At 41.3% G+C, this 529,346-nt stretch overlaps 8 protein-coding genes and 3 long non-coding RNA genes across 43 annotated transcripts; 4 read left to right on the forward strand and 7 right to left on the reverse strand.

Moving 5' to 3' along the window:
* Positions 1 to 1,674: 1,674 nt before the first annotated feature.
* Positions 1,675 to 38,219, reverse strand: TMEM50B (transmembrane protein 50B). Of its 4 annotated transcripts, XM_082459140.1 has the most exons (9): positions 38,063 to 38,213; positions 31,352 to 31,494; positions 28,480 to 28,741; positions 17,223 to 17,362; positions 15,707 to 15,819; positions 13,778 to 13,845; positions 9,627 to 9,719; positions 6,652 to 6,709; positions 1,675 to 3,122 (listed from the first exon to the last, which is right to left on the reverse strand). In XM_082459140.1, the coding sequence occupies exons 4-9, from the start codon at positions 17,319 to 17,321 to the stop codon at positions 3,077 to 3,079; spliced, it is 477 nt and encodes a 158-aa protein (XP_082315266.1). In that variant the 5' UTR covers positions 17,322 to 17,362; positions 28,480 to 28,741; positions 31,352 to 31,494; positions 38,063 to 38,213; the 3' UTR covers positions 1,675 to 3,076. The 4 variants fall into 4 exon arrangements, with proteins under 4 accessions (XP_082315266.1, XP_082315268.1, XP_082315267.1 ...); XM_082459142.1 differs by lacking the exon at positions 28,480 to 28,741; XM_082459141.1 differs by lacking the exon at positions 31,352 to 31,494 and having other exon boundaries at positions 38,063 to 38,210.
* Positions 38,220 to 52,084: 13,865 nt separating this feature from the next.
* DNAJC28 (DnaJ heat shock protein family (Hsp40) member C28) lies at positions 52,085 to 56,688 on the reverse strand. Of its 2 annotated transcripts, none has more exons than XM_082459125.1 (2): positions 56,393 to 56,688; positions 52,085 to 55,105 (listed from the first exon to the last, which is right to left on the reverse strand). In XM_082459125.1, exon 2 carries the CDS (start codon positions 55,072 to 55,074, stop codon positions 53,914 to 53,916), a length of 1,161 nt encoding a protein of 386 aa, XP_082315251.1. In that variant the 5' UTR covers positions 55,075 to 55,105; positions 56,393 to 56,688; the 3' UTR covers positions 52,085 to 53,913. The 2 variants fall into 2 exon arrangements, with proteins under 2 accessions (XP_082315251.1, XP_082315252.1); XM_082459126.1 differs by having other exon boundaries at positions 56,599 to 56,683.
* Positions 56,689 to 56,798: 110 nt separating this feature from the next.
* LOC309659422 lies at positions 56,799 to 66,672 on the forward strand. Of its 5 annotated transcripts, none has more exons than XR_014262794.1 (3): positions 56,799 to 56,895; positions 60,138 to 61,681; positions 64,507 to 66,672. It is a non-coding gene; the product is annotated as an uncharacterized lncRNA (long non-coding RNA). The 5 variants fall into 5 exon arrangements; XR_014262795.1 differs by having other exon boundaries at positions 56,812 to 56,895; positions 61,046 to 61,681; XR_014262796.1 differs by lacking the exon at positions 56,799 to 56,895 and having other exon boundaries at positions 56,905 to 61,681; positions 64,507 to 64,706; positions 64,868 to 66,672.
* Positions 66,673 to 76,774: 10,102 nt separating this feature from the next.
* GART (phosphoribosylglycinamide formyltransferase, phosphoribosylglycinamide synthetase, phosphoribosylaminoimidazole synthetase) lies at positions 76,775 to 105,479 on the reverse strand. 3 transcript variants are annotated; one of them, XM_082459103.1, is made up of 22 exons: positions 105,360 to 105,479; positions 102,500 to 102,685; positions 99,647 to 99,742; positions 98,993 to 99,167; positions 97,485 to 97,596; positions 96,336 to 96,404; positions 94,979 to 95,104; positions 94,053 to 94,140; positions 93,399 to 93,484; positions 93,042 to 93,210; positions 90,224 to 90,455; positions 87,705 to 87,799; positions 87,305 to 87,414; positions 86,402 to 86,600; positions 85,144 to 85,395; positions 84,832 to 84,984; positions 83,075 to 83,281; positions 81,832 to 81,969; positions 80,265 to 80,395; positions 79,876 to 80,017; positions 78,722 to 78,837; positions 76,775 to 78,625 (listed from the first exon to the last, which is right to left on the reverse strand). In XM_082459103.1, the coding sequence occupies exons 2-22, from the start codon at positions 102,642 to 102,644 to the stop codon at positions 78,434 to 78,436; spliced, it is 3,033 nt and encodes a 1,010-aa protein (XP_082315229.1). In that variant the 5' UTR covers positions 102,645 to 102,685; positions 105,360 to 105,479; the 3' UTR covers positions 76,775 to 78,433. The 3 variants fall into 3 exon arrangements, with proteins under 3 accessions (XP_082315229.1, XP_082315230.1, XP_082315231.1); XM_082459104.1 differs by having other exon boundaries at positions 105,368 to 105,421; XM_082459105.1 differs by lacking the exon at positions 94,979 to 95,104.
* An 888-nt stretch (positions 105,480 to 106,367) lies between these two features.
* On the forward strand, positions 106,368 to 137,744 carry SON (SON DNA and RNA binding protein). Of its 6 annotated transcripts, none has more exons than XM_082459093.1 (12): positions 106,368 to 106,517; positions 109,583 to 109,749; positions 111,511 to 117,429; positions 118,744 to 118,904; positions 120,829 to 120,975; positions 121,156 to 121,344; positions 128,418 to 128,528; positions 129,506 to 129,622; positions 133,748 to 133,895; positions 135,499 to 135,570; positions 135,677 to 135,792; positions 136,317 to 137,744. In XM_082459093.1, exons 1-12 carry the CDS (start codon positions 106,441 to 106,443, stop codon positions 136,374 to 136,376), a joined length of 7,284 nt encoding a protein of 2,427 aa, XP_082315219.1. In that variant the 5' UTR covers positions 106,368 to 106,440; the 3' UTR covers positions 136,377 to 137,744. The 6 variants fall into 6 exon arrangements, with proteins under 6 accessions (XP_082315219.1, XP_082315218.1, XP_082315220.1 ...); XM_082459092.1 differs by having other exon boundaries at positions 136,370 to 137,744; XM_082459094.1 differs by lacking the exon at positions 120,829 to 120,975 and having other exon boundaries at positions 136,370 to 137,744.
* DONSON (DNA replication fork stabilization factor DONSON) lies at positions 129,629 to 147,469 on the reverse strand. Of its 3 annotated transcripts, XM_082459116.1 has the most exons (11): positions 146,631 to 147,469; positions 145,799 to 145,879; positions 144,469 to 144,672; positions 143,192 to 143,370; positions 141,818 to 141,996; positions 141,103 to 141,184; positions 140,891 to 140,995; positions 140,097 to 140,295; positions 139,177 to 139,389; positions 138,264 to 138,409; positions 129,629 to 132,528 (listed from the first exon to the last, which is right to left on the reverse strand). In XM_082459116.1, exons 1-10 carry the CDS (start codon positions 146,940 to 146,942, stop codon positions 138,272 to 138,274), a joined length of 1,692 nt encoding a protein of 563 aa, XP_082315242.1. In that variant the 5' UTR covers positions 146,943 to 147,469; the 3' UTR covers positions 129,629 to 132,528; positions 138,264 to 138,271. The 3 variants fall into 3 exon arrangements, with proteins under 3 accessions (XP_082315242.1, XP_082315243.1, XP_082315241.1); XM_082459117.1 differs by lacking the exon at positions 129,629 to 132,528 and having other exon boundaries at positions 137,996 to 138,409; positions 141,845 to 141,996; XM_082459115.1 differs by lacking the exon at positions 129,629 to 132,528 and having other exon boundaries at positions 137,996 to 138,409.
* Positions 147,470 to 147,598: 129 nt separating this feature from the next.
* CRYZL1 (crystallin zeta like 1) lies at positions 147,599 to 181,253 on the reverse strand. Of its 10 annotated transcripts, none has more exons than XM_082459132.1 (13): positions 180,748 to 181,252; positions 172,154 to 172,225; positions 170,424 to 170,501; positions 167,770 to 167,842; positions 164,662 to 164,706; positions 163,350 to 163,418; positions 156,683 to 156,816; positions 155,505 to 155,616; positions 153,547 to 153,645; positions 152,037 to 152,158; positions 151,111 to 151,204; positions 148,682 to 148,740; positions 147,676 to 148,157 (listed from the first exon to the last, which is right to left on the reverse strand). In XM_082459132.1, exons 1-12 carry the CDS (start codon positions 180,844 to 180,846, stop codon positions 148,682 to 148,684), a joined length of 1,056 nt encoding a protein of 351 aa, XP_082315258.1. In that variant the 5' UTR covers positions 180,847 to 181,252; the 3' UTR covers positions 147,676 to 148,157. The 10 variants fall into 10 exon arrangements, 8 of the variants coding, with proteins under 8 accessions (XP_082315256.1, XP_082315259.1, XP_082315258.1 ...); XM_082459131.1 differs by having other exon boundaries at positions 148,682 to 148,731; positions 151,099 to 151,204; XM_082459127.1 differs by having other exon boundaries at positions 148,682 to 148,727; positions 151,099 to 151,204; positions 180,748 to 181,249.
* LOC309659426 lies at positions 175,130 to 180,741 on the reverse strand. The gene is made up of 2 exons (XR_014262802.1): positions 180,459 to 180,741; positions 175,130 to 175,493 (listed from the first exon to the last, which is right to left on the reverse strand). It is a non-coding gene; the product is annotated as an uncharacterized lncRNA (long non-coding RNA).
* A 247-nt stretch (positions 181,254 to 181,500) lies between the features above and the next one.
* On the forward strand, positions 181,501 to 409,180 carry ITSN1 (intersectin 1). 6 transcript variants are annotated; one of them, XM_082459102.1, is made up of 39 exons: positions 181,501 to 181,769; positions 241,200 to 241,259; positions 243,463 to 243,555; positions 244,545 to 244,608; positions 256,950 to 257,110; positions 266,315 to 266,494; positions 267,979 to 268,075; positions 271,523 to 271,623; positions 275,700 to 275,763; positions 278,622 to 278,759; positions 280,179 to 280,294; positions 283,659 to 283,921; positions 286,091 to 286,240; positions 286,327 to 286,467; positions 294,103 to 294,190; positions 294,325 to 294,464; positions 313,243 to 313,370; positions 316,325 to 316,554; positions 318,387 to 318,508; positions 328,403 to 328,650; positions 331,467 to 331,626; positions 335,205 to 335,410; positions 336,190 to 336,272; positions 340,204 to 340,370; positions 343,489 to 343,534; positions 345,898 to 346,019; positions 349,361 to 349,478; positions 351,173 to 351,364; positions 370,102 to 370,223; positions 372,062 to 372,168; positions 377,636 to 377,819; positions 379,830 to 379,928; positions 391,654 to 391,821; positions 395,859 to 396,071; positions 397,065 to 397,186; positions 398,254 to 398,336; positions 398,660 to 398,743; positions 399,562 to 399,735; positions 401,828 to 409,180. In XM_082459102.1, exons 2-39 carry the CDS (start codon positions 241,232 to 241,234, stop codon positions 401,974 to 401,976), a joined length of 5,151 nt encoding a protein of 1,716 aa, XP_082315228.1. In that variant the 5' UTR covers positions 181,501 to 181,769; positions 241,200 to 241,231; the 3' UTR covers positions 401,977 to 409,180. The 6 variants fall into 6 exon arrangements, 5 of the variants coding, with proteins under 5 accessions (XP_082315228.1, XP_082315224.1, XP_082315225.1 ...); XM_082459098.1 differs by lacking the exons at positions 370,102 to 370,223; positions 372,062 to 372,168; positions 377,636 to 377,819; ... (6 more) ...; positions 399,562 to 399,735; positions 401,828 to 409,180 and adding an exon at positions 351,741 to 353,260 and having other exon boundaries at positions 181,513 to 181,769; XM_082459099.1 differs by lacking the exons at positions 340,204 to 340,370; positions 343,489 to 343,534; positions 370,102 to 370,223; ... (8 more) ...; positions 399,562 to 399,735; positions 401,828 to 409,180 and adding an exon at positions 351,741 to 353,260 and having other exon boundaries at positions 181,513 to 181,769.
* A 7,362-nt stretch (positions 409,181 to 416,542) lies between these two features.
* ATP5PO (ATP synthase peripheral stalk subunit OSCP) lies at positions 416,543 to 426,127 on the reverse strand. 2 transcript variants are annotated; one of them, XM_082461070.1, is made up of 7 exons: positions 425,981 to 426,126; positions 424,393 to 424,443; positions 423,283 to 423,393; positions 420,393 to 420,522; positions 419,563 to 419,675; positions 417,026 to 417,112; positions 416,543 to 416,724 (listed from the first exon to the last, which is right to left on the reverse strand). In XM_082461070.1, exons 1-7 carry the CDS (start codon positions 426,014 to 426,016, stop codon positions 416,611 to 416,613), a joined length of 642 nt encoding a protein of 213 aa, XP_082317196.1. In that variant the 5' UTR covers positions 426,017 to 426,126; the 3' UTR covers positions 416,543 to 416,610. The 2 variants fall into 2 exon arrangements, with proteins under 2 accessions (XP_082317196.1, XP_082317197.1); XM_082461071.1 differs by lacking the exon at positions 417,026 to 417,112 and having other exon boundaries at positions 425,981 to 426,127.
* A 72,648-nt stretch (positions 426,128 to 498,775) lies between these two features.
* LOC309659423 lies at positions 498,776 to 510,270 on the forward strand. The gene is made up of 2 exons (XR_014262799.1): positions 498,776 to 498,946; positions 507,660 to 510,270. It is a non-coding gene; the product is annotated as an uncharacterized lncRNA (long non-coding RNA).
* Positions 510,271 to 529,346: the final 19,076 nt, after the last annotated feature.

The following is a 529,346-nucleotide window of genomic DNA, read 5'->3' on the forward strand; positions in this document are numbered from 1 at the left end:
CAGTGGTTTGGACTCGGAGCTCCCACTGCAGGAGCTTAGGCCTGACCCTGGGCTCGTGAACCAAGATCCCACAAGCCACCTGGGGCAGCAAAAAGAAAACGAAGTAAAAAATAAAATAGACTAGGAAACTAACAGATATTTTAGGAAGAATATAAAAATAAAAATATAGATGAATCAACAACTGGAAGGTATATCAGTACTACAATAGTAAAAAAGAGGAGGGAAAAGAAAAAAAAAACGGGGGAAAAGGCCTTGGCTGTGGAGGGCGGGGCGTAAGCAAGGGCGAGGTTTGGGTGGTGGGTGGGGCCAATGCTCAGGACCCACAGGGCTGGAAAAGGCCCTGGGGGCTGGGGGGGTGGGCTTAGGCTCAGCGAACAGAAGGGGCCCAGGTGTGCCCCCCACCCCTGTTCTCAGATGGCGGGGGCCCTCACCTGGGAGCCCAGCAAGCTTTCTGGGCCTGAGTGGGCGGGGCAATTGCCCTCTGCTCCTCTCCTGCTCCTCCTGGAGGGCCCCTCCCCCCTGCCTCTCCTTAACTCCCCTCAGCCTCCTTCCTATGCCCCCAGGACAAATGTGGCAGGGGAGTGGAGGGGGCTTTGGAGGGCAGGGGATTGGCCTGGGAGCTCAGCGGGCTCCCAGGGCCCGAGTGGGTGGGGCAAATGCCCTCCACTCCTCCCAGAGGGTCCCTCCTGCCTACCTCTCCCTACCTCCCCTGAACTCCTCAAAAAAATTGAGATGGCAAAAAAAAGTGCCACAGATGAAGGAGCAAGGTAAAAACCTACAAGACCAAATAAATGAAGAGGAAATAGGCAATCAACCTGAAAAAGAATTCAGAGTAATGATAGTAAAGATGATCCAGAATCTTGGAAATAGAATGGAAGCGTGGATTGAGAAAATACAAGAAATGTTTAGCAAAGATCTAGAAGAACTTAAGAACAAACAAACAGAGATGAACAACACAATAATGGATCCTGTCTGGCCTCCACTTCTCCTCCCCCTTCTGTCCCCCCACGTCCTATCGGTTCACTTGGGGGTCCCTCCCATCTCCTTGGGCATCAGGGTCCCCCACCAGAGGCCAGTAGGCACCCTAGTTGTGGGGAGATGCTAACTCAGCATCTTCCCACACCGCCATCTTGACTCTGCCCCAGGAGACCTTTATATTAAGGGAATCACATGTATCTTTAAATGATTACAAAGGACTCTATTCTAACTTACAATGTCTGATAGGAGTGGATACTAACATTATCTTTTTTTTTTTAATGAGGAAACAAACAGGGAAATTAAGTGATTTGCTCACAATTAAAAAACAAATTCGTGACAGAGTCAAAAATAGAAAAAACAGCCACTAGGCCTTCTGGACGGCCTTCATTAGCCTTCACATTAGCATTTCACAAATCTGAGTATAATATAGTTCTCCTGGGAATTTCCTGCTGGTCCAGTGGTTAGGACTCCGTGCTTTCACTGCCGAGGGCCCAGGTTCGATCCCTGGTCAGGGAGCTAGGATCCCACAAGCTGCATGGCATGCTCCACCCCCCAAAAAAATATATATATATATTTCTCTTTATTTTATAAAGGGAAACTGCTTCTTTGACCAGGTCCACTTGAGTAACTGCAAAATGAACAGCCAACCCAGTTTTATAGTTCATTTTCTCCAACAGATTTAACAATACTAGAATGTGTGAGAAGTAATATTTATTGCAAGAGGTTAGAAGGGAGTGGAAACAAGTAATCAGTCTTAAAATTTGTTGGAAGCAAGACACAGTTTTTTTGAGGAAAAAACAACAAAGAAAGAAGTAATTAAACAAGATGGTATCTAGACAAAGGCACAGCATTCCACAACTGCTTCATACTCTGTGCACAGGAGATCCTCAGAGAGGAGAGACATTAAGCAAAATAAGGCTTATATTAGAAGCTGCATACAATACCACTGATATTATTCTGTCTTACAATAAAAGGCTCTAGAAAAATCCCCCTGGAGGAAAAAAGTGCAACACAAAACCTGTATAACAAAGGAAAGCAAAAGTAGAAATAAAGACCCAACTATCCCTCTGAAATCTCTCACGGGAATACACTCAGTGCAAATACAGTATTTCAAACTCAGCAAAAGAAGTTTCTGACTGGAGTAAGAACTTTCAGGTTAAAGATGTATTCTGCAAGAAGAGTTCACCTAAAGCTTGAGAGCTAGAGCAAAAAGAGACTTGCAGTCAGTAACTGAGTGGATGAAACGCCTAATTTTTCACTAGGTCATAATAATCCCCTTTGGGAAGAAGTGCTTTATCTTGAAACTAATTATTCCACTTTTTGTTATATGGTTCATGCTTTTAAGCTGCAGTTGTCTCAAACTTGCTTGATACAGAATTTTGCAATGTCAGATAATAGTAGGCTGTCAAAAGAGAACCATTTAAGCTGCTTTTGTAAGAAGCATGTTGCTGAGCTGCCTTACAGTCTTCTTACATCAACCATATAAAACTGAGCTTATCTGATCATGTATTAACCCTTCTCAAATAAAGTCATATGAGAGGAATTGTTTTTAAAAGAGGCTTTCAAACTAGTCCTTCAGGCATTTTTAAAAATCTTCGTATAAAAGTCCACTTTATACATAAGAACAAACATTTTTCCTTTAAAAAAAAATCTCATTTTTAAGCCAAAATAAATTACAACTTGCTGATATACCTTTTTTAATGGCTCAGTGCTTATTTCAGATATATGGAGCTGTATTTTTTGCACATTTTGAAAATTAGAGATACTGAGACAAAGTAGTTAACTCTACAATTAGATGATGATACAACCCTGGCTCAGGGAACAGATTAAGCTTTAAGTCTTCAAGAATAAAAAAACCGACACAGATCATCTCATCTATATAGTCTTATACTATGTACATATTAACAATCTATTCAATGAAAAAAAAAGGACAGAAATTTCATACAACTATTTCAAAACTCAGAGCATAAAAGTGTAAAGAAACAAAACATTTAATGTACAATCTATTCCATTTGGCAATGTGTAAATTATATTGAGAGATAAAAACTTATCTACAAATAGAATATAACAAAAGGAAAATGTGATGTGAGAAGTGATCTCAGGTCCATAGTTCTTCAGTTCTTCCAAATTTATAGATCAGAGTGCTAGAAAGATATTAAAATAAATCATGAGGTAAAATCACATAGAAACGCAAAAGAGAATTTATTTTCTAAATATGCTTTGATGGGTACCTCACTGATCCCTTTGTATCAATTTCTAAAATTAAAGATTGTGGTGGTGTTGGTCTGAATTTGCTTGTTTTATAAACCAGTTTGTTGACCTTGATGGTTGAGCTTAACTGAATATCTTTTCTTAAAGCCTGAAGTTACTAGATAGGTCACTTGTAAGGAAAGGGGGCATTTCTCATAGTAGCCGGCATTAGGGCCACTCACATCTCTACGATCCTACAATGTCTGAGCTACAAACATTGAAGCATCCTAACAGACCATGTTGAAATTCTTCGTTCAGTTAACAAATAATTACTGTACAGAGTACTGGCTGGGCACCAGGCCCCTAGCTAAGCACTGGGAATGTGACCGTGAGTCAAAACAAGACAAACGTGCTCACCAATGGGAGACAATCAAATTCCAACTCAATGACACACATGGTACCAAGAGAGGGAAATATAAGGATCTGACCTAGTTAGAGGTCAAGAAGGTTTTCCTGAGGAAGTAGTGACTGAACTGAGATCTAAAAGAAGAGTGGGAATTATCTCAGCAAGGTATAAGGGAAGAAGGAGAGGGGCAGAGAGATGGGACACTCTGGCAACATGAGTTTGAGTCGTGGGTACGCTGGAGGTGGTAGATTTGAAATGTCAGCCACCCAAGAGGGGATAAGTAAGAATCTGGATATGTGGTTTAGACGTGGAGATAGACAGCTGTGACTCACTGGCATACAGGCAATAACTGAAGTCCCAAGCAAAAAGGACCTCACCTAGAGAAAGAACGAGTTGAGAAGAGGCTTAGAACAGAACCTTAAGAAACTTCAAGTTAGCGGCCAGAGGGTGGAGGATCAGCCTGCAAAGGAAACAGAGGAAGAGTGGCCGGAGAAGTAGGAGTGCACTCTGGTGCCTAGAAAAGGCCTGGCACACAGGAAGCACACAGCTGGCTGGATAACTTGCCGGCCTCTGGGCAGAGCGCATCGCTGATGCAGTAGTCACTGCCCACGTGAGCACAGGCCTTTACGCATACAAGGTTTCTGTTCATCCAACTGTCATTTATATAGACTCCTCTACCACTATAAAGGGCTGAATCTGAATTTAAATTTGATCTCTCAACAGTGCCTAAGGTGTCTTCATGAAAATTCACTGTATTCCCAGAAGGCTGTCAGTCACATGCCAAGAAATACAATCACAAGACCGCAGAAACTGTCGAACATCTTTCAAAACCAAGAGTGTCCAGGGGCTTCCCTGGTGGCGCAGTGGTTGCGAATCTGCCTGCCAATGCAGGGGACACGGGTTCGAGCCCTGGTCTGGGAAGATCCCACATGCCGCGGAGCAACTAGGCCCGTGAGCCACAACTACTGAGCCTGCGTGTCTGGAGCCTGTGCTCCGCAACAGGAGAGGCCGCGACAGTGAGAGGCCCACGCATTGCGATGAAGAGTGGCCCCCGCTTGCCGCAACTAGAGAAAGCCCTCGCACAGAAACAAAGACCCAACACAGCCAAAAATAAATAATAAGTAAATAATAAATAAATTTAAAAAAAAAAAGAGTGTCCAGGCCACAGTACAATAAGAGGGAACCCAGGCAGGGCACAGTGGTCTCCCTGAGTTGAGGAAACAGAGTTGACAGTTCAGGGAGGCCAAGCAGCTGGAGTGTGCAAGGCGGGGTACAGACAGCTAGAGAGGGGGAGCCCAGGAGATCGGTAGGGGGTTCCCCTTGAGGCTTCTGCCAAGTGCTGACAGCAGATGCATGTGAGGAAACTACCCAAGAAAAGGGCAGGAATCACTGGAAAGAACAATTCCCAAAGCTCCCACAGGGCTGGGAAGACTTCAGAATCTCACAGCAGAGTGGAAAACCTCAGACTACATGGAGAATCAGGAAGAATACTCAAAAGTGTACTGCCTTAGTAAGGGGGACATATTAATCCCAGACTAAAGCTGCTTTGGTCCTGCCTAACGGAGCTTAAAAGCAAGATTCGAAAGGACTGAACTGTTTCCAAGTGACTGAGCTGCATCCAGAACAAAGTTCAAAAGCATTTAGAGGAATACCAAAAAGTCCAGCCCCCAATCAGCTTCATGCAAAGAAGCAAACAGGGGAAAAGGGATCCAGAATGAAAAAAATAAATAGAAATAATCAATAGGAACAGACTAAGAATTGACACAATTAGACAAGGACACTGAAATAGTTATAAACATACTTCACATGTTCAAGAAGGCAGAGGAAAGCATAAGTATGTTAGAGAGAGATGTGGAAATTGTTTTAAAAAAAAATCAAGCTAATAGAGATGAAAACTACAATGTCTAAGATGAAAAACATACTGGATGGGAGTAATAGCAGATTAGACATGACAGAGGTAGGGATTAGTGAACTTAAAGATATAACAACCTTTAACTATCCCAAATGAAATACAGAGAGAAAACAAGAAAAGAGAATACCTGATGGAGCGATGGGGTAAGAGTAGGGGTGGAGAGGTAGGGCAAAAAAAAGCATGAAAAGAACTAAGCACCAGTGAGCTCTGGGATGACTTCCCACAGCCTAATATACATGTAATTGGAAGCCAGAAGGGCAGGGTGGACAGAAAAAAATATTTGAAGAAATAATGTCTGAAAAGATTCCCAATTTGATGAAAACTATAAATCCACAGATCCAAGAAACTCAATGAACCCCAAACAGAAGAAATATGAAGAAAACTACACCACAGCACATCATAGTCAAATTGCTTAAAATCAATGACAAAAACAAACTTCTTCAAGGCTTAGATTTTAATGCTTTTGTGGGAGGGGTATGGGGTAAGGGATGTAATTTTATAAATGATGCCTAAAATACCTATCTTTACACTAAAAGACATTTCATTCTGAAAAGCAAAGGCTACAGGGCTTCATTTTGGAAACTTTTTTAGAAGATTGCCCCTAAAAAATACTTTTGATATTCTTTTATTTTTATACTTACTTTAAGTTATCTTAAAAACTTAATACAAAATCCAATTCACCAACCAGGTTTTGTATACGACATGCACAGTATGTATTAATTCTAATTTCTTTTTTTCTTATTTTATTAAAGGTACATGATATGGTTTCTTAACAAAACACAGGCTATGGAAGCAGCAGTCTGGGTTCAAATTCCCATTCTGCATTTGCTAGTTAAGTGGCCTTAAGTAAGCTCTGAGTCTTATTTCCTCATCTATAAAATGGGAGCACCACTTGTTTTACATACTTAAGATAATTAAGTGGGAATTTAAAAGGTAACATATATAAAGCATCTAGCTGAGGTCTTGGCACATAGCAGGGCCCCTAATTAAATGGCTTGTGTATGCTTTTATACAATAGTAGAATTTTCACCTTTTAAAAGAAGTTCTATACACTGTAACTAATCCAAGAGATTTATACATATTCCAGTGCCTATGCTGCTCTTATAATAAAGATGATGTTTCTGTAAATGTTATAGGTGTATAGTTAAAAAATTAGGCAACTTACCTAAAAAATATAAGGGCATTTTGAAAAAACACAGCTAGTCCTGGATAAACATCAGTATCTGCACACACAAAGTAAAACAGATCAGATAATTACAAAAGGCAAATGGCCGTAACAAAGTATTCATGCCATTCATAATGACATGCTCTGTATATTATAAAACACTACTATTATTCATTAACTCTAAAAAATCCACAATGAAATTGAAGTAAGAAAATGATAATCTCCTTCTCCCAAAACAAAGGATTACTCTCACTCTGGATAAAAGACAATGAAATTATTAGGTTTTCTTTCTGTCTAAAGCAGTTGCTATGGTTCTAGCTGTATCGGAACTGCCAAGGAAGCAGCAGCTTATCCCTTCACTTCCTATGGCCAATACAGAAACACACAATGTTAGAAAGACACAAATTAAATTTTTGATGATGTAACAGTCTGTTCATTTTATTTTCTTTCATGAATTCAGGAGTTTTATTGCGCAAATCTGACATATATAAAAAGAATCATTATAATTCATCATCATATTCTCCTGGAGAAAACAGTCACTATCTTCATAGAAAGGAAAAAGAAAAATTTGGAAATTACTCAAATTTTTGTGGATATTTAACTTTTATAAAACTATCAATGTTGATTAAAAATACTAGTTGGGATGAAGAAATATTCAATTTGTAGCCTTTGATATCATAGCAAACAATATAGCTGCATGGTTAAAAGCCCCAAGTTTGAGCCATACCCCTGGATCTGAATCCTAACTCTACCACTGACTAAATGTATGACCATGGGCAAATTAGTCAACCTCATTATGCCTTACTTTCCTCATCTGTAAAATGGGCATTGTAACAGCACCTGCCCCCCAGAGTGTGAGATGTGGACTATGCATAGTGCTCACAACAGTTCCTGGCTCATAAAGTGCTATAGAAATGTTAGCTGCTGCTATGATTATTAACAGCTCCAGAAAAATCTGTACAGTAAAAGATTTGAAATGTGTTAGAAATGCTCTCTGAAGTCAGTTTACAAACTAAAAAGTATATGTAACGAGCAATGCTGTAGAAATATGAAGATGAGATCCATAATTGAGAAATTTCTCAGTATGTACTAGTTCTTTAAAGATTAAGATACGACCACTGAGGGAATTTCCCTGGGTCCAGTGGTTAGGACTCAGCGCTCTCACTACCAAGGGCACGGGTTCCATCCCTGGTCGGGGAACCAAGATCCCCCAAGCAGTGTGGCACAGCCCCCCAAAAAAAGAAAGAAAGTAAAAAAAGTACTTTCCCTCAAATAAGCTTCATGCTAGAACTGTGTGCTCCAGAGTATTTTTAATTAACTAAAATAACACATTTTAGAGTAGTATTAATTAAACATTAGGCAACCACTGTCCTCTTGTACTGACTTATTTTGTGCAAAATGAAAGACAAAGGTATTCCCAAATCTTATACTGATCAATCTATGATACTTAAGGGATCCTATCAAGATATTAAAAGGTCAGCTGTGGGTCAGGACAAGATGTGACAGTTAAGCAGAGTGACGAAGAAATTCCAAAGATAGAGGCATCAGAAGATGAATAAACTGTTATCTGAAACTTATTCCTGTCTTTGGAGTGAAGGGAGAGAGCCAGTGAAAGAGGTTCTTCTGATGCTTCCAGAAGCACATGCTAAGACTGGGTCCTGCTTTTCAAAACCTCTCGCCATCCCCGTGATGAAAAGCTATGGTGACTGGAACAGTCACAAAACTCAGAATGGTATACTAAGAGCTCACTCCATTGCATCAACCGTTTCAACATGAAGGCTACACACGTCTTCAGTCTTGCACTTAAAAAAATCCCCTTGTGAACTGGCAGTGCTTCTCAGCACCTCTGCCCCCTAAAAAAACAAAAACAAAAAAACTCCCCTTGTACCTATGAATGAAAAATTAGAGGCTGGGGTTGGAGAGAAGATGTATCAGTGGACAGAAAGATACTAGGGTCCACAATGCCTTATCTTGAAATCCTTGGGGCAAGGTATGTTTTGGAACTCAGGATTTTTCAGATTTAAAAATGGTAACACAGGGGGACTTAGCTGGTGGCGCAGTGGTTAAGAATCCACCTGCCAATGCAGGGGACATGGGTTTGAGCCCTGGTCCGGGAATATCCCACATGCCGCGGAGCAACTAAGCCCGTGCACCACAACTACTGAGCCTGAGCTCTAGAGCCCGCGAGCCACAACTACTGAGCCCACGTGCCACAATTACTGAAGCCCACGCACCTAGAGCCCGTGCTCTGCAACAAGAGAAGCCACAGCAATGAGAAGCCTGCGCACCGCAACGAAGAGTAGCCCCCGCACCCTGCAACTAGAGGAAGCCCGTGCACAGCAACAAAGACCCAACGCAGCCAAAAATAAATAAATAAATAAATTTATTAAAAAAAGAAAAACAGTAACACAGGGCATAATATTACATAGCACCCCCAACTATGTTTGGACCAGCATCCCACAATCAAATACAACCACATTCCTCTAATAAAACATTTGAATACTTATTAAATGAAATAAAGACTATAATGAGCCCTGGATCATTAGGTCAGGTTTTGCTGCCAAACTGGTTATGAAAAACCTGACCTTCAGCACTTTTGTGGATTCTAGAATTGTGTATAAGGGGCTGTAGCCCTGTACAGATTTCTCACTTTTACCACTACAACCCTCAGTAAAAGGCCTCTGGTACAGAGCCTGGCTATCTGGGGTAAGGAAGGAAATCAGAACCTCTAGAGATAGCTGAGAGTCACCTGGTCTTGTCAGTGGCTTGGATTTCCTAACGAGGCTATCCCACTGCACTAAATGACCCCACTGAGAAGTTTTATTAAATAATTTATATCTTCACACAGAGTCTTATCTACAAGCTAACTGAATTATTAAACTAAATTTTACTCCACGGGGAGTTAACAGACTAAGCCAAATATAAAGGACATATCTGAATCTTTCCTATGAAATAAAAGAGGAATAAATACTTACTTTGGGTAACATATGCACCAAAAAGAATCCACATAGAAGCAATAAGTGACCCAAACATCAACATGAAACCAATGAAGAGCCAAACTCGAGCACCTGTGTGAAAAATAGGCTTTATGATTTTGCTCATTTTTACAGCTCTATGCCTTAGGAATACATAACACTAGAACACTGTTCATCTAATATATGCTATGCCTATCAAAGATAGTCACGTATTTATATACACCTGCTAAAACAATTAACTGAATGAAGATTGAAAACAAGAAACTAAAACTAAAAGGTGTTAAGCGATACTTGGAAAGGGAAAAAGGGTAAATTACCGTTCTACTGGCTAGAGAAACTAACAGCTGAGTAAACTAAAGTAGGAAAGCTTCAGAAGTAATTATTTGACTAAACTGATTAATTAAACCCTAACTGAAAAATTACCGTGTTGTATATATTATCAAAGTAATTGCTCTATTAGAAGTAGCAAATGTATTTCAGATAGCCATTACCACACAGGAATGAGAGACTGCAAATGAATAAGGACCATATGACCTCTTTTCATCAACGTTAATATCATGGTACTACTCAACATGGTACTAACAGCAGCGATATATTCAATCTCTCTTATTCAGCCAAACTGTACCACATACCCTTGAAAAGTTCAAGGACAAAAGCATCTCTTCAAACCCCTACTGTATAGAATTTTAGAAGTTATACAACAGAATCTCAATAAAGTGATCATCTGGACACCTGAGTAGATTCAATACATTTTTAGGAAAGCAAGTTAGCATTTGTGCCAGACCCTGATCACAGGTATACTGACAGCCTGTCACCCTATGGAAGGGGAATATAGCTCCCCTGAAGTGAAAATAAAATCCAAGCCAATTTCCATAATAGAAAGCTAAATTTGCCTCAATTTCAGATATTCGGTTACTAACTGAACAGAAATTCATATATTTTAGACACCAGACATGCAGGAAGCTCAAAGCTCAGCATGGTTAGAACAGCTGATATTTGAGAGAAATGGGTCCCTAGGTTATCTAAGTTTTATTATAATACTAAGCAGATCTCCAGAAATATACAGCAATGTTTACTTCCTTGGAGGAAAACATCCTCCAAATTCAATCACAGCTTTTACCTAAAGTGAATGAAAGGAAGTATCAAAAGTCCTTATAATTATTTTCCTTCATGTCCTTTATATATGACCACACAAAAATTTTTTAACAAAACTGAACAAGAAAAAAACTTCCCTTGAAAAATGAGTATGCTTTTGTTTAGCAAAAAATAAAAAACTGTAATGTTTTCCCTTTTTTGCTTTGACTACCAGGAAGCTCAGAGTCAAGGTTAATAATTAAGAGTATCCATTTTGTCCTAGAGTCTAAGTATCAATACATGATCTTCTTTCTACCTAGTTCCTGTTCCTTCTTATTTAACAGTTCCATTTGTAGTATATTTATTACGTTAACAACACTTTCCTGCAAATTCCTCTGGGAATTAAATGGGAATAAATTACACATAAACCATTTAAGCAGTATGAAAGCTTAGTGTGGCAATAGCTGAGCATGCCTACAAGATAGTTTGCCCTGAATTTTTGAAGCACTAGACAGAACTTGCACTAAAGGTACCACGTATAAATGTAAACTGACGTAAACTGACTGTGAATTTTAACTGGGTAAGAAATAACCATGGAATAAAATGTTATAGTCACCACTGACAGTAAAAAGTATGGGCTTTGGAACCAGACAGACCCAAGGCACATACAAGTTCTACCTTTAAGCTAAAAAGTTTTGGGTAAGTTACAATGAAATTTTCTACAGAAAATAGTTAATAGTAACATAATCCACAGCAATGCCTGTGGAATATTTTTGAAAGAAAAATGATCAAATAAGTTAATGTGTGCTCTATGCACAACATCACTTGCTAATACATGCTTTTTTATTCTTTATTCTCACTCATTCCTGACATTACCTGCTGAAGCTGGGGCACAAGGCATGCATGTGTGCGTATGCATGCGCGCACAGACACACACAATGCACTTTTAACTTAGGTTCATCTGTCATTTGTCACTATCCCCATCCTCTCCAATTCTTCAAGGATCACAATGGAAGTGAAATTATAAAATCTGCATCAGCATTTAAAGCATCAGGTACAAAAGAAAGCTAATTTGTCCCCCTGTAACTGGCTTATTTCACTTAGCATAATGTCCTCCAGGTTCACCTCTGTTGTCACATATGGCAGGATTTCCTTCTTTTTTAAGGCCCATTCCCCTTATGTGAGGTATCTAAGAGAGTCAAATTCATAGAAACAGAGAGTACAATAGTGGTTGCCAGGGGCTAGGAGTGGGGGAAGTGGGAGTTGCTGTTCAACGGGTATAAAGTTTCAGCTACACAGGATGAATGAGCTCTAGAGAGCTGCTGTACGACACTGTGCCTATAGTTAGCAATATGGTATTGTGCATTTAAAACTGTGTTGAGAGTAGATCTCATGTTTAGTGTTCTTACAAAAAAAAAGGAAATTTTTTTTAAAGCTAAGCTCGTCAGCTCCTTGATTTGGTTTAATGTCTTATGATACTTTATGATTCCATTTATATGAGATCCTAGAAAAGGCAAAACTACAGTGATAGAAAGCAGATCAGTGGTGGCCAGGATGTGGGGGTAAGGGGATTAACTACAAAGAGATATGAGGGAACTTTCTGGAGTAATGGAAATATTCTATATCATGATTGTAGTGGTAGTTACACAACTGAATACATCTGTCAAAACTCATCGACCTGTACACTTTAAATTGAATTTTATTTTATATTTTATATAAGTTATCCTCAAATACACTGACAAATATATATATATATGATACTGTAGACAAAGAGACTAAATGATTCTCGACTGGATACAAACATAGCATGGTGGCCAAGAGCATGGGCTCTGGAACCAGATTGTCAGTGTTCAAATCCTGGTCCCACCACTTATTTGCTTTATGACTTTGGACAAGTTACTTAAGTTGTCTGTGCCTTAGTTCCTTAATCTAAAACTGAGGACAAGAGTGGTTACCTTATAGGACTGTTGTGACAATTAATTGAGTTAATATGTGTAGAGCATTCAGGACAGTCTTTGGTACACACTAAGTATTCTACAAGTACTTGCTATTATTCTTAATCATCCTTCAAAATTCCTCTCCCACCTACTCCAAATTCCTGACTATAACCACAAGTCACCCCTCCTAGTCCTTAAAGGTTGGAAATAGAACGTCTAGTCCTGAGCTTTTTATATACAGCATGGAAATTCCACTGAAAACAAACCCCTGGATTCTAACAGAATGTGTTATAACCTGAACAAAAGAAAAATACTGTTGGATGACAAATCAAAAAAAATTCAAACTCAAAAAAAAATGTATATGTAGACAAACAGCATGTTTCTTCTAAATACTTCTGTTGTAGCCTCTGGGTGGTTACTCAGGTGATCAGAACTGAATGTGAAAAACACTGTAGTCCCAGGTTTGATCTCTTAATGTGTCCATACTTTGCTGTTCAGTAATCACGGTCAGCCATCTTGTAAGTAATACTACTGGTCAACATTTGGGATAAGAATAAATCCATCGGGGCTTCCCTGGTGGCGCAGTGGTTGGGGGTCCGCCTGCCAATGCAGGGGACACGGGTTCGAGCCCTGGTCCCGGAAGATCCCACATGCCGCGGAGCGGCTGGGCCCGTGGGCCACAATTGCTGAGCCTGCGCGTCTGGAGCCTGTGCTCCGCGGCAGGAGAGGCCGCGATAGTGAGAGGCCCGCGCACTGCGGTGAAGAGTGGCCCCCGCTTGCCGCGGCTGGAGAGGGCCCTCGCACGGAGACGAGGACCCAACACAGCCATAAATTAATTAATTAATTAAAAAAAAAAAAAAAAAGAATAAATCCATCACTAACACAGGAACAGTCAAGATCCATTGATTTTGCATGGTTAACATTTTATCTATATACTATGGGAAATATAACATGACAAAAACCAGTAACCTCTGGCAGTAACTTTAACTTTCTTAAAGTTTTAAATAACACAGAAACTTTTTTTAAAAACCCTACATAATCATTAATCATCCCTAAATAAAGACTCACCAGAGGCTTTGTTTTTTCTGCTGATAAATCCCTCTTTTACCTGCATACATTAACAACTCAAAGTGCCTTTACCTGTTCTTCCTAAACAGCCGCTTTCATAGCTGTCACCTCTCACCTGAGCATTGGACACGGCATTTATCCTAGAACAATACAAAATCATCTAATAAGCTTTCATGCTGTTAAAATATTCATAGATATTTACATATCATTTAGAAGGGAAGCATTTCCTATCTAAAGCCAGTATCTGAATAACTGAACATATCTTTTAACTTAAATATCCTAGTGGATAGAAATACTATGCTAGTCTTATTTTCCTAAAGTACACCCAGAAAACATACTTAATTTTTTTTTAATATCAATGTTTTCTATATATTGGTAATAAATATGTTGAAAACAAAATTAAGAAAACATTTCCATTTATAATAACATTAAACAAAAACATACTTAATTTTAAGGGATTACTATCTTTTGTCTCCAAAGATTATGAAAGAGGCCAATTTTCTGTGTTCTTTTTCTATTTTATTTTATATTTATACATGAATGACCCACCATGAGTTACCCCATTTTAAGGTTCTCATTATAACCAAGAGTTCAAAAGTTTCTCTTTGTGTTAAAAGTCAAGTGATTTTCTCTCATCCATTTCTCAAATTCAGAGAACATTTGGTATAATAAATAGGCCCACTTTATTCAGCTTCTCTTTCCATTCTTGTTAGAGCGGGTATATTTGTAGCAGGAATTGTCTTTTCTTAGCATCCTGAATGAATATAAGTAGTTCCATCTTCTACAATTCACCTTTTTAAAGCTCCTGACAGTATAAGAAAATTATGTAATCTTAATGTTTAACATATTTTTTAAAATTATTAAAAGACATCCATGAAAAGCTTCCAAACTCTTTTATGAAGTGAGATAATGGCTAAACCTAAAAATGATTTAATAAAAAAGGAAAGCCATAGATCAATCTCATTTAAGGCCAGTCCTGCCCTCCCTCCAATACTGGCAAATACAGTTAAGTAACACACTTAAAAAAAATAATACTCCATGGTAAAAGTTGAATGTATTAGATACTCAGTGCTCTGTGGTGGCCTAAATGAGAAGGAAATATGAAAAAGAGAGGATATGTATACGTATAGCTGATTCACTTTGCTGTGCAATATAAACTAACACAATATTGTAAAGCAACTATACTCCAATAAAAAAAATAAATTTTAAAAAGGATTAAAAAAAAAGTTGAATGTATTAGAGTATTCAAGGATGACTTCCTACTAAAAAATTTAGAAATGTAACATACTTCATTAAACCTAAGATGCCAATGATTTTTAAGATGCACCATTATTTTTTTACACTTCCAAGAAAGAAAAAATATTATGAATTATAAGATACCAAGAAGCACAAGATATTAATACAAGAAGCACACTGATATTCAAAGATATTAAAATACAAAAAATAATCTTAAGATCTATAAAACATAGTAATTTTTCAGTTTAACAAATATAAGGACAAAAATCACATGATAATCTTTATAAAGTATAATAGAATTATCTGACTAAATTCAACACTTTTTTTTTTTTTTAATTCTTACTGGAGTATAGTTGATTTACAATGTTGTGTTAGTTTCAGGTGTACAGCAAAATGAATCTGTTATACATATACATATATCCACTCTTTTTTTTTTAGATTCTTTTCCCATATAGGCCGTTACAGAGTATTGAGTAGAGTTCCCTATGCTATACAGCAGGTTCTTATTAGTTATCTATTTTATATATACTAGTGTGTATATGTCAGTCTCAATCTCCCAATTAATCTCTCCCCCCCAAATTCAACACTCAGTCTTGATTTTTAAAATCTTAATAAAATAGCAATATAGATATACACACATATATTTATCATGTTAAAGAAGAAGCAATCAATGAAATTAAAAAGTTATTCCAGATAGCATTAAACTTTGAGGAAAAAATGTTTTTAGAAAAATAATCTTGAATTGAGAATTACCTTCATACTTACATGAAGAAAGCCAATGTGGAAAACACACCACATGTGTGAAAAGCATGGTTCAGCTGTTCTGGCTTAGGATACACCACGGCTGCATCAATCATTATCCACCAACCTGTAAAAAACTTGAGAAAGAACCCATGTCATTAAAATAACACTAATACTTTGGCTTAGCATGATACCTGTTCCTTAACATTCCATGTTTTCTATGGACCATATAATTGGAACATAAAATATGTCTACTTTGAGTTTTAGATGTTGAAATATAAAAATCAAGAATCCCTTGTTTACTTATTCTTTATAGCATATGAGGTGAATCTAACTAATCAAATCCGTGTAAGATTCAAGTTCTGCTCTTAATGCAAGATGAAAAGTTTATTACCTAGGAATGAATTATCTGCTTCTTTTATCCACCATAAAATTATATACAACCAAAGCTCTTTTAACTAACATCCAACTAACCAGCTCCCTGATTACCCGATGTGTTTCACTCTCTCGTTCATATTAAAAAGAATGTGGAACATTCTTTTTTAATATGCCCAAGCACTTTTGCTTCCACAAATGAGCTGCCATGTCTCCAAAAAATATCTACGCTTGCTATAATTTTAATTAATTATGTAATTTGATTAAAAACTGACTAAACATGAGTTTGCAAAATGTAATGTTTCTATGTCAACTAAGCTGAATAGAACTAAAGTAGACAAGTTACTAAGGAATTTCATAGACAAATTAAGTGCAGGCGAGGTGACCACAGAGAGCAAGAAAAACTTGGAAACACCTACAAGAATTCTGCATGCATATTGCTTCATAATTATGTTATGGAAAAACCTGAACGAACTTTTTGGCCACCCCAATATCTTTAGTTCCTGCTCCACTTTATTTATTTCTTTATTTATCTTTTCTATTGAACTTCAGGTATAGAACTATATACTGGAAAAGATTAATTTAAATTAAGTGGAACATATACTGAAATTTGCTTCAAAAAATGCAGTGGGGGCAGGGAGTGCTTGATGGAATGCTAAAGCAAGATTGGTCATGATCTGACTTTTTTTTGAAGCTCAATGATAAGTACAGGGGGTGAGAGAGGACTCTATACCATTCTCTCTATTTTTGTGTATACTACTGATATTTTCAATAATAAAAAGTTTTTAAAAAAATATTGGAAAGAAAATTAAGCAGTAGTTTCCTCCACAAATTTCTTCCTCTCGCTTCCTGCCTGTGCTGCAGCTGGGGTATGAAGATGGCAACCCTTCCCTAAAGTGCTGCAGGGCTTCAGTTCTAATGCAGCCTAAGGTTGTTAATTACTGTCTGCACATCCTGAATTTCAATGAGTCACAACAATATTATTAGTTACATCAAATTCTGAGCCTTTGAGGATCCTAAAGGAATGATATTACATAATTTACTTAAAAAACTACTGCCTTCAAAAACTGTATTATCATGGATATTCACAGTTCAAAGGAATCAAGATTAATTTTCAGGGCAAAAAGTGAGGTATAAATGTCACCAACCAGGCTTTTTCACTTACCAATATACCTGCTACTACAGAAGCCACTGCATTTCTTCTCTCACTCCAGTCGATACATTCACATTCTGGCCAACGGAAATTATCTAGGAAGCCTGCCATTTTCACCACTTAAGCGTGGACTTTTCATTAAATACTATATTCTACAAATAAAAAGACCAAAAAAAATCGATCTAAGGAAATGTTGTTTTTTGTTTTTAATTTATTTATTTATTTTTGGCTGTGTTGGGTCTTCGTTTCTGTGTGAGGGCTTTCTCCAGTTGCGGCGAGCGGGGGCCACTCTTCATCGCGGTGCGCGGCCCTCTTACTGTTGCGGCCTCTCGTTGCGGAGCACGGCTCCAGACGCGCAGGCTCAGTAGTTGTGGCGCACGGGCTTAGTTGCTCTGCGGCATGTGGGATCTTCCCGGACCAGGGCTCGAACCCGTGTCCCCTGCATCGGCAGGCAGGCTCTCAACCACTGCGCCACCAGAGAAGCCCAGGAAATGTTTTTAAGAAGTGAAATATCTTACACCTTTCTTAAAGCTTTAAACACAAATTTAACTTTAGGTCTAAATCTACTATAGTTAAGAAGACAAATTCAATACTACAATGAATATCTATTGAGATGTACATAAGACTGTCCTAGGACACAGAAGGAGCTTACTATTTGTTAAATGGGCATGGTGGTTTTAGAACATGTCTGCCATAGAGAATGGTCTTGAGGACATGGGGTGGGGCGGGGGGGAGCTGGGATGAAGTGAGAGTAGCATCAACATATATACACTACCAAATGTAAAATAGATAGCTAGTGGGAAGCAGCAGCATAGCACAGGGAGATCAGCTCGGTGCTTTGCGACGAGCTAGAGGGGTGGGATGAGGGGGAGGGAGGCTCAAGAGGGAGGGGATATAGGAATATATGTATGCATATGGCTGATTCACTTTGTTGTACAACAGAAACTAACACAACATTGTAAAGCAATTATACTCCAATAAAGACGTATTAAAAAAATAAAAAATAAAAATAAAAAGTGTCTGCAAAGTCTTTGACACTTCTCCCATTGAGAGGTGGATCTATGTCCCTACCTTTGAATTTAGGTCAACAATAAAGGCTGGTTCACCGATAAAGTAGAGAAAGTGATGCTGTGTAACTCTGCCATACAACTTCTCAGACTAGATCATAAAAGACAATGCAGCTTGCAGGTGGTTCTCTGGAACACTAACACTAGAGCCCTGAGTTGCTTTGTAAAAAATCCAAGGCCACAGTGCTGTGAGGAGACCACGTAGAGGTGTTCTGGCCCACGGTTCCAGGTGGCGGCCCAGTCAACAGCTAGCCCTCAACTGCCGGACGTGACTGCTGCTCCGGTTATTAGCATTACCCCCACACTTTAAGCCTTCCCTGACGAGGCCCCAGGTAGACGGAGCAGACACATGTCATCCTGGCTATGCCCTTTCCAAATTCCTGACCCACAGGAACCGTAAGCATAATAAAATGGCTGTTTTAAACTACTAAGTTTTAGAGTTATCTGTATGCAGCAATAGATAACTGGAAGGAGAAAAATCACACGCATAAAAAACTATATAAGGGTACAGCATGCTGTGCGAATTTTCAAAACAAAGAGAGTATGTTCAGATGTGATGATTCAGGAACACCTTAAGTTCCAGAAAGAAAAGGGGAAAAAAAACTATTTGAAAGCACTGAAGAGTGCTGAAAAGCAGGCAGAAACTGGAGGGCATTTACCCCTTGAAAGAAAACACAATGAGCAAGATCCACTTTAATACAGCTTTTCCCCCTGAAGAATCCCCTAACCTCCCACTCCCAGCCAAGTGAGACCCTGTGGTGCAGAATAGCTAAAACTTGAGCAAAAAGTCAGTCTTTCTGGCTTGAGGTATCAGAGGATGAAGTTCAGGATGACAAGAGCAGCTGGAAATTGAAGGGGAAATCTTGGAAAGGGGTAAGTCACAAGAGGGAGCCCCAAACACTAATATAAACTCTCTTAAATACCTGACTAACCCCTGAACAGCACATGCATGAAGGAGATTCCAAGGACCTCAGCAGAAAAAAATATCTGGAAGGCTAAAAGAACTAAACAGATTTCAGCTGCTGTCCCCTGCAAGGCATTTTGGAATTTGAGTTCCACCAGGTCAGAGATTAGTAAACACCTTGGGATTTCCACACACTCCAACAAAGTATAAAACCAAATCTCCACAATTTCAGGGTGATCAGTCAGTATTTTAATTGCCTGTTAGAACAAAAAGTAACACTCTTCAGATGAAGATAACTGATCCAGAGTGTCTATAATGTATCATCCACAATGTCCAATATACAGTTGACCCCTGAACAACACAGGTTTGAACTATGCAGATGCACTTATATGTGGATTTTTTTCACTAAATACATACTACAGTACTACACAATCCATGGTTGGTTGAACCCACAGATGCAGAACTGCAGATTCGGAGAACCAATGTATAGTTAAATATGAATTTCTGACTGCACAGAAGGTCAGCACCCCTAACCCCTGTTTTGTTAAAGGGTCAACTGTATAGTTAAAAAAAAAAATTACTAGACTTTTAGAGAAGCAGAAAAAATGTGATTTATCTTCAAGGAGGAAAAAAAAGCAGTCAATAGAAACAGACCCCCCCATAACTCAGATATTGAAAATTAGCAGACAATGACTTTAAAGCAGCCAGTATAAACACATTCAAAGACAAAGGAACATGGTCAAAATAACTGAGTTAATGGAGAATCTCAGTAGAGAAACTTTTAAATGTAAATTTTAGGACTGAAAATTATAATATTTGAAATTTAAAATTAACTAGATGGGCTCAGTAGGAGATTAGAGACAGTAGAAGAAAAGTACAGTAAGCTTGAAGAAAGATCAAAAGAAATTATCCTATCTAGAGAACAGGTTTTTTTCTTTTTAATTAGGGGGAAAAAATGAATAAAGCTTCAGGAAACTCAGGAACACTAACAACTGGTCTAACATATGTTTAATTGGGTCCCAGAAAAATAAAAGAATCAGGAAGAAAAAATATTTAAAGAAATAATGGCTGATAATTTCCCAAATTTGGTGAAAAATAATAATTTGCAAATCCAGGAAGCTCAGCAAACTCCAAGGAGGATAAACACAAGGAAGACATCATAATAAAACTGCTGAAAACCAGAGATAAAAAGAAACAAAGCAACTTTAGGGGGAAAAAATAATCAACACATTACATACAGGGGTAGTAGAACAATATGTATGATGGCTGACTTCTCATTAAAAACAATGGAGGCCAGAAGAAAATGGAAGGACATTTTTTGACATGCTTTTAAGAAAAGCAATCATGAGAATTCCCTGGCAGTCCAGTGGTTAGGACTCCATGCTCTCACTGCCGAGGGCCCGGGTTCAATCCCTCGTCAAGGAACTAAACTCCCACAAGCCACTCAGCACGGCCCAAAATCAATCTCAAATGCTATATCCAGCAAAAATATTCTTCAAAAGTGAGGGTGATGGCAGTTCTACCCCTATCTATCTGCCCAAGAGAAATGAAAACATATGTCTACACAAAAACTTGTACACAAATGTTCATAGCAGCATTACTCATAATAACTAAGCAGTGCAGCAACCCAACATACGTCAATTAATGAATGAATAAATAAAATGTGGGCTGCCATACAATGGAATACAAATTTAGCAATAAAAAGGAAATACTGATACATGATACAACACCGATGAACCTCATAAACATTACGCTAAGTGAAAGACAACCACATATTGTATATTCCATTTATTTAAAATGTCCAGATGAGGCAAATCTATACACAGAAAGTAAATTAGCTGTTGCCTAGTGATGGGCAGGGGAGAGCAGAGTGTAATAAGGAGTGAGTGCTCATAGGCATAAGGTTATAAAATTAGACTGTGGCGATTACTGCACATAAATATACTAAAACTCACTGAACTGTACACTTAAAACAGGTGACTGTTATCATATCTTTATTGTATCTCAAAAAAGCTTTCTTTAAATGAGGATAAAATAAAAATATTTTCAGGTAAACAAAAACTAAGATAATTCATCACCAAATCTGCACTAAACAATGCTAAAGGAAATTCTTCAGGTTAAAGGGAAATGACACCAGATTAATCTCAGATCTATAGGAAGGAATGAAGAATACAAGAAATAATCAATATGTGGGTAAATATAAAAGACTATTTTTTATTCCTTCTCTTTATTTAAGACAACTATTTAAAGCAAAAATTATAACATTGTATAGGATATCCACAAAGATAAACTTTCTAAATAGCATGTTAGTTACATTTTCAAATAATATGCTTAAATATGGATTTAGGCAAAATACCTCTAAATTTAAAGTAATGGGTCCAATTGTTGATCTGAAAAGAAGTACAATAAATATACTACAGAAGGTCCAAACACTGGAAACACAGACTGGGAGACAATATTTGCAAAACAAGTATCTGACAAAGGATTTGTACCTACAATATAGAAAGAACTCTTAAAGATTAATAATAAAAAAAACAAAATATAGGCAATAAAAAGTGTGCACGAGAGTTGAACAGACTTGAAATGGGCAAAGGACTTAAAAAGACAATGACCAAAAAGCATCTAAATAGGTATTCAACATCATTAGTCATCAGGGAAATGCAAATTAAAGAAATATCATCACATCCACTAGAATGGCTAAGATTAAAAAGACTGACTGCTGGAAGCAGAACAACTGGAAATCTCATACATTTCTGGTTGCGGTTTCTTACAAAATTAAAAATAATCCTCCCTATAACCCAGCAATTCCATCCCTAAGTATTTACCAAGGGAAGTAAAAACATATGTCCACACACAAAAAGACTTTTACAAGAAAGTTTATAGCAGGTTTATTCATATTAGTCCCAAACTGAAACAACCTAAATATTCATCAACAGAAGAATGGATAAACAAATTATGATGGATTCATACAATGGAATACTATTCAGCAGCAAAAAAGGATGAACGATATATATAACCACACAGAAAAAAAATCTCAAAAACCTGATTTATGTGAAAGACGGCAAACACAAAGGAGTACATACTCTATGATGCCATTTAAAATGAAGCTTAGGAAGAAGCAAAACTAATCAATAGTCCCAGAGATCAGAACAGTGGTTGCCAACAGGGGCTGAGGATCGACTACAAGGGAACTTTTTTGGGGTGATAATAATGTTCTATATCTTGGTTGGGATAGTGATTATGCAGGTACATTTATTTATCAAAAGTTACTGAAAGTGTACACTTAAGATCTGTGTATTTTACAGTATGTAAATTTTACCCACAAAAAAGATTTTAAAATTTTATCATTTAGATATGCTTTAGCTGCACTAAAGCCTTACTATGTACGCATTATGGGCACATTTTATCAAGATAGTCTGCAGACACAGAGATGAACTGTTATCAAAGATTAAATATTAACTGGTTAAAAACAAGTTTAGGGAAGGTCGCCATGAATTTAACACAATGTCTGAAGGTTAAAACAAAAGTCATGGGACGTCCCTGGTGGCACAGTGCTTAAGAATCCACCTGCCAATGCAGGGGACACGGGTTTGAGCCCTGGTCTGGGAAGATCCCACATGCCACGGAACAACTAAGCCCGTGCACTACAACTACTAAGCCTACGTTCTAGAGCCCACGAGCCACAACTACTGAAGCTTGCGCGCCTAGAGCCCGTGCACCGAAGCAAAGAGAAGCCACCGCAGTGAGAAGCCCACGCACTGCAACGAAGAGTAGCCCCCCGCTCGCCACACCTAGAGAAAGCCCGTGAGCAGCAACGAAGACCCAACGCAGCCAAAGATAAATAAATAAATTTATTTTTTTTAAAGTGACATTATTTAAAAAAAAAAAGTCATGTTGCCTATTATAAAATTCATTTTGCATGTATTAACCTATTTGTAAATAGTTCTATAAGCAGAAAACATGCAGTCGTCCCTCAGTATGTACAGGGGATTGGTTCCAGGACCCCCCTCGGATACCAAAATCTGTGGATGCTTAAGTCCCTTATATAAAATGGCATACTATTTGCATATAACCTCCTTTATATACTTTAATATCATCTCCAGATTACTTATAATACTTAATACAATGTAAATACTACGTAAATAGTTATAAATACAATGTAAATGCCATGTAAATAGCTGCCAGCACTCAGCAAATTCAAGTTTTGCTTTTTGGAACATTCTGAAATTTTTTTTTTCCTGAGTATTTTTGATCCCTGGTTGGTTGAATCCGTGGATGTGTAACCCAAGGATACACAGGGCTATTTCCACACACTAATTTCTGAAATGTCATGGTCTTCTCCCTCCTGGAGCTTAAATTGGAGGGTCAGGGGTTTGGGTGGGGCAGAGAAACATCAAAATAATACAACCAGTTACTATGAAGGAAATGCACATGATCCTGATACAAAATAAGGGAGACCTATTTTAGAATGTTCAGGGAATGCCTCTCTAAAGAGGCAACACTTGCTAAAATTTTAAAACACAATAAAATTTAAAAGCTGAGTAAAGTTAATTAGATTAAGGAGAAGCAAAAGAGGCAGAGCAGAGAGAGGGAAAATTACATACAAAAGCCACTAAGTCCCTTTGATACTAGCAAGGAAGAATTAGCTGGTACCAAAGAGAATCAGAATATAGTAAGTTAGGGGAGGAAGTGGCTTGGAATAAATATGGAGAGAGACAGGTAAGTACCAGATCACCTTGCAGATTAATGTGGACTTCATGATGGATTTGGGGTTTCACCAAGTGCAACGGGAAACCAACTGAAGAACGTTAGGATAAAAGGAGCAAAGGCACCAAGATGGTCACTATGGTAAACATTTAGGAGAGGAAAGTGAGGGCTAGTATATTAAGAACTAACACTCTAAACTGAGAAGACTGACTTTCATATGGGTTTTCTTACTGATATTTACCAAAAAATAAGCATATTTTATCATGACAGTCTTGGTTTAATAACAGCAATGGACAATACTAACACTGATCCCCTGGCTTAAAGTGGAGATAAGTATACAATATTTAACTTAAGATAATAGGCCTTTGGAGACTTAATGAAGGCAAAGACTACTTAGAGGAAATCTAAATGTTCAGTAATAGAATAAATGTTTAAGTAAAATAGTTTACTTAATGCAGACATTTAAAAATCTATTTTTGAGGGACTTCCCTGGTGGTCCAGTGGTTAAGACTCCATGCTTCCAATGCAGGGGGTGCAGGTTCGATCCCAGGTCGAGGAACTAAGATCCCACATGCCACGGGGCGTGGCCACAAAAAAAATTTTTTTTTTTAAATCTATTTTTGAAAAACATTTAATGGCATGAGTAAATGGTAATGACTAATACCAAGTGAAAAAAAAACAGGTTATTAAAACTGTATCTAGGGCTTCCCTGGTGGCGCAGTGGTTGAGAATCTGCCTGCCGATGCAGGGGACACGGGTTCGAGCCCTGGTCTGGGAAGATCCCACGTGCCGCGGAGCAACTGGGCCCGTGAGCCACAACTACTGAGCTTGCGCGTCTGGAGCCTGTGCTCTGCAACAAGAGAGGCCGTGATAGTGAGAGGCCCGCGCACCGCGATGAAGAGTGGCCCCCGCTTGCCGCAACTAGAGAAAGCCCTCGCACAGAAACGAAGACCCAACATAGTCATAAATAAATAAATAAATAATAATTAAAAATGAATATCTGCTTATAAAAAAAAGGCAATGAATTGAGAAACATCTAGCCAATTTCATAAAAAAAAAAAAAAAACTGTATCTAGGGCTTCCCTGGTGGCATAGTGGTTAAGAACCTGCCTGCCAATGCAGGGGACACGGGTTCGAGCCCTGGTCCGGGAAGATCCCACATGCTGCAGAGCAACAAAGCCTGTGCGCCACAACTACTGAGCCTGCGCTCTAGAGCCCGCGAGCCACAAATGCTGAGCCTGTGTGCCACAACTACTGAAGCCCACGCGCCTAGAGCCCGTGCTCCGCAACAAGAGAATCCACCGCAATGAGAAGCCTGTGCACCACAACGAAGAGTAGCCCCTGCTCTCCACAACCAGAGAAAGCCCGTGCGCAGCAACGAAGACCCAACACAGACAAAAATAAATAAATAAAATAAATAAATTTTTAAAAAAATGTATCTATAGCATTATTTCCTTTTTAGAAAAAAGAATAGTGTGTGTATATATATATATATAAAAACACATACATGCATAAAAATACTGGAAGGGCGAACACCAGAACTTTCATAATATTATTTTATATATGGGTCACAGGATGGTGTGTTTGTTTTGCTTTCTATTTTCAAAGTTTGCTGCACTGAGCATGAATTACATTTTTTTAATGCAAAGTGATTTTAAAAGTTATTGTAATTAACACAATGAATTGTTGATTCTTGCCTGTTGAGAAACCTCTTATATAATGTACTATGTCTGTAACTATTTTTAATAAACTTAAACTTTTTTGAGGTCAAGGAAATTACTGGTATGTTCTCCCGCAAAACTGACCCAGGTACCAATTTTTAAAAAAAAAGATTACTGAACTGAACTAATGGACCCACAAGTCTTATAATACATTAGATAGCAATTATTCCTATTACTAGAGAGGTAACTCTTTATAAAAGGAAATGAGTCCTTTTTAGAGAGCATTTTAAGTGATTCAACTGTGAAAATTTCAAACACTCAGTTTAGGAAACCAAAGGATACCTGCAAAAAGCAAGAGGAGAAAACAACTACACACTTTAACATATAAACATGGCCTGAGTGATTTCCATATGCATCGAAGTCCAAATAACATATCTAATTCAAAATTTTTTCCTTTGACCAAACTTTCATGTTACCATCTGTTTGTTCATCCAGCTCTTCACTAGTTGTTAAATGCTACAAATGTTAGGCGCTGTGTATACAAAAGTGATTAAGAAAATCAGTGTAGAGAACAGTCTAGTTAGGGACATTGTCAGAAGAATAACTGCATTATAAAATGTGCTATACTATACATACACAAAAGGGCTATAATAGAAATATGAAAAGAGTGTTATAGGACACTACTTCCCGGGAAGAGTTGAGTTGAGGAAAGTTTGATAAAGGGAGAATAAACTTGGCTGGGTTTTGAAGCAAGAAGAGGAGTTTGACAGATGAAAAAGAAGGAATAAAATATGCGAAATTATGTAGGCCTACAAGAGAACAGGGTAGAGATTAAGGTATTTCAAAGAGTGATGTGATTAACATGTTTGGGACAAGATCATCAAGGATTTTTCAGCCTACACAAATCTGACCTCTATTCTCTAAGCCAAGGGATTAGCAAACTTCTGGAAAGAACCAGATAGTGTACATTTTTAGTTTTGCAGGCCAAACAATCTCTGTCACGACCACTCAACTCTGCTGTTATAGCATAAAAGCACCCATAAACAATATGTGACCAAATGAGCATGGCTGTTCCAATAAAACTTACATTTACAAAACAGGCAGCAGATCACCAGACTTGGCCCACAGCTCATAGTCTGCAGGCCCCTGCTCTAAGCACTAGGAAACTACCAGAGGCTTGTAAGCAGGGAAGTGACAAAATCAGCTCTGTGATTTAGAAAGACAATTCTGGTGGCAGCAGTATGGAGGAGGGACTGAAGGAAAATGTTAAAGACACCTTCTAGACAGGAAGAGAAAAAGGATGTAAACTGAGGCCATACTCATACAGGCTAAGGAAAAGGTTTTTATTTGAGAAATATTGATGTGGTATTATCAACAAGCAAGGAAGAGCTAAGAATGACTGTTTGGGTACCCAACGGCTGGAAAGACACCATTAACCAAAATAGGGAAGAGAGAAAGGGAGAGGAGAGTTTGAGCATAATGTGTTTGATATGACTGAAGGACATGCAGGTGGAAATGTATGTAAGACAGATGTACAGAAACCAATGAAAGAGTGGTTTAAAGCAGAAACAGATTACAGGCTGATAGTAATTAAGTGGTAACTGAAGTCACAGGGGCAGCTAGAGTATCTCAAGGAGAAAATATGGAAGAGGGCTGAGGACTGATTCAGTGTTCATCTCTGACTCACTCTCTTCCTTCCTTGCATTACTGTCTGCCAGGCATTACAGCAGACTTACATATACAATGGCATTTAATCAGCACAAAACTCTTCTAGATCATGAATGAAATATTTACAGAACATGTCCTACAAGCAAGGCACTGTGGGGAAAATAAAGATGAATAAAACTTGGCCCTCATCATCAGGAGATTTACAAACTGGCAGAGAAATCAATTAACACCTTTTAAAATTAAATTACAATTTGTATCATTAAAAAATCTGGGGGGGGCTTCCCTGGTGGTGCAGTGGTTGGGAATCTGCCTGCCAGTGCAGGGGCCACGGGTTCGAGCCCTGGTCTGGGAAGATCCCACGTGCCACGGAGCGGCTAGGCCCGTGCGCCACAATTACTGAGCCTGCGCGTCTGGAGCCTGTGCTCCGCAACAAGAGAGGCCGCGATGGTGAGAGGCCCGCGCACCGCAATGAGGAGTGGCCCCCGCTCGCCGCAACTGGAGAGAGCCCTCGCACAGAAACGAAGACCCAGCACAGCCAAAATGAATAAATTAATTAATTAAAAAAAAAAAAATTAAAAAAATTAAAAAAATTAAAAAATCTGGGGGAATTCCCTGGCGGGCCAGTGGTTAGGACTCCCAAGCTTCCACTGCAGGGGGCACAGGTTCGATCCCTGATCGGGGAACTAAGATCCTGCATGCCACATGCTGCAGCCAACAAATAAATAAATAAGTTACCAAAAAAATCAGGAAATTAAATTTAAATATCGTGCAAGATATTAGGTCTACATAGCCAGAGCAAAACAGCTGACTCAAATTAAACAAAAATAAAATCTACATTTTCCCTACTACTACTACTACTATTACTATTACTACTGGCTCTTAGTTACAGGGTCCTTACAGGTTACAGGCAACTCTACTCCATCCTCCGAAAAACTCTTTTCATAGACTATTACATTGAATCCTCACAAATACTCTAAGGCAGTTACTATTATTATCTCGTATTACTAAAAAGGTTTACAGAGTAACTGGCCCAAGGTCACACAGCTAGCAAGAAGGAAAACCAGGATTCCACTGAAGTTCACATCTGATTCCAAACCTGTGCTCATGACCATTACATTGTACTGCTGCCAGACAGTTTCACAGCATTTCTCTCATTTCCATTTCGTGAGGAGAAAGTTACTATTCTACTGCCTGTGGTGAAGAAAGCAAGAAGAACGAGATGGAAGAGAAAGAGCCCCAATTTAGAGGAATACTGTGATCACCTGGAAATAGAAGAAAGCAGTCCAATGAGGTCTACAATGACAGTGGTGATTACTGGTGATTCACATCTTGACAAAGCAGTCTGGAGAATACAGTTTTTCTTCTTAGGTTGCTATAAGCCTGGTGTCTAGGCAGTCACAGCGTGAATATTTTATAGGCCTTAAAATCCAACAGTATGATTATTCAGAGAGCTAAACATTTTTGGAAAGACATTTTACATACTTAATCTCAGGATGCTTATTTGCCTTCTGACTTGTAAATCATCTGTAACAAGAATAAAATTTAGTAAGTACCACCAATTTTCATAAGAGATTTAAATCTAAAAACCAAAGTAAAAGACAGGGAGCACAGGGTTTTTTTTTTCTTTAATATTTATTTATTTATTTTGGCTGCGTTGGGTCTTCGTTGCTGCGCACGGGCTTTCTCTAGTTGTGGCGAGCGGGGGCTACTCTTCCTCGTGGTGCGCGGGTTTCTCATTGCAGTGGCTTCTCTTATTGCGAGTGCAGGATCTAGGCGTGTGGGCTTCAGTAGTTGTGGCACAAGGGCTCAGTAGTTGTGGCTCACGGGCTCTAGAGTGCAGGTTCAGTAGTTGTGGTGCAGGTTGTTGAAGTAATACAAGTGAAGGATGACATGGGGACCTCCCTGGCAGTCTAGTGGTTAAGACTCCACGCTTCCACTTCATGGGGCACAGGTTCGACCCCTGGAAGGGGAACTAAGATCCCACACCCCTCATGCCTCATGGCACGGCCACCAAAAATATAAATAAATAAAACAAAATTTTAAAAGGTATGACTGCCATGACCTCCTGACTCCACGGCCAGATCTAATCCCCCTAGTACTTCATTATTAATCTTGTTATTTGATTAATACATACCTTCCCCTGAAGAGAGTAAAATCCACGAAGGACATTCCATGTCCATTTTTGCTCACTGTAGTTCTCCCAGAACCTAGCACAGTGGCCTGGCATATAGTAGGCACTCAAATACTTGTTGAATGACTGACTCTAACTATTTTGTCTTTCAAATTTTGAAATGCAATACCTGTCTCATTATCCTGTCACACACACAAAAAAATGAGTCTACTTCTTTATACCTAGGTTTATTTAAACTGATAATTTGTAGACGCTGGTAAAAAGAAGCATCATTTCAATGAGGGAAATAAATCTTGCCAGGACAATATATTAAAACATATTATTTCTTTTTTTTGGCCACACCACATGGCATGCGGAACTTCCCCAACCAGGGATCGAACCCATGCCCCCTGCAGTGGAAGCGCAGAGTCTTAACCACTGGACCATCAGGGAAGTCCCTAAAACATATTATTTCTTAAAACCATTCTCCCTGCTTCCTCAAGTCCAGATTCTGCCAGAATTTTCCAAAACTCAGACCGGATCATGCCTTTCATCAAAAACTTCCAACAGCCTGAGATAAAGTCCAAAAGACACAGGGTACTTACAGTCTCTCCCTATTATAGCTTTCTTATCTCCTACTATCTTGATGCACTCTTTACTCCATCCACAAAGAAATAAAAGGGAGAAAGTAGCCACTGTTAGGAAAACTGCTATATATTTCTAATATATTTATTTATATATTTCTATATCTAATTCTATATATCTATCTATCTCCTTGGAATGCCCCTTTCATCTCTTTGTCTACAGACAAACTCCCAATTCAACCTTCAGGACACACATCAGCCAAGTTTGGAAATAATTGAACCAGATTACATCAAGGATCCCTTCCATTGCTAAGATTCTGAGAACCATGATCCTTCTAGTAATGAAGCAGTCTCCAAGAGCGATATGAACTAGAAAGTTCAAAAGATTTCATCACTAATTTCATCTATGTCAAAACATACAATTAACAAACCAAGTGAAATGTGTAAACCTTTATTGATCCTGGTTTCCAAAAAAAAAATTTTTTAAGGCAGTCTGGGCCAACTGGGGAAATCTGAATACAGGTCAGACAGAGAATATTACAGAATTAATTTCCCAGATGTGATAATGATAGAATTGTGGTTACGTAAAGAGAATGACCTTGTTAGGAGATGCATTCTTACATATTTAGGGGTGAGGTGTCAATGTCAGCAACATATGACCAAATGGTTAAGCAAAGAAAAAAATAAAGCAAATATGGCAAAATGTGAAAATGCTGAATGTACTGTTCAATTTTTCTGTATGTTTAAAATTTTTTTATAATAAAAAGTTGAAAAAATAGAAAGCCATACTATCATGAATTGTCACCTAAAAAAGATGACTGCTACACAATCTCAGAGCTGATCCAGCCATGGCAAAACTTCACTCACTCTCTGAGGCCATCTTTACCTAGGTTTCCCAACAGAAGCCCTGCTTAGGCATCTTTGCACCCTCTCGGATTGCTCAGAAAATGCCCTACTCCCCAGTTCAGAGACACTGGCTCCAGGGTCACAGCTTTGAACCACACAGGTGAAAGGGAACCCATCTGGCAAGCAGTACTGCGACGGCAAAGGCCTAGAGTAAGAACATTTCTAAGGGGCTCAAAGGCAGTGGATGCCTTGAAGTACCAATTCTCCTCCTCCAGCATTAGCCACCATGCAGGCAGCTAACAGTACAGGCTTTGGAGTTAGCACTGGCCTGGGTCCTCTCCTACCTTCAGCCTCTTCCCAGCTGTGCCTACTTGGACAGGTTCATTTATCCATTCCACTTTTAATGGAATAGTTGCTGTGTGACAGGCACTGTTCAAGCTTTAAATGTCCTTGGGCTATGGTCCTCTGAGGTGTAAACTGGGGATATGACAGCACATCCCTCAGTAAGTGAGAATTAATAAGAAAAGCAGTGTCTAGCACATGTGATCACTCAATGCTATCAACCACTACCTACCAAGAAGATGGTTCACATACATACGACTGCTTCTGTAGAGGGCACTCTGTTCCTGGCAGTACTGTCATTACTATTTGGAAGAGGAAAACGATTACTATCTCTGGGTGATGATGGCAGATGTACATAGCACCTCATTCTGCTCCCTCTTGAAACTTCACGAAAACTGCAATCAATAAAAGGAGTTTTTAGAAAGTCATAAACTCCTAACGATAGGGAGAACAGAAGATGAAACAATAGCAATAAAATTTTGAAAGCTGGAAAGCAGATGGACATGGTAACTGACTTAGCACACCCAAGAAAGCCGAATTTCCAAGCCAGTAGCAGGGAAAGCTGAGAACCAACACAGTGACAACTTGGGGGGAAGCAGGAAGAAAAGTCAGATCCCAGAACCTGTCCCTCTTCTCGTCATGGTACTGGCAACTGCTTCTTCCATATCCTGGCAGAAATCTGAGGTTTCTTCCCCCCGCTGTGTCTTGTGTTCTGGACTGGGGGATACCAGGCATAACAGAAGATGGAGGTATCATACTGAAAACTGGACAGAAGGGACCTCTGTTCCTCTGTTCTGGTGCAGAAGACTAGCAGCCAGATCCTTTCCTTCCAGATGAGAATCTGGAAAGCTATGCAGAGAAAGAAAACTTAAAACAAAATCACTATAACCTCAGAGATAAGAGAACATCTTGCATTTTAAAGGAAGAATAGGATACTATCATAAGAAACATTCAGAGACTAAAAAATAGCTTTGAAAAATAAAAACATAACCATGGAATTTTTTTTTTTAATCCAAATACAAAGGTTGAGAAATAAAAGTTAAGAAAATCTAGCAGTGCAAATTCCCCGGTGGTCCAGTGGTTAAGACTCTGCTCCTTTATTGCCGAGGGCATGGGTTTGATCCCTGGTCAGGGAACTAAGGTATCACAAGCCGCGTGGTGCCCCCAACCCCCAGCCCCCCAAAATCTAGCAGTAAGTAGATGGAAAACAGAAGAAAACAGGTAAGAAAATTAGAAGACCTTTAAAAGGTTCACATCTAAATAAGAGGTGTTTCAGGAGACACTATAGAGAATACAAGGGAGAAAAATAACAAAATATTTAGGAAAATTTCTCCAGAATAGAAAATACTGTATTTCCAGATTTAAAGGGCCCGTCAGACACTCAACCTAATGGATGAAAATAGACCCACGCTAAGACAGGCCATTTTAAATTTCAAACCACTGGAGTCAAAGCAGAAATTAGTCTGCAGAAATTAAAAACAAAACAAAACAAAAACAAATAGCAGAAACTAACACAACATTGTAAAGCAATTATACTCTAATAAAAATTAATTTTTTAAAAACACAGGTCAAATACAAAGGATCAGGAATCACAATACTTTGGAATTCTCAGCAGCAACACGAGAAGCAAGATGACAATGGACCAATTACTTCAAAATTCTGAAAGAAAATTATTTCCAACTAAAATTCTATTACCAGCCAAAATATCAGTCAAGTATGAGGATAGAATCAAAACATATTCAGACAGGCAACGTCTCCAAGAAACCGTAACTCTTCTTGTCAAGAAGCTACTGGAGTTTGAGTGCCACCGGAGAGAGTAAATCAACGAAAGGGAATACAGGAAAGATCCCCACACAGGAGAGCTAAAGAGAATCCAGCTATGCCCCAGACGAGGAGGACAACCAGGCCAGACTGAAGCAGTGTAACCAGGTACTACGCCAGCTTTCTTTTTTTTTAATTTTTTTTTTTTTTTTTTAGTTTTTATTTATTTATGGCATGCAGGATCTTAGTTCCCCAACCAGGGATCAAACCCGTGGCCCCTGCAGTGGAAGTGCAGAGTCTTTTTTTTTTTTTAATACATCTTTATTGGAGTATAATTGCTTCACAATACTGTGTTAGTTTCTGTTGTACAGTAAAGTGAATCAGCCATATGCATACATATATCACCATATCCCCTCCCTCTTGAGCCTCCCGCCCACCCTCCCATCTCACCCCTCTAGGTCGTCGCAAAGCACTGAGCTCATCTCTCTGTGCTACGCTGCTGCTTCCCACTAGCTATCTATTTTACATTTGGTAGTGTATATATGTCGATGCTACTCTCCCGCCACCCCACCTCCGTGTCCTCAAGTCCATTCTCTATGTCTGTCTTTATTCCTGCCCTGCCACTAGGTTCATCAGTACCGTTTTTTGGGTTTCTTTTTTAAGATTCCATATATATGTGTTAGCATACGGTATCTGTTTTTCTGACTTACTTCGCTCTGTATGACAGACTCTAGGTCCATCCACCTCACTACAAATAACTCAATTTCATTTCTTTTTATGGTTGAATAGTATTCCATTGTATATATGTGCCACATCTTCTTTATCTATTCATCTGTCGATGGACATTTAGGCTGGGAAGCGCAGAGTCTTAACCACTGGACCACCAGGGAGGCCCCTATGCCAGCTTTTTAACCTGAGGACTGAATGCCCTATGAACCTGACCCAGATTCCTATCTGTACTCAGCTGTGCTTGGCTTGATCTTGATCATATGCTGATGCAGTTCCTGCTTTCCTTCTGAACCCTGCAGCCTGCATCAGCAAAGGACATTCACTTCCCTCACAGAAGGTTCTACTTTGACCTACACTGGTAACTGCGTGCAGGCCACGGTGAGCAGCCCACTCCCTCAGACTGTATTTCTGCCATCTTTCCAGTATTTGGTCCACACTAGAGCCCTCTGATGCCCTGACTGTAGTGAACACCGTATCCCAAGACTCACTCATAACACTGCCCACTGACCTCCTCAGAAAGGGCCCCTGTCAGGGAAACAGTCAGGGAAGCTGAAGCCATTCCGTCCTGCTCATCTTTCCTGGAAGCTTTCATCTAAAAGTGACAATATTGTCCTTTCCTTACACAGTCAGATTTGTGCTTACAATTATGGAACAAATTTTTAATCTCAAATTGAGAAAGCGCTAGCATTTTCTAATAAGCCTGTTTGGACCTCATCTGTGCTCTGAGGAAAATAACTTTGTTATCACAGTTTATTTAATGAACAATCCACTGTTAATAAAGACACAGTTTATAGTCCTGTAAGGTTTCAGTTTAACTGCAGAAATTAATAAGGTGCTATGATTTTATAGTCTGGTAGAAATGATTAATCACAAGGTATTATGATTTTGTTGCCCTCTTGAACATTAACCAATCATATCTAACTCAGCAATTTTATTGAGACATTCTTTCCCTATGGACTACACAGATATCTATTTCTTAAATCCTCTTAAAACCGGTTCTTTGTGGGACTTCCCTGGTGGTCCAGTGGTTAAGAATCCACCTTCCGATGCAGGGGACTCACGTTCGATCCTAGCTGGGAAACTAACATCCCACCTGCGCGCAGCAACTAGTGAGAAGCCCTAAACAAAGAGCCCCGCCCACTGTAATGAAGACCCAGCGCAGCCAAAAACAAAAACAAAAAAACAAACAAAAAAAACAGTTCTTTGTGGCACTCTCAATAACTATAAAATAAAACTCTGGAACATGCTATGTGTATGAGAATTTTGTTTTTAACACTGTTCACTCAAAACTAAATATACTGTTTATGTGTAAATATTTATATATGTGTGCACATATGTACATGTGTATATTTATGTATTTATGTGTAAAGCTTATTTTAAATTTATTTATTTTATTTCTTTTTCGCTGCTTTGGGTCTTTGTTGCTGCTCTCCGGCTTTCTCTAGTTGCAGAGAGCGGGGGCTACTCTTCACTGTGGTGAGCAGGCTTCTCACTGCAGTGGTTTCTCTTGTTGCGGAGCACGGGCTCCAGGCGCGCAGGCTTCAGTAGTTGTGGCACGTGGGCTCAGTAGTTGTGGCTCGCGGGCTCTAGAGCGCAGGCTCACTAATTATGGCGCACGGGCTTAGTTGCTCCACGGCATGTGGGATCTTCCTGGACCAGGGCTCGAACTCGTGTCCCCTGCACTGGCAGGCAGATTCTTAACCACTGCGCCACCAGGGAAGCCCTGTAAAGCTTATTTTAAAAAGCAAGAGAAAGACTGGAATTCCCTGGCAGTCCAGTGGTTGGGACTCGGCGCTTTCAGTACCAAGGGCCCGGGTTTGATCACTGATCCGGGAGCTAAAGTCCCACAAGCCGCGTGGCATGGCGAAAAAACAAAACAAAATGAAAGCAAGAAAAAGATTAATTTAAAAAATCAGGGTAGAGGCCACCTCTGGAAGAAAGATGTAAATGTTTCATTTCTTAATTTGGTTGTAGATACAATGTTGATCATTGCAATAGTATTACTTAAATTATATATTTATATATATTCTGTACACTTTTTTTGGTACCTGAGATACATTTTGCAACAAAAGAAACATTTAAAAAGAGAACAAGAACTTCTGTTACTGTTGGATATTCACGGGGATTACCACAGGAGGGTATTACACAGCCTCTGTTCACATTTTTCTCTTCCTGAAGGCCTTCTCTATTCATTCCTGCCAAGCCAATCAAATGAGTCAATATAACCTTAAAGTCAACATCATTAAATGCTAACAAGGTTAATAAATTAACCATTATTTAACCTGGTCCTCAAAATTTTTTTGATCCAGTCTCTAAATATAAAAAGACACACAGATTCTAAGAAATGCATTTAAATCAAGCAAATTAACTACTGCTTTTTTTTTTTTTTAATCACCACTAGAATTTAATTTACTTATTTATTTATTTAATTTTGGCTGTGTTGGGTCTTCGTTTCTGTGCGAGGGCTTTCTCTAGTTGCGGCGAGCAGGGGCCACTCTTCATCGCGGTGTGCGGGCCTCTCTCACCATCGCGGCCTCTCTTGTTGCGGAGCACAGGCTCCAGACGCGCAGGCTCAGTAGTTGTGGCTCACGGGCCTAGTTGCTCCGTGGCACGTGGCATCTTCCCAGACCAGGGCTCGAACCCGTGTCCCCTGCATTGGCAGGCAGATTCTCAACCACTGCGCCACCAGGGAAGCCCCAACTACTGCTTTTAAATTATAAAATCCTTCAAGTTACAAAAAAAGATTCCTGGTAAAAAGAGCACTACCTGAAACTTATCCAACAATGCCCAAAAGATTTTCATGCAGTAAGTTTTTTAATGGCTAAAACCCAAAAACAACCAAACGCCCATCATTAAGGGGCCAATAAAATATATTAGAGTACATCTAAACAGCTGCATACTGTACAGCACTTTAAAAAAGAGGAAGGTGCATACTGATATGGAGACGTGTCCTTATATTAAGTCAGTTGCCCAAAAGTATCATGGTACTATGCCCTCCTAGGGACTGGAATTCAGGATACAAAGTAAAGAAACAAGGATTCTAACTTTCACTTGATATACTTCTGTGCTGTTTCAATTTACTTGATATTATTCTGTAACATTACAAAAAAAAGTTTACAACCTGGATATATTACCGTTATCATTTTAAAAGAGCAGATAAGGATAAACTAATAATATAAATTCTTTACCTCGGACTCCAGAAGTGAATTCAGAAATCACCAGCCAGTTAAGGCTGCCTTAATCCTAACGGGCCGAGGAGGATGGGGGAGGGGAAGGCGTGTCTCCGGAAGAGGAACACTGCATCCTCTCCGTGCTCTCATTAACCCAGCTTTTCCTGTCGGGTCTATAGTCAAGATAACTTTTGATGTTCATTTTAAGGACGAAGAGGCTTGCAACACTATTATCGGTAAAAAGATGGCTAACGTTGGTTCTACGTCTGAAAACTATGTTTGTCTGAAGATGATGGAAAAGAAGTGTAACAATCCTGGGAGTAAGAGGCTTGGGAATTGTTAAGGAAAGGGATTTATAGCGCAGGTAGGTGAAGAATTTGAGAGAAGAGGTGGGACACCCCGAAGAGAAATCAATGTCTTTGAGAGGCATAACGCTCATTACACATTCACTCCCATAGGAGGCTTGAATCCTTCCCCAACACACACACACACACACACACACACACACACACACACACACACACACACACACACACGGCGCCAGCAGCGGGGAGGGAGCGAGCACAGTCGATCTCAGCACTGCTTGGGCTTTAAAAGGTCATATACTTACCTTTCAAATTAAGCACCTTCCATTGATTAACTCGGAAGCCAATTTATTGGTTAAAAACCAAAATGGTCTTCCCCAGCACAACTACCTTTGCTACATGGGCAACTCTCTGCTGCTCCTTATCTAAAAGGGCACGAACACTTTATGATTAATATGCGAAAGAAGGTTGACCCTCTTCCATTTCCATTTCACACCTCTGTACCTGACTCTCCTAAGGAGAGACTCGGAAAAGAGCGCCGAACACTGAAAACATTCCCAGCCGAGGTTCAGAGCAAACGGGAGGGGCGACGAAGCACCTGAGTGGCCCCCTGACGCCCCGTGCGGGCCGCACATCGTCTCCCCACCGCCCGTCGCCCCGGAAAGCTGACAGGCTCGAGACGGAAATCTTTCCAGACCTTCCAGGGAAGCAATCCGACGGCGAGACAACGCGGCGGTGCGGCCAGCCCCGGCCGAGCGCTAGCCACGCTCGCCCGAGGGGACGCGGGCTGGTGCGGAAGGGGCGGCGGCGGCCCCCGCCCCGCAGAACGCCCGGACGCCCCGCGGACCCGCTCCACCCGGCGGCGCCCCTCACTGGAGAGGCCGGGCCGGGCGTCGCCGCACCTCGCAGGCCGGGCCGGACGAGCCGGGGGTGCCTTCCTACGCGCGGGCGGCAAGCGTCAGCCCCTCGCACGCCCCAAACCAGCCTCCCGCACTCACCCGGCTTCCCCGACGCCCAAGCCGACACCAGGCGCGCGCGCGCAGAGGAGAAGGCGGCTCAGCCGCGGCCGAGCCGAGGTCCTCGGCTCCACCTCAGCCCCCGGGAGCCGGGAGCAGTCGGCGGGCGAAAGGCGAGAGCGCCGGCGGGGCGGGGCGCGGCGCCGTGCGCACCACAGCAGCCAATCCGCGCGCAGCAAGTGGCCAGCCGGGGCGGGGCGGTGCTCTAGGGGCGGGGGGAGGACGCCACGGGGCGGAGCGAGGGCGCCGGGGTTTTTCCGGCCCTCCGGGAGTTGCCGGCCAGGCTTGGCGTCTTACAATTCGTGGATGCGTAGACCTGGCCACTCCTGTTGCCTTCTGGGTGGCAGCAGAGCTGCGTTTCTGCTCAGGGACTTCAAGTGCAACATCCGTAAGATCACGTGCAGGGGGAGCCCAAGACCCAGGGGCAGGGGCTCTCTTTGCCTATAGGCCCAGAGGCGTTGACCACCAGCTGCCCAGTATAGGGCACGTGGTCCAAGAGGGTTCTCAGGAACTGAAGGTCTGTAAAGATGTCCTTTTCTAATCCCCGCCACTCAGAAATGGAGGCCTAGAAAGGTGAGGTTACTTGTCCAAGGCTACCAACTAGTACTGTAACCCGAGGTTACCAACACAACTAACTAGTCTTCTGATTCTGTCCTGAAGCTTTTCCCGGCCATCCACCAGATTTTTGTTTTTCTTATAGTCAGGTGTCTTCCTACTGTCTCCTTTAAAGACGCTACATCTTGAATTTTAAATGTAACTTCAACAGCCTTTGCAAGCCCCGTCTGTCTAAATTTCCTACGGAATGTAAAATGTCATTTAGTTGTTTGGGGGAAAGACATTGTGTAAGTCCAGTTATTATCAATAGAAATCTAAAAAAGCTTTTACCTGAAGTATAATGAAATAAAAGGTTTTGTGTCCCAAGTTATCACAAAAGGCCATCCTCTTCTACTCCTGTTACTCCTATAGCTCTTATACGTGTAAGAGGAACAATCCCTACTTTTTGATATTTTTTCCACTATCTCTCAGTTCTCATTTTCATGGATACTATTTTTCTATCTTGTATATTTTATATACACTTGCAGTTACATTACCCATCATCCTGATAGCATGTGCTAGGATCTAGGTGCTCAATAAATATTTGTTGAATAAATTACTTTTAAAATATGTGCAACCTTAAAACTAGTTAAACTGCTGACCTATGAAAGTTGACTTTTTAAAATAAGTTTTTAGGGATTTCCCTGTCTGTCCAGAGGTTGGAACTCTGTGCTTCCACTGCGGGGGATGCAGATTCGATCCCTGGTCGGGGAACTAGGATCCTGCAGGCCATACAGTGTGGCCAAAAAGTAAGTAAGTAAATAAATAAATAAAAGGTTTTGAAATCTTGCTTCTTTTTTGATTATTGTATTAGGGTTAGGTTTGGCTGCATGAAGCAGGGGAAAACAACCAGAAAATAAGAGTGGCTTAAACAAAAATTGGTATTTCCCTCTCAAGTTTTAGAAGTCCAAAGTTAGTCTAGAGCTGGCCTGGCACTTCATGGAGACAGATGCAGCCTCCTTGTTCCAGCCAAGAAAGTCACACATGTATTTATTTATGCTTTCAAATATACTAGCATTTGGAAGATACCAGCCTCCATTCCCAATGTCACCTCATAGTCTAAGAGAGTTGCTGGAGCTCTAGCCATTATACTTGCATTCCAACCAGAAGATGAGAGGACAAAGGGAACACGCCCTCTCTTTAAGAACCTTTCCCAGGACTTCCCTGGTGGTCCAGTGGTTAAGAATCCACCTGCCAATGCAGGGGACGCAGGTTTGATCCCTGGTCGGGAAACTAAGATCCCACATGCCCCGAGACAACTAAGCTCACACATGCCACAGCTACAGAGCCCGCACACCTCAAGGAAAGGTCCCGCATGCTACAACTAAGACCCGACGCAGCCATAAATAAATAAAGTGGTTGTACTATTTTTAAAAAAAGAACCTTTCCCAAAGTTCGCATATACCATTTCTGCTTTCATTCTGCTGGCAAAAACTTAGTCACTTGGCTACACTAAACCGGAAGGGAGGCTAGAAAATGCAGTTTCAGTACTGAGGAAGAAAGGAAGAATAGATACTGGGGGACAAGTAGAAGTTTCTACCATAGTCTCAAATCTCATCACTGTTTAAAACATTAAGTATTTTAAGATTCTCCTAGATTTTTTACCTTTATTACAGAAGAGTATCTGAGAATAAATGCTTACCCCCATTTATGAAGAAGGATGTTACTGTTGACCTGCCATTAGGATGCACATGCTTTGAGTTGCCTTCCCAGACGTGAGAGGGGACTTGCACTAAAGCAGCTTGTTTCTCTATCATTCTGTAAGCCTCTACTTCACAGAGAGTCAAACATGTATGTAGCTATGCTTTCAAAAATATGGGCATTTGAAAGATACTGGGATTAAGTTGCTGATGTCAACATTTCAGTGTCAACATTTCAACGTACTGATTTGAGTCTTTAGTAAAGTTGCAGATCAGCTTTAAAAAAAACTCCACATATGCCCTGATTCAGTTGGTATTCGATTATCTCTCTACCTAAGCATGTTTTCTTAAATTCCTATTACCTCCTAGATTCTGGAGTTCTGTGACTTCAGGACCATTTTCAGGTTTGGGCCAGGACAGGTTCTAAAAGACCTACTTCCCCTAAAACTGGACAGGTAGAATCCAGTCCAGTTGGTTCAAACCTACTAAGAGAAAGGAACAATCCAGGCTGTCCTTCACACCAGGTTCCACAGGTTCTGGTTTGTTCTTACTTTCTTGAGGCTGCTTCATGAACTTACTCTAATGGATGGCATTCATGTCCCATCTTTTAAGTACACCAAAGTATATTGCAGGAGCTATGTTATGTAAAGCATATTGTGTAACCATGTACTTCCAAAAATACTGTCTTTCTCCGTAAGCTTATTGGGTTGTGAAACAAAAAGACTTCCTGTTAGTAAGTCAGTTAGAACTGTTGTATTTGGATGAAGTTGACTTGAGACTAAGATCACATTCCTTTGGATCTTAAATGACCCTCTCCTAAAAGGATGGATATTCAGTATCAGTCATTTAGGTTAAAGATGGTCTTTTAGAGGGAAAACAGGATACCAAAGCTTGGAAGATCATTTGATTTAGGCAGAAGAGGAAACACTTCTTTCTGAAGTCTAGACTCTGATGACAGTGGTTACATTTATCAGTTGGTTTCTTTCAGTTACAAATGACAGAAAAAACAATCTCAAACTGGCTTTTTAGAATAGTAAAAACAAACAAACAAACAAAAAACCTCGTTTTAGAACAGAAAAAGGGGGACATAATCTCAGTTTAAATAGAGATACATACAGAGAAAATGAGAAGTATGATACTGTCACAAATGAGTCAGGATTTTTTATGTATCATGTTAAAATAACCATCTATGTTGTGACACAGGAAGAGGTGGTGATGAAATATTACAAGTACTGTATGTCAAGGATACATGCAGGATATATGGATATATGCAGACACCAGTGTTTAAAAGACTGATACGGAGACAAATTCTTCAGTGGGTAACAGGGAACAGAGGATGGGTCAGAAAAAGATACAGTAGTATAGTAGTATAAGAAGCATAAAGGGACTTCCCTAGTGGCTCAGTGGTTAAGAATCTACTTGCCACAGGTTCAATCCCTGGTCCAGGAAGATCCCACATGCACCACAACTACTGAAGCCCGGGCACTCAAGGGCCCACGTGCCACAACTACTGAGCCCACGTGCTGCAGCTACTGAAGCCGGCGCGCCTAGAGCCTGTGCTCCACAACAAGAGAAGCCACCACAATGAGAAGCCCACGCACCGCAACGAAGAGTAGACCCCACTCGCCACAACTAGAGAAAGCCTGTGTGCAGCAACAAAGACCCAATGCAGCCAAAACTAAATAAAATTTAAAAAAAAAAAAAGCCCTAAAGAAGTTAGATGGAAGGCCTCTGGGGACAGTACAAGACAGAAATACAATAGGTGACCCCAAAATTAATAAATCATTTCAACACGTAATTTTTATAATATAGATTGACTTTAATTATACTAGAAGGATAGCACATATGAAATGTTTTTTAAACAATGCTTATTGATCAAATTAATGAGGTTACTGAGTTTCATGTATGTCTTCTGTATTAGTTATCTATTGCTATCTAGCAAATTATCCCAAAACATCAGCAACTTGAAACATCAACTATTTATTTATAATCTTGTACAATTTCTGAGGGTCAGGAATCTGAGAGCAGCTTAGTTGAGTTGTTCTGGCTCAGGATTCCTCATGAGCTTATAATTAAACTGTCAGCTGGGGCTGCAAACATCTGAAGACTTGCCTGAGGCTCTGCTTCCCATAAAGCTTACTTGCATGGCTGTTGGCTGGAGACCTTGGTTCCTGAATACATGTGCCTCTCCACAAGGCTGCCTCAAGATATGGCAACTGGCTTCACTCAGAGTGACTGATCTGAGAGAGAGTGAGAGCAGGAAGCTTCTAACCTCAGAAGAGATATACCATCACGTTTGCTATATTCTATTGGTCACACAGAGCATACCATCATGTTTGCTCTATTGTGGGAGAGCGCTACACAAAAAAATGTGAATATCAGAAAGAGGGGATTTTTAGGGGCCGTCTTGGACACTAGCTATGACCTCCACTAATTTAGTAACATTTGCTTCCAAATTAAAAGGGGGGGCTTCCCTGGTGGCGCAGTGGTTGAGAATCTGCCTGCTAATGCAGGGGACACGGGTTCGAGCCCTGGTCCGGGAAGATCCCACATGCCGCGGAGCAACTGGGCCCGTGAGCCACAACTACTGAGCCTGCGCATCTGGAGCCTGTGCTCTGCAACAAGAGAGGCCGCGATAGTGAGAAGCCCGCGCACCGCAATGAAGAGTGGCCCCCGCTTGCCGCAAGTAGAGGAAGCCCTCGCACAGAAACGAAGACCCAACACAGCCAAAAAATAAAAAATAAAAAAAAAAAAATAAAAATAAAAAAAATAAATAAATAAATAAATAAATAAATAAATTAAAAGGGATCTCTGATCTCCTCTGGTACATGTTTGCCTTCAGCACTGCAAATGCAAACTCCAATAGGCATGTAGTACTGGTAATTCTAATGCCATAAGCCATGGTGCCATGTTTTTCTAAAATGAGGTACAACTCTTGGTAATATTCCCAAGAAAATGAAGTACAATTTTCACAGTAGTTGTATTTATGGAAAAAAATGAGTGTATTTAAAATCATGCAAAATTATGTCATATTTATATGTAAAATATAATCCCATTCTAGGCTTAAATGACTATAAACAGAGTATTCACCCACATGAATGTCTGGTGGGACATTTGAATGTTGAGCAGGACACGGAACAATTCCTCACTTTGGTCAACCACCTGTACATTGCAAAACACCCGACATCCCTGGCCTCACCTCCTGAATGCCTGTGGTCAGGGGTGATGTTTGAAATACTTAACAACTAGGGACTTCCCTGGTGGCGCAGTGGTTAAAAATCTGCCTGCCAATGCAGGGGACACGGGTTCAAGCCCTGGTCTGGGAGGATCCCACATGCCGCGGAGCAACTAAGCCCATGCACCACAACTACTGAGCCTGTGCTCTAGAGCCCACGAGCCACAACTACTGAGCCCACGTGCCACAACTACTGAAACCCATGCACCTGGAGCCCGTGCTCCACAACAAGAGAAGCCACTGCAATGAGAAGCCTGCACACCACAGTGAAGAGTAGCCCCTGCTCGCTGCAACTAGAGAAAGCCCGAGAGCAGCAACAAAGACCCAAAGCAGCGAAAAATAAATAAAATAATTAAATTTAAAATAAGCTTTACACATAAATACATAAATATACACATGTACATATATGCACATAAATATTTACACATAAACAGTATATTTAGTTTTGAGTGAACAGTGTTAAAAACAAAATTCTCATACACATAGCATGTTTCAGAGTTTTATTTTATAGTTATTGAGAGTGCCACAAAGAACTGTTTTTTTTTGTTGTTTTTTTGTTTTTGTTTTTGGCTGCGCTGGGTCTTCATTACAGTGGGCGGGGCTCTTTGTTTAGGGCTTCTAACTAGTTGCTGCGCGCAGGTGGGATGTTAGTTTCCCAGCTAGGATCAAACCCGAGTCCCGTGCATCGGAAGGTGGATTCTTAACCACTGGACCACCAGGGAAGTCCCACAAAGAACCGGTTTTAAGAGGATTTAAGAAATATCTGTGTAGTCCATAGGGAAAGGAATGTCTCAATAAAATTGGGGGAGGGGGGAAAGGGGAAGCGGGGAAAGGGGGAGGAGGAAGGGGGAGGGGGGAGGGGGGAGGGGGGAGGGGGAGGGGGGAGGAATTGGGAGATAAGGATTGACACATATACACTACTGATACTATGTATAAAATAGATAACTAGTGAGAACATATTGTATAGCACAAGGAGCTCTACTTAATGCACTGTGGTGACCTGAATGGGAAGTCCAAAAGGGAGGGGATACATGTATATGTATGGCTGATTCATTTTGCTGTACAGTAGAAACTGACACAGCATTGTAAAGCAACTATACTCCAATAAAAATTAATTTAAAAAAAAACTAGGATTCCATGGACTTACCAACCAATCAGAATAGGTGCCAGCCAGCATGACATACTGGTACAAATGGGCTAAACAGAAGCTCGGCCAGTAGTGCCCCTCTAATCATCTTGTCAACTGAAAATTCTCCCACAAATTTCCAAAACGTCCTCTCGGGGGCAGTAATGCCTCTGCTGAGAACCACTGATTTACCACTGAGGACCACACCCTGCACCCAGCATTTCATGTTCATCATCTCAAAGGATTACAACAATCTTGCATTTGACAGATGAGAAAACAGAAGCCCAGGAAGGTCTCATAGCTAGCGAGTGGAAAACCCTGGATCTGAGTTCAAGTCTCTCGAGCTCTGAAGCCCATTCATTTCCTCTCCCCTACCTCACATTTCCTCTTGCTTGTCGGTGTTACAGTTAGTCAGGGAGGCAGGGACCTCGAGGGAAATAAAGGACAAGAATAATAATCCAGCTAGAAAACACACTGAATCCTACCTACTATACAGCACAGGGAGCTCTACTCCATACATATAGTAATGACCTATATGGAGAAAGAAGTTTAAAAAAGAGTGGATATATGTGTATGCATAACTGATTCACTTTGCTGTACACCTGAAACTAACATAACAATGTAAATCAACTATACTCCAATAAAAATTAAAAAAAAAAAAAACCACACACTGAATGCAAAGCAGCCCTGGGAACCTCAGTGTCTGGAGTTCTGGAATCTTCACTCAGTAATGTGATCTGCTCCAGTTTCCTCTCTGCCAACACCATAGCTTGGTGTGTGGGTAAGAACAGGGATCTGGAATCAGACCAACTATAGTCAGTCTGGATTCAAATCCCAACTCTGCCACTTCCTAGCTGCATGCCAAGTTATTTCACCTGAGCCTTAGTTTCTCCGTCTCTCAGAAACAGTTAATAATAATACCTATGTCATAGAATTGTTGTGAAGATTAAGTTAGTTAACGTAAGGAAGGTGTTCAACAAGTGTGGGCTTTTGTCGCCTTCTCTGTATCTCATACCTCATGGCTCGTTATTATGCCATATCACCTTCCTGATTCATGATGACTTCAGCTTGCATTTGCCCTCTTGATGCCTTGTCATCTTTGTGTAACCTTGCACTGCTATTTATTTCATTTGCTCTGTATTGGTTTGTTCTACTTTCCATGAGAGCATACAACAGTCTCATTCTGGCTTAACAGATAATGAGATAGAGCTATATGTGTTGAATTGGAAAAATCTTGAAGATACATTAATAGGCAGGTGAAGAAAAACATAAGAATATGTATAGTGTGCTCACATTTGTGTATTTTTGTGAAAGCAATGGAGAGACAGTGTGGGTATATAAATCACATACAGTTGACCCTTCAGCAACTCAGGAGTTAGGGGTGCTGATCCCCTGTGCAGTCAAAACTCCAAGGATAACTTGGATTTGGTTTCACATCTCAGATTCAACCAACTGTGAATCGTGCAGTACTGTAGTACACATTTATTGAAAAAAAATCCACATATAAGTGAACCTGCACAGTTCAAACCTGTGTTGTTTGAGGGTCAGCTGTGCATAAATTTTTGAAAAGATATTGTGGTAGCAGGATAATGGCCCCCCCAAATATGTCCTAATCCCAGAATCTCTCAATATGTTATGTTACACAGCAAAGGGAAATTAAATTTGCAAATGGAATTAATGTTGCTAATCAACTTTTTTTTTCATTTTTAATTTAATTTTTGTTTTGTATTGGAGTATAGTTGACTTACAATGTTGTGTTAGTTTCAGGTGTACAGTAAAGTGGTTCAGTTATACATATACATATACCCACTCCTTTTTAGATTCTTTTCCCATATAGGTTATTACAGTATATTGAGTAGAGTTCCATGTGCTATACAGTAGGTCCTTGTTGATTATCTATTTTATACATAGTAGCGTGTATATTCAACTGACTTTATTTTTTATTTATTTATTTATTTATTTATTTTTGGCTGCGTTGGGTCTTTGTTGCTGTGCACAGGCTTTCTCTAGTTGCGGCGAGCGGGGCTACTCTTTGTTGCGGTGCGGGCTTCTCGTTGTGGTGGCCTCTCGTTGCAGAGCACAGGTTCCAGGCACGCGGGCTTCAGTAGTTGCGGCACGTGGGCTCAGTAGTTGTAGCTCATGGGCTCTAGAGTGCAGGCTCAGTAGTTGTGGTGCACGGGCTTAGTTGCTCCGTAGCACGTGGGATCCTCCCGGACCAGGGCTTGAACCCATGTCCCCTGCACTGGCAGGCGGATTCTTAACCACTGCGCCACCAGGGAAGCCCCTCAACTGACTTTAAAATAGGGAGATAATGCTGGGTGATCTGGATAGGCCCAGTGTCACCACAAAAGTCCTTAAAAGTGAGAGAGGGAGGCAGGAGAGTCAGAGTCGTGTGACATGAGAAGGACTCCATCTGCTGTCGCTGGCTTTGAAGACAGAAGAAGGGGCTACAAGCCAAGGATACAGGCAGCCTCTAGAAGCTGGAAAAGCAAGGAATCAGATACTTCCCTAGAGCCTCCAGAAGGAATGAAGCCCCGCCAGCACTTTGATTTTAGCCCAGTAAGATCCACCTTGGACTTCTCGCCTCTAGAACTGTAAGATTATAAATTTGTGTTGTTTAAGCCTCTAAGTTTGCAGTCATTTGTTATAGCACCCATAGAAAATTAATACAGATAAGCAAGAAATTGTTGATGAGGATTAGATCTGGGAAGTAGGCTCAGGAGGTCTGGGTCTGGGGGAGTCTGGGGTAAAGAGGAACTCACTTGTTTATTGCCTATCCTTTTTCATTGATTGGATTTTTTACTATATACATACAAATTTTTTAAAATTAATTTATTTATTTATGGCTGTGTTGGGTCTTTGTTTCTTGTGCGAGGGCTTTCTCTAGTTGTGGCAAGCGGGGGCCACTCTTCATCGCGGTGCGCGGGCCTCTCACTATCGCGGCCTCTCTTGTTGCGGAGTACAGGCTCCAGACGCGCAGGCTCAGTAATTGTGGCTCACTGGCCCAGCTGCTCCGTGGCATGTGGGATCCTCCCAGACCAGGGCTCGAACCCGTGTCCCCTGCATTGGCAGGCAGACTCTCAACCACTGCACCACCAGGGAAGCCCCCACAAATTTTTAAAATAATCTTTTTCCCCCAAATAAAGAACCTTACCTATTGAACTAGGTAACACCTCATCATCCAGTTGATGATGATTGGCCCTGTCCTCAGGCCAATGGCTTTGGCCCCTGTGGGACTGTGGGGAGGCAGGCACTGTAATCGATACATTTAGAATGAGTATCTCCCAAACCTCTCAGGATACTCAAGTCCATAAGACTGGGACCCAGAGGCATGCACACGTGCTCTGCCTTCCTCTACCAGCTCCCTGTGTCCAGAAGGCCATGGAATCATGACTTCTTAGGATGCTTTTTCTTAGGGTTGGAGAAAAGAAAGAGAAGAGAGGGCAGGTAGGTTCGCTAGGCCTCAGTTTCTCCACAGGCTGTGGGCAACAGGATGTGTAACAGGAAACAATGGGAATTGACATCGCAACTACTGCTTGATCACCTGCTGAGTTTTAAAGTAAAAAGTCTGTATATGTAATTAAAGACCACTCTCTCTCAGTCATTTTCACAAAATGTGCATTTGTTTTTATCTAGTTTTTCTCCACTTTGTGGATTCTTGTTTAGGTAAGGCCACTGCTCAGTTTGGCAAGAGTAGCTATCTGTTGTAAGAAAGACACAGTAACACAGGCCTGAGAATAATAGCAAAGTTTCGTGGCGTTTTGGCAGAAATTGGTAAGTAATAATCAATTTTTGCTGCAGCCATAAAAGCATCTAAAATAAAATTCTTAAAACATTGGCAGTCATTTCTCTGCTTAACACAATTTAAAATAGTTCTCGGGGTGGGGGGGGGGTGGGCAGGTGTGTGTGTGTGATGAATTGGGAGATTGGGATTGACATATATACACTAATATGTATAAAATGGATAACTAATAAGAACCTGCTGTATAAAAAAATAAATAAGATAAAATTTAAAACTTCAAAAAAAATTAAAACATAAAATAAAATAGTTCTCATTTCTTATGCTTCTGAAGACATTTCTTGCCTATAGAAAAGTAGCAAGCAACCTACCAAAAGCAGAACCCCTCTGCATTGTCCTTTACTGTTTTCTTTTCTTAATAAAAGCTTTCATATGCCATAAAATTCACTCCTTTAAAAGGCACAGTTCCATGGTTCTTGGGACTTCCCTGGCGGTCCAGTGGTTAAGACTTGCCCCTCCACTGCAGGAGGTGCGCGTTTGATCCCTGGTCAGGGAACTAAGCTCCCCCATGCCGTGCGGCATGGCCAAAAAAATAAAAATAAAAAAATAAAAAATAAAAGGCACAATTCCATGGTTCTCACTATGTTCACAGAGTGGTACAACCACTACCACAGTCAATTTCAGAACATTTTCATCACCTCCCAAAAGAAAACCTGTCACCATTAGCAGTCACTCCTCATTTCCTTACAGCCCTAGGCAAACACTGATCTACTTTCTGTCTCTATAGACTGGCCTACTCTGGACTTTTCATACAAATGGAATCATACAATTTGTGGTCTTTCTTGACTGACTTCTACATTTTCATTTAAAGCCTGCAGCTAGCTGAAGACATGACAGAGAAATTTCAGTCAATGCAGGAAACTGACTGCAACTGGCAAGATTAGCTTTGAAATCAATACTTCCCCAAGAGAAGAACTATGGAACATTTTTTTCAACAAATCTTAAAAATAATAAGAACTTCTGTTTATTATTATATTAGCACAACAGGGTACATAATTTAATACTTAGGATGGAGTGCTCATCGCGTTTCACTAACCACGCGGGATTCTTTACGTACAATAGATCATTGAATCCTCATAAGAAGCATTCCTGTTTACACCTGAGAAACCTGTAGGTCCATGAGGTTTGGTCACGGATCATACACCTACAAAGTGGCAGAGCTGAAAGTTTAATGAGTCCACGTGCCCCAGGTCCTACAATCCAGTGTATAGTGCCTGTTTATCCCCAAACCATGAAATTCCCATGATCTCATCTGTATCGGTCACATTTCTTAGTTGCAAATGGCAGTCCTGCCTCTAGCTGGATTAAGCAGAAAAGGGATTTATTCAAGGACACTGGAAGTTTGGGGAGGGTGGAGAAAGTGGCTCAAGGTGGTTTCCAGGAACAATGCCTAAAACCACACTGAAGAACTGGGCTGGTGAAAAAAACACAAGAATGGCTGTGGCCACCATGCACTAGAAGCCAGGAACTTGAGTGCCACTGCCACCAACATTGACGCCACTTCTGGGCCAGCAGCTCCACCTGGCAGCCACTGCCTTCCTGCACCAGTCAAGTGGAACTTTCACAGAGAACCAACGCATTTCCTCCCATGCCTCATCCTGAACACATGTCTCCCAAGGACAAGTCTTGTTGGCAGTCTAGGTCAGGCACCCACTTCTGAGCATATTTAAGTGAACTAGGATTTTCTCTCCTGCCAAGACCAACTTCAAAGGTCTGACTTCCTGTGCTAAGAAGCACATCCTCCCCAGATGAATGACAGATGCCATCATCAATATGGGTGGACTATTGGGAAGATGATGGGCAACCAAAAGTACAACAATTGTCTACTATCCATTTAAGCAAAGCTCACTGGGAATCTTGGGGCTCAGCTGGGCCAATCATGGCGTAAACTGGTTGAATGGAGGAGCTGAGAGGATGAGGCCATGGTACCAGGTTCCCCTACAGGATAAAACCACAGACAGCACAGAGGCCCAGCTATAAATGCCAAAGCCAAGTCGCCACTGGACCATATGCTCCTCAATACAAGGTCCTCTAGGTGCACCAGGAAAGACCTCCCACCCGCTACACACACAACTGTGAGTAGGTCTCTTGTAACAAATGTTTATCTTACTGGAGTGTATTCAGATGTTATCTGTCCTGTTGAAACCTTCAGGTAGGATCTGCCTCTTAGTGGGGCTGGGGGGACATCAATCACCTAGGGAAGATGTGGGTCTTTGAACAGGAAGCCAGACCTTTGAAATCAGTCTTGGCAGTAAAGGAAGTCCCTTAAGACAGCAGTCCCCAACCTTTCTGGCACCAGGGAGCAGTTTTGTGGAAGACAAGTTTTCCATGGACTGGGGTGGGGGTGGAGGGGGGGATAGTTCAGGGCTCAGGCAGTAATGCGAGCGATGGGGAGCGATGGGGAGCGACGGGGAGCGGCAGATGAAGCTTCGCTCGGGGGTTGGGGACCCCTGCCTTAAGACCTTACTTTCCTAGGCTAGATTTGGGGGAGGAGAGGCGTGCTGAGGGCACTTGAGGGCCCTGCCAAAAGTGGACGAGGGGTGTGCCCCAGCAGGCTGGGGATTGGGCTCCGAGGCAAACTGGAGAGGGTCACAAGCTGCATCAGCCCATCCTAGGGACTGTCTTCCTTTCTTTTCTGTCATCCCTGAGCCTTGAGGAAAGCTGTGTTTGCATGTTCCAGTCTGGTCTCAGCCAGGCAAGAGGTATTATGACAACACCTCTGGGTCTGCCCTTAGGCCAGAGAAAGAGAGGAAGCCCAGTACCCCCGCCCAGCCCCCACCCCTGGACCTGGGTCACAGTGGCAGCAGGAATACCAAGCAAAGTTAAGTATCTGAGGGCTACATTTGGGGGTGAGGCGTCCTTTTAACCCCACCCCAGTTACTGATCTCTGAGAATCCAGATGGTGGGATGGTGGATTGCCTTGCAGGACTGCAGTAACTGTATGTTGAATGAACAGAACTTTGTCGAAAAGGAAAATCAGTACTTCTAGCAACAGGCAAATCAGCATGAGTTGTGCCTGAGAGGTATTGGAAATGTCCCAGAAGGTGGCTGAGGCCCAGGGATGGGGACTCAGGCAGTTGGTAGCAGGGAAGTATGGCCCCAGCCATAAAGACAACGTTACAGGGGACTCCCATCTCTAGGAGGGGTACCCCAAAGAGCAGGGCTATATCCTGGGAGCACGATGAAGGAAAAGAATAATAATGTAGTCGTTCGATCAAGGAACTTAAAACTATAGTCCTGAGGGACCAGACTACTGAGGCCGAACCTCAGGCACACAGAACAAGGACACAGCTCAGAGATAAAAGCCTGTGATCTGTGATCTGAGGATCTATCCTCAAGCTGTTGGGTCACCAACATCCATGAGATGTTACGGAAAAACCGGAACAAACTTTTTGGCTAACCCAATACATCAAAAGAGAGGTAAGTGTCAGATTCCGATTCCACAAACTCCAATGAGCCGGCCCAAATCTTTTTTTCTGGCCTGGAACTTAGTTATTTAAATAAGTGAATCTGTTTTTACATAGGCAAACTTGCCTTCTTAACAAGAATAGTCAAAAAAAAAAAAAGAATAGTCCATGTCTCAGTCAGTTTTAACATTATCCATAAAAAAGATAAAAAAGATTAACTTAGATGGTCAGGCAAAAACATGCTTTTTATTACTAATGGTTGTTTATAGAACAATCATTAAAATTAACTTTAATCATTAAAATTAAATTTATTAATTAACCTTATTAACTTTATTAATATAGACAACATTTACAAACATAAAGTGTGCTGTGCTGAAATTAGGAATTACTGGAGTTTTCTGATAACTTTGCCTTCTCATTAACTAATAGCAAAAATGGTTTCATTCATATATGTTACTGCAATGTAATTAGGTATCATATATCTAATTCTAATATTTAACAAGCTTCACAGAATCATAGCCTTCTAAAATGTTTTGGAACTATAGCTTTTATTATAAGCTCTTATTTCACACTGTTCACAATTGTATTTAGAATAATATATCATTGCAGAAACTAATGATAACTCATTCAATAAAGTAATCACATATGCCAATTAATGCCCCCATCATGTAAGCAGAAAGGTCTGAAATTTCCTTTTGAAGATGTAATTTTATTTAACTATCACACACTTTACAAAGTAACTTGTTCTTCCAAAATCAGAGGGGCAAGTGACATGCTTCTGAGGCACTTCCATAGTACAGCGCTCCGAATTAAATAAGGAAACAGACCTGCTCCTTTTGACCACTCTCCATTATCCTCTAGTTGCCCAATCCTGTGAATAAGGCAGTTACACAAACCTAAAGAAGTCAGATCTTTCTGAAAGTGGTTGGGACACAATCTCATGGATGTCAATCTCCTGTCATTTGCCAAAGGTGCAAGTGGGCACCTTATCTTTGTTTATTAAAGGGTTCCTAAGACAGGAAATTGGATCCCTAAGACAGTAAACTGAGATTTTCATATCACTGAAAAAGCCTCTGGGGAGTTTGATACGTAACAAAGAGAGGCTTCAGGTAGGTTTATGTAAACCTAACATTTCAACTCTGATTAGAGATGAAGCCAAAAGTGATATCTTGTTTCCATTGAGCCCAAGGATTTTTTTTTTCCCACCTCTGAAAGGTCAGAAAATACTTTCAAACTCTTTAAAAGTGGACACTGGAATCTATTTCTAGAATAGTTAAATCAGCTAGCTTGGCTGATGGATCTATGCTGCCAATGGCTCATGAAGTTAGGCAGGAAAAAGTACAACCAAGATATTTGGTGGTTTCTTTATTCAATACCCAGAGAGAAGGGCTTTATAAAAAAGAAGAGTGTCATAACTCCACTAGGCTAATTTTCTGATCTTAACATTTCCAACCATATAGAGGATGTCCCAAAAGTCTTAGAAAAATTTGTGCTTTAATAACCTCAGGCGTATAAATGCAGCAAACTTGTGAAAAACATACATCATTTGGAGGTTTAGTTGCCTACATTCCATACTTCTTTCATTTTGTGACCTTTCATGATACATTCTTAGTTGTTGTTGAAGTACCTATGTTTGAAGATGGCAAACAGCAACTGTTTTTAGCTGATTAGAGTTTAAAACTGCACTAAGACTTTGGAATACCCTTTATGATTCCCAGCCTGAGTCTCTATCCTAACTCCTTTCACCTGATGACCGACATTTACGCTCTGAAATGTATTAAATTGTTTCCTTAAAAGTAAGTTCTCCTCTTGTTTTGCCATATCCTCGGAGCAAAGCTGGTTGAATATTTCTCTGACTTAGTTTCTTACAGCTCTCTCATCTACACATCACTGGAGATGTGACTTGTTTTGTGAAAAGTACAGAGGCACACAGTTCTCAGACTCTTGTGTTACAGAAAGAAATCTCAGCCTCTATGTGTGATGTCAGTACTACTGAAAATGATTGGGGGCAGTTCTGTGAAAAACGAGATGGTCATATTTTAATAAACTGCCACACATTCATCCAGTTAAAGAAACCTGTCTTGACTCCAGGTGTTTTCTCTCCTTCTCCCTGATCAAAGTTATTTGGGTTTTTATCTGTGACTTCTTGTGTTTTTATAAAGGTCTCATATATTTCCTGGGCTCTGGCAATTTCTTTCTGTGCATCAAAATGGACTTTTTGCCTGGTCAGAAGGGGAACAATTAAATTAAAGTCATTAATTCGCTTGTTTAGTTTTTTGATTTTTTCTTGAAACTGCTCACAAACTTGGTTCCACTGTTTCTGTTCAGTTGGTGTCATTGGATTCCCAAGTTTTTTCCTTGACACTAAAATTGCCTCTCTGAGTTGATCAATAGTATCCTTTATTTCCTTTTGCATTAGGATCCATTCTGGTTGGTATCCATTATCTATCAATATTCTGTTCAGGTTGTGAGTCATGGGATCAATATATGAACAGCCAGAAAATTTTTTTAGAGGTTTTCCTTTCCCACTGAGATTGTCAAAGTCTCCTTTTGCCATTGATTCCTGAATGAGATCCTCCACCAAACGTTCTATTGCTTGAGTTATCTTTTGTTCCTTACTGTGTCTTACATCTTTAACAGTTACACTATCGGTGAAATACTGGCTTTGCAGTTTCTGCTTTTGGTATTCCATCACTTGCTCAGTTGCACGGTCTGCTCTAAATTGCCTATACTGCTTCTCTCGTTGACTTGGAGTCCCAAAACCAATACCCTCAAAACTTAAATAATGCCGGTGTTGGGGTGTGTTATATTTGACTTTTTCTTCTTCTTCTTCTGTTTCTTCAACTTTACTCTGTCTGGCATTTGTTTGTTCTATCACGTGGGAAAGCACCTTCCTATAAGCTTCTTCGATCCTTATAAACGTTGCAGAATCAGCAGTACTAGAGCCACCGTCTGGATGGTATTGCTTGGCAAGCTTACGAAAAGATTCCCTGACATCATCTGCAGAGCATCCTTCATCCAGATTCAGCAGCCTATAATATTCTCTCATCTTCTTTTTGGATTTATGAGTTGACATCATTCTAGTTCTAATGACACCAAGATATGGACCCATTTTCATTCGGTTAGGAATCACTGAAGCATTTATCAGGTGAGATCTTAAGATTTGAGCCATCATCACATACACTGTGTTCATTATTGTACCCAGAGTTCTTCCTAGCAATGATCTATAAAACGACAACAAATATAGGGTGAAGACAGTTGTATTATCAGCTAAATTTATATTTTCAGCCATAAGGATTAAATTACAGTACAATAAGGGGTAGTTCTTTCTAATGTTGCTGACAAAATTCTTATAGCTATATTTCATTTATGTTAGCAGAGAAATGGAAGTTGATGATGCTTTGCATTAACATATTGTGATATAATCTGGATTCTACTCCTCACTAACTAACCACAGAATTTTAGAGCTGGCAAGTTCTCAGCGATCATCTAGTCCAATCTTCTCATTTTGTGAGAAAATGTAGGCCCAGAAGGTTATGCAACATAACCAAGTCCCATAGCAAGGTGTAAGCAAAATGGTTAGGGTGAGGGCACAATAAGCCCCTTGCTTAATTGTCTGTATCCCCAGCAGATTATAAACTTCATTGGCACCACCATTTCTTTAGTTAGTGAGTGTATCATTGTCTTTATCGTCCCAAGGAGTCTTGTCATGAGAAGACTTATGTGAAACAATCAGAGAACATGACAAAGTATGTACCTAGTCTGACACTAAATTGAATAGAATCAAGTGTCCAAAAGACTTTAAGCTCTACAGGTTGTTAGGAAGGAGCTATCTGCTGCATGCCGGAAAACCAAGATGAAGGGTGAGGCCTCCCAATACGTTAGCTATTATTTTTAAAATGCATGGTATAGGGCTTCCCTGGTGGTGCAGTGGTTAAGAATCCGCCTGCCAATGCAGGGCACACGGGTTCGAGCCCTGGTCCGGGAAGATCCCACATGCTGCGGAGCAACTAAGCCCATGCGCCACAACTACTGAGCCCGTGAGCCACAACTACTGAGCCCACGTGCCACAACTACTGAAGCCCGCGCACCTAGAGCCCGTGCTCTGCAACAAGAGAAGCCACCGCAATGAGAAGGCCGTGCACTGCAACCAGGAGTAGCCCCCGCTCGCCACAACTAGAGAAAGCCTGCGTGCAGCAACGAAGAACCAACGCAGCCAAAAATAAATAAATAAATTTATTTTTTTAAAAAAGCACGGTATAGTAGAGGAGAAAGTCTTGTACACAGGTAATGGCAGTGAAATGCTGGAGGTGGTTTAATTGAAAACAGAATTTTGATGTATAAACGCTAAAACTGAGCTCCTGGGGACTCCAATTTTCCGGACAACTGGGGTCTGGGAGTTTCAGAGCTGATTGGGATGGTAGTGATTGTGCGAACCGTGGCCGTCGCGGGGAAGTGGGAGACCCAACCCGGGACACGCCCCGCCCCGCCCCGCCCCGCCCCCTACTCACCTCTGATGCTGGGAACGGGCTCAGCGGCTCCCGCCCCCATGCTACGCCTGTGCGCATGCGTGACCGATGGGCCCTTCACTCCTCAGGCTTCCGCGCGGTGGCCGGGGGCAAGTGTCTCCGCTGGACTAGACCACCTGCGTTTTACACTGAGGGAACCCTCGGGGTGCGGAGGGCAGTAATATACCTAATAGGAACAGATGTCCTACCTTACCAGGGAACCCCAGAATCCCTTTTAAAACGAACTCTTCCCAAGAGGACACGAGCAGGACATTTCCAGAGGCTACGCCCCGCCCCAGACAATCTGCTCCGCCTCCGCCCCCACCTCGAATGGGAGGTGGATCGATCGACGGGGATTCTGGGAGCTGTAGTTTGCCGGGAAGTGCGGCGCGCGCAGAACTCTGCCGCGCGCCTGCGCCTGCCAAGAGGAAGGCGGGGGGAGAGCCGGGCTCAGAGAATGTCGCCGTGGAGGTGGTGGAGACATATAGGAGTTATCGTAGGCGAATGTAGGTTGGGATCCTTCAAGTCCTATTGGGTCGGAGGGCAGTGGCCCTCGGTAAATTGGTTTTTGAGGAGGTGAAGACAAGTCCGTTTCCCCGAACAGGACCTGAACAGCCTCTTCGGGTCTGCAGCCGGGGACACCAGCTCAGAGACGAGGAAACTACCCAGCCCAGAAAGATCTAGCTCACCGGGTTAGAAACCTAGTCTTTTATTAGTTCAAGAACGTAGTGAGCAGCTCACTCTGCCCGGCGTTGGTAGGGGGTGAGCACAGTCGAAGACAATTAAATTAGGTGTTTCCTGGCTTTAAGTTCAGCCACTGTCATGGGGATTTACTTTTTCCCCCTACTGTACGAGGAGATAATTGTAAAAAATGAAAGAAGAAAGAAAGCGGCAGAAACCTGGGGAGTCAGACCTGAGTTGAAAATCCTATTGCTTACACTTGCCTTTTTTTCTATGTCTGTTTATCTGTAAAATGAAGGTACCAACAAATGGTAAACTGTATTTAGCAGTTACTTTTGGCCAGGCACTGTGCTAAATGCTCTATGTATAGTCTTTTCAAATCCTTACAACAGACCTGTGAGGTAATTGCTGTTGTTTTCCCCATTTTACTGATGATGAAATAATAATTGCATCGAACTCACTGAGTTTTTGTGAGAATTACACAATGTATGTAAGCCACTTTGCACAGTGCCTGGCATATTAAATATTTTTGTTATGATTGTGTCTCCTAAAAGAAGCCAGAAATAGGTACTAGCCTAGAAAGGCTTCTGAGTTATAGACAGTGTAATAATTTGTTACCTTCTATGTAGGTGTGCAGAAAATGGTTAAATTCTTATTCAGAAGTTATTTCCTTATAAGCAAACAATGAGCATAGAAGAACTCCTGTGCGAAAGAAAATGTTTCTACAAGCTTTAACTCTTCTAGCCAACATTTTAAACAAAGCTATAAAAGGGTTAAAAAAAAAGCACAGTTTTAGAAACTACCCATACTTAAATAGCACTTTGCATTTTACAATGCACTCATCACAAATGCCATTTTGATGTTTGCATCTTATAAGTAACTATACTTTAACCGCGAGCAGTTAAGTGACTTGGTTAAGTGACTAGACTCTGTAAGTTACTGGGACTCTTAAGTCCATTTCTGTTTTCAGAATGTCAGTTCTATAGTGTGATTCTGTACATGTAGAAGGTGAATTGGAGTCAGCTGAGTTATCAGTAAAGCACGCTTTCAGCTGCAAAGTGTAAATTAGCTAACTGACTTGGGGGATTATTTTTCTTACGTATATGAAATGGTGGAGGTAGGCAATTTCTGGTATTGGTTCAGCTACCAAGAGTTGCTTTACCATTTTCTCTCTTTCTCCATGTATGTATTTCTTTCTGAACTATTTAAAAGTAATTGCATATATTATGTTCCTTTACCTCAAAGTACTTCAGTATTTAAAAGTAATTACATGTTTTACGTCCCTTTACCCTGAAGTACTTAAGTATTTGTTTCCTCAAAACAAATCTTACATCATCCTAGCACTGTTATCAAATTCAGCAGATTTAACATAGATACAGTATTATTATTTATTTATTTTTGGCCATGCCACATGGCTTGTGGGATCTGGGATCTTAGTTTCCCTCACCAGGGATGGAACCAGTGCCGCCTGCAGTGGAAGCACAGAACCCTAACAACTGGGCTGCCAGGGAATCCCCAGCCCATGGACTTTTAAGTCAGCAGGTCTTCCTCAGTTTAGTTATGGGCAGAAAGAATCCACCATTTGAAAATATAGTTCTCATTAAAACAGAAAAAAAAACAAAAGAATTAAAATATAGTTCTTTTCTTTTCTTTTTTTTTTTTTGGCTGTGTTGGGTCTTTGTTGCTGCCTGTGGGCTTTCTCTAGTTGCGGCGAGCGGGCTTCTCATTGCAGTGGCTTCTCTTGTTGCGGAGCACGGGCTCCAGTAGTTGCGGTGCGTGGGCTCTAGAGCACCCGGGCTTCAGTAGTTGTGGCATGTGGGATCTTCCCGGACCAGGGCTCAAACCCGTGTCCCCTACATTGGCAGGCAGATTCTCAACCACTGGACCACCAGTGAAGTCCTAGTTCTTTTCCTTGTAGAAGGTGCCTGCATACTCTGCAGTCAACAGTCCTAAAGATTATAAGATGTGATCAGAGGATCAAGTTTAGAGTCAGAACCAAACACGTAGGTTGACTAACATTTTTTTTTTTTTTAATTTTGGCTGTACCGCTTGTTGGCAGTTCCCGCGGCCGGGGATTGAACCGAGGCCACGGTGAAAGCGCCGAATCCTAACCACTAAACCACCAGGGAATTCCTGGTTGACTAGCGTTTTTAATGTGATCATGCTACCTCGCTTATTTAAACTCCATAGACTATTTTTTTTAAGATTTATTTATTATTTATTTTATTTATTTTTGGCTGCATCAGGTCCTAGTTGTGGCATGCGGGACCTTCACTGAGGCATGCGGGATCTTTTGTTGTGGCGCGCAGGCTCTTCATTGTAGTGCGTGGGCTTCTCTCTAGTGGTGGCGTGCGGCTTTTCTCTCTCTAGTTGTGGCGCGTAGGTTCCAGGGCACGTGGGCTCTGTAGTCTGCAGCACACAGGCTCTAGTTGAGGCACGCGAGCTCAGTAGTTGTGGCGTGTGGGCTTAGTTGCCCCGCAGCATGTGGGATCTTAGTTCCCTAATCAGGGATCGAACCCGCGTCCTTGAATTGTAAGGCAGATTCTTTACCACTGGACCACCAGGGAAGTACTTCCACAGACTTTAAAAAACCTGTTCATTTTCTATATAAAATTGTTAACCACTTTAAGGTTATGTCATGATTCAAATCAACATGCTTGAACCTCAATCTATTATTTTCCACAAAGTCTAATTATTACCTCCAGTTTGTCAGCTGGGTTGTAGTATAATCTTACACATAGGGCTGGTTTTAAATTAAAGTGTGTTGGATTAGATGTGTGTGACATTTCCTAGTCTGGAACATCTTTTTCATAATTCCATGCTCTCAGAATAGAGTTGAGCATTCTGAAACAAATTTCCCCATAAACAAGGGAGGGTAGAGAATTGGCATGAATTTAGTTAGCACACCAAAACTTAATCATTAATTCTGTTTCTGAGTGGGTGGGAAATAGATGTGTGATATCAGAAAACAAATTTTCTTACCTTATAGTTATATTGAATACTTCACTGAGCTACTGCAAGAAACATGGCATTACAAAAGTAACCTCTTTTCTCTTTGTACTCTCAGATGTAGTTTCACACTTTGACTAAAGCAAGTGAAGGCTCAAGACTTCCTTGGTGGTCCAGTGGTTAAGACTCTGAGATCCCAATGCAGGGGGCCCAGGTTCGATCCCTGGTCAGGGAACTAGATCCCACATGCGTGCTGCAACTAAGAAGTTCTCATGCTGTAACTAAAGATCCCACATGCCGCAACGGAGATACCACAACTAAGACCTGCTGCAGCCAAAATAAATAAATATTAAAAAAAGAAAATAAAGCAAGTGAGGACTCTTTTAATCCATCTGTTTCTTTTTTTCCCCTTTCTTTCATTTGCTGGTTCTGTGGTAACTGCAAAGAAGTTGATTTATTTCCACTAAGTTGTGGTGCCATAGTAACCAAAATCACACTCCCCTGAAGATTGATTTATGGTTCCATTTCCATCCTAAAATCACATATTTTTCAATGATGTTTGCGAATCTTATCTTCTGAAGCTACAATTCCCAGAAGCACTATGAAATATGCTTCTCAATTCATTTACTATGAAATATGATTCTCAATTCATCTCAATTCCTTTTTTTGTTTATTTTATTGAAATAGAGTTGAGGTACAGTATCATGTTAGTTTGAGTGTATTAATTCATTTTTTACTCTATTTGATCAAGGAAGAGTTGGCTGTAGACAGTGTCAGCTTTAAAAGAAAGACAACGAGGGAATTCCCTGGTGGCCTAATGGTTAGGTTTCAGTGCTTTCACTGCAGAGGCCTGGGTTTTATCTCTGGCCCAGCATGCTGCACAGTGTGGCCAAAATTTTTTTTAAAAAGGCAGTAGATTAACTTAATTAGCATAACAAAGAAAGTCTAGGGGGGTTGGGAAAAGGTACCCTGGAAAAGAGGAGATTCACCCTCATTTAGATATATTTCTGTTTTCCCTCTTCACAGGTGGGTTGCCCAGTTATTGAATCATTCTAAGGTGGTCAGTAAGGGCCACACGCAGGATTTGTGGAAATTTGCTAATGGAAAACTGCCTTCCCCAACCCAGGATGCCAGTTTTCATTTTTGGCATCGAATTAACATGGTGATTTATTGTCATTTGAGCCTGAATTATCTGCATTTGACTGGTGCTGATCTCTAGTGCTTTCTGTTCCTTGAAACTATGAATAATGTATATACCTCACTCTAATTGCAGGCTACTAATGGGGAAACAAATGCACATCAGCTGCCTGAGAACCAAGATTTGAATTGATTCCAACCCATATTATATTTACCCAACCTGTTTATCAAAGTCACTGCTTTACAGCACAACACTATGTTTTTCTCATCCTTCAAAATTTGTTTCCAGCTTTATTGAGGTATAATTGACAAAAATTGTATACATGTAAGGTGCACAACTTGATAATTTCATATATGTATAATTGTGAAATAATCATCACAACCATGCTAATTAACAAATTAACATATCATCACCTCACATAGTTACTGTTTTCTTTTTCTTTTCTTTCTTCCCTTTTTTGAGATCCCAACTGCAGGGTGGAAAGCCTTCATCAATCCTTGGGAAACCTGGGACTTCATTTATAGGTAAAGAATTTTTATCTGAAATTAAGATCCATTACGTTCTTTTTCTCTTATGCATTGGGTTTGTTCAATAATTAAAGTCCTATGTGATCCGAATTCCCCTGGTATCTACTACCATGTACATTCATTATCTTTGGCTTTAAACATTTTGGCTCTGATGTGTCTGGATGTGAATCTTTTTGAGTTTATCCTGCTTGGAGTTCATGGAGCTTCTTGGATGATAAATGAATGTTTTTCCATAAAATTTGGGATGTTCTCAACCATTATTTCTTCAATTGTTTTTCTCATCCCTTTCTCTCCTTCTGACACCCCCATTATGCATTTGATGGTGTATTTAATGGTGTCAGATTTCTCTGAGGCTCTGTTTATTTTTCTTCATTCTTTTTTCTCTCTGTTCCTCAGGTTGGATAATCTCTATCTGATCTATCTTCAAGTTCACCATTTCTTCTGCCAGCTCAAAGCTACTACTGAGGGGACTTCCCTGGTGGTTCATTGGTAAAGAATCCGCTTTCCAATGCAGGGGACTTGGGTTCGATCCCTGGTCGGGGAACTAAGCTCCCACATGCTGCAGGGCAACTACCAAGCCCATGTGCTCTAGAGCCCACATGCCGCAACTACTGAGCCCTCACGCTCTAGAGCCCGTGCACCACAACTAGAGAGAAGCCCGTGAGCCACAACAAAGAGCCTGTGTGCCGCAACAAAAGATCCCGCATGCCACAACTAAGACCCAACACAGCCTAATAAATAAAATTAATTATTTAATTAAAAATATAAAAATAAAAAATAAAAACTTAAAAAAAACCCCAAATCTACTGAGTCCCTCTAGTGAAGTTTTCATTTCAAATGTTATATTTTTCAACTTCAGAATTTCTATTTGAATCTTTTAAAATAATTTCTTTCTCTTTATTAATATTCTATATTTGATGAGACATTTTCATGATACCGTCTTTTAATTCTTTTTTTAAAAAATATTTATTTATTTATTTAGGCTGCGCCAGGTCTTAGTTGCGGCACGTGGGCTCTTTGTTGTGGCATGTGGGATCTTTAGTTGCGGCATATGGACTTACCCACTGGACCACCAGGGAAGTCCCCCTGTCTTTTAATTCTTTGTACATATTTATAATGGCTGCTTTGAAGTCTTTGCAAAGTGCACCATTCAGGCCCCTTCAAAGGCAGTTTTTATTGCCTACTTTTTTTCCTGTATATGGGTCACACTTTCCTATTTTTTGCATGTCTTGTAATTTTTTGTTGAAAATTGGACATTTTAGGTAATATATTGTAGCAACTTTGGATACTGATTTCCCCCCTCTAAAGGTGGTTGTTATTTGCTTTGTTGTCTGTTTGTCTAGTGACTTGGCTGAACTAATTCTGCCAAGTCTGTTTCTCCACAATGTGTAGCCTCTGATGTTCTTGCTCAGATTTTCCCCTCTTGCTTTTCTCTTTTAACATGGCTATGTAGGGGTTGCCTCTGCGTGGGAATAAGACACCTATTGGGCAAAGGTTGTGCTTAAGCCCTCCTAGCCAGTTAGGTTTTTGCTCTTTACCATTGTATGTGTGTGTGGCTGTCATGGTTCAGGGAATTTATGTTTTTGCCTCTTGTTCAGCCAGGGAATAGTAACTTGGAGGTTTCCACTCCGATCGTTCCTGAAAGGGGACAGCCCTGGGCATGCACACAGTTTTCAGACTGCCACGGATGAATATGGTATTTTTAGGCCTGGCTTCCTAGAAGTTGCTTCTGGGTCAGAGTAGCTTATTGGTGAAACAATCTTAGTAAGAGATTGTGTTTAAGCCCCTTGTGCCAGTGAGGCTTCTGCCCTGGATGGGCAGTTCTGTGTGTAGCTTGAGGAACACTTTCAAGTTTGCTCATGTCCTGCTCTGATTGCTCCTGAGTAGGTGCAACCTACTGTGTGCACGTGACTTTCCCAAACTCAGAGTTGACTAGATTCCAGGAGGGCTCTTCTTGGCCGTCTCTTTCCCTGATTAACTCCTTGCTTTGCCATTGTGTCCTGACAGATCTATTCAAGTGAAGCAGAGTGTTAAGTACATGTGCCCTGGATCCTTACTGCCTTTGTTCAAATCTTGGATATGCCTAGCACTCGATGAAAGTTCTTGGGCAAGTGACTTAACTCCTCTGTGCCTCAGTTTCCTCATTTATAAAAAGGGAGTGATGATGGTATCCACCTGGTAATATTGCTATATGGATTCAATGAGCTAATGTTGTAAAGGATGTGGTGAGCACTGTGTCAGGGTTTGTTTTGAATTCAGTGTTTCTATAGTCAGAATCAGGAACTTGGAGTCTCTTTCCTTCTTTTGGGCTAATCTGAATTCAAGCAGAGTAGTGTTTGATGACCCTCTTCAGATTTGAACTGGGAGGGCCTAGAGCAGAGTTCTCACCCTATAGTGTTCAAAAGAGTGACCTGAGGGCTTCCCTGGTGGTGCAGTGGTTGAGAATCCGCCTGCCAATACAAGGGACACGGGTTCGAGCCCTGGTCTGGGAAGATCCCACATGCCGCGGAGCAATTAGGCCCGTGAGCCACAACTACTGAGCCTGCGCGTCTGGAGCCTGTGCTCCGCAACAAGAGAGGCCGCGATAGTGAGAGGCCCGCGCACCGCGATGAAGAGTGGCCCCCGCTCGCCGCAACTAGAGAAAGCCCTCGCACAGAAATGAAGACCCAACACAGCCAAAATAAATAAATAAATGAATAAATTTATTTAAAAAAAAAAGAGTGACCTGAGGAGCTTCTTAATAATTCCAGATGCTACCTCTAGAGATTCTAATTCTGTGGTGCTGCATAGAGCCAGAATCTGTATCTTTAATGCATTTTCAGATGATACTGATGCAGGGGGTCCATTGACCACATCTGAGGCAAACTGACTAGACCCTGAGATCCTTCTTTGAGTGACTGTACACTCAAAGTGTACACTGATTCTCAACTGGGGAGGAGGAAGATTTTGCCTTTCAGGGCACATTTGGCAATGTCTGGAGACAGTATTGATGGCCACAACTGAGAATTGTCACTGGCATCTGGTGAGTAGAGACCAAGGATGCTGTTCAACATCCTGCAGTGCACAGGACAGCCCCTACAATAAAGAACTATCCGGCCCAAAATGTCAGTAATGCTGAGGATCGGGGATTCTGCTGTGGACCATTTTTCCTCTCTTTTCTCTTTTTCCTGTATTTCCTCCTAGATCTATTATGATGTGCTAGAGTTGCTAATCAAGGAATAGAAGAATGTTGGAACTAGAAGGGACCTTCGAAATCATGTAGTCTTACTCATCTGAGAGAGAAAAATGACATGCCCAAGGCCATACAGTTAGTGGCAGTCTACTGCACGATGTTTTCCTATGATCCTCCCCATCCAGAGGACAAACATGCTGAAGTGCTGCAGAAGGAAAAGAAGTGCTAGAGTATTTGCATATTGGCTTGGCACATAGCTTTCTAAATTAACAATCTCAACTCTAGGAGAAATTGTTTCAAAATGTAGTTAGTAGTACCAGACTGTTGTTAAGTCATTTATTAGATTTTCTTTTTTAATTTATTTGTTTTATTTATTTATTTTTGGTGGCATTGGGCCTTCGTTGCTACGCATGGGCTTTCTCTAGTTGTCGCGAGCGGGGGCTACTCTTCATTGCCGTGCGTGGGCTTCTCATTGCGGTGGTTTCTCTTCTTGCGGAGCACGGGCTCGAGGCGCGTGAGCTTCAGTAGTTGTGGCACGCAGGCTCAGTAGTTGTGGAGCACAGGCTCTAGAGCGCAGGCTCAGTAGTTGTGGCACATGGACTTAGTTGCTCCGCAGCATATGGGATCTTCCCAGACCAGGGCTCGAACCCGTGTCCCCTACATTGGCAGGCAGGTTCTTAACCCCTGCGCCACTGGGAAAGCCCCATTTATTAGATATTTAAACATATTCTTTGTGTCCAAATCATCAGCTGACAAAAGTGCTAAGAATAAGAAATAATTTCTCAGCAAGGCTCCTGGGAGCCTTTATTGCTGCCTCCTACAGCTCTGGGGCAGGTTTGGGTACTTCTCTTCATATTATAAGATGTCACTGAAAAATGGACATTTTGCTGAAGATTAGAGGATACGGAGGGGAGGGTTCCATTCAAAGCCACCAAGCAAAACTTCCTAAAAGTTGCCTGTAGGCATCCTGTTCTCCTGCCTTACACCTCTCATCTCCTTCCTTCTTCCTGCCTTGCCTCTGAAATGCGCTCCAAGTTTCAAAACTTCATGTAGAAAATAGAAACACTGAAGTTTGCCATCCACCCAGCCTCTCAAGGACCATTTATTATCCTCAACTGGGTGCCTTGTAAAGGTGGGAGATGGGATGATGGTGTCTGTCTCATTTCCAATGCCGAGTGGTTTCTCAAAGGATTCAAACCACAAAACATTTCTCTTCTCTTCTCTAGCTACAGGAGTAAAATTCTGCTAGTAAGAAAAATCAGATTTTTTTTCTCCAAACCATTAACATGACAAAAATACATAAAACAAAGTAACAATGACAGAATGTTCTTAATCAATAAATTCTCCATTTAAAAGGCCATGATCAGCATAAAAAGAATTCACACAAACTTTAGGATCTTGATTACATCTGAAAATTTCAGGAAGAGGGTCCAAGATTTTCATTTGAACCACTACTTATAAGAGCAAAAAAAGGGGGGAGGAATCAAATAACTACAGGAGATTGAAGAAGTAAATTATGAGGCATCCTATCCTCTACAGCCTGTAAAAAGACTGACATGGATCTCTAGGCAAAGCCATGGAAAGATGGCCATTGTATTTTGTGAATAAATAAATATTGCTAAATTATGTTTGAAAGGGATGAACCAGTTTTCACTACCAGCATATTGGTGATTGCCTGTTACTCTACACACCCTTGATAATGCATTGAGTTAGTAATCTCTCTCTTATTTTAAAAAATATTTATTATTTATTTATTTATTTTGGTTGTGCTGGGTCTTAGTTGCAGCAGGTGGGCTCCTTAGTTGCGGCACGTGGCCTCCTTGCAGCACGTGGGCTCCTTAGTTGTGGCATGCGAACTCTTAGTTGTGGCATGCATGTGGGATCTAGTTCCCTGGCCAGGGATCAAACCCGGGGCCCCTGCATTGGGAGCGCATAGTCTTAACCACTGCACCACCAGGGAAGTCCAGGTAATCTCTTTTTAATTTTTGCTAGTCTGACAGACTCATATGCACATATGTGTGTGCTCATGCACCCGTGCTTGCCCACACATGCGTAAAATCTCTTTATTCTAATTGCTAATGAGAAATGAGTAAAATCTGTTTACCATCCAAATTCTTTCTTTTTTCCCCAAAGGCTCTCCAGAGATTTATTTATTTATTATTATTACTATTTTTAACATCTTTATTGGAGTATAATTGCTTTATAATGGTGTGTTAGTTTCTGCTTTATAACAAAGTGAATCAGTTATACATATACATATATCCCCATATCTCCTCCCTCTTGCCTCTCCCTCCCACCCTCCCTCTAGGTGGTCACAAAGCACCCAGCTGATCTCCCTGTGCTATGCGGCTGCTTCCCACTAGCTATCTGTTTTACATATGGTAGTGTATATATGTCCATGCCACTCTCTCACTTCGTCCCAGCTTACCCTTCCCCCTCCCCGTGTCCTCAAGTCCATTCTCTACATCTCCGTCTTTATTCCTGTCCTGCCCCTAGGTTCTTCAGAACCTTTTTTTTTTTTTTTAGATTCCATATATGTGTGTCAGCATACGGTATTTGTTTTTCTCTTTCTGACTTACTTCACTCTGTATGACAGACTCTAGGTCCATCCACCTCACTACAAATAACTCAATTTCATTTCTTTTTATGGCTAATATTCCATTGTATATATGTGCTACATCTTCTTTATTCATTCATCTGTCGATGGACACTTAGGTTGCTTCCATGTCCTGGCGATTGTAAATAGAGCTGCAATGAACATTGTGGTACATGACTCTTTTTGAATTATGGTTTTCTCAGGATATATGCCCAGTAGTGGGATTACTGGGTCATATGGTAGTTCTATTTTTAGTTTTTTAAGGAACCTCCATACTGTTCTCCATAGTGGCTGTATCCATTTACATTCCCACCAACAGTGCAAGAGGGTTCCCTTTTCTCCACACCCTCTCCAGCATTTATTGTTTGTGGGTTTTTTGATGATGGCCATTCTGACTGGTGTGAGGTGATACCTCATTGTGGTTTTGATTTGCATTTCTCTAATGATTAGTGACCATCCAAATTCTTGAAGGATCAGTTTGTCTACTCTTCTAGTGCACAAAGCTGATGGGATAAAATTAGTTACTTTGATTTGTTTTGAAACTTTCTCTGCCCTGGTGGTAAAGGCCTATTTGAAGGGTGCTAAGAAAAGAAAAATAGAAGAGGAGAAAACATTTCCTAAATGTTCCTCATTCTATGAGGTCAGTATTATCCTGACACCAAAGCCAGACAAAGACATTACAAGAAAAGAAAACTACAGACTAATGTGCTTTATGAATATAGATGAAAAAATTTCAACAAAATACTAGCAAGTCAAATCCAGCAGCATATTAAAAGATTATACACCATGACCAAGAGAGACATTCTAGGAAAGCAAGGATGAGTTAGTATATGAAAATCAATTAATCTACCACACTGATAGAATGAAAGGAAAAAAAACATATGATCATCTCAATTGATGCAGAAAAAGCATTTAACAGTATCTAACTCTCACTCATGATAAAAACACCTAACAAACAAGGACTAGGAAGGAACTTTCTCAATCTGGTAAAGGGTATCTACTAAAATCCACTTAAAAGGAAAGATTGAAAACTTGTTCCCCTAGCAACAAGACAGGATGTCAGTTCTCACCACTTCTATTTAGCATTTTACTTGAAGTTTTAACCAGGTAAATTAGACAAGAAAAAGAAATATAAGACATATTTTATTGGGGAAAAAAGTGGGAAAGAAAGAAGTAAAACTACATTTCCAATGACACTATCTTCTATATAGAAAATCCTAAAGAGTTGATAAAGTCACTGCCAAGACTTAATAAATGAACTCAGCGAAGTTGCAGGATATGAGGTCAAAATACAAACATAAGTTGTATTTCTATAAACTAACACTGAACAAGCTGAAAAAGAAATTAACAATTCCATTTAAAATAGCATCAAAATGAAAAAAGAAAACAATTAGGAATAAACGTTACCAGGGAGGTATAAGACACTAAAAATGATAAAATAATACACTATTGAATGTAAAATAGATAGCTATTGGGGAAGCAGCTGCATAGCACAGGGAGATCAGTTCGGTGCTTTGTGACCACCTGGAGGTGTGAGATAGGGAGGGTGGGAGGAAGACACAAGAGGGAGGGGATATGGGGATATATGTATACATATAGCTGATTCAGTTTGTTATACAGCAGCAACTAACACAACGATGTAAAGCAATTATACTCCAATAAAGATGTTAAAAAAAATTATAAAATATTGTTGGAAGAAATGAAAGAAGACCCAAGTAAATGGAAAGACATCCTGTGTTCATTGATTGGAAGACTTAATATTGTTAAGATGGCAATACTCTCCAAATTAATCTACAGGTTAAAATAAATTCCTTTCAAAATCTCAGTCGGCCTTTCTGAAAAAAGTTGACAGGCAGATCATGAATTTATATGGCAATTCAAGGAACACAGAATATAAAAAATACTGTCGAAAAAGAAGAATAGGGGACTTCCCTGGTGGTCCAGTGGGTAAGACTCCACGCTCCCAATGCAGGGGACCTGGATTCGATCCCTGGTCAGGGAACGAGATCCCACATGTATGCAGCAACTAAGAGTTCAAATGCCACAACTAAAGATCCTGCACGCCGCAACTAAGACCAGGCACAGCCTAAATAAATAAATAAATATTTTTAAAAAAAAGAAAAAAAAGAACAAAGTTAGAGAAGTCGCACTTCCTGATTTCAAAAGTCACTACAAAGCTACAGTAATCAAGACTTTGTGGTATTGGCATAAGGATAGACATATAGATAAATGGAATATAATTGAGAGTCCAGAAATAAACTCATACATTTATGGTCAACTGATTTTTGACAAGAGTGCCAAGACAATTAAATGGGGGAAAGAATAGATTTTTCAATAAATGGTGCTGGGACAACTGTATATCCACTTGCAAATGAATGAAGTCGAACCCTTGCTTCACATTATATACAAAAATGAACTTGGGATGGATCAAATGTAAGAGCTGAAACTCTAAAACTTTTAGAAGGAAACATAGGTGTAAATCTTTGTGACCTTGCATTTGGCAATGATATCTTAGATATGATACCAAAAGCACAACTAACGAAAAAATAGAAAAATTGGACTTCATCAAAATTAAAAATATTTGTGCTTCAAAGAATACCATTGAGAAACTGAAAACACAAGCCACATAATGTGAGAAAAAATTTTCAAATCACGTATCTGATAAGGGTCTGGTATCCAGAATATATAAAGAACTCTTACAACTCATTAATAAAAAGACATTTAACTCAGTTTTAAAATGAGCAAAGAATTTGAATAGACATTTCACCAAAGAAGACATACAAATGGCCACTAAAACATTAAAAGATGCTTAACATCATTAGTCATTAGGGAAATGTAAATCAAAACCACAGTGGGATACCCCTTCATACCCCTGGAATGGCTATAAAATGATAGACAATCATTGTCTATCATGATAGACAAAATGATAGACAATAGCAAGAGTTGGTGAGGATGTGGAAAAATCAGAACCCTTATATATTGATGATGGGAATGTAAAATGGAACAGCCCCTTTAGAAAACAGTTTGCAGTTTCTTGAAAGGTTAAACATGGAGCTACCAATGATTCAGCAATTCTACTCCTACCTATTTACCCAAGAGTACTGGAAACATGCTTCCACACAAAAACTTGTACATGAGTATTCACAGCCACATTATTCATGATAGCCCCAAAGTAGAAACAACCCACATGTCCATCAACTGATGAATGGATAAACAACATGTGATATATCCATACAGTGGAATATTATTCAGACATAAAAATGTATGAGCTACCAATACATATTACAACATGCATGGACCTTACAAACATTATGCTAAGTGGAAGAAGCAAAACACTAAGGTGAGTGAATGCTAACGGATAGGGGTTTCTTTTTGGAGTGACGTGAATGTTCTGGAATTAGATAGTAGTGATGGTTGTACAACTTTGTTCATATTCTAAAAATCACCGAATTGTACACTTTAAAAGTATAGTATGTGAATTATATCTCAGTGAAAAAATCAGAAGTGTTAATTTTTTTGTTAAGAAATTAGAGTGTATTTGGTATTTTATATAGTTTAATATTTAGAAACTCACACCTAATAGAATTCTGGGACAGTCTTAAACTATAATTGAAAATGTGTAATCGAGTAATTTAGACTTTGATTTAAAATTGAAATCTTCCTAAGTTTATATACATTATTAGCATATCTAAGAGAATTTTAGCCATCAACTTATTTTATAAGTTTAATGTATCATAGTAATACTCAGACTTTTTATTTTCTTAAGTCAGATAATAGAAGTATTTGGAAAGGAAAACAAATATAGAAAACTTAAAATTCAGCCTCAAATGTTTTCATTTGTTAATGGAATCAACTATTTTTTAAAATATTTATTTATTTGGTTGTACCAGGTCTCAGTTGCAGCTCGCAGGCTCCTTAGTTGCACCATGTGAACTCTTAGTTGCAGCATGCATGTGGGATCTAGTTCCCTAACCAGGGATCGAACCCAGGCCTCCTGCACTGGGAGTGCAGAGTCTTAACCGCTGCACCATCAGGGAAGTCCCTGGAATCAACTATTAACTAAAGTTCCCTTAACAATGACAGTTAACGTTTGTTAAACTTATAAATAAGATAATAAGATATGTAAGCTGAATTTCAATTCTGTAACTTTAATAAATTAATTATTAGTTTTAAAAAGCAAAATATGCCCGAAAAATTTCCCCTTTCTTTTCTGCCCCCCTCCTTTGCTGGGGTGACAGAACAGAGTTACTTGTGTCCTCATAGAGATAGTCTATACATAAGCATGCTTTTTTACTCCCACTCCCACCTTTTTAATTCTCTCCCTTCTTCAGAATGACCTCTATGAATAGCCAACCCTGGACGGTTTTTGGGCTGGTACTTCACTTTGAGTGGCCGGAAGATGCCACTGCAGTGACAGCTCTCAGGCCCAGTAGGCCATCTGTGAACTTGCACCTCAGATTTGGAGATAATAGTTGTTAGGGGCTGAATTGTGTCCCCCCCGCCACCAATTAATATGTTGAAATCCCAACCCCTAGTATCTCAGAATGTGACAAATAGGAAATTGGGCCTTCAAAGAAGTGATGAAGTTAAAATGAGGCCATTAGGGTGGGCCCTAATTCAATCTGACTGGTGTCCTACAAGGAGGAGGAAATCTGGACATAGAAAGTGAAACAGGAGGGAAGGGGGCAGGGCACAACCTTTAAAAGAATGATATAGCCATAGGACATGACAAAAACTGGTTAGAACTAACTAGATCCAAGATGGCGGAAGATTTGACTTCCAGTGGACCTTGAGCCTCATCGTACACTCATTGTAATACATTAGCGTAAGGTAAGTGACACACCCACCAGTGCCACGACAGTTCTGAGGCCAACCATCAAAGACCAGAAAGTGGGCTGTGGCCCAATTCCTGGATATCTCTGCCCCTCCCCCCAAATTGTTGGAATAATCCTCCCACTCATTAGCCTATGAAATTACCCAGCCCATGAAAACTAACCATGCAGGCTCTAGAGCACAGGCTCAGGAGTTGTGGCGCATGGGCTTAGTTGCTCCGCAGCTTGTGTGATCTTCCTGGATCAGGGCTCGAACCCATGTCCCTTGCATTAGCAGGCAGATTCTTAGCCACTGTGCCACTGGGGAAGTCCCAAACCTGCCGACAAATTGATCTTGGACTTCCAGCCTCCAGAACTGTCAGAAAATCATATCCGTTGCTTAAGACACCCAGTCTGTGGTATTTTGTTATAGCAGTCCTAGCAAACGAATACAACAGTTCTCTCTGATCTCATGCATTCTTTCAGTGGACTTCAGGAATTTGTGTTGTTATCCAAGCTGTTTCCTCCCAGATGGAAAACTCTGAAAGCAAGTAGAAGTTTTAGCTCTCTCCTTTCTCTCTTGCAGACATGCCCTGTCCTGCAGGTCTCGCCCTGGGGCTGCTGCTGCCTCCTCCCCTTTGAACTTTATTCTTCCCTTATTTTGCACACCTAGCCCTTATCCTGAATCTTACAGGATGCTCTAACCCTAAACACCCTCAGGGTACCAAATGGAGGCACAGTTGAAAAGGCTGATTTGCTGTGAGAATAAGATTATTCTCTTATTTGTAGAGAATAACAAATAAATTCTTTACAAAACTGGAGGTTTTCCAGTGCTTGGCTTTCAGCACAACCTAATAGCTTTGTCAGCTGATTTTTAAATTTTTTTTCCATGTGGGATCTTAGTTCCCCGACCAGGGATCGAACCCACGCCCCCTGCATAGGGAGCACAGAGTCTTAACACTGGACTACCAGGGAAGTCCCTTAGCTGAATATTTAATTTAAAATGATTTTTTTTTTAATTTTATTTATTTTTGGCTGCGTTGGGTTTTCGTTGATGCATGCGGGCTTTCTCTAGTTGTGACGAGCAGGGGCTTCTCGTTGTGGTGGCTTCTCTTGTTGCGGAGCACGGGCTCTAGGCGCGCGGGCTTCAGTAGTTGTGGCTCATGGGCTCCAGAGCACAGGCTCAGTAGTTGTGGCACACAGGCTTAGTTGCTCCGTGGCATGTGGGATCTTCCCGGACCAGGGCTTGAACCTGTGTACCCTGCATTGGCAGGCGGATTCTTAACCACTGCGCCACCAGGGAAGTCCTAAAATGATTTTTTAATGATAGATCTTGTTTTATTTTGTTTTTGCTTGTAACAGAAGCAGTCAAGGAATTGAGTGATACTGCTACACAAAACTTTTTTTTTTTGGCTGCGTTGGGTCTCGTTGCTGCACGCGGGCTTTCTCTAGTTGCGGCAAGTGGGGGCTTCTCTTCATTGAGGTGCACGGGCTTCTCATTGCAGTGGCTTCTCTTGTTGCAGAGCTGGCCCTAGAGCACGTGGGCTTCAGTAGTTGCGGTGCACATGCTCAGTAGTTGTGGCGCACGAGCTTAGGTGCTCCATGGCGTGTGGGATCTTCCCGGACCAGGGATGGAACCCGTGTCCCCTGCATTGGCAGGCGGATTCTTAACCACTGCACCACCAGGGAAGTTCCCCCAAACTCTTTTTTCCTATAAATTTTTGGAGGTTAGTGATGCAGAAAAATTTTAAATGCAATTTGACTTTCATCGTCCACAAATATTTCAATTCATGAAACTTAAAAAAATGAAATCGATTTGGAATATTAAAATCTTCATGCAATGCTTTATTGCAATGCTCCGAATACAGATGGGGCTCAGGAGTTAGCATTTTTAATAAGCTTACCCAGGGAACTACCAGGTTAACAGATGGAGGCTTTGAGGATTAGGATTGCTATTCTGATGGATAGTCTTTAGTATGGTTTGGAAACCAGGGCGGGGGAGGGGTGACTGTGGGGCTCCCGCGCATGGAGGCCTCTTTTTGTCACCCTTTCCTCGTAGACCAGACTCCAGCCTCCACGACCTTCCCTGAGTTCCAAAGGGCAGATTCGTACAGTTGCTCATCAAGGGAGGAGCAGCCAAAAAACCACCTGAGGCGAGATTAGAGGGACCAGAGAAGCTCATCAAGATTAAGAGACCCACCACCTGAGACCCTGCTCACACCCTCATCTTGTCAGTAACCCCACCCTTGGAGTACTGTTATAAAACTCCTCATCAAATCCTTCTGGGTTGGGACACAGTTTTTGAGACAGCGGCCTGTTCTGTCCCCCTTTGCCTGGCAAAGCAATAAAGCTATCCTTTTCTATTTCACCCAAAACTCTCTCCAAGATTCGATTTGACAGCGGTGCACAGAGGCCGAGATTTTGGCATCAGTTTCCGTGACAAGGTGTGGAAGTCCTATCTGTATTCATTTAAGTGACTTCATGCTGAACGGGAAGTATTTTAAATGTAAACTTGATGCATTTTATAGCATAAGATGACATGTAATCTTGATGTATTTCAAAAACTATGAATTAATCTTTCTACGGTAACAGAGAAGGAGTTGTATCTCTCTTTTTTGGGGAACAGTTTTATTGAATATAATTCATATGCCACAGAATTCACCCATTTAAAGAGTACAATTCAATGGCTTAGGTGTGTTCATGGGGTGGTGCAACTGTCACACAATCGATTTTATTATATTCTCATTACCCCAAAAGAAACATTGCATCCTTTAGTCATCATCTCCAAATACCTCTATCCCCACAGCCCTGGGCAACTACTAATCTACTTGGTCTCTCAGGATTTGCTTATTCTGGACATTCCATATAAATGGAATCCTAAACATGCAGTCATGTGACTGGCTTCTTTCACTTAGCATAATGTTGTAAGGTTAGTCCATGTTGTAGGGTGTATCAGTATTTCTTTCCTTTTTTTAAAAAAAAATATTTATTTTTAATTTTTTAATTAATTAATTAATTTATTTTTGGCTGTGTTGGGTCTTCGTTTCTGTGCGAGGGCTTTCTCTAGTTGCGCCAAGCGGGGGCCACTCTTCATCGCGGTGCGCGGGCCTCTCTTGTTGCGGAGCACAGGCTCCAGACGCGCAGGCTCAATAGTGGTGGCTCACGGGACCAGTCGCTCCGCGGCATGTGGGATCTTCCCGGACCAGGGCTCGAACCCGTGTCCCCTGCATTGGCAGGCAGATTCTCAACCACTGCGCCACCAGGGAAGCCCTATTTCTTTCCTTTTTATGGCAGAGTAATATTTCATTGTATGGATAGTCTACATTTTATTTTTCAATTCATTAGCTGACATTTGGATTATTTCTACTTATGGCCTTGTGTTGTGGTTAATATAAGCTTTACATGGCTTGAGAAAGAATGGCTATAAGACTGTCTAAAAGAGAAGAGTGATGGAAGAGGTAAAATTTATGTATTAGATAATTGGTAAAAAGCAGTTAAGGGAGATAAAAAAGCCAGGAGGAACTGTCAGCATAACATGAACTTAAAAAGAAAAAACAAACAACTGGAATTTTATTAATCTTCCTGAACTACTTGCAGCTGCATCTATCAGGTGACCTGTGCAGCTGGACCTTTGTCAAATGGGGGCTGCTGAGCATGGGAATCCCTTGTTGTCTGGGGCATCCACCATTGTGTGAGAGGCAGTTTTTCTCGTGACAGCCCAAAGGCCATTTTCCTGTTTTCTTTGACCCCTGGCCATGAGAGCAGGGTGAGTGACCTAGACTTGACCAATCAGATAATCCTGCCTGGGCAAGTGACCCAGAGATAGAGGCATTCTGAGTGCATTTCGATTGTGGGAGCAGCTACAAACTGAATGCTCACTGAAGTAGGGCCGAAGGAGCCTGCTGTGGCCATGGCAGCAATGTCCTTGCCAGTCTCTTCCTGGGCGTGATTCTGGCTGTGGTTCTGGCTGCTTAGCATGGGAGAATAGCCAAGAAAATTCTGAAAAAGTAATGAGGAGGGACTAGTTGTACCAGTTGTTAGACTTTATTATAATTAAATACCATGTTGTACTTATTTTATTTATTTATTTATTTATTTTTGGCCGTGCCGCGTGGCTTGTGGGATCTTAGTTCCCTGATCAGGGATTGAACCTGGGTCCTCGGCAGTGAAAGTGCCAAGTTCTAACTACTGGACTGCCAGGGAATTCCCTGTACTTGAGTTATTTTTAAAGTTTATGTATAGTAGTTAAAAATGGTAAAAAATTTAAGAAGGAACAGTTAGAGACTGAAATCTCTTAGAAATTATTATAACATTCCTCTAGAATATTTGGCTTCCTCACCATTTTGGAACTCACATTTGAATCCTTTTTGATTGTTGTGTGTAACCAGCAGAACTGATTAACAGTTGAACCCTCTTTCCCCTATCCACCCCATCTTTCTACCTCAACACGACGTAGGGGCTCATTTGTATTACTCCTGCTTACACAAATAGAAACAGAGACATCTATAATAAAAGACAAATATCCATATTTATTACATTAATAAAAGACTAACATCTTATTTTCACCCTTCTATGCATTGCCTTTTTCATAACCTAAATGACCTTTTCTCTTTGAGTATCACTATAAATCAACAGCTGCTCACACACTCAACATGTCCAAATAGTTTATCACAAACTAGACAGTAGGACACCCTTTCAGCTGACTCCTCTGTCCTTTCAGTATCATCCCTGCTATTTTCAACTTTTTTTTTTTTTGGTTTCTGTCAACCAGATATTTCAGACACACTTTGATTCTTCCTATCATCTGAAGATACTGAATCAGCTACCTTCCATGGTGTCCAGGTTCCTTTTAGTGGATATTAGTGTCTAAATAAGGGCTGGAAAATTGTATTTCTAAAGTCATAAACTCTTATTGATTTTTCTAATTTACCCTGGTACCAGCTTCTACTTTTATTACAGTATATGATTTTATCAACCAATAACATTTTCCTTTATATCTTCTAACTTTCTAAAAACTTCATAGGATAGTTTGGCATATACATAATAGGTGCTTATTATGTTGAGTGAACTCTCTAGAAAAAAAATGAGTCAATTGTTTTTGCAGCAAAGACACCTATGTGAAATGATGTACCTGGACATCATTTGATGGCAGTTGCTGACTACAGTCAAGGAGAGGTAGGGTAATGTTGGCCAGTTGCCTGGAGAAACTGACTTGCACCAGAGGCAGTGATGAGGGTCTCTTGGCAAAGGTGTCTGTCCTTTTTTCTGGCACTCTGCTTCTCTTGACCCTCTACTCTTTCCTGTATTAAGGCGAGAGTTTACTCTCTTCTGTATATAACTACTGTAAGAGTCCTGTGCCGTTAAGTTTTGAGTTTAAACTCCAAGGGAGGACTTGAACAGGGCTTCAAGGTACCCTTCCAGTAAGGTGCCCCCCTGTTGGGCAGGCAGAGCTCTTAGGCCACCCTGAAGGTGGCTCAGCAGTCTAAGGCTGGCTGGCTGCCTATGGGCCAGGTGGCCATTCCCTGTTTGCTCAGCTATGACAGAAATGTGGTCCTATGTGTAGGGTCATGCACATGTGCCCAGTATGTCAACCTAGACCTCCCAGTTCCAGAACTGCATATCCACATTAGAAATGACTGGCTAGAGTGGGAAATCATGCAGTCCCATTATACTCTTTACTAGTCTGAGTAGATTGCCTTCCATCTTCCCAAACTGTGAAGCTAAAATCTGGGTATTACAAAAATTGTCAATTATTAGAGGAATGTGTAATGATATTTCAAAGCACAAAGAACACTATCCCTCAGAAATGGGAGCTACCTCAAAATTTTATGACACCAACTTAGGATCAGAATAATTAGAGAAGTCTCAATTAAAATCAGTACAGATACACAATATGGGGAAGAGATATTAACTTATTAGACTTATTAGCTCTTCAAAAAAGAATATAAGAAAGATTAAGTTTTGGTATCTTATTTGGCTGAAAGTAAAAGGAATTCTGAATGCCTATTTTGATGATGAACAAAAAGGCCCCAAACAGGTAAAACCTGAAAGACCACTGGAAGCAACACATATGTATCTTAGATATCTTTCAGGCTGAGTCCACGATAAAAGTCACCCTGCAAGCAGCTAGAATTCTTTCAAAGCTGGCTCCATTCTTGGATTAGGATGCTTCATTCCTCTTTGACCCAACAGATCTTGCCATTTTCTCCAAGCCGTACAGTTCCACTGGCCACCAGCTGGAGGGCTGAGGGAAATATTTTATGTTCTGCTAATTTTACTCTTTCAGATAGAGTTTCAACAGTGTCACCCCTCTTCACCGGAACAGCTTCTTGTAAAATAATTTGTCCAGCATCTACGTCTTCCTGGAGAAGAAAGTGAGAAAGTTTTGAACATTACCTCTGCCAAGTACAATTTACATTAAATACTAATAAGATTTTGGTAGAAAGAGACATACTCACAGCTACAAAGTGCACGGTGCACCCAGTGACAGTGACCCCGGCATCCAGGACTTGTTCATGGGCATTTGAACCCTTAAACGAAGGGAGCAAGGATGGGTGGATGTTGAGCATTTTCCCTGGAAATTAATTAAAACATAGTGGTCAGAATTTAAAAACCCTATGTATTCTGTTAAAGGAACATACACTTTCCTGTCTAGAATCAGGAGTCAATAGGAGCAAGGTTTTTCTAGGATGGGTGTTTTCTTTGTCAAAGACAAATGAGGAAAAGTGAAATACACATTCTCATCCAAGGAGGCCCTGGGAGCAGCAGGTTTCTGCCTTGCACAGCTGAAGACACACCGAGGGGCTTCTGAACAGGCGCCTGCAGTGACTCAAAGCTGGATGGGAGGGGTTCTAATCTGGATCATAGGGCTCTTGAAGAAAATTCAGCTTGTCCCTGGCACATAATATTAGAAAGACAGGAGGTTCCTGCCTAGTGTCTATGTGCTTGACTTCTAACCATGAATTGGCATGTTCACATGTGACTAATCCACAGATGCCGGATTAGTCAGTCTGTGTGCCTTACGTCACCAAAAGCATTGCCTGTGGTATATTACACCACAAGTGCTCTAACTATATTCACTTAAGAAAACAAACTCTCCGAAGAAGAAATACATTTATTGACCAAATATGTGCACAAAAAAGAACCACAGGAAGCAGTCAAAACTTCTGTGGGAAAGGCATTAACAGCAGATACTATGTTATCTGGCAACAATGCCTTCCTTTCCATCTTCTGGCAATGGTTCACACTTCCTCAGAAGAGGAACTCTATTTTGGGATACAGAGAGTCACCTTCTCTTGCTTCTGAACAAGTAAAAATAGTCTCTTCCCAATATTTATCCAGAAGATGAAATAGTACGTTTGTAGTAATGTGAAACCAACCTAAGCTACATTAGAAACCGTAATTATAGCAGGCCAGAGAAAACTGATAGAGAGAGCAGGATAATAAATCATTATTCTTTGGGCTAAAGGCAAAGGAAATTCTGTTATGACGTGTGTCAAAATAAACCGTCACAGTAAATACCATGCATGACTGGGATTGTTTGGCAAGTTAACCACCGTATGGCCCATTTTCAGTAAATTCCTCAATGTAGTATCAAACAATTTTTGCTTACCATTCCATTTTCTGACAAAGGGGCCAGATAAAATTCTCATGAATCCTGCAAGACAGACTATGTCTGTGGAGAACTCTTCAAGGACTTGGTCTACTGTAGTGTCAAATGCTACACGATTTTTATATAATTTATGATTAATTACCTAGAATAGAAAAAGATAAGTACAATCTGTTTCCAACAAATTACCAAAAATAATTTAAAACTCAACCTTTACATAGACCATACTTCACCTCCTTCTGAATATAGACGTGATGTCAAGAATTAAGTAATGGACAGGATGAGTATAAAGGCAAGCGCAGCACCCACCCCAAGTCCAGGCATCCAAAGAACACTTAGGGGCAGATTATGAGTTTAAATAATCTTGAAAGATACTTTTCAAAGTAACTTACTCTGGTGGGAATTCCGGCTCTTTCTGCTTTATCTAAGCCAGTCACTGCAGCTTTGTTGGAGATCACAACAACAATGTGTGCGGAGCTACTTGGCTCCCTAGTACTGTCTATGAGAGCTTGGAGGTTTGATCCTGAAAAAGGGAGAAAAACACTGGTGAGTGCACACTTCTTTAAAACGTTTATACCATTTTGAATAGGGAATGGTCAAGATTTTTGAACAAAAATGTCTTAGAGGGCTTCCCTGGTGGCGCAGTGGTTGAGAATCCACCTGCCAATGCAGGGGACATGGGTTCGAGCCCTGGTCTGGGAAGATCCCACATGCCGCGGAGCAACTAGGCCCGTGAGCCACAACTACTGAGCCTGCGTGTCTGCAGCCTGTGCTCCGCAACAAGAGAGGCCACGATAGTGAGAGGCCTGCGCACCGCGATGAAGAGTGGCCCCCGCTTGCCGCAACTAGAGGAAGCCCTTGCACAGAAACGAAGACCCAACACAGCCCAAAAAATAAATAAATAAATAAATAATAATTAAAGGTGCTAATAATTAAAAAAAAAAAAAAGTCTTAGAAAAGATTGGCAAAATATGTGAGGCTTTAAAATTCCGTTCCTCTTAGAATAATGGATTAGTATCTTACAAAAACATAGGCACTCCTGGTTCAAGGATATGTAATTGCTCCTGCAAAACAGTATGATTTAGCATAGCAGTAGAAACAGTATAACATGATTTTAAAACTGATTGATGAGGAATAAGCTGCTTAATTAAGAAAAAAATCAACCCTCTGAAGAAGAACAAACCACTATGACCCTTACAGTAGTTTCTTTGCTTTACCATCAACTTGAGTCTAAAGTATACTGAAACCTTAAAATAGACTTGTAAAGCAATTATACTTCTGGGAAAGTTAACCTAAAGAAATAATCAAATATGCACTTACGAACTTATTGTATATTTAAAAGAATGTTCATAGCAATGTTCCTTAAAACAGTGGAGGGAATTCCCTGGCCGTCCAGTGGTTAGGACTCTGCTCTCACTGCTGAGGGCCTGGGTTCAATCCCTGGTTGGGGAACTAAGATCCCACAAGCCGCATGGCGTGGTGCAAATAAAAAAAATAAAAAATTAAAAAAAAAAGGAAAAAAGAATCATACTATATCCATCCATATGAGAGAATACAATGCTCTTAGTATTTTACCCTGCTGTCTGTAAGAGTCAAACACAAATTTTGTATTGTTACTATTAACGATTTAAAAAAGCCTCAACTATCCTAAGACTTTTCAACTACAAAGCTATGATTCAAAAGAAGTTGGAATTTCCATTGTCTTTTCTAGCTTCTCTCTCTTCAGCCATCTTCCCAACACCCTCTACTTTTCCTTTATAAGCTGTTTCAAATGCCTGAGAAAAGTGGAAAGACTGAGGATGTAGAAAAGATAACACTCCTTAATGATACCTAGCCCCAGTACTGAGAGTGTTCTCACAGTCGGAAGGAGGGTTTTTTTTTGGGGGGGGGGGTGGTGTGGGTGGGAGAAAAGGAAGAGCATTTCTACAGCTCTGTAGTAAAGAGGAAGCCACAACTCACCTGTCCCAGATATTAAGACAGCTACTCTTGCCTTTTTTGGTTGAACAGAGAAATGATTTTTCAGGGTGCCATTCTCCAATACTGATCCATTTATTTGCATGGTTTCAATCAGATGCTTGACTTTCACACGAGGAGAACCTTTGTTTGAAACACACCCAATAAATAAAAAAAGAACAACTGTGAATTAACAGTAATATGGAAAGAGAAGTGTTCTATAAAAACTTTAGAGTACTGTATTTTATTCTGAAAGTAAGAGATGCAAGGACTAAAATAATAGGTTTGCTTTACTTATCGTCACTCATTCATACAAACTTCCTGATGGTGAACATATGTAACTGCCCACTTCAACTAAAAGCTACAGCACTATATCTAGACATAAAGTGGATATGTTACTGCCTGCCAGTGTTCTGTCTCCCCTTTCCTGCAAGTCTTGCATCCACAATAGTGCTATGACCTCTTGGCTTCAAGGGTAGGCATGTGACCCAAGCAAGGCCATTCAAAGACTTGATATAGGATGTTGAGAAAGAGAGGGCCTCTCTTACTGCAATGTGAGTTGAAGGATGTGGGCTCAAGACATCTTTCCGGTATTTGGAGAGCCTACCTGAAAATGAAAGCCACACCATAAAGGGATGAAACGCAGATACAGACAAAATAAACAAGCCTTGACATCTCTTTTAGAGAATCTGAGTTGGTTTTCTGTCAATCTGCCAATTTCTAGTACTTCTAACAGAGTTCTGAGTCATACACAGTACTGGTCAGGGTGCTTGCTCACTACTCCTTGAATTGAGCTGAACCACAAAGCAGAGGCTGAGACAAGGTCTTACATGCGAGGTGATTACTTTGGGAAGTGATCCTAGGGAACCAGAATGAGGATGGGGAAAAGCCAATATAAGAGTGTTATTAAACTGGTCACCACTGTGGGCAATTGGGGCTTGATTCCACTGAGAACCTCAAAGGAGCCATGTAGACTGTGCCTCAGAACCGCTCCCTTCTTCTGTCCCTAAAGTGGGCATTTATTCACTAGTTCTCACCCCGCTGGTCAAGGGTTGTCCTGCAGGGTGTAGTTGTGCATATGTGACTGCTACACAGAGGTGTCAGAGCCCTGAGGCAGAAATGAAGAGATGAGTGCTACTACTGGCATGGGTGTTTTCATGTTACAGCTGCGTAAAGACAGCTGCCATATCAATGGCTTGAAATGGAGCAACTAAATATACCGAAGAGCAACTCAATAAGGAACAGTTACCTTCAGGACATGCAACCACTCTGCCGATCACCCAGGCTTCTTCCTTGTGCTGCTGAATATCCTGCAGAATCTGCTGTGTCAGATCCTTTGATACCACGAGGGCAGCCCCAATCCCACAGTTAAATGTTCTGGCCATCTCTTCTTCAGAGAGGTGTCCTTCCTGCTGTAACCACGAGAAAATCCTGGGGATCCTCCAGGTCTGGGCATCTGAAAACAGGCAAGAGTTGTTCAATTAACCTATTATTGACACAAAGTATAAAAGTATGTACATATACAAACCTATGGAAATTAAAACCAGCACTGCTATTTTATAGAGGGTAAAACTATAAACTGGCCTTTCAGAAGTTTTTTTGGGATCCATTTGTACCTCAGGCATTAAGAACACTTTTCTTGTCACACTTGGCCAGTATTCACAATTGAGCGAAGTTTTGTGCTGCGTTAACTAACCAGATTCTTAGAAATTCCCTAATGAATTAGATGCTCTAATGGCTGAATTCCAGTAAAGGTGGGCCTACTACCCTTTTGTGAATGAGAAAAAAAAAACAACTAGATTTAGGTGTAAGAACATATCCTCTAATACAACAAAAATCTCTAATAAAAAATTTTAGGTAATACCTATATAGACACACACATAAAATTCTTTTTTTTTGGCCCTGCTGCATAGCTTGCAGGATCTTAGTTCCCCAACCAGGGACTGAAACCGGCCATTGCAGTGAAACCACTGAGTCCTAACCAGTGGACCACCAGGGAATTCCCAACCAATAAGTTTCCTGAAACAGCAATCTTCACTCATTGTCTCTGTATCTCTGCCATCACCCCCCACTCCAATATATGGGGGTTGGTATCTATCCTCACCAAGCTGCTTTTTGACACTGCTAACCAGTGTCATGTTGAAATCCTTGCTCGGAGTTGATACTTTTACATGGTTTACTGCCTGATTTTGACTATTCTTTTTTAGAAATTCTACCTCTGCCAAACTTTAAGGTGGGTGGAATATTGAGGAACAACCTTTTGGTCCCTCCTATTCTCTTTGCGATTAACTATTACTACCTGCATATAAGTACCCAACTTAACTTCTGCTCACAAAAACACTACAATAAATACTTCAAAGATTTAAAACACTGTATTTCCACTTCCTATTCCAAATCTACTCACCTACTAAACTAGAAACTTGGGACTTCTTTTTTCCTTCTAAGCACAAAATGATTCTCCAATCTGTTTCCCTTCTCTATGCCTTGGTTCAGGTCTCCTTTATTCCCTGCAGGGACGATTTAATAACTACCACTTCCCTTCCCAGCATGTTCCTGATTCCATCTTGAAAGAGCTTGAGCTTACTGACCCCCTTGGAGAATCTGCTTTAAGAATTTCATCTAAGTCAATTACGCGAGGACTTTATGCCTTATAAACATGGCTAATGAAGTGAGAAAAGGCGGAAAAGGGTCAGTCCTATTTTTTCCCCAAGAAGCCCCAATGATTTAAGAATTTTCCAGGCAAGGACTTCCCTGGTGGTCCAGTGGCTAAGACTCTGCACTCCCAACGCAGGGGGCCCAGGTTTGATCCCTTGTCAGGGAACTAGACCCCACATGTCGCAACTAAGACCTGGCGCAGCCAAATAAATAAATAAATAAATAAAATATTTAAAAAAAGAATTTTCCAGGTATAATCATATGTGTACTAACTACCCATAAAGTTTCCTTCCACAATGTATTTTTTCTCATAACAGTTTTCTGAGCAAACGTTCTTTTTAGCAATCTTACCTAAATTCACCCCAAATTTCTGAGGTAGGACTCTGGGGATGTTTTCTAGCAATCCTCCACCGGTAATATGTGCAAAGGCCTTAACATGTCCTGAACGCAGGACAGGTAACAGTGAATGGCTGTAGATTCTGGTTGGAGTTAGAAGTAAGTCACCTGTATATTAGAAAGATGAGACAAAAACTTAGTCTATGAACATAAAACCAAAACATATGCAATTTGTTCCATTCTAACTTTAAGTAACGAAAGCCTAATCCAACTAAGTGGTTGCTCAGACATTTCCAAGCAGGAGAGTTTAAATGTGAGTATGTTTACCTAAGGCCTGGCCACCACAGCCATCAGGTGCTGGAGAGGAGTACTGAAGGGAAGATTTCGCTACAATTTTCCTCACAAGGCTAAATCCATTGCTGTGAAGACCAGATGAAGCTATTCCAATAACAGCGTCTCCTTCAGTGATTCTTTCCAGGTGAGGGAGTTTCTGATCCCGCTCCATTGCACCAACGGCAAAACCGGCTAGATCATACTCTCCAGGAGGGTACATGTCAGGCATTTCTGCCGTTTCACCTCCTGGCAGAAAGAAAACAAGAGCAAAGAAATCACCGAATACTTATAAGCCTGTCTAGGAAGTAGTGACACCAGCTACTCTTCATATGAACAATTAAACAAAAGCTGTATTCCGCAAACATCTAAGCATGATTTCAGGGGAAATAGCACTAATTTCCACAAAGGGTGAGTATAGCCTCCAAACATCATTATTTTTACGGGATGAACACGCAGTTGAATATAACACCATTTCTCCAGCAGTTTAGTTTCAGAAATGCTTTCACCTATATTTGATCTTTACAATCACTCTATGTTCCAATAATGGTACAGGCTTAGAGAAGTGATTTAATCAGACCTGCCTAACTCTAAATGCCCTGGCCTAAAAAATATGTCATAGTTCATATTACCACCATATTGTGTAAAGACAGGGTCTAGGCAGGCAGATCCAAATTAGGAACTGTTCTAAAAGATGGTTGAAAGGCAATTGTGGCTCTTGGGACATACTAGTCCACAGAAATGGTAATATAAAATAGGTAGTTTTGTTCCTTGGTCAACCTACAAATTAATTTTGTTCAAAATTCTCATGTATGTATTTAATATTTCTGTAAACCTTGGGTACATTTTATTCTTAGTGTCATTTCTGTGGGAAAATAAGGCTTAAGTAAAGATTCAGAAAGCCAAGAACCGATCTGCCTCTGCTGCAGGGCCATAAGGAGGAAACAACCCCCTACCCTGTCTGTCCAGGAGGCCACTGAGAGAGATGGGAGTGAAATGGTGGCTGAGGATCAGGGAGAAAGATGAGGCCTGGGTGATGGTGGAGGAGTATGAGTCTCAGTCTGGGGACCAACCCTTGAGGGAAGGGTTTGAGGGCACAAAGGTCTAAGTTTTCCTTAGGTGGTATCATCTATATTTTACTTGCCTCGTCTAGTGACACATAGTTTGTCTCGTTAGGTCTACTGGTAACCGATCATGTTTGTACATAGGGCTGAAATACATAAGAAGGATGCGTGATTAAAATAGATGATCATACCGAGGAGAGCACATCCGGCTTTTTTACAAGCTTTAGCGATTCCAGCAACAACAGCTTCAGTCGTACTGGGGTCAAGTTTTCCACAGGAAAAGTAATCGAGGAAAAAGAGGGGCTCCGCTCCTTGTGCCAGAATATCATTTACACACATCGCAACCACATCTTGACCAATGGTTTCATGTTTATGGCACTGCTGGGCAATCTACAGAAGAATATAAACATCCACATAAGCGAATAAGCTCCAAACTATATCTTGTCAATTATCAGTGGAGGCTAACAATATTACTGACTTTTGGCTAGGTGCTCTGAACACCTAAAGACAAAAGAACACTAAATTCCGATAAGCTACTTGGTCCGAAAGTATTCCCTTTTTTCCCCTAAGATAACCCTTCTATCTGGATATAGCCTCACCAACACTGTGTTATTAGAAACACGTAGCTATTGTAGCCAACTGTATGATTACTTGGTGTGGTTCTCTTTAGTGCATATATGTCAAGAGGGGAAAGATACGTATTTTATTTGTTTATTTATTTATGGCTGCGTTGGGTCTTCGTTGCTGCACGTGGGCTGTTGTGGTGAGCGGGGGCTACTCTTCGTCGCGCTGCGCGGGCTTCTCATTGCACTGGCTTCTCTTGTCGTGGAGCACGGGCTCTAGGCGTGCGGGCTTCAGTAGTTGTGGCTCACGTGCTCTAGAGCGCAGGCTCAGTAGCTGTGGCTCACAGGCTTAGCTGCTCCGCACATGTGGGATCTTCCCGGACCAGGGCTTGAACCTGGTTCCCCTGCATTGGCAGGCGGATTCTTAACCACTGCACCACCAGGGAAGTCCCGAAAGATATGTATTTGATACACAGTAAATTCTTTCATATCTTTCATAAAAGGCCTTTACTCACATAAGTGTCTGATTACCTTCAGTTTAGTTCCAACGCCATCTGTTCCACAGGCCAGAAGAGGATCGTTGAAACCGGCTGCTTTCAAATCAAAAAGACCAGCAAAACCTCCAAGATCAACATCACAGCCTGTTGGAGAGAAAATTAATTACTTGCTGCATTTCAACAGCAAAGAGTTGATCAAGAAAGCAGATATTAAAGGGGCATACATATCCTTTTGAGTTTAAGATCATGGATAAGAAATGCTTTTAATGTTAGAGATAAGAAAGCAGAACACTGTGAGTTTGGCTTAAATAGGGCAAGACTTACAGCAACTTGGCGTTAATTTGGAACATTTTCCTCAGTAAACTACAAAGCACAAATCAATACACAATGTTTGTCACAGTTGATGAACTAGCAAAGGACAGACTCTGACTTACCTGGTCTGGAAGTGGCTTTTGCTAAAGGCTTAATTTTCTTGACCAGCATATTTCCAGCTGCAATGTCTACCCCAGATTCCTTGTAAGTCAGGCCCCTAAAGAGTTTAAAAAAACAAAGACATCACCTAAATGCCAGGGAAGAATCATTTTAACCTTAAAATATTATTTAAAGCAGAAGATATCACTAGTGATTTTCATATCCCCCAATACGCTGGGCCATATCCAGAGATTTTGATTTAGCTGGTCTAGGGCCGGTCCTAGGAATTGAAATGTGTTTAAACAACCTCCTCAGTTGATCATCACTATTTGGAACTTCACTATTTGTAACTACTTCTCTAACTTAACTATTTCTTCCAGAAGTACTTGTCACAGGCAGTTAAATATACCAATATTTGGCCGTAATATTTCTCTGTTCAATTTTGATATGGGAAGGAAAGGACTGCCAAAACGGAGTCAAAAAAGTGAAAATTAGGATTATAAGAACTCTACAAAGAAATCCCTCAATAATGAAACTGAGCCCTTACTGCAATAATAGAGAACTGTATTAGTTTCCTTATAGCTAAAGACAGTAAGAAATAAGATTTAAAAAACTCTAAAAAAAGCAAAACCAGGTAATGATATTCAGTGCATCATTTCCATCTATAATAGTGCCAACAAGTTGGAACAGTACATTTAGAGATCAAGTTTATAAATGGCAATGTGACTTCATTAGTCTTGCCTTACAAAAATGACAACTCCGGACTAGTGGGATTCAGGGATACGTGAAGAAATATGTCAAGTTTTATTAGAAGCAAGGTGCCAGGGTACAGACTTGAGAGAAATCTGGCAGTTAACTCCAATAAAGTTAGCAGTCTGGGGTCACGCTTAGATAGGAAACGAAGTTCTACTGGTTAAAAACAACTCTTTTGTCAGGTAGCAACTGGCACTGTAGCCTCTCATCTCCTTCATCTTTAAAGAATTAGACAAGTATTAAGATTTCAAGTCCCTTGAAATAGGTCATTTCAATAGAATCTAGTCATTTTAAAATAAAAAATAAAATTTTAGCATGGTATTTTAATGTTCAAAAAAAAATTCCATTATTTAACCTTAAAAAATTTGCCTATCAGTAACAGTGTAACTTGAATTAAGTTGCTAAAAATTTCTCATTTTGTCCTAAAACACATTTATTTCTCATAGATGAACTCAATGAGCAATAGTAATTGTGATGAGATCAAAACACCCACATTTGCAGTTAATAGTTCATTGATTTTACAAAGGAATAGTTAGTTGTATATGACAATAAATGAATCAATAAAGGGTTACAAAATACATTTCAGTAATAAGTATAAATGCAGTGGCCAAATGAGATGGCCAAAATTTATAGTATAATTAAATAAAGTTGCAAAGTTAGACGACCAATATTTTCATCTTGAATTCTCTGACAAAATCATGAACTAAGATAAATACAACAGGGACTTCCCTGGTGGTGCAGTGGTTAAGAATCCGCCTGCCAATGCAGGGACACAGGTTCGCGCCCTGGTCCGGGAAGATCCCACACGCCATGGAGCAACAAAGCCCATGTGCCACAGCTACTGAGCCTGTGCTCTACAGCCCGAGAGCCACAACTGCTGAGCCCGTGTGCCACAACTACTGAAGCCTGTGCACCTAGAGCCCATTCTCTTTAACAAGGAGTCTGTGCACCACAACAAAGAATAGCCCCTACTCGCCGCAACTAGAGAAAGCCCATGTGCAGCAATGAAGACTCAATGCAGCCGAAAATAAATAAGTAAAAAAAAGATAAATACAACAGTAATATATAAATATATGATAACTCAAGGAATAAAAATCCCTTCCCCCATCTTTATTGATGAATAATTGACAACTGATTGCATGTATCTAAAACGTACAATGTGAAAAAATCTTTCAACAGCACTGATCTTATTGAGCTTTTCAAACATGAGCTACCATGAAGTTTTTTCCATTTCATTTGAATATTGCTGTAACTAGTAGTTTCAATTCAAACTAATGCAAATCAAAATCAGATCAGTCGGGCTTCCCTGGTGGCACAGTGGTTAAGAATCCACCTGCTGATGCAGGGGACATGGGTTCGAGCCCTGGTCTGGGAAGATCCCACATGCCACGGAGCAACTAAGCCCGTGAGCCACAACTACTGAGCCTGCGCTCTAGAGCCCGCGAGCCACAACTACTGAAGCCTGCACACCTACAGCCTGTGCTCCGCAGCAAGAGAAGCCACCACAATGAGAAGCCCGCACACCACAACGAAGAGTAGCCTGCGCACCGCAACAAAGCGTAGCCCCCGCTCACCACAACTAGAGAAAGCCCACACCAGCAACGAAGACCCAAGGCAGCCAAAAATAAAATAAATAAAATAAATAAATTTATATATATATAAAAAAATCAGATCAGTCTCATAGAGTTAAGAATATAGAATGACTTAGTACAGGGTTAATGGAGTTTTCTACATCACCATTTATGCCAGTTCTGAAGCTGTGCTATAATCACCTTGGTCAGAAGTTTACCTGGGCTGCTGGAGGAAAGCTATGGCACGATAGCCAATGTCGTTCCTATAAATGGCTCCCTCAAACTTTATAGCAGCTAGTCCTTTCTTGGCTCCTTCAAGGGCTGAGATGAGATTTTCCCGGATGGCCGTTACTGTAAGGACCCTACCCCCGTTAGTCACCACTTTGCCATCTTTTAGGGCAGTGCCTGCTTGGAACACCTCTAGTCCTAAAGCTTGAGCCTCAGGAAACCCTGTAAGAGAACATATTTGACATATCAATTGCAGTAATAATATTCTACACTGTGGCTTATAATTTCCAGAAGTTTTTTTTTAAATAAAATCTTTATTTCACTTAAATGAATCTTCACAAGAATCCTATCAGAAAGGAATTAATGTAATATAATAGTAAATACAGCCTTTCTCCTAAGAACAGTCTGTTCTGCTCTAGGGTGACAACTGTATTACTAAAACCTTGTGTTATCATAAATCTCATGTAAGAATGATTATTTCAATAAGGAAGGAAAAAAAAAGAAGCTAAGCCCTGAAAAGTTTGAAACTAGAAGCATAAAGTTATTTTCTCCTGAAAAGTTAAAAAAAAGAAAAAATTAACAAAACCTAAACATCATGAATAAATCCTGCATTTGATCACATTTTTTACTGAAGAGTAAAAGAATTTCTTTTTGCTTTATCATAGCCAACTAAATAAAGTTGCTTGTTTAAAAAAACCAATAAGATCATTGCAATGTAAAACATATTCTTAATCTTTTCCCTAATAAAACAATTGCAAAATTTTAAGACAAATATGATTTAAATTAGGTTTTGGGCTCCACCTAAAAGAAAATCCCTGGCTTCATTTTTTCTTTTGGCTGCGTTGGGTCTTCGTTGCTGTGTGTGGGCTTTCTCTAGTTGCAGGGAGTGGGCTCAGTAGTTGCGGTGCGCGGGCTCTAGGGCGTGCAGGCTTCAGTAGTTGTGGCTTGCGGGCTCTAGAGCACACGCTCAGTAGTTGTGGCACACGGGCTTAGTTGCTCCACGGCAAGTGGGATCTTCATGGACCAGGGATCGAATCCGTGTCCCCTGCACTGGCAGGCGGATTCTTAACCACTCTGTCACCAGGGAAGTCCCCTGGCTTCATTTTCTTTTGAATTAGTTTTAAGATCTCACATACGTATTTTACATTTAAAATATTATTAGACTGTGTTTTCTAAATTCTGAAATGACCAACATGGACAGTTTATACAAAGACAACCTCTTAATTAAAAAGAAATTTTTTTTTCCTTATTAATTTATTTATTTTTGGCTGAGTTGGGTCTTTGTTGCTGTGTGTGGGCTTTCTCTATTATGTGGCGAGTGGGTGCTACTCTCTGTTGTGGTGCATGGGCTTCTCACTGAGGTGGTTTCTCTTGTTGCGGAGCACGGGCTCTAAGCTCATGGGCTCTAGAGCACAGGCTCAACAGTTGTGGTGCACAGGCTTAGTTTCTCCATGGCAAGTTGCTCGGTGGCATGTGGGATCTTCCCGGACCAGGGCTCGAACACATGTCCCGTGCATTGGCAGGCGGATTCTTAACCACTGTGCCAGCAGGGAAGTCCCCCCGAAAAAAACTTTCATATCCCTAGTTTGTCCTTTTCCATTTCTCTTTTAGTACCATATTTGGTAATCTATTAATACACATCTTCCCTAAGTGTTGTTTATTTTGCTGTATCAAATTTTCTGTAAAACAATTTTTTTATTGTAGTTGATTTATAATATCGTGTCTTCTCTAGGTGTTTTTATTTTTATTTTTTCAAAATATTTATATATTATTTATTTATTTTGGCTGCTCTGGGTCTTAGTTGCGGCACGCGTGCGGGATCTAGTTCCCTGACCAGGGATTGAACCTGGGCCCCCTGTATTGGGAGTGCAGTCTTACCCACTGGACCACCAGGGAGGTCCCTCCAGGTGTTTTTATAACATAGGGGCATTTAGTCACAGGTACTCAAGTATCTGGTGGTATCAGTAACACCCAATATTGGGGTGTCAGAAATAACTATGACACTTGTCACCCCAATCTTAGGGAAATTTCACCAATACAAAAGATCTTGATTCTATTCCTTCCCTTTCTTCATTTTAAAAGGCAATCAGCTCCTAACTGCCCAGCTGCCATGTGTGGGATGCACAGGGCAATGGACTTACTGTCTGGGTAAGACAGTAAATAGGGTGTTTGAATCAAACACAGTATTGGGGTATTAAGGGAGGCCAAATGACAGCCTGCTAGGGATTTTAAAGGTCTGGTGTTGGCCTTATGGTGCTGGAACTTATTTAGCATTTTAAAACACTGCTTTATCTAGCATCATTTAACTAGATGCCTCACCTCCTATAATGAGAAACAGAAGAGAAGGCTATACTTCCGAAACTTTTAATTCTGCCATCAAAGTGACCATGGGGTGCACTGCAAACTGGGGGGTTAATTTGTGATCATTCAGAGATCAAGCCCTGAAATTTTCTCCTTGATGTAATTTATATTAAAGTTCCTCCAACTCTCATACATTCCTATTATCTTCCTGGCTCTTGGAGGATGGACGAGAAAGGCAGCTCTGGGTGATTCTCTGGAAACTTAGCTAGGCCCACTTAAGTCTTCACTGTGCAGGAAGAGAAACGGACGGCAGTTCTTTAAATACAGTAATTTTGGATATCTGGACACCCATATCCAACAAGCAACATGGTTATGTTAAAAACCCCTGAAAGGTTACTGATGTCTCTACACCCTTAAAAGGAACACAACATTGAATGGGACAAAGGCCTGCTGTGGTACTGGTCACCTGTCACATTGCAGTCCAACCTGTTGTTCTCTGATATTCACCTGTTATCTCTACACCCTTGGTGTAGTCTCCTGGATAACCTTTACTTGCCATGACCACAGTTACGGCAGTGCGGTTGTCAAGCCAAACAGGCAGAGATGTGCAGAGCAGGCCATCTAAGGTAGACTGAATCACTTCATAAAGGTCACTTTTAAGAAGTGGGAGGATCACCTGGAAAAACATAATCAACACGGCAACTGAGAGAAATTTCAGTTGTCCTTAGACATTTTATTCACTGGGATACCAGAACTTGCATATGTTTCTCAAAGGTAATTATTTCAAGGCTGATAAATCCTAAGATTAAAACAGCACACATATTCTACAAAGTAACACTTTATATTATTATCTTTATTACTCACTTGGCACTCTGGATCACCAAAACGGCAATTAAACTCCAGAACTTTTGGGCCGTCCTTGGTCAGCATTATACCAGCATAGAGGATACCTTCGTTAAAAAATGGGAAAAAAAAAAAATCTATAATGAAGACATTGTATTGTGACTATGAAAATCAGAATATAAACTTATAGTACTAAAAGTTTTGGAATGACCGTAACAAATGTTATAACAGTGGTCAATTAAGAAAAGAAAATGGTGGGCTTCCCTGGTGGCGCAGTGGTTAAGAATACACCTGCCAATGCAGGGGACATGGGTTCGAGCCCTGCTGGGAAGATCCCACACGCCGTGGAGCAACTAAGCCCATGCACCACATCTACCGAGCCTGCGCTCTAGAGCCCACGAGCCACAACTACTAAGCCTGTGTGCCACAACTACTGAAGCCCGGGCACCTAGAGCCCGAGCTCCGCAACAAGAGAAGCCACCGCAATGAAAAGCCCGCGCACTGCAACGAAGAGTAGCCCCTGCTTGCAGCAACTAGAGAGAGAAAGCCGCGCACAGCAACAAAGACCCAATGCGGCCAAAAATAAATAATAAATAAATAAATAAATTTATAAAAAAAGAAAATGGTGTCAACTTACTCTATAAATAATGTCCACAATGACATCAATATGCTTACCTGCATATGGCACACCCTCCTGCTGCATGCCATCCACTGTCCTCTGAAGAATAGTATTTTTAATTTTTAGCAACAAATCCTTAGAAACCTGGGGAACATAGAGACATATTTAAATGTAACTGGTATTAAACTGAAAAAGTCCTCGCCCACACTGAGGCTCCTTTGTATACTTACAGTATATTCTATGCATACCTCATTAGCCTATAAATTGAGAATCTAGAGTTTATAAATTAATTGTAGAAATTATTGCACATGCATGCCGCAACTAAGAGTCCGCAACTGAGACCCAGTGCAGCCAAAATAAATAAATATTTTTTTTTTAAGTAAAAAATATATATAAATGAAATCACTTTTACTAAATGGTAGTTTTAATACACGAAGTCTAAAGTAAATCCTGTTTGGTTTTTAATCTTTTAGTTAAGAAAAATATCTAAAAGGCACTATATTATTAGCACAAACAATTATAACTATCAGCAGTGAAAGGAAATGGGTGAGTTTCTGAAGTGCTAATCTATTTATAATATGCTCAATGCATATTTTTCATAAACATTGTCAAGGAATTGTTTGGAAACATGCACTATCCGTTATGAAGTAGAAAGACTAGAAGAACAAATGACAGTCTGACTTGGTTCTCAATTCACCATACCCACTCTTACTGAGCACTTACGTATAGGGCCCTGGATATCCAAAGATGAATAAGGAGGGGCTAGAAGGATCTGTTCAATCGATACTTAAGTTAGTTTCTCAAAGGCTTTTAGAAAAGGTTAGTTTTAGAGTGAGACCAGAAGAGACACTTTTCATTTAACAGGAAAACCAATTTGCTGATGAGTAATATCATTTACAGAAAGAAAAAACAGAAAAGTGTCTAAGAGCTCTTTGAGAAGACCAAACGACTACGGAACTTCAGCTGAGCCTCTGGGAAGTACCTGAGGTGCTGGACAACAGGCTCCCATTCCCCCTGTGTTGGGGCCCTGATCTCCCTCCAGCAATCGCTTATGGTCCTGTGCTGGGGGCATGGGGGCCACAGTCTTTCCATCAGTGAAGCACAGACACTGTAGAGAAAACAAACGGTCCACTTAACCTTAAATGCCAGTAAGTAAAAAAAATAATTTAATAAGGAGAACTATATGTACCTTAACTCTAATTAGAGGAAAAGTTTTCTTTTTTAAAGTAAAATGATTTAAAACATAAATAACCCTAAGTTTCCTAGATGGAGAATCAAAAGATCCTGTATACTCTGTTCTGAAGGATCTGTAATTTTTGAGCTAGGTTGGGGGGAAAAAAAAAAATCAAGCTACTCTCAAAGTAAAAAATTTCAACCTTTCCCCTGTTTAAATAATGGGTGATATAAGTCCAATTTGCCTACTGCTACACTGGGGATGATTAAAAGAAGATAAATTCTTCGGACTTCCCTGGTGGTGCAGTGGTTAAGAATCTGCCTGCCAATGCAGGGGACACCGGTTCGAGCCCTGTTCTGGGAAGATCCCACATGCTGCGGAGCAACTAAGCCCATGTGCCACAACTACTGAGCTTGCGCTCTAGAGCCCGCGAGCCACAACTGAGCCCGAGAGCCACAATCACTGAGGCCGTGTGCCACAACTACTGAAGCCCGCACGCCTAGAGCCTGTGCTCTGCAACGAGAAGCCACCGCAATGAGAAGCCCGCGCACTGCAACAAAGAGTAGCCCCCGCTCTCAGCAACTAGAAAAAGCCCGCGCAACAACAAAGACCCAATGCAGCCAAAAATAAATAAATAAGTTTGTATATTAAAAAAAAGAAGATAAATTCTTTTTTTAAAAATATTTATTTATTTCTTTTTTCTTTTTTAAATTAATTAATTAATTAATTTATTTTTGGCTGTGTTGGGTCTTCGTTTCTGTGCGAGGGCTTTGTCCAGTTGCAGCAAGCGGGGGCCACTCTTCATCGCGGTGCGTGGGCCTCTCACCATCGCGGCCTCTCTTGTTGCGGAGCACAGGCTACAGACGCGCAGGCTCAGTAGCCGTGGCTCACAGGCCTAGCTGCTCTGCGGCATGTGGGATCTTCCCAGACCAGGGCTCGAACCCATGTCCCCTGCATTGGCAGGCAGATTCTCAACCACTGTGCCACCAGGGAAGCCCTCTTTTTTCATTTGTATCTGAAATACTAAACGTATACAAATTCCTGTGTAACTGCTCAGTTTATGCTCTTGGATGAAGCGACCAGAGTAAACCAAGCCTTTTTTGGGATCATAGGTCAGATAACACAGCTTATACTCTGTAAAAGTCCAAAAGATGAATATACGTACAGACACCTCTTCTCCTTCAAGAAGTTCTTCAATGACAGTTGTTTCTCCAGCTTCTCCAAAAGCTTTATCCTTATTGTCGATAAAAACAAAACAAAAAGAGAAATAAATTATAAGCTTTTATTATTTACTTAATTGGCTGTTGTCATTTTGCACCATTTGTATTATGAACCAACGCACTAGTATTATAATTTCTCTTTCTCTTTCTGAAAGCTGCAAAGGAACATATATGAATGTTTCCTATTTCTTTTTTATTTTATTTATTTATTTGTGGCTGCACTGGGTCTTCACTGGTGCGCGCAGGCTTTTCTCTGGTTGCCCCGAGCGGGGGCTACTCTTCGTTGTGGTGCGCGGGCTTCAGTAGTTGTGGCTCGCAGGCTCTAGAGCACAGGCTCAGTAGTTGTGGCGCACGGGCTTAGTTGCTCCGCGGCATGTGAGATCTTCCCGGACCAGGGCTTGAACCCGTGTCCCCTGCACTGGCAGTCGGATTCTTAACCACTGTGCCACAAGGGAAGCCCGAATGTTTCCTATTTTCAGAGTTGCAATGATGTAGAGTTAGCACTGGTACAGATGAGATGAACACATCATTAAAACTCTTCTGGGGATCCAGCTTTCCAGTTTCAAATAAGGTTAACAGAAAAACGGATGTTTTCATCATTAGCATTTAACTCTTATTTCTGACTTATACTTATGTTTGCTTACAATAATTATACTAAGGTCTGTGAAAACAGATTTCCACAGGGGGGAGAAACCCACAACAACCAAGAAGGATCATAAAAGCAAAGTATATTAATTCATTACTTCACTTTTCTTAGACCTGAGACACAAAGGATAAATACTTTTTTTGTCCTCATGAATTGTTGAGTATTTATTTATATGTTCTGTAGTCTGAGGACTTTCTTCTACCTTTCGGAGCAGACAACAAAGGATGCTAGACAGAACTTACTTGCAAAGAACAGAATCATCGTTTAGCCATCAGTGTAGATGTGTCATAACCCTTTTATAGAGATGGATTACAATACATAGTACTATGAAAAATAACTGTGTTTGCTATACATTTTCCTTGCCTTGAGGAATATTTGTAAGCTTAAGAGTATTTATTTATCCAGTGTGACTAGAAAATTATAAACCTTTTAAGAGGGATCAACTTACCTGCATAATCTCCTGTACAGCTTTGCAGGCCTCTTCTTTGCTCTTTGCGACAACTACCCCTTTTCCAGCTGCAAGACCACTGGCCTTCACAACCAAAGCGGGGAAGTCTGCACTGTGAAGACACAGTAAATTTCAATATCCAATAAATCTTTAAGATTCAAAAGTTTAAAATGCTTTGGGATTGTGTAATGATATGCTATAGCAACAACTGAAAAGCAGAAAAAAAAAAAAACTGCTAACACCATTTTGATGTACTTCCTGCCAGGATTTTTTTTTCCTATGTATTCCTTTATAGTTGTGGTCATATGGTACATACAGTTTTGCTTTTCTCACTTATCATGAGATCATATAAACAAAATCTGTGGGGGAAAACAGCAGTTGCATAGCATGAATATGGAATGACCTTTAAGATACAATACAAAGTAATGAATCATGCTCTCCTTCAAGTAAAAGATGTAGCTGTATAAGACCAATATAAGCACAGATACACAGATCATTTCTCCAAGTACACATAAGAAACTGTTGTTGGTAGTTTCTTCTGTTGAGTAGAACTGGAGATCTAGAAGGAGACTTACCCAAAGTAAGTAACAAAATTGTTACTTGGAAGGTATCTGGCTACTAGGAAATAATAAAATTCAATGTAGGATGAAGAAAAAACAAAGAATGAAACTGACCCAACTAAAAAGAAAACATACCAGGTAAAAAGGAAAAGTGTCAGGCTTCCCTGGTGGCGCAGTGGTTGAGAATCTGCCTGCCAATGCAGGGGACACGGGTTCGAACCCTGGTCTGGGAAGATCCCACATGCCGCGGAGCAATTAGGCCCGTGAGCCACAACTACTGAGCCTGCGCGTCTGGAGCCTGTGCTCCGCAACAAGAGAGGCCGCGATAGTGAGAGGCCTGCGCATCGCGATGAAGAGTGGCCCCCGCTTGCCGCAACTAGAGAAAGCCCTCGCGCAGAAACGAAGACCCAACACAGCCAAAAATAAATAATAAATAAATAATAAATTAAAAAAAAAGGAAAAGTGTCAACAAAAATAGGGGGCAAAGGCATGTATCTACCAACATTCATTTATTGCTCAATGTTCTCCATATAATAGAGAACAGGATGTTTAATTTTAAGATTTAGGATTGAACAGTGGTGGCAGAAGGCCAAGTGATGATTCCTCACTCTAGTTAATTATTGATGAAAAAAATCACTATCCTTTATGTGGTAAGATGCCACTGTGTCAATTTGGCTAAGAGGGCACGCCTATAGAACCAAACGTATCCTTTTCCCCTAGAAACTCTTCAGCAACAAACATTAAAACATTTATCTTAAAAAAAAAAAAATTTATCTTTCTGCAAGGCCGCAAGAGTAAATCCCATTTTATTTTGATGTTGGAAAAAGGCAATCTACATCCTATGAGTTTTCCCCTAGAATTATCTTACTATAAACTCGTAACATAAAAGTGACCCCTATATTCAAATATCATGTAACAAGTGCCCTTCACAGGCTATCTTCTGTTTACCTCATAATGAAGCGGCAGGCTTCTTCAGCTTTGGTGAAGGCTCTCCACTGTGCAGTTGGGATTCCATGTCGGTCCATGAACTCTTTGGCAAATCTCTTGCTGGACTCTAACTGAGCTGCTTCCGCTGTCGGGCCAAAGCACCGCACTCCTGCAGACGCCAGGCTCCCAGCAATTCCTAGGGGCGGAAACAAGCAGCCGCGGCCCAGCTTTCTGCAGGGCCTTTTCATTGTGAAGAATTAGGATCAGGCTCAATATACACTGAGATGAGGCAAATGGCAGAGAATAACTACGTTTTTCATGTTTTCCATAGGATATAAACAAAATGCTACTGACACATGATTCAAATCCAACAAAAATCATGTGTGATATTCAAATATATGGATTATTAAATAGACACCAGAATAGAGCAGAATAAACACAAAATATCTCCCACAGCTGCAAATTTGATCTCTCATTCAAATTTAGTCTTGTTATTCATACTACTGATGCTTGGGGGGGGGGAAAAATCCTAGAATCCATAAATTTCAAGAGGGTGAAAGCTTTTTCAGTGTATTATATTAGAAATCCTCATCTGTAAAATGTATTAGATGAGATGATCTCCAAGCTCCTGTTGGCATGGTGTATACCATAATAATAAACAGAAATGAACTTTACCAGCAGCCAGAGGTGCCTCTGGTCCAACAACTACAAATTCAATTTTCTCATCTTTGCAGAACTGTGCAAGGGCAGTGTGATCACTGATTGAGATGTCTGTGAAAAGAAAAAAGAAACAAACCCACCTTGTTTATAAAAACATTCTTTAAGTTAACTGTCTTTCTGAAATCTAAGTACTATACTTTGGTATGCCTATTAATTGTTGGTTTTCCTTTACTGGTACAGATGAGTTTCACCATGAGCAATTCAGAGCACAGTACATTAGGCTAACCAACAAAGCTCAGTTCTCTGCTATCACTACAGTGATAGTAGAGAACTGAGTAAGTTTTCCAAGAGCTATAAGGTACTCTCTTGACTATGGTGTTCATGTTGCTAGTGTCGATTGTAAACAAAAAAGTGTATCAGAGAATATACTCAGAAACTGGTCTTTTAAATGTCATTCATTCAAGATTTACTGAGAACTGCTATATGCTAGATACTGTCCGAGTCACCAGGTTAAGACGCAAACACAAACAGGGTCCCTACACTTAAGATGCTTATATTTCACTGTGGGAATGCTAAGTTATAAATATCCAAGCAAAATAATACAAAGTATGAACAATTAGGCAAATCTGATGTGAGGTAAACTGGGAGGCTATTTCTGATTAAGCCAGAAACGGTCTCTGTGCAAAGACGTTTAAGCTAAGAACTGAAGGATGACTTTTAAGACCTAGCTCACTTCTCCAGTGTACAAGCCAGGTAAATTTTCTTTCTTGATGAGAGTTCTAAGTAGTAGTAGGATCAACCATATATTAATCATGAGTAGGTTCTATAGGCGCTCTTCTGCTTCACTGTTATTTGGCCCACCATTCTTAAGCTGGCTGAAGTCTCTGTACGTATGTGGTATTTGTGATGTGTAGGGGATAAGTGCAGAAAAGGTAGAGTTCTCAGTCTACAGGAACTGCCTGAGTGGGATAAGGATGGAGTACCATGCACTCTGGGTTAGTAGCTGCAAACACAACTGGGCTGAACAGAGCCAACTACCTCAGCACAGCAAAGGGTGGCAAGAGGAAGAAGACACACCTAACCTGTCACTACAAGTGACAGCAGCCTCATGACAATATTGGGAGATTTTCATGGGCTGGTCTGTATAACATCAATTGCATCTAGATAAAATGTGCCATTTCTTTAAAAAAAAAAAAATACAATACCTCACTCCCAGAGTTAAGATCCCAGGGAAGCAGATATTTTCTTATTTATCTTTTTCTTATTATTTTTGCTCCTATGTACACAATTATCTTCTCCCAGTTGGTAGCTTGCTGGGTCTATGTTCTCTCCATAAATATTATGTGCCACGTAGGGTACTAGGCACAGTGCACACAGTGCAAAATAAGACAGGAGACACGGGACTTCCCTGGTGGTGCAGTGGTTAAGAATCTGCCTGCCAATGCAGGGGACACCGGTTCGAGCCCTGGTCCTGGAAGACCCCACATGCCGCGGAGCAACTAAGCCCGTGTGCCACAACTACTGAGCCTGCGCTCTAGAGCCCATGAGCCACAACTACTGAAGCCTGTGCACCTCGAGCCTGTGCCCTGCAACAAGAGAAGTCACCGCAATGAGAAGCCCATTCACCGCAACGAAGAGTAGCCCCCGCTCGCCACAACCAGAGAAAGCCCACACGCAGCAACGAAGACCCATCGCAGCCAAAAATAAATAAATAAATAAATTTATTTTAAAAAAAGACATGCGACTTCCTTGCCCTCATGCAGTTTACATTCTAGAGCTTATGTTCTAGGAGGGAAATGAAGATAGGAGACAGACAAAAGTAAAAGAAGATACAGATAATAGTTCATGATTGAAAACAAATGAATTGGGGGGTGAACATGCTTTACTTAGAAACTTCAGGAAAGTCCTCTTTGAGAAGGTAACATAAGTTGAGACCTGAATGATGAGGAGCCAGTCATGCTAGGAGTGAGAACAAAGTCCAAGGCAGCTCTGTTTGGGATGCTGGCAGGACTGCATGGATAGAGCACAGTGAAAAGAAAACAAGGGCTGTAAAAGATCAGGCTGGAAAGGCAGGCAGAGGTCAGATCACAGAGGTTTTTGTAAGGACAGGAGTTTGAGTTTTATGCTAACTACTATGAGAAGTCACTGAAGAATTTAAGGCAGCATAAGAACTGATCATCTTTTCCTATTTACCAGTGGAAGAGATGAAGGCTGAGATCTATTATGGAGTAAGAATTGCCAGAACTTACATTTAACAGCACTGCTCAATTTTGCATTCCCCAAAATATACACCAAAACACCTTTAACCAATATTAGGCATTTTGTAACTTTTTCAGTGGACGTGTTTTATAAGGTTTAAAATAATTTAAGGTAAGAAAATGATACACTCTGAACAACAGGATACCTTAAATTACAACATATGGCAAGTATTCAAATTACCACATAAATTTTTGGGTTAAAAAAAGCATTCAAATCTGAACAGCAATTGACCTTTATAAAGAAGAGTTGTGGGGGGCTTCCCTGGTGGCGCAGTGGTTAAGAATCTGCCTGCCAATGCAGGGGACACAGGTTCGAGCCCTGGTCTGGGAAGATCCCACATGCCGTGGAGCAACTAAGCCCGTGAGCCACCACTACTGAGCCTGCGCGTCTGGAGCCTGTGCTCCGCAACGGGAGAGGCCACGACAGTGAGAGGCCCGCGCACCGCGATGAAGAGTAGCCCCCACTCGCCGCAACTAGAGAAAGCCCTCGCGCAGAAACGAAGACCCAACACAGCCAAAAATAAATAAAAATAAATTAAAAAAAAAAAAAGAAGAGTTGTGACAGTTTATCATCTACAATCATTCAGTTTTACTTCAAAAAAATGATTACCAGTGTTCGAAATCTTTTCAGAGCAGGCAGTGCCTGCATTTCCTGGGGTGACTAACACTTGCTTGACATGATTAGACTGTGCAAGTTTCCAGGCCAGAGTATGTTCCCTTCCTCCATTGCCAATTACAAGTACTCGGGCTGCCATTGCTCAGTCTGCAAAGCAGGAATTCAGCAGGAAAATGAAAGCTGCAGAAAGAAAACCACAGTTGATAGTTTAGAATACATATACTTTAGAAACCACGATTTCTAAATATGATTTAAGTAGTCATTTGTAATCATACAAATAACATTTTATCCCAGCAATTCATTTGTGGAAAACTAGGATTCATAATTTGAGAAATATGACTGTGTACTCTTAAGGATTAGAGCGGTACTTTAAAGCTCCTTATTTCATTAAAACAAAATCTATGAACAATCACCCTTCTTTGGGCTTCACTTTTATTTATTCATCTTGGCCGTGCTGGGTCTTAGCTGCAGCACGTGGGATCTTTGTTGCGGCATGCAGACTGCTAGCCGCGCCATGCATGCGGGATCCAGCTACCCGGACCAGGGATCGAACCCTGGCCCCCTGCATTGGGAGGGCGGACTCCCACCCACTGGGCCACCAGGGAAGTCCCTGGGCTTCACTTTTTAGATTTAAAAATCATCAAACCTCAGTTAAAAATGAACCTTAATGTTTTAAATTTAGACACCAAATTGAAAATAACTTTTTAAACCTTTAGTCTTATAAATAATAGACTTCAAAGTTACAATAAATTCAAAGAAATGTTTAAGACTAGAGCCCGTAAAGGGTCAAATAGTAAATATTTTCTGAGGGCCATATAGTCTCTGTTGCAATTACTGAACTCTGCCACTGTAGTATGAAAGCTGCCTTGGACAAGAGACAAATGTGGCCAGGCTATGTCCAGTAAAAACTTACATAAATAGGCAGTTGGCTGTAGGTCATAGTTTGCCTACTTCTGCTCTAAGTAACAGGAAGCTATCAGAGGTTTATAAAGCATAACTGTGGCTGTGTTTCCATAAAACTGTATTTATGGACACGGCAATTTGAATTTTGTATAACTGTCATGTGTCACAGAAACACCACTTTTCCTTTTCTTCCCACAAACATTTAACAATGTAAAAACTATTCTTATTTGGTGCACTGTACAAAAACAGGTAGTAGGAAGGATTGGCACAAGAGCAGTAGTTTGCTGACCCCTATTTAAGAAGTTAGTGCAATATGCCAGAAAATTGGTAGAGAAGGCAAAAATCAAATTTGAACACGTCTTGCTTAGTTCTGGCATTTGATCCTGGGCAGGATGGGCAACTATCTCTCAAGCTAACAGTGTGACCCTGGTTAAGCTCTTACTACCTGCAATTCAATTTCTTCACATCTTAAAAGGTGGAATTAAGAGAATTTGTCTTATGAGGCCTAGTAAAAATTGAAATGACATTTATAAACAATTAGTACAATTTCTTACACTCAGCAGTAGTAAATGCTAACCTGCTATATTTTATTTATTACTTTTGCCAAATTGATGCTTTAGGGAGAGAAAGAAATTCTAACAAGAAAAAAAAAAGCCAAAGGAATGAATAACTTGTCACATTCATTTACTAATTTTCAGAAGACATGTAATTATGTAGAATGCAAACTGATAACAGGAAAAACTGAAATCAGTTACTTTTTGTGAGATGCTAGCATTACACATTTAAAGAAAAATATAACTTGATAATATAAAGAAGACCTTTTGAGCACTTACTTCGTGCCAGATGCTATTCTAAATGCTTTTCATGAATTACTTCACTTAATCTTAAGAATTCTGTGAGGCAGCTAGGATTACCATGCCCACTTCGCAGATAAATAACTAAGGTTCAGTTAGGTTATGTAACTTGCTGCAGGTCACATAGATAAGTGGGGATGTAGCCTGGATTCCAACGGAACCAATTTTGCTTCAGATACTCTTTAACAGTTGAAAATATGAGGAAGAAAAAAATTACTAAATTATCATAAGAGAGAAAAACACTATTTTAGCTTAATGGAAAACACAGACTTGCCGTGTGTATTGAAATATCTGAAATGAACGTATCTTTAAATCTAGAGAAAACATTTATGTTTAGTTTGAATAAGAGGGCCAGTGAAGGGAAATTATCCTGATTACTGCCGCGGATCTCTGAAATAGGATTAGGACTCAGCCTGAGGGAATCTACACCCAGGAGTGGCTAGGAGGCCGCCAGCCAGAGTTGCCTAGGTTTGAGTTAAGGAGTTAAGACTTCCTAGCTGGGATACCTTGAGGGACTTAACCTTCTTGGGCCTCAGTCATCTAAATGGGTAACACAAGGAGAATTAGAGAGCCAGGAAAAGCCATTTCAAAGGACTTGGTGAATTGGGACTTCCCTGGCGGTCCAGTGGTTAAGACTCTGCGCTTCCACTGCAGGGGGCCTGCGTTCCACCCCTAGTCAGGGAACTTAGATACTGCATGCTGTGCAGCATTGCCAAAAAAAGAAAACAAAACAAAACACAAAGGACTTGGTGAATAAAATAAGGTAGAAACCAACTACAAAATGGGACTAAGTAATCTGCTAGAGACAAAGGATGCATAATGAGAAAGTCTGCAATTTAGGTGCATGACCTAAAAAACCTAAAAAAAGCAGAAAGATGCAAGAAGGCCCTGACATCTTACAAAGCAGAGAAAGTGATAGATCCAATGTAAACCTCAGTTAAAACTGAAAAGCACATGGCCAACCCTCACCCACTGCGATTAAAAATAAGAGGACAATCCCTACCGCCAAACCAGTTCCTACAGTTTCATCCAATTCCTGATAGTAATCCCCAAACCAAACCATAAATGTACTTTCCTGAAAAGCGGAGGAAACTTACCCACGTACCCAAGGCGGTCTGGGCGCTCGCACTTAGACCCTCGCTGAGCGCTCTGAGCCCACTAGCCCGCCACGCGCCGGAAGTCTGCCGATGGGATCCGGCGCGCACGCCCCCCGCCCACCCGCCCCGCCCCCGGCTGGCTTCGCTTCCCCATTGGTCGGCGCGGCCAGTGGGCCCCACCGCGAGGTAATCAAGAGTGATTCCCTCCGGCTCTCGGGCGCGGCCTGAACCGCCCCCAGGGTAAAGCTCCCCAGCCCTAGCAAGTTCACAGTGTAACACTGTAGTGTCAGGTGCCATGTAACGTCTCTTCGCTTCTTCCAGAGCCTCCTGAGCTCTGAGGAGGGGGAGCGCCAAAATGCTTAACCCATGTTCAGCTAATTGTGTGTTGCTCACGAGTCAGGACTGAACAGCTACCGTGCAAAAGTCTCGTGACACGCCTGGCTCCTGACGAGATTAGAGTGCACCAAGGTTTGAACACACGTGGTTCAGGACCTCTGGCCTAATGCTAAAACGAAAAAAAAAGCCGAGGCCAATTATAGGATGCCACGGGAGGCAGATGGCGGTAAAAACGTATTCTTCGTATGGGGGCAAGCGCTGATTAATGCTTTCCCGGATGGATCTCCCTGCCGAAACTCGGTGCCATCCGGGAACGTTGGAGGCCCCGGTCAAACACCATGTTGCCCTCCTTGCTCCCTTTCCTCACGGAATTTAATCTAGGGTGTTTAGTGACCAAAATAAACCTCTTAGGGCCCCCAAACACTGTTTAAGACTGACAACTTCAGCTGACAGTCGCCTCTAGAGAGACTTCTCCTGTAATGGCGCCTGCGTCAGTCACTAACATGGCGGACATAGTCGTGCGCGGCGCAAACGTCAGCAGCTCTACCCCAGACGCTCAGAAACAGCGGAGGAGAGCGGGGCCGTGCTCACTGATTGGTTCAGAGGCGGAGCGTGCCGGACTGGGCGCTCCCACAGGAGCCAATCAGGACGGCAAGAAACGGAATTGGCCGCTGCGCCTCCTCCCGAGGCATGCTGGGAGCCTGGAGGACTAGTGAGGAGGAGTTGAGAGAACGGAGCGGACGCCATGGCGACCAACATCGAGCAGATTTTTAGGTCTTTCGTGGTCAGTAAATTCCGGGAAATTCAACAGGAGCTTTCAAGGTAAACGCTTCCCAGACTCTTCTGCCCCCAAGGGACCGATAGGGCCTCACGTAGCCGTCCGTGGCACCTTTCTTCAGGGACGCTGTCGTTCCTCGTCTCAGGCCCGGCTACAGCCCCGCCTGGGCCTGGGATCCATTTTCCGGCCCCCCCCACCCCCGTCCGCTCCCTCCCTTCCCAGCGGGGAACTTCGCCCTTTCCGAGGTAATCCCAGGCTCCCTCGTCTAGAACCGAGTTAGGATGCTCAGGCTTCTCCTCCGTTTGGTCATCCCCTACCATTTAGCTACTGTAGGCCTGGTTGTCCACCAGGGACGGGCCTAGTTCCTTCCTCAGCTCCTCCTCCGCCGCGGCGCTTCCCCTCCCCCTCTCTGCCTCCGCGGATTTCGCCGGCCGGTGTCTTTGACCGGAAAGGGGTCTAACGGCCGTTTCTTGGGTAATCTTAAATCCGTTTTATTATTGCGAGCTTCAGACCATTTGGGGGTCGGGATCCTTTAATTAGATTATTTGGGTCCTACTGTTCTGTGGCTTCCACCAGGTAGCATTCTAATAGTTTAATAGATTGGAAATTTAAATTGAAACAGTTCAAATTAATGTTAGCTACTTTGACAGAATATTCGAGGTGAGGATGGAAGGGGATTTTGCATTAGTGGTAATTTTTTTAATTTAGCAAGCGGAAAGTGGACTTCGTGTGTAGCTCTAAATATTTTTGCCGTCCCTGACCCAATTGACATATTTGACCAACACGCTACTTTTGTCATTGCTACTGGTTTACCCTTGCTTCCCCGCAATTTGAATGAGAAGAGATTTTCAAAGAAATACTTGCTTACTCAGAAACGAAAATCGCGTGGGTCATGTTGTTATTCAGTGGTTGCCTTTTTGCTTTGTATAACGTAAATATTTGTTCCGAGTTCAGATGTATTGCTGGTTGTATTTTAAAAGTTGAGAGCAAGAACCAGACGTAACGTGAATTTGAAAATCAGCCGAAAACGCATTTGTAAACTGAGCGCTCAAATTAACATAAGATTATTGGGGCAATGATACAGTATTGCTGTAATATTTTTCCAGGATATATTGTTTTTTCATTGGGAAATAGATCGTCTTATTGATTTAGTTCCTTTTTAAAATCTTGGTATATGCTGGTTATTTTTAGGATGATGAGAAACGACCTGAGTCAAGGGAATATAATTTTCCTGAAAACTTTTTAATAGTTGCATGTATTAAGTAGTTGTGTTTGCTGGTTGTAATGTCTTGTTTCTATACCTTTTAAAATTCAGTTTTTGTATTAGAAGTGTTATTGTTGTGGAAAGTTTAGGAAAAATAGAGGAAAGAAAAATTTAAAACACCACATGGTTATTGATCTTTATGTTCTTTCGTTTTTTTCTTGTGCATACAGATGCACATGTTTTGTGAAGTGTGATCATCTTGTTTTGTGTTGGTTGTTTTTTTCACCCATATATTGTGTACACATTTGTGTTTTATCAGTCTCAGTAGTCTTTGAAACATTTTTCATGGCTCTGTAGAATTCTGTTGTAGGATTGTATTGATGGATATTTAGGTGCTTTGAAATTTCCACCCCTTTTCAGCAGTTCAGTAAGCATCCTCACAGCTTTAAGATGATTACTTTGTTATAGACAGACAGGTTTTTTTTTTTTTTAGCCCTACTTTTCTGATTTTTAAATCCGTGGCCTTTTTAGTAAGGTACGCACTGTGTAAGTGCTTAGGAAAAATGTAAAAGAGCTCCAGGAAGAAAGTTTAAAAAGAATATGAGATAAAGCAGTTTATTACTAGAGGAATATTCAGCTTGTTTTCAAATATTATGCTATATATTGTCAGTATCAAAACAAGTTTTTGATTATTTGCCATTTCAATGAATTATAGTTCCTTTTTTTCTCATGTACTTTTATGAATATGGGTTTGGGTGAGGAGACTGACATTTAGACAGTTGAAGTTATTATATATAGATGGTTAAGAGTATGAGCTCTGGTTTTGAATACCAGCTTTACCTCTTAATAGATGTACGGTTCAGCTAGGTTTTTTTGTTTTCTCTGTGCCTCATTTTCCTCATTTAAATAATCAGAACAGTAGTGCTGATCTTAGAGTTTTGTTAGGATAAATGAGTTTGAAAATGTAGAACCGTGTAACCCTAATTAATAGTTAATAAATGTTACATATTGCTATTGTATGATTAATTGTATTAGAAAACCAAATGTTCCTTATTAACACTTGGTTAACTACTGAATTTTTTTGTTTTTTGACCATTCAGACTTCTGTCAGGTAGTGGAGCATAATTGTCGACCCATTTTGTTACCTAAAATTTAAGTTACATTAAGTCAAACGTGCTGTTTAAAGTATTTTTCAAAACAATTTTGTAAATTTACACAAAATAGTACAAATGACTAAATGATATGTTTTTATGTCTGTTAAGATTCTTATGACCCTGTGAATTGAAAATAAGTGATTCATTTACTGTTAATATAAATGAGTTGTTTTACATGATTTTTGATAATTGGGTGAAAATTATATAAATGTATTTTTCCTTTTCAACATTATGGCATTTCAGCAAGTCTGAACAGTCTAAACCTGATTTTGACTTAATGTGTCTGTGGCTAAAGTTGTGTTCCTTGATAACTGCTGATGGTGATTGTGATCCATGCACAAGTGTGGCTTTACTGTGGCTATAGCTTCTACCGTAATGTTAGGTCATGTATTTTTCTTTGGTTTTGTGATTGTGATCTTAATAATAATTTTCCTCCCCTGAGATAAATATGCTGGTTGGGGAGTATTTTGTTTAAAAAAAAAAAAAAAAAAAGATGAGCTTAGAAACCTGTTTTAAAGACTTTTTCTTAACTTTCACAGTTCTGAAAACTTTAATCGTGTGAAAATAAAAATGTACCAACTGTAAGTCGATAGTGTTAAGGAAGCACTGTTGATGGGGAATAGCATCCAAAATAAATATAAAATGGTGAAGTGTACAAATAAGATTGTTTTAATCAGTTGAGTTACAAATATTAATTTATTATATGGCATGATAAAAATATTAATGAATTTTGGTAACTTTTCTTGTAAAGTGGAAGGAGTGAAGGCCAGCTCAATGGTGAAACAAATACACCTGTTGAAGGAAACCAGGCAGGTGATGCAGCTGCTTCTGCCAGGAGCCTACCAAATGAAGAAATAGTTCAGAAGATAGAGGAAGTACTTTCTGGGGTCTTAGATACGGAACTACGATATAAGCCAGGTAAGTTGGAGATAATCAGCTGTCTTGAAAACTTTAAGATTTTTTTTTTTTAATAGTTAACAGTAGTATTTCTTGATTGCAGGGTATTTAAGATGTTCATTAAATTTAAAACTTCAATAAGTTTAATTTTTAGTTTAATTGATTTACTGAAGATTTTGTTTAAGTATTTTTTTGAAAATACAATTGTACTGGAACATGAGCATCGATGCATTTGTTTACTTTGCTGGTGGAATATAACTGTCTTTATTTGGTTCAGTCTTACAGTGCCTCAGTGCCAGGATTTTGAATGTGGGTTTTCATTGAACAATTGTATAAATGTCAATTTTGGAAGGTACAGGAGTCTGGACCATATCTGTAATGATTTTAAAACCCTGGAAGGTTTTATTTTAAAACTCAAGATTAGAGATTATCTTGTTTTTGTATCTACTTCTCTTAAAGGTGCAACGAATGGAGAGGAATCATTGCTGGATATTTAGCATTTGGGGAATTGATTAAATAATTGATGCTTAGAAATGGATTTATGATCAATCACAAAAATAACAATATTGTTTAGTTTTGGAAATGGGGGGCCATGGTATGGGTTTTGTTTTTTACTTTTTTTATTTTTAGTATAGAGTATAGTTAAAAAAAAATAGCATAGACTGTAGCCTTGCTTAGATTCATGGTTCTAGCAACTTTTTCTTGAAGTATAATGTAGCTAACTAACATTTGGTACATAATAAACAATTAGTGGAAAATGATTAATTTTGCTTTGGAAGAGGTCTTGTCATGTGTTGATTTGCTTTTTCCATAATCTTGATGACCTGGATTTCTGATCAGCTAAGATCACTAAGGTTTATCTAATATGATATTGGCATTAGAGTAAATCTCATCTGGTTACAAAGTGGATTATAAACCACTTTTTCTTTTAGATATGCAAATTGAAATGTTCTTAAGTTACATGTTAAGGGCCGTACGAATTTCCTTCTCCAAATGACTTTATTATCATTTTTAAAGTAGAAACATTAAAAAAATTATTTCTTAGTAACTTAGAAGAGTGTTGGGGGGAAGAGATGTTATTTTTATTAGAATGCAACATGGGTGAAAATTCAGGTTCCATATTTTACATTTGTTGTTCAGACCTTATACTATAAAAGCAATCTCTAGCATTTACTGAGGGCTTACTTGGTGCCAGGCATTATTAGTGTACTTTGTATGTTTTAACTGAGTTCGTCCTCTAACTCTGGAAGACAGAGTGTCAGCGGTTTGGCCACGTCTATTCATTTAGTGAGTGGTGAATTGATTCAGTATCCAAAAGCAGACAGTGTGTTCCAGAGCTAGTGCTGTGTTGCTTCCTGTATAAATAAGGGTTATAAAATAGTCACAAAAGTTCTTTAACGTATGTTTTTGTGGGAATTCTAATAGTTAATAATATGAAAGATATTTATCTTAACTGCAGTTTAAAAGTAATTTGCTGTATAGTGAGAGCTGGAGAAAATAATTGTTTTAAATGAACTTAGTAAAAACACATCTTAATGTAATTCTAAAAGTTTTTGTAATAAATTAAGAACTTAATTCTAACCCAGGTTTCAGTTGTAAAACAAGTATTGGAAAAGTGTCAGTCTTCAGATAACTGGTTTATGGAAAATAGTTTATTTAGTAACCTTTTATTTAACAAGAAGTGTTATGGTATCTTAACATGGAATGTAAGTTTTGGTTTATACAACTTATCTAAATCTATTTTGGGGGATATTTGACAAAATTAATTTTCCTAAATTTCAGACTTGAAGGAGGCTTCCAGAAAAAGTAGATGTGTGTCTGTACAAACAGATCCTACTGATGAAATACCTACCAAAAAGTCGAAGAAACATAAAAAGCACAAAAATAAAAAGAAGAAAAAGAAGAAAGAAAAGGAAAAAAAGTATAAAAGACAGCCAGAAGAATCTGAATCAAAGCTGAAATCACATCATGATGGGAACGTAGATTTAGAATCAGATTCCTTTTTGAAGTTTGATTCTGAACCTTCAGAAATGGCACTGGAGCATCCTGTAAGAGTGTTCGGCCTATCTGACACCAGTGAGTCTCCTGCACTTGTGCTAGAACCTCCTGTAGTATCAATGGAGGTATTAGAGCCACACACCTTAGAAATTCTGAAGCCAGCTACAAAAACTGCAGAACTGTCAGTTGCGTCTACATCAGTAGTTTCAGTGCAGTCAGAGCAGTCTGTAGCAGTAATGCTGGAACCATCCATGACAAAGATTCTGGATTCCTTTGCAGCAGCACCAGTGCCTACTACAACAGTAGTGCTAAAGTCATCTGAGCCGGTTGTAACAATGTCAGTGGAGAGTCAGATGAAGCCTGTGCTGAAATCATTGGAGAGCACACCTCCAGAGCCATCAAAGGTCATGTTGTTAGAGCCTCCAGTAGCAAAAGTGCTAGAGCCATCAGAAACCCTTGTGTCATCAGAGACACCTACTGAGGTGCACCCTGAGCCAAGCACATCGACAGCAATGGATTTTCCAGAGTCATCGGCAACTGAAGTGCTAAGATTGCCAGAGCAGCCTGTAGAAGTACCATCGGAGATTGCAGATTCATCCATGACAAGACCGCAGGAGATGCTGGAGCTGCCCAAGACCACAGCGTTGGAGCTGCAGGAGTCGTCGGTGGCCTCAGCGATGGAGTTGCCGGGGCCACCTGCGACCTCCATGCTGGAGTTGCAGGGGCCCCCTGTGACTCCAGTGCTGGAGTTACCTGGGCCCTCTGCTACCCCGGTGCCAGAGTTGCCAGGGCCCCTTTCTACCCCAGTGCCTGAGTTGCTAGGGCCCCCTGCGACAGCAGTGCCTGAGTTGCCGGGGCCCTCTGTGACGTCAGTGCCACAGTTGTCGCAGGAATTGCCAGGGCTTCCAGCACCATCCATGGGGTTGGAGCCACCACAGGAGGTACCAGAGCCACCTGTGATGGCACAGGAGTTGCCAGGGCTGCCTGTGGTGACAGCAGCAGTAGAGCTGCCAGGGCAGCCTGTGGTTACAGTAGCAATGGAGTTGACCGAACAACCTGTGACGACGACAGAGTTGGAGCAGCCTGTGGGGATGACAACGGTGGAACATCCTGGGCAGCCTGAGGTGACGACGGCAACAGGGTTGCTGGGGCAGCCTGAGGCAGCAATGGTGCTGGAGTTGCCAGGACAGCCAGTGGCAACGACAGCGCTGGAGTTGCCAGGGCAGTCTTCGGTGACTGGGGTGCCTGAGTTGCCAGGGCTGCCTTCGGCAACTAGGGCACTGGAGTTGTCGGGGCAGCCTGTGGCAACTGGGGCACTGGAGTTGCCTGGGCAGCTCATGGCAGCTGGGGCACTGGAGTTCTCGGGGCAGTCTGGGGCAGCTGGAGCACTGGAGCTTTTGGGGCAGCCTTTGGCAACAGGGGTGCTGGAGTTGCCAGGGCAGCCTGGGGCGCCAGAGTTGCCTGGGCAGCCTGTGGCAACTGTGGCGCTGGAGATCTCTGTTCAGTCTGTGGTGACAACAACGGAGCTGTCAACGATGACCGTGTCGCAGTCCCTGGAGGTGCCCTCGACGACAGCGCTGGAGTCCTATAATACGGTAGCACAGGAGCTGCCTACTACATTAGTGGGGGAGACTTCTGTAACAGTAGGAGTGGATCCCTTGATGGCCCAAGAATCCCATATGTTAGCTTCTAACACCATGGAGACCCATATGTTAGCATCCAACACCATGGACTCCCAAATGCTAGCATCCAACACCATGGACTCCCAGATGCTAGCGTCCAACACCATGGACTCCCAGATGTTAGCCTCTAGCACCATGGACTCCCAGATGTTAGCAACCAGCTCCATGGACTCCCAGATGTTAGCAACCAGCTCCATGGACTCCCAGATGTTAGCAACCAGCTCCATGGACTCCCAGATGTTAGCAACCAGCTCCATGGACTCCCAGATGTTAGCAACCAGCTCCATGGACTCCCAGATGTTAGCAACCAGCTCCATGGACTCCCAGATGTTAGCAACCAGCTCCATGGACTCCCAGATGTTAGCAACCAGCTCCATGGACTCCCAGATGTTAGCAACCAGCACCATGGACTCCCAGATGTTAGCCACTAGCTCTATGGATTCCCAGATGTTAGCATCTGGCACTATGGACTCTCAGATGTTAGCTTCCGGCACCATGGATGCTCAGATGTTAGCGTCTGGTACCATGGATGCTCAGATGTTAGCATCTAGTACCCAAGATTCTGCTATGTTGGGTTCAAAATCTCCTGATCCCTACAGGTTAGCTCAGGATCCTTACAGGTTAGCTCAAGATCCCTATAGGTTAGGTCATGACCCTTATAGGCTAGGTCATGATGCCTACAGGTTAGGGCAAGACCCCTATAGATTAGGCCATGATCCCTACAGACTAACTCCTGATCCCTATAGGATGTCAGCTAGACCCTATAGGATAGCACCCAGGTCCTATAGAATAGCTCCCAGGCCATATAGGTTAGCACCTAGACCCCTGATGTTAGCATCTAGACGTTCTATGATGATGTCCTATGCTGCAGAACGTTCCATGATGTCATCTTACGAACGCTCTATGATGTCTTATGAGCGGTCTATGATGTCCCCTATGGCTGAACGCTCTATGATGTCAGCCTATGAGCGCTCTATGATGTCAGCTTATGAGCGCTCTATGATGTCCCCTATGGCTGAGCGCTCTATGATGTCAGCTTATGAACGCTCTATGATGTCAGCTTATGAGCGCTCCATGATGTCCCCGATGGCTGACCGATCTATGATGTCCATGGGTGCTGACCGGTCTATGATGTCGTCATACTCTGCTGCTGACCGGTCTATGATGTCATCGTACTCTGCAGCTGATCGATCTATGATGTCATCTTACACTGCTGATCGTTCAATGATGTCTATGGCAGCTGATTCTTACACCGATTCTTATACTGATACATATACGGAGGCATATATGGTGCCACCTTTGCCTCCTGAAGAGCCTCCAACAATGCCACCATTGCCACCTGAAGAGCCACCAATGACACCGCCATTGCCTCCTGAGGAACCACCAGAGGGTCCAGCATTACCCACTGAGCAGTCAGCATTAACAGCTGAAAATACTTGGCCTACTGAGGTGCCAGCATTACCTCCTGAAGAGTCTGTGTCACTGCCTGAACCTCCTGTGAGTCAAAGTGAGATTTCAGAGCCTTCGGCAGTGCTTGCTAATTATTCAGCATCAGCATCAGAGCCTTCAATGTTAGCATCAGAGGCTGCCATGACTGTTCCAGAACCACCACTGGAGCCAGAGTCTTTGGTCACGTCAACACCTGTAGAGTCTGCTGCCGTAGCAGAAGAGCATGAAATTGTTCCAGAAAGACCAGTGACTTACATGGTGTCCGAAACTCCCACAACATCAGGTGAACTGACTGTGTTAACATCAGAGCCTTCTGTTATGTCAGAGGCAGCAGAAACTTTTGATTCCATGAGGGCTTCAGGACATGTTGCCTCAGAGGTATCTATGTCCCTGCTGGAGGCAGCAGTACCTATTCCAGAGCCATCACAGAGCACTGTAGATCTGCCAGCCATGGCTGTCTCAGAGCTACCAGCTGTGGCTGTCCTGGAGCAACCAGCTGGAACTGTTTCAGAGCCACCAGCCATGGCTGTTCCAGAGCCACAGGCTGAGGCTGTGCCAGACCCAGTGGCTGTGGCTGTCCAGGACCCACCGGCTGAGGCTGTCCCAGAGCCCCTGGCCTTTTCTGAGCCAGAGCATGTTACCGTTCCTGTGCCAGTTGTTTCTGCCCTGGAGCCTACTGTGCCTGTCCTGGAACCAGCGGTGTCAGTCCTTCAACCTAACGTGATTGTTTCAGAACCATCTATTTGTGTCCAAGAATCCACTGTGACAATTTCAGAGCCTCCTGTCACTGTCTCAGAGCTGACTCAAGTAATACCAACTGAGATGGTTTTAGAGTCTACACCAATAATACTGGAGTCTAATGTTATAAAAGGAATGAATTTACTATCTGGCGATCAAAATCTTGCTCCAGAGATTGGCATGCAGGAGATTCCCATGCATTCAGACGAAGAGCCATATGCTGAAGGACACCTGAAGAATGACTCTTGTGAAACTGAAAATGATATGAATATAGACCTTAATATAAATAATCACTTAATTGCTAAAGAGATGGAACATAACACAGTGTCTGCTGCCAGCACTGGTGCTGTTGGTGAAACTGGTGAAGAGAAAATTTTACCCACCAATGAGACTAAACAATGCACAGTATTGGATATCTGCCCTAGTGTTAGTGAAACTGATGTAGGAGGGACTCTGTCTTCTAGTGGTCCCCTTGCTCTTGAACCTGATGCAGTGGGAACTGGTAAGGCTCTTGAATTTGCCACAGCATCTGCTCTCAGTTCAGTTAGTAAATATGATGTTGAAGTATCATTAACTACTCAAGATACTGAACATGACATGGTAATTTCCACCAGCCCCAGTGGTGGTAGTGAAGCTGACATAGAGGGACCTTTACTTGCTAAAGACATCCATCCTGATATACCATCTACTAATAACTTTGTCAGTAAGGATGCAGAAGGATCATTACCTATACAGGAGAGTGACCAGACATTAGCAGTGGCTCTCAGTCCTAAAGAAAGTAGTGGGGAAGATAAAGAAGTACCTTTCCCTACTAAAGAGATATTGTCTGATTCAGGATTTTCTGCCAACATTGATGATATTAATGAAGCTGATTTAGTGAGACCATTACTTCCTAAGGACATGGAACGTCTTACAAGCCTTAGAGCTGGTATTGAAGGACCTTTACTTGCAAGTGAAGTTGAACGGGATAAATCTGCTGCCAGTCCAGTTGTAATTAGTATACCAGAAAGAGCTTCAGAGTCGTCTTCAGAGGAAAAAGATGATTATGAAATTTTTGTAAAAGTTAAGGACACACATGAAAAAAGCAAGAAAAATAAGAACCGTGACAAAGGTGAGAAAGAGAAGAAAAGGGACTCTTCGTTAAGATCTCGAAGTAAGCGTTCCAAGTCTTCTGAACACAAATCGCGAAAGCGCACCAGTGAGTCTCGTTCTAGGGCAAGGAAGAGATCATCTAAGTCCAAGTCTCATCGCTCTCAGACACGTTCACGGTCACGATCAAGACGCAGAAGGAGGAGCAGCAGGTCAAGATCAAAGTCTAGAGGAAGGCGATCTGTATCAAAAGAGAAGCGCAAAAGATCCCCAAAGCACAGATCCAAGTCCAGGGAAAGAAAAAGAAAAAGATCAAGCTCCAGGGATAACCGGAAAACAGGTAGAGCTCGGAGTCGCACCCCAAGCCGTCGGAGCCGGAGTCACACTCCGAGTCGTCGAAGAAGATCTAGATCTGGGGGAAGAAGGAGCTTTAGCATCTCCCCGAGCCGAAGAAGCCGCACCCCCAGCCGAAGGAGTCGCACCCCGAGCCGACGGAGTCGCACCCCGAGCCGACGGAGCCGCACCCCGAGCCGTCGGAGCCGCACCCCGAGCCGTCGGAGCCGCACCCCGAGCCGTCGGAGAAGATCAAGATCTGTGGTAAGAAGACGAAGCTTCAGTATATCACCAGTCAGATTAAGGCGATCACGAACACCCTTGAGAAGAAGGTTTAGCAGGTCTCCCATCCGCCGTAAACGATCCAGGTCTTCTGAAAGAGGCAGATCACCTAAACGTCTGACGGATTTGAGTGAGTCATTTAAAAATTTAATGGTATTAGAGAATGATTTAAAGCTGAGTTTTTTCTGTGAGTCAAATGGAATATTTGGGGTTATTGGTTTAGGATAAATATTTTTATCTTTAAATTTTTGTAGTTAGGTTAGCTTCTGTTTAGAAAATGTAGGAATAAGTACATTTGTAATTAGCATTTAAAAGACCTGCTTTGGAGTAAATTAGAACCAAGGTATTTCCATACTTGAATGCTTTCTTTTTGCTTTAACCATATTCCATAACTAAAAATGGCAAGTAGAAGTCCAGTTAAAGACAAGGCTAGTATCTGCTCAGGTTGTTATTGTATGTATTCCAACATAAATTCTTGCAGATAAGCCTAAAATCAAATGTTTCTTTTTTAATAAGTTACGTGTCTTAAACTGGCAATACAGTACTGTTATATGTTTGTGAAAATAATTCTGGTTGGTATAATGGGTGATGGAAGTGAGTAGGGAATTTTGCATATGGGGAGTTAAAGTGATTTCAGTCTGCCTTTTAAAAGATGAAGTGTTCTAATTTCTCCTAATTTTAAAAAGTGTGCAGAGGTGATTAAAACTTGATGGATCATGCGTGACTACATGTAATAATAATGGATAATTTATCATTATCCCAGTGGATTGGACATTTCCAGGTCAGAGTTGTCTAAAGAAAAAGATCTTAACAGAACCCTAAGGGAGAATGCATTCAGTTCAACAAATGTTTCTGAGTTCTTTTTTTATTCAAAGCAGAGGAACAGTATATGAGTGATTACAAGTTAGTACAAGAGACACAGATAAAATGCATATATGTCTCTTATACCAAATAGTAAAACTGCCATGATTGCTGTAATTACTGGTATAGATTAGGTACTTTGGGAGCACGGTGGAGAGGAATGTTAAATTCTGACTTAAGACTTGTTACTTTGAAGAGGTGGCAGTTTTGAACTCGGGCTCAAAGAGTGATTTAAAATGTTCTCCGAGATTAGAAGGAAAGTAATTTAAGGGGCATGATAGTTGTGGAAAATAAAGTAGGCTTTGGCAGGTGTGTGTCTTAATGTGTGTGGCAGAGTGATCATTATAGTTGTGTAGTCTAGCTATTTTTGTATAGTGTTTGAATGGTAAGCTAAATGTGGACTTAATTCTTTTTTAAATATGGGGCATTTGTTTTTAAAACTTTGAGCCAAAGAGTGATTTTATCACAGCTATAAGTTAGGGCAGAAAATTGATGCCTTTAATTTTGTTAGCATATGAAACGTTAGATAATACAAAATGTACAGCCTTTTAGGAAAACTGCTTCTTATATTTTCCTCTTGCAGATAAGGCTCAGTTACTTGAAATAGCCAAAGCTAATGCAGCTGCCATGTGTGCTAAGGCTGGTGTTCCTTTACCGCCAAACCTAAAGCCTGCACCTCCACCTTCAATAGAAGAGAAAGTTGCTAAAAAATCAGGAGGAGCTACTATAGAAGAACTAACTGAGGTAAGCTAGACAGAATTTGTCATTCTTAAATGGATTATTCCAGTGATGTTGACTCTGGAGCGTGCCAAAACCCGAATTGTGGGCTGAACTGATAATGGCTGGCACCGAGTGGCCAAAACCCGAAATACAGACGTGGCAGCGGCAGAAGCTCTATTTAGCAGGCCATTATCCGGGATGGCTAAGCTCCGCTAGCTAAAAGTTACTTCCCATTACTTTTGCTTTCCAGTTTTAGAAGCCAAACTGACTGAGGAGTGGGACGGTTCGTTTGAATGGAGGAGGTGTTGAGTGAGCAACACGCAGAAGCTCGCCTACAGTTTCGTTTCCATTCACGACGTGTTCACTGATCGCCACGAGTGTACTGCATATACGCAAAGACACAGACAATCTTCAGAAATGATCTTTTGCCACCGGAGCTTGGAAATTAATGAGAATAGCTGGCCATTGCCTGAAAGGAACTTCTTTCGCATCAACATTTCGGGTTTTGGCTGTTTGGTACCAGCCATTGGTGATAATGGCCGGCCATTATCAGTTCTTCCTGCGGTTCGGGTTTTGGCAGTAACATATATATTTTAAACACACTTATTTTTGTTTTTAAAAATTTGATCTTTTCAATTGAGGCTTTTTTTTTTTGGTCTTTTGGCTTTATTTTATTAAAATTTGTTTTTTTTTGGAGGACGCTGAAATATTGCTGCTAGGATCCAGAAATACCACATTGTTTCAGATATTGAAACTTGTTATTGGCTAGCCTTATGCCAGCCTGCCACTGTCAATATATTCTGTTCCCCTTGGTTACAAGCTTGGTATATTCTGTGTTTTTGGCTAAATGAGCTTTTTATCCTATTAAAATATTTTCAATTGATAAGGGATATGACGAATTCTACTGCTAGTATAGAGACATGTCCACCCAAATTTACTCTGACCTTTTTATAAAGCCAGGTAATGGAGTCGGTTCCTTTGCTTCTCAAGGCGGAATTGACTTTGCTTTACGTGTCAGACCTTCATCAATTGCACCCTCCCCATCATGCCTTATATTCCATTCTTGAGTTCTATTCCTTTAGAGACTCAACCTACAAAACATTTATGGAAAGACATGCTATCATCTAACCCAGTTGCAAGTGTTTGAGATTTTATTTAGCCATACATTTGGGGATCATATAGTTTCTTAATCTGTTTCCTCACTTAGATTTATTACAATATGAATTACAGTTTTTTTTTTAAGTTTAAGGACCTAGTGAAGGCTTCTGTTGCTTGCTTATCAAATCCAAGCTCCTTATCCAAAACCTTGTGAACACTTAGTGTTTCCCTATATATTTTAGCCTCATCTTCAGCCCTCTGTCCCTTCTAATAAGTTTTTTCTCACCTCTTTACCACTACCTGACTAGGGTGACTTTCTTTTCCTTTCCCTGCTAATCCTTGTTCTTAACTATGAAAATCTGGCGTAGAACTCTGCGAGGAATATTCCTTGATTATCAGATTCTGCCTGATTCTGTTCTCTCTTAAGCTTTTGTTCTTTGAGCACTTATGTACTCAGTTTGTATTATATCAGTTTGCACTTGTTAATTGTGTTGCTCTGTAAAAGCGTTCCTCAATTATCTCATGTGTATGTATTCCGTCTGTTGAACTAGATTGTAAGCTCCTTGAGAGCAGGGACCATGTCTTCTACTTTATTTTTTTGTATTCCCTGGACAGTGCCCAGTACAGTGCTCTGCACATAGTAGGTGCTCAATAAATGTTGTTAACTGACTGACCAACTAGAGTGTGTTTAAATAGTAACCAGTAAGCTAAGTTACGTATCTGTAACCTATCATTAATCTTGTTTTACTTTTGAAAGTTGATTTTATGTGGTTTTGATTCTTTTAAGAAATTACATGTTACTCTGCATAAAGTGTAAGGTTTATCTTTTGTTTGTTTTTACTTTTTTAAGAAATGCAAACAGATTGCACAGAGTAAAGAAGATGATGATGTAATAGTGAATAAACCTCATGTTTCGGATGAAGAGGAAGAAGAACCTCCTTTTTATCATCATCCTTTTAAACTCAGTGAACCCAAACCCATTTTTTTCAATCTGAATGTGAGTATTAGTGTTTCTGGACTAGTGAAACAGCACAACTTGTGGAACTGTTTAAGTAAAATTCAAATGGAATTTAGTTTTTAATTTAGGTTAAATACTGTGAGAAATAATGAACAAAGTCATTTTCAGATTATGTTGAACATCTGTTGAGTTTTAATTAAGAAAAACATTATTTTTTAGATTGCTGCAGCAAAGCCAACTCCACCAAAAAGCCAGGTAACATTAACAAAAGAATTCCCTGTGTCATCTGGATCTCAACATCGGAAAAAAGAAGCAGATAGTGTTTATGGAGAATGGGTTCCTGTAGAGAAAAATGGTGAAGAAAACAAAGAGGATGATAATGTTTTCAGCAGCAGTTTGCCCTCTGAGGTAAGTAAAAGGAATATTATGTATTTTTTCCTTTTATATACCTGAATCTGCATTTTATTGTTATTTTATATCTGATTTGGATTCTGTTTCACTCTTCTTAGGGCCGGGTTAAACGGCAGGGCCGGGTTAGACGACAGATGAAACAACCCGCAGCTTCTCATTTGACAGTAACTCGATGCAATTCACTTTGTGGAACCAAGCCACAAAGTGAAAAGCATCGAATTGCAGAGAACAGTGTTATCACATCCCTACCCAACATTGGGCCCTCCTTGCACTTGTGGGAAGGTAGCCCAAGGTACAACTATTTAGCTTCCCGTTTTGCTTCAAGGCTCTATAGCTCTAGATTTTGGTGGTAGCAAATTTATTGGGTGGAGGGATTGAGCAGAGAGAGGCAGATCCTCAGGTTCAACACAAGAACTGGATTGGAAAAGGCATTGTAGGCTGATGTGAGCACCTTGGATACATAGCCCATTGCCCTTAAATAATGGTTTCTATTTCTCTGGGTTGTTTGTCAGATAGCCTTTAATTTTAATTATTTTCCCTTCCCTATGCTACCTTGGCCCTTTGGATTCTTGTGTTTAACCTAATGCTCAGCCTTGGTACTCCGTTTCCCTTCTTCTCCTTCCCCTTTTTGCTACTATTAAAAGTTGGAGAAGCAGAATTCACACCTTGAAATTTCCAGGAGGCTATAGTTGTATCTTGTCAAAATGACGCGGTAATAACGCCAAGTGTCAAAACAGCCCCGTTAAAATGCCGCCTGATTAAATAATGTGCTGCTAAATATAGTGCACATGAAAACAGCAAGACTGTATATATATGTAAATATATATATATATATCTGTATCTTTGTATGTATCTCTGTATCTGTACCTTTGCTGTATCTTTTAATAAACAGTTTACTTTTATTTAACTTGTTGTGCAAAATCACGCTTGGGGGATCTGGGAGGGTGGAGACTTACTAGGGGGGTGGGAGTTTTAAATGATACCATAGACTAGTCATCACCTCTTGCCCTTCGTTTGCAAAGCCCAGACATTTGTCCAAGGACTGGATTAGATATCTGATGCCCTTACAATGTAGGAATTCTTCCCCAGTTCCTTTCCTTGCAGTTCTGGGATATGTGGGTCAGAGAGACCTGTACTCTTCACATACAGGTTCCCTTTATTGGCCATATCATCGTCGTCCAATAAACACCTCTGATAATACAAATAAACGAATTCTGTTTATAAAGTTAAAAGTGAACAGAACCCAAATCAGAAACTTTGATAGTATTTTTTTTCCCCTGGGCTATTCACAGGTGACATTTTCACTGTGGTTTTCTTTTTACCTGTGGCATTTGAAAAGAGAGCAAGTTCTATACCATGAAGCTGGACATAACTAGCCAGTGCAACTTACAGTCACTGTTGATGATCTGTATTTACATGGGGGTCAACAATTGAAGCAAGTTATACCACCACCAGTGAGGGAGAGGATAGATAGCTTGTTGGGACAGTCTTTAGTGAAGTCAGTTGAGTAGCTCAGTTGCTAATTCCCAAATCAAGCTACCTGCACATTTCAAGAGGGAAAGTTTAACTGACATTTGTAACTGATTTAAATCTTGTAGAGGCTGAATATAAACCATGGTGAGAGGGCTGAACAGACTGACTTAGAAATTCTGATACATACGCTTTTAGTAATTTCTTGAAGGTTAAGCAATTAACAGAAAAAAAACATTAGGGGATTATTTGAGAAAAATTTTCCAACAGAGTGAAGCCCTATAAATATTGCAAAATTCCAAGGGATTTTCCTGGGAAGATAAGTGACCATAACTATTTTGACTTCACTTGAACATCGGGAGAGTGCTTAGTGAATCCTGGTGATTATGGTTCTTATTGATTGAGAGTTTATGTGTAAATATATGTATTTCAGTATTTAGCCATTTTCAGTTTTAACACTAAAACCGTGGTGCCTTACACTGTCATCAACAGTGGTGGTCAGATTTGAATGAAAAGTTGGGGGGAATTATTCCAAAGAAATCCTACAGGGGAGTAGGTGGGTATTCAGATTTTATAATAAGTAAAGGAGCCTTTTATTAAAGCAGGAGGGGAAAAAAAGTTTTGTTCATGAAGCAGATATCTCCTGTGGGGAGGATATATACAACTATTTGATATCAGAACTCTAAGCTAGTTTCTTAGACGATTAGACTAAAAAAATATATATGTTAACTATAATTTCAAATAAAACAATCCCAAAATTTTAGGAAGAAAAGGGACAATTTTGCTTTTGCTTTCAGGTCTCCGTACTTTTACCTAGAAGTAATATGAAACACCTAGAGGAAATGTTCATAATATAAAATGTTTAGTTCCATTTATTTAGCTGTATCTTATAAATATATTTGTAAGATTAATGTTCTATATTCCAGTGTTTGCAGAATACTATTGGTGACATTTTATGGGAGCATTGACTCTTGATACCCTGTCAGGGGTTGAAATAAAGACTTTAGAGAGAAAAGGAAAGTTCTTCTAAATGGTCAACATTTTAACTGAATAGTACTTTGAATTTTTTTACCTGTTAGTCTTTTTCATTTTAATAAATGTAAATGGAATTTGTGGTTCTTTAGTTTTGAGCATGAAACATTTAGGCAAAGATCACAGATTTGATCTCAGCTTTGCTATGATCCTTAATCCCCCCAATTGTTTTGCACATGAGTGCTCTTTGACATAAGTATGAGTGGATAGACGTGGATGGATCAACATAAATCCATATCTTACGGAATATCAACTCATCAGACTGTGTGCCCTACTGCCATAGCATCGTCTTCCTACCCAGACGCCAACCAGCATCATCCTCAGTAAGGAGTGACTGCAGAACCTTGATCATATTTGTGTCAGTTTGATTTGTAAATGAAATCAAAAGTGTTGGAAAACATTTTAAAAATTGTCCTCGGGGGCATTAATTCTTGGTAATAAAGTTAGCAAAGACTTATTGGGTAGAAGATATAAATGTAGTCTCTGACATAAAATTTCCTTGGGTTAACTATTTATCATAAATGTCCAGAGGTAGCTTGCCGTTAAGTCTAGTGATTGTTTACATGTTCGGACAGTTTTTGTCTCTGGCAACTGTGCTTGATTTGTTACTATTGAAGAATATTTCTCTGTCCCAGTGGAGTTAAAATTCCCTTATATTTAGAAGCTCTAAATTTTTGAAGTTTAGGAAAGCTGAGTTCTTGTGGTAAGATGAAAATTTTAATTGAAAATGAAACAACTAGGACCTGGCAGTGCTAGAATGTGTTAAGTACAGCTTTGTTGTTCATTCTTCTCTCCTTAGATTCTCTTAGGTGATTAACATGGAATTTCTTTACCATTTAATGGTTTATCTATTATCTTATTATAATTCATTTGGATTAAATGTACAAGTTAACTGAGAGTTGCACTAAGGAATTTTATGTGAAATAAAAAGGTTCATAAATCAGTTTTTAAAACCAAGCCACGTAACAACTGAGGCAGTGTGTATTTAGTGTGGCTTTTGTTTCTGTAGTTTTCATTTTCTACATGAACCTCTTTGTATTTTATTAATTTTAGCTAAATATTTTAAAATCATGTTTTGTATGCAGGTTAGGTGCTTTTTCTTTAATTCTATTTTCTTACAATTAAAAATTTCCTTTTTTACCATCTTTTAATTTGAGATACCTGCAATTACCTCTGTACAAAATAATTTGCCTATTACAGGGATTATTTTTTCCTTACCTGACTGACCACCTTCTAATAATTCTCTTTAGTTCTTGTATATACTTTAATTGACTTTATAGGAAATACTTAAGATAATTGTTCTATTTATATAAACAGTTGGGTTAACAAAGGGGGGGAGGTAAATTGACTTAGAAGGGTTCTTTAAATGAGGACGATACAGAAGGTACACAGTTATAACTTAGGCCATGAAATGCATGTTACATGGTGTCAATTATATGTGTTTCATTAGTCCTGACAACTTTTTAGGTTATGGAAGTAGTAATCTGCTGTGTTACTGACGTAGAGGGGTGAAATAACTTGGACAGGTTTTTATTAATGTGAGAACTGGAATTATAATTCAGGATACTCTTTTATGTGGATTTTACCTTTTAGAACAAGTCCTAGGGAGAAGGAAATTAAACATTTCCCCCCATGATAATACCTAGAGTATTACTACACATTACATAGGAAGTCTATCATGTATTAGCGGAAATAAATAAGGCGTGTTGATGATAGCTTGATAACAGTATTCTGTACAGTTTAAGATAATTTTTCCCCCAGTTTTTAGCATTCTAAAACTTTTAGCATCATTTTGGTACTTTTTACACATTACTGTTTTTGAGCAACATTAAAAGATGATTAAGATTCTAAAGCCCTGCTACACTGTATAGTTTACTATATACTATATATACACAAAACACTATACAGTCCAATACAGTAGTCATTAAGTGAACCACTGAAAAATCAGTTCTTTAATTGCACTAGACACATTTCAAGTGCTCATTTGCTTTCACTATAGAAAATTCTGTTGGACAGTGCTGTTCTAAAGGGTAGCTGTGATATTTTATGAGTGTTTTAATACTGATTCATAACATTTGGTGTAGTCTTTGAATATTACTGCTTTCGGGCTTTCTATTGCATATCCTGAGTTACCTTGAAAACCTGGAAATATGCTTTTTGATACAAAATCTTGAGAATCCTTAAGAGATTAAGATAATCCTGATTGATTCTACTTTGAGTATATTTTTCCACATTAAAAAGTATGAATATGAAATTAATAGTCAAATTACTATTTGGTAATACAGTTTTGACATGAACTTGCAGCTCACTTGGTAAGCCTGTTGAAGAATAAATGAAGTTGTATTAGGAAAATAGTTGTAATTTTATCTAAAGTAAATTTATATTAAATCCCAATGTTGATATATTAAATAAATACTATTGAAATAAATAAATAAAAATTCTTTTCAGAGTGAGATGTGAATTTAACGTATAATATTAGTGAGATTTGAATGAAGTTTCATCCTGAGGATAATGATGGGGTATTTAGGTTACCTGCTTACTTAATAAAGGTTAAAAGAGAAAAATGTATGAAGATATAAAAATGTCTTCAGAAGGAAGAATTCACAGATAGGTATGTTAATTTGCTTTCCAGTTGGCAAGAAGTAATTTTATTCTAGAAAAGTTGGAAGTTTTCGGAGCCATCTTAACTACATTTTTATGGCTAATTTACAGTTGGAAATTGGGGGATCAGAGCTTGGGGTGGTAATGGGTAGGTGCATTTTCCTCAGTATTGCCTCTGAGTTTCGACTTTTTAGAATAAAAACCTATTATTTTATACCTAAATAACCTAACACTTAGATTTGTAGATGGGTATGAAACCCAAAGTAATTGTGGCAAGGTTAAAGAACAGTACTTGAGATATATTTAGTGGGCTTTCAAAAATTACTTCGATGATCTTAACATCTAAGGCCAAAGGAATGTAAATTTTGACCTAAGATATCTGGGTTCCCACTTAAAGTCCCAGCAGTGATCACAATTGTAAATAGAAGTGAAAAGTGAACCTACTAAGTTTTCTAGTGTTTCAATCTGGCTTTGCTTATATAGCCCCAGAAATATTCTAATTAGTGTGGATAATTTACTAAGTTGACTAAGAAATTAGGATCTTTCATAAATGAGATATGTAAGCAGCCTAATAAACAGTTACGGAATGAATTCAGTTTAATTCTGCTTTCATTTTAAGAAGGCAAATATATAGAAATCTGTACTTTCTGGTACCTTGTGGAAGAAAAATTGAGTTTTGCTAAAGGAATCTTACTAGGTGATTCAGCAAGATAACTAAGAATGATGGAGTGATTAAGGGGTTCTGAAGATAGGAAAAAGGAAGATTAGTAATCTTTATGCATGAGATATAATTATTCTCTCAAAGTCATATACCCTTCTCAACTCTATAGGTCTTATTTTTAAAAAGTATTTCATACTCAACTACACAGTCAAATTACAGGTAACCTTAGTTTAGCTTTTTAAAAAAACCTTTGTTATTTTACTGACTTCCTTGTATTTGTCACATCCATGCAGTACTTACTAGTCATTCTTTGTAAATGAATTTAGGAATACTTCATGTCAGATAAGCGTTTTCCAAAAATGAATTTTCTTGGGTGGAATACTAGAAATATTAATGGGTTAAGTAGTGTTAGAAGAAAAACAAGTATTAAGAATTGGTGAGTTGACACAAATCAACCTAACCTCTTAATGTTAGAACAAAAAACATCAAATTTTCTTTCTCTGGTTGAGCCCTCCACAAATTTGGCAAATACAGTATTTGCTTTAAAGATTATCCTTAAAAATTTCCTGGACATTATGAAACTTCTTAAAAAGTTAAGTCCCATCTGCTTAGCTTAAGCTTTTTACAAGTAGAATATGAGCTTTGAAAAGGAGGACCTAAGACATTTCAAACATATTTTAAGTGTTTCAATTATGTACCCCACAGAAATATTTTAACTTCCATCATAAATGTACATAAACTGAAAACAAAAGATCCATTTACTTAAATAGTAAATATATTCTTTGAAGAAACCAAGTTCCTAAGACCAAACTATATGAACAACTGCAAGTAGGTGAAAACATGTGCAGACGAGTGAAGGAACCATCACTGACGTGATAATGGTTTTCTGCTTATTTAAGAACCTTGCTTATTGCTTTTGAGGGTTATGCTGAGAAGTAGGGTAAAATGAAAACTGCTAATGAGTTACAAAATTAATTGTTCAAAAAATTCTCGTTTATTATAAATGACTGTTTTGTTAGTGAAGGCCAGAGATTGATTGTAATTTGATGTAGTAGAAAATATGAGGAAAGAAGTCGGATTTTAGGTTGAGTTCAACTGCTGCCTGATACTTTGTAACTTACCTTAAACAATCGTTGTCTGTTTTCCAAGGTTAGTTTACCTTTTAGAGTCTTCTCCCTACTTTACAAAATTTTAATATATAAAACTTACTTTGTTTTTGACATGAAGCAACTAAAGATATGAGCATTTTTCAGAATTTAGGGGGACTGTTGTTATTTGAGATAATTATCTGTATTTTCTTTCTTAGCCTGTGGACATCTCTACAGCAATGAGTGAGCGGGCACTTGCTCAGAAAAGACTCAGCGAGAATGCATTTGACCTTGAAGCTATGAGCATGTTAAATCGTGCTCAGGAACGGGTATGTAGCAGTTTTAATATCTACATGATCATTTATCTAGCAAGCTCACTTAAAGTGATTTGGGGCTTGATCATTCAGTATATGTTGTGTACTGTGGGGCAGGAGCTGTTTCTTGAGAGAATAAAAATAGAAAAAATTATCTGCCCTCATAGAATTTATAATCAATCTAATGTATAAAAATAGCTAAGTGCCCATAATAGCCCTGTGAGGTATATTGAGTTTCCACTTTCCATCTGAGAAGACAGGTAAAGAGCGGCTAAATGAGGCCCAAGGGCACAAAACCAGTTAAGTAGGGAGCTGGGATCCAAACCCAGACAGTCTGAATCCAGAGTCTGTGCTTTTTAAACAGTGGACAGCGGCTCCATAGGCTACTTTTCTATGGTAAATATATGGAAGCAGTAAGTACATGTTCAGAGAGAAAATACATTGCCCGACAGTACTGGGTGTTCAGTAAATATACTTTGAATGAATGACAGCTAATTCTTTAATTATCACAGTGTTTGAACAATTTCCTATGTTTATTATTCTTTAACTATGTATCTTGAATTCTCGATTTGTAACACTTCAAAGAAAGTAATTAAAAATTGAGGTTGTCAAATTAGCAAGCATTTATGAGATATGTAAGCAGGAGGGCAAGGATCCTTTACCATATGAGTGATTTTCTATATTTTTCATGTATCTGTGCTATTTTGAAGAATGAGTGTCAGCTATGCTTTTTAGTTAGAGATATATCTCAAATTTTATCAGTGGGATCCACTGAGCAGTTACTGAACTGCTGCTTTGGAATGTTTAGGAAAACAATATTTTAAAGATGTACAAATTCAGTATATTGTTTTTGAAAAGTTGAAAATTTAAGTCTGTTATTAAGCCTTTTCGGGAACTAAGTAAACCATTTCATTTAGGGAATTAAATTAATACCAGTGGCACTTTAACTAGAGAAGTAATTTTACTTAATTGAGGCCTCTTCTTTTCTTCAGATTGATGCCTGGGCTCAGCTGAACTCTATTCCTGGCCAGTTCACAGGAAGTACAGGAGTACAGGTTCTGACACAAGAACAGTTGGCCAATACTGGTGCCCAAGCCTGGATTAAAAAGGTACACAACATATGCACATACAAAAGTGTCCACGTACGAAGTTAAAATTTTTAAGAAAATGTTTTATTAAAAGTGCAGAAAGAGGCCAGTGAATCTAACCAGTTTCATGAGTAAATTTGCTATGTGTATATACTCCAGGATGGACACTGAAGATGGATCGATTCATGAGACAATGGCTAATGTATAAATATGGCTCAAGAGCCACTTAATTTATATCCTGCTGCTCCTGGGTTTTGTGGGGGTGGTTTTTTAAACTGTGTTTTGAATGCTAACAGTGTATCTCAGGTGCTGTTCAGAATATTCCACAGTTCCTGTTGGACAACCAATCTAATGATTTCAAAGCAGTGGTTCTCAGATTTTTTCTCATCATGGGATACTTTATTACAGGTTTATTTTTGGTGCACTGCCCCCAAGAGCCTTCTGCCACCTGATTTTCCGTTCCTCTATTCCTGTGCCCTTCTTTCCCTCTTCCTTAGTGCCTGCGCCCTCCTGTAAGCTCCCTTGGCCCCTAGTCCTCATTCCTGTTGTGATCTCCAGCCCCAGGCCCCCGTGGTTGTCAGCTGTTCGTTACAGCAAGTGGTTGGGAGGCCCCAGTGTTAGTGCTGCATGTGGTGATCTTGCCAGGGGTCTGGAAAGCTGGGGGAGGATGGCTGAAGTGTTGGGTGGGCAGTGCTGAAGGGTGGGGAATCGGGTGGGATGGGGATGGCGAATACTATCTGTGGACCACCATTTAGGCCCTGGTGGCCTCTGGTGATCCACAGGTTCAATTTGAGAACCGCTGATCTCATGAAAAAACAGGATATGTAAGACCTAAATTCAAGGGAGAGGACGGACGCCTCGTGCTGTGAAGATGTAGGTGCTCCTGGTTTCAGATTCCTCCTGCAGTGAGACGTGTGAACTCCACCTACGGCTGCCTCGTTGTTGGGGGAGTCTTAGGTGGTTACAGAGGGCTTTCTGAAGAAATGTATTCTGGTGAAGGGAGTGGCTTGGTTGGATGGGTGATGGGGAAATTTGTTTCAGGAGTATTGGCAGCATAGCAGTGCTGAAACTGGGAGGCTGTGTGGTCTAATGGATTGGGAAGGTTTCTTTATCCTGCTGTACTCCTGACTCCTTTTGTGACCGTGGCAAGTAATTACTTGGAATTTCAGTCTCCAAGTGCCTTCTTCCTGCCTCGCAGGGTGGTGATCAGTAATGGGATGGGTACCTATAGAAAACTGCTGTGAGTGCCAATGAGTGAGCTGAATTTCTGAAAAGTCATATTTTTTGTTGCTTTGGACCTTTTAAAAACTTTTTTTTCAGTTTTGATAGCATTATCTCTGGTGATCTTCTTATTAACAAATTAATGTAAAGCATATCCTTACTTTGCCTGCCCCCCTTTTTGGGGGAGGGGGGAATAGTTGCACCAATATCTATATAGTGAGTACACAATCAGGTTGGTTAAAAAAATTACAACTTACCTAGTTTACTAGGGGTTGATGTTGGAAAAAAGATGAAAATCTAGCAAAATATTTTTAAGCTTGAATTAGTTTTGGACTAATTATATTACAGTATTTAAGATACGAAAGTGATTCATGTGCTTGAAAAATGGCTTTCATCTCATTGGGAATAATTATAAATGTACATCTATTTCTTTAACAATTTTAGTTCTTTAATACTATTTAATGTTGAAGCTGAGTACTCCATATTTCAGAAAGTTAGACTTGAAGTTTATGTGGGTGTTTAGCACATAATAATTAGTCATGTATATTACTAGGTAGAAACTTCAGAATGTGATTCCATTGCAAAGTTGGTCTTCATTTGTACAGTGAAGTTCTGATCCATACATAATGCTACAGACTTCTAAACATCATCACTTTAACATAACTTACCAAATGATTAAATTGGTTCCCTGTAAACTTTCCCTTAATTTTTTTTGGTTTCCAGTCTTGTAGACAGTTGGCAGATTTTAAATAATTTACATCATTTAAAATATAGACATAAATCATTTTTGATAAGTTATCACAAGAGAAAGATGTGTTCATTCATCAGACCAAATTTTTAAATAATTATAGAAGAAAGCAGTGCTTTCAGGAAAACTTCCATTCATATGTTACTGAACAATATATGCTGCTAATATCAGTTAAGGCCAGGAACATTTTATTTATAAAACTGAGCAAAAACATGGAAAAAGTCATTAGGCAGCTAGAAATTTAACATTCATCTTCACTGTCAAATATCACAAACTGTCTACTTGTTTTATTTAGAAAACTTTTTAAAAATGTTCATTTGGTGTTTTCTTGCCTTGCTGTAGGCCAGCACCCTCTTTTAATGTTAAAGACTACATGGAATGCCAACATTCTCCATATTCTTTTTTACTTTGCTGCAGTGTATTCTTAGATGAAAAAGTATGAGAGTTTATTAGTAGTAAAAAAAAAAAATTTAAATCGTTATTGATTTGAAAGAAGCTTTATTTTCTGGAATGAAATGATTTGGACATGACCTGATGAATATTGTTTACTTTTGTAGTCTCATTAATTAGCTTTTTGTTGAACTGTATACACACTGGTGTAAAGATTTGAAGATATTAGAGAATGGAAACAAAATTGGAAACCTGCGTTATTGGGGATTTGTATTATACTCTGCACAGTTGCCCTTTTTTTTAGGAGTGTTTCCTGGAAAAGAGGGGCGGATGAACCTGGAAGTAAGTAAAAGTAATTTTAGGTGTGTAGCAACAAGGCAGTTGGTATCCAAGCATCAGCTAACTTTTCTCTGTCCACCAACACTGCATGGCCTGCACCAAGTAAGGAACTGAACCAGGGGTATGTTTTTACCTCCACAGCTGCCTCCTTCCATCAGAGTACCGTGTTGAACTTAATGTCTAGTCACACTTCATTGGCATGTTTTCTCCCCAGCAGATAATTAAAAAGCTGGGAAAAAATAACAGTACACAGTTTTACTATTGTGTAAAACCAAGATTTAAAAATTCACTATTAACTTATCAGTAGAGGAGGTGATTAATGTATACTATTTCTAGAGCTACCAAAATTTTTGACTGCCTCTGTTGATAAGTTAATGACTTTTGCTTACATTTGCTAGAGAATGTAAATCTAGAATGTTTAATAACAAGGGGAAATAAAACATGATTTGGAGATGTATGTTATAAATTTTAAAAAAATGGCCATAAAGATCAACAGTAGAATTCAGTGGTTTGTTAACATATACATGGATGCCCTTTAAAAAGAGGCATCACATAGTTCTTAACACGTGAAAATAACTGTTGACCATGCTAATGTATATAGTTGTGCATCTTATGACATTAAGTGGTTTGCTGCTTTGATGGAAATTATGGTTCAGTGGGTTGGATACAAGAGAGATGACTGTTCACAGAATAACCTGTGAACTTTCACCCCTCTGTATGGAAACTTGTTTCAGGGCCAAATCCTTGTAGCTGTCTTCTTGCCCCGGTCAGTGCCAGCCCTACTATTCACAACACTGCTGCTACCGAGGCCTAGGTATGTAAACGTTTAAGGAGTTTTTTAAAAGTCTTTTTAACATCAAGTTAGGTTTTAAAAGAATTCAAAATTCAGTTTGGTATAATTACAGGGTATTTTATGTGTTATCTTTCTGCTTCATAGGGATTTTCTAAGTAAAATATTTATACTTGATTTATGGTAGAATGGGGGGAAAAAACTTTGGATGATAACAGTATGCTTCTTCAGTGTCCAAACTATTTCTAAATGATTTCTAGGCTTTATTCATGAACTAGGTACACCTGGGACAATTAATATTATTGACTGTTTTAACATTGCCTTCTTTTTATTTTGCAAGCTAAGAAGAGATACCAGTGAACCTAAATAGTGGACGAAAACAGGAGTGTTCTAATTTTTTTTTTGGAGGGGGGCACAAGGGCCACTGTTCTAAAACTGCCATTTGACTTATTTGACTTTCAAAATACTGTTATGTTTATGTGAAAATAATTAGAACATACACACTACAGTATGTATATAAGTATAGAAGCATTTAATTGCTGTAACTATAACAGATCTAGAAGTAAAATAAGATTTCTTTCTTTAAAAAGTTACACTGAGTTTGTAGTCAAATTCTAACTATAAAATGGGGATATTTTACCTTTCTTTCTTTGGATAGGATCAGTTCTTAAGAGCAGCCCCAGTAACTGGAGGAATGGGAGCCGTTTTGATGAGAAAAATGGGCTGGAAAGAAGGAGAAGGATTAGGAAAAAACAAAGAAGGAAATAAGGAACCTATCCTAGTTGATTTTAAGACAGATCGAAAAGGTAAGTTTTTTTAGAAAGTTTATTATACCTTCTTTAACATTTAGGATTTCATTACTATCATAAATTCTTCTGATGTCAGTGATCCTGAACTGGAGGCACTTCTTACAGTATATATAGCTTTTTGTTAGGAAAAAAAATGTTTAACCCATTTTCAGAAGCTTTATATATAGATGGAGACACTAATTTGAGCGTAAAAGGCAACAAACAACCTTTGTTATGTGCAGTATATGATTACGTTTTTAATTAGATTTCATATTTACATAGAATTTCCATTTTGTTTTCTGTTGACAGGGAACATGTGCTTGTTTTTGTTTCTAGGATTTATTTTTTCTTTCAACGATATTTATCCCACATATTCTCCTCATTTCCTATTAGAGAGTTCTGTTTAGTCTTCACTTTCTAAACCCCTTTTGCATATCACTTTTTTCAAGCTCAGTAATTGAGTTCTGTTGGGTTGGGGCTGGAGAGTAGAACAACTGCTGACAGCAGTGTTACCTCTTTTCATTGCATTTCTTCCCTTGGAATAATGTCCATTGTAGAATCACATGGGGCTGCCAGCTAAATGTGATTTCAATAGCTTGTTTAAACCTGATTTTTAAACACTGGAAAATTTAAAACTAATTTATTTTCCTTATTTTTGTAATCAGAAAGTTAAGTTGAAGTTAATGCAGTTAAATTATTGTCCTAATGAATTTGGAAACCAACTAGCTCTGACCAAATTATGTATTTCAAAAAATGTTTTGCATCAGAATTTCTACATTGTCATCTACTGAGAATAATATGTTGCCATTTAATTCCAAATTGGAATTTATTGTAATAGTGATACTCGGAAATAGGCTAGAAATAACACAATCACCCAATAATGCAGCATTAATGCAAACTTTAAATTAGAAAAAGACATTGTACTTCTTGTCACATTGACATACTGCTTATACAAGTTGAATAGATTGTGTGTGTCATAAAAGGTGGTTTATGAGAAGACAACATCTGTGGGTGCATTGCATAATTCCAGGGAATAGTCCCTTTGGAACTGTGCAGTGTGGCCTGGGTTTGGGAAAGCATAGTGGCAGAATTGGCAAAGAACTGGTTGAAAAATTCCCCTGGGATAAATGGAAAGCATTGATTTTAGTAATATAGCTAAAGCCCTTTTAGAAAGTGAGGCTGAGGCTGTTGGTCTTTTGAGTACATCTCACGTTTGAAGTCAGAAAGGGCTTGTTTGCTGGAAAAAGAAACGGACCCATTTATCCACGAGAGAGCCTTTCTCACTTTTTCACTTTGTTTTGGCCTAAAATCCTCGACTTCTGGGGAACATACTTATTAAACTGAGCATCATTTTTCAAGGGATGAGAAACCTTTAGAAATCATTTGCAAAGAGTATTAACTTTTCTGAAAATTTATACTAAGATAAATGAAGACAGTGTATATAGATTTACGTATTGAAACAACAAAATAGGAGTCAAGATCAAGGGTAGTGGGTGGGTGTTAACTTCTATTTGAGGGCCTGGATTGAGGTTCAGTTTCCTATAGAGGGAGTAGTTGTTTCGCCATATTGTAATTTTAAATGCTTTGAAATTTATTTAGTGATCATTGGTTTTTTTTTAAGGTCTTGTTGCAGTAGGAGAAAGAGCACAAAAGAGGTCTGGAAACTTCTCTGCTGCAATGAAAGATCTGTCAGGTGAGAGTACAGTTTTGAATTTCTTCTTGTTCCACCCTCCCCTTGAATTCAAATTTTTTGCCTCAGATGTGGAGATAATTATAACTGGTTATTTTTTTCTCTGCAGGCAAACATCCTGTGTCTGCCTTGATGGAAATCTGTAATAAGAGAAGGTGGCAACCACCTGAATTTCTCTTGGTCCATGATAGTGGCCCTGATCATCGCAAACATTTTCTCTTTAGGGTAAATATGAATTTCTGCATTAATTGTATACATTTGTTAATTTGATGACTTGATGTTAGAGGGTGAGGGATAAGCATTATATGATCACAGGATTAATGTATTGTTTGTGGGTTGGGAGTGTGTATATGTGTATATGCTTTAATATGACCTGTTAATATCCTATTATTTTCTAAATGTTGGCGGGAAAGATGTGGGCAAAATCTGGTGAACAATTTGTTGACCTTTTCTAGTGGAATGTGGGGAACTAATTGTTTTTATCAGGCTTCCCTCCCGCCGCGCCCCCCGCCCCGCGCTCCCCCCCCACGCCCCCACCCCCACCCCATGCTTCAATTTGGAGACCTGCTCTTAATTTGCAGTCCCTTTTCCCAAATGATTTGCTTCTTTTCGGGTTGAGATTTATTTGACTTACATGGTATGGGTTTTATATTTTTGTAAATTATCTTTCTAGCTTTTAGTGAAAAAATTACAAAGCTAATAGATATTAAAGTTTGATGCTGTTCTTATTGTATGTTTTTCTTGAATAGGTATTGAGAAATGGAAGCCCTTACCAGCCCAATTGTATGTTTTTCTTGAATAGGTATTGATAAATGGAAGCGCTTACCAGCCCAGCTTTGCCAGCCCTAATAAGAAGCATGCTAAAGCCACAGCAGCTACTGTGGTTCTTCAAGCAATGGGCCTTGTACCAAAGGACCTCATGGCTAATGCCACTTGCTTCAGGAGTGCCTCACGTAGATAGATTGAGGTTTTATATTAATCATTTCAGATAATTTTACTCTGCATCAAAATGTATTTCCTCTTTAATGTTGTAAATATTTGGCAATTTAAGACATTGTGTAAAAAGCAATCTGTACAAACATCTCCAGGCTTTGATTTTTGTACCATGGAAATTGTATTTAACCATACAGGGTTTTGGTATGTTTATATTGTTTACCTTAGTGATGTATTTGTTTAAGTGGCTAACATCCAAACGATTGTTTGAAGGCATCCGTAATCTTCAGTGTGGAATGTTAAATAACGCTTTTATACTGTATTTTGTACTATGATGTCAACTCCCCTTACTTATGGCTAGGCTGCTGTAACACTTGCCTGTAATCAGTGAAGGGCTGTGCACCTTGTACTAGTTCACAATGGGTTCTGCTGGACAGATACTGGGCCAGTGTTATTGAGGTAATCAAGCAAGATCTGTTCCACAGGGCTAACGCCACCGTATCCCCTTTAAATTTTGTAGAGGTTATAAAAAAAAGAAAGTGGTATGTTGTGTGATGATCAGCACTAAGTCCTGTGTTTCTGTCAAAAGCCACTTGGGCCATGAATGAGAAGGGAGTTAAAAAGAAGTCTGACTAGAATTTTACTGCAGAGGCCAAGTACATTTAGTATGGCATTGAGTTGTGATATAGTTTTACTTTGATGTGCATTTTGAATTTCAGCTACACCTAGATAGACGTAAAATGATAATTAAAATGCTGTAACCAACTTATCTAATAAAATCGGCACCCAGCCACTATTTTGTTGACTATGAGAAAGTTTAAGTTTATGTTAATTTTTAGGGTCTGATAGAATATTTCATGTGTATTACAGTGGTATTCATATGCTATGTCTCTAAACTTTATTTTCAAAAGCTTAATAAGGCCCAAATATAAACTTCTCTGGAATAAATGTGGTGTTTTATTTTCTGGATTACAAAGTGAACACATACTTCTTCACTACTGTTACTTCTTTACCCAATGCTTTGGATTTCTAAGCACTTTTATTTAAGAAAATTTGAATTATATATATACACGCACATACACAAATACCTACAAGAACATATTAAATACTACTTTGTCATGACAGCTGAGCATACTTTACAACTCTTAACCCTATTCTATATGGAATACAAAATACCCTTATCTGAGTTAACATGCATTAAAACAAGTAATATGTACTTTGAGAATAGAGGAATTGTAAACAGGTAGGAAAACTAAGGTGGAAGCGTCAACAATCAGCTCAGTAGATACTGTCTACATTTGTTTTCTACCTTTATAAAACTAGAACTTGCTAATAACAATCCTACGGAAATTGTTAAAGACAGTTTTGTCCTGATGCTGTTAGTCACAATGGCATGAGATAATTGATACTAAGCCTCAATTTCCATTTGCAAGGAAACACTCAGTTTTCTACCCAATTTATAATTAGGTTAATGGATCTAGAATTTTCATTCAAGGTTTTTGAAGTTTTTAAAAAGTTTATCTTCATATCGGAATATCTAATCAAAAGAGTAAAAACAAATGTTGATTTTGAAAGCTTACTCCTATTTACTGCTTAGTGCATGTAATAAAAGTATTGTAAAAGGTTAATGTTTGTAAACATTTGAGTATTTTTAAAGCTATATTCCTTTAAATTTCCAAAGTGAACTTTAAAGCCAAAGATATAAGAATCTTGAATTTCCTTGCTAGAAGGCTTTTTTCCTCAAAGATTCCTTTTAGGCTTACTTTGGTGTTCAGGATCTCCAATTATAAATGTAGTCACTCATTTCCACATGCCGTAAAGATGATTTCCCCAGTATCGGTGTTCGACTAAGGTGGTCCAGAGTTTTAGGGTGCAATCCACAGTTGGCAAGCTCCTCATGAACAGCCTCCTGTGGAAATTTGTATGCAAGTCAGTAAAAAGCATTGTCAGAGTCCTTGAACACTGATGAGTTTTTAAAATTACCATGGGCTCTTTGACAAATAGATGCCTTATTCAGTAAGGGCAAATTCATCGTTATCATTATCAATAGAAGCTCATCCTAAGAATTTTTGCATAATGACAGCATCCAAAAATAATAATTTTGGTTATTTTTATAAGTCTGGCAAATGGATAAAAATAGTTTTAAAGGTCTCATTACCTCTAAGTAAAAAGCTGTATGTCCAAAATTAAAGGCAGATATGTTGTAAAGCAACTACTTCAGTTTTAAAGCAAGTGTGGACACATCTAGAAACTGCTGGATCACATGAAACAAGCAGCTCATCCCTCCCCGAATCTAAGAAAAAGTTCTATAGAAAAAAAAGAGGCCTATGCGGCTAAATAAACACCCATAATTATTTATTTACCCCCGCCCCCAGAGTAAGTAAGCAGGCACTATTAGGTTCTGGATCCGAGAGGACAATGAAAACAACTTGCCTTTTGTTTGGCAAGTTCTTTCGTCAGTGTTGAATACAACAGCCTGAATTCATAAAACTTACCTCACACACACACACACACTTTATAGTCATCGTCCCTTCCCTCTTAGTAATTGTACTTGATAATATGAAGCAGTACAGTTTAATAACTTGAAACACCAGTTTGGCTCATCATAAATGACTTCCTCCATCCATCTAGTTTGAGAAAACCGCAACTAAATCTGTTTACCCGCTGTCTACTTACCTTATCCAGTACTTTATCCTTTGGTGGGCAGATATTAAATACAGCAGTTGGCTCGTGTGTATACAGTCCTGCAGAAAATGACCCACTCTGTGAAGATCTGAGTAGCATAGTCACGGAATGTAGAGAATGAGGCATGATAGGACCTGTAATCTCCAAACTAAATTGATCTCTGTATCCAGAAGGAGCTTGTGCCTTCACGTTTACACTTCGCGCCTTCAAAAAAAAATTCAAAGAAAATTACGGTCACCATCTCTGAAGCTTTTGTCCCTAGCTAAAAATGTGATCAATAACTTCTCATTTGGGTATTCCCCTCTTTAACAGTTAAGGAATAAAAGTAGTTCATAAGACATCAAAAGAATGTTACGTGAGTAAAAAATGTTCAGTAATTCTGTTTCCAGCATCCTCTCCTCCAAATTATGAGGCTGTCAATTTAAGTATTAGTTCTAGAGAATGTACCTTTTTAATATGGTATCCTTCCTGATTTATTAATGCACTTTCAATGCATAATATTAGGAAAATAAAAATTAGATTCTGTTGCTATTCAGCATATGTAACACATGAAAATTACATGTGTAATTCTTCAACAATATGGATATATACTTATTCTTTTCACTTATCCATGATCCAGTGTTTGAGACCACCTATAATTTAACAGAACATTCTTGGCTCTGTTCTTTCACTGGTTATGAAAGACAAACTTTAAGAAAGCAACTTTTCCTTATGGCAATAATTCAAATATAACTTTTCATATAATTCCTTTGATAATAACTTTGTATCAAGGAATTTTTTTACTGGGAGGAAAGAAAAAAAATATGCACCATGTAAAAATACCAAGAATTTATCCTATCAAAAAAGGAAAAGTATGTCTTTAAAAGCTAGGTTATGAGGATTAGTGTAGAATTTTTTTCTCTTTTTATTACCTTAAGCATTTGCATTGTGGCACCTCGGAAAGCTATAGGTGATAAGAGGGTTGGTGGAAGTCCTGCCTGGGGACCTGAGGTAGCAATTAAACTCTTACAGTTGATCAAAAAATTTAGCAATGTAAAGGTATTTGTCCCCTTCACCAACACAACAGACTCGGGTCTGTGATCCATTTGTACTTCATGTATCTCTTTACGCCTGAACGTGACAATCAAGGAAACTGCAAATGCAAATCCCATACCAAAAGGAACAGCAGTTATCTTAATCCTGAATCACCTGGAACCCTCTTCCCCCACTCCAAACTGGAAATGCTCTTGCTAATCCTCTTCACTGCAATTATAAGGCATCTGAATGATCAAAATGATTTCTTTTTGACCATCTGAATTAGCTAGAAATTGATACCTAACGACTGATTTCTTCTCTAGTCAAAAATATGTTCCAGTACCCCCACAAACTTAACAAAAATAGAATATTTTCACTTAAAAAAGTTTAATAATTGTTCATGGCTTTTTGGTACTTAGGGGTTAATGTCATGATGGAGTATCAGTTTTAATATCTTAAAGATAGTTTAAGATTATAGTTAAATAAAACTGTCAGTCAATATTACATTGCTCAAGGGAATTCCCCGGCAGTCCAGTGGTTAGGAATCTGCGCTTCCACTGCAGGGGGCAACTGGTCGGGGAACTAAGATACCGCATGTTGTGTGGCACGGCCAAAAAAAAAAAATAATTACATTGCTCACTAACTTAATTCAATGAAAATAAATTCTAGTTAACAGCAACTGAAAGGATACAGCTTGATAGACAGTACATCTGGTTTTTTAATTTTATCTTGCACACCCATCTCTTCCAGCCAGGAAAAACTTTCTTCTTCATCCTCATCGCTGACCGCTTGCTCCCTAGGAAATTGCTATAGTTAGTCAGGGTTCCCATTTCCTAAAGCTGTTTCCTCTACACTGAATCCATAATTCACCAGATGATGTAAAAGGTTATTTTAATCACATACTCCCCATGTCCCAAGCTTGTTCCAGACGCTTTCCTCTTCTCATGGCCACTTTCTTTTATTAAAGGCAAAGAAAATTCAATACCTACGTGAGAAAAGAAAAATGTAACTATGTTTTCTTTAATATAATCTGAAGAAATTAAACAGGCGTGCCCGACTTGTAGAGAGTATATATGAAAATGAGTTTTTACTCCTGATGTATTAAAGCAGTACTTTTCATGCTTTCTTGATGGCAGCTCACAACACACATATCTCCTTGAAACAAATGGTTCAGGACAATACATAGTCTCACTATATGTGGTACTCTTTCATCAAGTATATACTACTCTATTTCATTTTTTTATAAGGTGCTGAATGAGTCCACTAAATAGATTTCATGATCCACTAATGTGTTGACCCTCTTTAAAGATCATGTTATTAAAAGGGGGTAGATAATTTGTATTATAAAAGAATTTCTATAGGAGTATATTCAGATTGGGACTTTCCAGCTTGATATATGTTTAGAGATCAGAGAAGGGAACACAACTTAAAGCTATGTACAATGGACAGCTTAATTAAACGCTGGAAAAAAATCAAAAAAGAAATAAAATAATTCTTAAAACAATTAGATAAAACCGGTAGAAGACAATTCAACTGCTAAAAGACAGTTCAAATTTTAGCTTTTAAGGAGTGTTTACTAATATAGTGTGGTGTTCTCACTTTAAACCTATAGTTTTACCTTCATTTTTCATAGCTTCTCTTATACCTCTAGTTGTAGGAGAGATGAGAGCCGTGACTACATCATCTCCTGCTAATCCCGCTGCACGGAACAGGACAGTAAACTGATAGGTACAAACGTAGAAATAGGGGCAAAGTTTTGTCTTCAGCAGATTATACAGAGAAGTAAAGCTCACAGACCTATGAAGAAAAACATTTTTCTTTAGGCATTATTAAAACTAACTCAACATCTACAATTTTTTTTGTATAATTTAATTTGATACTCACCTGATTTAAAACACAAATATTACAGATAATGGTCTGAATTTTTGCCATGACATAGAACTTGGCTTTTTAAAGGACTGAAATTGGTCACAGGACTCACTGATGACTTCTAAATACTTTAACGAATAGTGTTTACCATTTAAACACTAGCCATTTTTTCTTTAAACAAAACTTAATTGATAACTGGTTGCTCACTTTTTTTTTTTAATAAATTTACTTTATTTTATTTATTTATTTTTGGCTGCGTTGGGTCTTCGTTGCTGCGCACAGGCTTTTCTCTGGTTGCAGCAAGCGGGGGCTACTCTTTGTTGCGGCGTGCGGGCTTCTCATTGCGGTGGCTTCTCTTGTTGCGGACCACGGGGGCTCTAGGCACGCAGGCTTCAGTAGTTGCGGACCACCGGCTTAGTTGCTCTGCGGCATGTGGGATCGTCCCAGACCAGGGCTCGAACCCGTGTCCCCTGCATTGGCAGGCAGATTCTTAACCACTGTGCTACCAGGGAATCCCTGGTTGCTGACTTTTAATAAGCAGCTTCTACTGATGAGAAGGGAAGCAGCCATTGGCAAAAAGTATAATAACGTTAAAGAATTAGGTCTCTATATATTTATCAAACACTTATGTATATATTCCACAACTACGTAAAGAGTGAATAAGAGCTGGGAATTCCCTCCCCGTCTGGTGGTTAGTACTCCGCGCTTCCACTGCAGGGAGCACGGGTTCGATCCCTTTGGTCAGGGAACTAAGATCCCACAGGTCGTGCAGTGTGGCCAAAAAAATAAATCAATAAAAATTTTTAAAAAAGAGTGAATAAGAGCTAAAAAAGTAAACAATTAAAATTTTTTTTTCTTTTTGGCTGCACCACGCAGCATGTGGGATCTTAGTTCCCTGACCAGGATTGAACCTGGGCCGCAGCAGTGAAAGCGCCAAGTCCTAACCGCTGGACCGCCAGGGAATTCCCCAAAAGTAAACAATTTAAATGTTAGTTATTACAGTTTAAATAAAATAATTCAGAAGGACATAGAAATCCATCTACTACTGCTCATCTCCACATCATAAATAAAATAAGGAGAAAATACGGCTAAAATGGGTTGCACAAATTTTTACTAATCTTACCAGTCACTCATTAAAATGTGTTGCAGGGTTTCATCATTTGACCAAGGGTTTGTCTTTCCAGCCATTTTTCTGTCAGCTCCAATACGAGGGAACAATGGTAGCCAAGACAAGGCAGGGTGGAGCCAATAGATAAGGCTCTGCTGGAAGGCACAACGGAGCTCAGTGGAGAGTTTGGGATCCTAAAATACAAAGATGATATTGGACAGTTCCTGCCCCAGTAGAAATACAGAATTTAATTAAAAAGACACTGAATATACCAAACACTCATTCTCAGAATCTTTACTGCTTCCTGTAAGAAAGTGTTAATAACTGTGAACAGGGGCTAAAATGTAGTTTATTGTTGTTTGGGAAAACCTTCCTTGCCAGCCATTACAGTCTGTTAAACCACATACCAGCAAGGACGCTTAGATGTAGATGGGAACGTTCGTCTGGGTCTACCATCCTTGAGAACAGTGACTATCACTCTTTATCACCAGGGCAGGGTGTGTGTGTGTGTGTGTGTGTGTGTGTGTGTGTGTGTGTGTGTGTGTGTGTGTGTGTGTGTGTGTGTGTGTGTGTGTGTGTGTGTGTGTGTGTGTGTGTGTGTGTGTGTGTGTGTGTGTGTGTGTGTGTGTGTGTGTGTGTGTGTGTAACACTATATTCAACCCCCTCCCCTCATAGCACTGTTTCAAAAGTAGCCAATAAAAACCGATCATCCCAATCACAAATCATCTGCATCTATTTATCAGAAAAGATGTACCAAGGCCTCTTTCAGGTAATCTCTTTTAACCTGGTTTGAGTTGATGAGCTGCTTGAAAGTAATGCAATTACATTTCTCTAAAACCTTTCTAGCACTCATCAACTCTCCTAAATTTACAACAGACCATCACCCAGGTGGTAAGAATTAGTGCATTTAAAAAATACAGTATACATTATGGGAGAAAACCAGTAAAATAACCAATCTGTCTTTGCAATCCTACTCCTCAATTGCTTTTCATTTCCTGATATTTTCTTTCTCAAAAGGCCTTAGAAAAGGATAGCGTAGTTCAAACACTTCCTGCCTGCAGCAGTGACTAATTCTCAGGACAGGTCTATAAATTTAACAGGCAGTTACTATATCTGATTTAAAAAACAGTATGAAAGCAGCATTTGGGAAATAAAAAATTTCCCAAGTCTCTGTGTCTTTAAATGTCAAAAGAAAAACTTAATGAAAGGAAATGTCTCTCATATTTTGCAGAGAAGTACATTTTACACTTAATTTGTTACTTTTAAGCATAGCTATTTTCTTACAGAATTACCTGTATACTTTGAGGCAAAGTAACTTCTGTTGCCCTACAATGCTGGATGACACCTTGAGCCTCTTCCTGTGCTTTCAAATGATCTGCCCAGGTAAAGGGTTGAGAAGAGGCGAAAAGGAGTCGAGTTTTAATACTCCAGTCCACAGGTAACTCAGTACTCTCTGAGGATGGAATATCAGATTCGGAGAATGATACATGAGGAGTCTTTCAGAAAACAAAGAACACAAAAATTAGTAGAGTACCAAGGAAAAAACCCTTCAATCTGTAGAATTCATCAACTAACATACTCATGACCACTGAAATTTCAAAATGTTATGAATGGTACAATAAATAACACTGAAAATATACTACACACTGTGAAAGAGTCTGGAAAGAGCCACACTAAACCGTTAACAGTGATGTTATCTCTGGAAAGTGGGAATTTGTTGTTGAGGCTGGTGGAAGGAAAGGTTTCACTTTTTAGTTTATTATAGTTCTATATAGTTTAGTTACAAGAGACGTACTATTTTCATGATCATGATTTTAAAACATCTACTACTGATACTGCTATCAAAGCGGAAAATCTTCCAAGTATTTTTTAAAAAGCACTTTTTAAGCCTCTAAAACTCTGGAACCAGGTCTAAGTTGCTCTTGCAGGTAACTTAGGTTGGGTTCTTAGAGGCCATATTTAAGAAGCATTTGCCGACCTCAAAAATTCCTCCCAAACCGTTTTGCTGTCAAATCAGTATTCTCCACGTTACAATGATTCTTCTAGATGACATTAAAAAATAACAAGGAAGGGGGAACTATTTCCAAGAGACCCGAAGGCCATTTGCAAGGAAGGGAGACTGGGTCTTGGGAACTCTTCTAGCCTGCTCCCATTAGAACAATCTATGCATTTGTTAAACTATCACGAAAGCAGCAGCTGAGGAATGGAATCAAGGAGCGTTTGTGTGTGTGGTGGTGGTGGAGGGAGGTTCAGTGATATACCACAGCCTGTGGAACTAATTTGGGGATTTGCAGTGAAGGATTAAGTTCAAAAAGCAGCTGAGCCTGGAGGCGTCGGCTCTGAGTGATGAGCTGGAGTTGTCACTACCTACAGAAGAGCGTGAAAACTGTTGGGGGCAGAAATAAAACCCACATCTACGCCTACTTTAGCATTGGTGCCATTATAAACATTACCACAACATACAAAGTCCTTTACCAAGGCTGATGCCTGCCACCTTTTCAACCCTGGTAGAGATGATCACTCAGGGCTCTCTGTGAAACTATTTTCCAAGTAAAACACTTCTGAGAAGTATACACTTATGTTATAAGAATATACACTCTAATGACATTTAAAAAGTGTTACCTGGGGTAATTCAGTAATGGCTGTTCTTTCAGGAATCTTCTCTTCCCATAGCAAATCATTTTCTTGATTAGAATCTAAAAACTGAGGTTAAAAAATGGTCCTTTTAAATTATAAATGATGCTGGAGTTCGCTTTAAACATGTAGACCTTCACCTGGCATACAAGTTTCTCAGCAAGTGCAGGAATTCACGTAAGTCCAAATCAGTATAACAGAGTATTTCACTTCAGTTTTGTGCCTGAACTTTACTATCAAAATGGACCGGGAAAAGGGCAGGTGATTTGCGCAACTAAGAACTCAGTAACCAATAATCTCAGTTCAAAAGATCCAAAAGGTTGCGGGGTAAGACAAATATTAGTAAATTCTGACCCCATCAATCCTCAACATTCCCCCAACCCCAGAATAATTTTGAGCGCGTGAGAAGGCAGGCACTGAATCACGCAGGAAAGAGGGTCCTGTAACCTTCCCATCAAACGGTGGCCTTCCGGGATTAGTGCCAGGATTACTCGGCGCTCTCTTCCCACTGATCTCCAACCCCCCACCAGACGGCTGCAGCCCAAACTCCCCCGCCGCGCGCCGGGCGGGGCCGCGGGGTCCACTCCTCAGGACAGGCCGGCCCCGCAAGTCCCGCGGCAGCTCGCGGAGCGCACTTCACGCCGCCCCGACCTCGCAGGGCAGCCACTCCCAAGGCTCAAGGCCCCCCTGAGGCTGCGGGCGGCTTCAGCTTCGCGCCCATTTCGCTCCTGAAACGCGAGAACCCGCCATCCCTACTTCACAGACGAATCGACCCACGAACTACGAGAACCCCTCGGCTCCCAGGCACGAAGACACTCACCGGGCCCGGCGCCTCCTGCTGGCCGCGGGACGGCCCATTGGGAGGCTCGGCGGCGGCCCGCGGCCGGTTGTCCAGGCGGGCGAAGGGGTTCCTTCGGGACGCGGTCGGGCCGCCGCCGCCGCCACCTCTGCCCGCTGCCGGGAAAGGGCGGAGGGGCAGCCCGGCCGTCAGGGCGGCGCGGCGGGTCGCCGGCTCGGGCCGCTCCTCGGTCGGCGAGGCGGCCTCAAGGCTCCGGCCCCTTTTCCGTCGGAGCCGCAATGTCTCTGGCGGCCTTTTGAAACTGGGCGAGTAGCCGGGCACCGACAGAGCCATCGCTAGCCGCGGAGGCGGAGGACCCGGCCCGCAGCCCCCGCAAGCGCTTCCCGCGCGCCGCGGCCCCGCCCCCGACGTGGCCCCGCCCCCACGGCGTCTCGCGGCGCGTGTGCCGTACGGCGCCCGCGAGGCTCCGCCCCCGGCTGTGTTCCTCCGAGATCAAGGGCGTGCGAGGGTCCCGCGCCTCGCCGGACGCCGCCTTGGCGCTCTGATTGGGTCCTTGGCTGTAGTCGGGTCGCCGGGTGCTAGGTGGCTGGGAAGCACGCGGTCCTGCGCACCGGGATAGATGAGCGCTGTTCAAATCCGCAGCACGGTGTGATGAGCCCCAGGCACGGCGCCAGGATGAAAACGAAACGTCACACTTGAGCTGCCCCTTCGATAACCTTCCAGAGCGCAGCGGCGACGTCCAGAGCTGGAGAGAGGGGCCTGGGCCTCCTCCCCCTCCCCCCGAAACAGAGAGCCCCGACAGGAAATCAGCACGCCGGCTACGCAAGCGCAGTCTCCCGCCCCGCTTCCCAAGCATCGCCACTGCAGCCTTCCACGCAAACACTGCAGCGGTCACGGACGAGTTACCGTGATGCTCCCGTTCGATCCTGAGGAAACCCTGGAGTGAATGAATATTTGAAAAACAATTTAGCTTTCAATGGGCTAGGTCCTTGAGACTTGAAAATATATTCAAAGTATTAAATTACGACAGCAAAGGATGTTAAAGAAGGAAGGTGTTGAGAATGGAGTTGATACAAAATAATGTTATTTTGACATAGCAAAAGACTCCAACAGCTTTATCAGAGTAGCGTGGCTTCTGCTGAAAGCAGTTTTCTTCATGTAAAGAATTTTATAAGAGGCAAATATATAGGAACAATAATTTTAAAGGCTTTCAGAATATTCCCTTTAGATGTTAAATTTTAGAATTGTCTTGACCCGTCTGTACAATGTTTCCAAATACTTTTCAAATACTTCAGATAACTCTGAGCATCGTGTCTCAGCAGGAAAACGTGCTTAAAAACATAAAAACTTGCTTTTATCTTCCTTGACTTTTCTGAGCAATTTGCAAGGAAACTCTGGCTTCAATACTGGAAAAGGTTCATCCAACTGAGGTCTGAGAAAGAACAAAATTAAAATTGAACAACTTGCTTCTTTCTTCCTTGATTTTTCTGAACAACTTCCATGGTAACTTTTGCCTCGTATAGTGGAATGGGTTCATCCAACTGAGGTCTGAGGAAGAATGAAACTATTAGAAATGTCTAGTTAAAGATGAGTAGAGTACATAGCATGGTAGTTGACAGTTGCTATAGTTCAACTCTATTACTCTAAATCAAATTTGTCCATTAATATTTCCACTGTTAAAACCGGTTAAATTTTGAATGGGGAAAAATACCTATTTTATCCATTCTCTCTTTTTTGATAAACAGATCCAGCTGAAAAAAAAAAACTGTACTTCTTGTCAACCTGTAGGTTATTTCAAGTTGCTTTGGGAGGGGTGATGAGGATAAGCAAAGGGTGAGGTACAGTATGGAATGGAGTAAGGAAAACTAACGAACCACTTCTATCTTAGGGAATGCATACTGGTGTGTATACACTTCGAGAAATACTAAGGAGCAGCTATTTATCTAAGCAAAATAATAAAATATGGAGGCAAGAGGTGTACTGAGAAAGCTGAAACAAAAATGGGAATGCCCATTTTATCTCCTGGAGAATAGAAAAATAAACAAGAACAATGATTTGGTCATTTAGCATACCTAAAAACACCAGTTGATAGCTTCTCCATCACATCTTTTAAGATACGTAGCTGGAAAGACTGTTAAGGTGGCAACGTAAAGGAGAGAGGAGTAAATAAAACCATTTGATAAGCAGAAGATACTAGGCAGGTCACCTATTTTTTTTTTTTAATAGAAATTCTGTAAGCTGTCATGTTTACCTCTAAAACAGGAAAATGGGGGAACTGGTTTGAGAGAGGTGGTGACATAATAGAGCCTAAACTTCTAAGGACAAGAGATGAAAGAAGCCTAATGCCTGTCCTAAGTAATGACTAGTGTTATCCCAAATGGATGGTAACAGAATGGGGTCAGGGTTTCATTTTAGCGCCACTTATGTTATCTTTAGTTAAAAACAATTTTAGCACTTATATCTCTTACTTTGGGTGCACATTTATTTATTAAACCAGCTGATAAATACGTATGCGGGAAAGTTAATAATCTGTGTGTGTAATATATGCCACTAAGAGAATTAAAAAGCAGGGTAAAATTTAAAACTCTAGTCATTTACTTGAAATTATAATATTAGAACTGAGAGTCTATATAACTGCTAGTACAGGAGAATTATTTATGGCATATAATCACACAATTGGAAGGAGATTGCTACGTTAAATCACAAGCAGCAGCTGGCTCATGTGTGATGCAACTGAGGGGGGGTGTGCACAAGTGAGGACTGAAGTCTGATTCAGGACTTTAGAAAATGTAAATTAGAAAATATGAACATAAGCTACTTTAAAAGGACCTAAAGAATACCGATTCACTTTTCACGTACTACAAATTCTCTTTCTGCTTCTGTTAATGAAATTGCCAGCAGTATGTGTAAGTATATAAATATAAAACATATATTTCTGATTTTTGAAAATTTAACATTTCATATGAACATGTCACGTTTCAGTATGGTCCATGGATTTGTCAAATAGGTTAAAATCTCATGGTGGGGAGAAAGGGGAGCAGTTGAGAAATTTAAGTTATTAAGTAACACAGGCAGAGCAGCCAGGCTACCTTCTGACATGAAAGACTCAAAACATACTAACTTATGTTACTTTTAATACATGGTCTCTGTCATTAACATCCCATGGTATTCTTGATAATTACAATGTTATTGAATGTGTCATTATTTAAAGTTGAAATTTAAAGAATTCTTTTAGAAAGTTAAAAATTAAGTTTATTTTCCAAATTTAATATGAAAATATTTAATCAGAAATACATTAAACACATACATTCACTACATTAAGGGGACGTTCTGGTTTTGAAATGTACTCTTTAAAACTCAACATATGCAGTATACTAATTAAATATTATTCAACTATTTGAAAGCTCTGTATTAAGTCTGCCATGCTCTTAGAGGAGGCTGGCCCTTGTACACGTCACGCATATGTAACAATGCACATTTAATAAAAATAAAGAATGATATTCAGTGAGACAAACATACGGTTGTGCAAGTCTCTTTCTTCACGCACAATTATACTCTATTAAGTAATGAGAACTTATTTTTTATCCAATGTATTAAAGTTTTTACCAAGTACAGCTGCCTTTAAAACAGGCGTCTTAGAAATAAAACGTTTATTCTTAAGTTGACCCTGCTCTAAAGAGGTTTGGACCTTTCTTTTGGAACTGCTCTCATATTCTCAAGAAAACTTTTCATTACTTTTACCAAAATGGAATGATCGATTTCATTCACTAGATTTGTTACTGAATCACTTCCATTTAAAAAAATCAAACCCATCTTCATTTGATGAAGATTTCCTAGTATTGATATTCTTAAAAACACCCCACATGGGACTTCCCTGGTGGTCCAGTGGTTAAGACTCTGCCCTTCCAATGCAGGGGAGGTGGGTTCAATCCCTGGTCGGGGAACCAAGATCCCACAAGCCGCGCGGCCAAAAAAAAAAAACCCCAAAAACAAAAAAAACACCCCACAAACTCTTAATTTTGATAACTAAGATTATCAGGCATTATCAAAATGTTTAACATAATGGCACCACCGTAGGAGTAAAGATGCAGCCTGTCAAGGTGATCTGTAATTTCCATAATGCCAGGTTAAAAACGAAGCAAACTCTTCCATGTATCCTATAGTTTCTCATTCAGAAACGAGCAAGACTGCCTGGGTGTGATTCCTGTCCTGCCACTTGCTAGCTACATCCTTAGGCATGTACTAACCTTTTTATCCTTCAGTTTCTTTACCTGTGACATAGGGATAATATAGTACTTAACTTTCACAGGGCTGTTTTAATATTTAAATAAATTAATACCTATAAAGCACTGGGAACATTGTTTGGCATGTTCAATGTAAGTTAGCTGCTATTATTATTAATTATTATTATCATTATTAAAGAACTTAATGACGAGAATACAAGGTAAATTTCAAGCCAGAAACTCAAGTCAGTAGAAAAAAAGGATATAAAGATACTTTCCCTGTTGTACATTTGACAAATTCCAAACTTCATCATTAAGGAAAGCCACCGTCGCTCCCTTGAGGAAAAGGCAGTGGCTATCTGGAGGATCCAACTTGGATAGAATGCACAAAGAATAATCAGTTGCTGTGAGTTTAATAGCAGAAGAATGATTGGTATCTTCAGCCAGAAAAGCTTTTACACAAATTAAATAATACCCAAATCACAAATAATCAGCACACACAAACTTTAATAATAATATGTATACTATACCGTTTTCTTTTCTAATGCATTGTCCAAAATGATGAAACAGCAAGGTCAAATGCAAGGCCAATCTAGAGGTGATGAAGCGGTAGTAGGTATATGTGTGCGGGGGTGTGTGTGTGTGAGAGAGAGAGATTTCTCGTTGCTACTCACCAGTCATCTTTATGAGGAAGTTGGAAAATTGGTGAAGATTGGTACATGAGAATTATGGTATTTGCATATCAACCATGATAAAAATACTTGAATTGAATTTTGTTGAGAAATGTAACTTTGGAAGACAATGTGTGTATATATATACACACACACACACATATAGTAAATTATAATTTGAATAATTAGGAAATTGTCATAATTTCATATAGAAATATTTTGTTAAGTATATGTCAACAAGAATGTTTGTTACTAAGGAAAAAAATCTTATTTGAAACACTATTAAAAAATTCATAAGTCACTACTTCAAAACCACTAAATAAAAGTTAAATGAACTCCTCTGCTAAGCACTATATTTCAACATTTGGCCAACAGCTAAAGTTAAAAAAAAAAAAGCTACATTTCTTTAAAAATAGGATACAATTCAGAATTTATACAAATTTAGCCACACCTTGCTAAAAGACTTAGGCATTATTCTTTGTTAATTGCATCCTTTTGGTGTATCAGTAATGCTTTATTGTTTCTGATAATACCTGCAGGTTTTCTTCTGTTGTTACCCAGTGGCCTCCAACACCAAGAAGGGTGATGATATCATGTTTATGTGGTAGTAGTTGTAATTTTACAGTTGGTTCATCATCTTTATTATATAATCTCACTTACAAAGGAATTGTTTGAAGAGAGAGAGGGAGAGAGAGAGAAAATGTATTTTATAGTAATCTGATAAAAATTTATTCTTCAAACTAGTTCTCTTTACTTTTTAATATAGGTACAAGGAAGCATTTTGTACTCAGACACTTAAAATATATTTTTTGCATGAAAACTGGTCATACACTTTACTTTAGATTTAATTATAAGTGATATAACTAAAGATAAAAAGTCTATTTTAATTTGAAAATCAGGCAAGATAACATAGCACATAACTAAGTCTGATAATTTCAATTATAACATTGATAGCTTAATACTTTGGGAAAAGTTGATTTCTTTAAGAGTAAGGAACTCAGATTCAAGACAGTCATACTGGGACTTCCCTGGTGGCGCAGTGGTTAAGAATCCACCTGACAATTCAGGGGACACGGGTTTGAGCCCTGGTCTGGGAAGATCCCACGTGCCACGGAGCAACTAAGCCCGTGCGCCACAACTACTGAGCCTGCGTTCTAGAGCCTGCGAGCCACAACTACTGAGCCCGCGCGCCTAGAGACCGTGCTCCATAACAAGAGAAGCCACCACAATGAGAAGCCCGCGCACCGCAATCAAGAGTAGCCCCGGCTTGCCGCAACTAGAAAAAGCCGCGTGCAGCAACAAAGACCCAATGCAGCCAAAAAAAAAAAACAGTCACATTTTGACATAATTATTGAAATGTCCATTTGAAAAGTTAACGACGTATACATTCACTTCCACTGAAAGATTGTTCTGAGTTAATTTCGAATCTTGAAAATACTGGCTAAAAAGAAATACAAATGGTCATAGTTGTATTCATTACAATTCTTAGGATAGAAGATAAATTCTAACAAAGTATAAACAGAATCCCTTTGCAGGCTTGTGAAACCTGTTCTTTAGGTGTGATGGCACTACCTAAGAGTGTAAAGATTAGGTGTTAAATAGATATTGGTTAAACTACAAAAGTTCAAGCAAGGTGAAAATGCAACAAAATTCTGTGCACTTTCCAAACAGGGACTGCAGAAGTCTACCATCCAATAGAGGGCAGCCATACATAGCAGAACTGACTAATTAAGCAGCTGGCTGAGACCTGAACTAATCCAGGAACCACTGAGGAGATCATGTCTGCAGATTTCTTGTAGAGATACTTAAAGTCCTATGCCTACACTTTAAAAGGCAAGCATGTTCTCTCTTCCAGACAGTGCTTACAATGGGAATAAAATGAAGACGTGCCAATTTAAATAGAAAAGTTCAAAAATAAAAAAACCCTAAATATCAATTTAATAATATATAAATAATTATTTCCTGGTTATATATTTTTTTCCCAGGAATTCTCCCATCACAATATAAAAACTACAGAGACTACTGATTTAGTAAAGTACCCACCTCCAGCATCTAGGACAATATCTACTCCAAGGCCACCTGTTTCTTCTAAACAGCTTTCAGCAACCTGGGCTTTCCCATTGGACACATCGATCACTCGGGCTGTAAAGGACAGGAAGTCAGGCAATCTGTATGTGATCAACACAACTCAGAGAAGAAGAGATAGAAAAGCAAATATCTCTTCTCTGAAATGAATTAAATGGTTGAAGCAATTACTGAATCAAATTATACTTTTTCTCATCTAACCAGTATTGCTAACGATCAATTTAAATGAAGGAACTGGTATATTCAATAAAATAAAAATATGAGCATTTTATGGATAATGTGTCCCAACGTTGGTCTGTTGACATTGAGGATTGTTCTTTACAGCTAAAGGATATTTTGCCAGAACTGAGAATCTCTAAACCACAGAGGTACATATACATGAAGATGTGGACTGAAAGATTAAGCAATTTCTTAAGTATGTTCAGATTTAATAGAGTTTAGAACTAAAAAGTGCAAAGATATATTTATGTGATTTGGTACTTCTCTGTTAGAGGCTGTTTTAACCTTTCTCAGTCATAGAAATCCCAGCCCACACCCGCATCTCCCGACTCTGCCCTCCAAAACAAAAAAAGTATCCCGAAGGTGAAAAAAAACCCAGGATTATTTTAAGCAGGGTTAGTAAAAATAAACTAATTTTAACTGGTTGCTTTAATGTATTAATAGAACAAGCCAGTGAGAGAACTAAAAAAAAAAAATCTCAATTTGAATTGGCAAACGAAGACACATGTTTATATTTCATTTTTGTATCTTTTAACACCTTCTCAGTAAAGAGAATTCCTCTCAGAGATTCTCAGATTGGAGGTGTAGTGCAGTAGTGACTGAAGTCTCAGGGGATGGAGGTGAGGGTGGGGGGACTCGAGGAAAAGGGGGCTGAAGCACCTAAGAAGGGCAGGGTTAACCAAGAGGAAACTGCTCCCTCCAACAATACTCCCCACCTCTTCCATTTTCAATCTCTCTTTTTCCTTTTTTTTCTTGTTTTCCTCCTTTCTCCAGCCCCTGTTTTAACCTTCCTTCCATTTCTTGGTTATCTCTGCCAGAAGCATAACATAACCATGGAAATAACACAGGCTTTACTATTAGGCAGGCTTGGGTTCAAATTCCATTCCAGGCCTAGTGGTACATCTAGTGGTACATCCTTGGACAAGGTAAATTCTGAGATGCTGTTTCCCAGTTAGTTGACACAGGGTTGTTGAGGATTTAAGGAACTATCATCCATATTAACCCTCAATGAACCTTACTTTCCTTCCTGCCTGCCCTTCACTTACACTCTGCTCTTCTTTTCTCTTCATCTGTTAAACTCCAATATTAATTCTGTTAACTCCAGTCTATAAAATTCCATTCCTATCTTTCTTCTCTTCTTTTTCATTTTTTCAATCTCTATTTTCTTTCTCCTTTCCATATTCATCGCTATTCGTATAGGTTCAATCTTTTCAAGAGCTCCCCAGCCTCTACCATGTCCTATTTATCCTAAACTATATCTGACCTGGGTTTCTGTGTAAGTGGCTCATCTCCCTTCCTAGTGTTATCACAGGTAACAGACAACTTTAGAGGTATATCACTGGGTAAAAGAGGTTGAGAAACATAAAAAGTGATGCAAAAATATATTGATTTATTGACTAAAACCAAAGAGGCATCAGGTGTTTCTCAACTGTGTCAAAGTTCACCTAATTCAAACTTGGGTGAGTTGGTAACAATGAGGCAAAGAAGAAAAAACACTGAAAAATGTAGGTTTAAAAAACAAATCATTAAAATTTAAACTATAACTTACGTAAACTTGGACTTAGCACAGATACTAAGTGCATTCTTTAAATGACATGCATTTGGCATTTTGCAGTTTGTTTTACAAGTGCAGTTTTTAAGGTGATATCTCTTCAAAATTTTATGTTTTAAAGTCTGTGTTGAGTACTATTACCCACCTATAGAAGGCCTAAATCTTTCAAGACACTGCTTGTCTTCAAGGCTGCACGCTGTTGAAATCACTTTGGCTCCTCTATGGTGTGCTAACTGAATAGCTATTGTTCCAAGTGCCTGTGTGGAAAAAAATACACGATGGTGTTATAGATATAGGTCAGAGGCCGTATCTAATTCATTTTATAGGTTGTTTAATAAAGTGTAATAGTTTAGTGCTACTTCAGTATATTTTAAAATGTTGTCTGATAGAAAAAGAAAAAAATACGGATAAGTTTAGAAGTGGAAACATTTGATACACTCTTCCTCAAGAGGGGTGGTGGAAAAGCTATGTGTGCCACAGGCTCTCAGCCAGTCTGACTGCAAACAGCACACAATTTCAAGGACAGAGGCCGAATTCAGAACACGGCCTTGGAATGCGAAAAATGAGCCATAAAGGGCCTTGTCAGCATAATGTACTATGCTAATTATATAATATCAATACATATGCAAGTCCAGCAACCTCAACTTCAAAAGTTCCATCCTTTTGCTGACCTGTGGAGTAAGTTCAGGGAAACACTACTATCCTGATGTAGGACGTAAGGATGAAGCCAATGCTGAAGACAGTTATGCCTTTTTTTCAATGAAAAGCAGGGGAAAAAGCATTTTCATCAACAGCCAGTTAGAAAATAAAACTATAAAATCACCCCAAGTTTTGTGACATTTTTAGATTATAATTATATTTTATGTAATCTCTTTTAGTATCTTGAACTATATTTTGAAGATGCATGTAATATGTTTAAATTAGCACAGTTTTGATCTTGTGTGATCTATCTATAAATGCAACACCTTAATCATGTAAGTGTTAAGTATGAGGGAGATGATACAAAATTGGCAGGGAGTCCTGGGGTCTGGCTTCAAAGACTATGAGCTATTTCAGGCTTTGTGTAACAGACATGAATAAAAATGGCTTGTCTGCTTTTTTAAAGTACTAGCAGATTCAAAGTAATAAGAAACTAAACACAGTAATGCTAACTTTTATCTCCTTGATAAAAGCTGCTTATTTTAGAAAATGGGAGGTTGGTAAACATATCAGTGAATAAGCTAACTGGCAACAAATTATATTAGCAAATGGATGGCCCATTTCTCAATTCCCTAAGTTTATTTGTATTTTGGTCTGTTTCTTAACAAAACCATTAGCACCTACACTTGCTCCGTCCATTATCAGCACTGACTTTCCAGGAGAGAGATGAGAAAGATAATGCAGAGCTGTATAGGCTCGTACTCCATCCCGGATGGTTCCAGCGGCTTCTGTCCACGTAACTTTTTCTGGTTTGTGAACTATCACAAAGAACAAGAGGAAACAATCTGTTAGCAAGTCCCGTGAGACCTGCTTCCTGGATCTGTTTCCCTCCATCTCTGCTCCCACCATGGCCCTGGTCCAAGCCTACTTCTAGTATCTCTCACCTACATTACGGTTTCTCTGCTTCCATTCTTACCCATGCATACTCCACTTTCAGCATAGAAGTGTGTGTGTGTGTGTGTGTGTATTTTTTAAATGTTTTATTGTTAAAGTAAAACGTATGCAGAAAAGTACACGAAATGAAGTACAGCTGGATGAATAAATATAAAGCAAGTAACCACCATCCTGGTCGAGAGAGAGAGCACAGCCCTCACACCAACAGCCTCGCCTCTCCAGCAGAGACGTTTTTGAAAAAATTGAGATATAATTGACATCAGAGGTCACCACCATTCTAATGTATTTTCTAATTCACCTTCATAGTTTAATAACTCAAGTATCCATTCCTAAACAATATAATTTTGTTTTGCCTGTTTCTGAAATTTACCTAAATGCAATTGTACCACACACATTTTTTCTATCTTCTTTTTTTGCTGAACATCGTTTTGTAAGACACATCCTTTCTTGTTACATGTGGCTATAGTATAGTGCTTCCGTTTTTGATGTCTTATGGCAACATCTGATTTCATAGGATGGATTGGTTATCCACTCTCCAGTCAAGGAACATTTGTGTTTTTTCCCATTTTTGGTAGTTAAGCATTCTTAACTAAGAATGCTCTTGTATAAAAGTTACTCTTACACTGGTACACAGGTTTTCTCCAGGATATTTACTGAGGAATGGAAATCCCAGCTCCAGGATATATTACCTTCGACTTTATATTTCCAAAGTGGCTGTATGAATTTACTCTCCCACAGCTGCTGTTGTGAACATCCTTGTCAACCCTGGTATTATATATTTTTGCCCATCATATGGATGTGTAATGGTTTCTTACATGTGATTTTACTGATAATTTGCTTTCCCCTGACTACTAATGAAGTTGAGTACCTTTCCGTGTTTGTTGGCCATATGGAATTCCCTTTGTGAAGTGACTGTTCAAGTGTTCTATCAATTTTTCTATTGTTGTTGACTTTTTCTTATTGATTTGTAAAAATTCTTAATATATTCTAGATGAGTCATTTGCTTGTTTATGTGTTGTAATTATTTTCAACTTCATGGCTTCTCTTTTCAATCTCTTTAGTGGTGTCTTTGAAAAATAGAAGTGTCAGAATGATCTTTTAAAAACATAAATAACATCCTAATACTTCTTTGTTTAAAATTCATCAATGGCTTTCTATTGCACTTGGAACAAAATGCAAACTCCTAGTATACTGTAATTTAAGCCATATTAGCTTTATATTTTCTGACCATTAAGCTGCTCTTTAATCTGTTTATTTAATTTTTATTTTGTTTTTATGTTGTACACTGAATGTGATTTTTTTCACAGTATAGGCAATACTTTCTCATTTTACCTATAATCAAGTTTATAACACTTTCCGTAGTCTTTACCGGGACTATTTTTCCTCTTATGTCAATAGACGCAGATGGGTTAGCATGGCCAGTCAGCATTGAATTTACCAACTAATTAGTGCCATCTAGTGGGGAAGCAAAGCATCCAAGCACATGATGAAAATGTTCAGACAGACAAGCAAGGCATTAAAAGAGTAAAACAGGGGATATCTCACACAGTACTTTATTCCTTACCAAACTCGAGATAGCTATTTTCCCACTTTTACTAATTATGAAATGGGGTTCAGGGTAATTAATTTGTCTGAGGCCACAAGTTTCAAAGTCTGACTTTAAAGCCCATCTACTCTAACAGTGCATGTTCAATCTATATAAAATTTATTTATATGGAATTTTTTGGGAACATCTTTCATCATAAGGATTGGGACTACCCATATTTTCATTAGGAAATCAAAAATTCAGGGCTTAAAAAATTCTAACAGTAATAAAACTACATTTAAGATTGCAGAGGCTTTAAAATTACATGGTTGGACATGGTTTAACGTTGAGATCCTTGCTTTTGTGTTAGGTGGTACACAAGTGTTTATTATGTTATAAAAACTAAGAAAATAAGTAGAAGAGAGCCATGTATGGATCAATAATAACAGTATGTCAGAGCCCAAGAATTACAATTTCAATTCTTTCTACCTCAGGTCCAAAGGAATAATGCTGAAAATGTGTGCCAATTTTTAAAAAATTTAACTTTTATTTTATATTGGAGTATAGTTTAGTCACAACATTGTGCTTGTTTCAGGTGTACGGCAAAGTGATCCAGTTATACATATACATATATCCATTCTTTTTCAAATTCTTTTCCCATATAGGTCACCACAGAATACTGAGTAGAGTTCCCTGTGCTATACAATAGGTCTCTGTTGATCATCTACTTTGTATGTATCAACAGTAGTGTGTATATGTTAATCCGAAACTCCCAATTTATCTCCCCCCCAACTTTCCTCTTTGGTAACCATAAGTTTGTTTTCTAAGCCTGTGAGTCTGTTTCTGCTTTGTAAATAATCTCATTTGTATCATTTTTTTAGATTCCACATATAAGTGACATCATATGATATTTGTCTTTCTCTGTCTGACTTACTTCACTTAGTATGATTATCTCTAGGTCCATCCATGTTGCTGCAAATGGCATTATTTCCTTCTTTTTTTATGGCTGAGTAATATTCCACTGTATATATGTATCCCATCTTCTTTATCCATTCCTCTGTCAATGGACATTTAGGTTGCTTCCATGTCTTGGCTATTGTAAATAGTGCTGCAATGAACATTGGGGTGCATGTATCTTTTTGAATTATGGTTTTCTCCAGATTATGCCCAGGAGTGGGATTGCTAGATCATATGGTATTTCTATTTTTAGTTTTTAAGGACCCTCCATATTGTTCTCCATACTGGTTGCACCAATTTACATTCCCACCAACAGTGTAGGAGGATTCCCTTTTCTCCACACCCTCTCCAGCATTTATTGTTTGTAGACTTTCTGATGATGGCCATTCTGACTGGTGTGAGGTGATACCTTATTGTAGTTTTGATTTGCATTTCTCTAATAGGTAACCATGTTGAACATATTTTCATGTGCTTTTTGGCTATCTGTATGTCTTCTTTGGAGAAGTGTCTATTTAGATCTTCTGCCCATTTTTTGATTGGGTTGTTTCTTTGACATTGAGCTGCATGAGCTGTTTGTATGAAAAATAAAATCAGAATGGCTTGAGAACTGAAAGCACAAAAGAGCTGGAAGAATTACTCAACTTTTTACCTTTGTCCTCAATATTCTGAAACAAGATTAATAAGACATCTTTTGGGAGTTGTTTGGAGACTGGTTCTTTGGTTTGGTAAAAGAGCTGACTTACTAGAAGGTGACTGAGTTGTGAGCTTTTATTTTAAAAAATCATCAAATAATTAATAGGAACTAAAATAGTCGTGGTGAACTAAATTATTTCTCCCTGCAAATCTTCAGGGAACATACTGAAATTATTTTCTCTTTCATAGAATGTTAGAGCTACAGCAGAGATTAGAGGTTATCTAGTTTGGCATCCTTGTTTATAGACAAAGTAAAGTGTGCCCGGGTCTTGCCTAAAGGTCACGCAGTTAGTGGTCATTCTTCTTTTTTTTTAATTTGACGTAGTTGATTTACAATGTTTCAGGTGTTAGTGGTCATTCTTAAAGTACTTCTTTTAAAGAAACATTTTGTTGTGTTTCCCTTCTCAAGGAATATCTATCAATAGAATTGCTTCCTCTGTATATGTTGGTGGATTTGGGGACTATAATCCTCCTGATTTGTAGGAAAATAAAAGGTCATTTGTGTGGTTCTCTTGTCTTAGATTAAGCTTTATAGCTAGAAAATTTTGATGTTCCAGTTTGCTGTTCTTCTTCTGGTCCATCTTATAATCCTCCAGTGTTCAGCAATGCTTAAAGAAATGGATCTTTTTTTTTTTCTTGGTTTGTTTTTTCAAGAGTTAACTTTCTATAACAATTTAGTTTACTTTGTCAAAACTCAAGCCTAGGAATCCAAACTAAAGGTTTTAGTTGACTCCATATTTATAAGGTTCTCAAAAGAACAGGGACAATAAGGGCCCAAGGGGGACTTCCCTGGTGGTCCACTGGTTAAGAATCTGCCTTCCAATGCAGGGGACGCAGGTTCAATCCCTGGTCAGGGAACTAAGATCCCACATGCCACGGGGCAACTAAGCCCAAATACTGCAACAACTGAGCCCGCATGCCACAACTAGAGAGAAGCCCACATTCCACAACTAGAGAGGAGTCCGCGCAATGCAACAAAAGATCCCACGAGCCACAACTAAGACCTGATGCAGCCAAAAATAAATAAATAAATAAATATTTTTTTTTTAAAAAAAAGGGCCCAAGGAAATTCTGGGATTAAAAATAGTAGAGTTTCCCATAAAAGAGACAGCAGCCGTCCTCAATTTTCAAACTGCATTATATCAAAATAGTCATGGATCAGAGATTTGCACTGCATGGTACCTGGAAGTGAGTTTTATCTTTCAAAGGAAGATACATAGTTGGCTCCATATGTAGGCTTAATATATATATAAATAAGCACAGGCCTCAGATTTCTGGAAAACTGTCTTTTAAAGTTAATTTTTAAGGGACTTCCCTGGTAGCGCAGTGGTTAGGAATCCACCTGCCAATGAAGGGGACACGGGTTCGAGCCCTGGTCCGGGAAGATCCCGCATGCCGCGGAGCAACTAAGCCCATGCGCCACAACTACTGAGCCTGCGCTCTAAAGCCCGCGAGCCACAACTACTGAGCCTGCGCGCCACAACTACTGAAGCCTGTGTGCCTAGAGCCCGTGCTCTGCAACAAGAGAAGCCACCGCAATGAGAAGCCTGCGCACCGCAACGAAGAGTAGCCTCCGCTCGCCCCAACTAGAGAAAGCCTGCGCGCAGCAATGAAGACCCAACGCACCCAATAAATAAATAAATAAATGAATGAATGAATGAATAAAATTTAATAAAAAAATTAATTTTTAATAAACAAGAAGGTATTACTTGGAAATTTTAGACATAGTAAATGTCATTAATTTAAATATAAATTACTTAACAATTTATAATTTCAAAAATGAAATGCCAAAGATTTCCTAGCCTAGTTCAAGTTACTATATAGACTCAAATGTACAAATTTACTATTTTTAATAGTCCAAAATCCAAATTGGCCCACATGGTCTGATTAGCATTTATATCATTCAAGAAAGAACTTAGGAAAAATTTTAATAAAATAGTTCAAGAACACAAAAGAATGTATGATGACCTATAGATAAGATATGAAGAATAACATGAATCCCAGCATAAGGAATAGCCGACTGGCAGTACCACTGTAGTCCCATGGATCTACTCTGATCACATCCTCTTTCCTTGCCCACAAAGGTAACTTCCACGTGACTTTTCATCCCTACCTGTTCCTTATATCCTTAAATAACACATGCGTAATTAAACTTTGTATGTTTTTGAACTTCATAGAAATAAAATGGAATCACACTGTTCGTATCCTTCTGCAATTTGCTTGCTTTTTTCACTCAGCACAGTTTGTGAGGTTCATCCATCTTGATATGTTTGACTGTTATTTATTCATTTTCACTGATGAGTTAATTAGAAATAACTTTAGTTATCCATTTTCCCATGATGAACATCTGGGCTGTTTCTCTTTTTATTCCACAATTACAAACCATGCTACTATGAACTCTTGTGCATGTTCTACTGGTACACATCAAGCTTCTCTGGTATATGAAAGTACCAGTGGAATTACTAGGTCTGAGGTGTTAATACATCATTACCTTTATTAGCTCATGCTAAGTTATTTTCTAATGCATTTGTACTAATTTACACTCCCAGTGCATAAAAGGTTCTACTGCTCCACATCCTTGCCAACACTTGGGATGGTCAAACTTTATAACTGTCAGTCTCATGGATGCATAACGGTATCTCTAAGTGCTTTTAATTTGCTTTCCCCTGATTACTAAGGAGATGCAGCATCTTTTCACTATAGTTTCATGAAGAATGTCTGTGTTTATACATTTATTCATTTAAATTTAAATATTTAAGAAGTAAATTACTGTAAGAAAATTTTTAAATTAACATTTAAGTTACATTGGATACTGGTCAAAAGATATTAGCGACAGAAACAAGAATAAGTGTTTTTGAGTCTTTCCTGACATCTAGACATGTATTGTCTAGATTTTATACATTTAAAAATTTCAATTAATAACCAAGAATAAGAAGTAAAAAATTCTGGTTAGTGATATAATTTCAGAGCCAAGGGAGAAATGGCTTTTCAAACCTCTTACCATGAGCAGTGTAAGGGAAACTTAAAGGTCTAAATACTGTTTAGTTTGAAAATGAATTTTATGGATACAAAATATAAGCTAGAAGTAGTCATATAACCACCCGATAGTTATTTCCTAGGTACACTCACAGCAGATGCAAATAAATCATACTGTTACTAAAAACCACACACGTCTGTGAAATAAGGCTTACGTGAGTTCCAAAACACTGGACTACCACATACCCAAGTAATGCTCATGTACTCGAACAGCTTCACAAAGTCCAGGGTCTTCAGAATCCAGGGGTAAAATTCCTGAAAATTAAAACGAGAAACTTAAGGGACACAAACCAAAAATGAATTCACCCCTAATGAGATGCCAGTAAGCATTAGTCTAAATTTTCCTCAGTGGAATTTTGAGGAAGGTTCCAGTACTAGTGTGGAGAAGGGAGAGATTTCAGAAATAAGGAAGGGAAGTAGTTTATTTTCTGATACGAACACTATAATACCTGTACTACCTTTCTTTTTCTTCCTCTTCTTTCACCTCTGAGTGATGATAAAGACGATGGCTGATGTACAGAACAAAGTCAGAGTCCTGGGGGCATCTGTGCTTATCATTAAAATTGTCCCTGATTCACGGCTCCCTTCCCAGAGTTTGGATAGTGAGGATATAGGATAGTGAGGTATGCTTCCAATAAAATCCCATTTTCCCCTGAGCTACTCTGATTTTATTTTTGGTCTCTTACAAAAAGGATCTTGAATAATACAATGTCACTGACTTCTTGGGCAGATAATAAAGATAAGACAGAAATAATAAATTCTCAAAGAAAATACCCAAGTCAAAGGCAATTGTGTTAAAAGCTGATGAAAACTTTCCTATAAATTTATTTTTAACAGCTTCAAGCATGCTGTAAAGCTATACATTTTCTAAGTCTATATGATTATTTTCCTATGAAGATTTTCTATAGAGAAATGGCAATTTCAAAGACTACTACTAAATGCATACTTTATATTTGTTTGTGTGAATGTCTAGGACACAAGTATAAATATATATTTTTGCAAAATGGTATTAACTATGGATTTAAAAAAAAAAACCAATAAATTAAATGTCTCCAGTAAATTTTTAGTTTTACGAGGGTAGTAAGGGAGCAGCTCTATACAATTCAAGTCGGATGTGGAGAGAAGAGCCTCTATATAGCTAAGTCAGTCAGTAGTCTTCAAGCAGATGGACTGTGACTTTTCTTTTCTCTGGAGTCTTCAGTCTAACTATAGACCAGGGTCTTGTCAGTGAAGGGCTGCACCAAGGACAGCAACAACTATGGTCATCTTTCTATCATATCTACAGCCAAATATTGAAAAGTTTAAAATGTTCTGCTATTGCGATCAAACTCCCAATTCTCTTCATCAATGGATATTTGAGAGTAAATTCCAAAACTTAGGTAAGTACTTGTATATGAAGCAAGGTCACACTAAGCATCAGCAATTGTATAGGAAAAAAAAAAAAAAGAAACAACAGTAAGACAGAGGACTTGAAATAGGACTAGGACCTATAACTTACCAGCTACTTCATCACCTGGTTGAAAGAATGATACCTTGCTTCCAACTAAAGAGTGGAGAAAATTAATAATCATTATTTTGAGGTTATTAAATATAACTGAACGATTAAAATAAATTTTAAAAGCCATGGATTAATAAAAAGTCACTAACTCAGAGAAAAAGTCAAGAACTTCCAGGACATTTTGATAGTCTGTAAGGACAGTAGGATAGAACATGTCAAATCTGGATTCTCTACAATATCTGGGCCATGTGGTTGTTGACACCGTAGCGCAGGATGTCTCTCCGTTCAGCTAAGGATGAAGGAATAAAGGAGAATAATCCACTCCACAGCTCTTATGATGATTACACTGGAAATACTGGGTTCCACCCCTCCTGAGGCTAGTCCAATCTGTCATTCTTTGAGTTGTAAAATCTCTCACGCACAATGGGAATTCTGGTTAGAGTCACATATGAACTACTTTGATTTGGGATTATGGAAATAAGTTCAGAATGGTGCCAAGAAATTTTGAGGACTATACAGAAGTGATAGTTACATTTTCTCTTTGTGTGTAGAGAAAAGTCCTCCACCATCAGTCAATTCTTTAGAATATTTTTGTTCAAATAGTTACAAAAGGAAATGGGAGGAAAAAACCCAAACCTCATTGAATGCCTACTTGTGCCCAGAATTTTAGCGTGTTATCACATTTAATCTTCATGGCATACCCATTAAGTACCTATTATTACTCCTATTTAACAGACAAGGAAACTGAGGTGCAGCAGTGAAGTAAGGTAGAGCCTGAAATCTGGAAGTGGCGCCTCAGGCTGGCTCTGTCTGCAAAAGGGCCCCAGTTTGCTGCTTCTTTGGATCTCTTCTGTGCCATTATCCCCCAATATTTTTGGCTTCTGTACTTTTCTTTTTCCCTCCTGCTGAGGATTCTTGTCTACCTGAAATCACCCTGATCCTTTTTTCTTGGCTTCCTTCGTACTCCTCTTAATTGTCCTTCAAACAGTGGCATTGCCAAGGATTCCACGCTGTCTGTCTCCTTCATTTCGACTCTCTCCCTGGATGAACTCATCACCCTTCTACAGTTTCAAACACAACCTATAAGCTGACAACTTTCGAATGTAACCAGAATCTTGTAAATCATTTCCTGCTTTTACCTGTTTTTAATTTCCCTGTTCCAGTCAATTATTAAGTTCTGCTGGCTTTACTTTCTCAGTATTTTTTGAATACATTCACTACCTCTGCCGCCACTGTCTAGGTTATGGACTTTGTCATTAAAAAAAAAAAATTAATTTATTTATTTATTTTTGGCTGCACTGGGTCTTCGTTGCTGCGCGCGGGCTTTCTCTAGTTGTGGCGAGCGGGGGCCACTATTCGTTGCGGTGCGCGGGCTTCTCATTGCAATGGCTTCTCTTGTTGCGGAGCATGGGCTCTAGGCGCGTGGGCTTCAGTATTTGTGGCACGTGGGCTCAGTAGTTGTGGCACGCAGGCTCTAGAGTGGAGACTCAGTAGCTGTGGCTCACGGGCTCCGTTGCTCCGTGACATGTGGGATCTTCCCAGACCAGGGCTCGAACCTGTGTCCTCTGCATTGGCAGGTGGATTCTTAACCACTGCGCCACCAGGGAAGCCCCATGCCATTTCTTGCCTGTTGGTCTACTACCCAAACAGTCCTCTTGCCTACAGCCTGGTTTGCTTCAAATCCACCCTTCTTATGGCCACTCTAATACTCTCTACAACCCAATCTGAGATAGGGGGCTCATCATGGGTCTGGCCCTTGCCTACCCTCTTGTCTCATTTTTTGGGGGGGAAGGAATCAGTGTTCCTATCATCATGAAAAGATTCTGTTCAATATCTTTTATTCTGTGATCTCTGAAGGAGAATTTTCTTGACACAGTGGTTTTTTCTGCCAAGTACCTTGCCTATGACTCATGCCCAGAACTTAATTTTGCTCTCGTAACACCGAACTCCATAATTCTTACATACATCACATTATTACCTGCTTCCGTGTCTTTGCTCATGCTATCTTCTCTGCTGAGTGTGATTCTTGGAGAGGAATTCTCCTCCTGTCCACCCCTTACTGTCTGGCTAACTTACTCCAAGAAGCCTTTCCTGTTTCTGCTGGCTGGTTGGGCACCTCTCCTTGGAGCTTTCAGAATGAATTTGCCTATACATGTTTGTCTGCCTCTCCGCTAGATTGTGAACTCTTGGAGGGCAGGGACTTTGTCTTATTTATCTTCACATTCCAAGCACTTTGCAAGTGCTCATGAAATGATGAATTAAAAAAATGAATGAATGAATGAATGAATAATTGATTGATCATCTTCTGGCTATTATAATTCTTATTTTTATTTTCGTACAATCCAAGCAGAAGAAAGGAGAGGGAATAAAATTATGATTTAGTTATGTTAGAAGATTACATTAAGAGTATCAGATGTATTATAGATTAAATTTACAGGTGAAATTCAAATAGTCTAACCCACATGATAATGCTCATTCATCCACTCACATATGCAAGAAGAGCAACCATAAAATGATTGATCATGAACTATTAGCAGAAAATATGAACACTACGTTTATTCAGAAACAAATTATTTCAAGTACTTAGGCTTACTGTTCTACATGTTAAGACCATTATTTACTAAAATTTTTCTTTATTTAAGGCAATCATAAAATGTTACTGGTTATTTTTCCCCAGAACCAATTTCAGATGAGCAAACTGTTTACCTTTTAAATACTCCATTTTAGGCATACTTTAAAAATTTAATGTGAATGTAGTTACCGACCATTATATAAATTTTGGCCCAAAGCCAACTTACACAAGTAATTTAGCTGGTCTGCAAATACCATAAAAAGGACAATACTGGTCATTCTATTCAATGTGATTACTCATGGATTTAAATACATAATCTCTAAATATTTACTAAACTGTAATAAGCTCTTCAATTATAAAATACCAATTTAGTTCTAGTTTTCTTTTTAATTAAAAAAAGGGAAAACACTTCTGCATAATTAACTTTTGTATTTGAAGAAGTGTGTATAATTTTATGCATCAGTAAACCAATTAGCTACCATTTAATTTCTTTTACCTTAGAAAAGGAATACAGATACTTATATCTGTAAACTTACCATCTAACACAATTCCAGCAACTTCTCTCCCAACAGGAAAGAAATCCTTCTCCATCTTCATTTCTGCTAGAAGCTAAATAATGACAAAGGCTTGAATTTATTGTCAAGAATAAATCCGAACCTCTTTTCATACATGAGGAAAGCAAGAGCAAAAACCAAACCACATAAAAAGCAAATATGACTCCATTTTTGGCGTCAAGACAAAAAGCAAGTAACTTCACAAAACAGGTTCCTCTATAGAGTAGGAAACCAAGTTTGCTGAGGAATTAGTGGACATGTAGGGCTTAGGTATGAGTATTACCATTCAAATCACCATCAACATACTTTAACATCTTTATTCTGCCAAATATGAAGGGAAATTATAGCCAGAACAATTTTCAGTTGGCTAAACACTTTGTACCAGTCACCTCATTTGGGTGGGGTGGGTTTGACTGTTTCTCACAAGCCTTGGGTTAGGGAGTAGGTGAGAAGTAGTGATGGATATACACAGGGAAACTGCCACATAATCTCAGGCTGGAGTTTCTTCTTTTAAAGGATAAATTATTTATTTATTTATTTTTCATTTGTTTATTTAATTTAGTTATTTTGGGCTGTGTTGGGTCTTCGTTGCTGCGCACAGGCTTTCTCTAGTTGTGGCGAGTGGGGGCTACTCTTCATTGCGGTGCGTGGGCTTCTCATTGCGGCGGCTTCTCTTGTTGCGGAGCATGGGCTCTAGGCGCACGGGCTTCAGTAGCTGTGGTAGGCAGGCTCAGTAGTTGTGGTTCACGGGCTCTAGAGCACAGGCTCAGTAGTTGTGGCGCACGGGCTTAGTTGCTCCGCGGCATGTGGGATCTTCCGGGACCAGGGATCGAACCCATGTCCCCTGCACTGGCGGGAGGATTCTTAACCACTGACCACCAGGGAAGTCCAAATTATTTATTTTTGAGAGATTATTATGTTGTTAGATTCTGACCACATTCAGCACTTCATTTTTAAAGTGACAGAGTGTACATAGATAAGCCTGTAGCTTAAGCTCCTTTTATACTTTTCTAAAAGTATAGAAGTTACTATACTTTTATAATAATACTAGAGATGCTCAACATTATTTGTAGATATGTTAGTATTTTAGGAACAGTAAGTAAAAAGAAATTGAAATAATTTTCTTGTATATTTCCCTTATTTTTCAATTCTTTGATCTCCTATACATACTTCACTGCCAGAGAAGTCTCTTTCTCAATGTGGAACTTTACCTTTTTCCTAAGATGTTCACATAACATTCTTACAGAAACATTCGGTGTTTTACAGTATTTATTTTTTATGCAGAGCTAAAATCATGGTTATGGCAATTGCACCCTGTTCTCCTTCACTTTCCATAAGCATCTTCTCACATTCCTACAGTTTTCTAATCATTATGATTAATAGTTGTTGTAAAATCAAACTGATTTCACTGTAATTTACCATTTCTTTCTGTTGACATGGAGATAATTTCCTAGACCGGCATTTGAATGGATTTTTTGTAGTTTTAAAAAGAACATCTTGGAAGGGCTGAACACAGAACTCTGCAGATAAGGAACAGTAGATTATTCCCAGTGAAAGGACTTCAGGGCATCTCACTAATTCACTTCTCAAGTCATGCTCATGTTACAGAATCGCCCAGTGGAAGCCTATACCTTTGTTCTGTAGTTTCCCTAAATGTGACTTTATTGAAGAAAACTTTTAGATCCCTAGAAATTATGCTGACATTAAAAGCCAGTAAGTTAAGGGTCCAATAAAACTATAGTATTCATCTTTATAAAACTGAGTAAATGGGCTTGCTCTATTTATCATGGCACATTTAACCATACTTCATTTATTTACCATTTGAAGACTTTCCATGTACTTTGTGGTCAATAATGGAAGATTACTGTGGGGTGGTGTGAGGTGGTGTATGAGAGAGAGAGACAAAGAGAAATGATAAGAAGAATATGAACCCTATCAAGACATTGATTAGAAATATCTACAGGGCTTCCCTGGTGGCGCAGTGGTTGGGAGTCTGCCTGCCAATGCAGGGGACACGGGTTTGAGCCCTGGTCTGGGAAGATCCCACATGCCGCGGAGCGGCTAGGCCCGTGAGCCACAACTACTGAGCCTGCGCGTCTGGAGCCTGTGCTCCGCAACAAGAGAGGCCCGCGCACCGCGATGAAGAGTGGCCCCCACTCGCCACAACTAGAGAAAGCCCTCGCACAGAAACGAAGACCTAACACAGCCAAAAATAAATAAATAAATAAATAAATAACCCATTAAAAAAAAAAAAAGAAATATCTACAGACTAGAGACTTAATAAATTAATTTTAGGTTTCTAGTTTTACTATATTTAAACAGTCACTTCTTCCTTGATTATAGGCCTTAGTAATTATAAATTCTCAGCTTTTCACAATGTAAAGGAGTTTATAAAATATTTTCATATAATAATATGAAATGCATGACTTCAATTAGGCTAATAATTTACCTTAATATAGAAATACACAAATGAACATTTAAGCTTTTTCCTAGCTGTTCTATTCTTCTAAGAATGATAATTTCTTCGTACTCAGAAGTCAGTTGTTATTATTATAATTTTTGTACGCTAAATATATTGTGAAACTCTCATTTGACTTTTGGCCAAAATAAAAGCACCAATACCTTTGTATTTATACCTTTGTATTTATCTGGCTCAGAGCACAAGCTTTAACTTGAAGCTTCACATAGTTATCCTCTGTAACAGGAAGATTTTCCTAGAACCAAATAATAAAATAATTACACATTCCTTTTAGAATATGCCTTCATGTTGCAAAAATTTTCACACATAATTGAACAAAATCAAACAGACTCCAAATCTTACACCTTACTTAACTGAAAAAGGTACAAGCAATTATCCTATAGTATATAATACAAAAGAATATAGGGAATTTGGGGGTAAAAATTTTGAAAAGCCTTAGTTAGGGTACATATTTTGAAAAGGTACTTAAGATACTGACAGGGATATATGCGTAGGCAATGAACACAGGATAACGAAGTAGAGCAACAAATACTGTACCTCATTTTAATTTAAATAATCTCAAAGCATCAAACCTTCATGCAGGGATAGCCTTAAACACATACACATAATATATACACCGTAATGATTATGGAATTTTCTTAATGCTATAAATAAAGTTTGCTAGTGTCATTTGTTAATCTCTGCTTTATTTAACATCTGTCTTGGACATTTCAGCATGCCCCATGGCACTCTGGGGTCAAAATACAAACTTAATGGAACTTAATTATTCCTCCTATTTCACAGCTAGATATAACTTCAAAGGCAAAGATATTTCAGACTCAGGTACTCAGTGTCATCCACCAATGACACCAATAATTAAAATGCTTTCTTCAACCCCTGATATGCCCCAATATTAGATCAAAAGTTGGCTAGAATAGCTACTTGCACAGTGCCTCCTGTGTTCTATCAAAGGGATCACTGCGTTTAATTTGATATGAACACAATATTCTGGGATATCCCTTTTTAAAACTCAGATTTGATAATATTTGGTGATAACACGAATATATTCAACAATATCGATGAATTTGTGGATTTTACTCATGATTGTGTGAACCTGGTGATGACTGCTCCTGAGAGCCAATCAAAACTCTTAGACCTTTCATCCTGACCCAATGGTAGAAGCCAAGCTGTCTGAGGTTTAGACTCCTAACTTAAATGATTTTGGAGCTGTAGAAAGATAACACAGAAAAACTGGATTGTGTTCATGAGCCGGAAATTCTTATTACTACTATGAAATATACAGGCACTATGAAATACATATAGCACTTAGTTTTCGTCCCTAAATTTACAGTGGGGTAATGACTCTGGCCTGCCACAAACCTTTCAATCAATCACCAATGTATGAAAATTCTACTATCTGTGCTTAAAGTGGTAAAAAACTGGAAACCATTTAAGGCTTAGTGAATGAGGTAACTTCGCACAGCTCAGAAGTTAGTGTGAAAAACAATGCGTTTCCACCTCTTTCATTTCCCAATATGAGAGAAAGTATTTTCTGAAATATGCCTACAATCTGAAAACTCACTTTACTGTGGTATTCAGAATAAATTGGGTTAATTTTGCAACACATAAGACTACTGAAGTTGTTCTGTTTTCCTAGTATCTTTTATGCCACCACCCTGAGGAACTAAAAACTCCTTTGTAGCAACTCTTTTAAAAAATATAGTTATACCACAATATGGACCACTGTTTTCACATAAGATTAAAGTAATTTATAGGGTTTCACTTAACTAATTTTCACTCATTTAGTTCAACTCAAAATAATCTGTAACAGGCCATTTAAAACTGGGTCTGTCACATATGGAAAATACACTATCTTGTTTCATTTAATGATTAAACAATTTTTCTTACCCTTTCTTGGAACACAAATGTTATTTCTTCACTTGTAGAACTCTGTTGAAAATATAAGCCTTTCATAGTCACCTAAAAACAAAAAAAGAAAAAATATACATGAAATAAACGAATCAACAAAACGTCTTCCAGATCAAATGAAAGTAAAAATTGAAAAATAGTGCTGGCAAAGGATAAAATGACAACTCTAGTGTTGTCTTCAAACGAATTCAGGTAATAGTTCTTGAAAGCAATCAAACAAGATAATATGCAACAATCTCTGGTACGCATTTGAGAATGGGCTTATAGTTCAACCTTTCACACAAAGGTGAGCATGTGCTTAACTTCATTTTACTGTTCAATAAAAATTTTGAGATGTACTTGAAAAAATTTAAAAAACCTTATGCAGGCCAGAGGGCTCAATTTTCATAACCAAAGGTGTCATTGAAAGGGCTTTCAAAGTCTTAAAATAGACCATTAAAAAAGGAAAAAGTGGACAATGAAGACACTCATTGAAATTGTACCCCTAATTCCTCTGTATCAGTTTATAAGCCATTTAATGGAAGTATTTAAACCTGTATTCTGCAGACTTCTTGAAGCATCTCTAAGGATTCACAGCTGTTTCTTTAATTTTCATAGTAATTGCATGACAAGACTATTTTTTAAATGTAAATTTTATAGAAGTACTGTATAAAATACACATAGAAGGACTTCCCTGGCAGTCCAGTGGTTAAGACTCCATGCTTCCAATGCAGGGGGTGCAGGTTTGATCCCTGGTCAGGGAACTAAGATCCCACATGCTGTGTGGTACAGCCAAAAACCCAAACAAACAAGCAAAGGAAAACTTACCCCAAAAAAATTAACTAAAAAAAAATACATAGAAAAGTTCACAGATCCTAAGTGTATAGCTTGCTGAATTTTACAAAGTGAATGTGGCCATGTCATAGCAGGAAATACATCACTAGAACTCCAGAAGCTCCCTCGTTCCCCTTCTAGTCACTACCTTCCCCTCCTAAGGACACTCAATATCCGAGTTTTAAGAGCAGGTGAGTTTTGTCTGTTTTTTACTTTATATATGAAATCATGCTCCTTTATGTTTAGTTTCTTTCTCTCAGTGTTATGAATTTCACTCATGCTGTTGCCTGTAGTTGTATTATTTCATTCATTCTCATTGTTATATGGTATTCCATTGTATGAATAAATTATTATTATCCATTCCACTAAAGATAGACATTTGACTGTATACAGTTAAGGCTTTTACAAATTATCCTGCTAAGAACATTCTTGTACATATTTTTTGGTGAAAGTAGTACAGTATTATTGAATTTATTTTATGGATGAGCAAACTGGGACTTAGAGGCTAAGGCACATACCTAGGGTCTCATAGCACCCCCTGGGCTAGAGCTGAGACAAATCAGGTGTTACCAACTCCAAAGCCATTTCTCTTAACCATTATATTTAATGGTTTTCTATTGAGCTGCTAACGTTAGATGTATCACTTAAAACTAGAATCCTATCTCCTTTAGTTTAGGATTGATAATTAAGTGCTTGTTGACAGAACTAGCAACCCAACTTGTAAGGCTCACTGAAAAATGAAAATGTGGGGAAACTTGTCCAGAAATTATTAAAATTTCAAGATGGTGACAGCCAAGCATTTAAACCAAGCCTGAGTCCCTTCTGAGTGTGATGTCCAGCGTGACTGCATAGGTCCCGTGCTCATGAAGCCGGCCCTGCAAGCAGAATCTTAGTGGATCTAATGGATCTGTATAGTGGATTTTTACTGAGCAGTTCAGTAATGGTTGCTACTTTCTAGAAGGTAATAATCAAATGCTGGAACTAAGAGAAATGAGTACACATTCCAGACATTTATAGAAATTATGTATGTAGCATCTATCAACAAAGTATATAAAGAAAAGAAGAGCCAGGTAGGAAGATTAAATTAAGTCTAGCCCTCTGGTTAGAGAAGCCCTCTGGGGTGGGTGTGTGCGCGCCTACATACATCAATGTGTTTGTTGGGGTGGTAGGGGAGAGGGGAAGAACCTAAGCACAGAACAGCAGCTACGCACTCCCTTTCATAGAAATCTAGGCTCTTCTGCCTAGTTGTCAAGGCTGTCTAAGATGCATACCCACTGTCCCTAGTCTACCTTACTCCCCCCCATTTTTCCAACACATACCCTGTCTGATCCAGTCAGCATGACTTCACACCATATGGCCGCCGCTGTCTCAGGGCTCCAGGCACTGCCTGCTCTCTGAGACTGTGCAGTACTTACGCTATAGATTCTGTGAAGTAAAGCTCAAGTCCTACCCCCTATCTGAAATCACCTCCCAGTGACGTGCAATCTACCCCATCTGTCCTATGCTTCTAGATTTCATTGTTACATACTAACAAACAAAGCCTTGCTTTAGTCACTCACTAACTAGTGGGTTTTCCCAGCTATTGCTTCAAAGAATCAACAATATTCCTTATTATGAAATAAACAAATCTCTGCTCCTACTCAGTCTGGAGCTACTGGAGTTGCCTTTTTGAGAAATGAAATAATTACACATCAACATCTTGATTTCAAAGTGTCTCCCTTTGTAATTCTGGAAGCCACTGTCTTCCCTGCCCATTGCATCTGAGAGCATACGGCATGTCTCCCAGATCAGCAGTCACATGGATCTCATACTGTATGCACCCCCAGCTTCAAAGACCCTGGAAGCTGTTTGTGTGAACCCCTAGTGTCCCTTAAAACAACTGTTATATACATAATACTGCCAGTATTTTTGGTCTGATCGTTCTAAATAGTTCCTCCAAATTAGGTTACAATCAGTCTGGCTGGTAGAAAAAAGTAATGTTTAGTTGGTCCAATAAGGAAACATGTGGGAGCAAAAAAAACCCCTCAAAGTTACAAAGTGAAGAAAGAGAAGTGTTTTTACAAAAGTGGCCAGAAGAAAATTGAGGAACTATTACTTGTTTTGCAACCCCAAAAATGAATACTAAGTTCTTTTTTTTAAAAATTAATTTATTAATTAATTAATTTACTTATTTTGGCTGCGTTGGGTCTTCGTTGCTGCACAAGGGCTTTCTCTAGTTGCGGCGAGTGGGGCTACTCTTCGTTGCAGTGCGTGGGCTTCTCATTGCGGTGGCTTCTCTTGTTGCAGAGCATGGGCTCTAGGCGCACAGGCTTCAGTAGTTGTGGCAGGCAGGCTCAGCAGTTGTGGCTCTCAGGCTCTAGAGCACAGGCTCAGTAGTTGTCGCACACGGGCTTAGTCGCTCCGCGGCATGTGGGATCTTCCCGGACCAGGGCTCAAACCCGAGTCTCCTGCACTGGCAGGTGGATTCTTAACCACTGCGCCACCAGGGAAGTCCCAATACTAAGTTCTTAACAGGGAGAAAATGGTAGAATGGATGATATTCAAGTCCCACTAAGTTTCTTAGGCACTGGTCCAGATTAAATGGAACACTTAGTCCATTATTTAACAAAATTTTTATTGAATGTAAAGATATTTGCACACAGGAAATAAAATAACTGAACACCTCATAAAATAAAAATATAAATTAAATGTATACTATTTATCATGCCATTTCCAAGGATGAATGTCATGTAACCTCAAAATTATATATTCTACTGTAAGCTTTCCTTTATCAAAAAAGTGCTACGTAAAACTTTTAAATAAAAATAAATCTGTTTAAAAATATAGGCTGAGGGCTTCCCTGGTGGCGCAGTGGTTGAGAATCTGTCTGCCAATGCAGGGGATAAGGGTTCAAGCCCTGGTCTGGGAAGATCCCACATGCCGCGGAGCAACTGGGCCCGTGAGCCACAATTACTCAGCCTGCGGGTCTGGAGCCTGTGCTCCGCAACAAGAGAGGCCGCAATAGTGAGAGGCCCGCGCACCGCGATGAAGAGTGGCCCCCGCTTGCCGCAACTGGAGAAAGCCCTCGCACAGAAACGAAGACCCAACACAGCCAAAATTAAATAAATAAATAAATAAAAATTTAAAAAAATATATATATATAGGCTGATGTAAAAAGCCCTATAAAAAGCATAAAGATTTTTAAATTTTCCAGGTACATCTGATTTTAAATATACTTGACATAAGTCCACAAATCGAAGATTATGGTTGTAATACTTTAAATTTTTATAATGGTAACATATGAAAAATTTGGAGAAACAAAAATTAAGACCTCTATTTTAAATAATTTTTGGTACAAAGCAGAATAAGGAATTTGCATAAATTAAACACTTCCCATAAATAACACCAAGAAAGTAGTTAAAGAAAGTACTAATCTTTTAAGGAATTTCTAAAAAAAAGTCAATGGGAAGAAATTTCAAATGGTTTCATCTTAGTTATAACAACATGAACTCCACTTGCTCTTCCCCTGCTACACTATGCCCCAAGGAGCTCATCTATTAATAATTGTAAATAAAACCTCTACAGATCATTCCTTATCTACACTTTCAGACCAAAAGTGTTCTGAGTATCAGATCAACCTCAAAATCAACGGACATAAAACTAGACTCGTTTTTCTTCCCCCAAACAAGATTTTGCTGTACCAAACTTCAGTCATCAAGGATATTTTAGAATCTATCATAATTCCTTCCTCTGCATTAAGTTATCAACCATAAGGCTTCCTTTTCCTTTACAATGTCCTGGCTTACCTGCTCATTTCAGATGTTAGCACAAGCTATGGGCTAACACTGCAATGCCTCAGGCCGGGGCTACGGCCACAGGCTGCTGAATGGCTTCCTTTCTTTCCTTCATCCAATACACCTGTTACTCTATGGACAACCTAAGCCTGAAAGTCCAAACTCTTCTTATATGCTCAATTTTCCATTTTTCCCCAACACAAACTTTACAATTTGGTGGCCACTTCAGGTTCAGGATTCAGTTTTAATGCTTCTAACCCACCCTAATTTTTATTTTAAGGAAAGCACAGATACACTGTCAAGCAGCTAGGCTACCAAAAAAACCAGATGAAGTCAACTCTGAAATGCTGGCCCATCATGCTGGGCCTAGTGTACAGCATTATGATACTAGCTGATTGTTAGGGGTAAATCTTCAGTTATATTGAAGAGGTGACAATACTAGGTTTTAACAATGTTCTTACCCATCTGTGGGACTTTTCATACATATCCACATATCAGAGAAAGAAGTATGTCAAACCATGTACCCATAAAACATATGGTCAGCATAATCAAAGTAACTAATGGAGGTTTGGTTCAAATACCATACTTTGCAGGTTGTGGAGGAGACTGGTAGTCCTAACTATAGATAGGCCAGCTCTGCTTCTTAAAGAGGGAGGCATATCTCTACATTGTGCAGGCAACAGTCTCTAGAAATCCGTATATTTTAAGGACACTTTACATAAGCAATGAATACACAGGTGTTTGGCTACATACTGTACTGTTCTCCTGGGTCTGTTACAAGATGGGCATGGGAGGCACTGTGATAGTGGCTCATATCTAGCTAAACCTGGAAAGCATTTCTAGCTAATAACATGTATTATAAGAACTTTTTATTTCACATTTTAGGTATATAATTTAAAACTTAGGAAAATGCATGAAGTTGCATGGTCCCTCTTACTAGATGGATTTAAACTAGAGGCTGGATACACATTTACAGTGGCATCATAAAGGAGAGTCAAGCATCAGTTGAGGAGGTCGGGGGATGAGATGACCATCACAAAGTCTCTTCTAATTATGAGAATCTAGATTTATATGAACATTATCAAGACATACTCAATTCAATGTATACAAGTGACGCATAATCTTTACATCTCACACAACCTGAGATCTAAAGATAGGTGAAGAATTAGGAAAGGAAAAAAAGTTTTTTTGATACGGGCTTTAGGCGGAAGCAACAACAAGAGGCATTCGATTGGATACGTCAAATTGTTGCCTATATATGCAACAAGTGGCTTCAGCAATGACCTCTTTTGAATCGCAAAAGAATATGTGATTAATTCTCCTGCCTCCAAGAGAGCTTAACTATTGTTATTTGTTGATTTACAAAATACCTTTTCACTTAAGAATTCTTACTAGTAGGACCCCCTTGCTAGTACTGCTGGGGGGTGGGTAGTGGGTTGACTGGGGAAGTGGGATGGTTATTAATTGAAAGATTAGAAATTTTTGTTCCAGTTTCTATTTGATGTAGGGCCATTTAATATAGTAAGATCTAGAAGGACAGAAACTTAACTTTCATTTATATTTCTGAATTAGCGTCATATTTTCCCATATTGTACTACTAGGGAACAGTGGAGCCACTGGTGGCATGAACGACAGTCATCCCTTCCTGCTGGCTTAATCATGTCACACTGGGACAATGCAGGTGATGAGGAAGATAAGCAACTGAGGGATCCTCCCTGTATCTCTAATACATTCTCCCTCTTCTCCAACTGACTTAAGGGATGTTCTTCTCCACAGACTAACATTACTGCAGTTTGTCAACACTTAGTTTTCTAAATCACTATAGGATTTTAAATCATTTCTTACTTCAGATGCAAAGTAGGAACTGTAATTTTGATTAAATATTTACTAATAAATTCACAATCAAGGGAAAATAATTCATGAGATGTCACCTTTATTATAATGTATAAAAAGAGAAGAAAATTATTTTGCAAAATACTACATTTTAGCATTATGTGGATATGTGTGTTTTTGCTTTTCTACTCATAAAACTCTCATTAGCTCAACGTATATTGTTTATTGGGTCTAGAAAAATCATAAATAAAGCTGTCTTTGAACTATTCTATGTGAAGTTCACAGGAGCAAAAAACATTTTTATCAATTAAAAAAAGATTTCACCAAAAACAAACCCCCAAAACACTGTGATTCCATAGTGAAACATTTTAAGAATTCCCAAGCCTTCCCTTTTTCCTCCTTCAAGGAGGTACACAAATGAACCAAGACACATTACTGTCCAGGGTATAGTACTGGTTCAAAGGCCTATATATCTCCTTGAGGTTTTGCGCACTCTTCTTCAATCTAGAACTCTGATTTTGAATGCACAGCACAGAGAGTTGTAAAACTACCGAAATATTTCACTGCAACTGACAGGCAACTTTGCCTTGTATGGTGAACCCTCTCTTTCCAATCTGAATGTCTCATCCTCTGCCATCTAGAGCAGAGGCATCAATAAGTTGAAATTAGTGATAAAAGGTAACAATTATACACTGCAGTGATTGATGGATACGATTTAGAAGTCATAACTGGCCCTATCCTGAATCCTGGCTTTCATACTTATTCACTGTATGACTTGGGCTACGTAATTTTAACCTTCTGGGCCTCAGATTCCATACCTATAAAACAGGAATAATAACAGTAGTTACCTCAAAGGGGTACTGTAAGGCTTAAAAAAATACATGCAAAGCCCTCAGTACAATACCTGGCACACAGTAAGTGCTCAATAAACGTTGACTGTTTTTACTATTATTTCTGTAAACTGAGCAGAGAACTTGTAAAATATCAAGAGTTCCAAAGCCCATCTCACAGAGCAGCGAGGGGTTCTGTCCAGGGCAACTTGAGTTTTAACACCTTTTAATTTCGGCCGTGGGCTATGACATCATCTAGACCTGTGCCATTCAGTAACTGTAGCCACTAGCCACCAAGGAGCCCTTGAACTGTGCCTAGTCAGAACTGAGACGTGCCGTTACTGTAAGATGCACATCAGATTTCGAAGACTTAATATTAAGAAAAAAAGAATGCAGAATATCTCGATTTTAAAATATCTGATTATGTATCGAAACGATATTTTATTTCTTATCTTTGGCCACACCGCGCGGCTTGTGGGATCTTAGCTCCCCAGACCAGGGATGGAACCGGGGCCCTTGGCAGTGAGACCTCGGAGTCCTAACCACTGGACGGCCAGGGAAATCCCGAAATGGTAATATTTTAGACATTCTGGGTTAAATGAAACCTTAAAATTAATTTCATGTTTCTTTTCTTTTTTCTTTCTTTCTTTTTTTTTTTTAAAACGTGGCTCTCATTAAATCTGCACTCAGAGCTGATGGAGAACCCGGCTGCTCATGACGCGGACCAGCAGCACCTGAGGGCTTGTCAGAACTGCAGATTCTCAGGGCCGCCCAGACCTACACAATCAGCATCTGCGCTTCAATATGATTCTGAGGTGGTTCTCTCGCATCGCTCCAGAGTATTCCGCTGTCGAGCTTACTCCGGAGGACAAACCTGGCCCTACAGTTACATAAATGCGAATACCCTGGCTTTAAGTAAGTGCTCACCGAAAAACAAAAGTGGAGGAGAAAGCGGCGGTAGGGAAGGAGTAAGGTAGAAAAAAAAGAAACTCCAAGTAGAGGAACAAAAAGATGCAGGAAGGGGAGAAATCCAACCTGGGAGATTCAGTGTTAGGGAACTTCCAGACTTCTGCCTCCATAATGTGGAGAGAGATACAAACTGAGGTAAAATCTACCATCCAAACCTCTAAGGACCAGGAAATCGTCAGTCAAATCAAGTCTTACCCGCCCCTCAGCGGCCTCAGCTAAGCGAGGCCTGGGCCCGAGAGATCTGAGGACGGTAACCACCATCCGCCCCAGGGCTGGACGGTTCGCCGGGGCGTCTCCCGCTCTTTCCCCCAAGGCCCGGTTTCCCGAGACACGCAGCGCGTTTCTCGGCACTCACCTGCCTCGGAGCGGCTCCAATGGCCTGCACCTTCACCACAGCCACCTTCGAGTCCTTCTGCAGAGGGTCCGCCCCCTCTGGGCCAGGGGCTGTTCCCATTGGCCAGGCCGCTCGTCAGTCTCGGAGGCTCTCGGACTCTCCGAGGCTGTAGGGAACGCCATAGCAACCGAACATGGAACTACATCTCCCGGCATGCTCTAGGGCGATGCACCAGGGGCTACCAGTAAATGCGCGAAGTCCTAGTTGCCGAAGGGTTCAGTTTTATGCAAATATCAAAGACCACACCCTTCCTCATTCCAACCGTATCCCCATCATCTTCTTTGGACTGTTCCCCGCCTCCCTTTTGCCTCCACATTGTTCTTTTTTTAACACTTTCCGTTAGTTAGTGGAACGCATCCTAACTAGTGTCTCGCTTCGCACGGCAACGGAGAAATGCACCGAAATCGTGGAACAAAATCTGCCCAAGCCCCGTCAGGAAAATCCCAGACCAGACATCTCTAGTTACGCCTTCTGGAAAGGGGGTGGGGAGGAAGGAGAGCCCAGGTCACGCCCCCTTTCGGCTTGCTGATTGGTTTATTCGGCTGTCACTCCGTCCTCTTTCATTTCTCTCAGCTGCCCCTCCTTTGGTTCCCCGCGGTGGGCGGGGCTAGAGGTAGGGGGCGGTGAGGAGGTGTGGGCCCCTTCTTCCGATTGGTAGGGTTTTTGTCCCCACCCACCCGGGGGCGGAGATGGAGGGGTGGATGGGAGCAGGGGAGGCAGCCGAGGGAGATGAGGAGATAGGCGGGAGCGAGGGAGGGAGCGAAGGAGGTAGAGAAGATCGGAGGAGAGGGGAGGGAGCGCAGCTTGGTTGCTCCGTAGTACGGCGGCTCGCGAGGGAGAATCCCGAGCGGGCTCCGGGACGTACGGAGAGGCGGGCGGGCGGGGATGGTGTGCAGGGCTGCGGCTCCTGCGTTCCCTCCCGCTGCGAGTGAGCTGTACTGATTTGTCCCTGGGGCGGCAGCGTGGACCCGCCTGGAGATGAGGTGAGGAGCGGGCTGGACCGCGGCGGCCTGGACCGGGAAGGCGGCAGGGGCGGGGGTCGGCGCGGGGGTCGGCGCGATGGCCGCCTGGGGCGCCCGTTCCCCGGGCCGGCGCGCGTCCCTCCGGGCGCCCTTCACCCTTTGCCGCACGGTCGGGAGGCGAGGCACCCGCCGACCCTGTGCCTCGTCCTTCCTATTCTCCCGGGGGCTGCGGTGGGGCGGCCGGCTGGCGGGCGCCGGGAGGCCAGGGCTCCGCGGCGGACTGAGGGGGTGGCGGCCACGGGACGGGCTTCGGGTTGAATGGGCGTCCGCAGCCGTGGCCGGCGAGCGGGGTCCCTCCTTCCTCAGGGGGACGTGGGGCGGCCGGTCCTTCCAGGGCTGACCTCGCTGCCCTCGGCCGCCTGAGCCTGGCGGGCCGGCCAAGCCTCGCTTCCCCGCCAGCCTCCCGGGGATCCGGAGCTCGAGGGGAGCGGCGTCGCGCCTCCCGCCTCTCTCCCCCGGCCTCGAGTTCCCGGCTCATCCCTTTTTCTCTCTCGTGTGCCTGCGAAATCCCTGTCAGTGAAGGACAGTCAATGCCGTTTGGCCCTGAGTCCTCCTGCTGGGGCTGTCTCTGATAGTATTTAACGGAAAGCGGCTCTCCTTTCAGTGGGAGCGCGTCCCCGGTGTCTGCCGTTCCCCTTCCTTTCTTTACGCACAGACACGGCTTTACGGTGTGGACCGAAGGCACAATTACCGGCTCTCGCTTGAACGAGGAAATGTGATCAGAATCCCCAGGAAAAGGAAACCAACGAGGAATGGGTTGCGCCTTCCTTTACTCCTTGTTTGCCTTTGGATTAGAAGGCAACTTCGTAGATTACATTTCCTATAGACATCTTTTGTTGTGATTCAGACTAAAGGCTTTGCTTTTGAAGAAATAAATTAGCGGCTTCTATGTTGAGTTGAAGGCTATGGAGATTTTTGATGGCCTCTTAATATGAAAGTTTCCTTTAGAACTTTGCCATCATCAGTGCTATTCTGAAGGCAGCACCAGCCTGAAATTTTAAATACATGCAGACTCCGGACAGATGCGTTTCTTTGTGCTTATCTGCTGGCATCCTACTCTTTAATGTTTCCGTGGTCGGAACGTACGGATAATAAAAACAAGTACAATAAAAAGTATAGGTAATAAAAACAAATACCATACCAAAAAATGCATCTGGAAAATCTCAATTCTGTCAACGCGGAGGCAGTTTTTACTAATCCCTTTGAAAGGATGAAGACCAGGCTCAGAGATCTCATGGATTATGTAGTGGACAGGATATGAGGGAAGGAACTGGGGCCATGGATCCAGCAGGCCAGCTGGTTTATATAGTGCTACTCTTAACCTCTGAAATAGGAGGAATGTATTTGTTGGAATACCTTTATTTTTAGATGATTTAAGGTGCAGAAGCTTAAATGCCCCCCAAAATTATGATTTCTACCTGTCACTGAGAACAAAATACTGTGTTTTTGTTCTCAAATTTTTAATAGTTTACTTGAAACATTTATGTTGTTTTGATGGTTGTTTGCTTATTACTAAAGAAAAAACCATTTTAAAATATTGAGTTCTTTCTGTAGGAGGTTTGTAAAGAACCCAGAAACTTTAGGTAATCTGAATTGAGAAATGAGGGACACTAATTTAGTGATGGTTTAAAAACTGTTTAAAACTTCTTTAAGTAGCTCCAGTAAGGAGCATTTCTGATACAACTTTTTTTTTAAGGCTATCTCTTTATCTAAGAATGTTATCTATTGAAATTGCCGAGGCATATGGTACCTTCACAAAAGTCTATTATTATTCTGCCTGAGTAAGAAAGGAAATGAACAAATTTTTGATGTACTTTGGAACCCTGTGGATTGTTCAGATACTAAGCATTGTGAAATAGGGCATAAAATGAGTGGTAGCAAGTTAGTTCCCTGAAATGTTTGTCTCTCTTAGCTAATTTTTTTTTTTTTTGCAGTTGACTAACAATTTCCTTTTTCTTAATGCTTATCCCTAATATTGGTAGTAAAATTCTGCTTAGGTTCATGTTTTCCCCAAATAACTAGATTAAGGCAAACTCAAATCTCCTATAACGGGGGTTAAGAAGGCGATGCTGGTAAATCCCTGTACTCTTACTCAGCTTTTTAATTTGCTAGATTTGTGAATTATAGGGAATTAATTACAGGTCGGTTGGGTTTATATTACTCAGTTCACATTCCACTGCCATAGAGCTTTTCTCTTCCGAATGATCATTCTCTTCTGAATGGTTCCACTTACTGGCGGGTTTCTCAAAGTCTGGACCTCAGAACACTTATATCAGCATTACCTGAGGTTCTTGCTAAAAATACAGACTCCTGGGATCTGATTTCCAGCAGGTCCTCCAGGAAGTTTTCTTGCACAGTAGCATTGGAGAGCCACTGGCATTGTGCTTCCTTCTCACTGAGCGTGTCCTAAGACCATGTTTTGAAGTGGATAGCAAGTTTTTTCAAGAGACAGAATAACTTTTATGCCTTAGGCTGCTAATAAAAAACTATGACGTTCAGGTATGTAACACACCTATAATATAAATTTCAGAAGGGCAGAGACTTTGGTTCATCATTGTGCCTCCAGTGCCTAGAAGAGTGCCTGGAGGAACTTCATGAAACACTTGAGTGAATTACATCACAGTGAGGCCACGTCTTTAAACCTTTACTTGTAAGTTAATCTTATCACTTTGTAGTCATTGATTTTAAGCTAGGAGCCACAAGTACTGTACCCCAGTCATTTCTGTAAGTTTGGTTGGCTCTGAAAGGAGAGAACCTTTCCCAAGCTTAGACTGCTCAAGGCGATAAGCTGGAAAGAAGGCCCCTAGCAAAATGTTTGCTTAGACTCAAAATATAAACTTAAGTCACAGTATAGTGGTAAATTACTATGTTATCACTACATTAAAATGCCATTTTATAAGCTATGATAAGCCCAACATAGTGCAATAAAAATTGGTTTCCAAACAATGTAGAAAACTGGTATGTTTTCCGATTTTATTTTTCATACTCATAACATATGACCTTCACTCCTTTTTTTCAGAGTCCAGCACAGGACTCAGTCCCATAAATAACAGCTTCTGTTGTGTAGTTGAGGGGATGGATAGTTAAGAGTGCAACATCTAGAGAATATTGGGTTTGACCGCACATAGTCTGTGACTTTGATCTAGTCACCAACCTCTCTGTGCCTCAGGTTTCTCAGCTGAAAATGGGAACAGTTGTAGTAAAATTTAATACTTCTAAGTGCTTGCTTAAGTTCTTCAGATACATTCATTTAATAAGTGGTAGTTACGATGATCATAAGAAGTTGAGGTATATAAAAATATATGAAACTCTAGCTAGTCCGCTCAGTTTTTATACTACTGTACTTTATGGTAGTAAGTAGAAATCCATTGCTTAAAAAAGAAGTCTCTTGCTAATTTCCTGGCACTAAATATGTATAATTTTTAAATTATAACAATAACTAGACTAAACATTAAAAGTATTTAATAAAACATCAAGGTCTCTGCAAATTTTTTTTCTAAATAAAGATAAACCTGTCATCACTTTCAGCTTAATAGTATTATTTCAGAAAGAAACTGATAATCAGTTTAGATAATCCCTTGTATTTTAAAGAATCGCATGTTTATGGTAGAACAATTGAAATACAGAACAACAAAAAGTAGAAAACCATAAAATACTTAGAGGTCCACTACCTGAATACATTTCTCTCCAGACCCTTTTTCTGTGTGCATATGGCTATTTATATATAGTTTTTGGTAGCAAATATGGGATCCTGCTATACATATGATTGTTTTGTAACCTGTACTTTTTTTCTTAACATCTTATCATGAATCTTTTCATGTCTGTATAGTCAGTTATAATAGTAGTTGAATAATATTCCATTTTATGGGTCTATGATAATTTAACCAATTTGTTTTTATTAAACATTAATTTTTTTCCCACCACTATAATCAGTATCTCTGCAATGACTGTCCTCCATGCATCTCTATATATACTTTTGAGTTTTTTTTTCCTTAGGATAAATTTCTAGAGGTGTGATTGCAGGATCAAAGTACATGCTATGGTTTAAGGATTTTTGATACATATTTCCAGTTTGTCATTTTGAAAGGTTGTAGCAATTTACACTCTTAGCATGGTGTATGAGAGTTCCGTTTCCCTCCCCCTTCCTTTTTTTGGGAATGACTTAACCAGTGACAAACCTAGTGAATTGTTTTCATTTCTAGGAAGAATGAGATGTTATTATGACCAGTTTGGTGGTGCAATATGGAAAGTCAGAAAATTCATACACCTGTCATAATGATAGCTAACTTTTTTTTTTTTTTTTGGCTGTGCTGGTTGGATTGCGGGATCTTAGTTCCCAGACCAGGGATTGAACCCGTGCCCTCTGCAGTGGAAGCAGGGAGTCCTAACCACTGGACCGCCAGGGAATTCCCGATAGCTAACATTTATTGAATCCATTTACAGCATTTTATAAGCATTAACTCACTTAATTTTTACAAATTCTCGGTTTTTTAGATGAATATGACTTGGAAACCAAGGTACCTGCAGTTAAGTGACAGAGAGCCAGCAAGTGGCCATGCAGATTAGTTACTCTAGAGCCCAGACTCTTAGCCACAGTGCTGGATTGCCTGTTTCCTGCACATGTTGTACGGCACTGGGGGTACTTTTTACATTCCTGATTTCTGTTTTGAAATAACCTAGCAGTTTCTTGGCGTGCATTAATTTATAAAGTAGGTGGGGCACAGATTTGAAGCCCTCTCATTGAGGAGTTCGTCGCATAAGTTAGCTCACAAACAAGCGTCATGTCCTGTCTAGCACCCACCTCTCAAAGCAGTGTGCTACCCTTTCCTCTGTAGTGGTTTTCCTAAAGCACCTCTGCGTAAGAAACAGGATTAGAGTCACAGAGAAGACTAGCGAAATTGGAAAAGGCAGTTTACTTGTGGTGTGGACTTGCCTTGGGAACACAAGACAACGTACAGAAGTGTGGTTAGGGAGACAGCCGGGAGTCTGTGCCAACATTTCCATGTCGGCCAGTTTGGAGATCTGAAGTGCCTGGTGGAAGTTCAGTTCGGGAATGCAAAGGCCTCACTGTAGAGAGCTGTCACCCATCCATTGGGAGACCTTTTAAAAAAAAACAAACCCCTTCTATTCATAAGTGTGATGGTAGAATATCATTAAAGTTTTGTTGCTCATGACTGTAGCCCTCTAACAAGGTGAATTTCCAGTAAGGTAATCTGTTTGAATTCATCATTGCTCTTTTCACCTTTTTCTAGTAGGATTGATGATTGGCAGCTTACCTTACTAGCTTATTGCCCAGAGAGAGGGCTGGTGAAATCATTTTGGCTTCAGCTCTCTGGCCTGAGTTTGTGCTGCTCAGTCAGGCAGGACAACCACGGCTCAGTTTTAGGCTGGACACCAAAACCCACTCTCACTGTTGTGAGGGCTGGAGCTCCACCCAGGCCGGGTGGGAGTGGTCCTGGGGGCACTTTACTCCTCATCCAGTGGTGGAGCCAGGAGGTGAACTGAGGGATGCGATAGAGTTTCGGATTCAGCTGAATTTGAGAAAATATTGTTGGCCAAAAAGCTCATTCGGACTTTTGCATAACATCTTACAGAAAAACCCGAACGAACTCTTTTGCGAACTCAATAACAAGGTCATAGCAGTTGGTCAAAGTTTTTTTTAATCCTTGGTGGTTAAAATTAAACGTCCTTTCCCCAATGCAGCTAAAAAAAAAGTTAGCTATCATTGTGACAGGTGTATGAATTTTCTGACTTTCCATATCACACCACCAAACTGGTCACAATAACATCCCATTCTTCTTCCTAAAAATGAAAACAGTTCACTAGGTTTGTCACTGGTTAAGTCATTCCCAAGAAAAGGAAGGGGGAGGGAAACGGAACTCTTGTACACCATGCTAATGCAGGAGGGCCAGCTTTGGATCCTATGTGCCTTGGTGAACCTTTTGACTTGTTTCTCTGTCAGTGATGGTTTTGTTCATCCCAGCATTTTGTCTGCAAGTCCTTCTGGTGACTGGTGGATACAGGGAAATGGACGAGGCCAACTGGCTTTTAGTGTCATGCTTTCACCAACCTGGTTACGAAGGACACTGATTCTTATGATAAAAGCTTGGAAACAAGGTGTCATTGGAGCCATTTGTTTGTGTGTGTGTGTGTGTGTGTGTGTGTGTGTGTGTGTGTGTGTGTGTGTAGAGGGCTAATCACCTCTCTCTGAGGCAAATTTCTTGAGCAGTTTTATTCTAACAAGGGTAATGTGTTGTATTATAAGCCATTGTATAAACACACACACACACACACACACATACACCCATTCCTGTGTATTATCTATAATAAGAGTGTTGTGGATCCACTGTTTTATAAAAATCAATTCATTTCTGCTGTAATCTTAGGATAATAGATTTTAAAAGCAAGTAATCTTTCAGTTTCTGGAATCATTTGAAACTCAACTGCCCCATTCTTACAGAATTAAGGTATTCCATTTTGATCACTGACATATAAAAGCTGTATAGCTAGTAATGAGAGAAACCTTGAAAAGTTGACAGAAAAATTAGTGCCATTCCTGGTATATATACCAAGTTTCAGTGGTTAAAGGTCCACCCTCCTTTGTTTCTCCTCTTTCCTTCACTTACAATAAATAATATTAAACAAAGTCAGTAAATAATAATATGTCTCTTATAGGTAGTACTGCTTATTTTCAGATACCTTGATATATTGTCATTAAAATTGCTGTTTTAATATTCTTTAAATGATTAGAGAAATTGTGGAGGGAGAGAACTTGGTAGAGGGGTTGACTAGGGTGTGAGCTCCACGAGACAGGGAGTTTTGTCTGCGTTCCTCTCTGCCTTATCCTCAGGACCTAAAACAGTGTCTGGTGCACAGTGGACACTCAACAGTCGCATGCTGGCATGTTGAATAGATTAGTGTTTGAGGCTCTGTTTACCTGGAGGCCCGAGTCACCCAGGTGAGGTGAGCACTGGAGAGACAGGTGAGGAATAAAGGAGACAGGAGCTGGTTTGGATTTTATTCAGAGTCAGTGGAAGTAGGAAGCCAACATCAGTTTTAAGCAGGGGAGTACCTTCTGTTTGAATAGATCCCTCTGGATGTCACGTGGGAGTGGATTGGAGGAGAGCGAGAGAGAAATGTTGAATTGACCCTGCTTTCAGTTATCTGAAATTGACATTTCTACCTAGCCTTGTACTTTTTCTTTGCCATGAGGGTAATATGATTTACTCTTTGATGGGATGAGATGAATGGTGATTTGTATAAACTTTTGAAGTTCTCTGAGGAAAAGAGAACCCCATAAAACCACTATTCTTATGGATCAAATAAAATAAAACAATGTAAAATAAAGATCAGGAATTATTTAACTTTTTTTTTTTTAAATTTTATTTATTTATTTATTTTTGGCTGTGTTGGGTCTTCGTTTCTGTGCGAGGGCTTTCTCTAGTTGCTGCGAGCGGGGGCCGCTCTTCATCGCAGTGCGCGGGCCTCTCACTATCGCGGCCTCTCCTGTCGCAGAGCACAGGCTCCAGCCGTGCAGGCTCAGTAGTTGTGGCTCAGTAGTTGTGGCTCACGGACCCAGTTGCTCCGTGGCATGTGGGATCTTCCCAGGCCAGGGCTCGAATCCATGTCCCCTGCATTGGCAGGCAGATTCTCAACCACTGCGCCACCAGGGAAGCCCCTAACTTTTTAACCATTAATTTCATTGAGGTTATGACTATAGATTTCTGATAGGAGAGATTTTTCTGTTTACATTTTTTGGTGAAAGAAACTTTAAATATATGGAAGTGAATCCTTAAAAATAGCTGTTTTATGAACTGAGTGTCTATAGAAGCTATTCACTTTGAGGAAGATCTAATTTGTAAAATGCTAATATTGTCTGTCCAATCTGGTGTTTTAATTAGTATCAAAGGGAGGGAAATACTGTAGTAATTGTAACCTTACGTTACCTCCTTAGTTCCGTTAGTTTTAAACCATAGTCATTATCTGTTATCTTTAGTTGTTTTGATCTCATTAGATTAAGTGATATTGCAGTTGTGATTTGGTAATTTAAAAAGTAACATGTTTTTCTTACTACAAAAGCAATACATGTTTATTGAAGAAAACTTTTGAAAATTCAGATAAAGGAGTAAAAGAGCATATCTGGGATCTCACTGTCCAGAGATAATGACCGTGCATGCCCTGTGAGGGGTCAGCTTGCTCAAATTACCTAGAAATTTAGGTGTATTCAGTCTGGGAGACATGAAGGCATGTTAGGGACTCTGGGGACTGAAGATGGTCCCATGGATGGGGCAGCCCAGGGCCAGTCTGCCCAGACATTTGTGGCCCTGGGAGGATACATCTTGGTGTTACTACACCTTCTAGCTTTTTAAGAGAAGCTGGAAATCTAGAAATATGGATTTAATAAGAAATCTCCCAATTTTTATGTGGGCCACAATTTTTAATAACACACTGGGGTTCAAACAAAGTGTACCTGAGGGCTGCATTCAGTCTCTTTTACCTTGCCAGTTTATAACCTCAGGTATATATAGTTTTGTAGCCTGTGTTTTTCACTTAGTATATTGGAATATGTTCCCAGGCCTTAACCGTATGCTACCTCGGCAGTGTGTACCTGTCTCCTGTTTCCTTACCAGCATTGGGTAAAACCACCTCAAAAAAAAAAAAAATCTTAGCCAGTTTTATTAGTTTTAACTCGCATTTTTTGGTACTACTACTGAGTTGAACATTTAAATGCTTATTGGCCTTATACAGATTTACCTGGTAACCAGCCACCTTGCTAGAACTCTGAGTTCCAGTAGTGCTTTGGTCATTTATTCAGTGCTTCTCAACCTTTCTAACATTATATAATGTTTGTACCACATCAGTCCTAGTAATTAGTACTAATGGCAGGCATCACCCCTAAACCTGAGGGCATCAGTACCTTGAGCACACCTCGAACCCATGTTAAAGGTCTACAGGTGGGAAGTTCTGAGTTTGGTCAGTGGTTTAGTGAATGTTTGAGCACGTGCTCTGTGCCTGGCATTGCTCTAGGTGTCCAGCCTTGAACCAAGACAAAGGTCTCAGCTCTCCAAGACCTCATGATTTTTTTCATTTCTCTTGAGTTTTTCATGTAGACCATCATATTTATAAAAGATACTTTTTATTTCTAGAATTTATAATTAATTTTTTGGCTTGTATTTCTTACTGACATGAACTCCCCAAACAGTGGTGAATGCTAGTTACCCTCTCATTTCTTAAATTCAATTAATTCTCTTAAGTTCTATTAAACTCTAGACTTTGGTGACCATTTCCTTTATTTTGATGATGAGAAAACCAGGGTACAACCCTGGGAATGTGTAATGGGAACTTTTGGAGTGTCTGCCTGACTCAACACGAATCCCTTAACTGTCCTCTAACCTAGACATCCACTCCCCTGCATACTTCTTCATTCCCACAGAAGACACAGAGGATTGAACCAGGTTTAGGGACCTGACCCAAGGTAGTCCAATCAGTGTCCTTTCCTGGAGATTTGACGTTGGGCCCAAGAGAGAGGGATTTGACCTTAATGTGTTCACGGGCCGTAACGTAAAAACTTGGGAGTTATAGGCAGTTACGTTCTGCTGTTGTGTCTGGGGACAGATAAAGGTGGTTTGTGGATGGAGAAAATAAAGCAGGTATCTAGAGAGAAGCAGAAAGAGAGAACACTACCTGAGACTGATAACTTGAAACATCTCTTCCAGTTTTTTCTGGGGCTGGTTGCATTCCTGTTCCTGAGTTCTATGAAGTCCTCCTATATTCTTAAGATTACACCCCACCTCCCCCGAACACACATGTTAGTTGAAGCCAGCTGATGTTGGGTTCTGTTACTCTGATCTAAGCCTTCTCTTCATTTTCAGCTCTATATTCTTTTTATAATCCTACCTCATCTCTTGTAGTTCTTGACTGTCGTCTGAGGAAGTTGTGAATTTATTATTATTTTCTCCATATAACAGCAACATCAAAAATTAAGGATACACTACTATATATAAGATAGATGGGACTTCCCTGGGGGCGCAGTGGTTAAGAATCCACCTGCCAATGCAGGGGACACGGGTTTGATCCCTTGTCCGGGAAGATCCCACATGTCACGGAGCAACTAAGCCCATGCACCACAACTACCGAGCCTGCACTCTAAAGCCCGCGAGCCACAACTACTGAGTCCACGTGCCACAAATACTGAAGCCCGCATGCTCTAGACTCTAGGGCCTGCGTGCCGCAACTACTGAGCCCGCATGCTGCAACTACTGAAGCCCGTGTGCCTAGAGCCCGTGCTCCACAACAAGAGAAGCCACCACAATGTGAAGCCCGTGCATTGCAATGAAGAGTAGCCCCCGCTCGCCACAAGTAGAGAAAGCCTGCACGCAGCAGCGAAGACCCAACGCAGCCAAAAAAAGAAAGATAATCAACAAGGACCTACTGTATAGCACAGGGAACTCTACTCAGTATTCTGTAATAACCTATATGGGAAAAGAACCTGAAGAAGAATGGATATATGTATATGTATAACTGAGTCACTTTGTTGAACACCTGAAACTAACACAGTATTGTAAATCAGTTATACTCCAATGTAACATAAAAATTAAATGTAAAAAATTAAGGACAGCAAGAGACACAGAAGTGCACAAATTTAAGCTAATTCAGGCAATTATGATTTTATTGGAAAGGCCATTTTGCAAATGTGGATGCCCCCTCTGACCTCTCTTAAGCCAGTTCAGATCTCTAGCTGAGGGAAAACAAAAAGGAAGAGATTTTGAACTTAATTCCACATGTCCTAGAATTTCAGTGGAGTTATTCCCCTTCACATACATATAACCGTTTGACCTCGTGAAAAAAATGATACTGCATCTGTGTAGGGGGTCTGTTTAAGCGTGTTCTGTTCCAGCCAGTGAAAGAAGACTCTTTAATATCTAAATATCAAGAAATTGAATCACAGTATAATTTACCTGGGGCTGGGCTTATTCTTAGATTAACTTTCTGTCTCATGGTGATGTCATAAGTACTCAGTGCTAAGTTTAAATATTCTACTATCCTAAAGGCATTGGATGGGGAGGGGAAAAAATGAAGAATAATAGGAAGAGAAGGAAAGAATTGTAGTAGAGAGAAGGAAGAAAGCTCAGTGCTGTAATTCTCCTTATTCATAATTGTATTTATCTGAACTTTTTCATTTGCAAGCGGAAGAAGCACAAATTATCTGAAGAAAAAAATGGAAATGTATTGACTCACATAACTGTCAAGTCCAGGGGTTCTGACTGGCCTGGCTTGATCATGTGCCTGAACCAGTCACCATGGCCAGGGGAAGGCAGGACTCTCATTGGCTGTCCTGGGCTTTTGGGTCCACCTTTTGTACCAGTTGGTAAAGTCAGTAGCTAGACTCCTGGAATTAGCAGAAGGAGGGAAAGTGGGATCAATTACGAGAAGAAAGAATGCCGGGCAGGCTAAAACACTCATACAGTGATCCGACAAAGGGGCTGATGGTGACCCTTTTTTTTCCTTTTGAGTGATAGTCTTTAATAAAACAATAATACAAAGACATCAAAGCAATCCAAAGTATATATGAACTTTCTTCTCAATAAAGTTTACTTTTTAAATTTAAATGTTCAACATGCTGCCCAAGAATCTGTATTGTTCATTCATTTTAAAACAAAATGTATTTTACTATCCTGTGATTGCTCGAGATAGGATGAAGTTTGGGCAGCTCATCTCTAATCTGGTTAGATCACCTTTGGTTTAGAAGTGTGGACATTATTTCACTAGTTTGACTACTTCTATAATTATAGATTTTGTCAGATTTTTTTCCATGCCTAAAGGTATGTTAGCATTCTCTCGTGGTGTGTATTTGGAGGCTTTCTAACTTACGGTTCATCTGGAACTGCTGGGGAAACGTGTATACTATGGAAAAGTTGGAGCTGGAAAGGGATATCCTTTCTGCAGCCATCTGCTTTTTTAAATTAGACTCCAGGAAAGATAGCAGTTTGACATTTTTCAGAAGGGCATGGGTCTATTTTTAATTGTTTTGTTTTGTTTTGTTCTAAGAGACCGATAACAGTAGGTGGTGAGAGCTTATGGTATCTTGAAAAATGTTGCACTTTTTTTTTTTTAATTCTTATTTTTTATTTATTTTTTGGCCACGCCCCATGGCTTGTGGGAATCTCAGTTCCCCGACCAGGGGAAGCAGTTGTGAAAGCCTGGAATCCTAACACCAGGCCACCAGGGAACTCCCACTTATTTTTTAAATTATATACCCACAGCATGATTTATCAATATTTCACATGTTCTGATTACAACAATTCCACCCATAAACTCTAGTTCCTGGACCTTCTTTGTTTTATCTCAGATTGTCAGTTTCCCCCTAGTTTCATTTCCTTCCACCTGCAGCTGGGACCTCAGAGTGGGTCACCCCAGCTATTTCCTTGCCCTGGTGTCCTTCTGTCATGTCTACCCCGCAGACCTCCATTGCTAGACCAAGCCAACTATCTGTGTTCTGTTTCCTGTATTTGTGCTGTTAAAAGTCAGCTGACAAAAACTGTACAAACTTGCGGACTTTTGTCCTTACCCATTTAGCTGCATTCTTCCTGAACTTGCATTCTGCTAAGAATTCTTCCTCAGCTTTCTCTCCATTCCTCACAGACACTGTACCACATTTGCCCCTTTCCTCAAGCCTCCCTGCTCCTCCTGAACCTTTGCTCTCAGGAGCAGTTCTGCCTCCTGGCTGGGCCTGCTGCCCACTTCCCAGGCAGGTCTTGTAAATCTATCTGACTCACACTTGCTCTTTGCTTCTTGAGATAAGAGGGTGAAGGAAGAGGCAGGTGTCTCCGTCCCTTCCCCTGGTTCTAGATGCCGTCCTCTTCGGTTTCCTCTGAGGCTCTGAGCTCCATGTCTCATCAGAGCCACAACTCCATCCCGCTTGACTGCTGTGTGCAGGTGCTGTGGTAGGAGCTGGGGGGACAGTAGTGACAGGTCCCTGTCCTCACTCTGTTTATATTTTACTAGGGACAGACAGACATACCCCGTGCCCCCCAATCACAGAAATAAATGATTCCTAGCTGTTGTAAGTGCTATAAAGAAAGTGTCCAAGAGGACCTAGTCTAGTCCTAGAGTCCAGGGAAGATGTGACATTTCCTTGGCATCTGAAGGATGTCTAGCAGGTCATCAGGGAAGGAAAGAAGTTGTTTGGCTGAGGGACCGGAACGTGACAGGGCCTGTGGCATAAAGGAGCACAGTATATTTGAGTAGAAGGCACCGTGGCCGCCGTGAAGAAGCTGGAGAGGGAGGTAAGGCCGGACGCGCAGGACCTTGCAGGCATGTACAGAAGGGTTCGGTGTCCATCTCAGAGCCCCGGTCTGAATCACGCTTGCTCTCGGCCTCCTGTGTCCTCTGTGCCGTCCTGTCCTCTGCTCGCCCCTTCACGCCGCTCGGCTTTGACCCCCTCGACGCTGCACTGTCGGCATCTCACACCTTCCTCTAACAGCCTTGTCTCTTGGAAGAATAGCCGTGCTGGGTGTCTGCCTTGTCCCTGTTGCCTGTTGCAGTCTGCGTCTGCCTCTGCCCCTCCATCGTTGAGTCCCATGCACAATTTCCTGTCAGTTCGTTCCTCGATCTTTCTGTGACTTCCAACACGTTCTGTAGAAACACTCTTCTGCTTGGGCTTTCTGTGTCTTCTGCTCTGTGTGTTCTCCCCTCTCTCACATCTAGGACTTCTCAGTCTCCTCTGAGGGCTCCTTATCCTTAAATGTTGCTGTCCCCAGGGATGTTTTTTTCTACCCTCTTTTTTAAAAAAATTTATTTATTTAATTTATTTACTTTTGACTGCGTTGGGTCTTCGTTGCTGCACGCGGGCTTTCTCTAGTTGCGGTGAGCGGGGGCTACTCTTCATTGCGGTGCACAGGCTTCTCATTGCGGTGACTTCTCTTGTTGCGGAGCACGGGCTCTAGGCACTCGGGCTTCAGTAGTTGTGGCTCACGGGCTCTAGAGCGCAGGCTCAGTAGTTGTGGTGCACAGGCTTAGTTGCTCCGCGGCATGTGGGATCTTCCCGGACCAGGGCATTGGCAGGCGGATTCTTAACCACTGTGCCACCAGGGAAGGCCCCTCTACCCTCCTTTGACCCTACACTGTCCTCCAGGACGGTCATCTCCACTCTTAGTTTTATCTGTCACATTATCTGCATGTCCATACCTGGAGCTCTGTCCTTTCTTCTGGGTTTTGACCCTTTATCTGAGTGCCTCCTGTGATCCTTGGGCACTTCCAATGCAGTGTGTCCAAAACAGAGCTCACCACCACCTTTCTTCTGACAACCTCTTTCTCTACCTGTATTTCCCATTCTGGTGAATGATACTATTATCTGCCCTTTTGTTCATTCTTTCAGCAATTGTTTATTGAGTACTGTTATATACCAACAACTATGTTATTAGATATTCTGGTGTAGTAAAAAAAAAAAAATACAGTTAGTCTTTGTCCTGGATTCCTGTCACTGAGCTCCTAAAACCTTTGGATTTTCCTGAGTTGGTAGGAATGCCTTTTGTTATCCAAAATGAGCCCTTTTGGACCTTACCTGAATTTATGCTAATGAAGTGCCTTTCAGCTCCCCACTACCACCACCTGCAAGGAAGGGGAAGAGGGAAGGATGAGATCGAGGTCAGTCACATGGCCAATGATTTAGTCAGTCATGCCTACACGATGGAATCCCATATAAAGATCCTAGAATGATGAGGTTCGGGGAGCTTCTGGTTTGGCGAACACTTAGCTGTGTGGGAGGGAGGGCACCTGTATTCCATGGAGGAGGAGAGGAAGGTGTGGAATCTCTGCACCTCCCTTCCCCCATACTTTGCCCTATTAGCCCAAATGGCCAAATGGTTGTTCCCGAGTTATATCCTTTATAATAAAACTGTAATCACAAGTATGGAGCTTTCCTCAGTTGTGTGAGTTGTGAATTATTGAACCTGGGGCAGCGGGGGTCGGTGTGGTCATGGGACCCTTCGAGTTTGTAGCCTACATGGCAGAAGTGCTGGTAGCTTGGGGATCCTTGAGACTTGGGGCTGGCATTGAAGTGGGACTGAGCCCTTAACCTGTGGGGTCTGCACTAAATTGAACCGTAGGACACCTAGTTGATGTCAGAGAATTGTCGTTAGAACACATATTCTGGGACTTCTCTGGTGGTCCAGTGGGTAAGACTCCACGCTCCCAATGCAGGGGGCCTGGGTTCGATCCCTGGTTGGGGAACTGGATCCTGCATGCATGCCACAACTAAGAGTTCACATGCCGCAACTAAGAAGTCCACATGCCGCAACTAAAGATTCCACATGCCTCAACTAAGAGTCCGCATGCCACAACTGAAGATCTTGCGTGCCACAACTAAGACCCGGTGCAGCCAAAGTAATAAATAAATAAATATTTTTAAAAAAACATATTCTGACTATAGAGTCTGTAGATGTCTATACAGTTGTCCCTCGGTATCTGTGGGGTGGTGAGATTGGTTCCAGGACCCCCCACGGATACCAAAATTCCTGGATGCTCAAGCCTTTCATGTAAAATGGTGTAGTATTTGCATATAACCTATGCACATCCTCCTGTATACTTTAAATCATCTCTAGATTATTTATAATACCTGATACAATATAAATGCTATGCAGATAGTTATCAGTGCTCAGCAAATTCAAATTTTGCTTTTTGGAACTCTCTGGAAATTTTTTTTCTGTGTATTTTTGATCTGAGGGTGGTTGAATCCACAGCTACGGGACCTGTGGATACAGAGGGCCAACTGGATATGGTGTAGACTCAGTACCTGTCTCTAAGCCAGACAAGTGGACAGTCAGTTACAATTCAGCCATGCAAGCAGCAGCCTGGTCTCCTTCTGATTCTGAAGTTGCTAGATTTTGTCGATTCTGTCTCCATAATATCTTTTGAATTCACCCCTTTCTCCCTCTCGCTGTTGCAGCTGTCTTAGTCCAGGCAGTTACCGTTTTTTACTTCACTGCTTTGCTCTTACTGGCTTCCACTTCCTAGCTGGTCAGGCTTCCCTCATCCACTTCGTCTCACCTGCATGTTGTTGCCAGAGGAGTGTATTGGTTCACGTGCTGCCTCATGATGAAATCTTCCCCTGTGGTTTCATCTCTTATGGGAATGGGTTTCAAACTTTGGTATCAGGACCCTTGTATACTCTTAAAAGTTATTGAAGACCCCAAGCAGATTTTCTTTACGTGAGTTTTACCACTATTTGTCAGATTAGAAATTAAAACTGAGAAAGTTATAAAATATTAATTTATTTATTGAAAATATCTGTAGTAAACCCATTACACACTCACATAAAAAACAGATATTTATGAAAACTGTTTTACAAAACAAAACAGAGGGACTTCCCTGGTGGTGCAGTGGTTAAGAATCCACCTGCCAATGCAGGGGACACGGGTTCGAGCCCTGACCCGGGAAGATCCCACATGCCGCAGAGCAACTAAGCCCGTGGGCCACAACGACTGAGCCTGTGCTGTAGAGCCCACGAGCCACAACTACTGAGCCCACGTGCCACAACTACTGAAGCCTGCACACCTAGAGCCCGTGCTCCGCAACAAGAGAAGCCACTGCAATGAGAAGCTTGCACGCCACAACGAAGAGTAGCCCCTGCTCAACGCAACTAGAGAAAGCCCGCACGCAGCAACGAAGACCCAACGCAGCCAAAAATAAATAAATAAATGTATTTTTTTAAAAAAAAACAAATTTAGTGAGAAGAGTGGCACTGTTTTACGTTTTTGCAAATTTCTTTAATGTCTGACTTAGCAGAAGACAGCTGGATTCTCATATCTGCTCTGTAGTCTGTTGCGAAATGTTGTTTTGGTTGAAGTAGTTGACGAAAATCTGGTCTTACACAGATATGTAGTTGGAGAAAGCAGGAGTCTTTTAATGGCATTTTCCAAAAATTGTGGTTATTCTTTGATACTATACCAGCATTTGACATTGGTAGTTTCTTAAGGGTTAGTTGCAGTGTGGAATCTGAAGTTATATTAGTAAACTCTTCATACTCTGTTAAAATAAAATCTATTGATCCATCTTGCAATTTGAATGGATGTTTTACTCCTCTGTGATTTTGTAACATCATGTATTGATCATTTGGAAAATATTGCTCCACTAAGTTATGTGGGTCTTCCAGATGCTGATACATTTCATTAAACAATATCACGAAATCCCATTTGTTAATTTTACCACCCATCTTATTAGAAAATTCTCTAAATTTGAGGGAAGCAGTCTAACAGTGGCAGATACTAGTTTTCCAAATTTAAAATTTTTACCCCAAAGCTTAACTTTTATCATCAGCAACGAATACTGTCAGTCATTTTTCTTGAAGCAGCAGGCCCCCTTCATTTTTGAGAAACCATCTGCCAGATACTCAAGTCTGAATAACCATAGTTTTTCTCTTGTCATTCTGCTGAACAAAAAACTGTGTTCCATGAAAAAAGTGGCTAGTTCAGCTTGTAACTCATTTGCACAAGTGTGTTACCTGGAGGCATTGGTCATATTCTCTGGTGTGCCATAGAAGTGTCCTTTAGTCACACCAGTATTAAACACATGTACTCAACGGCTGAGATTTAATAAAGTAATACTTTTTAATAACTCATCAAGGATGTTCTGAGGTGAAATTGTTTTTTAATTTTTTAAAATTAATTAATTTATTTAAATGTGAGTGTGTGGCAATGAAGAATACAAGGACCACTAGTACAGTTTGGTCCCTCTGCTAAGGTGGCTGTAGTGTCCCCCACCCTTCTTTTTGTATCAATGCAAACATAAGAAAAGGGAAAATAATGTCTGAGTACTATTATGATAATAATTTTGAACTTCAGGATCCCTGAAAGGGTCTTGGGAACTCCAGGGATCCACAGACCACCTTTATGCACAGTCTAAAGAGTGCTCTATGCTCTGTCCCTATTGACCTTTCTAATTTTTCCTCTTCTCCAGCTATACCTCACCTTTCCCAGTTCCGGCCACCTGCACCCTCAAAATGTCGTCCTTTTGTCACACGCACTTACCTTGACATTTCTTTTCCCCCAGCCGAGCATTTTCCTTTGCCCTCTTCCTCTGCCTCCCCTACTCTGGCTCTGGCTGATACCCTTCTAGGCCAAACTGGGCCTACCTGAGGCGGAAGGTCCTGCCACAGCTGTTAGTTGTTTTCCCTCTGATCCCACCCACCTCCCAAACTTTTGAGTGTACCTCTTTCCATCTATTTCCCAGGTGCCTTGATTTACAATTCTTAATTTCACAATCCTGTCATAACAGGAAAGCATTTTACATCCCTCTTGTGACTTAAGCTTATTCATGCTAATGTTTTACATGTTGAACCTTCTTAGCCATAATTCAATGAAACATTTGAACAAACAGGTGGTGAGATATTTGTTTGGAGCCTTCTGCTCTATTAGAAATGGTATCATAGGTTGGTCTACCCAAGGAATAACCTGATTTCCTTTAATAACTACGTGAATGATACCCGTTTTCCTTATTAGGAAACTCTTCTGGTATCATCTAGATTTGGGGTTATATACAGCTAAGTTCATCAGATAAGTAAGCTGAGTTGTGCCTAGCTTATGTAAAGTATGCATTAGAATGACTTCTGGTTTTATCTGACCCACACCTGTCACTATCCGCACCCCCTCCCCCCATGCACACACCCATACTGCCCATCCCCCCACACACAGAGGAATGCTTACTGAGTACCTGTCCCAGCTCAGGTATTTTGCAAGGGACTTTCACATATCCCATCTAATTTGTTTTCCACAATTCTGTGAGATAGATGGTAAATACCCTTATGTTACAGATGAGAAAGCAGAACCTCACATTTGCTACATTTGTAGTAATGAAAACATTATAAGTGTCATATTGGATAGCTGAACTTAAATAAAACAATTCTTGAGTTACCACAAAAGTAAATAGGAGGATAACATTATGAAATGACACTTGGTGTAAGTGAACATTTATCAGGTAGGCACACTTCAGGGCTTTGGTCCACCTTTTAATTCTAGAAGAAGCAAGAGTTACTTGTGAAGGATTATTCTAGATACGGCTTAAAGTTCCTTCAAATTCTGAGGTCCCATAACTCTAGGCAGTTGCAGCAATGTTAGAAATATCAGGAAGTTATGGCTCTAATTATTGCTCAGAAAATGAAATCTATAAACTCCAGTATTGTGTTCATATTGGTTTTATTATGAAATATATTACCTTTTAGATTTCTTCTCAAGTTTGAGGTTCAGTTTGCAAAGCCATTAACTGCTGTATAAATACTGCAAATTATGGGTTTGAGTTCGATGGACCTTTAGGCACTGGCTTTGCTGGTAACTGTAACCTCTTATAATTACTGTCAAGATGCAATCCAGATGCTCTTGGAAATAGACTGTTGAGTCACATCCTGAATAGCCTTTGTCAGATTCAGAAATCTTAGAAAAGACCTAAGTTGGAATGATAAAATGACATTCACCCCTTTGGTTTTTGGCTTACTTCTTTGTGACATTCCTAAACCCGATTAAAGAGTTCTAGAACCAAGATTTGTGCAGACAGTGGGGATCGGAACTTGAAAGTGACATATCAAAATGTAGCTACTAGCATTTTCTAAAAAAGTCCTCAGTTAGGCATTCAGGCAAGGCTTATTATTTCATGGTTGAGAGGCAGTCTAGCAAAGGGATTAAGAGCACAAATTCTGGGGCTTCCCTGGTGGCGCAGTGGTTGAGAATCTGCCTGCCAGTGCAGGGGACACGGGTTCGAGCCCTGGTCTGGGAAGATCCCCCATGCCGCGGAGCAACTGGGCCCGTGAGCCACAACTACTGAGCCTGCGTGTCTGGAGCCTGTGCTCCGCAACGAGAGGCCGCGACAGTGAGAGGCCTGCGCACCGCAACTAGAGAAAGCCCTCGCATAGCAACGAAGACCCAACACAGCCAAAAATAAATAAATAAATAAATAAATTAAAAAGAGCACAAATTCTGAAGCCAAACTGTTCAGATACTGATTGTATGACCATAAGTCAGCTATGTAACTTTTCTGTACCTATTTCCTCATTTATAAAATGAGGTGGATCACAGTTCTGCCTTGTAGGGTTATTGTGAGGATGTTAAAGCACCTAAGACAGTGCCTTACTAAATAGTAAGCACTTTCTGAGAAATGAATATTATTATTTTATCATCATCTATGATTCAATCCTGGATTTATAATTTAAGACAGAAATGAAGGTGTTATATAGTATTATTGCCAATTGATTCTGTGACCTCTTTTAACTTCTTGGTTGCTCTTTCCATCATCTGGAAGGTTGGCATTTGTCTTAAGCTTGGTAGAGAGGAGAGGACCAGATGGCTGGTAGGTTTAAAGTGCTTTCATCTGCTTACAGAAAAATAGTTAGACATAAGAACTCTTACATCCAACAACACAAAGAAACAACCTAATTTAAAAAATGGGCAAAAGATGTGACTAGGCATTTCTGCAAAGAGGGTAGTATGAACACTCAACAAGCACATGAAAAATGTTCAGTGTATTGATATTTAGTCAATAGGGAAATGGAAATCTAAAGTATGAGATGCCACTTCACACCCGTTAGGATGGCTATTAAAAAACAACAGAAAATAAAGTTTTGGCAAGGATGTGGAAAAATTGGAATTGCTGGTAGGGATGTAAAATTGTGCTACTGCTCTTCCTCAGTAAGCTAAATATAGAGTTACATGGCCTAGCAATTTCATTCCTAGGTATATACCCAAAAGAATTGAAAACAGGTGTTCAAGCAAAAACTTGTATGTGGAATGTTCATAGCAGCACTATTCACAGTAGCCAAAAAGGTGGAAATATTCATGTCCATCAACTTTTGTTTATCAATAGACAAACAAAATTTGGTATATTCTTCTAATGGAATAGTATTCAGCCATAAAGAGGAATGAATGATGTATCCACAACATGGAGGAACCTTGAAAACATTATGCTAAGTGAAAGAAACCAGACACAAAAGGCCACATACTCTATGATCCATTTGTATGAAATACTCAGAATAGGCAAATCCATAGAAAGCAGATTAGTTCCTAGGGGCAGGATATGGGGTTTCTTTCAGAGATGATGGAAATGTTCTGGAACCAGGTGTTTGTTGTACAACATTGTGAATGTATTACATGTCGCTGAATTGTCCACTTTAAAATGATTTAAATGGTAAATTTTACATTCTATGTTTTTAAAAAAGGGAGAAAATTAGACATGACATTTAGTTTACCCTAATGGCAATTTTGTCAAAATATTTTCTTAAACTATTTTTTTTATAATTTTAGGATGTGATCATTTTCATTTCATATATAGTTCAGTGAAATGTATCATCATTATTCTCTTGTAGATCTAGAAAAGGTAGATAATGAAAGCAATGAGAATTTTGATACTTGTTCTTTCCTTAGTGCAGAGGTTCTCAAAACGTAGTCTGGAGCCCCTGAGGATTGTTGAGACCCTTTCAAAGGATCTGCAAGTTCAGATTATTTTGGTAATGATGGTTAAATGTGATTTCCCTTTTATACTCTCCCTCTCCATGTGTTCAGTGTAGTTTTCCAGTGGCTATATGCATTTGATGGCATCATTCCTTTGATGGCTAATGTTTTATGTGCTTATATATGTCTGTTTTTTAGAATTTCCTAAGGTAAGCTCTTTGGGTTCCTCAATAATTTTTAAGAATGTAAAAAAGTCCTGAGGCCAGAAAGTTAGAGAATCAGTGTCTTAACAAAAATGTTATGTGCTAATAATAATTTTTTTAAAATGTATGAAGTGCCTACCTTATGCATTTTTGAAAATAGAGGGAAAATAATTGTAAGCCAATTGTTTTTTTTGTTTTTTGGGTTTTTTTGGTGGTGGTGCTTTTACATCTTTATTGCTCAGAGGTTATTAGATTTGGAACCAGGGTGTTCTTTTCTGGACACTGTAAGTCTCCGGTTTAGGAAACGGATCTCGGTTATTGGTTAAGTCTATAGTTTTTAACTTTGAACACGTTTTACAATAGGAATGATATTAGATATGTTGGTTAATGTTACCATATTCAGTTCCCCCAAACTTCTATAACCTATAATGTATTTGAAGTTTCATAATAACAGCTGATGTTTACTGAGTGCCTAATATGTGTAGGCAGTGTTCTAGGTCTTTCCCCATGTGATAACATCTAATCCTCCCTATAACTCTGCAGAATAAGTAAACTGTTATAATGGTTAAATAATTTACCTATGATCCCACAACTGGTAGGCGGCAGATCTAGGTATTAGGACCCACGCAGTCTGGCTTCCAGAGTCTTCACTGTTCGCACTATGCTATATACTAGTTTATGTATGCATTCTGTATAATAATAGCTCACTGGGAATATATATATAGACAGTTCCCACTTGGAAGGCCCGCCCACACTTCTACCTCATTGTAGTGCTGTGTGACAGTGGTGCTAGGGTTGGGAGGGGGCCTGGGTCTAGTGCCTAGGGCAGGGGCTTCAGCAAAGAAGTGGTTCAGGGAGACATGGGGAGCAAGAATAGGAGGTTGGGGAGCTGTAGGGTGCCAAACCTCTTGCCCAGGATGCCTCTGGTCCAGTTTTCTAGTTGGATGTTTCCTTCCTAGGGATTGGCTCAGCTTATGGCTTATAGGAGCATCTCTCTCCCTTTCTTCAGCCCTTTGAAATAAGTTAGATTTTCACAGTTTTCTCCTAATCTGTCTTTGAGTCATGCATTTACCCCATTTGGATGATTCTGAGGGTTTTTACTACCAACTAGAAATGAGAAAAAAGGTTGGGGTGGGGGAAGGTGTTAAAGACAGCCTTTAAAAAAGTAACTTTTAAGGGACTTCCCTGGCCGTCCAGTGGGTAAAACCCCATACTCCCAATGCAGGGGACCTGGGTTCGATCCCTGGTCGGGGAACTAGATTGCGCGTGCGTGCCGCAACTGAGTTCTCATGCCACAATTAAGAAGCCCACAAGCCGCAACTAAAAGATCCCGCATGCCGCAACTAAAAAAAAAAAAGATCCTGCATGCCGTGACGAAGATCCCACATGCTGCAACTAAGAACTGGTGGAGCCTAAGTAAATAAATAAATACTAAAACAAAACACAAAAAAAACAATTGGCTAAGATTAAAAAAAAATAAAAGTAACTTGGAAGTAGTAGGTACAGCTATTAATGGTGATAAGGGTCCTTGGGATTCATATAAAGGAAAAGTTACCAACCTCTAAGAATGTCACCTGCCTTGGTGTGGGCTGCCCCAGGCTTGTCATCACTGGGGCAAGGAGAGGCGGAATAACCCAGGCCTCTAGCCCTGGACTACAAGGGGAATGTTGCCAAGAGATCTGCCTTGGGGCTCAAGGATGTGCCCTCCCACCTCCTGCCTTTCTCTCTCTCTCTCTTTTTTTTTTTTTTTTTTTTACCTATTTTTTGTTTGTTTGTTTTGTTTTGTTTTGGCCTCCACTTGCGGCCTTCGGGATCTCAGTTCCCTGACCAGGGATTGAACCTGGGCCACGGCAGTGAAAGCCCGGAATCCTAACCACTAGGCCACCAGGGAACTCCCTGATTTTCTCTTCCTAGTATCAGTCTTACTGCCCCGGATCCCTTTCTAGGTCCAAGATCCACACTGGGGTGCTGTAGGAAGCAGGGGTGGGGCCTGGGGATGGTTCCAGGCAGTTTGTGTGATGGGGTGGCTCCACTAGTGTTAAAAATAGGGCGTTTTTGGACTTTTCCTTAAGAGACTTTCTTTGCTGCATGGCCATATCCGTTACTCTGTCCTGAACTCCGGGAGGGAAAGCACAACCCTGCGGGGCCAGTGAGAGGCAGAGCCCGCCCAGGGGTTCCTGCAGAAACCTGCCGCGGGGCAGCAGGTGGTCCCTCCTTCCTGCTTCTTTGAACATTTCTGATTTAAAAGGTTTTTGAAGCTGAATCCTTAAAAAAATATTGTATGGACTCCTTGAAGATGCTGGCTGGAGGAGGCCTGGTGGGGGGTTTGAGGGGGGGAGGAGGGCGGATACTGTCTCTCCTTTTCCACTTTTGGTGCCATGGAGTGGGCTCCAGTCGTGTTCATGACTATTGTCCAAACGTTCTGGTTTCTTAACATGTATCAGAAGCAGTGAGAGAAGAAGGTATTTTTGACTATTATTATGTCTGCATGAAAAAGGGCTGTATGTGCTGGTAGTTTCATTTAAACTTTTATGTTTGTGGGTTTATTTTCTACTTAAAAATTGTTTTTATGACACAATGGTTACGGTATTAAAATTCCTCTGAGTGGCATCCTGTATATTCAGCTGCCCGAGTCGGAAGCTTATACCTCATTCCGGGATTCCTTCCTCTCCCTTCACCACTTGTAATCCAGCACTACTGATCTGGCTTGGTTCTCGAAGTTTTCTCACCCTACTCAGGTACTGCTCTGGTTTGTGATCTGCTCCCTCTCCAGCCAGCTGTTCCCTCCTTCCTTACCTTTTTCCATAAGAGCAGCAGTTTGCAAACATTTTCATCTTAGGACCCCTTCATGCACCTAAAATGTATTGAAGACTATCAAAGAGCTTTTGTTTATGTATGTTTTCTTCATTGGTATTCCCATATTAAAATTGAAACGGAAAAGTTACCTATTTTTAACACTTTTGCTTTATTTATTCATTTAAAAATAATAATAAATTCATTACAAGTGAGCATAAATAACTCTTTAATGAAAATAACTCTATTTTTCATAGCAAAGAATTGTAGAGAGGTAAGTGGCCTTTTTTTTTTTTTAATCTCATTGATTCTTTTTTTAGTAGCTACTTTATTTATTTATTTATTTATTTATTTCTAGCTGTGTTGGGTCTTCGTTTCGTGCGAGGACTTTCTCTAGTTGCGGCAAGCGGGGGCCACTTTTCATCGCGGTGCAGGGGCCACTCTTCATCGCGGTGCGCGGGCCTCTCACTATCGCGGCCCCTCCCGTTGCGGGGCACAGGCTCCAGACGCGCAGGCTCAGCAGTTGTGGCTCACGGGCCCAGTTGCTCCGCGGCATGTGGGATCTTCCCAGACCAGGGCTCGAACCCGTGTCCCCTGCATTAGCAGGCAGCTACTCAACCACTGCGCCACCAGGGAAGCCCAGTGGCCCTGTTTTGCAGTTTTGCAGATCTCTTTAATGTCTGGCCTAGTAGAAGTCAGCAGCACTCTCATAACTGCATACATTCCTCAGGTCACCACAGCAAGCTCTCAGCCTTGTCACACCCAGCACTGCGTTTTTGTAATGCTTCCTTTAGTCTCATGAGGTTAAATTCATCAATAATATACACATAATTTCAAAACTCTCAATGTAATGCCCCAACTTTTTTATAAAGAAGCAATCTAAGCATTTCTTTGGCATTTGAATATGCCCGAGCTTGGTCTTGACTGCACCAGAAGACACGGGAGTGAGATGCTCATTGCAAATGCAGTGGCTACCAGTGTACCCCGATGGAGGTGGTTCAGATATTGAGAAGGGCAGTATAGTTAATGACGTGGCTTTTCCAAAATTGTGAACAACTTTTGGTAAAACTGAAAACAATGTTCTTTTGACTTATACTGCTAGCACCCTACTAGGGTTAGGGTGTATAGTGAAAACTTGTAAAAAGTCCTTTGTGTTTATATGTAAAGTGGAATTTGGTTCTAGGTTCAGAGAGTTATAAATGGATTTTGTTTCCCCCTACAGGAATGTCTAGACAGACATTCGAGTCACATGGGACAATTCCTTGTATGGGACTGTTCTCAGGAGCCTGTTAAATGCCAGTGGTGCCTCCCAGTGAATGTGACAACCAAAAACACTCCCACATATTTCCGAACATCCACTGGGGAGTGGTACAAACCTATGGAGAACTACTGATTAATGGAATCTTGGCTGGGTTAAAAAAAGTTTTTTTAAATGTTGGATGATCATTTTAAAAAAATAATTTACGTTATAAAAGAATTTTGAATTGGGACAATAATCACCTATAATCTTCCCATTCAGCATAAACAGTATTAATATTTTTGTTCCATACTCGTCTTGCCCTTTTTTTGTTGCTGTTGCTTCTATAGATAATTTTTCTCATTCAAAAGCAGGATCATTAGGGGACTTCCCTGGTGGTCCAGTGGGTAAGACCTCGCGCTCCCAATGCAGGGGGCCCGGTAAGAGTCTGCATGCTGCAACTGAGAAGCCCGCATGTGGCAACTAAACATGCGGCAACAAAGATCCCGCGTGCCGCAACTAAGACCTGGTGCAGCCAAAATAGATAGATAGTTAGATAGATAGATAGATAGATAGATAGATAGATAGATAGATAAATATAAAAAAAAAAAAAGCAGGATCATTAGAAACTACTTTTTTTTTTTCTTTTGCTGTGACGCACGCGGCTTTAGGGATCTCAGTTCCCTGACCAGGGATTGAACCCGGGCCATGGCAGTGAAAGTGCTGAATCCTAACCACTAGACCACCAGGGAACTCCCTGATAAACTCCTTTTTTTTACTTGGCCTGATGCCACTTGATTTTACCTAATTGTATGTCCCCTTTTTAATAACAACAAAGTCATTTTTATTCTTGGCTTTATTCTTAGCACAATCTCATGTAAGATGCGACCGTGCATACTCATGTCTCCTTTTGGTGCTAACATTAGGGCCAGGATGGAAGGGCAAGAGCAGAGCCTGGACTTGTAGGGAGTTGGGTGGCCTTGAACAAGTGACTTAGCCTCAAGTATTAAAGAATGTATGTAAAGTTTCTGCCCTGGGGTGAGTGGAGGTCCTGTCTGGCCTCTGCCAATCTCCAAGTGGACCGCAGCCTTCTGGAGGGCAGGAAAGGTACTTTAGACACCATTTTGTCTCTGGCACTAGCTTAGTACCTGGCTCTTTGAACAGATGAATGTGGCAGAAAAATTTGGTACTTCATTGGGCTGTGAATAAACTTTGTTTCATTTGTCTCATGGTTATACCTCCATTACAGGTAAACAACTATATTAATTGTTGTTCACATCAAACGCCAGTAGACCTTGCCCCAAATGGGCTCACCGATTATTTCAGGTTAAGATGTTTCTCAAGTTTTTAGCACACCTGATTGTTGTATTTATGTCTAGATATGGCTTCAGTATTGTTTTTACTGAGGAGTCTGGTTGATTGTTTGATTGTGAAGGCCTGCCTTTGACACTTGTAATTAAATGAGTTCGCATTTAGCGTGTTCCTTGAGGAGGCCAGGTGTGTCAACCTCAAAGGCCGTGGAAGGCTTGAAGTGATGTCTCTAGGACTCACTGGTACCTTTTAAGACATCTCTACAGGTATGGTTTTCTTTCCTTGTTATCTTTTTATTTTTCTTTAAAAATTTTGTTTTCAGCTGTTACGATTAGAGATTTAGCAGCTCAGTCCCCTTGAATGATTTAATGTGTTACCATTAGAATTCTGAAAGATATAATTTGAAAAATGATTTGACTGTCTAGGAGAGTTTCTGGATGCTGAAGGCCCAAAGATTATAGGCTGAAACAGTGGTTCTCCAACTTTGGCATGCATCAGAATCACCTAGAGGATCGTGATAAAACTCACTGTTGGGTCCCACCCTGTTTCTTATTCTCTAGGTCTGAGGTGGGGCCCAAGAATTTGCATTTACCAGCTCCCTGTTTATGCTGGTGCTGTAGGTCTGGGACAAGACTTCGATAACCACTGAGCTAAAGTGTTGAAGTCCATTAAAGGTATTAACATGGAGGGAGATATGGGATCCAGCATGTTTCAGGAGAATCCCTTTGTGCCCCCCTAAGCTATTTAGAATAATGAAGAAAAACTGGTTTTGGTACATGAAGAGAAGGGCATAAACCCTTGAAAATACTGTGTGATAGTTGTAACGGTCATTCAAATTAAGATAAAATTGGAAAGTAATTTTTAGAAGTTTGTTTTACCTTTTTAAAAAATAAGTAGTGCATGTTCATAATGGGAAGTGTGTAAAATACAGAGAATTTTGATTTTAGAAGTGAAGAAAATTCCTGAAATTATATTTTATCACTTGAAAATATCTCTTGTTAATTTTTTGGTAATTTCTATTCAATATGCATAGGACTTTTATTTTTGTTTTTACCCCCAAAACGAAGTTTTTATTATCAAATAATATATGCTTATTATAATGAAAGAAAAAGATCATAAAGAACACTTAATTTTTCTAGACACTACCACTGTTAATTTCCTGTAATTTATTATTAGAGATTTCTTTCTATGAATATGCGTATTGCTATGTATTATCCTGACTACAATTTTAAAACCTAATTTTTATTTTGACACTTTTATTTATTTATTTAAATATCTTTATTGGAATATAATTGCTTTACAATGTTGTGTTACTTTCTGCTGTACAACAAAGTGAATCAGCTATATGTATACATATATCCCCATATCCCCTTCCTCTTAAGCATCCCTCCCACCCTCCCTATCCCACCCCTCTAGGTGGTCACAAAGCACCGAGCTGATCTCCCTGTGCAGCAGCTTCCCACTAGCTATCTATTTTACATTTGGTAGTGTAGATATGTCCATGCCACTCTCTCACTTTGTCCCAGCTTACCCTTCCCCCTCCCCGTATCCTCAAGTCCATTCTCTAGTAGGTCTGCATCTTTATTCCCGTCTTGCCCCTAGGTTCTTCTGACCATTTTCTTTCTTTTTTTTTTTTTTAGATTCCATATGTATGTGTTAGCATATGGTATGTGTTTTTCTCTTTCTGACTTACTTCACTCTGTATGACAGTCTCTAGGTCCATCCACCTCACTACAAATAACTCAATTTTGTTTCTTTTTATGGCAGAGTAATATTCCATTGTCTATATGTGCCACATCTTCTTTATCCATTCCTCTGTCAATGGACACTTAGGTTGCTTCCATGTCCTGGCTATTGTAAATAGTGCTGCAATGAACATTGAGGTACATGTATTTTTTTGAATTATGGTTTTCTCAGGGTATATGCCCAGTAGTGGGATTGCTGGGTCGTATGGTAGATCTATTTGTAGATTTTAAGGAACGTCCATACTGTTCTCCATGGTGGCGGTATCCATTTACATTCCCACCAACAGTGCAAGAGGGTTCCCTTTTCTCCACACCCTCTCCAGCATTTATTGTTTGTAGATGTTTTGATGATGGCCATTCTAACTGGTGTGAGGTGATACCTCATTGTGGTTTTGATTTGCATTTCTCTAATGATTAGTGTTGTTGGGCATCTTTTCATGTGTTTGTTGACAATCTGTATGTCTTCTTTGGAGAAATGTCTATTTAGGTCTTCTGCCCATTTTTGGATTGGGTTGTTTTTTTGATATTGAGCTGCATGAGCTGCTTGTATATTTTGGAGATTAATCCTTTGTCAGTTGCTTCACTTGCAAATGTTTTCTTCCATTCTGAGGGTTGGGTTGTCTTTTCGTCTTGTTTATGGTTTCCTTTGCTGTGCAAAAGCTTTTAAGTTTCATTAGGTTCCATTTGTTTATTTTTGTTTTTATTTCCATTACTCTAGGAGGTGTGTCAAAAAGGATCTTGCTGTGATTTATGTCATAGAGTGTTCTGCCTGTGTTTTCCTCTAAGAGTTTGATAGTGTCTGGCCTTACATTTAGGTCTTTAATCCATTTTGAGTTTATTTTTGTGTATGGTGTTAGGAAGTGTTCTAATTTCATTCTTTCACATGTAACTGTCCAGTTTTCCCAGCACCACTTATTGAAGAGGCTGCTTTTTCTCCATTGTATATTCTTGCCTCCTTTGTCAAAGATAAGGTGACCATAGGTGCGTGGGTTTATCTCTGGGCTTTCTATCCTGTTCCATTGATCTATATTTCTGTTTTTGTGCCAGTACCATACTGTCTTGATTACTGTAGCTTTGTAGTATAGTCTGAAGTCAGGGAGCCTGATTGCTCCAGCTCTGTTTTTCTTTCTCAAGATTGCTTTGGCTATTTGGAGTCTTCTGTGTTTCCATACAAATTGTAAAAATTTTTGTTGTAGTTCTGTGAAAAATGCCATTGGTAATTTGATAGGGATTGCATTGAATCTGTAGATTGCTTTGGGTAGTATAGTCATTTCCACAGTGTTGAGTCTTCCAATCCAAGAACATGGTATATCTCTCCAACTGTTTGTATCATCTTGGATTTCTTTCATCAGTGTCTTATAGTTTTCTGCATAGAGGTCCTTTGCCTCCTCAGGTAGGTTTATTCCTAGGTATTCTTTTTGTTGCAGTGGTAAATGGGAGTGTTTCCTTAATTTCTCTTTCTGATTTTTCATTTAAAACCTAATTTTTTTAATCCAATAGCTTTTCATGTTATTAGATGTGATTCTGAAGCATCTCTTTTTTAGGTGCAGAATATTCTAATGTGAAAAACATAATTTGTGCTGAAATCTTTTGAAACAAATCCCCTGATACCCCTGCCTTTTGGATGAGTTCCGTGAAGCAGAATTGGTAGGTCAAAGAGCTTGTAAAATCTAAGGCTCTTTATACATTTTACCAAATTGTCTCCAGAAAGGGCTTAGTAATTACTGCCCAGGTTCCAAGTGTATACTCATTGCCATTTTAATATTTATGAGCTCAATAGGGGAAAAAATAGTATCTCCTTGTTTTAATTCCTTGTGCTGATAAGTTTAGCATTATTTTTATGTGTTAATTACTCACTTATATTTCTTCTCTTTTGAATTTTCTCTTGTCCTTGTCACATTTTCTTTTGGAGTTAATCTTTTTTCTTCATTTATGTGAGCTCCTTGTACTTAGGGATATTTTTTTTTAAATAAATTTATTTATTTATTTATTTTTGGCTGCATTGGGTCTTCATTGCTGCACGTGGGCTTTCTCCAGTTGTGGCGAGTGGGGGCTACTCTTCGTTGGGGTGTGCAGGCTTCTCATTGCGGTGGCTTTTCTGGTTGAGCACAGGCTCTAGGTGCACGGGCTTCAATAGTTGTGGCACACGGGCTCAGTAGTTGTGGCATGCAGGCTCAGTAATTGTGGCACACAGGCTTAGTTGCTCCATGGCACATGGGATCTTCCCGGACCAGGACTCAAACCCGTGTCCCCTGCATTGGCAGGTGGATTCTTAACCACTGAGCCACCAGGGAGGTCCAGGGATATTTCTTTATTCCCAATTTTTCATTTGCTTTTAAAACTTGTGGTTTCTTTTATAGAAGTATTTACCTCCCCCCCCCAATCCACCATTATTTTCCATTTTTAAGGATTTCTGCCCACAGTCAAATGAAGAAGTCCTCTCTCATGCCAAGATTTTATGAATATTAACCCATATTTTCTTCTAGCACACTTTCATGGTTTCCTTTTTTTCACTAGAATCTTCAAGCCATCTGTAATTTGTTTTGGTGTCAACAAATCTAGTGTAGGCAAATGTGATTAACATTTTCTTAATTTAATTATTTGTCTACACTATGCAAACATTAGGCAAATTTAGGTAGCAAGTTGGAGGTAAGCATTAAGTTTTCACACTGCTCTGAGGAGCACTGGGATTTCTGAGAAGTCTTAGAGGGTTTGCCATGGGAATAGAGGTGGGAGAGGTATATGGGTGTTTCCAGCTCCATCTTCTCCCAAGAACTGCAGACTTACATGGTCAGCTAGGCACCATCTAAGTAGGCAGATCTTCTTGGGAACCTAATGACAGGCCGTTCAAAATTAACATGGTCAAAACAGAGGTTTTTTTTTTTTTTTTAATTTATTTTATTGAAGTATTGTTGATTTAGAATGCTGTGTTAGTTTCTGGTATACAGCAAAGTGATTCAGTTATATATATATATATATATATATATATATATATATATATATATATATATATATAAAATAGTTTGCATATGGTAATCCCAAACTCCCAGTCTATCCCTTCCTCACCCCCCTTCCACCCTTGACAACCACAAGTCTGTTTTCTATGTCTGAGCCTGTTTCTGTTTTGTGGATAAGTTCTTTTGTGTCATATTTTAGATTCCACACATATAAGTGATATCATATGATATTTGTCTTTCTCTTTCTGACTTCCTTTAGTATGATAATTTCTAGCTCCATCCATGTTGCTGCAAATGGCATTTCATTCTTTTTTTATGGCTGAGTGGTATTCCATTGTATATATATACCACATCTTCTTTATCCATTCATCTGTTGATGGACATTTAGGTTGTTTCCATGTCTTGGCTATTGTAAATAGTGCTGCTATGAACATTGGGGTGCATGTATCTTTTTGAATTATAGTTTCGTCCGGATATATGCCTAGGAGTGGGATTGCTGGATCATATGGTAGGTCTATTTTTAGTTTTTTAAGGAACCTCCATACTGTTCTCCATAGTGGCTGCACCAATTTACATTCCCACCAACAGTATGGGAGGGTTCCCTTTTCTCCACAACCTCTCCAGCATTTGTTATTTATAGAGTTTTTAATCATGGCCATTCTGACCCATGTGAGGTGGTACCTCATTGTAGTTTTGATTTGCATTTCTCTAATAATTAGTGATGTTGAGTGTCTTTTCATGTGCCTATTGGCCATCTGTAAAAACAGAATTCTCGATGCTATGCCCAGTCTAATCTACACACCCCAGACCTTTCCGTCTTAGTAAATGGCGCCCTTATCCACCCAGTTCTCCGGGCCAGAAACTTAACAGCTCTTCTTGATTCCTCTGTCTTCTACCTGCTCCGTATCTATTCCGTTAAGTGCTGTGAGCTTTCTGTTCAAAGTACGTGCCGAATCTCACCACTCATCATAATTTCCACTGTTAAATGTTACTCCTGGCCACCACTGCCTCTCAAGTGAGTGTCTGCCATGACCTCCTCGCTGGTTTTCTTGATTTCACTCTGCCTGTGTGGAATCTGTTCCACACAGCACCTTCTACACTATAAATCAGATCCTGTTATTCCCTTGCTCAAAACCTTTCAAAGACTTCCCATTACACTTAAAATAAAATCCAAGCCTCACTTAAAGAGATGCTTGTATTTTGGTCTCTGTTGCCTCTCCAGTTTCCTCTTTCTATGCTCACTTTGTTCACTTTGCTCCAGCTGGACTGGCCTCTTTTTCTTCCTTGGACAGGTTCTTTTCCTTCCATGGGTCTTTGCACTGGCTGAACCCTCCCAGAAAGAACCCCAGTGTCTTTTTAGAGAGGTTCTCCTTGACTTACCCAGGCATACAGAGAAATCCCAGATACCACCTGCAACCATCATCTGCCTTGTTACCCTACCTCATTTTCTTTGGAGTAGTTCTCTGTGTTTGAAATGATCATATTTGTTTGTTTACTTCTTTATCAGCTTTCTCCCCATTCTAGAATGTAAGCTCCCTGAGGGCAGAGACTCTGTTTTGTTCCCTCCTGAATTCCCTGTGCTTAGCCCAGTGCCTGGCTCATGGGGCTCCTTAGTGGTGGGAGGTACTTGGTAGCCATTTGTGGAACTGCTCCCACCCTGTGGCCCTTCCTTACTTACACTTTAATCATAGCAGCTCAGCTGTTCAGTCTTGAGCTAGGGTGAGGTTTTGTGTACAGAAAGTTTTGTTGGTTAACAAAAGTTTGAAGACAATTTCCTCAGAAGATAGGAATTTACTCTGAGGATATATGAGGAAGAAGCGGTTTTAATTTGACGTATCTGTCAGAGTGTTGCATTCACTTCCTAAGTATATTGGTGATATGGTTCCTGACTTTTCAACCTGAAGGGGCAAGCATGAGTACAGCATGATTTTAAACATTTCCTGCTCAAGATTTTAAGCATTTCCTGCTTTTTCTTTACGTACTGAACTGCATACCATAGATTGTTTTTAATCCTATAATTAGGATGATTATGAGATTATATCATCTCATATTTACCCTTTTAAAAGAGTGCTTCCTGAATCTCAAGCCAAAGCATTTGTATAGCTTTATTGTGTAAATATTTTATGTTCCAGGTGTGTTATTCATACATATAAACATATCTTCGCCTCGATCTATATGTATATGGTAGTGTAGTTTATGACTTCTGTGCTTCCTGTTTAACTCCTCACTGTTTTGATACTCTATACCAGGTTGCTGCTCCCTAAATATTAGTTCATTTCTGTGACAGTTGTCCTATGACAATTTCAGTATTTTAGTTTCTGGCTACTCTTATTAATTAGAAACATCCCAATTGTTTTTTAAGTTATTGCTTTCTACATTTTAACCAGTAAGTTCAAAGAGATTGCCTTTTGTTTTTGTCTAATGTGTTTTCATGTTATAGTATTGGGAGTATAAAGTTTTACAACTGTTCTTTTCATTGTAGATTATACATCTTATGAAAATAAAAAATTTTTATTGTATACAGCTTTTTCCTTGAAGTGGTACTTTATTAAATTTAGTAACTCTTCCTTTCTTTCTTTTTTTTTTTTTTGATTTTCAATCTCTGTCTTTTATTTTATTATTATTATTTTTTTGGTTGCGCCACGCGGCTTACAGAATCTTAGTTCTATGACCAGGGATTGAACCCAGGTCCTGGCAGTGAAATCGCCAAGTCCTAACCGCTGGACCACCAGAGAATTCCCTCTCTTGTTTTTATTTTAGGTGTATTCTAGTTAGCTTGGCCTGCTCTTTTCACAGCAGACTATTGTTTAATAGATATGGTATTCTTCTGCATTTTATTTCCAAAGCAAATAGCTTCTAATTTAAAAAATAACTTATTTATTTATTTATTTTTTAATTTTGGCCGCGCTGCCGCAGCTTGCAGGATCTCAGTTCCCTGACAACGGACTGAACCCAAGTCATGGAAGTGAAAGCACCAAATCCTAACCACTAGACCACCAGGGAACTCCCTACAGTTAACTTTTGAAAATCGAAATATAATTGACATATAACACTATATTAGTTTCAGGTGTACAACAATGATTCTTACAGTTAATTTGTTTTAAAAGAAAGTAGTAGATTTCATTCCTCTGGACATTGCTTGTTCTCTTGTGTCCTGTAGAATATTTTCATTGGTGCCGTATTTTGGGGGTTTTCTTCAAGGAAGGGAATTTCATACCTGTGTAAAGGGTTGAATTAGAGGGCAACTCCAAATGCCTGAAGTGCAGCAAATTGGCCAGCCCAGACATCTAGAGAGAAAACAAAGCAAAACAAAACAAACAGTGGGCTAGTGATATCCTGGTTGGGGTCAAATTGTCTACTTTGCAAGAGTAAGTTAGAAACTATAGAGGAGGTTACTTATTTCTTCCTCCTGCCCATTGGTGAGTGACGGTCTTTAATGTATCAAAGTTTAGTGAGGGGTATATGAATTAGTCAGCTTTTGCTAAATTATGCTGTAGTAACAATCCCCAAATCTCAGTAGCTTCCAACAACAAAAGTTTATTTCTCACATTAATACCCTTTGTGGGTTTCATTCCAGGACCCAGGATGAAAGAGTGGAAAGAGCCATGATAGGCCCTCCCCATGGCTATTAATGCTTCTGCTCAGAAGGTGACATTTGCCATTGCTACTCATACTTCATTGGCCAAAGCAAGTCACGTGGTCAAACAAGGCCTCAGTGGATAAAAAGTATAATCCCCTGCAGGGATGAACGGGTAGGGAAGGACCCGGTAAGGGAAGGAGAGCAAATATTTTGACAGTAACATTACAGTATATTTTTGGATGTAGTGACCTTACAAAAAGGTTTCCTAGGGTTTTTTTTGAGGGGTATTCAGAGTTGGAGATGGGGCAGGAAGGTTTGCAGCCTACATTTTTAAGCACCTTGATAGTGAGAATTGACTAGTATATCTTAATTACATTTTGGGGATCCCAGCAGACAGCGGATTTAATACATGATAACTGCTTAGTAAACGTTTGTTAGATTAGTGGACAAAGACTTCTAACAATAGTAAGAAAATCAATCTTTTCATTATCTTTAGTGCCTTTTGCAGCTTAGCTTGAAAGAATTTTATAGAGCAGGTCCTATAAACTACACGTGTTATATTATTAAATGAAAAATGCTTTCTCGGGGGTCTTTTTTGCCATGTAAGAAATTGTTTCTTTAATGACCTACATATTCATTATAGAAAATTTTGATTGCATTAAATACAATCAAGGAAAGGATAGTCTTCTATCTGGCTACTCAGGACCACTACTGATAATGTTTATTATATATCCCACTGTATTTTCTTCTCCTCCTTTTTTTTCTCCATATGGATTTTGAACATTGTCCATATTTATAGTCATATTGTGATTACTTATTTTTGTACTTTTTGCAGTATCTCTTGCTTAACACATAATGTTGTGAATCAACAGTTGTAAGGGACATAGATGATGAGTATTATAAAATTAATTTTAATTTTCCCTCTTCTCCTCTCTTCCTGACTGTCCTCCTTCATATGAACTATTCGCTCAATCAAAAAAGTTACACCCTGTTCCTATTCTCTTTCACCACAGCAAGCATGGAAATGAGCAGAAGAATGGTGAAAGGTAGACCAGAGGCATGAAAAATAAGGTGGGGAGGTGATTCTCAGACTAGATAATCAGCTCCAGGAGCATCAAGCTCATTTTCTTTTTTGTGTGTGTGTTTGCTTATTTGTTTTTATATTTTGTTTTGTTCATTTGTTTTTGTTTTTGGCTGGCCTGCGGGATCTTAGTTCTCCAACCAGGGATCGAACCCGGGCCCCTGGCAGTTGGAGCACCAGAGTCCTAACCACTGGACCCCCAGGGAATTCTCATTTTCTTTTTTAATCTTTTCTTTTTCTTCTTTTACTAAGAAATCAGTTTTTCATATCTTGGAGTTTTCACAGTCTTTTGAAAGTCAAAAACTTGGAAATAAGTTGATTTTAGTACTATTATCTTTTTGTGATGTACTAGATAACTTTAATGTGAGTCATTCCAGAATGTTGCCCCTACTTGAACCTATGATTTGAGTGCCCTCTTTATCTAAGGTTGAAGCACTTTTTAGTTAGCAACTGAGCTTTTGTAAGCAATCCATTGTAAAAGTTCACCATGCCTTGTTGTTTTGTATCATTAATCATCTTCCCTCTAAGCTTTGGAAACATGGCTGACTCTTGAGTCATCTGGTCCTTCGCAGTGCTGGAAATCCACCCTGCTGAGGTGAATGCATGAAATATTTGCTGTCTCAGTAGAGATCTAACTGGTTTGTCTCTTGTAATGCATAGACTGAATTCCTTACATGTTACTAAAAGATACCTTTTGTGTCCATTTTACAAAGGGATCTGATTGGGGCTATCAGAGTTGCCATATAGATGACATGATTAACCAAACTATTTATTAAACTCTTTTGAATACTCCTGTACTTAATGTAATTTCCAAATATTTTGAAATACCAAATGTAGACTCAGGGAGCTCAGTGACCAGTTTTTGAATTTTGGTGAATTTTTCTAGTTTAGTTTTCATAGTTGTCCATTTTTGAAATGTCTGCTCTGCCAAATAGGTTAGGGGTATGGGCAGAGCAACAGTTTAAATAATCTGTTTGCTGTTGAAGCAGATGCCTCTAAGTAAACCTCCCAGATCCAAAGGAGAAAGGGGAGAAAAGCAGGAGAATGAACCCCACCATGTAACATCTGTTAGAGATAATGTGAGCCTTGCAAGTTATTCTTCGGTTCCCATCCTAGATTTTAATTTTCCCAGTTCTATTAAGGTATCTTGGTAAATTCTGTATGAAAAGAGTGCTGATAACTTCTTAAAAGAAATGTGATTCAGTGATAACTTTGAGTTTCCATGTGATTACTTATCTAATCTAACATTTATCTCCTTTAAGAAAAATGTCCATTATTAAGTCAATTTACAGGTCAGACATTAATCTTGGTTGTCAAGTGTCTCAAATCAATTCTGGAGGCTAAAGTGATCTTGATGGCACTCATCGGAGTACTGATTCTGTTGAATAAAAGACATCAAGGCTTTGGTCTCTTTTGTGTTGCAATTTTTAGCAGAATTTAAAAGAATGAAAATTTCCAAATATGGACTAGCATGATTTATGAGAATATTTATCAAGATTAAAGTAATATGTTAAAAATCAGCTTACTTTAGTTTAATCTAAGCTTAACTCTTAGAAACTGATGTAAAGGGTAGTTTAAAATATGCTAAGCTTCATTAAAAGTCTGGATTTGGTGGTAGAAACAGTTTCCCTACGGCATCTCATAATTTCCTTAATTTTGGAAAGAGTGTCTTTTGTCAGGATGAAGCAAAAAATGACCAGTAATTCTTTTTAATCAGGTTTAATTGCAATGACAGATAAAGGAGAAAACAAATTGTTAGCACAAGTTTGTGTGCCCAACACACAGTGAGGCCAAACAAACTGAAACGTAGGAGTTTGGGGCAGAAAAAGCTTTATTACAGGGCCATGCAGGAAGATGGGTGGCTCATGCCCTAATAAGCCCCGAGCTCTGGGAAGGGTTTCAGCAAAGCATTTTCAAAAGCCAGGTGAGGGAAGGGTGTCACAGGGTCTGTGATCAGCACGTGCACAATTCTCTGATTGGCTGATGGTGAGGTAACAGGGTGGTGTCACAGGGGTTAACATCATCAGTCCTTAGGCTCCAGGAGGCCTGGGCCCATGTGCTCATGGTCATCAAGTAGTTAACGTCTTCCATTTGGTGGGGGGTTTTCCCATCTGTAAAACAACTCGGGAAATGTGCATCAAATACTGTTATCTAGGTACTTCAGAGAGGAGCTAAAGCAGCGGATATGGGGGAAGGCCTGTCCCGGGAAGACCCCATAGGGTCCAGCTCGGTTACAATAGCAATTTAGAGACAGGTAATTTCTTAATTCATCCTTTCACACCTGTGTGAACAACAGAAAAACCATAGGGTCATTCTAATTGTTTATAAAGAATTTAGATAATTCTTGCTATATTATATTCCTTTAGAATTCTCAGTTAAGTATTTGTATAAGCTGGTCTTATAGAAATAGGCTAGCTGAGAGGCATTTGCTTTCTAAAACTAGCTTTCTTCTCTTTCTCTGTTTATTTAACCTTTTATTATGAAAAATTCCAACAACTACAGAAGTGGGAGCAGTAGTAATCCCCATTACCCAGCTTCAGCAAGTGTTAACTCTCATCAGTCTTGTTTCATCTTTCCCGCCAGCCCCAACTCTAGATTATTTTGAAACAAATTCTAGACATCATATCATTTCATTAAAGTGAATTGCTTTTGATAGTGACAGTAGAAGCCATTTTCCCTCTTGGCACTAGCACAGACTCTCAGGGCTGAATAGAATTTATAAGGAGACAGACTCTGCATTGAAGAGCTTACCTTTTGAGAAAGGAGCTCATATTTTCACTGAATACTTTCTTCAAGTTTCTCTCGTCTTTCAAATAAGCATGCATTTGCAAAGTTCTTAAGTTCTTATCTGTTTGGAAATTCCTGTAGCAAGTTCAGGTTTAGACATCCTGTACTGCTTTGGCTGTGCCTTATCTAAATAGTATTGAAGGGAAGAAAGAATTATTTCACCAGGAGTTGGCTTTGAGAGGAGTTAGATATATTGGGTATATTTAGGAAGTGCCCCTTAGTGCTGTAATAATATACTAGCTTTTAAAGGTACCTCATAATAATAGCTTTTAAAAAGCACAAATAAAACACTTAAAGGTGATCTCTTTTCCTAGCCATCAGTGGGACAATTTAATTCCTTTTTTGAGTTAAAATAAAATATTCTTTCAAGTACCTGAGATCTGCAAGTATTGGTTGACTCATCTTTTGTTTTTAAACCTATTGGTTTCCCAGGCCAGTGTGTCTTTTTGTATATTTTGACCTTGCACTTTAAACTGAATTCCTTTCATCCTTTGAAGGAGGCATAAAACTCTCAGTTTATATTGGTGAGTGTGAGAAATAGAATTTTCACTTTTCTCTATGATTTCTAAATTTCAAGTAGCTTTAATAACCGTCATAATGGTTTCTCAACTTCTAAAAGTAGATTCCAAAAAAATTTAAAAAGTAGATTCAACAGATTAAATAGAATACTTGAACCGTTTTCCTTGAAAAACTAAAACCAATTTTGACTTAACTGTTAGAGTTTAGTTCTTGAACATAGGAAACTGTGGGGTTCACTTTTATATTTTACTTTGTTACAATCCCTAGGGTTATTGGTGACTTGGCTGTATGGGATGTTGAAAGTGCTGGATTGAGCCAGATCAGAACTCTAATTTGCGGTGTGATTAAATACGTCTACTTCTCTTCAGTAGCGAAACAGAAGTACTTACATTTACATTCCACCTATTTCACAGAGGTGTTGTTAGAAGTCCTATAATTAGATTTTCTTTAATTTGCAAAAATATTTGAGCTGCTTCACAGATAGGTGCTATATAAAAGCAAGGTGTGACTAACATCTCACTTTTCTTGATTTGTGTTTTTGACACTAGAAGCATATATTACTTTTTCTCTTTTCCTGGTACAGGTTCTGCTACATGTTTTGAAATTTGTTCTCTTCACATTTTTAGCAGCTGGGATGCTATAAAAGCAATCTTGTGTCCTATTTTTAGTACACAGTGATGAGTCTGGATAGATGGCTCAGGTAATGGCAAGGTAATTGAACTGAGCACTAAGCGCTCGCCTGTGTATCCTCTGGCCTCTCCCCTTTCAGGGTAGAGTTACTGTTTACAGTGACAGTTTCACCGTCTGTGACTGGGTGGTCTGAACCAGTTTGCCTGCTGCCTGGCTGTCTTGAATGCAATTTTTGTCTTATCCCCTCCCCCCCACCTTTATTTTATATCTTGCATTTCAGGGTAGATGATCTACTTGGCTAACTACTGCAGGGAAGCTTAGTGCTGTCTAATAAAGTCAGAATGAGGTCCTTCGTGTTAGGCGACAGGAATTAGAGAGCAGATCTGTGACGAGAGCCATGTCACTGGACTCCTCAGTTTTTCTGGGCTTATTGTGCGCTTATGGGTGAAAGCGTTCTCCTTATCAGGTTTGGGTTGTATTGTTTGGAAAAGTTTGGACACGCTTCATGTACATTTAGCAGAAGATTCATTTTCTTTTAGTCCCAACCATGGTTGGCCAACCTTGTACTTGGTTAAGGTTGAAGAATTCTAACTTTGGTTCTACTTAAAGGATTCCCCAGCCTCATCGGGATGCTTCTGTAGGCATGAGCTTTTCACGTAAGGAGACGAGCTGTGATACATTTAGGTATTGATGTTTCTAGTTTATAGAACTTGAGAGCCTGAGGATTTGGGGTGGTGGTTCTTCAGGGAACAGGAGCTTCTCTTTCTCACAGGGCGGTCTCCTTCGTTACATTGTTACATTGAACTACTCAAAGGGTTTGGTTTCTGTTACATTTGGAAATGAATTAACTTTTTTTTTTTAAGATTTTTTTTTTTTAATGTGGACCATTTTTAAAGTCTTTATTGAATTTGTTACAATATTGCTTCTGCTTTATGTTTTGTCTTTTTGGCCTGAGGCATGTGGGATCTTAGCTCCCTGACCAGGGATTGAACCTGCACCCCCTGCATTGGAAGGCGAAGTCTTAACCATGGGACCACCAAGGAAGTCCCTGAGTTAACTTTCAAGACCAAGTGAGATGACTTGCTTAGGAGGGCATTCCAAATATATAGGTAGGGACAGTTGTCAGTGGTCCTCCTTGTGTCCTACAACTAAATTGGCAACTGCGACAACTGCCTTGCTTTGAAAAGGTCCTTAAAAAACAGGGATGATGTCCTTTGGTACTGAGTAAATAAAATAAGCAAAGGAAGCCTCTGATGTTAAACTGAATTTATTTGATTTTAGGGCCAAATAAATGAAGACTGTTTCTAAGAGAAACTTATGCCCTGTGCAGATAAAGAGAAACCTCCTAAGAGTTTTGATTGTTGCTTCCAAAATAGCAAATTTCTAGAACATGAGTGCCTGATTTATCCTTAAAAAAAAAAAAAAGTCATCAGTGTTTTCATTCATAGCTTTTTTTTTTTGAAAAGGCATTTGCTTGAGCATCAGCTTCATTAGTCGGTCTCTGTTTTATGTATTTCTGTCTTAACTCCAGATAATTGATTTGAAAATTAACATGGCTAATATAGTACTGTGAAATGTAAGGAACAAGTTCATTTCTGTTCTATTCCTTGGAACTTCTAAAAATCAAGATTTGGTTTTTGCTTTGATATTTGTCACTTTGGAGAATTGAAATTGGTTTGGCTCCTGAACATTTGCAGGATTATACAATATCAGGAATCTGACTGGGGAAAGACTCCTTGTTTAGTTCTCAGTTTATGCAGGTGACCCCTGAAGGTGGAAGGGTGATCACATGGAATTCTCAGTATTTACTTCATTCATTCGTTCTAAGACCCATTCATTCAGTACACATTGTGTGTCATTCATGGGCCAAACCATGTATCAGGTGCTAGAAATGCAGAAGCAAGTTCCTGTACTCAAGGGACCAAAGTCTTGTCTAATGAACACGCAGTAAACAAGCAGTTTACAGTGGATTTAGTTCTAAGCTTAGAGCATGCAAAGGGGACAATAGAGGAAATCCACTTAAAACCATTCTAGCCTCCAAACAGGACATGTGGCCCAAGTTTAGAAGAGCAGGAAGAGTTAGCCAGGTCAAGAAGGGAGGACAGAGAAGGAGCGTGGGTAGAGCCCGACAAGGGGTAAATTCAATTCTTTTGTAAGGATAGTTCAGTAGTTAATAGTTACCAATCTGTAATAGTTGTACAGTAAATAAAATCATTATGGTTGCCTAATGTTAACATGTTAATTTTGGCTCTTTTTCCCTTGGTGTGTTTCTACAAACTGTCTGTGCTCAATTTTTTTCCCTTGTCCATTTTGTGCTTGTTGGTGAGAAGTATCTACATTTTCTTGCCAATTACATAATGTGCGTTTATTTGGATTTAAGCTGCCACCTCCCCAAATCCGGCTTCTTAGTTGCTGGAGAGGGACAGACTGGAAAAAAGTAAATTGGAAAAGGTAACTCTGGTCCTGGCACGTTCCTGTTAAATCTTTCAGTAGCTCCCTTGCCCAGGTGTGCCAGTGAGACATGGTGTAGTCTCAACTCCACCCTTATACCTTTGCCCTTGGTGCCTTTGCCCTTGGTGCCTTTGCTTCCTCTTCCTGAGTGTTCATCCTCCACCTTGAAAGTGATGCTGCAACTTCTCTTCCTCCTTCAAAGCCTGTCTGGTGACCTTTCCACTACACTCAATTCATCAGTTTCTCTTCTCTGCTGCCTTTGTACCCTGACCTGCTGCTGTCCATTGCTGTATGAGCACATGTAGAGTGATTCTCTGTTCCTGTTCTAAATTTGAGCTCTCTGAGGCAGGACCTGTATCGTTCTCTGTTTGGGTCTTTATGTTTATCACAATAAATGCTGTGTAATAAATAGCCATTAATTGATTTAAGCTGAACAGTTGAGCCTTTAAACATTTAGTTACTCTTTTATATTTACTGGATGGTAATCGTGACTGAACAAAAGTGTATAAGTTAATGTTCCAAGTGTTTTATTTACATTAAAACTCATTTTATCCTCCTTGTTAAAGAAAAACTTATTCTGACACTTGTTAAAACTATAAGGAAGACTTTATTGAAGACTATTGCAATAGAGGAGAGAGAACAGGCTCAACTCTGAGTATAACAAGGATGAGTGGGGATCTATAGCCAAGGAGCAGGGTGAAGGGGGTCAGTGGATGGAAATTTACTAAGAGGAGACATCAGGGTAGGGGGATTCTTGCTAAATTGACCTAGTACAGGGACTGGTACATCAAAGGCTGGAGATGAGGAACTCGATCAGATATCAGGTGTGATCAGATATCAGGGGTAGGGAGGGTCTGCTCAACTGCCTAGCAGGATTCTTGCTAAAACTGGTCTAGGCAGACTGAAGACAGCACAGGGCCAAGGCTGAGGCCTAGTCCAGAAGAGGGCTCAGAGCAGCCTGATTAAAGTTTGGTCAGGGCAAAGTCTTTGTCATTATGAGCTTTTACATTAGGTACTATTATTATCTGCATTTTATAGATGAAGAATCTAAAGCTTAGAAATAGTCTACATAACTTACACCAGGTCCACAGCCAGTAAGTACCAGAGCTGGGTGCTTGCTGGATGCTTTCCATCTGAAGGCTTCAAACTGTTGATCATTTTCTGGACTGTGTCCTGCCTGTGATGGCTCAGTTAATTTTTGCTGACCTACTGTGAGAGTCAGTAGAAGTTTGCCTCTCTTTTAGAATGACTCGTGGCCTTGCTGCTGTCAGTGCTGTTGTCAGGCCCATGATTTCCACAGGAGCAGCATACTCAGGTTGCAATAAAGAAGGAGATTTAAATGTTAGCAGCGTTATTAGAATTCCAGATAGGTGGTGTGACTATCTATACACATTTCTATTTTCTTATATATTCAGCAGAATAACATTTTTCAGTCAGATTTCTGGATCTACCTATTGAAATATGACCACAGAAGGGAGAAAAATCAATCTGTTTCTCTGCTGAGCTCTTCACGTATGAGTGAGTTATCTTGTAAACTTTATGAATGGGCTGTTTTCTAAATGGTAGTAATTGAAAAAGACCATTTTTGTGTGATTTTCTCAATTTTCTATGAGAAATAAAAATTAAAAATCAAATAGCTTATATAGGGCTTCCCTGGTGGCGCAGTGGTTGAGAATCTGCCTGCTAATGCAGGGGACACAGGTTCGAGCCCTGGTCTGGGAAGATCCCACATGCCGCGGAGCGACTGGGCCCGTGAGCCACAACTACTGAGCCTGCGCGTCTGGAGCCTGTGCTCCGCAACAAGAGAGGCCGCGATACTGAGAGGCCCTCGCACCACGATGAAGAGTAGCCCCTGCTTGCCGCAACTAGAGAAAGCCCTAGCACAGAAACGAAGACCCAACATAGCAATCAATCAATCAATAAAGTAAATAAATCTTTAAAAAAAAATAGCTTATATAGGTGCTGCTTCTGTGGTCTGTGTTCAAAGGAAGCCCTCTTTAGCATGAAGACAAGGTTCCTTAGATTGCAAGACATTTTGGAGGTTTCTCTCCACTACTTGGTTCCCATCCTATGTATAGCATTTCTTATATTCTCTTGTCCCTTTTCCATTCCTGCCATTCAGAATTATTGACTAGTCCTTGGATGCCTATTAAACTTTTATATGGTGCTTTGCCCATGCCCTTCGTGCTGTTCTTTAGTCTAGAATGCTGTTTCCTATGTATCTATATACTGCTATTAATTTCAATCACACTCATTGCTAGTTGTTCTGAAGAGTGACTTACTCTCTTGGGTGAGTTGGTAGCTTTTTTCTCTGGGCTTTCACAGTCCCGTGGGTTGTTTCATTTGATGCAAGGTATGGGAAGTAGTGACTGTGAATCATTGCACAAGCTTTAGATGAAGATTATATCAGTTCTTAATTGTTAAAACTAAAGTCACAGTAAACATCTTTGGCTGTAGATCTTTGCATTTTGGATTATTTTCTTAAGGCAGATTCCCAGGAGTTGAATTATTGGTTACATGGATAAAGAATATTTTCCACTCTTGAAGCTTTGTCACATTGCTTTCCAAAGGAGATGTAACAGTTCGCCCTCCCACCAGCAGTGGGAGGGGGGCTCTAGTTGCTATACGGTTTTTAATATTGGAAATCTGCAATAATAACCTTATTTATTTCGAGGTTTTACTTCATTCCTTTGTGGTGAGCTTTCAAGCTGGATTGACCTTAATTAAATTGGCTCAAATTCCCAAGTAAAATGTCCCTCTGACAAAAACTTTCTAAGGTCCATTTTAAAGGTTGAGGTGTAAAGGAAATAAGAAAAGCTTTGTCAGAGAGGGAATAAAAGGGTTAGTTTTATGACGTCCACGTAGATGAATGTTAATCAGTGAGCTGCGTATTGAATGAATTAACTTTTCTTCCCTTCAGTAACAATAGTTATCTTTTCAAAATCTTTTGATCTTATTCGGAATTGTAAAGCTTAATAGCTCTACTGGATTTCACAACATTGAAGTCAACTGCAGTCAACTTGACATGTGCAAACATGCCTAAATTCTAATTCTAGATAAACTGAATTGGAATTCACATTTTGAGAATAAAATTGGCTTCTACAAAGTTTTTCATATTCTGAGAAGTTGAACCTTTTTAAAGAAAATACGAAATTGAGAAAAACTGGGATTTTCTTCTTTTTCAATTTTGTTCCAGACCACAGTGTATTTGTGATTTTGTGTGTGTGTGTGTGTTTACCTTCTGAAAGCATCCTTTTTTTTTTTTAAGTTATTTTATTTCATTTATTTTTGGCTGCATTGGGTCTTCATTGCTGTGCATGGGCTTTCTCTAGTTGTGGCGAGCGGGGGCTATTCTTCGCTGCGGTGCGCGGGCTTCTCATTGCAGTGGCTTCTCTTGCTGTGGAGCATGGGCTCCAGGCGCGCGGGCTTCAGTAGTTGTGACACATGGGCTCAGTAGTCGTGGCTCGCGGGCTCTAGAGCGCAGGCTCAGTAGTTGTGGCCCACGGGCTTAGTTGCTCCGCGGCATGTGGGATCTTCCTGGACCAGGGCTTGAACCCGTGTCCCCTGCATTGGCAGGTGGATTCTTAACCACTGTGCCACCAGGGAAGTCCTTTTTTTAACATCTTTATTGGAGTATAATTGCTTTACAATGTTGTGTTGGTTTCTGCTGTATAACAAAGTGAATCAGCTCTGTGTATACATATATCCCCATATCCCCTCCCTCTTGCATCTCCCTCCCACTATTTGTGATTTTTAACAGAAACTTCCAAGCTTCCTTTCTGTACTTTAATGGTACAGATGGATCTACTTAAAGAAATTGAGTGAAATCCTCACTAAATAATGACCAGGATCCTTTTCAGCTTTTCTCTTTTTTCTCAGGCTTAAATATATTTCAGTGTAATTCAGTCAAGTGAAGTGAAATTAAAGATTGGAATCATGTATCTGTTGCCTTCTGAAACACTCTGGTTTTCTGTTGGCTGCTGTCTGTTGAGTGTTTTAGTGATGCTAATGTTATTGAACAGTTTTTTAGTCCTAAAACTTCCTTGTGTCGATAAATCTTGTGCTGCATAGAAGTCCTCTAGGTCACCTAGCAGGGTGCAGTTGGTTTTTGTTAATGACTGCATTGTCCTTTACTCTCATTCATGATACTCAGTGACTTTTCATTGATGTTGCAGTAAGGCTTTTCCCTTGGACTTCGCCCATTCTTTACACGTTGGTAAATAATCTTCAGCTGTAGCAGGAGGCAACCAGCATCTGTGCATGGATCAGGTTATCAACAGGTAGCTCTGTAGATTTCCTTTATCTCCTGATTGGGCAAACACTTACCAGTCCTTAGGAAAGACTCTACTAAGAGATTAAAACAAATCTCCCTTGAAGTTTCCACTTGCTGGCCTCAGGAGTTGGTCTAATTCTCATTGTTGTCCATTGTGGCACACTGCATCTGTGAAGATGTCAAAGGTGTGAAATATTCGCTGGCTTCTCAGTTGTGTACTCATTATCAAGGCTTACATGTAGCCAAATTTAATTTTGATGAATATATTCAAATGCAGAGCATTTAATCAACACTAGCACATGGTTTTTTTTTGTACAGCATGCGTATGTTTCAGTTCTTCTTTTACTATGATCTATAAACTCATATTTAATTTATCCGGTTGCAGCTGTTGCACTATTTTTGTTGAACGAGGCTTAAAAATTTGGCAGGAGGCCTTCTTGCTTTCTTGCTCTTTTCAGTGTTGTTTTGCACAGTCGGTGCTTTCTGGGTAGTTTCTTGACTTCTTTTCCAATGCTGAGGCTTTCTGTAAAACTTTTCTCTGCCTTGGCTTGACCACTGTTCCTGCAGCTGAACTGGTAAGACCAGGCTTGGTTGCTGCCTGTATTTGGAGGCTTACAAGTTAATTATCTAGCGATAAAGGGGAGAGTAGTCAACCAGTACACTGTTGATTTAAGACTAAGTATGATATTATTTCTTGTGCTACGACAGGGAAGGTTATTTTAATATTTTCTTTTAAATGTGCATGTGCCTTGTAATGTGTTGAGAATTCAGTTTTTATTTGAAAGAAAACCTTTCGATCTTCTCTTTTTAGTGACCACCATATTTATCCACATGACACAGAGGACAACATTTTGTTCTCCCATTACCTAGTTCGTTACTTTTTTTTAATGTGGTAAGTATTTACAATTACCTGTGAAATTTCAATTTTTGGTCACGTATTAATTTTTATTTGGGGAGCAACTGGAAAGTGAGTTGATAGTAGGCTAAATGTATATAATCTCATTAATTTGGCTGATAATCTTGAAATTCCAAAAGTTTTATATTTAAAAGAAAATTTAATCTGAAATGCCCTTCTCCCACTCATTGATTCTTTAGATTATTGTTTGTTCTTTGGTTTGGGGTAATCTGCTCTTTTCCAGGAATTACTTTTTCAGCTTTCAATACCTTTCAGTGATAATGTTTTATTCTTAATGACCTTCTTGAAAATGAGACTTTCTGGAAGAAATAAAGTCCCTCATTTATTTTATTGAAGACTTATGAATGGTTATCCTGTCTGCAGCTGTAGTGCTCTAGAATCCTATTTCTTAAAAAAAAAAAGTTAGACAAACTATAAGTTAATGACTTACTTTTCAGATGTGACTTTGCAGCTAGTAGGTGGTCTAGAGGTGCAAATAAGCTTCAAAGAGGGGCTGGTTAATTTCCTTTTCTCTCTTAAAACAAGAATGCCTTTTCTCTGTCTCTTTGTTCACTGTCCCTCATTTTTCAACTTTGTAGCTACGTTTTGGTTTTATTGCTCCCCGATGAATTCTCTCCTATTGCAAATATTAAAGGAAGGGTGATTTAGAAGAACTGAGGTTAAAATCTGCTCCTTGAGCTCTATAGGCGACATTCCTTGGCGTTTCTCTTTGTGGAAAGTAAGCAGGAGTAAATGGGCAAGTCGGCTGAAATGCCAGTGAGTGTTGCCAAGGGATGTGCTGACAGCTGGGCCTGACAGTGATTGCTGACCACTGGTCATTCCTGATGCATCCCCTTCTCACCTCCGTCCCCTGCCACCAACCCTTCCCCCAACAACAAAAATCTGGGAGGCACGCCTGTTCTCTTTTGAGAGGACAACTTGAATATTCACTACAGCTTCTCAGACAACGTTGACAATGTCTCTTTGAATTTAGTTCTTTTTTATTGGGTTCTTCACCCTTCATGCAGTTTTAAAGTTTTACTCATGAACAAGCTGCACGTCCTTACAGGTCATCTTGTTCAGCTTCAAACAGTAGCACATTTATTAGCTACATTGGAGGTCCATGACTTCAGACATGACAGTTCGGCATTGATCAGGTTGGCTGTATGTTTGGGATTTGTCAGTTCCTTTGTCCATTTATTGTTTGGCTTTCAGTACCTTTTCTCTGTGTTTCAAAAGAGCTTTGTTTACATCCTGCCTTTATGTGTAATCTTACAGGGCAACTTTCTGCCTTTTGTTCATCTCCTGCTCATTTTTCACAGGAGTGGAATTTGGTGTAAGACTTGCTTATAAAGCAGGGGTATAGGCTCTTCTGGTTGTTTTCCATTCATTGCAGACTTCTTTTTTTAATAAAAGAGATCTCCTTTTTTTTTTTTAAGGTTTTCTAATTTAAAATTTTTAGAAATGTAAAGGCCTCCAAAAGTAAGAGGTGTGGGGACAATAGTTTGTTTTTATTTTTATTTTTTGCGATTCCTTTTAATTTTTATTCTAGAACAGGGATGAATATGGGTAGAACAGTGCCTTAAACCAGACCTTCACAACTCTCAAATATGAGACAGTATCATGATATCAGTATATTATACACTTTTATGTGTTCCTGAGAATATTTTTATATTTTTCAAGATATTTATACATATATTTTCTTTTTTCTCCCACATTTTGACACTTTCCTTTCTTTCTCTATGTTTCATTGATGCCAAATTGCTAGAAATTTAAAATTTCTATTCTGTACCTTCCCATCCTGTAGGTCCTTTCACCTAAAACTAAACCTTTTGATCAACTTTACAGCAAAATTTAAAAAAAAATTTTTTTAATAAGTGAACTTAAAGTTTATTGCCTTAGTACCATGAAAATCTATTTCAAATAAATTAGCCTGAATATTGGGAAAGGACACTGTGAACTGGGTGTAGACAATAGACCTGTTAAAATGCAAGCCAAAAATGAAGTCTATTTTAAATATGAGGAAGAATAGGTCTTTTGTTTCCTTACCTCTCTGACCTCTGATACCTTCTAGCCATCTTGCCTTTCTGTGGTGATGTTTCCTGCAATCTAGAACTGTTGGAATACTGTAAATTTAAGGAGACTAGGTGGGAGAATATAAGCCTAATTTGTTTATAATGTTCCATTGTACATAAAATGCCTTCTCTACCAAGGGTATGTCTTTAAATATTGAGACCAGGTGTTGTCTGGTTATGAATCCAGCAACATAAGTCAGTGGCGTGTTCACAGCACAGCCCAGGTCTCTGCCTCTCCTGTAGCCTTTGCTTGTCTAATTGTTGGGACTCGTTTTCCTTATGTATATAAGATGATTCCAAGATTCTGTGAGGGAATGGGCATTAATTAAGTAAAAAACAGATACTGTATATTCATAATCTCCTTTTGGTCTTTCAGTCATTAATCCTTAACTGGCCCTGCTTTGGTTGTTAGAATTCTGCTAATTATTAGAATTGCATAATTGTGAGGATTTCTTTTTCTGTGAATGAGTATATGTTTGAATTATCTCATTTCTTCTTGATACTTCTTTTTATATTTACCCTTTCCCCCCTTTAATTTTAAAACATGTTAGAAAAATTTCAAGCTTTCAGGAAATTCAGAAGAATAATGTGACATACCTGTTTTTAAAGACGTCTTAAATAGTTTAATTATTTAATATAAGGTTAAAAGTTTTAAATTATGCCAATAATTGAGTTTAGAAATTTTATTCCTCATGATTAGTTTTTGCCTTTTTTAGTATTTTAATGTCTAAAATTTTAGTGTCTGTTGCGTGCTAGAAACCAGTTATACATGTTTCGTATTTGTATTTTGTTTTTTGAAATCATTTAATATTTTCTGAATAATCTCCCCTTATTTATGATAGCAAAACATTGGAAATCAAATAACAAACCTGTTTTAACAGTTTTTTATCATGCAAAGTGACATTTTAATAAATACTGTTTTAAGGATGATCTACCTATTTTATACATATACATTTATAGAGGTGTCTTCTACTTTAAATACATCAACATTTGGGATTTTAATGTACATAGTGAAACTAGGGGTCATATTGATTTTTTCAACTTTCTATAATCAGCTCTCATTTCTGAAGCTGAAATGAAGAAAGGTTGAAGACTTTTCTCAAACATGTTTTAGCTTTTGGCTTAAAAATCCTAACATTTAGCCAAGCCTTTCAAACTACTATTTACCTGTTTCTTGATTACTCAATATGTCTGAGTGTTTTTCTATCTTTTATATGTAAATATAGGAGTGTTTGCCTCACTCTAAAAATTAATATCTAAGCCAGCAATGTGTTTATGAAATGTTTTACTAACTTTGGGAAAGTATGTATTATAATGTAAAGTGTGCAAAAGAAGGCACAGTTGTATATTGAGGAAATACAAATACTAAGGTGGGCACGCTTGTGTGCATGGTGGCTACCTTCTCTGCCTGTATGAACAGATCTTCCCCCCGGAAGCACTGCATCAGCTGCTGAGCTTTCTGCACTTGTTCTGGGGCAGTGGCCCTGCCTCCCTGCTTCCCAGGCAGTAGGGCCAGGCACCTTAGGGAGAAGAACACCCTTCTCTGTTTTCTTCCAGGTAGATTCCTACGTTTCTGTGTGTTTTCTTTGTAGGTAACACACCTTAGCCCGCTGAAATCCCATCATTTGGGTTGAACTTCTGCCTTCACTCACTCCTTTTTTGTTTTTTTAAACTGCTCTGTTGTTGTTTTATTTTAATATAAGACTTTCAACTTCCATTTGATAAATGCTTACATTTTACTTTTCATATAAGAAGTAAAAGCTCTTTGGACTTATCTGGCAAAATTCTTTTAAACTTATTTCCTGCATTCAGTTTCCTCTGTGGTCTGCTATGACACTTTAAAAAAACAGGACTTCCCTGGTGGCGTGGTGGTTAAGAATCCGCCTGCCAATGCAGGGGACACGGGTTCGAGCCCTGGTTCGGGAAGATCCCACATGCCGCGGAACAGCTAAGCCTGTGCGCCACAACTACTGAGCCTGCACTCGCGAGCCACAACTACTGAGCCCATGCGTCACAGCTACTGAAGCCCACGCGTCTAGAGCCCATGCTCTGCAACAAGAGAAGCCACCGCAATGAGAAGCCCGCGCACTGCAACAAAGAGTAGACCCGTTCGCTGCAGCTAGAGAAAGCCCGCAAGCAGCAACGAAGACCCAACGCAGCCATAAATAAATAAATAAATTTATGAAAAACAAACAAACCCACTTGCTTTCCCTTCCCTCGTCTTTTTTGCTATCCAGCACTTTTATTGCTTGAGACAGTATCCTTTCACTCCCCACCCCCAGCTCCACCCTGGAAAGTTTACCAGGCTAACTACTTCAGGAATATTCCATTAAGTTCTTAATCCTGAAAGTATGAGTTTATACACGAGCACTGAACCAAGCCTGACTCTCTGTTCCGTCATTTAGAAAAGTTTCAAACCTTCAGGAAATTTCAATGACTATATAAACTGTGCCTTTGTTTCCACATCCCTAAGATGGGATAGTAATATTATTTAACCCGTAGTGTTGTTAATCGGATTAAATTGGCTAATACAGGTCAGGTGTGTTAGTAGCATTTAATAATACAATTTTAGTGAATTATTATTTGTCACCTACGTTTTCTCTCTCTCTCTCTCTCTCCCTCCCTCTGCCCACACACATACACACAGATTTTTGATGTGATTTTTCCATCCCCTGTTTAATTATAAACTCCTTTTTACCCCCAGCTCTCTTGAGATATAATTGACAAATGAAAAGTTTATATATTTAGGGGGTACAGCATTCAATATGTGTATACATTGTGAAATGACTAGCACAGTCAAGCTAATTAACACATCCACACCTTATCTACCATTTGTGTGTGTGTGTGGTGAGCACAGTTAAGGTATATTCTCTTAGCATGTTTCAAGTATACAATACAGTATTATTAGCTGTGGTCACCGTGCTACACGTTAGATCCCCAGAACTTACTCGTCTTGTAACTGAAAGTTTGTATCCTTTGACCAAGTCTCCTCATTCCTTACTCCCACCCCTGGCAAGCACTGTTCTGCCTTATGATTCTATGAGTTTGGCTCGTTTAGATTCCACTTATAAGTGAGATCACATAGTATTTGTCTTTCTGTGTCTGGCTTATTTTACTTAGCAAAATGTCCTCCAGGTTTAACCATGTCACAAATGGCAGGATCTTCTTTTATTAAGGCTGAATAATATTGCATTGTGTATGTATCCCACATTTTCTGTATTGATTTATACATCCACAGACACATGTTGTTTCCATGTCTTGACTACTGTTAATAATGCTGCAGCAAACATGGAAGTTCATATATCTCTTCGAGATAATGATTTCATTTCCTTTGGCTATATATCAAGAGGTGGCATTGCTGGATCATATGGTAGTTCTATTTTAATTTTTTGAGGAACCTCCATACTGTTTTCCACAGTGGCTGCACCAGTTTACATTTCACAACAGCAGTGCACAAGGGTTTCCTTTTCTCCACATCCTCACCAGCATTTGTTATCTCTTTTTGATAATAGGTATCCTAACAGGAGTAAAGTGATATTTAATTGTGATTTTGATTTGCATTTCCTTGACCATTAGTGATGTTGAGCACCTTTTCAGTGTACGTGTTGGCCATTTGTATGTCTTATTTGGAAAAGTGTCTGTTCAGGTCCTTTGCCCATTTAAAAATTGTTGTTGTTGTTATTATTATCATTATTTTTCTATTGAGTCAAATGAGGTCATTGTAAACTCCTTAATTATATTAAGTATTCTTGCTCAAAAGCCGTATTGTCTGTCCATTATTTGTTCTATCCCTTCTATTGTTTTTAACTTGAGCTTAAAGTTGAGTCTTTTTTTATGTGTGTTTTAAAGATAAAATACTTGTTGAAAGTTATTGGAAATAACTACTTCTCTTAAGAAGATAGTCCAATGTAGATATTCTAGTTTGTATTCAACTGCTAGGATTGCCAAACTCTTGACTTTTATTTTTAGAATTTTCTTTGTGGCTTGTGACCTAATGGGAAGTATCAATACACTAAACTGCATGTATTTAAAGTGCACAGTTTGGGCTTCCCTGGTGGCACAGTAGTTAAGAATCCGCCTGCCAATGCAGGGGACACGGGTTCGAGCCCTGGCCCGGGAAGATCCCACATGCCACGGAGCAACTAAGCCCATGTGCCACAACGACTGAGCCTGCGCTCTAGAGCCTGTGAGCCACAACTACTGAGCCCGCGAGCCACAACTACTGAAGCCCGCACACCTAGAAGCCGTGCTCTGCAACAAGAGAAGCCACCCAATGAGAAGCCCACGCACTGCAACGAAGAGCAAAGCCCGCACGCAGCAACAAAGACCCAACGCAGCCCACCCCCTAAAAAAATTAATTAATTAAAAAAAAAGTGCACAGTTTGATCAGTTTTGACATATGGATATACCTGTGAAACCATCACCATTATCATGATAGCAAACATTTCCATTCCTCCCTGAAGTTTTCCTGTGCCTCTTTGTAATTTTATATTCTGTCCCTTCCTCTACTCTCATCTCCTGGCAATCACTGATTGGTTTTCTATCACTATAGAGTAGTTAATATTTTCTAAAATTTTTACAAAAATGGAGTTATACTGTGTGTGTGTATACCTGCTTCTTTCATTAAGCATAGTAATTTTGACATTCATGCATGTTATTGCTTATAGCAACAGTTGGTTCCTTGTTACTGCTAAATAGTATTTCATTGTATGGGTATATCACTGTTTATACATTCATCAGTTGTTTGGGTTGCTAGTTTTTGGCTCTTAAAAATAAAGTTGATATGATATGTGTAGAAATCTTCCTGTGGATAGAAATCTTCATTTCTCATAGCTAAATATAGAGAAGTAGAGTGGCTGGGTTGAATGGTGGCTGTATAATTTTTTAAGAAAACTGTTGCCCAAAGTGATTATACCATCTTACATTCCCACCAGCAGAGTCTAGCTGTTCCACATCTTTGCCTGCACTTGGTATGCTCAGTCTTTTTCATGTTTGCCATTCTAGTGGAAACATAGTGGCACATCACTTTGGTTTAGTTTCCCTAATGGCTAATGACGTTGATCACCTTTTCATGTGTTTCTTGGCTGTTTCTGAGAGTTATTTTGTGAAGTGTCTGTTCACATCTCTTATCAATTTCCTCACTAAGTTGTTTGTCTTACTATTTACTTTTAGGGAGTTCTTTATATTTTCTGAATACAGCTCCTTTGTCTGATGTATGTGTTGCAAATGTTTTCTCCCAGTCTATGGCTTGCCTTTTTGTTTTCTTAATGAGCTAACATTTCACTTTGATGAAGCCCAATTTCCCACTCTCTCTCTTTTTTAAAAAATAAATCATGCTTTTTTGTGTTCTGAGAAATTTTTGCCTAGCCCAAGGGTCATGAAGATATTCTGTCTTTTAGAATTTTTTTGTGTAAAACTATATGGTTTTAAATTTAGGCCAAATTTAAATTTTGATCCATTTTGAATTAATTTTTGTGTATTTTGTGAAGTAGGATCGGTGTTCCCGCCTCCCGCCTTCACCACCTCCCCATATCCAGTTGATCTACTTCGGTTTGTTGAAAAGACTTTTTTCCTCCAGTGATTTGCCATTGCCAAAAATGAATTCACCAAACATATGTAAATCTATTTCTCAACTCTTTGTTCCATTGATCTGGTATGTCTGCCTTTACATCAGTCCCAAAAGGTCTTGGTTATTACATTGCTTTTTTAGTAAATCTTGAAATCAGGTAGAATAAATCCTCCGATTTTGTTCTTTTTAAAAATTGCTGTGGTTATTCTAGGTCCTTTGCATTTGCAAGTAAATGTCAATGTCAGCCTGCCAATTTCTACTCAAAAGCCTGCTGCAGTTTTAATTGGAATTGCACTGAATATATAGATCCATTTGGCGGGAATTGCCATTTTAGCAATATTGAATCTTTCTATTAACATAGTATATCTCTCCATTTATTTAGGTCTTCTTTAATTTTTTTTTTAAGCAATATTTTGTAGTTTTCAGCGTAGAGACCTTGGCCTTGGATGTCTTTTGTTAAATTTATACCTAGGACTTTTACATTTTTTTGGCACTGCTGTAAGTGGGATTGTTTGTCTTAATTTCAATTGCCAATTATTTGTTGTTCATATGTAAGAATTCAGTTGATATCAACCTTTCATCCTGTGTTTTTGCCAAATTCACTTATTGTACTATTTTGTAGATTCTTTGGGGTTTTCTGTGTAAACAATTATATCATCTGTAATAGAGTTTTATAGATTTTTAAAAAATCTATATGTCTTCTTTTTTTTTTTTTTTTTTGTCTGTTTGTTTTTCTTACCTTATTTCAGGGCTAGAACCTTCAAAACAATGTTGAATAGAAGTGGTAAAAGCAGGTGTCCTTGCCTTCTTCCTGATCTCTGGGGGGAGAAATTTAGTCTTTAACCTTTAACTATGATGCTAGCTGTAGGTTTTTCATAGATGCCCTGTATCTGTTTGAGGAAGTTTCCTACTAATCTTAGATTTCTGAGAGTTTTTATCATTCCTAGGTGTTGAGGTTTTGTCAAGGCTTTTTTCCCCACATTTATGGAAAAACGATCATATGAGCTTTTTGGTTTATTCTGTTAATATGGTTGATTACATTAATTTATTTTCAAATATTAAATTAACCTTGACTTCTGCATAAACCCTTGGTTATGTTTTTGCCAACATATATCCTTTTTTATATATTTTTGAGTTTCAGTTTTGAATTCTTTGGTGAAGAATTTTTCCATATTCTGTACAATCTTGTTCTGTAATTTTGGGGGGATAAAGCTCAAAAGACGTATGACTTGTCAATTTCAAGGACATTATGAAGATTAAGTGAGGTGAAACACTAAAATTTTTTGGAAAATTATCAAGCTTACCTATATAATATATTGACTGAGAAATAGTGGAAGAACAGAATAGCAGCTGTAGTTTTTAAAGGGAATTGGCAGTGAGAAGTGGCCTGCTTCATAACTGGACTCAGTTCATTGTGGTGGCTTGACCACATGTGTTTTCTCTTCTCCTTCCCTGATGTCTGCCATAATCACATAGGCAGCTAAAAGATGTTAACTCCTAAGGAAAAAGATAATAGTAGAGAAGATATTGAAAGAAGTAGAGAATAGACAGTAGAGAAGATAGTGACAGAAGATTTTTTTTTAATACAAATTTATGTATGTATGTATTTATTTATTTATTGGCTGTCTTGGGTCTTCGTTGCTGCGCGCGGGCTTTCTCTAGTTGTAGCGAGCAGTGGCTACTCTTCATTGTGGTGCACGGGCTTCTCATTGCAGTGGCTTCTCTTGTTTCAGAGCACAGGCTCTAAGTGTGTGGGATTCAGTAGTTGTGGCACACAGGCTCAGTAGTTGTGGCTCGCTGGCTCTAGAGCGCAGGCTCAGTAGTTGTGGCGCACGGGCTTAGTTGCTCCGTGGCATGTGGGATCTTCCCAGACCAGGGCTTGAACCCGTGTCCACTGCATTGGCAGGCGGATTCTTAACCACTGTGCCATCAGGGAAGTCCCCAGTGACAAAAGATTTTGACAATTTTTTGTAAAAAGAAACATAACTTTGGAAAAGAGTGTTAATTTGAGTTCAGAGGTGGATAAACAGTGCCTACAAATAAAGGTGAGGTCAAGCCAGCTTGTCCCAGGCTCAGAGTGATTGGAGGCTCCTGGCATTCCTTGGTCAGTTTTGCAGCTAAAAATCGAAATTCTTCAGCAGTCTGTGTTTCAGACATTTTGAACTATTCTCTCCTGCACCCCCAGCAGACAGGTGACTACGTCAGCCCCCTTCCTCTGGGGAGATGTGAAGAGCACTAGGCCAGAGATGCTCCAGACTAGAGGGGTGAAACATGGGGTTGAAAATAAAGGGATTGTATACAAGTCCACCCACTGAAGTATAGGCCCCTCACTTCTTTCTCCCTTCTCCACTCCTCCCCAGAAGCCAGCTGGAATACCATATCTAGCTGACTAGCTTCAATAGAAAAAAATCTACCTACTGACATTTGGAGAGATCCCAATGAACAGGTGACTAGATATATCTGATCATCATAGGGAGAAGGCCATCAATTAACAAACCTGCCACCCACGCCCAGCTTCTGAGCATTGTTTTAGTGCCTCCCTCTTAAATATGAAGGTGCATCCAAGGATCACCAGATATATGAGAAAAGCCTCAAAAGTGAAAGAGAATGACCCCAAACGAACTATCAGTGAGCAAACAAAAAAGGAATCAAATGATGCAAGAAACAGAAGAAAACTAAAGAGTAAAATGAAAAAAAAAAATCAGAAGAATAAAAGAAGTTGTGTCCATTTAAAAAAGAGAGGGGGGAGAACATTAGGAATAAATAGTTGAGAACAAGATAGAGCTTTTGGAATTTTAAAATTCCATAGACAGATGAAATTGAGGAGTATTAGGGCAAAGGGACTGTCACTTTTTAATTCTAAATTTATCTAATTTTTTTCTGTTACTATTTAGTATTCATTTTTAACTGTGTGCATTTACCATGTTGTTTAGTTAAACATAAGGAAAAATATTAAGTTTGGATTTTTTTAGTTGGGGAAGAGGACTGGCTTGGTTTCACGTTGGCTGTTCATGAGCAAATAATGCCTGATGGGGATCTTTGAGCCTGGGTTTGTGTTTGGTATTCTGGGCAGACATTAGTGTAATATGCATTTTAAAGCAGCAATTGCAGACAATGTTTTTCATAAGAGCAACACAGGCTGTGGAGTTTGCTGCCCCTGCTCAAATCCAGCTTGGTCACCAAATGTGTGATGTTGTTCTAATTACTTCACCTCTCTGATTCTCATTTTCTTCGTGTATAGTATGGAATGGTAATATAGTACCTATGTCATAGGGCTGTGATACGATGGAAAGAGATAAGGGACTTCCCTGGCGGTCCAGTGGTTAAGACTCAGCGCTTCCACTGCAGGGGCACAGGTTCTATCCCTGGTCAGGGAACTATTGCACATGATGCACAGTGCAGCCAAAAAAAAAAAAAAAAAAACGGAGAGATAAGACAGTGCCCAGCACGTACTAAGTGCTCATTAAAAAGAGCAATTGTTGTAACCATGAAGCAGATGCACTAGTATATGTAGATGGTTAGAAAAAAGATATATTTAAAAAATAACAAATACAACAATACAGTTAATGAGATAATAGGCTGTCCCGAGCTAATAGTATCACTCACCAGACTGAAAGCTTCTTGTTGCCGGAGAGTCTTTCGTTCACATTCCTCAGTGCCCATCATTGCACCTGGGACTGAGAAACTGTGCAGAGAAGGAATGAATGAATGAACCCTTAGTTGTAACATTAATTTGCAGTGCTATCCCCTAACTCTAGTATCAGTCTTCAGGTCATTAAGACAGCGTGTTAGTGTGTTTATAAGTACCTAGGAGTGAAGTTTTCATAAACTTAAATGTTGCATTTCAATTACAGGCGTCGATTAGCAAGGTGAAAGTAACAGAACCATGGCTCAGTTTCCAACACCTTTTGGTGGTAAGTTTTCAAAGATTTTCCTTTTTTAATGTACTTTGGAATCGCATTTTTAAAAACTTAGTATTATGGCAAATTTCAAATATTCACATAAGTAGAGGGAATAATATAATCAACCCATCATATAGTTTCAGTGATTATCAGTCAACTAATGGCCAATATACTTTCACCTGGATTCTTTTGAGCATCTCTCATATATCAGATCATTTCATCCACAAACACTTTAGTGGGTGTTTCTAAAAGATAACACTTTTAAAGATATAACTACAATACTGTTAACACTCCAGTAAAGTTACTAGTAATTCCTTAATGTCTTCAACTATCAAGTCAGTGTTAATATTTTCCCTGATAGTCTTTAGATATTTTTCATTGTTGTTGTTACGGTTGGTTGGTTCAAATCAGGACCCGAACAAGACACAAACATTGCAATTAGTTCATGTGTCTCCTAAGTTGCTTTGTTAGTGAACCCTTCTCCATCCCTGTTTTTTTGGTTTTTTGTTTTGCAATTTATTTGTTGAGGTGACTGGGTCATTTATTTTGTACTTTTTCTTTAGACTGGATTTAAAGCATGACATTTTTGTTTTACTTTAGTTTATCTGCTTGAAACATCAATCTGCGTAAAATGTGTTTTTCAGGTAATTTTCCCTAAGATTATTAGGAAAGTGTTAAATGTTGGTTTTGCTTACTGGCCAAGTTTTGTTTTATTTTGTTTTGTTTTTATTAAAGAGAGCATGCCATATGAATGAATTTCTCTTGGCAGCTGTCGAACCTAGCCACCATGAAGAGAGTAAGGCAGCATAAAGCCCCATCCCTGTGATCACATCTGTAAAAGTCTCTGTGAGATTCTAGTACAGAAGTCTGCAACCTTTTCAAAACCATTAGTCTTACTGTTTTATTTTCTGTTTTGTTTTTGTCCCCCTTCTTAATTACTGAGCAAGTTTTTTGTTTGTTTTGTTTTGCTTGTTTGGTGGGGTTTGTTTCTGTTTGACAGATTTTGACAGGGCAGTAGAAGTTGCAGGACTGTAAGGCCTGTGAGGGAAGGGATCTGATCTGTTTCGGTCACCATCTTATCCCTAATGTCTAACGCAGTGTGTGGCACATAGGAGGTGTTCAGCAAGTCTGTTTTCAGTGGCTGAATGAATTGCTGCTCTGCCTGTCGCTGTCATATCAGACCCTGCAGAGAAGGGAGATTTCAGTGTTTAGACATTTTGCTTGTATGCTAGGCACATTCACATACTGCCTGTTCCCACCTTTTGGGAAAATGTCTGAACTTTTGAAAACCTTCTACCTATGTAATCTAGAGTTATTTGGTGAATTCGTTTGAGAAAACCTAACACTAAAGTGAGGACAGTCTCACAAAGAAGGGGATATCTGGTCAGTCCAAGAACTGAAACTGAAGAAGGACCTAAACCCTGTTCTCTTTGGTTTGCCATTGTTTTTTTCAGGATACCCATTTTTAAAAACAGCTTCAGTGAGTTATAATCTACATGCCATAAAATTCACTACAATCTAGTATTTGAATATTTTATCACTCCAAAAAGATTTTCATGGAATCACATAGGATACTAATTTAGTGAAGCTCAATTTTTCCATAACTTTCACTTGCGGCATTTAAGACATCTGAAAATACTGTTTTAAATTAGACTGTTGATTTGTATATCAGTCTGTTTATGTAAATAAATGATGATTATTAACATGTCTTCATAGAGTCCTACTAACTACAGGGTTATAGGACAAGTTTTTAAAAAAAGAATTTGTGCTAATATCTTTTTTTTTTTTTTTTTGGCCTGCTTTACTCTTAGTTTTCTTTTTTTTTTCCTTTAAAAAATTTTTATTGGCGTATAGTTGATTTACAATGTTGTGTTAGTTTCTGTTGTACAGCAAAGTGAATCAGTTATACATATACATATATCCACTCTTTTTTAGATTCTTCTCCATATAGGTCATTACAGAGTATTGAGAAGAGTTCCCTGTGCTATACAGTAGGTCCTTATTAGTTGTCTGTTTTATATATAGTAGTGTGTATATGTCTACTCTTAGCTTTCTAACTTTATATTCAAAACTTCCAAGGGCAAACAGATGTTAACTTATCAAATCATTTATAACATACTGACAGTATCTTAAGGTACTGTGGAAACTGTGGGTGTGAGCACTTTGTTTTTCTTTTCTCATTGAATAATTTCTTTGTCTTTTCTTTGGATTGTAGGTAGCCTGGATATTTGGGCCATAACTGTAGAGGAAAGAGCAAAGCATGATCAACAGTTCCATAGTTTAAAGCCAATATCTGGATTTATTACTGGTAATTGGAGTCAGTATTTTTATATTTTTACTTATCATAGTGCATATATCTGTGGAAAATCTATTATGCAGAGCGAAGGTGGGCACATGTGATCAAGGGTACACTTTGCCTATTTTGCCTTAACCTGGAGTCTGTATTTTTACAGTTGCTTCTCCTCCAATGCACTCAAGTCTTTTTTGCAGTTTTTAATGGATGCCAAGTCACTGTTTTAGGCATATCACTGATGGGAATTGGTTAAGATTAATGGACCACATTCTTTAAGTAATTGTAGCATTGGACTGTGATCCTTGAGCAAAAACACTTCCTTAATTCTGATCTTGAACTGGCTTGAGTAAATTAACAGATTATGAACATTAAAAAAATTTTTTCTTATTGTTATGTCCTTAAAGATCCTTTTGTACTTTGCTTTTTCTAATCTCTTTCCTGTTTGATTACTTTTCGGGAATTAGCTTTAGAAAAAATGGGATCTAGATTTCCTGGGAACTTGCTTTCGTGTGTATTTGTTTCGGTTCTCTTTAACTTACTATTTTCTTAGTCCTCCATGTGATTCTTTTAATCATTGTTACTAAATCTCCATAAATATGTTAGAAGTACCAAAAATCTGAAGTGTCGGTAAATGGGAATGGCAAAGAACTCTTTTGTAAAGTAGAAGTGTGGGTCATCAGTTTCTTGAGGATTTCTGTAGGTTCACTTTGTTGTAATGTGCAGCCGTTACCATCTTAATTACGAGCAGATTGATTAAAGTGGACAGTCTACCCCTACAGGATGGTAGGCCCTTTTTGAGATGATTTTTTTTTTAAGTGTTACATTCTAAAGTCAGTGCTGGTGGATTCATTTTACTGTTATTTATAAACTTATCATTTGGCTTTTAAAATGTATTCAGTTCAGTACTTACAGGATTATTAACCTCTTTCTTTTTGTAATTTTGCCATAAGTGGTTTTCTGTCAGCTGCTGTTTTCTTCTAAAACTTGTTCCATTTAATTTACAGGTGATCAAGCTAGAAACTTTTTTTTTCAATCTGGGTTACCTCAACCTGTTTTAGCACAGATATGGTAAGTTGGAACTTCATACAAGCAGAAGGTTATAAACTAGTCCAGTAATATCTAATCTTAATTTCTTTAAGTTACAGAGGAGAACATGTATTTCTAGTCTGAAATACCCCACTACTTCTTACCAGAGAAGTACTTCTGAAAAGTGTCTTTCTGGTAGGGAACTTTAAGAAAAAAAAAAAAAAAAAAAAAGTGGTGACATTTGCAAGGTAACTGTTACAAAGTTGAATTTCCAGTTGAGAAATCTACATTTTGTATTTTCTCACCACTTTGTTTTTTTTGTTTGTTTATTTTCTGGGGTTTTTTTGGCCACACCATGCTGCCTGTGGGATCTTATTTCCCCACCAGGGATTGAACCCATGCCGCCTGCATTGAGAGCACAGAGTCTTAACAACTGGACTGCCAGGGAAGTCCCTTTCTCACCACTGTTTTACCTTCATCCACATCACCCATATTCGTCTAAATGTTCCACATTTCTTGCTTTATAATGTGATAGTTCTGTATCTTTCATTGAATAAAAGGTAAAGAAGATATTTGAGGGTTAATAATGGAATAACCAGTGAAAGAGTGAAATAACCAGCATTCATTACAGTGTTGTACAAGGTGAGCACATAAAAAATATTGTTGAATCCCTTGATTAACTAGCACAAATAAGTGTTCAGTCTTTTGAAACCACAGGAAAGAAAGAGAATGAATGAAAAAGACTGGCAAATACAGTTCTGGATTCTAGGTTTATGACTTTCGGAAGCCATGATGAATTCTTTGGCCAAGAAGCCACGTTTTCCTGCAGTGTATGGTTCTTACAGTTAGTACATCATTTCCCTGGGTTTGTTAGTGTTGTGGTGGCAGCTTGTTACGGTGAAAAGAACACATGATTTGTAGTTGAATCCCATCTGTACTACTTTCTATCTTTCTGATTTGGAACATGTACTTACCCCCCCTCAGCCTCAGTTTTCACATCGAGAAAATGGGAAGACACGTTTCCTTACAGGGTTATTGAGTGGATTAGCAGAGAAACTGTATGTAAAGGACTTAGTGTGGGCCCTGGCACATAATAGAGCCTCAAAACAAAACCCCAGAAAGGTACTGGGCTGGCCAAAAATGTTCGTTCGGGTTTTTCTGTAAGATGTTACGGAATGCAAAAATAAAGATTGACATAGTTCCTTGTTGCCTTTAAGCAGAGTCTACAGAACATAGTCTAAGCTTGATTATAAGTGTCGTCAGTATGAAAATCATTTACTATGTTCTGAAATAACAAAACTTTCATGGGAAATTATATATTATTTGTGTGTGGATTTATTTGAATTGAAATTAAATGATACCAGATTCCTGTGCTTTTTTTGGTGTCTGCTTTATTTTCTTTTCCCTGGTTGTCAGCATATGGGCTGCCAGACTGTCTCTTTCAACTATGATACCCTTTTAGTGCTAACGTCTCATCTACTTTGAAGTAGAAAATTCAGATAACCAAGGTTTTTGGAATTACTTTTATTTATTTATTTTTTAAAATTAATTAATTAATTTTTGGCTGCGTTGGGTCTTCGTTGCTGCGGACGGGCTTTCTCTAGCTGTGGCGAGCGGGGGCTACTCTTCGATGCGGTGCGCAGGCTTCTCATTGCAGTGGCTTCTCTTGTTGCAGAGCATGGGCTCTAGGCGCACAGGCTTCAGTAGTTGTGGCACGCGGGCTCAGTAGTTGTGGCGTACAGGCTTAGTTGCTCCGCGGAATGTGGGATCTTCCTGGACCAGGGATCGAACCCGTGTCCCCTGCATTGGCAGGTGGCTTCTTAACCACTGTGCCACCAGGGGAGTCCCTGGAATTACTTTTAAAGTAAAGTAAAAGAGACACACACACACACACCACACACACAGAGGGAACACTCATGTACTTGTGAGCACAGGGACACTGACCTGTTGGTTAAGTGCCTAAGTCTAAATGCAAGAAACTTATGACATCTGTGTTAAATTTCGTTTTGCTTTGTGTTCTGCTGTGTGATTGTTTTTCACACCATCAGCCAAGATCACTCACTAGAATCTTCCTTTCCCAGACTTAGCTTCCTTCACTGAATTCTGCTTTTATACTGTATTTCCAATCTATGAAGGTTCATTCAAGAAGCAGTCTTGTAATGAATACTCTGCTGCAAGGAAATCTCACTTAACATTTATTCATTCAACAGTGGAAAAATATTTATCAGATGTCTACTATGGGCCTGTGCCTGTTGTAGGTGCTGGGAATACAGCTGTGAAAAAAACTGACAAAATTTGTGCTTTCATTGAAATTGCAATCCAGTGGAAGGAGATGGCCAATAACAGCATAAAAACTGTCACATGTTAATAAGTGTAATGGAGGAAAAAAAAGTATTATTTATTAAATTTCAGTTCTTTCAATTAAGACAGTTAATTTTCCAAACTGCTTTTTTGTTTTTTTGTTTTTTATTTAACCAGAGTGTACCAAAGTCATTTTTACCAACTTATTCTTCTCATTTTGAAAATTTTTTAACAGTGAAGATAATGAGTCTGCAGACTTAGGTTAAATCAAAAGTGTTCTTTGTCTTTAATTTTTTTCCGACATTTTAAATAAATTTGTGATGGCATATTTTACTTTCATCAAGAATTGCTATCAGGGGAAAAAAACCAAAATGAAACACACCTCTAAGAATCTTTTCCCAAAAGCAATATCTCTGAAAAGTCGTTGGAAATTTCTCGAGGCACAGATGTCCTGCTAAGATGCTAGAATGGTGTGGTGCAGAGTGTGAGGAACATCTGCCTTTTGGCACCAGCTCTGATGCTTCTTCACTTTGTTAGCTTGAGCAATACTTCACCTCTTCAAAGTTCGGTTTTTAAATTTATAAATAACAGCTGACCTAATGAAATAGTTTTCCCTCCCTATCTCTCATGCTAATCTTGTGTTCTCATGTGGTTTTTCTGATGGGGTCACAGGGAAAGCCCAATGCCCCTTTTGGTAGAGAGAGGAGTGGGTTTGAGTCTAAAGTTTTAGGCAGTCCCTGTGTCATTCCTCTGGGGAAGAAGAAAATTCTGGATTGAGAATTAGGACCTTTTTCTAGTTCCTCTTTCTCTCTGGGCCTTACTTTCTTTGCTCTGGACCTCCGTTCAAAAGTATGAGTGATGTGCACAGGTGGGAAATATCTGTTGGAATCCATGTAGAAGTTATATTCCAGTTAATTAATTTATGAGCTTTGGAACTATAACCTACTAATACTGTGGAGCTACCTATCTCTCCAATCCAGTTTCCAATTAAGAATACAGGAAAACTTGAATTCTTCCTCAGAATGGAGTCAAGTCAGTCAATGCCAAATTATAACTGTGGCGGACGATGATACACCTTCCTAGAAATTGTCTTGCTAATAAGGAACTGGAAGGAGCTGGGCCTATATCCTTTTGGCAGCTTAAATGCTTAACATTGTTGCAACCTTGGTCTGGTGTGGAGACAGAGAAGAAAGCAGAGGGCAATGGACGAGAGCCTTGAAGGCAGAGGAAAGCAGAGGTGGAATGAGGACTTTGGAATCAGAGGCAGTAGGTAGGGGCCACAGAAATGGGGGTTAGAAGCTCTTGAGAGAAATGAGGGGAAGAGAGGGCGCACCACCTAGAAATGGGCCCTGAGAAGAGGAGGAAGCCAGAGGCGTAAGGGCAGAAATTAGAACAGCTTGGTGATCTGGCTCAAGGATGGGGCAGGGGGCAAGGCAAACACCTGTGTGACACCTTTGGATACTATCTTAGGATACCACTGAGCATATGTCAGGAGGGCCTTCAGCCCCCAGCAAGATCAGTTTGCCAAAGTCATTTACCCCCAAGAAAAGTCATCCTGGACATTCCTGAGTCTTCACCATCTCAGTTCGTGGCTTTGAGCATCTATCCGGCTGCTGGGACCCATGCCTGATTCCTCTCTTTTCCTTACCCTACACAACCAATCCATCAGCAGGTACTTTTGACTCCATTTACAGACTGTATCCCCAATCTGGCCATTTCTTTCTGTATCCTTTGCTACCATCCTAATTTGTCATAGTGGGCCTAATAGCTGGGCCCACTGTTCGAGCGTTCTGACTGGAGTGTCTCACACTTGCGTGTTTAGATTCCATTCTCCAAACGGCACCCCAACAATCTTTTGAAAAAGTAAATCCATTTAAAACTCTCCATTGAGAAGAAAACCCAAAGTCATGACCAAGGCCACAAGGCCCAATATGATCTGGCTCTTGCTTTTTCCCTCTTCTCTTATTTTGAACCACTCCCTTCCTCAATTTTTGCACTCTGGTTTCACTGACCTTTTTTCTATCTTTAAATGGGTTCTTTTGGCCTCAGGGTCATTGCACTTGGCATTTTCTCTTCCTATCATGCAGCTCTTCTAGATCCTCACATTATTTGGCCGATTACCCTTCAGGTTTTGGTTCACCTCCCCAGAGAAGGCCTTCCTGACCACTAGTCTAAAGTAGTTCCCTCTCCCCACCTGCTCCTACGAACATCTTCTCTTTCCCATCACCTTGCTTTATTTCTTTTTTTAAAAAATAAATTTATTTATTTTATTTATTTATTTTTGGCAGCGTTGGGTCTTCATTGCTGTGCGCTGGCTTTCTCTAGTTGTGGTGAGCAGGGGCTACTCTTCGTTGTGGTGCACGGGCTTCTCGTTGCGGTGGCTTCTCTTATGGAGCACGGGCTCTAGGCGCGCGGGCTTCAGTAGTTGTGGCACACGGGCTCAGTAGTTGTGGATCGCAGGCTGTAGAGCGCAGGCTCAGTAGTTGTGGTGCACGGGCTTAGTTGCTCTGCGGCATGTGGGATCTTCCTGGACCAGGGCTCAAACCCATGTGCCCCCTGCATTGGCAGGCGGATTCTTAACCACTGCGCCACCAGGGAAGCCCTTGCTTTATTTCTTAATTTTTTTTTTAAATTTTTATTTATTTATTTATTTACTTATGGCTGTGTTGGGTCTTCGTTTCTGTGCGAGGGCTTTCTCTAGTTGTGGCAAGCGGGGGCCACTCTTCTTTGCGGCACGCGGGCCTCTCACCATCGCGGCCTCTCTTGTTGCGGAGCACAGGCTCCAGACGCGCAAGCTCAGTAATTGTGGCTCACAGGCCCAGCTGCTCCGTGGCATGTGGGATCTTCCCAGACCAGGGCTCGAACCCGTGTCCCCTGCATTGGCAGGCAGATTCTCAACCACTGCACCACCAGGGAAGCCCCCTTGCTTTATTTCTTAATAGCACTTACCGTGTGGAATAATCTGACTAGTTTTCTTGTTGAATGTCTGCTTGCACTGAAACAAGCTCTGAGGGCAGGAACCTTGCCTGTCTTTTTCTTAGTTGTAAGCCTAGTTCCTGGATAGAGACCTTAGTAGGTGACTTGTTCAAAAACATTTGTTGGGGAAATCCCTGGTGGTCCAGTGGTTAGGACTCCGCGCTTTCACTGCGGTGGTCCAGGTTCAATCCCTGGTCGGGGAAGTAAGACCCGCAAACTGTGTAGCGGCCAAAAAAAAAAAAAAAACTTCGGATGAATAAACAAACAGATAAGCGAGTGACTGGGCCAGGTTAATCTGCACAGTGGGAGGTGAGCAGCCTGTGATGAGCCTTTGTGGATGAAGCAGGCTCCTAAAGGAATCTGTTGGCTTCAGTTCTGGTGTAGTGAATGAGATGCAGCGAGAGGAGGCCTGCCTTTTTTCCCTGAATCTTATGATACAAACAAGATAGTTTCAGAATTTCTACACTCCTGTCCACCACAAACAACAAACCTATTCAGTGACGTTCAAGGTTACTTCATACTTCTTTTGTTTATATCCTGAGGATATATGAAGTAGTGTGTTCAGAAGTTATTTAGATTAGTTTTTTTCCCTTCTTCCTATGTGGACATGTTACTTATTTAAAATACTATTAGATTGATTTGTTTTTTTTGGTTGTTTTTTGTTTTTAATTAATTTTTATTGGAGTATAGTTGATTTACAATGTTGTGTTAGTTTCAGGTGTACAGCAAAGTGTATCAGTTATACATGTACATATATCCACTCTTTTTTAGATTCTTTTCCCATATAGGCCATTACAGCCTACTGAGTAGAGTTCCCCGTGCTATACAGTAGGTCCTTATTAGTTATCTATTTTACAGGTAGTAGTGTGTACATGTCAATTCCAGTCTCGCAATTTATCCCCTCCTCCTTGGTTTATATGTTTTTGTTTTTATTTAGTTTAGGGATCTGCTCTCATCTTTGTGAACTTAATTTTATGTTTTGAATATGTAACACATTAACAAGATTCCAAAAGCTAAACTCTACAAAAGTGTGAAGTCAGAGAAGTGTCACTCGCTGTCCTATTGTTTCATCCCATTCCCACTTATTTTATTAGCTTCTTATTATCCTTTCTTTGTTTATTTCTGTGGGAAAAAAGCATGTCCATAATATGTGTGCAAATTTATATTTAAATTATTTCCTCTTCCTACTTTGAAAGTAACCTCCTATAAATGTTCTTTTGTTCTTTGCTTTTCTCACTTAACAATGTATCCTAAAAATCACTCATAACATTCCATAGAGATCTTCCTCATTTTCTTTTTACAGTTATATAATACTTATTGTTGAAGATATACCATAGTTTATTCAACTAATTTCCTGTGTTTTCTGCATTTCGGTTATTTCTAATATTTTACAATTACAGATAATGCAGCAAAGAATGAGTTAAAGCATGTGTTTTTGTATGGTTGGAAGTGTATCTTCAGGGTGAATTCCTAGGATTGAATCACTGTGTCAAAGAGTAAATGCATATGTAGTTCTGTAGGTGTGGCCAGATTTTCCTACACTTGGAGTTGAAGCACTTTTTCCCACTGACAGTATATAAGAGCGCTATGTGGTTTATTTGTACAAATCAGACAGAAAACTTACCCTTAGTATTCAGCATACTTGTGGACCTTTCCTCATCCCAGCCATGCCTGCTGTTATATATAGATTTTTTAAAAAATTTTATTTATTTTTGGCTGCAATGGGTCTTCATAGCTGCGTGTGGGCTTTCTCTAGTTGCGGCGAGCAGGGGCTACTCTTCATTGCAGTGTGCAGGCTTCTCATTGCGGTGGCTTCTCTTGCTGAAGAGCACAGGCTTTAGGTGTGCAGGCTTCAGTAGTTGTGGCGCATGAGCTCGTAGTTGTGGCTCACGGGCTCTAGAGTGCAGGCTCAGTAGTTGTGGCACACGGGCTTAGTTGCTCCGAGGCATGTGGGATCTTCCCAGAACAGGGCTTGATCCTGTGTCCCCTGCATTGGCAGGTGGATTCTTAACTGCTGCACCACCAGGGCAGTCCTTATATACAGATTTTAATATCAGACTAAACATCGTTTGGTTTTTTTTTGTTTTTTTTTTTAATTTTATTTATTTATTTATTTATTTGGCTGTGTTGGGGTATTCGTTTCTGTGCGAGGGCTTTCTCTAGTTGCGGCGAGCGGGGGCCACTCTTCATCACCGTGTACAGGCTTCTCACTGTCGCGGCCTCTCTTGTTGCGGAGCACAAGCCCCAGACGCGCAGGCTCAGTAGTTGTGGCTCATGGGCCCAGTTGCTCCACGGCATGTGGGATCTTCCCAGACCAGGGCTCGAACCTGTGTCCCCTGCATTGGCAGGCAGATTCTCCACCACTGCGCCACCAGGGAAGCCCCCAGACTAAACATTGTATTTAAGATCAGTTTGTTTTCAGGAGTCATAAATAGCTATTGTTTGTCTTATTTTTTATTAAAAATACTTTTTATCATACTTTCTTTTTAACTTTGGAAGTTTTGTGAATTTAATTTCAGGATCCTCAGACTTTTAGTTAGTCTTTCGGGGAGATTATTAGAAATGAGTAAACTGGACTTCCCTGGTGGCGCAGTGGTTAAGAATCCGCCTGCCAATGCAGGGGACACAGGTTCGAGCCCTGGTCTGGGAAGATCCCATATACTGCGGAGCAACTAAGCCCGTGCGCCACAACTACTGAGCCTGTGCTCTAGAGCCCCCGAGCCACCACTACTGAGCCCATGTGCCACAACTACTGAAGCCCGCACGCCTAAGAGCCCATGCTCCACAACAAGAGAAGCCACCGCAATGAGAAACCCGCGCACCGCAACAAAGAGTAGCCCCCGCTCACCGCAACTAGAGAAAGTCCGTGCGCAGCAACGGAGACCCAACGCAGCCAAAAATAAATAAATAAATAAAATAAATTTTAAAAAAACTTTCATTAAAAAAAAAAAGAAATGAGTCAACTGAGAAATAACTATAAATAAGAGATGAACTGGACAGCAGAGCTGAAATGATATTTTGCAGAGAAGATTTGAGAAATCGAATTCCAAATCTATTCCAGTATATTAGGAGGGGGTGAGGAGAGTTGAGCTTTGTAGGAGTAACTGCTATAGTTCTAAAAGACCTTTGAGTTTTTACTACAAAGGAGTCCCAACAGTTATATTCTGTTAGTTGAGCAAAAGAATTTATTTTAGAAGGTCACGCAAAATTGTCAAAAAAGTTTTGGAATTTTGGTGGATGTCTAGAACCTGAGCATTATGTGTTTCCTCTCCTCTCCTTTTGAGGCTTCTCCTAATTAAACCATTACTGGAAAGTCTCTTCTCTCATAACCCACTCATTATCCCACACTGGATATTTTTGTTTCTCTCTAGAAAACATATTTTGGAGACAGTAGTGTGGGGAATAGGGAATGGGAATCTATCTGCCTGATTTTTTTTTTTTTAAGTATGCATGTCAGTGTTGATTGTTGGGAGCTTTTATTTTATCCATGAAAACCATTTGAAGTAGCTGAATATCTTTTTAAAAATATTTGGGGGAACGTCCCTGGCGGTCCAGTGGTTAAGACTTGGTGCTTCCACTGCAGGGGGCACGGATTCGATCCCTGGTTGGGGAACTAAGATCTCGCATGCTGCGTGGTGACGCGAAAAAAAAAAAATTTGGTAAAAGAAAGAAAGCTCACCATTTCATTTTATTGATTTAGCTTCCTTTATAAAACCGGAAAAACACTACAAAAATAAAGCAGCCAGAGACCAGTCTCAATTATGATCGTAGACACAGAAAATCAAAACAAAATCTTAGCAAATAGAATTCCACAATGTACAAAAACTATGACCAACTTGAGTTTATGCCAGGGGTGCAAGATTGGTTCAGAATCAAGGAATTCCCTCAACATTATTATATCAGGAGCTAAAAGGGAAAAGAAAATGTGCGATCAGATCAGCAGATGCTGACTAAGCATTTGATAATAAGTATAGTAACCATTTCTAATAAGTAGAAAAGGGAACTGCTTAAATATGTCAGATTACTTTTTAAAAATCAGTACCAAATATTATTCTAAACAATGAAACACTGTAGTCATTTTTGTTTTAAAGCCATTAAATTTAAACTCAAAACCAAGCAGGGATGCTCACTTAGTAATGTCATAGAGGCAGTAAGACCAATAAGAAAGAGGAATGGTGGGGACTTCCCTGGTGGCACAGTGGTTAAGACTCTGAGCTCCCAATGTAGGGGGCCCAGGTTTGATCCCTGGTCAGGGAACTAGATCCCACATGCTGCAACTAAGGAGCCCACGTGCCGCAACTAAGACCCGGCGCAACTAAATAAATAGAAGTAAATAAATATTTATTTATTTACCAAAAAAAGGAGGAATGGTATAAATATTGGAAACGAAAGTTAACTCTCTTTTTTGCTAGTTATGTGATTGTGTAAGATTCACAGAAGTTTGGTAAGATGGCTCTATACACCCAGCATAAATGATTATTAAAAGCAAAATTCTTCTCTATGCTTGAAATAAGCACCTAAATATGGAAATGGGGAACATGTTCTATTTAAAAGAGTGACAGAAATGATAAAATTCCTAAGAACACATTTAACAAGAAAAGTAGTTACTTATGTGAAGGAAGTGATATAATCTTATTAAAGGAAATATTAGTAGAACTGAACATACTATTTTCTTTGAACAAACTATCATAAAAATGTCAGTTCTCTAAAAATTCATGTATCTAATGCAGTTCCATCTTGATTTTCATTAGAGTTGTTTGTAGAATAGATAAATTAAAAGTTCATAGGGAAAAAGAAACGTCTGTGAATGGCCAAACAAGTTTTTTTTTTTTTTTTAGTTTTTATTGGAGTATAGTTGATTTACAATGTTGTGTTGGTTTCAGGTGTACAGCAAAGTGAATCAGTTATACATATAAATATATCCACTCCTTTTTAGATTCTTTCCCCATATAGGTCATTACAGAGTATTGAGTAGAGTTCCTGTGCTATACAGTAGGTCCTTATTAGTTATCTATTTTATATATAGTAGTATACATGTGTCAATTCCAATCTTCCAATTTATCCCCACCCCCCGCCCTTACGCCCTGGTAACCAGAATTTTGTTTTCTACATCTGTGACTCTATTTCTGTTTTGTAGATAAGTTCATTTGTACCCTTTTTTTAGATTCCACATATAAGCAATATCACATGATATTTGTCTTTCTCTGTCTGACTTACTTTACTCAGTATGACAATCTCTAGGGCCATCCAACAAGATTTTTTTTAAAAAGCCTTGCCAGATACCAGAACATACCATAGAGTCAGTGGGATCAGATTCTTGTCACATTGACCTGGGAATTGTTCAGTCAGAGTAGATAATCCAGAAATAGATCTCATTTCATATGGACATTTACTAAACCACAAAAATATTTTTTTTTGCTTCAATGAGAAGAGGATGGATTGGTTAATAAACATTGCTGGGAACCCTAGGTATCCACCTGAAGGAAATCTGGTTGAACCCTGGGGTAACATACCACACACTTATATGCAATTACAATTGGTTTAAAGTTGAAATGTAATAAAGTAATACCATCTTAGAAAAGAAAGCTATGTGATAAAAGAAATATTTTACACATATAAAACTGTAGAATTTCTGTATGCTAAAGATATTACACACAAAATGGACAAGTTTTAAAAAATCTTGCGACAACTGACAGATAAACAGTTGATATGTAATATACAATGAGCGCTTTTAAACTGACAAGGAAAAGACATGTAGTCCATCAGAAAACTTGGCAAAGGATGTGAATGAGCAATTCATGGAAGCACGAGTCCAAATGCCCAAGAAACATGGCAAGCGATGCTCAAGGCCACTAGAAGTGAGTGAAATTCACACTCCACTGGTGTGGTTTGCTGAAGGCGGTCATTGACCACAGGAGGCCTGGGGCACTCCTATCTGAGGCAGAAGGGTGGTTTCTGTAGCCATGGGTTTCCCTTTATGACTTTATGACCTTTAAAATTTTTCCTGAAGAACAGTGTTGACTTTTACAATTCATAACATTTTTAAAGATTTTTAATCTTTGTTGTATTATTATACTTTTTATTGTGCTTCATGTTTTCTTACTTTGAGTTAACTCTAGAAATGTAGAGTTATTTTCTATGTAGCTTAATTTTCTTTTGCAAACACTATCTGTATGTGGCTCATTTAAAACATGGCCAATGATGGCATTGTAATTGGAGTAGCTGGTCTTAACATTTGAAGTTTCAAATAAAACTTTTCTTAAGAAAGGTTTAAAAAATAAATCCTTATGCCCTTAAAATCTAGACTTCAACAAATGAAATCTGAATGAACATTTTTTGTGCAGAAGAGGTTAAATCATGAATATGCAGTTTCAGTTAGCAAAAATGTAGTTTCCAGTTGCAAGTACAAACCCCTTTCTTTTTCTTACTCTTATTTGAGAGAAATGCTTTACATAATAGCTCATTGGAAGTTGACATGACCATTTGTTTGAGTACCACTTTCAAATAGTAAGTGCATTTGTAAGGTCATTTAATGAATTTCCAGAGCTTTGAAAGTATGCTAGTATTAATAGTATAGTAGAGCATAGTATGTCACATCCCCATGGTGAGGTTTGTAGAACCCCACAGAGGAGTTGATGCTATCTAATCAAGTATCTAGAAATAAACTCTGTTTCTAAGTACTTTTTTCCTCCTAATAGCTTTATTGTCACATAATTCACATAACAGAAGTCACAGTTTTAAAGTGTATAGTTCATTGGTTTTTAGTCTTTCCAGAATTGTGCAACCATCACCACCACCCAGTTTAGAACATTTTTATCACTCCAAAAAGAAACCCCATTTGATGTCCATGGTATATATCCTGACATTCAGACTGAAAATTACCTTGTGTATCATAAAAGTAGAGAGTAACCCAATAAAACATACTTCATATTTATATAAAACCTTGTCCGTTTTTCCCTACAGCTTGGTAAACAAGTTTTGTTTTGTTTTGTTTTCCCCGGGACCAAGGGAGCCGATTATTTAGTTTTTGTGTGGGTGGGAGTGGTGGTTTGGGAAAGGCTCTTTTAAGGTCACAGTCATTCTAAGCCCATGCTGTTGGTTTGCAGGGCGCTTGCTGATATGAATAATGATGGAAGAATGGATCCAGTGGAGTTTTCCATAGCTATGAAACTCATCAAACTGAAGCTACAAGGCTATCAGCTCCCCGCCGCACTTCCCCCTGTCATGAAACAGCAACCACTTGCTATTTCTAGTGCACCAGCCTTTGGTGAGTCTGAAAAGGAATTGGTTCCTATATTTCATTACATGTTTTTAAAATAAATATTTCCCTTCTCCCACCCTCCCCTCTCAGTTTGTAGCACTGTGAAATTCTAGGAGGCATTCTGTCTGAAAAATGATGGCCCTGTGCAAAAAGATAATGATGGAAGGGAAGAAGCATGGTCACATTCTAACCCTGGGATGAGAGTAATCAAAATGAAAGCAAATAAATAAATTTCACAGCTTACATCTCAACCAATACAAAGGCCTGGGATGAATAATAAAAATAACCTGAATTGGGGGCTAACTCCATACCGTACAATATATGAATTAATCATCCCACTGTAACAAGTTTGATATCTTTGAGTCATTGGCTTATGAAAAATTAGACTGAGATTTAATTTTGTACTTTATAAAAATGTGGAGTAAATTCTAGTCATATAAATCTCATTGCAGGATGCATGTGTGTGTAATCTGTGAGGTGTAGTGGCCTCTGTTACGTTTCACAGGACTCAGCTATCCAATTGATTTCTATAACAATGCAGAATAAAACTCAGGTCACTTTGAAATTAAGATTAATCTTTTTTTTTTTTTAAACATCTTTATTGGAGTATAATTGCTTTACAATGGTGTGTTAGTTTCTGCTTTATAACAAAGTGAATCAGCTATACATATACATATACATATATCCCCATATCTCCTCCCTCTTGCATCTCCCTCCCACCTGCATCTCCCTCCCACCCTCCCTATCCCACCCCTCTAGGTGGTTGCAAAGCACCGAGCTGATCTCCCTGTGCTACGCGGCTGCTTCCCACTAGCTATCTGTTTTGCGTTTGGTAGTATATATTAGTCCATGCCACTCTCTCACTTTGTCCCAGCTTACCCTTCCCCCTCCCCATGTCCTCAAGTCCATTCTCTGCATCTGTGTCTTTATTCCTGTCCTGCCCTTAGGTTCTTCATAACCTTTTTTTTTCTTTTAAGATTCCATATATATGTGTTAGCATACAGTATTTGTTTTTGTCTTTCTGACTTACTTCACTCTGTATGACAGGCTCTAGATCCATCCACCTCACTACAGATAACTCAATTTCATTTCTTTTTATGGCTGAGTAATATTCCATTGTATATATATGTGCCACATCTTCTTTATCCATTCAAGATTAATCTTTTTTGATTCATTTAAAAACTAGCTCCCCTGCCTTTTTGTATTGGGGTGGGGGAGAGGATATCTATAAACTTCAGCCTCCAGTGACTCACATATGCCAAAGATTTTCAAGGAAATTCATATTATATATTTTAAAAATGATTTATGAACATTACCCACCAAAAGAAATAAATTTTTCCCTCTTGGGAAGATACCACCCATTACCCTCTAACCTGAGAATCAGAGCCCTAGATTCTACCTTTACTATTAAACTCAACCTTGAAATTGAGCTTGATTAACTTTTCTGTGTCTTAGTTTCTTCACTTTAATATAAAGTACAAAGTTTACCATATGTATTCATTCTCTCACCTTGTAGAAATGATCACTCTTAATTTAAATTTGGTCTCACCCTTTAAAAAATTGTAGATGGAAAAGTGATTGAAAACAGTTTTGAGAAACAAACATGTTTTCCTCATAAAATATATTATAATCTGATTTTCCCGTCTTATTTTCTGGTGGGAAAAATTGGAGAAAATGTGTATTGTCTTGTGCCATTTTGTAACATGGCTTTCTCAGGAAAAAGACCACTTTCAATTGTAATATTTCCTCAGATAGTTCAGTATGGGTGTGAGGGCCATTATTAGTTCAGTATTGTGTTGATCCTATGTGATTTCTTAAAGGAGCTTATCAAACATTTTAAGGATTCTAAATGGAAAACATGAATAAAACACTCTAAAGTATTAGCAATCTACCATACTTAGAGTCCTCAGTTTTCAGTTGCAATGGGCAAGTAGTCATTTAGGATTATAATTAACATAAGTTTCTTATTCTCTCACCTCCTTAGTACTATAGCCAAATACCATTTAATTTATAGAAAGCTTATCTTTATGGTTCTGTTTACTTGCTTTATTATACATCCGAAGGTAACACTTAAATTGGGCAAATACACCAAAGCTACAAGAATCTTTTCCTGGCTTTCAATTTGTTTCCACCATTTTAGTCCTGCAGGTGGTAAAGCATCTCCTATTGGCAAGGATTTCCCGGCGAGGTCCCAGCAGTCCCGGTTAAGTGCAGTGTCTTCCTCCTTTGGAAGGTCTTTTTATGTTTAAAGTAGACTAATTGTGAGAACAGACAGAAGGTATTTGCAGGTTGCTTTACCAGCATGAATCTTGTTTTTCTGGCTTAAAATCTCAGAGACTGCTAAATTATTCTATAAGAAGGTAAGCTTTAATACAGAGATTAACCTCATAGTTGTTGGTGAAGTGTCTTTAAAATTTCTATATAAGATGCAAACCTGTTTTGTTGCTGTAATGCTTATTTTTCTGTATTTGTTTACACATTAAATTGTTACAAAGCAACAACAACAACAACAAATGAAATCAAAGGTGCAGATTGTCAGGGAAAAAGGAACAAACTTGCAGTGTCCTGCTGCATCTTCTGTTTCTTTCTTGCTCTTATTGGATTCTTGACCTTTCACATTGTCATATACTTCCTTTTGAAAGGTTTTGTGTTTCCAGAGCATCTTTGTGTTTCCTTGTGCTCCTTTTCTTTACGGTATTAAGAAATATGTATTTTATTCACAGTATTGAGGCAATTGGCCATATTAAGTTTTTTTTTCTTTTTGGCCACGCCATGTAGCACATGGGATCTTAGTTCCCGGACCAGGGATCGAACCCTCACCCCCTGCATTGGAAGTGCCGAGTCTTACCCACTGGACTGCCAGGGAAGTCCTAAGTTATTTCTTAGAACAAAATGCCACAGGAAAAAAAAAACCATTATTATCCCAATTTAAAACATAATTCCATAAAAAGCTGTCTTTTAGTCAGATGTTTTTCTTAAAAATTAAATGGTAATTAGCTAAGATCACCAACAGTTCTGATTTCTTCTGTGTTCTCACCCTAGACTTTAATTATTTAGGTTGATTTAAAGATTACAGTAATCAGATCCAACATCTGATTCATGGGAAAGTTCTTAGACAGTTTAAACAAAACACAAAAATTGTGGATAGAGTTTCCTTCTCTCCTCTTCATCCTGATATATCTGATGACAGGGAGTAAAGTGAAGGAGGTTTGGGAGGGGACAGTCAATAGTCATTCAGGTTGTCTCTGATACAATTAATGATAAGCTGAGATAAATGAATGCTATGCTTTTACTTAATAGGTTCACTATTAAAAACAAACAAACTATGCATTGCCTTTCTTTTGGTGAGGTTGAGCCGCAAGTCTGGATATTTTAAGGGGAAAGGTACAGGTTTTGGGTTAGGCAAGTAGGACCGTGATCCAAGAGAAGAAGGAAAACTCAAGAAGTCACGTGAGAGCAAAGGCTAGGAGGAGCAGAGGTGAGCGGCGCCATAGGCTCCAAGGGACCAGGGCCCCTGTTGGTCTTGTGCATCGTGTGTTCACGGTTCCTAGTCCTCAGTTAACCAGCTTATTTAAAAGTGGACGTTACTCTGAATCTCTGAAGGGCCCTGTAGCCAGCATTTGGTCGAAACCCAAAACAGCTAAAGGGTGTTTGGTTTTCTTTTGGCCTCCCTTCCGGGGCTGCAAGAAGAAACCTCGGAGTGGAGAAAGGGTCAGATAACCACAGGCATCCCATTGCCTCTTTTTCCCTCAAACCCGGGTGTCAGTAATTCTTCCTCTGACATGTAATATGTCTCCTCTTATTCCATCCTGCTATAGGAATTTCAACTCTAGGGTTATTGCCGATTTATTTTCAGGAGGGGTGGCCTCACTGCCCAGAGGGTTTTACAGTCAGCTGAGTAACCTGCCCCGGCCTCTAAGGGAAGCTGGGATTTCTTGGCTGCCCTCCTGCCAGTCAGACCTTAGCTCTTCCCCCCACCCCGGCTCCTCCACTGCTTTCCCTCCCCTCATTCTCATCACGTCACCCTTCTCAGTAAACTGTTTTCAAGAAGATAAATCATGAGGGAATTATAGAAAATAAAGAGAAGTTAAAAGTACATGGTCTTAATCCGCTTTACCCAAGTTTACTCAAAGATCTGGCCTTTGTCAACGTAATTTTTTTTTCTTATACTTCTTCTGGCTACTTGAGAACATAATTTATTACTATTATCATTATTTTCTAATTAATATTAGACATTATCTGACCATGGGTTTCCTAGCCCTGTGGTCTGTCTTTACATATAGTGTTTTATCTGGTCACAACAGTAATCCTAAAAGTCTGCAGAGATTATTGGCTCTCTTATACAAACGAGAGACCTGAGATTCCAAGAAGTTGAACAGTTTGCTTGAGACCATGTTTCTGAAAGGGAGGTAGAGCCTGTTCAAACTCAGATTTCCTAAAAAGGCTCTTGGTTTCCTTATTTCCCTCTCTCTTCCCACCTTCCTTATCACCAAATCATGAGGGTGACATGGGGCGTCGTCACTCTTCCAAGGTTAATGCAAATGTTAACACACTGTGGAATTAAGGCTGGCTAGGGGTTGAATAATCATTTTTGTTAAGAAGAGGAAAATGGGGTGCAGTGATATTGTGATTTGCCTAAGGGTACCCAGCTGTGTTTAAGGACATTCTGTGAGTGTGCCTCGTACCTTCTTCCTTCAGTGTATTTGCACACAGCATCATTCTTCTTTTACTCTGGACTCAACCGTTTCAGGGGGAGGTGGTTGTTTTTGTTTTTGCCAGAGTCCATGGTTTTATTAAGTCAAACCAATCAATATTTTTAAGCCCTGATTGTGTGTCCTAGTTGCTGGGAAGATGGTGGTGAGCAAGACATCATGGCTCCTGTTGCTATGGAGCTTGTTGACAAGTTGGGGGAAGCAAACAGATAGACAATTCCATAAAACGGGGTAATATGATAGAGACAAATAGGACCTGGTGGTTAGGGGAGAATTTTCCGAGGAGATAACCTTTGAGCTGACTTAGGCACGAGAGCCTCGTGAGGGGAGAAGACCCCCAGGCAAAAGCAACAGGTCCTAAGGCAAAGCTTGGTGTGTGGGAGGAACAAAAATGAGATACTTCAGTTGTAGCTGAAATAGCCTTAGGACTTAAGGTCAGGGAGGTAAGGCTGGAGCCAGGTGGTTTGGGGCCTGATAAAACCACTAAAGAGTTAGCATTTTTTTCTAAGTGCAGTTGAAAGCTTTTAAGCAGGGGTGTGCCATGGTTGATAGACACTTAGAAAAAAAAAATCTGTGTTATCTGAAGACTATTTTTATTTCTTTGTTATTTTTTGTTTGTTGTTTTGTCATTTGTGTTATCTGAAGACTGGATTGCAGGGGGACAAGAGTAAAATCAGGGAAATCAGTAAGGAGGCTTTTTCCATAGGCAAGAGATTATGGTAATTTAGATCTGGGTGGTGATAATAAATGTGGAAGATAGGGTAGAACTAGATTCACGATATACTGTATTGTGGAGAAAAAAATAAATCAGATTTTGACCATTTTAAGTTTGAGGGGCCTCGTTGATTTCCAAGTCGAGATGTGAAGGAGGCAGGTGAATCTGTTTGTCTGCAACTCGGGAGGGATCCGTCAGTTCCCGGTGAGTTTGGGTGTGGATGGCATTGAAAGTCCCGGGGCTGGATACGGAATCTTAGAGAGAAGTGAGATTTCAATCTTAAATGGAACCAGAGGATATAAAATGGAGAATCTCTTGCGTGGGTCCTCAGGAAAATGAAACTTAAGGACCAAGGGACTGGTCAGGCATTTACAGAAAATCGAAACTGATCCCTTGACTAATGAACATCCTGCAAGAGTCTCTTCTCCTCCTCAAGCCAATGAACTTGCTCCTAGGACTCTAACTGAATTCCCTCCTCTTTGTGATCCTTGCCCATAAATCCAGCCCACCCCAAAGCCTCAAAGGACTCACTTGTAGCTTGCTGTAGTTGGCGTGTCCAGAATTGCAATTCTTGGGACTTCCCTGGTGGTCCAATGGTTAAGATTACACGCTTCCAACGCAGGGGGCGCAGGGTCGATCCCTGGTTGGGGAACTAAGATCCCACATGCCGCGCGGCGCACCCCCCCCCCCAAAAAAAAAGGCATATCAGTATTGCAGTTCTTCCGCTATTCCTGCATAAACTCAACTTCTGGTAATTCAAGTTTGCTTCAGTTTTCCTCTTTACTTAGGTTGACGAAGGGTAGCTTTAGAGTAGGCGGAAGACCTAGGACCAGGCCTTGGCGGTCTGTGACATTTAAAGCTCTAGTGAAAGGGAAGAAGCCAGAAACAGAGTGAAGTGGGAGGAAGTTGGTGTCCTAGTAGCCAAGGAAAAGTGTTTCGGGGGGGAGTGCCCCATTGTTCAAGTTGCTTCTGAGGAACTGAGTAAGAATAGGACAGAAAAGTGATTGGATTTGGCAAGACGAGCTTGGACCTCACCTTGACGAACGGACTCCTTGGAGTGGTAGGGACGGGAGCCTGCTGGAGGCTTGGAAGAGGGGAGGGTTTAAGTGTAAGGAGGAGTATGTCAGCTGAAGAATGGTGGGTTTATGGGGGGAAGTGCCTCCGTCAGTGGTTGAGGAGAGAGGGTAAAACTTCAAGAATTGAGACTTAGCCCCGTCAAGAGGGATGGCATCTAAAACATAGCCTCTGGTAGGTGAGTTTATTTAGAAGTATTCAGAAAACACTCATTCATTCAGAAGAGGCAGTCAGTTGGTAAAAGGATGATAGTCTTTGCAGTGGCAATTTAGGAGCTGAGTAGGTAACTTAAAATGGAAAAATTATGATGTTAGAGAATAAGAATAAGAAGACCTGCAAGATCTGGTCCCTGTGAACGCTCAGCGCTGGCCCAACAAGGCTGCCTTTGGGGACAGGATCTCACACTGAGGAGAAGTGACTGGGAGTGGAATACAAATTAAGCAGGGCACCGACACAGAGACAGAAGGAGGGGAAAGTCCAGGCCAAAGTGGGGGAGGAGAATGAGCCTGGAAATCCCAGGAATCAAGGCTCATATCAAAACGAGCATCAGGCAGTATCAGGCAAGGTCAAATCCCACACAAGGTTATTATTAGAAAAAAGAGGATGAAGAGCCGAGTAACACCCCTGTGGACAATGACAGCACATCCGTAACCTACTATTTCAAAACAAGCTGAAAGGTACTAAGAAAATGATGCGAGTCATGAAAGACTAACGTAGATCAGAATTTTAAAGCCCCAGAAATCAGGTGACCACTCAGGAAAGAATGAGACATAAAAGAAAAAGTCATTTCAGAAATGAAGAGTGAGCCAGAAGCAACACAAGAGAGACTGTCTGAAAGGAAATAGAAGGTAAAAAGAGGAAGATTTCAAACATTAAAAGGAAATGAAAAAAGAGATACAGAGAATTTGAGGAAAAGCGGCAAATGTTGAAGGCAAAGAGAATTGAGTAGGTTAGCTGGGGTCTCTGAAGAAGAAAACCAAAGCAAGGGAACAGAACAAATGGCAAAAACTAGTTCAAGACGGCTTTCTTGACATAAACGGTTTGAAGCTAAATTTGAACAAATATATATAGTACATGCCCGAGAAGATCGACCTGGAAAGATCAACACTAAGATACATTCTAGTAAGACAAAAAATCATTTGGGCCCAAAGAAAAAGAAAACACATGGCTGATGAGAAAGAAAATTAGAATATCTTCGGACTTTTCTGCAGCAGTGCTTCATGCCAGAAGGAAATGGAGTGACATATTTAGGATTCTCAAGGAAAGAATCAGCCAAGAATTCTGTGTCCAGAAAAACCACACCAACCAATTTTCCAACTCTCCGGACACTAACTTTATATCTTATAATTAAATTCCATTCTGACGCTGACTCTGGTCGTTAGCGTCAGATTCCGCAGGTTTAAGGGTTCGGTCTCACAAGACTGCCCTCACTTCCGACTTGAGTCACGAGTAATGGGCCACAGGGTACCCATGCTCCGTCTGACTTGACTACAAAACCAGAGGGTCCCACAAACTCTTCTCCCCTTTTCTGTAATTTGCTAGAACAGCTCACCAAACTTAGGGGAACATTTACTTACATTCGCTGGTTTGTTATAAAGCATATTATAAAGGATACAGATGAACAGGCAGACGGAGAGGTGCATAATGTAAGGTCCGGACGGGTCCTGAGTGCAGGAGCTTCTGTCCCCGTGGAGTTGGGGAGCGCCACCCTCCCAGCACGTGGATTTGTTCACCAGCCTAGAAGCTCTCCAAACCTTGGCATGTAGGAGTTGTTATGGAGGTTTCATTCTGCAGGCATAATTGATTAAATCGGGAGCACTTGATTAGCTCAGTCTCCGGCCCCTCTGCCTTCCCCTGAGGTCTGTGTGGAGGTGGGAGTTGGGTGGGGCTGAAAGTTCCAACCCTCTAATCATGCCGTGATCTTTCCCATGACCAGCTTCCATCCTGCAGCTATTTAGGGGTCCCCAGCCATCAGTCACCGCATCAAACACACAAAGATACTCTTACCACTCTAGAGATTCCAAGGATCTTAAAAGCTCTGTGTCAGGAACCAGGGACTGAGACCAAATATTTTGGCAAAAGATGTTCCTATCAGTCAGGAAATTAAAAGGGTTTTAGGAGCTCTGCCAGGAATCAAGACCTGGGGGACAAAGACCAGATATATATTTCTTATTATATCACAAGTTAGGATAGAGAAACTAAAAGAATAGAAATATCTATTTTAGTTTCTATCGTTTCTTCATTTTTTGGTTAGAATACTTCTATAAAGAGAAACTTTCTCATCAAATATTTGATTACTCTGAGGTTCAGTATATAAAAGAAAGGCAGGATAAATGTTTATTTTCTACCTTTATTTACTAGTTTTCAAAATAAATTGATTGCCTATGGTGACCAATTAGGATTAAAAAAAAATCATTGTGAATTTATGAATTGATTTCTCTGGTGGCTTTCAGTCCACTGCAGTTATTATTCTTATTGATCCTCAACTTCGGCCAGTAGATCCTTCTTTAAGTTGGGTCTTGAGCCCTTTTGATATGATCCTTGACAATTTTTACTACTCTTCAGAATTATTAATCTGAATTCATATTTTAAATGGAACTATATTACAACTGGAAAGGGATTTTCTTCTCCATGCAGTCCTGGATTAATTATCATTGAATGCTGAAATGTGGTTCCACGTGAATTTTGTTGGGATTTTTCCCTTCATAGGTATGGGAGGTATCGCCAGCATGCCACCGCTGACCGCTGTTGCTCCAGTGCCAATGGGTTCCATTCCCGTTGTCGGAATGTCTCCCCCGCTAGTATCCTCTGTTCCTGCAGCAGGAGTGCCTTCTCTGGCTAACGGGACGCCCCCTGTCATACAGCCTCTGCCTGCATTCGCTCATCCTGGTACGTGACCTGCTGAAGCCACAGGCTGAACTTTTACCTGTATTTTACTCTTCATTCTCGTTAAGTTTTCTGTCTTCATGTTCTGATTATATTTAAATGGTATTTTATTCCAGAAGAAATAATCTTCATTTTTTCTTTTGTTTCATTTAATATCTCATTTTGGGGATGAGCTAGGCTAGAGAGAGGGAAAGGAGAATGAAATTATGAAGCTTTGGGTGCCATTGTGCACAGAGGTGAACTCAACAGCTAAAACCAAGAGCATAATTTCCTTTCAAGGGCTTGATGAGAGCAGCTCAAGTTTGAACAGTATTTGAACACTTTTTATTTCCATGTATCAGTTACTACTTTTCTTCAGCTGCCATGAATTGCTAATCAACAAGCCAATCCCTTAGGAGTAGAATTGTGTGGGAGGAAAAAAAAGAACATTGCCTTTCTTTTTTTTGAGGAGGTGGAGTGAATCAGGCGTAGAGGGGGAAGGAAGTCTATTGAATGGCTAAATATATTAAGGTTATAGTATTACATGCTTGCTTAATTGAGACTTTATTCAAAGTCTTTTTCCCTTTAGTTAAAGAAAAACATAGTGTAGATGTAGATGGTCTTAGTCTAACAAATCAGAATGGATTCATATCAATATGGAAAGTTTTTTTTGTTTTTTAAGTACTTCGGATATGTCTGAATAAATTCGTAAGTGACTGACAGTGTGGGTTTGAGCCTTATATATGAATCTGCCTAGGCCCCTGCATTTATTACATCTGTCAGGATGTGTCTCTAAGTTATAGCCACAGAATCCAAATCGACCTCTAGTTTTTAAGATGTTCTTTTCACATGTAGTTTATCTTTCATAGGAGACCATGACTGCAGGTGTGATGGCAGCTGAGAAAATGCTTGTAATTATTTTTACAGTAGTAGCAGTGAATCCATGCACTGTGTCTTGTTTTCTTTTGCGGCGAATGTTGCAAGACAGTAGGCAAGGTTGAAGGGAATGTTGGTTAAGGCTCAAAGTTTTTCTCCTGACACACAGCTAACCAGCCTGAATGAGACTCAGACACAAAAGCTGGCCCTTCTGGCCTCACGTGTCATCTGGCCAAGACAAGTCTGTGACTTCTTGGCTTTTACATCTGGAACTAATACTTCAGCTCCTTCAGTGCAGTTAAGAATATGCCAGCTATCTATTTAAGCTGTTACTTCTTTAACTATTGGAACAGAGCCTATAAAATGTGATACTAAGTGTTTAATGAAGAGTCAGATTTTATGGATGTAAACATTACTACCTAGTAAGGTGATTTTCTGAAGGAACTAGTAAAACATTTTTGGCTAGAGGGCAGGAAGCAAGGAGGGAATAACTTTTTGAGTCTGGAATGGTAAGAAGGGAGGAATAATTTCTGCCTCAGATTTGATGACTATACATTTTAATTTTTATAAATAGGGAAACATTTCTTACTTTTGTAAAATTAAAATTATTCAACATTTATTTATCTTTTCAGCAGCCACATTGCCAAAGAGTTCTTCCTTTAGTAGATCTGGTCCAGGGTCACAGTTAAACACTAAATTACAGAAGGCACAATCATTTGACGTGGCTAGGTAAGTTTGCTTGTTTTTTTAAACGGGTGGTTTGGTTAAGCCATTATCTGATTGACTCATATATTTGAAAGTGAATTAGCTCTGTGTTCTTTTATTTGTCTTGTTTTAGTTTGCAGAATGCTAATAATTTTCTTAATTCTGGATAATGTTACTAGGTTTTATTATTTATTTGTTGTAAAGATGACAGAATCAAGAACACTACTTTTCCTTTGAAAGCTTTGCATGTTGATTTTTTTTAAAGAGGATGATAAATAGGTAGTAGTAAATGTTTAAAAAAATAGAACTCTAGGTATGAGGAAAAAAAGCACATTAACTATTTTGTGTCAGTCATTTAAAAGTTTATGTATAAAAAATACTGTATGAAAATTAGAGCCAAAACTGGCTCTAATTTTATCTCAGAGAATCTTATGGAGTCTGTGTGGATTGTTAGTAAAACTTCAGATCAGTTTTTATGAAATGAGTTATTCAGGTTATGGGACAGTTGTTATTAAATCAAATATGTGGCTCAATTTTGGGTACAGGTTGCATGACCTGTTTGCTTCTGTTTTGGCCAATCTTGGTTCATATTATCTTTCATATTTTTATTTTACGCATTTTTTCCCCTTGCATACTGCTGTACTAAAATAAAAAATTAAGTCTCTTGATAAGCTGTCTCAAAGCTTTCCAAATGAAAAGGAGATGTAAATGAAGATGATTCCATCTTTTCTTGTTTCAGTCCTCTTTAGGAATCTTTCCTAAGTGAACTGAGTCATTTTTCCTCTTCAAAGAAAAGAGCATGTTGAATATAATTCAATAATTCATTGCCTTTTAAAAAATAATATAAAGAAAATCCATAAACTGAAAAACACTGTGCCAAATGCTTTATGCACATTAACTCATTTAATGCTCACCTTCTTCCCCATAAGATGACTATGATTTTCTCTGTGTTATAGATGAGGAGGAGCCTCAGAGACAGTAAGTGACTTGCCCAGGATAACTTAACTCCTAAGTGATAGGGCTGAGCTGAACTGAGATCTTTCTGATTTTAAGGCAGATGTTCTTAAAATTTGCCCTAAAAACTTCGGTTAATTGTGGTATTACAGGTATTTGTGTTCCATTTAATTAAGGTTTTACTCCTAGGATGCAGGAATATTTATTGAGTATCTGCTTTGACTCATTAATCCCATTTAACCCGCACAACCACCTGTAGGGTAGTAATTGGCTCAGAATTGTGAATGAAGAAACACCCAGAGAGGTTATATTTCTCACCCATAGTTTACAGCTTACTAAACAGCAGAGCTGAGATTTAAATTGAGATCATCTAACACTAAATTCCATGTTTTCTATTCTTTCTCCCATATCACGCTGAACTTTGAGTTTTCTCTGACTTTCCACAAGTGATTTTGAAATCTGTCTTAAAATTGACTTGTGACATTAAAATGAACAAACAGCCAGTATGAGCAACATTAATGCTATTAAAATGTTGGGTCTGCTCGCCCATGTGCAGTAAACCCAATCTACTGACACCAGGTTGTAAGGCGCCAGACAAGGAGTCCGGAGCAGCTAATGCTCAGAAAACCTGAGCTCCCCAATGGGTTTTAAGGGAGCATTTTTAAAGGCAAGATGAGGGAAGGGAGTCACAGGATGTGTGATCAGCTGTGTACCGTTCTCTGATTGGTTGATGGTGAGGTAACAGGGCAGTGCCACAGGGGTTAATGTTATCAATCCTTAGGCTCCAGCTTCCCTTTGGTGGAGTTTTAGCATCTGTAAAACAACTCAAGAATGTGCATCAGATACTGTTATCTAGGTACTTCAGGGAGGAACTAAAGATTCTGTGGCTGCCATATGGCTGACTGTTTACATTGTTACCAGTTCTCCTGGCCCAGTTGCTACTTTTGTCACTACATGTTCATGTACTTTCAATCATTAATTCTTGAGCCAGGCTTCTGTGACTCAGGGGAGGCCTGGGAGACTACAGCTTTTCTACAAACAAGAGATAGGCTGAGAAAAAAAAAATAGAGACAGGCAGAGGATGTGAGGGGAGGGGTCTGTCCCCAGAAGGCCCCATAGGGTCCTGCTCAGTTATAGAAACACTGGGGTTTTTTTGGTAGTTACCTTTCAGTAATTTAAGTTTCTAGCAAGTTTTTATAATGTGGCATCTAACTTTTTGGTTAATGCATTTTTAGGCCTATTTAAATTCTCAGGAATTTGGCAGAAAACTATGATTGGATAAGTGTAATCTTGAACACCTTCTGTGTAAGACCCTACATTCCTGGGGTGCAGGAGAGATATAATTAGCTTCTTGACAAATAGGCAAGAGTTGGAATCTGCAAAATATTAGTTTAAAATGAGAGAGTTGTTGCAGAAGTATGCACAGCAGATTAGAACTTGGTAAATGCTTTTATTAAGAAGTTTATAAAAATTGAAAAGATAAATTTTTATAGGTACTTTTCAAGTATTTGGGAGCTGTTTGTGTGCTTTGAGAAGTGTACATAGTAAGTATCAGTGCATAGGTAACATACATAAATGATGATTAAAAGGTCCAGTTCATGATTAAAATTTCACTGTAATCTGTGAGAAATAGGTATTTTTGTTGAAATGAAAGGAAATTGCAAATGGGGCATTAGTTGTAATCTGTCCTGGAAGTGGAGTGCCATTTTTACTGCCAGCTCAGCCATCGTGTTTAAATTGCCCAGTTGAAACATCTGGCTCTCAACAAGCCATGGGTACCAACCAGCATGATACTGTGTGGGAACTAATCTGAGGAACTGATCACCAAGGAGGTCTACACCCGAACTGGCTGCCAGCAAGGGGTTTCCTGAGGTCAGCTGCACATTGGCAAGGAAAGGTCAGCACTGGATCGCAGTCAGAAGCAGAGCTCCTTCCCATACTGCACTGCTGATTTGCCAACCACCCTGGGAATGTTCTCTTCTCTCTGGGAAACTCCATTTTGGGCATTTAAATTCTCAGAATGAAATATCTTCCTTTCATTAAGAAATACGTTCTGTATTTTGGTGTAAAGAAAGTTAAACATTTTAAAGAATTAATACCTTTAAAAGTAGTTATTTGTTTTCTATCAGCATTGCTTTTTAAACCTAAAGAGGACTGTTCTAGAAGTTTAGAGAAGTCTGGTCATTACTGTATCACCTCAGTTCTGAGGAGATTTTCCATTCTTTTGTAGAACCTTTAAATTAGTAAATTGTCCATATAACTTGAACCAGCCACTTGGTCTGTCGTGTTTACCCTTGATTTGGAAAAAATAATGAGCTTATCTGGAGAGAAAGGTTTATAACCTTAAAAAATGGAAAAAATCATTATAGAAAATTCAGAAATAGTGATTAGGAAGTGAATAAAATGTTAAATCTAGTTTTCTAGAGAAGTTCTTAGTTTACTGTTTTTAGGGAACTTAAGTGTGCTATTCCTCACTATTAATCCTTTTTTCCTCTCCTTCCTCTCTTTGCCCCACAGTGTTCCTCCGGCAGCTGAATGGGCTGTTCCTCAGCCATCCAGACTGAAATACAGACAGTTATTCAACAGTCACGACAAAACCATGAGTGGACACTTAACAGGTATTTACAAATAAGAATTAATTTAGTGAAACGTGATCTTTGTTCTAAATGCAAATTGTTTCTAGATGTTGGGCTGAAGATGTTCCAGATGTCTTCCTCTATTTACTGTACTTCTTTCTAAACAGGGTTTTCGTTGTTCCTCTTACCTCCAGTTCTCATCTACTGACAAGGCCATAGTTATTTTATTCTCCAGTGCCTCAGGCTTTTGCTTCTTGGTAAATAGAACCTAGACCAAGGACCCCCCAGCACCCCAAATGCCACTGTTGTGCAAATCAATGCACTTGCAAAGAAACACTGCTATGGACAAAACCTGGTTCACATTCTGAAGTTCAGCTTAGTAGATGAACTTGAAACCGTCTACTCAAACAATCAGTGTTTATGGCAGGACGCAGGGTGAAAGTTAGTAAATGGTTGGGGACTTTAGAACCTAGCTTTGCCACTAACCAGCTGGAGGTCACTTTGCATCTTATTTCTTCATGTATAAAAGGCCAGAGTTAAGGTACATGGTCTCTATGGATTTAAAAAAAGATTGTTGTCTACATTAGAAGGATTCAAAGGATTTTATTATACTATCCAGAAACCTTTCTAATAAGGGGTTAAACACTTAAAATTGATTAGAGAGTTATAAAGAAAAGCATAATTTTAATAAAGGAAAATAGAGATCTCCAATACAAACATTAAGTGTAAAAGGGGGGAAAATGTAACTGCTCTTTAACAAATATGAAAGGAGAGGAGAATGGGGTCATTTTCCTGGGGTGGAGAAGCAGTGATATTCAGCAGAAAACATTTTAAATTTCTGATTCTTACTATCTTTTTTTTTTTTTCTATCACTTACAGTTGCAATTTTTACTTTCAAGAGAAAAATTCATCCTTGTTTAAAAATGTCAGGATTGGGTGAGACTTCGAAGGGTTCTGATCTAACCTTGAACCCTATCCCAGTAAAGAATCTCAGCAGTCATTTCAAATAAGCGTATATTTGTATCTGAAAGGGCGAATTATAAGTATGCACAAATTCTCTGTATGCCTCTCTCACTCTGCTAAAGCAGTAGCTGTCACTTTTATACATAGCATGAAAAACCAGGCCAGCTTATATGGGCACTGAAGGAATATTCAAAGGTATAGTTTTAAGTGTTGTTTAACATGATTTGACACCAGTGTGTCATACAGACCCAGACCTGCATTGTCAGTGAATCTGAAAACATTTTTCAAAGCACTGCTGGTGTTTGCTGGGAGTTACTTAAAATAGTATTCAGATGCGATGTTGATGCCGAAGTTCTCTTTTCTTGGTAGGATGTGTTTTATGACCGAAGTATAGTATCTGGTAGAAGGTATATGACACAGGAACTTAAATATTTAGAACTTTTAATATCTGAGGCAGAAAATAAAATTTGAAATATGGATGGATGAGAAGATTTTTGCTGCTGTTTAGCTGTATACTTATTACTGTTTTGTCCTGGAAAGAATTTAAGGTGGGAAATTCATTTTCAAATCTTTGTATAGTCATGTCAAATAGAAAGAATAATTTATTCCAGTACATTTTAAAATAGGAGTAAATAAAAGACATTTACTTTGTTTTCCCTTTGTGAGGAATCAATATAGGGTGTGTTTTAGGCCAAATAAGACTGTTGATGGAAGCAGAGCAGGTTTGTTGAAATGAAATACAAAGATTATTTTCATGATCACAACTGTGAAAATAATTGTATGAATCCTCAACCCCCAAAGCAGTTACTCAATTCAGCTTAAGAATTGAGTAAGATTAAGAAGAATATCAAGAAAGTTGAGAAAAGTTCCCAGAATGGAAAGAGGCACAAGTGAAATATTTAGCAATGGCACAGTTTACCCCATTGATTACCTGGGTTGATTTCGCTGATACACCTGGTTAGGTGGGCACCCCCTTGTTCCTTCCCAACCTGATGTATATGCTACTGCACGCTCTTAAAAGAGACACTCTTATAAAAGAGAGAAGGAGTCCTTCTTTAATCTAAGTTATATAAGTAGCTCTAGAATTCTGGTAATGCTATTCTTGCTAGTTCTCTTCTCAAAGAGGTATTTTATTATCTCCTTGCATTCTGCAACAGTGCATATGTTATTTGGTTATTCATATGCTAATTACAAAATGCTAAAAGTCTTAGTCATTGTTTGAAGTAAAGCATTAACTTCATTTAATTGTCTCTGTTCTTTCCATTCAAGGTTCCCTACTCAAACATAGCTACCCACTGTAGGCTTTGTGAACTTGAGATTTGTGTTTATTCCCTTAATGTTTCCTTATAAGCCAGTCTGCCTTTCATGAATGTAGGCTTCTACAGAATAGTTCTGTACACTCAGAGCTTGATTTTTATGTTGTCCTGTTACTATCTTTGCTGTTGCTGATCTAATTTAATGTTTCACAACCTTGTCTTAGGACTTAGAGTCAAGTATTAGAAATTGCAAAGGATAGTTGGGATCTTTTAGTGCAGGGGTCAACAGGCTTCTTCTATAAACAGCAAAATAATGTTTTCAGATTCACTGACAATGCAGGTCTGGGTCTGTATGACACACTGGTGTCAAACCGTGTTAAACAGTACTTAAAACTCTACCTTTAAATATTCCTTCAGTGCCCGTATAAGCTGGCCTGGTTTTTCATGCTATGTATAAAAGTGACAGCTACTGCTTTAGCAGAGTGAATGAGACATACAGAGAATTTGTGTATACTTATAATTCACCCTTTCAGATACAGAAACATCTTAGACTTGCAGTCATACACTGTCACTGCTCTTCAACTTTGCCACTGCAGTATGAAAGCAGCTGTATATCATGCTTAAATGAATGGGCATGGCTATGTTTCAGTAAAACTTTATTTACAAAAACAGGTGGAGGGCTGGATATGGCCTATAGACTGTGGTTTGCCAATCCCTGTTCTAGATCATTTTCCTCATTTCAGAGATAAAAGAACTTCCTAAAAGTAGTTTTGTTAATGTCACATGTCATTAGGGAGTGGAAGAGTCAGGACTGGAATCCATATGTCCTGATATCCAGGTCCAGGGCTAGTTCTTTTCATTTATTGTTACACTTTTTATTGAGTAGGTGAAATATGAACTTTCTTTTATATAGTTCTGAAGTGGGCAGAATTGTTACAAGTATAAATTAAAGCATTCACTAAACTTTTGCTAATTCTACTTTAATGCTGCCAACATTCTAAACACAATGTTAGAGACTAAATAAAATGATCAGTGAACTTTTCTCTTTCCAATATACCAGAGAACAAGCAAAAAATTTATACGTGGTCATCTTCCTAACACAGTTGCTACCACTTTCCGTTCCTTGGTCTTCCTGTCATCCTGGGACCACACCTTGGGAGTCAGTGATGGACATAAGACATTTGTCTCTCTCCTCCTGACACTAGTTTATGTAAACATTCAGATTCTTCCATTGTAGCCTTTCTGGTATCTAAGGCTAGTTTCATGCCAGAACTGAAGATATATACAAGTATTTTAAGAAGTGAGAGCTGATTTTGAGAAGAGAGTTGAAATTCCAGGAATTCTTCTTTATCACTAACCTAGGAAATGGCTGTGATATTGGCCATTTATACAACCTTGAGCAAGTTTTTTTTGTTTAGTTTTGTTTTAGAGTCTGTATAATGAAATGAGTAGAAGAGTTCTCTCTAAAGTCCCTTCCTCCTCTAAGATTCTCTGAATCTTATCTGAATTTGTTAGTCATCATGGTGGAGGAAGCAGGTGGTGGCCAAGATGCTGAATTTAGAGAGAATAAGTTTCAGCTTTGTAAATAAAAACCTGATACGAATAGAGACGGTAACCTGGACAAAAGGGCAGGTTATATTTTGAAACTCTAATCCTTTACATACTCATTGCTCATTAAACATCTATTTAACAAAAATTTATTGACTGTGTGCCAGGTGCTTTGTGTTTCTTGCCTTTTTCATTGGGGCTTAATTTCCTTTTTAAAAAGCCCCTCGGGTAATAGCAAATATTGTTTAAAGCACTGTGATTGCATGAGATTGCATAGTACCTATGTGCAGAACACTGATCAGTGAGGATTTGCTGATTCATCTTTATATTTTTTTCCTGGTTTTTGTTTAGGTCCCCAAGCAAGAACTATTCTTATGCAGTCAAGTTTACCACAGGCTCAGCTGGCTTCAATATGGTAAGAAATGAAAAAGTTCCTTGGTTTGTAAAAAGTGGAAACTGTATTTCTTAAATTGATATGGCTCATGGGTCTTTAGATTAATACCGTTATTTCTAAGGGGGATATATGGAGTAGGCTTAATTTTCCAGTGAGTTGTTATGATTACCCCTCTTACTTTCCCCCCTTTTGATTTTGAAAAATACAAAAGCAGAGCAATCAATATAATGAATTCTCAAGAACTCATAATACAGCCTAAATAAGTCTCAACTCGTGACTTGTCCTGTTTCTCCCCTCCTCCTTTCAATTATTTTAAGCCAAATCTCAGTCATTATATCATTTCCATCTGCAAATATTTCAGCTTGTATCTCCAGAAGACATAGGGATTTTTTCCCCACGTGACTGCAATACCAAAAGTCCACTTAAAACTTAATAGTAATTCTTATCATTAAGTTAATCAGATGGTATTTAAATTCCTTAGATTGTCTCATAATTTTTTTTATAGTTGATTTGTTCAGATCAGGACTGAAATAAATCTATATTTTGTAACAATTGGTTGATACATCTTTTAAGTCTCCTTTAACCTATAAACTCCCCCTTGTCTTGTTCTCCACTCCTCCCCCACCCCACCCTGCAAAAATCCCCCAGATCATTTGTCCTGTAGTTTCTTATAGCCTGACTTTAGCTGATGGCACCCTTGTGGTGTTAACTCGTTCTCGTGTTTCCTGTAGATCGGTAATTAGATCTTGAGCAGGGTTCTCCACCTCAGTGCTATTGCCATTTTAGGCACGATGACTGCGGTGGAGGCCTGTCCTGTGGACCGTCGATTGTTAAGTAGCGTCTCTGGCCTCTGCCTACTCCAGCAGCATGAGCCCCGCCTCCACTTGTGACAATCAGAAATGTCTCCAGACATTGACAGATGTTCTTTGCAGTACTAAATCAATCAGTGGTTGAGAACCACTCATCAGATTCAAATTTGAATTTTTTTTTTTTTTTTTTTTTTTTGCAAAATACATCAGAGATGATACCGAGTACTTTCGTCAGTAGGTACATTTATGTCTCTTTGTCTATTTTGTAATGACTTTTAGTAGCTATTGATGAGCCTTGCCTAATCCTATAGGATTCTTTACATTTAAATATTAACTAGAATGTTAAATATTTAATTTTAATATATAGTTAAATATTAACTAGAATACGCACTCTTCAGGAGTGTGTATCTCTCAGTTATGCGTTATCCATTGATTCCACCTGGAAGATAAACCCGGTCTATACCACTTACCTGCTAGGTTCATGATTTTGCTGCAGGCTCATTGATGTGGTTGTTTCATAAGTGGTCAAGCTCTAATGCTGCTCCCTTCACCCATTATGGTCCCTTCTGCTTTGCGTTAAAGGGTCAGCCTCTTGCAATAGCATAATAACAGACCAGTTAGCAAGCATCTTATATCTATGACACATCCAGACCTCTTTAAGTCTGGGTGTGTACCAGTATCCTAGGGCCCTGTGAAATAAAAACTAAAGACCTAACATTTATGGACGTTGGTTGTTCTCATGACACTAGAATATAATGAAGTGTTTAATTTTCTCATTTATAACCAGCCCTCTTTGAAAAAAATACTTGAGTCTTCTCCTACTAGAATATTATATTCTCCTTCTACATGATAAAAAGATATTTAATTAAATGTGTACAGCCATTCTTCAGGCAAGTATGGGGGAAAAAAACAAATAGGAATTCCACCTGCCTTTTAATTGCATTTACCCAGGAGTGGGCAGTGGAAAGGAAGAGAGAACAAGGTAAAACAGGCAGGGTTTTCATTTGTGGCTCTGTTCTGCTTAAAATCAGGAGTCTGGCACCTGGAAAAGGCAAAGGTAGAGGGACAGAAAAGAGATCAGTGGTTGCCAGGGCCTGGGAAAGGGTGACTATAAAAAGACAGGAATTTTCGGTGATGATGAAACTTCTATACATTGTAGTAGTTACACAACTGAATGTGTTTGTCAAAACTCGAAGAATTGTACTCTAAAAGGGGTGGATGTTACCGTATGGATGTTGTACCTTAAAAAAAAAGAGTTTATGCCACCTGAGGAAATTTCAGATTTAAGAGGAGTTTCTTGAGTTATCACATCAGCAAAGCCAGTTAGTTGCCCAGTGTAGCATCTGTCCTGTTGGTATTTTAGTGAACAGCGTTGTGGTCTTGCATCCTCTTTTGGTGTCCAGAAGTTGTTAAAGTAAAATCACATTCTTGGACTTGCTAGAAAAATCTGTTTAATTAGCTGCCAAGGCATGTTGATTATGAAGAACAGTGATGATTGAATCCTGACATTAAGGAACAGAAAACACCTTGCCTCTGTGGCTGGAGGCCGTAAAGATCCACCCTTCGAGGCCTAGATCAGGGGTTGGTCCAGTGAGCTGAATCTGGTCTGCACCTGGTTTTGTGTTTTAAAACAACAGTGCCCATTTGTTTCTCTATATATTGTCTATGGCTACTTTCCTGCTGCAGCAGCAGAATTCAGTGTGGTAGAGATTGTGTGTTCTGCAATGCTTAAATATTTACTATCTGACCCGATAGTCTGCAGAGCGTAGTCTAAATTAGACACATGGAATGTATGATACATTTAAAGTGGGTTGCAGTGATTGAGAAGAGTGTAATTATAATCATAGTTAACATCTGTTGAATGCTGAACACCATCCCAACTATATGGATTGTCTCATTTTGTCTTTGCAACGGTGGTGTGAAATAGGTACTATTTTTATAAACTGAGGCACAGAGGAACTCAACTGGCCTAGAATCAGAATAAGAAAATAAAACGTTTAAATCACTCATGAATAGTAACAAGCATGCATTTTCATGAAACTAGATTACAATGAACTTTTTGTTGAATAGGAATCTTTCTGACATTGATCAAGATGGAAAACTCACAGCAGAAGAATTTATCCTGGCTATGCACCTAATTGATGTAGCTATGTCTGGCCAACCACTGCCACCGGTCCTGCCCCCAGAATACATTCCACCTTCCTTTAGGTAAGGAATATTTGGCTCTCATAAGAAATTGTGTGCTGAGTATGTGAATTTCAAACTTGGCTTTGTTGGCTGTGTATCTTATAGTCATTTTTTATTCTTGGCAAGTAAATGAAATATCTATGAATTCAAGCAAATCTTCTTAGGTAGGTTTGTGTTAATCTTTCCCTGTTCTGTTCTTTAAAGTACTTATAGGATATTAGTAAAACAGTCAAGTAAAACATCACAGATTTTGTGATTTTTTGAGACAATCCATATAATCAAAGCTCACCCAAAACTTTAGCAGTTTAAGTGCAATGATATCAACCTGTACATAGAAGATAAAGCAAGATTTCTGCCTATGAATTCTACACATTCCAGACAGAGGTAACGAAATGCTGGCAATGTAGAAACTATAATCAAGAAGATAATTAAAGAAAATTATCATGGTCTGAAACATAACCTCAGTGGAGACATCGAGAGGGTAGTTCAGGGTCCAATTGGGAGGACTCTGCAGTTACTGGTATCCTCCGCCTACACACAACCACGCCATACACAGCCCTCTTGGGCAACTGCATCTCAAAGCTTTAACTCAAAAGACAAATTTGGGATCTTACGAGTACAAAGAAGAACAAAAGAAGCACAGATAAGAATTTCTGTCCTAACTCCTCACGGGAAGGACTGGGGGAAAAGTCCCCATAAAAATATGAGACATGAAGCCATCACTGTCGGCACATACACGGTGCAGGGGGAGCTGAGAAAACTGTGAATGTGTAGGAAGAAACCGGTAGCTGGACAGTTTGCCCATAAAATCTCACAGCTGCAAGAATCGCTACAAGAAACACAACACTGGAAGCTGATAAAAAAGCATAAAAAGAAGATAGGTAGATGGGTTTAAAAGAGCAAGATTAACGGTGTAAAGTGAAACTAACCAGTAAACTAAGTGATTTGTTTTAAGGACTATAAAGTGTAGACATTTCATGTGTTTATTAAGAGATAACATGGAGAGACTTTGTAAAGGGAAAAAAAAAAGATGCTCTCAATTAGCTGAGCTGCTAATCTTCCCTTGGAAATTTAATGTTCCGCAGGAGGGTTATGATCGTAACAGCGAACACTTACTATGTCCCAGGTACTGCTCTAACCACTTGACAATTGGTAATTGATTTAATCCTTTGGAATTGTCCTACTTTTGGTGACGGTTCTAAACATTTGAATGAATATGGCACTCAGAGTCTGATGACGTTCAGATACTCATTTTTAAGAAACTCTTTGTAAATAGAGAAGACCAAATCTTTATCTTTTCCTCACTAAAAATGAAATTTGTTCCATGATATGTGGCATAATCTTAAAACAAATTTTTGTTCATAATTTACCCAATTCTACCTAGACAGCTTTACGTGAATCCTTTTTTTTTTTTTTTTTTCTTTTTTTCCACAACTGCAGAAGAGTTCGATCTGGCAGTGGTATATCTGTCATAAGCTCAACTTCGGTAGATCAGAGGTTACCAGAGGAACCAGTTTTAGAAGATGAACAGCAACAAATAGAAAAGAAATTACCTGGTAAGACAGTCCTTATATTTGAATTATAGCATATTAGAGATTTTCTATCTCTAAGGCAAAGATGGAGGTAAAAATAAATTTAGCTTTTGACATTCTTGCTATGTTTCTTTTTTAAAATTTTATTTATTTTATTTTTTTGCTGTGTTGGGTCTTTGTTGCTGTGCACAGGCTTTTCTCTGGTTGCGGCGAGCGGGGGCTACTCTTCGTTGCGGTGCGCAGGCTTCTCATTGCGGTGGCTTCTCTTATTGCAGAGCATAGGCTCTAGGCGCGTGGGCTTCAGTAGTTGTGGCATGCGGGCTCAGTAGTTGTGTCTCACAGGCTCTCTAGAGCTCAGGCTCAGTAGTTGTGGCGCACGGGCTTAGTTGCTCCGCAGCATGTGGGATCTTCCCGGACCAGGGCTCGAACCCATGTCCCCTGCATTGGCAGGCAGATTCTTAACAACTGAGCCACCGGGGAAGCCCTTGCTATGTTTCTTTAACTGACCTTAGTCAGAAAGGAGACACTTTTCATATGCTTTTGGATTTGAATATATGTATAGAAATAAGAACATTATGTACTCTGCTAATGCACCCTTGTTCTAGCTTTTAAATTGAAATCTGATTATTTACCACTTAATAAAAATTTTATAAATGTTATCTATAAAATGCTCAAAACTGATAAGCCTTTAAGGTGGTTGCTTAATACCACCAGTGCAGAAATAGAATGTAAAATTGCCTACTGTTGTTTTCTCATGTTGTTATAGAATCGGAAGCTCCGTGATAACAAGAAGTTATTTTAAATTTAATATGAACCTAATTTAAATTATCCTCATTTACAAAGATAAATTCATCATACTATTAAAATATTCTATGGTAGCTATGAATTATTAATGATGAGATGATAATTGATACTGACACCCTAATGAAATTTATTATGGAATCTCTTTATGTTAAATACTCTGTGTCATTTTGTTGCATTTAAAGTGCTCAGGGGATAATTGACCTGCTCAGGACACTAGCTCTCCTAGTCTCCTCTTTAACTAAATTACTTTTTGTTCAGTGATAAACTGGTTACTGAAAATGTTCTTTGTTCAAGTGTGTTGAGTACAGTGAAGAATCTAAATGTTAATAATACATGGTCCATGCCCTCTAGAAGGTTATAATACAACTGAGGATTTAAGACATCCGTATAAACAATCATCAAAGCAGTGGATAAGTATGATAAGTTCCTGAAGACAGAATTATAGATGCACAGCAGAGCTTACTTATAGCTGGTTGGCATAGACTGGGAAATACACAAACAATTAAATCTCTATGGAAGAGGTCACAGTTGAGTTGAGATTTGAAGAGTAATTGGGTCATTACAATGGAAGGGAGGAACATTTCAGGTTGATAATAATGGGAATAAAGTCTTAAAGCAAATAAGGACAGGAATCCTTAGAATTTGGAATTTTCTTTTTCTCTTGGTAGAAGACATTCATTTAAAGTTTTGAACAGGATGTGACAGCATTAGAGTTTTTGGTTAGTGCATTCTTTCTTTCAACAACCATTTATTATGTGCCTCTGTGTACCAGAAATAGGGCCAGATTTTGGAATTAAAAAGATGTATAGGGATTTTCAGTTTTTTTCTTTTTTTTTATTGAGGTAAAATTTACTTAAGATAAAATTGATCATTCTGAAGTGTACAGTTCAGTGGCTGTCTAAGTCAGCTTGGGCTTCCATAATAAAATGTCATAGTCTGGGTGGCTCAAACAGCAGAAATTTATTTCTCACAGTTCTGGAGGATAGGAAGTCCAAGATCAGGGTGCCGCCCACTTCCATTCCTGGTGAGGGCACTCTTCCTGACTTGCAGATGGCTGCATTCTCACTAGGTCCTCACATGGCCTTTCCTCGGTGTGTGCTCATGGAAAGAGAAAGATAGCTCTCTCTTCCTTTTCTTGTAAGGCCACTAATTCATAATGAGGGCCCCATCGTCATGACCTTATCTTAACCGGAATTACAAAGTTCCCATCTCCAAATACCAGCCCATTTGGGGGTTAGGGTTTCAACCTATAAATTGGTGGGGTGGAAAACATTCAGTCCAAAACAGTGGCCATACCTAGTTACTCTCCATTCTCCCTTTTCCCCAGCCCCTGGAAATCACCAGTCTGCTTTCTGTCTCTTTGGATTTACCTCTTCCGGATATTTCATATAAATGGTATTATGCAGTGGGTGACCTTTTACGTCCGGCTTCTTTCACTTAGCATAGTGTTTTTGAGATTCATCCACATTGTAGCATGTATCGTTACTTCATTCCTTTCTCTGACGGAGGGGACTTTCGATTTTAAGGTGGCAGAGTAAAATGGATGCTGCCTGTTCTGAAATCACAAAAGGAGCCAGAAGAACAAGAAAGTAAAACTTGCTTGCCATCTCTGATCTCTAATCTAACTACAGTATGTAAGGAAGGTCTGTTTTCAGTGAAGGCCAGACAGGAATGTGGGAAGAAGCGAAGAAAGGATGCTCACAGCTACACATCTCCAGACAGAGTGTGAAGTGACGGTCCTTGAAATAGATTGGGAACAATGGGAATGACATGCTGCACAGGCTGGCAGTGAGAGCTTCCCTTGTCTGGGGCTGGCTCCAAGGAGAAGCGTGTGAGGCAAACACAAAACTGAATAGACGCCGCTGAAAACATAGTAAGGGATGTGGTGGATGGAATTTTTTTTTTTTAAAGTAAAATAAAATGGATGTAAACAGTGTTAGCAAGGATCAGAGAAAAACAATTATTGACCTGGGGGTAGTTCTAAAATTCATAACTGGTGTTCTCAAAGAAGGAAACTGAGTAATGGGTTAGAATAAATAATTTACCAAGTATCATTTCCATGATGATTAGGGCACAACCTGCTCTTCAGTGTGAAACCCAGGAGGAGACTTACCTTCTTACCTCTGCGTTCAGAAACTGTCTTGTTTGTTAAAATTGAAGACACAACAGCACGGTTTTAAGCAAAGGAAAAAGAGGTAGAAAGGGAAAGATTCGTGGTACAGAAGTGACAGGGGGTCAATTGCTGAATCCAGGTCATAGGAAAGGGAAAGGGTAGAGTGACAGGGAAGGTATGGAGGTTGGGTGATGATGCAGAACTGCTGTCAAAAGATTATTCCAGAAACCGCATTTGGCATTTCGAACACTATGATGTGGTTCATCCGGAGGGGCGAGTATATAAGCAAGAAGCTGGGTGAAGGGCACGTTCATAGTGCTTATCAATGAGGGCACAGGTGAGAAAGAAGCTTTGGGAGTTCGGGTTTGCAGGTACACTACACATTTCCAATATGCCATTGAGTTTTCCCTTTGAAAATACTATGTTGAAAATCATGGCTTTTCCTAATCGTTAACGTTTCTTGTTTTAAAGTAACCTTTGAAGATAAGAAGCGTGAGAACTTTGAACGTGGCAATCTGGAGCTGGAGAAACGGAGGCAAGCGCTCTTGGAGCAGCAGCGCAAAGAACAAGAGCGCTTGGCCCAGCTGGAGAGGGCGGAGCAGGAGAGGAAGGAGCGTGAGCGCCAGGAGCAGGAGCGCAAGAGACAACTGGAGCTGGAGAAGCAGCTGGAGAAGCAGCGGGAGCTAGAACGTCAGAGGGAGGAGGAGCGGAGGAAGGAAATCGAGAGGCGAGAGGTGAGCAGCTGGGGAGCGGCCCTGTCATGAACACGTGTGCTCTTCCAGAATTGGTTAAGTAGTATATTAACACAGTCTTTTTTTTCTTTTTACAATTCAGTAGTTTTAGTTGTTCACAAAGTTGTGCAACCATCACCACTAATTCATCACCCCAAAAAGAAACTCCTTACCCATTAAGCAGTTACTCCCCATTCCCCCTCCTCCCTGCCCTTAACCACCACGAATTTACTTCCTCTCTCCATAGGTTTGCCTATTCTGGACATTTTGTATAAGTGGAATCACATAATTTGTGGCCTTTTGTGTCTGGCTTTCCATTAGCATGTTTTCGTGCTAAGTTGTAGCGTGAATCAATACTTTATTCCTTTTTGTGGTTGAATAGTATTCCATTATATGGATAGACCACAGTTTATTTATCCATTCATCAGTTAATGGACATTTGGGTTGTTTCTACTTTTTGGCTATTTTGAATACTATTGCCATGAACGTTCACGTACAAGTTTTTGATAATACAATCTTGTAACAAACCATTGATAGCAGTTAAGTATTTTTGTCTAGCCTTTTTTCTGCATTAACATACAAATATAGAAACAAAAAGGTTTATATGGTGGAGAGGTTGAAGGTTTAGTGAAATTGTTTTTTTAAACCACTGTAATGGTATCACACTAATTTTATTGTTCTGCATCTTTTTCTTTTTCCACTTTAGAAAATATGTGTAGTAATCTTCACTGTATTTTATGGATGGCTTCCTAAATTTGGTGACATACCTGGATAGGGGCCAAGCCTATCTCCTGTCTGTTTTTCCAATTTTAGTATATTGGGTTTTTTAAATTAATTAATTAATTAATTTATGGCTGCATTGGGTCTTCGTTGCTGCGTGCGGGCTACTCTTTGTTGCGGTGTGCGGGCTTCTCATTGCGGTGGCTTCTCTTGTTGTGGAGCACAGGCTCTAGGCGCACACGCTTCAGTAGTTGTGGCACACGGGCTCAGTAGTTGTGGCTCGCGGGCTCTAGAGCGCAGGCTCAGTAGTTGTGGCACGTGGGCTTAGTTGCTCCGCGGCATGTGGAGTCCTCCCGGACCAGGGCTCAAACCTGTGTCCCCTGCATTGGCAGGCGGATTCTTAACCACTGCGCCACCAGGGAAGTCCTAGTATATTGTTACAGAAGCAATGACATGATTCTCTTGTGTGGATAAAATGTATTTTAAAGATGGGGGATTTGTCTTTATAAAAAAATAATACTTTGGTTTCATCTCCTGATGATTGCTTTAGAAAACTTGTAGCTATAAGCTGCCTTTCATTTGGGCAGACACACACAGATACTAACAGGATTTTCATTTCCAGAATGGCAACCAAAAGGTAGACAACCTTTCCTTCTTCAATGTTTTTTTAAAAAAAAAGTATTTTAGAGTGTTTATTCAGGATTATTTATTGACATTTACCATGTGCCAGGCATTGATAGTCCCTGGAGATAAGGTGATGAATAGGAACTCCACCTGTCCTCCAGGCCCTTACAGTGTAGTTGGAGCACAGGTATGTAAGAAGCAATTACAATACGATAAAGAGTGCCAGGTGCTCCGACAGATACTCTGCCTAGCAGCCCTCAGAGTCAGCGTTGAAGAGAGCTGACATTGCCAGAGAAATTACAGAACCTTCTGTGCTAAAAAGGAAATGAATGATTAGGGAGATGGGGGTCACAGACTTTTAAAGCTTGAGACAAATAATAATCTCTCATGTGACAGAAGAAATAATAACTACTTGTTTGATGGAAGAAAGCTTTTTTTGTTTTGTTTTTTGTTCTGGGGTTTTTGGTTCGATTTTACTAGATTAATTTTCCTTGTTTTTTATGAGTCAGTAAATAAGGAAGAGCAGCTTATTTAGCACACCAAGCATCCTTAGCGGCATAAAGAATTGAATGTCAGTGGTGAAACAATCCAGTCTGTTCTCAACTCATGTAAATATAATAGCCTTTCTGAATATTCTGTTTTTTCCCATAGAAGGAATACTATATTTGTATAAAATTTTTCTGCTATTTTAAAATAAAAATTTCTTGTAATGTTTAATAATATTTCACTCCTAAAAGAAAAGACTTACTAGATGTAATGCTTACTAAGAGACCTTGAAGAGTGTAAGAACTGAACAATTAATAAATCGTCTGTCTGTGTATGTCACAGGCTGCAAAACGGGAGCTTGAAAGGCAACGACAGCTTGAATGGGAACGGAATCGAAGACAAGAACTATTAAATCAAAGAAACAAAGAACAAGAGGACATAGTTGTGCTGAAAGCAAAGAAAAAGACTTTGGAATTTGAATTAGAAGCTCTAGTGAGTAGTTTGAGTATGCTTTTCGAATCTACTTACATTGAACCATTAAAATGCTAATAATTCTTATTATTTTTCATTTGTTAAAGAATGATAAGAAGCATCAACTAGAAGGAAAACTTCAAGATATCAGATGTCGATTGACAACCCAAAGGCAAGAAATTGAGAGCACAAACAAATCTAGAGAGCTGAGAATTGCTGAAATCACCCACCTACAACAACAATTACAGGTGAGAAAATATGTCCCTTAAAAACTTTTTGGCTTACATGCCTTTCTCTGATTCATCTCATGCATTTATTCACTCAACAAACATCAAGCATCTAATAGGCACTGGGAAGCCAAGATGAAGTAGACAAGGTCCTTGCCTGAAAATAGGTTGTCTAGTAACTCAGCACACTTGCTGAGACTGCTGCATGCCAGCTCAACTCAAGCTCTGGTAAGCACTGAGTATCCAGCAGTGGACAGCAGAGACAGGAACCCCACCCTCACGGAGCTTACCTTCTGTTTGCAGGGGAGACAAGCACTAATAAAATGACAAGTATGTACTCTATTAGAAGATGAAAAGTTGCTCTGGAGAGCGAGTAGGGAAGAGAGTCCCCAGTAGTAAAGAGGGCTGTGATTTTGAGTAATGTGGTCAGGACAGACCTCTCTCTGAACATGCTTTTTGAGCAAAGACTTGAAAGAGATGAGTGGCTGAGCCATGTGAATATCTGGCAGAGCAAGTTATAGGTAGGGAAACAATAGTGCAGAAGACCTGAGGCTGTAGCTGGTCTCTGGGATGCCAGTTACAGCAAGGAGACCACTATGGTTGGAGCAAGTGGGGGCTGGATCACACAGGACCTATAGTCCATTCTTGGGACTTTGGCTTTACTGTGATAAGCACAATAAAGAAGTGCAGTTAAGTATATTAGGGGGAGTTCCGGAGATGTATGTATAGACAACAGTTAGAGACACAGTGGAGTACTCCAAGCAGTTCTACTTTCATCTTATTACCTATCCAACCTTGACCACCAAGTTGTTACAATATCACCTGGTTTGGTTTCAAGTGTTGAGCTAGGGGGGCATCAAATTCATGTGGATACTGTTCTGCATATCATCATGAAAGATGATCAGTTTTGAGCATTGTGACTTTTTTTTTTGTAAGTCATTTTAAGACCGCTGTGTTCTCAGAGACATTTTCTTTCTTTCTTTTTTATTTATTTATTTATTTATTTAGGCTGCGTTGGGTCTTTGTTGCTGCACGCGGGCTTGCTCTAGTTGCAGCGAGTGGGGGCTACTCTTCATTGTGGTGCTCAGGCTTCTCATTGGGTGGCTTCTCTTGTTGTGGAGCACGGGCTCTAGGTACGCGGGCTCAGTAGTTGTGGCTCACGGGCTGTAGAGCACAGGCTCAGTAGTTGTGGCACACGGGCTTAGTTGCTCCGAACCTGTGTCCCCTGCATTGGCAGGTGGATTCTTAACCACTGTGCCACCAGGGAAGTCCCTTGAACATTGTGACTTTTATTTCAGCTTCTTCTTCTCTGCATGCTGTTTTTGAGATTTATCCATATTGTTGAGTGAATCAGTTGTTTGTTCCTTTTCATCACTGAGTAGTATTTCCTTATTTTTCCCCTCACCTGTTGAGGGACATGTAGGTTTTTATCCAGCTTGGGACTGTTTTTTTTTGTTTAATTTACTTTTGGCCGCGTTGGGTCTTCATCCTAGGGTCTTCATTGCTACGCGCAGGCCTTCTCTAGCTACAGTGAGCAGGGGCTACTCTTTGTTGCAGTGTGCGGGCTTCTCATTGCTGTGGCTTCTGTTGTTGCGGAGCACGGGCTCTAGGTGCGCGGGATTCAGTAGTTGTGGCTCGCGGACTCAGTAGTTGTGGCTCGCGGACTCAGTAGTTGTGGCTCACGGGCTCTAGAGCGCAGGCTCAGTAGTTGTGGTGCAAGGGCTCAGTTGCTCCACGGCACGTGGGATCTTCCCAGACCAGGGATCAAACCCATGTCCCCTGCACCAGCAGGCAGATTCCTAACCACCGCGCCACCAGGGAAGTCCCTGGTTTGGGACTTTTATGAATAAAGCTGCAATGAGTATTTACTTATACATTTTTATGTGGAAATGTGTTTTATTTCTCTTGGTTAAATTTTAGGAGTGGAATTACTACGTCATGTAAGTATGTGCTTAACCCTATCAGGAACTATCAAATTGTTTGCAAAGTGGTTGTACCGTTTTACATTCTCACTAAGAGTGTATGAGTCCTTCAATTGTTCCTCATCCTTGTCAACACTTGGTTGCCATTATTTTTAATTTTAACATCTCTGGTGGGTGTGTAACGATCTCTCATGTGGCTTTAATTTGCATTTTCCTGAAGGCTAATGATGTTGGGCGTTGTTTCATATGTGTATTAGTATGCATCTTCTTCTGTGTGTCTTTTGTGAAAAAATCTTTAGCTCATTTTTTAGTAGGTTGTTTAGCATATTTTCAAAGTTCTTTATATATTCTTGTAAGAAGTCCTTTTTTAAAAAAATATTTTTTAAATTTATTTATTTGGTTGTGCTGGGTCTTAGTTGTGTCAGACAGGCTCCTTAGTTGCAGCTCACAGGCTCCTTAGTTGTGGCTCACTGGCTCCTTAGTTGTGGCACGTGTGCTCCTTAGTTGTGGCAGGAGGGCTCCTTAGTTGCGGCTTGCTGGCTCCTTAGTTGTGGCATGCAAACTCTTAGTTGCGGCATGCATGTGGGATCTAGTTCCCTGACCAGGGATTGAACCTGGGCTCCCTGCGTTAGGGGCGTGGAATCTTAACCACTGCGCCACCAGGGAAGTCCCAGAAATCCTTTGTCAGATAGATGTTTTGCAAACATTTTTGCCCAGCCTGTGGCTTACCTTTTCATTTTTGTAATGGTGTTCTTTAAAGGGCAGACGTGTTTAATTTTGGTAAAGTTCAATTTATTCATTTTTTTCTTTTATGGTTTACACTTTCCGTGTTCGATGCAAGAAATCTTTGCCTATCCCAAGTTTGCAAATATTTTCTCTTATCTTTTTTTCCAGAAGTTTTACCCTTTTATATTACATGTTTAGGTCTGTGATCCATTTCAGGTTCATTTTTACTTATGTGTAAGGTAAGGGGTGAGGTTCGTTTTTTTCCATACCAACACCCAGTTGTTCTAGCAACATTTATTAAAAACACTGTCCTTTTCCCCCATTGAATTGCCTTGGTAGCTTGTTGATAATCAATTAACCACATCTGTAAAAAATCTTTTCTAGATTCTCTTCTGTTCCTTTGATCTATGTCTGTCCTTTCACCAGTATTTCACTGTTGATAATTTTAGTTTTATAATAATTTTTGAAATCAGGTAGTGTGAGTTCTTCAATATTTTTCTTTTTCAAATTATTTTGGCTATTTTAGGTCCTTTATATTTCCACAGAAGCTTTTAATATCATCATGTCAGTTTTTACAAAAGTACTTAAGAGTTTTTATTGGAATTCCATTGAATTTATAGATCAGTATGGGAAGAATTGACATCTTAACAATATTGAGTCTTAATAGTGTATCTCTTAATTTTACTTGGGTTGTTATAAATTTCTTACAGCAGTGTTTTGTAGTTTTCAGTGTACAAGTCTTGTACATATTTTGTAAAGTTTAGCCCTAATTATTTCAAGGTTTTTGATGCTATTGTGTATTACATATTTTAATTTCAATTTACAGTTGTTTGATGCCAGTATATAGAAACAGAGTTCATTTTTATATATTGACATTATATGTGTGATACTGCCTAACTCATTTATTAGTTCTAATAGGTTTATTGTAGCTTCCTTAGAATTTCTACATGCATAAACATTGTGAATAAGGATAACTTTATTTCTTCTTTTTCTTTTTTTTTTAAATATTTATTTATTCATTTGGTTGCACCAGGTCTTAGTTGCGGCAGGCGGGCTCCTCAGTTGTGGCATGAGAACTCTTAATTGTGGCATGCATGTGGGTTCTAGTTCCCTGACCAGGGGTTGAACCCGGGCCCCCTGCATTGGGAGCATGGAGTCTTAACCACTGCGCCACCATAACTTTTTTTCCAATCTATATGCCTTTTATTTCTTTTTTTGTCTTAACTGCATTGATTACAACCTCTAGTACTGTGCTGAATAGAAGTGGTGAGAATCTTGTTCTTGATCTTAGGATCAAAGCATTCAGTCTCTCACCATGAAGCATGATGTTAACTGTAGGTTTTTTTTGATTGATGCCCTTTATTAGGGTGAAGGACTTCCCTTTTGTTCCTTGTTTGCTGACAGTTTTTATCATGAATGGGTGTTGAATTGGGTCATATTCTTTTTTCCTGCATTTATTGAGATGTTTTTGTGTTTTTTTTCTCCTCTATTTTGTTAATATGGTGGTATTTGAATGTTAAACCAACCTTGCATTCTTGGGGTAAGCTGCACTTGGTCATGGTGTATTATTGTTTAACAAACATTTTACTGGATTCAACTTGCTGTTATTAGGGGTCCCTTTATTGAAATTCATGAAGGATATTAGTTTATCGATTTCTCATAATGTCCTTGTCTAGCTTTGGTATCAGGATAATAAATAAGAAACTAAGTTTGTAGGGTATTCTTTTCTCTTTTAGTTTCTAAAAATATAGGATGGTAGTCTTTCCTTGATATCTGTGGGGGCACTGGTTCCAAGTTGCCTGGGGATACCAAAATCTGTGGGTGCTCAAGTCCTTTATATAAAACGGATAGTACAGTAGTCCTTCCATAGCGGCGTATTTGGATTGAAATTCGATCCTAGGCTGGTTGAATCCAGATAGGGTGGACTGACTGTAGTGGTAGCTACCATTTATCGAAGGCCGGGCATGTGCCAGGTGTGCTCAGTGCTAAGACCTTAATGTGGATATTTAATAGAGTCCCACAATAATCTGGTAAGGACACTATCATTACTCTCATGTTATACGTGAGAAAGTGAAGATTCGAGAAGGGAACATTCTAGAATCAGTTTCTGGCATTCAGTTCCTAGCTGGGAAACAGGAATCCAAATTCGAATCCAGATCTATGTGACTTCAAGACTTTACTTCCAACCTTGACACTACACTGCCTTCCTAGCTAACCCCATCAGCTTGTCTCTTAAAATCCTGTATATTTCTATAAAACTTTCTCTCACCTCCTGGAATAGTTATCAGGTTCCAGCATCAGATCAGTTGGTCCAAATGTGCAGATTAAAGGATTAGGGAGGCGGATTGCACTATGCCATTTTAATATAAGGGACTTGAGCAATCTCAGGTTTTGCTGTTGAGGGGATCCTGGAACCAATCCCCCATGGATACCGAGGGATAACTGTGTTTCTTAAATTTTTGGTGGCATTCTCTAGTGAAGCCTTCTGGGTCTGGAGTTTTGTTTGTGGTAGAACTTTTAATTGCAAAATTTATTCAACAGATATTGACACAAGGCTATTCCAGTTTTCTATTTGTTCTTTGGTCTGTTTTGATAATTTATATCTTGCAATGAATTTGAACATTTCATCTAAGTTAACAAATTTATTTGTATAAAATCGTTTATAATATTCTCTTATTATTCTTTTCAAGTCTGTAGTATCTGTAGTGATGTTACTTCTTTCATTCCTGATATTGGGAATTTGTATCTTTTCTCTCCCACTCTAACTCCTCTCCTTCTTCCTTCTCTCCCTCCCCTTTCTCCTTCTCTACCTCCTCTCCCTTCCCCTCCTCCTCCTTTACTCCATCAATCTAGCTAGGAGCATATTGGGTTTATTGATTGATTTTTTTTAAAAAGGTTTTGGTTTTATAGATTTTTTTTTTTTCTCTGTGGTGTGTCTGTTTTCTATTTCATTGACTTAGGCTTCTTATTATTTCCTTCCATCTCTTCATTTTGGGTTTAATTTGCTTTTTTCTAGCCTCTTAAGGAGGAAGCTTAAATTATTGAATTTGGATCTTTCTTCATTTCTGATAATGTATAACATTTTAAGCTATATAATTCCTTCAAAGCATTGTCATAGCCATATGAATATGTTGTATTTTTGAATCTTTTTTAAAATTTCCTTTGTCATTTCTTTGATGGGTTGTTTAGAATTATGCTGTTTAGTTTCCAAATGCTTCGATTTTTTTCCATTTGTCTTATTGATTTCTGATTTATTTATGGTATGATCTGTGAATATACTCTGTATGATTTTAACCCTTTTAAGTTTATTGAGACTTATGGCCCAGCATTTGATCTGTCTTGGTGAATATTCCATGTGCACTTGTAAAGAATGTGTGCTCTATTGAAGTTGGGTAGGGTGTCCTGTAAATGTCAGTCGATCAAGTTGATGTCATTCATGTCTTCTGTGTCCTTACTGATTATCACTGAAGTCCTAATCAGTTTGAGATATTAGGATATGACATATAATGTAAATAGTATCAGAAGTTCACTGCTAGAAATTGTTTGAAAATATTTTAAAATGCATACACCTTTTAAAAGTGTATTCTTTCCTGTGGTAACTGTTTTTCTGTGTCTTTCATTAACTATTTATGAGAAGTTTCATAAAATATTCCATTGAAAATTTAGGAGTGAAGGCCATGTGTTTGTTTATTATCTCACTGAATGCTCTGTGTCCAAACATATTTTTATTATTTAAGATTGATGCTTAGTATATTCAGTTATTGATAATAAAATACCAATCAAGGTTCCTGAAAAAGTAGTGAAGTTAAAAATAATACATTGTTTGAAGAAAGGCAGGTACATAGTAGGCAGTGAGAAATCGGTTTCCTTTCTTTACCATAATTAGCAAATTCTTGCTCTGCAAATGAGTCAGGTAGCCCTTCATATTGGTTTGACCTATTTTCGAAACTCAGGTAGTCCATTTAAAAGTAACGTTTAAATAAGTGAAACAATCTGAGTGATCTGAGCCAGGCTTCATCTTGATCCTTCATTGTTTGTCCTGGTTCAGCAAAGAATCTTTGGGATTGGGTAAGAGGCCTTGCCTTAATTTAGCAAGGAGAACAAGAGGAGAAGCTTAGTTGGCTATGCTTTTTTGGGAAAATGATCGATTTTTATATTCTGTTTTGTTCAAATTTGGGGGGATGGGAGGTATATGTGTTTGTGTGGATTATTCATATGAGAAGATGCTACCAAATCCTCTCCATTGAGCTGTATCTACTGTTCAGACGTATAGTACACAAAGATTTATTACACACAAGCCAGTCTGTATCTATAGGCGGCTGTTCCAGAAAGGGACTGGTTCTTAGCCTCTAGTGAAAATTTTTAATTGACATTTTTATTTTTTCAAACCAAAAGTTAATACACAGAGATTTTTTTCTCAAATCAAAGTAAAAATAAAAGTCAAATATTCCTTAATAAAGACAGGAAAATCTGTCCTTTTTCTAAAATGTGTAGAAACTATATTGAATAATTTCAGCTGAACTTAGGCAAAAACAATTGCTTGTCAAGTCACCCATGAAAACTCCAAATAGCCTTGTACAATGTGGTTTAGCTTTTATCTATGTCAGTTAAAAAATAGTTGGTTCAAGATTTTCGTGTAGCTGTTTAAAATTGTGCCTCTATCCTGAGTGTTGGACAAACATATATGGCAGCTAAGATTCTAATTGTTAAAAGTCCTTTTTTGATTTCTGTTTCCAACTTCAGGTATATGGTAATCCAGTTCAACCCTATTAAGAACAGTTCCTGTTTAAACTACTGAGTCAGTTTGCAAACAGCAGGGTCACTGCATTTGCATTTGATCCCAGTGCAATTGAGAGATCATTGCTTTCCATTTTCTCTGCTGAGTTGTGAAACCACCCTGACAATTTCACTGTAGAGGATTCAGGTTGAGATCAGGAGAGTCTTTGAGGGATGAGAAAACATGGTAGTTTTCTCCATCATTCATTGCTGTGTTCTCTTTCTCTCCTAGGAGTCTCAGCAAATGCTTGGAAGACTTATTCCAGAAAAACAGATACTCAATGACCAATTAAAACAAGTTCAGCAGAATAGTTTGCACAGTAGGTGTTTTACAAAAGTTGACTTTTTTCCTTTTTACTGGCAAGAATTTTCTTAATTGAAATGAGAACGTTAAAAACCATTTTTCCTCACTGCCAGTTTGTTTTTCTTATCTTGCGATGTTTTTCTAATACAGGAGATTCACTTCTTACACTCAAAAGAGCCTTAGAAGCAAAAGAACTAGCTCGGCAGCAGCTACGAGACCAACTGGATGAAGTGGAGAAAGAAACTAGATCAAAACTACAGGAGATTGATATTTTCAATAATCAGCTGAAGGTAACTATTCTGTGTGTGCCTACATGTATGTCTTACTTTTTAATTTTTCTAACTGGCCAGATGATTAGTTGGTATTTGATCCCAGGCAGAAAAATTTATTAGGCTGGTTTGTCAGCCTTCATGAAAGCCTTCACATTTATGGATAAACATTAAACAATCTAAGTTGAATTTTTCTCCTTTAAAATATAAAAATGAATTTGGCATCTCTAAATTAGGGCTGAGTGAATGGCCCCAACATGACATCTGTCTTTTACCTGAATTACATTTTTACACATCTTCATCCTTTTGTCTATTGAGAACTACATCAAGTTGAATTTCCAAAAGCTAGGCTCCAAAAGCTTCATCTTTCTTATGTTCTTTAAAGACTACTGAAAAGGAACTGCTGTCTCTTTTAAAACTAAGAATTTTTCTTCTACTTCTCACCTTCAAGATTGTACTTGAATATAAATATTTTGTCACCTCACATTTTAAAATATTATTGTTTAATGGAGTAATTGCTTTTGTCTTTGTGGCAGAAGTGGTGTATGGTTTTGTCATATTTACACAGTAAAACTCAGGAAAATGCCAAAGCTCTTAGGGAATGTAAAAGTAGTTAGATCACAGCCTTTTTCTGATTTGGTGCTTTTGATTTAACTTTAGAACTTTATCATCTTAAGAATGATTATTATCTTGTAATAAAATATCTTGGAGTGCAAACAGCTCATTTCCTATCAATAACGATCATATACTTTAGATTTAAGTAGATATTGGAGTTTTTAATCAGTTATGTTCTTATAAAAAGTTGGATTTTACACTTGTTTTTCTCAAATATTTTCTTTTTCCAACCTAAAATCCTTTATACTTGATTCTGACCAATTTAGCTTTTGACACTAGGAAAAAGTTAAAATCCTATTCTTCATTAGTAGAAATAGAAAAACAAATTAGAAAGCATATTTGAGATTTTTACTTGACTTTTGAATTGTGATTCTAGGCCAAATTGTCTAGAAATTTGAGTTTGAGGTATTTGTACTGTTTTCTCAGAGTAATAAGTAATAAGCTTTTCTCAATTATACAATTCCAGGAAAGTGATCTTAGGGGAAATATTATTTGAGTAAATTTAGTGTTTGGGGTTTTTTTTTTGCTTTCATGCTTACACAGAATATGTATTTGTGTGCATGTGTGTGTGTACTATATATATTTTTTCTCTATTCGTACACGTATGTTTGTGTCACATGTAAGAATTGGAAGTACAGCTATCAGTTCTCCTTCTCTAGAATAAGTACAGTAGAAACATGTTAACTCTCTTATGACTTGTCACTATTTCAAGCAAAAGGAATATGGCACTAGTGCAAGCTTGTAGTCCTTTTTAATAGTCTCTTGGATTATAAACTGTTAAGTATTCAGGTATCTTCTGAACCCAGGCAGTACTCTAGATTTCTGCCTTAATCTTAAGATTCCTTTCTATAGAAGTTCGACCAAAACAAGGTTCACACATTTTAGAAAATGATACTCTGATGAATTCCCTGGCAGTCCAGTGGTTAAGACTCGGCACTCTCACTGCCAGGGGCCCAGGTTCGATCCCTGGTTGGGAAACTAAGATCCCACAAGCTGCAGTGTGGCAAGAAAGAAAGAGAGAGAGAGAGAGGAAGGGAGGGAGGAAGGAAGGAAGGGGTACTCTGGTGGATGACTTTTTTTTTCTTTTTTTGGTTGCACTGGGTCTTAGTTCTGGCAGGTGGACTCCTTAGTTGCGGCTCCAGGGCTCCTTAGTTGCAGTATGCAAACTCTTAGTTGTGGCATGCATGTGGGATCTTGTTCCCTGACCAGGGATCGAACCCAGGTCCCCTGCATTGGGATCACGGAGTCTTATCCACTGCACCACCCGGGAAGTGTCCCTGGTGGGTGATTTTTGATAATGCCTAGATGACTTACAGATTATTTTGGCTGTATTTAGGCTATTGAATTACTGTTGTCATTGCTATAGAGAACACCCTTAAAATGTGGTGTTTGTCACTCTTACTGTGTTTAGTTGACTAATGCTGCCTTCAGTATCAGAGAGTTGCTTATACAAAGGCTAATTTTTTAGCCCTTTATTCCACTAGCCCCTTTTCCAAATATACTTATTTTTAAAATAAGAACATTCCTTTCTGTTGTAATTTTTATTTTAGTTTTCCATTTTTACTTTAAATTTAAGTCAATGTGGAGAGTAAAAAAAAAAATCACAAGCCAGTATGTAGCTATATTGTTTTGTTATTTAAAACTCGTTTGGAGGACTTAGTGACTATATTATGTTACCTGACGGTTATTATTTCTATTATTCCTCTCAAACCTGGTGAGACCAAAGCAGAAACAGTTACACTGAAGAATCAAAAGATTTATAATTTGATTGAGATAACTCAGAGGCAGATTTAAGTAACTATTGAGTATCTCCTGCCAATTTTTCTTTGTTGTAGTCACCTTGGAGAATATGAAGCTTTTTTTTTTTTCCGACTTTAGAGCATATATTCACTAGCAGCTATAGTTTCTTGTGATGGACCAACAGAGCCACATTCTGACCCTTTGGGATTTCTTCCATGTCTCCCTTGATACAGCAGTGCCTTTACAGCATCCTCACTAATGATGCAAAAATTACTTCTACCTTGCTGACAGTGAAACAGTTCAACTGCCCAGTCATTCCACACATCGAATTTGATGGTGTGAGTTTGCTCCATCCTAAACCTTCCTCTCCTAAAAGGAAACCAGCCGGGAGAGTATAGAAAAGAAATTCAGACTTAGTTTTGTTTTATATTCGTATAGAGTGTTCATCTAGAGAAAGAAAGTTTAATTCACTCATTATCAACTAATATGGTGACACTGGAGAAATACCTTATGGAGTGCAAAGTTTTAAAATTAGTTGATCGGAACATTAAACCTATATTCAATGGCTGGCTCCGTAAATGAGGGTTCCGTTTAGCAAAATCCAACTCTCATAGTTCTTTTGATACAAAACTACTTACAATAAGCCATTCACTTCTTTTGATGCACACTCAAGGTCATGTCCAGTTACTTAGGGATAAGGTCATGTAGGGAACAATAGCACCCTGCTTTAGCCCAGATTCTTAAGCATAAGACTGGGATTGGGAAGTATAATTATATTTAGTTTCTTGAATGAGAAAGAGTTTAGAGAGTAGGTATGCTTTTTCCTTTTATTCTTTCTTTAATATGCAGTCTGGATTAGTTCTATCTACCAGATGTCTAGTTGAGATTCATTCTTTTGAGAATCTCTCCTTTTTTTCTTCAGTTAAACAAGAACTACACTTATGCCTCCTAATTCAATATCTGATAACCAATGATGGAAATACTCAAGGCATTAATTAAAGAGGAAAACAATTACTTTTGCAGTTAGATTAACAGGTATTTGTTTCATATTGGTAGCAACCTACTGAAAATATAAAGCTTACTTCAGTTCTGGGGAAGTGTTATTCAGGGCTGTGGAACATAAGGTCTCTAGAATCTTGGACCTTTACATTTCTATCTGATCTCATGGAAATTGAGGACTCTTTTTTTCCTTTTAGAAAAGGCTATTTTCCCATGCATTTTAGTAGATATCTTCCTTATAGATACGATATTTATGTTTTCCAAAATTGATCCCAAGACATAAGTGTCTTTCTAATTTATCACCCAAAGCAAAGAATTACTTAAAAATGGAAACAGAGGGAATAAACTTGGCTTTTGTAGGTTTAGCAAAAAGGGGGGAAATGATAGCACTCTGATATTGAAGCTTTTGTGCTCAAATTCCCAATTGTTAGATTTTGTATTTTTACTGCCTTTTGTGTGAACAGTAAATTTTTAATGATCAAATGAAAAATTTAACCAATGATTTAACTAGGAATAATTGATTTTGTTAGTAATTATTGCCAGGATGAATTAACCCTTCTTGAAGTAGCTTTAATTCAGTGGACCAAATTTGTTTACCAAATTTTCTGCTTTTAAAATGTGTTATAGATGCAGCAAATATTTCTCATGCTAAGGAATCAAAAGTCTTCTCATATTCATGGCCTAGAAACATCAATTTAAAATTATTGATTATTGGGACTTCCCTGGTGGCAAAGTGATTAAGAGTCCGCCTGCCAATGCAGGGGACACGGGTTTGAGCCCTGGTCCGGGAAGATCCCACATACCACGGAGCAACTAAGCCCGTGTACCTCAACTACTGAGCCTGTGCTCTGGAGCCCGCGAGCCACAACTATTGAGTGTGTGTGCCACAACTACTGAAGCCTGCGTGCCTAGAGCCCATGCTCCTCAACAAGAGAAGCCTGCGCACCGCATCAAAGAGTAGCCCCCGCTCGCCACAGCTAGAGAAAGCCCACGTGCAGCAACGAAGACCCAACGCCCCCAAATATAAAAATAAATAAATAAGTAAATTTATTAAAAAATAAAATTATCACTTATCTATGACTTTTCTCTTTTTACCTTGTTTTACAGGAAAATCAAAGCTCTCGACATTTTTTGGAGACTCTGTCTGCCTTTTAGGCACATAGAAGCATTCTGATAGTTATTTTTCTTATATGCAGTGCTTAGCTATAGGTGTAAAATTGTGGCTCTAACAAGTGTCAAATACCATTACCAGTAGGGACTTTTTAGACAGCAGCGTTTGACCACTTGCCTTTGGTAATGTTAGTAGTTACTGTAACAGTTTTCCTTGGCCCTGATAGCTTAATGTTCCATATTTTAATGACCACCATGATACAGAGCAGCAACATAAAGTACAGCTTATAGTTTTCAGGGCTCCATTGTCTGCCAAATAAAGAGAATCCACGCAAAGAGGCTAGATGTTGTGTTTCATGTTGGAAAGTTGAGTCCTTGTTGATTCCCATCTAGTCACTGTGTGCTGGCCAAGTCCTAACGTGAATGGCGTTTACATCGGAGCATTTCTTTCTTCCAGTCAGTGGAAATGCAGGAGGCAGTGTTGTAGTGCCTGGCAGTTCTCCTGGGCTGCGCCATCCACTTAGACTTCTTTCTAAAGGTCTCCATGCCCTACTCAGGCAATGCACATCTTTCTCACACTAAGAATGGTGAACCATCCCCAGCTCTGTGCTTCAGTTTTCCCCATGCAGATGAGTGCTTAGTGTCTAAGACAGCATTTACCATGAAGCGCTAAGCCTTTTTTGTAAAAGTTGATAATGATTAGTTATTATACATCATTGAAGTATGGGTGAATCTTTCCTCTTGACAAATTGTGTGTGTGTGTGTGTGTGTGTGTGTGTGTGTGTGTGTGTGTGTGTGTGTGATGAAAGCTCTGAACTACAAGCTGGATAAGGTACTGTATCTTTATAAGGTACTGTAGTCTTTATAACAAGCATATTTTAGATCATTGAATTTGCCACGTGGCTGCAAAAATTTGAAAGACAACCCTTAGTCATTATTTGGGTTGATGTGCAAATTTTCATCATCAGATAGTATAGTCAGTATACTATTCCAAAAGGGGATAGTATTTTATTTCTTAGAAAAATGTATTTAGGACTAATTCAGAATTAAGAATTATATTTCTTAATATACTTGGGAAATCCAGGCTTTGTAAATTGAACACAAGAGGCTGTTAGAAATATAAACTCTGCTTGTAATGATACCTGTCCTAAAAATTGCTCCTAGGAACAGAATTGTTGTTGAAATGAGAATGCCAGTTATAGTAAATAAGGTTCTTGGCTTAACTAAGGCTTTTATGCTCTTGGTTTCAGACACTTGTTTTCATGGCAGCCTCATTCATTATGAAGGCAGTGAAAGGCAAAATGTTTAGCAACCAGGGGAGAAAAGAAAAGATCTGGAGAAGGAACTGCAGAACAGAATGAGAAGTCAGGAAAAAAATGCATGCGAAGGGAAACAAGGAAGGAAAGAAAAAGATACAGAAAGAGGAGATACAGAGACAGCAAGAGAAATCAGTGTGAATTCAAATTACAGTGTTGCTTTCTTATGTTAGTAGATTAATGTTTGGCTGTTTCATGGTTTGTTCAAGATTAAATTTTATTTTTACCTCTGTGATCCTTTTGAAAAGACCTCATTTGCACAGAAGTAATAAAATGCTCTAACTCTCATTCAATGTACTTGTGATTGTGGAAACTTTACACAGATTCCTTCAATGTAGAAAAATAATTAGAACGCTCCCAAGACTCAAAATAGTTAACAGACATTGTACATCAGATTCTGTGCCATACCAGTAGGCTTGTTGGTTGGTTGAGTTTTTTTAGTAATAGTGTGGGTTTTTCTTTTGAGGGTTTTCAAAAATACTTAACAAAAGGTGATTTGGGAAAGGGACAAAAGCAGAACTCAGTCTTTGAAAAAAATGTTTTCTTTTTTTTAATTCTCTTCTTTAGCCAAACCCCTTGACAATTTTATCCTTTAGAATGACATGTATTTAAAACAATGGGATATTGCTTTATAAATAAAGTTGAGACATTTGGGGAAAACACAGATTTTTCAGGACAAAATGGAGTCCATTTTCTCTTTCTGGGAATATATGGGTGTCTAGCAAAGGCTCTTGGGAGACATCGGAAAAGTTTCTTAGTTAGCTACTTCTATTGCAGAAAGCACAGGGTTTTCTAGTTTTTCTCCCGTTTTTTGTTCGCCTATTGCCTCACCCCTTCACAGACACACGCACATACATGCTGCCCAATTCATCCCTCTTTGGCTCTTCTATAGCACTTACGACACATTCACTGCCGCCTTGTGCCATGGGGAGTTGGACTTACTATCTGGCTGAATACTGACTCCAGATTTAGAAGTAACATTTAAGTATGTTTTTAAATGTTAGTATACCCCTTTTCGGAATTTAAATAGCCAATCAATATTTTTTTTATACTCCTCTGACTTTTCTTACATCAAGAATGAATATATTTTCTAATTTTGCAATAATGGAATATCAATTTACCTTGATATGGGTAAAATTTCTCTTTTGAAATGGTCATTTTTCAGATTTTTCCACACAGATAGGAGTTCCCCTCTCTTCGTTGGGTTTGTTGATTGGCTTTCTTTAATAACTTTCCATTTGTTTCACAGCCACTTAATTGGGATAAGTTACTACATTTAAAGACTCAAAAGTCCTTTAAAAATTCTGTTATTGTGTGCTACACAATATCCCTGGGTGAGAAGTAAAGTGATGTTTATTTATACAAAAGCACGCCTACCTGTAAAATCTGTAACTTCCCCTCTCCCCCTAACATTTGTATAGAAATGGGACAGTTTACAAGGCATTTCCTTCCATATGGATTCACTTGTTTGCTCTTCATAGCACCTTCCCTTTGCTGTAGGTAGGACAGGTACTACCTGCCAAGTCTTGCAGATGAGTAAACAGAGGCTTAGAGAAGTACCTGCCAATTGCACTCTTCCTTTATCAAGCTGACTCCCAGGGACAAGGAGGGTCTGGAGGCTTTGAGATTTCTGCCGTTCATTGAAGTTTTTTGTGGAAGCCAGGAAAGATTCAAGCTGAGTGTCTTGGGTGGAGTGTGGGGAAAAAAAAATAAAAGCCCTTCTCCTTCTAACTTTCTGTAGGTATTAGGTCTAGACAAAACAAACACCTGAAATTTCTGTTGCTGGTACCTAGATCAGTTTCCTAAGAGGTCCATTTAATATTAACAGTACCAAGACTGCTGTAAATAGGAGATGTGTCCTCCACAGTTTTATTTTGATATATAGTGTTGAGTTCATGAATTTCTAGTAATTAATCAAGGTATGTTTGGTTTTGTCTTTCTTTTCCAAGAGATAGCCTGAGGCAAAAACCAGAAGCAGAGTAATCCTTCAGAAAAGTTAGATGACCAAATTAGCAATATATTCTCATTAACTGCTAGTCTTTTTTAGCCCCCGCCCCACTGCCCCCCATTGCTCGTTCATATTTTTCTCTCTTCACAGACCTTTATGCAATGTCATGTTTATGAAAAGGAAAGCCATACATATTGTTCAGGTGGATACTTCTTTTTTTTGAATTTTATTTTATTATTTTTTTATACAGCAGGTTCTTATTAGTTATCTATTTTATATATATTGGTGTATATATGTCAATCCCTATCTCCCAATTCATCCCACCACCACCCCCTTGGTGTCCATACGTTTGTTCTGTACATCTGTGTCTCTATTTCTGCCTTGCACACCGGTTCATCTATACTGTTTTTCTAGATTCCACATATATGTGTTAATATATGATATTTGTTTTTCTGTTTCTGACTTACTTCACTCTGTATGACAGTCTTTAGATCCATCCACGTCTCTACAAATGACCCAGTTTCATTCCTTTTTATGGCTGAGTAATATTCCATTGTATATATGTACCACATCTTCTTTATCCATTCGTCTGTTCATGGGCATTTAGGTTGCTTCCATGACCTGGCTATTGTAAATAGTGCTGCAATGAACATTGGGGTGCATGTGTCTTTTTGAATTACAGTTTTCTTTGGGTATATGCCCAGTAGCGGAATTGCTGGGTCATATGGTAATTCTATTTTTAGTTTTTAAGGAACCTCCATACTATTCTCCATAGTGGCTGTATCAATTTACATTCCCACCTATAGTGCAAGAGGGTTCCCTTTTCTCCACACCCTCTCCAGCATTTATTGTTTGTAGATTTTCTGATGATGCCCATTCTAACTGGTGTGAGGTGATACCTCATTGTAGTTTTGATTTGCATTTCTCTAATAATTAGTGATGTTGAGCAGCTTTTCATGTGCCTCTTGGCTATCTGTATGTCTTCTTTGGAGAAATGTCTGTTTAGGTCTTCTGCCCATTTTTGGATTGGGGTGTTTGTTTTTTTTAATATTGAGCTGCGTGAACTCTTTATATATTTTGGAGATTAATCCTTGGTCCATTGATTGGTTTGCAAATATTTTCTCCCATGCTGAGGGTTGTATTTTTGTTTTGTTTATAGTTTCCTTTACTGTGCAAAAGCATTTAAGTTTCATTAGGTCCCAATTGTTTATTTTTGTTTTAATTTCCATTACTGTAGGAGGTGGGTCAAAAAGATCTTGCTGTGATTTATGTCAAAGAGTGTTCTTCCTATCTTTTCCTCTAAGAGTTTTATAGTGTCCAGCCATATACTTAGGTCTTTAATCCATTTTGAGTTTATTTTTGTGTATGGTGTTAGGGAATGTTCTGATTTCATTCTTTTACAAGTAGCTGTCCAGTTTTCTCAACACCACTTACTGAAGAGGCTGTCTTTTCTCCATTGTATATCCTTGCCTCCTTTGTCATAGATTAGTTGACCATAGGTGCATGGGTTTATCTCTGGGCTTTCTATCCTGTTCCATTGATCTATATTTCTGATTTTTTGCCAGTACCATATTGTCTTGATTACTGTAGCTTTGTTGTATAGTCTGAAGTCAGGGAGTCTGATTCCTCCAGCTCTGTTTTTTTCCCCTCAAGATTGCTTTGGCTATTCGGGGTCTCTTGTGTCTCCATACAAATTTTAAGATTTTTTTGTTCTAGTTATGTAAAAAATGCCACTGGTAACTTGATAGGGATTGCACATTGAATCTGCAGATTGCTTTGGTATAGTCATTCTCACAGTGTTGATTCTTCCCATGCAAGAACATGGTATATCTCTCCATCTGTTTGTGTCATCTTTGATTTCTTTCATCAGTGTCTTACAGTTTTCTGAGTACAGGTCTTTTACCTCCTTAGGTAGGTTTATTCCTAGGTATTTTATTCTTTTTGTTGCAATTGTGAATGGGATTGTTTCCTTAATTTCTCTTTCTGACCTTTCATTGTTAGTGTATAGGAATGCAAGAAATTTCTGTGCATTAATTTTGTATCCTACAACTTTACCAAATTCATTGATTAGCTCTAGTAGTTTTCTGGTGGCATCTTTAGGATTCTCTATGTATAGTATCATGTCATCTGCAAACAGTGACAGTTTTACTTCTTCTTTTCCCATTTGTATTCCTTTTATTTCTTTTTCTTCTCTGATTGCCATGGCTAGGACTTCCAAAACTATGTTGAATGATAGTGGTGAGAGTGGACATCCTTGTCTTGTTCCTGATCTTAGAGTAACTGCTTTCTGTTTTTCACCATTGAGAATGATGTTTGCTGTGGGTTTGTCGTATGTGGCCTTTATGACGTTGAGGTAGGTTCCCTCTATGCCCACTTTCTGGAGAGCTTTTATAATAAATGGGTGTTGAATTTTCTCAGAAGCTTTTCTGCATCTATTGAGATGATCATATGGTTTTTATTCTTCAGTTTGTTAATATGGTGTATTACATTGGCTGATTTGTGTATGTTGAAGAATCCTTGCATCCGTGGGATAAATCCCACTTGATCACAGTGTATCATCCTTTTAATGTGTTGTTGGATTCTGACTGCTAGTATATTGTTGAGGATTTTTGCATCTGTATTCATCAGTGATATTGGTCTGTAGTTTTTTTTTTTTTGTAGTATCTTTGTCTGGTTTTGGTATCAGGGTGATGGTGGCCTGGTAGAGTTTGGGAGTGTTCCATCCTCTGCAATTTTTTGGAGGAGTTTGAGAAGGATGGGTGTTAGCTCTTCTCTAAATGTTTGATAGAATTCACTGTGAAGCCATCTGGTCCTGGACTTTTGTTTGTTGGAAGATTTTTAATCACAGTTTCATTACTTGTGATTGGTCTGTTCATATTTTCTATTTCTTCCTGGTTCAGCCTTGGAAGGTTATACCTTTCTAAGAATTTGTCCATTTCTTCCAGGTTGTCCATTTTATTGGCATAGAGTTGCTTGTAGTAGTCTCTTAGGATGCTTTGTATTTCTGTGGTATCCATTGTAACTTCTCCTTTTTCATTTCTAATTTTGTTGATTTGAGGCCTCTCCCTCTTTTTCTTGATGAGTCTGGCTAAATGTTGATCAATTTTGCTTATCTTCTCAAAGAACCATCTTTTAGTTTTATTGATCTTTGCTATTGTTTTCTTTGTTTCTATTTCATTTATTTCTACTCTGATCTTTATGATTTCTTTCCTTCTGCTAACTTTGGTTTTGTTTGTTCTTCTTTCTCTAGGTCCTTTAGATGTAAGGTTAGATTGTTTATTTGAGATTTTTCTTGTTTCTTGAGGTAGGATTGTATTGCTATAAACTTCCCTCTTAGAACTGTTTTTGCTGCATCCCATAGGTTTTGGATCATCGTGTTTTCATTGTCATTCGTCTCTAGGTATTTTTTAATTTCCTCTTTGATTTCTTCAGTGATTTCTTGGTTATTTAGTAACGTATTGTTTAGCCTCCATGTGTTTGTGTTTTTTACGTTTTTTTCCCTGTAATTGATTTCTAATCTCATAGCGTTGTGGTCAGAAAAGATGCTTGATATGATTTCAGTTTTCTTAAATTTACTGAGGCTTGATTTGTGACCCAAGATGTGATCTATCCTGGAGAATGTTCCGTGCCCACTTGAGAAGAAAGTGTAATCTGCTATTTTTGGATGGAATGTCCTATAAATATCAATGAAATCTATCTGGTCTATTGTGTCATTTAAAGCTTGTGTTTCCTTATTAATTTTCTGTTTGGATGATCTGTCCACTGGTGAAAGTGGGGTGTTGAAGTCCCCCACTATTATTGTGTTACTTTCAATTTCCTCTTTTATAGCTGTTAGCATTTGCCTTATGTATTGAGGTGCTCCTAGGTTGGGTGCATATATATTTATAATTGTTACAGCTTCTTCTTGGATTGATCCCTTGATCATTATGTAGTGTCCTTCCTTGTCTCTTGTTACATTCTTTATTTTAAAGTCTATTTTATCTGATATGAGTATTGCTACTCCAGCTTTCTTTTGATTTCCATTTGCATGGAATATCTTTTTCCATCCCTTCACTCTCAGTCGTATGTGTCCCTAGGCCTGAAGTGGGTCTCTTATAAACAGCATATAGGTGAGTCTTATTTTTTTATCCATTCAGCGAGCCTGTGTCTTTTGGTTGGAGCATTTAATCCATTCATATTTAAGGTAATTATCGATATGTATGTTTCTATTACCATTTTCTGAATTGTTTTGGGTTTGTTTTTGTAGGTCCTTTTCTTCTCTTGTGTTTCCCACTTAGAGAAGTTCCTTTAGCATTTGTTGTAGAGCTGGTTTGGTGGGCTGAATTCTCTTAGCTTTTGCTTATCTGTAAAGCTTTTGATTTCACCATCGAATCTGAATGAGATCCTTGCCAGATAGAGTAATCTTGGTTGTAGATTCTTCCCTTTCATCACTTTAAATATATCGTGCCACTCCCTTCTAGCTTGTAGAATTTCTGCTGAGAAATCAGCTGTTAACCTTATGGGAGTTCCCTTGTATGTTATTTGTCGTTTTTCCCTTGTTGCTTTTAATAATTTTTCTTTGTCTTTAATTTTTGTCAATTTGATTACTATGTGTCTCAGCGTGTTTCTCCTTCGGTTTATCCTGCCTGGGACTCTCTGCGCTTCCTGGGCTTGAGTGGCTATTTCCTTTTCCAAGGTAGGGACGTTTTCGACTATAATGTCTTCAAATATTTTCTGGGGTCCTTTCTCTCTCTCTTCTCCTTCTGGGACCCCTGTAATGTGAATGTTGGTGCGTTTAATGTTGTCGCAGAGGTCTCCTAGGCTGTCTTCATTTCTTTTCATTCTTTTTTCTTTATTCTGTTCTGCGGCAGTGTATTCCACCATTCTGTCTTCCAGGTCACTTATCCGTTCTTCCTCAGTTATTCTGCTATTGATTCCTTCTAGTGTATTTTTCATTTCAGTTTTTGTATTGTTCATATCTGTTTGTTTGTTCTTTAATTCTTCTAGGTCTTTGTTAAAGATTTCTTGCATCTTCTCAATCTTTGCCTCCATTCTTTTTCCGAGGTCCTGGATCATCTTCACTATCATTATTCTGAATTCTTTTTCTGGAAGGTTGCCTATCTCCACTTCATTTAGTTGTTTTTCTGGGGTTTTATCTTGTTCCTTCATCTGGTACATAGTCCTCTGCCTTTTCATTTTGTCTGTCTTTCTGTGAATGTGGTTTTCGTTCCACAGGCTGCAGGATTGTAGTTCTTCATGCTTCTGCTGTCTGCCCTCTGGTGGATGAGGCTATCTAAGAGGCTTGTGCAGGCTTCCTGATGGGAGGGACTGGTGGGGGGTAGAGCTGGGTGTTGCTCTGGTAGGCAGAGCTCAGTAAAACTTTAATCTGCTTTTCTGCTGATGCTGGGGCTGAGTTCCCTCCCTGTTGGTTGTTTGGCCTGAGGCGACCCAGAGCTGGAGCCTACAGGCTCTTTGGTGGGGCTAATGGCGGACTCCGGGAGGGCTCATGCCAAGGAGTACTTCCCAGAACTTCTGCTGCCAGTGTCCTTGTCCCCAAGGTGAGCCACAGCCAACCACTGCCTCTGCAGGAGACCCTCCAACACTAGCAGGTAGGTCTGGTTCAGTCTCCTATGGGGTCACTGCTCCTTCCCCCTTGGTCCTGATATGCACACTGCTTTGTGTGTGCCCTCCAAGAGTGGAGTCTCTGTTTCCCCCAGTCCTCTTGAAGTCCTGCAATCAAATCCCTCTAGCTTTCAAAGTCTGATTCTCTAGGAATTCCTCCTCCCGTTGCCGGACCCCCAGATTGGGAAGCCTAACCTGGGGCTCAGAACCTTCACTCCAGTGGGTGGACTTCTGTGGTATAAGTGTTCTCCAGTTTGTGAGTCACCCACCCAGCGGTCAGTGGATTTGATTTTATTGTGATTGCTCCCCTCCTAACGTCTCATTGCGGCTTCTCCTTTGTCTTTGGATGTGAGGTATCTTTTTTGGTGAGTTCCAGTGTCTTCCTGTTGATGATTGTTCAGCAGTTAGTTGTGATTCCCGTGCTCTAGCAAGAGGGAGTGAGCACACGTCCTTCTACTCCGCCATCTTGAACCCCAGGTGGATACTTCTTTATATTTTATGTAATATCACTTCACATAATACATTTATTTTTGAGTGTTTCTAAAACCAAATGAAGGAGAAACGGTCACAGTTTTTTAATCAAGTGATTCTGTGCCACTTGCATAGCAATAGAACAACTGTCTTTAGTAAACTTGAAAGTGAGCCATATTTCTCAGGGCAAAAAATTGGATCTTCTTGAGTATTCAATTTGTGAAGCATATTGCTTTTGAAATACTTTGGCTGTATGCCACAGGATGTCCAAAGATGTTTTATGGTGCAAATATCTTAATTCCTTAGGGGAGGTAAGTGACTTTTCCCCCTTGGTTGAAGGAAGAAATTTAAAAGCAAGCTGATTTTCATTAATCTTAACTAATATAAGACAGAATCTTTATTTGCCAGTCATTTTCTTATTGTGGTTTATAATCTGTGTTTGATCCAACATCCCTTTGAGAGTCAAATAAAAGCTATGTGCCTTCTCAGCAAGAAAAATGCCAATATACCCCAGTTTGCATGTAATTTCATAGTGTTCACAGAGCCAAAGCTTCTTCATAGACCCTGGATAAGAAACTCTGCTTTATCTTAGAATTCTGTAGATATTATTGGTGAAAAAAATCTTATTTTAATTTATATATACTATGCATTTTATAGGAGTTTTATTTTTCCTATATATTTATTTGTAGCTAAAACTTATTGAATGCATGCTTATTTCTTATTTATTAAGAAAGTCACCATACTTTATTAGGAGTTAATATTAAGCTATTGTCCACTATATCTAGTGTAAAACATATACCCTTGAGTAGAACTCAGAAGAAAGGTCAACAAAGTTGTACACTCAATACCATATTGCTAGATAAATATCCAGCCAATAAATAAATATGTGACTGTAGAGTTACTTATTTTAGAAAAAAGTAAGTTAATTTGAGGAAGAGCTACAGGTGAGATACTGAGTTTTGAATGGCAGTAATTTCTTATTCTGTTTATCTTAGTTATAATAGAGAAATAACCATGACAAGATTTAACAGAATTTGCAGGGTCACTTACATCAGGCTGGTCACCAGGAGAGTTGATACGATTTGTGTGGGGAAGTTTTTCTTAGCTACTTCTCCCAATAGTTCTCTCATTTCCTAAGTAAATAAAAAATTTAATAAAACACCAGATTTATTTGTCACCGAAAAATGTTTTCCCTGAAAGAATTAAAAGGCAACTTGTAAATAACTATACTTATACTTGAATTTCTTAAATGGTATTGAAAAGGAATGAAGGAACAGGGCAACCCTCAGCTCCCATGTGAAAGGACCCGTTGCTCCTTGTCATGCACAGAAAAACAAGTTGTTAGCTAGTTTTTAGTTTATATTCCTTCATTCTATAGGTTGCCGTCTCAGAAGTTCAGCTTTTTAAAAAAAAAAAAAAAGTAATCAACTGAGGAATCATACATTTTCTGCTTATTTTGGTTCATGCCATCTTAAACTCCCAAGTCCAAGGAAAGAGAGGAAAACCCAGAATGCCTTCCTATTCATAGCATCTTGATTTTCTTACACTGGATTGTGTATCTCAGCAGTATTAGACTTGGATGAAGGAAATGACAGAAAAATTTTGCAGTCTTCAAATCTGGATCATAAGATGTCAGAGCCTTCTGTTACCTCATTTGACATCTGTTATTTTATGGCTCCTGCAAGCTCCATTTCCTTGGAGGTACTTGAAGCTGCAGCTTATTTAGACAGTTCCAAAGATAGGTTCAGCTTATCCTCTAATTCTCTTATACTCAAAAAAAAATGTGCTTTAAATTTTTTTAAATATCTTCCTTCATGTATTTGAAACATTTAAAAATTGTTTTCAAACTCTCATTAATGTGATTTTTTCCTATAGATTCTTTAAGTTTATTTCTTATTGCTTTTCATTTTATAGTCCCTCATAATATGTTGCTAGCTTTATTTCCATCTGTCTTGACTTTGTATCTGGTAATTATTGATCTATAAATTAATATCCAATTACTAGAGCCCAATATAGAAAGGAAATATGCAGTATAATTCTTTGTTAAAATGAAAAATCTTCATTTGTGCCCCGGTCTACCTGATGCATTCGTACATCATGGCCGGCGTCCATTCTAACTGGCCAGCGCTTGTGCAGTAAGTACGTGTTGTTAAGTGTTTTGAATATCACTATGCCTAAAATACATTTTTCCTGGATGAAGTAAGAATTTTTCTGTTTTAATATACAATCAGGTTCCTCCTCTGTCATTTCTTTCTTTTTTTTTTAACTATTTATTTATTTATTTATTTATGGCTGCGCTGGGTCTTTGTTGCTGCACGTGGGCTTTCTCTAGTTGTGGCGAGCTACTCTTTGTTGTGGTGCACAGGCTTCTCATTGCAGTGGCTTCTCTTGTTGCGGAGCACAGGCTCAGTAATTGTGGTGCACGGGCTTAGTTGCTCCACGGCATATGGGATCTTCCTGGACCAGGGCTTGAACCCGTGTCCCCTGCATTGGCAGGTGGATTCTTAACCACTGCGCCACCAGACAAGTCCCCTCCTCTGTCATTTCTTACTCTTTTGTATTTAATTTCAGCTTAGAATTATTTTGCTTACTGGTTATACCTTTTTAGTTTATGTAATAAGAATAAAATCCTAAATAAAAGAGACACAGGTAAATAGAGAATAAATTTTTATGGTGATGAACAATGTCTAACAATTTAACAGATCTTAAAACTAAAAAAGAAACAAACAAAAACTAAAGATTGTCTACTCTGATTTAGCTTGTGGTGCATATCAGGGACCTGAGATTAAAATCCTGGTATCTTTGTTCCCAGTTCAGTACCTTTTAATTATAGTCTGTTGCCATAAATTATTTTTCTGAACCTATCTGAGAATTTTGTGCAGTTGAAGATGAGATTTGAAAATAGAAAAAAAGTTAATCTTCATCACTTCTTACCCTTCTTTTTAAAGGGTCTCAGCCATTGGGTCAGTGACAGAGTGGGCCATCCCTGTCTATGCAGAGGCTAACTTTAGGCTTCCTCTCTTAGGACATATAGAGTTTCAATTAATAGCATTCCACTGCAGTTTTCTTTTTCACGTAGAGATATTAACTTGAACCAAGAGTGCAAATAACTCTAACAGAAATTGACCCTTATTTTCCATTTGTCTCTGAAATATCAAATCTCAAATATTAACCAGATTTTTTATTCATGTTTTTAGAGATTACTATTTATGCTTGATTCCAAATTACTATGAAAAGCAATACTGCTGAACTTTTAGCACATTAAAGTTTTACATCCCATGGTATAGCAGTGAGAAAGATGATGAAAAATGGAATTCTTTTTTCCTGATGTTGATTTTTGTCTCTTAGAACTGTAAACAGACCAAGGCGTCATCATTATGTTCCAGTTTCCATTCTTGGCCTTCCATGGCCCCTCTATAGCTAAACTCCTGTCTCAAGTACCCTTCATAATTTGGAAGTCACATGCCCATGGCTGCAGCCACAGGGAATAGTCCTTCAATTTGTGCCTTACAAAATTGTGTCTTCCTGCTGCATCCTGTCTGGTTATTCCCAGGCTTATCTGCTGGGTTCTCTACTGAAGCCCCATCCTTCTTTCCTTCCTTCCGCCTCTTCAAGTGCCTCCTTCTCTCCAGTCCTTCCTCCTTGCCCAGTACCTGCTCCCCCTAACCTTCTGATCTCCAGTTAAACTTTTTCTCGTATCGCATCGATCCCTTTTAGGACCTCTCAATGTCACTTATGGTATACAGAATGCTTGTTACATACATTCTAACTTTATCTTAAGAACGGTCTAGCTAGTAGGAAAAGATTAGCCTCACTCTTAGGGCTTTTCTCTAGGAATAAGTGCATTTTAATGCTGATCTTCTTCAGACCATCTCTCTACCTTTGACGTCTGATCTGTGAATGAAATCTAAAAGTAGAAATAAGGCAGGAAGAAACCTACCCATCTGGACTTACCAGTGAGCAAATCAAGAGAAGACAGGGCAGCCCTTAGTTCTTAAATCTCACCATATAGACCCCTTGGCTGCCCGCCTAGTTAGCCAGACCAAGAAGTCAACTGGAACTTTACTCTTGGTTCTACGGGACACTTTGACTTGTCTGATTTATTGTTGACACAAGTAAGAAGAGATTTGGTGACTGAATCTGTTAGCAACCATTTGATTCCTATGGAATCAGAGGGTTTTCCCTCACCAACAGGCATTTCTTTGTTCTTCATATTTTTGGGTGTTTAAACTTCTGACTTGAGTACTTCAGATATCATAAAATACACTTTATTTTCAGTAGCATGGTAAGGAAATTACTGTTATTCCTGTGTTAGTATCAAATGAGGAAATCGGATCCAAAGTGATAATCAAATTATAGCTTTTTACTTTCCATCTGACTGCTGGCTTAGTTTGGGGCAGCTGACAGCTTCACACATGGTTTTAATAAGAAAAGATGCTTCGGAAGAGGTCTGATTCGAAGAAAAATATACCCTGGGGGGAGACTCAAAGTTGTGGAGGAGAGGGATGTCGTTTTGTTTCAAAGCAGCATGTCATAAGAAGGAGGTGAGGTTGTAATGGTTTAGTGGAGCGAGTGTATGAAGAAGTGTGTACATCTTCAAAGCCAGTGGAGGTTGGTGTTGATTATTATCAAAAGAATCTTAAGATTCCATTCATGATCATCACCATGTCTCAAAATTGGTTGAGTTCCATTACTGTTGCTGAGTCCTGAGCAGTATAGTTTTTCTAATGCTCGTCCCTAGCAAGCTCCTTCTAAAGCACCTCATGGACCATGGTGCAGTGTGTTATGCCTCACTAAAATATGATCTCAAACAGCTTCTGGAGATGAGTCATGTCAAAATGTAGAGTGATTTTAGTTTTCCAAGGTAACGTTTTTCAAACCTGAAGTATTATCTCCTACGTGTCTAGGCTTCCCCACTATGAAATGTTGCATGCTGATAAACAGTGGAAATGTCTATCAGCGCATGTCATTACATGAACTGTTTCTTGATCATTTATAGGAACTAAGAGAAATACATAATAAGCAGCAGCTACAGAAACAGAAGTCCATAGAGGCTGAACGACTGAAACAGAAAGAACAAGAGCGAAAGATCATAGAATTAGAAAAACAAAAAGGAGAAGCCCAAAGGTGAGTCTTTTCAGTGGATTGTGGACCCTTCTGGAAGGAACTTTGAGTATTTACTATTCTTTGCCAGGCTTCTCCAAGTTCTTACTGCACCAGAAAGAGCCTTCAGTCTTTAATGTGTGTGTGGGCACATGTATATATAAATCTTTGCATGTATAAGTACCCCCCAAAGTTTTTGGTTGGTGCCCAGAACTCTCTCAGGCTACGACTATGTAGATAAATGGAATTATACAAGAAATTGGGACACTTGGTATGCTCATTTGCATGCCAATGACCAAAATACGTTTCCAGTTCACAGCCTTTTAATAACAGTGGCCATCAGAGTCCTGGGTTTGAAATCAAAGTCCCTGAGCTCAGTGGCCACACAGGGTTTCTCTAGTGAGACAGACAGTATACCACGCCATCTTCTTTCTTCTTTTTTTTCAACTGCAAATGAAACTTGAGTACAAAAGGACAAAATTTGCTGTTGCTGCTGCTGCTTAGGACACAGACACATTTTTGTTTGAATATTTGTGTCTGTAGTCTTCTATTTTTATTTGTAACCTTTCGTAGTATATTGTAGAAATTTATTGTCTCACTTTTGGTGTGTCTGATTTTGTTATTGGATATTTGCTTTTTAAACTACAAATTGATTTTAGACTCCCAAGAAACAAAAATGACCAAATATCCCAATGATATAGTGTAAATTATAAAAATTGGTTATTGAAATTAGACTAAAAAAAATGAAGAAACTCATACTTTAGGCAAGTCACTGATTTTACTGGGCTGAGCTCAGTTTAACTGCCAGGGTGCACATTTTTTTTTTTAATATTTATTTATTTATTTAAATTTAATTTTTGGCTGCATCAGGTCTTAATTGTGGCATGCGGGATCTTCATTGCGGTGCATGGGCTTTTCTCTAGTTGTGGCGCGCGGGGTCCAGAGCACATGGGCTCTGTAGTTTGCAGCATGTGGGCTCTCTAATTGAGGCAAGCGGGCTCAGTAGTTGTGGCATGTGGGCTTAGTTGCCCCACGGCATGTGGGATCTTAGTTCCCCAACCAGGGATCAAATCCGAGTCCCCTGCATTGGAAGATGGATTCTTTACCACTGGACCACTGTGGAAGTCCCCAGGGTGCACTTTTGCAGCACTTTTTATTATGGGTACATATTGTATTTTGCATTTGGTGTTTTGGTTTTTTTTATCATGCCAGTGGGTAGGTAGGGTTTCAAACCAATTTAGAGGACTATTTTATGGTTCTCTTGGTGGAAGGAGGTAGGTCTAGGATTTTGTCCCAGGGATTAATTCCTTGGATATGTTGATTAACTCCATCATTTTCTTATCTTCAAAGTTTATTATTCACAATACACTGCACCGAAGTTCCACATTCCTACAGAGTAGAAATACACATACAGTGTCATAATATAAAAGTTTAAATTTTCTGCTTACAATTGTATGATAAATAGCACCCAAAATTTAACTTCAGAAATTACGTGGTTATATGCTTTTATAAATGGTGGCCTTTATTGGTGGAATATGTTAAGCAAATTTTATTTGTTGTTATGAATAACAATTAACATTCCTACCCCTCCAAAAAATGTCTTTTGTGCTCTCTTAAAAGATGTTTTGAAAATTGTAAGTGAAATGCTTGATTTAAATTGAAAAGAATTCTACTGCACTAAAGCTTCACGTTTCTACAGAGTAGAAATAAATATAATATTTTTTAAATGGAGAATAAAAGTTTTATTTGTTTATATCATGTTCCCTTGGCAGTTTCCTCGTTCCAGGAGATGACCTTTGTGCGTTGGCCATGTCACAAGCTAGTGATTCATGCTGTAGACTTTAGAACCAGGCTGCCTGAAGTGGTCCCCAAGCTGGTGTGGCTGTGTGACCTTGGACAAGTCATTCACTCCCTCTGCCTCATTTTCATCTGTAAAATTTGGATGATAATGATAGGACCTACCTACCTAGTGTGAGGGTTAAAGTAGTTAACAAATGTGGAGGACTAGTTATTATTAACATGGTATCATTTATTATTGCACATTAGTTTCTTTCTTTATTTGGTTGTACCGGGTCTTAGTTGCAGCACATGGGCTCCTTAGTTGCAGCAGGCGGGCTCCTTAGCTGTGGCATGCAAACTCTTAGTTGCGGCATGCCTGTGGGATCTAGTTCCCTGCCCAGGGGTCAAACCCAGGCCCCTGCATTGGGAGTGCAGAGTCTTACCCACTGTGCCACCAGGGAAGTCCCACATTAGTTTCATTTAAAGTGTGATCATTTAAAGTGTTTTCTGATTTTCTAAAATATTATGGAAAGAGTGAAAAATCATCCCCGATCTTTTCCTATGGATTTCAGGTTGAGGCCATCATATTTTTCAAGGCCTGTATTTAATTGCACTTTATCTCTTTGTGTCAGCTAGTTTGAAAAACAAAGTAGTTGAATTCAGTAAAATATATAGAAACTGTTGCTTAGTAAGGGATGGTTACTACCTCAAGTGTTCAAAATAACCTGTTGGTTTCCGCTTCAGTTCTGGGGAGCTACTTGTGTGCGTGTACCTACGGTGTGTCCCCTCAGTGATCTAATTGTTCATGGACTTCTTTAAGCAATATTTCATTTGCAGTGCTGGGTATACTTTCTCTTCATGGAAGTTATGTTCCTGTGTTTTATGGCTTTTATTTTTCTTTGCAATTATATGCCAGTTTTAAAATCGAGAAGTATTTTTGTGATTTTTCTAATCACTTTATAAGCTAGCTATATCAGGAATTTTCTTTCTGTGTTTTTCTAAATCATGTGATTTCATCTCACTCAGAAGGGGAGCCCTGAGAGCCTCTGTTTCATTGATTCAGATCCCTCCATCTGAAGAACAATATCCCTTGGTGTTCAGCATCCCATTGACTAGATGGAGCCCTTTGTGCAAAGGGGCCACACAGCAGTGTTAACTTGGAGTTGCTTCCCTGCTGTAATCAGGCATTTTGTTGACAGACGAGCTCAGGAAAGGGGCCAGCAGTGGCTGGAGCACATGCAACAAGAAGATGAGCATCAGCGGCCAAGAAAACCCCACGAGGAGGAAAAACTCAAAAGGGAAGAGAGTGTCAAAAAGAAGGACAGTGAGGAAAAGGGCAAACAGGAAATGCAAGACAAGCTGAGTCGGCTTTTCCTTCAACAACAAGAGCCAGCTAAGCCAGCTGTCCAAGCACCCTGGTCCACCGCAGGTATGAGAGGCCAAAATTATGCGAACAAATAAGTCCTTTTCTACACCTGAAACTAACACAACATCGTAAATCAACTATACCCCAATATAAAATAAAAATTAAAAAAAAAAAGTCCTGTTCTCCCAGATCCTCTTGGGAAATATTCATGTCTAATCAGGCTCTATCTTGGCTGTGTTCATAGCGATGAGAACATCAGTGTCTTTTTTTGGACGGTGCAGCTGTTCATCTTCTAGCATCATCAGATATCTGTTTAGTTCTCCCCTCACCGTGCCAACCTTTGGCATCCAGAAGTCTTTTGCAGACGACAGTGGCATGAAGTTTCATTGCCAAGGCCCATTCATACACCTGTATTCCAAATGGAGGTCATAACCCTTCCTGCTTCTCTGTTTTGTTATTTTCTCTGGGAATTTCAGAGCTGTCTCAGCAGCAGGAAGTGGCGCTTCTTCCCCTTGCCTATAGTGACGTGACATTCACTGTCCTTAGTCTGCACTGCGTACAGCTGTGTTCTTACCTTTTGAAACGTTTTTTTTTGCCCTTTGAACATAAGTTACGTCTTTATAAATAACAATAAATGAAAGACTTTGAAATAGCTAGAAAACGTTATCCCTTTTGTCAGATGCAAACTAGAATGTATTTTTTTGAATTCTCTTGTGGCTGTACGATATTGTAAAGCTTAGGAGGTAATACTCAGCTGAGGAAAGTGATGGCCTTTTCCTTTGTTTGGCAAATGACAAATGTTTGTTTCCTGTTTGCACAGCGGGCAGGGATGGGAGTGAGGGTTCAGAGTTGGCCGACACCCTCCCTGCCTCAAGATGCATGCAGTCCAGGGAGAAAGACTGGCAAGCCATCAGATCCACACAGGAGCCTGTGCCATACGAGGACAAAATATATGTTTTAATATTTTTTTTGATCTGAAAATTATTTCACCATGACTTGATCTTAAGTTCCTTATGTGTCCTCTTGGTATAAAATGAGGATTTTTTTTCTCCTTTGGTCAGTGGGAAATTATGCACATCATTCAGTTCAAGATGACACAAAGATAGTACTTTCACGGCTTTTCAGAGAAAATAGGTGTGTATCAAAATACTTGCAGCTCTTGGGTAAAACAGTTCAGAGGGCTGTGAGTAGTTATTAATCAGGATCCACAATATCCTCTGCTCATGTGCATTTTTAAAAATTTTACTTCGTTGAAAAGCTACATTATTTTCATCTAGGGTCTGTCCTTGGTTCATTTTTTTCTCTAGGACTTGTAATTCACCAGGAATTACGATTGAATGATCAATAAGAACGGTTCTTGGTGAAATCAGCACTTAAGTTTTACATCACCACATTGAGGGCCTAAAACATCAACCTTTCCATGTCTCTTAATATGGAAAGTTAAAGTTGTGCTTCTTTGCCCGCTCCCCTGTGGGTTGGCTGTTTCAAATTTGCGTCACATTCGAACCGCTGCATCGTGCTAGACACCCTGCATGGGGGGAAAGAGGTCTGGATGCTTTATAGATGCGCACTGCTGACGCCTAAGCCAGGGAGCAGAGAACGGGGACTTCAGGCAGCCTCACTGCACTCGGCACTGGGATGACCTTGGTTTAACGTCCACTAATGACCTCTCTGATGGGTTCTAGTTGCTGACATCAGATTTGGCTCTCCTTTGGTTTCAGAACCAAACACATCCTCACTATGTGTTTCAGAAATTCCTTGAGTAGATGGAAATTGTTCAGATGTTAAGATAGGCAGCAGAGGAGATAGATGTCTGTAATTTGGCTTGTGTCACGCATTTGTGTTCCGTGTAACGTTTTACTTTTGTTCCCTTCTCCTTCTTTCCTCGTAAACAGAAAAAGGCCCACTGAGCATTTCTGCACAGGAGAATGTAAAAGTGGTGTATTACCGAGCACTCTATCCCTTTGAGTCCAGAAGTCACGATGAAATCACGATCCAGCCAGGAGATATAGTCATGGTAAGAAAGACTCCAGCGAAAGCGTGGTTTCCGTTGATGGTTAGCCATCTGTCCTCTTTTTGTACTTTATTTGACAATTGTAAAGTGGTTGGTGAGTGTGAAATCCAGTAATCCAGCATTTGAGTTTTTGAAGTAAGGCCTCACTCTTCTTCCTTTTCTATTAGAATGAAAGTTGGCACTTAAAAACGTATCCCAGCATCACTTTAAAATAGAATTGGTAAAGAAAATGGGTTCTTAACATAGCCTTGCATAATTTTAAATCTGTAAAGCTCTGGTAATTTTAGAGTTTAGATTACTACTTAGATATTAAAAGTAGTCTTTCAGAAATAGTTTTAAATGCAAAATGCTTGATCATCATTTTCATAGTTGCCACTGATAATTTTTGTATCTTTGGGTCAAAGCATCTTTTTTTGCCTTTGTGTAAACTTTGAATTGTGTGAAGAGTAATGAATTAAATACAGTTAACCTGCTTTCCTACTCTATAAATGAACAGATGAAAGAGTGTAGAACTTTGCTTGTTACAGCTTGTTTAATTATTATAATAATAATCTTATGATTGTAACTAAAACTATAGTAACCAGTTTAAGAAAGAATAAAGCAATGTGGTTGACCTAAATTATTTCCTAAAAGAAAATAGTAGTTCCTCAATCCAGTTATTAACGTTAAGTCTTAGAAATGGTTAAGCTTTGCATTACTGTTGGCTTTTTTTTTTCTTTTTAATATGGAAATGGTTCAGAATTTTTTTTAAGAACTATGAAAGTTAAGAATTGAGGCAAACACACTTCCCATACTAGGACCCATGTCTTTGCAGTATAAAAGGGTGTCATGCAGTCACTGTAATTACTCATGCATTCATCTTCCGTTTATGCATCGTATCTGTATTTAGAGTATGTGATCTTTCATGGGTCAAAATATATAGAAAGAACAGTATGTTTGGTACTCAAAGAACTCAATCCCTTCTCCACTTATTTTCTGATAGCTTTTTCTCTAGTTCTTATGGGCTGGAAATAAGGAAGTCGTGCCCAATGCTCCAGAATTTTTCAAAGTCAACATCTCCTTAACAATAACAAAACCCTCTTCCAGTAATCTCTCTGCCTTCATTCAGCACAGAGTTTTGAATGCCTGGGCGCCAGCCTCACTCATTCTTTACAGAAAGAACTGCTGGTTTCTCTCAAGTGTAGACACACCACGCTGCACGTGAATGGTGACCCGGGCGGAGTGTTTCGCAGCTTCTTCCCTGTCTTCTGTTTCCTAATGGCCTGAGGCTGCTTTATTCCTCCTGCCTGGTCTTTGAAATATCTTGTGCCTTTTAAAGCAGATTAATTGGAAATTATCTAAATACCATGCAATAGCAGGAATCTAAACATTATGAAGGTACAAAGCCATAGCAGAGAAGACCTCATTACAAAGTTGATTTTTATACTGCTTTAAAAAAAAAAAAAAAAAGCCTAACATATTTGAAACTGGATTTTGTTGCAACACAAAGTGCAGAAAAGTAATGTTCTCTTCCTGAGATAAGGAAGTGTTACCAAATATTACCATAAGAAAATGTTACAGATGATCTGTATTTTAATGAGTATATATTGCTGTTTTTTTGAAACATAGTCTTGTTACAATGGTACTGAGTCCTTTTCCTCAAATTGACTAGTTAAGCATCAGCCCCACTAGAAGAATAGAGTGTAAATATACCATGAGAATGAAACATTTCATTAAACATGTATTTTGCCTTGCTTTCAAACCTTTGCTTTCCTGGTGGAGGTTAAAGGGGAATGGGTGAGTGCCTTGTGACTGTCAGGAAGTCTGCATCTTATTAAATGTTTTGTTCTCCTAAATCACTTTAATTCTGTGTAAGCACACATATCTTTGGGTGTTGTCGTGGCAGTAAAAAGATGTTTTGAGTTTGTGTAGTAAGTTGTGCTTAAAATAGAAAATGAAGAAAAAGGTGTAAATGTTTGTGTTACCAGGTTTCTGTTTGCTAGATTCCATGTAAGGACTAACTTGAAGTTTCCATATTGGCAAATTATTAGGTCAAGTCTCTGTCTCAGATCATGGACAAAAATAAATTCCAAGTAGGTTAAACTTAAAACTTAAACTTAAAAAATTCTTTTTTAAAAGGCTTTTTTTTTTTTAAGGAGAATATTGGAATAGTTTTCTAAGAAATGCCTTTCTGAGTTAAAACTAGAAGCCATCAATGACAAAAATGGACAGATTTGACAATATTAAAAACTTAAATCCTGTAGATTGCAAAATACATAGGAGACAAAGGGTCACTATCCATATTACATAAAGACTCTGAAAAGTTAATATGAAAGAAACCCACAGCTTTAAAATGTTGGCTGAGGATATAAAGAGACATATACAGATGAAGAAAAGTAAATGATTTTAAAAAAAATACAAAAAAGATGCTTCTTTCTTTGGTGATCAGGAAAATGCAAATTTTAAAAATGAGATAGCATTTTTCATCTCTCCGGTGAGCAAGTTTAAGAGTTTGATAATATTAAGCTTTGTCAAGAGTATAGGAAAGTGGATACAATATACATCGTCAGCATGGTTGTATGAATTGGCTAAGCCATTTGGAGGGCAATTTGGCAATACCTATTCAAATTTAAAACTCTCATTCCCCTTGACCTAGGAATTCTGTTACTCTCCCTCCTCTAGGCTGTTTTTAGCAAGTGCACGAATAAACGTGTCCATGGATGTTCACTGCAGCATTGTTGGTAAAAGCAAACAAGGAACAGCCCAGTATCCATCAGTAAGGGAATAGTTTAAATAAATTGTGATAAAGCTAAACAATAAATATAATAAAGATGTTTTTAAAAATTACACAGATCTACATATACAAATAAACTCCAGTAAAAAAGCAGAAACAATATGTAGAGCATAGTTGCATTTGGTTAAATTAAAAGCTGTGTGTGTGTGTATGAATGTTTTTACATATATAGTTTACAGTCTCGCAGTATAGGCATCAAACTGTTAACAGTGGTTACCACTGGGCAGTTACAGAGGTGTCTTTCATGTTTAATTCTATGTACTTCTATATTCATGTTTACAAATGTATTAACATTTGTAATTTTTAATGAAATACTAAAGATAAATCCAACTTCGACAACTATTAACAGAGAATGTCTCCCCAGGCCTGGAATGGTGTTTATTTTATCTCAGACGTCGCACATATGTTAACGAAGGGGCTGTGCTGTGAGGCATACTGTATTCTCTTGCTGAGGGGACAGCGGTGGTGTCTTCATTTTGTACCACAAGGTGCAGCAAGACACCTCAAATGGCATTCTACTGTATCATGTTTGTGAGGCTAACAATTGGTACCCAACAAGTGGAAATGGACATGTAATAGTAGCAATTTTTTTATTTCATGAAGTTTGCAGTTGAGAAACACGATCGTGAAAAATACGCAATAGAACATTCCTAGCAATCTCTCTTGGTTGAATAATCAGGAGTTCACCTACTTTTGTGGGCACAGTAATCATCGGCTTCTCAGATTTCTCAAACTTCTTTGAAAAGTAGCTGACTATACCTGTTAGATTTTAGAAGTCTAGCAACGTTTTCTGTTTTAATGTAGGCAGTCTTGGAGGAGGCTTTAAAAAATATTTTGCTGTTAAAAAAACTTGAGCATCAGCCCAATTTTCTCCAAAAATATTTTTTCATGATTAACAAAAATTAAAGTGGTATTTTATATATAGTCCCGTTCTAAATGTTGTTGATAATACAAAAAAAATAAGATAATTCTACCATTCATATGTTTAAAATCTCTTTAGAAAAATAGGGAGAAACACATGAAAAGGCCATTGTGTGATGAAGTTCCCAATGAATGCTCACTAACTGCTAGGAATGTAAAAGAGGAAAGAAATCAGAGTGAACTAAGGTGCTCCGGGAAGACTTCTAAATGGAAACATCTTAATTGAGTTTGACCTGGACAGCTAAGGCTTAGATACTTTGAAAATCTATGGCCTGTCTTCTGATCTGGAGGTCCCAATACCTGGAGGGTGAATAAGTCCAATTTGACATCCACAATGTATTGGAATAGCATAAGAGATTAGGGACTTCCCTGGCAGTCCAGAGGTTAAGACTCCACACTTCCAATGCAGGGGGCACAGATTCGATCCCTGGTCCGGGAACTAAGATCCCACATGCCACGTGGCCAGAAAAAAAAAGAAATTGGAACACCTCTGCTCACTGCCATTTTGTTGAAGTTTATCTTAAGAAAACAGGCTGATCATCTACTCAGCTGGTTTTAAATGGTGCAGGGCTGAGTGCATCAATCCTGCTTAGGGACCTTAAAAAAAAAACACAAAAAAACCCCACAACCAATCCAGGGCTCATCCCCAGAGACTGTGGGAACTTTTTATCCATATTTAGGATTCAAAATCTTGTCCAGGTGGTTCTATCAGGGAGTCAGTTTAGGGAACCACTGACCTAACCTAATCTCTTTTCTGTCAGGACTAATCCCAAGTCATTCTGGAAACTATCCTCTTCTTAGAGATATCCAAAAAAGGAGACTTCTTTAGGGGCTGTCAGTCATCAACCAGTCAGTTCATTCAGAAAGTTGTTTATCTTCTAATTTAGTGTTTCTTTTGTAGCAATTTAAACTCATTCTTTTTTCCTTTTCTTTTCTTGATGGAGAATTGTTTTGGGGGGTTTTTTTGTTTTGTTTTCTTTCAATGTAGTCAGTACCTTTTATTTCCTGCCTTTCTTAGATTTCCATAATCTTAACATCTGAGCCATTGCTGTGTTGAGGGATCAGCACATACCTGATTCCAGGGGTGGACCAAATCCAGCCCATGCCCGTTTTGTAATAAAGTTTTACTGGAACACATTGAGGCGTGTTCATTTACATATTGCTTACAGCTGCTTTTGTGCTACAGCTGCAGAGTTGAGTCGCTGCGAGAGTTAAGGAAAATTTTGCCGACCTCTAGATTAGCGCTTTAGAAAACAGTTTTAATATCCTCATCCAGGAGTTTAGGGGGAAACCTTTTATTTCCAAACTAGCAAATGTACGAAACATGTGCTTCTCCCCGCATTCTGCAGCACATCCCAGGCAGCTGCACTGGTGGGTCTAAGTTGGTACACAGTTTAAACCTGTTTGCTGTCCATGCTTTGTCCTGCTTGTGAGGGGAGAGGGGATTTCTGTTACCCTTCTTTGTGACAAGGTCAGAGGCTTTAAAAATCTTAGTGTCACCATGAAGATGGCGGTCATGAAGCATATAAACATTGAGAAAAGAAATATGATATTATTGGGTTTCAGCTACGTGTACTTGAACCTGATACGCTGTGTGCATTTGACTGTTGCATCAGTGCCCTACAGTATGCAGTGCATAATTATTAACAGTTCGTAGACTAGATCTGTAACATATTCCCAGACATTTAAGCAACATTTGGGGTTTGTGCTTCCCATGTTGATGTTTCATTAGAATGACCCCAAATGTTTTGAGGTGTTGCTGCGGGGCTGATTAAATGAAATTGTATTAAGACCAGTATTGTTGGGCTTCCCTGGTGGTGCAGTGGTGAAGAATCCGCCTGCCAATGCAGGGGACACGGGTTCGAGCCCTGACCCGGGAAGATCCCACATGCTGCGGAGCAACTAAACCCGTGCGCCACAACTACTGAGCCTGCGCTCTAGAGCCCGCGAGCCACAACTACCGAGCCTGCATGCCACAACTACTGAAGCCTGTGGCGCCTAGAGCCCATGCTCCGCAACAAGAGAAGCCACCGCAATGAGAAGCCTGTGCACCGCAATGGAGAGTAGCCCCTGCTCGCCGCAACTAGAGAAAGCCCACGTGCAGCAATGAAGACCCAACGCAGCCAAAACTAAATATTAATTAATTAATTAATTTTTAAAAAAGACCAATATTGTTAATATCAAAATCCCCCTGACTTACAGCCACCGATAGATGAATCTACCCTGTGTGTATAAGTCCACATTATAGCCAGCCACATTACAAAAAAGTCTGTGTGCTTGACTTTGCTTATTCTATCCTAATTTTATGTCCCGTTTTTCCACAATGGGATTGGCATTTTGAGTAAAGCTTTTCAAATCCAGGAAGGAATGTTTCTCATTTTCATATGAGACCCCTTATGCTTTTTCTTTTTTTTTTTTTAATAAATTTATTTATTTTCATTGCTGCGCACGGGCTTTCTCTAGTTGTGGTGAACAGGGGCTACTCTTCGTTGCGGCAGGCAGGTTTCTCATTGCAGTGGCTTCTCTTGTTGCAGAGCACGGGCTCTAGGCACGCGGTCTTTAGTAGTTGTGGCACGTGGGCTCAGTAGTTGTGGCTCGCAGGCTCTAGAGCGTGGGCTCAGTAGTTGTGGCGCACAGGCTTAGTTGCTCCGTGGCATGTGGGATCTTCCCGGACCAGGGCTTGAACCTGTGTCCCCTGCATTGGCAGGCAGATTCTTAGCCACTGCGCCACCAGGGAAGTCCCCCTTATGCTTTTTCTAAGTGGTTAATTTAATGTTAGGAGGGAATTTTTATTATAATCCCTGAACCTTAAAATTTAATTACTCATTAAAATTAATGGATTCATATAAGAATAGATAAAACTAATTGAGATTATTGTTTGTTCAAGTTGACTGATGGATTTCCTTGGTTAAAAGTGAAATACTGATTTCACTATTGCCCTCAAGGATGGCAGAAACTCTTATTTGCAGGGATAAGGAGCTGATGTGGCACCCTCTCCCCTTCCTGAGTACACACAAGCACCTTTCAGTGGTGAAGCCTGCTTTCTGTCATATCAGGTGACAAGGCTGGGTGTGATTAACTAGGGTGTGAGCTAGACCTGCCCATAGGGTGGAACATTTCCTCAGGGCTTCAGATCCAATTCCAGATGTCAACCAAAAGTCTGGTTAACCAGGTAAGACCCAGGTCTCAAGGGAATGACAGTGGGTCACAGGACATAATTAAGTAAAGCAGCTGGCATTCAAGGAGGTCCAACTAGCTTAGACCAGTAGGAGTTTGAGAGGTCGTGATCAGGGATCACATTCCAGCCCCTACAGGAAGATAGGAAGGCCAACCCCGAGGACCTAAGGTACTAGACAGGTTTCTAGAGCAGGGAACTCCCCATAGAGAACCAGAAATCTCTGGTTACCTAAAGTAAACAGGGTCAAATAGAGGCCAGGCTTTTAGAACCGGGCAAAAGAGAACTGCAGTAGAGTCAGAGCTGGACAACAGGAGAGATGGCTTTAGAAAATCTGTTATTAAGCACGTCTCACATGCCAGGCAGTGTTCTAGATACTTTTCATTCCTTACAACAACTATTATAAAACAGGTACTGGTATTATCCTTCATTGTACAGATGAAGAAACCAAGACACCAAGAGATTACACTTTGCCCAAAGTCAACCAGCTAATAATATAGAAGTGGTGTTAAAACTGAGGCAGTCTAATTGCAGAGCCCTACTCTTAATCATGACACTTCACAGTCTTTTTTTTTTTTTTTTTTTTAATTTAGGCTGCGTTGGGTCTTCGTTACGGTGTGCGGGCTTCTGATTGTGGTGGCTTCTCTTGTTGCAGAGCACAGGCTGTAGGCGCGTGGGCTCAGTAGTTGTGGCACGTGGGCTCAGTAGTTGTGGCTCACGGGCTCTAGAGCACAGGCTCAGCAGTTGTGGCGCAGGGGCTTAGTTGCTCCGCGGCATGTGAGATCTTCCCGGACCTGGGCTCGAACCCGTGTCCCCTGCATTGGCAGGCGGATTCTTAACCACTGCACCACCAGGGAAGCCCCACTTTGCAGTCTTGAGGTGAAGCGATTGTGTCTGGCTCCAGCTCCTCACTCACTGCTGCCAGACCTCACCTTTGGTCCTGGGACGTGTGGAGGGGGCGGGAACTGGGCTCTTTAACCCGCTGAGAAGCTGGGGAGGCCCTGTCTCAGCCTGACCTAGAAACAGCTGTGTTTTCAGTGCAAAACAGCTATAAAGTTAAAATGCGTCATAATATCACCAATAAATATAAACAAGAGAGAAAAGGCATCTAGCCATTTGAGTTCAGCAGAAAATAAGATCCAAGTGGGGAAAAAATGTCACCTTAAATCCTCATCTGGAGAAACAGTTCGGGCTGCCCAGAAAAAGGAAAGAAAGAAGAAAACAATGCGGGGCAGCTGAATGAGAAGTGGCGCACGTGCTCACATTGATACAAGTGTTAGCACCGGAACTGTAAAGCCAAAAATAGAACCTTTGGAAGCAGTGTTGCTATCTCGGGGAACTCCTTTTTGGAGAATTCTCAGCTTTAAAAACTGCTTTTACCCATGACAATAGGGTTCCTAACGTAGAGAGAGCAGCAAGGAAGCTCTCCTATGGACTGAATATTTTATAAATAACATGCAGAATTAAGTAGAAAGTCCTGTATTCTACTTTCTCCACCCCTACCCCAGGCATTTTTTTTTAATTCAAATAAGCTAATAAACATTATACCATATGACTCTGCACTGAATACAAACGGATGTTTGGTTCCATAGTTATTTGCTTTGGGGTTTTTGTGGGTTTTTTTTTTTTTTTTTTAAATTTTTATTTATTTATTTATTTGTTTATTTATGGCTGTGTTGGGTCTTTGTTTCTGTGTGAGGGCTTTCTCCAGTTGTGGCAAGTGGGGGCCACTCTTCATCGCAGTGTGCGGGCCTCTCACTATCGCGGCCTCTCTTGTTGCGGAGCACAGGCTCCAGACACACAGGCTCAGTAATTGTGGCTCACGGGCCCAGCTGCTCCGCGGCATGTGGGATCTTCCGGGACCAGGGCTCGAACCCGTGTCCCCTGCATTGGCAGGCGGACTCTTAACCACTGCGCCACCAGGGAAGCCCGTGGGTTTTTTTTAACTGAATATTTGAACGGGTTAGAAAACTGGTATTTTTGCCACTTTTTCCAAAATCATTGTTAAGACCCTACATACTCATTTCTGTGATTTCGAAAAAGCAACATTAAGGTCCAATGTACTACCTCCTTAGGCAGTATATTATGCAATAAAAATAGGATAAGGTCTCTGACAGAACCTTATTTGACTTATTGTAATGAAAATAATTTTCTACTAGTGAATGTAATTGTCCTCAAATTGATCTCCTGTTGCTTATAAAATAGTGAGAGTAACTTCTAAAGATAAGTAGAATCATTCTGGTGATTTTGACTAATCCTTTTGGTCAGAATTAAAATAAAATGCAAACATTAAAAACACAGTTGTAATAAATCTCTGAAATTTTTTAACAGCAGAATCCTATATTCTCATGTGCATGTTTGTGAATATTAAAGTGAAATTTATACAAAAGAAAACTCTAGGACTTTAATAAAATTAATTGTTGCTGTAAATAATCATTTCCTTAATTTTCTCGTCATGTATCTGTGGAGCTTTTAAATGGCTAAACACAGCAGCCAGTTTTACTTGCTGTAGAAACCATCTAAGGCTCTATTTTTTATCTTGTCCCTATGCTGAATAAGTACTGCTTAGTTTAGAGATTTTTTTTTTAGAGTGCTAAATTCATATTGATTGCACCCTTTCCTTTGTTTTAAATAATAAACCTAAGTCAAATTATTTTTAACAATTACATGACTTCCTGAGTGATGAAGTCTGTCACATCACTTTCTAATTCAAAGTAGCTCTAAAAATTTAAACTGTAGGCCTTATTAGGATTCCTTATTGGTCTTAACTGCTATTACTAGGGGAAAAAGAAAAAGCTAAACAGGCACAAAAGACTAAGAACTTGAATTATAGCACCTACTGTTTCTTCAGAGTTAAAGTTTAGAGACCATTTTTCCAGACTCTTAGACTAAGAATAAAGTGAAGAAATGTCTGTGCCGTGTGTTAGTCTGACCGGGTCAGAGGCGGGGGCTTTGTTCTGGTAGAGTGTTTAGTGTTTTTAGGGGTTGATTTAGTTCCACTGAATTAAACTTTATGACTTTCCTGCAGGTGGATGAAAGCCAAACTGGAGAACCGGGTTGGCTTGGAGGAGAATTAAAAGGAAAGACAGGATGGTTCCCTGCAAACTACGCAGAGAAAATCCCAGAAAACGAGGTTCCTGCCCCAGTCAAACCAGTGACTGATGCTGCCTCCACCCCTGCACCCAAACTGGCTGTACGTGAGACCCCGACTCCTTCCGCGGTGACCTCTGCAGAGCCCTCCGCGACCCCCAACAACTGGGCCGACTTCAGCTCCACGTATGTGTAGGATGCTATTTCTGATGATTTTTGAAATCCCAGCTTAGTGATCTTTTAAGTGTTGTTATAGTCTTGGGTTGTACCTCTGAGTAATTTTCATGGCCACTTTCTCTGGTCTTCCGGCAAATGGTGGATTGCATTCTCTGACCTGGATTTAATTATATCATTGCTCAACAATGATTTGCCCTGGGATAAAGTAAAGCCTATGACCCTTGTTTCGTTCAATAATTTGTCTGTATCTTACATTCTTGTGGAAGAAATGGAGAAATACAGTTTCCTAATAATGTGCTTGACACCCGTGACAGCAAATATTTAGAGTCATTTCCTGCATGGAAATAGCACTTTTTTTTTTTTCTGGACAGAAACAGAAATTGAATTTAGTCATGTGGTTTTGAATAAGATAGAAAGCTGTTTCCTGGGAAGCTTTTCTCTTTCATCAGTCCTGTACAAACGTACAGCAGAGCGAAGAGATGTGTACTCTTGGCCGCTGTTCGTGCTATGCCTTTGGTCATCAGGAAATCGCATTAAAAACAGTGTGTAAGCAGAGGTTTGAAAGGAGAGGTGAAGCCACTGTCCACGCTTCCAGTTATAGGACTGGTCTAGGTGTGCAGTAGTCTAAAAATATTTTATAGTGGCATTCAAGTAAAAGGGACGTAAGAAGTGTTTTTTTGTTGTTGTTTTGTTTTGTTTTTAAATTTATTTATTTATTTATTTATTGCTGTGTTGGGTCTTCGTTTCTGTGCGAGGACTTTCTCCAGTTGCGGCAAGTGGGGGCCACTCTTCATCGCGGTGCGTGGGCCTCTCACTATCGCGGCCTCTCTAGTTGTGGAGCACAGGCTCCAGACGTGCAGGCTCAGTAGTTGTGGCTCACGGGCCTAATTGCTCCGCGGCATGTGGGATCCTCCCAGACCAGGGCTCGAACCCGTGTCCCCTGCATTGGCAGGCAGATTCTCAACCACTGCGCCACCAGGGAAGCCCCAGAAGTGTTTTAAATTTGTTTTCAAGTCTGATCATCTTTCAGAAGAAACAAATTGAAGGCAAGGAGTCAGGGCATAATGCTGGAGAAAGATCAGGTGGAGGAAATAGAGGAGAGAGAGGTGAGTGATGACCAAGGGCAGGAGGAAGTGGAGGGAAGGATGTAAGGAATAGCAAGTTTTTCATACTTACATTTTCACATAAATTGTTGAAAGTGCTAAAGAAGGCCCTCCCTATCTAATCTCTGCTAAAAAGTAGTCTTTTATTAGCATGATTGAAACCAAGTTGAAATTCTCCTCTCGATTGTTTTTTTCTTAATTGAAGTATAGTTGATTTATAATATTGTGTTAGTTTCAGGAGTACAGCAAAGTGATTCAGTTATATATCAGTAAGTCCCCTCATACGAACCTTCAAGTTGCGAACGTTCAAAGACACGAACGTGCATTCGCATGTCCAATCACGTAAGTCAGTTCACGCGTCTGGCGTACATTGTCACATAGTTGTTCTTTTGTGTACTTTACTGTACGGTACTGTATAGAGTACAGTAGTACAGTATCTTTATTTCAAGCCCAGGATGTCAGGAAACAAGCGTAAAAGCAGCAGTAATGTAGCTGGTACTGTACTGTACTCTTCAAGGTATTATATTGTAAGATTAAAAATGTTTTCTTTATTTTTGTGTTTGTTTTTTATGTATTATTTGTGTGAAAAGTATTATAAACCTATTACAGTACAGTACTGTATAGCCGATTATGTTAGTTGGGTACCTAGGCTAACTCTGTTGGACTTATGAACAGATTGGACTTTCGAATGTGCTCTCGGAACAGAACTCGTTCGTATGTAGGGGACTTACTGTATATATTTTTTCAGATTCTTTTCCATTATAGGTTATTACATGACATTAAATATAGTTCCCTGTGCTATACAGTAAATCCTTGTTGCTTGTCTATTTTGTGTATAGTAGTTTGTATTCCCTGTCTTGATTTTGATTGAAAAGTTCTGACTTTTGAAACTAAAGCTTACACTAAAATAGAAGACAAGTGCTGTGTTTTCCAGGATTTTGTTCTGCTGTGGATCCAGTCAGTGTTACTCTCTTGCTCGATAAATGTGTGGTCTGCAGCTCTCCTGCTATAATTCCAGGCTTCTTATTTTCCAAACCCTGAATCAGGATGTGCCGTCTATCAAAGGAAATATTTTAATTTTCAAATTTGTTTATGTCTTATAAAGATTTTTGAAAAGTCAATTGAATTTAAATCTGCACTGACACAGATGTGTTTATTTAAAATTATAAAATCGCAAAATTAAAACCATCCCCGATATCAGGACAACAGGTTGCTCTAAGGATACCACTGGTAGTTACCATGGTATCCGAGCACGTGGCCTGGTGCTTGCTGTGTGATGATGGGACAGAGAGATGGTATTACTAAGCACCAGCTGGTGGGCTGGCATGTTTTCACATGTGGTGCGAGACTTCTTCTTTGCTTATTTAGCATTGTCTTTACAAATGAAGATAATGATCACGTGAGGATGTTTCTCTGGGGCTTTCTCGTTACAAAGTATTTCTCTATGTGGTATTTCATGTGACCCTCACAACTAACCAGAGTGGTACAATATTGTTCCCATTTTATCAACGAGGAAATCAAGATTCAGAGAAACTACTAGAATTTGCCTGAGACCCATCGCTAGTGTGTGACGGTCAGAGCCAAACCCAAGTCCAGTGCTCTTTCCCCCCTCCTTGTTCTTAAACAAGCCCTATGCACATCCTGGGTGTATGTTTATGGCGGGAGAAACGCCGGTGCATCGGGAAGTCCTTGCCACTCACGGTGGCGTGCTTCGCCTTCCAGGTGGCCCACCAGCACGAATGAGAAACCAGAAACCGACAATTGGGATGCGTGGGCAGCCCAGCCCTCCCTCACCGTTCCGAGCGCCGGGCAGTTGAGACAGAGATCAGCCTTCACTCCAGCCACAGCCACGGGCTCCTCTCCATCTCCTGTTTTAGGCCAGGTAACAGCATCGATGGGAGCAGGAGGGCCTCGAGTGCCTGTGTGGGGCGGACAGATTCAGCCAGTGCTTGTTGTCAATGTCATTTAGGAGTAAGCCTCATTATATGCATCTGGGTCGGCTGGCAGGGCGGGATCCAGTTCACATTTTCCCAGTAGAGGGAATAGTGACAGTTCAGAGGATGGAGTTCAGACATTTGAACTCCATCTTGAACAGTGGGTAAGAGCTCATTAGGAAACGGAGAGGGCTGGCATGTCAGACAGAAAATACTGTGAGGGTATCACATCATTTTTAATCAGCTATACTCCAGTATGAAATAAAAAGTTAAAAAGAAAATAATGTGAGGAGAGGCTTTAGGTAGGAGGTCAGAGAGTGTTTCGGGAAAGTCGTGGGTCAATCCATTTGGCTAGACCATTGAATATTTATCAAAAAAGGTAGACCGATTACAGATTAATGGGAAGCTCTTAAATGCCTTGCTAAGAAAGTAATTTCTGAAAGGGTAATAAATAAAGGAATTTATTCCTTTATTTATTTATTTAATAAATAAAGGAATGAAATTTCTAAAATAGTCAAACCAAACAGCGAAATTGCCCATCTGGCAGGCATTTGGGGGTCAGGGACAGTTTCTGCTCGGGGAACAACCAGAGTGAACACAGGCTCTGGGCAGATTTACGTGGAGGGTGGTGTGTGCAGGAAGATTCGAGTCGGGGACATGGGGGCACTGACAACAGTTGAAGAGGGGGGAGCCCCAATGCCTGTGGGAGCAAAAAGGAAAGGAAAGGTCTGGGACTGAGAAAAAGATTTGACTTTACAGGGGAACAAGGAAGGCAGAAAGAGAAATTGATTTTTAGCGAGAAGAAGTTGGGTTTTAGACGTGTTAATTTTAAGGTGAGAAGGGGACAGCCAGGTCATTCTGTCTGGCAGGAATTGGGACATAGATCAGATCTCAGGAAATGAGTGAGCTCTTCAAAGGAGAGAGAGTGCACAAAGATGGAAATTGCACAGAGCGTGTGTCTTCTCTGACCTGGAAGTAGGGCAGCTCCTGAGAGGAGCTGCCCCTTTTCGTTGCATCTGTCCCAGCTCAGCAGGCGGCACAAGTGTCATGCTCAGCCGTGGTGACTCTGGTGGAGGAGGGCTCAGGACCAGGAAAATGAGGGGAAGTTGAAGGCTGTTTCCAGAAAGCGGGGGTGGTGGTGCTCATATTATTAAAGGCGGTGGTCCGGGCAAAGAGGCAAGTAAAACCTATCTGTGATCTGGGAAAGAGCAGGATAAACCAGATCGTAGAGGGATACAGAGGAGATGTTTGGTGGGAAAGTGGCAAGATCTGGTGAAAGGACAGAGAAGGAGCAGAGTAGAAGGAGGACAGGACGCAGCCACGTGGCCAGTGGAGAAAGGGTCTGAAAAGTTGAGCACCAGAGAATCTAAGTGGAAGCAGCATTAAAAACACAGAAAAGAAGACAGGCTTCTTTTTCTTCTGGGAAAGGAAGGGTGAAGAGAGGTTGGAGAAGGAGGGAAAGGAGTTCAGGTTGTGCTCTGGGCAGCTTTTTCAGGAGGGGCCCCCGAGGGCCTGCGGAGCATGCATGAAAGAAATTGAGTAAAGAAGGATGAAGCCTGATGTGGCTGAATTTAACCTGAATGTGTAACTGGTCATCACACATTATCTTGGCTTTCTCCAGCAATACTGCACAGTTTGGGACTAGAACTAATAATAGTAACATAAGCCACCCCTGTTAAGATTATTACTCTCATAGCTGCTCTAAGGATAGATCCTGTTACACTTTCTTAACCACCTTTTGAAGAAAGTGTCTCTGTTTTAGAGATGTGGAAGCTGAGGCCTGGAGAGATTAAACAGTTGTCCAAGGTCACACAATTAGTAAGTGACAGACTTGGGATTCAAACCCAGAGTCTGTGTTCTGCCTGATTCCACGCTGGTTATTCAGGCGTCTCCACGTGGAAAGATAGACAGGGCAGGTGCAGCAAAGATTTCTCGGGGTGAGAGGTTATGAAATACTGGAGCCCAGGTGAAATGGCAGAGACTAAACGGAAGAGATAGAGAGGATTAGGCAACACAGAAGCACTGAGATCCACGGCTCCGGTGTGAGGCGCCCTGCAAGCGCGAGGTGGGGACACGGCGGGCAGAGACTCTGTGGTCCTGGGAGGCATTTGGAATCCAGAGACCCCTCCTCAGTTCTGAAGACTGGGCGGAGTGTACAGTCGAGATGGAAGGAAATAGGGATGTCATAGGTCTAAGAAGGCGAGAACCCACGGAGACCAACATGGAAGCCGAAACTCTTCGACCTGTCATAAATTCTCCACTTGTCAGACATAATCACAGTTAAATGTCATTATGGAAATATCTTCTACAGGCAAGTCCAAGTTGGTTCTGAATGAACTGTCATTGGGCATTATCCCTTGTTCTTGTCCATTTACGTATGTAATGGAAAGTTGACGTTGTTGTATTTTATAGTATCGTTTTAAGATACTGTAACTGTTTTATGTTACAGTCTTAAAAAAGATAATAAATGCCTCACCCTGCCTTTCCAGCCTCATCTCCTACGCCACCCCTCCATGAGACTAGGCCACACGCACCCCCAGATTGCGCTTCTCCCCCTGGACACTTTGCGGGACAGCATCTCGCGGCCGTGCCCTCCGCCTGGAGTGCCCTTCCTCCGAAGCCCTAGCTATCAAAATCCTTCTGGTCCTTCAAGGCCCAGCTCAAACGCTGCCTCCTCTGTGAAATTCCCCCTGTTGCCCTCCGGCAGCATTAATCCCTCTTTTCTCTCTGTTCCCGCTGTGAATAGTTAGAACCTCTTCTTAGCGTACTTCATTCTGCCGGGTGGTAGGCAGAGTTGTTTGTATCTCTTTCTTCCTCATGAATTATGAGTTCCTTGGTAATAATATCATACTGCCCATCTTTATAGTGCTTTCTGGTTAATAAAGTGTTTTAACCTAAATTATTTTGGGGAGGCAGAGATGGCATTTTATTCATCTTTGTATATGGTTTGCGTATAGATGTATTTATAGTAAATGGGGATTACAGTGGATTTATGCTTGCCAAACCCCTGTTCCTCTAAAAAGGAACTGAAACAAACCCAATCCAATGCAAGGTGTATTTCCCTGTGTCCACCTAAACTAAGACATCAGTTAATTACCTTTTGAGATTTCATAAGGTTTCTGCTCTGGTATTAATCCCCCACTAAACACCCAAATCCGATTGGAAATTGGCAGGAGTGGGAGTGCCCTGGGCAACTTGAGACTTAAAATAGAACCCAAACAGAAAAGGCACACAGCCAGGTGCAACAGACTAAACACGACCTCCTGGCTTGTTTAAATGGAGAATTCTAGATGGCCCGACCACGGCTTTGTGAATAGGCTAGCAGATTTTCACCTCCACTTTTGGAGATAAACAGTTACTGCGAACAATGGCGCGTGTGGCACCAGTGCTGTGCTGAGGCAGGGTCCTCCGTGGCTGCGCGCGTGCCTGCGTGTGCCCATCGCGGGGGAGGAGCCGGTGTTCACGTCACCTGAACGGATAACAAGTCACAGAGTGATGAGAGGTCCTTTATGTTCTTCCACACAAGGGTGAAAAGGTGGAGGGGCTACAGGCACAAGCCCTGTATCCTTGGAGAGCCAAAAAAGACAACCATTTAAATTTTAACAAAAATGATGTCATCACCGTCCTGGAGCAGCAAGACATGTGGTGGTTTGGAGAAGTTCAAGGCCAGAAGGGTTGGTTCCCCAAGTCCTACGTGAAGCTCATTTCAGGGCCCATAAGGAAATCTACGAGGTATGTTTGTATTTATCTGCTTCTATTGGATGAAAACCATGTCAGGCATGAAATTATTGTTTGCACTAGTTACGATTCATAGATAGGAGTTGAAGGATTATTTTGTCTTTAAACTGGATCTTTTAACTGCAAAAATTAGGGTACATGGCAACAGGGGAGAGCCTCTTACAGATAAATGGTCATTTTTTTTCCTTGCTCATAGAAGCCTGTATATCCTGTTTTTCATTGAATTATGCATGAGGGAATTCTACTCTGAGACCTGGAACATTCTTGGGGATTTGTTGGAGATTATGCCCCTCTTCATGCTTAGTATCCAGTACTGTTCCAGACGTACAGTACTACTTAGAGACCCAAAGCATTTGGGAAAATTTGTGGAAGAATGAATTATCTTTTTCATTAGGAAACTTATAGCATGGAACCTTGACATAAAGGTTGTTGTTTAATTGTTCTAACCATGTAGATGGTCAAAACAAATTATGAGCTTCAAGAAGAGATGAAGAGCAAAAATATTGAATGAGCATCTGTCAGTCATGCTTTGAAATAGACCAGTACATTAGCTGTGTATCCAGCAAAGCAAAGTGCTGGCAAACAAGGATGTGAGCTTAGAATCAGGCCTCTGTGGCCCCTTGTGATGTGTTTTGACTTAGCTGAGTGCATCTATTTCAGCTGTAGATGATCAATGCTTTAAATGTTAAACAGTTTTTAAAAAGAAAAATCAGTGTCATTTGTACTGTTTTCTTTGAGGGTGAAAATTAAAATACTTTCCCCCCCTCTTCCAGCATGGATTCTGGTTCTTCAGAAAGTCCTGCTAGTCTAAAGAGAGTAGCTTCCCCAGCAGCCAAGCCGGCCGTGTCAGGAGAAGGTGAGAACCTGACTCAGATCATGTTCTTTAGAAGGTGGAGGGAATCGTGTAATACAGTGAATGTTGGAAACGAAGTTGGATTTCATGTTTAAATAGTTTACATTAATTTACGTTCATTATACTAAACTCTAAGGTAAAATGAGGTTTAGCTCTTTACAAAGTCATAGTACTTTATGGAGACTTTCAAAATACTATCAGATACATTGATCATAAAAACTGAATTTTCTAATTATGTTTGATTATGAGCCCTTTGACTCTTGAAAGAGGCCCGTCAGAGTCACTAAGGACCAAGTTCTCTGAGCATCTCTATAGCTAATTTGTGGTAGTTGCTATTTTTCTGACTTTATACAGATAAGTATTTTGGTTTAAAGCCATAACTATACAGTTCAGTAAAACTGTCACAGTAACGTCAGTGCCATTTGTACCCCAAATGAAACAGAAGTTTCATTTCTGTGTTCCATGTAAATAACCACACCAGATTATTTAGGCCTAAAAATTGTATTTTGAGTGTTTATTACACAAATAATTAATTGCTTTATTTCCTCTTCTTCATGACATAATCTTTTCGATTATATATGCCAATATATGGTATAGGTTTAAAAATGAACAAAACCTACATAATTCAGGCTTTAATGGTAAAAATCTCATGTCTTTTCTTCATTTGGTCCATGAGCGCTACCCAAGTTAGACAGGCTTTCCATGTTGAAGTATGAACAGTGTTTGTAGCTAACAGATGTCTACACGACTGTATAGTAGATTTTCATAGGTTCCTTGAATAAATTCCACGAGGGTGGAATCTTTCGTTCAGTTTGTTTGCCACTATGAGACTTACATTCCTTAGAAACTTTGCCTTATGAAAAATAGAATTATTAAAGCAATTGTTTCAATGGAGACAGCAAGGGTTAAAATTTAATGGTATTTCAGATAGTAACAAAGTTACTTTTTCAAGAGGAATTTCAGAAGTAAAAAATTTTTTTAGTTTATAGGTATAGCTGTAAAACTTCATCATCACTGAACAAATCCAGTATTTTATTGTATCCAGTTTTTGCCATTACCGCCAAAACTATCATTAGGATAGTTCTCTTCATACATTCTTGTCATCTTAATGACTTTTTTATCCACTGTTAGGAGAACAGGCAAAAAGGTCTCTTAAACACAGCACATGTAGTCAGTATTACGTCAGGCAAATTATGTGTGCCTCCCGTCCCCCCACATTCAGTGTGTTATATCCATTCAGTCTCACTGGAGCACCAGAGTTTGTATCCTGGCTGTCTCACCTAGTGACCATTTAATTTTAGTCATGCCTTAACTCCCTCATCTGTAAAATGGGCATAATAATCACCACTTGAGGTAGGAAATTATTACAAGGCTTATGAGATAATAGTGTAAGCTTTTGGAATAAAGGTCAGTAAATGTCTGCTACTTTTATTTCCTTTTTGCTTCATTTCCTGGATTTATTGATAGTCACTTAAAGCAGTGAGCTTTCTCATCCAACAGCTGGGGTGTTTTTGTTTTTGTTTTTTTGTTTTTAGCATCTTTATTGGAGTATAATTGCTTTACAGTGGTGTGTTAGTTTCCAACAGCTGGGTTGATGAATGTTGATTTGTTTCGAAACATTGTACAGAGGCCTCTACACTTGAGACCTCAATAAGTAGGTCACAGATGAACCACACACATCCTTAAAGTTGGGCAACAGAAGAGAGTTAAATTCTAACCTCGGTTGGCATTTATTACATCCATTTTGAAATGATTTAGGTATTAGAAATTTGAGGAGAGATTGCTGGCTTTCTGGAGGGGTGTGGGAGGACACTGACATCTGAAATTCTGAGAAAAGGTACTTAAATATATTAATGGACCACTTATCAATACTGTATTGAATGTAATCAGATTTCACGTAAACCAGAAACCAGATTAAATAGATGGTCAATTTGGGTAGCTCTTAAAATATGGGCTTGGGAATGGCCAGTGCCCTGTGTTACACGTCTGGTGAAGAGGGTCTAAGTGGTGAGGCGCCCCCGCATAGCGGTCCTCATGTCTCCCTGTTTTCATTGAATCAGAAGGTCCTCGCAGATGCCTGCGTGCACACAGGGCAAGTAAAACCACAGTCTTTCCCGTCTCCTTGGTATCTTCTGCTGCAGTATGAAGTTCAGCTAGAGTTCACGCTTCTGAAGTTTCTTAAGCATTTCGAAAGTGACTTCAAACTTTGGATCCATTTTAAGAAAGTGACTTTTAAGTGCAGGAATCACTGGGAAAAGTATTGATTGCCAAGGATCCAATCTTAAACGGCCAAACATGAGCTAAGGAACAAGTAACGGAACAAAATGAAAAGGGAAGGGTCAGAATATTGAGAAATCAGAAAAAGGAATATATTAATGAAAAAACAATGTCTTTATTCAAGCTGCCAAACTTTGATTTCCTTGTGTGGGAAATCATTTTTCCAGTTTTAACTGTGGAGGTGTGTGTCACCAGTGCTGGAGGGCTAAAGACAGAGAGGCTTCTGTTCTGCCTTGTACGTTTGGATGACCTTGTATCTCGGGGTCTGCTGGCCTCAGCCTGCAGGTCAGCACAGCGAGGCTGAAGTGGCCCCTTGGAGAGCTGCCCACATTAGCATAAGCATTAGGAGGATTTGTGTTTTTTGGTGTCTGTTTTAGCTTTCATTAGTGCCTCCTGCAGAGGCTCTTATAATTAGACAGTGGAGTCCTCCATACTAAATTAATTGACATTAAGCTCTGCATTTAAGGATTATCATATGAAATTTTAGCAAGAAACACTCCATCCATCATCCATCATAAAACGAACTTTTCGGGTAAATGGTGTTTTGTTGTGTTTTTTGTTTTGTTTTGTTTTGTCGTTTTTTTGGGGGGGGGTTGCTTTTTGCTTTTTAAAAAATACACAAAGGCCTAGGATAAAATGGACAAAAAGTGGAAATAAGAAACGTATGTTCATCTTTCCAGAAATCTTTTATTCTCTACCTAGTGTAGTGTCTAGAATTTTGTGTCAAATGATCTTTCTGAGAGTGTGACTTGGTTTCTAAGCCTTAGTAAAGTCAGCTGTTTATAATTCAAAAGAAAAACTTCCTCTGGAATGCACATCCTTCACATTCAAGACAGTAAAGAACATTAATTCTTGTCCTTTATGACTAAATTACATGAATAATCAAATGTAAGAAACTGTGATGTGTCTTTTCCACTTGTTCAGAAAGGCGTGATTATTTTCTGGGGTTGGGTAGACACTACTTTTATCAGCAGTCCACTCTACCTGTTTATACTTGAATGACAAGTAGATGTCCGTTTTTAACTAAAGAATATATATTTTAAATTTTGTGTTCTAACAGCTTCCTGCCATCTGTGTATATGGCACAATAGGACTTAAATTTTCACCGAGGCACTTGAATAATGAAAAATGTGTCTTATTTAATTGACATAAAGGATATACCACGTCTAAAAGGTTTCTAAAATGGTGACTTGGTACCTTCAAAAGTGAATTACAGATATTTGATGAGCTCACCAAGGAGCCTGCATGTCAGTGCATCTAAGCCACTGCTCAGCATGACCTAGGTACTCAGTAAATGTTAGCTAAAAGTGAACGTGAAAACCATTTTCATGTAAAAAGAAACCATGGCGTTAAGTCGGAGATCACTCTCAGTACTGGTGTTGGTGGACATGCAGTTGGGTTTTTTTTTTGTTTGTTCTTGGTCCTGGGTCTTCACAGGAATTGTCTCCCCGGCTGCAGTTATTGAATTTTTCTGTGCAATCGGGAAATTTGGAGCCCAGGGGGTTCTGCAACTCTGAATTTTATCAGTGACTAGCCTTTCTCTTGAATGGACCTTATCCTAATAATTTCCTTATTCATAAACTTGCTTTTGCAAAGTTGTCTGGGATTTCTGTAAACAATCAAGCTCTCTCCGTATCTCAATATTTCTCCCCACCAGAATTTATTGCCATGTACACTTACGAGAGTTCTGAGCAAGGCGATTTAACCTTTCAGCAAGGGGATGTGATTTTGGTTACCAAGAAAGATGGTGACTGGTGGACGGGAACAGTGGGCGACAAGTCCGGAGTCTTCCCTTCTAACTATGTGAGGCTTAAAGATTCAGAGGTAAACCCACATTAACTGTTTCCTCTCCCTTTCTGTGCAGCGATTCTCTTTTCAGGGAGTCATGATGTTTGCCGGTGGAACATCATTGTTGGGTTTTGCTAAGTTCTGGAACGTGACAGCAAATACAGTGTGACCTGTAATTGTTTGAAATTGTCTATTGGTGCCGCAGGGTCAGCCTTGGCTTCCCAGAAGCAGAAGAACCCCCCGGGGCTCAGTGGAGGCTGATCGTAATGAGGCTGGTCTGCGTCAGCTGGGATAATACTCAGGATTCATCTCTATTCCTGAATGTAACTGACTTAGGATTCGGAGTAAATATTCTAGATTAAGTCTTCAGGGTCACTGATTTGAGAAACCCCAAGAAAGATACACAGCAATATCCTGCCCATGTAAACAAAAGTATTTTGGTGATACTGGCCCCAGAATATTGGGCAGTAGAGAGTTTTTAGAATTTGTATTTTTGCCTACACAGTAGGAAGACACAAGATCTAAGAAATTGGTACACTTTGGCTAGAACTTAGTATCTTCGTTGATCAGAGACTGAATTTATTTTAAATGCTGTTATCCTTACCAATTGGAAGTGGCTCCTCATTGTTGTTAATGGGGCCCTAAAAATTCAGTTGCATGAAGTGGCCTTGAGATAGCACAAGATTAATGAAATGGTGGTGTGGGCCTACTAGAGTATGGGAGCCCATCTCGTAGTGGCCAATTTCAAGTTAGTGGGAATTTCAGGTTATAGATGTAGTCATTTAACAGACCCATAGCTGCTTGGGAAGCGAAGCTGGGCCTGGTGATAAGCTATGGTAGTTATGGTAGTTCTACCAGGTCAGCCTTCTCACCTTCCCTGCAGTTCCTAGGAATAGTTTTATTTGCTGGTTGTTTTGTTTTTTGTTTTTTTTTTTAAAGAATGTCATTGTTGTTTTGGGGTTTTTTTGTTTGTTTTCCCTTGCTTTGGTCTTGAGAGCAGCTTGCTGAAATTCCCCTGGAGGGATTTGCATAAGTGTTTTTACCCTTGGAGAATTTGGCAGAAGCTGGAAAGAAAGTACTTCTTTTCTGTAGGACAGTCGTTGTATTGTCCTCTGCAGACCTGGAGAGGGAAAATTCAACTCTTCTCCAGGCCAGCCAGTTATATCCAATAAGAACCATGGAGATATTTCAGGGGAGTAGAGGGAAAACATTAAAAACTAAACTGGATTTCTGCTCCCATGCACAAAACCTCTTAAAATGGCTTTACCTTTGGGATCAGTTAAACACAAAAGCCATTACTAGTATTATATTTTAATAAATTAGAGTTTTCTACCAAAAACCATCCAAAGTCAGTAAGTTTCAAAAAATGCACTGTGACATTTTCTAAAGGTAAGTTGAGTTGTAAAGTGCTTTCTTAATTAACCACAGTCTTAAATATCAGCCACAGAAGAACTAACAGTGCTAAAGATTTTAGACAAACATTTAGCAACGTTATTTCATAATAATGAAAAAATCAAAAAAGGCAGCTCTTTCATCCTACTTGGACATAGACTTCAATATTATAAGGCCATATCCCGCCAAACTTAAAAACCAGACCCAGCTTCAGATACCAAAATTGACCCATGGACAAGGGGGAGGTTGTCCTAAACCTGCTTCCCTTCTCTACACGAGCAGGGCTGGAGCACGTAGCCTGGATGAACTTTTCTGCTGCATTCTTAAGAAGCGCCAGGATGGAACCTGGCCATCTGACTCCGTCTCAGCTTAAGTGCTGGCTGTGGTGTTTAAAAGGGAGCACATTGAAGCTGCTTGAATTCTATCACTGGGTTGCTAATTGCTTTGTTCTTTTTATGGACTAGAGAGAGTATATTTAAGCCTGTACTGGGAAAGGAACTGGTCATTTGGAATCTTGTATCATTAGTGTTCCTTCATTTGGATATGCAGCCTATAAAAATTGCAAGGAAGATGAGTATTGTATAACTTCGTTAATACAGAAAGCATAATCAGAGTAAACATTTTAATTCAAACTTTCCCTGCCAAATGGTTATTGAATTTCAGTATAAATATAGGTAGGGACAATGATAAGTTGTGTTCCTGGTAGATAATTACATATTTTTATTCTTAAAGTTACTCCCATTTAGTTAATTAAGCCTTTTGTTTTGTTCTGTTTTAATTGGAATACTTAATTTACTGGAAGATAGGGACACAAGAGTGAAAATTAATCTGGAGTAAAGCACTTTGCAACGACAGATTACGGCCTGGCCCCTGTCCCAACTGAGTCTCTGCTGGCTTGGCTTGCTCAGCTGGTTTAAAATTCCATGAGTATCTATGAAGGAATTCAACCCCAGAGCACTTTTGGAACACTTAGTAGTTGGGAAAAAAAATGGTCTGCTTCTATGAGCTGTGTGTCCAGCATTACAAGAGAAATTTCAGTGTTTAAACAGTGTAAGGTTTGGGTGGAAAGGATATACAGGAGAGTGGCTGCCTCTTTGGATAATGGGATGGGGGAAGGGGTGTTTGAATTGCCACTGTACTGTTTTCCTTCTTTAAAAAAAAAGAAAGCCCTAAAGCAAATGTACCAAAATATTAATATTTCCATGCATTGTTAATATTAATATTAATTTAATTAAAATATTAATATTAATAATATTTTCACGTATTTAGTCTCTAATATATGGAGATTATAATAGACATCCATTGCACTCATGGATGTCTATTATAGTCTCTGTACTTTTTTTATGTGTGAAGTATTTAATAATTAACCATTTGGACATCAAGCATGAGCTTAGTGTTTAGGCTGTAGACTATAACAGTCTTCCTGGTCGGGCAGCCCCTGTTTCACCTGACCCAGGGACTGGATGCGCCCATGTTACACACAGTCAATACCTGAGCCCTCTGGGGTCCTACAATGCCACTTACTTTGCTAATTTTTCTCTTAAGAAGAGAGTTAAAGCTACACGCTTTTAAAGTACTTATTTCGCCCCATGTTTTCCTTGATACAGATCGTAATGTCAGGAGATACAATGCTACTATGTTTCCCCAGAATGAAAAGGGGAATTTAGGGGCTCACGCGGGCTTGTGTCATCATTAATCGTTTTTTAAGTTGCTTGACCAAAACTCTTCAGTATGCAAATGAGACCTTCTGCTCTGTTTTAAGGGCTCTGGAACTGCTGGGAAAACAGGGAGTTTAGGAAAAAAACCTGGTAAGTGACAAACCCTGATGCTTATTTTTCAATATTTGAAATGTCATTGATAGTTGCTCCCAGTCTTTGTTTATTGGGGCCAGAAGCCTTAAAAATGAAAAGAGAAGAAAAGACAAAAGAATCTGTCCGAAGAGTGGCTGGAGCAGATGCTTTCCTTGGAATCCATTAATAACGTATTTATAGCTGGTTATGAAATATGGTTGTTGCCTCACACATGGAGAGTAGGGACACTACCAGCCAGAATGTTCTCTTGGAATGTGAAGAAATCATTCAGGCAAGATGGTGGGAAGTTGTCATGCAGGAACCTGTAGGATTTGGGGTCAGCAGCTGCTTAGTCCTCCTCCCGTTAGGTTCAGGAAGCCCTTGTTCGTTTCCTGGAAGCATATTCAGACCCAGGACATAAATAATGGAGGAGATGAGAGAGCAACACGTACTATCAGGGTGCAGGTCCTATTAATTTAGAAGCCATTGGGTGGTTTTCCTCAGGTACACGGTGAAGGTACAAAAATTATAGTCATCGCTCTGAACCCGAAGTGTTTTAGTGTATTTAAACAAAATCACATATTCTATAAATAGAAGCCTGAAAGAAAGAAGAAAGAAGCAGATGTAAAATCATACGGTTGTATGGCCTGTTTTCCTCTCTAGGTCATTTGAGCTTTTCTGCTATTACAGCCTTAAGAAATTACAGGTTGAAAGAGTCACCGCAGTGCTGACAGGGATGTGTGTGTCTGTGTCTGGTGCTCAGCTCCAAATGCGCTTACCTGGCAAGGAAAGGTGGGTTTTTAGGTAGTTGTAGGATTTTAGTCTGACTCAGATATTGGACCACCCCGGTCAAATCTCTGTTTTAACCAGGAGTATGCTACATTTTGAATTGTCATTCCAAAGGGTCCAGAGGGGCTTAACTTTGCACTGAAACCAGCGAGCTGCTCAAAAAAGCTGGAAAAGACAGAAAAGAGTGTCAGGGCAGGTCACTGGCTACGCAGGCCAGGTCCTTTGAGGAGTAGGAACATCAGGGGCCAAATAGGACACTAATTTGGATCTTTTCCAAATGGAAAACTTGTGGCGTCTAGTGCTAGTCCTTGGCATGCTGGGGGAGAATTCTCATCCCCAGCACAGATTTCCCAGCTTGAGCTCTCAGTGGAGCCCACGTATGTGTAAGCTGGGCTCTTTCTCGCTTCCCCTGAGCTCTGGGATGCATCTGTCAGGGCCAGCCCACACCGGGACGGCCTGGCACTCCTAGCATGGTGGCCACTTATTACAGAACAGGGTCCTAGGGGGCTAATGTGCCTTCAGGGAAGCAGGAGCATGGGCCTTTCACCTCTTTCCTTCTGTCTGTCTGTCTGTCTGTCTTTACTTCATTCCTTCTTTCTTCATCTCTTTCTTTCAAGAACAGTTATGATGGGGAGAGAGTGGAGAGGAATAGAACAGTCTGTTCTGTCTTGCTTCTAGAAGTTCACAAGGCCGTCGCTGCGGATACGCCAGAATTCAGTCAGAGGAGGATTTTTTTCCTTCCGTAGTCGACCTCCTGTGCCAGGAGAAATGTACTTTTCAGAGCCTGGTCTGTGGTACTGCTGGAATTTTTCCCATGAGACTGTTCACATTCAGGAAAAGTACAGAACTGTTCACCTTTTTTTCTTCTGTGCTGAATTGTTGTTTTGCATAAAATCCCTCCTCTTGACTGCAGGATCGTCCTCTAACTTGAAATAAAAAGAAGTAAACTTACATTGATGTGATTCCTACCTGATATTCAGGGATCACTCTCAGAATGTGAGCCTCAAAGAAAATGGTCTTGTGGGTAGAAGAGAGAGTCTAAAGAAAGTCGTAACATAGAAAGAAATTAGCTAGTGCATGCTCCTGGTGGTTTCTGAAGAAAACAGATTTCTCTTTCTACTGTACTTGGCAGGTGGAAAAGGTTCACTTGAGTTCCTTGATTCGCTCAACCATCCTTGACTGGACCATGTGCTAATAATAATCAGCACTGTGTGAGGGCGGAGGGCAGCTGGGGATGAATGAGGCCCAGCTGCTGGCATCGGGGTGTTCTTGGGAATTGGGGCAGTGGAGGTAGGGTGCGGAGTTGGGGGAGAGTGGGGAGGTTGTGGAGGCAAGTTGGTATGTTCTGAGAGATGAGGGGGTCCTCGAGCAGACCGGGCACAACCGGAAGACAAGCCCAGCTCCTGAATACTGCATTTGCCGTGTGGTCAAAGAAGGGCCAGCCACTGAGCCTTCTTCATTTAGTAGAAAACCGGCCCCGTACACCGGCTCTGACGATGTTGACCCGTGAACCTGGGAGGTGGCTGTGTCTTCTTAAGCTCTCCTTTTCCTGACTCTAATGGTGCGCTGCCATGTTTGGTCTTGTTTTCCAGAAATTGCCCAGGTTATTGCCTCCTACACTGCTACCGGTCCCGAGCAGCTCACCCTGGCCCCTGGTCAGCTGATTTTGATCCGAAAAAAGAACCCAGGTGGATGGTGGGAAGGAGAGCTGCAAGTCAGTGTCTTTTCCATTTGTTTAAAATTCTCTGCCCAAATTTCAATATGCAAGATCTCAAAGGGACACCGTTTCATTGCAAAGTACAGATAACCCTGCACCACCTACATCCTGCGTTTGTGTAGTGAGAGATGCCACGTTATCTGAATCCATTCGGTTCCTAAGCTTTGGGCAGCCAGGAACAGAATTGTGAGAGCTAAGGATTCTTCTGAAGATGCATCTAAATCTGTTGGATTCTTGAGTTCAGACAGTGAGTGGTGGGATAGTGAGAATTCATGATGGAGTCATCCGTAAGTCACAGCGTTGTAGGAGCGGAGCTTTCCGTCAGCGGTGCTGTAAGGTGTGGTACCATAGTAGCCTTTGCATTCAAAGCCACATCTGTACGGCACAACAGTTTTAGTTCTTGTGTGTGTTGTGTGTGTGTGTTCTCAATTCATCATTCTGTCAAGGCAAACCTTGGTCAGGAAGGCAAAGGCCTATGTTGTGGTGAGGTAAAGAAATACAGCACCTTTCTGTGCAGCTAATTAAAAACTAAAGTGCCGGAGAGTGAAGAGTGAGCTGGTGGACTGAAGAAATGTATCTTGGCTGGAATAGAAGGCACTTTTGGCCTGGAGTACCTAAAGGCAAAAGTTCCCCTGGGAGCTTGCTGGTGGGCAGCCATAAAAACCCTATCCAGCAAGGAGGACGAGATACAGTTTATTGGCTCAGGATTCCATTGGGGTCCTGGAATCCACCCCCCTCCCCTTTTTTTTTTTCTAATTTTTTTTTTAGTGATTGATTTTTTTGGCTGCATGGCTCGCAGGATCTTAGTTCCCCGACCAGGGATTGAACCCGAGCCCCAGCAGTGAGAGTGCCAAGTCCTAACCACTGGACCGGCAGGGAGTGCCCTCCACTCCCCCTTTTAATATGTCTCTTCCTTCACTGGGTAGGAGGAGGCCTTCCTCAGACCGGTGGGTCTCATTTCTTGTAGAGAGTTGTCACCTCATTGGCTTTCCCATCCATATGTGACTCCCCTGTTCTGAAGACTTAAGGGGTATCCCCTTGACATATATACACTAATATGTATAAAATAGATAACTAACAAGGACCTGCTGTATAGCACAGGGAACTCCACTTCGACATACAGTAGAAACTAACACAACATTGTAAAACAACTATACCCCAATAAAAATTTTTTTTAAAAAAAGGGGGTGTCCCCACTGGCCCTCCTCATCAGCCTCTCCTCAGATGCCCTCTTCCCCTTCCAGCATCCGTCTTAACCAGTCTGACCTCTCACAGCGACATCTCTACTCCAGCCTCATTCGGTGATTTGCTCTCTTGAAAACAAGCAGCAACCCTCAGACCCCGATGCCTCACTGCCTTTGCCCATAGCGCCTCCCCACATGGTCATCTCCACTTCTCCTCCGTTCCTCAAGAGCCGGCCAAATCCCACTTCTTCCGGAAGCTTTCTATGACCATCCCACCAGAAGCGGCATCTCCTTCCCATGAACCGTGGTGGCCCCGATGCCTGCACCACTCTTGGTATTTAGTGTTGACGCAGATATTATTACTTCCATGCATATTTCTTACTTCCTCTTGTAGATTATCAGCTCTTTTAAGGCAGAAACCATATTTTTTCAGCCTCACGCTCCTTGTACCTTGCTCAAAAGAGAGTCCTGAGGGGTTCTTGCAATCCGCAATTGCCGTACCCAGGGCGGCTTCTGGTGCTTTCACCAGCCCTTCTCCCCTGTGGACACACAAATGAAGAAATTGCCAGTGAGCTCTGTGTTCCGCCCTGGTGAAGGTGCAGGGACGGGAGAAATGGTGGGGTCGTTGCGAGACCTACGGCAGTATATACTCAATAGATTAACATGGGGGAGCCTTTAAAGGAGTGGCTTCCACCATTGGTGGATTAACTGTGGATTAGAGCTTTAGTCCTTGAGCCAAGGTCATGAAATCTATCAGACTTCAAGGAAAGTGAAATTTGATCTGCGTTCTAAAAGTAACCCAGAAGTATCCCTCTTGATAAACTGAATCAGATGAGAGGGCAGAGGTAAGATGCTGGGAAGTTTCCTTTTCTCTTAATTTTATTTCCTTATTTTGGGAACAGGTAATATACTCACATGGTTTCAAATTTTAAAATTACAAGGGACTTCCCTGGCGGTCCAGTGGTTAAAACTCCACGCTTCCACTGCAGGGGGCGCGGGTACGATCCCTGGTCGGGGAGCTAAGATCCCGCATGCTGCGCGTCGTGACCCCCCAGAAAATAAATAAATAAATAAATAAATAAAAATTACGAAAGGGAATTCAAATGTCTCCCTCCCACCCTGTCCCCAAAGGCAGCTGTCTTTATCAAAGCCTTGCTTCTAGAGGGGGTGTGTGTGTGTGTGTATGTACGTGCTGTAAGTTAAGTTCTCTGCTCCTGGTGGTGTGCAGAAGGGTAGTTATAACACTTACCATCATCCCTAACTAGAGTCTTCATCTCATAGAATTGTGTCAGGAGTGCAAGTCTTGGTTCGCCAACTTCATTATAAGTTCCTCTGTGTCTTAAACTATCCCTTTCCAACAACTCCCAGCACGTGAACACTCAATGAGTGGATTTTGTGTCGAATTAGATTAAAGTGAAGGAGGCAGGAATGGTGGTGGAAAATGTGGCTGATCCATCACATAAGCCTGATGGCTTTTGAAAACAAGGTGAAGTTTAGACTCCTTGTGTCCTCCATATATTGCGTGTATGTCATCTTGTATATGCACAATTATTCTCCATAAGAAGATCGCAGATGTGACTGCGAATCTTGGCTTGCCACCGACTAGCCTGTAACCTTGAGATTGTCGCTTAACTTTTCTGAGCCTTACTCTTTTTACCTGGGAACTAGGAATGGTAATAGTGGGAAATGGAAATAGTAATAGTATTATCCTTCTGGAATTGTTGTGTAGGTAAATGCATATAAGGTGCTTAGCACAGGCCTGGCTCATAAAAAGCGCCCAGCACGTGTTGACTGCCATTATTATTATTCCTAAAATCCATATGTAACATTGGCATAAACCATAATCTCTACATTACCTGAAAATGACAGCTGAGAGCTGTTAAATGAGCAGAGTTTTCCATCCTGTACATACTACATTGTACTCTGTGATCCACACAATCTAGCCCATGCCAGAACATTCTAGGCTTTGCTGATTGATGGCTGCCACAATTTGAATTTTAGCTGGCCTGTTTTCATTTTGTAATACAGTAATCCATAGATTCTACTATTGATGTCATTTGTTTTTCAGTTATATGTAAACTTGGTATAAGTGCAAAGTATAACATGAAAGAACATGAACCTCTGAAACATTTTAATATAATTTTTTGTTATTAGGCACGTGGGAAAAAGCGCCAGATAGGCTGGTTCCCTGCTAACTATGTCAAACTTTTAAGCCCTGGGACGAGCAAAATCACTCCAACAGAGCCACCGAAGCCCGCAGCATTCCCAGCAGGTAAGCAGTTTATACTCTCTGCTCAGAAAGTGGTCTATGCGTCCTGGTAGCCTTTCCACTCAATTTTTTTAGCTTAGATTGTCTTTCACACTGGCTGTAAGCGCTTCTTGTGCTTGCTGGGGCTGACACCCAGCTAATGTGATACGGAGTGTGTTTTTCATTCAAAAGGACCAAGTATCGAAGCAGCTTTGCTGTGCTGGGTACAACAGAGCCCTTGTTGGAACCGGCTTCCTAAAGGGGCCCTGAATGCTATGCCATTGAAGCCAGATTTTTCTCTTGATTTCCTTCCAGCTATTTAAATTGGAATTTGGGCTAGGGGGCGAGGGGACAAAAAGGGCCTCCTAAAAATAAATGGCCGGGGTCTAAATAGGTCAGGAGATTGAGCTGGGAGGCCCCAGGGCTCTGTTGGTTGTAATGTGCCGCTCAGTTGAGACTGAAATAGCTCCCCTGCGACATTTCCTGTGAACAGAGGGGCTGCGCTTAATGGACAGGATGTTATACACACTCTCCTAAAGGGCTAAAAAGGAACAGAGGGCTCCGCCGCTTAGACGGTTGGCTATTTTCTGATTGAAGAGACCGAATTAGATGCTTCGGTAATAGTTGAGATGGGCGAGGTTAGGGGAGCAGACTTCTGCTTTAGGTCCTTAAGCCATCAGTGCTTGGGTGGCACTTGTGGAAAATGCAGAATTTTCGTTCCAGTACCTTGTGGTTAAATGTCTATGCTGTACATCCCCAGCGAAATCAGATTAAAACCTGGCAGCCTTTGCAAGAAATGAAAGGACTGGCCAACATTGTGACTGGTTCCCAACCACAGCTGGGCCCCTTTGCTTGAGCCGTGGCCTCATGTGGGCAGAGGGGTGTGGTGCCAGCTGGATCTCCTCTCCCTTGGGGAGGCCTGGCGGCGTCCCCTTCATCAGGTTGGTTAAAACCCGCAGAAATAGTTTGCTGAGGTGATTGAATTAGCTGGAGCATCTTTAAAGCCTAAGACTGTATAGAGGTTGATTAGGAAAGATTAACTGGGGGTAAAACCTAACTAGGCAAACTTTATCTGAAGTGTAAAAATGCCAGGGAATAAAGGCAGTGTAACCTCCTATAGGTTTGAGGGAAAAATGAGAAAAGAAAAATTGTTCTTGAATGTGGAAATTGTTTCTTTCTTTGAGAGAAAATTTTGAGACACAAAGGTACAGCAGAATAAAACACTGATTTTACTTTTCACTAAGAGTCGAACTTTTTGGAGGTCAGATGATAATTACCTTCCACCTTAAAAAAAAAAAAAAACAGAACAGAAATAAAGAGCAACAGTGAAGTCCCCATGATATGCAGCTGTGTGTGAAGTTGGGCCAATGTTCAGAGTCAGCATTTTGAAGGAGTGCCACTGCACTCAAATAGAAATGATTCCATGGAAGCTTTCAGTTATCACTGTACATTTTCTGCTGACAACTAAACGTGTAAAAGAGGAAGATAGTATAGAAACTCAAGGCCTGGTCTGACATTTTTGCTGTCGTCTTGGTTTTCCATCCTCCGTCTTCCTCTACTGCCCCCACTACACAAAGCCCATCAGAGCCCTCCACTTACTTCTGTCCTCTTTGGAAAGGACACAGATGAGACACGAGAGTACCTAATACCCCCAGGTAGCCCGTCCCGCGAGCCGCGCAGGTGTGCCGCCGCCCCCTCACCTGGCCTGTCTCCTGCAGTGTGCCAGGTGATCGGGATGTACGATTACACCGCGCAGAATGACGACGAGCTGGCCTTCAACAAGGGCCAGATCATCAACGTCCTCAACAAGGAGGACCCCGACTGGTGGAAAGGAGAAGTCCACGGGCAAGTGGGACTCTTCCCGTCCAATTACGTGAAGCTGACCACAGACACGGACCCCAGCCAGCAATGTAAGTGCCCTGGTGCCTCGGGTGCCTCTCCTCTCTGGTATCTCGTGGTGAAACATGCAGCATTGCTCTGATTCTGCTGAGCTGTGTTTGCAGAACTTAAAGCTAGACCATTGCTGCATTCGCAACAGTCTCTTTGAAGGCCTTCTGTAATGCAAGACTTTATCTCGTGGGGTTTTTGTTTTGTTTTGTTTCTTTAAAAAAAAAATCATTCCTTCTGTAGCATGTCCCCTCCCTTCCCTCCCCCCTTTTTCCTTTTTTTTTTTTTCTTTTTAATCATTTTGGCACCATGCTGTTTACATGCCTGACTCATTTTCCCTAGCTTGAATTTTGCTCATTGTTTTGTTTTGCTTATGTGTTGTTTTCCTCCTTTTTCTAGGAATCATATGTTGTCCATCCCCCCCTCAGGCTTGAAAGTCCTCAAAGAGACCCACTATCCCATATCACTGCCCAGAGGGATGATGGGAGATGCAGCCTTGATCATGTGACTTCCAGCATGATCACCTACTGCCTTCTGAGTAGAAGAACTCACTGCAGAGCAGTTTACCTCATTTTACCTTAGTTGCATGTGATGGCAATGTTGAGTTATTACTTGCAGAGATAGAAGCAAAAAAATTACAAAAATACACAGGGTAGTGGGTCCTTTTGTGGCTTTCCTAGTGACTCAAATTGACTTCCCCCCACCTTTGCACAGGTGCTTTCAATAGTTTTCAAATTATTTTAAAATAAATATCTTAGCCTTTTAATAAAAAAATAAATGAGTTACTTCTTTGCTATTTTGGTTTTGCAAAAAGACCCACTATCAAGGAATGCTGCATGTGCTATTAAAAAATGTTCCAAATGTCCATAAATCTGAGACTCGATGTATTTTTTTCATTTTGTCCAGTGTTACCAACTAAATTGTGCCGTTTGGGTTTTCGACCCCCTACTATAGAAGTACAGAGGAGTTCAGTATATCTGTTTTAAAGACATGTAGAATGAGGCCAATTAAACAGAAGCTGTTTTGTGCTTGTTTGTGTGTATCAGATGTACCTTGTTGAGCATGTAATAATACATCCTGTACATAAGAAATTAGTTCTTTCCATGGCAAAAGCTATTATCTTGTATGATGCTCTAATCATGTTACATTAATTTTATTTTGCACAGTGACCTTGTAGCCACACGAGAAAGCACCTGTGTTTTTGTTCGGTCTCAGATTTATCTGGTTGAGTTGGTGTTTTCTGTTTTGGGTTTTTAATTTTGCGTGTTTTCATGCCATAAATCCGTAGACAACACCACTGAGGTTGTTACGATCAACAATATCTACAGTCTCGCCTTAGTCTCCGTTACACCAAGTTTTATTCCAGTGACTTTTCATGGAATGACATATTTTGAACAAGTAATTTTCTTGACAAGAAAGAATGTATAGGAGTCTCCCTGCAATTAATTTCCAATGTTTACATTTTTTAACTAGACTGTGGAATTTCTACAGATTAATATGAAATGGAGCTCATGGTCCGTTGATGTGTTGGATGTGTTGTAGCTGAAGCCATGTTTGTCTTTTAAACACTAGTTGGAAGCTCTCAATAAAATCGCCGTTGCCGACAGCACAGAAAACGGGGCGGGGGGCAGGGAGCCTCAAGCACAACCTAGCGGTTCTACTAATGACTTTTTAACAGTAGTGAACTTCTGTTTTTACGTCCCTCCCCTTGGGGATTCCGTGCTGGCGATTGTGTAGAGGTCTTTCTCCACTCACGTGGTGCCGAGAACGAGGACTCCCCCTCATTCACTGGCGCGTCAGTATTTTCATGGATATGAATGTAAAATATATAAATATATAAACCTGCGGCTTTAACAACTGTAATACAACTTTTGAATTAGTTATGTGTATAGATAATTAAATTCTTCATATAAAAGTTAGACGGAAATGTCTCTGTGTTCTTGATGTTGGAAGCTGGCAGTGGTGACGGGGAACAAGCAGACTGGACATGAGCAGGTGGCCTGCTGTCCATTGTGATACAGACACCATGAGAACCTCACTGAGTCTTCTTTGAACGGCCCTCCCTCTTACCCTGCTACCCACCCCTCCCTGATCAATATGCAAACAGTTACCCCTCATAATACTGGTTTTGAAGAATAGAACTACCACCCAGCTTCGTGCTTAACTGTCTCATTGGGCTTTTGGTACATGCTATTGATACCTTGGCAGGTGTGTGATGTGACTCAGAGTATAAAACATTTGTCCGAAAGATGTATCACGATAAGGGTCTGTTGAACATACAGATGTGGGTAAATACGGAAACGTTCACATCTTCCATACTGTTGTTCTCCATCCGTTTCTGCCTTGCACACTCCAGTCTCGTTGCCTTTGCAGAAACAAACTGGTGTACACGTTGATGGAACTGTTGGCTACAATGACCACGTGCTTGATTCCGTTCAGGAACTGCACTTATTGGTCCTCCCCTGCCATTCAGTGGAAAAGTGATTTCCTTCATCAATTCAGCAAGTATTGTGGGGGAGAGATCCATCGGGTGCGGACGCCCCTCTGGGTTCTGGGGAGAGTGTGCTGCCCCGTCAGTAGAGACAGGGTCCCCATCCTCATGAAGTTCATGTTCTAATGGGAGGAACAAGCAGAAAACCAAACTACTGCATAAATATATGTACATAAATATATGTGGGGTGGGTGGGTGTGTGCGCGTGCGTGTGTGTGTGCGTGTGTGTGATACGGTGATACGTTCTGTGCTAGGAGAAATATGGATGCCAGGTGACACTGAGCAGGGCATCCAGAGCCGACCGGGCGGGGAGGGCGGTTGAAGGGAGGGATCAGAGAACCCTTCCAGGAGAAAGGGATGTTTAAACTGAGACCGGAAGGATGAGTAGGGGCCGGATGAAGCCGGGAAGAGAAGTGGCTGTTTGAGGCAGAGATGTCACACGGAGGCCCAGAGGTGGGCGGAGAGACCCCTGTCACTGTCACCCAGCCCACCCCCTTGTGCAGCGAAGCCCCGTCTCTTGGCCGGGACCCCTTCACCTGTGTAAGTCAGTGTTTCCAGCCTTGAGTTTGGCTAGCAGGGATGCAGTTGCCAAGGTGGGTAATGCTCTATAATACTCTCTATAACTCTCTCCAGGCCCCTCTGCATAGATCATCCCTCTAGGCTGTCTTCTGGGTTTGTTGACACAGGTTGGTCCCCAGGAAACTGCTCTTTCCCCCTCCCAGATCATTCGGTTTGCACTTGATTGTAGAGTATCCATCTGACCCAGTGCTTCTCAAGCAGAGGGAGGGAAGACTGCGGCGTCCAGTGGGTAGAGGCTGGGGATGCGGCTAAACATCCTACAGTGCACAGGACAGTCCCCCACAGCGACAGTCCCCCGGGGCCACAGCGATCTGGCCCCAGGTGTCACCAGTACCAAGGTTGAGAAAACCTGGTCTCGTCCCACTGGCTGCTACGGATAGTGCTCTCCTGGTTGCTCTGGGTGAATATACTTGCGACTGAACTTTGGGTAGAGTTTTGCCCCAGTGGCACGTGGACAAGAAGAGGACAACTTGCTTTCCTGTGTCCGCCTGCCCCGCCCATGCAGAGCAGGACCCAGAGGGCTGAAGGCAGCCGCGTGGCCCAAGCTCCAGGCTGCCTCTGCATGAAATGGTATCTGGGAGAAGCCGATCTCAAGCAAGGAGTCATTCCCCTGTAAAGTTACAGTGTATTACATCATTGCATGTGCACCCTGTTCTGGAAGTAGGCCCAGACCCCCTAGCAAGTGGTGACTGGGTCCTCTCCACCTTCTCTGATGCCATCAGAAGAAAAACCTGCTAACACTAGCTTAGGAAAACCTTCGAAGTGGTGGGTTTAACTGTATGAAATATTTGCCAGTACTCCTGTTTCTTACTTATAAAACGGCAATTTCATGTGGTTCAACCTAATACACTGTATGATCTCAGGGCACATAGTAGGGGAGGTGCTCAAGAACGCCTGTCCAATGGGTGGGACCGGGAATTAGTGAATGAGAGGAAAGCACCGACTTCCGGTTCTTGGGACGCAGCCTATCACCCCCGGAGAGGAGGCCGGGCTGTCTCTGCAGTTCCCTTCCGCTTTTAGGTGTGAGCTTCCTGAGAGCGACAGTCTCCTTAGAAGGGGCTGCTCCTGAAGCCTCTCGCTCATTGGTCAGTTCAGGAGGCTGAGGACCAGGATGCCAGGGCGTCTTCCCCTGCGTCTGGACCAGGTCTCCGTACCAGCCCGGGTCTCAGCTGGGGAACAGGCCCAACAAATCAGTCAGTCCTGTTTCCTGGCAGAGTGAAAATCACTTATGAGAGAAAGTGAATATTCATTTTTCCTTCTAGCAAAATTGTAAGTTAATCCTATTCATTCTTTTTAGTTCCCAAAATACCCAAGAGAATTTTTGTGGAAACTACATGGAATGCTAACAGTCCCAAAACTGCACAGAAAAATAGCCCTTTCTTCAAAATGTCTGATATTTTGGATCTGGTAGGATAGGGAAACATAATAAGGTCAAGGATCATGATAGCTTGATGTGAACATTTCACTTCAGCCAAACTTCTCTTGGGCCTTTCTTTACGAAAACTCCACACATAAAAACCAGACTTCCAGAATGTTTTCTGGTGTGAGGTGATTCCATATCAAAGGTTTCCATTGCCTCTTAGGAAGGGTCTGTTCTTTACATTGAAAACTCCCTGGGCATTTTTTAATAATATAACTTGAGTCACAAAAACTGAAGGTTTTGTTTGTAGAAAATGAGAATCAGCTATAAAATTGTATCAACGCAACTTCCTGTTAAGCATGCCACCTCTTAGAAGCTATGATGTTATTATTTTATGTTGTCAGCAGACTGTGTGTGTGTGTGTGTGTGTGAGACAGACAGACAGACAAAGAGAGACAGTGATTTACAGGTGACTTAAATGCCCACGTCAGTAGCTTGGTAACAGTGGGTGAATGGTGAGCTCGTAGTACCACCAGCAAGCAGACAAGTATCACTCTCGAAGATTCTGGCGTAGGCTGACAGCTGCTGTTCCCACATCTGCTTGGCACATAATGTCAGATGATGTCACAAGCTTCAAAAGAGGAAGCGTCCCTTCCTTTGACTCAGCCCATCATGTTTTTAAAAGTTGGACAGGGTCTCCTCTGGGTGTATTTTCTCCTAACTGACACAGGAGGGGGAAAGGCACTTTTGAGCTGCCATTTTTCATCAGCGATGCTGCTTCACTCAGAGTACTGAGCAACTTGACTCCCCTTACATGCCCCACGCTGTCCCTTCCCCCTCGGTCCCTGCCACACACAGTCCCCTTTGGTCCCAGCCCACTTAGTTGCAGTCGAGGTCCCACATAGGAAAAGGTCTACGGTGGCCGCAGGTACATGCAGAGGTGCTCCCCCCTCCCCCCAGGATTATTTGAGGAGGTTGAAATCTTGGAGAACACTGGGCACACGCCCTGCACTTTGTAGCTGAGGGCACTGACGGTCTGGGAGCTACAGTGACATTCTCAAAGGCAGCTCCCAGACTCTCTGGCTTGTGCGTTTGAGAAGAGCAGCCCTATCTCTGCCAGGGCTTCAGAGCCACCCACCTCCGCATCATCAGTGACTGCATCTGTGGAAAGATGGAGAGCGAGTTTCCCTTCCCTTGTGTGGTCCTCCCACTCCTGGGGCTGCCATGGGAGGGAAGGATTCCAACAGATTGCTGCCCCTTTCAGCACATGGGCTCAAGACGTCACTGGCCTCCTCAACCTTAGTCCTTCTCACCGCAACTGCAGGCAGATTTTCCAAAGACACAGGCTTGCTCTCACTCTGGGCCAACCTAGGAACACATGTTGCTGTAGCTTCTCAATTTTCATTCCTTGGCCGCTGTATATAATAACACAACTTATCTACAAGTTTAGTGTAATATTTGACTCCATTTCTCTTAAAATTTTGGAACACTTGCTTTTCTTTCTTTCTTTTTTTTGGCTGTGCTGTGCAGCTTGTGGGATCTTAGTTCCCTGACCAGGGATTGAACCTGGGCCCACTGCAGTGAAAGCGCCGAGTCCTAACCACTGGACCACCAGGGAATTCCCTGGAACATTTTATTTGGGTAGATAGTAGAGGGGAGCATGGGGGATCCACATAACTGTATCCTGGGCCCTTTTAGAGGCTAGGAAGCAATACCAGATGGCAGTTCAGAGCAGGGGTTCAAATCCCAGCTCTGCCCCTCACTGGCTGTGTGTTCATGGGCAGATTACTTAACCTCTTTGTGCTTCATTTTCCTCGTTTACATATGGAGAGATAATAATAAATAACACCTAGCAGATAGTAAGCTCCCAATAGATACTAGCTTTGTTGTTACTGTTGCTGGGGAGAAAAGGCATCTGTGCCTGGTCGGTGAGCATCACAGAATCCATTTAACTGGCTTCCTGTTTTCTTGCATTAAACCCAGACAGCACAGGACTGTGTGCATTTAAGACTTTCAGAAAACACGCTTTTGCAGATGGGAATTTCAGAGAGAAAAGCCTGGACAGCTTCCCTGAAAACTGTCAGACGTCTCATTCATTTGTGCGCAAATCGGGGCCCTTCTCTGTTAGCGGGAGGCTGGCCCATGTCAAAGCAAGCAGCTTTTTTCAAACACCTTCCTGTGCTCCCTAAACGTGCAGGGGCATTTGGGATTTGGGCCACAGTCTCGGCAGATGTCCTGGCAGAGGGGGAGAAGCCGCCCCGGGTTTCACACGGCTGGTTGGCAGCGGGGAGACCAACAGAGCCAGTGGAATGCACGAGGCTTTTAAATGTCACGTCCGTGGACTGTGTTGGCAGGCCCATGCGGCGCTCCACAATAAACCTGTCACACAGGCATTGAGTCACTGGGTCCTTTATTTCTCATCACTGCATTCTGTGGCCTTGTGTTCTCTTGCCAGCAAAGATTGGAACGTTCAGCCCCCAAACATGCCAGAAGCTCGTTGTTTTTTAAAGCAACCGTGTAGCTTGGCTAAGGGAAATGTATCACTAGGGGCTGCTCCCCAAGGTACTGCCTCCAGAGCAGCCGCCCCCAGCACACTTGAAGACTGGAGGTTAATTCTCTCCTACCCCCCTGTGCACACCCTGAGATGCTTCTCAGGATCCAGAGCTTTGGGCCTTGGGCACCTCTGCCCTCTTTGCCGGGCCTCCAGCAGACCGCAAGCCCTACAGTCTGCCCCAGCGCAGGAGGCAAAGCCAGGATGGCCCCCTCCTCTCTGGGGCATTGCCTTGGGGTTCTGAGGCCCCCTTGGGAAGGACCCCACACATCTGAATCCTCCGCTGATGTGATCTCCGGCAGGAACCTTCACCCTACCCCATCCTCAAGGGGCAGAAGTACATCTGCCCATCCTCTCCCTCCCTTTTCCCCCTGACTGTATCAAAGGCTCAGGACACCGCCTGCCTGCTGATTTCCAGCAAGCAACTCCTTTCCCGCTACTTCCTTGAGAATCTCAGCTGAGGAATATGGATCCAGGTGATGAGGCTGGGCTCAGCAGAACCCCAGCAGACAAGGTGCCTGCTCTCCTGAATCTAGGAGATAGATTCCGTAGCGGGAGGAGGCCACCAGCAGACAAATAAGCAGAATCGTTTCAGCTAGTGGTGGATGAAATGGCACAAGTGTGACGGAAGGCCAGGGCTATAGCAGATGGCCTCTCTGGAGAGGTAACGTGGAGGGGTGGAGATCTGACTGCAGAAAAAGAGTCGGCATGCAAACGTCAAGGGGAAGCGTATTCCAAGCCCCAGGAACAGCCAGCGCAAAGGCCACAAGGGTTGATGAGTTTCTCCTGCTCCTCCCGTAAGGATGCACTAGTCTCCTACCCGGTACCTGCTCCATGCTTGCCGTCTTCCAGCCTCTTCTCCACACCATGGGCAGAGAGCTATTTTAAAAACCCAATTAATTCTGCTTAAAATCGTCCAGGGAGGTCCCAGTCCTCCTGGGATAACGACCCAAACCTTGCATCTGGTCCATGAGGCCCCGCTTGATCTGCTCCCTTCTCCTGCCCATGCGCAGCCCCTGCCCCGCCCTCTCTCATTTATTCCTACCTATTTGCCCATTTGTGCTCAGCCTTCCCCAACCAGGGTCTTCCTTTCTGAGCTGCTGACAGGACCACCATTAGTGGCTTCTGTCATCTACAAACCTTGCAGGTTTCTGGCATCAGAGCGGGTTGCGGGTGCAGGGGCTGCAGCCACTCTGGCTTCCGGGAGGAGATGCTGATGCTTAAAGAGGTGAAGTCCCAGGCTGGTCTCCAGCATCCTGGTCTAATGTTCTTTCTAGTTCCTTCTGCTACCTTTTGGGTCACCATGATGACCCTAAACAGAAGTCCGGGCTTCTCTTGGCCCAGTGGGTTTCCAACTGGCTCTCTTGAAAGCTGTCTCCTCTGACCTCCAAATTACTTGATGGAAAGGTCCACTTTTGGGACTTCTCTGGGGGTCCAGTGGTTAAGACTCCACCCTTCCACTGCAGGGGGCACGGGTTCAATCCCTGGTCGGGGAACTAAGGTCCCACATGCCGTGTGATGCGGCCAGAAAAAAAAGAAAGGTCCACTTTCATCACTGGTCCCCACTGTGGCATCCTGGCTGGGCAGACAGCATGGACGTGGAGCCTTTCCCTGCCTTGGAGATCACACGACTCAACCTCCCTGAACTTCGTCTTCCCCCCAGGGCTCTGTGTGCCTGCACATCCGGGGGAGGTGGTACGTGCGCTCGGGTCCACGGACCCCCATCACCAGCCCCGCCTTACCCATCGAGTCTTACACAGCCAGACCTTCTATCACCACACTCTCCTTGCCACCTCTCCAAGATTCTTGCATTAAGCTGAAGCCACTGGTGGGCCCCAGCTGGAATGCCCTCACCCCATCTTCCCCTGCTCTGTCTGCCCACCTTCACCCCTCCTTTCTCTGCTGCCTTGGCCAGCCCCTCTAACCCGCCATGTCTGAGCTCTTTGCTGAATGCTGGTTACTTACCGTACATAAGCTGAGTGGACGGAGGCTGGTGCATAGACAGAGATACTCTTAGCTCCTTCCTCAGACTGTGAGCTTCTTGGGAGCCAGGTCCTATCCCATGAAGACCTACAAACACTAAGTAGCAATGGTACCTGCCTTTGTATTTAGTACTGAATGATGCCCAGTCTCCCCATCTGCTTAGAAACTGGAGGGCAGCCCCTACCTCTCACACTTGTGTATTCCCCACGGGACCTCACTCTCGGCCGTTGCTCAGGAAGTGTCAGTGGTGGACAGTCTGGTGTTGCCCCCCCGTCGTTCCGCAGGCTTATTTCTTCATCCCCAGTGAGGCTGGAGGGAAAGGACGCACCCCAGTGTCGTCTCCCCGCTGTGTGTGGCCTAGAACCCTGTACCAACTGTGCCTGGGAAGGCACCGCTCTGAAAAGATAAATCCACAGGAGGGAGTTCCCTGGCGGTCCAGTGGTTAGGACTTGGCGCTTTCACTGCCATGTCCTGGGTTCAATCCCTGGTTGGGGAACTATGATCCCGCAAGCTGCGCGGTGCAGCCAAAAAAAAGAGAAAAAAATCCATGCGAGAAGACCTTAGAACAGGAAATGAGCTTGTTAATCATGAGACTTATTATTCACCATTCTTACACCACCCTGAATGATATATATTGATTTTGTGTTTGGTTTTATGTCTCCCCTCCACTAGAATGGAAGCTCCATGAAAGCAGGGACCTGAGGGCATCTCTGCAGTTGCTGAGAAAGAGCAGGAGATGTCACGGGCTCAGGTGGCCTCTTGTGTTCCAGCGGGGTCAGTTTGCCAAGTTAGGAGAGACCACAGGGGACCAGGTTGTTCTTAGACCCTTGTGAAGAAAGTTCCATTGGGATGAGAAGTCCACCCATGCCCCTGTGGACCACCCAGAGCTGGTTTGGTGTCCGGAGCTTCCCATGGGCTGGGGCTGCCCTGGGACTGGTCAGCCAAGGTCATTTTCAGAGGAGACCCGGCTGCCTTGACCCAGTCTGGCTGCCACCAACCCCCGACAGCCTCTGGCTCCGAGGACAGGAGCGTCCTCTCAACCGGCTCATCCAGGAATGGACTGGGAGAGCCGTGGGTATGGGCCACCCTCAGCCCCACTCTTTCAAAAGCTCGTGGTTTCCTTGTGAGCCTCCACTTTCCAGGACAGCAAGAGCGAAGGTTTTATTCCTGATCACAGAGGTCACCGTCCATCTCTGGGCTCTGCTCTCCCATCTGTAAGATGAGGGCATCGAGCAGAGTGATCTTTCAAGCTCTAGCCCTGGACTTGGGGGTCAGGTGGTGGCAGTGTGGCCTCCGGGAACAGAGCATCAGAGGTTCTCTGGGCTCCGGGGTGTGGATGGCCTTAGAGGATGGCATTCTGTGGTTACGGCCATCACATCTTGGACAAGTGGCGTGAGTGACCTGCCTCGGGCTGGATTCGGCTCAGCGGTTGTGGCCCCTCTCATCCTGCATGTGCCTGGACAGGTCTAGTTTCTGAGTCTTGCTCCCTCTGCACACCAGGCGCCGTGTTTCCAGGCAAGCTTCCCTCCCATGGCGTGGTCCTCACCGTTGGCTGCACATCAGAACCACCTGGAAGGTTTACAAGTCATGGACACCCGGGTCGCACCCCAGCCAGTCATATTCGATGGGTCTGCAGCACAGCAGGGACGCCAGGCTTTTTAAAGGCTCCTTAGGTGATTCCGACATGCAGCCAAACTCGAGAGCCACGGCCCCCTCCATCCTCCATGCAGCTGCCACAGTGACCCTCCCAAAATACAGCCAGACCTTCCCCGGCTCCCCAACCAAAGACGAAAATCCAGAAACCTAGCTACATCGTTAAGAGCCTCCTCGACTCTACTTCCCCACCTGTTAGGGGTGAATAGTGTCCCCAAAATTCATATGTTGAAGCCCTTACCCTTATTCTTCATACCACAGAATATGACTGAATTTGGAGAAGGGGCTTTTAAAGAGGTCATTAAGATGAGGTCATCAGGGTGGGTCCTCATCCAATCTGACTGGTATCCTTACTAAGAAGAGGAGATTTGGGCACAAAGAGTCGCCAGGGATGATCGCACAGAGAAGAAAGGTCATGTGAGGACACAGGGAGAAGATGGCCAGCCGAGGAGACAGGATTTAGAAGACACCAGACTTGCTGACACCTTGATTTTGGACTTCCAGCTTCCAGAACTGTGAGACAATACATTCTGTTGTCCAAGCCGCCCACTCTGTGGAACTTTGTTACAACAGCCCGGCTGACTGATGCATCACCCTTCCACCAGGCGAGAGGCATAGTGATCAAGAGAAAGAACGCTGGGGTAGGATCCCCTCTGCCTTTTATTAACTGAGGCTCTGGCAAGTTACTTAACTTCTCTGTGCCTGTTTCCCTGTCTGTTCAATGGGGAATAACAGCAGTAGCTACCACGTAGGATTACTGGGGAGGATTTCGTGAGTCCATGAACGTACAGCACTTGGAACCATGTGGCTCAAAGTGGCATCCGTGTTAACTTTCCTTTCTCCCTGGTACCCCAGCCTCTGCTTCCCTCTTCCTCACCTGCCTTCTGGCCCCACCACCCCACTCTTGCTGCCCTTTTCTCCAACTGCCCCTCTGCTCTGATCCCTAACTCCTACTCACCCACCCTGACATTTGCCTGAGGAAGGCCCAACTCAGATTCCTCCTCCTCTGGAAAATATTCCCAGATCCCTCTCATCAAAACTATGGCCTTGGGACTTCCCTGGTGGCACAGTGGTTAAGAGTCCGCCTGCCAATGCAGGGGACACGGGTTCGAGCCCTGGTCCGGGAAGATCCCACGTGCTGCGGAGCAACTAAGCCTGTGTACCACAACTACTGAGCCTGCGCTCTAGAGCCCACGAGCCACAACTACTGAAGCCCGCGCGCCTAGAGCCCGTGCTCTGCAACAAGAGAAGCCACCGCAATGAGAAGCCCGCGCACCACAAAGAAGAGTAGCCCCCGCTCGCCTCAACTAGAGAAAGCCCGTGTGCAGCAACGAAGACCCAATGCAGCCAAAAATAAATAAACTTATAAAAAAAAAAAAACTATGGCCTCCTTCCTCATACTGCGATAGAAGTGTGTTTGTACTTCTAACACACCGATCTGCCTTGTGTACTCAAAAGATTTATTTACGGCGGCTAGTAAGGACCCCTAAAATACTGCAGGATAGAGCACATTGACAGCGGGAACTCAGAAAGAAAGAAAAACAAGGATGGTGACATAAACGGGGCCAGGAATGAGCTAACAAATGCAGACCATGGGGCACTTGATGCCACACCAGGAATTCCAACATCGGTTATAAAGCCATGAATGATATGCCTTTGATTTAAAAAAAAAATTACTAACATTCTTTTTGATGCAAAATTAAGAGATGATTTATCCCTGAGAGTAATTTGATTTTCGCCACTTCTCAACAGTCATTAAATTGCCCAGCAGCCCATGTAGCTGGATTCTTCTTCTTGGGAGACAATTAAGCTTATCTGGAAACCACATTGGCGCTTTTAAACTTCCGGGTTGTGACTGAGTGCAGCTGAGTAGAAGCCCCGGTGAGTCCCCAGGACAGGCTGCAGAGGGATGCCTGGGCTCAGCTGGACATAGCTCAGGGGGTCTTCGGTGCCATCAGGTAGAATTTCCCCCACCTCTCACCACAGGCCTCTGTGCACACTTGGCATCTCTAGACCCCCATCAAAATCCAGTCTTAAGGATTTGCACCTCTGAGGTCTCAGGGATGGACAACAGGGTGCATGGTGTCCTCTACGAGGTGCCTGTGAATCGGCAAGGGCCAGAGTGTGCATGGGATGCCCCAGCCTCCAGCAGACTGAAGCTCCCGCAGGACAACCGTCCATCCTGCTCCTTCATCGGTGAATCCCAGCACCAAGCACAGTTGCGGCCATAGCGGGCCACAGCTTAGAGAAGAGGGGGTTTAGACATCGGCTGCAGGGCAAGGACAAAGTGCCTTGACCACAGAACCTTCTTTTTGTCACATCCATTGTGGGCAATAAGGGCAACATGATTAGATTCATTTTCCCAGGAGAATCCAGTGTAGCCTTGAGGGAAGTGCGCCCACCTGGCAGGAGACACCAGGGCCATGAGGCTGCCATTTCCTACATTCAGGCCAACCCTGGAGAAGCCTTCTGTGTAGACGGGATCTCCAGGAGCCCAGTTAACATGGATCCTGCTGACCCAGGGCCATTTAGCCAGAGGATTTGGACTGAATGTCCCCACAGACATTGGTAGATCCTTTCCCTTAAAGATGAAAAACCATCGCCCAAGCTTCCATACTGCTTCTCCCCCGTCCGTCTGGCATCACGGCCTCTGTAATCTACTTCCCACCTTATCTACTGTCTACTTCCACACTTATCTTCCATAGCATCTCTGCGTTCACCTGGCATGCTGGCCCACACGTCCCCAACATAATGGCCCCATCCTCCCTGGCCATATAGAAGCCTGGCGCAAGGAGGACCAGGTCCTCGTACAACCTTCCTCCATCGGGATGGAGAGCACCTAGTTTTCTGAGTTGCTGCATCCTCCACCATCGGCACAGCCCGCAGGCCCATTCTTTGTTGCTTGCTATTTTAAATTTAATTTTCATGTCCAGTCACCCCCAGGGCTGTGAGTTTCCTTGAGGACAAGGACATTGCCTTGCTTATTTCTGTGTCTCTTGGACTTCGGGGGGAACGCAATGCATATTTATCGACCATCTCATTGTATATTTTGGCCCTTTCATAAGAGGAATGAAGCCTGTTTATTTGCTTTGCTCTGTGGCCAGCTTGCTGTGGGGACTGGTTTGGTTTTAAAACTTATGGTCCCCGCTGGGAAAGGAAGTAGAATGATTGGGGTAGGGAGGGGGGACTTTTTACCCTACATCTCGATACTTCGTGTCTTTTGAACTGTTTACAATAAGCATGTGTTTGTGCATTACTTTTGTAATAAAGCAATTTATTTAGATTATGCTGTTCCTATGAGCAATGTCCCACTGAGGGGACAAGATGATCTTTTGGGGTAAGATACTTTTCTGCAGTGCCCCAGACTCAAATCCTTTCAGAGGGGCGTCATGGCTCTCTCTGTGCTGTAAATGTGTCTAACTATATGAAATTATAAGGGACAGCACACAGATTAGGAATTTCACATGGGTTGTAATTGGGGATCATTTCTGACTGCCTGGAGTCATTTGCAATATTATTTCAGCTGCGAGAGGATTATAGTTAGTTATAAGAATCCCTCCATCACGCCAAGATGTCCACGAAATTTATTTGCTGTGCTTTGCCCTCTCGTTTTTCACTAGGAAAGGAAGCCAGCAAAGCATGTTTATTCTGGTTCCCAAAGGAGAGAAAGACCACATCCCTCCACCCCTAAAGAAAACTCTCTATTTGAAATGTCTTTTCCACTTACCCTGCTCTGAATAATGGAGTTTTTAAACTCTCTTGTTTTGCTAAATATTAAATTTTCAAAGGAAGGATATTTTTGAGTTCAAAGCACCTATTTCAAGTCTTTAATCGTTCTCTTGGTCTGGCATTCATCTGCAAGAATTTTTAAAACAGCATCCTATGGGTCAGTTCAGTAGCTGAAAAGACTGTTCCAAGCCAACATTGTTGGCACATAATGCTGAGACGAATCTCCCCACAGAATCTTTGCTGTTCTTTGGGTTCTGGGTCCTGGAGAGGCCATCTGGACCATCCCTCTGTCTCCAAGCAGGCTGGTTGGGGGGCCAGCACAGGGTGGGATTTGTTGGGGCGAGTAGCCTAGAGTCACACAGCACTGCCCCTCCCCCATATTTTCAGCCTGCTGGGTAGATTGACCGAAGGCTGGAGCTGCCAGGAGTAGGACGCCATGCAGCCTTCTCATGCCCTCCACCCCCATGAGCAGGAGGCGGTCAGTTCACCCTGAACTGGCCTCAGTGCTTGGGATTCTTAGACCAGTGACCCAAAATCCACCCTGGACCTGCTGTTGCTCTGGCTCTGAGCTTCTTCAAAACCACACTGTGTGAAACTTGAAGACTCAGAAGAATGAACTTCTGAAATCCAAAGCAAACCAGTTCCTGTCATCTTTCCTCAGTCGTTCTGTGTGTCTCTGGTCACGTGCACCATCCTTGCTGCAGAGTTGTCAGTTTCTAGGAATGTCACCGTTTCTCAGCGGGGTGCTATTGGCACTGGAGGTGGGCCATTCTCTGTCCTGTATATTGTAGGTCATCTAGCAGCCCTGGTTCAGCCCCCCCAAATTCCAGCAGCCACCTCCAGTCATTATGACAACCAAGAATTCATTCTCAGCCTGGAGTTGGGAGGTGGTTGCAGTGCAACCCTCAACCTGGTAGGGAGCAATACCACCCTCAGCCTGTGGGGGGGCAGTACCGTCTTCAGCCTGTAGGGGGGGAGTACTGTCTTCAGCCTATAGGGGGGCCAGTACCGTCTTCAGCCTGTGGGCGGGCAGTACCGTCTTCAGCCTGTAGCGGGGGCAGTATTGTCTCAGCCTGTGGGTGGGCAGTACCGTCTTCAGCCTGTAGGGGGGGCAGTACTGTCTTCGGCCTGTGGGTGGGCAGTACCATCTTCAGCCTGAGGGGTGGGCAGTACTGTCTTCAGCCTGTAGGGGGGGCAGTACCACCTTCAGCCTGTTGGGGGTCGGCACCACCCCCAGCTGAGGACCCCAGGGTTCTTAGCTGTATGCTCTGGTGGTCAGGCATTTCTCCTCTTCCATCATGAATTCCCAGCACCCAGCACAGTAGGATATCAGTAAATATTTGCCAAATGAATGAAGAAATGAGATCCATGAGCAAGCTTCAAGAGGGCCTGCAAATCCTTTAAAATTGTGTGCAAAATGTGTATATTGTGTACATTGTATACATATGTTTTCTGAGGTAAGAGTTCACAGCATCCACCAGATTCTGCAAGGGGAATTGTGACCTACAGGGACATTTGGAAGACTGTTCCAACCAGAGTCCACTACTAGCCCAATGTTTGTATCCCTGCAAACGTCACTGCACAGTGTGTGGGAACTGAGTTTTAGAGCTGCTGGTCTGTACCAGTACTCTGATATCCCTGCAGAAAGGAATGTCCTAAAAATTGCAGGGGAGACCCTGCTTCCCTGAGTTCATACAAGTCTGTAATGCAAGGGCTGTATTCTACCCTTTAACAAGAAATGGCCTTACCCCTGGGCCCTTGGACTCACTAACAGGAAAGTTTGGTAAGAATAAGGCAGGAATGAGATATTTTCCTCCCAAATTCAAGAGTGTTTCCTGGGTGGCTTTCCTAAAGAAAGCTAAAGAAATTGGTGACATCACTCAGCTTCCAGTAAGCCGGGGCTCACGCATCACCTTGCAGAGGTTGGCTGAGCCCCCCAGGTGAGCAATCATGACTTGCTTCCTTCCTGAGAATTCACTGTTGATGCAATTGTTTTAATAAAACACAGTCAACGCACCGAGGCAGGAAGGACAGCTAGGCCAACTGGTGGCTGAGCAGAGGGCCCGAGTCCCAGAAACATCTGCAGACCTACGCGAAGGCTCACGCTCAGCCCGTGGCCCTGTGGAATTGCAGCTCAGCCGCACTGCCGTGGCTTTGAATGAGGTCTCGGATGGAAGGGCGTGGAGCGTGTTAACATGATGACGGCTCAGCCTTGATGCTTTCCTGGCATCCATCTGCCCATCCTGGGATTATCCTGTCCCAGGAAGAGAAGCTCCAGCATTCTAGAGAGGGCATTTGGCCAGGGGAGGGGACAACACTGAAGGCTGGAAGCGCCCAGCTCAGAGTTAATCTTGGGCACAGTGAAGCATTTACCGAGAAGTCTATGATATCATTCGCCCCAGAGGGATCATTCTATTTGCAGAAGCTTCCAGCATATAGACTAGATCAGTCATGAGCCTAGAAATTCCCTCGGGGGAAGATGGAAACTCTGAGGAACCCCTGATAGTTCAGAGCAGGCTTCTCAGATCTGAGTGTACCTAAAAAGTCACCTGGATAGCTTGTTAAATCAGATTCCAGGCCCTGACTCCACAGTCTGGTCAGCAGGGGCCTGAGCATCTGCATTTCTAATAAGCTCCCAGGTGCTGCTGATGCTGCGGGTCTAGGGACCCGACTTTGAGAACCACTGGTGTCCAGCAGGGGGTTCCGCACTGTGCTCCACGGCACCCCCTTGTGGGGAGAAGAAGGGATGCGAAAAGGAAGCGAATGGGACTCAGCGCCCTCACCCCCACCTACATCCAAGACACCTCCCAGTCTTCTTTATAAATCTGGTTTTGGTGATTAAACAAAGAACCCCTGATAAAAGGGACAGGGGTGAGGGGACCACTGACGTGGAAGAGGTAGGTCCAGACCTGCAGCAGGGGTCCTCCCTACAGCCGTGAGCTTCCCCGCCCCTCATTCCAGTGTGCCTGGGGCAGGGGACAGCCTCTGCCCGAACCCCGAGAGCATCCAAAGCAGACCAACCCCAAGTAACCGGCTAAGTGAGCAGAGGCCAGGGCGGGCGCCACCTGCTGTGCATGCCCCACCCCACGTCAGCAGAACCTACTCCTTGTGGACCTGCAGCCAGAGCTGTGTCCGGCTGTCTGCACCTGGAGGAATTCCCTGTCCGCCTGTAGGTTCGCTGCTCAGCTCCCGTAGGTGCAGGACAGCAGCCTGGTCCAGGAGAGTTTGCCCAGCCGCGTCTGGATGTGCCCCACCTCTGCCCTGTCCCCGGGCCCATCAGGAGCCTCCGCACAGCCATTTCATCCTCCAAAAACCAACCTCAGGATAAACATGTGCCCTCCTGTAGCTCGGATCCAACAGTAGTGATCTTGGGTAGAGCCCAGTCTCTGGGGTCAAAGTGTCAGGGTCCCATCTCAGCTTCTCCACCACCCAGCTGAGAGAGCTTGGGTGAGGCAACCTCTCTAAGCCTCAGTTTCCCTGTCTGTACAATGGAGATGATTTTAGTGTCTATATGAGCATTAAACACAACTTTCAGTGTTCAGCTCCTGGTACAGCACCTGGCATGGTGAGAGCCCTCAGGAAATGTCAGCCAGTTGTTACTAAGTCTACTCTGGTTTTTTTTTGTTTGTTTGTTTGTTTGTTTTCATTTGTTTTTAGGCCGCCCCGTGTGGCATGTGGGATCTTTGTTCCCCAACCAGGGATCGAACCCGTGCCCCCTGCATTGGGAGCATGGAGTCTTAACCACTGGACTGCCAGGGAAGTCCCCACTAAGTCTTCTCTCTTGACACTCTTTTAGTGGTTTTGCTGAAGCAGGAGTGTACGGCCTGTAATAGTTTCCTGAGGCTGCTGTAACAAATGACCGCAAACTGGGTGGGCTTAAAACAACAGAAATTTATTTTCTCATAGTTCTGGAGGTGAGACGTCCAAAATCAAGGTTTGGGCAGGGCCATGTTCCTTTGCGGGCTTCAGGGGAGAATTATTGCATGCCTTTCCCTTAGCTTCTGATGCTGCCAGAAATCCCTGGCGTTCCTTGGCTTGTAGACACGTCACTCTAGTCTCTGCCTCTGTCGTCACGTGGCGTTCCCTTCTGTCTGTCTCTGTGTCGTCTTTTTATAAGCACACCAGTCATATTGGACTAGGGCCCGCGCTCATTGGGTATGACTTCGTCTTAATTGGATTGCATCTGCAGAGACCCTATTTCCAAACAAGTCCCCTTCAGAGTTAGGACTTGAACATATCTTTTTAGGGGACAACAGGGATAGGACTTGAACATATCTTTTTAGGGGACAACACTGTCTAACTGGAGTGAGACCGCAGGGCCCGGCGGCCACGAGGACCCTGGGGATCTTCCCCATGAAGCTGTACGGGCTTCCCCAGATCTGGACTAAATCGTCCCCATGGTTGTGTTTTGCAGGGTGTTCAGACTTACACCTCTTGGATATGCTGACCCCAACTGAGAGAAAGCGACAGGGGTACATCCACGAGCTCATTGTCACGGAGGAGAACTATGTGAATGACCTGCAGCTGGTCACAGAGGTAAGGGCAGCTGGGTGTGCTGCGGCGGGGTGGGGGGCACTGGCAGAGGGTGGGGAAGGCAGGGACTCTGTCAAGGAGGGCTGGGTCCTGATTCCCAGCGTGAGAAGCTTTCCGAGGTATGGGAGCATCTGGACGGTACATCACAGAGGAGAGTCTTACCCAAGAGAAGATGCTTAATTCTCATCCGTGGCCACGGACTCACAATTCTTATCCGTGAGTCCTACCCACAGAGGGGCAGAGGCCCTTCAAGCCAGGGATAGATGAGCCCATGAGGAGTGCCTGGGAGGGGACACACGGGCTGTGAGCTGGGAGTCTGGGCTCGGCTCAGAGAACTTGCAGCTCAGCCGCCAACTAATTGATGCCGTAGAGCGTCATCTCCCTGGCCCTCAGCGGTGACAACTGAAAGTGACAGTCATCTGGCTGATATCTTGGTTATTCCTCATGCTACATGTTACCCCCCAGAAAAATCTGTTGCGGAGAATGAAGACGTTTCCTCCCGGGGCCCCGTGCACACCCTCCCTCCCCCGTCCTGGACGATGTCTCATTTTGGCTCTCCTCCCAGGGAGCTGTTGAAGGGCCTTGTCTGCCTGGTCCAGAAGGATGGGGAGGTGGAGAGTTGGGAAGTTCTGCTTTTCAGGAAGCCTTTGGTCCTTACGCATGGGAGGTTGCCATATTAGGAAACGGGTTTGCAGAGCTGGACGTCGGGGTCACCCTACAGTTTGAAAAGTACCGTGATTGTTTGGGAACCCCTGTACCCCAACTACTGTGAAACCATCTCCTCTGATAGTCTTATCGACTCAGAAAGACATTGCTCGGTGACCCAGTGTTGATGAGTACAGGTTGCAGGATGAGTTGATGGCCCCCAAGGCCATCATTAATGCTTAGGGAGCACTGGTATGAAGAGGTGTCCCTTTCTCAAGACACGTGACTGTCACTAAATATACAGTCTTGGACGTCTAGGCTGTGAGTGTCACCCTCTTAGATACGGTACGTTGTGCAGTGGCCTGGTATATGCCAGGTTCAACATCGGCTTAAAGACTCATGACGAGTAGGCCTCCCAGGGATCAGCCTCAGCCCAGCCAAGTTTATTTCAAAGACAGGCTGTCCCGGTCCCTAAGGTACCTTGCAGCGAGTGGCCTGCCTGCAATGGTAGCTATGACCTCTTTCTAGGCAGGGGCTCACCACGTGGGGCTCAGCCAAGACCTGTGGTCTACTGTGAGCTGCCCACCCACGCGGAGCTTGGGCAGGCTCCTGAATTTCCCGGAGCCCAGGAAGGGGCCGCGCCCACCTGGTACCAGGCCTTCACTCGCTGGCTCTGTCCCAGGCCCAGCCAGGCTGCGGGCAGAGCAGTGGAGTCCGTCCCGTCCCCAGGCTGCTGGTTGGGGGCCCAGCTGCCGGGGCTGCTCCCCTGGACTTCCTGAGGCTTGTCTGTACAGCCGATGCTGGGGGCAGGAATGCAGGAGTCCCCCCCACCCTGTGCATCTCTCGGCCCTCCACTTCCCCCCTGTGCCCAATTCCTCACCGTGGCAGGTGAGAGCTTGAGTGCCTTTGTCCAGACCCCCGGCTGAGTCCTGGCGGAGTTAAGGCCTGTCCTCCAGAGTTTAGTGGGCCTTCTTGTAAAACAACAGTGTGGACCTGATGGGAACCCACCACCCCACCATACCCCCCGGCAGAGGGAGGGCCACCTGCTTCAGAAACTCTGCAGCTTCTGGGCCTCCCAGCCAAAGCTGCAGATGCCTCGGTCCTTCCCGTGGCTCCGAACAGATCGGTGTGTGCGTGCGTTTGAGTTTGAAGCTAACTGTTTGCTTTCTGAACTGCTTCGTTTTCTGCATCTGTAGATCTTTCAGAAACCCCTGATGGAGTCTGAGCTGCTGACAGAAAAGGAGGGTGCTATGATTTTTGTTAACTGGAAGGACCTGATTATGTGTAATATCAAACTGCTGAAGTAAGCCTCTCCTCCAATCCCCAGCCTGGCTTCGCCCTCGCACGCCGGCCCTGCTACGTGGCTTCGTCCGTGTGTCCCCTCCGTGCATGCCGCCCTGTGTTTCTTTCTGCCTCTCTTCCTCATTTCCACTCACAAGAACCATCGCTCTTTCTAGCCCTGATGCTTTCTGGAAACACACCCCCAATTTTTCACTGGGGAGAATGTATTGCTCAGGCATCCCGGTTCCTGCTTTTACCGTGGTTCTAGAATGAACAGAGCTGGGCCGATTCTGGCTCCTAATCGCTGGCCAGCTCCATCCAGGGTGGGGGGCAGCCCCCCCCATGCCTCAGACCCTGGTTTCATTGGGGGAATGTTGATCTCTTGAGACTTTCTTGGCTCCTGAAGATGGGAAAGTGTGGGACCGCTCATGGCCACGGTCAGCGGCAGTTCTCAGGATAGGCCTCTGAGAAGCCGGCCTGGAGCAGTTGCTATTTTATTCCTGTTTTAATTCTCGGAGGCAGCTGCAGGGCCAGGGAGAAACACTGGGCCAGGAGTCTGGAGACCTGGGCTTGGAGCCCAACTTGCTGCCCTTCCTCAGTTTCCCCACCGGTAAAAGGAAGGGATTGGATTACATCATCACAAAAGTGCTTTCCAGTTCTTAAAAAAACTTCCAAATCTGTGTCCACCAGGCCCTCGGTATAACATCATTTGCTAGAAAACAGATGAAGTCCGTGGTGATCCTGGGGGCCAGGAGAAAGCACAGGCCCTGGGAACTGGTGTCCATTCTAGATCTCTAGCTTCATGTAATTGGGAAGCAGCTATTTCCTGAATGTGGTCCCTGGGATTTTATAAAGTGATTTCAGGTCCCCACTTTCTTGAGTGTGTTTGGGAGTAGATGAAGGGATGGACAGAGAGGTGCAGAGAGGCGGATGTGAAGAAAAACTATAACGTCTTCTGTTTCTATGTTCTACAAGACGTTAATCAAAGATGACGGCATAGGGGTGGCTTGGAGAAAGTATTTCCATTACCCACCCCTGAGAAGCATACTGTAGAGGTTTCTAGCGTAGGTCTGGGTCAGACTCTTGGGCTCACACCCTGCTGTTGCCTACCTGCTTTGAGCAAGTCACCTATGCTCCCTGGGCCTCAGTGTCCTCATCTGTAAAATGGGGGTGATAATAGTACCTACCACATATGGTTCTCCTTAGGGAGCATTTAGACAGTGAGTGCGTGGTCCCTAGTAAGTGCTGGGCTTGGGCCCCAGGGTGGGCTGAGCACCCACTCTTGCCTTGGAGAGAGGCTGCCTTGTCACTTGGGGCAGGTGGGCTAGTTAACCCCTGAACCTACAAGTACTAAACCTAAAGTGTTGGAGACAAGTTGTTTTGAAATAGATGAAAAGGTTTTCTGTTGAAAATATACCTACAAGTTAACACCTCTTTCCTTGGGCAGCTGTGTGGGGGTGGGGAGGCGGGCGATGTGTCTGATGTCCCCGAGTGACACCCCTCCCCAACCCTCCCAGCATCGGCGCTCCCCATGCCTTTCTGTTGTCTCTGTACTTTTAACCCTCCATCCTGCTCATGTCAGGAAAGCAGAAGCCCCTTTCTTGAGCTCTGTCAGGGCCAGACCTGCGTGCTCCTTCCTCCCATTAGCACTGATGGGCTCCACAGCCCTGGAGGTAGGAATTGGGAACGCTCTTGCAACCGCGGAAACAGGGCTCAGAGAGGTTGAGTGACTTGTCCAAAGTCACACAGAAGGCGATCAGGGTGCCCCAGGCTGCTCTGTGGACAATGCCCAGGGTCCCACTAGGGGTTCCACCCTGTCCTGCCCTCGATGGAAAGAAGGTGAGACCACGAGGCAGACGTCTCGAGTTTTCATCTGGGCTCCAGCGCCTTCTAACTCGTTTTGGGCAGTTACCTCGGGCAGATAACTCCCCACCCCTTTGTTTTAGAGCTTGTAAAATTGCAGTCAGGGCTCCTGCCCTGTCTAGCATGCAGGGTTATCCCAAGGAGCAAAGAGATCAGGTGTACAGCTGGCACCCTGTCAATCATGGCACCAACAGGCACAGACACCCCCTCTCCCATCACAGGTATGCTCTGCGCCTTCCTCTGATGACCTGATTGGTTAGTTTGGCTAATCTTTTCGTTTTCCGGATAAAATACTTGTATTTAGCAGGAGCTTTCTGGGGACCTGATTTCTTTCTTCCTTTCTTTTCTTTTTTTTTCCTTTTCAACATCTTATTATGAAAATTTTCAAACATACCAGAAAAAATTGGATGAATTTTATGGTGAGCGCCCATATTGTAGATTATACAATTTTGCTGCATAGACTTAATTTCTTTGTGCAAAGGGCTAATCCCAATGATGGGAAGGTTTAGGACTCCTGGCAGGATGGAAGAAGATGAAGAGAATTTAAGGCAGCTCTCCCTGGAAGGCCGCAGCGGGCAGCCACGTATCTGTCACTCCTGATCCAACGGCCAGCGACTGCTTGTACTTAGAGGGGGGACATAGGATTTATCAAACAGATAAATAAGAAACAAATAAAATGAACATAAAAGGGAGCTACCTGGGGCACACAGACTTCCTACTAATGCCACCTCTGGTTGGGGGTTAAAATGGATGGTTGGCTCTCTTACCTGTGAGCAGAGAGCTGAGAAGTTTGCCTTCAATGAGCAGAGTAGGGAAGAAGACTCTAGAACATTTTAAAGTTAAGAGCTAGGTGCAGGCCGCTAGGGATGGCTGTTAGAAGTGATAGCAGGAGGGGTGCAGAAGCGAGATAGGGTGTGTAGAACCAGTTACTGCAGCTGTGTTTTTAATCAAGATCCTTTCCTGCCTCCTTGCTTGAATAATAAATAAATAAATAAATAAATGAAAGAGCTTCTCCAAAAAAAAAAAAAAGTTTTTCTTAAATATTAAGTATTCAGTTTTCTTTTTAACTTAAGAAGAATAGGCATGATTTTATTTTAGGCAGAAAAACAAAGAAAAATAAAAAAGCAAAAAAGATACCTTGGGGGGTAAAGACAGGATGGGGAGAAGGAAGAAAGGGGCTTTGGGTGGGAGTGGGCAGGGTGAGAGGAAAGGAGGGAGAGGCTTGAGGAAATGAAGAGGAAGGACAGAAGGGAGGGAAGAGCAGGGGGGCCGTGGAAGCCCCCCTTGGTGGGATGGCAGGAGCTGCTTCTGGAGCAAGGACAGGCCAGGAGCCCCGAGCATCTTGAGGGGAGGCGGGGCTGGGCACGGTGCTTGTCCTCACATGCGGTGCTTACAGACTGTGGGCTCTGGAGACCAGGGCTTCCTGCCACCCATGAGCTGTGTGACTCTGGTCAAGTCAGTCGATTTCTGCATGCCTCGGTTTCCCCAACTGTCAATAGGGATAATAAGTCATATAGGTTGAAAAAAAAATTGTTCGACACATTCATAAACGCCAGCTCTCTTGACCATCCCCTTGATCTGCGGACTTCAGAGGGCTACTCGTTCGTTCAGCAAATGTCAAGCTCTCTGATGTGTTCATTAGCTGATTGATTACTGTCGAAGTTCAAGACCTTGAATCCATAGACCTTTATGTGAGATTACAAATCAGCTCACCAAAGGGCGGGGCTGAGGCTGCAGCAGTGGAGTCATGTGATCCCTGAGCCTGGTGACGCGCCCTGTTTCAACCCACTCAAACCCAGTCCTCAAAAGCCTTGCCTGTGCGGTAGAACATCCCAGAAGGTGACTCACAGTTCAACCTAACAGGTGCCTGGTCCGTAGCAGGGGCCTGATTTTAGGTCTGTCTCCCAGTTGGACAACTCAGGTCTCCAAGCGTGGGTCTCCAGAACCCAGGAACTGGCTTAACTTCCTCAAGACAGTGATGATCTGCGTGTGATCTTTTTTCTTTTCCCTTTTTCTTCTCTCCCCATCATTAAAAAAAAAAAAAAAAAAAGGAGGGGGGCAGGTGAAAGCACTCTTATTCCCTTGCAGAAAGATTGTGTTTCTCCTCATTGGAAAATCATGGAATGATGGAATTTCTTCCCATTTCCGTCCATAGCAAGTTTGTGACATGGTTATTCAGCACTCTCGTCCCCCAGCATTGGTAGTGACGTAACCCTTGAGCAAATTTCTACACACTGGGAGATATCCCACACCAACCCCCCAATGAGCAGTGGCCACCTGGCCATCCTGAGGGTACCAACCTGCCACTCCTCACACCCCAGGCAGCCAGCGCTGACCAGCACCTCTCCCCACAAGGGCACCTGCTTGAGGGGGAATGGCTCATTGTTTGGACCACATAGCGCACTGTCCCTAAAGCTTTTCTCCTTGGCTTGTTGCCCAGTCCAAAGATTCTTTTTTTCTTGAACCAAAAACGTAGGAGAAAGAAAATAAAGTGATCTGAAGTTTTTAATACTAAGATTGCAGAGCCTCCTTAGAATTATATAGCCCTACCCATGACCTTGAAAGCAGCCAGAGGAATTCATAGTAACATCCTCCCAGCCTTATGTAAAAATTCCATATCATACCATTCTGTTCCTTCCATCCATCCATCCATCCATCCATCCATCCATCCATCCATCCATCCATCATCCATAATCACTAGGGTAGGCAGAACACACCCATGGCCTCATATGTTGAGGTCCTGCCCTTATAGTACATTGCTATCCTTGCTGCGTAAAAGCTCGGTGCCACACCCTTCTTATAGATGCTGGGTTAGGAGTTGACGTGCGAGTTAGAAGGGGGGGATGCACAGTCCTGATGTTATGGTCCTGAATACTCAATGCAGCTGGACTCCTGAGCAAACACTTTCCAGTGCCTCTAGTACCTTCTCAGCTTCCAGGATATAAATTGTTTGAGTCTATGACCCGTTATCACATGAATAGGCTTCTCTCTTCAGAACTCCTCTTAATCCAGTCAACTTCAAATTAGCCACAGCGATGAAGCAGTGAACCAGAGAATGGCACAGATTGTTCAGACAATCATTTATACCTGGCTTTCATGAACATAATGGGATTATTTTTCTGTGGCAGTTGATTTACCATCTTGATTATGTTTTGTTTGGTCTGAAATTGAGCCTCCATGGCCCCTGGCAACAGCAGCTTCCCTTGGGCAGCACTGGCCCCGGAAACAGGTTCAGTGTTGGGGCCATACCAGCCTGGACAGATCATCCATAAAGTCAGACATCCACCCAGGGATCCTGTCTGAGTTATTCAAAAAAGAGATTCCATATATTTCCACAAGAAAACATTGTCTTTTATGCTGACTTGTTCAGAAAAGTTTGTTTTTTTTTTAAGTTTTTCTTCCTAAGAGCCAGCAAACAGCCTTCATCTCAAAGAAAAATGCCCCAGTGATACCTCTTTGTAGCACTAGACTCATTTCTTTTTCTGTTCCTTGTCTGCCACATAGATGCTTTAGTGGCCCTGGGTTTGTGCCCCTCACACACATCCCATTTCTGTACCACCTAGTAGTGTGCTGTGTACCCATCAGAGAGTGTGAAGGGGGCGCTTACTTCTCGTGTTTCTGTGCAGAGCGCTGAGAGTTCGCAAGAAGATGTCTGGGGAGAAGATGCCTGTGAAGATGATCGGGGACATCCTGACCGCCCAGCTGCCACACATGCAACCCTACATCCGCTTCTGCAGCTGCCAGCTCAACGGGGCTGCCTTGATCCAGCAGAAGACAGATGAGGCCCCCGACTTCAAGGAGTTTGTCAAAGTAAGGAGCCCAGGCTGAGCTGAGTCTCTGCCCCCGCCGAGTGGCCATCTTCCAGTGGCTGGGCGTGTGAGGGGCTGATTCACACATTTACTGAAGGCCAACAAGGGTGAGGTCTCGGCTGAACAGTAGGGGCTGCCCCTCGCTGGCGGGTGGCTGGGACCAAGGGGGTGGGCTTGGAGAGGAGGGACCAGCGCTGGCCTAGAAGCTCTGCCTTGGCCACGTGTGAGTGATGTTATCTGAATACAGGTTTAAATCCTCCATCTCATTTTGAGGCCTAAGAGGGCTGGTGGGTCTCAGGTTTCCTATTCTGTTTAATCTGAGCATCTTCAGTTCTTTGCTGCTCTCTGCCCTTCACCTGCAAAGGGAATGGCCGGCAATCCCAATGGACCCTTTGTTTTTTTCCCAATTGGTTCTTTTTGATGGGCTCAAGCTCTAGGAAGCCCATGGGGGTGAGTGTGGGATGCCAGGACCTCTGCCTTGGAGGATAACAAGGGTCTGGAGAGCCATGTGCCCACCAAGGGCCATTGTGGGGAAGTGGGCCCCATGCTGCTGGAGGCCCCAGGCTTTGGGTCTGCTGCCTTTCGCTGGGGTGGGTCCCTGCTGGCCAGGCCAGCCCATGCAATCAGCCCCAACCTCTCCCAGAGGGGAAGAAAAAAGAGAATAAAATAACTTCTGCTGAACAGGCACATTTTGATGAACGGACAGCAAAATAATCATACTCATGACAGGCTTATCTTTGCACCTCCTGCATTTTGGGGGCAGGCCTTTCCCACTCCCCCCAGTAACCATGTTTGTGGAGTCATCATTGGGAGGGGAAGATGCCATCTCTTCTCGGCCTAGCATCAGATGTTCTTGTTCTTTCTTTCTCGCCCTGTTTCTCAATATTAAATGCTCTGATTTTCTACCCAATGAGTGGGGCATCTAAGGGGAGAAACACTGCTATGAAGTAGGCCTAGGGTGGGCTGGAGACTGGAGAGCAGATACTGGGCTGCCAGGTGCCACGGGCCACCTGGGGTTCCAGCCAAGGGCGGGGTCCTCCCTGGGTGCAGGCAGGATGAGTTCATCACTGGATGTACTTGAACTTGAGGGAAATGCTGACACCAGCCCAGGAGGGGCCTTGTTGCCCCTCCCCTTCTCACCCCTCCCCTCATCCCCTCTCCCTGCCTCATTCCTGCGGGACTTTGACATGCCTTTGCCAGCTGCAAAGTGTTCCTGGAATAATGGTGTCCATGGCTGGAGCAGGTTCAGGCACTGACAGGTCCCAGGGCTTGGGGCCCAGGTCATGGCATTAAACCTGTTCCTAAGACATTAAACCTGACCAGAACCTTTGAGAGCTGTCACCATATAACCCCTGTGACTTGTAGACGGGGTCACTGTTTGGAGGTAAAAGGACTCTTGTCCTCCAGTCAAGTTGACAAAAGTGGTGGAAGGAAAGAGGCAGGGAGTCCAGGGTGGAGACTACCACAGCCCCTGGGACTGGGGGCCTGACCCTCATGTCTCGGCTTCACCATCCCTACCCTGCTGGGGCTCCCACCGGCAGGTGCAGGCTTCGCCCAAAACAGACAGTGAGATCCGGCCAGGCCCTTCCAGCATCTGTGGGACTTGAGGGGGATTTTTGTTCTGACCTTATAGTCTTGTGACTCTCCTTGCTCCTGGGAATGTTATAAAGTTTTGGTAGGTATCCAGAGGAAATATTCTCTGTAAAGCCAGAATCTCATCTTTGGAAGTAAGAAACCACATGTCCCATGGAAGGTCCACTGGATCTGGGGAGCAGGGGTCAACCCTGCAGCTGAGTCACATCCAAGGTAGATTCCCACTCTCCATCTGGAACGGGCCTCCTCCTGGCCTGGGGATAACCAGCCCGGCTCTTCCAGCTCTGGGCTCCTCAGCTGTCATCCAGATAGATGAGACAATGTGATGGGTGGGGAGTCCTGAATAACATCGATGTTGATGTCACTGACCAGATTTTGCAAACTTCTTAAGTACATTTTAAAAAATCTCTTATTTCAGAGACTGGCCATGGACCCTCGCTGTAAGGGAATGCCACTCTCTAGTTTTATACTGAAGCCTATGCAACGGGTAACGAGATACCCACTGATCATTAAAAATGTAAGTAGCTGTCTTGCGTTTTCGAGTAGAGGAATGCTTTCCCAGCAGGTCAGGGATCTGGGGTCATGGGCAGGTTCCCCAGCCAACACACCCGGTATCTATTGTGTAGAAATTTTATACCAACAGGCTGCAGGAGGCATCTGCTTGATAACTCAGAAAGAAAAGCTAGCTTATCGTGAAAAGAGCTAATAATACACAGCCTTCAGCTCTGCAACCAAGTGGCCTCCACCTTATAAGTCGGAACATGAGAGCTCAGTTCTTTTCCTAACACAGGCAGAGTGTCTTTAGGCCTTGGTTTTCCTAGTAAGAAAGAGAGAAACAAATATAGTTTCCACCACTTGTCTTCAGAAAGCCATTGTGAGATACTCTATGTTGATATTAGATGATTGTTTTTCTCCTGTCATTTTAAGAAAGCCAATACCAAAAGAAAAGAAAAAAAAATTAGGGTTTCAGCGTGCCCATCTGTAAAGTGAGTGAGCAGACTTAGACATCCTCTGAGCCTGTGATTCTATAACCACAGGGAGGAAAGCTCCTGGAGAGAGGTTTTAGATCTGGTTCCTTTCGATGGAGAATTTAGAAACCCAGATCTAGGCACTGGTGTGCTCACTGATACTGGGATGTTGTTGCCTTTGGACTCTCTCAGCGGCCGAGCCAGGCAATATACGTATGTGTATATATTCATACCCACATATTAACATAAGTGTGCTAACATATTTATTTCAAGATTTATATATATTATAATATGTATTAAAACCCATGAGTTCACACCAATACTTCCTGTTCTAATCTAGTATCATGGAATTTATTCTAGCCTTTCCCCTTTCTCTATATATAACTCCCTTCTCCATGAGAAGCCTGGCTCTCATTATCCTCAGTAGATTTACTTATTTGCTGAATCCCCTTATATGTAACAAATTTCCCTCTCATATAAGCCAGTTCCTCAGTCCAACCCCAGTTTGACCCCACAAAATACACTGTGGCCACATTGGTTGAGGTAAATAATTAGTTTTGAAAGAAGCTTTCACTCTACTGTTTCCTTTTCTCCAACTTGACAGTTACTATTAAACTAACTCAACACTTTTCTTTACTTCCCCCAATATTTAGTTGGGAATTGAAGTTGGAAACAAGATTTTTAAGTTCTAGGGGCTTCCCTGGTGGTCCAGTGGCTAAGACTCCACATGCCCAGTGCAAGGGGCCCAGGTTCGATCCCTGGTCAGGGAACTAGAGCCCACAGGCTGCAGCGAAGATCCTGCATGCTGCAACTAAGACCTGGAGCAGCCAAATAAATAAAATAAATATTTTTAAAAAATAAAATAAAATAGGTGTTCTAGATCTAGCTAATGGGGAGAAAAACAAAAACAAGAAAATAACTGAGAGGCATAAATATTAAAAAAGAAAAAGCAAATTATCATTCTTTGCAGAAACATGATTGCTATCCTAGAGAACCAAAAAGAATGAACTGAAAACTAGCAAAACTAAGAAGAGAATTTCTAAAGGTGGCCAGTTATAAGATACATATGGAAAACTGTAAAAATACTAAGATTAGATATTCTTTATAATACTGAGGTGGACAAATTCTTAGCATGGCACCAAAGACAGAACTTTAAAGAATTTAGATTTGTAGCAACTTGAAAAAAAATTTTTTTCCTATGGGAGAAACCTAGATGTTCATTAAGGAGAGTAGTTAAATAAAGTGGTGAGTCTATACTATGAAAGAGACATTTTTGTATTAGCTGGAATGATATCTAGAAAATGCTGTTAAGTTAAAACAAAACAAAACAAACAAACAAAACCCAAAAACAACCTTTCACAAGCAATCCTACAGTATGGTCCATTTTGCAAAACCAAGGAAAAACTCTGTGTGACTGTTAAATGTATGTGGAACATCTGAAGGGAACTAAAGGGATGCCCTTAAGCCTGGGCACAGTTACCTCTGAGGCAGGAGAGCAAAGGGGATAGAGCACAGTTGTTATCTATACTTCTGTGTTGTTTGAATCTTGCATATCAAGAATGTGCTAATATTATTTGAATAAACATATTTCTTAAAAAATTTTGTGTAACCGAATATAATGAACAAGATTAAAAGACAAATGACAGATATAAGCTGAGTAAACAGATTTTAACTGTGTATAAGAAGATACTGAAATATACATGGATTATCTATCTATAATATCTATCTATCTATCTATCTATCTGTCTGTCTGTCTGTCTGTCTATCTATCTATCTATCTATCTATCTATCTATCTATCTATCTATCTATCTATCTATCTATCTATCTCTCTGTCATCTCAAGCACTCTTATAACTCAGAAAGAAAAAGACAAATACCCTAATAGAAAAATAGGTAAGGGGCTTCCCTGGTGGCACAGTGGTTGAGAATCTGCCTGCCAATGCAGGGGACACGGGTTCGAGCCCTGGTCTGGGAAGATCCCACATGCCGCGGAGCAACTGGGCCCGTGAGCCACAACTACTGAGCCTGAGCGTCTGGAACCTGTGCTCCGCAACAAGAGAAGCCGCGATAGTGAGAGGCACGCACCGCGATGAAGAGTGGCCCCTGCTTGCTGCAACTAGAGAAAGCCCTCGCACAGAAACAAAGACCCAACACAGCCAAAAATAAATATTAAAATAAATTAAAAAAAAAAAAGACCTAAAGAAGAAACACATGGCGAATATCTTTCTAAAAAAAAAAAAGAAAAATAGGTAAAATATACAACTAGACATTTCTGAGAGGAGTGTAGAATAGCAGTAAAGAACATGTTGTCATCTTGAATGAGGTGTCGTGCAGAAGTCTGCTGTGGAATCTGTGATCTGACGTGTTAGGCACAAAGCCTCTGCACACGACCCCCTATAAGCACGTGAAACTGGACTGAGAAGAAGAGTCACAACTATTGCCCTCGAGCTGAGGTGTCACTGTCACCATTTCCCATGAGAAAGTCTGGTCTGAAGTGCAGGGGGGAGGCCTCTGAACGTGGCCCCCTATGAGCAAGTGGAACTAGACTGAGCACAGAGGAAAAGAAAAAAGTCGTGTGGCTGACAGGGTCTTGGTGCTCTGTCCGGGTGTCAGGCCTGAGCCTCTGAGGTGGGAGAGCTGAGTTCAGGACACTGGTTCACTAGAGACCTCTCGGACCCACATAATATTAAATGGTGAAAGCTCTCCCAGAGATCTCCATCTCAACGCCAACACCCAGCTCCACTCAACAACCAGCAAGCTACAGTGCTGGATACCCTATGCCAAACAACTAGCAAGACAGGAACACAACCCCATCCATTAGCAGAGAGGCTGGCTAAAATCATAATAAGGCCACAGACACCACAAAACACACCACCGGACGTGGTCCTGCCCACCAGAAAGACAAGATCCAGCCTCATCCACCAGAACACAGGCACAAGTCCCCTCCACCAGGAAGCCTACACAACCCACTGAGCCAACCTTAGCCACTGGGGGCAGACACCAAAAACAACGAGAACTATGAACCTGCAGCCTGGGAAAAGGAGACCCCAGACACAGTAAGTTAAGCAAAATGAGAAGACAGAGAAACACACAGCGGATGAAGGAGCAAAGTAAAAACCCACCAGACCAAACAAATGAAGAGGAAATAGGCAGTCTACCTGAAAAAGAATTCAGAGTAATGATGGTAAAGATGATCCAAAATCTTGGAAATAGAATGGAGAAAATACAAGAAACGTTTAACAAAGACCTAGAAGAACTAAAGAGCAAACAAACAATGAAGAACAACACAATAAATGAAATTAAAATTTATCTAGAAGGAATCAATAGCAGAATAACTGAGGCAGAAGAACGGATAAGTGATGTGGAAGATAAAATAGTGGAAATAACTACCGCAGAGCAGAATAAAGAAGAAAGAATGAAAAGAATTGAGGACAGTCTCAGAGACCTCTGGAACAACATTAAACGTGCCAACATTTGAATTATAGGGGTCCCAGAAGAAGAAGAGAAAAAGAAAGGGACTGAGAAAAAATTTGAAGAGCTTATAATTGAAAACTTCCTTAATATGGGAAAGGAAATAGTTAATCAAGTCCAGGAAGCACAGAGAGTCCCATACAGGATAAATCCAAGGAGAAACATGCCAAGACACATATTAATCAGACTATCAAAAATTAAATAAAAAGAAAAAATATTGAAAGCAGCAAGGGAAAAGCAACAAATAACATAACAAGGGAATCCCCATAAGATTAACAGCTGATCTTTCAGCAGAAACTCTGCAAGCCAGAAGGGAGTGGCAGGACATATTTAAAGTGATGAAAGGGAAAAATCTACAACCAAGATTACTCTACCCAGCAAGGATCTCATTCAGATTCAGTGGAGAAATCAAAACCTTTACAGACTAGCAAAAACTAAGAGAATTCAGCACCACCAAACCAGCTTTACAACAAATGCTAAAGGAACTTCTCTAAGCAGGAAACACAAGAGAAGGAAAAGACCTACAATAACAAACCCAAAACAATTAAGAAAATGATAATAGAAACATACATATTGATAACTACCTTAAATGTTAATAGATTAAATGCTCCAACCAAAAGACATAGACTGGGTGAATGGATACACAAACAAGACCCATATATATGCTGTCTACAAGAGACCCACTTCAGACCTAGGGACACATACAGACTGAAAGTGAGGGGATGGAAAAAGATATTCCATGCAAATGGAAATCAAAAGAAAGCTGGAGTAGCAATTCTCATATCAGACAAAATAGACTTTAAAACAAAGACTATTACAAGAGACAAAGAAGGACACTACATAATGATCAAGGGATCAATCCAAGAAGACGATATAAACAATGTAAATATTTATGCACCCAACATAGGAGCACCTCAATATATAAGGCAAATGATAACAGCCATAAAAGGGGAAATCAACAGTAACACAATCATAGTAGGGGGCTTTAACACCCCACATTCATCAGTGGACAGATCATCCAAAATGAAAATAAATAAGGAAACACAAGCTTTAAATGATACACTAAACAAGATGGACTTAATTGATATTTATAGGACATTCCATCCAAAACCAACAGAATACACTCTCTTCTCAAGTGCTCATGGAACATTTTCCAGGATAGATCATATCTTGGGTCACAAATCAAGCCTTGGGAAATTTAAGAAAATTGAAATTGTATCAGGAATCTGTTCTGACCACAGCTCTATGAGACTAGATATCAATTACAGGGAAAAAACTGTAAAAAATACAAACACGTGGAGGCTAAACAATACACTACTAAATAACCAAGAGATCACTGAAGAAATTAAAGACAAAATCAAAAAATACCTAGAGACAAATGACAATGAAAACATGATGACCCAAAACCTATGGGATGCAGCAAAAGCAGTTCTAAGAGGGAAGTTTACAGCAATACAATCCTACCTCAAGAAACAAAAAACATCTCAAATAAACAACCTAACCTTACACCTAAAGCAGTTAGAGAAAGAAGAACAAAAAAAAACCCAAAGTTAGCAGAAGGAAAGAAATCATAAAGATCAGAGCAGAAATAAATGAAATAGAAACGAAGAAAACAATAGCAAAGATCAATAAAACTAAAAGCTGGTTCTTTGAGAAGATAAACAAAATTGATAAACCATTAGCCAGACTCATCAAGAAAAGACGGAGAGGACTCAAATCAATAAAATTAAAAATGAAAAAGGAGAAGTTACAACAGACACCGCAGAAATACAAAGCATCCTAAGAGACTACTACAAGCAACTCTATGCCAATAAAATGGACAGCCTGGAAGAAATGGACAAATTCTTAGAAAGGTATAACCTTCCGAGACTGAACCAGGAAGAAATAGAAAGTATGAACAGACCAATCACAAGTAATGAAATTGAAACTGTGATTAAAAATCTTCCAACAAACAGAAGTCCAGGACCAGATGACTTCACAGGTAAATTCTATCAAACATTTAGAGAAGAGCTAACACCCATCCTTCTCAAACTCTTCCAAAAAATTGGAGAGGAAGGAACACTCCCTAACTCATTCTGTGAGGCCACCATCACCCTGATACCAAAACCAGACAAAGATACTACAAAAAAAGAAAATTACAGACCAATATCACTGATGAATATAGATGCAAAAATCCTCAACAAAATACTAGCAAACAGAATCCAACAACACATTAAAAGTATCATACACCATGATCAAGTGCAATTTATCCCAGGGATGCAAGGATTCTTCAATATATGCAAATCAATCAATGTGATACACCATATTAACAAACTGAAGAAGAAAAACCATATGATCATCTCAATAGATGTAGAAAAAGCTTTTGACAAAATTCAACACCCATTCATGATAAAAACTCTCCAGAAAGTGGGCATAGAGGGAACATACCTCAACATAATAAAGGCCATATACAACAAACCCACAGCAAACATCATTCTCAATGGTGAAAAACTGAAAACATTTCCTCTAAGATCAGGAACAGACAAGGATGTCCACTCACACCACTATTATTCAACATAGTTTTCGGAGTCCTAGCCACGGCAATCAGAGAAGAAAAAGAAATAAAAGGAATACAAATTGGAAAAGAAGACGTAAAACTGTCACTGTTTGCAGATGACATGATACTATACATACAGAATCCTAAAGATGCCACCAGAAAACTACTAGAGCTAATCAATGAATTTGGTAAAGTTGCAGGATACAAAATTAATGCGCAGAAATCTCTTGCATTCCTATATACTAATGATGAAAAATCTAAAAGAGAAATTAAGGAAACACTCCCATTTACCATTGCAACAAAAAGAATAAAATACCTAGGAATAAACCTACCTAGGGAGACAAAAGACCTGTATGCAGAAAACTGTAAGACACTGATGAAAGAAATTAAAGATGATACCAACAGATGGAGAGATATGTCATGTTCTTGGATTGGAAGAATCAATATTGTGAAAATGACTATACTACCCAAAACAATCTACAGATTCAATGCAATCCCTATCAAATTACCATTGGCATTTTTTACAGAACTAGAACAAAAAATCTTAAAATTTGTATGGAGACACAAAAGACCCCGAATAGCCAAAGCAGTCTTCAGGGAAAAAAGCGGAGCTGGAAGAATCAGACTCCCTGACTTCAGACTATACTACAAAGCTACAGTAATGAAGACAATATGGTACTGGCACAAAAACAGAAATATGGATCAATGGAACAAGATAGAAAGCCCAGAGATAAACCCACGCACCTATGGTCAGCTAATCTATGACAAAGGAAGCAAGGATATACAATGGAGAAAAGACAGTCTCTTCAATAAGTGGTGCTGGGAAAACTGGATAGCTACATGTAAAAGAATGAAATTAGAACACTCCCTAACACCATACACAAAAATAAACTCCAAATGGATTAGAGACCTAAATGTAAGACCAGACACTATAAAACTCTTAGAGGAAAATATAGAAAGAACACTCTTTGACATAAATCACAGCAATATCCTCTTTGACCCAGCTCCTGGAGAAATGGAAATAAAAACAAAAATAAACAAATGGCACCTAATGAAACTTCAAAGCTTTTGCACAGCAAAAGAAACCATAAACAAGACGAAAAGACAACTCTCAGAATGGGAGAAAATATTTGCAAATGAATCAACGGACAAAGGATTAATCTCCAAAATATATAAACAGCTCATGCAGCTCAATATTAAAAAAACAAACAACCCAATCCAAAAATGGGCAGAAGACCTAAATAGACATTTCTCCAAAGAAGACATACAGATGGCCAAGAAACACATGAAAAACTGCTCAACATCACTAATTATTAGAGAAATGTAAATCAAAACTACGAGGTATCACCTCACACCAGTTAGAATGGGCATAATCAGAAAATCTACAAACAACAAATGCTGGAGAGGGTGTGGAGAAAAGGGAACCCTCTTGCACTGTTGGTGGGAATGTAAATTGATACAGCCACTATGGAGAACAGTATGGAGGTTCCTTAAAAAACTAAAAATAGAATTACCATATGACCCAGCAATCCCACTACTGGGCATATAACCAGAGAAAACCGTAATTCAAAAAGACACATGCACCCCAATGTTCATTGCAGCACTATTTACAATAGTCAGGTCATGGAAGCAGCCTAAATGCCCATTGACAGACCAATGGATAAAGAAGATGTGGTACATATATACAATGGAATATTACTTAGACATAAAAAGGAACGAAATTGGGTCATTTGTTGAGACGTGGGTGGATCTAGAGACTGTCATACAGAGTGAAGTAAGTCAGAAAGAGAAGAACAAATATCGTATATTGACGCATATATGTGGAACCAACCTAGAAAAGTGGTACAGATGAACTGGTTTGCAGGGCAGAAATTGAGACACAGATGTAGAGAACAAACGTATGGACACCAAGGGGGGAAAGCGGTGGGGGTGTGGTGGTGGTGGTGTGATGAATTAGGTGATTGGGATTGACATGTATACACTGATGTGTATAAAATTGATGACTAATAAGAACCTGCTGTATAAAAAAAAAATAAAATAAAATTCAAAAAAAAACCCAACAAAACAACCAAACCCAAAAATGGGCAGAAGACCTAAATAGACATTTCTCCAAAGAAGACATACAGATTGCCAACAAACACATGAACGGATGCTCAATATCACTAATCATTAGAGAAATGCAAGTCAAAACTACAATGTGATATCACCTCACACCGGTCAAAATGGCCATCATCAAAAAATCTACAAACAATAAATGCTGGAGGGGGCATGGAGAAAAGGGAACCCTTTTGCACTGTTGGTGGGAATGTAAATTGATACAGCCATTATGGAGAAAAGTATGGAGGTTTCTTAAAAACCCAAAAATAGAACTACCATATGACCCAGCAATCCCACTACTGGGCATATACCCTGAGAAAACCATAATTCAAAAAGAGTCACGTACCACAATGTTCACTGCAGCACTATTTACAATAGCCAGGACATGGAAGCAACCTAAGTGTCCATCGACAGATGAATGGATAAAGAAGATGTGGCACATATGTACAATGGAATACTACTCAGCAATAAAAAGAAATGAAATTGAGTTATTTGTAGTGAGGTGGATAGACTTGGAGTCTGTCATACAGAGTGAAGTAACTCAGAAAGAGAAAAACAAATACCATATGCTAACACATATATATGGAATCTAAAAAAAAAAAAAAAAAGTTCTGAAGAACCTAGGGACAGGACAGGAATAAAGACACAGATATCAAGAATGGACTTGAGGATGCAGGGAGGGGGACGGGTAAGCTGGGACGAAGTGAGAGAGTGACATGGGCATATATACACTACCAAATGTAAAATAGATAGCTAGTGGGAAGCAGCAGCATAGCACAGGGAGATCAGCTTGGTGCTTTGTGTCCACCTAGAGGGTGGGATAGGGAGGGTGGGAGGGAGACGCAAGAGGGAGGAGATATGGGGATATATGTATATGTATAGCTGATTCACTTTGTTATAGAGCAGAAACTAACACAACATTGTAAAGCAATTATACCCCAATAAAGATGTTAAAAAAATAATTAAAAAAAAATGATGTCAGGGACCAGGCTGCTTGTATTTGAATCTTGGTACCACTGCTGTGTGCCCTTGGGCAAGTTACTTAACTTCTCTGGGCCTCAGTTCCCTTATATGTAAAATAGGTATGCTAATAGTACCTAGTGCATAGGGTTGTGAGAAATCAACTGAGTGAATATATGTATGTCTGGCTCCTACTAAGCCGTATATAAATGTTAGCTTTATCATTTAGTGTACTTACGTACTAAGTGTACACAAAATTCAAATTCTCTGGTAATAAAAGAAATGCATAACCAAATAAGAAAATACCTGGTTTTGGCTTGCCAGGTAGGCATATACTGAAAAGATTGTGAGTCCTCAGTGTTGGCAAGTTTGCTTGTGGAAGGTAGACTGGTTCAGTCTTTTGGAGGGCAATGTATACATCAAATTCCATGCTCTCTTTGGCTCAGCACTACCATGTCTAGGAATTTATTCTAAAGAAATAATCAGAGAAATATTGAAAAATTGGAAACATGAAGTTTTATGGGAAGGAAACTGTTTAAATGCATTGTGGTTCATCCTTACAATGACATATTATAGAATCTTTAAAAATGATGCTCTATATACTTCAATTAAAAAATAATAAAATGATGATCTAGGTCCATATAAAGTGGACACTAAATGCTGTGCTATAACTGCCATGAAGTGGGAAAGAAGCAAGTACAAAATGGTACAGTGTAGTATGGTAGCATGATCCAATGTTTATTTTTTTAAACTGTATGTATTTATATCTACACAGAGTGTATTAACGAATAGGTAGGCAGAGGTTAATTCCAGATGGTGCAATTATGGCTGGTTTTTAGTTTTTTTATAACTTTCTAAATTTTCTAAATTTTGTACAATAATACTTTTACAATGAGAAAAAACATACACCTATTTTCATTTTGAAAACAAAAAACAAACAAAAAAAGAATTCACACAATTCAGCTATGTGGGCTTCCCATCGAGAGCAGTTGTCCTCAGTCTTGGCTGTACGTTAGAATCACCCGGGGAGCTCTAGAAAATTCCGATGCTTGAGTCCCTCCCCTGGGGATTCTGATATGGTCAGAGTTGAGGCATCAGGACTTTTCAGAGGGGCTCTAATGTACACCCAGGATCCACCCGGGGAACTCTAGAAAATTCCGATGCTTGAGTCCCTCCCCTGGGGATTCTGATATGGTCAGAGTTGAGGCATCAGGACTTTTCAGAGGGGCTCTAATGTACACCCAGGATCCACCCAGGGCTGGGGTTGTTGTTTGGAGATGATTGGTGGACACACAGGACCCAGATTGGGTGTCTTCCTCAAATTGGGTGCCTCCTTAGGACTTTAAACCAAAGTACAGTTTAGGGATGAGATATTATTCAGGGTAAAGCCGACTTGAATTATTTGTATATGGACAAGGCCTGGGCAAGTACACCCTCAACATAATCCTAGTACATTGCAAAGATGGCTTAGGATCTTTCTTCATTCTTAGTGTCTTTCCTCATGATGACTGTTCTCAATGTCCTCAAAGTCCTTTGAGAATCTGATGGTAACTGCTGTCACTTACTGAGCACCTTCGAAGGGCCAGGTACTTTGCAAAGTGCTTTACTTTTATCAAACCATTTAGTCCTCCAAACAACCTTATAAAGTAGGTGCTATTAGTATCCCCATTTTTCATATTAGGAAAATGAGGCTCAGAATATTTATGTGACTGACCCATATCATGGCTGGTCAGTGGCAGGGCAGGGATTTTAACCCAGGAGGTCTTGCTCTAGAGCTGGCACTTTTAACCACTGGCTTGGAATAATTTATCCAGAAAAATGCACCTCTGCTCAGATGCACCCATTAGCATGCAGTTCCACGGGTCCATAGTTGCCTACAGCTGTGCATAGACCCAGGAAAGAGCCATTCTCCAGGGAGAAATTCACACGGGGTGCGATATTGCCCTAGCTGTAGCCACTGCCCTCCTCATATCCCAAGTATAGATAATGTGGCAGCCCATGCCCCCCAAGGGTCCCCTGCCAACAAAGAGTGGTCATCTCTCTCCATGTCATTGCCAAGGTGGGTGCTTAGAGCTGCAGTTGCTCTTGTGGGCACTGTTCAGGAAAGGTCTGTGCTATGCCCTGCCTCTGTTGGGTCTGGCCCTCCAGGACAGTGAACCGCAGGCTCACCCACACTGCCTAAGGATGTTGTCTTCTGTTCTCCAATGTAGATCCTGGAAAACACTCCTGAAAACCACCCAGACCACAGCCACTTGAAGCACGCCCTGGAGAAGGCAGAGGAGCTGTGCTCCCAGGTGAACGAAGGGGTGCGGGAGAAGGAGAACTCGGACCGGCTGGAGTGGATCCAGGCCCATGTGCAGTGTGAAGGCCTCTCTGAGGTAGCGCCTTAGGGTGTGACCTGGGTCTCCTCCACTGAGCCTTGGCAGCTGGCCTGAACGAGGACGAGACAAAATCATGAATTGTCCTCCCCATTGGCCTCCAGTTTGCTAATTCTCTCTCCAGCTGCTTCTAATCTGCTGTTTAATCCACCTACTGAGTTTTTTTATTTCAATTATTTTCTTTTACCCTTTCCAGCATTCTAGTTATTTTCTCTAATCTGCTGGTTTCTTTCTTGTCTTGTTCCTTTCACAAATGACCATGCTTCTCATTTATTTCCTAACACATTTAAAATATATTCTTGTATATTTCAGATCTGATAATTCCATTAACTCAGGTTATGAGTTTCACTGTTTTGTCTGTTGCCTCTGCTAGCTCTCACCACACATGTCTGTTTCTCTGTATGTACTCTGATTTTTGATTGTGAGCTCAACGTTCCTTGGAACTTTATCTGTGGGATCTTTGAGGTCTGAAGTTGTATTCCTCCTGCAAGGATTGCTAGCTACCAGGATCACCCTAAATTAAATATAGAGGGGTTTTCAGATCACACTAGTGTGTGAATTGTGGTTGTAAACTTAAATGAGAACTGCATTGTGGTTACAAATTCTCAGGGACATTTTTTTTTCCCTCCACTTACACCAAGTTCAAAAACAAGCAAGTTTTCTTGCTCATTCCTTCTGTGCTGATTTACTTGTCATTCTTCCTTTGGAGTCCAGCTTTTTGGGATCTCCTGTTATCTCATGTGGGCCCTGGATATATCTCCTATCTCTTGCACCCTCCATAGCCTTTAAAATGGAAGCTTAAGGTCACCAGATTTAAGAAAGACTCTCAGGGCTAAAGCCAGCTTAGGGGCTTGTTTATCTTCCAGGGTTCACATTTTCATGCTTTTTTTGGCCTCTGCAAATTTCTTATTTTCATTTTTAATTTTTACCACCTCGCTTGCATTTAAAAACTACAGTTCTATATTTTACTCGGTTTTGAAAAATTTCACTGGGTGAGTCAGAGTCTCTAGTCCACCATACTACCAGAAACAGTCTCTCCTGTAGTATTTGATTCTCTTCTTGTCCCTTATCTTTACTTTAGTCTCATTCATTCTTTCTGCCTGTTCTCACTCTCTTTCTCTTTGCCTCTGTACACACACACAGATACACACATACATACACACATTCATGCACACACACCATTGACTAGGGTTTACCAAAATGCCCAGGCAGACTGTCTCCCTCACCCACTCTCCCTGTGGCTCCTTCCTTCTTACAAGCTTCAAAGGCATTCACTACCTGAGGAAGTTACACCACTGCTTCCTCTCTGCCCTGCCTCCTGTCCCCCTTCCGTGAAGGTGTGGGATAACCAAAGTTATGGAAGCAGCCATGTGGAAACCAAGGTGATGGATGTGGCTTCCCATTTTGGAACTGTGTTGATAAGCAATCCAGGGGCATTCACTGGTTGGTTGGCTTACTTATTCATTCATTCATTCAATAAACATTTACTGAGCACCTGCCCATGTGCCTTGCTCAGTACTAAACACTGAGGACATGGAAATCAATAAGATGTGACCTACACCATCTCAAGAACTTACAGTCCTGGACCAAGTAGAGGGGTCAAACCAATATTTAACACACAGTGTGAGAAATTATGAGGCAGATCTATGTGCTAAGTGCTGTTGGACACTCATGGAGGAAGGAACCATCATGGAGGGATTCAGGGACATGTTGGAGAAGGTGACACTCAGCTGGGTGATGAAGGATGAAGATACCTCTCCAGGAAAGAATCCAGGGGGAGGGCATTTCAGTGGAGGGCACAGCCTGAGCAGGACTTGGGTGAGCAATGTAGGGTGATAGGTGATAAGCTTTTAGGCAAGTTGAAGCCAGGGCAAGGAAGGGCTGTGTATCATTCCAAGGAGCATTAATTTGATCCTGAAGACAGTGGACTTGAACAGCTCCTGAATCTGCCAGTCTGAAGTGCAACTGTGCACTTTTTCTTTTTTTTTTTTCAATGTTCCCTATCTTTTTTCTTTCTTTCTTTCTTTCTTTTTTTTTTTTTTTTGCCACACCGCGTGGCTTGCAGGATCTTAGTTCCCCGACCAGGGATTGAACCCAGCCCCAGCAGTGAAAGTACAGAGTCCTAACCACTGGACCGCCAGGGAATTCCCCTCACTGTGCACTTTAAAAGGCGTCCTTCACTGAATCTCAGGGCTGCAGTCATGGGACTCAGTGAGGCCTGGGTCTTCATCTTAGAACATTAAGAATAGGGAATTCCCTGGTGGTCCAGTGGTTAGGACTCCACACTTCCACTGCAGGGGCATGGGCTCGGGGGACTAAGATGCCACATGCCACATGGCATGGCAAAAAAAGCCCCTCAAAACATTATGAATAAAATAAACTCTTGTCATTTGCTTTTATGTGATGTACGTGCCCTCTTTGAAATAGACTGTTGTCCTTCTTTAGTGACCGATCCTTCGTGGCTATTGTACACCAGCTTTCTGTATGGTCTGTTTCGTCTGTACAATCAGGGTTCATGATCGTGGGGAGGGGGCGTGTTGGCTTCTGTTTCCTGGCCCAGATCTGGACGCACACCAGTAGTTAAGTTTCAAACAAATGCCGTCTTTGGCATTCTTGTCTTAAGATCAAGAACTATCAAGACTGTTCCCAATTCACATATGTTCAGTGTTAGCCTGGCCAGTTGGAGGCTCTAACCTTTGAGTATGAATAAACCACATCACCTCTATGTCGTCCAAGTGAATTGCTAGATTCATGGCCCCCAAGTGGCTTGAACTCTCTCTTGGTGAGTAAAAAGGGCTAGATTGACATCCTTTGAAGGCTCCCTTTGTGGTGTCACCTTCAGTCTTTGGGGCTCCCTCAGAACCTCAGTGGGAGGTTAGAGGCCCTCATCCCTCCTTGTACCTGAGAACAGAGTGCACTGGTCACTCTTCCTTGCTGCCTATAGGTCTCTGGTCCTAGAAGCCCCACTGATTCTTTCTCCCACACTGGAGGCAGACAGGTGGCCAGCAGCATCTCTTGAAGGCTGCTGGATGGAGGATACCCCAGGGGCCCAAGTGTGGGCAGGTGGAGACCCGAAGTTCTGACTCCTGCCTGGATCGTATCACTTCCTGGGCACAGCTGTGGCCTTCCCCTCCCTCAGTCTCTCCCCCGCTATCCAAAAGGGGGGCCTTAGTGGGGTCATATGTTCTACAGTCTCCCTCTGCCCCTTTAGAACCTGCTCACAGGAGATGATAGAGCCCAGGGGGGATGAGAGAGCATGAGATATAGAGCCCAGGTGGGGTGATAGAGCATGAGATGATAGAGCCCAGGGGGATGACAGAGCTGCGTTTCAGCACTTAGATCTGTCTCCAAGTTTTGGGAAGTGGAAGGAAGAGAGCTGCCTGTCCCCTTCACATTTTCGGGACCAGTGAGTTGGGTGAGATTTAATGGGCACCAACAGTGTCTGTTCTGCTTGGCTTTGAGGCATCTGTCAGCACCACTGAGTTCTGTAGTCCACCCACGTGGTAGGGGCCTGGACTCAAGCTGCGCCTTGGAAAGTAGCATTTGTCCTGTGGAACTGTACAGAGAGAGTCGCTGCTGCTTTCCAGAACCGCGTAGGACTGTCTGAGCCTGTGCAGGGCTATCACTGGAGCCCGTTCACGCCACCTCCGGCGGACTAGCCTGCACACAGCACAAACCCATCAAGGAGGGAGAGGGCTGAGTGTTTTCTTCCTGCTGCCCAGTTTCCCCACTAAATACAAGGGAGAAAAGCACCAGTCACCCTGAGACACTGGGCAGACCTCAGGGAAAATCATTAGGAATTACAGCCAAAGTTCATCTTGACACGTGGAATCTCCAGAACCACGACTTTGACTTCTTGGCTCCAAAAGTCCCTGCCTGAAGTTTTCAAAGAAGTCCTTGATTTGAGCCTAAGTTACAGGCCTCAGATTCTGATGGAGCCCATGCTTTCAGATGCAGAAAAACAAAATAAAACAAAACAAAACAAAAAATGACCTTACTTCATCGTGTCTTCTTTGGGTTTTGTTTTCCTTTCTCAGCAACTTGTGTTCAATTCAGTGACCAATTGCTTGGGGCCACGCAAGTTTCTGCACAGTGGGAAACTCTACAAGGCCAAGAGCAACAAGGAGCTGTATGGCTTCCTCTTCAACGACTTCCTCCTGCTGACCCAAATCATAAAGCCCCTGGGCTCTTCGGGCACCGACAAAGTCTTCAGCCCCAAATCAAACCTGCAGTATAAAATGTACAAAACCGTAAGTTTGATTCTGTATTGCAACATCAGGGTTGACGTTTGGGGGAGGAGGAAGTTTCCAAAAGGAGCATTTCAGCAGGGTTTCAGGAGCATTACAGGAAGTTCAGGGGCTGAGACAGGATTTAGGGTGACCACAACATCACGGGTCCAGCAGTATCAGAAAAGGAACGCCGCTCAAATCAATTGACGAAACATCTATTAGCTGTCAAGTGGCTACTGTGGGTCCCCCAGATGTGTTGAAGGTATGCCTTGCCCTGGTGGGGTTCCTGGTCTAGTGTGGCAGGTGTGGGAAAGCTCGAGACTAGAACTCAAGCACCCACCTCCCGAACATTCCCAGATCTCCCTCCAAACTTCTCAAGATGGTTTGGAACATCTGTGCCCCTCACCTTTTTCCAGCAAAAGCCAATCTAAATAGTCAACGTGTAGAGAATTTTCCTAAGCTGTTTATTTGGTCTGCTTCTACGCGCATGGCTGTGTTTGTGTGTCTTCGTGTCATGGGATATTGTTTTTCTAAACTTGTCTCTGTGTGAGTATTTTCACAGAAGAATTTTCTCTGAAGCAGCAGTTAGCTTTATTTTGGGAAAAAGCACAATGTACTTATGTAGATTGTCACTAGCAGCTTCGTATGAACAACTTGGAGAGAATTGCTTGGAGGTAGAGTAGATGGGGACTGTTTGCTGATCAGGATGTACTGTGGGAAAAACAGACGCATCACGTCTTCTTCTGGAGGACTTTAAAAATACCTGCAAAATGGAGGGGAAATCCATATTTATAACTTGTAGTATCTGAAAGTTAGGATGAACACAAAATCATTATTCTGCTACAGTTTACTGAAACACCCTCCCACCCCCGCCGCAGACACACACACACACACACCCTCACCCTCAGTCTAGTTTATTAGAACACGTGCACGTAAGCACACACACATACTCATAGTTTACTGCAACACACGGCCCCCAGTCTGGTTTTGTAATGGCTGTGCATTATTTTTCAGCCTATTTTCCTAAATGAGGTTCTAGTAAAACTACCCACTGACCCTTCCGGGGATGAACCCATCTTCCACATTTCCCACATTGACCGAGTCTACACCCTCCGAGCAGAAAGCATAAACGAAAGGTAAGAGCTGTCTCCTCGCTGGCACTGGGCGCCCAGGTCCCACCAGGTGTAGGACAGATGTGGGACATTTAATTAGTCAGCAGCTCCCAACGTTCCCTCAGTTGCAATGCCATCCCCTCTGGCTGGAGGTTGGTGGGGGGGGGGCATGAGGGTGGGGCGGTCTTAATACGTTTTTCTAGAGCCTCTCAGAAGTTTGACCCATGGCATGAATTTTGCAAAATAAAATGCATTGAAATGAATTTTGCTTGAGAAGTTTTTTAAAAGCCATTTTCAGAATTTGAGATAAATGGAGCATCTCGTTTCCCAAGGTTTCCCAGGTGGCAGAAACCAATAGGAAAGTGATTTGGGGATTGATAGGACCACCTAATCCTGACCCCCCCCTCCTCAGATGGCTTCCCTGGACAGACATTCTGGATCCTAGAATTGTGGGCATTTTTGCTTTAATCGCATCTTCAAGGTTCTGCCCCGGAGCCAAATGAAACAGATTATTTTCTGAAGGGTGAACTTCACATAAGACCTACAGCATTCCAAGAGCATTTGTGCCAAAAAGCAGGAAATTGGCTAAAGTCGTCATGCATATGCTTCTCGGGAAAAGGAAGGCGAAAACATCACGCCAAGATGGAGGGGAAAGCCAAGATGCTTTCCCCAGCGTGTGTGTGCTTTTTCACGGAAAGTGGTTCTTTATCTGGGAAATGGTTTCTTTCCTTGGATGGTTTAGTAAGAGAAATCCTTCTGGCCTTATTGGATTAGGCAAATATGTGATGCTTTTCAAGAAGGAAGGAAGGGGAGTTGTTGCCAACATCTCCTCCAGGGCAGCATTTATCATCATAGATTTTCTTCCATGGGGACGCAAACTCAGGTCTTGAGTACATCAGTGAAAATGTCACTCGTGTCTTTGTTGTGCATGCTAGAAATCATGCTTAGCACCATGTGACATAAAACCAGACTTTCTTTGCTGAACCTTGGTTGTAAAAATCAAACGAACAAGGCAGAGTCCTAGAAACTGAATTTGTACAGACCTGAAGCCTGAGTTCTGTTTGGCACCGTTCTGTCTCTTCCTTTCCAAGGACCGCCTGGGTGCAGAAAATCAAAGCTGCTTCTGAACTCTACATAGAGACGGAGAAGAAGAAGCGGGAGAAGGCGTACCTGGGTAAATGCATCGCTGAGCAGGGGGGCCCGGGGTCCCGCAAAGTGGCGGCAGAGAACCATTTGGTTGTGCCTAGAACCCTTAGAGCTGGAAGATGGGCCTGGGGGTAGGGGAGAGCCTGAGGGGGCAGGCAGGCGGAAGAGGGAGAGCGAGGTGCAGGGTGAGGGGTGGAGGGGAGATTCCAGGATCAAGGAAGCAAGAGTTCAAGGCTGGGTAGGGGTGGGGAATTGTTCTTGCAGGGGAGCATAATACGGATCATGAGGCAAACCAGAAAGGCAGCACATCCTAAACGGGAGCATTTTGTGTTGTTTCTCCTGCCGTCATAGTCCGTTCCCAAAGGGCCACAGGCATTGGAAGGTTGATGGTGAACGTGGTTGAGGGCATTGAACTGAAACCCTGTCGGTCACACGGTAAGGACCCAAGAGGCCCCCTCTAGCACGTATTAGTGGTGGAAGCCCCTTCTGCATCCCCTCCACCTGGCTTTAAAACAAATGTGCTATTTCCATAATCCTCAATTTCCTTCCAGACTTGGTTTTTCTAGCACTTGTTAAAAAGAATTTTTTAAAAATTCTTTTCCACCGTTTCGCTTTCGAGAGAGATCTGAGTGGCTGCCCTTTCACAAAACAGTCAACCCCTCTGTATCTGCAGGTTCTGCACCTGCGGATTCAACCAACTGCTGATCGAAAATATTTGAAGAAAATTCGAAAAATTTCCAAAAAGCAAAACTTGAATTTGCCACACACCGGCAACGTTTTACATAGCAGTTACATTGTATTAGGTATTATATATAATCTAGAGATGATTGAAAGTATATGGGAGGGTGTGGGTAGCAAAGACTATACCATTTTATCTAAGGGACTTGAGCATCTGAGGAGCTGGGTATTTGTGGAGCGTTCTGGAACCAGTCCCCGTGGACACTGAGGGATGACTGTGGTTTTGACACAATCTAGGGCTAAAGTGAGGAGACAGGAAAGGCTTAGTTTTGAAGCCCACTAATGTAATTATGTAAGTATTATGAATATTTAAGTATTACACTTTAAGTATGATGCTGGATTGTGTGAGTTTCTGCCTGGATTCTCCATTTTATGCAGCTTATTAAGTGTGGCATTGGAGGGAGATCAAAATGAGGGGTGTAGCGGGAAGAGCTGCCACGTGGCTGTGACCCCGCCACGCTCACCCAGAAGAGCTGGGTGGCAGGCGGGAGTCAAGCAGGCTCTGTTCCCTCTAGGAAAGAGTAACCCGTACTGCGAGGTGACCATGGGCTCCCAGTGTCACATCACCAAGACAATCCAGGACACTCTGAATCCCAAGTGGAATTCCAACTGCCAGTTCTTCATCAAAGACCTGGAGCAGGAGGTCCTCTGCATCACCGTGTTTGAGAGGGACCAGTTCTCTCCAGACGGTGAGTAAAAAGCGGCCCCGAGGCACCCTTCCCCTTTCGCTGTCACTTGGCTTTCATGGATAAATATTTTCTACCTGGGAACTTGGTGCCCAGAATTTCTTGGGCTTCCTGCCAGAGAGATGAGGTTGGCATAAGACAAGACTCAGCATCCCCTGGAAAGAGGCCTTCACTGATGCCAGGGTGTCTCAGAGAAGGTGGACAAAGCATGCTTGGTCTAGAGTGGTCCAGCTGCCCTAGACAAAGACCATGGTCCTATGCTTCCGCAAAGCAAGTAAATGCAGGGAGAGCTATACCACAAAGGCTCAGCCCAATTCTTTAGTCCTTGGCTAAAAGCTGTGGTGAAAATTCATAAAACTAGCCAGTAGAGCAAGATGAACATTAGCCCACAAAAAATGTGGCAGAATCAATCAGTGCCCTTTGGGTGACATTTCTGGTTAATTAAAGGGATGGAATTGTGTTGGATGCATCATCCCTTCAACCAACTTTCTGTTTCTGCTTGAGCCTGGAAAAAAAATGGGACTGGCAATGATTCTGAGAAACTCCTCTCTCCCTTCCTCAACCCAACAAAAATAAGAGAGTAAGTTTAAAGATTGCGGTCTCAATTATATTCAAAGGAGTAAAATTAAGTGCTAGGAGTGAGGGTCCAGTGCAGGCATAATCTGTGCCAGGCTTAAATTGCTCCATGTGGCTTTTGTCTTTTAGTACTTTTATATGAATTATCTCATTGTGAGTTAGTTACTATTAATTATTGCCAAAAGATGTTCACATAGCTGGCTAAATGTTAGAGCATGACCAGAACAATCTGACTCTTAAGTCTGGGCTCTTAAGCACTGTGTTTCAATGGCAATTTTTTAAAAAATTTATTTATTTTATTTATTTATTTTTGGCTGCGTTGGGTCTTCCATGCTGCGCACATGCTTTCTCTAGTTGCAGCGAACGGGCTCAGTAGGTGTGGCTTACGGGCTCTAGAGCTCAGGCTCAGTACTTGTACACAGGCTTAGTTGCTCCACGGCATGTGGGATCCTCCTGGAGCAGGGATTGAACCCGTGTCCCCTGCATTGGCAGGTGGATTCTCAACCACTTAGCTACCAGGGAAGTCCCTCATTGACAATTTTTATTCTGATAAATAAAGGCTTGAGGTTGGATTTTTTTTTTTTTTTCAGTAGTGAAATACCACGACACAATGGCAGCTCCACTAGAGTTTAAATTGCAAATCCTAGTATTGTTCTTACTTCAGAGATCATTTCCATGAAATGCACAAGGGGCAAAATAAACCGGTATCTTCCACCAGAAAAAATTCCCAGGTTTTAACCGTTGAAAGAAAAGCTGTTTCCTGTACACGTGTTCCTGGATCATAGTATATTCCAAAAACTAATTGTTGAATGAAAAAATGAAGGAGTTAATGGTCTGGAGGCCCGTTTAACACCATTGTGCATTTGCACAGCATCAAAAATTGTTTCAAACACGCTCACGTCCATTCTCATACTGATACTCAATATTTGATAAAAAGTGGTGTTGAGATTGTCCTGGGAGCACGGCTGGAAGCATGCAGCTCCCATGCTGTCACCTCCTCCCCACCCCCTCGAGTTTGCTCTCTGGCACTTACAGTGGTACATTATAAGGACCAGCCCTTGTTCACCATCCTTGACTTTTCGAAAAGGAGTGTAACATCACGAAGCATGTTCCTGGGACAACCCCTGGGAGAAACTACTGTCCCAGAAATAGCTGACTTTCTTCTGGGCAATTGCTTTAAATTTCATGTAAGTTGCAAACTGTGCAGCTGATAGGACATCTGGTTTTGCATTGCCTCCCAGGAAGCTCATAGCCCTTTGGGGGTCCTCGGGTGTGAGGAAAGTCTGTGTTTTGAGCTCCTTCTGGGCTCTCCTTCGTCTCCATCCCGGTACCTTTTGGTTTTCACTTCATTTAAAAATTATGCTGTCATTGTAGTCCCTGGATTCTCGGAAACTGACCTAACTCCCTTTTGGAAGAAGGAAGAGTATAACAACTTGCTGGGACATTCCCAATATGCCAAGTACCCTCCTTGAAGAGAAGGAATCCTCTCTGAGGAGGGTCTGTGTGTTTCTCCTTTCAGATTTTTTGGGTCGGACGGAGATCCGCGTGTCTGACATCAAGAAGGACCAGGGTTCCAAGGGTCCAGTTACGAAGTGTCTCCTGCTGCATGAAGTTCCCACGGGAGAGATCGTGGTCCGCTTGGACCTGCAGTTGTTTGATGAGCCTTAGGGAGCCGGCCCAGGGCGTGCTTGGCAGAGCTCCAGCCTGAGGCAGCAGATGCTGTCTGGAAATGGTGTTGCTTTTCGAGGACCACCGTTTGGTGTTCAGCCACAGGGCAACAGGACAGCAGAGACAGGACCCTCAAAGCTTCTGGGAATACTTCTTGACAATCCTTCCCCCTAAACAATTTCCCATTGTGTGAAGCAAAACTGTGTTTTCCTTTGTTTTCACTGCAGGGCTCATCATGGCTTCCAGGGTCTTTGAAATCCCATCGCCCCCAGCTACGTTCGGTTGGGAGTCTGGCCCATCCCTGGGCCTGAGGCTTGGGTCTGGTTACTGTAAAATAGATTTATAAATGCCATGTCTGTATTTTTGGAGAGCTCATGTAATCCTCCTGTTTCTTACCTCCACCAGCCTCCAGGTAGGCCCCCCTGACCTATGATGCCGAGTCCTTGGTGTGTTTAGAAATAATCATGATGATCTTGTCATTGCTTCAGAATCTCATTCTCCCACTGGGACCTCATTTGAAATGCTCCCCTGCATCTGATCACTCGGGAGATGGTCTTCTGATCAGACACTGGCCTAGCTCTTTGAAGAGCTGGTCCATGGAAGATTCCAGCAGTTGTGTTGTTAGAGCTTTTCCAGTCTCCTCCAGGTCTTTTATTGCCAGATGTCAATGAAAACTATCACTGGCTACTATCAGGTGATCTGATTCTGATTTCTAGCATGCTTGGAAGGTGGTTAAGAAAGGTTGTTACCTACCAAGTTATACTCTGCTGGATTAGATCACTGCAGGTCACCTGAAAGGCTACTTTCCGACATTATGGGGTCCTGGTTGGAAAATTCTCTCTTGGCTTGGAGGTCCTGTGATATTTCACAAGAGTAGTTGTTGGTGACCGGATCTGAGCCTACTCTTGCCTGATTATCATGGGAAATTTCCACAGATGTCTTTGGTACGTTCCCCCCAAAGGCATCCTCAAGGTGTGAGAAGGAAACGTGACAATCTGTGGAGGAAATCTATTACGTGGTGGGGGAGAGACCCGAGAAGCATGCAAGCCCCTCAATTCCAGGGAAGAAGACCTGAGACTCTTTCCCAAACCCCACCGTACACAAGCAACCTCTCAGTAATGGAAAAATACATGGCGCGTTGACAGAGTCGGGAGTGTATGAACACGTGCCAAGTCTGGCTTGTGCTCTTTGAGTTTCTCTCCTTAAATGCCACGAGATAGGCTGCTTAACCACATGAGAACTTGATTCGCTAATGAAAAGCGTGGGCCGTATTTTGTTTGCATGATAATTTTCTCATAATCCCAGTTTGTCGTTTTCATATAATGTTCTTTGCGCGTTCTCTCGGTCCTGGAATCTAGCTTTCCTGTGTGAGACGGTGTTCTCTTTGATTGCAGGTCCTTAGAATTTAATTAGGGTTGTAGAAACACGTTTTGAAGATAGCATCAACCTAGCGGCAGAGTGAACTACCCGCTTTGCTGGGAACTGAATATATCATGTCATCCTTTCCCATAAGAGCCCTGTCAGTGTTCAAGCGATTTTTAAAATGTGTGTGTCAGAAAAGGCAACAAAGTTTACATTTCATACTTTTAAGAAACACTCTATTATTTATTTATTAAAGATAGTGTAGACTTTTGTATCAAGAACAACAGACATAAGTATTTTTTGAAGCAAGCAGATATACCCTTCAGTTAGAAACTCTCAGCTGAAGACCTTAGAGACCAGGTTCAACTTCAAGCATGCATTCGTTTACCACTTTCCAGCAGCAGACATGGTTCAAATACTTTAAGCTTATCTTTTTTGAAGTTGTTAGGAAACTGTTTTAAATTAAATCTACGAATAGACCTACCAATCATGCTTTCCTATTTCTATAACAAATACAGTTTGTTCAGTGTACTTCTGAAGAAGGACATGTTACTATGGTAGAAAAAGAAGGGTTACCTGTGTAAATGGGGTCATATTGGGTCACCATTCCAATCCCTTTCTTTCTGTTCTCCCTTTTCTTCATTGGCTTTCTTTGCATGTGAATGCCGGGCATCTCGGTTCATGTAGGGAGGATGCGATGTGCTCAATGACAAACATCTTGTCGCCTTTTTAGGTCCACCAGGTCACCCACCCACAGAGTCCCATTATCGGAATTAATGTAGCATGAAGAAGCAATATGTGAATTTTTTTCCCAAGTGACTATACTGAGCATCCTTTAGATGCTCCCCCAGGGTAGCAATTCTGTCCTTGTACTCACTGGGGTAATTTGTCAGGTAACTGATCCTCCTTACGGGTGAGTCAGGCTGGCCCTCAGATCCAGCTGTGACTCGTGAGTCGTGTGTGAGATACAGGAATGTGGGTGACGCGTGGAGTCTCAAATTCTTTGACCTCTAGTCCTTCCCTTCTACCTTTTGGGCTGCCTGGGCTGTGTTTCATAGAGATGAAATGTCCCTTGCCAATAACTTTCTATCTCCTAGCTCTTTGCTTTTGAAACACAGGGTTTCTCCAGGCCACTGCCTCCTGGCATTCTGACCCCAGCCCTCTAGACACCCCCGCAAGCTTCCCTTTTCTCTGAGCTACGCTGAGCTCCTCTAAGCCCAGCCAGGGGCCTTTCTGCTCACAGGGCTGTGCCCTGAGCTTCAGGGCTGGCCTGACACACAGAGAGAGACCTTTCTAGGCTGGGGTCTCCACGGACGCTTGAGAAACTGGGACCAGGCTTCCTACATGCCCCTGACCTCTGATGGCAGAGGAGAGAGCTATGCTCCCAAAGAACGTTCATGTTAAAAGGATCATTCTTTTCTTCTTTGGTTTTTGAACAATTTAAGCATGACCTGAGTCTATGAAAGTAACTGATTTCAGCTGGTTGAGTAGCACTGAATTTAGCTGGAAAAAAAATTCCATCAGAAAATGGATAAATTGACCACTTGCATTGTCTTGGTGACCTGGTACCCCAAACTCCTATCTCTCCAAGAGTTGCCTGGTGCAAGCGTAAAGCCACTGACCACAACAGAACAGGGACGTTCTAGAATCTGATGGGACTGGAGAACAAAGGGGAGTGAATGAAGTGCTTCTGGTTCTATTTGAAAGGAGATCCTTGGAGTCTGTTTTAGAGTTTGCCAGTACTTTGTATGAGCAGAAAAAGACTTTTCTATCTCTACTCCAAATAATTTTTACTAGTTGGTTGGGCCTTTTTGATTTGCAAGAAGAATATTCGTTTTGTGTATGTAAAGATTTTAAGAATTTCCATTGGGAACAGCAAGTCGTTTTTCATTTTATTTCAATTCACTGCATTCTCCCTTCTCTTTGGGGCTGGAGATGAGCTTTACAGCGGACACTAGCACTTTGAAATGGACGCCTGCATACTTTAGAGGTGGCAGGGTAATTTCAGACTTGAAGTTAGTGTGAGGTTAGCGATGGGTCTGCCTACTCCAGATGTACTTGCTTTGAAAGTTCAGAGCTTCCTGTGCAGAAAGTGAGGTGATGACAACAGCCGAGGCTGGATATTCTTGTTTGGTTTTTAGGATTAGGACTTTAATTCCTACCAGGTGGAAGCATAATCAGTGAAGCAGTGATACAGTGAAGCTCTCAGATGCTGTGGTCTGAGCCGCCCTAAGGGGTATCTGGTAAAACTAATACCGCCTTCTCTTTGCACTCAGGGGCTCCTCCTGACTGCAGGGAATGGCTCAGATCCGATGCCAAGACTCAGCTGGCAGTGCCCTGAGCCATGTTTTATGGGGGCCACTTAGTAGTGTGTCAATATGGTTGGGATGTTTATTGCACTTGGAAAGCAGCTGTTTATTTGAGCTAGAGGAAAGGAACCTTCTAGAACTCCCATTTCTTCACCCTGCATTGTGTCAGTTCCAGGATATGTTTGTAGGTCACCAGGCTCAACTAAGGTACATAACCTGCTATCTTTAGGAACCAAAATCTATTCCTGATAAGCATGGAAAACTCATGCCACATGAAAGAAAACTTCTAATAGCTCCCTATCTTGGGAGCATTAAAACCCGGATGCCAACATTTGGAAAGTCCCATCTCTGGGTTGCGGTCTCTCAGTAACACAATCAGCACTGTTAATAGCGCATTGGTCATTCAGGAAGTCCCCATTCTGGACCCAAACACCATCCGAGGGGCTGGGAGGTGGTAAGGAGGGGTCTGCCTTTGTGGCTTTCACAGACTAATTGTAGCTCTAACTTTAAGTCATTTGAATAACAGCCAGTGCTTGTAAAAATTCATCTCCACCTCCAAATAATTATTTCAGTGACATGCAGGTTCAGTCAACTCCTCCACTGAAAGGAACCCTCTTTAATCTGGCCTCGGGGAACCAGAAAACACCCACATAGTAACTTGTTCAACACTATGTGTGGTTGTCATATTTCAGGGTAAATTTGCCCCTACTGTATGTCAGGGTGTTTTGTGAGTCATTTTTTAACAAGATTTTGTTCTACTTTCTATACCAGCCTACACTGTTAAAATCATCTAAGAGAGTGAATATTTTAGGATTCAAAGCCCACCAAATAAACTGTTCAGAAGTGGGCTTACGTGGTCAGCCTTGAAAAAAGTTGAACATTTCTCTGATATTTACTGAGAATTATCCAGTAACCAGGGTTTCTTTTTATGCAGTGGAAAGAATGCATAGTTTTCTTCTAGGAACTCTGGTTTTGTACTTTTTTCATTGAAAAGAATAACATTCCTATGCGGCGGTGTTCCTAAAACTATGTTCCTTTGCATTTTTCCTCTCATACTCAAACCCCTTATTTCCTCCCATTTCTCTGTCTAAACAGAATGGGGCCTGGAGCAAAGAGGGTGATGCAGGAGCCAGAGAAGGGCTGGGTGCTGGTGGAGGCTTTGCAGTGCCTGGTTGAGGAACCAGCAGCTGCCGTTCTACCCACTGTCACCGCTAGGGGGCGATCTCCCTGTTGGAAACTTGCAGGTCCCACTGGCGGATCCCTGGGCGCTGGCTCCACCTACTGAAGCTCCCGGGCATTGCTCTCGTGTAAATCACGGAACGAACTTGCTGGGTCTGGGACGGAAGGGGGGGTAGTTAGAAGCGGGCGTGAGACTCGAACCCAGCACCCCTGGGGTACCTGGTGACACCTTGCCTTTATCTCCTGCTGGGGTTCGGGCTATAAGGGGTTCTTAGCCTTCCTGCCTTTTTCTGCATCTGCTTTGATGAAGGCCCCTGAGATTCATCCCTGCAGGGGCCTTAGGTGCAAGTCGGAGGTGTCCCCCACTGCTGGGCTGACGCGGGGCGGGTGCACTGGGTGAGGCGCCCTCTCCCCAAGAAGGGTTCTGGAAGTAAGGTCCCCTCTTCTTGGACTGGATAGCAGAGTCTCTACTTGGAGACTATGACTTCTGGGATTTCAGATGTAAAGGAACTGTTGGGGCCATGCAGATCATTGCATGGTGTGTGTGTGTGTGTGTGTGTGTGTGTGTGTGTGTGTGTGTGTGTGTGCATGTGCACTGGGAGGAATGAGTGGATATGTGGATTGAACAGGAAAACAGGTTGGTCTGACCCTCCCAGTGTCACACTCAGGACCCGCTACCTAATTTGTGGGCTGAGTGCAAAATGAAAGTGTGAGGCCCCTTGTTCAAAATTATGAAGAATTTTGAGGTGATGACAGCAGAGAATTACACCAAGAGCAGACCCCCTTAAGCACAGGGTCCCATGTGACTGCACAGGTCGGACACCCGTGAAGCTGGACCTGGTCACACTGTATTTTCAGTTGATTTTTGAAGCAAGTGGGGCTTCATCTTTGGCTTCTTACTTTGTAAAGGCACAAATGGTCTGGACCAATCACAGGGTTCAGGACCCGAGCCCCTAGCTGACAGATGCGCCTGGTCTCCGGGCTCCCAGTCTAGGGCAGGCTGCCGTGTGCCAAGAGGCCTCCAAACCTTTACCATTTAACCTACTGATTTGAAATAAAACCCTTCCTTGTAGTCGTTAGTCATCCACTGGGGGCTTGTCTCCTCTTTGCTGGCAGGACAGGGAGGCTTTTCCAGCCTCTGCCTTTCAAGTGACCATCCAGGTGATGGTAACAAGAACGCAGAGCTGGCGGGGGTAGGGTAGTGCCCAGTGCCCCTTCCCCTGGGGCTGGGCGCTCCTCCTCCATCTCCACTCCCTGGAGAGAGGGAAGCCAGCTGCCGCCCTGCCCAGGCTGGTCCCTTGCTCCACAGGTGTCCGGAGGGCTCCTGCTTCAGAGGGGCAGCGGCGTCCCAGCTGGGCTCTCCCCCATGGGATCCCATCCATGAGCAGGGTGATGTGAGGAGAGAGGAAAGACCCCAGTGCGTGAGTAGCCTCGAGTTCTAGAAGACCACGTGCCGGGGAGGCAGCTGACCGTGGAGTTGCCCCTCCTGCTGTGTGGTTATTGTTACTTTCTTTCGCTAGCGTTTTCTAGCACTCGGCTGGATGCTCCAAAACCTTTGCACTTCTGCTTTGTCTTTGCAAATCGATTTCACGTCTACACACACAGAGCAATAATCCCGTCTATGTTTCCCGATTCTGTCTGGGATTATAAAGGTTGCTAAGTAAAAATGTTGACAGAAAGTTGAACAGAAATATCAAATTCATCTTGCATGGATTTGATGGAATCACTTTGAACGAAATAGCAAATTATAGCTTTGTTTCTACGTGTATTGCCGTCGTCCAGACTACTGAAAGTTCAGAAGTGTTTTCTAGAGGCGTTTAATTAATATTGTGTCAACATTAGTTTTCATGAATGAACATTTTGGTGTACATTTTACAAATCAACACCCTTATAATGTCATCTGCTAAATATTCACTATTGGAAAGTAGATATTCTAGCAAGATCTTTGGTAATGATATTTATTTTAACACATGCATTTAAAACATACATTGCCAATAGCCCAAGTGTCTTTGAACTGTAAAACCAACTTCAGATCTTGTCTGCTGAAGCCCAGCAGGCTGAGGTCTGTACCCTCCTGGCCCACTTCTTTTACCCCTTCATAAAAGGGGTAGATAGACAACTTGGCAGTCATACAATTCATGTCCTATTGCCTTAGCTACATCAGCTTTGTACCTTCACATCTATAGGTGGTCAATATATGTGTAAATACATGTAAACAGATGAGAATCTGCAACAAAAATGTCCTGTGTGTGATAATCAGTTCTTAGCTTCCGATTTTCTGCGTTTTATACAGTTTCCAGCTAAGAAAAATGCAGAATTCCACTAAATAAAGTGAAAAAGTTATGCTCTTTAAATGCTTTGTCCAGAAATCTCTGCTGTATGTTTATGGGAATGTCCATGACTAAATGTACATATAGTGTGTAAGAGGCTATGGTTAAATGTTGCATAAACTAACACAGATTCTGTAGTTATAAATATTTAACTTGTTATTGTAAAATGTGATTTGTCATTGAGAGATTATTTTTCTGTATGTATATGAGAGTATTTTAGGAATCTAATTTAAGTGCATAAAACTATAGAAAAAAAAATTAAAAACCTATCCCAGGAGTAGAAAATACTTAATCAGATTACTTGGGTTCAACCCAACTAAATTTCTTATATTAAAAAGAAAATCCGAGTTGCATACGTTAGAAATTCAAAGAAGTCATTTTTAAGGGGCATAGAATGTGATGAATTTAAATAGAGTGGGTGGTGTTGTGATAAACTGATAAGTACCTTCTAGCCATGACCTTGGATGAGACCCAGGTATTTCATTAAACAGGTAGGACGGGAGGATTGAGAGCCTGTTTCCCATCAGATCCGTGTGATGTGCTCCAGAAGCCTCCATGGGTTCTGGCAGATTGGTCAGGAATCTTGGGTGGACCTAACCATCCTTCTAGAGAGTTCCTGACGTGGGAGGGAGGCCACCCCCTGACCCACCCTGGCTCACCCTTTGCAGTTCTCTTTCTGGAGAGATTCAGCACATCCCTTTGGTGTTTGCATTTTCCATGAAATTTCCTGGGGCATCCTCACCGTCTTCACCTATGGCGCTGCTGGGTGGGTTGAAGGATGAAGTTTGGGGCTTTCTGGGTTAAGCTGTTTCTGGCACACAGAACAGGCAGCACAGAGCAGCCTCCTAGGTGCCTGTGTCCATGATGGAGACCCCTGGGCAAGAGGCCTTCCTCTTTTTCCCTGTCCCAGAAAAGGGTCAGAGGTCCAGGCTACTTCTGGGGCACAGACTTTTTATACTTTGCTACCAGAAATGTCCCTGCAGGTCACCTAGGGAGGGATGGAATGCAAAATCCTGTGAAACTCAAGGTCTAAACCCCTGAGAGGTGCATTTGGAGGTCATTTCAGGAGGTGGCAACCCCGTGAGTTCAACCCCTCCCTTAACAAGCTGGGAATGATCCAGTGGCGAAAATAGCCAGTTCCTGGTGATCGGGGGGTGTTGCATATGGATCACCATTTGTGGAAAGTTGAGGGCCATGGCTTGAAAGGACAAATGGGGAGTGCATGCCTTCGGTTTTCAACAAGCTGTGTGCTTCCTAATGCTGTCAACCAAGAGTCAAAGTCCTTTTTCGACATGCCTGAAATTGGCAAATGCTGGAGTCCAAGTGACCTCCTGGACTTCAGGGGTGTGGGGAGCTGTGATTTCTGGAAGCTTCCTGGAATCTCTTGTCATATGAGTAATCTGCAAATCACCTTGAGGAAGTGTCCATGTGGATGTAACTGACTTTATTTCCAAACATGGAGCTGTTTAGAGATCTCTTTGTTCAAGGTGGCCAGGGAAGGCCATCTAAAGCCAGCCAGCAGAAGTGGACAAGCTCCGGTCCACTCACCCAGAATAAGTCCTGACCTTCTTCCTGGGCACCAAGCCCTCGTGGCTGGTGTGGCAAGAGGGCTGTGACTGGGAATGAGTCAGCCAGTCAACCCCTTTGGGACCTGGTTGTTCCAAAAGTCTGGGGTGAAGAAAAGCCAGAGAATGTGGGGTCCTGCCCAGTAGTGACTGCTTCAAGCCATTCCACTTAGCCTTCGTCCGTTTAGAAAAGAATGTATCAATCCTGACATGAGTCCTTTGTGTTTCCAGTGACAAATGGGTCACAGTGCTGGTGGCATATTGCTTCCCTTACAGTCCTGCCCAGGGGTGGGACTAAGCCACCCCGATGGACGTCCTGTTGACTGTAATATACTTCTGTTGCCAAATAATGGTACTGTTCAATTTCCCATCAAAGGGAGACTATATTGTTTGATGTGTAATGTCAATGGAGTTCCAAAAATTACTAGACACTATTATAAATTGTAGAATTATGTATTTGTCTAAGGTTTGATGAAGCAGGGCCAAAACATTAGGTTTCTTTTTTGTTTGAAAGAGGCTGAGGTTAGTTTTGCTGTCTGAGCATTCCTTTGGCACCTTATTATGTAAGAAATGTTAAATTTTACTGATCAAGATTATGATAACGGAGTTTTTTGGTTTTTTTTTTCTTCTTTAAACCAGTAGCAACATCAATACAGATGGCTATTCCTGTGTATCTTGAATCTAAAAAGAAGAATCTCTTCCAAACAACTCTTTGGTCATTTTGACCTGTATGGTTTAAATTCACATAGTTCATGAATAAAAGGAGAAAAACCAACGCTGTTACAGTGGATTGTTTTGGATTCTTTCTGCCCCACCTCCTTTCTGAGCAGACTGACAGCTGTGCAAATGGCATCTCTTCCTGTCTGTTTCCTTTTCCCACAGACAAGGCTCTAGTTGTGGAAGGAAATTTATGCAAAAATAAACATAAAAAACCAAACCAAACCAACCACCCTTTCAACTCCCCCACGCCTTCTTCAGACAAATGTTAGCACAAAGTAGAAATGGATTTCCTGTACCAAGTACTTCTGAGAATTTCAGAAGTTCTATGTTGTGTATCATGAGACATGCCAGGGGAGGTGAGGGGAAAGCAAAAGTGAATATTGTCTTACAGAGACATTCAGAAGGATTCCTCGGGCTTTCCCCAAAGAAGTTTCCAACACAAAAAACTCCACATGTTCAGAACTTTGACTTAACTCTGGGTCAGACTAGCAAACCAACACAGAATTTTATTGTAACATAAGTTTCCATGGGAAAGCTCTAGGATTTTCTTCAGTTCTTGTTTTAAGGTAATTCCTCCTTATTTCATCACTGATTTATCTAAATATGATCAAATCCCTTAAATTCGCTGGTTGGCTTGGACACTAGTTGAATTATTATAGCACATTAAAAAGACTGATCCTGAAGCAGCAAATCTTTGCCTTTTTTAAACCAGTAGGCCCCATTTTTGAGAAACATAAAAAATCTTAGGCCATTTTCTTGGTTGTTATTTGAAGTTCTAAAAATAAATTAAACGTCATTGAAAAACAAAGAAAATAAAGTACTTTTTCCAAACTACACGTAGTTTTCTCCGAGATTGACAAGGTCCCCCTGAACAGCTTGGTGGGTGGAGGGAATCACTGGTATAAAACATGTTGAATAATGCCTATTTCACCACATTTAGCAGCCAGCATAATCAAGGCAACATTTTGTTCTAGAATATCTATTGCTTTCCTTCTAATTACAGAGGTAATATTTGTTAATGCAGATAATTCAGCAAACACAGAAAAATACAAAGGAAATAAAATCACTTAATGGGATATTCTTCCACACAAAAATAAATGTTAGCATTTTGATGCACATTATTCCTGTTATTTTTCTGTGCATGTGCATGTGTGTGTGTGTGTGTGTGCATTGCATATGCATTTTAGATGCTCTTGTACTATTTATAACTAATAAACTTGAACACTTCCCTTATGCAAGGCCCTGTTCAATTACACAATTTACATAAATCATCTCACTTATATTTTGATTGCTTTCTTTTCAATCAGATCTATATCTATATAGCTATATCTATCATCTATCATCTATCTATATCTATCTATCATCTTTCTATCATCTATCTATCTATCTATCTAGCTATCTATCTATCTATCTATCTATTTATCTATCATCTATCTCCATTCTTCAACAACTTGATTTTTAAGAACTTCATAGTATCCCATTGCCTGAATGTATTCCAGTTTACCCTAATTTTTTAAAAGAATCCTGAATGGTTACTTGTTGAGGCTGCTTTAAAATTTTCACCCTGGTAAAAAAGTGCTGTGAAGAATATCATTGTCCACAGATCTCTGGGTTAATCTCTGATGACCACGTAAGGCAGTGTTTGAAGCATTTCACCGTTTCCCCCCATTTCTATGTGCTTAATTTACAGGGAGGTTGTTGAGTTTGATTCTGAAGGATTCGGGCAGTATTACCCCCAAAGACATTTGGTCTATCAGCCGTCACGTATCTTGGAAACTTGTGGTTTGACAGGGGTATGCAGTGTGTGATGCCCTGTCTGGTGCAGTGTGAGCCCCGCTGCCATCAGGAAGCAAGCCAGGAGGAAGGCAGGTGAGTCTTGGCGAACCAGAGTGTTGGCTGGGTTACAGACGCAGCTACTGAGACTTAGAGGCCCATCATCCTGTGGCTTCAATGACAGGTTTATTCTCCCTCATGTTAACAGCCCAGAGGTCCGAGGTCAGGCCTGGCAGGGCCTTGAAATCACTTAGCTTTTACCTTGAAGTGCAGCTGACTCAGCTCCCACTGCCTCATCTGCATCTAGCCGGAGTGAAAGGGAATTGTGTGCCTGGTTCTCGTGAGGCCAGTCGGGAAGGCACACACATCATTTCCTCTCCTCTCATCTGCTGGAACTTAGCTCCATGATCACGTACCTCAAGGGAGCTGGTAAATGTAGTCCCCGGCTGGGTGGCCAGATGTCCAGCTGAAAGTTAGGTGACTGGATACTGGGGCCACACAGCAGTCTGAGCACTCCCGGCTCCTGGGAAAGAACCGAGAGACCCAAAGTGGTGTCTCTGTCAGTTGACATGTTAGGTGATTGTGGAGCTGGTTTGCCAGGAGGAGGCCAGATTTTCAGCAACGTGACAGCCAGGAGGGAAATGTCATGGCAGATGGAGGGCACATTGATCTGAGCCCTAGGATGTGGCCCTGCGTCCCTCATTGCCCTGCTGGACTTCCTAGCTGCCATAGTCCCGCCCCTGCCAACCCAGGGGTAGTTCTGGGAAGGGAATCAGTTTGCTGTCCAAACACTTGGAGGGTGACCAAGGAATGGGCGCCTGAGATGGCTGTTGTCTGGACCACTCTATTTTCTCTAAGAAGGCCCACAGGAGGGAAAGTGTAGGGGAGAGCTGGCCTGGATTAAGGGGTGAATCGGGAGCATCTTAGGGACAAAGTGGGAAGGGACACAGGGACTCACCTAAGGTTAGCTTGGCTTGTTGGCTCCACTGATGAGGGACCATGTGCCAGGGTGCGGCCAGTGACAAGCTGGAACAAGCACAAAATGGGGCAGGGGTGGGGGCAGGAGTAGTGAAGGACCTGGGCTCTGGGACCTGTCCCACTAGCTGTCCAAGCCCGTGGTCCTGAGCAAATCTCTAAGGCCCCTCCATCTCTTTCCTCATTTGTAGAGTGGGGTGATGTCTGTCCCACCTGGACCACAAGGCTGTTACAAAGCTTAAGTAAGATATACATGAAATGGCCTTGAAAACTGCAGAGCATCCTTCAATTAGGGGTGTTATGTCAGAATTAAGGGCATTTTACTGGGGAGAGACTTCCCTGGAGGACTGATGGAGCGAGTCATCCTAATGATCTAGTAGGAACCAGGAGTTCTGAATGACTCTTGAAGACAGGAGATTCTGGCAGGCAGAATGACTTGCCAGATGACCTTGCTTGAGTGACTACTACCTGTCAGGTGCAGTGTTTAACCCCTGAGGTCAGATGGCCCAGAGATGTCAGAGGCCTTTGGACCAGTAACCGACACCATTTGCTGACACCTTTACACCTGTGAGACCTGGTACTAAGCTCATGATAATCTTGCTTCACTCTCGCAGCTACTCTGGGAGTGGGCATTACTGCTTCTTCCATTTACAGGGGTGGAAACCGAGCCTCGAAGGTGGGACGCTTCATGGGTTGGAACAGCAGAGGCTTGCACGTACATCCCCCAAATGCTCCAAGATGCGTTCTGAGTCACCGCGCCTACTGTTGCAGAGAGCAAAGCAGCGACCAACACAGGACTCACCGCGGACGGCATGTCCTAGCCCCTCTGATGAAACTTCCTGTTGAATGAGTTTTGTAGAGTGGTTATTACTCCCGACTGGGTCACTCTACAGTCTGGGAAAGGGTTACCATCCCAGTGAAGTAACACATTCACTGTGGCTGCAAAGGTTCTAGTCCTGTCAGGATGTATTTTATGACCTGAAGTGTGGGGGCTGCATGCACACCAGGTTAAGTGTCTGAGATATCTCTTCCGGCAGTTTCAGGGTAATTGTAATTATCAGAGAAGCGAAAAGATTTATTTCGAGTTCGGCTCCCTCAGCCTGGCTGGAAAGGCCCTAATTGGCAGGACCAATGGGCAGAAGTTCTGCCACACAGCAGGGACTTGCGTGCATGTATGTATGTATGTATTTATTTACATTTTTGGCTGCGTTGTCTTCATTGCTGCACGCGGGCTTTCTCTAGTAGTGGTGAGCAGTGGCTTCTCTTGTTGCAGAGCACGGGCTCTAGGCATGCGGGCTTCAGTAGTTGTGGCACACGGGCTTAGTTGCTCCACGGCATGTGGGATCTTCCTGGACCGGGGATCAAACCCGTGTCCCCTGCAATGGCAGGTGGATCCTTAACTACTGCGCCACCAGGGAAGCCCCAAAGAGCAGTGACTTCTAATAATCAGTGTACCTTCCATTGGAATACCTGCTCCCAAGAAGGGAGAAAATCCTGTGATTCTATTCTGTGCAGACACTCCTGGCCATTCCTTGGTGCAGGGGACATTCTCGGCAGCTGTGACAGCCAGCTGGCTGAGAAAGCTGCCATTCTGCTGCCTTCTCTTGCTAAGTGCCCAGCTCCGATGGGGACCTCTGTGCTCATGGGGCTGAGGGAATGAATGCTTGTTAGCAGAGTAACTGCTTTTAGATTTTCCAGATTCTAGACTAGAGGCATCTTTTTGGCTAGAATCTGTCTGAAAGCTTTTACAGAAAACACTACTGCCTTTAAAAGTAGGATAATGTGGAGGGTGGGACTGTAGGACAGATCACTTTGGGCTCAAGTGACAAGTCAGAATGCACACGCTGGAAGTACTCGTTCGAGTTAGGCAGGTGAGCACAACCCGGCCCTCTTTCGAGGACTTCTGAGCAGCCCGGTCACCCGGCTGACACGGGACCCGGGGGCACAGCAGCAGGCGCTAGCCCACGTGCTGCAGAAGCTGTAAGAAGCGGGGCAGGAGCAGCTGCCGGTGTCTGGCCAGCGTGGACTCAGGGACCACTTTCAGCGTCTGGCTAGAGATGGGCCCCAGCACGTGAAACTTGGAGATGACAACTGGTTTGCTTTACATTAACTCCACGTGCAGGCTCAGGGCTCGGAGACAAAGGAAATGAGGTAAGATACGTGAAGTACTTAACAGTCCCTGGTATAAAGGTTAACTTTTTCCTAAGGGATACAAGCTTCCATGAATTCCTAAGAATAATCGACACAAACTAAATTCCAAAGGGCCTTTTAACCTTTAAACTAAGAGGATCCTGAAAGATATAAAAATAAGGCTCCCTATATTTCCATTTTAAAAGACAGTAAACATAGTATATTCTGTTCAGGAAGCATTTTATTGTTGCTCCAAGTTTCAGAACTTTCACTCTTAGGAAATCAACACTTTTAGGAAATCGCCCGCATCGCTTTGCTCAGCTTCTGAATCTTGGTTTTTGCAGACATATCAACATATTTCTCTCCAATACGGACAATCATTCCACCCATGATTGATGGATCAATCTAGGAAAGAAAATAGGTTGGAAATGTGAAAACACATTGACATTTCATTAATCAAAAAGAAAGATGAAAAAGTGCTCTGAAAGGTCTACGCGCTACATAACTGTAAGCGGTAACAATTGTATCTAGAAAATGACAGAAGTCAAGTTGTGAATGGACTCGATAATCATTTATATTGAAAATAAATATGAAGGTTCCACTATAGGCAAGTTTTTACACAATCAAATCTAATTTTCCACTTTCTATAGCCATTTTAGGTGTCAAACAACCTGAGGAAACGTACCGTACGTAATTAAAAACCTACCTTAACTTCCAATTTCAATACTTGGCCTTTACTTAGGAAACTCTTCAGGACTGTTTTTAATTCGGTAAGAGTGGCTTCATCTAAAGGCTAAAAAAGGACAAAACCATTCTTTAAATTTAGATAAAGCAAAACAGAAAGTTACTATAGTTGAAGGAGAGAAAAAACATCCCTCTGGCAACATATCACCAAGACAGGCCTTGTGAATTCCTCTGTTAAATATTTGAGGACCTATCCTGGAGTTGTGCCGCAATGGTCACTCATCAATGCTGGTGTCGGGGTGTGCAAAGGCCCTGCCTCACAAGAACACCTGGGCAGCTCACACTGAGAGGTTAGGTTCACTTACTGGCCATCTCTGCTTCATGGTACTAGCAGTACAACTTAGAAGTAACGATTAGGGGAAAAACCTGAAGTTTATAATGCCTGAGGATGCAGGCCCCTCCTCCGCGCAGCTCCCCCGGGTGCAGCCTGAGTCTATTATTCCCTTGGATGAAAAGCTGCAGTTTGACCTGGGATCTGCGGGTACCAGGAGCTCTGGCATGTCACTCCACTCTCTGCAGCTCAGAGAGAGCCCAGGCAGGCGGCTGGCTCCTGAAGTCAGTACAGCTCTGTAATCTTGTTCCTACAGAGCAAGTGCCCTGACCATCCACACTGTGTTCTCTCCTTTTTGCCCCAACTTTTACCCCCGATTGGGCGAGAACGGCAAATGTTGCTGAAGGAGTGGCGTTTCACCTGTCACAAATCCTACCTCCCAACCCACACACCCAAGAGTCCAAAAGCTAGCAAAGAAGCCTTTAAGCTCTGCAAAGATCCAACAGTATCTTTTGGGGGGTGGTGGTGGGGAAGTCTATCAGTGCTCCATCAATCATTCGCTGAGGCTCTGAGGTTAGAGAAAGAAGTATACGCCCGCCTTCCATTCAGACACATGCTGCGTGCTAAGCACCCGTGTGTGCCAGGCATTTTATACCACCACCTCCTTTAACCTGGACGACTCCGGGAGGTCAGGAGTTATTGTTCCCATTTTACGTGTGGGAGAACTGAGGCTCACGGTGGTTAAGAACTCACCTGGGCAGGAGGGATAAATTGGGAGACTGGGATAAACATATACACATATATATACGTATAAAAAATAGAAAACTAATAAGAAACTAGTGTATAGCACAGGGAACTCTACTCAATACTCTGTTGTGCTCTATATGGGAACAGAATCTAAAAGAGTGGATATATGTATAACTGATTCACTTTGCTGTATACCTGAAACTAACACAACATTGTAAATCAACTATACTCCAATAAAAATTAATTAAAAAAAAAAAAGAACTCACCTAAGGTCCCACCAGCAAGTGAGGACTAGTGCCAATATTTGAAATCAGTCTATTTCTAAAGTCTGTGCCCCTAGCCATTAATCAAGGTGTATATATATATTTTTTAAGGGTGGAAATTATTTACCCGGGAGACTCAACATCAAAAACATTAGCATCAGTTGGTTCTAAGAAACTTACAAAATCATGTCCTTAGAATCACTGAAGAATGACCTGCACCAGTGCTTGGCCATGGGGATGGCGTGACCATCTGGCTAGGGAAGCCTGCTCTGAGCTCTATGGTCAAGGAGAACCAGTGCAGTCACGGTGGGCTCCGGAGAACATGAGCTGTGTTGATTCTCAGCCAGGTATGTGCTTTGGGGACACCAACTACTGAACTACAAATGTACGAATAGGTACTATGTGCTAAAACGTCTCCTTGATATTACGCTCTTTTGGAGAGTTGGAATATCTTTTAAACACTAGAAATATTAATCTAGGTGAGGTCAGGTGCTGCGTACCCCAAGTAAATCTACCATGCTCTATTGATAATTAAGCCCCACAGACTGTTTCCCTACCTTGACTGAACTACAGTGGGAAGAGAATATGTACTTAAGACAACAACAACAAAATTAATTCTGGGGAGGTGGTGCAGGTTAAGGAACACGGGCTTCTGAGAGAGAGGCCTGTGTTCAAATCCTAGCCCACATTCTGTGACCTCGAGCAAGCAACTTACTCCCCTGGGCTTCAGTTTCCTCATGGGTAAAATAAAGATAATAACACTTCTGCTTCACACAGACCTTTGATATTAAAATCGCCCAGAATAGTGTAGGTTTCAAAATGCAGTCCACTTCAGCGAGTCAGTAAGATCAAAGGGCCCTTCCGCCTTACCCCTTCCCACTCACCACCGCCAAAGATTAGACACTCATTTCAGTAAACTACTTAGTGTGATATTTACAAAATAATTTAAACCTGTAATGGAACACAAACCAGTATTTCCCGACACATTTTTAACCCAATCTACACTCTTTATGAAGAATCACTGGTTAGGGAAGCACCAAGAAGACACGCTGGCCCTTGCAAAGCAGCGGTTCACAGAAGCTGGTATAAATGAAGCAAACCGCCCAAGTGCCAAGTCGCCTGTCCCGATTTCCTGATTTTAACCTTTTTCTTTTTGTTCTGCAAAATGTGACACAGGGGACGTCAAGGCAAATGCAGCAGCAACAGCCCGTCACCTACAGACGCGGTGGCAACTGTGCAAGGCACTTCTCCCCGGTGGGCACTCATCATGGTGGAAAAGGCAGAAATGACCCCAGTGGTACTGTTCAAGCGACCATTTTCAGCAAGCAAATCTGGGAAAGTAAAGGCATTTCACGTAAATCAGGTCATTCATGAAGCATTATATTCACCTCGAACGCAAACTTAGATTTGTGGCCTTAAAATTCAATGTCATTTAAGAATGTGAATGGAAAGATGCAACTTGTTATTTAAAAAGAATATTCAATGTTCAAAAAAAAAAAGACTGAACAAACAAGGATTTAAATTTGTAAGGGTGTGTGTGTCTTACATGGATTTGCAATAGATTTCTTGATACAGCCTGCAATCTGATTTTCAGGTTTATGCCACAGATACCAGTGTTGGCCACAAATCCCGAAATTAACACACTGTCTATATCCACTACACGCTTTCTTTGAATTCTGAGTGATCATGGGATTTGAAAAGCAACTCAAATGTACCAAAGAATGCAGATGTCTTCAAGGACAGGGGCACAGCCACTGGTTACAAACCATTTTCTTGGTATGAGTCCCACTGGTCTCGTCCATGGGTTGAAACTATGCAATCAGACATTCTTGCATCTTAATATCCTTTAGACAGTGCTCCTCAAACTTTAATGCCCAAACGGTTCACTTGGGGAACCAATTAAGATGTAGATTCTGATTTGGCAGGTTGGGGTGAGACCAGGATTCTGCACTGCCGAAAGGCAGGTCATGCTGGTGTTCCTGGCCCATGGATCACAGTTTCAGAAGCAGAATTTTCAGAGACTTCAGTAAAAAAGATCTAATACTTACTGATCAGGTTGGACGTGAGGGGAGAGAACTTCTCTTTTGCTGTAATGTCATTTAGGCTTTTCATTTTGATGGAACGCTTTACATAGGGATTCATGATCGAAGCAACCATTTCGGGTTCCTTCACGATTTGCTAAAAGTACCAAAAAATAATTTCTTAAACTTTTTACAGCACAAGTGATCCTAGCTGCCATACACATACGTTCTGATGAATCATGTATTTCATGAATAAAATTAGCACTTGCAAAGCACACGAAGAGAAGTTTACAATCACAAAATTTTCTTTGCTTTTAAGATGATTTTACACAGGATACAGTATTTCTTGAAAATACCTAAAACCACTTTAATGAAGTTTCTTCAATTTATTTTTGCCTTTCAAGAGAGATTATAGAAAAACTAAGCAGCCAAAAGATTCAATTCACCACCTATCCTAATGCATCTACTACGGGTAATACTCTAGTTCTTCCCATGCGAAGAGGACGCTAGTGGTGCCCACACTCAGGTGCAGACCTAACAAGAGGTGCTGACTGCGGGCGGCCTCCTGGCCTTGCCCTCGGAGGGGCCTCTCCCTCTCAGGCTGACCCGGATTCTGTCCTGCCTCTCAGAGAGCTCAGGAGAACCAACCCTGCGCCGTGCGGGAGCTCTGGGGCCTCCAGAGCAGCCTCAGTCAGTCTGGGAGGAAACACGGCCAAAAGACGGGAGTGCAACTGCCATGAGAGACACAGCTTTGTCTCCGCTGTGTTCCGTCACCACCGTCTGGTCGGTGATCGCGTGCAGCGTCCAGCACTCTGCTGCCCTGAGCGTCAGGCCAGAGCGCCAGCGAACCAACGGCCGCTTCCACTTGGGCGTCTTTCAGTCATGCGCCTCCATCAGCCCCTCTACCACTCTGTCAGCACCCTCTCCTGGGCTCCTGGACAATTTCTGTCTCTGATCCTAGCTGCCTGCCTACACTGCCATCTAATGCTAAAAGTTCAACTTGAGCGACCCCAAAGAAACAATATCTTTCCATAAAAACTGCTAGCTTATACAAACGACAAGCATTCCAGAGTTGGAACCACACAGTTCTTCATGTTTCTCATCTGTTTTTGCCGCATCACCCACGGACAGTTAGTGACGCCTGGGCAGCATCACATTCTCCTCTCAGTGCCAAGAAATGGCTGATTTTCTCTTATAACGAGTCTTAAGGTAATGGCCTCCTCTGTATGTCTCCACGTCTTAACCGACTTCAAGTTTTAATTAAACCCCATTCTGGCGTCCACAAGCCAGGCCACTGGCCCCTTTGCAAACACCGGGGCTCAGGTCTAAAGCGGGAGTGTGGGACGAGCAGCGGGCAGTCATCGTCGCCGCCCAGAGAGCCTGCGTGTGACCCCGTCTGCCCCTGCTACTCGTCCCCCAAGTGTCTCCAACAGTAAGTATGACTCTGTGAGCGTCACAACAGTTGACGGTACCAACTGAGACCAAAAGCGTTATCTGCAGAGATAGATGGACGAAGGGAGGAAAACAGAGCTAAAATTATTGTCTGTTAGGACGAAAGTTCCCACAAAAGCTCAAAATGAAAAAACGAACAAGACTTTATTGTTCTATACAACTAGTCTGTGAAGGTTTTATCCCCTCTAACAAACAGTAAGATTAAAAAAAAAAAAAATCTTTAGAAATAAGTTGATTAAAAATTACAAGAGATTCTTAAAACATAAAATCAAAAAAAAGAGCACATCTTTCTCTGGAGAGATTATATACTAGCTGTATATCCCCCTCCTTTAATGCAGAACTTACTGCTAGAGGTGGGAACTAGAAAGTACTGTACTGTACAAAGTACAGTAGTACAGTATCTTTATTTCAAGCCCGGGATGTGAGTGAAATTGCAGCCCTCCGTCTCCTATTGGTGACCACCCTTCAGCTCTACCACCTCCCACCTCCTCGCCCTCCTCCAGTTGTAACTCTTCTTGCCTGTTCACTCGATGCCAGCTCCTGGATGCCAGCTGTTGCACTGTACTACTGTACTTTTCAAGGTACTGCACTGTAAGGTTAAAAATGTTCTATTTTTTGTTTGTTAGTTTTTATGTATTTGTGTGAAAAGTATTATAAACCTATTACAGTACAGTGCTATACAGCCAATTGTGTTAGCTGGGTACCTAGGCTAACTCTGTTGGACCTACGAACGCGCTCTTGGAACGGAACTCGTTCGTATGTAGGGGACTTACTGTAAGAGGAGCAGGGGAAGAAACAAAATGTGTAGTAACCTGTTAACTAGAAAACTCAGGGGAAACTGCAGTGAGGATTCTTCTATTTAAGTTACACTGTAGGCTTTTGTTAATTCAGTTCATTTACTCTTCATGTTTAAAAAACACGTAAAAATAAACTTTCCCCTGTAGCCTTGTGGCCTTTGTCAGTTCTCTATTATCGTCATGAAGCTCTTGCACCTTCACTAATTTTGCTGCCCAGCGTGCTCTGCTCATTTTCTCCTCACAAAAGGCTTCATAAGGAAAATAAATTTCCAGTTAAACAAAATCATAATATATTCTAAAGACTGTTTTGGGAATACCTGGAAACACAAGCAAAGATTCTCAAGGTGACTTTTTAATTCTCTTTTGAAATGACAATGTTTCTTAAATTACCATCTTAAATTTAGATTTTCTATTTCTTCTCTGAGCCCAAAATCTTGGTTCCTAATATTAATATCCTTACCTGCGTCAGATTGTACCTATTATACAACAGGTTCAGAATGATAATACCCAGTATTATTACTATCAACATCATTACAGAAAATATGTTTTTCCTTTTCCTTGCAACTCTTTCTCTTAGGATATACCTCACTAGGCATGCACAGTCAAATATCTATGCAAAATATATACAATGAGAACTTAATAAGTAATGAACAGGAGAGGCTACTTACTGCTACTCTCAACAATTCCTTTTCTACTTGCTCCAGTTTATTCTGTTTAGATGCAGCAGAATAGAGAGCAGTGGCATAGCGACCTTCGATACCGTACACCTGAACAGGTGGCTTTTAAAAAAAGGGTGGAGGAGGGGAGGAAGAGAAAAGGAAAATCAGTTAAGACAATACTACGGTATCCATAGCAGAAAGAAATATTTATAATTAAAAAAATACACCTTTTATAGCACAAAACAGTTTAAATATGTCATCAAAGAGCTACCCTGAATGACAATTCTCAAAATTAGGGATGTTTCCTTGGCCAGGTCACTCTATATGTGAGCTTCCAATTTCTCATCTTAAAACGAGGGGTTTAGGAAACATGGTGTCTGAAGTCCCCTTCCGCTCTAACTATCTATAATTCAACAATGTTAATTATGAGATGAGCTTAGGATTCCTTTGAATTCAGTAACTACTTAGTTCCAAGTTTGGGAGGTTTTAAACACTGATAGAAGGCAGTTTTGAACATGTTAGAACCAGGAAAACAGGTGTTTATGAAACACACACAAGCATACTTTTATACATTTCAGAGTTAATACTGCAAATATCCCTTACAGAGCTCCATAAATGTTCAGTTTAATGGAGCCCTTTAGCAATTTACTAAGTGCCTGAGGCTTGAATTATTTTTTACAATGAACCACTGGCTTTTAAAACCACACTACCATCAATGTATGACTACATATGCTTAGTGGTACTGTGTGATTGTAGTGGAAAAACTTAGGCTTTGGATGAGCAAGATTTAGTTTCAGTCCAGCTTTAAGACTAAGCTGAATAACCTTGGGTAAGTTTTCCCAAAGTCTGTTTCCTTTTTTTGTAAAATGGGAAGACCAGCTACCTCCCATCACTGTTATCGGGTTTTAAGAAATTCTCCTACTTAAAGGTTATGCATGGGTCTGTCCCACGGCAGGCATTCAACATTATTCCGTCCCCTAGCCCCTCCACCCCCATCATATGTGGGGAACCACAAGTCATGCAGAAAGGTTTAGGGGTAACTATACAAAATCCATGCCCTAAGTGTACTGCTGTCTGATTCACACACATTCATCTGCTTTACAATTACAAAAGACATACCCTCACAAGCTTGGCAAACGGCCTGACCACAGATGTACTGAAGCATCGCGCCTTTAAAACAAAAAGAGAAAGTAGATCAAATGAGACTACTTAAAGGATTTCTGCATTTAAACCTGCAATAATAAACAGTAAACATGACTTCTAGGTGATTCGCTTCTCATGTTTCCTTGTATCATCACACAGATTACATGAGCGTGAGCCGCTCTTTATTACCTAGGAGTAAATTTCCCCACTGAGACTCATTCCAGGTTGCTTGGGAAATTGCTTTTCTACTTCTAACTTCCTAGTTTACTAGGAATAGGCTGAGGCAAGCACACCACTATGAGAGAGAAAACACTAAGTCTGGTGAACTATGTCTTCCAAAAAAATTTAACAAGATTTTCGACATTTATATTACCACCCTCGGGCTTCCCTGGTGGCGTAGTGGTTGAGAATCTGCCTGCCAATGCAGGGGACACGGGTTCGAGCCCTGGTCTGGGAAGATCCCACATGCCGCGGAGCAACTGGGCCCGTGAGCCACAACTACTGAGCCTGAGCGTCTGGAGCCTGTGCTCCGCAACAAGAGAGGCCGCGATAGTGAGAGGCCCGCGCACCGCGATGAGGAGTGGCCCCCACTCGCCGCAACTGGAGAAAGCCCTCGCACAGAAACGAAGACCCAACACAGCCAAAATAAATAAATAAATAAATAAATAATAAATTTAAAAAATTAAAAAAAAAAAACAAAACTATATATTACCACCCTCGAGCATCATTTTAACGAAAAGTGGGAGGATTCCAGCCATGATGTGCAAGAGATGGACCTTCTTAGAATCCAAATGCTATCTGAACATACAGACGAATTCTTTGGGTACTCCAGCCGTCTGATGCGAGAACAGGCCCTAGTACCTTGTCTATCAAAATACTATCTTGATATTGTTGAGATGGTATCTTGTCTATCAAGAGTTGGAATCCAGAGTTTAAAAGGCACCTGCAAAAGCACAGGTCACCTTCAGATAATTCCAGCTCTAAGTGTACTATACCGGTTGTGAGGGTTAAAAGACTTTATAACGCTTATGGAAAACTTACGGAAGCTGTACGCTGTCATGATATGTAAAGCATCATGTAATGTAAAGAGCACGATTTTTCTTTCCAACTCTGTGGATTCGAATCTCAGCTCTACCCCTTATTGGCTGAGCAGCCAAGGACGAGTCATTTTAACTTTTCGGTCTCACTTTTTTATTAAAACGCGAAATGTGCTTTTACAAATACTCCTTAGCATTACTGGTGACCCCTGCCAGGTGTGACCACCACGACAAAGAGAGATCCCCCTTCACCTGTGCCCTTCCAACCAGCTGCTTCTCGGGGCTGTGCTCAGAGGACGCCAAGGTCGGACACGCGCAGCCCCAAGCCTACCGGCCCGCGCGCATCCCGGGGGGGAAAGCGGGGCTGCCCAGGCCGCCTGACGTCGCCCCCCACTCGCCTGGCCCCGCGACCTTGAACGGCGGCCACGCTCCCCAGCTGTGGCCTGGAACCGTGGAACTTAGGGGTCTGGTACGAGTCACCCCAGAAGGGCTCCTCCCGCTGGCTTTCAGGACCTCCGTTCTCTCACCTGCAGGGAGAGCCGGGACACTGACGGCGCGGCCATCTTCTCCTGGTGGCTGTAGGTCAAACCCGAGCTGGCAGAAGGGACCAAGAGCGCACGCGTGCGTCAGCGTAGCCGCTCGGCCTGCTGGGAAATGTAGGCGTGGGTCGTCAGGCCGCATGCGTAGGGATCTCCCTCAGGCTGGGAGTTGTAGTCCTTAGAAGCGAGTGGTCAGGGCTGGACCCACAGGGCTGGGGGGTGGGACTAGTAGGCTCGGACACAACCTGGAAATGAAATTCTAGAGTTACTAAGTGACCCTTATTGTAGAATAGATATATTGCCCCTAGTTTAAAATTTCCATTTAGATAAGTACGGTGGCATTTGTTCCATTTCACATTCATCACTAGCATCATTAGCGTGTTTACCTTTTCTTCCTACCACGCTAAAGGGTGATCAAGTGCAGTTCCTCGCGCTGTATGTATATATAAAACCCGAGCCTTACAGCTCCAGCAGCGGACACTACGTGCCCAGTACCTGGGCCGTGACTGCTCCTGCATACCTCTATCCCACCTCCGCCCCATCTCACCGGAGTACAGCACTGACCTCTTGGTTTGTGCGGACGCGTGAGGTTCTGGTGTTTAAACACTTCCTTCTGGGTAAGGCAGAGTGATTATCTGAGAACCATACCTAAAAATAGAACTGGTGTTTGAGCAAGTGTGACATTGAAACTGAGAACCCAACACTAGCTTTGGCTAGTTTCTCTGCATTCATAAAAACAACCTATTTTCAACCCACTTCCCCCTAAATGGAATTTACTATAATTTTCTCTTGTGTACAGAAGAGAGTTGGCTGTTGGAACTTGGTTGGAGTTTCCTGGTTGCAGTAATGGGGTCCTATGGTCAATTAAGATGTCTTTCTGCTCAGCTCTATTATAGGAACACAGATTAAGTCTTTAATTTACCCTTTTCGAGCGCAGGTTTCTCATCATTACAAAAACTTGCTAAGGGGCTTCCCTGGTGGCGCAGTAGTTGAGAATCTGCCTGCCAATGCAGGGGACACCGGTTCGAGCCCTGGTCTGGGAAGATCCCACATGCCGCGGAGCAGCTGGGCCCGTGAGCCACAACTACTGAGCCTGCGCGTCTGGAGCCTGTGCTCCGCAACAAGAGAGGCCGCGATAGTGAGAGGCCCGCGCACCGCGATGAAGAGTGGCCCCCACTTGCCGCAACTAGGGAAAGCCCTCACACAGAAACGAAGACCCAACACAGCCATAAATAAATAAATAAATTAAAAAAAAAACTTGTTAAAATGCAGAAAAGTAGAAGGGATGTAATTGCCCTCTTTTCGAACACGCAGAGGCATCTGTGGTCAATACTTTAGTGTGCTGTCTCCCATTATTTTTTCAGATAGGAGCCTGGACTGCCCAGGCTTGAATCCCAGTCCTTTCATTGACCTTGGCCCAATTATATAACTTCTCTGTGCTTCAGGGTTCTTATCTATGAGTATTAGAATAGCACCTACCTTAGGGCTGTTAGGAAAAATGAACAAGTTGTATACCTATCTATCTATCTATCATCTATCTATCTATCTATCTATCTATCTATCTATCTATCTATCTATAGATTTAGAACAATTGTCTGACAGACTGGCACTCAATAATGTTCTCTATTTTGTTTTTGTTTTTATATTCTGTAACTTAATCATTCAGTAATCTTGAACATAATTCAGATGGTTGCCTTTTTCTTTTTTTCCATTTTAAACAATACTTCATCTCCTGAGCATCTTTAGACACAAATTTTTTTTTTCTTCTTACTTAGGATAACTTCCAAATAGATTTCCGGAGCTGGCACAACTTGGCGAGAGGGTATGAGCACTTTAAAAGTCTTTGATGAATGAGGCCATGCTCTTTTCAAAACTTTAAACCAATTTATGCTTTCACTAGCAGTGCATGAAAACCCTTGTTTTACTTTTCTCTGCAAACTCTTTTGGGAGGCTGTCTTCAAACATGTCTAATGGAAAGTATATGCATTATGCAACACATTTTATTGAGCACCTATTATGTGCAGGCAGCTGTTCTATACCCCGGAGGTACAGCAGGGTACAAGACAAGGTGCTTGCCTTCATAGACCTTATATTCTATGTGGAACCAAACCACAAACCCCATGTTTCCTAATGTGTGGATGTTATTAAATGTAATTCAAGTCAAAAGTTCTGGGGCCAAATATACTTGGAAAACTCTAGACTATAGCATTGATAATTAATTATAAGGAAGCTGTAAGGTTGCATAGCAACAGGGAGATTCCTTCTATTTCCTTTGTATTTACCCCCATCTCACTTCAGCCCTTTGCATTTTGCCAAAATAGTAGTTTGTGGTTGTTTGAATTTTAGGGTTTATCAAATGGTTGCACATGTATGGTTTCATTTTTATTTTGAGTCTCAGGATAGCTCTAAGATGTAAGTAGTCTGGTACTCCCCTACCTTATAGGTGCTGAAACTTCTTGGATCCTGTTTGGGCAGCTCATCTAGGAAATGGCAGTTCTGGGTCTCAGGATGCATTTCTGGGCATCAGATTTTGATGCCAGTGTACGCTGCTTACATCTTGGTGATCTGGACAATTGGGGAAACACAGAAGCAGCCCTGATGCCTGACGCCTCCTCAGTCAAGCCTCCCTTCACCTGCTCATGGATTCCTGGGTGTCTGCTGAAATCTCACAGCAAGCAAAGCCCAGCAATGACCAGCCAGGGCCTCAGAGACAAACTCTCACGAGGGACCAGCTGGCAGCAGTCTCCTAGATGGGGGACTATCAAACCTTCTTATATGCAAGAATAGAGAATTTGAAAGAAAAAAAGAATTTTGTCCCATAGAAGAAGGGAAAGGACTTAGCACTTTACTTTTATAGTGCTTTCCTCCTGTACAAACTTAAATGTTTAAAAAATAGTTATTTTAACAGCTGAGGCTGACAGAGTCGAAGGGACTTGCCCAAGGCCACAGTCCAGGGCTACAGTGGTAGTGAAACCCAGACATCAAATCTCAGCTTTTTTGTTTTAAGCTGATTTTCAATTCAAAACAAATATATTTCTCACCATTTTATTTTCTCTGTAAAGGCACCATATGCTGTCATGAAAACCAGCAGCGTGGTGTCATGAGACCCTCAACTGCACATGTTTTAAAAAATGAAGTGATTTTCCCCTTGACCCAGAAAGAACTTTCTAAAACTCAGAAATCTGGATGAAAGTTAATATGCAAAATGTTCACTGCATTCACTTTAAAATGGCAAAAAATTGGAAACAAATGTCTGAGCATAAGAGAATGGTTTTAAAAATGGAACATTGTGCAGCTGATACCATGAGATTTTCAAAAAGTATTTAGTGGCATAGAAAAATATTTAATGACACTGAGGAAAAAATTCCAAACTACATTCTGTATTTTTCTATAATGAGCACGTGTCGCTACCATAATCAGAAGAAAAAAAAAAGGGGGGATGCCGTGATCCTGTCCCTTAACTATGTTCCCAGTAAAGAAGAGATCCGTCCACTCTAGTTTCTGATAATGCCCAGCTTCTGACCTGCAGGGCAATGCTTCAAGTTGACGAGTTCCATGAGGGACCAGGCTCCAAAGTTGGACCAAAGGACTTCTAAGTTTTCTTTCCAAGATTAGCTTCAACTAGACTCCACCAGCCCAGGGAACATTTTCTTGAGCTTTGCAGAATACATACTAAGGATGTTATCTTCAGGGCAAAGGGTGTTAAGATTTTCCCTACACATTCTGTTACACTGAAAGGACCTGGGAAGTGTTTGCATTATTCATATATTTGTTTATCTTGGAGTGGATTTCCATCAGTTTTCTCTTTCTTTTAATTCTTTCCCCCTCCAAGTTTATTTTGAGAACTGTACATGGATCCTTTACAGCAGACCAGAGCCACTTGCTGTCCTGGGGACCCAGGCTGGCAGCCCCGATTTAGAACTTCATCATATGTAGCTTGTCTTCCCATTTAAACCTTAAGAATGGGAAAGTGACTTTGGCAGCTTGCTACACATGTCTATGGCATTAAAGGGGGTTTGAGGCCAGTCCTGCCAATCAGCAGAGGCCCCTGGGCTGGAACTGACCTGGCTTTGAACAAGAAAAATTGTTGACAGTGGGACTCCAGGTGCTGAGACCATATGATTTTAAACTGTTTATCCTCGGGATTTGATGCATCTACTACAGAAGAAAAGAGTGAATAAAACACATGAAAATGGCTTGGTGATACTTTTGTCTTTGGAGAAAGCTACATTAGATGGGTCTGCAGCACAGAGCCGGGACCTGGACGGCGACAGAGGGAGAACCAGGTACTGCGGGAACCGGTCCCACTCCCCGGCCACGGGCACCTTCCCGCCCCTTCTGCAGCGGTCGTGCCTACCTTGAAGCATCAGGGTCACTGCTCGCGCTCAGCCTGGTCCAGGTTTCCGAAGCATCATCCTGACACTGGGGGGCGCCATCTCCTCACGTTGTCAACTCAGCCTCTGGCCTTGGAATCAATTTCTTTCTAGAGCTTTCGCCATTCAAACCCCCGTGTCACAGCTCACACAAGCAAGTATGAATCAGAGTATTGTGAGATTGACTAACAACCTGGTTCCTGAGAGATGCTCTAATCCGGGCTCCTTGTGTTTCGGGGCTCAGACGGGTTCAGTTTCTTGTTACTGTCACGCAGCCTCAGTGAGGAAGCCGGTCTTAGGACCCCCAGGGACACTCCCCCCTCCCCCTCCCCCATGTTCTTTCCAGTCGGCGCTGGCCCCGCCTCCTCCTCCTCAGCCCTCACACTTCCCCGGGCTGGTTCGGCGTTTGCTTCCACAGGCTTTAGAGTCCATCGCTCCTGGGTTAGAGCGGACCGAAGTCTTTCTTATCAAAGTCCTCTTTCTTTCTGGGTTTGGGGCAGTTCAGGGAAAAGTTATACCATTCAGTGGGTGCCCTGTTCCGGGAGGTGGTAATGACGGAAGGAACGAGCAAATGATAAATGCAGAACATTCTTCTGTTTGTTGATTTGATAAAAATGTTGACAGTAAACAGTGGATGTTTGGGGGCCTTTCTGATGTAATGAAGCGCTCTGCAGCTCCCATGCTTGCTTCTATTTGGCGGTCCTGCCGGGGCTTTGGGGGCGTGGGGAGGCCCTCGTTCCCTGCGGTTTGGTCATTGTCTGCTGTTCCTGCAGAGGTAGTGCCAGGCTCTGCAGCCCCGCGGTCCGGCCGGGGTTGGAATCCCAGCCCTGCCACTCACCAGCTGTGTGGCTTGGGTGGGTCCCCTAACGGCTGTGCCTCGGTTTCCCCACCTGGAGAATGGAGATAGGAACCATACAGGTCATGTGAGTTACCCAGTGCGCCATGGACTTGAACTGTTACTCTCCTCCTCGAGACCATCTCTCTAAACAGCATCTTTCTATATAGAGGCAGGAGGAACACAAACCTGGGTCATTCTTCATTATGGAATTTTAATTCTTATTTTCATCTCCTTCTTGTGCTGTGGCCCAGAACGTAGAGCGGAGCTTCACTGTGGCTTCTGAAAGCTGGGAAATTGTTATTGTCAAAAGCAGCCCCTTTTTGAAGGAGCTTGCCTACAGGGGGAAGGCCCATAGCTGGTGAGTTCCAACTGGGTCTCCTCATCTGGGAGGTTACAAGAGAAGACGGACTGGTGGTTTTAGAACAATCGGCTCTCAGGATATACTGGTGAACAAGAAAGCATTGAACACTGATTACTTAAAAAAAAAAAAGCAGTATGTATATTTGGTGCAAATAAAAAGGTGAGAATAGTGAAGGCTTTGTAGGAGTTTGGTGTGGAAAAGGAAATTATTTGATAAAGAAAAAAATTATACGTTTTTTTTCTTTGCACAGTTATTTAGCTGTAGTAAAAGGGAAAATAAAAGTCAGGGAATGAAATGTATACAGACAGGAGGGGAAGCGCTCTCAGAACACGGGACAGTGTGTGGTGCAGTCAGATTTCAAAATGCCCAGTAGAGAGATGGGATCATCCTGGATCCCACAGTGGGATGCAGCACCCAACAAAGTGTTGATGAACCCTGGTGGCAGACCAACCACTGTGTCGTTTTTATCAATAAAGAAGCACACAGGGAGGAACGCTTACTTTGAGGTTCCTGGTAAATCAGCCTGGAGCTGTTTGGGGTGGTGCACTTTAGTACAAGGAAGATGGAGAAGAACAACGGTCAGTCCAGTCTCCTGGAGCTGAGCGCCTGGGAACAGTGTAGATGAGGTGACTTGAGAATAAAGGAGGCTTTTTACCACCTCCGAGTTTAAAGACAGCCACTGTCTCTGTAGCAAATGAATTAGTGTGACCTTGCAGATGGCCCTTGTGACCCGGAAGTGACAAGGAATAATGAGACTTTTCATTTTGCTAACTGAGTACTGGGAAAGGAAGATCAAGATGGAGTCAGTATTGCTAAGAGAGCTCTCTGAAATGGAGCTGGGAGGCCATTGAGAGGGTGACTTGTGCACGTCTCAGCCTGGATGGAATCTGACCTTTGACTTGATCAAATCATCCAGAACATCTACCAGAAACTCATGACAGGCTATCTAGTTATCAGACCCCTACCCTAAAACAGATTATGATTCCTTAAGGACAAATATTTTCTGATTTGCATCAGAATCAATCATAATTCTCTCCAGGCAACTTTTTAACAACTTTGTGATTTTTGGCTTTATAAGCCCCTGACTTTTTTCCTTCCCAGAACACTCTTTCCAAGTAACCTGAATCTGTGTCTCCCGAATTGCAATTCTTAAGACCCCCAAATAAACTCTTTTTCTCATTTGCAGCATCCTGCATCATCATCATCATCATTATTATTATTGTTACTTCAGTTGACATTACCTCCTAGGGGGAGACTGGTGACATATTTCTGTGGGTTTTTGATTCTGTGCTTTGAATTGCAAGGCTGAATAAGAACACTACCTATTTTGAGTTTTTCAGTATTGGTGGGGTGGTCTTTGGAGATTAAGGCCAATCTGCAGGAAAACTGAGTAGTTCAGATCATTTATACTGTATGGCTTGAAGTGGGATAGAGGACCATCCCCTAATTCATTAACTCATTCTTTCAGGCATTAATTCATTTACCAAACATTAGCTGCATGTTAGAGATCATGATAGATGCTGTAGAGAATGAAGGCAACCAAGACAGACTTTGCCTTCAAGGAACTGTTGCCAGCTCCCTTTGAATCAGTTTTTCATTTTTTATTTTTATTTTTTAAAAGATTTTGGCTGCACTGCGTGGCTTGTGGGATCTCAGTTCCCTGACCAGGGATTGAACCTGGACCACAGCAGTGAAAGCACTGAATCCTAACCACTAGGCCACCAAGGAACTCCCAGTTTTTCACTTTTTAAAATGACCTTCCCTTTGTTCTACATATTGGAAAAGAAATTGGTATGGTGTTTGGCTAAAAATCAAACTAACTAAATTGCAACATAATTTTATAAACTCTGGGCTGTCTTTAATCTTTAAATCTTTACATTTTGTAGGAATCCTTTCTACATCTGGGCTCCTAAGGGACAGCAAGCTCCTCCTATCATATCTTGGCAACAAATTGAAGCAACGAAAGGGGAAGAAATGATAAAAATAAATCATTCCAGCTGGCAAAACATCACTGTATAGTTCTCAAAGTGGCTGTTTATCAGAAATAAAGTTGATACCCTCTGGGTGGCACTGGATCAAATTGGTCCACATTTTTAAAAAAAATTAATTAATTAATTTATTTATTTTTGGCTGTGTCGGGTCTTCATTGCTGAGTGTGGGCTTTCTCTAGTTGCGGTGAGTGGGGGCTATTCTTCACTGTGGTGCACGGGCTTCTCATTGTCGTGGCTTCTCTTGCTGCAGAGCACAGGCTCTAGGCTTGCAGGCTTCAGTAGTTGTGGCACGTGGGCTCAGTAGTTGTGGCTTGTGGGCTCTAGAGCTCAGGCTCAGTAGTTGTGGCGCACGGGCTTAGCTGCTCCACGGCATGTGGGATCTTCCCGGACCAGGGCTCGAACCCGTGTCCCTTGCATTGGCAGGCGGATTGTTAACCACTGCGCCACCAGGGAAGCCCCAAAGTGGTCCACTTTTGACGATGACAAGAGGACCAATGTTCTTTCTTCTTGTGATCTGTGACAGTGCTGTGCACCCTGGAATCAGCAGAGTTTTGTAATCCAGATTTGTTGACATTCTTGAGGCATGGAAATGTTCCTCATTTGTATTCCAACTCCACAGGTTTCCTGAGAGAACATCCTAGAAGTAGCCTTTCATGGTGGTAGCCATCAGTCCTGGCTACAGATTGGAATCAGTTGTGGAACTTAAAAACTACAGATAGCCACCGAAGACATGTGAATTAGAATCTACGTGTACATTTTATTTTAAATTAATTATTGAGCTTGAATGTTCAGTGATTGGACAGGGATTAAATAAATTGTAGTATGTCTAGATAGAATACCTTGCTGCCATTTAAAATTATAGTGAGGAATATTTGCTGAGCTGAGAACCTATTCATAATGCATTGCTAAGTTAGAAAAAAGCAGGCTGAAAAGAGCATTTAGTGTATAATCTGATGATATTTTGTTAAATAATCACGTATTTGTATGCATCATACAAAAAGCCAGAAGGAACCGCACAAGTACGCCTAAGGTGGTAACAACTGTTAGTCTTTTCCTTGGTGCTTTTCTGTATTTTCTAAGTTTTAAGCATCAATCATATATTGTTTTTGTACTGGAGAAAAATTCCTTCAATAAATGTTAGTGGTTTCCCCATCAGGGACAATGTGGTGAGAAGGAGCAAGGAAGCTAGGTACACATGACTGTCTCATTCATTCATTCATTCATGATTTCTATTTAGCCTTAAAAATTTTTCTATTAATATTATTTAATGTTATTTTCTATTTATTAAGAAAAAAATGTCTTAAGCACGTGCTGTGAGCTACACATTGACAGTTTTAAGCACTTGGGCTGCAGAGGCTCAGTGTCCTCAAATCCAGCATGCAAAAGGGGCTGTGAGGGGCGGCTTCCCTGGTGGCGCAGTGGTTGAGAATCCGCCTGCCAATGCAGGGGACACGGGTTCGAGCCCTCGTCCGGGAAGATCCCACATGCCGCGGAGCAACTAGGCCCGTGAGCCACAACTACTGAGCCTGTGAGTCTGGAGCCTGTGCTCCGCAACAAGAGAGGCCGCGACAGTGAGAGGCCCACACGCTGCGATGAAGAGTGGCCCCCGCTCGCCGCAGCTAGAGAAAGCCCTCGCGCAGAAACGAAAACCCAACACAGCCAAAAATAAATAAATAAATAAATTAAAAAAAAAAAAAAAGTCGGGGGGAAATGAGTATTAAAAAAAAAAAAAAAGAGGCTATGAGGATCTCGTTGACAGGCACGTTCCCTGCCTGGAGGTGCCAGTGAAGTACATCTGGAGGGGGGCGGGGCTGGGAATTGCCTATGTTAAACAAACACCCTGTGTGGTTCTGACAGACTGTCTGGTACCACCCTCTGAGAACCTGTGAGGAGTGGGCCCTTGACCTTAAATAGCTTAAAGTCTAAAGATGGTGAAAATGGCAAATGTGAAAACCTGATTTGTTGGTTTCATCATGGAATGTCGACTAAGTTCCCCCAGGATGTCCTTGGACACATGCTCCTTAGCTGTCTTATTTTAGAATGTGACATGTCTAAGTGGGATGACAATCAAAATATACCCAGCCAGATTGCCAGCCTCCGTGAGGGTCATTAGATGAGGCAAACACCTTCCTTCCTTAAGGACAGTCAGAGAGCAACAGCACGAGGAGTCATAGCAACTCTGACAGCAGCCACTACTTAGGGAGTGGTTAGTGCCTGCCAGCCACTTGTCTAAGCATTTTTTATATTTTTTTTATTTTTTAATTTTTGGCTGTGTTGGGTCTTCGTTGCTGCACGCGGGCTTTCTCTAGTTGCGGCGAGCGGGAGCTACTCTTCGTTGCGGTGCATGGGCTTCCCATTGTGGTGGCTTCTCTTGTTGCGGAGCACGGGCTCTAGATGTACGGGCTTCAGTAGTTGCGGCATGCAGGCTCAGTAGTTGTGGCTCGCAGGCTCTAGAGCACGTGCTCAGTAGTTGTGGCACACAGGCCTAGTTGCTCCGCGGCATGTGGGATCTTCCCGGACCAGGGCTCGAACCTGTATCCCCTGCATTGGCAGGCGGATTCTTAACCACTGTGCCACCAGGGAAGCCCTGTCTAAGCATTTTATTGAATTCTCTCAAAAACCCAGAGGTTACCTACCCCATTTTACAGATGAGGAAACTGAGGTTTTAGAGAGATTAATTACCATGCCTGAGATTACGTGGCCAGTCAGTTGGCTTGTCTCCAAGAAAACCTGGGCTCAACTACTATATTATCCAGCCTCAAACTTGACCCATGGCCACTGTGCAACCTCTTGTTGTGAGGCTGCCTCCAGGGCTCAAGAATATTGAGACTCAGGCAGCTTGCTGCTCGGCGACCCCGGTTGAACGTTTTCTGGTGTGAAATTATTAACTTCAACCTTCGAAAACTGTGCCCTTCATGGTCCCAGCCAGTACAAAGTTAAAAACACTTGATAAAATGCATAAAACACAGCCAGCAGCATATTTCCAAATCACGTTGTAAGCCAGGCAGCGTTCTCCTGAAACATTCTCGGGGGCAAAGCAGTTAAGAGAACTTCCACCGAAGTCTGTGGACTGGGGTGTCCACTGAACCAGGGAAAGCTGGGGATTTGGGGAGGCCAGCCCCCTGCAGTGGGAACAGCTAAGGGAGGGCTTTGGGAAATTTGGGCAGTGACAAGGATGTAGGGAAATATACTACAGTTTTTGCCTAGGAGTGAAACTCACATTTGAAAGAAAACCTATCTTCTACTCTACCCCCAGGCATGTTTTTTTTCCCACTCTTATTTATAATACAATGATGGGGCATTATTATTATCTCAATTTTTAATTTTACTGAGATATGGTTTACATACCATAAAATTCATGTACCCTTTTTAAAATGTACATATCAGTGGTTTTTAGTATATTCACAAGGTTGTGCAACTATCACCACTATCTAATCCAAGAACATTTCCACCTGGCCAAAAAAGAAACTCCATACCCGTTACAATCACCCCCCATTCTTTGCCCTCAACAGCCTCTGGCAAATTATGAAGATTTTTAATCGTTATATCTTTTCAACTAGATTACAACAGACCATGGAACTCATCACTCTTCCTGGCACAAAGTAGGTGCTCAGTAAATGTTTTTTTCTTGGTGATAAAGCTCTCAACCTTAAGACTCTCCTTTCTGTTTTGGTCCGTGTGGTAATTTAAAAATTATAGTAAATGACTGGAAGAAGAAAATATGCAGCTGAGTTTTTTCCCCCTTCCCCCTCCCATTTAGGAAGGCCTGAACTCAGAGGTCTCATGTCAACCAGATAAATGTTTTATTGGACTTTAAAAAATTCAGTTTGATTTAGGAAAAGACAAAGACATCTTGGGTCTTATAATGTAACACGAACATTGACAGTTCAGTGATAGTTCATGTTTTTCTGGCTCATAAAAATACAGTGAGGAAATGAACAGCTTGGACTGTGGGAAAAAGAGAAGTTATGCTGAAACTCTGATAGGCATGGGTCTGAATTGGTTGTTTATGGAGTGAAAAGCAGGTCACACACAAAGGCTGAGACGCAGCTTCCGTCATGCCTGGGAATCTACAAACTCAATGCCATCTCATTGGCAGAACATGAAAGCTAAAGATTATCCCCTAATCCTGTGGCATTTGCTGCTCAAAAATTTTCACTTGAAGTCACACACTCTTTGGAGATACAAATATTTTGTTTACCCCTGCAGTATCTATGGAAAAACTTGTCAGAATGTTGTCTATAATGGTTACTGCAGATGAAGTGGGTTTTGTCACCATCGAGAATTGACCATGCTCTCTCCACCCAAAATCTCCACTTCTTTTTAAATACAAATAGTGGAAGCTTATGTGACAGCTTTACCTCTGATAGCAAAGAGAATAAGATTCAGTGCCCTGCTGAAAAGTGGAAACAACCCAAATGTCCATCAGTGGAAGAACAGATTAAAAAAAAGGAGTCATATCTCTACAACAAAATAGTATTCAGCCATAAAAAAGGAATGAAATCCTGACACGTGCTACCACATGGACAGACCTTGAAAACAGCATGCTGAGTAAAAAAAGCCAGACACAAAAGGTCACAGGTTGTATGATTCCATTAATGTGAAATGTCCACAAAGAGGCAAATCTATAGAGACAGAAAGCAGATTGCTGGTTGCCAGGGGCTGGGGAAGGGGAACTGGGGAGTGACTGCTGACAGCTATGGGATTTCTTTTTTGCAGGTGATGAAAATATTTTGGAAATTAGATAGTGGTGATAGTTGCACAACTTTGTGAATATACTAAAAACCACTAAATTGTGTGCTTTAAAACGGTGAATTTCACAGTATATAAATTACACCTCAGTTAAAAAAAAAAGTAAAAAGAAAAAATTTGCCCCCAAGCCTCCCAAGGGGTTAAAAATAAGAAGAGTAAGGGGGGACAATCTGATCTGATCTGCTGGTGCCTGTGCTGAAGATGATTTAGTCGCTCTCCTTGCGAGGCATTTGCTGGAAAAAAAGCACGCGCTCGCCACAGCAACACCCTCTTTCAGGCCTTTATCATTCTTGCCTGGCTGGTGGAGCTCAAGAATTTTGACAGCTGAAAAGGACCTTGGAGAGTCTAGTCTGACTCTCTCACTTGGCAGGTGAGAAAGCTACTTGCAGGCAGTAGAAGTGACATGTTCAAGGTCGCCTTGTTAGTGGCTGAGCTGGACCTGAAACCCAGTGTTCTTTTCACTTGACCTCTTTTGCATTTGTTTTTTTCCCTCTTCTCTGTCTCTCCCTGTGCAAATATGGTTGTGCGTTGCACAGACCTTAGTCTTCCTGAAACACAGATCGTATGCCACCTCCCCCTAAAAAACCTTCATGGCTCCCCACTGTCCTCCATCTCCTCTCTGCCACTTGGCTCCTGAAATAAACTGTCCTTGTGGGCCCAACGCACAGTGTACTTTCCAATATCACTTTCTTGTTCATGATTTGTTACTAAACTTTGTATATATTCAAAGTCCTCAGCTAAATCCTGAGTTTCTTGAAGACTGGGATTGGGTTTTTCGTGTCTTACGCATCTTTGACCTTGGGACACAGGGCACAGTGCAGTTCCTTGAACTTGGTAGGGCTCAGGAAATACTTTAAGAAGAGTTGATTCCATTCAAGACTACAGCTAGTCTTTGCCCAGATACATGCAAGGAATATCCCAGGAGTTCTGTCAGTAGGTGGCTATTTTGTACTTCATCTCTTCTGTTGGAAGACCAACACTGAGTTTAATCTTTGGCTGTAATCCGGACAAAAAGATTCTAGAACCCTCTCACGAGAATAGATTTAGTCACAAAAAGGCAAAACTCAGTGACTTAAAAAAAAATAACCCAACATTATTTTTGAAATAACCTTTTTATTCATTACAGAAGTAATTTGTGCTCATTGTAGAAGATCTGGAAAATTCTGAGAAAGTTCCAGGAATATAAAGGAGAAAATAAAAAGTGCCCCTAATCCTAGCCCCTAGGGAATATCTATCGATAGCCTTTGATCTGTGCAGCCATTTTTCTATGCACACGTATACATCACAGGTAGATTGTTTACAAAAACGAGATCCCGCTCTGCATGCTGTTTTGTAACCCGCTTTTAAATTAAATGAAAAATGAAAATTTAAAAGCACTGCATTAAGTGGGAAGAATTTTGTTGCCGTCAACTCAAATGACTCATGCTGATGACATGGAGAAATGGCAACTCAATATTTGTTTTGCTTCTTTGCTTTTCTTGGTGCAGGAAAGGGTGAAACAGACAGGGTAGGAAGAGTTCCATGAACTAAGGAATGAGTGCCTTTCTAGCTACCAACTCACTGCGGGGCGAGGAGGTGCTTCATCTCTTTGGGTCTTTGTCTTCTCACCAGTTCTATGAAGGAATTGTGTCCATTAAGGTCCTTTCCTAGCTCTAGACTCTTGTGAGCTTTAAGTTTCTCCTTGTCCCTTCTTTGTCCTTGGATATTTCAGAGCCCTCTATGTGCTCAGGAAGGCAGGGAATGTGACTGCTTTTTCCCTGATTTACGCCAGCACAGTCCCTGGCAAAGAATTGACACTCAACAAATATTTGTTAATGAATGAAAGGATGAGATGCTCATGAATGATGTCCTTTGTCACAAACATCATTGGACCACATGGTCCTCTTTTGGAAGCACCAAATAGGAATTCTATATTTAGGTTCTTGGAATTCGGATAAAAATACAAGTGAGTAATAACGTATATCAGTTGGTTAATGGAAAATATTGTTCCATTCTCCAGATCCCATTTGGCTCTCTCTGTGTCTCCATGAGGGAGATGTGACTAGTTCCGCTCCACAGGTAAATGGATGGCCAGTTTCCTCTGCTGGCCTCTTGATTCCAGGTCCCAGGTCCCTTCTGCTACTCCTCATTGCCTTTCAGACATCCCATTTCCTCTCTGGTTGGGAAAGTCACTCTACAACCACTCAAGCAAGTTGAAAGCAGAAGTTCTCAAACTTTAGTGTTCTTAAGAATTGCCCAGGGCATAGTGATCCACATTTTAAATAATTGTTCAGGGTGATTTTGATGCAGGTGGTCTGAAAAGCACACTTTCAGAAATACTAGCTTAAAATATTTCAGGTGTAGTATTTTGTCAAGCAGAGGAGACTGCCAAGAGAAGGCCATCAGGCTCTTCCTCATCAAGCATCAGCTTGCCCAAGCTTTGGTTTCCAAGGACACTTGCAAATAACAACACAATGTTTCATGTTCATTCTACATTTACTGTGCCAAGAGCTTTTCTAAGCGCTTTACATACATTATGTTCTTTAATGTTCCTAAAAGCCCTCTGTTGTAGGTCCTATTATTGCCTCCGTTGTACAAGGAAACTGAGGCTCAGACAAGTACGTCTGGCTTATCTATGATCGGGTGAAGTTGACAACAGGATTAAGTAATCAAGTCCTACTATTGCCAGGTTAAGGAAACCTAACTCTTTATTATTTTTATAATAGCTGGGAGAAACTGGTGAATGCCATCGGCTAATAGGGAGAGCAATTCATATTTTGGCTTACATATTCATGTCTTTCCTCATGTGCGGATGGCGCTTGGCAATTGTGAAACTGGAAAACAAAACAAAACAACACAGTGAAACGAGTGAAATTCATTTCTTCTTCCCCTGGGTAAGACCAGCCCTAGGACCAGCCCCTGCCATGTTCTGAATCTAATGTTACTTTTACCTCAGAACTGAGGTAAAGTTCTATCAGGGAAACTTGAACACTGATTACTGACTGGCTATTTGCTGATATTAAGGAATTATCATTACTATCATCTTAGGTATGATACTGATATTGTGGTTATGTTAAAAAAGAGTGCTTATCAGAAATAGAGTCACAGATGTAGAGAACAAACTTGTGGATACCAAGGAGGGGAAGGGGGGGATGAATAAGGAGATTGGGATTGACATATATACACTACTATGTATAAAATAAATAACTAATGAGAACCTAAAGTATAGCACAGGGAACTCCACTCAATGCTCTGTGGTGACCTAAATGGGAAGGAAATCTAAAAAAGGTTGGATATATGTATATGTACAACTGATTCACTTTGCTGTACACCTGAAACTAACACAACATTGTAAAGCAACTATACTCCAATAAAAATTAATAAAAAAAGAGTGCCTGTATTTTATAGCTCTATACTGAAATACACAGAAATTAAATATTAGGAGGTTTTGGATTTTCTTCTAAAAATCCAGTTTGGGGCGGTAGATGAATGAAACAGGATCAGTTTTAGGATGATAGTTGTTGAAGCTGGCTGATGGACACATAGGGGCTTATTATACTATTGCCTTGAGTTTTGTATGTTTGAATATTTTCATAATGAAGAGTAAAAAGTAATTTCCTGTCTCGTGTCCCTTACTCTCTGCAAGTGGATTTCATACGTGTAACTAAACACTCGAGGTTAATAATGGATTAATATCTGATTGCTGTAAGAGAGCATTTACATTTTAAACAAGGATCTGTAATGTCTTAACAAAGAAATACTTTGTTAAGACAAAGTAAGAAATATTTTGGAAATTTCAGGCATTACCCCAACCTGATAGGAGAAATATTTTGTATTAGCTCACACTTTCTCCTTCCCTACTTTGTCTATGTGCAGAATTGGTCCTGATCCCTGCCTTTGGGGACACTCTTGATCATCATTATTTTTTCTTTTCTAATAATGCTTTGTAATAACATGGTGTTACGTAGTGTTCAAAATGCTTTCATTTGCTACTCCTAGACCCTCATTCCTTTTCTGTGAGTAGACAATGCATATCGTTAAGCATGGGAACAAATAAAGGTCCAAGAGGTTAACTATCCAGTTTTTGGACTGGTTAATTAATTCTTTTGTTTATCTCTCCTTCAAACAAGAAGCATGCATTGAGCATCTACTATACATCTGTTAAGATGTTGGACTGACATGATACAGGGATGCGTAAAATAGTGCCTGACTTTGAGGTGCTCATACTTGGGGAGGGAAGACAGTGCTAAGTGAATACGTTTACAGGGTTGAGGGCTTCACTGAGAAGAAGAGACTTGTGCTGGGCCAATCAAAAATAAGCAGAAGTTTATCCCACTCCCAGTGAACGTCAGAATCAGAACCAGAACCCAGGGATCCTGCCGTCTGTTTGGTCCAGCACAATTTCTGTGTGGCAATTACGCTTCTCTTTTTTTTTTTTTTTTTTTGAAAATCCCAATTTCCTTTGTTCCTTATAACTCCTGCAGGATTTTTCTTAAAGCCTTACAATGATGCTGTCATCTGTGCTGCACAAAGTGAAGCAGATCTCTTTGTTAGGGATACAGGGAGCAGTTCGCTGCTGAAAAGGAACGGGTGGAGGGCAGAATGCTGACCGAGGTACTGTCCCTTCTAGAATATAGCCCAGGGGCGTTCCGTTCCTGTGTGGTACAAATGACAGCATTCTCACACTTGGTGGCTTTCCAGGCGACTGACGGCGTGGAGAACCTCCCTCCTGTTTACCTGTTCTTGCAGCCATTACTCACCTCGTCCCACACACCCCGACACTTGCATACAAAGCCACAGAGCGACTTAAAGAAAAAAAAAAATCAAAAACCTTCCCCCAACCCCATTCTAAAATGTCAAGTGTTTCCGTTTTGAGAAAAAAGAAAGCTGAAGAAAGGATGACTCATGACAGGGCTAACAAACAACGATCTGAAGGTATGCTGGGGAGTCACGGCGTGGAGATTTGCCTTTATGTTGTGGAAAGGGCCCGGGATTGAAGAAGCATCATGGGGCCAGCCAGTAAAATTCCACTACTCTCCGAAGCCGCTTTGGAGGTAATTTAAAAACCCTGGGCTTTTTTCAGCCCCAGTCTAGTGCAGGGCTTTGGGTACCCTCAAGTATGTTGATCTATACAGGAAATCAGAAAGAATGATTATTAATAACTGGAACAAAACCATTATTATCTTTCCATGCCCAATGCCATGCTGAACCAGCCCTGCTTGCTTCTTCAAGCCAGCGAGACGGCTGGATTTTCTTGAAGGGTATTGGGTTGCTAAGCAACAGCGCTGGCAGCATCCATCATGCCCAGCAATGTCAGCGCCGGAGTGTGGCCGGCAGAACACGCCTCCCCCTCGCCTCCCCTCGAACCCCTCCCCCATGAAAGCATGAATTTGCATCTAGGGTACAGGACCTGTGCCAGGTGATTCTGTGTATAAAACACCACAGTGCAGCACATGAAGCACAAATATTGTTTTTGGTTGCAAAGCAGGGCATGTGACGTAGTTGAAAATACATACTCATTTGTGTACACTCTTCACATAAAGAGTGTAGGCATAATTTAAAAGCCTGCATGTCAAATATGCTGGTGTGTTCTGCCTTTAAATCATTTTCTTTTCTCTCCGCCCATACAGCATCTTATTTATACCCTGTTCTGTCCATATCTTTCCCCCTCCCTTTGTTCTGTGGTCTCCTGTGTGATAGAGCTATTGTTTGTGTGTGGGGCTGTGTGGACAAAAGGGAGCCTGTTTCTACATGGGAGACAGCCCTGTGGTTAACCGTTGGAGGCTGCCGTTTACAAGGCCTGTCGCTGTGGCTGCTTTGCTCAGGAAGTGCCCATTTTCTGGGTAGGGTCTCTACCTGGGCCCCATCTGTCTGTGCCTTTTACTTCCTTTCGAGGGGCAGCAGGCCGAGTAAGCTGATCAAGTGCCAGAGGCAGAGGGATGGGCAGGAAAGGGTATCAGCTTTGGGGTTAGACAGACCTACATTCAAATCCTTTCTCTTCCTCAACCAGCTCTGGCATCCTGGCAAGTTTCTCTCCCCATTTCTGAAAAAGGTGTTAATAAAAACCACCTCACTGGGTTTTTGGGAGGGCTCAGTGTGTCAATGCATCAATATGCCTGGTTCCCAGTGTTTATTAAGTGGCAGGTATTACAAGGATTGAGTGAATCCTAGATGATTCCCAGTTGGAAGGGAGTTTAAGATGTCATCTGGTTCAGCCCAACAAGGAATTCGAATTCCCCTACTTCTTCCAGTGGATAATTGGGGAAGGATCCAGCTGGATTGTCAGAGTTGATGCTTGGTGATTGGGTTGGGTTATAAGTTCTCAGACTCCTGGCTCAGTGATCTTTTTTCTGGGCTCATTATGATATCTATTTGCCTTCCTTAAAGTTATCTCTTGGCTTTGGGGGCCTTACCCTGGACCGATGTTCCGCCTTATAGGACTGAACAAGGTTGGTTGGCAGGAACCCTTGTCTGACTGTGAGATTTTGGTGGTGGTCAAGACCTGGAATTTGATGGAGGTCTGACGAAGCTGAAGGATGTGCCCCGGGAACCTGGCAGGATGATTCTGCTGGGTCCGACAACTCTAGCACATGTTATGCGACCTCTGCTCTGAAGCTGTTAGAGCTGCGTCTAATGCCCCATAGAGGTCGAGCTCTCAAACAGGAAATATGTGGGATGCCTTATCTGAAGGTGACTTTCTGATTCTAGCTTTTAAACCACAACCACTGAAGATGGTTGGTGCCAGCAAGTCCTCCTCAGTTAGTACCCAAAATACTATTTTGTACATTTAAAGACTCCGCCTCTCACTCCCAAGAATCTGAACCATTCGCTCTTAGAGAAACCACTCCCCCTGAAGGAAACCCGGGGGGCCTTCCTGGTCTGGTGTTACCAGCCAAGGAAGAGCCAAGGAGACAGCCCTCAACTCCAGCCTGAGGCAGCCACGTCCCATGGTCCGAGGGGTGTGCCGCTCCTTTTTAGGAGACTGGGAAGAGGAACAAGGGATCAGTCTAGGTTTAATCCAGGTCAGAGTTGAGTGAGAAGACTGATGGGCAAAGTAAATTCGAAGGAGACAGGTAGGTCAGTGCATTCGGGAGACACTGGCTGTGGGGGATGCGGAGGGCTGCACCAGTGGCCAGGAAGAGGGAAATGGGTTAGGAAGGGCTCTTGGGAGTCCTACCAGGGAGGGTCTCCCCTACTCCCATCCCCACCCAAGCGTGCTTTGGAGCCCCAAACCATGAAAAGGTAAGAAGGATTCCTCCAAAGGCAGGACACTGTGTGCAGTAGAGGTGACTTAGAGTCCAGGATCAGTGACAAAATATTCACATCTAGAACGCTGGTCAAGGAACACAAGCCAGACTTACTAGCTTTCAGTCCTGGCTTTGTCACTTGGCTGTGTCACTTCCAGCAAGTCATATAACCTCTTGGAGCCTCATCAGGGAAAATGGGGATAATAATACACACCTTTGGGGTTATTTTGAGACAAATGAGATAATCCATTTAAAGCACTTTGTACAGTGCCTGGCACACAGAATACTCTAGAACTGTTAACTCTTTTTTTGTTGTGTTGTTATGGCCTAAACATCTCTCTGGAAAAGAAGCTGTTTACTCACACTTGTTCTTTTGCTAAGGGTTAGAGATGACAGTGGATTGTAAGAAGCCCCAGTTCTACCTCAAAATGTGAAAGCCTGTTCACTCAACCACAGGGAAGTGGTCTTCAGGAAACTCACTACCATGCTCTGGGGTTGAGTCCAGCTCCCTGGGAAGAACTACTGTTTTCCCAGCCTGCCAACAATTTCCTTCTTTTGGGTGGCCTGGGGCATAGCACTGGGGCCTCATGGGCTGTTGAAAACTAGGACACAAGAAGAACAAGCTGTACCCAGGGATTAAACCTGTTCTTCCTTCACAGAGGTGTGACCTTGAAGGGGATTTCACAAGGACTGTGGAGGCAGGGCAACAGGTGGGAGTGGCTGCCCTCACATCCACCTTCTTTGCACACCTGTCAGCAGGGCTTGGCAGCCTAAATCCCAGACCGGCTAGCAGAAACCTGGGGCCTGACGGGGGTGAATGGAGGCTCCACAAATAGCTGCCAACCTCATGGGACCAGAGGTGGGTCCTTAGAGCAGCCAGGCGGTTGGTCTCTAGACAGCTGGGCAGCAAGGATGTGGAATGTATTACACCTGGGCCTCTTAGCAAAGGAAATGCAGGGAGAGGTACTTCCTCCACTATGCTCCCCTGCCCCTTTGGTGTTAAGTGAAAGTATTTTCTCTCTCCTTCTCTACTCTCTCCTCTTCCTTTCCAACCAAACATCATCTTTAGACTGTAAAAACAGTGTCAGGAAGACTTTTCACACCTTGGTGGGGACATGGAAAGATGATGAGGCACGTTATGAACTATGTAACCTTGCGACACTTCTGTTACAAAACCTCCTGATGTTCTGGATGAACTGTCAGGTACAGCCTTTTAGGTGTAGATCTAAGGTCATAAGAAAGTAAAGGGGACAAATAAAGAGGGAATTGCAAGCTACAGCATCAAGCATATGACTAAAGCAGTGTTATCCCTGGGGGTGGGGGTAGGATGTACCGGCTGCTTTTGTTAATATAGGCACTTGGGTTTGAAGGTTCATCCACAACATTTGTGTGGTTTCCAGTTTGGGGATACTATGAATAGTGCTGCTTTGAACATTCTAGTACCTTAATTTTGGTTGCACATAAGACATTACTGTTGGACAAACATCTAAAAGAAAAATGATTGATTCTTAGATATTCATAAACTCAGATTTGAAGGACACTGCTATACAGTTTTTCAAAGTGGTTGACCATTTAAAATTCCCAGTGAATGAGCATTCTAGTTGCTCCATATTCTCTCCAACAATTAATATTGTCTTTTCTTCTCTGCCTCATTTGAACCACTCTGGTTGGATTTGTGATTCCATGATGACTAATGAGAGTGAACACTTTTTCATAAGTATTTTGGCAATTTGGCATATGCTTTTGTGAAATGTCTGTTCAAGTATTTTGTTCATTTTTCTGTTTTTTCTTACCTGATTTATAGTTCTTTATATACTTAAAATATAGATCTTTGTCAGGTATCTGTATTGCAAATATTTTTTCCCATTCTGTAAGTTGCCTTTTCACTCACCTAGTGATGTTTTTTGATGAATAGATGCCCTTGATATTAATAAAGTCCAATTATCAGATTTTCTTCATAGTACTTGCTTTATGTGACCTATTTAAGAAATGATTGTTTTCTCCAAAATAATAAAGATATTTCTTATGTTTTCTTTTGGAAGCTTTATTGTTTTATCTTTCACATTTATATCTACAATCCATCTAGAATTCATTTTTTGTATATATAGATTTTTTTTGTATATATAGAGGTTGATATTACTTTTCCACATTGAGTTATCCAATCAATCCCAACCATTTAATTAAAAAAAGAGTATTCTTTCCTCCCTTGTACTACATTGTCACCTTTGTAATAAGTCAAGTGACCATATATGTATTGGTCAGTTTCTGGATTCTCTATTCTGTTCCGCTAGTTTGTTTGTTTACCCTTGTGACAATATCACACTTTATATCATTACCTAGCTTTATAATGAGTCTTGATATCAGGTGGAGAGAGTCCTTCGACTTCTTCAAGCTTGTCTTGGTTCTTCTATTATTTAATTATTTATTTTTCTTTTTGGCTGCACCACATGGCATGTGGGATCTTAGTTCCCCGACCAGGGATCAAACCTGCACCCCCTGCATCGGAAGCACAGAGTCATAACCACTGGACCACCAGGGAAGTGCCTGTCTTGGTTCTTCTAGATCCTTTGCATTCATGTATACAGTTTAGAATCCACTTGTCAATTTCCATGCATACTCACTAAACCTGCTGGGATTTTTAATTTAGATTACTTTGAACTAAATAACCAAGATATCACTGAAGAAATCAAAGAGGAAATCAAAAAATACCTAGAAACAAATGACAATGAAAACACAATGACCCACACCCTATGGGATGCAGCAAAAGCAGTTCTAAGAGGGAAGTTTATAGCAATACAATCCTACCTCAAGAAACAAGAAAATCTCAAATAAACAAGCTAACCTTACATCTCTAAAGCAACTAGAGAAAGAAGAACAAAAAAACCCCAAATTAGCAGAAGGAAAGAAATCATAAAGATCAGATGAGAAATAAATGAAAAAGAAATGGAGGAAACAATAGCAAAGATCAATAAAACTAAAAGGTGGGGCTTTGAGAAGATAAACAAATTGATAAACCATTAGCCAGACTCATCAAGAAAAAAAAGGAGGAGACTCAAATCAATAGAATTAGAAGTGAAAAAGGAGAAGCAACAACTAACACTGCAGAAATAAAAAGGACCATGAGCGATTACTACAAGCAACTCTATGCCAATAAAATGGACAACCTGGAAGAAATGGACAAATTCTTAGAAAAGCACAACCTTCCAAGACTGAACCAGGAAGAAATAGAAAATATAAACAGACCAATCACAAGCATTGAACTTGAGACTGTGATTAACAATCTTCCAACAAACAAAAGCTCAGACCAGATGGCTTCACAGGTGAATCCTATCAAACATTTAGAGATCAGCTAACACCTGTCCTTCTAAAACTCTTCCAAAATATAGCAGAGGGAGGAACACTCCCAAACTCATTCTACGAGGCCACCATCACCCAGATACCAAAACCAGACAAAGATGTCAAAAAAAAAGAAAACTACAGGCCAATATCACTGATGAACTTAGATGTAAAAATCCTCAACAAAATACTAGCAAACAGAATCCAGCAGCACATTAAAAGGATCATACACCATAATCAAGTGGGGTTTATCCAAGCAGTGCAAGGGTTCTTCAATATACACAAATCAATCAGTGTGATAAACCATATTAACAAATTGAAGGAGAAAAACCATATGATCATCGCAATAGATGCAGAAAAAGCTTTTGACAAAATTCAAAACCCATTTATGATAAAAACCCTCCAGAAAGTAGGCATAGAGGGAACTGACCTCAACATAATAAAGGCTATAAATGACAAACCCAAGCTAAAATAGTTCTCAATGGTGAAAAACTGAAAACATTTCCACTATGATCAAGAACAGGACATGGTTGCCCACTCTCACCACTATTATTCAACATAGTTTTCGAAGTTTTAGGCACAGCAATCAGAGATGAAAAAGAAATGAAAGGAATCCAAATCAGAAAAGAAGAAGTAAAACTGTCACTGTTTGCAGATGACATGATACTATACCTAGAGAATCTTAAAGATGCTACCAGAAAACTACTAGAGCCAATCAATGAATTTGATAAAGTAGCAGGATACAAAATTAATGCACAGAAATCTCTTGCATTCCTATACACTAATGATGAAAAATCTGAAAGAGAAATTAAGAAAACACTCCCATTTACCATTGCATCAAAAAGAATAAAATACCTAGGAATAAACCTACCTAAGGAAACAAAAGACCTGTATGCAGAAAATTATAAGACATTGATGAAAGAAATTAAAGATGATACAAACAGATGGAGAGATATACCATGTTCTTGGATTAGAAGAATCAACATTGTGAAAATGACTATACTACCCAAGGCAATCTACAGATTCAATGCAATCACTATCAAACTACAACTGGCTTTTTTCACAGAACTAGAACAAAAAATTTCACAGTTTTTATGGAAACACAAAAGACCCCCGAATAGCCAAAGCAATCTTGAGAAAGAAAAATGCAGCTGGAGGAATCAGGCTCCTGGACTTCAGACTATACTACAAAGCTACAGTAATCAAGACAGTACATGTACCACAACGTTCATTGCAGCACTATTTACAATAGCCAGGACATGGAAGCAACCTAAGTGTCCATCAACAGATGAATGGATAAAGAAGATGTGGCACATATGTACAATGGAATACTACTCAGCCATAAAAAGAAATGAAATCGAGTTATTTGTAGTGAGGTGGATAGATTTGGAGTCTGTCATACAGAGTGAAGTAACTCAGAAAGAGAAAAACAACTACCATATGCTAATGCATATATATGGAATCTAAAAAGAAAAGAAAAAAAAATTGTTCTGAAGAACCTAGGAGCAGGACAGGAATAAAGACACAGATGTCACGAATGGACTTGAGGACATGGGGAGGGGAAAGGGTAAGCTGGGACGAAGTGAGAGAGTGTCATGGACATATATACACTACCAAATGTAAAATAGATAGCTAGTGGGAAGCAGCTGCATAGCACAGGGAGATCAGCTCGGTGCTTTGTGACCACCTAGAGGGGTGGGATAGGGAGGGTAGGAGGGAGACGCAAGAGGGAGGGGATATGGGGATATATGTATATGTATAACTGATTCACTTTGTTGTACAGCAGAAACTAACACACCATCGTAAAGCAATTATACTCCAATAAAGATGTTAAAAAAAAAAGAGATTACTTTGAAAACTCTCTATATATCAAATGGTAGAGTTTTTATATCTTTACAATTTGACTCTTCCAATATATGAGCATGGTAAAGCTCTTGTACAACTTCCATTACATGAATACCTAGGTATTTGATGTTTTATTGATGCTACTCTAAATTCCTCATGTAGGTTCAAGGTTCAAATGTACACTACCCATTTGGTCTGGGAATTCTTAAGCTGAGAGGTTAATATAAAACTGTTCCCAAGCAGTGATAATATCCCTGCAATGCCTGTCAGAAGCAAATAAAGAACCTCCTTGGAGGGATATGCCCTCAATCCAGGGAGCTCAAAATTGCTAAAGTAGAAGCATACTAAATATGAGTTCACAAACCAACATTCCAAAACATGTAATGAACCAAAGTCCAGCATGAACTGGAGTCAGCAGATAAGCAAGTGTGAGATTAGATCCCAACAGCTTAAGATAATAGAACTATCAAATAAACTATAAAATAAATGTATTTAAAATGAGTAAGTGCTTTGGGGGCTTCCCTGGTGGCGCAGTGGTTGAGAATCTGCCTGCTAATGCAGGGGACACGGGTTCGAGCCCTGGTCTGGGAAGATCCCCCATGCCACGGAGCAACTAGGCCCGTTAGCCACCATTACTGAGCTTGAGCGTCTGGAGCCTGTGCTCTGCAACAAGAGAGGCCGCGATAATGAGAGGCCTGCGCACCGCGATGAAAAGTGGCCCCCACTTGCCACAACTAGAGAAAGCCCTCGCACAGAAACGAAGACCCAACACAGCCATAAAAAAAAAAAAAAAAAAAATGAGTAAGGGCTTAAAAGAAGGTATTAAACATATAGAGAGAATTAGGCATTATTAAAAAGAATGAGGCAGATCTGAAAGAGAATCTAATAATACTAATAAAAATGAAAAGTATATAGTCATTAAATTAAAAAGTCAATGGGTAAGTTAGGCAAAGCTGAAGGAGAATTAGGAAATCAGAAGATAGAGCAGAGGGTATTTCACAGAAAGTAGCTCAGAGAGATTAAAAGATGGGAAATATGAATGAGAGGTTAAGAGACAGGAGGACAGGATGAGATTTTCAATACAGGTATAATGGGATTTTCAGAAAGTAAGAAGATAGATAATGGGGAAGAAGCAGTACTCAATGTGATAATGGCTCAACAATTTTTAGAATTGATTAAAGACTTGAATCCTAAAAACCAAGAAGCCCATTTAAGTCCTGAGCTGAATTAAAAAATATATATCTGTAGTGTAGAGGGAAAGAAAAATCAAGAAAACTCAAACAATCCAATAGAAGGAGAAAAAGAGAAAAGAAAAAAGAAAAGGTAGAGTAAGGAGAAAAGTACAAAATAAGGCAATAGTCATAAACCTAAATGTATGAGTAATCATAATAAGTATATATGTAGAATACATTATTCAAGAGTAAAACAGTAAGGTTGAAAATAAAATAATGAGAAAATATACACCAACAGAATACTAATCAAAAGAAAGTTAGTATAGCTATAATAATATGAGACAAAATAGTCTTTAAGTATGAAAGCACTATTGGGGAGAAAAATAGTCACTACATATGATGAAAGGAATAGTTCATTAAGATATGTCCACCTGGATTGCACCTAACAAGATCACCTTAAAATATATCTAGAAAAAACTTATGTAATTACAGGGAAATATTGGCAAATTCACGATCATGGTGGGAGATTTTAACATATCTTCCATAGTAATTGATAAGCCAGGAAGACAGACAGTTAGTAAGATTATAGGAGATTTGGACAACACAATGAATAAGCTTGAACAATAATCGTACCTGTAATTCTATACTCAGCAATAGAGCATATATGTGCTTTCTAAGCAAGTATGGAAGATTTATAGAAGTTGACTATATACTAGGCATTTACATTATGAGGCCATTTTATGTAATGTTTAAAAACTTGTAAAACTATACTATACAATATTTGTGAATATTACACATATTAAAAGTGTAAAACACATGGAAGCAGTAAGCCCCAAGTTCAGGCTGTTGTTTTTCTGGACATGAAAGGAGAAAAGGGGGATGAGAGAAGGACATATTAGGGTATAGCCAACAGTATCTGAAGTGCTTTTAAAAATAACTTAAATAAAAGAAAAGATCAGCTCCCTGTCCTGGTACAGATGGAGTGTACCCTCTAAGTCTATCTCTCCCACTAATTATACCCAAAATGCAGGACAAAAGGAGTAGCTACGAGAGGACTCTCAGGTAATCGCAATCAGATTTGGGAGGGAAGTAAAAACTTGAAGAATGACTCATTCAGGGGTGAGAGGCTCATTTTTTCCCCCTTTCATGTCCCAACTTTGATTAGAAGGCAACTTAGTTGTGGGCAAAAATTCTGAGAGAAACCCTGTCTTCTGGCCAGAAGACTGAGAAAAGGGATGCGGAGCTAGAGAGTAGGAGAAATTCTGAAGAGGAGAGAGCTGGAGAAGGGGGTCCCCTAATTCTATGTGTGAACCAACACAAATCCTGGGCTTGGCCCAGAGCTGCATATGCCCAGGGCAAACCTAAAAGCAGTGCTGCAAAGGCTTTGACAACTGACCTGACAATGGAACCCCACAAACAGAAGACAAAACAGCACTTATGATCTGAACCCAACTGGATTGACTGCCTGCGTAAACAAAACAAAACAAAAGCCAACATTCTGTAGAGGTTTTTTGGTTTGCTTTTGTTTTAAACAGGATCTAGAGTTTTACAGTATAATATTCAAAATGTACAGGATATGGTACAAACTTACTTGACATACAAAGAACCAAGAAAATGACCATTTCTCCAAGGAAAAGGCAATTAATGATGTTAATCCTGAGATGGCCCAGATGTTGGAATCATCAGACAAATACTTTAAGTAGTTATTAGAATCATGCCCATAAAGTAAAGGTAAACACTCTCAAATGGAAAGACATAAGTGGTCAGCAGATAACAGAAACCACTGAAAAAGAGTGCAAGAGAAGTTTTAGAAATGAAAATGATATCTGAAATTAAAATATTCATTGAATGAATTCAGTAGCAGAGTGGAGGTGGCAAAGTCAATGAACTTGAAGATAGATTAAAAAAAAATGATCAAATCTGAAGGATAGAGAGAAAAATGATTAAAAACAAATTTAACAATCTCAGGGAGCCTGTGGAATAAGATCAAAAGTTCTAATATTCTTGTTGGAGCACCAGGAGGAGAGAAGAAAGAGATTGGAGTGGAAACAAAATATGTGAAGAATTAATTGCTGAAACATCCCAAATTTGGTGAAAAACATATATTTGTAGATGCAGGAAGCTCAACAAACCTCAAATAGGATAAACAAAAGGGAATCATGCCTAGATATATCATAATCAAACTGTTGAAAACCAAATACAATGGAAAATTCTTGAAAGCAGCCAGAGATAGGTAACATATTGTACATAGGGGAACAATGACTCGTATGACTGAGGATTTGTCACCAGAAACTGTGGAGGCCAGAAGATAGTAGAATAGTAAAGTGCTTAAAGAAAAGAATTGTTAACCCAGAATTCTATATGAAGAGGAAATATCCTTCAGGAATGATGGTAAAATAAAGACATTCTCAGATTAAGGAAAAGTAAGAGAATTCTTTTCCATCAGACTTGCTTTAAAATAAATGCTAAAGAGAGTTCTATAGGCCAAAGGTAAATCATATCAGAGGGAAACTTGGAACTTCAGGTGTGAAGGAAAAGCAAAAGAAATGTAAACATCTGGGTAAATATAATAAACTGTTTTTCTCCTCTTAAGCGCTTTAAGTATGTTAGAAAGCAAAAATTATAACATTAGTGGGGTTCTCAATGTATTTAGAAATATTACATATGGCAACAATTGCAGGAAGAGGGGAGAGAAAAAGTATGTATATGGTTGTAAGGTGTCTACATTTTACTAGGAAGAGGTAAAATACTAACTTGAAGTAGATTATGAAAGGTTAGAAATGTATATTGTAATCTCTAGAACAGCTACTAAAAAAATAGATGAAAAGATATAGCCAAACAGTCAATAGATATATTAAAACAAAATACAAAAAATTCAAATAGTCTGAAATAAAATGGGTAAGAGGAAATGGAACAAAAAAGCAGAAGGTACAAACAGAAAACAAATACTACAGTGATAGACTTAAATCCAACCATAGTGATAATTACATTAAATGTAAATGATCTAAACACACCAATTAAAAAACAGAGAGTGTCAGATTGGATAACAAAGAAGACCCCAAAATAAGCTGTAAACAAAAAAACCCCAATTTAAATGTAATGACATAAAAAAAAGGAAATGAGATAAAGCAAATAAGATAAAATAATAAAAGCAGGTGGTAGGTATCTTTGAGTTAATTCTATTACTTGTTATTATACTATAATGTGTGAAATATTTATAATAATAACAAAAGGAGTTTGGAAAAATAAATTTTCTCCAAAACCTTCCATGATTCCCCTTGCCTCTGAGATAAAATCATATATGATCTCAAGATGTCTGGCCCAAATCTGACCATCCCATCTCATTTCCCTGTAGTCCCCTATATAACTAGACCAGCGTAGGGGCTAAGTGCCTAGGATTTAGAGTCAGGAAAACAGACCTCAAATTCCACTTCTTTCTGGCTGAGCATGGACAAAGAACTCAACCTCTTTAAACCTCAGAAGGCTTGAACTGTATAATAGGTATACATTACCTAACCATAAGTGTTTTATTTTGAGGAATAAATATAATATTGTACCAAAGTACCTGGCATAATGCTTGACACGTTGCTCAATACATATCAGCCATTATTAGCCAGATTGATTCACCTGCTGTTTTAAAAACTTACTGTATATCATCTTACCTCCCTGCCTTTTCTTACTAACAAATTTCAGATTGCAACCTATTAATCGATAGTGAAATCCATTGAGTGGATTATGACCAGCATTTGAAAAAAATTGGAATAAAAATGATATAGAATAGAATAGAATGAGATAGAATGGAATGGAATAGGACTGAATAGGCTAGAATAGAATAGAATTTTTAAAAGGTTGAACTGTGTGTAGTTAGGGTAATTATTGTTTCTGGGTATGGGTGTAAAATCTCTTTCTTACTGTGGGTTTTGGCCAAAAGGAGTTTGAGAAACACTGGTTTCCATGATTCCTTTGGCCTGGAATGATGAGCTCCTTGCCCCTCTCCAGTGGCTACTTTCAAGACCTACTTAAGACCCACCTCCTCTGAGAAGTCTTCATATGATCCTCATTGCTGTGGGCTGCCAGTTCTGGAGTGAGTTCTCAGCTCTGGACCACCCCCCTGCCCCCCGCCCCTACGGAGGAAGCCATTTGACATCTACCTTCAGTACAGCCTCAGTTCTGATTAGGGTCAAACCCGCTTTTGATGACGGTAGTTTCGGAAGCTCTGTGAAGCAGTTCTGAGGATATAGAGTAAACCTCTGGCCTTACGTTCCAGACTTCTTAGCTAGGTTTCTGTAACTCCGCCCTCATCTCTGCTTTGACTCCAGTTAACAGGATTTATAGACCCCCAGCATTGAGCATGGGTGGATGGGAGGCTCTCAGGGTACTAGTGTGGCTACCGAAGAGCGAATGCTTAGGCAGCTCTTTCCTGCTCACTCCTGAGGTGGCCCTATGAAGGGTGGCCCTTGCCTTGCTCCTCTAGAAGAGAATTAGCGAATAATGCATCATTGCCCCAGCGGAAAATCAGGGTTAGGTTCCTGCAAGCCTCTGGTCACAACATTTTCATGGACACAACACCTAACCTTATTTTATGTGTGTTTCTGTTTAAAGACACCATATATAATACACGTTGTTGACTCACTGACATTGAACTCATGCCCAACAGAAGACCACAAGCCTGAAGAAGCTTCTCTAACATACGTATTTTCTCCATAAGGCCCATCCCAGTCTTCTTGTGTGTAGAGACAGTAGACAACATCTCAGCTGTGTGCTTGGGGGACACTTTAACAGTGAGGTCACCAACAGAAAGTGCCAAATGTGAAAAGTGTGACAGTGAAGAGACCGGGAAAGGGACACTTGTTTACAGCCTGAGAGCTGAAATAAGAGCCAAGAGCCCTGCCTTGCTCAGCCTCACCGGGAACATATGCAGAGGTGACACAAACTCTTCACTGATTCGAGCATGCACCCATCCTCTGTGCGTGACCGGTCATGAAACCACCACGAGTATTGATTTGGGGGTTACAAATACATTTTAGCAAGTAGGAGAATTTCAAATAAGGGATCCATGAATAATGAGGATCGACTTTAGATCCAGAGTCTGTTTGCCTAGCACCCAGGGTAGGGGAGCTGATCAGACAGCAGTATATACAAACTTCCCTCATGGGGCCTGTGGACTGCTGTGGGAGAATAAACACAAGCCAACAACAAACTAGTACATCTATCCTTTCAAATTGTGCAAAGTGCCATAAGGGATATGGAAGGGTCCAGACCCCTCTGAAACCAGACGGGTTAGAGGAAGATGGTACAGAGAATGTTCTAGGCTGTGGGAACTGTACATGCAAAGGCCCCGAGATGGGAAAAAGCTTAGAGTCTCAAGCTTCAATTCAATCTGTCAGCGAATCCTTCTGGTTCTACTTTCCTACTATATCCAGAATGGTTCACTTTTCACCACCTCCCTGGGCCACCCTGCCCACAAGAATCAAAGGAGAACAGTGTGGCCGCAGCACAGAAGGGAAGGGGAAGTGGCCTGAGACGTTGGCAGGGGCCAGATCATGCAGGACTAGGGAAGCCCTGGAAAAGAGTTTGGCTGAACCTGAAATGCAGTGAGAAGCCATATAGATGTAGGTTTTAAACAAATGAGTGATGAGATGTGATTTATATGCTAAGACCAGGTACTCTTAAGAAGAGGAAGCATCAGGGGCAAGTAACAGCAGAGGTGAGTTCTGTGGTTGTCCCTCGGGTGCTGGTAATGAAGAAGGAAAGGGACAGGTGGATTTGGAAGGTATTTCAGAGGTAGAATGGACGGGACATGCTGGTGGCTGTGAGGTGGCGGGTGAGTGGTCAGGGAGCAGCCCTGGGGTCCTCCGCACTTGGCCTCTTGGGCTCAGCTCGTCCTGTTCTTGGCCAGTCTGTCTTGTTTCCTCATCCTCAATCCTCCAGGCTTGGTCCTGGCCACTCCCCACATTCTGACACCTGACTTTGAACTCCTTTCGTATTTACTGTCTTTGTCTCTTTTCCATTCTCGTCACACAACGTCCAGTTCTGCTTGAAGCTTCTGTGTGTATCTTATCTCCAGGTGGACCAAAGCTCTCGGAGAGTCCTTTCCTCTTGTGTCCCACATCACCTCTGATGACGCCCACATAGGTATCTCCCTCCCCCAACTCCAAAATTCATATCTCCAGCTGCCCACTTGGTGCCTCTGTTGGAACAACTAAGAGGCATCTCAGACGTAACCTGTCCAAGACTGAGCTCCTAAGATGCTTCCAAACTGCTCCTCCCCACACACTTCTCTTCTCGGTTGATGGCAACTTTATTCTCATTATTCAGGCCAAGAAGCTTGGAATCATCCTTGTTCCTCTCTGATGCCCTTTCCTTTGGGCTCTACCCTCCAAATGCATCTGTAGTTTGACCACTTCTCACCATCTGCCCGTCCCACCCTGCTTTTTTTTTTTTTTTTTTTTTTTTTGGCTGCTCTGGGTCTTCGTTGCTGCACACGGGCTTTCTCTAGTTGAGGAGAGCGGCGGCGACTCTTTGTTGTGGTGCACGGGCTTCTCATTACGGTGGCTTCTCTTTGTTGCGGAGCATGGGCTCTAGGCATGCAGGCTTCGGTAGTTGTGGCACGCGGGCTCAGTAGTTGTGGCTCACGGGCTCTAGAGCACAAGCTCAGTAGCTGTGGTACATGGGCTTAGTTGCTCCACGGCATGTGGGATCTTCCCGGACCAGGGCTCGAACCCATGTCCCCTGCATTGGCAGGCAGATTCTTAACCACTGCACCACCAGGGAAGTCCCCACCCTGCTTTAAGCTACCACCATCTGCCACTTGGATAATGAGGATGGCCTCAGATGGAGTCCTTCAGAGCCTTCTCTTCTCTGACGTCACCTGATGTTGCTCTGCCCTCCCTAACTCCCCTCCCCCCTCCCCATGCTCTTTGGCACGGTGGGCTGGCTCCCACTCAGAGCCTCTGTATCTGCTGTTCCCTCTGCCTGGAAGTCTTTCCCCCACATACCTGCGCGGCGCATCCCTTGTCTCTTTGAGTCCTTATGCAAATTCCCCTTCTTGGTGAGCTCTTCCCTGATCATCCTAATGAAAATAGCAAATAACCCCCCTTTCCTGACCCCCTACCCCACCTTCCTGATCTATTTCCCCCATAGCACTGATGATCTTCTACTATTCTCTCTCTATTTTATTATTTATTGTCTACCTCTTCTTGCTGGAGTGTCAACTCCACGAGGGTAGAAATGTTTGCTTATTTTGTCACCGTTGTGTCCCTGGCTCCTAAGACGCTGCCAGCAGCCAGCTCCACGGCCACCGTGTGCAGGCATGTGCTCACAGGGCCCTGCGCTTGGTTTAATGCTCTGCCGTCCATATCTTGAAATCCTTAATACGTTTTGAATAAACCCTCTCACCTATTTTCATTCCACATGGAAATTATGACTGCCAGGCACACAGGCGGCACTCAATAAATAATTCACCCCTCTGTCAGGTGGAGTCCATTTTTAAGTTATCTCTGAGGAATGAGAGGCAGTGCTCCACCAAGAAGGACTTTTAAACCTCAGGAAGCAAGTGGTGAGGCCCTGGGATAGGCAGGGACCCCAAAGCCCTGAAGTCACCCCCAAATCTGTCCACACATCAGGCCAGGCCCCAGAGAATAGCAATGGAAAAATAGCCCTACTTTTGGCCACAAAGTCTAGAAAGCCATGAAAAGCTAGGGAAATCCATTTTGAGTCACACCTTTAAGAAAGAAGAGAAAATGAAAGTAGTTAATCATAGGATGAGTTTTGTTAGACAAAAATGGCAATTCAGGTAGAAACACACATTTAAAGACTCCTGAGTATGCACAGCTGACATCTCATGGGGGTGGGGGTAAGCCAGAAGTTACCGGCTGCATCCTTGGTAACTTACAAGCTAAAAATGGGGACCAGACTTAACTTATGAAATACACAGAAGACCAATGCTACAGGAGCCAGAGGAAACATGGCAATTCCAAAGCTTTGACCTTGGCATTTGTCTTTGTGATTTCATTTGAAAATGGAGTATGATTGAAATTCTCAGAATTTACAAAATTTATGAAATACATAAGAATATGATATCGAATATAAATATGATAATAATCAGTAAAAATAAATATACGAAATATTCTCTACATAAGTATAAATACAATAAGTAATAATATAATATATAATATTATGTAAGGATATAATATATAAAGTAAGAAATAGGTATAAGAAATAGAAGTATTGAAATTGTGAGCTTGCTTTTTGCACTCAGACCCACTTCCCTATGGTGTTAGGATGCTTTAATTGGCAAGTAAGAGAAAGTGAACCCAGCCTAGCTTAGGACAAAGGGGGATTTTACTTATTTATTTATTGCTTCTGCTTGGGAATAAGCAGGGTTGGGAATCTGTCCACCTACCCTTGGTCCCTGCAGCTTGGCTCTCCCAGGCATCATACCTTCCGGCTCTGGCTGCAGACCCGGGTCCTCTGGCCAGAGAAACGTGATGCCTCACTCCCAGGTCTCTATGGCTTGATGCCCAGAGGAGCAAAGGAAGCATCTCTTTCTCCCAGCAGGGACATGTGAAATTGTGAACGAGCTGGACGGCCCTCCTTGGTCACATGCCCCTCCCTTGGCCTTCCAGGTTGGCAGGAGCCGAGGGCACCTGTGATTGGCCAGACCTGCGCCATTGTCACTACCTTCTCAGGGGGCACTGAGGCTCAGCCCTGCAGAACCACATCAACTTGGGGAGAAGCAGCTCCTCAAAGGAACAGGGAAAGGAAACAACAATCATAATCTGAGCCTTTTTCCCCATGCTAACAAAAGACATTTTCTCTCTGAGGCTGATACAAAGCACTGCTTTTTTTTTTTTTTTTTTGAGTTCTCCCATTATTATTATTATTATTATTATTATTATTATTATTATTATTATTATTAACATCTTTATTGGAGTATAATTGCTTTACAATGGTGTGTTAGTTTCTGCTTTATAACAAAGTGAATCAGTTATACATATACATATGTTCCCATATCTCTTCCCTCTTGCATCTCCCTCCCTCCCACCCTCACCTATCCCACCCCTCTAAAGAATGTTTATACAGCCCTTTCGCCTGGATGTTTCCACAATCCAGGTATTTTGCATTCCAGTCAAAGACTTGGATGAAAAATTCCCCAATCTAAAGATCAACTTACTTTTTATTTGGGGAGCGGTTGATAAAATGTGGGCTCTGACATTAAACTAAAAACCTTCTGCACAGCAAAGGAAACCATCAACAAAATGAGAAGGCAACCTACTGAATGGGAGAAAATATTTGCAAATCATATATCTGATAAGGCGCTAATATCCAAAAAATATAAAGAACTCATACAACTGAATAGCAAAGAAACAATCAGATTAAAAAATGGGCAGAGGATCTGAAGAGACATTTTTTCAAAGAAGACATACAGATGGCTGAGATACACATGAAAAAATGCTCAACAACACTAATCATCAGGGAAATGCAAATCAAAACCACAGTGAGATATCACCTCATACCTGTTAGAACGGTTATTATCAAAAAGAAAAGAAATAACAAATGTTGGCCAGGATATGGAGAAAAGGGACACTCTTGCACTTGTTGGTGGGAATGTAGATTGGTGCAGACACTATGGAAAACAGTATGGCGGCTCCTCAAAAAACTAAAAATAAAACTACTATATGGTCCAGCAATTCCACTCCTGGGTATTTACCTGAAGAAAATGAAAACACTGATTTGAAAAGATATATGCGCTCCTATGTTCACTGCAACATTATTTACAATTGCCAAGACATGGAAACAAAGTGTCTATCAACAGATGAATGGATAAAGAAAGTGATTTTATATATATATATATATATATATATATATATATATATATATATATATGATCTCATGTTTTCTTTTCTTTTTAATTTATTTTAATTAATTAATTAATTCATTCATTATTTTAAAAAATTTTAAACATCTTTATTGGAGTATAATTGCTTTACAATGGTGTGTTAGTTTCTGCTTTATAACAAAGTGAATCAGTTATACATATACATATATGCCCGTATCTCTTCCCTCTTGTGTCTCCCTCCCTCCCACCCTCCCTATCTCAACCCTCTAGGTGGTCACAAAGCACCGAGCTGATCTCCCTGTGCTATGCGGCTGCTTCCTACTAGCTATTGGCTTTACATTTGGTAGTGTATATATGTCCATGCCACTCTCTCACTTTGTCCCAGCTTACCCTTCCCCCTCCCTGTATCCTCAAGTCCATTCTCCAGTAGGTCTACGTCTTTATTCCTGTCTTGCCCCTAGGTTCTTCATGACCTTTTTTTTTTTTTTTTTAGATTCCATATATATGTGTTAGCATACGGTATTTGTTTTTCTCTTTCTGACATACTTCACTCTGTATGACAGACTCTAGGTTCATCTACCTCACTACAAATAACTCAATTTCGTTCCTTTTTATGGCTGAGTAATATTCCATTGTATATATGTGCCACATCTTCTTTATCTATTCATCTGTTAATGGACACTTAGGTTGCTTCCATGTCCTGGCTATTGTAAATAGAGCTGCGATGAACATTGTGGTACATGACTCTTTTTGAATTATGATTTTCTCAGGGTATATGCCCAGTAGTGGGATTGCTGGGTCGTATGGTAGTTTTATTTATTTTTTTTTAACATCTTTATTGGAGTATAATTGCTTTACAATGGTGTGTCAAAGTTTCTGCTTTATAACAAAGTGAATCAGTAATACATATACATATGTCCCCATATCTCTTCCCTCTTGCATCTCCCTCCCTCCCACCCTCCCTATCCCACCCCTCTAGATGGTCACAAAGCACTGAGCTGATCTCTCTGTGCTATGCGGCTGCTTCCCACTAGCTATATATTTTACGTTTGGTAGTGTATATATGTCCATGCCACTCTCTCACTTTGTCACAGCTTACCCTTCCCCCTCCCCGTGTCCTCAAGTCCATTCTCTAGTAGGTCGGCATCTTTATTCCTGTCTTGCCCCTAGGTTCTTCTGACCATTTTCTTTTTTTTTTTTTTTTTAGATTCCATATATATGTGTTAGCATACGGTATTTGTTTTTCTCTTTCTGACTTACTTCACTCTGTATGACAGTCTCTAGGTCCATCCACCTCAGTACAAATAACTCAGTTTTGTTCCTTTTTATGGCTGAGTAATATTCCATTGTATATATGTGCCACATCTTCTTTATCCATTCATCTGTTGATGGACACTTAGGTTGCTTCCATGTCCTGGCTATTGTAAATAGAGCTGCAATGAACATTTTGGTACATGACTCTTTTTGAATTATGGTTTTCTCAGGGTATATGCCCAGTAGTGGGATTGCTGGGGTGTAAGGTAGTTCTACTTTTAGTTTTTTAAAGGAACCTCCATACTGTTCTCCATAGTGGCTGTATCAATTTACATTCCCACCAACAGTGCAAGAGGGTTCCCTTTTCTCCACACCCTCTCCAGCACTTATTGTTTGTAGATTTTTTGATGATGGCCATTCTGACCGGTGTGAGACGATATCTCATTGTAGTTTTGATTTGCATTTCTCTAATGATTAATGATGTTGAGCATGCTTTGATGTGTTTGTTGGCAATCTGTATATCTTCTTTGGAGAAATGTCTATTTAGGTCTTCTGCCCATTTCTGGATTGGGTTGTTTGTTTTCTTGATATTGAGCTGCATGAGTTGCTTGTATGTTTTGGAGATTAATCCTTTGTCAGTTGCTTCATTTGCAAATATTTTCTCCCATTCTGAGGGTTGTCTTTTCATCTTGTTTATGGTTTCCTTTGTTGTGCAAAAGCTTTTAAGTTTCATTAGGTCCCATTTGTTTATTTTTGTTTTTATTTCCATTTCTCTAGGAGGTGGGTCAAAAAGGATCTTGCTGTGATTTATGTCATGGAGTGTTCTGCCTATGTTTTCCTCTAAGAGTTTAATAGTGTCTGGCCTTACACTTACGTCTTTAAACCATTTTGAGATTATTTTTGTGTATGGTGTCAGGGAGTGTTCTAATTTCATTCTTTTACATGTAGCTGTCCAGTTTTCCCAGCACCACTTGTTGAAGAGGCTGTCTTTTCTCCACTGTATATGCTTGCCTCCTTTATCAAAGATAAGGTGACCATATGTGTGTGGGTTTATCTCTGGGCTTTCTATCCTGTTCCATTGATCTATATTTCTGTTTTTGTGCCAGTAGCATACTGTCTTGATTACTGTAGCTTTGGAGTATAGTTTGAAGTCAGGGAGCCTGATTCCTCCAGGTCCATTTTTCTTTCTCAAGATTGCTTTGGCTATTCGGGGTCTTTTGTGTTTCCATACAAATTGTGAAATTTTTTGTCCTATTTCTGTGAAAAAAGCCAGTGGTAGTTTAATAGGGATTGCAGTGAATCTGTAGATTGCTTTGGGTAGTATAGTCATTTTCACAATGTTGATTCTTCCAATCCAAGAACATGGTATATCTCTCCATCTATGTGTATCGTCTTTAATTTCTTTCATCAGTGTCTTATAATTTTCTGCATACAGGTCTTTTGTTTCCTTAGGTAGGTTTATTCCTAGATATTTTATTCTTTTTGTTGCAGTGGTAAATGGGAGTGTTTTCTTAATTTCACGTTCAGATTTTTCATCATTAGTATATAGGAATGCAAGAGATTTCTGTGCATTAATTTTGTATCCTGCTACTTTACCAAATTCATTGATTAGCTCTAGTCGTTTTCTGGTAGCATCTTTAGGACTCTCTATGTATAGTATCATGTCATTTGCAAACAGTGACAGCTTTACTTCTTCTTTTCTGACTTGGATTCATTTTATTTCTTTTTCTTCTCTGATTGCTGTGGCTAAAACTTCCAAAACTATGTTGAATAATAGTGGTGAGAGTGGACAACCTTGTCTTGATCCTGATCTTAGAGGAAATGGTTTCAGTTTTTCACCATTGATAATGATGTTGCCTGTGGGTTTGTCATAAATGGCCTTTATTATGTTGAGGTAAGTGCCCTCTATGCCTACTTTCTGGAGGGTTTTATCGTAAATGCGTGCTGAATATTGTTGAAAGCTTTCTCTGCATCTATTGAGATGATCATATGGTTTTTCTCCTTCAATTTGTTAATATGGTTTATCACATTGATTGTTTTGCATATATTGAAGAATCCTTGCATTCCTGGGATAAACCCCACTTGATCATGGTGTATGATCCTTTTAATGTGCTGTTGGATTCTGTTTGCTAGTATTTTGTTGAGGATTTTTGCATCTATGTTCATCAGTGATATTGGCCTGTAGTTTTCTTTCTTTGTGACATCTTTGTCTGGTTTTGGTATCAGGGCGATGGTGGCCTCGTAGAATGAGTTTGGGAGTGTTCCTCCCTCTGCTATATTTTCGAAGAGTTTTAGAAGGATAGGTGTTAGGTCTTCTCTAAATATTTGATAGAATTCGCCTGTGGAGCCATCTGGTCCTGGGCTTTTGTTTGTTGGAAGATTTTTAATCACAGTTTCAATTTCAGTGCTTGTGATTGGTTTGTTCATATTTTCTATTTCTTTCTGGTTCAATCTCAGAAGGTTGTGCTTTTCTAAGAATCTGTCCATTTCTTCCAGGTTGTCCATTTTATTGGCATATAGTTGCTTGTAGTAATCTCTCATGATCCTTTTTATTTCTGCAGTGTTAGTTGTTACTTCTCCTTTTTCACTTCTAATTCTATTGATTTGAGCCTTCTCCCTTTTTTTCTTGATGAGTCTGGCTAATGGTTTATCAATTTGTTTATCTTCTCAAAGACCCACCTTTTAGTTTTATTGATCTTTGCTATAGTTTCCTTCATTTCTTTTTCATTTATTTCTGATCTGATCTTTATGATTTCTTTCCTTCTGCTAACTTCGGGGTTTTTTTTGTTTTTCTTTCTATAATTGCTTTAGGTGAAAGATTAGATTGTTTATTTGAGATTTTTCTTGTTTCTTGAGGTAGGCTTGTATAGGTATAAACTTCCCTCTTAGAACTGAGTTTTCTGCATCCCATAGGGTGTGGGTCATTGTGTTTTCATTGTCATTTGTTTCTAGGTATTTTTAAATTTCCTCTTTGATTTCTTCAGGGATCTCTTGGTTATTAAGTAGTGTATTGTTTAGCCTCCATGTGTTTGTATTTTTTACAGATTTTTCCCTGTAAGTGATATTTAGTCTCATAGCGTTGTGGTCGGAAAAGATACTTGATATGATTTCAATTTTCTTAAATTTACCAAGGCTTGATTTGTGACCCAAGATATGATCTATCCTGGAGAATGTTCCATGAGCACTTGAGAAGAAACTGTATTCTGTTGTTTTTGGATGGAATGTCCTATAAATATCAATTAAGTACATCTTGTTTAATGTATCTTTTAAAGCTTGTGTTTCCTTATTTATTTTCATTTTGGATGATCTGTCCATTGGTGAAAGTGGGGTGTTAAAGTCCCCTACTATGATTGTGTTACTGTTGATTCCCTCTTTTATGGCTGTTAGCATTTGCCTTATATATTGAGGTGCTCCTATGTTGGTTGCATAAATATTTACAATTGTTTATATCTTCTTCTTGGATTGATCCCTTGACCATTATGTAATGTCCTTCTTTGTCTCTTGTTACAGTCTTTGTTTTAAAGTCTATTTTGTCTGATATGAGTATTGCTACTCCAGATCTTTCGATTTCCATTTGCATGGAGTATCTTATTCCATCCCCTTACTTTCAGTCTGTATGTGTCCCTAGGTCTGAAGTGGGTCTCTTGTAGACAACATATATACGGGTCTTGCTTTTGTATCCACTCACCCAGTCTATGTCTTTTGGTTGGAGCATTTAATCCATTTACATTTAAGGTAATTATTGATATGAATGTTCCTATTACCATTTTCTTAATTGTTTTGGGTTTGTTATTGTCAGTCTTTTCCTTCTCTTGTGTTTCCTGCCTAGAGAAGTTCCTTTAGCATTTTTTGTAAAGCTGGTTTGGTGGTGCTGAATTCTCTTAGCTTTTGCTTGTCTGTATATGTTTTAATTTCTCTGTCAAATCTGAATGAGAACCTTGCTGGGTAGAGTAATCTTGGTTGTAGGTTTTTCTCCTTCACCACTTTAAATATGTCCTGCCACTCCCTTCTGGCTTGCAGAGTTTCTGCTGAAAGATCAGCTGTTAACCTTATGGGGAATCCCTTATGTGTTTTTTGTTGTTTTTCCCTTGCTGCTTCTAATATTTTTTCTTTGTATTTAATTTTTGATAGTTTGATTAATATGTATCTTGGAGCGTTTCTCCTTGGATTTATCCTCTATGGGACTCTCTGTGCTTCCTGGACTTGATTAACTATTTCCTTTCCCATATTAGGGAAGTTTTCAACTATAATCTCTTCAAATATTTTCTCAGTCCCTTTCTTTTTCTCTTCTTCTTCTGGGATCCCTATAATTTGAATGTTGGTACGTTTAAGGTTGTCCCTGAAGTCTCTGAGACTGTCCTCCATTCTTTTCATTTTTTTTTCTTTATTCTGCTCTGCAGTAGTTATTTCCACTATTTTATCTTCCAGGTCACTTATCCGTTCTTCTGCCTCAGTTGTTCTGCTATTGATTCCTTCTAGAGAATTTTTAATTTCATTTATTGTGTTGTTCATCACTGTTTGTTTGCTCTGTAGTTCTTCTAGATCCTTGTTAAACGTTTCTTGTATTTTCTCCATTGTATTTCCAAGATTTTGGATCATCTTTACTATCATTATTCTGAATTCTTTTTCTGGTACACTGCCTATTTCCTCTTCATTTGTTAGGTCTGGTGGGTTTTTATCTTGCTCCTTCATCTGCTGTGTGTTTCTCTGTCTTCTCATTTTGCTTAACTTGCTGTGTTTGAGGTCTCCTTTTCACAGGCTGCAGGTTCGTAGTTCCCGTTGTTTTTGGTGTCTGCCCCCAGTGGCTAAGGTTGGTTCAGTGAGTTGTGTAGGCTTCCTGGTGGAGGGGACTGGTGCCTGTGTTCTGGTGGATGAGGCTGGATCTTGTCTTTCTGGTGGGCAGGTCCACGTCTGGTGGTGTGTTTTGGGGTGGCTGTGGTCTTATTATGATTTTAGGCAGCCTCTCTGCTAACTGGTGGGGTTGTGTCCCGTCTTGCTAATTGTTTGGCATAGGGCGTTCAGCACTGTAGGTTGCTGGTCGTTGAGTGGAGCTGGGTGTTGGCGTTGAGATGGAGATCTCTGGTAGATTTTCGCCATTTGATATTACGTGGAGCTGGGAGGTCTCTTGTGGACCAATGTCGTGAACTTGGCTCTCCCACCTCAGAGGCACAGCCCTGACGCCTGGCTGGAGTACCAAGAGCCTGTCGTCCACATGGCTCAGAATAAAAGGGAGAAAAGAAGGAAAGAAAGGAAGAAGATAAAATAAAATAAAATAAAGTAAAGTTATTAAAATAAAAAATAATTGTTAAAATTTTTTTTAAAAAGTAATAAAAGAAGAAAAAAAGAAAGAAAAAAAAGAAAGAAAGAAGAGAGCCACCAAACCAAAAAGCAAATCCACCAATGATAACAAGCACTTAGAACTATACGAAAAAAACAAAAACACGGACAGACAGAACCCTAGGACAAATGGTAAAAGCAAAGCTATACAGACAAAATTACACACAGAAGCGTACACATACACACTCACAAAAAGAGAAAAAGGGAAAAATATATATATATCATTGCTCCCAGAGTCCACCTCCTCAATTTAGGATGATTCATTGTCTATTCAGGTATTCCAGAGATGCAGATACATCAAGTTGATTGTGGAGATTTAATCCGCTGCTCCTGAGGCTGCTGGGAGAGATTTCCCTTTCTCTTCTTTGTTCTCACAGCTCCTGGGGTTCAGCTTTGGATCTGGCCCCGCCTCTGCGCGTAGGTCGCCTGAGGGCGTCTGTTCTTCGCTCACACAGGACGGGGTTAAAGGAGCAGCTGCTTCGGGGACTCTGGCTCACTCAGGCTGGGGGGAGGGAGGGGTACGGAGTGCGGGGCGATCCTGCGGCGGCAGAGGCTGGCGTGACGTTGCACCAGCCTGAGGCGTGCCATGCATTCTCCTGGGTAAGCTGTCCCTGGTTCACGGGACCCTGGCAGTGGCGGGCTGCACCGGCTCCCGGGAGGGGAGGTGTGGAGAGTGAGCTGTGCTCGCACACAGGCTTCTTGGTGGCGGCAGCAGCAGCCTTAGCATCTCATGCCCGTCTCTGGGGTCTGCGCTGATCGCCGCGGCTCGCGCCTGTCTCTGGAGCTCGTTTAAGCGGCGCTCTTAATCCCCTCTCCTCGCGCACCAGGAAACAAAGAGGCAAGAAAAAGTCTCTTGCCTCTTTGGCAGCTGCAGACTTTTCCCGGACTCCCTCCCGGCTAGCCATGGCGCACTAGCCCCTTCAGGCTGTGTTCACACCGCCAACCCCAGTCGTCTCCCTGCGATCCGACTGAAGCCCGAGCCTCCGCTCCCAGCCCCGCCCGCCCCGGCGGGTGAGCAAAGCCTCTCGGGCTGGTGAGTGCTGGTCGGCACCGATCCTCTGTGCGGGAGTCTCTCCGCTTTGCCCTCTGCACCCCTGTGGCTGCGCTGTCCTCTACAGCTCCGAAGCTTCCCCCCTCTGCCACCTGCAGTCTCCGCCCACGAAGGGGCTCCTAGTGTGTGGAAACCTTTCCTCCTTCACAGCTCCCTCCCACTGGCGCGGGTCCTGTCCCTATTCTTTTGTCTCTGTTTTTTCTTTTTTCTTTTGCCCTTCCCAGGTACATGGAGAGTTTCTTGCCTTTTGGGAGGTCTGAGGTCTTCTGCCAGCATTCAGTAGGTGTTCTGTAGGAGTTGTTCCACATGTAGATGTATTTCTGATGTATTTGTGGGGAGGAAGGTGATCTCCGAGTCTTACTCTTCCGCCATCTTGAAGCTCCTCTGGCCCACGGTTCCCAGGACTCCTCATGTTTTCTTTATAGATGCATAATGGAGTATTATTCAGGCAAAAAAAAAAAAAGAGAGAATGAAATATTGCCATTTGTGAAAGCATGAATGGACCTTGAGGGCATTATGCTGAGTGAAACAAGTCAGACAGAGAAAGACAAATATCACATGATCTCACTTTTATGTGGAATCTAAAAAAACAAACAAAAAATAGAACTCATAGATACAGAGAGCTGATTGGTGGTGGCCAGAGGCAGGGGAGGGGAGCAGCTGGGCAAAATGGCTGAAGGGGTTCAAAAAGTACAAATTTCCAGTTATAAAATAAGTAAGTCTTGGGGATGTAATGTACAGCACGATGACTATAGTTAATAATCCCATATCGCACATTTGGATGTTGTTCAGAGAGTAGGTCTTAAAAGTTCTCATCACAAGAAAAAAGCTTGTAACTATGGATGGTGATGGATGTTATCTAGACTTATTGTGGTCATCATTTCACAATATATAAAAAATATTGAAACAAATATAATGTTGTACACGTGTTAAATAGACCTCAATTTAAAAAACAAAACAGAAAATAAACAAGAACAACAAGACATGGGCTCTGAAGTCAGACAAACCTAGATTTAAATATTGCTTCTGCTGCAGAGTGTAGGAACTTGGGAACATTACTTAGGTTCTGTTGGCCTCACTTTCCTCCTCTGTAAAATGGGGATAAAATTATACCCCTCTTAGTTTTATGGTAAAGATTAGATAACATAACATGTATTACAAAATAGCACGGGGTCTCAGCAGATGTTCTTTTATTTACCTTCCCCTTCAAGTACCAAATGGGTAGTTCTTTACCTCTTGGGAAGCCTTAAAAAAACAAAATCTCACAGCTTGCAGTGATGCTCTACGCATACTCTCATCACTTGTCGCATTCATTATACTAAAAGAATCCATTCGAGTCTTTTTCTTTCCCACTGGAAGGCAGGTCCCTTGAGACCCAGGGCCATGTGTTACCCATTTTTATGTCCCCAAACTCAGTGCCTGGAAAACAATAGGAATTCAATCGATGCGGAGCTGCTGAACTATTGAACCTCCAGGCAGAGATTCTGAGGGTGGCTGATCAATGGTGCCTTTAGAAAAGCGAGAGATGAGGGTTAGATGCACAGAGCAAATATTCGACTATTTTCTGGACTTGTTTAACTTTGGGTATGTGTTTATTGGGACTCCAAAGGGAATGTTTATGTGAACATATCATCTTACTGGTTAGAGGCAGCATAGGAAGGTGGAGTTACACTGCCTGGGTTTGAATCCTTATTCCACCACCTACTTGCTTGTGGGATCTTGGGCAAGTTTCTTGATATATTTGTACATCAGTTTCCTCATCTTTAAAATGGGACAGCAGTGGTACCAACCACATAGGGCTATTGGGAGAATTAAATGAGATAATGTAAAAAAAACTCATTACGTAGTATGTGCCCCATATTACATATGCTCAGGATAAAAAATACTGCCCCGATATATCAGATTTAAGCTGTGGGAAGGGGCTTGATCTGGGGCCACAGCACTTGCTCAGTAGTTACCGTATTTATAGGAGTACTGGCTTGGCTGCTGTAACAAAGACATTCCAAAGTGTGGTGACTTACCAAGATAGAAGTTGATCTTTTTTCCATGTAACAGTCAGCAGTTCAGGGCTGTTGGGTCAGCTCTTCATCCTCTACGTGGAGAATGGCTACCTGGACCGTCTCTGCGCTCTGAGGAGTCTTCTCTAGTTCCTGTCATCTCTTTCCAGCAAAGGAAAGGGGGAAAGGGACTGGGAGTGGGGAGGGGATTATCCTTCCAATCCTTGAGGGCAAGGTCAAGAAATGACCCTCATCGCTTCTGCCAACCTTACCTAGTCACGTGATCACGCCCACTGTAAGGGAGGCCGGGAAATGTGGTCTTTAGCCAGATGTCCACGTTGCCAGCTAAAATGTTACATGGTGAAAGGAAAGAAGAACTGAAATTGGGGGACAATTGGCAGCCTGTCAGAGCCTCTCAGGACCTCATTAAAAAGGCAAGAGTGACAGTTACCTTTCGAGAGGGCTCTTTGCTGGATTCCAGCAGCAGCAGTATACTATACAATGCCAAACTCCCCACACACCAGGTGGGAATTTAGGAAATGATTCAGGCTCCCTGGCTGACTCATACATTGAACATCCTGGAGAGAAAAGTAGCTGTACACCCATTTGAGGCTTGGGGTTTAGTTTATAATAATAATAATGACTTTGGCACAGAAAACTTCCTGAGGGTTAATGAATGACTGGCTTGGATTAATAGCCCGAATCGCTGCCTGAAGTCTATCAACTCCTTCCAGCTTCATTTAATCTACAGGAAATTCTTTGTACACCCAGCTATTACTGCTTCAATCTCACAAAATAAAAATGAATGGATGTTTCATTGGAACTTGGGGAAAAAAAAAAAAAAAACTTGATCACCATTGTGTGTGGCCACCAGGCTATTATTTTTTTTTTTCAGGCACATTTCCTGCATTTTCTTTCCTTCTCTTTCTGGCTTCCATTTGTTGCGGTGGCAGCAACAGCAGCAGCAGCTGGCCCTCTAGATTAGCTTTAACTCCCTTGCTATTTATAGCGCACTCTGCAAAGCTCATCACACTTGTGATTCCCTATTTAAACGTGCCTTCCCAGCTAGATTGGGCGCTCTATGAGGTCAGAGACAACCAGGAGACCCTGGACTTGGCAGAGCCTGGCCACAGCACCGTTCAGTAACGATTTGTTGGATTTAACCAAATAGAGTAGCTGCTGAATTTTGAACAAGTTGCCATCAGTCCGGTGGATTCCTCAAAGCAAACCTGGGAATCTTTGCATTTAGCTGGATTTAAGATAGCACACTTTTAGCCCATAAGAATTTGATCAGAGTTTCCCAAGAGGGAAACTTGAAACAGAAAGGCAAGTTTGTAGAAGTAGTTGTAGAAGATGTTGTCTAATGCCATCAAGCTGTCAACTGTGGAGAGAAACCAGGGATGTGCTAAAGTAACTGGTGACTCTTCCTGCCTGTAGGGATGCCCACTGCTTCCCTGGCCTCAGATTCTCTGCCAGTAGATGTCATTGACAAAATAAGCATGTTTCCCTCGGCAAAGTCCTCTGGTTCAGGGAATTAGAATTTAGGGATGGCTCTAGATTTCCTCCGCCATGCTATTTAAATTCCTGCCTTCTTGTATGGTATGCGGTCAGCATCCGTGAGGAATTGCCAAGCGAAAGGTGCAGGCCCTGAGCAAAGATCTCCTCAGCAGATCTTGTCATTGTCGCTCATTGAGCCGACCTCGTCTCAGTCGAGGATGGCTACCCCGGCCATCAGTAATCTACCTTGATTCCACACTGGTCCCCCAAGGTGGGCTTCAGACAGCTTCCCACTTCAACCTCCCTAATTAAAACAAGCCAAGTGGGTCCCAGCTACAGAAAATTCCTGGCAACAGAGATGGTGTTGGTGGCTTTTAAACCAGCAGTGGAGATTGAGTTAAAGAAACAGGAAGCCTGGCACAGTCAGCGAGGGAGGTTAGGTAGGAATAGGATCAAGTGTTTAGAAAGTGCTCGTTTCCTTCTGTTGTCCTTATGAGAGCTGAAAAGGGGATTTCAGAGTTTTGGGGGGGGGGCCTGGTAAAGAATGAGAGAGTTTAATCAACTAGAGGGACCTTCCCAACTTACATTTCTCAGTGTTTGTTACATGGTATGTTTGCCCAAGTTAAAGGTGTCAAAAATAGAAATGAAAGCCCCATCACATTAAGGTTTGACACACTGTCATCTTCTGGCTAGGGGTCTTTGACTTTTATTTTTTTCTCTTTAACCCAGGGCATGAAATGTGCTGTGATCTCTCAGATAATACTGTGGTATCATGTCCAAGTAGTATGTATCTAACCAGACTTTATTTATACATAAACATATAGATTATTAAAGCTAGGTGAGGTCAAAATTTCTGTATCAAAGGGAGTAGGTTGTGTAGAAGCTTTCATATGTAAAAAATACTGACTAGCTCAGCAACAGATAGGCTTTCCTGATAAATTGTTTTCTCAGAAGATGAGACAAGGACAGATACTTGCAGTTCTTCCATTGAGAGCTTTCAGAAAGTAAGAGAAGCTTCCCCCACTCCTTCTAGTGAGCACTCGAGCCATTCTTTCACCTCTCTGGGCCTCAGAGTCCTTATTAAGTTAAATGAGGTACTTTCTCAATCTACAATTCCTGGGTTTTTGGAGGAGCTAAAAATGAAAGAGAAAATTCAACACGTGTCAGGCGAACAGGCCTCAAGGATGGGCTCCGGCACAAAGGTGACCAACGTCTATTTATGATGTGCCTGCCTTCTGATCAACTTCAGGAAAGGCAAATGTTGGAGTTCAAGACCTTCCAAATGAGAGCCCTCGGTGGTATCCACCCTACTCACATTCTGTTATTTAGCAGGACTCTCAAGGGGCAGGACCTTTGCTTTCCTGCAAACCTTTCTTTAAGTCCACTGCTGGAGGTGGGCACGTGGGGTAGACAAGATCATCACTTTCTATTGCAATACGAAGACTGCAATGTGATCAGAGAAAACAAAGCACAACATTGAGCTTAATGACGGCTTTTAGAAATGACTCGTCCTAGTCAAGTTTTTATTTGCTGCTTCTCAATTTTCCATTGGCTATGGTTTGAGGAATGAATGCAGTTCAATGATATGTTCTCTTTCTCTTGCTTCTCTCTCCTCCTGCTAATAGCGTGCGTGTGTGTGCGCAGGTGTGTGTGTGTGCACACATCCGCATGCTTACTTATCTGTTTCCCAATTATTGTATCCCAAACTGCTGCAGTCTCAGAAGCAACGTGGTGTAATAGAAAGAATGTGAGGCTTAGAGTCAAAGGCCAGAGCGTGAATTCTAGCTCCACTTACTTGCTGGGTGGCTTGAAGCGAGTCAGAGTAAACCTCCTTGTTTACTCATTTTATTACTTTCTTATTGCCACTGTAATATATTACCGCAAACTTGTTGGCTTAAAATAATACTCATTTATTTTCTTAGAATTCTGGAGGTCAGAAGTCTGAAATCAACTTCAGTGGGCTAAAGTCATGTGTTGGCAAGGTCACGATCCTTCTGGGGGCTCCAGCGGGGAGTCCGTTTCTTTGCCTTTTCCAGCTTCTAATGCCATATTCCCTGCATTGTGTGGTTCTTGTCTCCCTCCTCCATCTTCAAACAGCAAAACATCTTGCTTCAGTGGTCACACTGCCTTCTTTCCTGTCGAATCTCCCTCTACATCCCCTTTAAAAAAAATTTATTTATTTATTTATTTATTTATTTATTTATTTATTTATTTATTTTTGGCTGTGTTGGGTCTTCGTTGCTGCCCGCGGGCTTTCTCTAGTTGCAGCAAGTGGGGGCTACTCTTCGTTGTGGTGCGCGGGCTTCTCATTGTGGTGGCTTCTCTTGCTGTGGAGCTCGGGCTCTAGGTGCATGGGCTTCAGTAGCTGTGGCGCATGGGCTCAGTAGTTGTGGCTCGCGGGCTCTAGAGCGCAGGCTCAGTAGTTGTGGCACATGGGCTTAGTTGCTCCGCGGCATGTGGGATCCTCCCGGACCAGGGCTCAAACCCGTGTCCCCTGCATTGGCAGGCAGATTCTTAACCACTGCACCACCATGGAAGCCCCTACTTCCCTTTTATAAGAACGTTTGTGATTGCATTTAGTGCCCATCTGGATAATCCAGAATAATTGCTTCAAGACCTTTAGCTTAATTACGTCTGTAACAGCTCTTTTTCCATATAAGGTAATAGTCACAGATTCCAGGGATTAGGGCATGGACATCTTTGGGGGCCATTATTCAGCCTACCACACTCATTTATTAAGTAAAGATAGTAATTCCTATCCTAAAGGACACAAAAATTAAAAGAGGCCGCATTTGTGAAAATGTACATAGTGGAATTCAATAAATGTCACTGAGTTTGGAAGGAGGAGTTGCCCTCCCATTGGCCAGTCTCTACCCCAGATGGACACAATAAAGAATGACAGAGCCAGGACTGATGTGGGCTGGGGAATGTTCAGGGTCTGAGTTGGCTGTAGGTGCCAGTGACCTTGACCGTAGAATGACTCCAGGAGCGAAGTTCAGAGGAAGGCAGAAGATGCTTCAAGAAAGAGACCCAGGTGCTCATGACCAGAGAAGTCCAGGCTTTCTGACCTTGCTCGAGCATGATGAGGATTCATTTCTCCCAAGTGGGAAGATTATTATTTTTTACTGCTTAGAGATCTGATAGTACCTAGTTACCTTATAATGCCAGGAGGTGCCAGGTTGAACACCGCCATCAAGAGTCTTAATGCATTTGGGGCCCCAGCTCTAGCCACAGCAGCAGATATCTTCTTCCTTTTTCTTGAGCTGGATATTCACCAGGCAGTTATGATGTTATTGTATAGGAAGAGAAGACACACAAACATCTTTTGTGTCCAGGAAGGCAGTGTGGTCGCTGCCTATGGAGCCCTGTGGGCTGTTAATCTTCACATAATCCCTCCTCCCTGTGAAGCTTTATTATCCTGGGGAATGAGATCACTCCTCAGCATCCTTAGGGCAGGGGCGCTGGGGCCAGTGTGTGCAGCTCCTTCCCTGGAATTGTCACCATCCTTCTGGCCTCTGGGGGAGAGCTGCCAGTGCTCAGAGATGGAAGTGTGTTGGGAATTCCATGGCAGCAGCCAGCAGGAATGGGTTCACAGGCCCGTGGTCAGGAGAGGGGGCAAGGCCTGGAGAGGGGCTCTCTTAGGGAACACGCGGGTCCCCCAAGTCCAGTCACGGGATGAGGAATTACCGTTGGGCTTCTGCTCGATGCACCTGTGAATTCCTATCACAGGAGCTTGATGCATTTGTCATTTGCTTAAGTGCCTGAGCCTGAATGATACTCTTTCGGTGCCTGTAAGGGAGAGAGATGAGGCAACCATCACCCCCTGCCCCCGTGGCTCTTCTTGCCTTTCCAGGAGCTTCCCGAGAGTCCCTCTTTGACTCTCCTGGTAACTCAGGGGATGGCTGAGATGGAACATCAGAGGTCTTAGTCTCCACTCCACAGGAACCGGGCTCAGAGAGCTTGAGCGGCTTCTCAGAGTCACGCAACACACGTGGTCAAGCCTGAGTCCAGGGCTCTGTTCATGACACCAAGAACCGGGAATTTGCCTGTTTCTGACCCCTCTTATGGATTTATTCAGTTTGAAAACTGTATTTTATGTTCCTCAGAACCATCTTGTTGAGGTATAGGGTGACCGGCCATCCCCGTTTGCTCAGCACTAAGGGGTTTTCTGGTCTCTGTGGTTTTCAGTTCTAAAACTGAGCGAATTGAGACGACTTCGTCACCCTTTGTACGGCCTTCCATAAACACCCAGTGCCCTGTCCAGAGGGGACTGGGGGGGAGAGTGCCTGCGTCTGGCCTGCATTCTCCAGGAGCTGCAGAGCCCTTGCGTCTGCCAAGGTCCGATTGGGAAAATAGGCCTTCTAAGTATTTAAACAAGGGAATATACATAATCCAGGAAATTGGTGGGAAAACTGAGAAACCAAATAGGAAAGAGTCAAACAACTCAGAGACTAGCAACAACAGATGCCACGACCACCCCTAGGCTGCAGGAAAGAGGAAAGGCTACTGGACCTGGGGGTTGGGGTCACCCTTGGGTGCTGGAGCCAGGGTGGGCCTGACCCGTGGAAGCTGGAGTCACCAGAGACACAGCCACCAGTGCAGACGCTGCTGCCGGGCCAGAGGGGGGTACACGCTGGCTGCTCCCCACCTCTCACCCTAACCCTCGGTCTCCCAGCAAGAGTTTCTCCTCTTCTGTGGAAAGGCCAGGGGTGGGGATGTAAGTTAAGCCTGGCTCACTGGCCATGCAGGAGAACTTTCCTCATGCCTGGGTTTCCCTTCCGGGGGAGATGCAGGCTTCTTCACATGTCAGCTTCAGTGCTGACACACGCGTTTGGAATCAATTCCCCGTGACAATCGGCTACTTTAATCAAAGAAACTCAGAATCATCAAACATTTAAGCTGAAAGGCATCTCCAAGATCATCAGCTCAGATGGGGAACAGAAGCCCGGGCTGCTGATGGAGGGATGGTGGTGCCAGTGTCAGGACCAGAACGGGGTCCATCCGCTGCTCAGGCTGCGGCAACTTCCGCCACCAGCTGCCTCGGCCCTCAGGACCACGGGGGCAGGAGGCTGTGGTCCCACTGCGCAGGCGCTGATGGAGTGCGGCGGCTCCAGCCCTTCACGGTGACAGTGGGGACATCGGCATGAGACTCCTGCCTCTAGGAGGCTAACGGCTGTAATTGCAAATGCTTATTGCAAGAGAATGAAAACTTTTTAAGGAAAATAAGTCGTAGCTAGATGTTCTGACTCCACCTTTATCCAGAACACAATAGGAGGGAGTACCGAAAAATTTAATGCTTTGATTTCAGGGGATGATGGGATTTAGATGAGATAAAAAATTTTTTTCTTCTATTTTGTTCTCCAACAATATTATGTTGCTTCAATAAACTCTACATCTCACATATACGATATGTGTGTTTATTCAACAAATATTTATTGTGTTCCTACCATTCAGTCATTCCACAAACTTTCATTAGATGCTTAATATTGAGTGAGGCATTGTGCCAGTGATGAGCGAAGCGGGCATGATTGGCGTTCTCTCCAAGCTCACCATCTGTGTCCCAGGTACTGGCGAGGGCTCTCCCTCTGTCTTTGTCTTCTCCCTTCCGTCCTTTCTTTCTTTCCCAAGCCCCACCACCCTGGGGGGTACGATGCTATGCAGTGAATAGTAACCAATGGTGTTTCTTCCACGTTTGCCTGTGCCTGCTCTTACAGAATCTCCAACCACTCTGCAAAGCCCACCTCCAAGAGTTTATTGATATATCACAGGAAGTATAACTTTAAAAAAGTCTTCCCTAGCTGAATTTTTTTTAAAATTACTACTATTTTATTTATTTATTTATTTAATTTTTTTTGCCGCGTTTGAGTTTTCGTTGCTGTGCGAGGGCTTTCTCTAGTTGAGGCGAGCGGGGGCTATTCTTTGTTGTGGTCCGCGGACTTCTCATTGCCGTGGCTTCTCTTGTTGAGGAGCGCGGGGCCTAGGCGCATGGGCTTCAGTAGTTGCAGCACACGGGCTTCAGTAGCTGCAGCACACGGGCTCAGTAGTTGCGGCACGCAGGCCCTAGAGCGTGTGGGCTTCAGTAGTTGTGGCACGTGGGCTCAGTAGTTGTGGCTCACGGGCTCTAAAGTGCAGGCTCAGCAGTTGTGGCGCATGGGCTTAGTTGCGGCGCATGTGGGATCTTCCTGCACCAGGGCTCAAACCGCTGACCCCTGCATCAGCAGGTGGATTCTTAACGACTGTGCCACCAGGGAAGTCCTTTCCCTAGCTGAATTTAACTTCTATCTTGAACCCCCATTTTGCCATGTCATGTTAGGGTTCCCATGTTTCCGCTGGGGATATATATGTTCCAGGGGGCTTTGATGTGCCAAGGTATGTCTGGGGGTCCCTCCGGTCCTTGCTGATGTCCGTGGAGTTGTCCATGGTCGTTGGTCCACACAGGTTGCCAAGGATCCCTCCCCTGCTGCAAGCTCTGTGCAGTCCATCAGCTCTGTGTTTCCCATCCACACTTGGGTGCACAGCAACCTGCCACTGCTTCTGCCCTACAGTGGGGGCCAAGGTCCTTTTACCTAGCAGTTTTTCCTCCTCTGGGGTCTAGGCCCTGCTTGTGGGGTGCTACCTGAGCAAAGAGGCCCAGGATTCCCCTGCTATCAGAGTCCACATGGAGGTTGATCCAGCACTTGGCCTGGGGTGGGGATGGAGGGCTCTTCTCATTGGGACCCATCAGCACCTGAGGCCCATTGCTTCCATGTGGTCCTCTTTCTCCTCCCATCCAGGAGAGCTTTACTTAGACTGGAACACGTGTTCACTGGATGCTCTTCCCAACCTGTCACCTAGGGGTGATCTTGGTCCTTTCCATGTCCCTTGGAAACTCAAAAACTAGAAGATATTCTATTATCACATCCCTTCGCTGAGGCAGCAGGCATCAAATGACTCAGCTGCTCCTTCTAAAGGTTGGAGGAAAGAAGAGAGGGCTAAGGGTACAAGGAAATTGTGGCTAAGACCATTATTTATTATTTCAATAATATTATCCTCCCGGTGATACATGTACTTATATGTGGATAATATAAAATTCTATAAATTTATAATTAAGTGGTTAGATCACTTATAGATGGTATCTGTTCATAGACTACAGATGATTTTTATTTTCTTTCTAAAACTTATGTGTATTTTAAAATTGTACACATTTTTGTTAGATGACTTTCATCCATATGCCAGGCTTTAAATACCATCTATAATGTGCTAATAACTCCAAGATTTATATCTATAGCACAAACCCCTCCTCTGGGCTCCAATTGCAGAAGTGATGGCTCCACTTGGAGGTCTCACAGGTGTTATCAATTTAAAAGTCTACAATGGAAAATTTGAATCTGCTTTCTCCTGACTCCGGTCCCAAAATTTTAAAAAGTGCTCTTTTCTGTGTCTTTCTCATCTCAGTCAAAAGCACCCCCAGTGTCTCAAGTTAAGTTTTTTTGAGTAATCCTTGATCCCCACCGCAGATTTCCTATCCAGTCTGTTTGTAGGTGAGCTGCATTTCCCTCCAAAATACATGTGTCCACTCCATTCCACCTGCACGGCCGCCACTCTGCTCCAAGCCAATGTCATCTCCAACTTGCATGACCGTACAGATTTTTACCCCTACTGTAGGTGTAGTTTTCTTCATTGATTACTAGAGAGACAGGGTGATCATTAATCAATGTTGAATAAACAGACCCCTGAGGTTTCTCACCCTGGGGCACACTGAAGTGTGTCATGAGAGAATCAGTGTTCTTGTCAACCAATACCTACCATAGCAAATGTCCTTGTCACTTTCCATTTCTCCCTCCTATTGGGAAACCTGGTTTGCTTTCTCTGAATCTTACTAGACATGGCATGTCTCTCCTGATCAGTTGCCAGGTGGGTCCCGCTGGCTCAACTTCAGCTGCCCTGGAGGATGGCTGCTGGCCTGATTTCTGTGAGGTCTGCCCAAGGCTCCCCAAAGTCAATGACTCACATGCTACGGAGCCCAAGCTTAGGTCGTTCCAAATACGCTTCTGATTTGATGAAAATCTGGTCACTTTTTCCACATGAAGATATTCATCTTTCTTTAATTCTCACTCCTTCTTTTACTTCTAACCTTCCATTTGGGGTTATTTTCCTTTTCGTTTTAGATGCTGATCTGCTGGTGGTGAATGCTCTTGGGATTTTGCATTTTTTCTTGTCCCAAAATGTCTGTATTTAACCTTTATTCTTGAAGGATATTTCCCATGCCTAGAGGATCTAGGTTTTTCTTTTGGCAAATTGAAGACATCATTGCATAGTGTTCTGGCTTTCATTGTGGCTTTTGAGAAGTCAGCTGACTGTTTTTCCATGGCTTCCTTAAAGGCAATCTCTTTTTTCTCTCAGGCTGCTTTAAGATTTTCTTTTCCTCTCCCTCTCTCGCTGTCTCTGTCTCTTTTTCTCTTTTCTGAATATAAGAGTGTCTTTTTCATTGTCTTGCTTGGGATTCACTGGTCTTGATTCTGGGGATGTGTCATTCGTTCTGGATAATCATCCATCATCAGATATTCAAATATTTTTTTTCTGTGCCTTTTCCTCTTTTTACTCCATCTGATACATACATTAAATGTTTATTAGGTTTACTCATTGTATACTCTATTACCCTCTCTTCTGTCTTTATAATCTTTTTATCTTCCCATACTATAATCTTGATAGTTTCTTCTGCTTTAGTTTTGGTATACAACTTCTCTCTTCAGCTGTGTATAAAAGTGTGGTTAAAATCATCCACTAGGCCCTTAATTTTAGCTAATGTATTTTTCACACCTAGAAGTTCTTTTTAACATCAATTATGACCCCTTTTTATAGTTTCCAGTTCTTTGCTAAAATTTTCAAACTTGCTGATTATTTATTTGACAGAATTATTTGAGTCTGTGTCTAGTAATTCAAATATCTGAAATCTTGGTGTTTCTCTTGTCTGTTGGCTCTCACTCATGGTGTCATGTTTTCTTGTATGTCTGGTTGTCTTTGAATATGACCAGCTCCAGTTTTTTCTGGGCATGCCCAGAGGTCACACATCATGGACATAACCTGTCCACGATTCCCCAGCGTTCTGCTTGGTCTTCCTCTCCTGCCCTGGTAGCCCTCAGTCACGTTCAAGGAGAAGCCTCTGCCATCTGCAGAGCTGTGTGAAGTCACCTCATTTTTGCCTTCAGTGAAAGTTGCCTCCTGCAGGTCATTGCCTCTTCCTCAGACAACCAATGTCATTCTTGCTTATTGTGCCAAAACACTAAGTGACGCTCAGAGGGTCCGAGTGAGTCTGTATCCTCTGAGGTTCTCAGAAAACTGCAGCCACACAGGTATCCGTGCAACAGTGACATGTGCATGTGGCAGTGGCGGTGGTGGGTCCCTAAGCTGCTTGGGCCAGTTTTTAATATTTTGAGTAAAACAACTCCTTCCATATTCACTTGTAGTTCCTCTAGCTATATCCCACGGGGACAATTCTGGTCACAGGGATCAGAGTAGACTGTAAATATAACAGCCCCTCCCATTTGCTGATAGTGGTTATTTTTTTTTCAGAGTGCAGTCAAGCTTTTCAAGGCTAACTTTCCCTTCCTTTCAGGTACTCACTTGAGCTGCTTGGTGCACGCAGATTAGCTTCTGGGGCGGGGGTGGGGGGCACCTCACATGCTGCCAGACATTCTCAGATACATGGAACCTGGGAGGGGGAGGTGGAGGTGAGGATGGGGGTGGGAGGATTTGAGTGGGGAGAGCCACAGAACCTGCTTTATAAATTACCAGAACCTGCCAAACACACACACACACACACACACACACTCATTCACTCACACATGCTACTCATCTATTTTTGGCCTAAGTGCCTTGAGCTCTTCTTCGGGAAAGCACATGCACTCTTTCGAGTCCCCAGGTTCCACTTGGTAAATTTCCTACAGCCGCACTCTGAAAGTCCCTGCCACCCTCCTCCCAGCCTCGGAGCTGGGTGCCCGGGCATGCCTGACCCGCCTGCTTCCTGTTTCACCTCAGTGGACTGAGTCAGCCGTAAGCTTGTGGAGAGGGGCTCAAACACCCACAGTCCCCCGCCCTCCTAGTCCCGGACACTCTATGTCCGGTGCCAGGGACTGCTCCCAGAACAGTGTCACCTTCTGTGCTTGTCCCTTGAGACTCACTCCTGGACTCCCTAAAAGTGCAGTTTATTCCATTTTCATTGACAAGAGGGGACTCCACCATCCTAATATCATCTGAATGCCTGAGGAGTCACATCTTACACCCTCATGAAAAACACAGCAGCTTGTCACGATGAACGATGTTACTGTGAATAATGCAGTTTTGAGCTGAAGCTCCTTCTTATTCCAAGAGTCAGTAAATTTCCCTTTTCTCCTGTATTTCCTCCCCTCCCGCATTACATGTAGTTTTAACAAGTCATGAATCATCGTGGTTTTACTCCTGGGTAGAATTGTTTTTTCTACTGTTATTGCATTGCCAACTGATGGAAACATGAAAAAGGAATCTGATTAATTAGTAATTTGAGATGAACTTAAAATCTCAACAATCTTGAAGGGAGAATGAACTACAACTAATCAAAGATGCTAGAATCTTCAAGGAGAAAAGGACTCATGGGATACCAGCTTAGTCCTTTTACAGGACCAGAAAGAAAACTAAGGTCCAGAGAGGAAACTGGCTTGCCCAAGCTCACAAAGCAGGTATCTGGTGTCACCAGTGCTAGAGTTCAGATGTCCTGACCCCCGACCAGCAGCCTCCTTGTGGTTGGAGAAAATGGAAAAACAGCTTATGTTTAAAATTTTAAATCATGCCCACACAAGTATTTGTATTCTAAAAACATCAAGCTTTGCTGTGTGCCACTTGTTACGTGTTTCATAATTATTATCTCGAAGAGCTCACAGTATTTTACGTATAGGATTCCATTACTTACCATCTCAGCCTTTGAGGCATTTGAAGGGACCCCATTGTCCAGGGAGGAAATTGGATTTATTGATTAGTAGGTGGGTGGTTTGGGTGCCTGGGGACACCTACCCTTGTCTTTTGATATAAGACTGCATTGTAGGGCCACATTCATTCTCTCACTAAGCCATTGTATTGAGTGAGCACCTACTGTGTGCCAGGAGCTGGAGAGAGAGTGGTGAGCAAAGCAGAAAAAGCCCCTGCCCACACAAAGAAGAGAGAAACAATAAAGAAGAAAACAATTGCACTTGTAACACCAAGTGTGGGAAATACCACAAAGAGAAATAAAACGAGGGAGGATGCCATTTTGGAAAGAGCAGTTAGGGGAGGTCTCCCCGAGCGCAGGCCTGCAGTGCTGGGAGGGGAAGTCCTGAGAATGTCTGGAGGAAGAACATTCCAGGTGGAAGGAACAATGTCAACTGGAAGGCCAGGACGGCTAGAGATGAGGAGGAAGGGGGTGGGGTGGGAAATGAAGTCAGAGACAGAGGCTGCGCCAGATCACATAAGGGTGCAAAGAACATGGAAGGAGTTGCATTTTTAAAAAAATTGTGGTAAAACACAAATAACATAGCATTTACCATCTTAACCGTTTTAAAGTGTACATTCAGTGGTGTTAAGTGCAGTCACATTGTGCAACCAATCTCCAGAACTCTTTTCTCTTATAAAACTCAAACTCTGTACCCATTAAACAAAAATTCCCATTCCCCCTGCCCCCAGCCCTTGGTCACCACCATTCTACTTTCTGTCTCTATGAATTTGACTACACTAGGGACCTCATACAAATGGAATCATGCAGAATTTGTCCTTTGTTTCTGGCTTCTTTCACTTAGCATAATGTCCTCAAGCTTCATCCATGTTGTAGCATGTGTTAGAATTTCCTTCCTCTTTGAGGCTGAATAATAATTCATTGTATATATATATATCACATTTTGCTTTTTCATTCATCTGTTGTTGGACACCTGGGTTCTTTCTCTTGATGATTGTGAATAAAGCTGTTATGTATGAACATGGGTGTACAAATATCTCTTCCAGACCCTGCTTTCAAATCTTTTGGGTATGTACCCAGAATTACCAGATCATATGGTAATTCTGTGTGTGTGTGTGTTGTATTTTTTTAGTGGAACCACCATACTGTTTTCTGTAGTTGCTTGACCATTTTATGTTCCCACTAACAGTGCTCAAAGGTTCCAATTTCTCTCCAACGTGCTCTCCAACAGTTATTTCCTAATTTTTTTTTTTTGATAGTAGCCATCCTAAGTGGTGTGAGGTGGTATCTCATTGAGGTTTTGACTTGCAGGTGTTGGATTTTATTCTAAGGGCGGTAGGGAGCATTCAGAGGATGAGAGGCAGGCTTGAGGGTAGGAGAACAGGATGCTCAGATTCAAAAGGACCTCACTGGTCGCTGTGTGGAGAATAGATGGTAGGAGACCCTGGAGATAAATTGGGAGGTGCTGGTAGCTTGGATGAGGATGAGAGCAGAGGAGGTGGGAAGTTGTCAGATCTGGGTGTACTGTGAAGGTAGAGTTGACAGATTTTGCAGATGGATTTAATACGGAGTTTGAGAAAAAGAAAGGAGTCAAGGATGATGACAGATTTTTGGCCTGATAGGGAATGGTAACACCATTAACTGAGACGGGGACCAGAGGGATGGGATAGGTTTCAAGTGGGGAGGGAAATCAAAAGTTGTGCTTGGAATGTTACATTTGGAAAGTCAAATACACATTAGACATCCAAGTGGACATGACTGAGGTCTTTCAAGCTCAGAGAGAAGGCTGGGTAAAAGATAGGAATTTGATTTGTGGGGTTATCATACAGATTTAGCATTTTTAGCCCCGGGGACCCAGTGAGATTGTTGAGGGTTGGCAAACTATTCCCCATGGGCCAAATCTAGCCTGCTGCCTCTTTTTGTACCAATGGTTTTTACATTTTTGAATGTTGGAAAAAAATGTTTAAAAGAATAATATTTTGTGACACATGAAAATTATACGAAATTCAAATTTTGGTGTTCACAAATAAAGTTTTATAGGACCCCAACTATGCTCACTTGTTGATGTATAGTCTTTTTATTTTTTTGAAATTTTCAAGGAGACTTTGCTTTCTGTATAAATTTTAAAATAGGAACTCAGTTCATCATCATCTGTGGCTGCTTTCTTGGCCTAGGGAATGAGTGAGGGAGGGAAGAAAGAGAAGAGATACAGGGGCTGAGGCCTGGGCAGGGCTTGTCAAGGGTCAGCCACTGTCCCTGTGAGGCCAGGGCACCAAGATGGCACCACCTCTATGACAACTGCGTCCAGGGGCCCAGCAAGCCGGGCCAGCTTAGCATCTTCTGGACAGCTGAGGTCATAGCGGCTCATGTCAGGCACATCCATTAGTTGGAACCATGTGAAATGGCTGATGTCCAACCTTGTTTGCCTCACTGTATTAATTTCCTAACGCTGCCATAACAAGTCACCACAAACTGGGTAACTTTAATATTTGTTCTCTCATGGTTTTAGAAGGCGTAAGTCTGAAATCAAGGCGTCGGCAGGGCCATGCTCCTGACAAAGGCTCTGTGGAGGGATCCTTCCCTGCTTCTCCTCACCTTCTGATGTCCAGTCTTTGGCGTCCCTCGGCTTATGGTTGGATCACTCCAATCTCTGCCTCTGTCCTCACATGCCTTCTTCCCTGTGTCTCTGTGTCCAAATTTCCCTCTTCTTATAAGGACACCAGTCACTGGGCTAGGGCCCACTCTCATTCAGTGTGACCTCATCTTAACTTGATCACATCTTCAAAGACCTTATTTCCAAATAAGGTCACATTCACAGGTACCGGGGTTAGGCCTTTAACGTATCTTTTGGGGGACACAATTCTACCCACTATACTTGCAGACACAGATGTCACATGGTTTAATCTAAGAGTGCTTGAGTTCTTGAGATGTTTTTTTAAAAGGACACAGCCAGGCGACTGATCTTGGGGAGGAAAAAAGAAAAAAACAATCCCTTTATTGGTTTTAAGATCCTCACCACTCCCCCACTGCCTTTGGGCGGACCGGCTGCCTCCCCATGGGCAGAATCTGGACAGAAGAATAACACAAGCTTCTCTGATGTCATCACTGAACTCAGGCAACCCGCTATGGCGTTTCCTGAGTTTCGGGCAGAGGTTTTCGGCCAGGGATTCTGAGGCTCGGGCCTGAGATGCCACGTAAAGAGGCAGCGAGGAGATTGTGGGGGAAGGAGCACTGAACCAGAGTCTAGGGGCTGCCACCCCTGAGGCTGTGTGACCTTCAGCAAGTCCCTGCTCCTTGTCCCCACGAGCCCCAGCTGCTTCGCCTGCAGGAAGGAAACCACCACGGCTCCATCTCCCTCTCGGTGCCGCCATGAGGATGAGAGGAAATCTAAGCACTTGGACCCAGCAAGCACTCTGCAAACGTGATGTTTCCAGATGAAGCAAACCTGACATCGTAGAATGACTAAAAGCTTGACACTTAGCATTTCATCTGTCATGGATCAAGTTTCTTTTCAATGAATCAAATGTTTCGAACTGGAAAAATTTCTGGATAACTCTCTTTTCAGTCTTCTTTTTTTTTTTTTCCCTCCAGTTGTAGTAAAATACACACAACTGAAATTTTATCATTTTAACCATTTCAAAGTGTACAATTCAGTGGCATTAAGTGCATTCTACTTCCAGAATATTTTATCATCCCAAACAGAAGCCCTGTTCTCGTCAAGCAGTAACTCACCATTTCTGCTCACCCGCTCCCCTGCCCCTGGCAACCGCAAATCTGCTTTCTGTATCTATGGATTTACCTATTCTGGACATTTCCGTTAAACGGATGCATGAAATATGTGGCCTTTTGTGTATGGCTTCTTTCACGTAGCATAATGTTTCCAAGGCTCATCCATGTTGTAGCACGTGTCAGTATTTCTTTTTTTTTATGGCTGAATAATATTCCGTTGCATAGATATGCTACACTTTGTTTATCTATTCATGCATTGGATGGACCTTTGTGTTGTTTCCACCTTTTGGCTATTGTGAGTAGTGCTACGATAAACATTCCTGTATACGTTCTTGTTGGAACACCTACTTTCAAGTTCTTTCGGGTACATACCTAGGAGTGGGATTGTTGGGTCATAGGGTAACTCTATGTTTAAATTGTTGAGGAATTGCCCGACTGTTTTCCATGGTGGCTGCAACATTTGTATTCCCATCAGCACGCATGAGGGTTCAGTTTCTCCTGGATAATGTCTGAACACTTCGTTTATTAAATGCAATAACCCCTCCTGGGCCAGCCAGCTGCTTGCTGTCTGTCTTTCCTGCTGTAGCCGGAGGCCCTGGGAGCAGCTGGCAGGTCACCCACTCTGGTCCCCTCATTGACCTCTCCTGGTGGGTCACTCATGGCCACTCATTTGGGCAGGTCTTCCAGAACCACAGAGCTGACCCTGGAGTGAGGATGTGGGTGCAGCTGACCAGAACCTCTGCGGCAGTCATGGGGGCAGAGGACAGCTCTGGCCAGTGTGGGGGTAGTCCCTGTGGTCTTGGACTTGATCTGAATCAAGTTCCTCTTCCTGGCTGCCTCCTGCCTGGCCTTGCTGGCTGAGGAGTCAAGTTGAGGGGATCTGTTCACCCACAGCCCACATCTTCCGGCAACTCCTTACTCTGCTGTATTGGTCTGCGGTTCCCTTTGGGTTTTCTCTTGTCCTGGACACTTTCTTCTACTGCTCTCCAGCTCTTTGATCCTCAAAGAATATTCCACAGTCTCTTAGGGGAGAAGAAGAGGCATCCCAGTTTACAATCAGACACATGCCATGAACTCACACAGAACCCTCAGTAACCATTTATACACAACCAACCGGGCTGAGTTATGTAAGTACATGTATTGTTTATGCTCAGTGTTCTAGAGTGATGGAAAGAATATGGGGTCAAAGGATCCCTCGGTCTGGTGGTATGACCTTGGGCATTCATCTCCCCCTCTTCTCCTCTTAGGTGGGGACAAAAACCCCACGGAACGATGCCTCCGGGTCACTGTGAGGAAGTAGATGAGAACACCTCTTTCATGTGGTAGCATTTTTATCCCCTGACAGAATGGAGCCATTTCTTACCATGCTTGCCTTGGATGACCAAACGGCCTGCCACATCTTCCTGCTGGGATGTCTTTTGAAGAACATTCTGGAAGTGGAGGTCTGGCCCAAAGCAGCTTTGGGGCCGGGCGCCTGCCTCAGGAGGACATAGAGGAGGTGGTAACATCTGAGGAGAGTCTGATGAGAATCATCTCAGTCTGGAGAATGCGGCAGGAGACGGTTTCTGGCGCCTGGATGCATTCCATTTCGGTTTTTAGTTCTTCACAAGCTATTACGGGAAACGATGTTTTCAAAAACAAGGTTGTCCCTGGCCTGGTAGCACCGGGTCACTCCACGCAAACAATCCCCACCGGACAAGGGAAGGTCCAAAATATGCAGGCACATGAGCGATACCGCTGAGCACATGAGGCCGCATAATTTTCGCGGGCCCCTGCCTCGGAGTTCTGGTGAGAGCTGGCTGTCTGTTCAGGAATCAGCCTCCAGGTCTGGCTTTTGGCCTTTGCCTCACCTGTGGGGTCTGTGTGGGGCTCAGGATTCCAAAGGCAAAGGACACGTTGCTAGTGCCGGTCACAGCCCCCAAACGTGTGCACTTCACTTCACGTGAAATCTGTTCCCATCTCCGAAGCTGTGCTGTAGGCCTGGCATAGATTCCGCACAATGTTTTATATTGGAGATACTAATCTGGGGAACGGAAGGGACATTAATAGTGGGAGGGTCCGTGTCATCTTCTGCTTTTATTTTGTGTGTGTGTGTGCTTTTGTCTTGCCAACTTTTTTTTTTTTCAGCCAAAGAAGACAGATGTCTGCTTTTTGCTGTAGGGCCCAGAACTGAACCGCTTGCTAAGAAAATGTCAGCTCACCTCAATTCTCAAGGTTGACACTTGACACAGGGTTTTAGGGGCAGGAAGGAGAGGAAAAGGAAATGGAGAGGGATCTTGGAAGGATTAGTATTTCTTTCCTTCTGTCTCTTCCGTTCTCTGCTTCTAAGCTGATGGGAAGGTAAATAAAAGTAGTTTGGCTTGATGGGCCCTGGGTGGAAGGCAGGTGGGGTAGAGACACACCACACACACACACACACACACACACACACACACACACACACACAATACCACCCCCAACACCACACACACACACACTCACCACACCATACCACACACACTCACCACACACACACACACACACACACCACACACACACACAAACCACACACACACCACACACACACACCATACCACACACACACACCACACACACACACCACACACACACACTACACACACCACACACACACACTACACACACGCACACCATACACACACACACCACACAGCACACCACACACACACACACCACACGCACACACACACACCACACCATACCACACACGCACACCACACCACACACACACACACACACACACCACACATTCCCTTATACCACCCACCGCCTCCACACCACACATATACCCAATACCACACACATACCACCACACCACATGCACAGCACACACATACCCATACACACCACACACACACACACACACACACACCCCACATGTCCTGTGGGGTCGTGTAGGGAGCTCCTCAGGAGAGCTCATATTCCTGGAGAAACAAGCTGGATAAGTGTCTCTGAGGGTTCCCCTCACCCAGCCAGCAGTTGCTTGTCTGGGAAATATGGCAAATCATTACTTGACAGGATTGCCAGGTGTATTGGTTTGCTAGGGCTGCAAAACGAAGTACCACGGACTGAGTGGCTGAAACAACAGAAACAACAGAATCTGATTGTCTCACAGTCCTGGAGGCCAGAAGTCTGAGATCAAGGTGTGAGCAGGGTTGGTTCCTTCTGAGGCTGTGAGGGAGAATCTGTCCCTGACTTTTTCTCTAGCTTCTGGTGGTTTGCTGGCCATTTTTGGAGTTCCTTGGCTTGGAAATGTATCACTCCGTCTCTGCCTTCATTGTCACATGGTGTTCTCCCCGTGTGCATGTCTGTGTCCAAATTTCTCCTTTTTATAAGGATACTAGTCATTCTGGATTAGGGTTTACCCTACTCCGGTATGACCTTATCCTAATTAATTATATCTGCAATGATCTTATTTCCAAACAAGGTCACATTCTGAGGTCCTGGGGGTTAGGAGGTCAACACATGAATTTTGGGGGACACCGTTCAGTCCGTCACACCAGGTATATGAGTGCCCAGATGCTGGGGCTCATAGCCCTCTGGGGCTTTGGACTCTAGAGGCAAGACTTAGGGCTTCTTGACTATATGCATGGGGACCAAACAAGAGGCCCAGGATTTTGAGCAGGTTAGGTGCTCGGTATTATGAGAAATACAAAGGTAAGCAAAGACCTGTGTGTCCCTGGGTCCTCAAGAAACGTACAGTCTGGTCATAATAAAACTTGACAATTGCCTAAGGCATCATAGCTGGGAAGGTATTTCCATGCTTATTATCCATTTGAGCCTCACATCTAACAACCTTGAGAGGCAGGTCTGGCAAGAACTCTTATCCTCATATCCAGAGAGAAGAAGTAACTTGTGCAGAAATCATGCTCTTGGTTGGAATCAGGACTTGGGTCCTCAGATTCTGCTTGGCCCTCTCAGGAGGTAGAGCCAGGTACACAGGGGTGAGGGTGCTTGCGGAGGTTCACCTTTGGGGGATCCAGAAAGGCTTCATGAAGGAGGGGACATCTGAGGAAGTCCTTAAGAAAAATCTGAGGAAGAAGGGAGCTTTCTAATTACAGTTACGTGCAAAGGGCTGTCAACTGGAGGTGTCCCTGAGCTGCACAGTCCTTGGGCGACATGGTTTTCTCACTGGATAGGCATCATCCATCACTCTAGTCTGAATGTTTGTGCTGCCTCCACATTCATACATTGAACTCTTAATATCCAGTGTGATGGTGTTAGGAGGTGGAGTCTTTGTAAGGTGATTAGGTCGTGAGGGTGGAGCTCTCATGAACTGGATTAGTGCCCTTATAATAGAGAGCACTAATAGAGTGCCCCAGAGAGCTCGCTGCCCCTTCTACCGTGTGAGGACACAGTGCGAAGTCTGCAAACCAGAAGAGTCCTCACCCGACCATGCTAGCACCCTGAGCTTGGATTTCCACTTCCATAACTGAGAAAAAATGTTCTGTTGTTTATAAGCTACCCTGTCTGTGGTATTTTGTTACAGCAGTCCAAACAGACTAAGATACCCACTGTCACCCATGCCTCCCCATTTACCCCATCTATTCAAAAATAGAAACTCTTACAACCTTCTCTCCATGGGGCTCATCCAGTCCTTGAGACCAACAGAACCGATTTTCCTTTAAATACTCCTCTAAATTTTCCTCCTTCAACAAGATTCTCCCAGCAGTCTTGGTGAGTGTCAATTAATGCAAATAAACCCAGAGGATGACACCAAGCTGGATTTGGGGCTCTGTTAGGGCACCCTCTGCTCCCCCATTGCTCAAACCCCCTCTGGATCACAGCACTTCCAAGACAGGATTCCCACCTACAATCCCTCCAAGCCTGGGAGGAAAGTGACCTCAGCTGTGTCATGCTGGCTCTGGCCTCTAGGATCCTTCCCGCAGCAGAGCCATGCTCTTCTCTGCACACTGCCCAGGCCCCCAGCCCTCCCCACTCCCCCAAACCCACAAGCTAGGATGGGCCTTGGAGGATGGGCAGGACCTTGGCGGGCAGGAATGTGGGGGAGAGGGGAGGCTGCAAACGGTTGAAGAGCTCAGTGCTATTCCCAGGTGCTTTCTGGTGCATTATCTTGTCTGCCTCCTTGAAGAGCTTCCTTGGCAGACTGGGCCAATCCTGTTCTTGCCATTTTTTAGAGCTGGGGAAAAGAGCCCTCCATGACTTGCCCAAGGTCCCACAGTCAGCAAGCCTCGAGTGAGACTAAACTCATCTCTTCTGATTCAAGCTCAAGTCTCCTTTCCCAACATGACATGGCCTCTGGGTGGAGGCAGCTTCTTGAGAGAGGACACATCTGATGTCCCTGCAGAAGAACCCTCCATAGAGGCTGCTTGATTTGCAAAAGGATGGGGGTGGGGTGGGGTGGGTGCTGTTAAGAGCCTCAGAGTTCCCAGGAGGGTCTGCAATTCTCCCATGAGTCATTTTTCTGGGGGAAAAGATAGTGTCTACCAAGCTTGGAGGAGAGGCTCTGTGGATTGCATTTAAAACTAAGAAGAAAGGTAAGGCTTGTGGAAATGGATAACTGATTCAGTTAAGGACACTTACCAGCTCTCCCCTCAGTCTCTTCTGGAACACATGCACTGTTTTGCCTAAGTTTAAAGCAAAGCCCTTTTGCTAATCACTTCTTCCCATTTAAGCGCAGGCTCAGGTGGCAGGTAAAACACTTCAGGTGGCTGAGGGCCCAGCCTGCTGACAGGTGAGTGTGTCTGCTGTGTGACATCTACAGGGGAGCAAGACGGAGTCTGGCTCCAAGCAGCTGATGACCTCAAGATGGCCTCGGGCTGAGAGCATGGGGTCTGAGCCCAGAGACCCCAAGAGATCAGTGAGGAGCTGGGGACACACAGGATGACCGGACAGGCAGGCTGCGAAGAAGTGCTGTTCCTCTCTCTGAAGCCTCCTTGTGGCAGCAGTCAGCTCAGATTTTGGGCCATCACCCCGGCCAGACACCAGGTCCCAGTTGCTGGGTGTCAGACCCTAGGGAGCTGAGGACGTTGTAAGGGGTTGACCCAGGCTGTGCTGACGAGTTTCCCACTTCCTCAAATGCAAATTTCAAGTACAGGTGATGTTGTGATGCATGAAATACCAATTTCAATGTTTTATTAACATACCCTCATTCAACAGATCCTCACTTAACATATGCTAACATTTAACATGTATTAAAGTATAATGAGGACAAATTAAATTATTTGATACTGCTGTGGGCTGAATTGTGTCCCCTCTCCAAATCCATATGTTGAAGCCATAACCCCCAGTAGCTCAGAATGTGACTGTATTTGGAGATGGGGGCCTTTCAAAAGGTGATTAAGTTAAAATAAGGCCATAAGGGGGGGCCCTAATCCAACTGGACCAGTGTCCTTATGAAAAGAGGAGATTAGGACACAGAAAGGCACAGAGGAATGACCACCTGAGGACACAGCCAGAAGATGGCCATCCACGAGCCAAGGAGAGAGGCCTCAGGAGAAACCAACCCTGCAGACACCTTGATCTTGGACTTCCAGCCTCCAGAACTGTGAGACTATAAATGTCTGTTGTTTAAGCTGTCTAGTCTATGGCAGCCCAAGCAGACCATTAAATGGGTTCTCCTGCTCGGAAAGGCTGTCTAGCACTTTCTCACTTCTGGCTACATGTGGAGTTAAGGAGTCACGTGGTGGAGGCTGGAGAGGCTCACTGGCTAGTCAGCTCCCCTCCACACCTCAGGACATACTTGGCATTGATACTCTCAGTGTGGAGATGCTTGGCCTTGGTGGGTGGACCCACTTGATCACAAGCCAAGCTCATAAAGCAAAACAGAAGGCTGTGGACAGGACAGAGGAAGCCAAGACCACAGCCACGACCCTAGCCGAGACCGCACACCCACCCTGGACACTGGCCCTCGGTTCTGCCCTGCAGTGTGGAGGCCTCTGTGGCTGCACTGGAACAACTTCTTGTGGGCTCTGCTTCTCACCATCACCGCTCCTGAGTCAGACTCTGGATGGGCTGAGCCCTGGCCATATGCTTGAGCCCTAATGGCAACGTTGGCTGGGAAGGGGGGTAGTTTGTGTTTTCAGCTTCTGTTCGAGGACATTCTTGACCTTGCCTCCCACCAGATGCATCCATAGGATGAAGCATCCCCCAAATGCAGAGATGCCGGGCAGCCAAAATAATCACAAATGCTCTCTAATTTTGGGATGAGTGTGTGCATGCACGCATGCACAGAACGGGGCTGGTAATGACCTCAGATGCGTAGAGTAGCTAAGAGGATGAGCTTTGGCATCACACAGATGTGTCTGAGTATCAGCAACCTCACTTACTAGCTTTTGATCCTGGCTTTTTACAACCTAAGCCTCAGTTTTCTCACCTGTAAAAGGGGAATAATAATGCCTACTTCATAAAATGGAAGCCATTATTTTTATCGTTGTTGATGTTATTATTAGAAATATCATGAGAGCCATGTTGTGACTCATCTGTCAGGGACTCCAGGCCTGACTACAAGGTCTGATTAGATCAATCTTCCAGGTTTTTCACCTGTCTCTCCGGATGCAGAAGGTCAAGTCATCTTTTTCACCTTAAAATGAGAGCCATCAAAATGCATCTTTTTCACCTCAAAATGAGATCCATCAAAATCCTTCAAAAAGGATTAACTTAAGCTTGAAGCATAAGGTTTTTACTGCTGTTTTATCCTGTGGTGTGTGGCCCTCAAGCACTGTTTTATAAAAATTATGGCTCGTTGGGTATACCAAAGTCCTCTGTAGCTCTAACCTTCAGAAAAATAAATAGAAGGGGAAGGAAATAGAAAGAGTAAGCTAAAGTAAAATAATTGAGTTTCCCACTAGAGCTTGCAAGAAGATGGAGTTTGGGAGTGCGAGAGCTGGAGGGGTAGGTCGGTGGCTGGTTTTATTGGCAACCAGGCCGGTACAAGGAGTCACTGCAGTTTATTGACATGAAAGTGTTACAGGGTGGGCACCGAGGCACAGACAGACCCAGAGCATGTGGAGGGGCAGCGTGTGCCCAGCTAATGCACGCAGCACCCTTTCAAATGGGTCCTTTAACCACGGGACCTCTGTACCTTTTGTAAAAAGATAATGCCTCTCAGAGTGAACTTAGGGAGGAATGAATGATGTAAACAGCAATTCTCTATCCACCACAGTGTTTAACGGAGCAGAATACCCTGTTCTTCCGCCTACTCAAATAGTTACCTGACTAATAATAATAACATAGTTACCTATAAAGTTTGCATAGCAGACTCCTTTTCTTTTCTTTCTTTTGTATCTAGGGAAAAATAAGTACATGGTCAATTTCTGGATTGTATCACAGTGGAAAAACTTTACCTAAACTCCAAACCAGTATATGCACCAAAATTCCAGATCAAGACAGAATGGTAGGATGAATAGAGATTTACAGAAGGTGGCTTTTCATTCTGGTACTTACCTTCGTCTTTACTTGAGTGGTAATCGAATGGATTATCAGATCATATCTGCTTTTGCGCAGGAAGCTCCTGAAATGATTGATTTATCCAAGCATGGGTTTGCTTCTTCTGTCATGTTTGACTTAGTCACGCCATAGAGATGTGGAAGCAAGAGGAGGGCACTATTGGGGATAGTGCTGGGAGGGGATGGAGAGAACTGGGTAGAGGAGGTGGATTTTGAGCAACAGGTTTAAAGGATTGATCCATATAGTTAACAAATAGCTCTTGAGCATCTACCGTGTGCCAAGCACGGTCCTAGGTACTGGGGATACAACAAAGAACAGAATGGACACCATCCCTGCCCTCATGGTAGGTGTGTGGCTTTCAGGTTATTCTAAACCAAAAGAATGAAAGTTGAGAAAGATGGAGGAGAGAGTGAGTGTTGTGTAAATGAGCTGCACGTGGGCTTTTTTCATTTGTACTTTCTTTCCACCCCTCCAGCATTTACTGACCACCTACTATAGACAGGTTTTGTGCAAGACATTGGGCATACATTGATGAACCAAGCCCCATTTCCAGCACTTGAAGAGTTCAAAGTCTGGGAGGATGGAGGTGTAGATATTCCAGGACAATATATCTGAGCTCTGGTCAAGGCAGGCTTGGAGGAAGAAGGTGCAAACCCTGCCACAGAGCGTGTAGAAGGCTTCCTAGAAAGGGAAGGGGGGTGTAGGTCTCCGTCTTAAAGGAAGAAGGAGAGCTTGCCAGATAGCATAGGGAGGAGAAGCTTCCAGGAAGAGGGAGTGGAAGACATCCACTGGGGGAAGGGGACACAAGAAGAAGGTTCTCAGGTAGGGGAGGGCTGATGGTGGAGAGCCTGGATGGGAAACCTGGTTTTAATTTAATTTGAGACATGATGGGGGCAACAGCCAAGTTCAACGAGTAACTCAATGTAAATGACATTTGAGGTTGAAGATGTCTGTGTGCTTGTTCAGGATCATGTCCTTAAACAGGGAATGCCTATTAGCAAGCTAATTAAGGCCCTTCAGAAGTAGGACCATAATTGGTTGGGTTTTAGAAGACTTAGAGGCTGGGGAACAAATAATAAAAATACTGATTGAATTTTGGTTTGTCAAGAAATTCAAGAATCTACACTTCACTAATAAAAATGAAGCAAAAATATTTCTTTTGAGAAGACTAACACTAAGGTAGTGATGACTATAATAAATCAGAAATCTTTGTCCACAGACCAGTTTGGTTGACAATAAGAGATTAAACATTACCCTAATAGTAAGGAAATTATTAATAGCTGCTACTTATTTATAGCCATTTATTGCCAGTCTCTGGGGAGGGGGAGGAAGCAGAAAGGTACAGGTGCAGGTGGCTTTGAAGGGGGTCGGTAATGCCTGGCCCTACTCTTTTCTCTTCACCCCACTCCCTTTTCCGAATGAAAAAGCTGGACACCATGCCCAGGCGGGCTGGGAGATGAGTGAGGAAGGCAAGAACAACAGTTTGAACGCTTTCTGTAGTTCTCGGTATATCTTTACTTTCATTTTAACTTTTTACACCTGTGAGTTAGTGGAGCTGGAGCTCTAAAGTATCATCGTCTCTCTGGACATCGCCTCCAGCCCTGGTTGTCAGCCTTGGCAGGCAGCAGAATCCCTTAAACAGAAGGTTGGAGACTGCACGTTGCTACCTCACCCCCTTTCCTGGGTGTTCTGTTTACCTAGATGAGCAGTGGAAATCCAAAATCTGTATTTTGTAAAGTTCCACGGGGATTCAGAGCTCTCACCTGGGTTGAGGTATTGACTTGGAGGCTCAGGGGTGCACTTAGGTGTTCTCTTTTAAGTTGTAAATAGCCCGGGGACGTGGCGCTGCTCTGGACTTTACCCGGCTGCCTTCCTCGACACGCAGCGGGGTTCAAGTGGCTTTAGGGTGTGGGGTGTTGGGGGTTCAGAGGAGGGCTCCGAAAGAACGTTCTGGAAGGGGTTTGGAGCATGGCAGCATTGGGCGTATTGGGGCAAGGAAGAAAGGGACAAGGTAGAGAAGGTCTAGGTGGTAGGAAAGGCTTCCAGAAGGAAGCAGAGAGGACACCAAGGACGCCTCCAGCTGCTGGGGATTTGCTGGGCACGCCCCGCCCCTGGACCTCCGAGCGGGCTCATTTCCAGCCTCGTCCCTTCCCTGTGGTGGGTGGAGCATGTCAGCCTGCTAAGGAAATTCCTGGAAGGAAACCCTGGCGCAACCACCTAAGACCGGTACTTTTCCACTTCATGTGTTGATCTGTGCTTCTAGAACTCCCGGCACGTCCTCCCCTACGATGGCGTAGAGGGCTGGGGCTCCGCGCAGGGACTTTAAGCTTCGGCTGCCCCCTGTTCTGGTGGTGCAATGAGTCTGTCGACGTCACCACAGAAAGTTTTCCTCCTCTGAGTCATTCTCCATCGTCGGTTCTCCTCAGTCTTGTGTCCGCCCAGCTTCAGCAATTTGTGATGAAAGGATGTGTTTTTCCACTGTGGCCTGCGCTTGCCACCTGCCTCCCAGTTTTCCCTGTTGCCTTCAGAAACTAGTTAGTTTTTACAAAGGAGCACTCCTCCCTCCAATCCAATCTCAAAACAAGTATGGTTTTGGCATACCGAGCCTGACTACGGTAACGGCTGCTCTCCTGTGCCAGTTGCTGTCACTTCCTTCACGTGAGCGAAGCATGCGTTTCCTCCCTTGGTTCCTCTTTATTTCTCCGCCTTTCCCCCTCTGTGGGAATGAGGGTGGGCAGGACCCCTCGGGTGGGACCCCTGTGGGACCCCTGGACCCCTCCCCCCTCCCCCTCCCCCCTCCCCCTCCCCCTCCCCCTCCCCCTCCCATCAGGCCCTGCATATCTGATCGGTATCCCGGAACTGACTGGTGGAAGATTCTGATCATGTTGAGATCTTCCTTCAAAATCTCCACCGGCATCTAAGATTTTTGCTGCAAGACAAAGGCTGGTTTCCTGTCTATCATCCTCATTAATGTCTTCTCTATCTGGGGTGAGTCTGGTGTGCATGGCTTTAGTTTTGTCAATTCCAATACATACGCTGTGCTAGGGGTCCTGAGGGAGACAAAACGGAAGGGGACTCATCCCACTTCAAGAAGAGATTTCAACATGATACAATTTTCTTTCTCATGAAACATCCTGAGAATAAGCAGTGAGCAACCCTTAGTGTCGGGACGGGAAACCCAGGCTCTTTCTGTCTTGTTGCTCTGCGCCCTTTGCATGATCTAAGATACCTCTCAACGGTTTCTTGATCCAGGCAGTAGGAGGCCCTTTAAGGGCCTGAGGGAGAAGTTAAATATATCACTTCTGCCATATCCCACATGCGAGCTGTTAGTCGCATGACCATACCTAGAGGCAAGTGAAGCTGGGAAATGTAGTCTTTTTCTGAGAGTCTGTGAACTCAACTAAAACCTCTATTAATTATTAGAAGATTAAAAAAAATAAATGTTTCATGCATGTGTGAGAAGGCTGTGCATTTTCTAATTACTGGTTGCAGAATTCTGTATATGGTCATTAGGTCAAGCTTGTTAATTGTGTTGCTGGTTTTTGTCTGCCCAACTTTTCAGTAATTGAGACCTACCAATAATTGAAATCTCCCTCTGTGTTGGTGGATTTGTCAATTTTCCTATGAACTTCTATCTTTTTTTGTATTTTGTGGCTAGTTAATTAGATGCATTCGTACTATGAATTGCTATGTCTTCTTGGAGAACTAACCCTGTCACCACTATTGAGTGATCTTCTCAAGTCCTAATTATGCTTTTTCTCTTGAAGTATGTTTTATCTAATATTGACATATGTCTGCTATCTTTTTTCATTTTTTCATTTTTAACTTTCTCATGTTTTTAATGCTTTCAATCTATCTTACAAATAGTACATAGATGGATTTTGTTTTTAAAATCTAATCTGAAAACTTTCTGTTTTTTTAACTGGAAAATTTAGATCACTTATATTTATTTAATTTTTGGTGTATTTAAGCTTGTTTCTGTCTTCTTAATTTTAATTTCAGTAAAAAGATTAAAAATTAAAAATTCCTGTTTCTGTTATTTAGAAAATTTCATACCAATATCTTTTATATAGCTTTAGCATGCTTTCATATCTTCTGAACATATCTTCCCCATGTTAATATCCACAACAGCAACAAAAATTCCAAGATGTGTGATCCCTTTCATTTTGTGTATTTCTTACAGTTTCTTCTGGATTTGTTTTTTTCTTTTTTTTGAGTATCACATCTTCAAGAAGTTTTTTTTTTTTTTTTAATTAATTTATTTATTTTTGGCTGTGTTGGGTCTTCGTTTCTGTGCAAGGGCTTTCTCTAGTTGTGGCAAGCGGGGGCCACTCTTCATCGCCGTGCGTGGGCCTCTCACTATTGCGGCCTCTCTTGTTGAGGAGTACAGGCTCCAGACGCGCAGGCTCAGTAGTTGTGGCTCACAGGCCTAGTTGCTCCGTGGCATGTGGGATCTTCCCAGACCAGGGCTTGAACCCATGTCCCCTGCATTGGCAGGCAGATTCTCAACCACTGCGCCACCAGGGAAGCCCTCAAAAAGTTTTAATGTGAGTCTTAGCATAGCTGATTTCCTCAAGCCTTGTATGTTGGAGAATATTTTTATTACATTCTCTTGTTTGAATAACAACCTTAATGGGAATGGAATTCTAGGTTCAAAGCACTTTTTCCAGTGCTTTAAAACTAATACTCAGTTATCTTTTTGCATTCAGCATGGTGGTTAAAAAATGTGATTCTTTATCCTTTGTGTGATGTGCTCTTTTGGAGAGTTTTCAGAATTTTCTCTTTGAGTTTGGTGTTCTTAAATTTCATTCAAATGTGTGTAAGTGTTGGATTTTCCTTATCTTTCCTTTTGCAATGCTATGCACCCTTTCAATCTGAAGTTATTTGTCTTCTTTAATTTGGGGGAATTTGTCTCCATTAATTCTTAGAATATTTCCTTCTCTCCATTTCTATTTTATTTTATTTTATTTTTTCTATTCCATGACTCCTATTTTCTGGATGCTTCTACAAATTATATTTTTCATTTCTGAATCTTTCCCTGTATTCTTTCTGGAGATATATATAGCCTCATCTGGTTTTCCAACTCACTAATTTATTCTTCAGCTGTATTCATTTAACCATGTAACAGACTTATTGTGTTATTTATTCCCATTATATAATTTTCATACCTTGTATTTCTCCCTATTTTTGTTTTATATACCTTTGTTGTCATGAACAAGGAGAGAAACAGGGGAAGCCCAGGGAAAAGCCCCAAATAGGACACCCCCATTTGGTATCATCCAGCAAGCAACTCTTGAGACCAAGTCTTCCCCTTCAGATTGTGAGGGGGAAGTGGCTCCGGGAAGAGGAACTCACAGATTATCATTGACCAACCCTGGGTTGGGAGAGCAGGGAATGCAGAGGCTACTCAGCCTTCGCTTGTGTTCAGAAACATTTTACTGGAACATGACTTCTGAGCTGCTCCAGTTTTGCTCCTAAACCAGTAGTCTGGGCTATTACTATTACTTTCTAAAGGGGAGGGGGCAACTATTGATAGTCCCAAGGCAATGGTAGGGAAGAAGAGCAGAACTCAAGCTGCTTTTTCTACTTTATCCTCCTAGAATGGCACCAGCTGCTGTCCCTGTCCCAGGCTGCAACACCCGTCTCCCACCTAACACTCATATATATAGCAGTCGTTTTCCAGAGTTCTCATAGTTTTTCCTTTGTTTCCTGGATTTTGGGTTTCCTATCTCAATTGAGTTGACTCTGAAGGAGACAGGTGTGAATTCTCCATTGTGGCATGTGTGGTATGTGTGAATTCTCTATTGTGGCAGGAATTGGAACCTCAGCAGAGCACTCTGCAACCATGCTCTATTAATCAGGCCAGAGAAAGGATATATGTATCCTTAAGATTTATATGTATATAATATATAGAATAAGGAATTATAAGATACAGGGTATGTAAGGATATATGTTATATTAATATTTTATATATATAATAAGGAATTATAAGATTTATGTAAGTTAAAATAAAGTATAAATATGTCTTATTTATATAGGATACATTTACATATCTAATATAGTATAAGATTTATCTAAATCTTATATAAAATATACATATATATGTATATATTTATATTTATTATAAGGAATTTTTATAAGATTTATTATAAAGAATTGGCTCATGTGATTATGGAGACTGGGAAGTCCAAAATCTTCAGGGTGTGTTGGTAAGCTGGAGATCCAGGGGACCCAGGAGAGCCAGTGTTCCAGTTTCAGTCCAAAGGCAGTCTGCTGGAGAATTTTCTCTTGATCGGGGGAGGTTGGTCTTTGTTCAGTTCGGGCCTTCAGCTGATTGGGTGAGGCTCACCCATATTATGGAGGGAAATCTACTTACTCAAAATCCACCAATTTAAATGTTAATCCCATCCAAAAACAGTCTCACATCCGGAATACTTTTTTGGCCAAATATCTGGGCACCCCATGGCCCAGCCAAGTAGATACATAAAATCAAGCCATGCTCCCAACAAGAGAAGCCACCGCAATGAGAAGCTCGCATACTATTATTTAAAGTATAGTCCAAGGAGCAGTGTTGGCCTCCCCCAGGAACTTGTTAGAAATGCAGAGTCTTGGGGCCCACCACAGAACCTACATTTTTTAAAAAATGCCTGCATTTTAGCAAGACATAAATCTTCTCAATTTATTGAGCCTGAGCTTCACATCTGTAAGATAAGGATTACATCAGAGATTCTCCTGGACATGCAAGGGCCTTTAAAAAAATATGAACACTATCTGGGCTCACCCCAGACCAGTTGAAACTGAATCTTTGGAGCATGCCACAAGCATCTGTATAGTATTTTAAAAAACTGTGTTGGTGATTTTGCTACCCATTGAAGGTTGGGAACGTCTAGAGCAGTGTTTTGTAAAGTGAAATATGCACACAAATCGCCTGGTGACCTTATGAAAATGCAGATTGTGGTTCATGGGATCATGAGGCTGGAGATTGCATTTCCGGCACGCTCCTGTCACACTGCTGCTGCTGCTCTAGGACCACTCTGTGAGTCTGGAGATGCTAGACTGGATGGTGAGTGAGGTCCTGTGCAGTTCTGAACTGCTCTGATCCCTGCGGGTTGGGAGGGCTTCACAGTTTCACCAAAGTGAGCTCCACCCAGGATGCGTCTTAGTATCCAACCAGCAAATAAGGCCTTGCCCTTTGTGGTTTCCAGCATCTTCTGAATTCCCCATGTCAAAAAATCAGATGTCTTCCTGTTGCTATTACCCACATGGAAGTGACTGTACTGTTCCTATGGAAAGGTTGGCTCTATACCCCATGACCAGGGTATAAGGCTCTAGAAGACAGCAGTTATGCCCTCCACGGGGCTGGGGAGATTGAGAATGGTTATTTGGTATCAGACTAACTTCATGCGGAGACTGAGAAATTCAAGTCAATGGGAGACCAAACTCAAGATGTGTTCTGGACTTCCCTGGTGGTTCAGTGGGTAAGACTCAGTGCTCCCAATGTAGGGGGCCCAGGTTTGATCCCTGGTCAGGGAACTAGATCCCACATGCTGCAACTAAGGAGTCTGCATGCCACAACTAAGAGCTTGCATGCCACCACGAAGATCCCATGTGCTGCAAATAAAGACCTGGTGCAGCCTAAATAAATAAATACATAAAATACATATTAAAAAAAAAAAAAAAAGATGTGTTCTACCTGCAGCCTCAGGCTTGGTCCCTGCTGCAGCTCCATTGAATGCTCCCATTTCCTCAGCTGGAATAGCTTTTTCTCACTGGCCCTTTTCTCAGCCTTTAATTTAAAGCTCTGTTGTAAAACTTAACTAGAGCACTCTGACCTGAGTTCTAGGTATTTTGTGTTTGCTCCTTCTCTAAGTTGAGATGTCCTTCAGGGGAAGCCACCACAGCCCTTTGCTTTCCTTCTGGCCCCTTCCACCATCCATCCCCAGTGGCAGCTGAGGTGGACCTCAGAAAGCCCAAATGAGCTCATATCACTCCCGTGCTTGGTGCCCTCCAATGGCTTTGCTTGATGCTTTGAGTAGAATCCATACTCAACGCCATGGGGCCCTGATAACCTCCCAATGTCATTCATTACCACTTTCCCCCTTGCTCGCCACACTCTGCCCATGTTGGCCTCTCCCAGCACTCCAGGCTCACTCCTGCCTTGGCTCTTTCTTCTGCTCAACACACTTTTCCCCAGATCTTCATGTGGCTGGCTGCCCCTTGTCATTCATTCCACAGCCCCTGTGTCACCTCTTTTGAAAAGCTTTCTCAGGCCACCCTTCTAAGCGGCCTTCCCCATCCCAGTATCTTTCTGTGCCCCATTACCCTGTTTTGGTGTCTTCATAGCATGTATGACCATTAGAATGATCTTATTTATGGATTTGTTTTCTTATCTACTGTCTGCCCCATCCCCACTAGATTGTAAACTTCACAAGGGACCCTATGGTTTAGTCACCTTGTTCTCTCTAGTGCCTGAAACTTTGACATTCAGGAACAGGAGGTATTCAATTATTAACGGAATGAATCGTGACTCTTTCACTGCACTTAGCTCAGTTTGTTCATTTAACAAAGCTTTTTAAAATTATTATTTCAACCAAAATGTGTTTATGATTTTGGGTGTTTTCCAGAAAAACTAGTTCATGGAGAAATGTTGCAAAAATAAGGCACATTTGACAGGAATAGTATGGGGCTCAGTTGGATCCCATTTTGCATTTGTAGGGGCGCATGTGGGGTCCTGAGTTATGGCATGTTTGCCTGTCTGATTTAAGGAGCTCACGCAAAGTTCAGAATAAGCTTTTGCTTGTACCCTGCACTCTAAATTCCTCTTTTGTGCCCAGTGGCAAGCTGGCAAAAAGCAGCTGATGAGGATGTGGGGCAGACAGGGTCAGTCCTGGAGCTCTGCTTTGCTCTGACACCCCAACACCTCTGGCAAGATAGCAGCTCTCAGCACCTGGCCCGGGGTCTCAGGGAAACCCTGGCACAGTAACCCAAAATGCCAGGCTGCTGCACAGGCAAGAAAGGCACCTTCAGTGAAGGAGGCTGGTGCTGACAGGGACATCAAAGTGAGCCAGGGGCCAGCTGGAGATTGTGCCGGGAGTGGCTGGGAACAGGCTTGTGTCTCCACCAAGGTTTCAAGCCGCCCTCTGACATCGCTTGTCAGGGGTTTTACCATTCTCCCAGGTCTGCGTGATTCAACCCAGCCCGCCTGGCAAGGTGGAAGGGCAATGAGGTATTTCCCTGGTGCTGTAGCTTCACCAGGCTCCTGGGGTGGTCCCTGGGCTTCTTTAGGTGGTCTTGGGTAGGTGGAAATTGGCATCCAAATCACAAGTCAGACTGAATCTACTTTCTTTTTTTAATTTTTATTTTATATTGGAGTATACTTGATTTACAATGTTGTGTTAGTTTCAGGTGTACAGCAAAGTGATTTAGTTATACATATACATATATCTATTCTTTTTCAGATTCTTTTCCCATATACGTTATTATGGAGTATTGAGTAGAGTTCCCTGTGCTATACAGTAGGTCCTTGTTGATTATCTATTTTATATTTACTAGTGTGTATATGTTAATCCCAACCTCCTAATTTATCCCTTCCCCACACCTTTCCCCTTTGGAAACTGTAAATTTGTTTTTGAAGTCTCTGTTTCTGTTTTGTAAATAAGTTCATTTGTATCTTTTTTTAGATTCCACATATAAGTGATATCATATGATATTTGTCTTTCTCTGTCTGACTTACTTCATTTAGCATGATAATCTCTAGTTGCATCCATGTTGCTGCAAATAGCATTATTTCATTCTTTTTTATGGCTGAGTAGTATTCCATTGTATATATGTACCACATCTTTATCCATTCGTCTGTCAATGGACATTTAGGTTGCTTCCATGTCCTGGCTATTTTAAATAGTGCTGCAGTGAACATTAGGGTACATGTATCTGTTTTTAATAAATTTATTTATATACTTATTATTTATTTTTGGCTGCATTGGGTCTTTGTTGCTGCACGCGGGCTTTCTCTGGTTGTGGCGAGCGGGGGCTGTTCTTCATTGCAGTACGCGAGCTTCTCATTGCAGTGGCTTCTCTTGTTGTGGAGCACGGGCTCTAGGTGTGCAGGCTTCAGTAGTTGTGGCACACGGGCTCAGTTGTTGTGGCTCATGGGCTCTAGAGCACAGGCTCAGTAGTTGTGGTGTGCGGGCTTAGTTGCTCTGCAGCATGTGGGGTCTTCCTGGACCAGGGCTCGAACCTGTGTCCCCTGCATTGGCAGGTGGATTCTTAACCACTGAGCCACCAGGGAAGCCTGCATGTATCTTTTCAAAGTATGGTTTTTCTCTGGATACATACTCAGGAGTGGGATTGCTGGATCATATGGTAGGTCTATTTTTAGTTTTTTAAGGAACTTTGAAACTACTTTCAAGGTGTTTTTCCCATGGGAGATGTAAATTTCCATTAAAAAATGCAATGTGAGCATGAAAACAGAGCCACAATGAAGGTTATTTGTCCAGAAAAATCTCCCTAAGCTATATTTTGTGTGTTGGGGAATAAAGGGGCATCCAAGGGTGAACAAAGGCAATTCAGGACTTCAGCACGTAGGTGGTTTTTGTGGTTTTGGCTTCACCAAAAGGTCCCAGAGATGGAGTGGATTGGGTGATAACTATGAGGGGTCTGGTGTGGATGACTCTTTTGGTTCAGCTGAATTTAATTCAAGTAAAAACGACGTGCCTGCTCCGTGCCAGGTACTGTGGGCAGGAGGCCTATCAGTTCCCACCCTCTTGAACCTTATTATGCCGCTGGAGACGCAAACAAACGTTACTCCCATAGCAGTGTGATGGCAGACAGAGGCAGCTGCCTCTTCCTCAGCGAGGCCCAGGGATATAGAATCCCAAGCCTCAGTTCAAGTTCCTAACTCACCAACCTTTAGTGCTTTGACTTTGGGCCAATTATTTAATATTTTTAAGCTATAATATGAGGAAATTACATCTGCCCTGTCCATGTCATGGGTTGTTATGAGGATCTGATGAGATCATTTATTTGAAAGCGCTTTTGAACTCATAAGGAGAAATTTGAGTTGTTATTGAGACTACCAAGAACTCAGTTTTGGAGTTTTCAATGATAATCTCTTGCTGTTCACCGCCACATTGTGACACTCTCTGTTAGCAATGGGATGTGAAAATCTGAAGAAAGGTATAGAGATGCCGTGTCCAGTAAGGGAGCCACTAGCCACAGGTGGCTGTTGAACACCTGAAATAGACCTAGTCTGAACTGAGATGCACGCTAGGATGTGAATTTTGTAAAAAAAATTAAAAACGAAGAAAGAAAGGAAAGTTGTAAAATATTTCACTAATGATTTTTTAAAATATTGGTGACATGTTCCAATGATAATATTTTGGATATATTGGGTTAAATAAAATATATTAGAATTTATTTAAAACATGGCCATTAGAAAATTTTAAGTTACGTGTTATGGCTCACATTATACTTTCATTGGAAGTACAGCTATAGAGATTCTCTTTGGAAATTTTCTTTTGTACACAGTACACATAAACATTCATATAATTTCAGAGGTATTGCAGACCCCTTGAAGTCCCAGCTATCGAACTCTAAAATGACTATTTTAAAGGTTGTTTTCCATTTACACTCAAAATACGCACAAAAAGTGTTCCTGTGAAATTAGATCACTTTAGTGAGAAGCATTACTGTGTTCCTCTAGGCAGGAAGTGGCTTCATCATCATGATCATCGCAGAGGCTGCACGGAAGGCCCCCTGTAGAGTGTGTGCAGTGCACTCAGATCTAGATGGACAGAACTCTGCAGAGAGGCGGCTGAAGCATCACTACAGTTGTGTGGTTAGAGTGACGACACGCCAAAGCTTCAGTAAGGAAGAGATTTTCCAAGTACCAAGTGAACAACCTCAGTTTCCTCCCACCCTCGAATCTTTTTCCCTCTCATGGAAAAAAGACAAAACAAAAAGAAAGACCCATCCTTTAGTTCTCTTTTATATTTCCTAGCTCACGGAATTCACCCCCAAATCTTTTGAGGTATTATCCATGCTGATTTTATCAGTTGAGGAAAGAAGACTCAGAACAGCTCAGAAACTTGCCAGCGGTCATGTGGGTAGGAGAACTGGAATGCAAACGCTTTCCAGGGTCAGTCTGTTTCTGCCACTAGCTGCTGCCAGAGGAAGAGGGAGGAAAGTAGAAAGGGGGGGAGTCAGAGGCAGACATTGGCCACACCCACCCCCTGACCTTTATTCTGAGAGGGAAACCATGACGTTTGATGGTAAGAGAGGATCAACCACGGACCAGGTCTAGGGGATTCCCTGTAGTTCTTGGGGAGCCATCTTTTCTTTTTTTGGCTTTATGTTAATTTTGTTCTGTTTGTTCTTGTTTTTTTATTTTTTATTTTTTTAATTGAAGTACAGTTGATTTACAATGTTGTGTTAATGTCTGCCGTACAGGAAAGAGATTCAGTTATACATATATATACATTCTTTTTTTTTAGATTCTTTTCCATTATGGTTTATCATAGGATACTGAATATGGTTCTCTGTGCCGTACAGGGGAGCCATCTTTTCATGGCTTCCTTTCAGAGGAAAACTCCTGTTAGATGAGTAACAGCAAAAACAAAGCCGCAAACAAAAGACCAGTCTATAGCATTTACACAGCTTGGGTTAGTTGTGGTTCCCTGTCTAGAGAAGCCAGGGAAACAGCCCATGTCCATCCACCAAAGATGGGCTTGGAATGCTGTCAACCCTTAAACACAACACTACTGAGGGCTTCTGAGTTGACTGTGATCTAATGAAACGCTGGTGTCAGTCAACTCCTGGAAGAGTTTGCTGGCTGGCCTGGTCCCCAAGCAGAAGCAGCAGATCCCTGCCCAAGTTCTAGGAGTGGGATGACCAGTGGCAATATAAAGGGCAAAAAGACAAGAGAGTCTTTCTTTCTGAGAATGTTTCCACTGCAGTTAGGTTAGAAAATGATCCAGGGAAGATATAAACTAGCCCTTTCATTTAGCAAAATAAAATGCCTATCCATTTGGTAATCTGCGCAGTAGACGTCCCGGCCAGAATCTTGTTTTTAAAGGTTTTATTTAATTTGCACGCCCCCCTCCTCCCACTGCCCAGCATCAGGCTGGACAAGAAGAAAGGGGGCAGTGGCCTGGCAGATGCTGCCACGTGGTATTTCCTTGTAGAATAGCTTCCATGGCATTTGTATTAAATAACCACCGGGAAAAGGTGAAGTGTCGATGATAGGAGGTGTCTGCGTTTCCTGGGGTTTTGTTCCAGGTTTAATGAATATGGATAATGCATGGAACGTCTCAATTTTCAGAGCTGTGTTTTTTCATTAAACACTGTCACTCTTCACAGGGAAGGAACTAGACATTCCTGACACATGATTTGGCCGGTCTCAATCACAAATGCTCCAAAATTGGCTTTCAGAAACCCATTTCAGATTTGGCCCAGACTGTCAAATCTTGTCCAAGCACCAGTTGGGAGAGGACTGGCCAGAGAGGCCTGATCAGAAAGCCATGCTCTAAAAAATACTTGCTGAGTCTCCCCAGGGAGTTCGGTTGAGGAGGGCAAGTGATTTGCTCTTCAAATGACCGTTCCTTCCTTGGAAAAGAACACATGGAATGAAAGTGCACAAGATGTTTCTGGTGTCCCCACAAGAGTTTCACACAAGTGAAGGCACCAAGGACCCTCCATGCATGGACCAAGTGAAGAACGTTTTGTCCCATCTCTAGGATACCTTCCTCATCAGCTAATTTAACTACAGTACAGCTGATGGCACCTGTCAAATGAAAATTGAAATTGCCTTTAAGGTAAAAATGCATTGCGTTCAAGGTTGGGGCTGTGTCTTCTTCTGAGTTGTGCCTCATCCAGCATTTCTCAAAACATGATCTTGACACATTCCTGCATCAGAGCCAGGGGATCTGCTTCAATAGCAGATTTGGAGGCTCCTAATCACCAAATATGTGAGAGCAGGAGCCCAAAATTTGCATTGTACCAACCCCCAGGCAATCCTGATATACCCCAAAGTTTGTGAGCCACTGGATGTGAAAAGAATGAGATTGGTTTCTTTTTGAACTTGTTTAATTGTATGTCTGTTGGGAGGAAAGTTTGAACCACAAAAGACAGGGATCACTCTAAGCCCGTGTTTTTGCTGACTGATACGTGTATCTTGTCCCTTCCCAGTCATGGGTCCTCATCTGCCCAAGAACAGTATTTCTAAGAGGTTGTTTCTGTGTGTCTTCTGGAAAGAATTTGTCCTTCAATATATGCGATTGCAACATGTTGATAAAAGCAAGAGAAAAACAATAAAACTGTTTTGTTGAGTTTCTCATTTTTCTGAAGCAAACAGTTTTTAAGTGATAAAAAAGCAATTCAGTGAAACTTACTGTTCACGAGTTTACACGACAGAATGGATATGTACTTGTGTATTCATATACTGATCCTTGCACACATGATCACCCAAGAGTCTGAGTTGCCTGGTCCTTAAAAAACATGCTTTTTCAAATTTACACCATACCCAAATCTAGAATGATGTTTGTTGCTTAAAGGACACTGATGTCAGATCAACGTAGCAAGAAGTCAAAAAGTGCATTGACCATTTCTGGATAAATTTCGGTGGATCTGAATTGCTTATGTTAGGACAAATTTAGTTTTAATTTTAAACTATCTGGTTACCTTAGGCCAAGTCTATTACATTAGACAGCAATGAAAACGAATGGCAACCCCTCCACCCCAAAGTAACAAGTGGATCTTCAACCAAATAGTCCTTAATTACTGCAAAACCACTCTAGTTCTCTAAAATACCCCAAGCCATGGCATCTAGGGACCAGCCACATGAAGTCAATAAGACAAAATGAAGACGCCAACATTAAACCAAAGGTACGACATTTCTTCTTATGAAAGGAGGACTCTTTTCACCATCAAGGAAGCTCTTTGTAGTTTGTCTAGTTAACCTAGAAATACCAGGGTGGTGCCCTGAGACTTCCTAGTGAGAAAGAAGAATGTTGCCTCCTTCACTGTGTGACCATGGAGAGTCTTGCAAGTGTGTGTAGCCAACAAATTTGTTAGTTTCAGATGAGATACACTGAATGATTTTGCTGGGGTTGTTGATCCAGGAGGTCCTGTAAAGTCCAGCCATGCTTCTCTAGACCGTTCTGTCAGGTCCTCTTATTACTTGAGCATAGCGATGGGGCTCCACCTTGTTCAGCTCCCGTGTTGCAATATACTCTAACAGTTATGATATAAAGTGAGGAGGACAGATGAAAAGTGATTTCAAAATGTATGTGTTTCCTTTTCTCCATCTGGATGAAAATGAAAAAAATCAGGTCTTAAGGCATTGCAGAGTTTAATCAGGAAATGAGAATCCACTCAGCATTTTAAATAGAGGATATTTAATACAGGGAATTGGTTAAGCAGGTGATGAAAGTTCTGAGAAGCCAAACAAAGGGCCAGTGAAGGAATCCAAAAGCAGGAGGCCACCAGTCCCCTAGGCTGGGGAATCAGAGGAAGGAGGGGTGTTAGCAGAGCTAGGAGCTGGGCCATCCAGCACCCATGGTGGGCATGTCCGGTGGGAGCTGGAGCCATGCCAGAGATTGCAGCAGCTGCTGAGACATCCCATGAGGCAGAGAGAGAAGGAGAGCGACTCCCTGGCTTCTCCCTTCTTTCTATTCCTCAATCTTTTTCCATTGCTGTCCTTCAGCCAGACTCACCAGGAAGCCTGGAAAACACAGTCAGCAGGGGTTAGTTTCCATGTGATCAGCTCATGGGAAGGAGGAGGGATGGATTTAACCAGCACATCACCCCATTGGGAATACGGCAGGACTCACTCCTTGCTGTCAAACATGGAATTCATTGAACTATGGAACTCTGGCCCATCATCTTGACCACCCCCTGTAGGGCAACTTTTCTTCTGAACCATTTATTTCCTTGAGTGTGATATGCCATGATCATCAATACAGATAAGGCAAATGCAGACCTTTATCCCTGCACTGGATAACCGCTATACTTGGTATCTACCTGCTGTGGCTGGCTGGGCCAGTGTGGTGGTTCTGATAAAGGTCAGAAATGGAACTAGAAGTCCTTCGAGGGCCACTAAGAAGAGGACCACAACTTTCAGAGATCCTTCTCAGGAATGGGCTGTGAATCTGGGATGGAGGCTCTTTATTAAGCCAAACTGGTTCTTTCCAAGGAAAAGTATATGCCTTTGGATAGTTGTACTGACTTATACTCTTTAACTAAAATATAGCAATTATTAGAACAACAATCCACCTATAAAATGCATCCTTCATGGGAAAAAATTCATGTTGAGAACTGTAAATGCTTTCCATTTTCTGTACTGATCCCCTCCTCCCCATGTCACCCCAAAACTGGGTTCACCTCTTAGTGGGTGTTGAGCCAAAAGACATAACCAAGCCAAAGATCAGGAGAGGGAAGGATTTATTACTTGCAGCAAGTAAGGAGAACACTGGGGATCTTTCCCAAATCAGTGTCTCCCTAAACAGCAAAACTGGGGAAGTTTTAACCTAAGGGCATATGCATGAACAGGCTTGGGCTGGTGACAGAGTCCAAGCTTTAGTTGATGGAAGTCACGAGGGTCAGAAAAGGTCAAATCATCCTCCCTTAGTTTCCAGTTGATCTGGTGGTTGAGCTTCAGGCTAATCTTCACCATTGAAACAGAACTGGGAGTCTTTACAACTGATACTTTATCTTTGCTATTGTTACTTCTCTTGTCTGAAACCAGTCGTTTGTTTCTGTATTCTTTTGTTCCTTTAAGATCAGTAATTACTCAGACCTGTTCAAGGACAAGCACTGTGGCCAGGCTCAGATCACAAAATGTCTCTTAAGCCAAAAACGGCTTCTCTTCTGTCAAGAAAGCCATGCTTGGTTCTCTTTCTCCGGGGACACCCTACCCTACCTGCTTACACTTCCTTTCTGGTACTACATCCTGTATCAGGCTCATCTTGTATATTTCCTGCTCCAGTGCTAGAATCAACCATTTCTCTAAGGAGACCTGGATCCTTATATTGGAGAACAGTTTTAGAAACCAAGATCTAGCTGCTAGATGTGCTCAGTTTGGCCCACTTTTAATCTATCCATCCATTTCCTAAACATACACCTTTCCCAGTGTCAACTTTGGGCAAGACTCTGGAGCAGACGAGACAAATGAAGTGCAGGTAATTCTATTACCCCATGGTCCAAGAGAAGCACTGCCCACGGGCTATGAATAGAGCTCCATGCTAATTGCAAGGTGAAAGGAGATTTCCAGTTGGAGATCCATATCACAGAAGTCTTTGTTCTTGATTCTAGACTTTACCTCCTATCTTCCAGGGCCATATCTTAGTAGCTTGGCTCATAACTACCCTTCCACACGAGAGTCTATAATATCAGCCTGACCTGAGTTTAAATTCTGGTTCTGCCACTTATTAGCTATGTGACCTGGAGCCGGTGTCTTAACTGCACTGTACCTCGGTTTCTTCATCTGTAAATTGGGGATGGTGATGCCAAAAGGACCCACCTTTAGAGGGCTTTGGGAAGATTAAGCCGAAGGCACGTGGAATGCCTGGCACAGTGTCTGGTGCAGTCAGGCACAGCAAATGCTGGCAAGCAGAATGGCAATGAAAGCTGGTGTCCTTCTTGGAGCAACGTGTCTTGAGTGTCATCTGATTCTTCGCACAGGGATGCAGAAGAGGCTGTAATTAACACAGTTTGTAAAGGCAGAGCCAAAAGAAGTGGCTGTGGAACGGGCTGACTCCTGGGGTCACAGTCAGGTCTGTCCTGTAGATGACATTGTTTTTGAGAAGTAAACCGTAAACGATAGAGGTCTTGGGGTCACCTGGCATTTGGTGGCTCAGCACAAAATTTAGCACCAGGAGGTGAGGCATCTGCTGCCACCCCCAGCCCCCTCCCCCGCCACCTGTGATTCATGCTTATCAAAATACATTAGCATAGCCTCCAATGTCAACATATGCTTGACATTCCAGAAGGGAGCTTCATGCTAGGGTTCTCCACCCCAGAGCTGCTCCCCCCAGACGGTGATGATGAGCCTAACAAATGTTTCCTGTTCTGGAAGGAAAACAGTATTTTTTTTTTTTAAATCCTCTTGGGCTTTGTTTTTTTTTTTTTTTTTTATAAATTTATTTATTTATTTTTGGCTGTGTTGGGTCTTCGTTTCTGTGCGAGGGCTTTCTCTAGTTGCGGCGAGCGGGGGCCACTCTTCATCGCGGTGCGCGGGCCTCTCACTATCGCGGCCTCTCTTGTTGCGGAGCACAGGCTCCAGATGCGCAGGCTCAGCAGTTGTGGCTCATGGGTCTAGTTGCTCCGCAGCATGTGGGATCTTCCCAGACCAGGGCTCGAACCTGTGTCCCCTGCATTGGCAGGCAGATTCTCAACCACTGCGCCACCAGGGAAGCCCCGGAAAACAGTATCTAAACTAAGCTGTTTCAGAGAGTCTTAAGACCTTTTAGGTAGACCTTTCAGAGAGTCTTAAGACCTTTTAGCATAGATGTCATGAACTTTCCCTGGAGTTAGGTGTGTCCCCAAAGTCTTAAAATTGAGCTTAATATAGAGGTTGTGGTTGTCCCCTTTGGTGTTTTTCTTTAACCTGAGAAGCATCTAGAACAGTGATGCTCAAGGTGCGGCTCCTAGACCAGCAGTATCAGCAGCCTCCAGGAACTTGTTAGAAATATAAATTCTTGGGTCCCATCCCAGACCTACTGAATCAGAAATTCTGGAGGTGAGCCCTGCCTCTCTCCCCTGCCTATTACATTATATGTTTTAACAAGCCCTCCAAGTGATTCAGATGCCAGATATAGTTTAGGAACCATTGATCAAAAGGATGCAGGACTTTCCCAAACTTTCAACCTTAAAACTAAAGGCGTTTTGAACTCTAAACACCTTAAGAGACTGACTCTCGCTAATGTATGACACTAAGTAGGTACACATTAAATATTTATTGAATGGATGAATTAGAAAATACTGAAATGGTTAAAATTTAAGACACTAACAGCAGCAAGGGCTGGTGAGGATATGGAACAAAGGAACTCTCATTCATTGTTGATGGGAACGCAAAATGGTACAGCCACTTTGGAAGTCAGTTTGATGGTTTCTTACAAAACTAAACATACTCTTACCATACAATCCAGCAATCCCACTTTTTGATACTTACCCAAAGGAGTTGAAAACTTATGTCCACACAAAAACCTGCACAGGTATGTTTATAGCAGCTTTATTCATAATTGCCAAAAAGTGGAATCAACCATGAAGTCCGTCAGTAGGTGAATGGATAAATAATGTGGTACATCCAGACAATAGAATATTATTCAGCAATTAGAAGAAATGAGCTATCAAACCATGAAAAGACATAGAGGAAACTTAAATGCATATCGCTAAGTGAAAGAAGCCAATCTGAAAAGGCTACATACTATATGATTCCAATGGTGTGACATTCTGGAAAACGCAAAACTATGGAGACAGTAAAAAAGGTCCGTGGTGTTCAGGGGCTGGGGGAAGGGAGGAATAAAAGGGTGGAGAACAGAAGATTTTTAGGGCAGTGAAATTTCTCTGTATGATACTACAATGGGCAATATATATCATTATACATTTGTTCAAACCCATAGAATGTACACACAAAGAATGAGCCCTAACGTAAACTATGAAATTCAGTTAGTAATGACGTATCAATATTGGCTCATCAATTGAAATAAATGGACCACACGAATGCAAGATGTTATCTTTAAGCCTTAAACACACTGGGGTCAACCCATCAGATACATATGTAACTGATTTAAGAGCATCCTGTTTCCTTGGAAGCATAAATTCTTCTCAGTCTCTTATCCAAAGAGGAGGGGTCTTCTTTCCAAGAAAGAAAAGGAAGAGGGGTCTTTCTAGCTCCTAAAGGTAGTGGTGCAGTGAGCCCTGGATGAATTATGCCTGTCCCCTTTTTGAAACCCCAGATCCTTAGGAAATGCTTTGGGAAATTGGTGCATGAATTTTGATAGCTGGGCTGTTCTGGTGGATCAAGGTCTTGGATTCTGCTCCTCATGGGGAGAATCAGTCATTCTGAAGAAGTTCAGTATTTCCTTAAGATGATAAGTGGGAGCTTCTCTGTGACATGACCACCCTTCACATGCATAGAAATGTTCCATTAATACTATGTGGCTCTTTTAATCTTAAAGAATGATATTGCCTCAGCAATGCTGGCAAAGGGGTTTGCTAGAGAAACAATGGAAGCTGCAGCAGAACATCATTTTTCTTTAAGGTTGGACCCAGCAAAAATTCTATACTTTTAGCCAGAGAGGGCCCTGTGGCAGCTCCAGCCAATGAGATATAAGCAGATGTTGTGTGGATGGGGCTTCCAGGTGAACTCTTTAAAAGAGGACAGGAAAAAGGTGGAGTGGTGGGGGTGGAATAAATTGACATGCACATTTTGTCCTCTGTCTTTTTCTTTCTTCTGCCTGGAATGCTGATGCAATGCTGGAGGTAGAGTTGCCACCTTGTAGCCATGAGGTGGCCATGAGTGCAAAGTCCACAAACTAAGGATAGGAATGCAGAAAGATAGAAGAAACATCATTTCTAGAGGGTGTTGTGCAGCTGCTGTACCAGTCCTGAACTACTTACCACTGAATTTTTTTTTTTTTTAAAGGAATTCCTTTATTTTTTAAATTATTTTTATTATTTATTTATTTTTAGCTGTGTTGGGTCTTCGTTTCTGTGCAAGGGCTTTCTCTAGTTGCGGCAAGTGGGGCCCACTCTTCATCGCGGTGTGTGAGCCTCTCACTATCGCGGCCTCTCTTGTTGCGGAGCACAGGCTCCAGACGCGCAGGCTCAGTAATTGTGGCTCACGGGCCCAGTTGCTCCGCGGCATGTGGGATCTTCCCAGACCAGGGCTCGAACCCGTGTCCCCTGCGTTGGCAGGCAGATTCTCAACCACTGCGCCACCAGGGAAGCCCCCACTGAATTTTTTTACATGAGAAAAAAAACCCAACAACCCTAATTTGTTTAAGTTGATATTTTGGGAGTTTCTGTAACTTGCGGTCAAATCCAACGTCTAACTGCATGAGAGGTATTTTTAGTCTACGCTCATGGTTGAGAGTACAGACTTTGAGGTCTGACAGACCTAGTGATGTGTTCTGCTACATGACTTTGAACATCCTCAACTTCAGATACTTCATCTATAAAATGGACTCAATAGCAGTTCTGACCACTGTATCGTTTTAAGGATGACTTGAACGAACATATTTTAAGTGCTATTGGCACAGTGCCTTGCACATATTTTTTTTTAACATCTTTATTGGAGTATAATTGCTTTACAGTGGTGTGTTAGTTTCTGCTTTACAACAAAGTGAATCAGTTATACATATACATATGTTCCCATATCTCTTCCCTCTTGCATCTCCTTCCCTCCCACCCTCCCTATCCCACCCCCTAGGTGGTCACCAAGCACCGAGCTGATCTCCCTGTGCTGTGCGGTTGCTTCCCACTAGCTCTCTATTTTACGTTTGGTAGTGTATATATGTCCATGCCACTCTCTCACCCTGTCACAACTTACCCTTCCCCCTCCCCATGTCCTCAAGTCCATTCTCTAGTAGGTCTGTGTCTTTAATCCCGTCTTGCCACTAGGTTCTTTATGACCTTTTTTTTTTTTTCCTTAGATTCCATATATATGTGTTAGCATACTGCATTTGTTTTTCTCTTTCTGACTTACTTCACTCTGTATGACAGACTCTAACTCCATCCACCTCACTACAAATAACTCAATTTCGTTTCTTTTTATTATGGCCGAGTAATATTCCATTGTATATATGTGCCACATCTTCTTTATCCATTCATCCAATGATGGACACTTAGGTTGCTTCCATGTCCTGGCTATTGTAAATAGAGCTACAATGAACATTTTGGTACATGACTCTTTTTGAATTACGGTTTTCTCAGGGTATATGCCCAGGAGTGGGATTGCTGGGTCGTATGGTAGTTCTATTTTTAGTTTTTTAAGGAACGTCCATACTGTTCTCCATAGTGGCTGTATCAATTTACATTCCCACCAACAGTGCAAGAGTTCCCTTTTCTCCACACCCTCTCCAGCATTTATTGTTTCTAGATTTTTTGATGATGGCCATTCTGACCAGTGTGAGATGATATCTCATTGTAGATTTGATTTGCATTTCTCTAATGATTAATGATATTGAGCATTCTTTCATGTGTTTGTTGGCAATCTGTATATCTTCTTTGGAGAAATGTCTATTTAGGTCTTCTGCCCATTTTTGGATTGGGTTGTTTGTTTTTTTGTTATTGAGCTGCATGAGCTGCTTGTAAATTTTGGAGATTAATTGCCTTGGACATATTAAGGACAGAATAGGTGGTACAAAACTGGAGTTGCCTCCCACTACAGATATAGGGTGTGTCATCATTTGCAAGAACTTAAAAAACAGAGCAGGATCTGGCAGCATTGTGTCTTGGACACTCTGAATATTATATAATGTCTGGATTTCATTGTCATGTGCTAAATCAAGGTCACCTGATGCCAAGTGGATCTTCCCAGGCTTAACCCCAGACTGTTATTCACTCCCTCACCCACTTCTAGGGCTTGATGCCTACAGATCCCTCTAGGGAAATGACCCCCCCCCCCCCCAACACACAGCCACTTATAGAGCGAGACAGTTATGCAGAGAGAAGAGGCCGTGATTCATGCCCCAAGGCCATTGCCTCAGACTCAGCTGATTGCACCGGAAGTAGACTTCCAACCTGAAGGGGCACACTCTGTAGGCTGGCCAGAGGCCTAGCAAGGGTCCTAGTGGGACAGTTCTTCCCACAAGGGACAATAGCTAGAGAAAAACACAGCTCTGCCGGCTGGCCACCCCCCATGAGGGACCTCAGTGCTGCCTGGCAAGCTGGTTCCATGTCACGGATCCATACACTCTCCTACCCTCTGAGATGGCCATTTTGAATGTTTTTATCTCCTCTCAGAACTTCTTCCCCTCCTCATTCTCATCTGATGATATTAGTGAAAAAAGAGAAGCAATCGGAAGAGAACTGTTTCTGAGTCCTTTGCACTACCTTCCCTCCTATTACCTGGGATGAACTGTGCCTGCCCCTTGCAGAGGTCAGCCCTCACCTGGGTTCTGGGCCTGTGTCCTCTCGCCACCCTAGAATATCACTCCAGAACAACACTCTTTTCTCTCTCCTGTGTCATAATGTCCAACTGTCCCTCTGTCCTGGATCATGCTCTATGCAAACGTGTGCTAAGATTCTCATCTTGAAACAATGACAAAATCCTCCTCGAGCCTGAACGCTCTCTACCCTCCACCTCACTCCTGTGCTCCCCTTTTACAGCCCACTTCTGCCCTGTCCTCACGGTTTCCATTTCCTCACCTCTTGATTTCACTCGAGTCAGGTTTCTGTTCCTACCATTCCAGGGAAACTGCTCTTGTCACCCAATGGCTTCTTTCTTGTCAAATCTGATGGCCAATTCTCAGTCCTCAGCTTACTCAAGCTTTTAGCAGCATCTCACACAAATGATTATTCCTTTTTGGAAAAAGTGTCTTCACTTGGTCTCTTCAGTGTGGGAAATAGACAATAATAAATGCCTTTATGATATGATGAGAGCTCTGTTAGGGCAAGGACTTTACTTCATTTACAGCCGTATCCCCAGTACCTGGGATGGTGGCTGTCATGTATGAGACACAGAGTATCTGTTTGTTGACTTGATGAGTCTAGATCGGGGTAGCAAAGTACAGCTCACAGGCCAAATCCGGCCCACTGCCTGTTTTTGTAAATAAAGTTTTATTAGAACACAACCATGCTCATTTGTTTACAGATTGTCTAAGGCTGCTTTCACACACTTCACAAGTTGAATAGTTGTGACAGAGGCCGTATGTCTGACAAAGCCAAAAATATTTACTATTTGACCCTTTACAGAAAAAGTCTGTGGACTCCTGATTTTAAAAATTATTTCAATTTCCACTATGTGCTGTGTGTGTAAGACCCTGACCACAGATGATCAAAGAGAGAAAGTTCATGTAAAGAAATCACAGTGCCCTTTCTCATCCAAAGGTATCATCAGGGTTTGTCTGTGGCTCGGGGCTGAGATGGACTCTCCGTGGTGAATAATTCAGTGGTGACGGGAGAGTGGGGAAGATGGAAGTGAAAGAAAAAAGAATATTAACCTTATTTTTTAAATTAATTTTTATTGGAGTATAGTTGCTTTACAATGTTGTGTTAGTTTCTGCTGTACAGCAAAGTGAATCAGCTATACGTATACCTCCCTCTTTTTTGGATTTCCTTCCAATATTAACCTTATTAATCGGAAAACATTCCCTGAGCAATCATTTTATACCGTGTATTTTGCATATTTTATTTCACTTCATCCTCATATAATCCCGTGAGGCAGGCACTACCATCTCCATTTTATAGATGAGAAAGCTGAAGCACTTGCAGGCTAAATGTTTTGTGAAAAGTCACACAGAGCTGTGAAGTATCGGAAAGGGGATACCGATGCCAGTACCTGAGGTGGACCCTGGCCCAGATGACAGTGATGATAACAGCAAACACACATGGGGCCTCTGATGACATACAGGTACTGTTCTCAGTCCACGCCATCAACCTCAGGACACTAAGGCATGAGAAGAGTGACCGACTTGCCCAAGGTCACCTGGCCCCGGTCAAGGGCAGGGCCAGGACTTGACCTGGTAGTTTGGCTTTGCGTCTGTTCCCTTCCACTTTACTATAAAGTGTAATAGGTCCTTGACGAATAGTCATCAAGCTAATGGATTTGAACTGGAATTTTCTGAATCCCAACCCAGTGCCTTTGCCACTGTCTGGCAGCATCCACCCTTTTAAGGTTCAAAGGGCTGTGCAACATTTTGCTTAGAGTAGAGCTGGAGGACATCTAACTTGTTTTTGTAGAAATTACTGGAACGTTTCAGAATTTACTCATCCTCTATCTACATTCTTATCTCTCTTGAGGCACTGCCCACTCCCTTGGGGAAACTGTAATTTCAATAACTGGTGATAACATCTGTCTTCAGAAATCATCTGCAGAAATGTACATCAGCAGAGAACTAAGCCTCCTAGTTTTAAGGAGGTTTCTTACAAAAGTCATCGGGAGCAGCTTTCTTATTCAGACCTGCTGAGAGGTTTGAATCGGGCAGGAAAATATATTCTCCAGTTGACGGTTGTGTACATCATGGCTCTCCAGTGGGAGGTGAACTTTTTCCCCCATGTGAAAGTTACTTAACCTAAAAAATGGGATTTGATGTATTTATCTTCCAAAATCAGATAAAACTGTTACGAATTTTATGCACGTTTGGCCATCCCTCAAGACTAGGACAGGGTTATTCAAGAAAGGAGGCATTCTGTGTTCATTAAGGCACATTTTCAATTTTTTGCTGGCGGGGAAAGAAAAGTGACATCTTTCCTTCTGTCTTAGTCATTTCGAATTCCCATAAAAAAGTACCGCAGTCTGGGTGGCTTAAACAATAGACATTTATTATCAGTTCTGGAGGCTGGGAAGTCCAAGAGTAAGGTGCTGGCCAGTTTGGATCCTGGTGAGAGTTGTCTTCCTCTCTTGCACATGGTCGCCTTCCTGCTTTGTCCTCAAATGGTCTTTCCTCAGTGCCTGCATTTGGGGAAAGAGATCTCCCTCTCTTCTTCTTAGAAGGCCGCCAATCCTGTGAGATTAGGACCCCACCTTTATGACCTCACATAACCTTAATTAGCTCCTAAAAGCTCTGTCTCCAAATACAATCACTTGGGGGTTAGGACTTCAGCTTATGAGCTTTGAGAGGACAAAATTCGGTCTATAGCACTTTCTTCCCATCCACGAGAACCTCTCCATGTGACCTGACATGATGAAAGTTTGCTAGCTGATTCTGCAAATATGATTTAGTCTGGTTTTGAGTCCACGTTAAACATGCTTCTGTATGAGAATACCTCCAACAATTTGCTTTAGCTTCAAGTCCTGTACACATGAGGAAATGTCATGTGTGCCAGTGGCAGTTAATCATTTTTCTGGCTATTCCATATGGAAATAATAATGGTGGTTTTCTTTTAACAATTGCTTAAAAGATACCAGGTGCCATCCTACACAGTTAGTATCTCTAAGCATTTTGTCTTATCTTTTCATCTTCTTGACAACCTATGATGGATGGGGCTGTATTATTTTTACTTCCATTTTATAGATGAGGACACTCAGGTTAGAGAAGCCCAGTAACTTGCTCAAGAGGACACAGTTAGGAAACGACTCAGTCCGGATTTGAACCGAGTACAAACTCCAAGGCATTCTCCTAACCATACTCCCTGTTTCCCAGAGCACTTATACTTACAGAGACTTCAGTCCACAGTCACCAGGAATGATGGTTCAGCACAACCCTTTAGACCAATCTCTAACTGAGAAGGAAGCTGATTCATTTTGATTGAGTTCTTGCTTTCATTCAGATTTATCTTACTCATTTTTGTTAGTCATAATTGAGGCAAAGGGACACCTTTCTGAAAAGCCACTCATGACTTAAAAACATTTGGCTTTTTATTAGATGTTTAGAAATTTCTGGAAAAAGCCACTTCTGAAAAGAAGCAGTAGAGGATCATAATGGTGCCGTTTCTCATTCTGTAATTTCTTTTCATAGCTGTCTTCTCTCATCTATGTGGAGTGCATCCTGAGACAGTTTTATGGCTTTTTTTTTTTAAATGAAAATTTCCCTCACTTTTCAGAAGCGCAAAGGAAAAACCATCACAGAAAATGTTTTTCTTTTCCCTCTCAGTTCTGGGTTGCAAGTAATGTGTTTTTGTCATTTATTAAAGGAGTCATTTTTTCAGAGGAGTCCAGCTGTTTGAACGCTCTGAGTCGGAAGCGTGGAGAGGAATGGAAGAGTCGCTTCTTCCTTCTTGAAAGCTAACGCAGGCAGAATTTGGGCTGCACAGACCTTAGAGATGAACTGTGATGGCGGTGAGAACGTATGAGCCAATAGGTTATCCTTGGTTACTGGAATTAGGGAGCTTTTCTCTTTTTTTCCCCCTAAATGTTTATACTCACGGGAGAATTTTTCAGCTCCCTAAGGAAACACATTTTTTCCAAGAAAGATAAGAGTGCTTATTCTTTGCAGTGTCTATTCAACTGTAAAGAAGTCTTGCAGGTGGAAATAAGCCCTTCGATTACAAAGCAGCCCACTTCAAAGCATCCACGCTTGCTTTGTTGTCTGTGCCCACTCATCCTATAAACTGGTCATCAAAGAGTTAACTCTCCCCTGCTGCCCACCAGCCTGGAGGATGGGAGGATGGAAGGAAACCACCAGTACAAAATCCTGTGGCAACAGCGACAACCATTTGGCCTGTTTAGAGGTGCTTAAGCAAAAAGAAGCACAAGAAAACAAAGGGGGAAGCGTATGTGAACTTCTAACCCTCTTCCCTGCATGCCAGTGGGGTAGTGGGTGGCATGAGCAAGCGTTCAAGTTCCCTGAAGTGGGCGTTTTTATGGGGCCAAGTGACAAAGAACCAAAGAGGGTAAGGACTTGTGAGCAGCAAGTGGAAAACTACCAAGACCTGGTCAACCCTGCCTGCAACTTAAGTCACTTCACTGAAGTGAGGGTAGCTCGGGTTTACTTCCCCACTCTGCGGTCCTTCGAGGCCCGACTGCTGTAAGGGGCAGAGATTTTTCTAAACACTGAGTTTTCTTGCCCAGCCCCCTTCTCAGTTCCTCTTGTCCAAATGGAGTAACACTTTGTCAGCTGGTGGGCAGACAGGGGAGGGAGGGTATTAATTATTGCTAAATGACGCCTGTTTGCAATTCTGCCTGTAGCTTTTTATGAACCTCACATGTTTTAATTAACACATCGCAAAGGCAACATCGGCTCAAAAGTGCCAGCGATGAGAGTACTTCAATTGATCCCCACTCTGTGGTTTTCTGAATGGATCCACTAAAAGTGTACTAAGAGGAAGGCAGTAAACATGTGGGAAAATAGTGTGAAAACTCAGGCAGGCCACGCAGTGGCTACATCAAGGAATCCCAGAAGGCTTACCTTTGGGTTTGCACATTGGCTTTAGCATTTGGAGATGGGAATATGGGAACCCGGGGGAAAGTGGAGGTCTTTTCATGATAAAAATTGAATAGACCTTGGCTGAGGATGGCGAATGCACTTGAGTTGGTGGTTTGTGTTTTTACAGAACATGATTCAGGAAGGCAGTGGGATTTTTCTGGAAAGCACGTTGGCTCTGGAGACATGAGAGGTGGGATTGAGCTGGAATTTCCTCTTACTGTGACACTCTGGGCAAGAAACGTAACCTTTCTGAGAGTCTGCTAAAAGGGGATAATGCTACCTGTCTGTCTCACATGAGGCAGAGGGTGCGAGAGTGCCTTGTAAAACACAGCATTACCATAAACGTTATATAAATTATCTGTAGGACTGGTAAATAATGTAAGCTGTTGCTTCATTTGTTGGTTCAACAAACATAATGAACATCTACAAGGAGTTGGTGGTACACAGTAAATAACAGACTCATTCCCTGTCTCCCAAAGTTTACAGTTGACACAAGTAAACAGAAAAATACTCTATAGCATGTAAAGTGTTATGATGCGGAGATAGAGACCGCCTGGAAGTTCATAAATATGGCACTTAACCTGGACTTGGAAAATTTCCAGAAGGCTTCTAGGAGGAAGTAATGTCCAAGCTGAGCTTAAATGTTATCTTTTTGGTGGGGACTCTCATGCCCACCTTATTTAAAAACTTAGCCCAGCCTCTTGTACACCCTATCCCGCTTCCAGCTTTACTTCCCTTTATAGCACTTATTGCCATCTAACACACTCTACGTGTCTACTTGTTTATGCTTTGTGTCTATCTCCCTCATCCAATATATAAGCTCATAAATTTAGATATTTTTCTTTTGTTCCCTACTGTATCCTCAGTGCCTAGAATAGTTCATAGCACATAGTAGGCACTCAGAAGATACTTGTTGAATGAATGAATGGGAAATGTATGTGTTACATGAACAGGAAAGAATATTCCAGGTGAGGAATAAGCATAGCAAGGACCAAGAGGCAGAGTGCAGGTGGTTTTGTGTCTTGGTCTGTATGAACTACTGTAACAGGATATCATAAACTGGGGGGCTTATAAACAACATTCATCTCTCACGGTTCTGGTGGCTGGGAGTCCAAGGCCAAGTTGTTAGCACATTTGGTGTGTGGTGAAGGCCCTCTTACTGGTTCACAGCTGGCCATCTTCTCGCTGGGTCCTCACACGGTAGAAGGGGCAGTGAGCTCTCTGGGGTCTCTATTATAAGGGCACTAATCCCGTTCACGAGGGTTCCACCCTCATGACCTAATTACCTTACAAAGACTCCACCTCCTAATACCACCACACTGGGTATTAAGAGTTCAACATATGAATGTGGGGGTGGCACAAACATTCAGACTAGAGTGATGGATGATGCCTATCTGGTGAGAAAACCATGTTGCCCAAGGACTCTGCAGCTCAGGGACACCTCCAGTTGACAGCCCTTTGCACGTAACTGTAATTAGAAAGCTCCCTTCTTCCTCAGATTTTTCTTAAGGACTTCCTCAGATGTCCCCTCCTTCATGAAGCCTTTCTGGATTCCCCCAAAGGTGAACCTCCCCAAGCATCTTCACCCCTGTGTACCTGGCTCTACCTCCTGAGAGGGCCAAGCAGAATCTGAGAACCCAAGTCCTGATTCCAACCAACAGCATGATTTCTGCACAAGTTACTTCTTCTCTCTGGATATGAGGATAAGAGTTCTTGCCAGACCTGCCTCTCAAGGTTGTTAGGACCCAACCTCCAAACACCATCACATTGGGGATTAGGTTTAAACATAAGAATTAGGTGGGGTGGGGGTGGGGACACAATCATTCAGCCTATAGCATTTGGTTTAGCTGGAGTATTAACATACGAGGGTGGAATATGGAGAGATGAGACTAGAGGGTACGTAGGGCCAGATCATGAAGGGCCTTGTAAACCAAGTTAAAGAGTTTGGATTTTCTTCTGAGGGTAATAAAGACAATCAAAGCATTAAATGTGAAAGTGACGCTAAGATTTGGGTTTCCACAGCTGGGAACTATGGGAAACTCCTACAATGGTCTGGGAGCAAGATGGTGACGATGTGAACTAGGACCATTGCAGTTTAGGGAGAGGTATTTGGGAGGTAGAGTCGAAAAACCTTGATGCTTGGATGGCAGGGGAATGAGGGAGAGGGAAGACCCAGTAATCAGGAGTGGAGGCAGAAGATTTGTGCGGGGCTGGGGGCGGCGTGCCATTCACTGAGATGGAGGAGATAACGGGAGAGCAGGTTTGGGGTGAAGATGATGAATTTTCCACGTGGGCTCTTCAGTGGAATATGTTGTGATGTTTTGAGCATTTTCTACACAGAGGTCAGTCAATAAATAGTAACTGAAGCCATAAGAGTGGTTGGAATTTTCCAGATAAGTGAGAAAAGGAGGCGGCCTGCCCAAAACCCTGAGAGACACTAACCATAGAAGGATGGACAGAGGGAGTGAAGGCCAAGGAGGAAAGTGAGAAAAAGATTTCAGAGAGGCCCAGAGAAGACCGGAATAGATGGTGTTCCCAAGGAGGGAAGGAATGTCGCCATGTCAAGTTTAGATATGAAAGTGTTATGGGTTTGAACTCTGTCTACCCCACCTCCCCATCCCCACAAAATATGTTGAAGTCCTAACCCCAGTATCTGTGCGTGTGACCTTATTTGGAAGTAGATACAATCTACGTTGCAGATACAGTCAGGTTAAGATGAGGTCATACCAGATTTTAGGGCGGGCCCTCATCCAATGACTAGTGTCCTTAAAAGAAGAGGTAAGTTTGTACACGGAGACACACAGGGAAGAAGGCCATGTGAAGATGAAGGCAAAGATTGGAGTGATGCAGCTCTAAGCCGAAAGCCAAGGATTCATAGCAGCCACCAGAAGCTAGAAGAGACAAGGACAGTTCATGGTCCTGCCCACACCTTGATTTCAGACTTTCAGCCTCCAGCACTGAGAGAGAAGAAGCTCCTACTGTTTTAAGCCACCTGTATTTGTGGTAATTTGTTACAGCAGTCCTAAGAAACTAATACAGGAAGGGAAAGTGTCCATCAGATTTCACAACAAGGAAGTTATAAGAAACCTCGGTGAGAGCAGCATGAGTGTAGCAGTGAGGGGCCCTTGACTTCAGAGGACAGTGGAGCTAATGACAGGGGAGAAATGGAGATCACGCACAGGTGACTCTCAAAAAATCGGGCTGTATAAGGAAAAAGAGGGCAATAGTTAGAAGGTGTTGAGATTTTATTTTTAATATGAGGATCTGATCATATTTAAATGCTAATGGAAAGAGCCATTAGGGAGGAAAACATTTTCTGAAAATACAGAAAAGGGAAGAATTTGTCACAAGCAAAGTCTCTTAAAGGGGTAGGGATGGGATCCAGAGTGGAGGCTCGTGAGCTCAGGTGAAGACACTGGTAGTTCTGGAGGTTTGGCTGCAGGAAGCCAAGTGAGTTGACCGGACAGCTCCCCAGGGCCTGCAATACAAGGCTGTCCTGAGGGCAGACAGGGTAGGGCCACTCGGAGGTTAGAGAAGTGAGAACAAGGCTGGCCACAGCCAATGGGCAGAACGAGAGGGCTGACAGGGGACATGGTGGGTTGCTAGGCAGCATGGAAAGTGGGCTCAAGCAGAGGTGTGGTTACCTCTCCCACCCCCCCCCCCCCCTTATCCTTGTTGACTGAGCCCCTGTGTCAGGGAAGATGCCCTAAATAAGTATTTGTTGAATAAAATTGGATCTGATTTCTCTGGTAGAGTTGAAAACATGTGGGTTTCAGCTTCACACAGTGCTGGAATGGAATCTTGACTTTGATACTGTAATTGGGTGACCTTGGGAAAGTTACTTAATCTAGCCGAGCCTCAGATTCCTACTTATTGGGGATAAAAATCCATGAAGGAGCATATGTAAAGTGTCTGGTTTATTGCCGGGCACCAAACAGGCACATTGTAAATAGCTGTTCTCCTCCACGTTCCAGCATGATATAGAACAAGCCACGCGCTAAGCTCCAATTGATGAGTATTCTAGAAACCCAAGTTTTGTGGTAAACATAATTAAGAAGGTGAATCTGCTGCCGGAAAATTTTGTAAAGCACTTGCAAATTATTTTTGCATTTGTTTCTACTTTGTATGATCTACGACAGGGTTTCCTGCTATTAGTCCAGTGAATTGAGAGCCAGCGATCTTTCATGTTAACACCCATATTCTCAGAGGATCTCCCAGACACACAAAGGCGAAGAAAAGTATCTTCCCTCCATTTTTCAGATGAAGTATTTCCCTTTCCAGCTGAGCTAAAGGATAGCTTAAATTCTAATCTTATGCTAACATTATAGACTCTGATCAACTGTTCTTTTTTTAATTAATTTACTAAAAAATTTTTTTTTTGGCCATGCCTTGCAGCATGCAGAATCTTAGTTCCCCGACCAGGGATCGAACCCATGCTCCCTGCAGTGGAAACGTGGCGTCTTAACCACTGGACCACCAGGGAAGTCCCTAATTAATTAATTTTTAATTGAAGTATAGTTGATTTACAATGTTTCAGATGTACAGCAAAGTGACTCAGTTTTACATATATATATATATTTCCATTCTTATTACAAGATACTGAATGTAGTTCCTTGTACTATACAGTAGATCCTTGTTGTTTATCTATTTTATATATAGTAGTGTGTATCTGTTAACCAACTGTTCTTTTTAGTTGTTATTTCTCTCACAATTGACCTGGGAGACACAACTGTAAGACAAGGTTAGACGGGAGAAATTCATCCCTGCTGGTGCTTGCTGGGCAGGCAAAGCAGAGAGCATAGCTTGTCCTTATATTGTTTGAATTAAACTTAGGGCTTCTGAGCTTGGGTCTCAGCTCTGTGACTTAGCTGAGACCCAAGCTAAGTCTCACTTCAAATATGCCCTGGCCTTGGTTTCTGCTTCTGTAAAATTAGGGTTTTAGACCAGATAGTTCTGGAGGTTCCTCAAGCTCTGAATTCTGTGCCACAGGTTTCTTTGCTGCTTCCTTCTCCTCTTCTTGATTTCTTATTTCAATATTCATTTCTTAAATAATTCAAAAGAAGAACAAAGTCAACCAGAGCTCCCTTATTTTTCCATAGGGGGGAAAGAAAAAAGAAGTAGCGTAATGTCCAATAAAAAGGAGAAGGCTAAGTGAATTATGATGTCAATCACCTCACTGAAATATTACCCAATGATCAAAGGGGGTGTTTATGAAGACTCTCTAGTAAAACAGGAACATGTTTTTGTATGATGTTAAATGTAAAAGGCAGACGATAAATGATCCCTCTGTAACGATAACAACAATCTAGAAAATATACAGGAATATGTAAAAATTCTAGAAGGGAGTACCAAAAGTAAAAACA

The sequence above is a fragment of the Balaenoptera physalus genome, assembly GCF_965194825.1.
Source record: "Balaenoptera physalus genome assembly, chromosome: 4".
NCBI classification, from domain to species: Eukaryota; Metazoa; Chordata; class Mammalia; order Artiodactyla; family Balaenopteridae; genus Balaenoptera; species Balaenoptera physalus.

Bases quoted from the DNA above. Each gene is read 5' to 3' on its own strand.
- CRYZL1 (XM_082459127.1), bottom strand. From the start codon at position 180,846: ATGGGAACAGCCCCTGGCCCAGAGGGGGCGGACCCTCTGCAGAAGGAC. The intron at 156,817-163,349 runs GTATGTGGTAGT...TCTTTGTGATAG, and splicing joins AGTACATGAGCATTACTTGG to TTCACAAACCAGAAAAAGTT. The intron at 148,728-151,098 runs ATATCCTTTTTT...CTTTCCAGCTAC, and splicing joins ACAACAGGGAAAGTATCTTT to GTATCTTAAAAGATGTGATG.
- ITSN1 (XM_082459102.1), top strand. From the start codon at position 241,232: ATGGCTCAGTTTCCAACACCTTTTGGTG. The intron at 275,764-278,621 runs GTAAGAAATGAA...TTTGTTGAATAG, and splicing joins GCTCAGCTGGCTTCAATATG to GAATCTTTCTGACATTGATC. The intron at 396,072-397,064 runs GTAAGTTTGATT...ATTATTTTTCAG, and splicing joins AGTATAAAATGTACAAAACC to CCTATTTTCCTAAATGAGGT.
- SON (XM_082459092.1), top strand. From the start codon at position 106,441: ATGGCGACCAACATCGAGCAGATTTTTAGGTCTTTCGTGGTCAGTAAA. The intron at 106,518-109,582 runs GTAAACGCTTCC...TTTCTTGTAAAG, and splicing joins ATTCAACAGGAGCTTTCAAG to TGGAAGGAGTGAAGGCCAGC. The intron at 118,905-120,828 runs GTAAGCTAGACA...TACTTTTTTAAG, and splicing joins CTATAGAAGAACTAACTGAG to AAATGCAAACAGATTGCACA.
- TMEM50B (XM_082459139.1), bottom strand. From the start codon at position 17,321: ATGGCAGGCTTCCTAGATAATTTCCGTTGGCCAGAATGTGAATGTATC. The intron at 13,846-15,706 runs GTAAGTATGAAG...GTATTGTTCTAG, and splicing joins TCCACATTGGCTTTCTTCAT to GATAAATGCCGTGTCCAATG. The intron at 9,720-13,777 runs GTAAAGGCACTT...TTTTTCACACAG, and splicing joins CGGCTGTTTAGGAAGAACAG to GTGCTCGAGTTTGGCTCTTC.
- DONSON (XM_082459116.1), bottom strand. From the start codon at position 146,942: ATGGCTCTGTCGGTGCCCGGCTACTCGCCCAGTTTCAAAAGGCCGCCA. The intron at 145,880-146,630 runs GTGAGTGTCTTC...TTTTAACCTCAG, and splicing joins AGCAGGAGGCGCCGGGCCCG to TTTTTAGATTCTAATCAAGA. The intron at 138,410-139,176 runs GTAAGTAGACAG...AAATTTCCACAG, and splicing joins AGGATAAAGTACTGGATAAG to GAGGCTGTTCATGAGGAGCT.
- GART (XM_082459103.1), bottom strand. From the start codon at position 102,644: ATGGCAGCCCGAGTACTTGTAATTGGCAATGGAGGAAGGGAACATACT. The intron at 93,485-94,052 runs GTAAGCATATTG...TTTTTAACGAAG, and splicing joins GGAGGGTGTGCCATATGCAG to GTATCCTCTATGCTGGTATA. The intron at 86,601-87,304 runs GTAATCAGACAC...ATTCTTCTGTAG, and splicing joins GCGTTGGAACTAAACTGAAG to ATTGCCCAGCAGTGCCATAA.
- DNAJC28 (XM_082459125.1), bottom strand. From the start codon at position 55,074: ATGAACACAGTGTATGTGATGATGGCTCAAATCTTAAGATCTCACCTG.
- ATP5PO (XM_082461070.1), bottom strand. From the start codon at position 426,016: ATGGCCGCGCCGTCAGTGTCCCGGCTCTCCCTGCAG. The intron at 420,523-423,282 runs GTAAGTAGCCTC...TGGTACTTTTAG, and splicing joins AGGAATTGTTGAGAGTAGCA to CAAATCGTGAAGGAACCCGA. The intron at 416,725-417,025 runs GTAGGTTTTTAA...TTTCTTTCCTAG, and splicing joins TATTGAAATTGGAAGTTAAG to ATTGATCCATCAATCATGGG.